The sequence below is a fragment of the Lissotriton vulgaris genome, unplaced genomic scaffold (genome assembly GCF_964263255.1).
Source record: "Lissotriton vulgaris unplaced genomic scaffold, aLisVul1.2 SCAFFOLD_2024, whole genome shotgun sequence".
Classification (NCBI taxonomy): Eukaryota; Metazoa; Chordata; class Amphibia; order Caudata; family Salamandridae; genus Lissotriton; species Lissotriton vulgaris.
Window position 1 is genome coordinate 1 of NW_028244463.1, and position 468,059 is coordinate 468,059.

General features: G+C 44.6%; 1 protein-coding gene across 1 annotated transcript; it reads right to left on the minus strand.

Annotated features, from left to right (window-relative positions):
* Positions 1-209,406: 209,406 nt before the first annotated feature.
* Positions 209,407-452,454, minus strand: LOC147667235 (mastermind-like protein 3; the record flags this gene model as incomplete). The annotated part of the gene is made up of 4 exons (XM_086948825.1): positions 209,407-212,949; positions 235,942-236,026; positions 240,162-240,404; positions 450,937-452,454. Coding segments are annotated over 4 exons (2,826 nt in total), but the record flags the coding sequence as incomplete, so codon positions are not given.
* Positions 452,455-468,059: the final 15,605 nt, after the last annotated feature.

Consider the following 468,059-nt stretch of genomic DNA (forward strand, 5'->3'; position numbering starts at 1 on the left):
GATCATCCCTCACCCTGACCCTTTTCAACGGCTACGTGACACCACTCGCCAACATTGTCCGATCACATGACCTCAACATCGTCTCATACGCCGACGACACCCAGCTGATCCTCTCCCTCACCAAAGACCCCGCCACACCCAAAACCAACTTCCATGAAGGAATGAAGGCCGTCGCCGAATGAATGAAGAGCAGTCGCCTGAAACTGAACTCGGACAAGACGGAGGTCCTTATCCTGGGCTCCACCCCCTCCACCTGGGACGACTCCTGGTGGCCAGCCTCGCTGAGAGCTGCGCCGACACCCACCGACCATGCACGTAACCTGGGGTTCATCCTGGACTCAGCACTGTCAATGACCCAGCAAGTAAGCGCCGTCTCCTCTTCCTGCTTCAACATCCTCCACATGCTTCGCAAGAGCTACAGATGGATCGCCATCGGAACCAGAAAGACGGTCACCCAGGCCCTCGTCACCAGCAGGCTGGACTACGGCAACGCCCTCTACACTGGAATCACGGCCAAACTCCAGAAAAGACTTCAACGCATACAGAACGCCTACGCACTCTTCATCCTCAACATCCCCAACACAGCCACATCATGCCCACCTGAGGGACTTGCACTGGCTCCCCGTCAACCAGAGGATCACCTTCAAGCTCCTCACCCACGTGCACGAGGCACTCCATGACGCCAGACCAGCATACCTCAACAAACAACTCACCTTCTACATCCCCAACCGCCAGCTTCGATTCACTGACCTTGCCCTCGCCACTGTTCCACGAATCCACCGAACGACCACCGGCGGCAGATCCTTCTCCCACCTCGCCACCAAGACATGGAACACCCTCCCCATCCACCTTCGCCAGACCTAGGACCTGCCTGTTCGAGTAGTAGCAGCTCCCCTACCCCCGCCCGCGCCTCGAGACACTCGCGGGTGAGTAGTGAGCTCTACAGATGTCTGATTGATTGATTGATTGATTGATTGGCAGCTGCTTTTTAGTGAGGCAGACACAAATTGAAACATAAGTTAGTTTTGATAATGGCTCAAAATGGCGGCTAATACAAAATGGCGCCGCAAATGCTAACTTAATTCGTACAATGGACAAGGAAAATCGACCAAAAACATTTTCGGTCCAACAACATGTATAGTTTTATATAAATGCTTTCTTTTACGATATGAAGGCAGCTTATGTTCTGAAACTGATACATGTGCAGGTCGATACAACTGCCCTCTATATTGTGACATACAAGCAGTATAAGGAGATATCCATCCAATGGCTGGATTTTACAGAGTGTAATCAGTAAAGCATGAATCAAATCCCAGCTTTCCCTTTTGGCAAGATGTGTTATTCTAATTAGATATATTTACTTCAGAGGTCTGTGTTGGACTTAATTGTCAAATTCATGAGCACCTTGAATTTTGTTTTTGTTAAATATTTTTTTAATGAGTATTAAATGAGCAATGCCAACCAGAAATAACAATTATAAGGAAGTGCAAAACATCAGCAAGCATTGCATCCACAAAATAATGTAAATACCATTTTATCATTTTATGAAAAAAGGGGAGAAAGAAGAGATGAAGGGAGAGGAGAAGTAAAAAGGAAAGGAAGATAGAGGAGAGGTGGGAGGGGAGGTAAAGAAAAGACAATTTCAATTACAATACTGATAAGTGTAAGAAAAGTAGTGAAAGTTAACCAGTATAAGTCAGATTTAATCTTCTGATGTAACGTCAACAATGAGGCTGTATAGCTTTTAGATTCCTCTCTTAGGAAACATCTTTCCAACAAGAAAGTATAACTCTAAACGGCAGTGCAATAAAATATCCAATAAGAGGTTTAGGTGAGAGGTGTTCAAAATTAGGTGCCAGGGAACCTAAGAAAATATTTTGGAAAGTTAGGGGTATCTCACAATTAAAAATCTTTAAACATTTAACAAATAGAGTTAAACAAATGTAATGACAATGAGAACAGTAGTATAATATGGGTGTCAGAGAACCATTAAATGTGGAAAATGACCAACATAAAGGAAACGCAGTAGCATTGAATGTAGAAATTCATTCTGGGGTAATAACAGCTCTGTTATAAATAAAAAGGGGGGATTGACTAATGCAAGCAACTTTGGAGGTATTCAATATTTTGAGCCAGATTTTATCCCAGAATTGAATGGGGAATGACATGGATAAATCAGCTTCCCATAATAATTCAAGAGGATTGTAAACTCTAATAGAAGTAGGTGACAACACCTAGGGCCCGATGTAGGTAAATCCCATTTACCGATTTTGAAATACCGAATTTTACCGATTCGGTATTTCAAAATCGGTAAATGGGATGTAGGTCCCAACATCTGGAATCGTTACCGATTCCTTACAAATTCGGTATTTACTGATTCGGTAAATACCGAATCGGTATTTGCTATTGAATCCTATGGGCCTTTGAAGCCCATAGGATTAAACTCAAATACCGAATCGGTATTTACCGAATCGGTAAATACCGAATTTGGCAAGGGTGCAGGGGGTGTCACTTTGACACCCTCTAGCACCCCCAAAACGGGCATGTGTGCAATGTGGCACACAGACATGCCCTAAGGGCACGTCTGTCTGTCACATGGCACATGTGTACATGCACAGATGTGCATGTACACAGGAATCGGTATTTTACCATGGATTTGTATTCCATGGTAAAATACCGATTCTGTAAGCCATGTGCTGCTGGAACATTGGCTACCTACATTGCATTTTCGGTAATTTTACCGAATCGTTATCATTACCGAATCGGTAAATATTACCGATTCGGTAACTTTACCGATTCGGTAATGATAACGATTCGGTAAAATTACCGAAAATGTGCCCCTACATCTCGATAGCCCTTTAACGATCGGAAACAGCCGAAAATCGGTATTTTCGGCCGATTCCGATCGGTAAAGGGCTACCTACATCGGGCCCCTAGCACCATAAATTAATTCAGTTTAGGATATATGCTGTTTAGTTTGTTAGATTGCATTATTACATCAAAACATATTTGTTTTAAAATATTAGTTTTTAAACATGAATTTAGAAACATTTAAGAATTCCCCATGCCCCAACGACGTTGGTATATGTGTATCAAGAGACAAATGTGTAGAGTAAATAACCAACCAATATAGCAATTTACCATATTTCCCATCTCATATACCCTGTGCTGTGATGCCACGTAGGTTCTCTTGCGGCATCAGTAGACTCCTGCTGAGATGAGCCTCCAAGTGCCCAAGCACCTCACTAAATGTGCGTTGCAAGGTATTGCTTCTCTAAGTATGCTATCTCTCATCTAGCTGCATCACAGCTAAATTGCACTTTTCGCTCCTGCCTTGCACCCAAGCAATCTCTTTACCTTGTACATTGGCTTTTTAGATTTCCCAAAGCACAGGTGCCTATTGTACAATGATCCGGTTCAACTAGACATTGGCCTCTTCTCAAATGTGAACAGTCAAGTTGCTGTCTAGGAAGCACAGGAACTCAAGCACCTTGTTTATCCTTAATCCCCTTTTGTATAATTAAACTTAATTTCTACCAGGGAGCGGTCAGATAGACCATGTGGGAGAGCACATACCAGGTCAGATGCCGAGAGAAAAAAGTATTCTAACCAAGAGGAGTGGTCTAGGTCTAAACAGAACACACGCGTCCGATCTCCCCGGTGCCACAGACGGCACACATCAAGGAAGCCATCTACCTTGGTCCAGTCAGAGGTGGCAGCAGAATTCCATGTACTAGCGGGTTCAGTCCTCTTTGCAGCTATGTCCAGAACTTTATTGAAATCCCCACTTTGATCAGCACACCCCTGAGTGCTTTTAGAAACAGGTTACTGAGGGATCGCAGTGCATATTTAGTGATTGTGGGCAGAACATAGACCCTTTAAAAAGTCCATGTTTGCCCTTCGATGGCACCAGAGATCTTCATGTAGTGCCCCAGTTTGTGTGTACTTTTGTGTCCTGAAGCAGTAGAGATTTATGTAGTAAAAGGCCTCTCCTCTTGAGGCACTGGTATACCCTGTGTGGAAGAGCCATATGTCTCCATGTCTGTCAATAAACCTGCAGTTCATGCCCAAAAGGTGTGTCTCTTGTAATACACTATATCAGGAGCATGTCTTTTCATGTAATGAGACTCCATGCTACACTTGATTTTATTATTGAAACCTTTAACATTCCATGTCAATATTCCTTATACAGCCGTGCGCATCATTTGGGGGTTACATAACTGTATGATATCAACATGTACCTAAATAGGTGTATACAATGTCTGCTGCACAGAACTTAATCAAATGTAACCATAACATTTCCAACTCCACTTCCCCATACTTCTAACCTAGAAGCACCAGTCCAAAGTGGCCACCACAGCAGTTTCACATATAGGATAAAACTGTTGTTATCGTAGAGTGTTTCGACACTGATCATGAGACCAGTGGGCCTCGTCCCTCATCCAGTTGAGTCTGTGAGTCTGGAGCAGGTCAGGTGCTCGTGTGGTCCCAATTAGGGCTGAGTCTCGGCTGACTGTCTCCTTCGCCATCATTGTTTTGACAAACTGCTGTGTTCCACCAGCGCCACACTGTCCATTTCTCTTGAGGTTCTCCTCTTTGCCACCAGCAGGGTGAGAGGAGATAGCAGGCAGGAGCACTGCACCTCCCATTCAGGGTAGACCATCACCTCTAAAGAGTCCCATTCTGGCTCTAGGTATCTAGAAGAAGTGAGCCTCCCAGGAAAGTAACCCTCAATTTCTCATTGTACAGTCCAATTGTAACATCTTTATTTTCTGTTTGATATTGCTGAATGATCTCCTCCGTTTCTGAGCCCTGTGGGTATAATCTGGAAATTTCATGATCTTAGTCAATGCCATCTTGACCTCTGCTGCCTTCTGGGCCACCTTGAGTACTGCATCTCTATCCAGATAGTTGAGGAGACACAGAATAATCAGAATAATCTAGACGCCATGCCCTATGGGCCCTTTCTATCTTAAAATATCTGTATTGGTCTCCCTGTAGATTCATGATTTGAACCGGTTCTTAAAGCACTAAACAAGGTTAGGACCTTCTCCCATCCAGTGTAATATTCCTGTGTGCTCTCCCCTCTGTGTCCTCCACCCTATCGGCTAAGTATCTGGTCATCTTCATATTGGTCACCATGTCTCTCACGGACCGAGTAGAGTCTTCTTTTTTCTCCAAATTGTGTGAAACTCTGATGGCTTATAGGATACAGTCAATTGTTACTCTACCAGTGGCCGTACCAACAGCTAGTGCAGCCTCAGAGGGCTTCCGTAGTATGCCTGCTGACATCTTGGTGTACATTTCAATCTTAGTCTGCATTGTGAAGGTGGGCACTTTATTCTAGGCTGATCAGAGAAATGGACGTTTGCCAACAAGGCAGTTTTAGCACTAATAGGAGAAGAGGGGATGAGGAAAAGCGTTCAGCGGCTAGGGCTGGGGCTGTTGCTTCCCTACTGTAATGAAACAACAACTCAAGCAGGCCTAGTCCAAGTGAGGTAGCATTTCAGGTTAGAGCAGGATGAGTCTCAGGAAGCACCATAGAGACGTCTGTGCAGCATTCCCGGTGATGGCCGGGTCATAAAGATTTTGGACAGTTATGCCCTTTGTTGAGGCTGCTCCCCCACAAGAGTCATTTCAGTAAAAAGCTGTTCTTCCTGCTCATTGTAGACAGAGAAGGGTCTCATCCTATCTCACCAGGGGCTACCACTCTGTGGAATCAAAGTAAGTACCTCTCGTTCTCAGAGGAAAGCAACATGAGACCTCATCACTTCCGCACAATAGCATCACCCGTGTACTTCCAGAGCCACCCCACAGTCCAGGAGCAACTCATCTCTCAGATGGGCTCTATCTAATCTATAGTTGTTCAATGAAGTCAGGCCTGTGCAGAGAGCTTCCCCCAGCATTTTGATGGTCGGACCACTGATGCAGCAGTTTTGTCCCTGAAGACCACTTTGGAATGGAATTAGTTTTTGTAGAGCGCAATAGCTACCCTGAGGCGTCCTAGCGCTATGGACTGAACGTGTGTGATTGAGGGACGTGAGCTGACTTATTTGCTGAATAGTAGGGTTTTTTACTTTTTACGAAAGGATAGATGATTAGGCTCTGAACGAAGAGGAAGGGGCAAGGAGTTCCAAAGTCCTGCCGAGTTGAAAGAGAATGCTCGACCCCCGCACCTGGCCCTTCGAATCCTAGGTGTTAAGACTCTGAAGGCATGGGCAGTTGGGGAGAGGTCCAGCTATTTGTGCTCTCCTTTTCCCTCCAACACTCCTGGCGTTGATGTGCACAGGGCTCCCTCTACATTGGGGAGGGTGCCCCCAGCACCACCAATGCACTCCACAAAGGGCCTGAGTGCTGTTGCACCTCAGTGTGGTGGGCAGCAATTGCTTGCACCGGTAAACAGACAAAATATCGACTTCAAAATAGTGTTTTTTATGTTATTATATGTGTGAAAAGAGTGTATTTATGTTATAATTTATTTTAATTAATGAATTTTATGTTATTTAATTTTTGTGTAATTTAATTCTGTAGCGGGTTGTGGGTTTATAGGGGAATAGGGTGGGAAGTAATTTAATTATAAGTAATTAAATATGTAAATTTATTTATTGGTATTTATTTTGAATTAATTGTTAATTAATTTTTATTTGGTAATTAATTAAATTTGAATTGCCAATTAATTTTATTTAATTGATTAATTGATAATTATGTTAATTTTACTAATTTATTTTCTGTAGCGGGTTGTGGGTCTATAGGGGAATAGGGTGGGGAGTAATTTTATTATAATTAATTGAATGAATGAATGAATGAATGAATGAAATGAATGAAAAAGCTTTATTCGATTTTAAAATACATAAAATTATGAAAGCAACAGATTCAATTTTGCACATACAATAATTCATGTAAATACATTTAGAATGTTTAAAAAGAACAATTAAATTTAGAGAATATTTAAGCTTTTCCTTTTTTTTAGAACGCTTTTTAAATAACCTGTTATTACGGCCGCAGTGTGTACATCATTGAGAGATAAAAGAAACAGTAGGGCCGGCCTGCATTGTCTCCATGTTCCATACTTTTTTAGAAGTGGTTCAATCCACCTCTACCTTTCATCAGCATAAAGTTTACAAAAACAGATAACGTGCAATGTAGATTGAACTGACATATTGTCACACGGACAACTACAAAACATCCTGTCCCAGTTATTCATATTTGGGAAAGTTACTAAACGAAAATAGATGTTAAACCTAAATCTTGTCAATAAATATAAGTTGAAACCATTTAAGCACCAGTTTAAATAAGGTTGAATAGAGTATGTCACTAACGTTACTTGACGATGAGTCACAGATTTCTTAACCAATTCTACTCCTGCCCTTAGGGTTTCCAAATGGTTCCAGCAAAGCAACTTCAAGTCCTTCCTGGAAATATTACACTGTGATTCAGGTGTATGATAAAACTCAGGTCTCCCTAGATCATTGGTGAACTTACGTATATAGGTCAACCAGGGGATTCTAGTAGCCCGATCTAGGCTCATGCAGTCAGTAACAATGTCTCTGTTCAGGCTAAGATCGGGTGAGGTCCATACTCGGTGCCACAGCAATAGCGGTTGCATGCTAATAAGGTCACTTATATACCGAATGCCCAACTCTGCATGACAGTTAAAATTAGGTGTACTTTGGGGAACAGCCAGAATACATTTTAAAAATGTGTTTTCTATCTTCTGCATGGGTGTTGAGTCGGATATTCCCCAGACTCCCGCCCCATAAGTAGCTGTGCTAATACACTTAGCTTGGTAAATTTTCAGCAATATATCTGCGGGTCTTTTCCCCATTTTTTTTTAGAATATCATCAAGGCAGATGTTGCTCGTTTAAACATCAGAGACCTATATCTAATTGCAGGCACCCAGCTACTCGTCTCTTCTAATACAATACCCAGGTAGGAAAAAGTTTTGGTAGGGGCGATCTTCTCTTTCCCTGCTAACAGACGACACTCTCCATTCCTACGTCTACCACAGGTCATTACAAATGTCTTTTTTACATTTAGTTTCAACCCCCTCATGTCCATAAAGTTCATATATGTATTTAAGGCCATTTGTAGCCCTCTTTGAGTTCTGGCCATGCCATTTGTAGCCCTCTTTGAGTTCTGGCCATGACCACAGCGTCATCAGCATACTGGAGTGAAACAATTTGATTATGTTTGACCTGGGGGGAATCGCGCACCTCGGCCTTCAAATCTTTCTCTAGATCATTGGTGTATAAGTTGAAAAGAAAAGGGGCGAGAACACATCCTTGCCTGACACCCCGCCGGACTTGGAACGGCTTAGTGCATTCGCTGTTGGTACCAAATCTAACTTTTGCCCTGGCTCCCACATAAAGCTGCCTAAGGAAGGAAATTAGGGCCTCGTCCACCTTCAACTCCTTAAGGATCTTCCATAAATGACTGTGATTAACACAGTCGAAGGCAGCGCTTAAGTCTGCAAATACAGCGTAGATTTTCCCCTCCCTTGCCTGAGTGTATTTTCCTAGGAGTAATGAGAAATTAAGGACTTGTTCAACTGTGCCCCGACCTTCCCTAAAACCATATTGGACTGGCAACAGAATTTCTGCTTCTTCTGCCCATTGCCGCAATCGATTCAAAATTACTCTCCCAGTTATTTTCATAAAAGAGAATTGGAGGGATATAGGGCGATAGCAGGAAGGGTTGTTTCGGTCGCCCTTTTTGAAAATAGGGATAATTATTGAGTCTGACCATGTGTCAATAAAACCCAGATTGCAACTGGCCTCAAGCACACGTGTAAGGAGCGGGGACCATAACTCATTCTTATATTTAAATAAATCGATGGGTATTCCATCTGCCCCCGGAGCTTTTCCTCCCTTACTTTGATTAATAGCCTCTGTGATTTCTTTGGCAGTAATAGATAGGGACATGGGGACAAAGCTATCCTGATTCCCCCCTATTATTGGCTCGGTGTCCACAATGTTGTTTACCACCCCCGGTTTGTATACTTCAGAGAAAAAGGTAATCCAAGACTTTTCGGGTATTGCCACCTCAATTTTTGCCAGGTCTCCTGGGTTAAAAAACGGTGCCCTGACTGCTGCCCAGAACGCGGAACTATCCCTGTTTCGTGAGGCTTCATGGAAGTTCACCCAGGCCTCATTTTTAATTTCTTGTTTACGTGCCTTCCTTGCTAAATTATACTCCTTCCTACACCTTATTATATCTGCCTTGTTTCTTGGGGTTTTGTGCAATGCCTTTATCAATTGTGAGTTAGTCTTTGTGCAGGACGCGTCAAACCACCTAGTATTACCAGGTTTCTTCTTTCTTTTGGGTCGCTGAAGATTTGCTTGTATTATCCTGGTTATATCAGCAAAAGAGTCTAATATGTCCAAATATGAGACCTCATCCTGCAAACATTTAGTAATAGGTACTATACCTTGCTCTATAATTTTTGAGTTAATTACCTCAGGGTTGCATTGTGCCCATCTCAAGGCGGAACCATTTTGTCTGGCCAATGTGCAACCAGTTGTCCAAGCCAGCCTTTCCACCAGTGAGCGGTCTTTATCCTTAGGAAGTAAAATTCTAAAACTGAGCGGGAGATGGACACTAATTCCTATAGTGTTGGTTGCAAAGTCTGCCAACCAAGTTGCATAGGAATTAGAAATTGTTATAAAATCAATCAAGGTACTGTGACCTCTTCCTACAAAGGTGGGGCTGAACTCCACTGGGGGTACACAAACCAAGTTGGCGAAGCCCAAATTGTGGGTAGCCATCATCTCATTGAGCGCATCGCCCCCGTTATGGTGGGCAAAGTGTGGTTGAAACTCAGTTTCGTCTTCAACATAATCACCACATCCGCTCTGGAAGTGTTGGCAAAGATTATGATTGAAATCACCTCCCCAGATGAGAATCTAATCCATCCCTGATTTAGCCGCGATATTCCTGATCGCCACATCAATGGAGTTTACCATTTCATTTACTTTGCCCTTGTCTAGACTGTTATACATATTAACCATGGTTAGCTCCACCTTAGGGGGGACTTGTATTACAACAATTTGATATTGGCTGCACGATTTCACCATGCCAATTGTTACTACCTCAAGAAGATTAGAGACATATACACAAAGCCCCCCCCTTAAATCTCCCGTGACTGGAGGGATCTGCGGGCACATGGTAAGTTACAAAACCATCTAGATGGATTTCCTCAGGGGACCCAGTCTCTCGGAGGCACAGAATGTCTAAATCTTTGATAAAATCTACCCAGATGCAATTATTGGTCTTTGCACGAAGACCAGCTATGTTCCAGAAGGAGACCCTTAAACCTATCCCTGTCTGTTTGCCTTTTGTAAACGATGAAGCCAGTAACTTATCCTGCATTCCTTTGCTGTCTACCATTACATAATCAGTATGGTGTTCCTTACTCTTACGACCCTTTGTCCCAATGTACTTTCTGATAATCTGCACAGAGGATGAATTCTGTGCAGAGACAGAAGGTGACCTTATACCCCCGATATAATTCTCCAACTGGTCAGTAGCTACAACTTCTGTCAGAGGATTGTTGGAAGGGGGCTCCAGACTATTGTATATAGAATTCTGCTCAGGGTGAGAGTGGAGTGTGTCAATCACACTCTCACCTCTGACCAGATCAGTGCCCTTATGGTAAAGTTAATCCACACCCTCCAGGCCTGAAAGGGCCTCGTAGCGATTTCTAAGAGAAACGGGACGTTAGTCCCAGTTACCCATTAGGGGTCTGGGGTTGACTATAGGAAGCATGGAGGGTCCTGGGTAAAAGTACGTCAAGTCACAGGCTATTAAGGGGCTGGTGCCATATTCGGGGGGCCAATCTAGGATGTGTGTAACTGCTCTGGGGTCTCTAAAATTAATTATAATGATGTCCCCCTTAATGTCCTTTTTTCGGTTACCCATCCAAGGGGCACGCCGCACATGAAGAATTTCGCCGTTTATATTAGAGGGTAAGGGTCGGTTTTGGCTAAGCCAATATGCGACTTTGTTTTTTAGTTGGAAGTATCCTTCTGTCTTACCCTCTTCTAGAGTGGGGACTCCCCTTAGAACCACCACCAACGGAACAGCTTCTGGAGGTAGATCTGGACACCTCATGGGTTTTACTGTCCTACCTGGACTTTTACTCCCCAATGTAGTTAAACCCTTAGCTGAGTGTGGTTGTTTCCCCCCCCCCTGCGTCTCACTGACCTTGTTTTTAGTTGGATGCGGTGGAATATTAGGAGGCGGCTGCTTCTGGGGTTTAGCTGTAGTTAAAGTATTATCTTTTGTAACCTTTTGGGCTATGCCCTTAGAAGATGGTGCAGCAGGTAATAGAGCAACTGGGGGCGCTTGGGCAGACTTAGCCATATTCTCAATTAGCCCTGTATTTTTGCCTATAGCCTGTTCTAAAATCCCTAGCCAAGATTCCATTCTCTTGAGTCTCTCGATCAATGGTAGTGTAAAGGATCTAAGCAGCTGCTCAAGGGTCCCCGCTATCTTGGAGAAGTGTGTCTCACTGGTTAGAGCAGGCAGACCCTGAAGCAGAGGTCAGACCCGGGACCAGGGTTCGATTCCCAACGCGGCAGGGTGTTGAGCTCAAATGTCCACGGACTCGATAATTCTCGCTTCGGTGCCTGACCTAATCATGGGTTCACACTCTGCAACTCTGGGCATTAAGCTTGCTTAATCTCCACAACGCCCCCCCCGCGGCGGGATGCCTGGCTTTCACCTTGGGGATGCCCTGTAGGGGCTATCTCACAGGGAAAAACCAGGACGGGTTCCCAAGGCAAGGGCGGAGATACCCCTTCGGGGGTCGATTCTGGCGCTATATAAGAAATACAATAATAATAATAATAATATCTTGGTGCTAGATATCTCTGAGGTAGGGCCCTGTTCTAAAATAACCGAACCAGAAAATATAACTAAATGTGGCGGGTTATTATCAGGAAATTTGCCAAAGTCCGCATGGCTGACCTTTTTATTTGGTGAGACTTTCCCCCTCCTTCTCCTTTTTCTAGGTGGTGAACCTTTTGCTCGGGATCGATTAGCGCTTATGGCTTTATTTTGTATGACCTCTACTACGTGTACCTGTGAGTCAACTAGGACCTCGGCCACCATGCTCACATTACGAGGAGAGGGAGGAGTGATTATAGGCGTTTCCTCGTTAGACCCTTCAAGGAAAGTAGAAGCGATAGAATCTCTCAAAAGCAGTGGGATGCTATCACTGCATGCTGTGTCTAAGATCTCTATGTCAGAATGGTGGCTCGTGGACAGTAAGCTAGCAGACTGCACTAGACCCAGGGACGAGCGATTATTTTTCATAGATTCCACTGAGCGTCGCCGCTCTGCCCGACGTTCCGCCAACATAGACTCTCTTTCAATATCCACATCTTTAACTGCCCTCAAAAAATAACTATCAAGTGTTCTCCTACACCCTCCTCTTTTCGGAGTCACAACTCCTTTAATAGGACTCAGGGACATTTTATATGGCGAGAGTAATTGCTCACTGTTTAGACTGTCAGGCGGGACGATCTTTGAATGAGGTGAAGATGAAGTTATGGAGTGGGCCCAGCCCGGCCTCCTTCGGGTCCTGAGGGCTACAGAGGGCTCCCGCGCTGCAGGAGCTTCTGTCTGCTATGCATGAGCGGTGGGCGGGGCCGAGCTGGGACCGCAGACCAGGTGTTGCAGGTCACGCAGGGACTCCTGGATGATGGAGACCCTGCAGCGTTCTCAGTAGCCGGTTCTGCCCCCTTCTGTGGCCCACAACACAGGGCCCGGTGTCACAGGCTCTGAAGCGGCACCCGCAACGCGGGTGCGGCAAAGTGTGGGCTCAGTCCCGCTAAAGTCCTTCGGCAAAATCCTTCTGGATCAAGGGTCCACAACGGTCAACAGGTACGGCAGGTTCCCACTGGAGTCGAGGAAACACAGGGTATTCAGCAGCGCAGTGAGCGGTGGGTGGGGCCGAGCTGGGAACGCAGACCAGGTGTTGCAGGTCACGCAGGGACTCCTGGATGATGGAGTCCCTGCAGCGTTCTCAGTAGCCGGCTCCGCCCCCTTCCGTGACCCACAACACAGCGCCCGGTCTCACAGCACTTCCCCCGATGTCACAGGCTCTGAAGCGGCACCCGCGCAGCGGGTGCGGAAAAGTGTGGGCTCAGTCCCGCTAAAGTCCTTCGGCAAATTCTTCTGGATCAAGGGTCCACAACGGTCAACAGGTACGGCAGGTTCCCACTGGAGCCGAGGAAACACAGGGTTTTCAGCAGCACAGTGAGCGGTGGGCGGGGCCGAGCTGGGAACGCAGACCAGGTGTTGCAGGTTGAGCAGGGACTCCTGGATGATGGAGTCCCTGCAGCGTTCTCAGTAGCCGGCTCTGCACCCTTCCGTGGCCCACAACACAGCGCCCGGTCTCACAGCACTTCCCCCGGTGTCACAGGCTCTGAAGCGGCACCCGCACAGGTGCGGCAAAGTTGGGCTCAGTCCCGCTAAAGTCCTTCGGCAAAATCCTTCTGAATCAAGGGTCCACAACGGTCAACAGGTACGGCAGGTTCCCACTGGAGTCGAGGAAACACAGGGTTTTCAGCAGCGCAGTGAGCGGTGGGCGGGGCCGAGCTGGGAACGCAGACCAGGTGCTGCAAGTCACGCAGGGACTCCTGGATGAAGGAGTCCCTGCAGCGTTCTCAGTAGCCGGCTCTGCCCCCTTCCGTGGCCTACAACACAGCTCCAGGTCTCACAGCACTTCCCGCGGTGTCACAGGCTCTGAAGCGGCACCCGCACAGCGGGTGCAGCAAAGTGTGGGCTCAGTCCCGCTAAAGTCCTTCGGCAAAATCCTTCTGGATCAAGGGTCCACAACGGTCAACAGGTACGGCAGGTATAATAAATAAATAATTTAATTTATTTATTTGTATTTATTTTGAATTAATTGTTAATGAATTTTTTATTGCAAATTAATTAATTGTTAATTTGTAATTAATGTTTATTAAAAGGTAACTAATTGTAATAATGAATTTTAATTTGTATGTTTAATTGATTAATTATTATATTATATTAAATTGGTAATTACTTTTAATTAAGTTTTTTATCGATATTAATATATATATTTTTTTTAAATAATATATGAAGTATTTACTTTCCCTACTGTTGCACTCACTGGAGTGGCAATAGTTATTTTTACCCCTACGCTATCCAATGCTTTCCCTACTGTTGCACTCTCTGGAGTGGGAATAGTAATTTTTACCCCTACACTATCCAACGCTTTCCCTACTGTTGCACTCACTGGAGTGGGAATAGTAATTTTTACCTCTACGCTATTCAACGCTTTCCCTACTGTTGCACTCACTGGAGTGGGAATAGTAATTTTTACCCCTACGCTATCCAACGCTTTCCCTACTGTTGCACTCTCTGGAGTGAGAATAGTAATTTTACCCCTACGCTATCCAACGCTTTCCCTACTGTTGCACTCTCTGGAGTGGGAATAGTAATTTTTACCCCTACGCTATCATACGCTTTCCTTACTGTGGCACTCACTGGAGTGGGAATAGTAATTTTTACCCCTACGCTATCCAACGCTTTCCCTACTGTTGCACTCTCTGGAGTGGGAATTTTTACACTCCGGCTATCCTACGGTAATAATATTGAATATTTTTTAATAATATTATGTTAATATATATATGTTTTAACAAATGAAGTTTTATTATTTTTTTATAACTTAAATTAATTATTTAATATTTTAAGGTTATTTAAGTGTTATTAAGTATATTTTAGTTATTTATTTTTATTATTTTTTAAATTTTACATTATTTGTAAGAAATTCGATATTTTTACAAAGTATATATTTTTAAACGATATTTTGGAGTCGATATTTTTGTACTTACCTGTTTGTAGATAGGATTTCGATATTTTGTCTGTCGATATTTTGGCATCGATATTTTTAGTAGTCTATATTTTGTCCCTCGATATTATGTCAGTGATCCGCTTGCACCTACTGCCTCAAGGCCTACATTGCTGGTCTATGGCTTGGGCAGCACCCAGCTTCCATGCCTATGTGCATCTGCTGGTTTGTGGAGGCCCCCAACTGCCCTAATGTAAATATGCCATCTCTCCTTTATAGCTAGTGATAGATCCCTTGTCTCTCCCCTGGCATCATCACCACTTCAATCCATGTTGGTACAGGCCACGCCCGGGCCCTAGGTTGAGGTGCAACAGGTAACAGATTGGGCCCACCCCAGGGTTCTGTTATCCCTTATGATGTAACGCAGGCCTCACCAGTGTAGATTGCAAATCTTTGATGTTGTAAAAGCAGGATAATTACAGATGAGGGGTGCTTTGGGATAGGCGCCCACTAAAGCTTGTTTGTCATCTTGACGGTCAGAATACTGTGGTATGATAAGGTTCTGCCATGTGCCCACAGTAATTTAGTACAAATGCACTCAGCTTGGGCTTTGGCTTTTATGGCAAGCCAGCTGTCTGGCTCGGCTTAGTTCAAGGCAGTCTACCTCCTTCTCAGCAAGCCTGAACAGCAGCGGTGTTCTGCGCAGTCCTACAGATTTGGTCCTAACCTTTTAAAGGAAGACAGCCACAGAAGCCTTCTCTGGTCTGGTCCTTTATATGAGTGTCCAGAGCTTCCATGAGTCAAAAGTTAAATACCAGAAAAGAGATGCTTCCTTATATCTACACTTGATGGCAATTGACATCTAAAAATGTCTCTGAATTCTCTCATTGGTCTCAACACTATAATCCCAACGCTACAGAAACGCTCCATATGTACAAAGATGTGGAGCAATTCTGCTCTCTCCTTCTGCTGGCACACCTTTTTCGGCCTAGCAGGCACCTTGAAAGGACACCTTCCTGCACAAAAACAATTCTTGGAGGCAATTTCCTTTTTCTAAGTGTGCCCCAGAATGCAGCACATGTGGAAAGAGGGAATAACGAGGAGGATGTTTTTCCTTGTTACGCCTCACTTTGGAAGGCATGCCATTTTGATGCAATCCCAGGTTTACTAACCATAGTAAATCTGGGATTGCATCAGAATCCATGGGTGGATACCTGGGATGTCCATGCTCCACCCATGGAACACCTTCTCAATGTAGAGTAATTCCAGGCAATTATTTGCATTGTTTGTGTTACTCTGGATTTACTAAACCACACAGATGGCTTTGCGTGGCTTAATAAATCCCACCTAAAGTCTTGCATCACCTTGTGTGACGCAAACCCTTAGTAAATCTGTCTCTAGGCCTTTCATGGAGGAGTATGTAGTTAGCAATTTTTTGAAGTATGTTTACTTCCCGGTACCAGATCTCTTATTTTCTGCGGAAAGGGGCGAGTGACTAATTTAGAAGTAACGCATGTGCTACGATTCATCTAGTTGAAAGTCCTTCTTGTCAGCGTCAAAGAATTTAATATAGCGTTTGAAGAATAAATCTCTCTTCATCAATCAGTCTCATTGGGCCTTTTACTAAACTCACTCCATATTTGAAAGAGAAGAATTTAATGTCATGGACCTTTATGACTCTATCCCAGGTCTCTAATGTTGAATGAAGGATAGCTGACACGTATCCCACTTGTAGGCTGTGTTTCCTGGGAAGCCAGGCAACATCTCAAGAACCTTGGCACATAAGAGCTGCTTCCATATGAATAAACTGTTCTTTGGTCTCACTAAAGGACCACTCAAACAGGATTCACAACTGGGATGCTTGGTGATACTTAATAATGTGAGGAAGTGCCTTTTCGCAGATTTCTTTGTAGTAAACATTACAGACCAAGGACCCTAAGTTTCCTACAAGCTCAAATTAAAGAATTATTTGACCCCTAAAACGTGATCATATCTTCTTTGACTATGAGTGAGAATGGCCTGAAATAGATACCACAACCTAGGCAGCACATTCATTTTTAATGGTGGATATCCCACCATGATAGCGGAGAAGAGTCATGGGTAGTTAGCATTATACATTTTCCCAGGTGGACTGATATATATTCCTATATATATGATCTCATCCTTTATCCTGGAGACCTCGGAATTAAGCCACCTGCTTCTTCACTGTCGGGCTCAGGCTCATGTTTAACATATCGGATTTATTCAGGTTTACTTGAAATCCAGAGATATTACCATAATGTTGTGTAATGTCTAAGCTAGCCAGCACAGATTATTCAGGTCCTATCATTCTTTTAAGATATCATCCACAAAAAGTAGGATTTTGTGCTATTTTAGTAAAAAGGGCATGCCCTCTATTTCCCAACATTGTCTAATCCTGATTGCCAGTAATTCCACTACTAGAACGAATAACAAGGGGTATAGCGGACATCCCCGTCATGTTCCCATTGCAAGATAAAATGTGTCTGTCTTGAGCCCGTTGATTATAATTTTGCTGATAGTGATTTGTAGTTAGTGTCTATGAAAGTCTTTATATTTGATCCCAGACCCACAGTGTTGAGTTTAGGGCCCATGAAGGACCAACTAACATCCTGGCATCCTAGGTCAAAATGGCAGTGGGGACCTTCCATTGAACTTACTTTTCAATCAGAAGGTAGACGCATCTAACATTTTCCAATGGCCTTCTCCCCGATATAAAACTCAATTGGTCTGGATGGATCAAATAGGGTAGGTAGTGGGCTAATCTATTTGGTAACATTTTAGTGATAATCTTCACATCTGTAATTAGCAGCGTTATTGCCCTTTAGAAGGTGCAGGAATCCATGGGGTGCTTAGTATATACAATAGGATAATTCTTGCTTCTGTCATCCACAGAGTTGCCATTTTGGACTGTAGAAAGAGATCAATAGTTTCACAAATTGAGGAGCTATGATAGAGTGGAACTATATTAAAAGCTGTTTGTTAACACATCTGCGCCTAGAGTCTTATTGGGCTCCAAGGGGCAGATTTACAATTACTGGCGCATCCCTGCATATCAGCAAGGATGCACCAGTAATTCTACGCCGCAGCTCCGCCACCCTTGATGTGCCGCATTTACAATGCGGCGCACCATGGGGAAAAAACGGCACAGATGCGTCACGCATCTGTGCCGTAAAAGCGGCACATTGCTGGAGTTGCGTCGCAAGCGCGATGCAGCTCCAGCAATGATCAGAGGGGCCCTATCTGCTCAATGCTGCATCAATCCTTACGCCTTCTTCAAGCAGGCGCAGGGTTTTGACGCAGCATGGGCCCAAAAGTGACTGAGTGAAATCTTGTAGATTTTACTCAGCCACTTTTGGGAGGCGTTCTTGCACTGGAACGCCTCTTCTGGCGCAGGGCTTTACAACGTGACGCATCTGGGAGATGCGTCACGTTGTAAATACCCCGCACCATGGTGCATCTTTTGCGCCGCCACTGCGTCACAAAAGTGACGCAACGGCGGCGTAAAAGCGGCGCAAGGGGCTTGTAAATCTGCCCCCAAGTGTTTAATCACTGTTGATTTGAGCCTTGAGGGCACTTTTTATCCTTAGGGGTAATGAGGACATTCAAGCTGTTGAGAGAAAAGTTTGTTGGCCTATTTGATTCACACTTTCCTCAGTGTAAAGACTCTTACAATACTCCCTAAAGATTTCTCATTTTGCCTGCTTGCCCTCAGTAACTTATACATCAGGAATCTTAGGAATCTTTAATGTTGGTGTGGGAGAGAAGGGTATAAATATGGCTTCGGAGGCTTGGTAGTACGGTGAATTTTGCCTTTTTATTGGTTATTTTTGCAATAATTAAAATATAAGGCGGACAAAACTTGCACAAGTAATTCCAACCCAAGGTGGGGGGCAGGGATGTTATTATTTCCCATCTTGACAGGCGCAGATTTAACTTATTACTATTTATTCCTCTTTCCAGCGTCCTTAGGTGTGGGACCACCGCCAGAGCCTTCAAAGAAAAAAATATAAAGACTGCGATGATTATGACAATATCCTTTCTCTCTAATTGTTTCTCTGTCACCAGATCACCCGAGGTGTGTGAGTCTTATTTTCTCTACCCTTATATTTTCTTACAGTATTGTGAGCCAGAGGAGGTCAACAGCTCATACTTTGAGTGTTCATGTAAGTAAATAAATAAAAAAAAGAAGTGTGCATAAATAAAAAGGAAAAGAAAATAAGTAGCTTTTCTTCTCCCAGCTTTGTTCCTGAGGTTAAAAAGGGACTTCCTAGAATACTTCCAGTATGGCGACCATTTTGTCTAATGCCGGTCTCTCTAGTATTCCCCCATTAGGTTTAGACTCTTGGCTAGCTGTAACGACCGGATTTTCGGACCAGATAGAATAAGACTAGAACACCACTAACCCAGCCGAAACATAACCATCTCCCTCCACAGGACCTACTTACAAAAGGCACCTGTGTACCTACCTAAGGATGGGGAATTAGCAATATACAAGCTTAGATCTTTTAGAACACCACACTCATACCTTATAGTCTCGCGGCAACATAGGCCCATACTATGCTACCCTCCTACTCATAGTGAAGGGGGCAGTTCGGATAACTTACCATTACACACTGACCACAATCAGTGCTCACGCAAGCCACAATCCTGTGGGTATAGGCACTGTATCCCCCCAGTGCTCTCACTATTTCCTACATACACAAGCCACAATCCTGTGGGTATACACATTGACCACAGTCAATGCTCTCGTTACACACCGTATCCTCCCGGTGCTCTCGCAAGCCACAATCCTGTGGGTATACACATCGACCACGGTCAATGCTCTCTATAACGCCGCGACACAACGACTATCACTTTCCTATGAATACCTTCTTCATATTGGGAACTCTCTCTTCATCTACTAGGATAATACAATATTATAGATTATGAGATAGGTAGACAGGTCAATCCTCTCCCACACAAAAACTGTCAGATTACACTGTGTAAAGGTTATTCCCTATTTCGAGTGCTCCTCTACCCCCTTGGTCTGTTACCATTTACCTGGACGGGAGTCGCATCCGTTCACATAACAGCATCTGACTAGAAGAAAGGTTAACTTTATCATAAGGAAACAACCATCACGCACTAGTTCGCTAAGAACTGGGGTATCTTTATTCATTAATAACATCAACAATATAACACTACAATATCACACATAGCCTGAAAAGCAAAAGGAAAGGTTAGAATGTGTTTGCACACTAATAAGAAAGGGTCAACGTCACCTTATGAGTATGAAGTCTGGACTCGGTAGTCATCTGGGTTCCCTTCTCGTCTGTGCCTTGGCTCATCTTAGGATCACCTCTGCAGTCAGCGATACACGTCTGCACCGCTATGCTCTGTCTCCTCCGTTTCCCTCAAAGTCACTGGAACCTTCCTCCTATTCTCTGTCCCGTCAGCTGCACTCTCGCTGTTCTGCACTACTCCTCTCTCCTCTCAATCGCGGACTGTCTACACCTTCCAGCTTCGATCTTATAAATCAGTTTCTACCACTCGGGTATTCGTTGTCTCCACTAACTGCTTCACTCTGCATACTCTGATCTTAATGTCAAAGCTCGCCAGCTGCTCCAACTAAAATAACTTCAATCTTTCTAAGAGAGTATTAGCTTTCGGTCTTTCTCGGACTTCAAAATGGCGACTGTCTGCCTTAAGATGATTAATTGCAATGATGCTAACGGCTAGATGCTGCCTACGAACTGAACTCTGACTGCCTCATGCTTTCGCTAATATGGAACCTTGTTCATGCATGGAAAGTTACGGCCAGTAACCTGCCGCCCACCAAATTCTTGTACCTCCCCGTACCAAGGACACGTTCTCAGCCGGCCGCCCTGATGTTATATCTTCGATACGAAGAAAAATACAGTTCTTCGATAAGGGCCAGCCTGAGCCGGTTCTCTCCAAGTGAACAGCACCTCATAACTAAAACATTACATTTGACCTAAAAGCATCTCAAGCTGCCAAGGCAGGAAGAAATATGGAGTCTCTCCCGTTCGAGGCCTACAAGGCCCGAAATAAGCATAACTCCATTAGAAGTGTACTAGCACTCTTACAAAAGGTCGGATTAATACTAATCCTAAGGAATCTATACCTTAACATAGGTTTATAAGCCCTAGAACAAAGAAAAGGGTAGGGAATTGCATCAAACGCCTTGTAAAGAGGCCCGGTCTAAGGTTCTAGTCCTCCTATTAGAATGATAGCAGGCTAAAGTCACCTTCAGTCACCTTCACTCAAGAAAAGGGGCAAAAACTCGGTCAGAACACTAGCCCACCCAGCTCCTTACACTTACCGCACCAGCCACAGCTCTCCTGAGCTGTGGCGGGCTGCTGCAGCATCTCTGGCAACATAGAACCACTCCGCTGCTGGTTCCCCTTTTGTTTGCTGTCCCCGTTACTCTCTCCTCCTCCTTTTCTTCAGGAATAATGGTGTTCCTTTTTCTCTTTCCCTATGCGCTGTTGGTGTCGGTACTTTGCTCTCCTCCTTCCTGCTCCGCCTCACTCCCTTGTTTTTTCCCAGTCCAATCTGCCGGTCTTATAGATCTATCCATCCCGCCACTCATTCCCTGCTGGGATAAGTCCGTCATTAGGTTTAACGTATTATTGGTTTCTGCCTCCACCCCTCTTGTAATGGTCCTTATTTCATTTCTAGGTCTTGCTGCCTTCCCCACCTGCCATGACGAGAAGACGGACGTTGCGCCCCCGAAACAGGTATGGAGATGGGTTGGGTGGGGGTTCTGTCACATATTTCCTCCCCCACTTTCTTCCTTGAAAAAAATAAGTCTACTGGGTACCAAGACAAAAAATCATCATTGCCCTATTCTTTTCCTTCACACGGTTGAGTTTTGAAACGAAAAGATCGAAGGGCCAAGAACCATCTGAATATAGGAGGGTTTCTACCTTTTTTGGGAACCATCCACTCGAGAGGAGTATGCTCTGTATAAAGGATAAAGTCAAGTGCCTCCAAGTAATACTGCAGAGCTTCTACAGCCTATTTAATAGCTCAAGCTTCTTTTTCCACATTTGCATAGTTCTCCTTTTGGGAAGGTAGTTTACAAATCAAATTGGTTTCTCTTCTCTTTTGTCTATTTGGGACACAACTGCGCCCAAACTGACTCCTGAAGTATCTGTTTGGAGGATAAAGGGCTTTCAAAAATTAGGGCTATGAAGGCTTTGAAGTGAGAAAAGTTTGTAATGTATGGAAGCCTCTAGGGCTCCTTGGAATGGAAGACGTAACTCTGTCAGCCTCTTTACCCTTTTTTAGGAGTCACATTAGGGGTGTCGCTATTTGAGAGACACTGGGTATGAACCTTCTGTAGTAATCCACCAATCCCATGAAAGCCCGGAGGTCACTTTTGAACTTGGAGAACAGTATTTTGAAAATGGCTGCAAACTTTTCTTGTTGATGTTGCATTAGGCCTTCCCCTAACTAGTATCCTAGGTATTTGACCTTTCTGGCGGCTAAGTGGCTTTTTGATGGATTAACCTTAAAACCTACAGACCTTAATGACCCCAGAACACTCCCTAAATATTTTGGTGGGTTTCCAAGGATGGGTTGTATATCACAATGTCATCAATATAGGCCGCTGCATAGGGGTTATGTGGTTTTAGTATCATATTCATCATGTGCTGGAAGGTGGCAGGGGCCATTGTAGACCATAAGAAAGGACAGTGAACTGATACTAACCCCCTGGAGTATGAAGGGCATGTTTTTCCTTGTCTTGGGGTCTGAGAAGGACCTGCCAATACCCTTTATGTAGATCAAGTGTACTAATGTATTGGGCATCTCCCAATTTCGCTATCATTTCATCAACTCTTAAGATTGGCTAAGTGTCAAACTTAGAATTCGTATTCACTTCCCTAAAGTTTATACAAAAACGAAATGCCCCATCAGGTTTTGGAACCAAGACAATAGGGGAATTTCATTCACTTGTAGATGGTTCAATAACACCCAATTGTGGAATGGATTGTACCTCCTCCTCTATGGCCTTTTCATGGGCCTCGGGCACCCTATAGGATCTCAATCGTACCTTGTTGCCTGGGTTGGTATTGATAGCGTGTGATATTATGTGTTTTCCTCCTAGGGTCATGGCGAATTCCTCTCGATATGGTGCAAGTTGTTCTACCACTTCTTATTTCTGGAGGGTGTTTAATTCAGTCTCAATTCAGGTTAAAGACTGGATGGTTTGTTCTTGGGACATCCCAAAATATACAGGGAGATGTCCTTCCCATTTATTTAACACATTCACATGATAGACTTGTGTTTCCTTTCTGTAGTTATTTATCTCTACTTGTCAGGTAACAGGGGAGATATTTTCCAGGATGGTGTAAGGGCCTTGCTACCGACACAACATTTTATTTCCTGAAGAGGGTAGCACTAAAAGTACCTGACCTCCTGTGATGAACTCTCTAAGTTTTGCTATCATATTGGGCCTGTTGGGCGTGCTCAAGATTCATTCTGGTTATTTCTCTGGCTTAGACAAGTTTTTATTCCTGTTACTCATTCTAATAGGGGGTTGGAGTTGTCTTTCTCCTGTTCCCATGACTCTTTGGCCATGTATAACAATGTGTGAGGTTTTCAACCAAATAAGAGCGCAAATGTAGAGAAGCTAGTACAAAGTCAAGGGAAGCATTTGCTCCCAGTTTCGGACTTCAAGATCCATCTATATTTGTAGGGTGGTTTTTAAAGTAGCGTTGTATCGCTCCACCAAAGTATCGGTTTGGGAATAATACGCAGTAGTACAAATTTGTGTTACCCCTAGTTGTACATAAATCTGCTTCATCAATTTTGAGGTAAATGGGGCCCCGTGATCTGTGATGACCTTTCGGGGAAAGCCTACACTGGAAAATCAAAAGACACACAAATGATGGACAAAATGTGGAACAAATCAAATATTCACCCCCAGTGATGAGATCTGGGTTAAATTAATTGCTCTTTTGCTCACCATGCCATCTGCAAACCAGTCTTGACCCTGATCCTCATTGGAACAGTCCAGTCCGAACTGCCACGCCAGGTCCTCCCAGGAAAATAACTCAATCATTCCTTTTGCGATACAGGTGGTGTTTGGATGTAAGAGGGGGATGCTTTCCGGATAACAGGTGGCATAATCTACTATAACAAGAACATATCAATACCCACTCCTTGAAAGTATTAAGAGGAGGATAATGTCCGTTCCAACCTGGGAAAAAGTTTAATCAATTATAGGCAGATGACATAAAGGGATCTCTCTGGGGTAGGGAACTACTAAGATGAGCATTTCTTACAATATTATTTTTATGTAGCTATAAATACCGGGCAAATAGAATCTTTCTAATATAGCTTTCTCTGTTTTTTCCGGACCAAAGTGACTCCCCCCAACAGATGGCTATGTGCTAAAAACAAGACTTTGTCTCTAAAAGGAGTAGGTATGAGCAACTGCTTGGACTGTGATATTCCCCCTTTTCTATAGAACAAACACATTTTGTGAAAAATTGAGGATTTGTGGATCTTCTTCCTCTTTAACCTTATTCCACATTGCCTGGAACTGTGGTCTTCTCTCTGTGCGGTTCAAAAATTCCTATCAGATTCCCAGATACATTTTCCCTTATACAATGGCAACCCTCATGAGATCTTTTGCTTGTCTGCCCTTCTCTCTTTTCTACTTGTTCCCTGTTTGGGAAGAAGCCATTTGGTATCTTCTACTGGGGAAAAGGAAGCACTCTTCCACCACGATTCTCCTTCAACCCAATGATTCCTTCACCAAGGACTCTAGATTGGGGAAGACGGTACCCACAATGAGGGGTTCAGGGAGCTGTGGTATTAACCCTATTTGTAAAGGTACCACAGGATCTTGCTCGTGCTGTACATAGATGGGGGTGAGAGGATACTTTTTTATCTCCATGCACGCACTGGATATTGACCATACCCTTCGGTTCAGGAATGCCTCTTGGGATGACTTGAGGCCTGATGACTTTCTGGTGGCACCCAGTGTCTAAGAGGGCTGCAACTGGGACCTCATTTACTTTCATGGTACAACAATAGATCAACTTGGCTCCTACAGTGGTAGAATATGACAATCGCACCAATCCCACATTCATGGGTTCTACTGTTTGTGGGAATACTCGGGCGCTAGGACCCCAGTCACCACAATGGAAAAACTGAGGACCAGGTTGTAGCGGTCTCAGACTAAGTCCAATAAATATAGGTATGGTTTATGGTTTTCGCGGACCAGGAGGTTTAGCGAGCCTTACAGGTCCTCATGTCTTTCCCTTCCAATGGCTTTCTTCTGTACCTTTGGTAAGTTCTTAGACACAACTTTTAGCCTGACCTATCAGGGCTGTCTGGAAGGTCTTTTTATCTTCTTCAGCAGCAGACAAAAAGCGTTCCATGACCTTTTTTAGTCGCTCATGTCCTTCGACCATTGTGGACATCCAAGCCTCCATTTTCTTTGTTCCCACTTCTGACACCACTTATGGGAGGCTTGGTAGTATGGTGTATTTTTCCTTTTAATTGAGTATTTATATGATAATGAAAATATAAGGCAAACAAAAAAACTTGTACAAGAAATTACAACCTAGGGCGGAGGCAAGGGTGGAGGTATTTCCCATCTTCACAGGTGGGAAATTAACGTATTTCTATCTATTCCTCTTGTACAGCATCCTGCGGTGTGGGATCACCGCCAGAGCCCTAATAAAAAAAGAAACAGGAATAGAATGGTGAGAATGGCAATATCCTTTCTTTCTAATTGTTTCTCCATCACCAGATCACCCGAGGTGTGTGAGTCTTATTTTTTCTATGCTTCCATTTTCTTATAGGGACATCAGGATAGACAAGTTGCTCAGCTCATACTTTTGAGTGTTCAGGTAAATAAATATATACAAAAAATTAGGGTGCATAAATAAAAGGGAAAAGGAAAAGACAGTAAGTAGATTTCTTCTCTCAGCTTTGTTCCTGATTTTAAAAAGGGGCTTCCTTAGAATACTTCTGTTATGGAAATTGTTTTGTCTATTGCCGGTACCCATTGGGTTAAGGCTCTTGGCTTCCCCACCTAGCTCCTCACACTCACCGCACTAGCCACTACTCTCCTGAGCTGTGGTGGGCTGTTGCGGTGTCACTGGTGGTATCCCCCAGGCGGCGTAGAACTACTCCTCTGCTGGTTCCTCCTCTTCTTTGTTGTCCCCGTAACTTTCTCTTTCCTCCTCTTCTTCAGGAATGTCACGGTCGGCATTCCCTTTTCTCTCTCTCTCTCTCTCTCTCTCTCTCTCTCTCTCTCTCTCTCTCTCTCTTTCTCTCTCTCTACTTGTGATGTTGGAATCAGCATTTTTCTCACCTCCTTCTTACTGCTCCGTCTCACTTCCTGGTTTTTCTCTGGTCTAATCACCCAGTCTCATAAGGCTATCCGCCCCATCACTCCTTCTCTGCTGAGATAAGTCTGTCGTAGTTTTAACATACTATTGGTTTCTCCCTCCCCTCTTGTAATGGTCCTTCTTTCATTTCTAGGTCTTGCTCCCTTCCCCGCCTGCCATGACGAGAAGATGTACGTCGCGCTCGCGAAACAGGTAAGGAGACGTGTTGGGTGGGGGTTCTGTCCCCTTTGGGAATTCTGTTCTTGGTGAAGGTTGTTGCCATGCATCGTGCAAGCAGGATATCAGCTTTATTATCTTCCTCATACAACTAGTTTCAAACTGAGGAGTGGTTTTTCTGATGTTTCTGCAGCTAGAAGCATTGACCTTTAAGAGAAGTCAAGGATCTATAAGATCTTGAGGAACCTTTGGCATTCTACCTGTTCTCTTCTCCCTTCAGTTCTGCGTCTAGGTTTTGCATTTTAAGTTTCTACTTTTTTTTTGCTCTAATTGCGCCGCTATGCTTTGGCCTCTAATGGCCATCTTAAAGCATCCCACAAGGTGTACTAGTTGAAACTTCACTCATGTCATTTGTCTGAAAATATTCAATTATGCCCTCCCTCAAATTCTGGGCAACAAGCCTATCCTTCAGCAGGGACTGATCAAATTTCCAAGAGCCTGGTCTACTTTGTTGAGATCCGTCATAGTGGCCATCATTTCAGACTTTAGGGCTTATATTTGTGAGGAGTGGAATCCTGAGAGGCATAACTTCAGGCTCTGCTTGGAAGGAAGTTTAGGATTGCCTCACTTTGTTTTGCCATGCCCAATGCCAGGTCTAGCAGGCCAGGAGCCCTGTTTGCTTCTGGTGTGCTCCCCTCTAGCACTCCTTAAGACCCTTCTGCTGAGCTGTGATTATTGACTTTGGCATCTAAAATATAACTGCTTCCTCTCTCCATAAGGAAGCAAGCACCTCCTTTCAAGCCATCATAGTGTGATATGCCTATTTGAGCATTGTAGCTTGCACAATCGGAGTACTGCTTATGCCATTTAATTCAACATTAACAGATGTGTGCATCAACTCTTTAGTGGGGCCTAGCTTACTTGTGTCAAGGGTATGCAGGTATAGTGTCTTATTGAGCTGGTAGGACAAGCGAGAAACCCAAATGATGGCTGTCCTCATGCATTTAGGTTGAGTTTATGCTGCTGACAGTAGCCCCTATGTCTTTACTGCATATGAGCTGATTCCCACCCAAATATGGCCGCTCTCCTGCACACTGGTGTGAGCAGAAGGCTGCAAAATGGCAACCACAGTGCCTTACATCGCACCGGGACCCTGGCACACTCACCGCCTCATACTTCACCACAGACTCTGGCTCCCAGGTCCTCAGACTCCCAGCATCTCCTCCATGGAGCCTATGCCTCCAAGGGCTCACATAGAATTGCATCGATGGGTGCGCTTTAGTCAGATGGATGTATTTCAAACGGAGTTCCCCCTGACAAGCCTGTGATTCACGTAACCCAATTTTCTACCATATGAAAGAGAACAGTTGTGAATTTACATTACATGGGTTAGAAAGATTGTATCTCAACCCCAGAGTTGGTGACAGGGAATTACCTCTACGGCAAATAGAAGCTAGGTGGATCAGTAGGCTAAGGTCAGTGGAGAGAAGATTGAATGTGGAACATGAACTGCATTATTTTTTATTATATTTTTATTGCAATAATTATGTAATGAGTGTCCACAATTTGATGCCAATATATGAATAGGTACAGGGTCATATAAGTGAGGGATTGTCAAAACAGTAATGAATATGAGGGGTAAGATTGGATTGTAATGCATGAGATGAGAGTTAATGTGATTGGCATGAGTGTGAAGAGAAATGGAATTCCGATGCATGAAATGGAATTCCGATGCATGTATTGGAAGAGTGTTGGGAATGATGACAAATTGAAAACAAATGTTTTTTTATTTCATTGAGTATATGGTAATATTAATATGTGGTATTTCCCAATAATTTAGGAAACTGTACTTCTGATAAAAGTACAACTTTTATGGGCTGAAAATGTAATGCGAGTTAAAAGTTTGTTTTCCTGTTCCAATATGGCGGCCTCAGCAGCATGAGAGAATGTGCTGGAGAAAAATCCTGTGGCATATTTTTTAAAGATACAGGGAGGCTGATATGGGGTAATCATTAATAGTTTGGGAAATGGTGTACATTTGAAATAAACATGAGATAAAGTGGCTGTAGTTCAAATGTGAGATACGAATATATTTACATGTTCCAATACGGCGACCCGGGCGACCTGAGAGAATATGGTTAGAAACAGGATCATAAATATTTGTGAATGAATGGATTATATTTTGAAATAGTTCTCATGGTAATATGGTATAATGGAAGAGGTTGTATTGGATTGTTACGTGAACAGTGGGATATTTCTATAATGATTTTGAGCCAACCAAACTGAAAGGATATTGTGCAGTATATTTTAGGCTAGGTTTAAAGATAGGGGATATGAAGTTGATCTTGTATGGGTCAGTTGCAGAAAAGGGCGGCAAGGTTTAATGTGCAGAACACCTGGGATTATCTGTCAGTGTGGGTGGAGTGTGGTAGTGGGAGAAAAGATGGCGTTGCAGCCGGTTTAAGGAGCGAGATAGTGAAACTGCCTGGTGTGCGTGAGCTGAATGTTGCGAATGTTGTATTTGATGTTTAATGTTTAGAATGATTGTGAGATGGGATGAGATTGGGATCTGGATTAACAGATGTGATTTTATTGAATGAGTGATGTGGATTAGAAGAGAATATAAAAGTTGTGGGCAATCGTTCGAATTTTAGAAGTTAACAATGGGTTACGATTTTGATTGACTCCTTGGGCAGAACAACCATGCACATATGGATACAGGTATATAATTTATTAGAATCTGTGTCTTTTTGACTTCTATTAACAGTTGCATTGTTTGCAAAAATGCATGAAATTGTGGAGCATTGCATCACGAAATTTCACTGCATTAAATATTGTGAGTAACAATGACTGTTTGATGATATAAATCCTGCAACTGAGAATAAGACAATTACTGTATGATATTAATGTATAATTTATCAGAAATGCCAATTAATTTGGGTAAAAATGAAAAGATGAATAGGGTTTGGAACTATGTGGCAACCAGAAAAGGAATTACATTTAAGATTGCAATACATCATGAAGTGTGGGACAAATTTATTAGTGGTTTGGAAATCAGAATTAGAAATACTGGCTGTACGAATTACATTTTGATATTAAGGGGAGGGGTTTAACATTTTTATTGTAAATGGTAAATTAAGAATTGTGTCTTTGTATATTTTTTAGTCCCTGGTGAAGTCCCATAACAGTGACAAATGCTTTGGCTAGGCCTTTGATGTATCTATTGACTTTATTGGAACAAAGTGCACACATTTGGAAAGTTATTGTGCTCATTTTAGCGCACTGATTGTGGAACATTTCCCAACCATCTCCACTGAATTTGCTTAGTTGGATCATTGCCCAAATTGGTTGTATTTTGTTGATCATTGGAGTTGCCTCCCCTCTGTTGGACTTGTTAGTATATGTGTATGGAGGTTTCATTGCAGTAGGACCCCAGGAAGTGTACAACACTTTTTCCTGTATATGTAAGAAATAGTTCTTTACACTGCCAATTTGTTTGTGGTATGTACTATGATTAACAGCATTTTTAACAAGAAGATGTAAAAACTGCTTGAGACGGAACAACATTGGAATCTGAGGCTTACCGAGGGGGGCCAAACACTGGATACTATTTCATACACACAAAGACCCTTCCACCACATTAGAAATAGATTATATGAACCACTGATCCACCTAGATCAACCTTACAGGATAACAGAACCTGAAAGAAGCTCCACAACAAGTCTTCACTTTTACGATGAAAAGGAGGAAATGATGGGACTAGTTTGAGATAGCAATTACATTCTCTTTGAGGAACATAAACTGATGCTATTTAATGACCTGGCCCTCTGCATTCTGAAATCAAGAAAGGAGTTTAGAGCCATAACAGACTTACTGAAGAAACTCAACACACCATATCAATGTGGCGATCCCTTTAGACAGATGTGTTCATGGAACTTGTAGAAACATGTATTCAAATCACTGCAAAAGTCCCGAGCTGCACTTGTTATCAGGAAAGAGTCATCCCCATTAGAACCTGAGCTGGCAGTCTTGAAACAGAAGTTCTTGTAAAGGAGCTGGACTGCTGTGAGAGGCCATAAAAAGGGAAGTACATCAATCAAGAAAGACATTGAATATGCCAAACATGCAGCATTATGAGAAGTGGACAAGCTTTGAAAAAGAGAAAAGGATCACAGTCCTGTAGGGGAGTTGGACACAGCACCACTAGAGAATTCATTAGGCCCTGACATGAGGACTGAGACCTGATTGACTGTATTCGGTGAGACAGAAGTGGAGGCTGCAGATACAACACGGCTGTCTTAAGGAATTAAATAAATGACCACTGATTTGAGACATATACAAGAAGGAAAGTTTGTTCTTCTCTTTTGCTTACGCCCTAAGCAAGCTTGTGGATTCATGGTGGGTTACAAGTCTCTGGGCCTGAGCAGTGTCTTGAAGTCAGTGATCCAGAATTTGCTCTCACTTGCATCATATTTGGGAGGCAATTCATATCAGGGAAACGTTGGAAATAAATTCTGGGGAAGTTACTGGGGGAGTGCTGGGGTCGAGGAAATGGTGGGTGGGTCAGATGGGAAACAACCTTTACAACGCAACTTTTACAACGCACTACCATTACAACGAAACTTTTACAATGCAACATCCATTACATCGCATGCCATTACAACGCAACCATTACAACGCATGACACTACAACGCATACCACTACAATGTATGTCATTACAACGCAGTCATTACAACGCATACCATTACAGCGCATACCATCACAACGCATAGTACCCTTACACTATCCAACACTTACCCTACTGTTGCACCCCCTGGAGTTAGAATAGTAATTTTTACCCCTACACTATCCAACACTTACCCTACTGTTGCACCCCCTGGAGTTAGAATAGTAATTTTTACCCCTACACTATCCAACACTTACCCTACTGTTGCACCCCCCTGGAGTTAGAATAGTAATTTTTACCCCTACACTATCCAATACTTACCATACACGCAATGGCATGCGTTGTAAAGGTAGTATACGTTGTAATAGAATGCGTTGTAAGGGTAGCTTTTAAAAATTTGTTGTAATGGCATGCATTGTAATGGAATGCGTTTTAATGGATGTTGCGTTGTAAAAAATGCGTTGTAAAGGTATGCGTTGTAAAAGTATGCGTTGTAACATCATACATCCGGGTCAGATAAAACACATGGTGCAGCGCCACAGCTGAGACATTGGCAATGCTGGCCACATGGTGAGCGATCTAAGCTGATCATATGTGTGGTAAATCTTTTAGTAATTTACCTTGATCGGAATTTTTATATTATCAATAAGGTCAAGTATGAAGAGCAGAGTCCGTGGTGGTTCGAATTCAGTGTCTTTATTCAGTAACTCGAGTTAAGGGAGAGCTCCGTCACCTGAGGAGGATCGGAAGAATCTCTAACTTTATTATCAGAACACAGTGTATTTATACATAGAAAAGAGGAAGGAGCTTCCCTTCAATGCAGGCATGTGTCATATGTTACAATAAAACAGAAGTCATGACTACAGAAAGAGGCATCATAAAAAGAGGAAACTTGGCAGGAGAGATGAGGCTCGTCATGATTAAATGAGGAAGCACGAGAGAAGCAGGAATGTGGAGAAATAACCCTAGGCTGGTTCCTTAGATAAGAGAGAGATGGTTGTGACAGGATGTCTGTTTTGTTGTGTTTCAGTATTTCGGGGGCTCTTCTTCTCGGAATTGGTTGTCGTGGTTTAGCAAGACGGGGCCTATTTCTCGGAATTGGCCCGATTATAGGGAAATGGTTACAAATGGGGGGTCTTGTTTCTCGGAATCGGCTTAACCCTAGGAATGTACAGTTTGAGCGAGGGAGCTGTTTCTCGGAATCGTCCTAACCATAAGAATGTACCGTTGAATTTAAGAGAAAGGAGAGTGCATGTGCAACTTTGTGAGCTCGTGATCGGATTAGCTCGTGTTCTCATAGCTTGTTTTCCGACATGATGGGCTCTGGGACGTGACTGAGAGGGTGTATGATGGGACATAAACTACAAAAAATAATCTTTTTTCACATTCCCTCCTTGTCACATAATATACCCTTCTAATACTCTTCTTCTTATTAGTCTACTTCTATACTCATTAGGCCGTCTATTTGTTCCTGTAGCATGATTCTTTCCTTTTCTTTCTTTCTAGACTGGGGTGTGGGAATGCAGGCAGTGGTACAGGAACTACAGAGAGCTGGGCCAAACTGAATACAGAGGCAACAGGTGAAGAGAATGGCTAGAGCAAGACCTGTTATCGTAAGAATCTTCCACCCCCATGAGTACAGGAGGGCCCAGAGCCATCCCGTCAGGGACCAGGCAGCAGTGTCTGCGTCTAGTTTCTTTGAAAGTACATGAAGACGGGAAATGGCAGAATATACTGAGGGTGCATTATCTGGAATGTATATACAGCAGCTGGATCCGATCAGTTCAAATACGCCACCACGGTTCGCTAATATGATGTCTATGACCATACGGTTCTGTAACGTCATGAGTCTATCAGAAGCCATCTCAGCGGTGATGTTGCTTAATGCACCAGCTGTTTCATTTATGGCTCCCTGGACTACACGAGTCAGTTGTCTTATGTGGCGGCTATTGATCATGGGCCCCCAGAAAGGGATGATTCCTTTGAAGAAATCGCCAGCCTCCTGATCCGCTGTGTCTTCAGCATCTATAACCCCCCTTCGCCGCCTATTAATCACGTTCAGAGGATCACTTAGATGATAATCTGCTGGGGCGGTGTAGGTAGGGGGAAGGAGAAATGCAATGTAGCATTTTCCGGACCAGCCTTGAGGTAGCCAAGTACGTGCGTGAGGTCCACAGATAAAATATGTGTTGGGGGCTGTGGTCATTGGTGGGAAGTTCAAATCGGGCAGGGTGTACGTCTTATTACACTCACTGTCTCCCATCTTCTGACCTTTGCCCTTACCTCTTACACAAAACAGGCCCTTATGAGGCACAGCCCATCATCCCTGGTCTGTCTGTCTTTTCTGAACTGAGAATGTTTCTCTAAAGGAGGTAGTGTCGTTAAAGAGGGAATAACTGGTATTTTCACTAGTATCTGCTAGTCCCCAAGTCGCGGTGAAATCTACCATCTTTTGAACAGCGCGCTCAGTCTTTGTCTTAATCTCGTTCCAGTTACTAATGTTTTTGGTCTTGGTCTCAGGGATGTTTCTAACAGAGGCGGAGAATATCATAGAGAGAGCATAGGTAGATCCAGCATAGCCGAAAGGGAGAGGGATAAAAGGCATACCTCCGTGTACGGAGTGTGGCATTAAGCCGCAGACCCAACAGTTAGTTTTGTTGATAACTAGTTGGTGTTGATGGAGTGTGGAGATGAATGTGTTATTGAAGAATTCTTTTCTTCTACTTTCAAGATGCGAGGGAAGATCTACGTGTGAATGCATAGTAGTGTTGTTCAAAAGCGTAGGGGGAGAGGGTGGAAAAGCTAAATGAAGGAACCAACCTAGACAAGCCATGATGCAGAAAATAAGAATCATGATAGAAAGGAAAATGGAGGCTTTGGTCTGAGATAATTTCACACAATGAGTCTTTATCGTCATGATTTCGGCTGCCTAGTCTGAGTAAAGTATGCGCCAGTGACCGGACACTTCCCAGCAACCGCTTCACCAAGCGTCCGTCTTGGGCTTAATTAGCCACTGGTAGGTCAAGGTCAGGCACAATGTCTCAAGTCTGTTTTGGATAAGATCGCAGCCGCAATTTGTATTCTTCTTTGGGCAAAAGTTCTGGAAGGGGTGAAATAAAGTCTGTCGTTTCAGTGTCTTTAAAGTCTGATGGTTTAGTGTCTATGTTCTCAGGATCAGCAACAGTGTCAAGGATTCGCACGTTATGGGACTTGCTTGAATTCAAACCCCTCGCTTAACATTTAAAATACTAATCAATCTGTTTCGTGTATTAATGTTGCACTTTTACACTACACGCGGGTGTCCCAGAGATGCTTGCCTATGTGTTTATTAATCATAACTACGCTTGCAACTGACTTGGTCGCTGCTATGCGGGATTTCAGTCTGCGCATGCGTCGGTCATACCAATGTGATGTGACGCACTCGTAGTTCTGGAGGGATTTTTCGCTCATGCGCAGTATTGCTAATATGGCCGCTTTGTCTTTAACATGCTCTCTGCTTGCTACTGCTGCTCTGGCTCAGCTGTTTATTTCTGCTTAACTCCTAACGCTATAGATATTATAAAGTAAGGGGTGTAGTGCAGCTATTCATGGTATACAGTATATTCATTTTTTCTGTGTTTCTTAATTGTTTTCGCGTACTTTTCATGTAACCTTCTCCGGGGGCCTGGGAGGAGAGGTGCTGCTCCATCTTGGAAGCCCATGTGTCACCCATCACGTGATAGGGGAAGAGCAAGGCTCGCAGCAGTGGAACTCAGCCAGCTGGCTGCTGAAGCTAAGATGCTCCTGGGAACCAACCTACGACCCAGCGAGAAGGCTCGAAATCGTACCTGTCTTGATACATTGTAGTTGTTGTACTCTGTGCGCTATTGTCTCCTTATTCTTATGCCATGGGAACTGGAATGTAAGGGGTGGATTCAAGTAAATTAATATTAATTATGTGAACTCCAAATTCTAGGTGGTGACAATGACCTAACCACCGCTCTTGTCCAATCCGAAGTTGGGGATCCCTTCATTTGCAACATTTGTGGGTGGTCCACTGACCCGAAAACAGTATAACTAGTCTAGTTTTAGCTAGAGAAATTGTCCGACTTGTCCGAAAAGCCGACCTGTCACTGACCCTACGAACTCTATAGGTGATTGAATACAGAGAGCTGCGGAGCACTCTGTCCGTAATTTCCACAAACTTAGTCTGGGGTGGAGGAACTCTTAAGTGCTGGCGAAGCACTTTGCTGGGAGATTCGAGAACCCAATCGGGGTTATTGGCAGATTCCTTGCAGAGAGGGCGTAGCGCAGGCGTTGCATCCGAAGCTGCAGGTGTTGGTCGTACCCTTCCATGAGCCCAGTCCTGATCCAATCCTGGGGTGATCCTGTCCTGACTGTCCATGAGCTGTACCTACTCGCCTACTGGCATTCCAAGTCCTTGAGGGTCCTTTCCCGCTTTCCTAACTGACCCGTGGCCAGGGTTAGTCCTCATTCTGTCCTAGGTAAATATAAAATATATGTGGGTGTTCGTCCTTCTAAATCTTTCTCTCCTATTTTTCTAATAAAGCAATCTTGCCTGTGATTTATCTCTGACCTTTAAATTCTGACAGAAGTATTCTTTCTAGCATGTTCCTTATCTCTCCCTTACCCTTACTTAATTGCTGAATTGTTTGCATATTTAGTATGTTCCACTGTTACCCTTCCTATAGAAGTTGCACTTATTCTGAAGCACAAAACCTCTCAGTTTATTCCAATTAGCATTCAGTAGTATGTTCCCTTGTTCTTACCCATCCTTTAGTGATGAAATAGCATGTTCCTTCCCATAGTATCTTTCTGAAAATTAATGATTCTCACCCTGATTCATAGTTATATTGTGTTTTTGATCTTGGTTATAGATGTTCTCATTAATGTAACACTTATTCTCATGGCATATGCAAACCTTTTATGATTTAGATAAAATCTTTAAAACTCCCTGTGTTTGTGGTTATTATAAGAATATACAAATAAGAAATGTATGTGGTATTAGTGCTATCTGCCTAGAGCTTAATTTTAGCTCCTGATCCATTGTGGTCAGAGGTACCTGTTCTCGAGGAATGGTAAGTCAGGTACACTTGAAATATATGGAAAGTAAGAACCCCGAATTGCTGATAGCGTTGTGAAGGTTACCTGATTCACGAAAAATTATTGATGGGCCCAATTAGCGTATATATTTTTGGTGAATAAGGGTCGGGTGACCTGCGCGCTCTATCAGTAATTTCCTGGTTAGCAGAGGGATGGTTAGGACTAGTTAAGATAGGCAGATAAGATGTTTTGTGAATAAACCATGAATCTATAACCTGTGCTGCTAAAATTTTATTGCTGCTAAAAATAATTTTCTGCTAAAACCGATCGGAAATATTGCTTTGAAAATGTTATAAAATGTTTTGAAATTATATTTTATGAAATGCTGCTATATTATTGCATGTGATTAACAAATTGTTAGTGATTGTTCTTTGTTGTCTGGAATCCCCGGGGAATAGTATAGCGGGTGGTGAGCAGAATCCACCTAGCTGTGAGGTCACTGGCTGCGAGGAAGATTAGTGCATGGTTAGGTAGAACCGGAAGCGCTAATTAGGACTTTTTCTGAGTGAATAATTGAATAAATGAAAGCAACGAGTCCACTAATGAAACTTTAGTTGTGATATTACCTAATAAGGGTCACACAAGGAAGGAGTAGTAGGTTCATCGGAGCTTGAATGATAGCAAAGGAGTGCCTTGGTGAAACTTTTGACTTATTTATTTTATTTATTTATTTATTTATTTATATTCTTATATAGCGCCTGAATCAATCCCTGCAGGGATATCTCTGCGCTTGCGCTCCTAGCAGAAAGGCTCAAGCATGATCATGTACTGTTAGCAAGAGTTTCTTAAGACTGAGTGAATAGATACGTTTTAAGATTTTTCCTGAAGGATTCTAGATTGGTGATTTTGCTTCAGTGTGGGGGGAAGTGAATTCCATAGAACTGGGCCTTTATAGGAAAGGGCACGGCCACCTTGTCTAGTTCTTCTAAATCTTGGGACCTGAAGTAATTGGTGACTGCTGGAACGTAAAGGTCGTCCTGGAGTGTATGGTAAAAACTTTTCCATCAAGTATCTGGGTCCCGAGCCAAACAGACATTTATGTACTGTACAACACGTCTTAAATTCTATACGTTGCCTTATTGGCAACCAGTGAAGCTGGTGTAGAAGAGGACGAGAGGGGGTTCCTCATTGGCTGCAATTAGCAAACCATTGCAGTAGTCCATCCTACTAATTACTAACGTCTGGACTAATGTTTTCCTATAGTTATCGGGCAAGAATGTAAAGACACGCCTTAACATCCCGATAACGCGGAAACATGCTCCTGTAACTTGATTGATGTGTTCTTTGAGCAGGAGTGTTTGATCCAGACGTACTCCAAGATTTTTGACAACTTGTTTCGGGCTGGGGACAGGACCCAACTCCAAGGGCCACCAATCTGGGGACCATAGGAGAGTAGCCCCACCAAACAACATGACTTCCGTCTTGGTCACATTACATTGGAGGCAATTTCGTGCCATCCAATCTAACACTGCTCTCATCCCATCTGCAAAAGATTTTTGAATTGCGGGCACGAGGGTCTGGAAGAGGAATAGGAGTTGGGTGTCATCGGCGTACGACACCGGGTGAACCCGTATTTTCTTACAGTGTCCGCCAAGGGGGCCACGTACACGTTAAAAAGCGTGGGGCTTAGACATGAGCCCTGTGGCACTCTCTTGGTGAGCTCCCTTAGAATGGAATTATGGGAGCCCAACTTGACTCCTTGTAGACGACCCGAAAGAAAGCTTTCCAGCCAGGACAGAGCTGTGCCTCCTATGCCCACCTCCCTCAAACGACCGAGAAGTATTTCATGTGACACCGTGTCGAAGGCAGCGGATAAATCTACCAGCACTAGAATCGTTGATCCCCCTCCGTCCAGTGACATCCTGATGTTATCGGTCACTGAGATGAGGGCCGACTCGGTGCTGTGATTGGGCCTGAAACCAGATTGAGAGTGGTCCAGGCCCTCCGCTGCCTCGATGTAATTTGACAAATGGGTGTTCACATGCCTCTCGGTCATTTTGCTAAGGTATGACAGGAGGGAGATGGGTCGGAGGTGGAAAGGTTTGTCCATGGAAGCGCGGCATTCTTCCGGATAGGGTTCACCACCGTGTGGAACGGTTAGTATATATCCCGGAAAGAGTGGATGAGTCGAAGAAGTAACAGGTTCTCCAATGCTTGTGTGAAAGGGTAGGCAGAAGGGTCTATCCATAGTGAATGAAAAGTAGACAGAAGTGGTTTACTTGCAGTGAAACAAAAACCTTCTTTCTTTTTAAGACACTCGAGCACAGTGGCGAATGTTATACGTTGTTAACTAAATTGAGCACTTGCACTTTAGGAAAAATTCAAAGTTTCTGTTACCTTGTGAAGGAGGGAGTCGGTCGCAAAGCCGCGCTGATGTCACTCCGTGCCGCGCTGGTATTGGCTGAAACAGCAGGTGTGTAACGAAGCTGGTATTGTCAAGGCGGGGTGAGTGTCGAAGCGTGAGACCACGTCTCGCGAAAAAGGCCGCTCACCCATTGGTCGAAATTATTTGCAATCACAGGATTGATTGGTTGTTGCATCTGGTGAGAGACGCACTGGTGTTGGAGGAAGATTTGTTAACAAAGAGGTTGTAGCTGATCACGGACCTTTTAGTTACACAGTCTATGTGGTATCCCGAATTCTTACCTGATCCACAACTTTTAGGGTTTTGCAAGGATCAGATGCTAAGAAGTAGACCTTATAATATGTACGGAAGCAAGAGAAAAATGTCATTTGCTGACAAAATCAAAAATTATTTCAAGAAAGACAAACCCATTAGAACTAGAGAAGGTGTAATCATTCCACCACCTTACACTCCTGCATCATTCATGATGTTTGACAAAGGTTATCACACCTGTGTATGGTTAGAGAATTGGGTAAAGTATACCCAAGACGATGGAGTCCTGGCAATTCCCTTAGATGGTACCTTTAATAGTAGAATTTTGTTTAATTTAAGGACCCGAATGAATGACTTACATCCCAGACCAAGGTTGACTCAGTATGAGGCTTTAGAAGAATGGGAGATTGAGGCCTTAGAAAGAGGCAGACCCAGAATGGATAAGGGAGTGAGCAAATGGTACCCGAAATTGCAGCGAGATGCCAAAGAGAAAAAGATGAAACAGGGGAGACATAATATGATGGTTGGGGGACTATTTCCAATGTTTGGTATAAATGAACCCCAGGGAGGGAAAAGCACAGATAAAACCCGACACCTAAGGTCTGCCGGTGATTCAGAAGATGAGTACATGGAGGATTTATTAATGAAAAATCCACCGCCATATGATGAGGAATCTAGGTCCCTGAGTTCGAAAAACCCGTTTTTCCGGCACCCTAGAGAAAGAAGGGCCAGTGAAACAGATGTAAAAGGAAAAGAGGGATTTGGTAGGCCTGATACAACCTTCCCGAACTATAGGCCATTTGGTGATGAAAGACCAGGAACGACAGCCCCAACTGCCCCAAGTTTGTGTCCTCCTTTAGTTCCACAAGTAATACATGAAACACCGATTGAGAAGGTTTTACAGGAACAGGAAAGGGAAGCCTTAATTAAACAACGAAATGAAGTAATTCAGAAAATATCATTGTTGAATCCCAGTCCTGAAGCTTTGACAATTCCAGTAACTATTGGTCCCGTTGTTCCTCTTTATGGGGATAGACAGGCTAGTCCAAAAACTCCAGTTATTACACCTGCTGTAGCACCACCCAGAAAAGAGCCTCTCATAGTTGATGATCAGACAAGTGAATGCAAATCTGTGGTTTCCCTGTTAGATCTGCCCATAAGGGAACCAGAGGGCAGTGTCCCTCGAACGAGAACCCAGACTAGCCCAAGGGAAGTCCTGATAGACAGCGTCAGGTACTCGAAGTGCCACAGTAGTGACCCCGGAAGAAATAGACAGGTGGACCAGAGAATTAGAAAAAACAACTCCCCAGTCAAAACCGTTTACAAACTAAGAATAGAGATGGAAGAACTAATAGCTGGAAACGTGGGATTAGACAGACTGAACCTCTTAGTGAAGAAGAGTTGCTGTTCATATGCAAAAGTCTTACCCGAAACACCAGAGTGTTCCATGGGAAACTAATGGACACTGCAGCTAACATGGGAATAGATGTGAGCAAATCCAAAGTATTACAAAAGCCTTATAGAGCAGAATTTTCGGACAAAGATCTAGAAAACATGAATGTGTCCGGGAAAAAGGTGCAGATAAGGGAATTGTTAAACCTGTTGCAGAAATGGGGAGACTTAGAAAAATGGAAAGCCAGATGGGCAAAGAAAAAGGAAGACAGTAAGGCTAGACCGAAGACTTCCGAATACGTTCTAAAAGAAGTCGATAACCCAGAAACCTTGTATCCCATGAGAGAAGTGCCAGGGGGAAAATATGTACATGTACCATGGTCCCGACAGGATATTGTGTCCTTTACAAATGACTTCCCAAAATTGAGAGAGAAACCAGTGGAGTGGTATAGGCATCCCATGAGAGATTTGTCAAAGTCCAAAAGTGCCTCCTGAAAGACCTAGATGGGTTCTTCGACATTGTAGTTCCTGTAGATTTATGGACAGAATGTAAAATAGCAGTTGATTGCCCAGTGAGGAGTATGAACGAGACTCAAGGAGCTCCCTCTCCGAATGTAATGAGACAAATGACAAGGTAATACAATATTTGAAAGGGAAAGTGCCAGCAAAGGAAACTGATTGGACCCGCATAGATAGAACTACCCAGAATCGTGATGAAACGGTCCACTCCTATTATGAGCGACTGCTACAGGTATTCAAGACCTACAGTGGAATCGGTAATATTGAAATGAAGGATATGACCCATTTCATTTATCGATTTGTGTTGGGATTGAGACCGGAGATATCCCAGTGGATCAGAGACAACAAGATCTGTTGGCAGGGTAAACCTGTAGATGAGGTCCTGAAGTATGCAAAATACTGCGAGGACGAGATAGAAAACAAACGGAAGGCCCTAAAAGAGAAGGTAATGTGGGCTCAAGTGAAATTGGCGGAACAACAAGAAAAGCAGTTAAGTAAAATAAATAATAACACCCCGAATACAGGTACTGGGGGGAGGAGGGAAACCCCGAACTAAAATGAGTCGAGAGGAGGCTATGAAATTTTTTTCCCTGTCTGGGGTGCGGTCAGTTAGGGCACTAGAGAGACGAATGTCCGAATTTACAGACTGGTAATACCCCAAATAATGATTTAAATCCACAGGTGCAGAAGAAGGGGCCCCGAAAGACCCAGCAACAGGTAAAACAGAGTCAGTTGCCTCGTGCACCTAGGCCTAATTCCAAGAACAAAAACCAGCAGAATGAGACAGCCGAGGTATGGGAAGGAAGGGAGGATAGAAATGCAGCAACCTCGTAATTCCTGTTGAATGATACATTCCTCTGTGATGAACCTTACTGACGGGGCCTGAGGGGGAGGACGAGGAGTGCGTACTTGGCGCCTCCTTGCCGGTAGACCAGACTGGACCATACATTGAAGGAAAGGTTGAAGGAAATGATGTCACCTTTCTATTGGACACTGGTGCTACCCGTTCTACTGTGAGAACAGCAGACGTTCCAAACCTACCCCTCTCGGGAGAAGCAATCCAAGTGGTGGGCGTGTCAAACCAAATAATTAGTACCCCAGTAACTGAACCAATGGAGATTTCCATAGGAAATTTTAAAGAGATGCACAGATTTGTCGTCTGTGATTCCAGTCCTGTGAACTTATTGGGACGTGATTTGTTGTACAAAATGAATTGTACCATCTTTTGCACACCAAAGGGCGTTGAAATTCAGACCCCAGATGAAGATGGATTGTACAAATTAATGTTATTAAGGCCTGACTCCGAAATTAAGAAATTAACCATATAAGATTTACCTGAAGAGCTCCAACAGACAGTGATACCAGAGGTGTGGGATTTCACTGGAAGAGATGTAGGACTAATGGCAAATGTAGACCCGATTCAAATAGCCATAAAACCAAATGCTGTTTACCCGAATACCAGGCAGTATGAGTGCAGAAGTGAAAGCTGGAGTTGCTATTGTAATGAACAGTCCTTGTAATTCACCCATAATTGGGATCAAAAAGCCTAGTGGGAAGTACAGGGTAGTGCAGGACCTGCACAAGGTAAACACGATTGTTGTCCTATTGTGCCAAACCCTGCTGTGATTTTGTACCAAATTCCATGGAATGCTGGATGGTTTACCGTCATTGACTTATGTCAAACATTCTTTTCCATCCCATTGCATCCAGACAGCAAATTTATTTTCTCATTTGAATTCGACAGTCATGTCTATGTCTGGAATCGTGTCCCTCAAGGGTACACAGAGAGTCCTTCTATTTTCAATCAGATTTTAAAAAGATGCCTTGAATCATTAGTCTTACCTGGAGAATCAGTTTTGGTCCAGTACATAGACGACCTCCTGGTGGCGTCTAAAAGTCGGAACGACTGTGTTACTGATACCATTGCATTGTTGAACCATCTGGGTAAAGGAGGGCATAAGGTATCGCCAGACAAATTACAGTTCTGTAAAAATTCAGTGAAATATCTGGGGCACCAGATAGAAAAAGGTATCCGAAAGGTTACTTCAGAAAGGATTAGGATAATTCGAGACATGGAATTACCCCGTACTCAAAAAGACATCAGAATGTTCCTGGGGGTGGTAGGGTACTGTAGACAGTGGATTGTGGGATTTGCAGTCCTAGCTAAACCATTGATAAAAATGACCAAGAAAGGAGCAAAAGATCCAGTCGAGTGGGATGATGAAAGCATGACATCCTGGATAAAATTACGAAACTGTTTGTGTTCAGCTCCTGCATTAGGAATGCCTGACTATTCAAAAGATTTTGCCTTGTTTTGTGACACACGAGACAATTGTGCACTCTCAGTCCTAACTCAAATTCATGGTCTAACTAGACGTCCTGTGGCATATTTCTCTGCTACCTTAGATCCAGTGGCTGCTGGATTGCCTGGATGTTTGAAAGCAGTAGCTGCAACCTGCACGAGTCCTAAACAAAGTGAGTCCATTGTCATGGGACATCCAGTAACTGTGTACGTTCCGCATGCAGTTGTAATCCTACTAACCCGGACCAAGACTCAGTACCTCACACCTAGTCGGCTGACTAAGTATGAGAGGATTTTAGTGGGTGCTGCCAATGTAACTATCACTAGATGTAATATACTGAACCCAGCAACCCTATTGCCAAATACGCTGGCTGCAGAAGTCAGGGAGGAGGTTGAGCATAATTGCATTGATCTCACTGAATATAGCACAAAACCACGCCCAGATATTAAGGAAACAGCTTTGCCCATAGAAGACATTGAATTGTTTGTGGATGGCTCATGTTTGAGACATGAGGATGGAGGCCTAAGTGCTGCCTATGCTGTGGTTACCCTAGCCAAAACAATAGAAGCATCCTACCTATTTGGAGTAAAATCTGCACAAGTAGCCGAATTGGTTGCATTGACAAGAGCTTGCAAAAATGGGAAAAATAAGAGAGTAACCATATACACTGACAGTCAATATGGTTACGGGGTTGTGCATGACTTTGGCCAATTGTGGCTGCAAAGAGAATTCATGACTTCCTCAGGTACCCCTATCAGAAATGGAAAAGTGGTACAGAACCTACTGGAAGCAATCCAGTTACCAAAAGAATTAGCTGTGGTCAAGTGTGCTGCTCACAAATCTGTCAACGACAATGTGACAGCTGGTAACCGTTATGCTGACCAAATAGCCCAATATTGTGCCCGGAACAAAATGTCATTGAACATCACATTCGGGGGAGTCGGAAACAGCTGCCAACTTATGGTGTTTGAGGATGTATCAACTTGGGAGGAACTGAAAGGGTTGCAACGGGCAGCAGAGCCAGAAGAAAAAGAAAGATGGGAAAAAGATGATTGCTATCCAAGGGATAGAGATGGTATCATTGTTCATAAGGATGGTATGCCTGTGTTATCAGACAGTATGGTCGCTTCTATGGCAAGACTAATCCATGGAGATACACACATAGGGAGAGATGCAATGGTTCGTGTCTTTAAACAAACATGGTACAGTTCGAAGTTCAGGAACATTGCAGAGGCACTTTGCCAGAGGTGCTTAACTTGTCAGCAGTTTAATCCTGGAAAGAAAACAGTGGTGTTGCCCAGTACAATTGGAAAAGCAGAAGGCCCTTTTATCAGACTACAGGTTGACTTTATTCAGTTACCCCTTTGCAGAGGACATAGGTATGTTCTTGTCATAGTCTGCCTATTTTCAAAATGGGTAGAAGCTTACCCAGCCAAGAAAAATGATGCCATTACTGTAGCAAAATTGTTACTAAGGGAACTGATACCTAGGTACGGTTTACCAGTCACAGTTGAATCGGACAGAGGTGGGCATTTTGCCAATGGCGTAATAACTCAGCTTTTCGAGGCATTTAAAATTACCCAAAAACTGCACTGTGCATATCATCCAGAGGCTTCTGGAGTAGTAGAACAGCTGAATGGCACTATAAAGTCAAGACTGGGAAAGATGTGTAACTCTACTGGATTGAATTGGATAGATGCTTTGCCCCTTGTCCTGATGGGACTGAGAAGCATTCCAGACCGAAACACAGGCCTGAGTCCCCATGAAATACTAATGGGAAGAGTGATGCGGCAGGCATGGGTACCAGGACACAAACTGATAAGTATTTCTGATGATTTGGTACTAGAATACTGCAAGCAGCTGGGTGACCAAGTGCGTTCTATCTCTCACCAGATTGGGGAAGACGCCGTCGCCAGGCCCACAACTCCAGTCCATAATTTGAAACCAGGAGATTGGGTTGTGCTTAAGAAACACACCCGAAAGAGTTGCATAGCACCGAAGTGGGGAAAGCCAAGGCAAGTGATTCTCATCACTACGACTGCGGTGAAATGTGCAGGTGTGCCAAAGTGGATCCATGCAAGTCATACCAAAAGAGTGACTGAAAAGGAAGCGGCTGAAGCTGAAGGTTGTGCAGCTGAAGGGTCTCCAGACGATGGTCCTGAAGTAGCTGAGGACGAACAACCGAGCACCAGCCAAGACGAATGGTATCCTGCAGATGATCTGGCTCTTGATCCAATAAGAACCAGAAGATACACCTACTTAGATAGAGAGTGGTATAGTGAGGATGAGACAGGATCAGAAAGAGAAAAACAGATAATCGAAATCCATGACAGATCTGATGAAGAAGGAGGTCAGATAGGGACAGAACAGGTCATCGACACACCTCCCACAACTCCTGAAATAGAAAAGGAACAGTTAGAAGTTAGGGCGGAAGTTCATGCGGAAGAAGATCAAGGGTTTGAAGTGCATGAACAAGATCAGATAGAAATAGACGAACATGTTCAGGAAACAGAATTTGAAACAAACAGAAGTCAAAATCAGTATACACCTGAACCAGGCCAGTTTAGCAACCAGGCAGAAGAATCTGTAATAAGACCTGGGACTAGTCAGACAGGAAGAGAAGACGGAAGTGTCAAAATAGCTGTGCCACAACTGAATGAAAACAAAAGAGCTTGTGAAGAAAGCCAAATTACAGTGCCAGTTAAAAGACTTAAAAAGAAGAAAGATGAACCAAGATTCATAAAAAGACTAAAACTGAGATTGAAAACTGTGGAAGAGAAGTTAGAAGACCGAAAGAAAGCTGCCAGTGAAAAGGAAAGGGCTGGAACCAAGCCTCAAAGACGGAGTGTCAGAATAAAAAGACAAAACAAGAAATATCGGAATCCTGAATGGACTTACCTAGTACTAGAAGAATTTTAAGACCTCGAAATAAGTGACGAGAGTGACGAAGAATCAATTGCTGATCAGGGTTCCGAAGAAGAAGACCCCACCTGAAATTTTAACCTGCGTAAGCCACCTGTGTAAAGTTACAAAGAGGAGTTGAGAAACTTCTTCTAAGCCAAAAATGTCTGATTCAAATGTGAATGGAAGACCTAGACAGAATTGCTGTAAAACATGCTGTAAAATATGCTTGTGTAGTGTAGCAATAGTACTAATAGTATGGATAGGACTAACAGTCTTAATACCTTTTATGATAAGCAAAGATTCTAACCTGTATCCTACTAAATTAGTGACGAAAGACTCAGATGTTTTGCCGACAGAAGAAACACCACAAAGTATAGAATGACGTGAGAAAACCTCTAGCCTTAAACAGACAAAAGGGGACGTAGATGCATCAGACGAAGGAGGACTATATTATCACAGAATAAGAAACAGGACACATTTAAATGTATTTGCAAACCTTTTAGTACACTATGTAGAAGCTATGGAAATAGAAGACTGTTATGTCTGCATGAAGCTACCCACTTCTGTAGCTGAAGGTGTGACCTATCACCATCTACCCCTAACCTATGGAATTTCCTGTAGTATTTTGGCAAGCTTATTTTATAGAAGCACCCTACAGTATTACTATTCTAACTCAGACGTAATATTTTCTGAACTTCCTATTCGGGGAAACCTGAACATTGTACATATCAAGAGTGACGTGACTCGTTATATGGGAGAATACTTTCTGACTATAGGTGACATAGATTTAGGTGAAGCACACAGAAATAATTTGACCTGTTCATTACATGAACAAGGAAAGATGTTTTTAAACATGGCAGAAAAGAGAAGGGAAATTTTCCAAAGAAAGGCCAATGACAAAAGACAGAAAACTCCTAAATGGGCAGAAAACATGGAAAGCACCTCAAAAGGTGAAGAGAACGCTGCACTGTTGCTGGATTTCAAAAGAAAGGGGAAACTCTGTCTTCATAGAGAAAAGACTTGTTATTATAACAATGTATTCATCGGTTCCAGTGAATGCGAACACAATTATAAGGTAATTGGAGGTTGGGGTTTCAACCTGATTCTGAACGCTCCTACAAGAACACCTTCTAGGCCCCTGCTGAGAGAACTTCACTGGCTCCCAATACGGCAAGGTGTTAAATTTAAAATCTGCTGTACCGTCCATAAGTGCCTGTTTGGAAACGGCCCCAATTACTTGACCCAAAAGCTACAACTTTACAAACCGGACCGCGCTCTGCATTCAAGCAATCAACTCCTATTAAAACCCCCTCTTATCAAAAAGACCAGACAAGGCGGCCGCGCCCTCTCCCTAGTGGGGCCGACCTTGTGGAACAATCTGCCCCTTAGCCTCAGACAGATCACTAATCACCTTTCCTTTAGAAAAAGGCTCAAAACCAACTTGTTCCCAGAGGAATAACTAGCTGTAGCTCTATCATTGAAACCTCAGCTCATCTGTAATGCCCTTTTCTTTTTCACCTTAGCGAGCAAAGCGCGGAGATACCCCGACCGGGGTCGATTCTTGCGCTATACAAGAAATTAAATAAATAAATAAATAAATAAAAATGGGTCAGAACCTGTGTTTCCCGGAATTTATTATATATGTGGAAACAAGGCTTATTTCAAATTACCGGATCACTGGTATGGAAGCTGCTATTTTGGCATTGTCTTCCCGAAAATATACCATGTGAATGACGCCGCTGGAAGCAATGAAAATACTAATGGTTTAGTGCGTAGTAGAAGAGAAAGTGTAGGAGAAATAATAGGTGATATATTTAGTGCATTGATACCTGGAGTGGGAGTGGTTCTGAATACACACCGAATTTGCAAATTGTCTACAGTGGTAGATCGGTTATCTACTGACACTGCTGCTGGATTCTTGCTGGTCAATACCGAACTGGTTGCGATCAGATCAATGGTTTTACAAAATAGACTTGCTCTTGATACCTTATTGGCAAAAGAGGGCGGAGTCTGTAGAATGTTGAAAGCGCAACATTGTTGCACTTACATTCCAGATAAAAGTGTTGAAATTAAGAAATATGTGAGAAACATAACTAATCTGGAAAAGGAGCTCAAACCACTGGAGGCTGACAGTGCCTGGAAGAGACTAACTGATGGTCTCTCCTCTGTAGGTAGTTGGTTTTCTAACATAGGTAAAAGTCTTGTGAGTAAAATACTGATGCCAATAGCAGGGATTAGTTTAATTGTGCTAATAATAATATTTTGTTGCAAATGCCAGAAATGCAAAAAGAAGTATGCTGTGAACAAGAGAGGAGTGAAAAGGAATGTTGATGAACTTGAATTAGAAGAGCTGAAAAATCAAATTTATAAAAAGGCAAAGAATTTCCATCCTAATAAGGATGCAGGGAAAAGGCTTAACAACAAATTTGTTGAGATTGAGATGGATGAGATATGAAAGAAAAAGTTGGCATCTGGTTCCATTAATAGTGATGATAGTAAATATCATCAAAGAGGGGATTGATGGAGCAAGGATTCGCACGTTACGCGACTTGCTTGAACTCAAACCCCTCGCTTAACATTTAAAATACTAATCAATCTGTTTCGTGTATTAATATTGCACTTTTACACTACACGCGGGTGTCCCAGAGATGTTTGCCTATGTGTTTATTAATCATAACTACGCTTGCAACTGACTTGGTCGCTGCTATGCGGGATTTCAGTCTGCGCATGCGTCGGTCATACCCATGTGATGTGACGCACTCGTAGTTCTGGAGGGATTTTTCGCTCATGCGCAGTATTGCTAATATGGACGCTTTGTCTTTAACATGCTCTCCGCTTGCTACTGCTGCTCTGGCTCAGCTGTTTATTTCTGCTTAACTCCTAACGCTATAGATATTATAAAGTAAGGGGTGTAGTGCAGCTATTCATGGTATACAGTATATTCATTTTTTATGTGTTTCTAAATTGTTTTCGCTTACCTTTCATGTAACCTTCTCCGGGGGCCTGGGAGGAGAGGTGCTGCTCCATCTTGGAAGCCCATGTGTCACCCATCACGTGATAGGGGAAGAGCAAGGCTCGCAGCAGTGGAACTCAGCCAGCTGGCTGCTGAAGCTAAGATGCTCCTGGGAACCAATCTACGACCCAGCAAGAAGGCTCGAAATCGTACCTGTCTTGATACATTGTAGTTGTTGTACTCTGTGCGCTATTGTCTCCTTATTCTTATGCCATGGGAAGGGGAATGTAAGGGGTGGATTCAAGTAAATGAATATTAATTATGTGAACTCCAAATTCTAGGTGGTGACAATGACCGCACTTGTCCAATCCGAAGTTGGGGATCCTTTCATTTGCAACATTTGTGGGTGGTCCACTGACCCGAAAACAGTATAACTAGTCTAGTTTTAGCTAGAGAAATTGTCCGACTTGTCCGAATAGCCGACCTGTCACTGGCCCTACGAACTCTATAGGTAATTGAATACAGAGAGCTGCGGAGCACTCTGTCCGTAATTTCCACAAACTTAGTCTGGGGTGGAGGAACTCTTAAGTGCTGGCGAAGCACTTTGCTGGGAGATTCGAGATCCCAATCGGGGTTATTGGCAGATTCCTTGCAGAGAGGGCGTAGCGCAGGCATTGCATCCAAAGCTGCAGGTGTTGGTCGTACCCTTCCATGAGCCCAGTCCTGATCCAATCCTGGGGTGATCCTGTCCTGACTGTCCATGAGCTGTACCTACTCGCCTACTGGCATTCCAAGTCCTTGAGGGTCCTTTCCCGCTTTCCTAACTGACCTGTGGCCAGGGTTATTCCTCATTCTGTCCTAGGTAAATATAAAATATATGTGGGTGTTCGTCCTTCTAAATCTTTCTCTCCTATTTTTCTAATAAAGCAATCTTGCCTGTGATTTATCTCTTACCTTTAAATTCTGACAGAAGTATTCTTTCTAGCATGTTCCTTATCTCTCCCTTACCCTTACTTAATTGCTGAATTGTTTGCATATTTAGTATGTTCCACTGTTACCCTTCCTATAGAAGTTGCACTTATTCTGAAGCACAAAACCTCTCAGTTTATTCCAATTAGCATTCAGTAGTATGTTCCCTTGTTCTTACCTATCCTTTAGTGATGAAATAGCATGTTCCTTCCCATAGTATCTTTTTGAAAATTAATGATTCTCACCCTGATTCATAGTTATATCGTGTTTTTGATCTTGGTTATAGATGTTCTTATTAATGTAAACCTTATTCTCATGGCATATACAAACCTTTTATGATTTAGATAAAATCTTTAAAACTCCCTGTGTTTGTGGTTATTATAAAAATATACAAATAAGAAATGTATGTGGTATTAGTGCTATCTGCCTAGAGCTTAATTTTAGCTCCTGATCCATTGTGGTCAGAGGTACCTGTTCTCGAGGATTGGTAAGTCAGGTACACTTGAAATATATGGAAAGTAAGAACCCCGAATTGCTGATAGCGTTGTGAAGGTTACCTGATTCACGAAAAATTATTGATGGGCCCAATTAGCGTATATATTTTTGGTGAATACGGGTCGGGTGACCTGCGCGCTCTATCACTCGGGATCAGCAACAGTGTCCGAAGGAGTTGGTCCGTAGAAGGGCTTGCAGTGGCTCACGTGGAGCCATCCTTTTCGTCCTTCGACTTTGACGGCGGTCCTTGTTGTGAGCAGCACCAGCTTGGGAGACGTCCACCTTCTTTCCAGAGGTCTGGTTCGGTCAAAATTTCTGACGAGCACCCATTGGCCAGGTTGAAGAGAGTGCTCGTCGGGCGTGGTCTTGTCTGAAAAGGCTGCAGCCACCTGTGAACGGCAAGAACGTAGTGCATACATCAAAGAAGCCAAGTAATCTGTCAGTACATTTGCGTCAATATCAGTTAGCTTTTTAGGAGATGGGACACCCCAGATATTTGGAGGTCTCCCATATGTGACCTCATAGGGTGACAGGCCCGTCCGAGAATGTGCCACTATTCGCATGTAGAACAGGGCAACTGGAAGAGCTGTCACCCAGTCTATTTGCTTGTCAGCACATATTTTCGCCAATTTGTTTTTTAATGTCTGGTTGTGTCACTCCACCAGGCCTTCTGCTTGGGGATGTCTAACACAGTAAAATTTCCAGGTGTAACCTAACAGTAGGGAAACTGCTTCCATTAATTTAGAGGAGAAGGGTTGTCCATTGTCAGAGTAGATGACCTGGGCAACCCGTACCTGGGGAAAAATTCCCTCAACAATTGTTTCGCTGTCATTTGGGCACCATAGTCTGGGACAGGGTAAGCTTCAGTCCATCGGGTTAAGGTACAGACCACTACAAGGACATACTTGTATCCTCGACATCTTTCCATTTGGATATAATCCATTTGGAGGACTTCAAAGGGGTAATCTGGAGGATGGAACCCTCCTTGTTCAACTGGTACACTTTTCCCGGGATTGAACTGACAGCAAATCATACAGGTTCGTACCTTTTTTTTGGCTGCTGCACGCAGATGCTTGTTGTGCCATATTAAATTCAGACTGTCTAACATTCCTTTTTCTCCTAGGTGGGCAGGACCATGGGCAGTTTCTATCATTACGGGAACCATTATGTCAGGGAGAAACCATTTGGACTTGTCTTTTGTTACCCAACCTTGATCTGTGTGTGCACCTCCCTCTTCCTCCCATTTTCCCTTTTCGGTCTCTGTGGCTTGGTTTTGGATGTCTACTACATCTTTGGTGGGATCGATAACTGGACAGATGGTTCTAATGGTGGTTTTGGTGTTTAGTGTTCCTGTCTGAGCAGCATGTTTAGCTGTGGTGTCCGCCAGAGCATTACCTTTAGTGATAGAGTCTATGACTTTGGTGTGTGCTTTACATTTTAGTATAGCTACTTCTGTAGGTCTGTGTATTTCTTCTAGTAGCTGGAGGATAAGATCTCCATGTTGGATCTTGGTTCCATGAGAGGTTAGGAAACCTCTCTCTTTCCAGAGGATGCTGAAGTTATGGACTACCCCGAATGCGTACTGTGAATCGGTGTAGATATTGACTCGTTTTCCTTTAGACCACTCACATGCTTGTGTGAGAGCTATTAGCACTGCTGCTTGTGCTGAATGTACGGGTATTCTAGCTGCTAAAAGGACTGTGTTTACTGTGGTAACAGCATAGGCTGCTGAAAGCTCGCCTGACTGGAGGCGCATACAGGATCCGTCTACAAACAGTGTGTGTTCTGGTGCACTTAGAGGGACATCTGTAAGATCAGACCGGGGTTTTGTGACTAGTTCAACTACCTCTAAGCAGTCGTGAATCTGATTGTCAACTGAAATAGTAGGCAGTAACGTAGCTGGGTTGAGGATATTGCATCTTTTGATGATGATGTGGGGTTGGAACAGAGTGACTTCGTAACCTGTGAGGCGGGCTATGGTCAAATGTTGCGTTTGTGTCCTTCAAGAGTAGTTCTACTGCATGTGGAACTTGTACTTCAAGAGAGTGTCCTAGTACTATGGAATCACTTTGTCGTATTGCTAGAGCTGTGGCTGCGACAGATTTCAAACAGGCAGGAAAACCTTGTGCAACAGGGTCAAGAGTGCTAGAAAAATAAGCACAGGGACGATGTTTGTTGGCTTGTGCTTGTGTGAGTACTGACAAGGCTGTACCTTCCCGTTCTGTGACAAAGAGGACAAAAGGTTTGGCATAATCAGGTGTAGCTAGGACAGGTGCAGAGCATAATGCTTGTTTGAGGGTGTCAAAGGCAAAGGTATGATCAGGTGTCCATGGCAATGGGGAAGAGGTTGTGATCGTTAGCTGTATCAGGGGTTTGGCCAAGTAAGCAAATTGGGGAATCCACTGTCTACAGTAAGACGTGAGGCCAATAAAGGCACGGACTTCTTTCTGTTTCTTAGGAACAGGAATGTTAAAAATGAGTTGAATTCTTTCAGGTGTGAGTGCCCTACCCTCCTTTGACAGCAGGTGTCCCAGGTAGGCCACCTGCTGTAAACACAATTGTAATTTCGAGGGTGACACCTTGTGGCCATGTTGTGCAAGGAACATTAGGACAATCCGTGATGCATGTTCACATTCTGGTTCAGAGCGTGCGGTGATCAGTAGGTCATCGACATATTGTAACAATGTTGTATTTGAGGGCATAACAATGTCATCTAACTGTCTTTTAAGTGCCTGACTGTAAATACTGGGACTTTCTGTGTACCCTTGAGGAGCTCTCGTGAAACAGAAGCTACGACCTTGTAGTGAGAATCCGAATAGGTACTGACTGTCTTGGTGAATGGGTACTATGAAGAAGGCGTTCTTTAGGTCGATTACAGTAAAATGTGTGGCTTCAGGGTCTATAGCTGTTAGCAGAGTACTGATGTCAGAGACCACAGGGTATTGTGGTACCAAACACTTTTTTAGTTCGCGTAAGTCAACTACTAGTCTGTAAACTGGTGGTGCACCGTCATCTGTTTTCTTTCTTACTGGTAAGACTGGTGAGTTACATATGTTGGAAGGGACTTCTTTGACTGCTTCTTTCTGTATTAAATCATCGATAATCTGGATAAGGGCTTGTTCTGCATCTGGAGGTAGCTTGTATTGTCGGACACGAGGTAGGACAACACCTTCTTTTAATGTGACCATGTGTGGTGTGATGTCCATGAACCCTACGTCAGTCGGATCTGTAGCCCATAATGTAGCAGGAATGTCTCTTAGTCTGACGTCTAATTCTCGTGTGGTGAAATGACCTTTGAAATCTCGGGGGAATAGTCGTATTCCTTCCGGGGAACAGCATATCACAGCACCCAGTTCCTTTAATGTCTGGATGCCAAGTAAGTTTTCGGGACATGACTTAGTAAGTACCAAATCAGTGGATGTTGTAAGAGGACCAACTTGAAGTGATACTGGTTCAGAAACCTTGTTGATGACTGGTGTACCTGAGAAACCCAAGGAAATACTATTTGAGCCAGAGAGGGGTACCTTGGCAACCTCGTTGTGTTGTACTGTCGTCCTACTGGCCCCGATGTCTATTAGAAATTTTGTTTCCTTACCTAAGACCCTTTTGGTCAACCGGGACGGGGATCAGTGGACGACTATCGTGTTCCTCCCAGCTGTCTCATGAAATTGAGGGGAATTCAGGATAGGATGACACTGGGTACTGATAGAGTTGGGTGGCAGGTTTAGTATCAGTTGGAGGAGCTGATAAGGGAACAGAGGGTCGTGGGGGATAGTTACGGGGTTGGGTCTTCCCAGTGGCAATATTATGTTGTAATACTGGACAGTCACGCACAAAGTGACCTGGCCTTTTGCAAGTAACCTTTTCTTGTGACACTTGAGCTTGTTTAGGGGTCTGTTGGATTGTATTAGTCTGTGCTACCAATACCTTCATTTTAGTATCCTTCGTTCTTTTCTTTTCTTGTTCTTGTTCATCTCTAATCCTATTTTGGTGATATTGGAGCATCTGAAGTGCTTGTGAAGGGGAGCTTGCTTGCCAAGTACTCTCTACCTTAAGTATTCTATTTCTGATCGTAGGCAAGGCATTTTCTACGAATTTGGAGACAAATAATCGACTATAGGCGTCTCCACCTGAGGAGAGGCCGCTGTTGATAAGAAAACATTTCTCTAACCTAGTATAGTAGTCCCCTACATCCTCATCTGGTTTCTGTTTGCCTGCAGAGATAGCATCCCAATCTTTTTTCTTAGTGGTCAGCAACTGGCAGAGTATTTTCGGGAGAAGGCGAGGGAGTTCTAGACTAGAGGTCCCAAGCCTTGTCCAGCAGCACAAGTATTTTCTTCTGTCTCTAAAGCTGTCCATACTATCTTTTTCCCTTCTACCTCCCAATCTTTTCCTTTTAGTTTGTCATATGTCCCTTGAGGCAATATGACTTTAAGGAGAATATTGAGATCCTTATAGGTAAAGGAACCCATTTGAAGAATATCCTTGAGCTCTCTATGAAAACCCGAAGGATCTTTTTCGTGAGAAAGGACTATTTTCTTCATTTCTAATATTTCTATTTTTGTCAACGGTATGTAGACAAATGTTTGTTGTAGTTTCCCTCCAGAATCTATAACGGGATGTACTTCTCGGAGGGGGAACTGTCCTTGGTCATAGTGATGGGGATTTGCGTCATAAATTATTGAATATATCGCTGTCGTAGGTCAAGGAAGATATTAAGGAATTCTTGTCCCCTGGCCACCCACCTCCCTTCTAAGCAGTCGCGTAAGAGAAAACGTAACTTTTTGGGCGGGCAACCAGTATCTTCGTACATCGTAATGAGGTGTTGAACCATATAGATGCTTGCCAACCTTTGGGACGTTAGAGGGATCGATAGAAACATTTGAGCGACTATATCAGGGCCATATATAGAGTATTGAGATACCCAATGGGTGCTTGATCGAGCTAGTTCTTTTTCTTGGGTAGTGAGTGGAGGTTCGTCGTCCATCCAATCATCTAGAGCTTCTTGTGTTTGTTGGAATAATCTATCTGTAGGAGTTGACAATTTCTTAAGTTTAGTCTTGATTTGTCCACTATTCTGGGAACGAGGGATACAGGAGCGTACTGCTCCTTGAAAGGGAGATTCTTCTTCTCTGTCTGTACTCTCATTCTCTATTTCCTGAGTAGGGGTGTCTTTTTGATGGAAATCAGAAACCTTGCTTGTAAAGAGTGGAATAAAGAGATCTATTTCTTTTATTTTATTGTAACTACCTGCAACCACTGCTTGATCAAGTTGTAATAAATCATCAGGAACTCTTTTTCCTGCACTAGCTATTATTCTGATAAAACAAGTGATCATGAATAGTGAGAGGCATTTTCTATGTGCTATGGGTCTATTTTTAATGGCTTCCTGCAGGGCTTCTAAATTTTCTCCTGTTCGGAGAGTTTCATAAATCTTGTTCAGACAATTTGCGACATTCGGTACCTCTCGTACACCTTCTAGAGCTTCTCGTAGACAAAGGGAGATATCCACTTGTGAACCTTCCCCTGGGGTCCGGTCATAATCACATTCCAACATGGGTGGATCCCGGCTTGAGGTGTCAGGGATGGTTTCAGACTGTGTGACTGTTCGTCTGGCTGTTATTTGATTGGTATAAGCAGGAGGAGGTTCCATTAAGTAGGTGGAAATAAAGTCTTTGGGAGCAGAAGGAGTTTTAGGTCATGGAGGTGCTGTGGGAACACTAGTGTTATCATTGGACTCTGCCTTTTGGGAAAGGACGGGATACATCCCCGTCGCGGAGGCCGAGGCCTCCCTCTTTATTTGTTCAAAATTAATATCCGCATTCTGTTCTCGTAACTTTCTCATCTTACTTTCTTCTGACATTCTATTTGCTTTTTCTACTTTCCTTTGCTCTTTCTGTTCCCTTTGATGTGCTTCCTTTCGCCATAATTCAATACTCTCTAACATCGAGGGTCTTGCTTTCTTTTCCCAACATTTCTCTTCAACTGCCATGATACAATTCAAATCCCATGTGCCACTCTTTGGCCATTGTATAGACAGGCTTTTTGGCCCTATTTGGGAGTGATATAGACTTTAATCTTGCTCACATCTAGGATATGTATTCCTAGCTTGTGTTGGCCCTTTTAAGCCCTTTCTTCCAGACCTAGAAGAGGCCATCTATTGCCTATTGGCTTTGGCCTTTCATTATTGTTTATAGTAGAGGTTGGATCCTGTGGTCCTGACTTTATATTACACATTGGTATGGTTTATGTAGGTACTCTGACAGAGCTAAGGGTTATTTTATCCTTCTTAGGCCTACAAGGTCCAGAACTAGAGAGACTCCATTTTGATGGAGCTGAGAGGCTTCAGGGGTAAAGGTAAAGTTTATAGTTAAGGCTGTTGACTGCTAGGGGAAAACCAGTCAGGACTGCTTCTTATCCGAGGAATGTGTTTGTCTCTTGGGCCCAGACGTAACAAGCAGCTGGCCACTGCGGTTGCGCAAAGAGCTCTGGAGCTAGCACAGGAATTCGGTGGGAGGCAGCCCTCTGTTGGAAATTTCCATGAGGGGAGAGGAATCCATATTAGCGAACTGCAGGAGAGGAGGAGTGGTCAGTTCAGTTTGGTTCTTGCAGAGGAGAGAGCAGGATGTCTGCTGGAGCTGCAGAATGCAGTGCAGTTCTGGAATGGAGAAAGAAGGCAGATGATTGCTGAAGCTGAAGAGAGAGAGCAGTGACTATCAGCTGGGACTGCCAGTTTGTCAGAGAGCATCAAAGCAGATGGAGGAGCTAAGGCTGTCAGCTGGAGCAATTGAACCAGAGGCGTGTAGCTGTGGTGACGGAGGGAGAGACAGAGAGAGCCCTGATCCCACCAGAGACAGAGAGAGCCCTGATCCCACCAGAGTCAGAGAGAAATCTTCCTTCTAATAGGTGAGGTAGTCTAAACTAGTCCCCTTTACACTTATACCTTAATCTTGTCCTTATTCCCTAGGCTATTGTATGTCTAATCCTTTTCTTTCAGCGGTGTGTTACAAGTTCCTGTCCCCGCAGATGACATTGTCCCTGTATATCTAATCGTTTTCTTTCAGCGGTGTGTTAAAGTTCCTGTTAGTCATAGAGACCCCACAGATTTGTGTATGTGTATTTCATCATTGTTAAAATAAAGAGACCCCAGTTCTTAGTGAACTAGTGTTTATGTGTTATTTTTATGATAAAGCTAGCCTTTCTTCTAACCAGTTGCTGTTGAGCAACTGACGGATCAAAAGGGGGTAGGAGCGCTTAAATCAGGGAATAACTCAATCACATAGTGTGTATATCCTTTGTCCCCATACAGTGGAGATAACCTTGTCTCCTAGTCCGGTATTACTGTTTGAACAGATGTTACCCCTGATCAGGTAAGTGATAGTTGAATAATTAGGGAGATAGGAGACCTGCAACTAAGGGATAAAGTTTATACCAGGTAATTTGGCCATCCCATAACATGATTGTAGTAGCGAACCCTTAGTGAATAGTGAGAGAGACTTCCCAACATAGAGACAGAGAGCTGAAGGTATTCATAGGAAAGTGGTCATCATTGGTAAGTGGCGTTAGTGAGAACACTGATTGTGGTCGGTGTTTAGATCTGCCGGATTGTAGATCGTGTGTAAATGAGAGCACTGGGAAGGAGACCAGTGTTTAGATCTGCCGGATTGTAGATCGTGTGTAAATGAGAGCACTGGGAAGGAGACCAGTGTTTAGATCTGCCGGATTGTAGATCGTGTGAAAGAGAGTGAGCACTGAGGCTGCAGCTCAGTGTGTATGGCACGCCCGATTGCGTGTCGAGTGAGCACTGAGGGTAATCAGTGTGTAATGGTAGATAATCAGAACTGCCCCAGGGTAGATTAGTCTGGACCCATGTGGTCGCGAGACTATGAGGTATGAGTGTGGTGTAGGGCATGGATGTCCTTAGTAATCAGTGAGTATTCTTAGTATCCCTATAGATTTAGTGGTGTTTCTGATGATATGAGCTTGTATATTGCGAGTTCCCCATCCTCAGGTAGGTACCCAGGTGCCTGGATAGATGGTCCTGAGGAGGGAGGTGGTTACGTTCCGGCTGGGTTGGAGGGGCTCTCAGGAGCTGATCCCATCTGGTCCAAAAATCCAGTCGTTACATCTGGCGTAGTCGGCTGCTTACGAAGCCTGTGTGACCTGGCCATGTGCTTGGATAGTTTCCCATAAGTTGTGGGGGAGTGCCCTGAGCGCCAGTTACATCTGGCGTAGTCGTCTGTTTACGAAGCCTGTGTGACCTGGCCATGTGTTTGGAGAGTTTCCCATAAGTTGTGGGGGAGTGCCCTGAGCGCCAGTTACATCTGGCGTAGTCGTCTGTTTACGAAGCCTGTGTGACCTGGCCATATGCTTGGAGAGTTTCCCATAAGTTGTGGGGGAGTGCCCTGATCGCCAGTTCCATCTGGCGTAGTCTTGCAGTTTATGAAGCCTGTGTGACCTATGGGCTTGAACAGTTGCAGTGTGAGGAGATTGCAGTACATCATGGCATTTGGCTTATGCAGGGTGGAAGAAATGCTTTTCATCTTGGTGTTTGACCTGTCAGGGTTGAAGGATGACATTACATGAGGGAGCCAATTACATCTTTGTGATGATCCAATTGTACAAATGTGTGTGAAAAATGCTTTTAAATTGCCCATTAAATTGCTTGCTGCATCTGCTTATGCTGTGCAATGTGAAATGTATTCAATGTAATATGATTTGTGGAGTTCCTTGTAAATAGCTCCTTGTAAATATGGCTTGTGAATAGCGCCATGTAATTGTGGCTTGTGAGGAGCATGTTCTCATTTTGACTTGCTGTGTTCCTTGTGAATTGCGCCTTGAATATATTCCTTGTGAAGAGCTTGTCATTTTTTGAACTTGTTGACTTTCTTGTAAATATGGCTTGTGAATAGCGCCATGTGGTTATGGCTTGGACAGAGCATGTTATCATTACGTTAGGCAGGAGAGAGCTGGATCTCTTTCAAGTGCGTGGGGATAACGTTTTGAAGCTGTGCGTACGGGTTATGTGAAAACGTGGAGAGATGAGTTCATGACTTTCCCATGTACTGCAGTCATTGGGGAATGATTGTGCTTGAGCTGCCAAAGGGTTAATATCTTGTATTGAGATGGCAGGATTTATTTTAACATGCTGTTTAACTTGCAAGATTATGTGAGCTGACACTGTCAGTCAGTGAGTGTTTTGATGAATGATGGTTTGATTTGACTTTCATTGGTTGCTGGGTCTGCCTATGTGCTTTGTCAGCTTGCTGACGGAAGGGTAACATCTTGCGCTGAGAGTAGAGCTGTGTTCATTTAACATTCTTTTTGGAATACGTCTACGAATTTGTGTGGGTTTGCCTTGGAACTGATGACTTCATGTGTCTGACTCTTAGAGGTTGTTAAGTAATAAATCAACCAGTCGGATTGAGATAAGGGTTTACACGGAGGGAGCTGTGTTCTTTTAAATGTGCTACTTAATATGCATCCACAAACGTGTGGAGAATTATTTTTGAATGCATGATTTAAAATGAGTGAAATATTAAAAAGATGGCCCAGTTAGAGTGCACGCTACGGGCTGTTTTCATTAATTATTTCGTAGAGGGTTTTCCAACTAGAAAGGAATTTGCAGACCGGTGTTTTAGAATGATCACAGATTGTGAATAATTACTCTTGCCCAACAGTGCACGGTAACATGTGCTTTTAATTAGTGAAATGCAACTGTGTGTTTTTAAAACAAATGTGTTCTCATTATTATTTTTCCAATGCAAGCTGAACCTTTTTCAAATGCAAATGTTTCTGATATGTAGCAGACCATTGTGTGAGTGTGCCCACTCAGTTAGAAAAATGACTATTTGAAAAAACTGATGAATCTGGCCTGCAGTGTAAAATTATGGTGTTTCACATGTTATTTTCCAATACTAAACTGTGATGTGTCTGCTAATATTTTTTTTCCTTTGCAGCTAGTAGCAGTACTGTATTATTTTCAAATGCTAGCATGTCACTTAGTTACAAAAAATATATGCCCTTATTACTTATTAATATTAGGATGCTTTTCGTCAAGTTTTCAATTTAATTTAGTTAGTTTGAGAACAGTGGTTCTGCCTGGGAATACAGTTGTTTTGACTTCCAGGGAATGTGTTTTTTGACCTTGAATTTGCCTGGCTCTCAGAGAAAAGCTGTTTTTTGAAGGGAGGGCCTTTCCCTCTTGGAGCGCCGAGCAGTGCATGTCTTGTTATCATTGGCCAACCTCCAATTTCTTCCGCAAAAGAAATGTTTATGTAAGGGAGGGGTCAAGTCGCTCTTCCTTGCTGTCGGCGCAGACAGCTTCATTGCCTTCAGATAAGGGATCCTTGTACATGCAGAATAATTGGCGGACGCTTGGCCCTTGGAGTTAGATAGATACAGTAGGCCTGGGTGAGCTTCCCTGACTAGAGATTAGAGATGCTTGGACCGAGTGCTTGGCAGCAGTCTTGCTCCTGCAATGAGATCAGCACTTGGCAGTGATTCAAATTACATCACACTGTAGCCTGGCTTCTGCGTATTTTTTGGAGCGGATTCAAAACTCTGAGCACGAACATCTTTCTGAAGGGAGGGGCTGTCTCACAGAGGATTAGGGTGTTGCTATGTCCCAGCCCTTCTGGCTGTGTATGAAAAAATTAGATTTTGCCCAAACAAATTTAAAAGTATATGATTTTAATTATTTCTTGACTTCAGAAGAATGTTTTTTATTAATTAGGATGTTTCTTTCGACAATGAAAAGCACTTGGGGTGCTTTTTAAATGGAAAATTTTATCTTGCTAGATTAATGATACTGGTTTTCTCGTTCTAGGTTATTGGGTTGTGGTGTTTGGTGTGTGCATCGGCCCACCCCCCTCCCACTCCCTTTATTATTTTACTTTTTTGTTTTCATTTTTTATGTTAGTTTGTTATTTTTGGGAGATGGAACCAGACCAGACCGGAATGGTGGTGGATGAACGGCGGAGGAAGTGCTTCCTTGGTACCGGATACAGATGAAGATGCAGGGTGGTGACCTACACTGATGTACCCACAATTGACTGCCTTGAACCCCGAAATTATGCTAAAAGAACTCTTATTTTGACCACATCGCTGCTGTGGTTATTTTTCCCCTGTGCTGAAAATTGCCAATTAGCTGAGCTCGTCATGAGCATGGAAGGGGTTAACTGTACTCTATAGTTGGCTGCCTCAGCGGTCAGGTTCAAACCCCATACAATATCTTTGAATATATTTTTGACAAAGCCAAAAATACCATCTTTTGAATAATGGACTGAATTTCTGAAATAGTTATGTAATTCCTTGGCCTGCATTATTCCCATGTTTTTCTTTGCAATCACCACGAACAGGCCCCACGTGAAAAGATTATAGTCCTGTTCCTGATTTTAATGTTTATGCAGTGCCACATGACTGAAATGTTTCATATATATTTAGCTTTTACTCTGCTGTGCTATTTTACACTGGTTTATCTTTCACCTATTATAGTTTTCCTGTTTTCTGCAAAACAGTTTTTGCCAATGTAAGATCAATACAGTTGGATTGTAATTTTTTTTTATGGTGGTGCACACATGTGTTCCACAGTGTGATACAGTGAGAAACTAGGTGCTAACTGTTTTGTGCTTTTATATATGCACCACATTTAGATACATTTCTTTGATTCATTACCTAATATGCATAGTGCTACACCAGCTATTTTGTAGGAATGGGGTTATCTTTATTTTCGTGTTATTACACTTTCACTTTTATTGATCCAAGAGTGGTTACCCTAGACTTTCAGTTGTCCTGGGAGGTGTGTCTTTTAGTATGGTTATGTCCTACATTTATTATTAATGTTTGCCCAGACCTTGAGAACCGTTTGTCATGTTTATTTCTCAGATTTCACCAAATTTTTCCTTAAGTTGACCAAAGTAGGTAGGCCTCATTTAGGCCCATTGTTATTTTTATTCCACAAACAAGGCCCTACACCAATAGATTTCATGGGTTATCATTAGCTTAAGTTGTCCAAAGTAGGTAGGCCTCATTTAGGCCCTTTGTTGTTTTATCATTAGAAGTTGAAGCACATTTAGTTCTTAAGTTGTCCGATGTAGGTAGGCCCCATTTAGGACCCTTGCTGTTTTCATTCAACAAATAAGTCCCTACATCACTAGATTTCATCAGTTATCACTAGAAGTTGAGGCACATTTAGTTTAAGGATGCTTTGGTTAGTTTCTGTTGTTATCAGATCAAATCTTAGATATGTTTTAGCATTCAAGTCAAGGGTGCTTTGATTTGTTTTCAGTTGGTTGTTAGATTTGTATTCCCTACATTAAGTTTCAGGTGGAATTTCCTTAAGTTGTCATTCATTTTAGAGAGTTTGTTTTTGGTTTTTGGTGTTGTTGATAGATTATGTTGATGTTTGTTTATTTGGATGTTGTTGTTTATAGATGTTCGCAAAATAAAGTCTAAGGGTGGAATGTATAGACAGGCTTTTTGGCCCTATTTGGGAGTGATATAGACTTTAATCTTGCTCACATCTAGGATATGTATTCCTAGCTTGTGTTGGCCCTTTTAAGCCCTTTCTTCCAGACCTAGAAGAGGCCATCTATTGCCTATTGGCTTTGGCCTTTCATTATTGTTTATAGTAGAGGTTGGATCCCGTGGTCCTTACTTTATATTACACATTGGTATGGTTTATGTAGGTACTCTGACAGAGCTAAGGGTTATTTCATCCTTCTTAGGCCTACAAGGTCCAGAACTAGAGAGACTCCATCTTGATGGAGCTGAGAGGCTTCAGGGGTAAAGGTAAAGTTTATAGTTAAGGCTGTTGACTGCTAGGGGAAAACCAGTCAGGACTGCTTCTTATCCGAGGAATGTGTTTGTCTCTTGGGCCCAGACGTAACAAGCAGCTGGCCACTGCGGTTGCGCAAAGAGCTCTGGAGCTAGCACAGGAATTCGGTGGGAGGCAGCCCTCTGTTGGAAATTTCCATGAGGGGAGAGGAATCCATATTAGCGAACTGCAGGAGAGGAGGAGTGGTCAGTTCAGTTTGGTTCTTGCAGAGGAGAGAGCAGGATGTCTGCTGGAGCTGCAGAATGCAGTGCAGTTCTGGAATGGAGAAAGAAGGCAGAGGATTGCTGAAGCTGAAGAGAGAGAGCAGTTACTATCAGCTGGGACTGCCAGTTTGTCAGAGAGCATCAAAGCAGATGGAGGAGCTAAGGCTGTCAGCTGGAGCAATGGAACCAGAGGCGTGTAGCTGTGGTGACGGAGGGAGAGACAGAGAGAGCCCTGATCCCACCAGAGACAGAGAGAGCCCTGATCCCACCAGAGTCAAAGAGAAATCTTCCTTCTAATAGGTGAGGTAGTCTAAACTAGTCCCCTTTACACTTACACCTTAATCTTGTCCTTATTCCCTAGGCTATTGTATGTCTAATCCTTTTCTTTCAGCGGTGTGTTACAAGTTCCTGTCCCCCCAGATGACATTGTCCCTGTATATCTAATCCTTTTCTTTCAGCGGTGTGTTAAAGTTCCTGTTAGTCATAGAGACCCCGCAGATTTGTGTATGTGTATTTCATCATTGTTAAAATAAAGAGACCCCAGTTCTTAGTGAACTAGTGTTTATGTGTTATTTTTATGATAAAGCTAGCCTTTCTTCTAACCAGTTGCTGTTGAGCAACTGACGGATCAAAAGGGGGTAGGAGCGCTTAAATCAGGGAATAACTCAATCACATAGTGTGTATATCCTTTGTTCCCATACAGTGGAGGTAACCTTGTCTCCTAGTCAGGTATTACTGTTTGAACAGATGTTACCCCTGATCAGGTAAGTGATAGTTGAATAATTAGGGAGATAGGAGACCTGCAACTAAGGGATAAAGTTTATACCAGGTAATTTGGCCATCCCATAATATTATTGTAGTAGCGAACCCTTAGTGAATAGTGAGAGAGACTTCCCAACATAGAGACAGAGAGCTGAAGGTATTCATAGGAAAGTGGTCGTCATTGGTAAGTGGCGTTAGTGAGAACACTGATTGTGGTCGGTGTTTAGATCTGCCGGATTGTAGATCGTGTGTAAATGAAAGCACTGGGAAGGAGACCAGTGTTTAGATCTGCCGGATTGTAGATCGTGTGTAAATGAGAGCACTGGGAAGGAGACCAGTGTTTAGATCTGCCGGATTGTAGATCGTGTGAAAGAGAGTGAGCACTGAGGCTGCAGCTCAGTGTGTATGGCACGCCCGATTGCGTGTCGAGTGAGCACTGAGGGTAATCAGTGTGTAATGGTAGATAATCAGAACTGCCCCAGGGTAGATTAGTCTGGACCCATGTGGTCGCGAGACTATGAGGTATGAGTGTGGTGTAGGGCATGGATGTCCTTAGTAATCAGTGAGTATTCTTAGTATCCCTATAGATTTAGTGGTGTTTCTGATGATATGAGCTTGTATATTGCGAGTTCCCCATCCTCAGGTAGGTACCCAGGTGCCTGGATAGATGGTCCTGAGGAGGGAGGTGGTTACGTTCCGGCTGGGTTGGAGGGGCTCTCAGGAGCTGATCCCATCTGGTCCAAAAATCCAGTCGTTACAGCCATCTAATCGCAATTTCTAAATCTTGAGTGTATTCCTTCCACAAATCCAAGTATAAAACGGCACTAATTCCGTACTTTGTATACATGAGGAAACCAGGAGTATCCTTTGGGGGGACTGGTACATCTTGTTCCAGTAACCCCCTCCGGGTACCCAGTCTACACAACTTTGAAAACAAAGGCATGGTGACAATAATCAAACAACAAAAACTTACACTTAATAACTTGATATATCCTGAGTATCAGAATACAAACATACCGTTTTCTAGAAACCTAGAACCCGTCTTGACCGTGCTCTGAAAAATCAGAACCTGTCTTGATACACCCCCAGCAGTACTCACCGAGGTGCAGAGAACTTGAAGATCTTGAAGATCTGGACACTGGACTAGTTGCGCTGCGCTCTTGATCGGATGACTTGTCGGGGTTCTGAAGACCTCGGACTCGGCAATCTTCACAAGATTTTGGGCTCTGGGTCGAGACTTCCGCTGTCGTCCTCACCGCCTCGTATAGATGCTCAGACCTCGGTACAGCCTCTTTTGGACACGAAGGAGTTCATGTAGGAACACCCTGCAGCGTGCACTCTTTTGAAGTCCGTCGATGTCTTGAAGAGACCGGTTTGGGTCCGCATCACTGGCGTGTGGGGAGAAAGGGAAGTTCCTGTTCGGGCGCCACTTTACTGTGGTAAATATTTTAGTAATTTACCTTGATTGGAATATCTATATTATCAATATGGTCAAGTATGAAGAGCAGAGTCCGTGGTGGTTCGAATTCAGGGTCTTTATTCAGTAACTCGAGTTAAGGGAGAGCTTCGTCACCTGAGGAGGATCGGAAGAATCTCTAACTTTATTATCAGATCACAGTGTATTTATACATAGAAAAGAGGAAGGAGCTTCCCTTCAATGCAGGCACGTGTCATATGTTACAATAAAACAGAAGTCATGACTACAGAAAGAGGCAGCATCATAAAAAGAGGAAACATAGCAGGAGAGATGAGACTCGTCATGATTAAATGAGGAAGCACGAGAGAAGCAGGCATGTGGAGAAATAACCCTAGGCTGGTTCCTTAGATAAGAGAGAGATGGTCGTGTCAGGATGCCTGTTTTGTCGTGTTTCAGTATTTTGGGGGCTCTTCTTCTCGGAATTGGTTGTCGTGGTTTAGCAAGACGGGGCCTATTTCTCAGAATTGGCCGGATTATAGGGAAAGGGTTACAAATGGGGGGTCTTGTTTCTCGGAATCGGCTTAACCCTAGGAATGTACAGTTTGAGCGAGGAAGCTGTTTCTCGGAATCGTCCTAACAATAAGAATGTACCGTTGAAGGCGGGGGGCGGAGCTTGCCGGCGTCCTTGAAAGACGTGTGAGCGCTGAGCTCCTCGCCTGAGCCCCATTAAACTCCGTCAAAATTATCCTTTTGGCGCCTAACTAGCTCTGAAAGTTGAGGCAAACTCTCTATCTACGCTCAGGCCTAGCGGGGGGCCTTTCCCCGGTCGAAATCCGGTGTGGTGTCGCTTTGCTGCTTGGAGGATGGTGCTGTGGCGGATCAGGCCGTAATCCACGGTCTATCCTGAGTGGCTGCCCGGGCTGCGTCACGCTACGTGCGGCCTGCGGTACTAGAGTGGTGCCGGTCTACCTCTCCTATGACTGAACACCTGGTTCTGCTTGGCGATATCACGCTCTGTTTCCGAGCGAAGTTGTGGTGATCTGGCCTTCGATTGTGCATTCGGAGGAAACAGAGGTGCTGGTGTTTTTGAGGTACTACTGGACGCCGGAAGAAGTTTCTAGCTGGCCGCCATCCTTCTTGGAGATCGATCTATCGGCCTGTGCCTGAACCCTGCGCGTACCGCGGACAGCTGTGGGACTGTGGATGTGAGGTTTTCTGGAGTGGTGGTGGCCCAACTGCCCGGCTTTGGTGTGGTCTGGTTACAGGGGAGTGCTCGGTGGTGTGCCTCTCTGGCGACTGGGCCTGCTCGTACTGCTGTGTGATTAGCCGCCATCTTGGACGCATTTCTTGCTGCGCAACAACTTGTCCTCTGGAGCCTGCTGCCCCAGTGTCTCCTTTCTACTCCCCTAACATTTGCTGGTGGTTCATTGCTGGCGGTTGGGCACCTCGACAATGTCCACCAGGAACGCTATGGGGAAGGGCGACAAAACCCAGCCCAAACTGTCGTTTGATCAGCGGAAAACGAAGGGTGCAGAGGGGCCGGCCCCGGATGCCTCGCCGCTGCCTACGGCCTCCGACAGCTCACTGTGTGCGGACATTCGCGAAATGCTGGTAACTATGGAGAAAGGCTTGCAAGACAGCATGGTGGCGATTGGCACCAAAATTGATGCATTGTCATACAGGATGGACCGCATGTCCGAGAGAGTCGATAAGCATACCGAACGGCTGGATATGGCAGAAAGGCGGCTGACGGAGGCGGAGGAGGCCCAAACGGAATGGGATCAAGACCGCAAGCAGTTCAGAAGGCTACTTCAAGTCATTCAAGACAAGACGGAGGACTTGGAGGCACGCTCACGGCGCTCCAACGTTCGCATTACTGGGGTGGCGGAGTCTACCAACACTGGTAAAATGGAGCTGTTCGTGGAGAAGCTGCTTCGGACCCTGTTAGGGGAGGAGGTCTTCTCCCCTATGTTCATTGTCGAGAGGGCACATCGTACTCTGGGGCCGAAACCGCAACCAGGACTCCCACCGCGGCCGATTATTGCAAAGCTCTTGAACTATAGAGACAGGGATTTGGCGCTTCGGCTGGCAAGGGAGAAAGGAAATTTGCAATTCGAGGGCATGGATATCTCCCTCTATCCGGACTTCACGGCGAGAGTGCAGGAGGAAAGGAAGCACTTTGCCCCATATAAGAAACAAATGAGAGACCTTGGGCTGGACTATGCCATGTTGTACCCTGCGAGGCTCCGAATCAACAGGCAGGGGCACTCACACTTCTTCACCGACCCTGCGGAATTGAAAAAATCCCAGAAGGAGTGGGCTAAGGAACAACGCAACAGTCCGAGGAGTCAACGGGAGGACGCTGATGCCGCTGCTGACATGGACGGCCAGGGGTAATCGAGTGTGTGGACTCCTTTCTGGGTCGACTGTGCCCTAACACATTTTTTGACTCTTGTACAGATGCTGTGAGCCTACTGTGTCGCAATTATGGGGTGAGATCTTGCTAGTTACCCATCGAACTAATAGGAATGTACTGGAGGTCTGGTGGCAGCACGCTTTGCCGGTTGCTTTGGGGAGGGCCCTCCCGCGCGCGGGAGCTTAGTTCTTTGATGGTGAAGTATTAAGCTGGTGAGGGTGCCGAATGCTAGTGGGGGGCGGGGTGGTGGAGTAACCGAGGTTTAAGGTCCTAGACCCAATTGTACTGTTGTCTGGCTGGGAACCTCTGCCCCTGTGCTTTTGGCTTTTGGCTATCTTGAGGGGCCCTTGGGTCTGTAGAGTCAACTGGTGGTTTCGGGGGGGGGGGATGGTGGGTGGGTGGTGGTGGGACCTGTCTGACCGGGTTGGGGTTGGTCGGCTGTGGGTGGGTGGGTGGTTGTTCTATTCTTCTTTTGTTGACCATGTTACATATGCCAATTGGGGACTGTTGGGGGGAGGGTTTTGTTCGGCCTACTACAGGACTGTGTCTGCTGTGCCACCTGTGCGAAGCTGATTCGCTCACTTTTCTGCAATGGTGGACGATGAGATTTTAGGGCCGGAGAGTGGCCCCAACTCTATCAGAATGCTAACTTGGAATGTGAGGGGACTGAATGATTTCCGTAAACTCCGGAAGGTACTAGCATACTTACAGCGTCACCGGGTTGACCTTGCACTGCTCCAGGCAACCCACCTGCCTCTTACTAGTCCTATGCTGTTGACCAAGGGTCTTGGGAGTGCTTGTGTTGCTGCAGGGTTCACCACACACGCAAGGGGTGTGCTTACGTGGGCTAATCCCAAATCGCAATTGAAACTACAGAAGGTTGTTGTGGACCCGGAGGGTCGATATACCGTTGCCCGTTGTGTGGGGAAAGGCCACGACTTGTTGGTTGTGAATGTGTATGGCCCCAATTACGACACCCCTACCTTTTACACCTCGCTAGCGGACCTATGCAGACAGTATGAGGGCTCCAGGTTGCTGTGGGGGGGGGGCGATTTCAATTTCGTATTGGATCCAGAGCTGGACAGGTCGGCTGGTGCTTCCAAAAGCCCGGCGGCCTCGGCATTACTCATGCAGGCGGAATTGGTGAAGCTTGATTTGTTAGATGTGTGGCGTCATAGGCACCCGGGGAAGGGTGGTTTCACTCATTACTCAGCCTATCATAATATACACACGAGAATTGATTATTGGTTTGCCTCCCACTCCCTCCTTAATTCAGTGAAGGGATGTGCAGTGTTGCCCCGCACCTTATCTGACCATTCACCACTGCTTTTGCTGCTAGAGGCACCGGCTAGAAGGATACCCCCGTTCACCTGGAGGTTCCCCCATATTCACTCCTGGATGAGGCCTTCAGAGGGGAATTAGCTGAGGATATAGACACTTACTTCTCGACTAATGTGGGGTCGGTAGATAGTGTCCAGGTACTTTGGGATGCGTTCAAGGTGTACATACGTGGGATGACGATGGCCAAACACTCAGGGGTGCTCAAAGTTATCAGGCAGCGATTGAAATACTTGGAAACACAACTGTCTGATCTGGAGCGGCAAGCGGGGGGTGCGGAGGATACTGACACGAATGAGAGGCTTAAATCCCTGCTAGCGGAATTCCATGATGAGGCAGATAGGGAGATACAACATATGGGGAAGTACGCCACGGCACGCACATACGGGGAACGGGACCGCCCTGGCTCCCTGTTGGCTAAACTGATGCGTAATAGCAGACCGCCATTGGTGATTGAGGAGTTACTAACATCTAGTGGTGAGGTGGTTACGGAGGAAAGGGATGTACTGGCGGAATTCCATGCTTATTATACCGAATTGTATAAATCACGGTCAGGTCACCTAGAGGAGGAAATAGATGACTACCTGAGCTATTTCCAGATGCCCTTCCTGGCCAATTGGCAGCGAGAATTTCTTACGGCACCGTTCCAGAAAGAGGAGATTACGGAGGCGCTGGAGGGGATGAGATCAGGCAGCGATCCGGGGGTTGATGGACTTACGGTGGCCTTCTATAAGGCTTTCCAAGACAAACTTGTACCTTACTTGATGCTGCTCTTTGATGACGTTTGTCAACAGGATAGTATGCCGAAATCTATGAGGGAGGCACTTCTCATTACCATCCCGAAGCCGGGGAAACCCCCCAATGAATGTGGCTCGTATAGGCCGCTCTCCCTGATTAACGTAGACGCCAAATTATACGCAAAAGTTCTGGCAGCGCGTTTGGCTCTACTTGTCCCAGACTTGGTTGCAGGCTGGGTTTGTCCCCGCTCGGAACTTGACCTACAACATTCATACGGTGCTAGGCACCATTCAACATGTCCGGCAAGAGAATAAGGCTGTTGCTATCTTCCTGGACAGGGAAAAGGCCTTTGATTCAGTGGAGTGGCCGTTTATGCTCAGGGTTCTGCGTAAGTATGGGCTCGGCAAACCTTTTTTACAGATGCTAGGGGCCCTGTACTATAAGCCGACTGCACGATTGAAGATAGGGAACTCGGTCACTGCCCGGATTGAGATCAGCAGGGGCACCCGACAAGGTTGCCCCCTCTCCCCGCTTCTGTATGCTTTAGTGGCGGAACCCCTGGCGTGCGCTATTAAGGAATACCATGGGTTTGAAGGGATTAACTTCCCTACCTATCAGATTGGCATTTCGACGTACGCCGACGACACCCTGTTATATGTTCGAGAACCGGAGGAGAACTTGTCTTCTGTCTTGCGGGAAGTGGTGAGGTTTGGAGCCCTGTCTGGATTGCGGGTCAACTGGAACAAGTCTGTGGCGCTTCCTCTGACCCCGGTGACACTCCTGTTTGACTCGGAGTACCCGCTGCAATGGACCACGGACTCTATCCGCTACTTGGGGATCCGTGTTCACACTGATCCTGAAATACTGGTGCGCGAGAACTATGGTGTTGCGTACTCTAGACTGGTGGATGATGTGGAGGTGTGGTGCAGGCTCCCGCTGTCCCTGATGGGCAGAATAGCAATAATGAAGATGGTGGTCCTCCCCAGGTTCCTCTTTCTCTTTGCTAATATCCCGGTTGTGCTTTCAAAGGCTTTTTTCCGGCAGCTCACGCAGACGCTCATCAGGCTTGCGTGGGGGGGCAAACAACCGAGGGTTCAATGGCAAACTTTAATGCTCCCCTATGAACGAGGGGGCCTGGGGGCTCCAGATTTGGAACGGTACTACAGAATAGCGCAGGGGGCTCATCTACACACTTGGACCCATGGGGACCCTGGCATCCCGCACGTGAAGCTTGAGCGCCTCTTCGCGGATCCCACTCCGCTCCCGGCCACAATATGCTGCCCTGTTGACCGCAGGGTTGGGAATTTAGACTCTATTGCAGCCACAAACCACGCTTGGCATGAGCTAGTCCGCTCCCGGGATAGCGAGCTGCTGTATTCCCCCCTTATGCGGGTGGAATGGGCGGTGTGGTTGGCCCCGCTGACAGAGAAGGGGGTCCTTAAGGCGTTACGGGACTTGGGCATAGAAAAGATGGGGGATTTCTTCTTGAACGGCACGGTAAAGACGTTGCAGCAGGTCCTGCAATCCCACTCTGGGAAGACGCTGTTGCACAGTTTCCAATATCATCGGGTCCGTAGGGCGTTGCAGGTGTTGCTGGGCCCGGAAATGTCGGAGCCGCAGGAGGTGCTGGAGCTCACATATGTTATTAAGAACCCATCGTCCAGTAAGTTGGTTACGAATCTTAAGAAATTGGGGGACCGGCACAGGCATTACCCACTCTCCAAGGCCAGATTGGCTTGGCAGTGTGATCTCCAGTTGACGATCTCGGATGAGATGTGGCACTACTGTTGTACGAACACTAGAAAGATTTCACTTAATAGTAGACATCGTTTGATACATTTTAAGTATCTGCAGCGGGTCTACTACACACCGGAAAGATTGCACAGGTACGGATTGCGGGAGTCGGTGGAGTGCGAGCGGTGCCACTTTCCCTCGGCTGATTTCTTACACATGTCCTGGACTTGCCCTAATATTCATACGTTCTGGCAGGGGGTATTCTCGGAACTTAGTGTGATGTTGGGTACGGAGGTCCTGCCGTGCCCGGCTCTGGCGCTGCTGGGCTTTTCCAAACCGCTGCCGGTGGCAGTGCGGCGCTTGGCGGATATTGCGCTGCTGACTGCCAAGCGCCTGGTTGCGTTGTGCTGGATGAGGGGACCGATTCCCACTAAAAGGCGCTCGGAGACGGATTTACTGTATTGCTGTACACAGTCTGAGGTGTATAATGAACTGCTTCCCCCGAAGAGTCGCCCTAAGAATTTCTGGGGGCTATATAGGGAATATCAGTGTGCCAAGGGGGGCGGTGAGTCAGACCCTGAGGGGGAGGAATTGGATGAGTTGCAAGAGGGTGGGGTGGAGGCTTCAGAGGTTGACATGCTACATGTCTGACTGTTCTTTTTCGTGAGGTGGTCATCTGGTTCCTTGTTGCTGTTGGCTGGGATTTTGGGGGTGAGAGTCCCCGGGGAGGTTACACAGGGAGGGTGGTACTCGGTGGCTCCCTTAGAGTGTTCCCTTGCACCCTTGGGCCTATGGGTCCTTGGCTATAGGTGCATTGCTAATTTTAGATTCAGCAGACATAGCGGTGGGTGGACACAGGTACGGGTAGGCTGGTTGTTTGGAGGGTAGGGGGGTTGTTAGGATGTGGGTTTATTGCACTTTTCCTTTTTTTTTAGGTAACTTGATTACATGGTTTCGAGACCTCATCTGCACAATCATGCTAGCCGCATTGTATTTACACATCAATCCGTGGTCATGGGCGTCGATGCCCGGTTTATCTACTTCACTCTTGATACACGGCAAAGTTATTCCTGTAGAACGCTTTCTCTATCGGCGCCGCCAGGCCTCCGGGATGCTGGCACTGCGGCTGTGTATGATGCTACTGACCACTGTACTAGATGTTATTTATTGTTGCCGCCGGCCTCCGGGTTGTAGGCGATGAGTGCTGTGTGCTTACATCGAAGGTGCAATAAAGTACAAATTTAATTTAAAAAAAAAAGAATGTACCGTTGAATTTAAGAGGAAGGAGAGTGCGTGTGCAACTTTGTGTGCGCGTGATCCGGTTAGCTCGTGTTCTCGTAGCTTGTTTTCCGACATGATGGGCTCGGGGACGTGACTGAGAGGGTGTATGATGGGACATAAACTACGAAAAATAATCTTTTTCCACATATGAACCGGGGGCGCTTTCCTACCTCACTCATTAAATATCCATGGCAATGGTGAAAAGTCTGAGCCTTAAAGTAAAGGAGTTGAATTGACCACAGAAGTGGTTAGCGGTACCAAGCTTTTTGAGGCCAAGCGGTTTTGACATATGCCTCCTACAGGAACCATGTGCTTAATCAAGATTTGCCCAGGCAGAAATATCCACATTTCCCCAAACATTTTGCATCCGCAAAGACGGAAACAATGACGTGGCAATTTTGTGTGTGCACAGTTTTCAGTGCCAGAGCTTGAAAACCTCTGCTATCATGGTGGGATCTCCACAGTGGGAAACTGCAGTGCAGCGATCCCATCATGAGTGCAGAGATCTAGCCACGACTGAGGAGCCTCCACCATGAGTGTGGAGGCTTTTGAGGAATCGGGGCCCAGGTACAGTAATCAAAATGGTAAGGTGACTTTACTGCTTAATATCACTTTGTTCTTCCAATGCCAAACAAGATGCATTTCTTAAAAACAACATCTCGGAGATACTTGAAAAAGCAGAAGGTAGAATGCTTATTGGGGTGACTTTAGATTAACACTGGACCCAGCCTAAGATTGCTCCGACAGATGCAATAGGACAGAGTCGCCATCAGAGACACTGAGACACGATTAGAAAAAGTTGCTTTAGTAGATGGATTGCGCCGTATCCTAATGAGATTTTAAATTCTATTCCTCAGCATACAAAACAAACACGAAGCTTGATTAGTTTTCCTGTGACTAATAGACTTTGTTCAGACACCCCAAAGCTATACATATAGGTAACATCGCTATATATGCGATCAGGCACCCATCTCTCTGCAACTGCATACATCTGTAAGATACTTGCTTGTGTGCACATAACATCTTGACGAGTCACTCTTACAAGAACTCATCACTAGGGCGCAGAGGGAACAAAGCCTTAAAGACTTTATGGCAGAGAATGACAACTCTGACACATCACCTCAGATAGTCAGGTAGACCCATAACACAGTTAGTTGCACGAGGGAAACTAGTTTCAGTGTCCTTTCACCTTAAATGTCTTACAGTGCAATTGAGCGTTATTAGAGGAGCAATTAGCTAAATTAAATTTATTAAATTATGGTGCAAGATAATGGCTCCTCGAACCCAGCTCGGGGCTTTGGGGCCGATATACAATGAAAGTGACTGGGTGCATTCGCAAGCCATTTGGCTGCCCTGCACTGAGTCACTTTCAAAGTGCAGGGATGCGAGATATTTACAACAATATGTTGCATCTTTGTCCTTTCCCTTGCACTGGCGCACAAACTGCTGCCATGCGCCGGCTCAGGCACCCTAGCACCATGGTGCAAGGATGCCTGCGTCGTGGGAAGATTGTTTTTGTGCAGGAAGGTGCCTCTTCCTGCACAAAAACATTCACTACAGGCATTTTCCTCTTTCAATGTGTGCTGTAGAATGCAGCACGCATTGAAAGAGGAAAAAACAAGGAGAAATTAAAACATTTCTCCTCATTGTGCCTCCCTACGCCTCCCCTGGGGAGGCGTAGCATTCAGACACATTTCCAGATTTACAATTCCTCGTAAATCTGGAAATGTGTCTCGCTCCATGGTTGTTGTGTGGGAACACCCACAGCAACACCCATGGACGCCCCTTTCACACAAAGTGCTACGTGTAGGACAGGAAAAGCCACGCAGGGTGGCTTTTCCTGTCCTTGAAAATAAGGAGCAGTAAGATACGCCACCAGTACGTCACAAAAAGGGACATACTGGTGGCGCAGGGGACTTGTAAATCTGCCCCTGTGTATTTTGATAAAGCAGAGTACGCATTACTGTGTACCAAGCAGAAATGTTATGCAGCAGGAAATAAGGCACTGCGCTTAAAAGCTAAAATTAAAGAGTTCAAAACATTATGTGCATGAAAGTAGGGAAGACATTTCAGGCTAAAGCGATCACCGCTACCTTTAGGGAGTTGAATGAATCTCTGTACCACAAAGAACACACTAATTTACACGCCAAAATAGAGTTCCTATTTCAAAACCACATAACGACTCAATTTTAATTGCCTCCTTCTAGCCAATCTCTTTATTACACATAGATATATACATTTAATCTCAACATTCTGGCGACATTGCTGAGAATCTTCTGCCTGACTTGATCAATGCTCACCAGTCTGTCTTCTTCCCCAGCTACAAGTGTGAGGAAACCAGCAACAAATTGCTCCACATTCTGGAGAGTGCCCAGTGGAGGATCAAACATTTCCTGCTGCTCTTGTTGGATGCTGAAAAGGAGATCTATAAAGTTGTCTGGATCCTCGTATAGTAGATTCTTCAAAGCGTGGCTTCGGTCACCACTTTGTAGCCTGGAAATTTGCATTGTGTGTCGGTGAGTGGAACAATATCTGAAGTTTGCAATAAAAAGTGGTGCGCTAGACAGGGTGCCCACTCTCTCAGCTCCTTTTAGTGCTAACAGTGTATCATTGGCTAATGAAATCAGGAACATTGCTGATGACATTCATGACCCTACTAAATGACTGGGGCACCTACTTGACAAACAGGAATATTATGGATCTATCTCAGACACTAGGTCATCAATGGGAAATCCAAAGCCCTGTTGTTGCATTCCCAACCAACTATGGAAAATAATACCAATTAACTGGGAGGCAAGTGCAGCAATGTACCTAGGAGTCAAACCGGGCCCCTCAATAGTACAGGTTGTTAACCTCAATTAATAACTATGAACGAAGAATAAGACACTGAGAACAGCAGTAAAACACAAATAAACCCTTCAATAGGGGAGGATTGGCTATACCACTCATTCAAACATAGTACCAAATGAGACTATTTAGATACTTAATGGGGAAACAAGACATATACAAATAATGGTGCCTGATAGACCATCTCAAAATATCCCCCTGTGGCAGACTTAATGACTCCCTCGCTGTCATAGAAGTTGGGGATTATTGTCCTCTCTTATTACAAGTGCCACATTTGTGGCGTCGAACAAGGTAGCCTCGAAACTGGGACTGTCTACATTTTCCCTTCTTTATTCTCTTCATTCACTTCCATATGCCCCGAAAAGGATTTATGAACAGCAAACATACATGTCTTAAGTGAAGGAGGAATAAATGTGTTTTGGATCAATAGTTTGGAACTGCAAAATTGAGCAGTGTTGACCATTAAAATAGAATATATTCTTGCCATAACAGCGATTCTTCTACTTTCAAGTGAGGCATTGGAAGCTTCAAGCATTGGTCATGGAGGGGGCCTCAAAACAACTCACTACCCTTGAGAAACAAACACACTATCACACCTATCTATAATCACTTACTTGGGCAGCATTACCCACACAAAACATCAGCACAGCTCAGATGAGAACCATAATTGAAGAAAACCCTCACAGATAAAGAATGGGAAAGATTATATGACAGAGCTCAAATAACAGCATGAAGTTAAAAATTGAGAGAAGGGCAATACAACGTGTATTAGCATATTGGTATAGAGCCCAAAACGGGATAGCAGAATAGAACTAAATTAAGCAAGTGGGTGTGGGGCTGCAGCCATCATTCTCCACTTATTGTGCCACTGTCTGAAATTAGAATGTAATAAGGAGAGACTGCTCATATAAATAGTTAACACATTCGGATAGCAATTACAACTACCCAAGATATCCGGGATGGTAATTTTAAGCCAACCTATATCCAAGAGTAGATTAAGAAAGTGAATTAGAGGCAAACAACTACCATTGGTGCTAATAGTGGCCACACAAGTCTATGTGGTCCAATTGGGCAAATGAACATCTCTATCCATTACTGAATGGTTTGCCAGATTTTGGGAAACCTTAGTGATAGAATGAATTACAAAGTACATTGAAAAATGCCACGAAAACTACAACACAGGTGGGGCACCATTCATAAGTATATTGTTGTTCTCCACAGAGAATCATGCAAACCAAGATACCCTAGTTCTCTCTATCTCACGCCCGAGAAGCAATCCCAACTTGTATCAAAAGAGCAAAACACGGAGGAGCTTCGCCGGCGATCAAGATGGCCGCGTGAGCTCGGAGCTCCGAAGACCTCCCGGTCCTCCGCAATAATCCTGCTATCTATCCTGCTGAGTGGGTCCTGATGCGGCGCCCGCTTTCGGAATGAAAATCGGACATTCCTGGACTTAGTTGGCTCGACGAAACCCGGAGGCTCCTTCCGCGTCATTGTGCACCATTGAGGGGTACAGCGGTGCTTCCGCACGCGCGCCTCTGTGTCTGAGCTTAGTCCCACCGATGAGTAACTCTGATATCTGCATGCCCTGTTACTCGGCCTAAGTACCGGACCCTGGTTCTACCATCGTGTGTGTGGCGCGCCTACCAAGAGACTCCCTACCCCCGCTGGCCGCCTGACCCGAGGGTACCAACATGGCGGGCAAAGGAGACCTGGACAGAGGCAAGTCCCAGCGGGTCAACAGAAGACCGTCCCAGTCCCAGTCTACTATCCCGGAACGCTTTTCCCAGTCAAGAAGCTCGCCGGTCCAGGCGGGCCGTGCTAATGACTCGAAACGGGATGGATCACCGGACGATTCTGCCATAACGCTTCGGGACGTTCTGGGCGCGATCACGGGAGTACAGACGGAGATGCACGCACTCCGGGAGGAACTGTCCAGCAAGGTCGACTCCCTGAAGATCGAGATGAACCTCATCAGGACTGACCTCGGGAAGACCAACGACCGGGTGAAGTTGTTGGATCTCAAGACGGCTAGCCTGGTCACTGATGTGTCTGATATCCAGACGGAGGTGCGTGACCTGAAATTGGCGAACGGAATGCTGGCGCGCCGACTGGACGAGTTTGAAGGCCGCGCGCGGCGCCAGAACGTCCGTATTACTGGGGTACCGGAGAAGGCCGAAGAGGACTCGGCTGAACTTTTTGTGGAGGACCTGGTGCTTAAGAACTTGGCGCCGGGGGGCCTGAGTAAGTTCTTCTCGGTGGAACGGGCACACAGGATACCGGGGGGACCACCTAAGTCTGGCGCTTTCCCTCGCCCCATCATCGCACGGCTCTTTAACTTTAGGGACAGAGACGCTATCCTGCAGGCGTCAAGAGCCGCGGGTCCTTTGCGATTCCAGAACTCCGACGTGAACTTTTTTCCGGATTTCACTCAGGCTGTGCAGAAAAAGCGTCAGAGTTTTACCGGGGCGAAACGAAGACTGAGAGAAATGGGCCTGCGGTACTCCATGCTCTACCCTGCCAAGCTCCGCATCGAGCGGGACCACCGGACCCTGTTTTTTGACTTTCCGGACGATGTGGGGCACTGGCTGGACACCCTGCCACAGGAGCGACGCGAACCGGCTGACCAGACGGAGGAGTCCACTGAGGGCGCGGAAGCGCAGGAATGAATACTTATTGTTTGACTTTCTGTGAGCTGGGTAGCCGTATGGGACTTTCACTTCAGACACTGCTGCTATGGTTTGACTCGTTTTGTCAATAATATGGGGGATGACGGGGGGTGATAGGATGTCTCCTTTCTCCTCTGTGGGCTTTCTGTAGGTTAGTTAAGGGGCGACAGGCACACTGCTAGTTGGGGTGGATTTTAGTCTTATGCAGGGGTGCAGGGTGGTGGGTAGTTGGGGTGTTTAAGTTTAAGTTTAAGTTTAAAATATTTATTGAGCGCAACATACACCTGAACGGTTTCTTGGCGCTAAAGTAGAAGACAGCCCACTGAGCGGGGACAGTCACTGAGACAGGGCTGAAAAATAAACAATAGACTAGGGAAGAGCCTGAGGGAATAAAAAGGACGTCGAAGGCTGGAAGAAGTTGCCGATCTCCCTGATGGGTAGAGCCGCACTTTTTAAGATGATGGCGTTGCCTCGCTTCTTGTATGCCCTGCAGAATACGCAGGATCCCGTACCGGCGAAATACTTTACGGATATCGAATCACTGCAGCGGGCGTTGCTGTGGGATGGTAGGCCGAGAATCTCGTTGGCTAAGTTGACTATACCGAGTTATGATGGGGGCATTGCCCTGCCTGACGTGAGGCGCTACTATTGGGCGTCTCAGCTGGCGGCAATTAATCATGGCCTCTACGGCCCGGCGGTCAACCCGGGCTACGCTATGGATCGGTGGCTAGTGGGAGATGGGAATTACTACAGAGCGTTGTACTCCGGATCTCTGGATCGGAAACTGACAGGTCCCACTATGACGATGGTGCGTATATGGCGCACAATTACTAAAACTCTGGGCTGGCATGATAAGGTTACTATGGCCACTCCGCTGTTTGATTCGGATATACTGGGGAAGCTGTGGCATACTAAGGGCTTCGACAGGTGGGACACCATTGGGATTTCCAAGGTTGGGGACATGGTAGCCAGAGGGCGGGTCAAGTCGTTTGAGGTGCTGCAGTCTGAATACCAACTGGCGGCGACGGAATACTTTCGACACGCCCAGCTTAGTCATGCCCTCTCTCCCTATGTAGCGGAAGGGGAGTCTATCCCTGAATCATCCCCCCTGGAAGATCGGGTGCTGGACGGCCATATGCCGGACAGCGCTATCTCTCTAACGTATAAAAAACTCATTAATGTAAGAGTGGATTTGCTGGTGCGACTGAGAGAGCTGTGGGTGCATGACGGTATAGAGGTGGATGACGAAGAGTGGCAATCGGCGGTCTCCTCCCCTAGGGAAGTGGCCATATCGGCACGGCTCCGCCTGGTGCAGCTGAAGATACTGCACAGAGTGTATGTCACCGGCCCCCGACTTCTACGTATGGGGCTCTCTATGGATGGCGTGTGCCGGCGGGGGTGTGGTATGCTTGGGACCTTCCTGCACATCATATGGGAGTGTCCGGATGTGGCCCGCTATTGGAAGCGTGTGCATGAGGTCATGGAAGAAGTGACTGGTGTGGCCCTGCCGGCAGAGGCCCGGAGATGCCTCCTCAACATCTGGGGCCCGACCGATTACAATGTTGCACAGACCCGTTGGGTCACCCTGGGCAATATGGTGGCTAAGAGAGACATCGCCCAGAAATGGGGTGCGCCTGCTCCTCCCTCGCTCAGCCTCTGGGAAACTAATATGGACTGGTGCATGCTGCGTGAAAAGACGGTGTATGTAGCCAGGGGTAAACCTAAAATGTGGAGATCTGTTTGGGGTGCCTGGAACTCTTATAGAGGTGATATTTGCGACCCCCCCGTTGAACTTGATCCCGAGATCCAGCTTTCCCCGTAGTGCCCCCTACCTGTGGTTCCAGACTGTCTATCCTGCGGCACTACTTCCCACATGCCTCATTGTTGCCATTATTAGTGTGTTACCTTGGGTGTACAGCCCCCGACCTCCTACCGCCACGCAAGTCCGCTGTATCTGTATTGTCCTCAGCCTACCCTCTCTTCCCTTCTTTTTCTCCCGTGCTTCTTGCACACTTCTTTTTCTTGGCCTTCTGGGCCCTTCTACCTTATGGTTTACTTGTTTCAGATTTTGATGTTATTTAAAAATTAAACCTGATTGCTCCTGCTTCTGGTATGGTACATGACCTATCCTGCTGCCTTAATGCTGCCTGGCCTCCGGGATGTATGGCTGAATAGCGGTGTACTTTTTCTACAAATAAAGGTTTTCCAAAAAAAAAAAAAAAAAGAGCAAAACACTTTCCATCACAGACAAGTAGGTCCACTTAGAATCAATTGACACTGCACAAAACATTAATTTATAGCTCACACTAGCATGTGTCATACACAGGTTTAGGCGGAGGATAGGGAAAGTTGGGGAAAAAGTTATGTTTCATCATTAAAAAAATAAAAGTTGCTATAGCTCCTCGCCGGCCAGTAGTTGTAAGTGATGGTATGTATAAACAATTAAATGCAATAACACACATAGAAGTACACATATACAATTTATTATTATAGGCAAAACTTATCTAACTTCCAGAAACAGAAAAGAGAATATAGCCCAGAGTCCTGTAAAAGGTGCAGAGTCATTGACTGTGGATTCTACCAAATGATGTGGCATGTCTAGTTTTAGTATCGAAGGGCCCGATTCACAGAACTAACTTACAACAAAATCAAAACTTACTACTTTTGGTATTCACGGAAGGCATTTAGTAGTCTTAAATTAGGATTTTGTCGTAAATTAGGATTTTGTCTTAAATTAAGATTTTGCCCTAAATTAGGATTTTGTCTTAAATTAGGATTTTGTCTTAAATTAGGATTTTGTACTAAATTAGGATTTTGTCCTAAATTAAGATTTTGTCGTAGGTTTAATTTAAGACAAAATCCTAATTTAGGATAAAATCCTAAATTAGGACAAAATCCTAATTTAAGACTAAATCCTAATTTAGAACAACATCCTAATTTAAGACAAAATCCTAATTTAAGACAAAATCTTAATTTAAGACTACTAAATGTCTTCTGTGAATACCAAAAGTAGTAAATTTAGGATTTTGTCGTAAATTAGTTCTGTGAATCGGCCCCGTAATTTGAGAATCTCAATTGCTAGCCCAAGCTATGGAAACAATAAATCTAACGAAACTGTGAGTTCGTTTACTAGGAGGTTAAGAAATAAACCATCCCAATGTCGTTACCCTCACTCCCTCAATAGCCATAAAGTCCCTTCTACTGTACTAGTTACAAAGTTTTTGATTATGTTTGAAAGAGTTAATATATATAATACAACAAACCCACATCATTCCTTGCTACCATATCATGTCAGAGGAAATTATAATTGGCTGGAACTAAAAGCAGCGGAGACTCCTCCATTGCGGCGGAGTATCATTGCACCGCCTGCTGCGAGCGCAGCAGACACACATTAATAAAATGTTAATAAATACCATTTTATTTTGGTTGCAGGCTTGCACTGTTACAGCGCAAAGGCAGGGGCCGGATGATTCATGCAATTGCACTATCACTGCAGCCCCTGCCAGTGCGCATGTCAGATTAGCGACTGCCTATAGCCAGCCAATCTGACATACGCACTTCAGCCTGCACAATCCCAGGGCTGTGAAACAGCAGAGGGATTGCAGCTACAGGCTCCCAGGCGCAATATGAGTGCTGGCTTAGTCTGCTCCAACCGATTGGTTGGAATCACGTTGCACAAGCGAGGAAGTCCTTCCCTTTCCTGCTGTCTGCTGGAGTTACTGCTGTGGAGAGAGACACCAGCCCTCTCTAACAAAACCGTCTCTCCACTCTTCCAGCCTCTTGGGAAATGCCTGATACGGTCATTCCGGCCTTGTTGGTGTTCAAAACAGACTACATATTGACCTGTTCACAACCACTGACTGGCGTGGGCATGCTGTGACTGCACAGATTAAGTATTCACTCACATTCTGACTATCCGACTTAGTCTGATTGACAATTAGATGAAGCAAGTGACTCATGGCCCTGTACCGAACTGGCGTTGATTTTAGTAAGTCACTCTAGAATCTTGACACCCAGCACCCACGCAGCAGGCACAAGTCCAACTCGACTCAGAGACCACGTCAGCACAGGTTTTACTGCCTCCCAAATGGCTGGCCAATAATTTTTGACAGGGCTGTCATCATTGGTAGTGCTTTTGCACATGCTACCAGATTGACGGCCCTGGGACGCGGTCTGGTGTCCCAACAAGGTGGTACACATACCGTACCTGGCACCATGTCCTCAGTGAGGGTATGGTGCAGCAGGTGCACACTTGCACATACACACGTGTTGCTAGCTGCAGAATGTGTACTTAGTCACTGTCCAATAATGCCCAGCCATGCTGCGCACTCTTTGTGGTCAGCTTCCTGGCCCAGGCCCACATAGATACATACAATGTATCAAATCAAAGACTGCTCTGGCAGATCCAGCCCGGAGTCACTATTGCAACAACAAGATGAGTTTTTACCTCCACCCAGGCCCAGCTTGCAGGCCATAATGATGTCTCTGTAGGCAGCTTCAGCACAGCTGTGTAATCAACCGCTGCTCACACTGCGGCTGATTTTATGCCACCAGAGCACTTGCCCAGGCTGACAAACAGCCTACAGACGCAAGCAAGGTGGCAGGGGTCACAATGGGTGCCATAGGGGTCACAGTTGCGACCCCTGGAAACCTCCTATTGATGTACATGTAGAACCTGCAGAGGCTCTTCTGTCAGAATCCTGGTGGTTCACTCACCTCTAAATGAGGCACATGAACTACGAGTTTGGCAGGGCAAGAGCACTGCCACTTTACTGCGGGGCTGCCTACACACCAGACTTAAACTGAGGCACTAAGTCCCTAAATATCCAATATTTTACAATATTGCAATAAACAGGACTTAAATGGTGTTTTTTTAAAACACTTAAATATATTGCATCTTTTTTTACAGCTACTCAATTATATTGTACCTTGCTTTGTGAAAAAGCATAGTGCAACATTTTCCCATACATTTTTTAATATTTTAAAATCAGATCGGAATAAATCACATTCTTGGAAAGTTACGAGCATACCAGTGTTGCAATCCTGTGAGTACCTGAGTATATAGAGTGCAGTACACATTCCCTCTTCTTGGAGTGCCACTTCTCAAACTGTACAGCTTTTCTGTAAGCCTTCCACGTTCTCCTCCATCCATTCACAACCAATTGTATGCATACATCCAACAGCATATTTACTATGTTTCCCTCCCCAATAGCACCCAACTATTATAGAACAGGGAACAGGTTGACTTACATAGAAGGCCAGAGTGAGTCCAAGATATCATTTGAGCTTGATTGACTAGGAGACAGAGCTTGATATACTTTGTTTGATTGTTACAGTATACCAAATTGTTTATCTATTGGTCAGTATCAGGAGGGTGTCTCCTTCCCAATGCCTTGAAAACAAGTATTGGGAAGCAACAAAGCCAGTGTATCCCTGTAGCACCACTTGGGGAACGGCGGTAACAATATGACGAGATCATATACAACAGTTCTGCCTGAAACACTGCCTGCCAGAATAGTTCCATCTCAGGACAGTTCCATCCCATGTGCATAAACCCTGCCTTGGCTTGCACCCTCCTCTCCAATCAATCAATCAATCAGCAGAATTTGTAAAGCGCGCTACTCACTCGTTAGGGTCTCAAGGCGCTGAGGGGGGGTCGCTACTGCTCGAACAGCCAGGTCTTGAGTTGTTTCCTGAAGGAGAGATGGTCCAGGGTCAGCCGCAGGTGAGTGGGGAGGGAGTTCCATGTCTTGGCTGCCAGGTAGGAGAAGGATCTTCCTTCGACTGTAGATTTGCGGACTCGTGGGACGGAGGCGAGGGCGAGGCTGGGGGATCGGAACTGGCGGGTGTGTGTGTAGAATGTGAGGCGGCTGTTGAGGTACTTCGGGCCCGTGTCGTGGAGAGCCTTGTGTGCGTGGGTGAGGAGTCTGAACGTGAACGTCTTGTTGACGGGGAGCCAGTGCAGGTTTTTCAGGTGGGCAGAGATGTGGCTGTGGCGAAGGATGTCCAGGATGAGTCGCGCTGAGGTGTTCTGAATGCGCTGGAGTCTTTTCTGGAGTTTGGCAGTGGTTCCAGCGTAGAGGGTGTTCCCGTAGTCCAGACGGCTGGTGACGAGGGCCTGGGTGACGTCTTCCTGGTTTCGGTGGGGATTCAACGGAAGATCTTTCGGAGCATGCGCAGGGTGTTGAAGCAGGATGACGAGACGGCGTTGACTTGCTTGGTCATCGTGAGGGAGGAGTCCAGGATGAAGCCCAGGTTGCGTGCGTGGTCTGTTGGCTTGGGTGCGGTGCCCAGGGTTGGGGGCCACCAGGAGTCGTCCCAGGCGGATGGAGAAGGTCCGAGGATGAGGACTTCCGTCTTGTCTGAGTTCAGTTTCAGACGGCTGATCTTCTTCCATTCCGCGACGTCTTTCATTCCTTCCTGGAGGTTGGCTTTGGCGGTGGCGGGGTCGTTGGTGAGGGAGAGGATCAGCTGGATGTCGTCGGCGTAGGAGATGATGTTGAGGTTGTTTTGGCATGCGATGGCTGCGAGAGGGCTCATGTAGACGTTGAAGAGGGTGGGGCTAAGTGAGGAACCTTGCGGAACGCCGCAGATGACTTCAGTGGCCGTGGATCGGAACGGGGGGAGGCGGACTCTCTGGGTTCTTCCGTCGAGAAACGAGATGATCCACTCCAGGGCCGCTCCTTGCATTCCGGTGTTGCTGCGGCGCTGTATCAGGGTGCAGTGGCATACGGTGTTGAAGGCTGCTGAGAGGTCCAGGAGGATGAGGGCAGCTGTTTCCCCGTTGTCGAGCAGGGACCTGATGTCGTCGGTGGCTGCGATGAGGGCGGTCTCGGTGCTGTGGTTAGCTTGGAACCCGGACTGAGAGGGGTCGAGGGATCCGTTGGTCTCGAGGAAGGCGGAGAGTTGTCGTCTGTTGACGGTCTTCTCGATGACTTTGGCTGGAAAGGGGAGGAGCGAGATGGGGCGGAAGTTCTTCACGTCCGCGGGGTCTGCGGTGGGTTTCTTCAAGAGGGCGCTCAACTCGGCATGTTTCCAACTCTCCGGGAAGGTGGTGGATGCGAAGGAGCTGTTGATGATGTTCCGGAGTTGGGGTGCGATGATGGAGTCGGCTTTGTTGAAGATGTGGTGTGGGCAGGGGTCGGTAGAAGAGCCGGAGTGGATGGTTTTCATCAGGCGGGTGGTGTCTTTGGTGCTGACCGGGGTCCAGGTGCAAAGGGTGGTGGTGGGGGGCGCTGGTTAGGTGGTTGGGTCCATGGTCAGCGCGCCAAAGCTGTTGTGTATGTCGGCGATCTTGCGGTGGAAGAACGAGGCGAGTGAGTCGCAGAGGTCTTGCGAGGGTGTGATGTCGTTGTTGCAGGCGCTGGGGTTGGAGAGCTCTTTAACGATGCTGAAGAGTTCCTTGCTGTTGTGGGTGTTGTTGTCCAGTCGTTCTTTGAATGTTGTTTCTTGGTGGTGCGGATCAGCTGGTAGTGTTTGCGGGTGGCGTTCTTGAGGGCGGTCATGTGTTCTGCTGTCTGGTCATGGCGCCAGGCTTTCTCGAGGGTGCGGCAGGTTTTCTTGGAGTTTTTGAGTTTGTTGGTAAACCACGAGGCTTTCCTGCTGCCGGGTCTGCTGGGAGGATTCTTCAGTGATGCGAGTTCGTCAGCGCAGTTGATGAGCCACTGTGTGAGGTTGCGGGCTGCTTTGTTGGGGTCCGTCGTGTTGGTGGACGGGTTCTGGCTGAGGGCGGTGGTGAGCTGGTCGGTGGTGATCTTACTCCAGCTTCTGCAGGGAACCTGTTGCGGGTGGTGGTGGGTCGTGGTTCTCCTGAAGTTGAAGTGGACGCAGCTGTGGTCTGCCCAGTATAGTCCAGTTGAGTGGCTGAAGGAGATGTGCTTGCTGGAGGAGAAGATGGGGTCGAGCGTGTGGCCGGCGTAGTGGGTGGGGTTCTTCACCAGTTGCTTGAGTCCGAGGTTGGCGAGGTTATCCAGCAGGGCGGCGGTGTTGCAGTCCTTGTTGTTCTCACGGTAGAAGTTGAAGTCCCCTAGGAGTATGTAGTCTATGGAGGTGAGGGCGTGCGGACTGACGAAGTCAGCGATGGCTTCGCTGAATTGTGTGCGTGGTCCCGGGGGTCTGTAGATGAGGGTGCCTGTGAGGGTGTTCTTGGGGTCGGTGTGTATCTGGAAGTGAAGGTGCTCGGCGGTGGTGAGGGTGTCTTCTGAGTTGGCCGTGATGCGGATGGTGTTTCTGTGGACGATGGCGATGCCTCCTCTGGTTTGGTTGACGAGGTCCTTCCGGGTGATCTTGTAGCCCTCCGGGATGGCTATGGCGATGTCGGGAGCTGAGGAGGCGTCCATCCATGTTTCTGTGAGAAAGGCGATGTCTGGTGATGTTGAGTGGAGGAGGTTCCAGAGTTCGACGGCGTGCCTGTGGACGGAGCGGGTGTTGAGCAGGATGCACTTGAGGTGGTTGTTGCTGGGGCTCGGCTTGGCGGGTGCGGTGCAGGTTCGGAGGCAGGTGAATTGGCAGGCTTGGCAGGTGAATGGCCCGTGGGTGCCTTTCGGGGTGGCTCGGTAGCAGGCGGCGTTCCGGCCGGCATTGAGTGCGTGGAGGGTGGCGGCATCGTAAGTTCGTCGGGTGCGCTGGCATCGACAAGGACCAGGGGTTCTGGCGCTGGGCGCGGTCCAGATGCGGACAGGCGCAGACGGGCTTGCCTTTGGCGCGCCCACTGCGTGCGTCCGCTGCACGGTCGCTGCAGGGTCTGCATAAGTGTGCTGACTGGAGGGAGGAGCAGCTGGGTGGCGGGAGCGGGGTGGCGAATGGGGATGCCGGGGATCCGGGGGGCGGGGCCGCAGGGAGCAGCGGCGGGAAAGCGAAGCGATCAGCAGGCTGGTAGGGGGCACCAGGGAGAGCAGGCAGCAGCGGCGTGGGGGCGACCTAACCTGTAGACAGGGTCAGAGGTCGCTCCTATGCCACTTCGCCCATATTCTTGCTCCCTTCCCTCCCCTAACCCCCATGTTCCACCTTCCTCCTGTATCATCTGTTTGCATTTTACTGTATTTGCTGTGAAGTACTCTAATACCCTTGGTTCTAGCAAGCGCTATACAAAACACCTAAAATAAATGACACACTTCAGTCACATGTGGCATTTGTTTGAAGCCCTCTATCTATCAGTTTTTAGATGTAAGAAAATGACTCTTTTTGGTATAATCACTCTCGTTTTTGGACTGATGCTGCTGTGATTTTTAACTCTGGTCACGGATATTTTGCTAACCAGGCCCCAGTGTATGTGCCCTGACCCCTACAACATGTCCAATTTGACTATACTCTTAATTGGCATATTTAAAAAGGGACCTATAAGCCCCTAGTATATGGTGCCAAGTGTACCCAGGGCCTGTAAGCGACTACAGCATGTGTTGTGCCACCACTAAAGTGACAATGCAAAACGTAAAGCAGGCATGCCACCAGTAGCCTGAATGTGCAGATTTAAACTACAAATTTGACTTGTCAAAATAAGTCCTTTTCATAGGCCAAAAACCCCATTTTAGATATTAAGACGTCACTCCTAAGTTAGTCATAAGTGCCAATAAGACAGGGTACATGATATTTAAGAGGACATGTGAAGGTTTAAAGCAAACTATGTTGTTACAGTGAAAATTCCTAAAAAGCAATTTTCGCTGTAGCAGGGCAGCTGTTTCATAGGAAAGCATTAAGAGTTCATGTTAAAAATAAACGTTTTACAATATTTATTACAAATACATTGCATTGGTAAAGTCAAGTCTGATTTGAAATACATATTTGAGGAAAGGAACTTTTAAAAGTTGCCTTGAGCCTGCCTAAAGCCTCTATAAGCCCAATTGCCTGAGCTTTCAATGGTCACTCAGGAGCTGAATGGTTCCTTGATGAGGTGTGAAGTTGCTCCCAGAGCTGAGACAAAAGGCTTGGGTGTTGAGAGGTATCCTGTTCTTCTGACAGGATGACTATTGTGGCAGTGCCCAGGAACTTCAATGGGGCCTACCCGGTAATAGGCAGATGTAGCCCACACCTAAGCCGGGCCCCTCTAGTGTTCTGTTAGCCAGCCAGGCACCAATCTCCTTTGGAAAGAAGCTGCCCCCAGAACCAATTTTTAGTGCCCACAGAGGAGGATTTGCTAATTTCCCTAGCCACTCCTCTGGTGTGCGCACAGGAGCTCTGCACAGGGAAAAGGGATTCTCCCATCTTGATTTTAGGAAGAGAGTGGCACTGTGGGATTGTTTGATGTAGGGCACACAGGAAATGCTGCAAAGGTGGGTAGAGTTACCCCTGGGAGCCTGTAATAACCGATTTTTTTCCGGCCCTTTTAGAGGGAGGATGATGGAGGATGACTCCAGCCTATTACCCTTATAGTATAGGGATTAGGACTATAAGTAGGACCTATCCATGAGGCACAGTAGTGCATTTTCGTACCCTTTTCTTTAGATCAGGGCTTATAAACTTAAGCTAGGGGATAGATATATAAGTGTTAGTGATGATCCATCCTTTTGCAAGAGTGTTAGTATATCTTCCATGGAGTTATGCGTATTTTGGGCCTTGTAGGCCTTAAACGGGACAGACTCCATCTTGCTCTCTGCCTGGTAGCTTGAGAGGCGTTCTAGGTCAAGTGTAATGTTTTAGTTTCAAGGTGTTGTTCGCTTGGAGAGAACCGGTTCAGGCTGGCCCTTATCGAAAGACTGTATTTTTCTCCACTCCGAAGACACAACTTCAGGCCGGCAGGCTGGGAACGTGTCCTTGGTACGGGGAGGTACAAGAATTTGGTGGGCGGCAGGTTGCTGGCCGTAACTTTCCATGAAGGGACAGGTTTTGATATTAGCGAAAGTTTTAGGCGATGAGTCAGTTAGTTCGTAGACGGCAGCTAGCCGTTAGCATCTATGCTATTAATTATTTCTGAGACGGACAGTCGCCATTTTGAAGTCCGAGAAAGATTCTAAAGCCGAGACTCTCTGAGAAAGACTGAAGGAGAGATAGCGCGGAGCGCACAGAGACAGAGAGAGAGAGAGACGGTAGCTAACAGCGAGCAAGGTTCCAGTGACTTGGAGGGGAGCAGAGGAGATTGAGTCTAGCGGTGCAGACGTGTACCTGTGACGGCTGAGGTGTGATTTCGAGACGAGCCAAGACACAGAGACGAGAAGGGAACCTAGATGACTGCCGAGCCCCGACTTCATATTAACTAGGTGACCTCCGCCCTTTCCCATATTAAGCGCGCATTCTAACCTTTTTCCTTTTCTTTGCAGAATATACATTGCATAGTATTGTGTTTATGTTTATTGCAAATAAATACCCCAGTTCTTAGTGAACCGACATGTGCCTTGTATTCTTGTTCGATCGGGGTAACCTTGCCTTCTAGTCAGACATTGTTTGCGTGAACGCATGTGATTCCCGATCAGGTAAGGAATGAATGAAAAATGAGGGAGGAGGGGAACGTTTGATGCCAAGAGCAGAAGGTACATATATATCAATTTGGAAAGTCGTATTGATTTCTATTATCGTAGTTTTATAACGAGTAGATAAATGAGAAATTTCCTCCCTAACTATTCATAGGAAAGTGATCGTCGTTAGTATACGGCGTTAATGAGAGCACCGGAGGGATACGGTGCGTAGGTTCGCCGGATTGTGAACCGTGTGTAAATGAGAGCACCGGGGGGATACGGTGCGTAGGTTCGCCAGATTGTGAACCGTGTGTAAATGAGAGCACTGGGGCTGCAGACCCATGTGTGTAGACATGCCGGATTGTGTGTCGAGTGAGCACTGATAGAGCTCAGTGTGTAAGGATATATAATCAGATCTGCCCCAGGGTAGATTAGTCTGGGCCTAAGTGGCCGCGAGACTAGTTGGTATGAATAGGATATTGTAGAAAACCTATACATGTTTATTGCTATTTCCCCATCCTTAGGTACAGGATGTACATACATATATATCCATACCTATTGTAAATACGTTCTAAGGTGGGAGGTGATTACGTTCCGGCTGGGTTAGAGGGGCCCCTAGGGGCTGATTCCATCTAAGCGGAAAATCCGGTCGTTACAGAGCCTTTTTGCGATTGGTCAGGTAGGGGCCAGGAGTCCTCCCCACCCACAGGTGGTTAGTCCAGGCATAAATGTTGCACCATTGTGCACCCTCTAAGAACACTGCTGGGCCTATGAAAGACAGACGTCCGGCACCTGTTGTTGTGACCTATGCGGAGAACACTAAGGGCTGAACCTGCTCTCACTTGTATTCATGAAATAGAAGTGGACTTTAAGGGTCAGTTGGCTGACCTCCAGCTACCTACAAGGGACACAACATCTGTAAGAAGCCCTCTTTCCTGAAGAGCCCAGCTGACCAGTTTCAGCTGGACCTGCCCTGGACCATACTGGTGGCTGTTGTTAGAATAAGTCCTGACCTATGTTCCCTCTAAGCTGCACTTGTGCGCTCCCACCCAACTTTTCTGTGCATGCCTCGCTTTTGGAGGCTTTGAGCGCACACATTTAACACCTTAGCCGCGGCTGTTATTTTGCTGCAGTGCAGTGGTTCCGCGGAGTGGGCGGGCCGCGTCGGCTGTTGGACGTTCACAGCACCAGCGAGGTAGTGATCTCGAAGGCCGACGGCAGCATGGAAGGGGTTAAAGGTGATGCAGCCATGGCGTGATATAGTTCAACAAAAAACGTTTGTCTTTATTTTCATCTGTATCCGGCCTGTGTTTCTGCATTTTGAGAGTGCCTCTCTTTTTCTGTTCCTATTGTCAGAAAAAGAAAGGTTGAAGAAACAGCAGTTGAAGTTCATGGCACAGCCTCATAAATTAACTTCAGAATTCAAATACCTAAATCAATTGGGTGGACATGCTTTTTGGTAAAACTCAGTTTTAAAAATTATTTTGCAGTAACTGGGCAAAAAAAGGCAAACAATAGTGCAACTTGTGTTTTTATGAGCGTAAAATGCATGCATTAGTTATCATCCATGTAACTTTCTCTTTGTCCTGCTCACAATATGACTTCCTTTGAAAAAAACATCCAATATTGATGATACTGAAATTAAATCTTCATCATTCTTATCCCATAAAGAAAACCTGTAATGCTGTAAGGCCATTGAATCCCTGAAGGTCTTAAGAATTGCGTTGAAATCCACTTTATGCAAAAACAATGCAAAATTTACTGAACTATGGTACGCCATCTTAAACAAATGTTCGCTTGATTTAAAATTATTGATAGTGGAGGAGCTATCCAAGTTTGAAGAATTGAACAAGGAAATAAGCCGACTCAAAGGTGAATTATCTAACAATCTGTCAAAGATGAATGGGATGCTGTACTTGTAGACATCAACACTCAGTTGGATCACTACACTAGAGAGATTAATGAGATGAAAATACGTCAATTTAAATGTGATACTATTGACTACAAGATGGGTGAAGTTTACAATTGGGTTGAAATATATGCTAAACGTCTACAACAAAAACCTTTCTCCACTAGATTTACAGATGGTGAAAGCAGGACTTCTAATGAATCAATCGACAAGACTTTATGAATTACAAACACTCAAAAGCAGTCAACCTCAACTGAACCAAGTCAATCCACCACCAGTGAGCCTTTTTTAAAGAGAGGCCACGACAGCAGCATCAAACCAGGGACGGAAGAACAAAAACCAAAGATCAACCTATTGCGAAATCCACGAGGAGTCAAATAATTTAATTATCAACATCTCTAACCAACAATTGACCTTGTTCCAGACCAAAACTTTACTAAAGGGTATTTCATTTGTCCCTACTTACCACTCCACTGAATTCGAAACACAAGTTAGTTTCTTTAAGTTCATGAGAAATTTGCGCCTCAGACATTTTTTTGACAACCACATCGAACCACACCCTAAAAAAGATGATGGATCACTTATGGGTCTAAGGAGAAAGAGCTACTTTTTAGCTCCAACAAGCCATAACATTTTGGATTCATTTGAAACAGTTGTTCTTAAAGATATCCAAGGAGTTTTCAAGAAATCAACTCCCAGGGTTGCGTATTTAACACAGAAAGAACATTACCCAGGTAGCCATAATCCTGCTATCATGTGTTGTAAAGCTGATAAAGGTGGAGCTTTAGTTAATCTTGACTCGGACTACTACCTCAAAAGTGTGTACAAACATGTTCAAGACACTTCAATATATATATGAAACTTGGAGGTCATCCCACAGATGAATTTCTATAAACTTTGAGAATCATTCATGACTATAAGCCCGATTAACAGAACTAACTTAAGACAAAATCCTAAACTTACTACCATTTTTGTATTCACAGAAGGCACTTACTCATTTTGGCATTCACAGTAGACACTTACTCATTTCGGTATTCACAGAAGTTAGGAGTCCTAACTTTAGGACTCCTAAATGCCTTCTGTGAATACCAAAAGTCTTAAAATTAGGATTTTCTCAGTTTCGGAGTAGTAAAGTTAGGACTCCTAACTTTAGGACTCCCAAATGCCTTCTGTGAATACCGAAAGTCTTAAAATTTAGATTTTTCTCTATTTAGTAGTAGTAAAGTTAGGACTCCTAACTTTAGGACTCTTAAATGTATTCTGTGAATACCAAAAGTCTTAAAATTAGAATTTTTCTCAGTTTAGTAGTAGTAAAGTTTAGAAAAATACTAATTTTAAGACTTTCGGTATCACAGAAGGCATTTAGGAGTCCTAAAGTTAGGAGTCCTAACTTTACTGCTACTAAATTGAGAAAAATCCTAACTTTAAGACTTTCGGTATTCACAGAAGGCATTTAGGAGTCCTAAAGTTAGGACTCCTAACTTCTGTGAATACCGAAATGAGTAAGTGCCTTCTGTGAATACCAAAATGAACAAGTGCCTTCTGTTAATACCAAAATGGTAGTAAGTTTAGGATTTTGTCTTAAGTTAGTTCTGTGAATCGGGCCCAAAGCTGTTAATGTAGGAACCATAACGGAAATTGAAAAAATATATTTTATACAAGATTTTCTATGTGTTCCATTCATATACAGGCTGCTGAAGATTCATAAATGTTTAGAAAGACCACCATGTCATCCTGTTGTCTCAACTCGTAACTCTAGTCATAAACCTATCGGGATATCGGGAAATTTTTGGACCGACACCTACAACCCAATGTCTAAACCATAATCACCTATTTAAAGGACACAACTGATTTTCTTAACAAAATCAATTCTATACAATTTGACATGGATACTGTTCCCATCCTATGTACCATTGATTACACTCCTTGTACACTTCCAGCCCTCATGACAAAGGCATACAAGCAGTTGAATCGTTCTTGTTAGAGCACAACATTGATGACAATCTGAACATTTTTCTTTTAGAGATGTTGCACTTCACTCTTTACCATAGCTATTGTACATGGACTGGAGAGTACTTTTTACAACTATCTGAAACATCAACGGGAAATTGAGAAGCTCCATTTATTCATGTACAGATTCAAAATTGATAAAAAATGTAAAAACAAGGAATGCTCTGAAAATGTTATCACCTTTTGGAGATATATTGATGATATATTTTTAAAATGGCGAGGCCAAGAATCCCATCTTATCAGTGTCATTCAAGACTTAAACACCATAGATTAATGCATCAGCTTCACAAATACCATCAGTGATAAGCAACTAACATTTCTGGAAGTGTCCGTTACTGTACAGGGTAACAAATTGATTAAAGATGTATTTTTAAAACCTACAGATCGGAATAATCTGTTACATTACCAAAGTTGTCACCAAAAAAGTCTTGAGCAACATTTGCCTTATTCACAACTGTGGAGTTAAAAGAATTACTGCAAATGAAGAAAATTATAATACCAATTGCCAAAACATCGCTGAGAAATTCACTCAGAGGATACCCAAAAAACATAATTGAGAGTGCGATGGAAAGAGTCAAAATTAAAGACAGGAACCAGTTACTGTGCACTCATAAAACTATGAAAAAATCAAAAAAATGCCTTTGTTTCTAAATTTTCCACTCTTAGCAATTCAATCAGAAAAATGATATTGAAACATTGGTTGATGCTACAAACAGAGAGTGATTTCAGAGGAATTTTTCAACACCCACCCCTGTTTGCTTATCAAAGATCAAAAAACTTCAAAGAATGTTTAAGTAAATCTAACATCACGACAGCACCAGCCCACAAAGGAACCATTTGAAATACGGTCGCTGCAATAAAATTGTTTAAGATAATACCACAGCGACATGTGACACCAAAAACGTTGTATACATGTTATAGTGCCATACTGTCTGGCGTACGTGGGAAAGACTGAGCAAAAGATAAAAGTGTGCATAACTGAACACAAAAGCAATATTCGTCATCATTACGAAAAGTCACCTGTGGCAGTTCATGGTGCTTGAAACTGTGCCTACTCTAGAAGGAAGAAATAATAGAAAATGGTTACTCCGCCTTAAAGCATTTTGGAACAATAAACTTTACATCTGTCACCCAAAAGGGATAAATGAAAGATTCGACTTACGTTGCTTTTTATGAACAAGCAGTTATGATTTTCTGCCTTGTCTTTACATTGTTTGATTACTTTTGATTTTTTTTTTTTTTTGAGACCCATGGCCTCAGATTTTAATTAATTTCACAAAGTAAATTGTACATTAAGCCAATCAAGCATACAATGTCATATAAACAGCAATCATTTCGTAATCTGCAACGTATCCGGCATTTCGGATGTGTACAAGTGAAAGTAAATAGTAGCCAGGGAAGATGCATTAGTCCACAGTTAACGGTATCTAGAATAACATTAGGATGTTGTACCTGCAGCGTAAGCCACTGCAGGAGGGCAAAAGTGTCCACGATGGTCAATAGCAGTTGTTCCGGACTGTGCTCCCTGGGCAGTACAGATGTTGCATTGGACAGAGCCACTTCCCGCAATACATTGCGGGGTGCGGGGCCACAGTCATGTGATCATGGCAGTACATAATTACATAGAACTAAAAAAAGCAAAAGCAGAAATCATGATCACAGCAGAAACATCGCCAACCGCAAACAGAAAAGGAAAGAAAGGGGAGGGGAGGGGAAAACACATCAAAAACTATAAGACTAGTGTTCGCATGTACAGCAGTGAGTCAGTATCGCTAACATTCTGGGGAACATCGGATGTGGCCAGTAGGGGGAGGGAATAGTCATGTATTGAGGGTTGCTGTAGCAATGTGGCAGCAGGGGAGGGAAAGCAGCAGACAGGTTCGGTGGAGCACAGCCCCGATAACCGGGGGGGGGGGGTGAGGCGGGGCGGAGGGGAAAGGGGCCAGGCTCCGGGATGTGAAGGTGACCGGGCTATCACCCCACCACGTCTAAACATTCATGCGACGCCTGACTGGAGGCAGGCCTGATGGTATGCGGTCAGAGTAGTGTCCCACTCTTGGGCAATTGGGTACATGCTGAGCCCCGCCGTCTCCTCCCTGTGTAGTGCTACGCTCTCCGCGCTAGCCCAGTTACCAAATGAGTGACGCCAGTCTACCGGCCTCGGGGGGGGGCACTATTTTTCCAGCGCTTCGTAATGAGCCGCTTAGCTGTTATGAGCCCCATTTGATTACTTTTGATGTATGTTAGTGCACTGGTTTGATTCACTGCTATGTTGTCAGTTTCTTAGATAGTTTAATTCTTCTGGACTATCCACTCTCACACAACGATTTTACCATTTAAAGATGGCGGACATAAGCGTTCACTTTTCACTAAGATTTTCTCCTTTAAGTTCTTCATCTTCTCTTTCTTTCACTTTGACTTCTGCATCCCATTTCCATTCACATTGTATTTATGGTGGCGATAGTTTACACACTTGCACGCCACTGAGAATCACACAGAGGTTTTGCAGATCCCATATGATCTTATAAGAATGGTAAGAATCACTGGGCCCTTGCTTCAGATATAGTTAGAATGCCTCTAATGAATTTCTTTCCACTGAATGATATTTTGTCCTGGGTGATGTCTGAATTTTTAATTGATCAAAATGCTTTTTTATACTAATGACTAGCAGCCCGCCCCAGCGTTGCCTGGGGCAGAAAGGGGCTGGGGGCAGCATTATAAGCCTCTGTGCACTGCACCCCCGCCCCCACATTGCCCAGTCCACATCCCTCCCGCCTCCAGCCCCGACATTTGCTAAACCGCCTCCCGCCTCCCGCTTTGAGCCCGCCGCCCCCCACCCCGACCCGACATTGAGCTTAGTATTGAGCATACCGACCATATGGTTTTAATAGGTATTTCCAATATGCAAATGCGGAGACATTTTTTTTCCTATTAACCACCTTAAAATTGCATGCTGATACATTATATTTCTTTTATTAAGAAGGCAGGCATGTTATATAAATACCGACCCGACATTGAGCATAGCGCGAGGAGGGAGGCGGGAGGCGCCCCCGCCCCCCGCTTTGAGCCCGCCGCCCCCCGCCCCGACCCGACCCGACCCTGAGCATAGCATTGTGCATACCGACCCGACATTGAGCATCGCGCACTCGCGCCTCGAGTCTCCCGCCCGCCTCGTGCCTCGAGTCTCCCGCCCGCCTCCCACCTCCTGCCCCGGCTTTGTAAACCCCCCACGTCACGACTTACCTGCCCGCGCTGCCACTGCTCCTCCGCTTCTCACCGCTCCGTATTGCTGTTGCTGTGGTGAAGTCTGCTACTCCCCTCACGCAGACGCCCCTCATGCAGACGCGCCTCACGCAGACGCTACTCATGTCCTCGCTCTTCCTGTTGCTTTGAACGACGCTACTCCCCTCACGCATACGTCGCGGCCAGCGCTACTTGCAAGGGACTACTTTATTTTTCTTTGTAAATATTTTAAACAATGTTTTACTTTTTATTTTTATGTAGCCTATGTCCTTCTGCTTGCCCTGAGGTTTTCTAAGATGTCTTGGGTGTTCAGATTGGTGGTGTAGTTTTCGAGTTTACCTTGCCTAAAGGTGCAAGTTCTCTCTTTATAATAGTAGTATAGATAAACCCTGCTTTTAATAGAACAGTCAAAGCGGTTATACTAGTACATAGCAGATGGCGGAACCTTCATAGAAATGCACCTGATACATAAATTGCCATTACTATAATTTACCCCTTATTAAGAAACTGGGGATTATGTGCACACCGATTGAACACCCGCCATCACAATGACAGTTCTAGCCAGAACTTATGAACATGTAATGAAAAAAAGCACAGGTGCACCATAAATTAAAAATGTGCTAATATAATACAATTAACACAAAAACACAGATAGTGATGTCCAGAAGTCTGATTAGTTTGAATGATTTATTTGTCAAATAGTAGAAAAACGAACAGCCAACGCGTTTCGTCCCGGATGGGACTTCTTCAGGGCAAGAAGAGATGTAGAGACTCCTTGGCGCTATACGAACTGAGGGATCGCCACGTCTGGGCTAATACTGCCGGTGTCTTCTTTTCTTGCGAATCTTGGTGAAGAATAAAGAAGATACTCCCAATAAAATCCTTATATAGCATTGGAAGGAGGTCTTTTCAGGTGCACACCACAGGATTGGTGCATCTTACTTCCGTTTATATGTTATTGGATCGATATAAATAGCTATAACTTTGCTTACTAGTTGACTTTAGTTTCATTCCTAGTCCGGCGGATTAATCTCTTTAAAAGATATGATTTTCTTGGAAAAGTTTTTACTCAGATACCTTTAGAGTCAACTTACTTCAATAACTTCCTCCAGAACGTAGGACAAGATTCACACACCTTGTGCATTGAGACTGCGAAACGGACCGCAATCTGCTGGCTTTTTTTCAAAACCATTACACTTCAAGACTACTCTCACCGCCAAGGAGTCTCTACATCTCTTCTTGCCCTGAAGAAGTCCCATCCGGGACGAAACGCGTCGGCTGTTCGTTTTTCTACTATTTGACAAATAAATCATTCAAACTAATCAGACTTCTGGACATCACTATCTGTGTTTTTGTGTTAATTGTATTATATTAGCACATTTTTAATTTATGGTGCACATGTGCTTTTTTTCATTACATGTCAAAGCGGTTACTGTAACTATGGAGCAGTAACAATGTCATGTCTGTATTTATGCTTTTATGAGTTTTTTACCTCGAATAAAGCTAAATTTGATTGATTGATTGGTTGGTTTTCTTACGTGTCGATGTTACTATTCGCATTTGCTATTGGGTGAACGGCTCGTGAACACACTGGAGCGGCTTAAATCGCGGTCTTCTGCGTTTATGTCTTTTCACTTGGGTGTACAGCTTGTGAATACACCAGAGCACGTTTTTACTTCCTTTCCGCTGTTTGCATTTGATGACACCAGTCACAAGCACACTTAGAATTATGATGATTTTGTCCTGTACTTTTTTATTTTTCCCTGTTTTATAATTGGTTTATTATTTTTGCACCCCACATTTTTATTAGTAGTAGCACATGTTTACTTTGTTTGATTTAGAGCACCTGATTAGAGTTAACATTGCGTTTAGGTTATGGTGAATGGTCTTTGCTTGTCTTTTGTTTTCTTTTACTTACAATTAGCATGTACCTATTGTTTGTATGCTTGGATCTCTGAATATTTGCCTTTATCTTACCCATAGCAAAATTGCCCTGACGAAGGGCATTGTCCCAAAATGCATTGGGATTGCGTTAACTGTTGGAATTGAGTTAACTGTTGACTCACTGTGATTTATGTTCCGAAGAACGTTTCAATTAACTTTTATTCAAAAAAATTGGAAACATTAATTTGATGAGTCAAATAAACATTTCATCAAATTGAATATAACTTGCTGAAATTTATTTTGGTGTGCCTAGTGGGGACGCTGTTCTATTTTTAGATGGCGCAATTGTCTCATTGTTGTTCACATGCCCCTGATCAGAGGGCTATATCCACTGGCACCCTACACCTACTGAACTGAATACTTTGATCTAAAATTATACACCTGTGAGTGCCACTAATTAATCAATTTTACTCTATAGAGGTCCCCGGGCCCATGCCAGGGTATCATTACAGGCTCTACTCAGCAAATGGGAGGATGAATTGAGCAAAACATGTAATGATAAAGAATGGCAGGTGATCCTACTGTTAAATATTGCAGGGATTTGTTAGCATGAGCTGAAAGCCATTTTGTAATTCTGGCAGCCATCTTGTTTGCCATGTGCTGCCACGTGCTCGCCATGTGCTCTGTCCTCCCTCAGTGTTGACTGCTCTTGTAATCTGCCTAGAAATGAACTATATTTAGCATCTTCCACCTTCGCACATGCTGAGAAGGGCCTAGCTAGTAGAGTACACCTGCTTCTCTAGTATAACTGCCAGGCTATTTTTGCTGCTGTATGGAGAAGAAACTCTCCTCCCACTTTGTTGAGCAAGCAGATCTTGCATTCCCATCTTAGGCATTTTGCATGCTTACATGAGCCAGGACTGTCCCTTGGTCTTATGCTGACTATGTAACCCTAAGCATATATAAGGCCCCTGTTTTCTGTACTCCTGAGACTGCCTCATTCAGTTGCTAAGGCTTCTGTGTGACGTAGTCTCCCTCATCTGAGGTGAATAAATGCATTCTTTTTATATTTCAGCTTCTGTGCCAATTTCTTCTTCGTTGGTTTAAAAGGACCAAGTATCAGTGGGACCCCTGAGAAAGTTTCTATGTTCTACAAATGGCGCTCTAACGTGGACCTCATCAGAGAAGTGACTATCTAAGGGAGTGATCTTGTCAGGAGACAGAAATCTACTGAGGAGGGCAGGACAGGACTCTACTAAGGAGGTACTCTGTGCACGAAGATTCTGGGGATTCTCTGTCTCTGCAGCCCATTATATTTCTGGTCTTCTCGATTTTGATCCTCCACATGATGTCACTCCTGACTGAGAACCTTTTTGGCATGAGTATTCTAAAAAACGACTGTTAGGTCATTCAGAACTTGGCAGTTAGAATTTGGACAATTATTCGATTGGTAAGAGTCGCTCTGCGGCACTTGCTGTTGGTTTTAATGCCTTGGATTGGTAAGGTAGTTTAGTAACACTTACTGTGACTTAGAATTGTGTTGGCCAACTTTTGATTAGTATGTATGTAATATGTAAATTGCAATTTATGTAGGCAGGTAATGAGGAGATTTTTCTCTATTTGAATTTGTTTAAACGGTGTAACGTACGAAGAGTACCTTAAGCGCTACTTTGATTATAATACTGCATATTTTGCACTATTTTTGGAATGCCCGTTTCAAGCACACATTGAAGAATGTGTTGCTTTTTGGAGGTACCATAGTGAGATGTGGAGTGAATTAGCCGGCTACCTTGAGGGAATACCTAAATAGGTTTAAGTATAAAAACATATTTCTTCCTTGGTGATTCTGTATGGAATTCAAACATGGACATAATACAAACAAGGATCCTTTTCTGAGCACATTTATAAATGGAGATATGCAGAGCGATGTTTTGGTGTTCTGCCAGACAAAGCTAGTGAATTGAGTGTATTTTGGCTTCTTGGAAATAAAACTGTTGGGCTGTTTTTTGCAGTTTTTTGGAATACTATTGAGAAGCTCTTCTTGTAAATATGACTTACAACTAGTATTTACAAATGGTTTGGTTTAAGTACAGACTGTGGGCTGTCCTTTATTTCTGTCTTAAGTGTTGATCTGTGGGTTAAAATGTGTGTTTAAATGTCTATGTGGTTCGTGGTTTCACATTAGTGGTACTTCTGTGCGAAAATAGCGATTGCGCTCTTTGTGTAAGGATTGCTAGCCTTAAGCGCGCTGTATTGTGTGTCCTGAGTGTTTTACCCCCTTCTGTATATGTCTGGAATGAGCTCAATGTGTTTGTTTGTGTTTTCTTGCTAGTAAACAACAAAAGTTCCCTTGAGGTATACTTACTGTTCAAAAACTGAAATGCTCGACACTTTCCTCATACATACTTCACATGACACCAGTGGTAACAACTATAATGAAACTTTTGCAGAGGTAGACATATAAGCTCGACAACATAAAATTATATAAAAAAGCGACTGTTTTATTAATACAAAAGACAAAAATATCACAGTAATTTAGTGCATGATGTACATCACATATATATAAAAGAACAATTAATAAAAACCCATATGCATAAATTTATGAACAAAGGTACAGGAGAAATGTATAAACAAAGACAGCCCCTTATGTCTTTTGGATAGATCAACTGGGAGTTAGAGTATCCTATTTCTCCGGAAAGGTTGACCAATCAGAATTTGACTTAGTGAAAAGAGCGTTGACGCGTTTCGGCAGTATAGTTCAATTAATAACCGCCTTCTTCAGGACATAAACGAATGAATTTCTCCTTGCAATTAAAAACAGCATCACCTATGCCTCAGCATATGGATGAAGAGAATTTTTGTAAGCGCTCCCTTCAATGATTTAGAGCTACTGGAATACACTGCTGAACTTGGTATTCAATATGCAGGCTCACGTTCTGGAAAGATCCCCTCTCACACTTCAGGGACAATATAACTTCTAAATTGCCTTAAATGTGTTCATGGGATCCTTCCATGCTTTTGTTTCCTGGCCGTACTTTTTGGATCACTGCTCTTATTCGAATTTATTGGTAGCTTATATTTCTTGTATCACAGACTTTGTTTTGAGGTGTGCAAGCCTCAGCCAGGGGTAAGTTTGCTCGTGGCTTTCAAAGTCCAACGAAAAGCATCCCCTCACGGCGTTCCTCGGCACTGGTTCCGCATTACTGATGACTGCTGTCATCAGTCTGTTATACAAAATGTCATTTGATTAATATTAAATAAAAATTAAATGAAAATTAAGAAATGAACCATATGATATGCTAAATAACTGCACGTTACAATTAAATTGATAAGAGTAAGTAGCTATGCACATGTACAAACTGCTAATGCTTAAAAAAAATAAAATTAGAATTCACATTGAATAGGAATAAAATAGGCCTAAAAAAACGTGTGTTTTGCAATAAATAAACAATTATATATATTTTCCTTAGATACATTGTATTAGATATAAACAGGCAAACACATCATCTGAGTAAATTGGATGTTGCTGAACTACACACATTTTAGAACTTGAAATGCCTCAGTTTTAAATAGACTGTCACAACAGCTGTGTTTTAATTGCTGAGCAGCAGCTGTTGTTTTGATTGTAGGCCAAGGAGAGACAGGAATGTTGACTCAGCCAGCATTTTGTCACTACAGAACATGGTGTAAAACCCTGCATTTCAGACTGCTGTTTTAAAAAGTTACAAAAATCAGGTTCATTATTTTGGATAACAGGAAAACATTTAAAGTAAGGATTTCCTTTTCTAAAGCCTTTTTACATAAGAATAAACATGGTTCTGATTTTAAATAATGACTGTCCTTTTAAAAAAAAGTGGCGTAAAATGTTTTGTGTTTCAAGTTAGGCTTCTGTGCTTAGGCTTATGAATGAATGTGTCTAAATATGGTAGGCAAGGGATGCAGCTTGCTTTTCATATGCGGAATTATCAAAAATGATTGGTTTTATTAAAAAAAATCTTATGACAAAAATATTTTAAAAATAAGTGCTTTTAAATTCGTTTTTTTATATTTATAAAGCTTAATACTTTATTACAATTAAAGTTGTGTTGTACCGCATAATGAGTATATTTGCATATGAAATTACACTCTGCGCAGGCGTAAAAACTCATTTTTAAGGGGTATAAATGATATTTCTGATGCCCATATCTCTGGGATTTGTAGAGAACATTCTGAGGATGACTATTATGCAAAGAAATGATAGGATATTCATTTTTAAGTGTCCCAAATATCAAAGTCGAAATTGGGCAAAATTCACTAATTTAAAAACAAAATTCTGCATTCTGAGCAGCTTTTAAAGTGCCTTAGGCTTCAGTAAATGCATACATTTAGGTATAATACAAATAGCTGACTTCTATATTGTTAGACAAGTACATTGCACACTGCTTACAATTGAAAATATGTATAAATAAACAGCAGAAGTTATTAAACTGACAAACAGGGGAATGGGTCAGCTTTCTGTTTTCAGGGTGACTTTGAATAGGGAAAGCTGCAGGGACAATTTGCACACAGAATAGGACAGCTGGAAGAGTTAAAAGTCAGTTCTATATTTAGAAGCCTGGCAGGGCTACCAGAGCAAGGTCTGCTTTGCCATTTTGACACCTGAAACTTTTTGAAAGACAAGATGGCAGGACAGGGAAAGAAGGAGGATTTGTGCTTAGTTTTTGTTGGCAAAAGCAAGTTGTATGCACTCATATGAATATACCACAATACAATTGTCAGTCAGTCAGTAAAAATACTCTTTATTCGATTTTTGCAAAAATCATAAAAGGACACAATACAAATACAATTTTAAAAACATCATGTGATCTCATTACAAAAAAAAATTCTACATATTGACTTCATTTCACCAAGTTGTTACAAAAATTTACAAAAATTTACAAGTTTATTACAAATGTTAAAAATTCTCCATTTAAAATCAAGTTTATATTAAAATAGGGCTATCTGGGGCAATTTTTTCTTCCTTGATCTAAATGCAGCAGTTAAATAACAAGCAACACTAAACATAGTGTGAGTATCTGCCAGCATTTGGAGGAAAATTAAGGCTGGCCTTATTTGAGTAAAACCCGCCGCTTTCAGGACAGGAAGTAGGTATTTTACCCTCTCTCTACTATAGAAATCACAGAAAAATATAAAGTGGAGGGTGTCTTGTACTGAGAATTGATCACAGCCACATGGTGGTCCGTCTTCAGGTTTTGACCACACAGGGAAATTTCCTAACGAGTAATGAATTAAGTTCATCCTGAATTTTGTGAGCAAGAGTCTATGGAGAGGATTAGTCACAATTTTTAAATATGGTTCCAAGGAGGGAGAGGTCGTTATAACTATGTGTGCCCTTACCATGGGTTTCCTCAATTCCAACTCCTCTCTTGCCATGCAAGTCCTCTCCAAAAACGCCTGCTTAATCCATCTGACATCCTCCCTTCTGATGTTAATTGGGTCGTTAAAGAGTTCCGGTCTCCCCAGCATAGATAAAGTGGATTTGATATATTTCAGCCAGGGATTTCTCATGGCATTGTCCCTTGCAATGACGTCTTTAAGAATGGCATGATTTAGCGTTAGCTCGGGGTTGAGCCATGTTTTGGCCCAAAAAAGAAGCGGGGCTAGTTTTAAATTATCAGTAATGTGGGGCAAGCCTATTTCCTCATGGATCGAGAATGTGGGTGTGGAATTAGGGACAGATAAAATGTTCCTAATAATACCGTTTTCCACCCTCTGTATTTTTACCATGTCTGCATAGCCCCAAATTGCGGACCCATACATGGCAATTGGTACACACTTACTGTTATATATTTTAATCACCGCCTCCATGGGTTTAGCTCCTAGTCTTTTTGTGTCAATACAATTGTATATGTGAGCTTGGCCATATATACAGCACTAATGCTTTTAGTTTGGTGCTTACTAGGGCTGAGCCAATGGGATTTAGTTTGAATTCATTCGCCCTCATGTTTCACTTGTACATTTACTAAAAGGATTGGGGTTTTGGTAATCATATTCTTTACCTCCACAAAAGTACTATTTACCTCCTATAACTTTGTTTATGCCTAGTTGCTACAAATAGGGGTTGATAGTGTTGACAGAAGTGAAACCTGTTTCAGGTTTCCTACTGTCAAAATGGGGGAAGAAGGCTAGCTCCTCTACAAATTAAGGCTAGGTAAAATGTATGTTGCTCTCTCCTTTTCTCACTTTTTTTTAGCCTGTCTACATTTTCTGTGAAGTAGCAATGAGGCAATTAATTGGCTATTCAGTAATACTGTTTTAAACATTGTTAGAATTAATAAAATGAATAAAAATATGTTATGTTACTGCCCATCCTGTTTGATGAAATTATGACAGAATCAGTAGTCTAGATTGTTGTTCCCTTATTTTGATCTTTAAGGGGAACTAGATGTGGGTAGTTTTTGTTCTAAAAGTCTTAGGTGATAACACCATTATTGTATGTTATTCCATTCTACATAGTTTTGCAAGGGCATTGCTAGTTTTTTATTAGCTAGTCCATGTAAATAAACTGACAGTCCTTATCAGAGCTGATGTAGCATAGTTTGACTCATGAAAAGTAGAACGCACGGAAGATGCCCATGTGATCCTTAGCAAAAAAAAATGTTTGGAAGGAAATGTTGTTTTATAGATAAGAAAGTCCTGTTAAATTAGCAGTTTTAGATTTTCCTGCTGCTCCTATAACATGAGAGCATGGTCATAAACGGTTCCCACAGTCAACAACAAAAGGCGAAACCACCACCCTTGATGTCAATAGGCAAAACATCCTTAATAATCACTCTGCCACGCTAAAACAGTTTTCACCCTTGTCAGAAAAAGAGGTGAACCAAATCTTGTTGAAAATGAAATCTGGAGCACCGGGAGATCCTGCCTCTCCGCAAGTTATATCTAAAATCTCCCCAGCTCTGATCCCCATCCTAACAAACATTTTCAATCAATCGCTACAGCACTGTGTTGTCCCCGACCACTGGAAGGAAGCAATAATCAGGCCTATCCTAAAGAAACCCACGGCTGACCCGGCTCAACTTGTAAACTACCGACCCATTTCCCTTTTACCACTCTTTGGGAAAGTCATGGAGGCTCTAATCAATAAACAGCTTATCGCCCACCTGGAGTCCAACAAACTCCTCGACCCATCTCAATCCGGCTTCAGGGCGTTCCACAGCACTGAAACAGCCCTGCTGGAGGTCGTGGACAATATAAGACTGTCTTTGGACTCAAAAAAGTCAGCCATATTGATCCTGCTAGACCTGTCTGCGGCCTTCGAAACCATCTCGCATCGCGTTCTGTTAGAACGCCTTGCTGAGGTTGGTGTCGAAGGCGCAAAAAACACAGTTGATGGACAGAATGTAGAACAATGTCATACATTCACCCCAGTACAAGGATCTGGGCCTAAATCCATCGTTTTTTTGCACACCACACCACACCACCCTGGGTTAGACACTGGCTATATGCAAATCAGCTCTGACCCTGTGCCTCATGGAAACAGTCCAGTCCGAACTACCAAGCCATGTCTTTCCCAGACCGGAATCAAGCATCCAAGGACCGGTTTCTGGCTATCAGCCTTCATCAGCCTGGATAGCTTGACTCCAGTGGTGTGGTGTCGAAGGCGCCGCACTCCAATGGCTGTCAAGCTACCTTGGCAACAGACGATCCAGGGTGCAGTCAGGCTCCCACACTTCCATTTTCTATGAAAATGACAAAGGTGTCCCTCAGAGATCCATTCTGAGCCCAACCCTTTTTAACATTTATGTCTCCCCCTTGGCGTAGGTCATCAGAGAACATGGTTTTGGAACTGTGTCCTATGCTGACGATACCCAAATACTCGTCACTATCAACCAAAACCCTGATGATATAAAGTGTAGGTTCAAAAACTGTATGATCAGTATACAAGAATGGATGACCAGAAATTACCTCATGATGAACGCTGGAAATACTGAGGTTATGCTCTTCGGCTAAGCCGACCAAATCTGGTCATCAGACTGGTGGCCAGTCTCCCTCGGTCCCTGCACAACCCCCAAGCCTTTTGTCAGGAATCTTGGAATAATATTAGATGATAAGTTGACCATGTCTGAACATGTCAAGAAAACAGTGGGAAATAGCTATGGCCAGATACAAAGTCTGAGGAAGATCTTTAAATGGATCCCACTCTCAGCACGCATGCCCCTGGTCCAGGGACTCATTGTTAATAGGATGGACTATGGAAATGCCCTTTTTTCAGCCATCAAATTAACACTACTGAATCGTCTGCAGGTCCTCCAAAACACTGCTGCTAGGCTAGTACTAGATCTACCCCTCCGGAGCCCCTCAGCAGCCTGCCTCAAGGCTCTGCATTGGCTCCCCATACAAACACGCATAAAGTTCAAACTTTGCTGCCTAGTCCATAAGGCTGTAAATGGTCATGGACCTGTCTATCTTGAACATAAGCTTAAGGCCCACGTCCCAAGCAGGACGCTACGCTACTCAAGCAAAGCCCTTTTCTCCGTACCCAGAGTTCGAACATTCAGAAACGGAGATAGAGCTTTCAGTAAAACTGCCCCAGAAGCATGGAACTCCCTCCCCATTCAGTTGAGGTCAGAGCCCGATCACATGAAATTCCGAAAGCAACTAAAAACCTGGCTCTTCTAGCCAGCTGAGTCTTCCTACTTTCCGGATTAGTCGGTCATATGGATCCTCTCTGCCTGCCAGCGCTCTGAGACCTTCGGGTGATTTATGCGCGATACAAATGAAATAAAATGGATATGGAAATGGTCCTAAGCGTACAATGTAGGTGCTTTTATTAAGAAGAATCATTTTAGAAGTGTCTGCAGTCCTGTACAAGTAATGTAAAGTTTATGAGCAAAAGTGTAGAACATTTCCTTTTTTTGAGGGTTTTCAGATTAGCACACAGGAATACACCAATGTAAGGATTTAGAGTATGTCTGTGTTGTTTTTCTCTTTTCCTCACAATTTAGTAAATGAATACAGACTTCCTTGGCTGCTTGGGATTGGGTGATGTATTACTCTTGTCAGTTCACCAAAGAGTTCCTTTTATACTTGCCAATAGGGCCAGGCTGTTGTTTTTTTTTACTCTCATATAGATAGCTGGAAGTGGTTCTTGGGTGCCTTGCTAATATGTGGGGCGTCCCAAGACTAGGAAGTATTCTGACACCATCCTCTCTGTTGATAGACTGTTTCTGTCCCTTGTTTAAAGACCTTTTGTTCTGTCCACCAATAGATATTTGCTGCTTTACAACCATTGCCAGAGGGGCCCGGACATCAGATTCAGCCTGGGGAGTCAGTGTCAGCACCAGTCCAGCTTGAAGCCAAAGTGAAGGTAACCAGCACAGGCATTGCTGGCAACTAGGACCTCAGTGAAGGCGAAAGCCCTAAAATGAATTGTGTACCCCTGCCACTGTCTTGGGCGAAAAACGGGGTCACAAATCAGAAAGGAGAAATCGTGGATCATGCCCAGCTGAGAGTCACAGACCGACCAGAATGGTGGGGAGGCTTTGCTTGAGGTGACCCCTTTTGAAACAAGGGTTGCTTCAGAGATCCTAGCATCAGGCCTCTGAATCCTAGTCCTAAGGTGAATGCAAGTTTGCACCTTTGTTTGTTGGTCAAGAGATACCTGAGCACACTGGATGCAATGTGTGGCCCCAATGAATGAGCAGTGCGCCAGCAGAGCAATACAGGAGTTAGGGAAGGACTTGAGTTCAGGGTGCAGGTGCCGTGTCTCTGGTGCCTGTTAGATTGAAGTTAAGAAAACTGGTGCACTGCCTGAGACACTGGACAGGATCGCTAAGAGCATTTGCCTGGTGGGTGACTGCCCTATCCTGAAAGAAGGGACTCTTTTTCCTTGAAACTGGGCTGTGATTCTTGAGTTGCGAGTTGTGCAGCTCCACCGTGGAAACAACAAGAGCCTGCCTGTGAGGCTCAAACAGACACAGGGAGAAGACTCCCCTCTGGCTTGGTTGTACAGCGGCTTCAATTTCCCCGAGGACTTCTTCCTTTTCTTGTTAATAATGTACCCCTTTAGTCGTCCCATTTTTAAGGAGGAGCAGCCCTTTGCAGCTCTTCATTCTAATTCTTATGGTCCTGTGTGGTCCTCCTGGTCCCATATATGATTGATGTTCTAGCCCTCATAGAAGGAAATTTGGATAAGTAGCCCTGAAAATGTTTACTAGATGGTTTTAGTATTTGCTTTTGCTTAGGACTAAAACAATTATAATTCTGTTTGTAATAGTGGTCATTACTCTCTCCTACTGTCTGTATGTTAATTATGACCTAATGCTTCGTTCCCTTTGTATTTGTGCTTATACTTTATATATACCCGCTTAGTGAAATGTTTAGAATGGAAAATGCCCACCTAGCAATGAATTAGGATATTGATAAATTTATGAAAATTAATGTGCAAATATTTTCTATGTTCCTACTGGATCATAGGAATGTCTTTAGCACATGCTAAAAGGACCATCTGTTAAATATTGCAGGGATTTGTTAGCATGAGCTGAAACCCATTTTGTAATTCTGGCAGCCATCTTGTTTGCCATGTGCTGCCACGTGCTCGCCATGTGCTCTGTCCTCCCTCAGTGTTGACTGCTGTTATAACCTGCCTAGAAACGAACTATATTTAGCATCTTTCACCTTCGCACATGCTCAGAAGGGCCTAGCTAGTAGAATGCACCTGCTTCTCTAGTATAACTGTCAGGCTATTTTTGCTGCTGTATGGAGAAGTAACTCTCCTCCCACTTTGTTGAGCAAGCAGATCTTTCATGCCCATCTAAGGCATTTTGCATGCTTATATGAACCAGGACTGCCCCTTGGTCTTATGCTGACTATGTAACCCTAAGCATATATAAGGCTCCTGTTTTCTGTACTCCTGAGACTGCCTCATTCAGTTGCTAAGGCTTCTGTGTGACATAGTCTCCTTCATCTGAGGTGAATAGGTGCATTCTTTTTATATTTCAGCTTCTGTGCCAATTTCTTCTTTGTTGGTTTAAAAGGACCAAGTATCAGAGGGACCCCTGAAAAGGTTTCTATGTTCTACACTACAATACCCATCCTGTATCCCACGTAATGTGTGCTTTCGTTTTATTCAGACATGTATACTCCACAGAGCCTATCTCACCCTACAGGCTATATTCCCCATGGCATCCCTGAACTGTCCTCAATTCCAGGACCACAGCAAATTTGACGCACATGATCAGTGACTGTACACAGCTAAATTCCTTCTGGGACACGGTCCTCTCTGTGCCTACACGGCTCACAATTAGACCACTTGAATACTCTTCTTGGAAGATATCTTGGGCCTTAAACAGCCAACTTACAACCCGATTCATGGACCCTGCTCTACTGTTTGCATGCCAAGATATTACGCGTTGTTCGAATTCCTCCCACACCCGCCCAATCGTTAGCGACGTGGCACACTGATCTTCAACACTATGTCCAGCAGGGGTGTGTAATTTAATAAAAGATATACTTGTCCATGGGACAGGTTGCTTCATATATCTACATGTCCTGTAACAAAATCCACTTGTCCCTTTGGTGCCCTGCAGTGTAGTGGCAAATTATTGCAGCATTATGTAAGAGCTCTGATAATAGCCTCTCTGACTATGCCAAAGCTCATATCATAGTAGGGTTTAAATACTAGTAATTCGATTAATTTTCCACCTTTCCTTAGATCTAATAAACTTGTCTTTTTTTATCCCTTTCTGCAGATCTACTTACTGGGGCTGGGGGTAGCGGTAAGCAATAGCTCCCCATGTTTGGAATGCCCCTTTGAGTCTGTGCAAATTTTCTAGCATGTTTTATAGGTTTTCATCAGCTTGTCTCTAATATGTTATCATAAAGAGAATGGCTGAAAATGTACTCCTGACAAATGCAGAAGTAAAACTTCTTCCTGGGTTGGGGAAAAGAGTGGTTGGGGAAAAAAGTGGTTAGTGGGAAAGTGAACTTGTTACTGCTCATAAGATTTTCACATGATCAAATCTACACATGCATATTTGCTCATAGTAAAATGGAGTTAAAAAATATTTTTTAAGATTAAGATTTCCTGGCCTACTCCTGTAAATTAATGAAAGCCTTAAATATGCACTAATGCAAGGACATATATCATGGTTGTGTTTTTTAGACCAAAAATATTTTTGCTTTTGTCAATGTTTGTTATAATGATGAGGGCCCGGGAGCTCCCACAAAAATCATGTCAAAACAAGACACGCATTGACCAAACCAAAAGGCTGACCATCAAAGTCCTACCTATTTGCTTTGAAAATGCTTGTTTATTGTCATGTTTCCTATAATTCAATTCTGGTTACACTGATTTCCAATTATAAATATTTTTGGAGAAATACTAGCATGCATCAACACATTTTACAGAAATGCTTCAAAGAAATGTTGCATAAAATTTCACAGTAATTTAACAAAACATTTTGTTTCTATTTGCTTTTTTTATGAACATTTAATTTTGAAAGGAAAAAATCATCAATCCTGCCTTCAGCTTTTGCATATATTTGCATCTAATCAGAGAGAATCCTAAAAGCATTATAGTAGCCTCATATTAAGAAACTTTGCAAACATGCGTGCACATTTTTATACTGGAACCACTGCCAGTAATGAAGTCTGAACTTACTACATTTCCTTAGAGCTCTCGCCCTATTTCCCAAATAATACCGCTGTCTATGAATGAACAATAAATGCATATTTTAACAGAATTAACATATAGACACACATATTACCTTAGCTGCAGACAATGCACTTCCCTGATTCATAATGTGGCACTGAAATCTGGCAGCCAAAGAGTTTGTGCTACAGGGAGTTGGGCTTACTTGTGTCAGAGTCAAAGTAAACATGAAAACGTGTTGTCCTTGAACCCAAATGATATGTCCTGGGCATGATGACCTTCCACCCTGAACACAAATAGTCCAGATTTCATACACTATTGGCATCCTGTTGCCCACGAACCCATCTCTCCCTATATCAAGAATTTCTAATTAGGGAGCTTAGAAGATGTCAGCATGATCTAGTCTGATGTAGAAGTCTTGAAAAAGGAAATAAGTGACCAGCCTAAAGCTTCACATTTACAGGAAAAGGTAAGCAGATAGGTCTGCTGCTCTCCCAGTCGAAAGGGAATCTGCCTCTATACCTGTGGGAACACCAATTAAAATAACAGAAGCTTCAGAAACATCCTTATCTCCTCTCTCACCACCAGGAACCAACCAAAATGTTACTTGAGAGTAGCATCTATATCCTCCCTTGAGTTTCTCATCTCACCGAAACTGGCACTGCTATACGCAGCCTTGTATATTCTGCCATCCTGTTACAGGATCAACAAGGACTCTTTTGTTCTCCACATTTACTACCAAATTCCTCCCTTCCACCCTCACTATAGACAGTCTAATACAAACAATACGCCTTTCTCTAACTAACGAGAAGCATGATAAAGCACCTGCAAAATATGAAAACATATACTGGCAATTCTAAATGCATTTCAATTGAGGCCTGTGGTCAGGCTAAGTTAACTCAGCTGGCGATGTGAACTTCAAATACACAACTATACACACACAAGTATAAATTTAGGAACAAGTGCAAAACATGGATAAATGAGTGGCATGGTTACATGTTTCAACTGAACATTAGTGCACTCGTATATAAACCTCTAAACCCCTAAAATAGCTACATTTCATTAATACATTTAAATGCTTCACACACGTTAAGGAAGTTAAGAAACATAATGACTACAGTGTCAGGGTATATAATGTCAAATTGTAACAGATAAAAGGGTGGAGCCTAAATTCTGCTGCTGTAATCCCCCTCGGATGGCCATGCTGGCCATCACAAGGACACATGAATCTTATCTCACGAGACTAGCTCAAAACCTTGATGTTTTCAACATTTTACATCTGTAATTTTTCAAGTGTTTCATCTCATGATAAAATACGCATTGACTCTTCTCAGACTCCACTATGCTATTTTCTATTTGCTTACTTATAAAGGTTACAAATAAAGAAAATGCAATGATTACAAGGGGTCTCAAAATTGAGCCCAATATCCCATTCCTCAAGTTTCCAAATCGCTTGCCTATAGCAGCAAACCCATTTCCAATCGCCTCCCAAGCACCTGTGGCTTCCAACTCCTCCAAGGCTCCCTTTACGTCTCCAATGTTCTAAATGCATCTTTTCACCTCCTCCTTCTCATCAGGAATATAAGTACAGCACTGCTGAACTTTCAGCATCTTACAAACTCCGCTTTCCTTTGCAAGAAGGATATCTAGCGCAAGGTGGCTGTGCATCACCATGGGTCTTATAGCTATCATTTCATAGTCCATGGCCAACAATGGATTTGCTTTACTGTTAGCTAGCTTATCAACTATAGTGTGTTAGGCGTTGTCATTTACCTGTAAAGCACAGGGCCTCTGCAGAAGCCTGGAATCCAGGACCAGGATGAGGGATCACGAAGACACGCTGACTGTGGTAAGGCACTTGTCCTCTTCCTTTCAGGACAATGAAGCATAGCATCTGCATGCGATTGAGACATGGTTTTTATCCCCACCTTCAACAAAATGTCTATGAGATTGCTTCAATTAGTGGCTGGAAGGCCATGGACCAGGGACTAAAGCACATGGGATTCCCGGGGCTTATAATAAAAAAAAATGGAGGCCTTGAAAGTGTCTTAAAAGGGAGGAACGCCCAAGGGTAAAACGTAAGAGATGCGAACATGGAAGAGAAGCTAGGGTGAGGAACGAGAACAGAAATGAAGCAAGTGGCAGTTGAGCGGGGCGCAAATCCCCCTCCCCTTTCCCCTCCTCCACCCCCTTCTCAAGCTTAGATAGCTTAGAGGGATGGTGCAAATAAAACTGACGGAGTAAGAGTAGAGCTTTCACAGCTAATGCAGGCTCCAGGAGTATTCCTCTGGGCTGTATCCTTTTCAGTCTATTAAATAGTACAGTTCCCCTAGATCCATTTGGCATCTAGGAGCAGATTTATGTTAACTGGCACATCCCCAGGGATGCGCCAGTTAACGTGCGTCACAGTGCGCCACAGCTCCACCACCCATGGTGCGCCGCATTTATAATGCGGCGCACCATGGTGCAAAAACGGCACAGATGCGTGACGCATCTGTGCCGGAAATGTGGCGCATTGCTGGAGTTGCGTCGCAAGCGCGACGCAGCTCCAGCAAGGCTCGGGGGTGCCCCATCTACACAATGCTGCATCAAGACCTACGCCTGCTTCAAGCAGGCGCAGGGTTTTGACGCAGCATTGGCCTGAAAGTGACTGAGTGAAATCTCATAGATTTCACTCAGCCACTTTCAGGAGGCGTTCCTGCGCAAAAGTGTTTGGAAATTTTGAACCCCCTCAGCAGGTAAATGTTTTGTTGACAACCCAACTAAATCTCCTACCTGGGAAGCAGGGTTTGCAGATCAATGTTTATCAGTTTGGTGTTTCATCAGGGCTTAGTAGTAGGAGAGATTTGCGATCATATCTGTAGTATATAAGGAGTAGTGTGCGGAAGACATTGTGACGCAAAAGGTTTGGCTCGCTTAGGCAGCGTTGATTAGTGGAAATGCATACAGAATACCCTTGTACCACGCAGGGCTAGCGGAGAATCTTGTGACACTTGTTTTGCTATTTCTACTAGACAAAATTAAATGTGCTTCAATGTGCCTTATTTATGGAACCAGGCCGCGTTGAGCTTGCACTGCTTGCTTTCGGCATTCCAAAGAGGCAGCTATCTTCAAAGAAGCTCTGTTTATAGTACACTGGGGCAGCCAGGTGGATTGTGGGTGAGGCATAACGTTGAGGGTGTACTGACACAGAGAGGGCCTGGGACAATGATTGATGAGTGCCAGAAAGAGCAAAGTTGTAAATACCGATAAAAATGCAGAATATGCAAGAAGGGAACTGACTCTTGTGTGAGACAAATTTTAGTATATAAAAAGGTCGGTTGCCCTTGCCTCAGTGAATCTCACAGACGGAGTGGTGCAGATTCTGCCATCACCCAGCGTTGCCACCTCTCAATTGCTGTCTCCCTTGAGAAAGGGATTGGAACGGACTTCCCAGCATTGTGGACAGTTGAGTTCAGCGGGATGAAGGGCCTGTCTCTACAACTATTTCTTAATTTGAGAGTCTTATTATTTCACTGTTAAGTAACTGCATTGTAATTGATTCAAGACAGTGTTTTTTGCTATCACTGTGCTAGCATTGCACTGTCTGCCATTGTTGGTTGAAAGGTTACATTTTCCTGTGCTACAGAAGTATTCTTGTGCTTTTGATTTACCACATTGTGGCCTGTCCCTTATTTGTGCCAATACATTATAAAGGCACATGCAACTATTTTGGTAATGTACAATCATCAGGTATTTTGCCATTAGTGTGATAGCATTATGCAGTATATATATATATATATATATATATATATATATATATATATATATATATATTCACTGAAAAAACCATAGGTTTCACACCAGTTAAAGTTAGGAATTAGCATTTAAAAAACCTATTAAATTCACTGAAAAAACCATAGGTTTCACACCAGTTATAGTTAGCTGGAAATTTTACTGATATAAAACCATTGAAATTCCCACGTTATAGTTAGATGGACTCACTATAACTTGCGCGTGCAATGCACTGCTGATGACATCACATATTACATCACTCATGACATGGTCAGTGACATCACTCATGACATCACTGATGACACCATCCAGTGAATGTGTGTCTTTCTGAAAAATAAATATATTTTATATATGTATATGTAAAAGTTGATGGAAGAATAAATGTTTAAATAAGTGTCTAAATGGATGGTTTTTAAAAATTGATTGGTTAACTGGCTTATTAAGACATCATCAGCAGTGCATTGCACGCGCAAGTTATAGTGAGTCCATCTAACTATAACGTGGGAATTTCAATGGTTTTATATCAGTAAAATTTCCAGCTAACTATAACTGGTGTGAAACCTATGGTTTTTTCAGTGAATTTAATAGGTTTTTTAAATGCTAATTCCTAACTATAACTGGTGTGAAACCTATGGTTTTTTCAGTGAATTTCATAGGTTTTTTAAATGCTAATTCCTTTGTATATCGAGTTTCTAACCTTTTTTTTTTTTTTACAATTTGCTGTTTTTTTTAAAGTATTCATTTTTTTTTATATAATTTTTTTCTTTTGCGCTCTGGGTGCGCGCTCCGGGAAGCTTTCAGCTAAGCTCTCCGGTAAGCTTTTCCGTGAGCTCATCTGAAAGCGCACCCAGAGCGCAACTGTCGTTCGTGAAAAAAAATATGAATGAAAAGTTAATAATAATGCAAAACATTTCGTACCATACAAATAAAATTAGTTTTTTTTAATAAGGAAAATGATTATGCATTTCTGTAAAAGTTTGATGACGTCACTTCGGCGCGCAACGTAAGTGCCCTCGGAAGCGCCTACGTTCGCGGCGCATAAACGCACGCAAAAGCGCCTACGATCGCGCCACGTTTGCGCCCCGGAAGCGCCTACGATCGGCCTGCGTAAACGCACCGGAAGTGCTCCGGAGCGCGCAGCGTAAACGCGTCGGGTCATGTGACCCTAAAATAACACTTTTCATTGGTTGCTAACAGTTTTCTTTTTACAATGAATGAAATCCCCACCCATTTCCTTCACTTCTTCTTTCACTTTTGTGACTGAAAGACCTGCCTTTTTGCTCTTGCATATTTCTTGGATAATCATGGCTGCCAGACCATCCAGCAGTGAAGATGACTCCAATGATTTCATTGATGAAGAGCCTCCTCAGCCGAAGATCAAAGAGCATTTCATCTGGAAATTTTTTAAGTTTCCAGCAGACCAGAAAAAGGTGAATGCACCAAAAGTAGAGTGCAGGATCTGCAAACAGGTCCTGTCACGGGGTAACCCCCAAAAAAAGTACTCTTTTGGCAACTTCACCATGATTCGCCATGTGGAGAGGAGGCACCCCCAGAATTTTGCCCGGGAAAGTGTCAGGGCTCTGGCACAAGAGGTTCCCAGAGATGGGGCCTCTACATCAACCGGAGGAGCAACTTCTTCTGGGAGAGAGCAATCGCAGGAGCAGGTGGCAAACATACAACCTGCATTTAACCATGGGGTCGTCAAATGCAGATACTGCAATCAACTCCTCACCTATGGGGAGCAAAGTGTCCTGCTCATGGTTCGAGCATTGGAGAACCATCGCTGCCCTTCCCACCCCTAATTTTTTTGTTTTCTTTTTGCTCCTGTTGAGCAGTTTCCATTCCCTGTTTTTGTTCCTGTTCAGTTAAAAGAAGAAAACCAAAAGTTATTTTCAGAACTACCTCCAATTCTCATCAAAGAGCTATATTCTTAAAAAAATGAAGAGTAAGTGAAATATAGTGCATTGATAATTGAAAGGAGAATGAGTAAGAAAGAACAGAAAGGTATGAGAGGTGAAAGGAAGTGAAGTAGGAGGAATGAAAGAAGGTGAGTGTTAGAAAAGAAAGTTATGACACAGTGAATAAACTGGAGGCCTCATTTCTGAAAAGTGACGCATCGCTACGTGAAAACAGCGATGCGTCACTTTTGTGGACGCACTCCTTATGACATTCCAGATATGTCATATTTAATATATGACTAATCAATTCGCAAGGAGTTACAGATATGTCAGTATTTCTGACGTATCTGTAAACACAAAAGTAACGCATTGCTGGAGTGCGTCACAAAAGTGACGCAACTCCAGTAATGTGTCCTTTCACATGGAAAAAGCACCACGTGAAAGGTTTGCTGTGAAGCAGGCGCAAGATTTTGGCGCAAAAGCATCCTAAAAGTGACGCACTGCGTCATTATTACCAAGCTTTTTGCAGGGGAACACCCCCTCTGCATGCATTATACCTGACACTATTTTTAAAAAGTGACGCATCTAGGTACATGGGTCACTTTTTAAAACTCTGCGCCACATTATATCTGCATCAGGTATAATGTATGCAGAGGGGGCATTCCCCCGCAAAAGCTTGGTAATAACGACGTACTGAAATCTATGAGATTTCTCTGCGTCACTTTTAGGATGCTGTTGCGTCAAAATCTTGCGCCTGCCTCGCGTCACTTTCATGTTTACAGATATGTCAGAAATACTGACGTATCTGTAACTCCTTGCAACATGATTCGTCATACATTAAATATGACACATCTGGAATGTCATAAGGAGTGCGCACAGAAAAGTGACGCATCACACCAGCAGTGTAATAAAATGTGCCTCGTTGCACTATATTTAAAGGACGCAACAGCATCCTAAAAGTGACGCAGTGAAATCTCAAACATTTCACTGCGTCGCTATTACAAAGCTTTTTGCGGGGGAACACCCCCTCTGCATGCATTATACCTCACGCAGATATAATGTGGCGCTTGATTTTAAAAAGTGACCCATCTACCTAGATACGTCACTTTTTAAATATAACGCAACGAGGCACATTTTTTTACACCACTGGTGCGATGCGTCACTTTTCTGTGCGCACTCCTTATGACATTCCAAGTAACGCATTGCTGGAGTGCGTCACAAAAGTGACGCAACTCCAGTAATGTGTCCTTTCACATGGAAAAAGCACCATGTGAAAGGTCTTGCGTCAGTCTAACACCTGCTGTAAAGCAGGCGCAAGATTTTGACGCAACAGCATCCTAAAAGTGACGCAGTGAAATCTCAAAGATTTCACTGCGTCGCTATTACAAAGCTTTTTGCGGGAGAACACCCCCTCTGCATGCATTATACCTGACGCTATTTTTAAAAAGTGACGCATCTAGGTACATGGGTCACTTTTTAAAACTCTGCGCCACATTATATCTGCGTCAGGTATAATGTATGCAGAGGGGGCATTCCCCCGCAAAAAGCTTGGCAAATAACGACGTACTGAAATCTATAAGATTTCTCTGCGTCACTTTTAGGATGCTGTTGCGTCAAAATCTTGCACCTGCCTCGCATCACTTTTATGTTTACAGATATGGCAGAAATACTGATGTATCTGTAACTCCTTGCAACATGATTCGTCATACATTAAATATGACACATCTGGAATGTCATAAGGAGTGCGCACAGAAAGTGACGCATCACACCAGCAGTGTAAAAAAATGTGCCTCGTTGCACTATATTTAAAAAGTGACGCATCTAGATAGATGCGTCACTTTTTAAATATTGCATAACAATGCGCATTTTTTTACACCGCTGGTGCGTCACAAAAATTGACGCACAGGAGGCGCAAAACTGGCAGCGCAAGGCCTTCATAAATATGGTCCTGGATTTTCCCCGTGCTTCGCCGGTGCGCGTACCATGCGCTTCCCCCGCGCAAAACGAAAAAAAATAAATAAAAAATGTAATGCCCCGCAGGACCCTATTTTAGCCCCTACATCAAACCTAAGGGGGCCAGAGGGGGTCTACTCTTCCCCCTTATGGTCATTTGCCCCTTTTTTTTTCAAACCCCTTGTGTCTCGATTTTACCGAGACACAAGATGGCGGCCGCTCCAGACTGTTTAGAATGTTTACAGACACCCAAGAGCCAATCAGCTTCCTGCGCGCAAGTCGCGTGTCGCGCCTGGAGCGCACTCCGGTGCGCGCACCGGAGAGCGCCTATAGATATATATATTTTTTGGCACCTAAATTACTCAAAATCCACTGCAGCACATATCTTGAGACATAGCAAAGGCACATCGGGCTACCAGTCCCTTCAATTTTGCCAAGTTTGGTGGAAATCCATTCAGCCGTTCGGGCTAAAAGTAAAATCGACCGCCCTATGGAAATTTACATGGGGAAAACGCGTTTTGGGACCCCCCTTTTATCTCGGCCCCCGCTTGACGTATCCCCCCCAAACTTTCAAGGAAGGACCGGAGCTCGACGAGGCCATTTTCAGGAAATTTTCAGGCAGATTCGTCAACCGGTGCCAAAGTTATTCCAAATAGAATTTTGAGATTTAACATTGAAAAAAATCCTAACTATAACTACCTACTGGCGACCGCCAGTAGGTAATATATATATATATATATATATATATATATATATATATATATATATATATATATATATTTTTATATACAGTTCTGTGACTGTTTTGCCATTATTAAGCTATTGAGTTAAGCACCAGGGATTGAAAGGCTAGATTTTCCTGTGCTGCTCACAATTATAAGATTACTTTTGTGCTTTGACTCTGCATTGTGGGTGATCTTAGTCTGTTACCAGTGTTTTCATTATAATACATATAACTATTCTGCAAATGTACAACTATCATTGCTGATATATGTATCCATGCTAATGCTTTTTAAAAGCTAAAATTGTATCCACTATTTGTGTGTTCCTCCCCACTGAAGGCCTCATTTACAAGGTGTTGGCACATGGCACCACCACTGTGCTGTCCTGCATTAAAAGAAAAAGGCAGGGGGAGCGCGTGGCGGCGGCGAGGCAAGGTGGCCGCCCCTGAAGAGCTCCGTGACGACGAGCTACGCTGGTAAATAAAGGGAGCCTTTTTCTTCAGCGCTATGGGACAAAAATTCTAATTTCGTGCATCGGAAAAGGCAGGGATTAAGGAGGCACGTTTTCAGACCAAAAACGGTCAGTTTGGCACCCTTTTTCTCTGATTCTCTATTTCGCCTCAGTGCTTCCCTACAATGCAGTCGCCATTTTGTGCACCTCTAACGTCGGATTTCCCACCACTGTAATGCCGTTTTTTCTTCATTCTGCAAATTTAGTCCACTAAGGCTTATACTCTAGTTTGCTCAACTGAAGGAAAGGAACTATATATTGTCATTTCGTCATTCATACTTCCACCTTTGTTCGGCTCCAGGATACCTGTTCAGTATATATATCAAACTTCTTACTGGTTGTGCTTGTTATTGTGAGCTGAAGAGTTGCAATTTTGCTGGGTATTTATAGACTCCTGATTTAAGTGATGTTTACACAACTCTTTCTCAGCACTGTACAAATGCCTGCAGGCTCTGACACTACTGAATAATGCCTTCATGGTTTCATTGCTTCTGGTCTGAGGTCTAATCCTACACAATATTATTTGTTTGAAACTATAGTACTTCAGCTACTTCTTTCACCTCACTGAGTGTATTCTTGTGACCTTGTACCTAATGATACATAAAGCGATATTCTCTAATTCTCCTTCCTTTTGGTCCCTTCAACTTAAATATATTCTATGGGCATATCTGGGTCTTTCTTTTGCTTAATTTTTTCTTCAATTTCTTTCTTATTGGCTAATTATTAGGTCTTGTGCCTAGCAGCGCAAGACATTTTGTAAGTGAAAAACGGGGAATCTAAGCTGACCTAGGAATCGCACACGCTCGCCTTTGCATGCGTCTTATTCTAAAAGACTGCATGCAATTGGTCCGAGGCAGGCGCATTGCTCCTCCCATGGCCTATTGATGTCTTTTACGCGTTTGGTGCGCGTAATAGACACCAAAAGGGCAATGGCTCGTAGTGACGCTCGCGCGCTCACCACTCGCAAGCTTCTGTTTTTTTCTTTGGATCCATTTTACGGGGAAGCAACCCGCAGGAGCCAGCTCCTGAGGCAGCCTTCAGCAAGGCGCACAAATATATCGAGGTGAGTGTCTGGCTGCCCTGGTCCATTATGTCGGAATCCTAGTTCACATTTGGAGCTTTCTATTTTCAACTGGAGTCCTCTAAAACATCCATCTAGTGCGATGAAGTTCAATAAAGATCACAGCACCCATCTCACCAGACATCCCAGAAGGCACGTTCTGTGAATGCAAGAACACAAATATTGGCATCCTGTAAGCACAGATACCCAGACACATTCTGTGTAGAGGGATGCACAAGCTAGCACTCGGAGACACTCACAGATGCACCGAGATAGCCGCGCATGCACCCTTTTGTGAAAACTGTGTAGACTAGCACAGAAAAACCGAGAAAGGCTGGAAGGGCTATAATAACACAGTCGGAAGAGTACACTCCCAACCGGGGGCGCGTCTCCTCTGTGTGACGCAGAGACAAAAACTGGAGACATCAACTATCCAGAGGTAACCCTGAAAGTTCTAATTTGAGCAGATCGAGCCAGGTCCTTTCACAACACCACTCCATTGGACCTACGCTGCGAACAGGGAAGACCTGCCCTGCTGAGCAGAGAGCTTAGTACAGTTGTGCTTGGTTCTAGATTTAACAAAATGTCGAAGCCGTGTGTGTGAAGCATTCAGTTGTCACAAGAGTCCCCTTGGAGCATTAAACTCCACAAAAGAGAGAGCTGGAGAACAGTCGCCAGAAGCAAGCACGCCGGAAGGTTCCAGACAGTCTCGACTGCCTGCTCCTTCCGGTGCTCTGCCCGGGCAGGGCTTCCTGCACAGCACAGGAGGAAGGAACAGTGTGTACTCCAGGGGCCTGCAGTCCGAGTACGAGAGAGACACAGCCGTTAAATATAAAATGCACCCCCTCTCTGAATAACCGCTTAAACATTTAAAGATTCGGCTCTTTTTGAAAAGTGGGCGTCAACAAATGCTAAACCACTCAAATAAAAAAACGGCTTCAAACAGAAGTGTAAAGCAGGCCCCTGTCGTGCAGAAGCCCCCTTTTCCACCTTTTCAAGGTGACTCCAATCCGAATAAAGCCTACACATACCTGAGTTAACCATCCTCAGAGGAACACGAATAACCAGTGACATAATTGAAAATGCTGGCCCCCTGCAGAAGTGTGAGGGCCTCCTGATCTGTGAATGGCTCACAATTATTAATTGGCCTTGGGCTGAAAGATCCGCCCCTTAAGAGATGGGGGCCGAGCCCTTACTGGCAAAGGGGGCCCTCATGCGCAGCAGGGGGCTGCATTATGCAACCTATCCTTTTGTCTTTCAGAGAACAGTACTAGCAGACAGCCTAGTGCGGACACCCAGAGCTCATCACAACAAGGCAGGTAAACACTGCTTGGGGGGGGTCAGGACCACACCAGGCACAGAGAGTAGCCACTTTGCTGGCATAAAAATCTTGGAAATCCCCTTCTTCATATCCTCCTCCAGTGGTAAGAAAAGATTAACAGTTAATGGGCCACCCTCTTGGACACAACACTCAAACTCTACTGCATTCCAAGAAAATGTCAATCAGGCTCCTCCCTAGAGAGTATGAAAAACTCCCCATCTTCTATCTGCGGCTTAAACAATATTAAAAAGAGACAAGCTGTTGCGGTAGGCTTACAAACAGCAGGTGCCAACATAGTGTGTATGCAGGAAACTTATATCGAAGGCTCACAATCACATCTTTTAAAGTCACTGGGGTACAAACTGGTCTGTGCTACCTCTCAAGGAGCGCGGGTCAGGGGGGTGGCAATATTAGCCAGACGCAGAGGACTCAGCTTCAACCGTTGTAAAACAGATACATTTGGCAGACGGGCAATTGCAGAGTGCCAGGTTGAACAATCACAACTATTTACCATCTGTGTGCATTGTGATGATCCTACTGTGATCAATGAAGTCTCCAGTGAACTCACACATTGCCCATTACCATTACTTATCTGTGGGGATCTTAATATCAATCTGTCCTTCGATTGGTCAATAAGTGATAAATGGCAGTACAACGGGCGGAAAACCTAAAGTCTTTAAAGCCTTAAAACATCTATGTCATATGCACGGACTCCGGGATTGGTGGCAAATCTCCAATTCTGATGATCCAGGCTACACTTTCTTTTCAAACCCACATCGTGTACATGTTAGGCTTGACTACTTTTTATTATCACAAACATTAAGATCTATAACACAGATAGAAAAACTACCCCGCATACTCTCTGATCACAACCCCTTATTATGTACTTTAGGGCTAACACAAACGGGCCAGAAACCAAGAAATTGGACCTTTGAGAAATCCTTGCTCCTTGAAGATGATTACTGTAATCATATGTGAGTATGGATTCCCAACTTCTTACAAGATAATGTAGGGAGCACTACAATAGAAACAGTGTGGGACGCTCTAAAAGCGTGGATCCGCTGGGATACTATGCAATACTCAATGAGGGTTAATAAACTTGCTAGAGACTCTCATAGGGTGTTATTGGAAAAATTAAAGGGGTCCGAAGAAGAACTCATTAGGGCAACTCGAGATTCTGTAAAGATGGAAGAATTGACTAAAATTCAATATCAGGTGGCAATTAATAAAGCGGCTATCATGAACACATTTACCAGCAAAGCGGTTAAAAAAGCTACTGCTCAGAGTGAGAAGGTCTATGAAGTGAGCGAATTAGTTGGCCATCAATTGGCTATACGTATGAGGCAACAACATCACAGAACCTCATACGCGAAATAGCGGACACAGTGTAAGGTTTGGTATCAGATTGTGATAAGATTAGAGAAGCATTTTGGCGCTTTTATAGCACCTTACACTCTGAAGAAGGAGGGGCTGATGTAGAAAGAATGAGCAAATATTTGGATCAAGATACACCTAGTAGACTAAGTGAGTAACTAAATTCTTTAGAGGAGATTCCAGACCTGAAGAAATTCTAGAGACAGTTAAAGATCTACCTTGAGGAAAGGAAACAGGCCTGGACTCTATCCTCTTAAAATTCTATGTAACCTTTCTAGACCAAATTAAAGAGATTTTGCTGGATCTATGCGTGTATGTAGTTCATGGGGGACAACCTCCAAGCTTGTGGTCAAAGGCCAAAATAGTCGTCTTCCATAAAAAAATAAACCTCCAGATCAGATGGGCTCCTATCGCCCCATTACCTTAATAAACGTAGACTCCAAAATATACTCCAAATTAATTGCAAACTGCATTTCACCATTAATTCACAAAGTCGTGTCAAAATGTCAGCACGGCTTCGTGACCGGAGGAGAAACTACAGATCATATTCATCGAGTGATTAGCCTATTTGATGGTACCGAAGTGGCAGGATACCCTATGGCGCTAATTCTTCTAGACGCCGAAAAGGCCTTCGATAGGGTCTCCTGGTCATTTCTGTGGCTTGCAATGGCTCGATTAGGTTTTAAACAGGGTTTTATCCAGGCGGTACAAAAGTTATACATCGATCCTAAAGCTGTGGTGATGGTCAATGGCAATCTTTCTAAAGAACTAATAATATCAAGAGGAACTCGACAGGGATATCCATGCTCCCCGTTGCTGTTTGCAATTTATATTGACCCTTTTATTCTTAGCCTGGAATCCAATGAAGGTATCATTCCCATCTTGACTCAAGTATTTCTGACCAAGACCTTGGCTTACGCCGACGACAGTGCCATAGTCACACCGGTTCCTTCTACAGCCTTACCTATCATCGAAACAGAGACTAAAGACTTTGGCAATGTAGCCGGCTACGCACTCAACCAGAGTAAAACCCAAGTGGTCCTGAATAATAAATGCACTATGATAGACCCTCGTGTGACAGAAAAAGCTACCTACCTGGGGGTGTGTATCACATCCAACCTCGATAATTTGGTTGATTTAAATATGAGGCCTTTGTTAGATAAAATGCAAAAAGATCTTCGCTGCATGGATAACTTACATCTATCTTTGATTGGTCGGGCAAACGCATTAAAAATGGTTTATTTTCCTAAACTACTCTATATGTTCAGAGCAATTAATTTAGAGATATCAGAACATTGGTTTAAATTGATGGAACGCACCTTTACTAGCTTCATACTCACAACCTCGACGAGCCTACAAATTCTTGACCCTCCCCAAAGAAAAAGGAGGTTTAGCCCTCCCTAACCTTAAAGCATACTATTGGGCATCAATGCTACTTTACAATGACAAACTTTTTTTATTAGATGGTACTGAGACAACCTCAGGGGAGGACCAACCTTCAATTCATCAGCTAGTATTAGGTAACAAGAGTAGGGGCTATCTATGGTGATTTCTTTATGATATTATCATAAAAAAGTCCGCCTGAAGACCCTGTTGGGGTGTTTAAAGCTTGGAAAGCCGTTAGGAAACTGCTGGGCATAGGACGACTTTCATACTACTCTCTTTTGGGTAACAACCCTGCCCTTCCAGGATTTTTAGAGGTGCCTGCATCGATAAATGGATCACAGCTGGAATCACGCATATTGGATGCCTTTTTTCTAATGAAGGTTTACATTCTTTTGAAACCTTAAAAGAGAAATATCAATTGGAGTGGAGATTTTTTTTAATTTCTCCAAATTAGAGATTTTTTATTACAACGTATTATGGGAAATATCCCATTTGATAAAATATTTGCAGCTGAAATACTAAAAACGCCCAAGAAATTCACTATTGGGGGGATGTACTCTTTCTTATTATCTCACTTTCCGTATAACCTTGAGAAAACTGCACAGAAGTGGCAGGAAAAAATAGCTATTACGACAGAAGAGTTTAATTATGCTTATGGTTTATCTCAAACTATTCTTATGTCAACAAAATTACAAACTCAGTTTTATAAAACTTGCTTTTTTATGTATTATACTCCAGACAGAATTGCTAAATGGGGGAGTGGGAGGGGGACTTGTTGTTTTAGATGTATGATTCCTAATGCTGACTGCATACACATCTTTTCTTCCTGTATAAACTTATCCTCCCTAAAACTAAGCATCGAAAGGTTCTTAACGGGGGTTTTAAAAACAGAAATAGCTCTCTCTAATGAAGTGGTTATGCTAGGGGCAACAAGTCTCATCGATCCTTGCCAGGACCATGAATGAGTTTTTATGGCAATGGCGGTCATAAGAATCTGTTTTGCCTCTTCCTGGCTAGATCCCAATCCCCCATCATTTCAACAATGGTTTTCTAGACTGTTAGCCATATTTAACTTAGAAATGGCTATATACAAAAGAAATGGTAGGAAGCCGAGGGCCAGGGGGCTCAAAATCTGGAACCCTCTAATTGAATGGTCCCAATCCCAAGGTAACTCCCTGTAGCATGATGTATGAATTAGCTTGATTCAAAATTGTAAATATTAGTTGGTAATGCTTGTAAATAATTAGTAGTCTATAATTTATCAAATTGTGTTTGTATTCCCTTAAAAGAGGGAAAATGTTTGATTAATTCAGCAAGTTATTACTGTATGAATTACTAATCCAGTATCATTAATCCCTTTATGTGTGTACCCGAATTTCTTCTCTGCTTATTTTGCTTTCTTGCTTGTCTGACCGGGGGGAGGGGGGTTGCTTTGTTGTAAATATAAAATCCAATAAAGATATATTTTTTTTAAATGAAAAACTCCCTCTTCTGTGTAAGCGCCAGCTATCTTTGGCAAGCACTGTCCTCCACTTGGAATGAGCTTGTGTCTTGAAAATGTTCAAAGTAATTAAAATTCCTAAAATTCCAACTGCTTGTAGGTTGGGTTATCAATTATCTGACTGAAGGCAGGCACCAACCCTTTAAAATTATTGGAAACTACTGAGGAGGTTCAGAGGAGTTTGGAGATGGATGTGATCTCTAGCAAATATGTAAAAAACTTTTTGATACCTATAACAGTTGTGTACTTTGTTAAACTTCTGACAAATCCTCGGTTGCTTTTTTTGTGGGTATTGGTATTTAGAAAATAGGAAAAACAACAGACATATCACAGCACACTTCATATATCTGTTATATTCTATTTAGCACTGCTGTGTCATTGGCTAGGATTCAGTACTGCAGTACAGAAGGAGGACTGTGTGCCATAGGTTTTTGAGGACAGCGAAGAACAAACAATGTTTTTACACTAAGATAACATTACCTCATAAATGCCACAGTTACCCTAAATCTTACAGCCTTTCTACTAATTTGGATTACATTGCCCCATACATGCCAGAGTCGCCCTAAATACTACAGCATAGCTCTTTCAGTGTGTATCTTGGCCCCAGAAGTTAGAATGTCCTTATATTAGTTTTGTGTATCCTGTTTTCTATCAAAGATGTAGCTCTGACCTGGAACCAGCGGTGGTTTCTGGGAGAGTGTGTCGGGGCTCCGCCCCCTTTACTTTCGTCCCCAGGTCAGAACTGGAGAATAAAACAAACGTGTCCATGCAAAAAATGCTAAAGTGCTTTTTAGAATTTTTTTTTTTAAAAAGGACCCACACGCTTGATCTAGTCTTGCAGGCTACTGGCTAGAGCATGGGTACTCACAAACTTTCTGTCGGGGGCCAAAATTACAGTGTGGTTTGTGGCCGAGGGCCGCACCAGAAGGGGCGGGGTCAGTGGGGTGGGGGGCTAGAGTACAAAAACCTTTCTCAGAACATTATGCAATGCTATATTTCAAACTACAAAGAACACATTTTGACAATACATTTTTTAGCAGACAATAGCGATCTTAAGAGGCATTGCATAGCTTCATACACACTTTGACCCCTATTCCATCACAGACTCTCTCTCTCTCAGTCAGTCAGTCTCTCTCTCTCTCCGTCAGTCAGACTCTCTCTCAGTCAGTCAGTCTCTCCGTCTGTCAGTTTCTCTCTCTCTCTCTCTCTCTCTCTCTCTCTCTCTCTCTCTCTCTCTCTCTCTCTCTCTGTCTCTCTCTCTCTCTCTCTGTCTCTCTCCCTCTCTGTCAGTCTCTCTCTATCTCTCTCAGCCCACCTCTCTCTGTCTCTCTCTCTGTCTCTCCGTCAGTCTCTCTCCCTCAGTCCATCTCTCTCTCTCTGTCAGTAAGTATCTCTGTCAGACAGTCTCTCAGTCTGACAATCACTCTCTGTCAGTCAGTCACTCTCTCAGTCAGTCAATCTCTCAGTCACTCACTGTCAGTCTCTCTCTCAGTCAGTCAGTCTCTCTCTGTCAGTCTCAGTCAGTCAATCTCTCTCAGTCAGTCAGTCAGACTCTCTCTTATAGTCAGCCTCTCTCTTAGTCAGTCTCTCTCTCTGTCAGTCAGTCTCTCTGTGTCAGTCTGTCTCTCTCTCTCTCCCTCAGTCAGTCAGTCTCTCTCTCTTTCAGTCAGTCTCTCTCTCACTCTGTCAGTCAGTCTCTCTCTCTCTGTCAGTCAGTCAGTCTCTCTCGTCAGTCTCTCTCTCTTTCTCAGTCTCTCTCTCAGTCAGTCAGTCTCAGTCAGTCTCGCTCTCTCTTTAAATAGCAGTATTTCTCTACTATAAACAGACACGCAACAAAACCTAAACATAGATTTTTAGATCGAACTCGGGCGATGAATACACATAACTGACACGGATCGCCTGGGTACAGGTCTTTAAGTGGGATGAAAAACCTGGGGGTTCTCTAAAATGGCCATGACCGATAAAATTAAGGGCATGGCTTAAAAACATGTAAACAAAATCTGTGCTTAGCATTGTGTGCCACCTTACTGGTATTTTGCTGTTTGTCATGATATATCAGATACAACCAGTAACATTATACCTGCAACAAGTCGGGACTATTGGCTTTGCCAATGGTTGTTAGTTGCATAAGTTAATAAGTAACAACTATGACTTTGTTGTATATAATATATAACATTAAAAATGCTTCAGTTCTGAAATTATGAAACTGTGAACAAACTTAAACGAGCCTATTTGAAGTTACATCAAAGGCTTTGTGCTGCTGTTGAATTGAGATTTCTGCCGACGGCGAAAAGGCTCACATGACTATAGAGACCAGGATATGATTGCACCTGGGGTAGTTGAGGAAGTTCAGTATAACATTTGCAATAGCCCCATCCTTCCAGTTTTGAAATATAGGTCCACTTCTGAGAAAATATACAGTTTTGTAATTGACCTCCGCGCAATTAATAAAATAGTGGTTCCACAATATCCTGTGGTCTCTGACATAACAACTATATTGACAATGATACCCTCAACTGCTACCACCTTCACAATAATAGATCTAAAAAATGCCTTTTTCTCCATACCAATACATCCTGATTCATGCTATCTTTTTGGTTTCACCATAAAAAATAGACCGTACAGAGTCGGGCTGCTCAAGGGTATAGCGAAAGTCCTAGCATCTACAGCCAGGCCCTTAAACAACAGCTCGACCAGATACAGCTACCACCCGGCGCTGTTCTCATCCAATATGTCGATGACATTCTGTTGGCTGCAGACATTCCGGCCCTGGCTCGCACTGCCTCTCTTACTACACTATGCTTTTTTGGCATCACAGGGCCATAAGGTATCCAAGAATAAGCTACTGTATAGTAGGTGGCCTACCTCGGCCATCTGCTGTCTAAGGAGGGACGTACTCTCACACCTGACCGCATCCAAACAATACTACACCTTTCCTCTCCCACCACCCAAAAGGGTATTCGTGCACTAATTGGTCTCACTTCCTTTTCTCGCCACCTGACTACGGGCTGAAATGGCCAGATGCGCTACCACTGGCCCTTCTATCAATAAGATCTTTCCCGCATTCCCGCACCTCATTGACTCCATATGAGGTGGTCTTTGGACCCCCAATGAACATTTGGGGCGCACCCCCGATGCCACATTGTCTGATTCCCCTTTTGAATTATTGAGTGATTATTTGTCCATACTTACACGAACTTTGTCTTCCATTCATCAGCAGGTCCAGGAAGCATTGCCTGATCGATCCTCCGGGTCGGGACATGCCATCCTACCGGGGGATTTTGTTATGGTAAAGAATTTCGCTCGAAAGAAGACGCTGGAACCCCAGTGGAGAGGGCCCCTGCTAGTCCTTCTGACCACTAGAATGGCCCTGTGAGTGGAAGGCAAGAAATCCTGGATACATGCTGTGCACTGCTGGAAGATCCCCAGCATCACTCAAACTGATCCTACCTTGTCCACCTACAAGGAGGTTTTAACATGCGACCCCCCTGTGTGTGGTCTCCCAGAACCAGAACTGGAATTATTCAAAGATAACACTGTGCCAACTAAAGAAAGATACAACCTCCGCCCACGCACAGCCTCTGGAGCTCCAGCGACGCGTCAGGGAAAGTGAGCCAAAAGTCGCAGGGCGGTAGTATTATCTGGAAGGGTGGATTGGTACTCCAGGTAGCGGGATACTGAGAAGCCTAGCCAGGAGAAGCAACCACCAGCTACAGGCGAAGCGTAGGGCTCACCTTTTCTCTTCAACAGCTGTAGAGCCCAAAAGAAGACTGATTATGACAAACAACAAAACAATGGAACTTTCCAACAAGAATATAGCACTATGTAACAAACTTCATAATAACAGATCAATAGCTTTGACAACAGTTCTCCACCTCACTATTATCTTCGCCATCCTCTTCTGGAGCATAGAGGAAGGGGCATCAGCCAAGGATTGATCCACATAGGAACAGTAAATAACATATATACTTGAACCTAAGGATGAACAAGGGAAGACAACACATGTCTTAATACTACCCTCACACACTTTGCAGTGTCATGCTTCTTCATTGCGCCACATCATACATCCAGGTGCAGACCAACACACTGGATGGAGTGCAATCTTTTTTTGATGAAGAGTAGTGGTGAGGGTAGAGAAAGAAAGAAAATATGATAGTGCACATACAACACGTACAACAACGTGAAACAACAAAAAAAGGAAAGAAGGGATGTCTAATCCCTTCTATAACTGGACCAAACTGAGCAGAACTTAAATTTTAAAACAACCTAGGGGTCAACATAGATACTTTTATTCTGTCTGTGGACCCCTGGAAGGGTTAAAAATAAATGTATCGGGGTATAAAGGGAAAGTGCCGATCCCTATAGCCCCACTGCAATTCCCAACATGTTTCTGCCAATATTAGGCCCCCACATGGGTGGTGATGGCTTTCATCAGGGTGTCGGTCTCCACTTTTCAATCCTTACACTAATTGGGTGTTTATTACCTTTGTTTTTTTGTCTGTAGGTAATATCTCATTTTCTTGGTACTCTCCAGAATTTCTGTGAGGGAACCAATTCCTACAGGATGGAAACAAGAGAGAAAAAATAGGAGACAGATGATGTCAAAGCACATTGGGTAATCTGATCAATACCCCCTCTCTCTATATATTCTCTTTCTCAGAAGTTTAAAACATGCATCTTTCACCACCTTTTTGAAACAGCAACAGTGAAAACAGCCAAAGTCTCATTAAAAAGCCCCCATCAAATAACAATAAAGTGGCCACTTGTCCAGCACGATTAAAAACACTACACTCTAACAACCAAGACTGTGTTTTATGCATCACTATTTTTACAGAATGTCACCCTTTTAAGAATATTTAAACTTCTCATGTCTTCATAATGTGTATCGTATATACTTACACAAGTTCATACAATTTTCTCTGATCCCGGAACTGAGTAGGACTGTGCTCTCGCCGTCACACTGCAGGGAAAAGCATATTTGCTCGTTTTTCGATAGTTCTTTAATTATAACCATCCCCCCTAACATGCCTCCTTGTATGTCTTTTCTAATGTAGGTCATTTAACTCTTCAAGTGACAGCATGGGTGTCCGCAGACATTTTTCCAGTGGGGGGCAAAATGTTAACGTCATCACCATCCTCCGACATGATGTGTGCCAGGTGGGGCACAAGAAACGATGGGGCGCATAACTGTGATCGACTCAATTAAAGCCTGAGAATTCACGCAACATACTAAGTATCTGGATCTGGGCTTACCAACACCCTGGGAACAGAGGTCACACACTAATTGCAATTCAGAAGGGGTAATTTATCTCATAAAATGCCCATGTCACCTACTATATGTAGGGATGACCTCACGTAAAATAAAGACCCGCATTTGTGAGCACAGAAGCACCATCAGGAGAGCCATTACCGCGACAAAATTGACAGCCCACTATCTGGAGAAGGCCCACAAAGACACAGATATTGAATGGACTGTCATTGAAAAAATCAAAACGACAAACAACCTACAAAAAGTACTACTGGAAAAGGAACAACGGTGGGTATACCGTTTGAGAACTTATGATGTGGGATTGAATGACTCTATACCATGGGCCCAGTTGCGCAAGTGACCTCCTGATACACACTAGGGTTTAGAGTATCCAACATATTTCAAGTAAAAAGCAAATATAGCAGAATGGCAGTGACTCCTAAATCTGTGTATCTGGGAGGTATTAGCAACTAGGGGGGATCCTAACCACATGGACATTTTACATTAATCCCATCTTTTCTGCCTCGCCCCCAAAAAAGATCCTATTCCTCTTTCTCATTAATTGTCAAAAACATTTGGGAGCCCTTTGAGTAGATAGTGTTACCGTTAATATTATATATATTTTTATTTCTGGTGACCCCCCTGTTAGAGCTGACACTGACTAAGAACACCATTATACTTTCACACCTCCAAAAATAATGTTACCCTTAAGTATTGGTAGAATCGGCATTATATCTCTCACGAGTCCTGGTAACATCACCTATCTTTCATATGCCATCTAGTGGAGTCCTCAACCCAATTGCACGTTATCTGTATTTCATTTGCTGCTCATTAGGCGTGAATCCATTTCAGAATGACTGTACACAACGTTACTATAGCGTTCCATGCTTCCAAAGTAACGCGGAACTACATTTCCCATCACACCCAGCCCGAAACATTCGGTACGAGACAATCACGTGTGGACGTCACTTCCGGGTCTCACGTCATTGCAACGCGGACCCCGGAAGCGAGGGAACACACTCGGCAGCCTCGTTAAAAACTACCCTTTCAGCCCCCCGCTCCTGCGAAGAGCCGAGGACTGGGTGGAACTTAGGTTACCTGAACGGTGAGGTCTCAAACCAAGTAAGCCGTGGACACGGGCCGGTACGGGCCGGGCACTACTTACAAAAAACTGAGCCCCTTTCCTTTCTCTCATCAGTTTCATTTTTGAGATTACGACATGCTCAATCTCTCGTAGGGGCCCCCCTCCATACATAAATTTCTTTTTCATTTCCCTCACAACATAACTAGGACCATTATATTGTTACCCCCGGTCCTTTGAGTGGCAAAATACCCCCCAAAGCTTGGGTAAGTGCTAGCAATAATTACTAACGGGCACATGATATGTTTGAATGAATGATCAACCGAAAGCACTATATGAACATACTAACGTGCACATGGCATGAATGAATGGATGAGATTGGGTTAGCATGACAGTATGTTTGTGAGTCCTTCTGCAATCAAGACTATGTTTTATTGGTATTTTATTCACTATTTCCACGTATTCTATACACCGATTTGGCACTAGAATATAACGAATGACCTAATGTTTGTGTCCCCATATTCAGCCGGTCCTTTTCACAAGATGGTTGACTGTCACTGAGTGAGATATTACACTCCACTCGCCGAGCATGCACACAAAAGAGAGCATGCAAGTGTATGGATTACACATTGTAATTGTATAGTTTATATATATGATTTTGTGTTTCTCTGTAATTTTTTCTTGTGCCCTACAGGTGGAGCCTGGCAATACAGAAACACTCTCATACACCAACGAGGAGAAGCTACTCTTCCCTTGTAATACAAATAGGATAGGGACTTCCCTCCTATAATTCCCTACACATATAAGGGGATTCCTTCGAATTTTGCCCTGAAGAAAGTCCTGGACCTTTAGGGCCCTTGTTGGACTGAAACATGTCGGCACTTACACTAGGGTCTTAGGACCATTAAAATCCAAAAAAGACCAGTTTTTATAACTTTTTAATAACCTGATCTGACCCAAAAATAAAGGGAAACAGGGGATCAGATTAAGGTTTTTTATATTTAAGTCCCCTTGCCTTCATCTTACTAAGAGCTACCCAACACTGTGGTCGAGCCCACCTCGACTTTTAGGGGTCGGGGTGACCCGATGATGAAGCATGACACCACTAGGGTGTGTGAGGGTAACTAAAAAGAACTAGTTGTTTTTCCCTTACTCAACAGGGACATGATTAGCATGGTCCCCCTTCCCTAAGTGGCTAGGTGCATTCTCCATACCACATTAGCCTTTTTTTATATAATACACTATTTTGAGATTTGGTCTTGAAAACATAGTGGAATTGGGGTATCTATTGTGATTTGTGATTCCTCTCAAAACCCCCTGGATCACTGGTCAACTTATCAGTGATCCCTTGTGTATTCGACTCAATTAAATGCCAGGAATCCAGGACATGTGACTGACCCTGCTACAGGCCAACAAACACCACCTGTAGGAAAAACACTAAACTTTCTGACAAGGTGCTTTATCTCTGTCTGCTAGGTGTGCAGACTTCCGGGTCCTCGATCCAACACCAATCAAGGCTGTCTTCAGCACGATTCGAATTTTAACAGAATTCTTTGAAACAGCCTATGATTAAAGCACCAGATTAAATATACTGTATGCACAGTGTATAATAGGGATTATTTGTAGCACACATATTTACCAATATTGGCTTCTTGGTGCTAGAATTCATGATAACTTTTATCCAAAGTTAAAGCACAACATCAAAGTTGGTAATAAATAATGCAGCAATCACACACGCTAATGATGCGCCAATCGGTGCTCCCTTTACTAGAATTCCCCGGGCATTGCTAAATTTTACACACATTCAATTAATTTATACAAAATAAAAGGTATAGGTCCAAATGTGAGCTATATTTTTTTAAAGAAACTTAGAGTCCCTCTACGTGTAGTCAATGTCAAACTGATAATGTGCACACGTTTAGGGACACAATAATGGCCAGCTCCCTTATGCGGAAGCTCGGCACCGTAAATGTGTGGCACATGCGGCGCCCGCAGCGACGGCACATCACAGGTCCAGGGATGCTGAGTCTTACACAGTGGTCAAAGTGGGGGGAAAAAGTAGGGGAACAGTGGGCGGAGAATCAGAGGGTGGGAATAATCCAAGGATTTGATCGGTGGGTGGGGCCAGAGGTGTGGCCAGAATGCGCAGACATCCCAATTTTTAGTATTTGTTAGGCATTTCACTGCCCAGTTTAATCAACCAATGAATACACATGATTATTTAAGGTTATAATGAGTTATTGACACTAAAATAATTCATTGTTCAAACAGATGCTTCTGAGTTGGGGGTAGGGGCTATGCTATCACAATTGAATGAAGAAGGTCAGGACCAGCCAGTAGCTTTTATTAGCAGAAGGCTGACCCCTAGAGAGAAACGTTGGTCAGCTATTGAGAGGGAGGCCTTTGCTGTGGTTTGGGCTCTGAAGAAGCTGAGGCAACACTTGTTTGGTACTCACTTCACTGTTCAGATAGACCATAAGCCCTTCTTATGGCTAAAACAGATGAAGGGTGAACATCCCAAACTGCTCAGGTGGTCCATTTCCCTACAAGGGATGGACTATACAGTGGAACATAGACCTGGGTGTAACCATGCCAATGCAGATGGACTCTCCAGATATTTCCACTTAGAACATGAAGACTCAACTGGTCAAGGTTAGTTTAATGTCCCTGCGTTTGGGGGTGGGGGTTGTGTAGGAGAGTAGGGTCTGCTTCCTATGGTTACCCCCACTTTTTGCTGTGTTTCACTGGTTTTTCGACTTTAGTATGGCTGTGGCCCTGCTCATCAGGACCACAGCCTAGCTGTTCTCTCTCTAAATTGATACCATGTACTTTAGGTACATACCAGATTGGTTACTGGGTTACCCTTGTGAGCCCCTGTATATGTATCTTAGGTACCCAGGGCATAGGTACCCCAGAGGCCTACCAGGGGCTGAAGCATGTATTGTGCCACTCCTGGTTAGCCTCCCAAAATGGCACCACAGGTCTGGACTTGCAGCCTGGGCAAGGTGATGTCAGCACTTCTTACTTAGATATAGTATACCTATATCTACCTTTACATATAGACACATATTAACCTATAAGTCACTCCTATGGCAGGCTTTGACAATCCTGAAGGCAGAGTGCTTGGTTTTGTGTGAGAGGGTGCCCTTAGCCTGAGCTGAGCCCCTCTGCAGCTTTCAGAACCCTCTCCTTATAGCTGTTCTATGATACAGCCATACCATATACTTTTAAGTGCATTATAATCCTCGCGGTTAATGCTAACTTTGGTTTGGCTTTATCAAAACATGTTGTGTTTAGTGTCAAACAATTTGGAATACTTCCCCCCCCCGCCAGTTCTGGCGGTGGGGGTAGCATTCCACCTTTCTAGAGGGAAAAGACATGTAAACACTGGTACACCCGGTTAAAGTTAATCAGAGCCCCAGCATCACAAAATGAATGCTGCTGCCACAGACCCAAGTCTTTCCTCCTGCTGCCGGATGAAACTCCGGGAGGGGAGGCCTGGACAATAGGTTTCCTGTCCGTGGAGGTGCTAGCAACTCCCCAGACAGGCTTTAGTGTATTGGGGCAGGGTGGGTTGCATTCAGGGAATGCTTTTCAGACACTGCCTGGGGCACACAAGTTGCTCCATGCATTACCCAGTTCAAACCGGTTGCTGGGGCACTCTGCGCAAAACTGGACAAAGGGGAAGGGGTGTAACCATCCACTCCCCAGGTCCTCCCATAGGTGGGACCCTAGAGTTAGTCCAACCCCTAAACTTACTATAAGAATAGTAGCCCAGTCCCTAGGACTTTAGATTACCCTGGACGAATCTCTGCAACATATATCTTGGACCTTCCACATTCCATATCGACTGGAAGACGGAAGAAATCTCCCTTGTGGTCAAGGAGTGACCACCCTGTTCAAACAGGCACCAACAGCATCTTTGCCAGTCTGCATTTTCGAGGCTCCCGCCAGATCCCTAAGAATCTGCAACACAGGACATGGACTTCCAGATATCTCTGAGGCTGACCCAAGATCCCAGCGAAGCTGAGACCCGTAGCTGACACGAGAGACGTGGGACCGGACCTCCTGGACATCCTCCATGTTTGCTACAGCACCTACTTCCCGAGGTATCCCGAAGTTGTGCATTGGGGTATTTGAAGTCCCTGCCCGAGCAACTTTTGCACCGAAGCTCAGAAGCCTACACTCCACGAGTTTTCCGTGGGCCCTCTTTGTGCATTTCCGCTCAAGGCTCCTTCGCGGTTTCTAGTCCATTGACTAGTGAGCCCCCACGAAGGCCAATCATTGATTCCTTGAGCTTTCCTGGTTGCTCCAGACGTGCTCTGACTCCCCTCCAAAGGAGTAGTTACCCTAGACCTTGCTGGTCTGAACAGAAGCCAATCTTGTCATCTTGCGTGGGTTGCTGTTGCCATGGCTTGTTGGGTCTAATCCGGATTCCGACGCTGCAGCACTCAACAGCCTTTGTGGGACAGCTCGAATCCAGCTCCTGGTCATCGTCGACACCTCCTGGTCCTCGTGGCTGAAGAGTGAAGCTTCACCTCTTTCACCTGAAATCACCTGACATTGGCTGGCATCTTCTCCTCGCCATCCTGGTCACTGGCTAGTGACCCAGACTCTGTCCCCTCTGCTTTCAGGTTCTTCACATCTCAAATCCACCCTTGGATCCACCCGGACACTCTTCCTCTGGTCGCCTGCAGCATTTCTTCACAGTTCTCCATTGGAATCGACGATGAAACCCGACACCAAAAGACACCTATGCACCCCGCTTCCCTGGGTGAGGTAACACGAGTACTCCGGTGCTCCCGTGGGTCTTGACTCTCGCAGTGTCCTAGTCTAAAAGGGTTCCATCGTAGTTCACCTCCAAGTGCCCTTATTCTTTAAAATTGTAACTTGTTTGTTCTCCATAAAAAATCAATGGTGATACGCGGCTTTGTTTAGACACTGCACGCGTCCCCCGTGGGCCTCCTGCGTCCCTACCTTGGGTGGTTCCTAGTTGCCCCAGCGGTTCTACAGGCCCTAGGCCTGGTTTCTATCCCTCACATGGTTCTTATACCACTATTTTAGTATATTGTGAGGCCCCTAGGGACAAACGTATACTGTGCAACTTATCGTTTGCTAATTAAGTTCCTTGTATTGTACTTTTACCTATGACCTCATAAAGAGTCCATAGGGGTTGTGTTTAGAATAGATACATATATATTTGATATATACCTTGTGGGGTGTGCTTTCATTTGATCATTCAAGAAATTATAACTGATAAAACAACTTGCTAAACTCGCCTCTAAGTCTTAGCCTGAAGGCTGCTCTCCACAGTGATGGATTAAACCCAGATCTGTTGACTGGGGGTGAGCGTTTGTATTGTCAACGCTCCGTCCATCATCACCTTTGGGTTTTTTTTTGTTCGCCCTAAGTTGACAGGGTATGCTCAGACATGAGTTCCTCGCTCACTTTGCCACTGGAGTCAAGCAAGTCCGGCTGAAGACGGCTGTAATGCCAGAAACCGGTCCTGGGAAACTTGATTCCGGTCCAGGAAAGACATGGCTTGGCAGTTCGGGCTGGACTGTTCCCATGAGGCACAGGGTCAGGCTGATATGCATATGGCCATGTCTGAACTGGGGTGGCAGAGTGAGCTAAAGAACGGTGATGGATTAAACCCAGATCAGTTGACTGGGGGTGCGTGTTTGTATTGTCAACTCTCCGTCCATCATCACCTTTGGTTTTTAGGTTTCGCCTGGCATCCGCTACACAGCAGCGTTCGCGCAGGCGAAATCTTATGTTAGAACAGTTGTTGGCTTTGTCCCGCCTCTCTCTTTCATTTGCTAGCTCCATACATGGAGGCTAGCCATTGGAAGAGAGAGGCGTCCGTCATTTTCCGAGGCGATTCGTGGGCGTTCCGGCGATTGTTTCACTCTCCGCTCCTTTGTGAACGTCATTGCAGCGGTGGGCGGTGGTTTATTTATTTATTTTTTTTGGTTTTTTGGGTCATTCCTCCAGGCTGACTGCCGCCGGAAGAAGTCCTGATGAGTGCTCCCCTCCCCTCCTGCTGTCCGTGTGCCCGTTCCAGTCTCCCCTCCCGCTGTCCGTGTGCCCGTTCCTGCCCCCCCTCCCGCGCCCGTTCCCGCCCCTCCCCTTCCGCACCCGTTGCCGCCCCCCCATCCCGCTGTCCGTGTCTCCGGTGAGAGTGGAGTCTGATTGCTGCTGAACTCTGGTTCTTCCTCGACCTGGGAGAGATGGATGCAGCATGACTCTTAGTAGTTTTGCTTAATCCAGGGCGTTAACACTGGCGCTGTATGTGATTCTGCTTGTTTAATGTGTGACTGTCAGACTCTGCAATGTTTTCAGCATTCTTTGATGGATTCAGACAACTGGTACAGTTTTGCTGGTTATAACATTTTCCAATGTTTAAACATCCTCCCTGCATAAAAAAGTCGGCAAAAAAACGAGGCCAAGAAAAGCCTCATAGTGACATTGCTGTCGGGCGGTGTGATTTCGCTCATGCTTGCCACAAGGAGACACATGCTTCCATTTCTAACTAGTTGCACGACGTTTTGCAGCTCAAAATGGTGTATTGTGCATAGCATCGAACCTTTTGTAAACTGCTGAGAACTCCCACTGTTACACAGGCCTTTCAGCGGTGAGCGATGGCAGTACATTCTCCAAGCATGGCCTGTAAGTAAGGTTTTAAAGTAAAGCAAAATGTTTTCCCTATGGGAAGTATTGTTTCCTGATCCTAAACCAGGACTCAAAACGGCATACTCAGTCTTCAACACTCATTCAACTTGCATTTTGTTGGCTAGGAAAACACTCACCAGAAGGGAAGATAAACAGTCTATTTGTAAAAATATACAATTTATTTTAAATAAAAAACATATGAATTCCTATGTATGGCTAGTTAAAAACATATAATACACAAATAAAACCACCTAGTGTGGGTATGGAGAAAGTTTTTTGGAAAAGACACTGCTATCTGTCTTAATCATGTCATTTCGGGCCCTCGTTTGACAACAATGGGGGGAATAGTTTTTCCTTATAACCAGGTTATTTGTTGGCAACACCGAATATGACTTGTTGTAAGTGCGTCGACGCGTTTCGGAAGCTTTAGTTGATAATGGCTTCCTTCTTCAGGACAGTCTCTATATGTTTTCTCCACAAAACTGTATCACACCAATGCAGTTGTATTGCAAGAAGTAATCTACGTCGTTCGTAGTGTTCCAGTTGTGGTCGCGTTCTAATGTTCACGGTCTACCACAGTCCTCAATATATAAGGCCTCCAAATTCAATTCAGGTTTTTATTGCGAATTCGGTTTCCGTAATATCTTCAAATTCCTTGCAATTTTCTCATGGGGCGTGTATATATTAATGCCACCAGGCGAATATCTGTTCTGTATTGGTACAATGATAAAATGATATTTTTCGGAAAAGGTTCCTTTCAGGCAGCCGGGTAGTTTTGTGCACGTGCTAATTTTATTTCACACGGCTATTTTTCCCGGGCTGCAAGCGTGGCGTCTGTATGATCACCGTTCGTATAATGAGTTAACAATACAACTGCATTGGTGTGATACAGTTTTGTGGAGAAAACATATAGAGACTGTCCTGAAGAAGGAAGCCATTATCAACTAAAGCTTCCGAAACGCATCGACGCACTTACAACAACTCATATTCGGTGTTGCCAACAAATAACCTGGTTATAAGGAAAAACTATTCCCCCCAATGTTTTCAAACGAGGGCCCGAAATGACATGATTAAGACAGATAGCAGTGTCTTTTCCAAAAAACTTTCTCCATACCCACACTAGGTGGTTTTATTTGTGTATTATATGTTTTTAACTAGCCATACATAGGAATTCATATGTTTTTTATTTAAAATAAATTGTATATTTTTACAAATAGACTGTTTCTCTTCCCTTCTGGTGAGTGTTTTCCTAGCCAACAAAATGCAAGTTGAATGAGTGTTGAAGACTGAGTATGCCGTTTTGAGTCCTGGTTTAGGATCAGGAAACAATACTTCCCCTAGGGAAAACATTTTGCTTTACTTTAAAGTATATTGGTGCTCTATTTCCCTACAGGTTATTACGAGCCCCTCTCTTTTGTTTATATCTGTAAGTAAGGTTACCAGATCAGTTCATATAACCAGGGACTCAGTTGTCTAGTTCTGGATTAAATCATACTGCATTCTGGAAGTTGTAGTCCTGCCGATTAAATGAAACTCAATAGATAGTCTCTTACCTACATTAGCAACATGGTGTGGGCGGAGTCTGGGCATCGGCTCATCCCTCTGATAATACAAAATGTAACATAAATGCCGTGTGTTTAAAAAAAAAACAAAAAAAACGCCAGCAGAGGACGTTTGTTTTGGAGGAAAGAGAAAATGATAACCAGTGAGTTCCCCCCCTCCAAAATTTAAAAAGTAGATAGGCTTCCTGGTGCCTTTTAAACAATGTACCAGAGCGACTTCACAGGAACAAATCCAGCAGGAATTTCCTCTTCGGAGACCACCACTGGCAGGTAAAGCTCATTTTATAAAGCTATGTTTTCGTGTTAATTTACTCTCCTACAACGCTTTTAAATATCGGATGAGGAGGGACTGTCTGGAGGAAGGTAGGGTGATTGCTCGTGGCTATCACACGTAGTGACTTACTGCTGTAAAGGTCAAAAGTGGCAAACACATCGGTTCCAGCTGCTGTTCTTGATTTCGTTGCTAAGAATTAATCTAGGCTCCCTTCAGCATAGGCGCTGGAAGTATTGGTGCGGGGGTGCTGCAAATCAAAACAAGCATTTGCAATGCAATAGGTCTCGCATTTGCAAGAGTTTAAGCGATTGTAATTGTAAATGATGATGCCTTTTAGTTTTGTTAGAAAAACCAATATGTAAATAAAAAGCCATCGTCATTTACAATGCCAATTACTCAAATTCTCGCAAATGTGAGACCTATTTGTAGTATCCTCAGGATCTACTCTACTTATGGACTCCATAAACTACATAAAATCATCTCGGCTACTTCTACTTTGTCACCTGAACACGTGGGACCAGCCCACTACACTGTGCATTGCAAATGCTTGTTTTAAACGTTTTCACCACAGTATAGAACATATGCATTTGTGCCACTTTTTTTTATTTCTGCTCATACAGATGGTTTGCAATCTCCTGCTGCATGACATTTATTTAGTTGTCTGGCAGCGTTTAGGATACAAAAATAAAACCTTTGTTGGTTTTTCTCTCAGACCTTGTTGGTAAGTGATTGCCTTCAGAATGCAGCGTACTGCCTTCCTTCCCTTTGTTCAGAACGGGAAGTTGTGCAGGCCAGGAAAGTGATTTTTATGTTGGCAGCTCCCCCGCCCCCTGGTTCCCCTTCCCCTGGCTGTGCTTGCTCCCCTGCAACCTGGCTGTGCTTGTTTCCCTGCCACCTGGCTGTGCTTACTTCCCTGCCACCTGGCTGTGCTTGCTTCTCTGCCCCCTTGCTGTGCTTGATTCCCTGCCCCCTCGCTGTGCTTGTTTCCCTGCCCCCTCGCTGTGCTTGCTTCCCTGCCCCCTGAGTCTGTGTGTGGCTCTGGGTGGGTGTGTGTGGCTCTGGTTGGGTGTGTGTGGCTCTGGGTGGGTGTGTGTGTGGCTCTGGGTGTGTGTGTGTGTGTGTGGCTCTGGGTGTGTGTGGCTCTGGGTGTGTGTGTGTGTGGCTGTGTGTGTGTGTGTGTGTGTGGGTGCGTGTGTGTGGGTGCGTGTGTGTGTGTGTGTGTGTGTGTGTGTGTGGCTCTGGGTGTGTGCGTGTGGCTCTGGGTGTGTGTGTGTGTGGCTCTGGGTGTGTGTGTGTGTGGCTCTGTGTGTGTGTGTGGCTCTGGGTGGGTGTGTGTGTGTGTTTGTGTCTCTGGGTGTGTGTGTGTGGCTCTGGGTGTGTGTGTGTGTGCGTGGCTCTGGGTGTGTGTGGCTGGCTCTGGGTGTGTGTGTGTGGCTCTGGGTGTGTGTGTGCGGTAGTAATTGCTGTCTGCTGAGCTCGTCCGTAGGGTACAATAGTTCTCACATTTGCGAGAGATTAAGCTAATGGCAATGTAAATGACAATGCCTTTTATTTATGTTTTCAAAACCAACACATAAATACAAATTTTGTCATTTACAATGCCAATAGCTCTACCTTTTCCAAAGGCGAAACCACTGCATTGTAAATGCTTGTTCTTTGTTCGCCCTAAGTTGGCAGGGTATGCTCAGACGTGAGTCCCTTGCTCACTTTGCCACTGGAGTCAAGCAAGCCCGGCTGAAGACGGCTGTAATGCCAGAAACCGGTCCTGGGAAGCTTGATTCCGGTCCAGAGAAGACATGGCTTGGCAGTTCGGGCTGGACTGTTCCCATGAGGTAAAGGGTCAGACTGATTTGCATATGGCCATGTCTGAACTGGGGTGGCGGAGTGAGCTAAAGAACGGTGATGGATTAAACCCAGATCAGTTGACTGGGGGTGAGTGTTTGTATTGTCAACGCTCCGTCCATCATCACCTTTGGTTTTTCTTTGCTCTCCACAGCTACCATTAGGATAGCTTTCTATAAGGTTGACTTTACAACCTACCATCAATAAGGGTCGTTTGGACTGGTGCAAGGTACACACTAGAATAGTGGACATCATATACCAGGCCAACTTCTCACACTATTCATGAATAGAATTGTATTTTGTCATAGTTGGTTTACAATTGATTTAAATGGATGAAATATGACTGTGAGGGGTATTTTTTCAGGTATTTCTGTTGTTTGAATGTTTGAATTGTGGAGAAGTAACTTCTCACTTCCTATTTTTACACTTTATTTATTTCTAAGGGTGGTGGGGCTTGTCACCTAGACAAAGGTTTATGGGTGCCGAAACATGTGGCAACTTTTTTGCTAAATAAAGGAATTGACTCAAACTTTCACCCTGGAGTTGCCATAATTGATCAAAATACGATTCTCCTAACATGATAATGGGAAAAGCGATTTTTTTATATTCATTAGATAAACTACAAACTGAGTCAAATTACGTAAACTTCATGAAGAGCAAATGTAGTTGCACATGTTCCATTCATCAACATGTCCATAGTCTAAAGATAAAAAGTAATTTCCAAACAAGCATTGCCTAAGCCAAAAGGTTTTGCCTATGCGAGATCTATTGGCTTTATCAGTGTTATTTAGACCTGTTACACAGCAGAGCAGGCTGCTGTGCAGCGTAGCTCAAAGTTTAGAAAACGCGCTAGAACACAGCCAGTGTAGGCCCCGTCATTATGCTTTTGTTTTTAACTTTCAGCCATGTTGCTCAACAGCCCACGCTGCTATGCAGCATGTCTAAAAAAAGAACATTGACAACGCCAAATAGCTCTCTTGCAAGCATGAGCTATTTGGCTTAGTTAATATTTTTTGTGCCAGACGGGAGGACTAGCGGGGGCAGTGGAAGCCGCTGTGGGAAGACTAGGGACAGGTCAGAGGTAGTAGGATGAGAGTAAGCACCAAGTAAAAAGAATCAGGAGAAGGTTAGGAGGGGGCCCGCACCAAAGGACAGAGGGAGGGGGCGCCAGCACAGTAGGATGAGGGTGGGACGGGTAAGCGACACAAGGGAAGGGTGGGGGGAGGAGGGAAGGTTAGAGCAAGAGGGGGAAGAGAGGGAGGAAGATAGGTGGGAGCAAGGGAAGGTTAGGGCAACATTTATGCAGAGAGGGGGAAGGGAGGGAGGAAGACAGGAGGGAGCAAGCAATATCACTGACAGTGTGGGGAGAGGATCGGTATGCAAACACATGCACTCTTCAAAAATGAGAAAAAAAAGACAGAGAGCTGACATTCCTCCCTGCTCAATAGCATGGGCAAACAGTTGAAGCCCAAGAGGAAGTATGGGACACCGATGAAAGAGAAGCAAGGAAATGAGAGCGAAGTCGAAGCCAAACAATGGTAAGTAATTACGGCGTGTTAATACATTGGACATCATATCTAAATAAAAAGCAGAGAAAAAGAAACAAATATATTACATGACACACCTATGTTTCATACCCCTTTGATGAGCCTCTCCTCTTTTTCTATCTTGTAGCCTAACTCTGTGATATTTCCTTCTGGGGGCTTTTCTATACGCCCACCATCATCCAGTATCACCACTAGTACTTATGCACTCCCATTGGTCCATGCAGGAATCAATATTCCTTATATTTATTATGATAAATAACTAAGTTGTGTATATCTAACCCATAAAATAAGTGAATATGTTACATCAAATGCTATATTTAAAGCCTGTCAAATTGTGCACATTTATTCTGACTTTTGGGAGGAGAGGACAGGGGCAAAATGCTTACAGGCCACACTTTGCACATAAGGGAGTGTTATCTATTGTCAAAATCTTTTTATTGGTTTTTACAACGATACACAACATTTGTAGCTCAACCGAGGTTAGCTCATATGCCAAGATGTACAGATATCTAAAAGTAAAACACAGCTTTTCTATGAGTTCTCAGCATAACTTTTTGTGTTTAAACATTTCCCAGATGCTGTAGGCCCATCAGTTCGGCGCTTCAGATATACAGCTTACATTTTACAGATTGCGCCTGCAGTCTGTGCCCGAGAGTCAACAAAACAAAAGGAAAAAAACATAACTTTGAAAGAAACAAAAAAAACACAATTAAACATTTCCGTGGTGTCTCGTGTTACTGATCCTAATGGGACTGGGGATTATCCTACGCCGACGACACCCAGCTGATCCTCTCCCTCACCAACGACCCCGCCACCGCCAGAGCCAACCTCCAGGAAGGAATGAAAGACGTTGCAGAATGGATGAAGATCAGCCGTCTGAAACTGAACTCAGACAAGACGGAAGTCCTCATCCTCGGACCATCTCCCTCTGCCTGGGACGACTCCTGGTGGCCCCCTGCCCTGGGCACCGCCCCCAAGCCAACGGACCACGCATGCAACCTGGGCTTCATCCTGGACTCCTCCCTCACGATGACCAAGCAAGTCAACGCCGTCTCATCATCCTGCTTCAACACCCTGCGCATGCTCCGAAAGATCTTCCGATGGATCCCCACCGAAACCAGGAAATCGGTCACCCAGGCCCTCGTCACCAGCCGTCTGGACTACGGTAACATCCTCTACGCTGGAACCACAGCCAAACTCCAGAAAAGACTCCAGCGCATTCAGAACGCCTCAGCACGACTCATCCTGGACATCCCTCGCCACAACCACATCTCCGCCCACCTGAAAGACCTGCACTGGGTCCCCGTCAACAAGAGGATCACGTTCAGACTCCTCACCCACGCACACAAGGCTCTCCACGACACGGCCCCGAAGTACCTCAACAGCCACCTCACATTCTACACACCCACCCGCCAGCTCTGCTCCGCCAGCCTCGCCCTCGCCTCCGTCCCACGTATTCGCAAATCCACCATCGGAGGAAGATCCTTCTCCTACCTGGCAGCCAAGACATGGAACTCCCTCCCCACTCACCTACGGCTGACCCTGGACCATCTCTCCTTCAGGAAACAACTCAAGACCTGGCTGTTCGAGCAGTAGCGACCCCCCTCAGCGCCTTGAGGCCCTTACGGGTTAGCAGTGGCTATACAAATTTTGTTGATTGATTGATTGATTGATCTAGGGCGGGTGCCACCCGGGGCCCGAGGACCTAGGGATCTCTTTTGCCAAACCTAGGAAGGAGAGCGGGACCAATCCCGGGACAGGCATTGTTAGACTCAGGGGCCCCTACTGCCAGAAAGGTCAAGGGTGATGCCTGGTCTGTTATATCTGAAAGAGGTGGAGGGCTCGCAATCTGGGTCCGCAGGCTAACAGGGGCAACTCCTCCAACAGATCACCCACCAAGGGGACTGCAGATGTAGTCGAAACTCTTACGGGAGTCCTCGACTATATCCATCTTCCTTCAAGAGCCAGAGCCCACCACAGACGGGCATGCCATTGGGTAAGGGGGGGGGCCTCCAGTTTCTTCCAGGCTGCCGCTACTGCCATCTTGGACGCCCCTGGGTTTGGTATTTAAGACTAGGGTCCCGTACCCCCAGGAGAGTATGTTCTACTACGGTATCTGGGATTGGGTATCCCAGAATCTGTTTGATTTGGGAAAGGATTTCTTTCCAGAAGAGTTGGATGGAGGGGCATTCCCACCAAATATGATGGAAGTCTCCCAAAAGCCCACAACCCCGCCAATATTTGTCTGAGGTATTTTGGAATATGGTGTGCAATTTCTGGGGATGTAAATACCATTCATACATAATTTTGTAATGGGCATCTCTTAAAGACATGGAGCGGTTGTATTTGGTGATATCTTTGTACACTGTTTCTCCCCTATAGGGGTGGGTAACAAGGCATCCAAAAACCTGTGTCGTGGTGCCGACTGGGGACCCACCGTTAAAAGTGCAGAAGTACAGAGTGCAAAAATGATATGCAGCCCTTAGTCGTAGTGCCAGATTGCACAAATCTCTCAATTGAGAGCAAGTAACTGGTCGCGGCCAGCCACTCCTCGGGTTGTTGCACCCAATGTTTTAGCTGGAAGTAATGATAGTTTTTTGTGGGTGGCAGCTTAAAAAAGGGCTGCACACTCGGCAAAGGAAAGCAGTTCTCCCAGCTTGAAGAGATCGGATAACATGAGGCATCCACCCTCCCTCCATCTATCAAAGGGACACTCTAGTAACACCAGGGGGACGGCTGGATTGAAATGAATGGGGGTATAAGGAGATGGAAAGGTCGTTAAAGGCAAGGTCTTGGTGATGCTATCCCATACTTTAAGAGTGGCGGCTGTGGGGGTGCTGAGATATACATTAGGCTTGCTTCTGTTTACATGACAGGTCCCATATGGTTCTACCTGCTATCTGCCTATCCATATGGAGCCAGTGTTTATCAGAGGCTTTAAGGGACCACTCGGCCAGAACAAAGAGTGGAGCAGCTTAATACTACAAGAGAAAATAAGAAAGGGACAGCCCTCCTTCCAGGAGTGGTCTAGTCAATAGTCGCTGGGATAAACGTGCCCTTTGCCCTTGCCAGATACATTTGGTGGTTATCTTCTTCAGTTCCGTGAACAGTTCTTTGTCTACTGTGATCGGGAGACCCTGAATGAGGTAGAGGAGGAGGGGTAGGACATTCATCTTGATCACATTTATTCTACCTATCCAAGAAATAAATGCAGAGCCCTGTTTTTTAAAGTCAGATTTGAGCCGTTGCATTAAGGGAGGGAAGTTAGCTTTAAAGAGATCTGATAGTTTGGGAGCGCTTTTAATGCCCGGGTAGGGGATTTCTTTGCATACATAACAAAAAGGAGACATCCCCTTAACCACTGCCATTCTTTCATGGGGCAGTGTCAGGTTAAGTAGAAAGGGTTTAGATAGATTGACTTTGAATCCTGCTACGCGGTCAAAATGATTGAGTTCAGCCCGTATAGCCGACAGCGCATCCGAAGAGTCAGTGATGGGTAGCAGGACATCTCTGCAAAGAGAACATTTTTTAGTTCATCCGAACCAAACTTGGCCCCTCGGATGTCTGGGTAAGGTCTTATCAGCGCTGCAAGTGGTTCAATGCAGAGGACGAAGAGCGTGGGAGAAAGGTGGCAGCCCTGCCGTGTATCTCGGGAGAGCTTGAGAGAGTCCGAGGCTTCTCCGTTTACTAGAACTCTGTATTTGGGGAAGTCATAGTTAGCCTAGACCATTCCTATGAAAGACTCTCTAAACCCGAAGCGGCATGGTGCGCGGGTTAAGAAGGCCCAATAGACGCAGCCAAAGGCCTTCTCTGTATCTAATGAGAGAAGGGCCGCCGGGATATGTTTTTACTGCACTTTATCAAAAGGATATATTGTCCTGTGTAAATTATCGTGGGTCTGCTGCCTATTGATAAAGCCTGATTGGTAGGGGTGTATTAGTGCAGGTAGGACATCTTCTAATCAGCTGGCCAATATTTTGGAATAAAGTTTAGCGCCAACATGTAGGAGGGCTATGGGCCGGTAAAAAGGGGCACAATTGAGGATCTTTCCCTGACTTGTGGATTATAGTGATTAAAGCTTATCCCGTAGTCAGAGATACCTGTTGTGTGGCCGCTATTTCGTTGAAGAGGTTTGTCAGGTGGAGGGTTAACTCAGATGCAAGTGTTCGGTAAAATTGGGCATTCAGCCCATCGGGCCTGGGGTTTTCTGCTACCATAATGACTTCCATGGATGGCGTCCTCCAACTTTACACAAAGTTATACCAACACACGGCATCTTATTGATGTGGGACTCTCCAAATTCAAGAGGAACTGTACTGAATATTCATTAGGGTGGTATCATACAGTTAACCAACTACCCCTGGGCAGTATACACAGCACATGAATGCAAACATATTTCTAAATATGCTATTACAGCCCTCAGACATGTCTGGTCAGCTTACAAACAATGTTCAGTGTGCTTTTCTGTAATGTGCATAGCATTCCATCAGAGTGTAATCTTTGAAATAAAGTATTCACTCAACAAGTCACAACTTTATGAAATTCTGAGTTTTGGATTGCCAATAAAGTGAACATTGTCCTATCATTTGTCTATCATAACTGATGCAGCACTAAACCATATGTGTCTGGTTTAGGAAATGTGTCTGGTTTAACTATCAGTGAATGAGACAATAAAAACTGGATTAATCAGCGTGTGAACCACATGTTAATGGATTCAGTCAGCAGTTGCTAACATTGGAAAACACTGTTTAAAGGTGGTATCGAATGACGGGCACCACATCCTCTTCCTTCACCTGGAGAACACATCTACAGGGGAAATTACCACATGTGCATCCAGAGCTGAGCACCTTCCACCTGAACACCCAGAGCTGCTCATCATTTCACCCAGACATTTATAGCTGAACACAATTTCTTCTGCACATCAAGGCTGAACACCTTTTCACCCAGTCATCCAGGGCAGAGCATCTATCTTTAGGACTCTGAAGAGGATATAGTTCATACACACCACCGTGATTGTTTGGACTCAGAAGTCTTGTAGGCTGCTGCTCAAAGAAAAGTGAAGGGAAGAGGAATATGGAGGGCCTAGGGGATGTTTCAAGGAAGAGATCACCCACATGAACAGCAGGCGATCCTGAAAGCCTGTGATTTTACCCTGAAGTGAGCCCGTACAGAGCAGATACTTCGGCTCACCTATGGGTGTGATTTTCAAACAGCACCACTAAAGGCCACAAATGGCAACGACGTGGACTAACTAGGTTACAAGAAACATCAAGGAAGGTTTAAGAGTAATGTACATTTTGAAGGGTCTTACTTTATAGTAAACTTCCGATACCTTTTAAAGCTGTTTAATATGAAAATTGATTTTCCACAAATGAGATTATTTCAAAGATAGAAATATCTAGAGTCCACGGATTTGGGTTGAAGCCAAAGACTATAAATCTATTTGTCTAAATAAACTTTATCTTAAAAGTGTTTAAGAAATTGAAGGAACATGTCTAGAACATTATAGATGTCCTTTTAAATGAGAGCCCTAGTGTTTTAAACGCTGTCCTGAGCTTTTTCCTTAACCATGCTCTAAATTCAGCCAATATGATAAGCATTGTCAAGAGTGGGACATGGAAAAGTTACCTTGTTCACCCAAGAGTCTTCACAAGAATAATTCGTGGCCATCTTTATTGCCAATGGCTGTGCAGAAAAGAGTATTAGTTGCAAGGAAGAATCTTTGGATGCACGCGCTCATGCATCACTATGTCAAAGTTTTGGGAGTGCGAGGCAAATTCTCAGCACTCATTTTGTTTGGCAAAGGCTAAACAGGAGCCACATCCAAACCGCTCTGCTTAAGAAACGCAGATCTTTGGGGTGACCACTGGTGGCCACCTACTTTGGGGGCAGCCCCTACACCTAAGACTGAAGTGAAGAATCTGGGAGTCTGGTTGGACTCAGAGCTTAAGTTTGATGTCCAAACAAATAAGGTCGCCGATGTCATGATGTTAGCATACTAGTAGTTGGGAGTGGGTGGAGCCAGGGGGGCCAGAGGAAGAGGAGGAGCGGACACAGGAAGGGGACAGTTAGAGTAGGGACAGGGACGAGGATGGATGTGTAATAATAAAGCTCCAGTGATAGCAATCCATGGTGTCTGTGTTTATTGTAGCAGGATGCTACAACTGGCGACGAGGGTGGGATGGGCCTGAACCCAGCCCACAGAACCCCACAAGAGAGCCCTGTCCCTGGCAGCCTCGAGGAGAAGAAAACGCTGCCCAAGGGAAACGAAGTTGCTGCCCGAGACGAGAAGCCAGCAGCAGGTGACCCTGTTCCCCAGCAGTTGAGAGGGATCCAAGAGGGAGCCGAGGCACCGAGCGTTGAAGCGCTCGAAGAAGAAGAGACCCTGCACGAAAGGAGAAATCGGGAGCCCACCCCGATCCTGCCTAATGCCCTGGTCACAAGAGGGCACCTGGGGCATTGTGGAAGCCCCGTGAATGTGCCCCGAAGTAAGAGCGCTGTTCGCGCCAAAAGAAACTGCAAGTGCCCGAGTGAGGTGAGGGCTGAAATGGACTAAGCGAGGGATCGGGAGCCCAACCCCGACCCTGCCGTGCTGCTCGAGTGTGTGGAGCCCTGCTGAGTTAAGGCGTGGACATCGCCTGGAGAAGAGCGCTGCTGAGCGCTAAAACAAATGCACCTTTGAAAAGCGCGGTCGAGCGCTAGCATCGGGAGCCCCGTGTGCAGAGGTGGGAGCGTCCCGTCTGAAGTGCCCAGAAGTGCCCACCGGGAGCCCACCCCGGCGGCAGAAGTCAAAACAAGTTGCCCTACCTGAAGCATTGACTCCAGCGGTGGATCCTGGCTGCAACCGGCAAGTGGTGAGTGGAAGCGCTAAGAAATACAGTGATTCCGGTGAAAAAACGAAGAAAAACGGCCGAAATCCCGTCGAAAACGAGATTCCCGCGCGGCCATTTTGGAGTCAGGCAGCAGTGTCCAATCCCCTGCGAGGGATCATCGGCGGCCATTTTGAGGTCAGGCAGAAGACCTGAAATTGCAAATAAACATTGGCGAGTGCCACAGGGCCCAAAAACAAGCACTGGTAAGTGCAAAACAAACATTGGTAAAAACAATAGGAAAAACAAACATTGGCAAAAGGAAGTCAACAAGCATTGGTGCATACAAAGACAAGTATTGGCTAAGAATAAACAAGCATTGGTACATACAAATAAACAAGCAGTGATACATGCAATTAGACAAACATTGGTACATGCAATTCAACAAGTATTGGTGCATGCAAAGACAAGTATTGGCCAAGAGTAAACAAGCACTGGTACATGCAAATAAACAAGCAGTGATACATGCAATTAGACAAACATTGATACATGCAAATCAACAAGCATTGGTACGTGCAAAGAAACAAGCATTAATCCATACAAAGAGACACAAGCATTGATACATGCAGATCAACAAGTGTTGGATAAATCGCGACAAAGGAAGAAAACAAGCATTGCGGAAGGCCAAACAAGCATTGGCGATAACCATACAAGCATTGGCGAACATAACAGAATCAAGCATTAGCGAAGACCAAACGAGTACTGGCGAAGGCCAAACAAGCATTGCCAACGTCCCAGCACATGACCAGACCGCAGGTTTCGACTAAAGAGGATCAACTACGAAGACGAGTGAACAGCCCGAGCCCTGCGAACATGATCCATCAAAATCCTCCTCTCATGACGGGAGGAGACGCAGCACAGCGGGTCACTTCATACAGTGAAGTACCGCCTCCAGCGATGCAGACTGATGATTGGGTCTCGGATCTCAAACGACACCGGTGGCTCGAAGCATTAGAAGATTTCTTAAAAGCCAATGGTGAGCAAAGAGAGAGAAAATGTCTGATGCTACTCCTCCATTTGGTGGGTCCGGAGGGCCGATGCCCAATCAGGACATTTTCCAAAAAGGATGCCGAAATCTATAAAAGACTCCAAAGGGAACTCTGTGCCCATCTCAACGCACAGACAGATGTAGACCATAATCGCATGGTTTTCAATACAGCACGGCAGGAACCAGGCGAACCGTTGCCAAATTTCATCACTCGGTTGCAGCAAAGTATGGTACGAGGCTGCCACTTCAACACTTTTACAAATGAGGATGCGGTTCAGCTTCGGATAATTGAAGGCTGCACAAACCCTGACACAAAGCGCAAGATCCTGCAAGGGCATTGGTCGTTAAAGGAAATCATCAAGAAGGCCGAAATTGGAATGCAAATCAAAGCAAGAGAAGGATTGAAGGACGTGCACCTAAGAGCAAACCATCAAGATACCTGGGAAGACAGAACTCAGAAAACAAACAGAACGGAAAGGAGAGAGAGGGAAGACAGACCAGCAAAAAGACAACGGGAAAGATACAGTGACAAAGATAATGACACAGATTACTCAGAGTCAAATGACCCAGAGTCAACCATCCACAAGACAATTCCAAGAAGCTATTCACCCCCCAGGAGTTCCTCAAGGAGTCATTCAAAGTATGACACACCATACTCTGATGAGGAAAGAGCATCATGTGGGACCGATCGCACTCCTGGACAAGAAGGCATCCTACACAGCAAGTGGGAGAGAAAGACTAACCACAGAAGAAGGGGTCGCACTGGTCAACACCGGAAGTCGGCGCAGGAACAGCAGTCGACAAGCAGTGAAGACGAGTCCAAAGAAATATCTGGCCAGAGAACACATAAACCCCAAATCAGAGGTGTTAGAGCATCAAACAATTGGGAAGGAGAACCAGATCACACAAGACGGACTGGTCCCTCACAACAACAACAACAACCAGCAAGAAAAGATCCATGCATCCATGGGCCCCGCGACAACGAAGAAGCAGAGCGTAGATGTGTAACATCAGGCGAGAAGGACGAAGAGGCAAAAGCTTGGGATCAAGCACAAGGAACAAGCACGGAATCTTCAAACAATCTCCCAAATGAGACAACATTGAAGATGTTCCAACAAAGACACACGGAGAAGCTTTTCAAAGACACTTCCGAGGTGGAAAGCAGCTCGTCACGGACTACCCGGTTCCGAAGACCACCTGGTAAGACATTCCCAAAGGAACACTCACAGAGGGAACTGACGGAGCACCCCTCTGAGTCAGAAAGCACGTCGGTCCGATCCTTTGAGTCGGCAGAGTCGTGGTCCCGACAACGACCACGCACAGCATTCTTAAAGAAACATTCTCAGAGGGAAGTGAGGGAGAACTTCTCTGATTCAGATAGCATTTCGGTCCGATCCTTTGAGTTGACAGGGTCGTGGTCCCGACAACGGCCATGGAACCAAGCACCTAAACACATCAGCGAACCAAGGGACACCCTTCCCGTCAAGAGCGACGTGTCCCACACCAATGTCAATGCACACTCGATCACTCCACCAGACAACCTGTCACATCGAGCACAGGTGCATCGCGACACTAATACTGCACCGTCACCCCGAGTAGGGGCAGCAAGGTTGACTCGAAGGCCCTGGTCCTGGTCCTATAAAATGGAATCAGACATCGTGGCCATTAGCACCCAAATAATAACGGACCAACCAGTCGATCTGCAAAGGAAGCCAGACATGTCAGGAGAGCCAAAGCATCATCGGATGAGAACAAGACACGCAAAAATTCAGCCGGGTCCAGGGTCTGCCTGGTCTAGGCGCGAGCAGGCGTGGGAGAGACAACCCGAGACAGCAAATCAATCTCCAAGTCATACCCAGATGACCTCCACCGTTCATACCCCACCGGCTGGCATCCCAGACTCGAAACAGGGAGACAGTGTTGTTCTTGACCTGACAAAGCAAAAGGAAGTAAAAATACATGGAGACACTTGCCAGGGAACTAGGACAACATCCCTTTGGAAGAGAGGCCGATCGTCACATGAGCAAGAGCCACAAAGGAGGACAGACTGCCGATATCAAACTGAGCTTGCCAAAAGCACCTCAGACACAAAAGGCTCCATCTCTCCAGACATCAGCAACAGAGCTTGTCTATTCAAAGACGAACCACTGGCAATCATGAAGAGGAAAGAAACTATGTTGACGGCGGAGTCCGAGCAGTGGCGAGTCACGTGAAACATCTCGCACTTTGAGAAGCTGTCACAGGATACCTCCGGACTCCTGATGAGTGAAATGGACACGCCCAGTTCGGCTGAACTGCACTCAGATGATCGTGAGGACACTGCTCCGATCATTGAGACACTAAGTAATAATAGTCCGAGAACCAGGTCGCCACGACCTCATCGTGACATACATCCACTCAAGAGACTGATCGTAGAGACGGACTGAGAAGTCAGTATGTTTTGTTTGTTTTGTCACAAAGGGGGGAGATGTCATGATGTTAGCATACTAGTAGTTGGGAGTGGGTGGAGCCAGGGGGGCCAGAGGAAGAGGAGGAGCGGACACAGGAAGGGGACAGTTAGAGTAGGGACAGGGACGAGGATGGATGTGTAATAATAAAGCTCCAGTGATAGCAATCCATGGTGTCTGTGGTTATTGTAGCAGGATGCTACAGCCGCTACTTGCTTTGAAATCTTACGCAGCCTTAAACCAGTCTTGAAATTTTTCGATCCAGTTACCAGGCAGTTAATTGTTCAGCCTACGGTACTGTCCAGACTGGATTATGCTAGCTCCTTACTTCTAGGCGCTAATAAGATGGAAATTGCCCGCCTTCAACGTATTCAAAATGCGGCCGCGAGGGCCTTAATAGGCCTGCCAAGCTTTAGTCCCACTTCTGCCTCCATCCGGAAACTTCACTGGCTTCCTGTAGCTCAAAAGATACAGTTTAAGACCCTGTGTATCTCTTTTAAAATACTTAGACTGTCTACCCCTAAAATGTTGGGATCACTGCTGAACCTGTATGTGCCTGTGCGTTCTCTGCGTTTGTTGCGTGTTTATCTAGGTTCCTGATCGATACTGTGACCTTATGCCCCTATTCGGCTATAAATCCATTTATTCCCTATATTGGCATAACCGTTCAAGTGCGATTTTCTGAAAAGTCATCTCTGGCCTCACACGAACAGAGACACATTCCAGCATGACTCTCTGCTACTTCCTTTGCGACCAATTAGTGCAATGACAGTGCAGCAGTCCCTATCTGATATTCCTAGATAACAATCCGAGTTCTTCAACAAGATAAAAACTTAGCAAACCTGGAAATCCCCGCTTGCTATGTTTTGATTAGTAATGGAACTCTAATGAGCAACTGATAACTATCACTTCCTAGTGACATCTTTAATTGACGTCTTATGTCCAGCAAACTTGCGTCAAACCCGGCACCTGTCAGGTATAAATATTACCAACGTTGCCTTAAGCAATGTTCGTTGCCTGTTGCTGATGCCAGCTGCCTGCATGACCCTGTGTTGGTAAATCTAGCACTCTGTCGCTGCAGCCTGCTATCCTGTGGTGGTGAAGCTGCTGATTACCATTATCGCCGCTACAGCGCGAACTATGGTGCAGTACGCTTAAGGAGCTGAACAGCCGTCCTCTGCGAAGACATCCAGCAGATTCCAGCTGCCCGCGGACGCTGTCCCCCCTCCTTCCTCGACGCGCTGAAGAGAAGCCGCTGCCTTTCTCGTGCAGAGAAATCCAGTCCCGGCGCTTCCGGTTTACCCTCGCGGGTGACTGGGATATCGAGAGAGACCCCTGAAGGAGATACCAATCCTCCATCATTCTATTCAGAGGTATGGTGTTGACTAAACCCTTAGACGAGAATTCTTGAAACAAACCTTGGCAAAACCAACTTAACTTAAAGCTACTTACTTACTCCCCTTTCACGTGTTAGGCTTAGGTCAGGCACACTGGGGTAGGCTTAGTTAGAAGCACCAGTTGAGTATGTTAGCCTAATGTATATATGACTGTATATATGTTTTATTACTTTTAAACCATTGTATGGCTAAGAAACCATATCAATGCTTTTACAGTTCTATTTCGCAATACTTATCTTACTGTACGTACTTTTTATAATAACAATTATTGCAATTGTGGCAATACATTTCTCTTGTACGAGAAGAAAGACTGTTCAATAAATGTTAACCCTTTATTGACAAACGCCCGTCTCTCTATTCTCTACATCTCGTGAAAGTAAACTGCACTAGACTGACTGAGTGAAATCTATGTCTATTGTTTCACACGACCCTAGAGATCGACTCTTGATCTGAGGAGCAAAGTTGTCATGTTGCACGGTTGTTGGAAAACTGAATCCCTTCTTGTCTGTGCCAAGGAAGCTGATCACTTCCTATGCAGAGAAGAAAGTTTCCAGTGACCTCTGAGCTAGTTGGTAACACAACCCAATTAAGTTTAGCATAGTCAGTGGAGGCCTGGAATATCCGCAGTTCCACGTCGATACTACTGTTTATGTTATTCCAATGCGCAGGGCCTAGTGGGAAACTAGGAACTACACTACATGGCGCCCTAACGTTTGGTAAGGCGATAAACTAACGCAAGACTTATAGAGTAACTCAGTCGTGCATATTTCACACCCCTTTCTCCCGTAAATACTCCAATAGACGTCTGGAGTGGGTGAAAGGTTAAAATCCGCCCGACCTTAGTAGGAAGAGATTCCTATGTAAAGCTCTGGTTTATTCAACGTTGAAGGATACAGTGTTCCAAAATATTGTGCACCTAATCTTTGTCTCCTTGGAGACCTACTCTGCAAACCTCGCATTTTAACAATGCCAGAAGAAAACGGAACCTCTGGGGCCGCAGCAGATGCGACTCAGCAAGGTCCCGAATACACAGACCCGGATGCAATAATCATCCCGGCACATTTAAGAAAATCTATAACTTCAAAACTTATAGTAAACGGACTGACACCTCAGGGTGGTACAGTAATTTTCGTGATAGAGGCTCACGAATATCGGCAGACAGAGGTATTCTATTCATGGATAAACTTTCCAGCGGTAAACGCTATAACAAAAGAGTTTAACTATTACAAAATAGAGAAACCTCCGGAAGAGTACGCTCCTTTCGAGGAGATTGAAATTCCACTTAAATTTCAAGAGCACCTGCTCTGGTTTAATGGCGCCCTAAAACACAATGATCACATAACCAGGCTCGGTCCACTAGGTAGACCAGGAGCCACGTGGCCGGTTCTAGCCAGCTACACACCACATCCTGACATTGCAAAAATGTCTAGAGAAGAGCTGTTAGTACAGCTAAACACATTAATAAAAATACATAGGCAATTAGTCCAATATGTAATGCGGACTGCAACAGTCCAGCCAGCTGTTAATGTACCACAGCTGACCCCTCATCAGGGGAACACAAATAAAATTACACCACAGAACATACAGTCATGTCTTGGTAAAACACCCGTAAAACGGGAACAAATTCCTTTCTGGTTAGCACAGAAAATGACTCAAATAGAGGCAGTATTTCCCGATACTACCCCTATTGAGAAACACAGAATCTTGACCATCTGCCTTCCTATGGGAATCGCACCACACGTGGAGGACTGTGACACTTGGGGTACAGTCTTTGCTTCCATTTACACAAAAACACACGGTGTTCCGTCTATGGCGGTAATACCAGAAGTGCTAAAACAGATTCAAAATGAATTCGGTCCAGAGCCCGCTTTAAATCTAGGTATGAAATTACTGAAAGACTTCAAGCAGGTCACGGCCATATTATTAGCCAATATTAGAGGAGAAGCAGCATCTGTGGCGATTCGCCAGAAGTTGAGGGAAACAGATATAAAAGATCCTGTTGAGCTAGCAAAAATCATAGAAAAATGCTATGAAGAATTAGGTAGAGACAGCTTGGGTGGAAAACCAGTAAAACCCCAACTGCTCGAAAATCCTGAAAAATTATTTATTAAAAATAATTCAAATACTCCTAAAAAGAGCTGGGATGGAAATAAACAATCCACTCCCAAGGAAAAAGTTTTCCAGTCCAGAGGAAGGTCTCCTCGACGGAGGGAAAGAACTCCGACTCGAGAACGCCAGTCTCCCCAGCGGGAGCCCTCTGAGAAAAGATATAACCTTAGAAATAGGGATAATATAAAAAAACCTGATAGATATCAAAGTATTGATACACGTCCCTCTCGATCTTTTCCACAGAATTCGGAAAGAAGAGGACGGTCAGACCCAGGAGAGCACACCAAGTCCAAAGACAAGGAACCTGCTCAAAATAAGAAATCTCAATTTCAGAAAAAGAAGGTAGCCAGTATTAGAGTAATCAACCATGCCGAGAATACTGAGGACACAGTTGAAAAACGGGGAGTGGGCATTGACAATGTTGGACAGTGCAGCAGAAATCAGTATAGCGCGCAAGATCTTGATGAGTCATCTGGAGACAGTGGACACGAATGAATTCATTCAAGTTGAAACTGCCGACGCCAGACTTAGCGAGCCCCATAAAATATACGAAATAACATTGCGTATGGAGGGTGATAAGACTAGGAAAATTAAGGGTCTATTTTGGGATAAGCTCTCAAAAGGCTATGATATTCTGTTAGCTGAAAAAGATTGGGCCCCAGAGTTTGTCAGGGAGTGCCCTCGTGGCAAAGAAGTGATTATGCCTGCCTTCTCGAATCACATTCCGATTCACAAAAAATACACATATGCAAGGAAATGGGCAGTAGCCCAGGCACCTGCATTGTATAAAAATCATGTAGGATGGGATGAGGATTCAACTCCTCACAAAATCCAACTAAAAAATGAACCAACTGCCCAACGGCAGTATCCCATAAAGCAAGAAGCTAAAAAACAGGTCAGGGAGATCTTAGATCAACTTGAGTACCAGGGGGTGATTGAAACATGCACCTCTCAAATGAACAATCCTTTGTTTCCTGTCTCCAAGCCAGACAATTCATATCGTCTAGTTTTGGACTACAGACACCTTAATACATGTTGCAAAACTTTTGCAGTACAAAGCTCGCATAGTGCAGCCCTAATGAATAACATAGTTAGGAAAAAATACAAAACGACATTAGACATTTCTAATGGTTTCTTTTGTCAAAACATTGCACCAGAAAGCAGATATTTGACCGCTTTCTCCGCATTTGGGTCACAGAAAAAATTCTGTCGACTCCCACAGGGGTTCAAGAACAGCCCAGGACTATTCTCAGCTAGGGTAACAGAGTTACTACAAATCTATGATGATGAAGCATTGTCTTACGTAGATGATATTTATCTCACAGACGACGACTTGGATACTCACTTGAAAAGAGTGAACACCATTATACTTGGGTTCGCAGCAGAGGGTTACAAATTCAACTTTAAAAAGTCCCGAATTGCCCATCTGACAGTACTATTCTTAGGGTACGAATTATCAAGTGAAGGGAAAAGCCTAGCGGACAACTTCTTAGAGAAGTGCGCTGTACTCCAAGCTCCAAAAACGCTGAAGAATTTACAATCCATTCTCGGTTTTCTGAATTTCGGAAGAACTTACATTCTTAATTACGCAGAAAGGGTTAAACCACTCTACGAACTAATAAAACCTGATTTTAAACAAATCAATTGGACTCAAAAACACACAGAAACTTTGAGATCACTGCAAACAGACATGTTAGCAAAAACAAAATTAGATACACGTGACAACACACGTGATCTTGTAATCCGAGTCATCCCAGGAAGATGCGGATTCACGTACCTAACCTCTAATGAGGGAGAAAAGGTACCAATAGCTTACAAATCACATTTGTACACAAAGGCTGAAATAAAATTCAGTTCAACGGAAAAAATTCTAACTGCGGTTCAGACTGCTGTAGCGAAAGAAAGGCCCCTAGCACAAGGTAAACGAATAATAATCGTAACTCCTATACCGGCTTTAGAAGCGGTAACTAAAGCAAGCATTCCTAATGCTAAAGCTTTGCATCCGAGATGGATTCAGTGGGTTAATTCTCTTGCTGCAACAGACGTAGTTTACGAATTTGATCCTAACTTAAAAACACAGGAATTTTTACAATATGAATATGAATGTCCTCTGCCAATTGAAATCCTGCCTCTCGAAGAATACGGAAGTATTATATATACTGACGGATCAGCACAACCCGCAGTTGGGGGTAAGCAAGCTTACAGTGCTGCGTGCGCGATTGTAAAAGGTCGCTGGCACAAAGGAAAATTCAGACCACTGGTCACTAAAACTCAATCTCTAGGAGATTGCTCGGCTCAACGAGCTGAATTAGTAGCATTTAAGATGGCGCTAGAAAATACCGATCGCGAATTCCCCACACTAATAGTGTGCGATTCTTTTTATTGCGTACAATCTTATAATGAATACTTGCAGAATTGGGTGGAAAATGGTTTCAAAGATGCAAAAGGTGGCACAATAAAGCATAAAATGCTTTGGGAACAGGTAGTTCTTTTACAGAAAGAACTACAAAAGACTCACGTGATACATACACTGAGTCATCAACGTGATGGCGTTCACGTTGCAGGGAATTCATTGGCTGATGAAGCCGCGAAGGCAGCTGTGCAAACGGCTTCCGTAGCTGCGATAACTCGGTCACAAACAAAAATAGACAGCGATATTCTACAAGCTGTCAGTGCGTCAGTAAATAATGATAAGAAAACACTCCCAAAAGGCTTTCCTGAAAAGTACTTGTACTTAACGGATACAAATAATGTTCCTTTTGCTCGAATCCCTGGAGTGGGGGATAGAGTAATTCCAAACAGGGAACACAGACTAGGACTAATCAAAGCGGCACACGAAGGGCTTGCTTCTGCACACGCTGGCGTTTCCGCAACAATATCACTATTAAAACAGAGATATTGGTGGCCTCGCTTGAGAATACAAACTAAAAAGTATGTATTAGAATGCGACATATGCCAAAGGATAAAAGTATCAACAGTAAAACGACCAGTGCAGACACCCCTTCTCATCTCAGATAAACCATTTGCATGCGTTTACCTGGACCACTGTGGTCCCCTACAAAGGGACGGCAACTATAGATATATCATGGTAGCAGTGGATTCCTGTACGAGGTTCATATGGATGTGGCCCCAGCGCTCGGCTGACGCTAGAACGGTTATAAAAGATTTGCGAGTCTATATCGGCATATACGCAATTACCACGTTCCATTCTGACCAGGGTCCTGCTTTCAGCTCTCGAGCCTATAAGGAGGCCATGGCTAGCATGGGAATTGGGTTGCGGTATTCTTGTCCGTCATACCCCGGAAGGGAATAGTGCGGTAGAAAGAAAAAACCGTGACATAAAGCAATCTATAACAGCGAAGGTATTAGGTTCAGGCGCTGGGTGGGTCAAACATTTAATAAGTGTCCAGACTAGTCTTAACAACATGCCAAGAAATTCTCTAAAAGGTTTCAGCCCATACGAACTATTGTTCGGAATTAGAATGCGAGTTCAGGACCTCGATAGTCAGATGTCAGTGGTACAAGAAGAAACAACGCACTTTGATGTAAAAGATCGTTTGGCTGTTTTACAGGAACTGAATGAAACAAGAAAATCATTAAGCAACATAAAGTTAAAGCAACAGCCAAGTACCACTGACGAGGCACCACCCGCAACAGCCCCAGCAAGGCCTGTCTGGATTCCAAAGATTGGGGATCTAGTCAGAGAAAAGATCGCGGTTAAGAAGGAATTTGGGCCTTCTTACAGAAAAGCAGTACCTGTCTTAGCAGTCACCGGAACAAGATCAGTTGTGCTACCGCCCCTTGCTGGTAAAAAGGAGAACAGAGTCGTGTCTATCGATCTGGTAAAACCACAAGCATGTGGCCTATAATCAACAGTAGGCCCAGTGGACTCCCAAGAAACAACAGAATACCCAAACTTGCAACAATCCAAGAGGTTCAAACTGAAAGACTAATCACATTCGATCAGCCTGCAGTGCACAATGAAGGACTATGCAATAATGCCATGGAACTCGTGCCTCTTGAAACACAGATTGAAACAGTTCGTCAAGAAACAACACCAGTCTACCATGATGTGGCATCAGAAAGTGCTACAGAGAGACAGATTGAAAGAACAATCCCATCAATTGACAGAACTGCCTCTGGTTATTTCATCAACTTCGACAACTTCTCTGAAGATTTAAATGACCCCGAAGTGATGCCAGAAACAAAAAAGTATTCTAAAGAAAATACAACAGGACTCCTTCAACAAATCAAAGAACTATATCTGGATTCACCGTTGATTGAGCATTGGATTATCTCAGGGGTATTCATACTCCTACTATGCCTAATTTTAGTTTTAATTTTAGGGAAGTTTATTACAATTGAATGGACACAGCAAGTCAGAACATCAACCTAGTCCTGAAACCACACAGATCATCCCACGTGAAGAAAAGAGAACTGTCAACAGTAAATGTCACAGCAATTCCAATACCTGGTGGGGTAGTATGGGAGAAAACAGACTATGAGATATATGGTCCGGTCGAAATCCTGAAGTATCCTCATCAACTAAAGGTTTCCTTAAGTGACTTTGTGACACCTAGTACATTCTCTGATGATTGGGACTTTAACAGTATTAATGACATGATGTCTGATTTAGTAATGTCAGCTAGATTCACAGATCATGATTATTTACAAGGTTCATCTAGTTATGAGCAGTTATTCTGTTATACCCACTATGGGGATCATTACTTGCATAAATCTGCACAGCCTAGAAATGTTTTTATGTATAATCAATGGGAACATTGTTCTACACCACCTAAAAGCAGTTCTAAAGCATTTTTTGAGAAATTCAAATATTTTTCTGGGTTTAACACCAGTGATGCAGAAACGTTTTATTACAAACTGTTAGATAAAACAGGAATGAAAACAATGCTGACAAATTCTAAATTGATATATTCAGAAGCATTTTATGACAAAATGATGACATTTGGTTTTGATTATTGGAAAAATAATATTGAAACGAAAACAATTTGGGGTACAAAAGATTGGCAGGTGCAAGGCATAGAAGCACTATTTAGAACCTGCATGATACCTGAACAAATGTTATTTTTAAATGACACAATACACCAAACATCTTGTCTTGGCCTAGCTAAGATCAAAGACCTTAAAACACCGTCTATACCAAAGCCAATACCTGAGAATACAACCACAGATATTGAGTTAGACGTGTCACAAATTTTACATTTCAACAGAACACATCCTGATTGGAAAAAGTGGTTAATCTGGCCTACAGACACAAATAGCTGTCAAGATAGATTCCTGAATAAAACACAGGGGTTAAAAATGACCAGATTAGACTCGAGATATTCCCAGAGACAACATCCAGGGATTATAACAACATACAGTGTAGGGAAACTCTGCCTTGAATGGCTAACAACATCCACACTGGCTGAAATTAAGCAACACTTGTCTTTATTAAAAGATGGTGCTGATTTGCGCGATTTCATTCTTGGACCACGCAAACAGCGTCAAAAGCGTTTCATAGCGACCAGCATCTATGCTGCTTACAACGAGGCTTGGAAAGTAAAGCAAATTGAAACTGCTGAAAAAATACGAGAAATTGATCGTATTAATTTGGAGAAATCACTTTCTGTGGTAGACAATGGGTTAACGACTCTGTCTTCCAGAATATATTCTTTGGACAATATTGTATCCTCTGCCTTTGATGTGATAGACAGAGATTTGCTGATGTTACAACATGGCCAATCTCAATTACGCTCTATTATAGAACTAGGCTGGACGCTGCAAAATCTTCGTTCAGGCTATGTGCCTTGGCGTTTGATAAACACAACGTCATTATTTTCCAGTTTTAACCTTACTGATAAACAGATCAGTTTGGCACAGAAAGGAGCAGACTATACAATCCTGAGCATCGAAAAACTCGAGAGATTACCATTGACAATGTCAGAGAGTCCTGTCATTGAATGGATAATACACGGAATTATCACAATTCCGATAACAACTTTCCGATTTAAAAAGTGCCTTGAATACATACCTGCTGGCCAGTATGAACAATTGGGTAAAGGATATGTAAAATCCGAATGGAAATTACCATACACTCATTCTTGCTATAGTGACAGCGACAAAAATGTATTTCTTAGTGGTGACAACTGTAAACACTCACTAAGCGGTATACTTTTGTGTCAGGGTATTAATTTACACGGAGCATGTGATGGAAATTCAAACAACCTTTCATGCCACCAGCTAGTCACACCTGCAACTCAGATAGAGCCCTTCTTTATGCAACTCGCAAACGGGAGTTACATTCTTAGAACGGATCACAGATGTTGTGGCCTGACGCCAGGGAAAAGTTATCTAGTACAAGTTACGTCCATGGTCAAATGTTGTATGCAAGCATTGTTCCCGAGCGGGCCTCCAGACATAGTGACTCCCCTCTGGCCTCGTCTGAATCTCTATTCTATACGAATTGATACATTAAGCAAAATGAAATCTGTGCTTTTACAGACAACAGTGCCTATAACGTCATCTAAAGAGACGTATGATCTTCTAGTCGCAAGGACGGCTACTGAGGTTCATGACCTTTTATCAACAAATTGCCCCGTGCATTTCGTAGAAATGTTCAGCCAACTCCTTAACATGTCTAGTGCTACAAGCATCCCAGGCATATTTAAGACAGTCTTTACGGGACTGCTAACACCCTTCCAGGCAATTTTGGGAATCTTTCCTAATTTTGTGCACTCCATTTTTGGCGGCATACCACTATTTTTGGGACTCGTTGCAGGGATTCTATTTTTGACCCTCCTGCTACGTTATGGCAAGCCTCGGCTCAGACATAGCTCCCATGGGAATGGAAGAGACAATCCTAGCAATGCGCTACCGGGACAGCATAACTAACGTCTTCGGATTGGCCAGGCTGAGAGATCTAAACATGACCTGGTTCCTTTCATTCAGACCGATATGGCAAAATTGCATTTTACCTGTGCTACGGTGTATGCTTTGCGGCGATGAATGCGTGTTGGACATCTGTCTTTCACTTCAATCAGCAGTACCAATGGACGTCGATACTTTGCTCAGTCCAATAACGGCTCACGCATTGTGTTGTCCCCAGCGGCTACCAATCCTGATGACGGCATTCGTGGAGACTCCTGTACTACAGCCAAGTGGTAACAGTGGAGCGAGTGACAAAAGCAACATCATCCAGGTACAACGTTCTGTGAGCATTGCTGGTCCTGCCTTCGATGACAGCAATCATTCTCACACCTGCCAAGTTACAGCGCTATCTAATTTGGTTGAACTATCACCTGAATTTGTAGACCAATATTTGAGAGCCTGTCTGATACGATGTTCTCACCCACAGAGAAACAATAACTTTTGAGAAGCTTTCCGACACACAGCGTTCCCATGAACTCTGAATTCGGCCTTCAGTTTTGATCAACAAAAACTGCCAAGAGCTTTGGAAATCTATTTTCTTTGAATTGGACAATTTTTCTAATATTGACCCCTTTTGGCACGAACAATTCTTTGCTTAACGTAAAAACTATTCTTAGAGAACAGAAGCTTCACACTTCTATTTCTAAACACATCTAGAGACATAACAACGTTACACCAGCCTCTAGCACACATGTTATTACAATGCATTTTTATGTGATGATTTATCTCGCCTTTCTTCTGTCAGAGATACTTCATGTGTAATTCTTTTTGCATAATCATTCATTGATTTCATATGCAATAATTTTTTGAATGATTACTATGCTTTAAAAAACGTACAGTACCTAAATTCCATGTATTACAAGTACGCCTATTTCGAATGCATTTATGTATTTTGGGGTGGGCAATGTTACACATGCATCTAATTGCTTAGTTTTAGTAATTTTGATGGACATGAATACGTGGAGTGGGTGTTGCGTGTTTATCTAGGTTCCTGATCGATACTGTGACCTTATGCCCCTATTCGGCTATAAATCCATTTATTCCCTATATTGGCATAACCGTTCAAGTGCGATTTTCTGAAAAGTCATCTCTGGCCTCACACGAACAGAGCCACATTCCAGCATGACTCTCTGCTACTTCCTTTGCGACCAATTAGTGCAATGACAGTGCAGCAGTCCCTATCTGATATTCCTAGATAACACTCCGAGTTCTTCAACAAGACAAAAACTTAGCAAACCTGGAAATCCCCGCTTGCTATGTTTTGATTAGTAATGGAACTCTAATGAGCAACTGATAACTATCACTTCCTAGTGACATCTTTAATTGACGTCTTATGTCCAGCAAACTTGCGTCAAACCCGGCACCTGTCAGGTATAAATATTACCAACGTTGCCTTAAGCAATGTTCGTTGCCTGTTGCTGATGCCAGCTGCCTGCATGACCCTGTGTTGGTAAATCTAGCACTCTGTCGCTGCAGCCTGCTATCCTGTGGTGGTGAAGCTGCTGATTACCATTATCGCCGCTACAGCGCGAACTATGGTGCAGTACGCTTAAGGAGCTGAACAGCCGTCCTCTGCGAAGACATCCAGCAGATTCCAGCTGCCCGCGGACGCTGTCCCCCCTCCTTCCTCGACGCGCTGAAGAGAAGCCGCTGCCTTTCTCGTGCAGAGAAATCCAGTCCCGGCGCTTCCGGTTTACCCTCGCGGGTGACTGGGATATCGAGAGAGACCCCTGAAGGAGATACCAATCCTCCATCATTCTATTCAGAGGTATGGTGTTGACTAAACCCTTAGACGAGAATTCTTGAAACAAACCTTGGCAAAACCAACTTAACTTAAAGCTACTTACTTACTCCCCTTTCACGTGTTAGGCTTAGGTCAGGCACACTGGGGTAGGCTTAGTTAGAAGCACCAGTTGAGTATGTTAGCCTAATGTATATATGACTGTATATATGTTTTATTACTTTTAAACCATTGTATGGCTAAGAAACCATATCAATGCTTTTACAGTTCTATTTCGCAATACTTATCTTACTGTACGTACTTTTTATAATAACAATTATTGCAATTGTGGCAATACATTTCTCTTGTACGAGAAGAAAGACTGTTCAATAAATGTTAACCCTTTATTGACAAACGCCCGTCTCTCTATTCTCTACATCTCGTGAAAGTAAACTGCACTAGACTGACTGAGTGAAATCTATGTCTATTGTTTCACACGACCCTAGAGATCGACTCTTGATCTGAGGAGCAAAGTTGTCATGTTGCACGGTTGTTGGAAAACTGAATCCCTTCTTGTCTGTGCCAAAGAAGCTGATCACTTCCTATGCAGAGAAGAAAGTTTCCAGTGATCTCTGAGCTAGTTGGTAACACAACCCAATTAAGTTTAGCATAGTCAGTGGAGGCCTGGAATATCCGCAGTTCCACGTCGATACTACTGTTTATGTTATTCCAATGCGCAGGGCCTAGTGGGAAACTAGGAACTACACTACACGTTCGGCAGGGCAGAATCTGGTGGTAGTTCCCCGGTTCAACCGTAGCAGAGCAGGTGGCCGCTCCTTCCGTTTTCTAGCAGCAAAGTTATGGAATTCCCTTCCTGCCCAGAACGGGAGTTGAAGGACATGTTGCAATTTAGGAAAGTTGTCAAAACACTTTTATTTCCTGGAAAATAATTTCCCCTACCGTTTTTTTCTGCCCTCAGTTCTGTTTTTCACTTGGGATTAGCGCCGGGACGCCTCTTCGCTGGGGCAGCTGTGCGCTCTATAAACCATATAACATAACATAACATTGTTCAAGCAGTTCATCAAGTGGTTGGGTGTGTCCAGCTCCTGAATAGTCTTAAGACCTTTCGCAAACACAGAAGAGGACACATTTGGCGATTAAGAAATTGCAGGTCACGGCCAGCTTCTTCAAGTATCGTAAGCCATTACCACTGAGAACAGAATTTCTTGAACCTTAGTTTGGGGGAGGGGCCTGTTCTATTGCATTTAAGAACATTTTATTTCCAGAACAATTTAAGAAGTGGAGTTTTTTTTATGAAAGCCAAAAGCGTTTTAGACATTGTGACAATTTCAACTACCTCTTAGTACTGCGATTATTGATATTAAGTTTATACAACTATAACAGTTCAGACAAAAAATAGGTAATGAGAGGATTTTTAGAGAGTCAAGCTCGGTTCCTCCTCCCTGCTTAAAATGCATAATCTCAAAAAGGACTGGGAGTCTTTACATCTTTACAGGAGCCATGACTGGTGCTCATAGAAACAATCATTACATGTTTGTTTCAATTAGTGGTAATGACACATTGGCCTGTGATCTCTTGGATGATAGATGTAATTGGATAGAACTGTGTGTGGGGGAGGGGTAAATGATGTGGCATTAGTGACACTGCTGATCGTGGGACTTTGAAACTGGGGAACATGGTTGAAGTACATACGTGGGCTCAACGTACTCAGTTTCTGGGCACATCACTTAATCTACCTGTGTCTAATAAATGAATGTGACCTTGTGTAATGTAACTGGTGTTCACATAAGGCACTCCAATGCCTTTGGGCCAAGTTTTTGCTATTAAAAAAAACCTGAAGCAAAACAGTGAGACAGTATTGTGGAGCACAAAGGTTGCACAGAAGTTCTTGAGTGCTTGAGAGCGTCTTGAGTAGCTGGAGGCGGGTGGAGAAGCATACAAGGGAGACAGCTGGATAAAATATGCATTCTTATGGAGTACTACAGGAAAAAGAAAAGTGCCAGAAAAGCAATCACTGTTGATAGAACAGAAGGAGCCAAATCAGAGAGGAGGTAAAGAGGCTTTGCTACACGGGAGGGAACACGCCAGGCTGCACAAGCTAAAACAAATAAAGCCAGTAGAAAGATAGCAAGCAACTGTTAGTAACAAAACACAAAGCCAGTGTAAGACATGGGCATAATTCATTCCTAGGTAAGCTTACAGTATGTCACCAATATGTGTTTGCAAGCAGTCAGGAGAGCTGTCTGGTAGAAGTCAGCCTAATAACATCCTAAAGATCATAAATGGAAATCAATGTCTTCTGGTACTCCTGGATCTATCAGAAGCATTGTCATAATCATAACTCACTTTTGTAAAGCCTATTTTCCAAAATGGGCATAGAAAGAAAACTCCCAAACTGGTTCAAATCCTTCCTCTCAAAGAGAACAGTTTTTTTCTAGATCATCTTCTTACTCTACAAAATGTAGCATACTACAAGACTTAAACATATTGCCTCAACATTTCAATCTCTACATGAAGCCCTTAAGCATGTTGGTGAATAAAAAGATTACTATATACCAATGTGTAAATACATTCAAATGACATTCAGCTGTATTTCAAAGTTTCCAGCCTTTGAAAATCAAATAAAAAAGATGTCTGCCTTCTCCATTAAATTAAAACCAGACACAACAGATGTGTTATTGCTTCATTCTAACCAAACTCCCATGCCCACCACCACAACCTCTTCCAGTTCGAAAATGGATGAACTCCTTCCTCTCACTTGGTATTATAATTATCTTTTAATACTTTTCACTAAATCCCTTGGTTTTGACATTGACTCCAACCTCACCCTAGCAGACACATCAACAAACTAAGCTATACCTCTTATCGAAAAATGTAATCTTTCATACCTCCAGCTGCCACTTAGAAGACCATCTCAATGGATGTATGCCCCCTGAGGCACTTTACTCAAAACTAGTACTGCATCTCTCAAATCAACTCTGCATGCTGCAGCCTTCTTCTTCTCCAAAGCGAAGATATCAGACCACACAATTCTAACCCTTCAAGAACTACCCTGGCTTCACGTAGACACTTGTATCGACTTCAGAATCACCTGCTTAACCCTACAAGCTCATCCATGCTGGTCTCACCTCTCCTTACCTCAAACAAAAACTTCATACCGCAGTACTGCAAAAGAATAACAAGAGGCATCAGCATCTCAATGAAATTCGTTAAAATGAATAAAAACAAATCAACATGTGCACCCGAAGCCTTTCGAACCACATACCCAGTGCTATCAGATGGAACCCAAACCTCATGCCCTTGTGGAAAAAGCTATTAATTTTTCAAAACACGTTTTCCAGTCTAGTCCCTTACTAGCTCTATCATCTTAACTCTGTTCTTATAGGGGTTAATTATTGGTAGAATATTTCCATGAATAAATTCTGCTCAGAGGCTACTGGTCATGCTGTAGCTCTACTTGAACCAAGGCATGAATGACTTCTGGAAGAAATATGCCTGGCTGGGGAGTATTACCATATGCTGAAGATTTTCAATTTGCAGTTGAAGGCCTTTGAGTTTGTCAGTATGGAAACCTCTGCTATAGATAACAGAGCACTGATGAACATATGTGGTCTTTCGTTCATTTACTGTAGGCATCTGACCTTGCTACTGTAGGGTTTCTTTCCGTCTGAGATGGTACTTTTACAAAAAACAGTAGCAAATTCCAGTTCAAACCTTGTATGGCAATTAGAGAATACAATGAGAATAAACTATGGGTGCATCTTGCTTATGAGAAAAACAATGTGGGATTTAGTGCACAGAGTAATCAACATTTCCTGAAATTGCCTGGGAAGAGGCAGTATTCTATCCCTGGTCATATATTGTAAATCACTGAATATGGGATTTTAATATTTCAGCAGTGTAGTAAATTATGATCTGCATGTGTGATGTCCTATGGAAAGAGACTGCTACCTAAAGGTATAGTCCGCCTTAACAAAGCCTATACGTTTTGCAGGTATTTGCAATAATCAACAAGGGAACACTGTTTAGAGGAGAAACAACAATTGTAATTTGCTGGGGTCAATGGAAAACCATTTTTTTTGTTTATTGGGATCGGATATCAGGAGACAGGTCGAGGAGATTTAAAATGGACTCTTCAGGAACCATACTTCGGTTCAAAGCAATTTAGACACTGGTAGGAGAACTGGTAATTCCATATTGTTTCTGATAGTTCGCATAGGATGATACACAATCGTTCTCCTTCACTTTTACTAATGAAGACTTCCTTTTCTTGGCAGGATGTGGAGCAGTTCCTAATAGGTGGCGCCATATTGTGGTAGGTCTCTACTTTCCGCCAAGTCATACTTTTGGCAAATTCTATCCTCTCTAGGTTTGTGGTTTGATCTGTATTGCCAAGTCTCTGTTTCTAGTCTGTGGTCAATAAGCCTGTATTTGGTAATTATTTGATTGTGCTTTGGATTTTTAGGTCTCGTAGCGATACAGCGCGTCAGCGCTGTACTCGCCGAGATCTTTTGTCACTGGCTCTGCTTCCCAGGAGACAGCCTCGGCCACGCGCATTGCCTCTTCAAGGAGGCGATTTCCGCTGGCCACGCGCTCAGCTGCTGTCTCCTGGGAAGCAGCAACACCACACACGCATGCGCAGAAACAGAGACAGACACGCACACGAGCGCTCATGCACGCACGCACCCACACATACAGAGAACCCACCCCCGCCGTCGCATACATACACACACACACGCACACACACACACACACACACACACACACACACACACACACAAGTGCACCGAGCGCATGCCCACTTACCGCCACTCCGGACTTCAGCCGCCACCGCGGGGCTCTCCCCGCGCCACCAGCAGTGCTTCTCTCTGTGGGCGCGGCTTCTCTCCGTGGGCGCGTGCGCGGGCTACCGAAGCCGGAAGTCCCGCCCCACGGAAAGTCGCAAACCATCGACTGGAAAAACCCAGCACCAGGATTACTTCAATGTGTACTGCGGGCTGATCTGCAACCAGCAACAACACGGGAATATTCTGTTGTTTTGTCCTCCCCCTAAATGGAGATAAACAAACGCCATACCACAACTAATACAAACAAGAGAGGCCTATGCTTTCTCAATCATAATTCGATAATGCGAGTCACTGTGCTATAATCTACAAGCACTGTAATCACACGTACCTGATGACCAGGAGTGCGTGGGACCCAATCAAAGTGTGGTCTCAAACAAGCCGCTTCTTTGCATTACATGGATATAAACCCGCTGCATCGCACAGGAGTTGTGGTATACGTCATGTTTCCAAATGCACCATTACATTGAACATAGGTGAACATTACACGTGGCTAGAGTTTCTCGAGCTGGCTGACCAATCGCTTTGAAGCCCACTCCATTCTAAACACACGTACCACGGCACCAGCTAATACCCAGGGAGTCTATGCTTCTGGAAGTTGCTTTGTGCACACCGTAGCGTACATATCTGCGACCATTTAAATGTGAAATGGAATAATCAAGGCCACTGGAATTATGATACTGCGCCCACTGCATTTCCCACATAATTATGGATTTGCCAGGGAATCCATCATCTACTGCATAACCTGCAGATTTTAACGAAAAAATGCATTTCTAACTTCGAGAGATCAAAAGTTACAAAATGTGCCAACACCTGTTCCTGCGCAGTAGAAGGCCCTTCACGTAACCGGTCATCTTACAATTACTTATTAATGTGTTAAACTGATAATAAGGTCAAATCTCTGCCCATCGACGAATAACTGCCACCATCCTCCATAGCAGAGCAGCAGACAAGTTCTGCACTGATGGACAAGCCTATGAATGAGCAGTTGTGTGCAATAGGTAAAGCATGGCGGTATGATCCAGTCTGCCATTCACCTGCATTATGAGTGCTGTGAAAGACAAAACTGGACAGTGGAGATCTTCTTCTGCATATAGGGAAGGGCAGGTAGTAATGGCCCTCCTATACACACGATAACGTGCATTAATACCCATTAATTTACATAATACTCCCTTGACTACATCTCAAGCAATTAACAATGGCTAGCGCTTTTAACAGCTGTAATGGACCTCAGCCGAGATTAATGACACCTAATTTTGATTCCAGTGGGCTAAAGCGTTTGAGAGGTCAGGGGCAACATAATACTCCCTTGACTACATCTCAAGCAATTAACAATGGCTAGCGCTTTTAACAGCTGTAATGGACCTCAGCCGAGATTAATGACACCTAATTTTGATTCCAGTGGGCTAAAGCGTTTGAGAGGTCAGGGGCAACAAGAGCATCCTTCTAAGCGTGTATTTTTTTTATAGTATTGAGCCAACTAACTTTCAAATAGAATATCTGAGACTCCCCACTTATTACTTCCTTCTTCCATAGAAGACTGTCAAACTGGCAGGTTACCCAACGCACACTTGATCTTTCCTAAATTCCACAACGTGACGTTACTTCGACGATTCCTTGGCAGAGTTGGCTATTCCGTAGGAGAAGCGTTGCATTTTTAGGTCTCGTAGTGATACAGCGCGTCAGCGCTGTACTCGCCGAGATCTTTTGTCACTGACTGTGCTTCCCGGGAGACAGCCTCGGCCACGCGCATTGCCTCTTCAAGGAGGCGATTTCCGCTGCCCACGCGCTCAGCTGCTGTCTCCTGGGAAGCAGCAACACCACACACGCATGCGCAGAAACAGAGACAGACACACACACGAGCGCTCATGCACGCACGCACCCACACATACAGAGAACCCACCCCCGCCGTCGCATACATACACAAACACACACACACACACACGCACACACACAAGTGCACCGAGCGCTTGCCCACTTACCGCCACTCCGGACTTCAGCCGCCACCGCGGGGCTCTCCCCGCGCCACCAGCAGTGCTTCTCTCTGTGGGCGTAGCTTCTCTCAGTGGGCGCGTGCGCGGGCTTCCGAAGCCGGAAGTCCCGCCCCACAGAAAGTCGCAAAGGCACATAGGGTTCCCAACGCAGTAATCGGTTGAAAAGACCAGTTCTGAAGATAAAGAGGCTGACTGGGAGTGCGGGAGGCGGAGGCAGAAGAGAGCTGGAGCCGGCAGGCTGTCCGCGACGCTGCAGGTTGTGCTCGCTGGGTCTCTCTCTCGTTCTTTTTCCCGTCTCTCCATGGGACTTATGGACACATCGCCACATATCCAACCTCCCGAAGCAAAGATACACAAATTGGTACCGATTCTCATTTCCTCACATACGGCCACGTAATCTCTGTTGGCTCAGGTGCGCATCTGCAAGATTTTTCCCCTCATCCGCTGTGTTGTGTGAGGGTTCTGGATTGCCACTATGTAAGTGCGTGGAATATTTACACCCATTTACACTAACAAACATATACAACTGCATACTTCACTTTCTACTCACAGAAACGCACACTTGCCCCCTCAAACAAAAGACTCACACACTCTGATCACACCCTTAGTCTAATCTTTGGCCACAGGCCAAGCACACTTATATACGTAGCACCACTGCCATACACACACGGACACCATCACTGGCATGCACACACGGACACCATCACTGCCATGCACACAGGGACACCACCACTGCCATACACACAGGGAAACCACCACTGCCATACACACACAGACACCACACCACCACTGCCATACACACACGGACACCACCACTGCCATACACGCAGGGAAACCACCACTGCCATACACACAGGGAAACCACCACTGCCATGCACGCACGGACACCACCATTGCCATACACACACACGGACACCACCTTTGCCATGTACACACAGACACCACCCCTCCCATACACACACGGACACCACCCCTCCCATACACACACGGACACCACCACTACCATGCACACACAGACACCACCACTGGCATGCACACACAGACACCACCACTGCCATGCACACACAGACACCGCCACTGCCATGCACACATGGACACCAAAAAACAAAAATTATGCAAAGCATTGTCATTTACAATGCCAGTAACTCAAACTTAAATGCTGCGAGACCTATTGCATTGCAAATTCTTGTTCTTCATAGTGAGCGATTCTGAAAGATTAGTCCTAGTGATGTATATCATTCTAGCTTATGTTGCCCCGAGCATATGTCTCAATACATTATGTTGTAGTTCTTTCAGTCCATTCTAAGTCTCTGCAAAGCCCCTCCTCCTCCTTGTGATCTCTCGTTAGGATTCTGTGGGAACATGCTCCAGAGGAATCATAGCACATTTAAGACAGTATTTTAGGTATTCTTTGAAGGTTTAGTTTCTTGCTCTTTCAACACATTGTAAGGGAGGACACTTGGGTCACATTCATTGATATGGAGTGGTGTGGCTCACTGGTTAGAGGCGGCAGACCCAGGAAGCAGGAGTCGGCCTGGGACCAGGGTTCAATTCCCGACACGGCAGGGTCAGCGGACTCGATAATTCTCGCCTCGGTGCCTACTCTATCTAACCAGTGGTCCCACTCGGCAACCATGGGCATTAGCTTCCCTAATCTCCACAACGGCCCCATCAACGCTGGGGATGCCTGGCTCCACCTTGGGGACTCCCAGTAGGGACCATCCCACAGGTTAAGCCAGGACGGGTTCCCCAGCGGTATACCGTGCCAGGATACTCCGGTAGTAGTGCGCGTTACAAAAAAACTGCATATATATAGGCTACCAGAATAAGCATATATACAATTATTTGTTTAGCAGATTGAGCCACAAGAAATAAATAGAGAAATACAGTAAAACAAACCTCGAAGCCATTAAGGGGGAGGACATACTTGATCAATATTGTCCATAAAGCAATAATCGTCAAGAAACTTGGTAGTGGCTGGAGGAGGAGGAGCGGAGCATGGTTAGACACTGAGTTGCATTTCAAAGGATGTACATTGCACACGTTTTCAACGCGTGCTTTTACAACGCGGTTCCCACATCGCAAAGCCTGTAACATCGCAAGTTTTCTCAACGGATGGCATTCCAACGCCAATGCCATTTACCCTATTGCGAAACCCATTAAATCACACACTGATAAATTCGATGCTATTACAAGGCCTATGGTGCTCGTAAACTCCCTGGAATGCAGCTACCGCGAAACCAGGACTTTGTGTGTAGCGGGTTCGTATTTTAATAGCGGTACCTGAGTATGGTTAAAAGTAAAAACGGGTTTGCCCGAGAAATGAAGAAGCTGTGAAATGTCAATTGCAGTGTATGTTTATGCTCCCCTTCCAAGATTGCACATAAATCCATGATTTCATCAAACTCCTTTGAAACCAAAAGTCAATGTTGTAATGAAACCCCCCATCTCAAGTATGCCACAAAACCCAACATGCCCCTAATCGTGTTTGCCCAGTCTTCGTCACATTCTTCGTAACCAGATGATGTCCACAATATGTGTAAAATTTTCTGTAGCATTTACTTCTAAGGTGTAACCATAGTAATCATAATGTAAATAAAGCAAAGGCTAACCAACTGTGGCATTTTTGTAATCTAAACATTGTTCTAGCATTTCATTGCATGAAGCAATTAGCAATAAGTAGTTGAAAATAAGACGTGGCATATTACCTCCCCCTATTGCTGTATTGTTATATATCAATATTTGGTATGCCTCCGTTTCTGTTTTTGTTAATTTAACGCAGGCAACCAGGTCCCTTTTCTTGCTAATTAACGTCCGCAACCAAAGAACAACACAATGTACTTCTCCCACCCCTTAAAAATATCTACAAGTTCTTAGTGATTTATATTCCACGCTCTTTCAGGACACTGAGGAGAAAATAGGAAAGCAACTTGGGTGAGTTTGAGGAGGGCGAGTGGGTGCCTGCTCTCATAAGCCCTAGAGAGACAGAAATAACTGCGAGGGTCTACCTCATACAATTTAAATGTCTACCTTGTATATATTTGACTCAGTAACGGCTGATGCAAATGAAAAGAAGAGATGACGCTGCTTGTCTACAATGTGGGGAGGAAATGGTGATGTTTTCCACACTGTTTGGGGCTGTGGGGTCCTCTGCCCTCACTGGACCTCTATCAAGGTAACACTTGGAGCAGTCCTCAACCGCTCATTCACTCTCACACCGAGGATGGCCCTCTTCAATATTCAAGAGAATGAGGGATTCACACACGCCGAGCAGACAATACTGAGATTAGCTTTTGTGATGGGTAAAAGAGACATAGCCTGTCAGTGGCAGCACGCATCTTCTCCCCATAGTGGGAGGTGGTGTGCCAAAACAGACCTATGTTGCATACTGGAAAAACTGGTCTATGATTGTATGAGACTTGGGTTGTCTCCAAAAGCAAGAGAAAGTGTGGGGCATCTCGCAATGATACCGGGAGAGAACTGTATAAATGACTTATGCTGAAGATTGTTCAGAACTGAGTAATGGGGTTTACGTCTGCAAGAATGATTTGTGATGTATCAATCAATCAATCCTTTCTTTATTTGGTTATTGAACATGAATAACCATAAAAGCACAATAAAATACAAGAATAAACAATCACATAATAAATAAAAAAATCAGTAAAAGCCACATATATATATATACAATCATCATTACCATTTTGCTGTTGTGTTACACTGTATTAAGAATTGATTTTCGTAATCTAAAAACATTCTTAAAAAAGGCAGAAACTGAAGCAATAGTTAAAACATTATCTAATTTCTGAATGGCTAAAAATGCTGGGTGACACTGATTAAAACCCATTATCCTTAATAACGGCAAAATCCATCTTTTCCTTTGGGCAACATAATATTTACAAAATAGCAAAATGTGCATGTCCGATTGTTTGGACAATTCATGGCAAGGGCATTTATTAAGGTCCTTTGTCCAGTCATTCATTTTGGGGTAACTGAGAAGTCTGAATAAAATATTCAATCTAAAACGAATTAATAAAAACGTATCAAATTCTTTCATCTGCAATTTCAGATATGGCTGAGTATCGCTAGTGATCAATACAAGTTGATGCGCCACCACTGTACTTTTCCTCAACTCAGAGCAAGATCTTTTATCCTCCAAGTGTACCATACATATATGCTTTAATTATTTTCTAGTTACGTGGGACATAAGAAGGTTCATCAAAATATTCTCGATGGCCAATATCCATGAGAAACGACTTTACATATGCCAGCCATCTTATTTTACTGCTTTTTTCTAAGTTCATGGCGTCACTCAATATCACTTGATTAAAAATGCACTCCTCCGTCGTCCATACCCTGTGCCACAATAAAACTGGCTGAATTTTGATAACATCCTCTCTATAAGATTGACCCAGCTCCATGTGGCAAATATGGGTGGACACGCTATCTGGGACTGTTAGGAGCTGTCTCAGAAAACAATTTTCTGCTAGTTGTAATGATTTAACATTAGCGTACCCCCATATACCAGCACCATAAGTTCCAATTGCAATACTGGTTGCTCTGTATATTGTTAAAAGTTGTTCCCAAATCGGCTTTTTGCCCATTTTTCCTGCAAAATTTTGGACAGCCATTATTGATTTACAAAACAACAATTTCAGTGTATTTATTGTTGTATTCCATTGACCAGTTTGGTCAAACAATATGCCCAGATAAGGAAAGGTTTGGGTAAATTCTGAAGGTTTAGAGTTTATAAACATGGTTTTCCTGTTCTTTTGTGCCCCTGGACCGCAATTCATACAGTAAGTCTTCGAAGCATTGACCCTCAGATCTAGGTTAGCCATAAAATTTGCTAAAGATGTAATCATCTGCTGCATTGCCAACGGGGTCCGAGCCATCAGAACCGCGTCATCTGCGTATAGTAGCGCAGGGGTCGATCTTTTGCCTATCAACGGCATGTCCCTGCACTCCCTGAGTAATACCTCTTCCAATTCGTTGAAATAAATTGTAAATTGTAATTGTAAATAGGAATGGAGTGAGTACGCACCCTTGCCGTACTCCTCTAGCGATGTTAAACGGTGACGTACATTCCCCATTCCTACTATTTCTAACTGTGGCCCGTGCTCCCCTGTATAACTCTCTCAGAAAATTAATTATATTCACTTCCACACCAAGTTTCTCTAATATGAGCCACAACTTGCTGTGGGTAACGCAATCGAATACCGATGACAAGTCGACGAATGTTAGATATATACAGTTTTTCCTTGCGCTTACATATTTATCTAAGAGAATATGCAAATTAAGGCCCTGTTCAATAGTGCCCAGATGTTTCCTGAAGCCATATTGAAGATCACTTATTATAGAGCGATCCTCGGCGCAGTTCTGTAATCTGTTCAAGATTACACGCCCAAAGATCTTAATGGTAGAATCTAACAGAGATATCGGGCGATAGCAACCACAGCTTGATCTGTCTCCCTTTTGAAATATTCGTAAGGATTGGGCCCCATAAAGCCATATTATGTTTATAAAGGTCAACAGGGACCCTGTCAGAGCCGGGGGCCTTTTCCCCCAAGGCTGGCCTTGATGCCTGTAATGACTTCATGCAGTTTTATACTTAGATCAATTTTATTTCTTTTTGGGGTTGCTTCATCCACTACGTCTAGTGGTAGAAACTGGTCCAGGAGACTCACCTCACTATATAGACTTTCATAGTGTTCCACCCATTCCGTGTCCATTATAGCTATTTCGATTCTAGCTTTACCTTTATCTTCGAAAAAGGGTGCATTTACTGCCTTCCAAAAGGCTGCAACATCTCTGCTCAGGGACGCCTCACACAAGGAATCCCAGGCCTCTCTTTTTAGGTTTTCTTTACATTGTTTCTGCGCATTTTTATAAGCCTTATGACATTCCTTAATTAAATGCTGGTCACAAGCTAAATCTTGTAGGGCTTGTTTTAGATTAGTATGCGCCTTAGTACAGAGTGTGTTGTAAAAAATTGGGTTGGACCCATGTAGTCAGTGGGACCTGGGTAAGTAGTCGATATAAATATAAAGGGGTCCCAGACCAAGCACAGAATGAATTTTTAGTGATCACAATATTTAGTTAAATTGATCCAAAACAAATGAGGGTGCATAGTGTTTTTATTTTCACCGCACCGTTATAACCATTCAATGATCAGAGAATCGATCATAGTATACACAAATTCAATGCGCCCACAGGGAGAAGGGAGAAAGTACAGGGAAAAAAGAAACACATTTTTGATAGTTGTACATCACTAATCAAATTTACATATGCATAAATCCATAGATCAAAATCATAAATGTCGTTGATCCCCATATGAGAGGTCAAATAAAATATGCATACATCAAAAACATTTTATGACAGAAGCTCCTAATCTGCTGTATATTTCAAGCTAATGTTAGGAGTTCGAAGTTGTAGATAAATGTCTAAGTTTCGACCCAGAAAATGTAGGACAGTAGATCCTTACTACGCGGGTCTTCGTCAGGATGTGAAGGGAAGGTGGAGGGTATGGTGGGGCTGATTCCTGAGCAAAATAGAAGTGAAAACTAATTACTTAAACCGGTCTCAAAAGAGTCCCGACACAGTAAATAACGGAAAAGCCCGTTACATTCAAGATTAAAGATTAAATTAGGTTAAATTTTATTAAGGGTGGGAGGTTATACTGAGGATAGAGCCACATGTTACATACTGAACATTGTTGTAATTACCTGGAGGGAAGACAGAGGCGGCCAGAAAAGACGTGGTCTGTGACCAGGCTGTGCCTTTTTCTGCGCTGGATGCTATCCGTATCTAAAGGACCGTGATAAAGATATTGGCGCCAATCATTTATGTGATTGCCAAAGGTATCACTTAGACCGTGTGCATTGTAATTACTATTATGCAGCCTACCTCTTAATGTCAGGTTAGTGGGAAACTGGTTCTTGCTCCTCCGTCAAAACGTTTTTTTTTTCAAAAATCCTTAAAGTGAAAGGATCACTCATACACATCTGCAAAACCAAGGAGTAAAACGAGTCAGTTCTAGGGCCATACCCTGGCGGCTAAATCAAAAAGAACCGCCCGCAGATGCCGCCTATTCAGGACTTACCCGAAGGGATTGTGATTGTAAAGGAGCGTGCGAGCCGGCGTCTCATTGCGTCTCCTGAAACCAGGAAGTGCTGCCCGGGTAACCCGAGAGGTTTACAAACCTCGGTGAAGAAAGACTGACTACCGTTGCTATGGTTACAGGGAAGCAAAGGTCACAAGTGATTTCACTAAACGAGGGAAAAAAGACTCACGGTGTCATAGTTAAAAAAGAGGCATTATTGGATAGGGAAAATGGTTATTGCGGACCAGGTTAAACCCGCAGCCTCTATCTGTTTGGAAAACGTGGTATAGCTATTTTAAAACACCATTTAAACCAAAAACACAAGGGCCTGCATCATGGGTTGCGCGGACCTGCTGAAACAAGGCGGTCTAGGCGCACAATGAATCCTGAAAAGGCCAAGGTTGCATTAAAAACCTTTTGGGACCGCCAGATTTGCAAACGTGGCATTATTCAACAACACAATAAAATGAAGTACAGGCTAAAGCATCATTGGTGAAGGCGCGGACCTGCCAAGCATGGTGGTCGGGCGCACGATACATCAAAAAGATTGAAATTTCGAAAATTATCATGTAAAATGCCACAGAGATATATTGGAAAAAATAAGTATATAACAATGATAGTGGGTAATCAATCATTTGAAACCTTTTGGACCGCCAGATTTTTACCGTGGGGCGAGCAGTGTCCCATTATTCATCAAATATCATACAGGCTAAAGCATTCATTGTGAGGCGCGAACCTGCCAAGCATGGTGGTCAAGCGCACGATACATCAAAAGGGATTCGAATATCATGTGAAATGACCCGGAGACTTGTTGAAAAATACCATACTGATAGTGTCGCCAAATTCGCGTGAACCTACCACACGGTGGTTAAACGCACAATCTATTCAGAGGGTAGCCATTTGAGCAAAACTACTCTCGGACTCATTCAGACCCATGCGTACTGAATCAAAGAAACGGATCCATTTGATCTCCCTGACATTGAGGATGGGTTCTATGCTGCCACCCCTTGGACCTAGTTTCACCTGTTCCAATATGGTCCACTTCAGGCTTTCCGGGGGGTGATTTTGGTCATTGCAATGGTCCACTAAGGGGGCTCCTTCAACCTTACACCTTACACGGCTGCAATGTTGCAGAAACCGCACTTTTGCTCGTTGTTGTGTCTGTCCCACATATATCAAGTCACAGGGGCATGTTATGCAATACACCACATTGGTGGAGTTACAGTTTGTATGTGACTTTAATGGAACATGATGTTGTCTGTGAGAGAAAACTTTGGTTTGTATTGTCGCTGGGCAAGCCTTACAAGAGCCACACCGGTAATGTCCCACAATAGGAGGTAGGTTCCACATAGATGCTATGGATGGTTCACTAGGGGTCGTCAGGAATGAGCACACCACGTGGTCATGAATGTTCTTCGCTTTCTTGAAAGCGTGCAGGGGTAGGCAGCTGCTGTTGATGCACCCTCATTTGTTTTGGATCAATTTAACTAAATATTGTGATCACTAAAAATTCATATTAGTACAGAGTGTGTCAAACCAACTGGGGGCCTGTTCCTTAAAATTTTTCTTATTGACACATAAACTATTTTTAATCTCATAGCTTATAATTAAAAAGTTATTAATAACAGCAGGATCCAGTGCATTAATATCGAGACACACATCGAAACTGGATTTGCATTGCTTAATAAGTTTTTGTGGGAAATTTTCCGGGACTACTTTGGTCCATTTCAGGGCATATCCATTTTGACGCTTTAAGGCTATATTTTCTGCTAGTTCCCTGTTAGTATTACCCTTATCATATATATATAGTTGGGGTTTGTAAGTTCTATGCTAAGTGGAAAATGATCACTCAATGCGGTATCTAACGTTTTAAAGTTTGTCACTCGATAGCTGTATCTGGTCGAGGTCATGTTAAAATCAATTATAGAGAATGCACCTCTCCCATTAAATGTGGGGCGAAAACTAACCTCAGGTTGACACGCTTTATTTGCAAAGCACATGTCACATGAGAACATGATTTCGTTTAACAAATTTCCACAACCAGTATGATCAAAGTGTGATAAGCATGTCTCCCTCCCTGTCCAAAATACCGCAGGCCCCTTGTTCTCCTCTTTTACATAGTAGACAATTAAAGTCCCCTCCCCAGACTGTAAGAACTTCCTTTTTTTCCAACACATCATATGTTTGAGGTCTGCACACAATTCTCTCATCACAACCTCCAAAGCTTCAGCCGGAATGTTATTATAAAAATTTACAATCAGCAAACACTTCTTGTTAATATGTATCTGTACCATTTGATAGTATTTATTAGTAATAGGGGCTTCTATTTTATCACATTTCAAAAGGTTTGATACATAGGTGCATTGACCTCCTTTGGCTCTACCAGAAACTGAGCCTATAGCCGGGGAAAAAAGGTTTTAAATCCACTTAAGTGGTAGGCCTCCTTAACCCAGGTTTCCTGCAGGCTAATTATGTCTAATTCATTTGACATATTCAGCCAAGTTACATCTGTCGGCTTGGATTTTATGCCCGCAATATTCCAAAACATTATTGACCAACTTCCTTTATTTAACTTATTCTTCTTTTGCTCACTATTTTTTAAGATATGGCTTACAATAGTGTTTTCTTCATTTAATCCTCTCTGACTTATCGTACTAACCTCTGATATAGCCAGAATATCCGAATTGAGCGCCCCGTCCAATACTGTTAGTAAGGTAGATGGGCAATGTTCTCTTTCACAATTTATTTCAACCACTGGTTTTATACATAAGGAGGCAGAGTCTGGAGCTGTCAAACTAGAGATCCCCGGGCATCGTCAATCTACTCCTTCAAGGCCCTCTTGTCCATGTAGAATGTCAAAGCGGCTTGAGGTGGAGATGTTAAAGCAATTATTATGTGTGTCCCTCCAAATCCCTCCCTGCATACCCACAGGGTATATATTGGGTTGAACTAAGGGAGGCAGGGAATAAAAGTTACCTCAAATCTACAGATTGTACACCACACCCAATACTTTGCTGTCTCCATTCACAGATATATTTGACCACCCGCCTGTCCATGAAGTTAACTAAAACACAGTCCCCTTGATTATTCTTTATTTTATGTCGCACCCAGCTTATTCTACAAACATGCAGAATTTCACCGTGCAGGAAGGTTGGGATACGTCTATACTTGTTCAGCCAGTGAGTGACTTTATTCTTCAATTCAGGATAACTTTCTGGTGTACCCTCTTCCAGCTCAGGGACCCCAATCAAAACGACGGTATATGGGAACGATTCAGGTGGTAAGTCAATGTGTGGATGTTTTTTCATACGTTTAACAATATCCGGTGGACCCTTTCCTACGACCTCCTCAACCCCTGGATCTCGTGGGTTCCCTAAATTCCCATTGTTTCTTGATCTCTTTGTCAGGGCCTCTTTCCCTGTACCTTGACTCTCCACACCTTGTGTACCTGAGGACCCATTTACTATGGATGTGCTCCCCAAATTAGCTCTATTAGGTAATTGCCTTAATAAGTCAGCCTCCCTTGTGCTAGACTCTGGGGGGTTGTATTTGCCAAAATATTAGCTGGGTTCATGGAGCTTAATGCCAATATTGGCTCGGAGTACCTCATCAACATCACCTTATTGGCCAGGGTTGATTCTTCTAACTTTATCAGTCTGTCACCTATCGCTTTTATCCTCTCTATGAGGGGCAGCATGAGTGATTTAAGCAGATGTTCCATTTTGGACAAAATACCCTCTGCATGTTCACTTGTGACCTTCCTATAAATTACCTGGCCTAACAGAATGGGATTTAAATTTATTGGAGTATTGGTTGTAGTAGGCGGTGTTTGTTCTAATATACTTGAAGTCTGCACCGCTATGCTTACACTCTTAGGTACTTTTTGCTTAGTTCCTGTTTTCCCATCTTTTATTGTCGCTGTTTTCGCTCTCTGTTTTCTTTTTATTTTTGGGCTAATAACTGGTATCACTTGAGCTGCTGAATGTTTTATGTTAATGTTAGAGGTATTTTTAGTCTTGGATCTCGTCACAGGGAATGGTATATTTACAGTAGTTACACTAGCCCCATTGAACTCGCTAGACTCGTCATGCGCTTCACCTTGACCGCTATCCTGTGTGATAGATGAATTTATTGAGTCTGAAGAGTAGCCTTCATCGCTATGTATCAAATTGTTCTCACCTACATTCACCCTTGCTTGCTGGGGTGTAGTTGATGTTGCAATAACCCCCATAGATGATCGTCTAAGGTATAGCAGTGCTAGCGAGAGGCGTCTCTCCGTCAAAGCAATTTCATGTTCTAGAAAATTGGTTGCTCTTATAATAAAATTGTCCAGTGTTCCCGTAACGCTCCCTCCAACCCCCACCTTTCTCCCAGTTCCATTTCAGGCTGTCATGAGCTCCCACCGTTATCTTCTACAATAATTAAATATGAATATATGTCCACTTTAAGCAAAGAGTCTTAGAAGTGCTCACAGTTATTTCGATGTTAGGGGGGTGGCCCAGCCCAGCCTCGTTCTGCCTCGGACGGCCACAGACGGCCACAGACGGCCCGCCCTTTGCCCGGGCTTAGCCCAGCGCTGCCCGCGCGTGTCCCTCGACGCAGGGGCTCTCCTGGACCTTTATGTGCCTCCGGGCGTGGAACAGGCGTCTGCGGCTTCCTGCCGCTAGGCACTCTGGGTGTTGTAGTCCCCACCTCCCTGCAGCCGCGCCGAGGTTGCAAGAGGCTGCGGCGGCGGGGGAGACCAGCGTTGGGAGCAAGTACGTGGTGCTTTAGGCAGGAGACCAGGAACTACCAGGGACCACAGAGACCACGGCAAAGAACAGGTTAGTTAAAAATTAAGTTCGAGCCCCCGCTCCACCGGGGCTCTCCTGGATCTTTATGCGACTCCGGGCGCGGAACAGGCGTGTGCGGCTTCCTGCCGCTAGACACTCTGGGTGTTGTAGTCCCCCCCTCCCGGCGGCCGCATCGAGGTTGCAAGAGGCTGCGGCGGCGGGGGGAGACCAGCGTTGGGAGCAAGGTACGTGGTGCTTTAGGCAGGAGACCAGGAACTACCAGGGTCCACAGGGACCACGGCAAAGAACAGGTTAGTTAAAAATTAAGTTCCAGCCTCACTCAATGGGTCTCACCTATGGTGGAGACCAGTAGCGGCTGCTACCGGACACAGGTGGTGAGGCAGAGGGGGAAGGGAGCCTGAATCAATGTATCAATTGAACGCAGGACTCCTCCTGCACTTAATTTCATACAAACACTTAATCTTATACAAATTAAACAATCGCTACGGCCTGGTGCTGTACACTAGAGTGCACTGTTGCTTCTCCTCTGAATTTTCAGTCCAGAAAAGGGGTGGTAATGCCCTCCTTAAGTGCCCAAATACACAGTACAACACAGTTAGCTTTTGTGATGGGTAAAAGAGATATAGCCTGCCAGTGGCAGCACGCATCTTCTCCCTATACGCAAGAGCAAGTGTGGGGCATCTCGCAATGATACCGGGAAAGAACTGTATAAAAAAGCATTTACAATGCAATGGTCTCGGCGTTCTTAAAGTTAGAGCTATTGGCATTGCTCATGACATTATTTTTATTTATGTTTTTTTTAAAAACATAAATAAATGGCATTGTCATTTACAATGCCAATAGCAGGGCAGGAGAGCAAGCACAACGAACGAGGGGGCAGGACAGCAAGCACAAGCAACGAGGGGGCAGGGCAGCAAGCACAAGCAACGAGGGGGCAGGACAGCAAGCACAAGCAATGAGGGGGGGCAGGAGAGCAAGCACAAGCAACGAGGGGGGGCAGGACAGCAAGCACAAGCAACGAGGGGGCAGGACAGCAAGCACAAGCAATGAGGGGGGAAGACAGCAAGCACAAGCAACGAGGGGGCAGGACAGCCAGCACGAGGTGACAGGACAGCAAGCACAAGCAATGAGGGGGGCAGGAGAGCAAGCACAAGGAACGGGGGGCAGGAGAGCAAGCACGAGCAACGAGGGGGCAGGACAGCAAGCACAAGCAACGAGGGGGGCAGGACAGCAAGCACAAGCAACGAGGGGGGGCAGAAGAGCAAGCACGAGCAACGAGGGGGCAAGACAGCAAGCACAAGGAACGAGGAGGGTCAGGACAGCAAGCACGAGCAACCAGGGGGGGCAGGACAGCAAGCACGAGCAACAAGGGGGGGCAGGACAGCAAGCACGAGCAACGAGGGGGCAGGACAGCAAGCACGAGCAACGAGGGGGCAGGACAGCAAGCACTCACTGGAGGACTCTGCAGCTTCTCGACTTCTTGCGTCGGCGGTCGGGCAGAAATGGTGTCAGAAAAGCGCAGACATTTTCGCATTCGGGGCGTGGTTTTTGCTGTTGAGTAACGGATGCCATCACAGAGTTAAAAACTGCAAAAAACACGCCCCCGAATCCGAAAAAGATGGGGCTTGAACGGAGGGACGCCCTTCTCCTCCAATGGCTGGCCTCCGTTTAGGAAGCCAGCCAATGGAGAAGAGGGGTGGGTTCAAGCCTCCATATTAAGAAACATTAAATCTCGAAGCGAGACTGCGGAAGCGCAGCCTACTGTCCAAGACCTAATGACTTATGCTGAAGATTGTTCAGAACGGAGTAATGGGGTTTACGTCTGCGAGCATGATTTGTGATGTATCAAGCGAATGCATGATGTTTTTTTTCTTTGATTTCTTGCTGAATGTTCTACAAAATCTCAATAATCATGTTATTTGTAAACAAATAATAAAGGAATACTGCTCAACAAATGTGTGTCTTTTAATCAAGAGAGTTATTGAATCATACCAACAGGTATTTTCTGGATCAGCTACTTTAGAACACAACCCTGAAGAGTCAAACATTTATTAATTGATTATAAATGCGTGAACAGTGTTTTCCACAACGCATTGAACATTTATTAATTGATGACGTATGGTGACGTAAGTGGCATTTGATAAATGTTCACTGAAATGTGTTCTCAAATGCCACTTACGTCCCCATACGTCATCAATGAATAAATGTTCAACGCGTTGTGGAAGACACTGTTCACGCGTTTGTAATCAGTTAATAAATGTTCACTGAAATGCGTTGTCAAACGCCACTTACGTCACCATTAGTCATCAATTAATAAATGTTCAATGCGTTGTGGAAAACACTGTTCACGCGTTTGTAATCAATTAACAAATGTCAACCACTGTTGAAATGCGTTGTGGAAAACAGCGATGCGATGTAACAGTATGCGCGATGTAAAAGCATGCATTGTAAAGTTTGTCGCGATGTAAAATGTGTGTTGTAATGTACCGGCGATGTTCTCTCATCGTTGTAATGGGTGTTCGCCCATTTCAAACAGAGATGCAGCTATAAGTTTTTCCAGAGTAAATTAGGAATGAGTCTTTGTTTCACTGGTCATGCATCTCAGTGCCTGGAATGAGAATTACTGTTTGGATTTTTGAAATGTTTGGAATTTCCAAGAAAATGCTATAGTTACACCTGATGGCCCAGCCCTATGTCAACTGTAATGTGTCCTCAAGGTAACTGGAAAAGATTAGATAAAGGGTTTTGTGAATGATGCATGCCAATTCTTCCTTCTAGTGGTAGCCAGAGAGATTGTAGTAGGGACTATCAAGGCTAGACTATCGAAGGGTAACAATATCATTAACAGAATATATAAGGGACAATAATCGAAGAGGTAACTGTACAGAGGGATGTATTTACTATTCTTAATTCCACATCCAAACAACATATGTATATGTGGAGTTGGATGTAGAAAATATATACAAACGTAGCTTTCGATATTTTGGCCTCCGATTTTCTGGTCATGAAAATGCAACCAAATGATTTCTAGAAATAGACCGAGGAGGGTAAGATGCCAAGATCAGAGAGTTTCTCGCCATTTTAAAACAAGACAAAAGGAAGGAGTCTTCGGAGTAAAGAAGGATGAATTCCATTTTCTTTTGGTTTAATTTGATGGAGAAGTATAACATCCAGTTAGTAAGATTTTTTTTCAAACTTTTTAGACCAGTATATGCGAAGAGCATCAGAGTTAAGGTAAAATTAAGTACTGAGCCAGAATAATTTTCTTGATTTGAAGCATTGCTCTTAAAAAATCCATTTAAAGATGTGTTTCAGGATATTGAGAGACAGAGAAAAACTTTTCAATTCTGCCCTGTAACAATCACTTGAGCACTGTGTGTTCAAATAGAAAACTTGTTTGTAGAGGTGGAGTGCAAAGTTTCAGTTTAGGATATTTCCCAGTCGGAACACCTTTTTGGGGTGTTAGGCTGCACTCTTATAAAGTAATATTGAAGGTACAATGCTGTCAAATTTTTTAACATTAATAGTAATGGTGGTTTGAAGTATGCGGGTACATTTTTAAGTGTGGCAGAAAGCAAGGAGGGTACTGAAGTGCTTTTATTGCCAGTTTAAAACTACCCGGATACACTTATTCTGAGACCCAGGTAACTGTAGTCATTAAGAAAGAATGTAAACTGGTTTCTGTTGCTTTTTTTTGTCAAACATGTTTTATTGAGTTATATAGCATAGTAGATAGCAATATCAATAAATTCAGTCCCAGAGACCTTGAGAAGACTATATCAGTAGTCAGCGTTCCTGTTTCTCATGGTATTCCACTACATAGGTTCATAATAATGTACTACCAAGTCTAAGAACGTAATGCATTTCCAAGGTCCTCCCTCAATAATACCCTTCCCTTTTGCTCCCTCCTTCCCCCTCCCTCGTAAACGAACAAAATTAGATAAACAAAAGTAAACATAGCAGGATTCTCAGGTGAAGCCAAATGGAGCTAATATTGTATAAGAATTGTGCTCTGTGCATAGAATCGCTATTGAGAACAGGAAAAGATGTAATGCTCGTACCCTTGAAGGACATGCCACAAGAGGGATCCCTCTGGAGAGGTAGTTAGTTAGGGAGCCCCTAGCATTTAAAAAAAATGTAAAGTCATCCCTGAAAATGTCGCTCATTCTTTCCATTGTGACTGCCAGCCACTGAGTCAGGGCTCAAGCGTCCTTTTTCTTCCAGGCTCATGCTATCGCAGTCTTAGCCGTGCCCAAACATAACCATATCACATCTCGGTCACCTTTTGTTTGGTTTAGTGTTTCAAAGAGGAATCTCTTAGACCCAGGAATGCAAATGGCGGGGTGTCTAGGATTGAGGTACCCCAACATGTCTTTAATGTGGGCCAGAATTTCAGACCAAAAGGGGCAGATTGTCTGGACAGTCCCACAATAGGTGTTGAAAATCACCTAAAAGACCACAGCGCCTCCAACAGAGATCAGATGTGCTGGGGAAAAACTTTTTCAATTTGGTGGGGTATAAGTACCAATCGTAAAGTCAATTGTAGTGGGCTTCCGGTAGGCCTACGGAGCAATTGTGTTGGGTTATAGACTTCCAAAGTGCTCTCTGATATTTCATGTCCCAAAGTGTGTTCCCAAGAGGAAATGCGGCGTGGTGGCTGAGAGTGTAATGTTTGGAGTAACAGGGTGTGCAGGAATTACATCGTGCCCTTAGCAGCCTTAGCCCCCTTCACAAGGCGCTCTAATGGAGTGAGCTCCCTCGTTGCCGCTACCTGAGTGTCTGGGTGCAGCGCCCAGTGAAGCAGTTGCAGATAATGGAAGTGTTCAGCATCTGAGAGGTGAAAGTCTGGTTGACAGTGCTCAAAGGTGAGAAGGTCCCAATTATGAAAGAGGAGGGGTAGTGGGAGACCTCCCCCCTCCCTCCACACATCAAATGGGCTTGGTTCTGAAGACGGGGAAAGGTTGGGTTGTAGTGAATTGCGGTGAAAGGAGAGGTAAACGTCATCCATGCAGCTCTCTTGACAACTTAATCCCAGTTTTTTTACGGTTGTTCTCGTGGGCAGCCTTATATAAGCATTAAGGAGACAGTCAGCTTTTGGTTTCTATAGCATATTCTACATGACTCTTTCTGCTGTTACCCTGCACATATGGAGCCAGAGCTTCTCCAACTCACTCTGGGACCATTCAGTAATGACTCGTAGTTGGGCAGCTTGATGATGGAGATTAAGACCATATTATAGAATAGGGGAATATCCATATCCCTATCTCAACGAGCCTATTTTTAATCCTATACATTGGGGGCACCAGAATAAAATTTGTCTTTACCCATCAAGAACGAATATGCTACTTACCAGTATGCATCTGTTCTTGGCATGTAGGGCTGCTGACATTCATATCTGTGCATAGATCGCCGCCTAGTGTTGGGTCCGGATGATTGCACATTGTTGTCCTGGAAGAGTCTTCGAAGTATCACGAGATAGGTGGCTCCTCCCCTGGACTACAGTGCGCATGGGCATCGACTACATCCTCAGATTGTTTTTCGCCATTGTTGCAGAGATGGAGTGTAATACAGTGAGTGATGTCCATGCTAGACAATAATTCTGAATGCTACAGCTGCTACAGGCGCCGGGGAGGAGGGTGGGCGATATGAATGTCAGCAGCCCTACATGCCAAGAACAGATGCATACTGATAAGTAGCATATTCGGTTCGAGGCATGTGGGCTGCTGAATTCATATCTGTGCATAGATTACATAGCAGTCCCTCCTGTTAGCGGCGGCTGCCCGTGCCAGCTGCAGCAGTCTGAAAAAGAGTTTTGAGAACAGCCTGTCCTACAGCTGCCTGCTGTTTAGAATGCACATCTACGCAGTAGTGTTTGGTAAATGTATGTGTGGTGGACCAAGTGGCTGCCTTACATATCTCTTCTAAAGGAATATTCTCTAAGAAAGCCATGGACGCTCCTAACTTACGTGTGGAGTGTGCTCATGGTGGAATGGACAGTGTGCGTTTAGCCTTAGCATAGCAAATCTGTATACATTTGACGATCCACTGGGCTATTCCTGCTTTGGAAATGGGGTTGCCTTTGTGTTGTGGAGAAAAGGCAACAAAAAGCTGTTTTGTTTTCCTGAAATCCTTCGTTCTGTCTATATAGTACATTAGAGCCCTTTTGACGTCTAACGTGTGTAGGGATCTTTCTGCGACATTTTCTGGATTAGGAAAGAAAACTGGCAGTTCTATGGTTTGGTTCATGTGGAACTGCGAAATCACCTTAGGCATGAAAGAAGGGTTTGTGCGTAGTACAACTATTTGCATGGACCTGGATAATGGCTCTTGAATGGTTAGTGCCTGGAGTTCACTAACTCTCCTCAGTGAGGTAATGGCCACCAGGAAGGCAACTTTCCAAGTCAGAAATTGAACCTCACAAGAGTGTAGGGGTTCAAAAGGTGAGCCCATTAACCTGGTGAGGACCACATTCAGGTTCCAGACTGGTGACGGTGGGTGTCTGGGAGGGATCACTCTTTTAAGTCCCTCCAGAAAAGCTTTAATGACAGGCACTCTGAATAAGGAGAGGTGCTGCCTGTTCTGAAGATAGGCTGCTATGGCGGATAAATGTATGCGAATGGAACTGTACGCTAGATTACATCTGTATAAATGCAACAAATAACAGATGATGTTTTGAATAAAAGCATCCAGAGGGTTAATGTCATTGTTGTTACAGTATATGACAAACCTTTTCCATTTAGCCGCATAGCATGCTCTGGTTGTGGGCCGTCTTGCCTCCTTGATGATATTCATACATTCTGGGGGCAAGTTGAGGTAGCCAAATTCTAGGACTTCAGGAGCCAGATCGCCAGGTTGAGCTGTTGCGGATCTGGATGCTGAATGGCTCTGCGTCAAAAGCCTGGGTGTGAGGCGTAGCCGTTGATGCGGTACCACAGATAGTTCCAGAAACGTGGTGTACCATGGTTGGCGTGCCCACATTGGAGCAACTAGGATGAGGGTCATAGAGTGTTGCCGTAGTTTGCGTGCCACCAGCGGTATCAAAGGTGCTGGGGGAAAAGCGTACGCAAATTTGCCTGACCAGTTCATCCATATCGCATTGCCTTGTGACTGTGGATGTAGGAACCTGCTTGCGAAGCTTTGGCATTTTGCGTTTTCCCTTGTGGCGAACAGGTCTATCTGTGGATGACCCCATTGCTGGAAGTACGGTTGGAGTACTGATGGATGTATCTCTCACTCGTGCATCTGGTGGCTGTGTCTGCTGAGCAGATCCGCCATCTGGTTGTCTTTGCCCGGGAGGTGTTCCACCATGAGGAAGATGTTCCTTTGAATGGCCCGCTTCCACATGCTCTCAGCCAGATGAGACAGCTGTGGAGAGTGTGTCCCTCCCTGCTTCTGTATGTAGTACATGGCAGTCATGTTGTCCGTCCGAATCAACACGACTTTGTTGCACAAGTGTACCTTGAAAGCCTTCATTGCCATGAAGATTGCCATCAGTTCCAGAAGGTTGATGTGCATCTTCTTTTGCTGTGCCGTCCATAGTCCCTGCACTGTGTAGTGGAGTACATGAGCTCCCCATCCCTGGAGAGACGCGTCCGCTGTCAGTACAATTTGTGGAACAGGCTCTTGGAACGGCCGGCCCTTGCAAAGGTTTCGTGGGTTCCACCAATGCAGAGAGTTGAATGCCCGACCGGTCACCAACACTAGGTCTTCTAATTGTCCTTGAGCCTGATTCCACTGACGTGCTAAGCACTCCTGAAGCGGACGCATGTGTAGTCTCGCGTGCGGGACTATGAAGATGCAGGAGGCCATCATGCCTATCAACTGCATGAACACCCTCGCTGGAAGTGAGCGTTGAGGTCTGAATTTCTGTATCAGCCATTGCATGCTGTGTATTCTCACTGAGTTTGGCTGTGCTTTGGCTGCCAGAGTGTCTATCCTCGCACCCAGGTACTGTCGCACGTGGGCGGGCTGAAGGTGTGACTTTGGGTAATTCAGTGAGAATCCCAGACTGTGAAGAAGATGAATGGTGTGGGACATGTGGCTGGCACACTGCTGGGCCGACTTTGCTTGAATAAGCCAGTCGTCCAGATAAGGGTAGACATGTATGTGCTGTCTCCTGAGGTGTGCTGCCACTGTTGCCAGGCACTTTGTGAACACCCTGGGTGCCGTCGTTACTCCGAAAGGGAGGACTTTGAACTGATAATGTTGATGTTGAATGGTGAACCGGAGATACTGTTTGTGTGACGGGTGTATGGGTATATGGAAATACGCATCTTTTAGATCCAGCGTTGCGAGGAAGTCTCCCTGACTGAGTAACGGCAAAACCTGTTGTAAGGTGAGCATATGAAAATGCTCTGACAGAATGTAACTGTTTAGAGGCCTGAGGTCTAGTATAGGTCTGAGCGACCCGTCCTTTTTGGGTATTAGAAAGTAGAGAGAGTACACCCCTGACCCTTGTTCTTGATGGTGCAGTGAGCTAAAAAACGGTGATGGATCAAGCCCTGATCTGTTGACTGGGTATGAGTGTTCTGTTTAATTCAGATACTCTGTCCATCACCACCCCCTTTTCTGAATCGTTTTGTCCACCATAAGCGTGGAAGGGTATACTCAGATGTGAGTCCCTTGCTCATTGCACCATCAGGATTCAAGCAAGCCGGGCCGAAGACGGCTGTAATGCCAGAAACCGGTCCCCGGAAGCTTGTTTCCTTCCCAGTATAAGAATTGGCTGGGTAGTTTGGTCTGCCCTGTTCCCATGATGCACTGGGCCACCGACAGACTAATTTGCATATAGCCAGGTTCTGAGCTGGGATGGTGCAGTGAGCTAAAAAACGGTGATGGATCAAGCCCTGATCTGTTGACTGGGTACGAGTGTTCTGTTTAATTCAGATACTCTGTCCATCACCACCCCCTTTTCTGAATCCTTGTTCTTGTACAGGCACGAGCTCTATGGCCCCTTTTTGCAGCATGCTGACGACCTCCTGCTGCAATAAGTGTAAGTGCTCTGCGGACATAGGACTGTGTCTTGGTGGTATGTTGGGTGGAGTGGATGTTAATTCCAGACAATACCCGTACTGTACAATGTCTCTCACCCACCTGTCTGAGGTGATGGATTTCCAGATCGGCAGGAACTGTTGTATTCTCCCCCCGACAGGTGTTATGTGGTCGGGTGGTAGTGACAGGGCGTCACTGTTTGGTATTGGCAGAGGATCTGGAACTGTTGTTTCCTCTGCCTCTGCCCTTGATGTTGTGTCCCCGATATCCACCACGGTTGTTCTTATTGTAGGTGGATTGTGTACCTCCCTTATTGTATTGCGTTTGTTGCGTTGACTGGCCTCTTGAGGGGCCTCTAGTACTGGAGCGACGAAAGGAACCACCCCGAAACTGCTGTGACTGCAGAGCCCCCATAGACTTTGCAGTCTCTGTGTCCTTCTTAAGTTTTTCAAGGGTGGTGTCAACCTCAGGTCCAAATAAGAAGTCTGGATTAACTGGCTGATTGAGGATAGAAGTTTGGATTTCAGGTTTGAAACCAGAAATCCTCAATCAGGCGTGTCGTCTTAGCATAACACTAGTGTTGATGGCCCTGGCCGCAGTGTCAGCCGCGTCCAGAGCACACTTGATGGAAGCATTTGTTATCAGTTTCCCTTCCTGTATGAGTAGCTCGGCCCCTTCCTTGTACTGATCAGGGAGGTTTTGTAATAGTGTCTCAAGGGTATCATAATGTGCCCTGTCATATCTGACCAAGAGAGCCTGAGTGTTAGCAATGCACCAGATGTTAGCCGCCTGCGCAGCTACTCTTTTCACTGAGGTTTCCATAACCTTTGACTCTTTGTCCGGAGGAGGAGCAGCACCTGTAGTCTGGGAGTTCGCTCTTTTACGTGCATTAGAAACAACCAATGAATCCAATGGCAACTGTCCCTTTATATAAGGAGGGTCCACAGGGGCCAGCCGATATTTCTTCTCAATCCTTGGGTTTACCACCCTGGCCCTAGTAGTATCTTTAAAAATGTCAGCAGCATGCTTGAGGACCCCTTTGAGCATGAGTAGGGTTTTGACTGCCCTTTCTGAAGTAGAAAAAGTGTCGACCAGAAAGTCTTCGTCTACGGGGTCAGCATGTAGCTCGACGCCATGATTACTGGCTGCCCTCTCAATAAGGGTGTTAAAAGCAGTTGTGTCCTCAGTAGGAGACGTTTTTACACTGTACACATGAGTGTCCGGGCCAGTGTGCGGATCCCTTGAGTCAGCAGGGTCCGTCCATTGTTGGTCTTGATCATCAGGATCAGTGTCCACATGATAGAGGTCATCCTCATTGTAATTGTCCCCTGTCTCAACATCTGAGTATGTTGGGGAAATATTTTGAGGTTCCTGGTCATAGTGATGGAGGGGTTCCACAAGAGCTGGAGAAGTTGTGGAAAGTCTCTTTTTCTTCAAGGGAATCTTATAGGATTCCATGGGAGTCTCTGGCATCAACTTTCGTTTGTATATGGACAGTCTCCCAGTGTCGGAGTCGATGAATTGTCTCGGCTCCTGGTCTTCAGGCTCCTCCGTAGCCTCCATTTCCGTCAACACATGCGTATCGGCGCCGATAGATTTTTTCGGCTCGAACATCCTCGGGCGCACCGATGGGGGAAACCCGAACTTGATAGGTGTCGACGCAGTCTGAACTTGTCCGACAAGCTTTGGCGTCGGGCCTTCTTCGGTCCGGCCGATGTACCCTTCTCCGTGATGCGTTGGAGCGACTTCGACACTTTTTTGGCTATGAACGGAGTGGGCATTGTCGACTTGACAGGGTCCTTGGAGCCAGTCTTCGACTCGTCCGTAGGCCTCGACCTAGGATCGGACCGACTTTAGGCGTGGGCCTTTTGTGAGAATCGACACACTTGAGCGTCGGCTTCGATGGCTCGACGGCCTTGACTTTGGTCTTTGGCGCTCCAACCGGTGGCTCGACGACCTTCTTGAGTTTTCCGGCATCGACGGCCATTTTAGGTTTCTTCGGCTCCGAGGGGTTTGAGGCCTTGGAGCCGACGAGAGGCACAAGCGCTTTCGGTTTCTGCAAAGACGCTGTCGGTTTCGATTTCTTTGTATCGACCGATGGCGGTTTTGAAACCGCAGGCTCTTTAGAAATGTTCGAAGCCGGGCCTTTATGCGGGGCTGTAGAACGAGATTGTGGATCTTGGGTAAGGCCTAGTGGCGATCCCTCGACCTGAGCCTTACTGAGTGCGTCATCTTCGGCCTCTGTGCGGCAGGGTTGGCCTAGCTCTTCGCCTGAGCTATCTTCTACGGCCCCAAGGGCCTCGACGTCGTCTCCTACCTGCTCGACGACGTTCTCATCTTCGTCTTGTACCTCCTCGTCTTCGGCGTCATACTCGGAGTCATGGCCCGAAGCCGGATCGGAGCAGTGTTCCTGATCCTCCAGATCAACGACCTCCTCGTCTTCGGTCCCGAAGATGTTCACGGGAACAGGCGCTGACTTTTTCGAATCCAGTCGAGTCGCGTGTCGAATTTTGAGGGTTTTCTTCGACCTGAACCGGGCACAGGCCAAACAGTTGTCTTCGTTATGGTCTGGGGACAGGCACTTGTTGCACACCGGATGGACATCGATGTGCGGGTATTTCGCATTGCAAAGGGGGCACCGCTTGAACAGACTCCTTTCCATTTCAAATCTAAGATCGGGTCGAGAGTGGAAATGAAACCCTTGCGAGTCCTCAATGTCCTCTCAAGCAAAGGCACCGATACCGAACGAAACGATACCAACGCTATCGAAAGCCTTTTGGCTTCACAGAAAGTTTTCCTAACTTGAGCTAAGATAGTAACATCCGAACCCAATGGCGGAAAAAAACAATCTGAAGATGGAGTCGATGCCCATGCGCACTGTAGTCCATGGGAGGAGCCACCTATCTCGTGATACTTCGAAGACTCTTCCAGGACAACAATGTGCAATCATCCGGACCCAACACTAGGCGGCGATCTATGCACAGATATGAATTCAGCAGCCCACATGCCTCGAACATAATTTTTATTTACACACACTTTTTGTTAGCACTCTGCCCCTCCCTCCCCACAAAAAAATAGAACTTGTAGTGCGGTTGATAGCAAGAGTAAAACCCGCTCCTCTCCCACGGGAAAATAGAAGCCCAAACTGGGTACCTTGCAGTCCCAGTGTGGAAAGGGGACCCTATGATGAAGCATGTCACCCTAGTGTGAGTAAGGGTTCTCATCATTACACAACAGTGCTTCCTAGTCCCTCTCTTTGTTTTGCTCTTTTTCTTCCTTTTGTACCATCCCCGTACATTGTGTGAGATACGTTAAGTGGAGTAGTACGTTGGATGGTGATAAGTACCCCAATTATACCCTCTTTCGTGAGATACCATTCAGTAATGACTCATAGTTGGGCAGCTTGGTAATGGAGATTAAAATCATGGTCAGGTAATCCCTCCAACGGCGAATAGGCAGACTTTGGAACAGGTGAAGGAACTTCGGTAGCATCAACATCTTAATCGCAAGTATCTTACCAAGCCATGATAGATAGGGGCCCACCTCTTAAGGTCACCTTTCATGGTTGAATTTGCTACCTTCTTGATGTTCTTGCTGCCCGCTAAATGTATAAGTACATGTTGCCTTCTATATGGACATAAGATGCTGTACCATCATTTCCTAGAGCTGGATTGTGTTGTTTGTTGCACACGGATATTGTGTATTCATGCTGGCAAGCGCTGGATTTTGTTCTGTTACGTATATAAAATGCTAATAAAATTTGATTATCAAAAGAAAAGGTCACCTTTTAATTGTCAGAGGAGAGGAGGGTAGTTGGCCTGAAATACATTTGAGATCTTAGGAGTTAGTTTGATGCCAAGGTAGGTGAACTCCTTCGCCCACTGGAAAGGTGAGGCGGACACTAGCATCCCCATCTCCGTGTCAGTTAGCGTTAAGTTACACAGGTAAGACTTAGACAAGTTTATACACAAGCTTGTCACTTCTTCAAAGAGCTGGAGCTCACTTTGCAAGGTGGTCAAGGAACTCTGCGGGTCCATGAGGGTTAATAGAATTTCATCCACAAACAGTGAAATCATATTTTCCACAAACACCAAAACTAATACCCCGACCGACTGCTTTGCCCTTATTTTTGCTGTGAGGAGCTCTATGCTAAGCACGAAGAACAGAGGGGAAAGCAGCCATCCCTGTCTCGTCCCCCTCCCTAGATGGAAACGTTCTGAGCCAACCCCATTAACTATTACTCTGGAGCAGGGTGTTGCATAATTAGCTCAGACAATGGCTAAAAAGACCTTGCTGAAGCCGAACTGCTTCAGGGTGTGAAATAGTCGAGTCCACCTGGTCAAATGCCTTCTTGGCATCTAAACTGACCATTACTGCTGGGATATTTTTTTGTAGCCTTGTCAATCAAATATATCACCCTCCAAATGTTATCATGAGTCTGCCTGCCTTTGATGAAGCCTGATTGATCCAAGTGGATCAGGTAAGGCATCAGGCCATCCAGCAACGAAGCTAGGATTTTGGAATATACCTTTGCGTCGAGATTGAGGAGTGCTATGGGACAGTAAGAGCCACATATTTGTGTATCTTTTCCTGTTTTTCGATATGATCTTGATTACAGCCTCACTCATAGTAGGAGTTACCCTGCCAATCTCTGCTATATGATTAAAAAGAGAGGTCCGGTGAGGAACAAGTTCTGTGCTGAATGCCATGTAAAATTGTGCCGTCAGTCCCTCCGGGCCGGGGGATTGTGGACCTTCAGTGTGCCTATAGCTTGTCTCACCTCTTCCTCACCAATGGATTCCCCCAATAGTTTGCTTTGCGCTAGTGGAACTTGTGGAAGCTCTACCTAGTGTAAGAAGTCCAATTGGGGATGGGAGTCGGCAGGGTCAGCTGTGTATAGTTTTATACAACTGCCTAAAGACTCAAGCCTTTCCCTGATCTGATGTTTCTACTTCCCCTGTAAGGTGGCATATGTCTCCAATGTACTCTTATCCCCTGCGTACCGAAGGTGTTGCGCTATTTGTGGTCCCACCTTATTGCCATGTTTAAAGCATGTTTGCTTGAGCCGGAGGAGTATCAGTTCTGCCCTATTGGTGTAGATTGCATTGATCTTCCCTTTCACGGCTGTCACTTTTCCCTGGAGGTATAGTGTTGGGGTCATTCTATGGGCCTACTCTAGGGTGTGTAATTCTCTAGTGTTAACTGCTCCTTGGTCCTCTGTTAGTTGAGTGCCAAAATTAATGCCACATATTGGCCTCTCAAAACCGCCTTAAATATTACCCACTTTTTGGTAGGGGATGTGTCTTGGGGATTATTCAGCTGGAAAATTCTATAATGTTCTTTTGTAGTTCATCTCTCAGTAGTCTATCTCGGAGCAAGGTGTGGGGAAAGAACCAGCAATCATATTTAAGTGAGGGGTCATTCCATTCAAGAAAGAGGACTACTGGCGCGTGGTCGGAAATAGTTATTGAGTGAATCACCGCTGCCCGAATTTCTCAGGCGAGGGCATGGCTAAGGAATATAAAGTCCAGCCTGGAGTAAGTACGGTGGATGTGAGAAAAATGCGTCATCCCTGTCCTCATGGTGGTGCTCCCTCCAAGCATTGAGTAAGCCCAGATCATGCATCGCTTGTTTCAGGCTTTTTGTGCAGCTACCTGTGGGGGTGGGAACTGTCCATACCAGAGTGTCATGTAAGGTTAAAGTCCCCCGTAAGAATTATATCTCCCTCTGCAAAACCCCTTAGTAGTATTAATAAAGCTGATATATATATGCTACCTGATTAGTGTTCGGTGTGTAGTTCGCTGTGACGGTGCACATCTTCCCTCGAATATGCCCTTTTACCAGAACTACCCTCTCCTCTCAGGTTGTAATTTTAATGCGGAAGAACCAGGAGCACCACACCATAATGTTTTGTGGAGGCGGAGGATATGTATATCAAGGGGTACATCTTATGTTTCAGTCTATGATCCTCCGACCTTTTAAGATGGGTTTCCTGCAGTGCGACTATATCATAATGCCTGTCTAACAAGTATTTCCAGATCTTATGACATTTGGCCGGGGCATTTAGACCCCTAACGTTCCATGTAATAGCAGGGACTACCATTGTGATGGTTGGGACTCCCCCTCCTGCTTTCGAGACATCTCCTCTCTAAGCATATCTTCCCCTCCACTTCTCCAGGTTCTCCTCCTTCCTCTCATCCCCAAGACCACCCTCCTTGCACTTTACCAGTCCAAGCATTTTGTTGCCGGAATTCAAAGTCAATGAGTATCTTCTCAATACCTGCAAATAAAAGAAAAATCAACACCAAAACAAAACCATTAGGGACAAAAGGACCCTGAACTATTCCACTGATGTAATATGTGAGATTCATAGGTGGCGATTTGGTCCTATATCGCTACCATGGCTGTCGTGCTGCAACTGCATGCAGCGGTTCACATCTGCTGTATACAATGTTTCTTAGTCTAGTGAGGATTACAACCAGTTTGAGAAAAGCGTAGACCGCAACGGGGTTCCGTGGCTGTGGCATTTATTAGTAACGCATTGTGTAGAGCAGAGCAGCACTAATCCTGCCTTCTCACGGCATTCATTTCTACTCAATAACTGCAGGGCGTCTCATAAGCTGCGAGTGCGAGGTGACTTCGAGATCATGATGATCAGCGTTTTCTCTGCTGTTGGGGGGGCCATTGAGAGAGCCAGGGGACTTTCCCTGGATCCCAATGTATTGGGTTTGGTGTCTACCTGCAGGCATCGTTATGCCCAGGAACGTCATGGCTTCCTCCAGTTCTGTGATGTGATAAGCTCTACTGTGAAATCCAAAGACCAGAGTCAGAAAAAATGTCCTCTTTGGCCAAATCAAACACATCACTTACAGACACCTTTCAACTGCATCATCAGAGCATAAACGTTCCAATCTCAGAAATGTAGACAACTTGTTTATGTTAAAATGAAATGCAATGTAAAAACACAAATAATTTTCTTTTTTTAAAATGCCTAGAAATTTAACAAAAAAGCAGGATATCACAATTCATAACATCAAAACCAATGAGATTTATAACAAACAAATATACAAATACACAATAATTGTACACACAAAACAGGAGAGAAAAATAGACCTACAAAGATGTTCATAACATTGTATATGACCACCCGTGACTATTGAATTATCTGCCAAGTTAGAGTATTTTGTATAATTTCATAAACTTGGATCAGAGTTATTCGGCCATACATTCCTGGAGGACTTTGGGTTTACCTTAAATATTCAGATTTTAATTTTGGTGTCGGGACACTTGACCAGAGATTTCTCGGCTGACGTTTTTTGACATCCCTAGAGTATATTGAGAATGCTCTAAAGACTGGCAGTGCCAGGAACATAACCTGGAAAGAATTTACAATTTTGTTCCGGGCGTCATCAATTATCCTGAAGAAGGTGGTTTTTATCAAATTGCAACCCAACGAAACGCGTTGATGCTTTTAATGTATAGACACCTGATTACTAGGGTATCTGCAAGTTTATGAAATTATACAAAGTAGATCATTCAATAGTCACGGGTGGTAATATACAATGTTATGAACATATTTGTATGTCTATTTTTTTCTCTCCCGTTTTGTGTGTACAATTATTGTGTATATGAGAGTTTTCCAGCTCTCATATAAAGCCTTACACCTACGTTTTGATTGTGTGAACTGACCTTGCAGGTGCTCTGGTGTCATACCTTTAAATCGCAGTCTCTTTCCAGCCTTATCATTTCGTCTTTAACCCACTGCTTTTGTCAACCTACTCACTTATCTGCTGCAGTCGTTGGGCCCACCTTATCCCGCCTAATGTCTTTGGTTTTGTGTTGTCTTTCCGAAAGGCTGCTCTTGCAAGCGTTTGCTTTTCCTAGTTTACTGACAGGATTATGGCAGGTTTTCATCTTGTCACTCGGGCTCGATTAACCTCGGCTTTTTAGCAGTTCAAACGTGTTTTCAGATGCATCAAAGTACTACTGACAGCCTAGGACCCACTCAGCTCTTGTGCTGTTGTTAAAGTTGATTGTATAAATCGTGACATCTGGGGCTTCCTTCTCAGATGTAGCGACACAGGTGTCATTACAATCCTTTGTGCGAATATTGAAAGTGTCACAGAGCACTTTTTCCAAGCATCGCTGTGTTTTGTATATAAATGTTGTTTTTGCACATCTCTTCGGTGACAGTTCTTAGCTTCTTTTAATGCAATCGAAAGTGACTCTTGGGACTTTCTGTTGAAATCTGCAGTTTAGGCGATCTGAACACCTGCAGCTCCATACCTATTGAGTGCCCAATGGCCAAAATCGCGTATTGCCTACACCAGGATGCGTGCTTTCAATATTTATTTGCAAAGTTGTGATTATTATAGTTGTAAAATAAAATGTTGTTACTTGATACTGGAGTTTGCTGCTCGATTTAAGGCTTCACTGATTCATTTGTCACAGGCACACCTATAGGGTCAAGAATATCTGTGGTTGCTCGTTTCTCTTTCCCGGGGTTTTCAAGGTTCTTAGGCTTTGCCTAGGAGTAGATTCCTATTTCAATTTATGTTGTAGTTTTCCTTCGCATCTGCTTTACTTTCCATGCTTTAACTGAGATTAGAACTGCATTTCATGGTGCATTGCGTTGCACGGCTTCTCTTTTAGGTCTCAATCAAGGGATGCCGAAAAAAGCACATTCTCTCCTCTCATTTTTTAGTGTTAGGTGTAATCATAGGGAGCCTGATGTTTGTTTCTTAATTTCGCATCCCTATTGGCCGGGCTTGAGTCGGGGTACCACGCGGGTGGACCACGTCCCCCCCACTTATTTTACCGGGAGCTCGATAACTGGAGCAAATAGAGCCACACATTCACTCTTTGGCCCCTCTGGGGCGAGATCGGAGCTCATTCAGAACGCTGCTCTCGCGCTGGCTTCTCTGATGCAATCGCATCTAAGGGATGAGCGAGGAGGCAATGAGTCTGATGGTGCAAGCCACCTTTCGTGACGTCACTTCCTGTCGCGACATCAGGGCCCCACCACTTCTTTTTTAGGACTTGTGCCCTGCCTATTGGCGACTTCATCCAGATGGGTAGCTAGTAAACTGTTGTGGCCTCAAGTCAGCTGGTTCAGCAACACACTGCTTGTCTTGGTGCACGCAAACATTACCCTCTTTGAAGCTGTGAGTTTGAAGGTTCCAAGGGGAGGATCCCTCATTTAAATGTATAATGTGGAGCATATCCATTTCATTTCACCAGGAGATATGGATCTTTTTAAAGAACCCTCATACCCACTCCTTCAAATTTAACATTATGAAGCCAGTGGTGATGTCAGGACTGACCCCATTTCCTTACAGCTGCCTTTCTCAGACACTGTGTATCCTCAATGGCCTTGCAAAGACCACGCCGTAGCCCAATACAGCGGGATGGTCTTAAGGCGAAGTCGACAGCCAGGCAGCTCTGAGCCTGATACACAAGCACGCCTGATGCATAAAGAGCTCTTGTCAGAGCAGGTACTTGCTCAGTGCATGGTCTAATCACATTGTCTTGGCAATGTGGTATCTGGGATCACATCGCTGTATCCTCGCTGCATGGTGCTGGCTAACCACATCGCTTGACCTACTTCCTTTGTGTGCCGTACTCCATTCTGACCCTTCATGGAAATATTTTCTTCTTCCAAGGCTTGCTCCTTCTATCTGAGAATCAACTAGTTGGGAAGAGTTATTTTGCCTTCTTCACACCGCTCCTTGTACTGTATCTTCATCACCCCTGTACCTTTAACAGGGCCTAAGGTCATTGCTTTTTTTGGAACCAACTCTTGCCTGATTTAAGGGAATCATTTTCTCAAAACATGTTAGTACTTGAGTTACAGCCTTCCTTTGTCGGTACCGACATCCAAGAGAACCTGGGTTTTTTACTTTGTTGTATCCAATCTTCCAAGAGTAACTCGTTCTTCCAATCTTCCAAGAGTAACTCGTTCTTCCAATCTTCCAAGAGTAACTCGTTCATGGGAAGTCTTCTTGAATCAAAGCTTTTCTCCCATTCTGGTGCACACACATGACATTGTAATGCTATTAAAGTGTCTTAGCTAAGTAGACAATGTATACTATTTTTCTCTACCAGCAGCACAGATGGGAGGAGGGGAGTCTTTAACCTACATCGTTTTATACGTCTGGCTTGAGCGCAACTGCCACCTGACCTTTTAACCTTCACCAATATTATTCGACAGTTAGTTGCTCTACACAAATACATATCCTTTCCATGCTATCTACTCATGATCCATCACAATAACATATGTTACTTTGAAGCCAGACAAACTCGCATTGCCAATACTTGTTTCCTATAGCCTGTGGGTTTCTGTACCCTAAATTGCTGGAAGGAACCTGAGGAAACCTTGACAGCATCCACGTCTCTTCACAATCTCCTCCCACAGCCTTTCTTACCACACTCATGGCCAGTATCATCTAGGCCGATGGGTCAGGGAAATATCTGTACTACCCGCCGTTTCTGTGTCGTTTCGGACCAGGTAAAACTCTGAATGGTGGAGGTGTCATGGGACGCTTAACTAAGTTAAAACTGACAGCAGGGCTAAAATATGTTGAGGACTTTTACCCAAGTTCCTAGTCTCCGGATTCTGTTGAGGGGTTCTTGTAAGTGGAGTCTTTATTTTGTATCCGAATCACAAGCATTGAGGAGGTCACAAGGCCAAAATAGGCTTACAAATAATAGCCACGCTTTTATTATATGTGCTCTTTGTGACTGTGGCGTGTCAGATGCTAACTTCTTGCAATGGCCAAACCACTGTCTGTCACTACCACCCGTCCCTCTCCATAGCTATGGTCACTAGCATCTGTAGGTTGTGAGATAGCTACGTTTTAAACCATTGACAAAAACGTGAACCACAAGATGAAGCAAGATTTTTCACACATTGTATTTTTTCCCAAACGTTGTTGGTTCTGGCACTCAGGCCATCGACAATAGTGATAGGCTTGTGCCGTTGCCATGCCAGACACAGGTTAGCGAGCACTGGGAGTGGGAAAATTAATCATGGAGCGAGTGTGCTCAGCAAGCAGTGACCACTCATCTTACCTGAATTCGATAGATTGTCCATGGGCAGTACACATCCAGTTTCTAGTGAAAGATAAAGAGGGCTTCTTGGCACTCTGTAGACTCCTTGAGTTGGGTGTAGATTCAATACTAGAGATGTCAGTAGCAGGGCAGGGAGTCAGCAGGGCATAAGACTTAATCTTAGCCTAGAACAAATTGGCAGCATGCAGATACACCTTTATGAAGCATCACAGCATAGTTAATTCAGGCTTCGCCGTGCTGAAGAAGGGCTCTAGTGTATATTCACAGTCCTTGAAAGTTAGAAGCAGCCCATTGTAAATCCATGCCAGTGCCTTCTCCAAAACAAACATTGAACAAGTCATATTGGGACAGAGCTCCCCTTCACAAAGAGGATGCTGGGTAGAGCAAACTTGCTTCCAAAAATGCAATGTCAGGACTGGTGCAGATGAGACAGCATCCTAGATACATATTCCAGGGATTTGTGCAAACTATACTTCAGGTCTAGAACATCTTTGTCTTCAGCCCTCCCCGCTTATATAGGTTTTTTATGTATTCTCCTATGCTATTTAGGGCTATTTTTTTCTAATTCTCCTACTCTGTACTCTCCTTTCTATAACCTTCTCTGATCCAAGTGCCAAGATGCTGTGGTGAAGAAGTGCTCCACAAATATAATAAATACAAATATGTACTAGTAAAAAAACCTGATCTATTTCCTCAAGAAAGTTCTGAAACACAAAGAAGCAGCTACAGGAAGGTGAAGTACAAGAAAGGGGCTCCGTTACTGCTTTGTAGTGAGCAGCCACCCTCCATCTTACATTAACCGTTGACACAAGATGTTCATAGTTGTGCAAGAGTAACTTTAATGATCAGTCAGCTGGAGGTGGATGTGATCAGTCTTCAATTCATCCTGGTTCTGATGTTTGTGATCCTTACTGAAAAGTCTATTTATGTGGATCATGTTTGCAAACACCAAATTAACATTTCCCCACATCAGGGTACAAATCACCACCCTCATTTCACCACTGGGAGTGGGTGTTGGTGTATGGGGGCAGAGGTGTGAGTCTGGTGGAAGGTAAAGAGTTGAATCAATAAATGAAGGCAGTGGTGGAGAAGCGGCTGCATGAAGCTTAGCTCACTGGCAAGGATCTATCAAAGGAGTGCCCGTGGGACCCAAGCACAAACTGCATTCATGATCGCCTTGCTCCAGACACCTACTGCATTTTGGAAACTTTCTATGTCACATCACAGGAGACCATTTGACACACTTTTGCTTTCGCAATGGCTGCGTTAAAGCACAAAAGATGGGGCATTACTGCAGCTCACATGAGCCTTTGTTTGGTGAAAAACTATTAGTAAAGCCGAACATCTTATAATGTCATATCCAGTCCGGACAAGAAAGACAGGGGCAGTTCCTCCTCAATAGCGGAGGAGCGTCACCCCGCCTGCTGCGAGCGCAGCAGGCAAACACACATAAATAAAATGGCAATGCCATTGTATTGCCACTGCATTTAATTTACGCCGGCACGAGTGATGGCAGGGCTGAATCCTGTGATTGCAGGCTTACAGCTGCCCCAGGAGTGCGCATGTCGGGTTGGCCGGCGGGCTTCCTACGGCCAACTCGACATGCGCACTGTAGACAAAATAATCCCATGGCTGTGAAACAGCGGGGGAATTGCTCGCACAGGACCCTGGCCTCAAAATGAGCACTGGGTTAGCCTGCTCCAACCAATCCTGCTGATGAGAGCAGCTTCAGGAATGGTGTTCCACTGGGCAGGAAGTGAGTCCTTCCATTTCTGCCCATGGACATCAAGGAGAAGGGCCACACCAGGGGAGCCACATCTATGCTGATTTTGGCGCCATCGGCCTCACCATACGTTAATATGGCTATCCGCCACTAAGAAAGTCTACTACCAACAACTCAAACAAATAGTGTTTCAAAGGGTAGACATTCAGGTTAAAACAGAAAGGCAACTTACAGCAAATCTCTGGAAGCCATGCACCTGTTTGAAATGTGTGCCTCGCAATTTCTATAATGGTTAGTAAATGACAACACTGAACGGGTTGATCAAAAGGAGTGTGCTGCAGCTACATGCATAACCCTTCTAGATTTTGCCATTACCTTGGTCCTTGCTGGTTGTAAATGCCAACGTCCAACGTTCCTGCCAAGCAGACTCATGATGTCTTGTTTAACAACTTCAGCTAGTCCTAGGCTTTCTGAGACTTGCCTTTTGATTTTAGCATTACAAGCATGTGATTTCAAACTGCTGCATGCAAAATGTGGTTATATATATATATATATATAAAATGTGCGTAGTGCTCTTTTATTGGATTACAAACAAAATATATAGCTCACCAAAAATAAGCTTGTTTCATTTTTTAGGAGTTTGGGTATATTTTTACGTGCCATATTTTTAAATTGCATTTATATAGCACTACCACGCAGCATAACTCGTATGATTTCTGTGTGTTCGAAAATATTTTGATGCATGTTAACCATAACAATTCTTTTTAGGGCTCGGCTCGTATATTGGATCTTAGAACCAAGCCGAACGCTCTTCCCAATGTTTGGCTTGCTCGCCTCCGCATAGGCCGTAGGACCTGCTTGCACGACTGCAAGATAGCCACGTGGTGGCGCTATTGCCACATATAGTGAACGAGCAACTTAAACACAAGTTTAGTACTTTTACTCTATGGGGCAGTTCAGTCGTTTCCAACTTAGTTCAAGTACATTAACATTTGTTCTTTTATCCTCACAATAAGCACCACTTTACAGAGAGTCACACACAAGTTATTAGAAAAAAATCCGAATATATTTTCTGATAACATTTTTTTATTTAGTTGTCTTTTCTTTAAAAGTGGTATGTTAACATCACTTAATTTCTACATTTCAAAGTTCTGTACATTTCATAAAAGAAACAAAAGCAATGCTCAATGTACAAAGTAAAAGAAAACTAGAAAATTCTGAATAAAATGAGCAAGTTGCTGTAACATATACAGTAAAAATTAGTAATTGACATTGTCTGAAGTGCAATATCTGCAGTGATGATGAGTTAAAGGAAATAAAAATACTCTATTTTAAACAAACAGTATATATATATATTTATATATATTTATATTTTTACAGATAGTTGACCCAGTGCCGCATTGTAAAAAGATATTTACAAATGACCATTTTTTTTTTAAACATTACATGTACATCAGCACCATAGTAAAAAAAAAATCTTTTAAAATCTACTTCTTTATAACTTGGTCCCATTATGGAGTATTTGGAAGAAGCTTTACATAGACAATGGGACGCTGCTTGTCGTCAATGGGCTATGAGTCTATTACCCTTGCACTGCGCATCAGTCATGTTTCTCCTTTACGGTCTTTAAAACCCAGTTAATTTGCATCTCAACCTTTCAATCTGTTGCACGGAAGTGAAAATGCCTCATGTTGTGAAGGCTAATTTATCAGTGCTCATTACCTTGCAACCAGCATAATCATCTCATACTTCTTCTAGCTGGAGTTTTTTAGGACCGGAAGGTAATCATAAACCTTCAACTTGCTCCTACTCACATGCACTTTTTGTTTGGGCATTTGGACCAAGGGATTTGAAACCAATAGAAAATAGAGCCTCCCTTCAACCTCAGCCGCTGTGTGTGACAGAGGTAAAATGTATTACACAAAACTGAGTCTCTTGAAATCTTAGTCAGTCCTTGTTGCATGAAGGACCAGGTCAGTGCAACGGTTTGACAAAAAAAGAAAAGTAAGATCGCTGTTTGCACTTGTTTTGCTTGTGCTCATTACCACAGAGAACTCGCGAAACTTCCAAGTGTAAAGCATGCAGCCTGGAACCTACCAAAAAAACGCACAAGTGGTTGCTCAACACAGCCATTGCGACATTCTGGTGGCCTACGGCAGCCATGACATTCATTGAAACAAACCCACTGTTTAGTTCAGTAATAAATAGATCATCCATGCCCCTAAACTCAGGCACGCATTCTCAGTTTGCGGAGCAGCATTTCCTCCAACCCAGCACCCCCTCGTATCTTCGGGTTGCATTCTAACTTGTATCAAAACCGATCCAGCACCTGGGTGGTTCGGTAGAGCGTAATCGGCACAGAGTCTGGAGAATCCAACAAGCGCCACATTGGACGCTGACTGTGAAAGGGATACTCTGATCCGGACTCAAAAAATTCAGGGTGGGTGGGATTGGCCCATAGTTTAGATCAAGTCAACATGGATGCCCCTTGACTCACTTTCCTTAGTTTAGTCCATAATTCTTGCCAAACACTAACAATGTATGCATCTAAGGGCCCATAGCAAGGTTGAACCCCATCTGAGAAGAAGCCCATTCTTACGGTGAAGGACCAGTTTAGGGTTTGCTATCATCTAAGGGTGAATACAGTGATTTGACTCCTTACTGATGCTTTGTCCTGTCACTCAACTGCGAACACGTGCAAGTGTTGTACTGGAAGAAGACTAAATCGACAACAGCGTGGTGCTGTATGTGGGGCAAAGAGAGTATGGAGAACACTCTTGGAGAGGACTTTGCGTCCTTGCTTTCATCACCTTGTCTTGAGAGCTTTCATTTGCTGTTCTCAGGACACCTTTGCCATTTTCTCTTGTCTGAGTGTATATGGCACTGTAGCCAGTGTGGTGTTGCTCTGAGCCTTCCAGTGCTTAAGGCCCTGTCCGGAGGGCTGCAGTACACCTTGTATACCCTCATACAGTCTTAACATACCTTACTATTGCGATACTGGAACCTGCAAATTGGCCAAAAGAGACCAGGTTGTCCCATAAACTGAATGAATTTGGCAAGGCTAGCTGAACTGCTCTTTCCAGTTGTATCTGGAACATGATGACACATCCCATCGCCGCACCACTTGACCACTGATACGTGTCTCACACAAAGTCCGCTAGGGGATATGCCCTGGCTCAGAGATCAAACTGCAGAAGTAACCTAAACCTATTGTCTTCCATGGATCGAGTTCAGCACAGTTCGGCCCTGCAAGGTAACCCACGCGCCTTTCCCTTCCTCCTGTGCAGCTTTCCTTCCATCATGAACGCCTTTATTTCACTAGCTCGAAGCCGAAGCGCTTCTTTTGACCACAGCAGGCAGGAGATGGACTGCAGACTCGTTTTGCAAGAGTTCTTTGCTCCAGTCACTGCAAGTGTGTCGGGCTGATGCCTGCAGACTGACGCACACTGCTTTTCCAGGCCATGACCCAGGATGGGAGCTGCACTGCAGTGAAGACCACTTTGTGAACTCGGTTTTTGCATCACCACAGGAATCTTTCACAATCGGCTGCTGCTGAGCTCAGTTACACACACAAAACAGGGATGGGGCAGCATCCCGCTGTAACGCGACCACCTTTTTTTTTCACTGTACAAGCCCCATCCACTATGGGTTTCCAAACAATTCATCCAGTTCTTGCATCCACTCATCAGTAGGCCCTCCCTTAATAATAGAGTCAACCAGATCGGGCCCCTCTGTTAGGACTGGGAAGGTACCCCCAGCTCCGTCACTGTAACCGTACGACATGTCCTGACTGGGGTTCCGGTCGTAGGCCTGACCTTGGTTGCTTTGATTAAAACTTGCAACAGACATCTGTTGTGTAGGAGCTTGGTTAAAAGCAGTCATGTTTGGCACCCCCTGATTAATGGCGGACAAAAGGTGCCTCGCATGGTTATTTCCTTGTCCGGGTAGCGACTGGATCATTTGTCTTCCAATTGCTGGATTCAACGGTCTTACAGATACCGTACTGTCCACCACTGAATGAGTGAGTCCCTGTGGAAAATGCTGCTTGGTCATCCTGGGTTGGCCTGACTGCATGGAATAAACTGCACTGCTGTACTGCATTTCAGCACTAGTCCTTATGGGCATGCCTTGCAAGGCGCGCTGCTGCCAAGTCTGTTGTGCTCCTTGCGTGACCGCTCCCAGCATGCTTTGTAGTCTTGGTGCCTGCGGTCTGGGCATAGCATGCCCCACTTGTCCTTTCATTTGCTGGTGCTGCTGGTTCATGGCAGAGCTCACTAGCATGCTTTGGCTAAATCCTCCGACGACCAAGCCAACCCCTTGCCCCGAGGCGGTCTGCCTTGTTCCTTGGCCTGGGTTGTGGGCCATGCTCATGCTACTTTGGTTTGGGTGCTGCAACATTTGGCCCATTCCACTGCTCATATTGTACATCCCCGGCTGGCTGGGGGAGGTGCTGCCGTAGGCTGCCATTCCAATCTCTGCTTGGCCGGCGCTAGTGGCCATGCTGCCGGGGTTCTGAGATTGCACCATGGTCATCATGCCGGCGTTCTGGGCCATCATTCTTGAATTTCTCATATTCTGAAGAGCCGCTTGGTTTCTTGCTGCTGCTATATCTTGTGGTGTACCTATGGAGGAAAGAAAGAGTTACATTAATGTAAGTATCTCTGAAATCATGCTTTGACGAAGTAAGTGGAAGGATACAATTTAAGAGGAACAATACAATTCTCTAGTCTTTTACTTTTCTCATACATTGTAATTATTTTATATGAAGCTCACAATGTCTCGGCTGAAAGTAAATTGCTTATTTTTACATTTGAGAGGCCAGTTAAGTCTAACTTCAGCAGCATCTCTATCCCAACAGCTACCTAAACACAAACAGAGTATCACACTGATCATTGTTAATCCATTTTTGGTTTCTTTCAAAAGTTAATGTATACATGTTTTCTTTTTTTACAAAGCTACAGTACACGACGTTTTTGACATGTAGGATGGTAGTTTATTCAAACTCATCGAACTAAGACTAATGGAAAAGTTTGATACGTTTAATCATTTGAAATTTCGCATTATTTCTGGTCACAAAATCAAGTCACAGAGCTTCTCGTATCCTGCGAAATCTGCATCCGATCTGGTTGCACAGACGTACTTCTGTGCTTCAGTATCTCCCTGTGTGTGCTGGGATCTTGTAGGGGACGAGAGAGAGAGGGGGGGTGAGAGAGAGAGAGGGGGGTGAGAGAGAGAGAGAGAGAGCGAGGGGGAGAGAGAGAGAGAGAGAGAGCGAGGGGGAGAGAGAGAGAGAGAGAGAGAGAGAGGGGGGGAGAGAGAGGGGGGAAGAGAGAGGGGGGTGAGAGAGAGAGGGTGAGGGTAAGGAAGAGGGAGAGTATTCCTTTACAGGAATGATGTACCCTCCCCCACTAGGCATGTGTCATCACTTAGGAGGCTGGTGACTTGAGATGGTTTTCATTAGAGAGCGTTCTCCTTCATGCAGCAAGGGCCTAATCGTTTTTGTCAAAGATTCAATACTTTCAAAGTAATTTCAGTCATAAAGCACAGTTGGGTCTTTAAAATAGGTCTGGCCAGAATACCAGATGTAGATAGAGGGTGAAATTATGAAGCCATCGGTTATACAGAAACCTTAGGGAAAAATAGTGCCAGCTTCCCAAGATCTCAAATGTACAAATAATCAAGTGTCTCTGCTTGTCAACCCCCCTCCTACGTAACCGGACAAGTGAGCACCTGACAGTGGAGAGATATTGAGTAGTCAATCAGCAGACTGTTAATAATGACTCCTCTTGGTTGGTGTGACAGGTAACACAGCAGCAGTACTTTAGTGCTGCTTATATAAGCCTACGACGCCCCACACATTGGTCTAGGAGACTCCAGGACGATTAGGTGGCCAGCCTGAATTTTTTAACTGAATTTGGATTTTTTTTCTAGAAAAGTGCGTTTGTACCCCTTAAAACACACTTCTTTGACACATTTATTTATTCACTATGTACGATTCAGCTGGGACAAGCAATGCACATGTCCACTGCTCAGCCCATCCTGCAACTCACCTTACACGTTATTACCATAAATGTGTACCTCAGTCAGCAAAGGCTGTTGTTTGACATTCAAAAACAGTGGAAGCGAGAAATCTGTTTGCTGGAGAAACATCTGTACAAGAGATTGGACAGTCCCTACCTTTGTGGTAGTTAAGGTTCATTTGGGCTTGCAGATCAATCCGTCTGCTGCACCATGGAATAGATGTCACATTAAGGCAGCCAATAAATAACTTGTGCCTGCCAGGTGGGCCTAAGCTAAGAGTCTTAATGTTATTAATGAATTGTATAAAGAAAGGTCTTCCGAGAACCAATGTAATAATCTGGTAAACATGGGCTGATTGAATACACAGGTGTAAGTGATGTAGTACCTTTTAATAGGAAGTTCTCATTGAATCCTTTGCTCTCGGAGTGTAGTTCATTAAAAAATTCTTCCACGCAATGTCCTCCATTTTGAGATTGTCCATTATCAGACACTTTAAAAACTTGTTACAGTGATACAACGTATCAAATAAAGTCATCATTTTCAGCATTTAGAGTTAACTAACCCGCATTAACATAAATAAAAACCAAACCTGCCCCAAGAGAAAGAAAGCAGTCCCAAGTGTCCCATGGGATTTCCTATCTAGTGTGTTAATTCATCAGCTTCCTTGTCATCATGTATCCATGACACCCTTGCTAATGATCATACTCACTCCCGACTTTCTGAAAATAAATGTTATTCTAGGCAACCTCTCTACTAATATATAACCCCAATCCACCCCAACCCATTAAGTTTATAAAACTGCGTTTAACTTCTGTAGTAAACGAAACTGCTTTTAAAAGTATGATTTGTCACAACTTCCTAAAAATACATTAGGGGAAAACCTGGAAAAATGATTTTCCCTTTTAAGTCATTGGCCTTACTAACAATAGGGTTTAAGTTATGTAACAAGATTTTCAGAAGAAGTCACTCAATCCTCCCCCCAAATCCCTTTTGCATTTTTTGTCAATATTACCAGGGGCCATGACCCTACCCCCTCCCAAGTTATGCTACTGTCCCGGGGCAAGATTAAAAGCAAGCTGGTAGCAGGCATGAAGACAGTGGGCTGCGTGTTACCTGCTGCTGTTGCATGTCACTAGCATGTCAATAGCATGAGGACACAAACCTTTAAAGGGTGAACTTTGAAGATTTTGTTTGCAACTAAAATGCTACACCTGCTATGAACCGAAACATTTACTTGGCCAGGTCACCAACTGTGAGGAGCAGGACGCCTTGTTTCATTTGTGAATGTGTGGTTGCAAGTGGTGAACCCTGCAGTTAATTTTATTTCAACATGGGAAACACTAGCATCAGGCATCCTTTTCAACGCTTCTCAGGTGCCAAACGTAAGCCACAATGGCTAAATGCACCATGGCTCAAGTTCGGAATGCAATCACAACGGCAAAGAAAATTAACCAAAAACTCAATGCAAGTCGGCCGAGGAAAAAATATGCATCTCTCACCTGCACTCCCTGGAGTCGAACTTTTTAAGATAAGCCGCAGCTTTTCCCTTCCAGACAAAAATCTGAAATGAGAGACTTGATGGAGGGAGGATGCGAGCCAAATATCTCGCCCTACAAAGTTCTGTAGAAGTATTCCAGAGAGGGAGAGGGAACTAGGGCAAAAAGTTGGCTTTCTAAAGTGTGGGGTTTGCCCACTGTGGTTAGAACGTAAAGCTCTTGGATAACAAACACATACTGACTCCTCTTTCCAGCAGTTAATGGTGACGAAAGCCTGTGCTACCAACATGTCTTCCTACCGAGACCAAGCCATTCAGAGGTGCAGACAGTGTAGACCAGCGGGTCTTAACCTTATCACTTCTGTGGAACCTCACTGAATCATTACTGGAATATGGAGACCCCCACTGACTCATTATGGAAGCTGGGGACCCCTGGCTAGAGCAATTTCTATGATTTGAACTTCAAAACAATGCACAAAAGTACAAAAACAAGGGTGAACCAAATGCTCAAAGATTGAATTTTTAAATGTAATTCTCAATCAACTATGAAAACAATGTTCATATTTTCAATGATGCTTCTTTATTTATATCTACTTTAATAATTTTAATGATTTCATTTGTTAACACCGTTGTGGACCCCCTGAGTAATCCTCGCAGAGGGGTCTGAGGACCACAGATTAAGAACCACTGGTGTTGACAGTACCAAGAAGGCTTTATTAGGTCCCAGAGAGATGAAATACATGCCTACGCACACACACACACACGTATACATGTGTATTTTTTCACAAAATATTACATCCAATATTAATCCTGCGTGCTATTTGTGTTTTCTGCAGGAATTGTACCAGATAAAGCAATGCATCATTCTTCATCTGTAAACTGGGCACCGGTGTAAACAAGCACTGCACATTTGGCAACTAGAAAACTCATTACCTTCCCATCACGTTCTTTAATTAATGAAATTTAATTAGAACATTATTTAAAGCCAGCTTCTTTGAAGCTACTTTTCATTGAATATTTTTTCTGAAATCGTGGTTTTTGATGTCAAAGCACTAGGGGGCCCTGAAACCAAGTAAAATCACATCAGGGATATTTCAAGAGACATGATCAATCACTGCCCCAATGGGTTGCCCAATAATACTTTGCTGGCAGCTCTGCGTCCAATTTGAGTTGGGCCCTATCCAGCAAACCCAATAGCAGAATAAATTATCCTGCAAGAACTGAGTACATGTTGGATCCCTTGGTCAAGAAATATGAAGCAGCTGTCCTTTATATTTAATTACTTTGCCATAGTTTTCTGGGATACTGGTCACAAATTCTTCCCTGTTTACTATCTTGCCAGCATGAAACTCAGGCATTTACTTTGCTTGCTTGTTTACATACTTTTGCAGTTTTACATGGCAGAAACTTGGCCCACATTAGAGAGTCTTACATGAGGAACTGGACATTTTATATAAGAACCATACATGCAACCTTTTTGGGTAGATTATGTGATTCGCCCAGAAACACAGGATGTTGAGCTGGAGCTGGGATTGGAATCTGGAGTCAGCAGCTCTAGCGGCTACATCTCCTCCCATGATAATACCAAGCAAATCGGTTGTTTACTAAAGAAGCTTGTGTCTGGAGTCTTACTATAGCTGGAATGGTTCCAGGGCATGAGTAGGCTCTTAAAAGACACAAGTACAAACAAGCGCCTGACTCGGAAATACGACTGCTGTGAAAGGCAGCCAGGCGGAAGCGGCGCCCGGCCCTCCCTCTGTAAAGGAGAACACAAACAACAGTGCTACGAACATCAAGTCCTGTCCTAAAATCAAAGAAAGAGCTAGAAAAGGGGGTGACTCATCCGCGATATAAATACCATTTCTATTATTAGGCAGAAACGGTTCAGGCATGGAAATAGCATCGAACGTGATTTGATCAAGTGTATGTCGTGCAAGTGAAATTCGAAGCAAAAAATGAAACTTTCGGTGGATGGCAAAGATAAAAGAGAGTGAATGTATATGAGCTTGGGGAGTACAGAATGCTCCTAATATTGTAACGATTCACCTTTTTGTAGGGCGATCAGATTTTACAAAGCAAACAACTTGACATCTGGGAAACAGAGAAGGACTGCAATTTGACATCAACCCAAGTGCACAGCAGGACTTAGATGACAGTGCTCATCCACATAGAAACTGACAACGAGGCGCTACGGGAATAAATTAAATGCAACTTTTAATCAAACCCAGTACCGTTGTGTGGTAATTAAATTGTTTCTGATAAGAGCTGCTAACTAGTCCTGCCTTGGAACACATAAAAGCTTGCCTCCTCTGTTTTCAACCAACTCTCTCTGACATCCGGGAAATATGCTAAATTTACTGAAATGTGCATGGATGGCTGGAGAAAACCCGGAACGCCTGGTCAATCTGTCTTTTTGGTAATTCTTTACATGCCAGGAACAAGTGTGCCGACTCTAACATATGAAATTAAATGGAGGCATCTAATACATATTTGCATACATTTCAAATACCACAATGGCTGAATAAAACTGCATCAATCTGCAGGCACCGTGCTTGCATTGGATATTCGTGGTCATGGAAGAATTCTACATCCTCTTCTTCCACAAGAGCCCTCGATGGGAACAACCTGGTGTTCTGCTGCAGTCTTTCGAGATGCTGCTCTAGAGGGAACCAAACGTCTGTCACTGTGAAAAGATCCATCCTGCATCAAGGAGAATTGAATAACCATGTGAATCCTTGAGGATTCACTGGGTCGGTCACAGAGCCTGCTGTCTGGGAGAGGGAGACCAACGCCTGCTCTACAGTGGTGAGATGATGTACTGAGCGGTGCCAGGAGCTCCAATGGGCGCGGCACATTTCTGTTGCATTGGGGTCTCTGTGATGACCTCCGAATTTGAGCAGCTTCTGTCCACTTCAATGGCTGGAAAATTTCGGCAATCATCCAGACAGAGCTCACATGTCCACGTTGCACACCCCTCGCTCTGCTATAATTGGATGTAGGATTTCACAAACAGATACCTACAGGTTTGATTTTCTATAGTTGACCTCGTCAGGATGTAGTACTCTATTATACGATGTATAGGATATTTGCCAATTTATAACACTTGTGTCTGTTTTTAACGAATTAGTTTTTTACCCTATCATATAGCTTATGTTTCTATATGATTTTTAATTTTACTTATTAAATATATATTTGCATATATTTTATGTTCGTTCCTTCTTCACACTACTGGTCTCGGAGAAATTGGTCATTTATTTTGCTGATGTCCTAGGTTTTTTACCCACATAGGTACTCTGTTTCCAGTGTGAGCACATGCGCACTGTGGCTTCACACAATAAAGTTTACCCCTGTCAACATTATGAATTGGATCAGTTGGAAAGGGTCCTGGAACCATTTTTATATATTTTGAGGACTACAGCTGCCCACTCTCTGTGGTGAATGATGTCTGAAAGCCGGAGAAAAGCCCAGAGATTTGATTTTGAATTATCAGTCAGACAAAGTGTTCTCTTGCAATACCTACTTTAAAAAATATTTGTTTTGTTTTTGATGATAAACACATCCCTGAAGAAACATGTGCAGTAATGACAATCCCAACAATAAATACACATTTATAACATATAACACGTATGAAGTGAACCCATTCTGCGCCCAGCAAGCAGGATACATGTATTTGAGTACATTCATATAGAATCCCCTACAGTGCCACATAGCTCTAATCCTGGGTATGTCGATCAAATACTGCCTCTCACAGAGCTGCTCCACTGGGGCAGGTGCCCTCCGTCTAATTCCTCGATCTGGGCAGCCCTGCCACTCGGATGAGGCACCTCACTCAAGGTCCAGGCACCTTGTTACGAGGTGGGCCTACAGGATGAGGCCCATCTCTGTGTCAGCACGGGCCGCCGGACCTTGCAGTGCCATACCCGGAGGCTTTCTAACCAGAGCATGAGCTCCGAGATCCCATTGCCTGACAGCTGGCTCGATTCACCACAGGGTAGACGGAGATTAGCGGGCCAGCCTGCTCCATGGTGAGGGCCGCATGAGCAGGATACTGGGGGCCCTACAACGCACCACCAGTGGTACTCGCTCCATGCTTTAATCCATATGACCACCGTTTGGGGAAGGAACTGCAGGTGCTGGATGGGCTGACACCCCACAGACGACACAAGATGATCCTTCTTGGTCTGCCTGGCTTGCCACCACTTGGGGCTCTGTGAGACCCATCCACCACATGACAAGCTATGGAACACCCTACCCCTTCATCTGAGAGCCAACCCCAATCTCTCCTCATTTAGGAAACAACTTAAAACATTCTTTTTCAACTGCCCTCAGTAAATTCCCCCGGTCACCCCTCTCGATATGATGGTTCTTAGCGCTTGGACGCCCCCGGGCATCAATCGCGCTCTACAAATCAACATACAATACAATACAATACAATACAATACCCGACCCCACCAAGTACTCTTCACCTGCCCGAGTCTCCTTTGGACCTAAGGAGTTCACAGTGGGCCTCCAAGCAGATCCAGAACTCTTGGTGTTTCCCTTTTTCCCTTGAATGGGAGTTACGCTCAACATCCCTGCCCTGGGAATCAGGGGGCCAGCCCCTTACGAACTTTTGGGACCTGTGGTCACTGAGCAGCGACGCCCTCCTGACTGCAATTTGGAGCGCTTCTCGCAAACAAGATCCTTCAACAGCAATTCGCCCATTACCATCTTGCTCAGCTGGGTAGTGACCCTGGAACGGCCACATGTTGGGGCAAAAAACATCCAACCAGCAGCTAGTGGGTCCAAAGTCCGGGGCTGCCTCGCAACAAGATATGGCTTTGGAAACCACCCTCAAGAAAATAGTGGGACTCTGCTCTAAACTCTCCACCTTTGATGCCCCGGTGAATTGCCTCTCTGCAGAAACCAAATCACTGTGATGTGACTTCACGATGGTGCACAAATTCCTCGAAGTGGTGGATAAGCACCAGGAGGGAATGATCGGCAGGTAATGCCCAAACTGACTAGGGCGCAGAGCTTTGGCGCCTCTAACAGAAAGGCCCAGATTTGGAAAATCGCTCCAGGCGGAATAACACACATCCTTGGAGTGTAGGATGCGTCGGAGCAATGCAATATGGTGAACTTTCTGCAGACACAGTTGCCTCAACTACTGGGCATGGGCTTCAAGGAACCGATAGAAATTCAAAGGGGCACAGACTCTGTTCTTGCAGTTCTTTCGCATCCTCCCAGCCTAAGGCAATCATAGCATGGCTCTTTCGAGACACACAGGTACAGACAATCCTACAGGTGGGCAGAAAATACGAGGGGCCAGTCTACCTGGAAGGGAAATGGATCCACATAACTGTGGAGTTCACACAGCGGTGAAGCGCAAAAAGTTCCTGGCCCTCCACCCCAGTCTCCTCCATCATTGCATCAAATATGGATTACTCAACCTGGCGGTGATGCTAATAACCTGTAATAACTGCACACTGGAATTCACAGAAGCGGATGCCCTGGAAGACTTCTCAGATGTGGAGGGCTTTACACTGTCGGGACGGAATCTCAAGAGCCAGCGCCGGGGATGGACCTTCGGACCAAAGAGGCCAGGATCGCCTACCAACAGAGTGGTCGAGCCACTAAATATGGACCTCAACAAATCACGCCCCCCACTGAAGGATCTGCACACTGAAGGAGTGGTAGCTGCTACCCCACGGCCCTCGTGAACTGTCCTTACCCCCTTCCGGAAAGACACTTGCGCCTGGACAATTGCACTGGGGGCTGTCACCAGCGAACTCCCTGGAACTACTTCCTACACACGCGGCCTCAATCAACTGCGACCCGCACGCTGAGACAGAGGTGGCCCGACGCACCTATGGCCTGCTGATTGATATCACAACATTGGGGTCGCCTCCTTCCCCCCTTATTTCCTTTCGGTCTCTCCTCTCTCTGAACCAATGGATTTTTCTGCTCCCAATGAAACTGCGGCGGGGGAGATGGCGCCCCTGAATATATCCCTGTGGGGAGCAGCCAGCCTGGAATTGCTCACATGCGAGATGGGGGAGTGAAGCACATCACCCTTGAGTGCTCCCCTTCAAACTCTGGCGCACCTGTTGTGGCCTCCACTCCCTAGGACCGGGAGACCATGGCGATATATACCTAGACACAAAGAAGGACGTCAACCATGTGGAATGGCCTTATCTATTCAAAGCCCTTCAGAGGTTTGGCCAGGGGTAGCAATTTATCTCCAAAGTGGGATGGTTCTACCAAAACCCAGAGGCCAGGCCCAACTGCGGAGCTTTTCAGTCTTGCAGCATTCAGATTAACTGTGGGATACAGCAGGGATGCCCCTTCTCCCCGCTGTTATTTTGACTGAACTTAGAACCCTTGGCAATGGCATTCATAACCTCGCTCCATACACGGCGTGAACCTGGTTGGCGCACAGTAAAGCTCTTCTAATACGGAGAGGCAATCCTAATTTACAATGTCCGGACTCAGGTCCCGAACAGCCCTCACCAGACTACTGGATACTTTCTCCACATTTTTAGGTTACAAGCTAAACTGGGCTACAAGTGAGGTGATGCCAATGTCCGGGGGCCCCACCAGAGCCTGTGTTGAAGGCTTCAACTTCCAATGGGTGCCCAAGGGAATGAAGTACCTCGGGATTCGATAGAACAAGGGCTTATCCCACATGGGAGAAGACAACACACTCCCTATGCTTACTAAAACTCGGACTAATTTTGCAATGTGGTCAGCTCTTCAGCTCTCCCTTTGGGGGACAGTTCATGCAGTAAAAATGGTAATTGCCCCCAGCTTTAATTATGTGTTTGGAATGCTTTCAATCCTGATTCCCAAGACACTGCTATCACGAATCAAGACCACCATCAAATTCTTTATCGGACGTTGGATGAGACCCCGAATGAAGCTGGATAAGCTCTATGCCCAGAGTCTGGATGTTCTCCGCCTGCCCCACATATCCTCATACTGAACAGCGCACCACCTCTCTCAGGGCACTTGTTAGATGACCCAGGCCCCAAACCTGCCCATGTGAGATACCATTGAAAAAAACCTCCTGAACTGCAACAGGTCCTTCAATGTTCTCTATCAACAAAAGGCAGGCACACTGCAGTGGGCCAACCCGATAAGCAGGGTCATGCTAACCGAGTGGCAGACCTCTCACACTCTGCTGTCAAACAACCAGAGGCTCCAAAACTCTGTCCGCATTGGAAGCAATCATGGGTAACGCGTTGGCGGCCACACCATCTCCTGGTCCTCCTGAAAGAGAGCGGGGATCGGAAGCATCGACTAGCTATTTGACAGACGAGGCTTTACGATATTTTCAACACTTCAATCGGAATTCGGCCTCTCCGCGTCCCAAAACTGGTCCTATGCCCAATTACGCAACTGCTTCAAAGGACGCCTGAGCACAGCATCCGAGATTCCTTTCTTTCCGGTAACACTGTATTTAATTTAGAAACCTGATGGCTTATATAACTTGCTTATGGACCACCAATTCTCCACGCCTATAAGGGAACAGACGAAGCATAAATGGCAGCTCTTACTACCCAAAAACTACATTGATGAGGACTGAAAGACTCCTCTCCACACCAGTGGCGGCTGGTGACATTTGAAAGTGGTGAGGCGTAAAATTATTGTTGGAGTACACCGTGCGAGCGAGCGCAGCGAGCGAGCCCGAACCACCCAAGGAGGGTTCGGGGGGGTTCTCCCCCCGAGAAAATTTTGAAAAATTTGTAGGCAAATGGTGGATTTTCAAGACTTTCGGAGGCCACTGTGCTGAACAGAAACAGGCCACTGCCTCCCCTAAAACTATCATCAGTTCCAAGGCCTCATGAATAAACCATTCTAAATTGCAATAAACCACAATTTATGTTATCAATGTTGCATAAAGAGGTTGGCTCTGTTTACTTAGCCAGTGCCTACGTGAGATAAAGTGGCATTTAAGATAGCCCATCAGAGTAAAATACCTACTTTTTCCACATAGAATTGAATATCATATTGGTTAGTGTTACACGCCCCTGAAGAATAGGTTAGAGTTGCTCGTGCATTTGTGTTGATTAGGTTACATTCGGTTTTAAGTAACTCATCCCCTAGACTAGATAGCTCAAGATATGACTTATTGATTGCTTTATAAATAAATGTTTATTTCCATTATTTAAAGTTGTGTTTTATATTTGCTGACGGGTACTTTGTTAAGTGCTATGACCTTTACTACTACATTGCTAAAGGAAAGGTCTGGGCCAGAATGTACATCCTACCTAATTACATTTTTGCATGCATGACTGTGTAGTAAAAAAAAAAATGAGTCCCACAGCTCCCACGTGTAAAGAGGCACACATTCCACCATACAAGATAACTTCCAAAGCTGAAGGGAAGTAATCATTGCCCCACTCCTTGTTGTCCTTTTAGCTGCTCCAAATTGTGAATTACACTTCATGTAAGCACTGGATGGAGGAGGTATGCCACTGACAAGTGGAGGTATTGGAGGAGTTTTCAAGGCAAAAGGGAATGGTGTGCCTGAAATAAAACTTCACTCAGAGAATGGGGTAACTATTAACCACCCTCTTGTATTGCACGGCAAAATCAAATTCCTTTTCTCTAATTTAATAATTAAAGGTACAAATGTTCTAAGCAGTCAAATGTGGTGGAATCTTTCAAAAGAAGGCAGTAGAACAGAAGCAATGTAAAACGGATTTAGAACGTTTGCATCCTATGAATAAATTATGCTTTATACGTCACAACAATAACTTCTAACCTTTGCTCTGGAGTGTCACATCAAATCTCACAAGCTGATTGACGCTAATAATATTATTTTACTGCAAGGTGAATTATGCCTCCGAAGCACACAAGGTTATCCACCACATCAGAGAATAAATACAAGTAACACACTAACAGACACTGCATCAGTAAAACATGCTGCTCCCCAACAACAATCAGTGCAACATATTTTGCAGTGAGGCAAATACGTTTTTAAGGAAGCTAACAGGGTCTTGTCACTAGTGCAATCAACTCCTGTCTTTCACATCTCTCAAGTCTCAACCACATTTCCCTGAAATTGAAGGAGGTTCTGTGGCTCCCGCCGAAGGTACATGTCATCTTCAAGACAATCTGTATCACTTACAAACTCCCAGCAGAGAAAACCTTTGTGAGAAACTTTCCTCCTCCAGCCGCAAACACCACTCAAGGAGCCAGTAGCTTGACTGGTTTCTTTGTGGAAATAGGGGGCTCACTGCCACTCTCAGATTTGCACACAAAGGGAAATGGTGTGACAGCTGGAGTGCTGTTGAAAACATACAAGAAAAAAATAGAGGGAACTTTGACTACCAAACCCATCAGGTTTGCACATTTCCTTGCCTGATGCAACATCTGCCAAACATTATTAATGGCTTACTTAGATTTTGGCAGACATGTTCACATTTGTGGCAGAGTACTATATACTATATAATATATATATGTCTGTTTTGGTTGCCATGCTGTCTTAACCATTTTTATAAGTATATAGGCTACAGCTAACGAGGTATTGACTGGCTACAAATGTCATTGTGTCTGTGCCTTCCAGTTCTTCCATTACCAGCATAAACCCAATTTAGTTTCCACATCTGTGGGACGGACGAAGCTAACAGCTCACGATTCACGACATCTCGCAACTTGAAACAAACAAGTCACAAGTGTGTCTTTTCAAGCTCTGCAGTATGCACCCATCCAGTGGCCGGAACAACATCGGAGGAGGAGCAAGAGCTGGAGACAAGGCCAGGCCCCGGTGGAAATGCCAGAAGGAGCGCATAGACGCCCACAGGCGGCATCCAGCGCACAGTCCTGCCAAGTATCACGCACCAGGCGTGATTCGAACGCATTTCAGTGTGGTGATCCGCATCACTGCACTGAAATGCATTATCACGCATTTGCATAGTACCCGAGCGTCAGCGAAGCCCTGCCTAAAACTGTAATATATCATGAGTGTGGCAGCAAGCAGTGCGGCGCTGCTCCTTAGTCCTGCAGTGCCAGCTTGGTGTAGCTCACTGGCTGCTGCAATGTATCCTAAATGTGCGCTGCACGGCTCTCAGTAGTGCGGCTACAAAGGGTAATAACGTAACAGAGGGCCACAGTCAGATAAAGCCATACCTGGTGCCGCCCGCCGGGTGACGTCATGTCCTGGTGCCGAAGGCGGGGAATTTGTTTTTGAAGGAATTAGGCAGAGGCATTACTACATATCATCATGGCGGGGGTCCTGGGCTCGCACCAGGCCGCCTGCTGCCTCCTTTGTCAGGGCCGTGTGGCTCAGCTTTCTCTATGTGAGGAGCTGAGATTGAGAAACTGCTGTAAATTTGACCCCATGCCGGCGCCGCAAATATAATTGCTGAGAGAGGAACTGGCTGGGAACTCAGGACTCTGTTTTCGAAGATTCATGGCTTACTCTCTGCAATATGACCTGATTGATCACCATTAATCACCATTGATCACCGCAGCCCGAACCCTGCATAGATGGATCTCGGACAGCACCAGCACCATAGCCCCCCTCAAGAAAAACAACAATACTCATGCCAAGAAAGCCAGATGGTTTACCACCGAACTTCGAGGTCCAGGCGCACATGCCGCTGCCTCGAAAAGGCCTGGAGAAACACCAAATCCACAGAAGCCCACAACAACTTCAGAGCCGCCACCAACGCTCACCATCAACTCATCAGAGAAATGAGGAAAAAACGATTGAAGACAGAATCTCCACCCACGCACACAACAGCAAGGAACTCTTCAGCATCATCAAGGAGTTCGCCCAACCCCCCAGCGAGTCTACCGACATCCCTCCCTCACAAGACCTCTGCGCCAAACTCCGCACCTTTTTCCACCACAAAATCAAGAGCATCTACGACAACTTCGACGAAGACAACCAACACACTGAACCCTCACCAACCACCCCCGACACCCGGAAACCAGCGATTGATGACTGGACAGCCCTCACCACCAAAGACACACTGAAGACAATGGAGTCAATCCACTCAGGGGCCCCCACGGACCCCTGCCCCCACCACATCTTCAACAGAGCTGCTGACACCATCGCACCCATGCTCTGCCACACCATCAACCGCTCCCTGGTGACCGCCTCTGTCCCCGATGACTGGAAACACGCCGAGGTCAACCCCCTCCTGAAGAAACCCTCAGCGGACCCCACCGACCTCAAAAACTACAGACCCATCTCCCTGCTCCCTTTCCCAGCAAAAGTCATCAAGAAATCCATCAACAGCCAACTCGCCACATTCATTGAAGAACACAACATCCTCGACTCCTCCCAATCCGGCTTCAGAAAAAACCACAGTACAGAAACCGCCCTCCTCGCCACAACAGACGACATCCGCACCCTACTGGACAAAGGAGAAACAGTAGCCCTCATCCTCCTAGACCTATCAGCGGCGTTCGTCAGTCTCCCACCGCACCCTAATATGCAGACTCTACGACGCAGGAATCCATGACAAGGCCCTCAACTGGATCTGCTCCTTTTTTCTCCGGCAGGACGCAATGGGTCAGACTCCCCCCTTTACTCTCAGACCCCACACCTACCACCTGCGGAGTCCCCCAGGGCTCCTCCCTCAGCCCGACGCTCTTCAACGTCTACATGGCTCTACTTGCCCCCATCGTCAGAACCTACGGACTCAACATCGTGTCATACGCAGACGACACCCAGCTCATCCTCACCCTATCCAACTAGCCCAACACCGCCAGACGCAACTTTCGAGAAGGCATGGAAGCCGTCGCCAAATCGATGAAAAACAGCTGCCTACAACTAAACACCAAAAAAACAGAAGTACTCATCGTGGGCCCAAACCCCGACGCCTGGAGCGACACCTGGTGGCCCACCGCCCTCGGAAACCCGCCAACCCCCACAGACCACGCACGCAACCTGGGAATCATCCTGGACTCCGAGCTCAAAATGGACCGCCAGATCAACTCTGTCTCATCTTCCTGCTTCCACACCCTCCGCCTCCTTCGTAAGACTTTCAAATGGATCCCCCTCGAACACCGAAAGACAGCCACTCACGCCCTGGTCACCAGCAGACTCGACTACGGCAACACACTTTACGCCAGAATAAACAAAAACCTCATCCGCAAGCTACAGAACATCCAGAACGCCGTCGCAAGACTGGTCCTCAACCTGCCAAACAACTGCCACATCTCCCAGCACCTGCGCACACTCCACTGGCTCCCCGTCGAGGCGAGATGCTCACCCACGCACACAAGGCCCTCCACGGCACCACCAGTGCTAAAGCCGGCCCTGGAAACAGGTTCCAGTATTGATACTCAAATGAAGAGCTCCAATACTTTCCAGTCGATGTTGATCAAAAAATTGTAAAAACCACATTAAACATTCATCTTAAAGTATAGGCAAAAAGTTTTAAACCAATCCTCCTTTTTATTTATCATCACAAAGAATACACCTTCAAATACATGACTTCAGGCTTTGCTTTGTACAAAACCCCTGACTTGCCTTTTAGTTCACTAATAGCACTGTCTTTTGGGGGGAGGTGGTGGGGGAGCTGGAACGATTCTCAGGTCTTGTTTGATAAATACTTTGCACATAATCTGAAGTACTAACATGAGCTTTCGATAGTTTACTATAGTCTAACATAATCTGTGCTGTATGATTGACACACCACATTTTTTCAAGGCTTGGCTTGTGTATGGGTTCTTAAGAGCCAGAGCAGACCCTTGGCTCCGCTGTCCCTGGTAATTTGGTGTCTCGCCCACCTTTGTCTTTTGCCATAGTCCGGGTCACTGGAATTATGAGTCAGGAGAAGACCAAATTATGCAGCAGGGTGGAATTATGAGGCAAGCAAAGGCAAGTTATGTAGTATAATGCTGCATATTTTATGATAGAGTTACTTTATTATTTTGAAATTTTGCACATGCTAACACTAACTGAATTGTATTGTATTGTTACTTGTATAGCGCATGGCTACCCGGAGGCATCCCAGCGCTGCGCGGGGCTAAGGGGAGGGGGTCTGAGCTTTTATATGAACAGCCAGGTCTTCAACTGTTTTCGGAAGTTCAAATGGTTTGCTTCGCTCCGTAGATGCAGTGGGAGGGCATTCCATAGTCTGGAGGCATTGAGTGAGAAGAGGCTACAGCCACTTCTGGCCTTCTTGATCCTAGGAATCACCGCAACTGGGCAAATGTTTCATCTCATTAGTACCATTTACCACCTAAATACATCTATGTTTAAGCTACTTTAAGTGCATAGTTTATTCAGTCTGATAACATGGCAATGTGGGCTGTATTTGGATAATTAGAAAAATGGCATCTTGGCAATATCTTTAACTGAGGGATAAACATGCTGCACAAAAAAGCAGGTCATATAATAAAACGTACAATATTCTGTAACCTTTACTACCGCTCCCTATGGAGGACAACCCACCCAACGTATAACTCTTTACTGTGTCGATGGGGAACTCTTTAACACAAGTGTATCCATTAGTGAAGTAGATGTGCTTTTGGCAAGACTGAATGCTGAGTGGGCTGTCATATTGTTACAGCCCACTTCGCAAACTTCTTTGTTTTTCAGAAACAAGCCCACAATTCAAGGGTTTGTTTCTGAAAAATAAAAATGTCTCCTACCCACAGAGAGATTTTCCCCTACAAGTGGTGGGCAGTGTTCATTTTTCCTGCCAGGCATGGCAGACACTGAGAGTGGTCTGCCTCAGCAAATCCGCCCCAAGTAGGCAGACCTTCAGAGGTACTGACTGGAGCGTCATTTCAGTGGAATGACCTCTGCCTATAACTGTACCCCAGTGAACAATGGTCACACTTGCAGAACCCAGAGGCTCTTCCTTCCAGTTACTCGTACCACCCTTTCTTCGGGACGTGGAATAACCAGACTTAACACGTGCTATTATAGGACACTCATCTTGTGATGTCACTTCCTGTCGTGATGTCACTTCCTGCCGTGATGTCACTTCCTGTCATGATGTCACTTCCTGTGACCACGCCTACCTTGGGGAGTCCCCCCACTTCTTTTTTTAGGACTTGTGCCCTGGATGGACGTGAAGGTTTTGTTATCCCGGGCTTGCATTTTAAACGCCCGGGGCTAACTTAACCTCCACGCCATCAGGGGGTGGAGACTGGGCCTTCCAGCTATGTCTTTGACGAGCCGATGACGTCACAGCCTTCAGGGCTGTGAGGGTGTCGGCCCGGCAAACACATAGCAGGCTTTATTGGGCCCGGCCGCCAGGGAGCAAAGGAGCAAGCAATTAGTCACGTAACGTGACAGTGGACCTGCGGCAGTAATGGTGGTGAGTGGGGTAGATTGCTGCTTACTCAGGCAGTGCCCCGTCACCCTCGTGTTCTTTTTTTGTGAATTATTCACATACTTATTCATTAAAATTTATGTTTTCAATTCCCTTCGTAAATGTAGAATATTTAACGGGGGCGGAGCCCCGACGCCCTAACAGAGAAACCGCCACTGCTCCACACACACAACACCGTCCTGCGAGAAGCCAAACTGAAATTCCACTATTTCAAAGTGTTACACGGCTGGCATTGGCTGCTCCAAAAGCTGCACAGACCTGGCCTTTTATGGCATGCCTCATGCTGGAGATGCAGAGTTGGGGACTGTTATCTACCACATACCCTGAGGTACTGTCCAGCACTCCAGGGGTTTGGACCACAGTTTTGCCGACTCTTTCTAATCAGGGACTGTCCATATACCCTTCCTTATGCTTGGCTCTCCTTGACATGGCGAACTGTGTGCCCTAATCAAACACGCACAAGGCTGGCTGGTGACAGCCCTTGGGTCAGCCAAAGTGTGCATCCTTTGACACTACAGGCAACCCTCTCCCCCAACTTCTTAAGACTGAATGCAGAACTGGCAGGGGTTGCAGACTGTGAACGCATGGTCTACAAACTCAATGATCAAATGGGAGTGTGCGAGGCAGTCTGGGAATCCTTTCTACACATCCCATCCTTACCCAAAGATTAAATCACTTCAATGTTAGTGGGGGAATGCAGGCACAGAGGTCACATCTTACCTCCCTCCCAGGTCACTGGTCCAGTATGTTTGAACAATGCGTTCCTAACCCGCCCCTTCTGGGGCACCACAAAAGCAGAAAAACCCTTCCCCACCCAACGCACCTGTGCTTAGGCATGGCTAGCCTGGTAGTAGACCTTGGAAGGGATAACTGTAGCTGCATGCAGCCTCGGCATTATTACCCCTTCCCTCCTGAAACGGCCACCTAAACCACACTAGTTAATGGTAGTAGTAGGTACGCAACACTGTCACTCCTTTGTTAATTGAATCTGCTTTACTTTACGCAGTTGATTACTTATGGTGTTAGGTCAGTACTTTGCCTACATGACAATGTTATATTATTTTTGCCTGTATCTTGGAGACGGATTGTGTATGTGTTATGGTAATGAAATTCGCATGTGAAAATGAAAATGACAAAGAAATATTTCAACAACAAAAAAACAAACAAATGAGTACAAGACGACTGTTCTTGTCACGAACGTGGTATTATTGGTAGTTAAGCCAGAAAACCAGACCCAATTGCAGCCAAGGAGGTGACTATGACAAGCAAAATTTAATTTTGTTTTTGTACTTAGGGAATGAACAAATTAAAAGAAAACAGACTATTACAAAAGCACGATAGGCTAATAAATGACATTTCAAACAAGGTCATTATGTAGCAGGAAGAGTGCCTACCCGAAGAGGCACAGAGAAGATGCTTCTAGGTGCACTGTTGGACTCATCACCTCCAAGACATGGCCTTTTAAGGAATTATGTCAGTTACAGCATGGAGAAGAGAATATGCTGTCATTGGGGAAGGGAAGGAAGGAAAGGAACAAGGCTCACCCTAGGTGCTGTCATACAGCCACTATTGTGTGTGACCGAGACTGCATGGTTTGTGACTGGAAGAGGCAACAAAGGGTTAAGCCCGAAGAAAACTATAGTTGCAAAATTACCACTGCGGCCTTGCTGAATTGTTGGCAAGTAATTTCTTTGCGTGATTCACAAGGCTACTTAATTTCATTTTTTTCTTTTACAGCATATAAGAAGCTTCCCCTCTGACAACAATGCTGGCAGAAGGCACGCAGAAATGAGTCAACTGTTTTCAAGAGGAGCTCTGAAATTCAACACATCAACGGGGCTTAAGAGAGGGGACGCTGAATCAGTAGCACTTTTTCACATATTTCCAAAAGCAATTAGTCACAAAAGCCTAACTCGTCGAGCACGACAACAAAACAGACAAGGCCCTGGAAGTGAGGCTTTAGCATACTCTCAAACACCGAACAACATGGGAGATTGCCTTTTTAACAATAATGAGACTTGGCAACATAGACACCAGAGCTCCATCTTCGCCTTGTCCATTACCGAAAGGTAATCTGTGTTCTTTGACTCTTCCCAAATCAACAGTGGGGGAAACCCTCCAGGTGCACCTTTGAAATGCATGTAACATGTTTCAATCAGGGGAGCATCCTCTGCATGGATGCTATTTGAGTCGTTTTTAAAGATGGGAAGCAACAAAGCGCCATACACCTGGCGGCATTGGCAGACAACTCAAGATCATGTATAACAAGTGGTGGACAATGGGCTAGAGGTCTTCGCTGTTGGATCCTGGAGGAGAATTGGGAGGCCCCTTGCTGCTGACAGAGTAGAGGCTCTTAGAAGAGACTGGCCTAATGCTCCTTTCTGAACTGCAGGCGGTAGAGACGAAGCTCACATGCAGAGGGATGCGGCCCCATGCCTTCAGTTTTTCTTTCCCGCTCCCTGTGGCGTGTTGTTGTCCTCTGGAAATGGCCGGTGTTTCTAGCAGGTAGGGTGGTGCTCTGGTCACCACTGCCTTGTAGATGAGGCAAAAGGCCGTGAAATTAATGCAGGCTGAGAGGTCAACCAGTGCTCATCCACCGGCTAATTTATCTGAAGCGGTAAGCTCCATGTGCCTGCTTGTGGTTTATTCAAATAGACAGTTTTGATTTTGGGAACTATGTCACTTTTGCTGCTTGTTCAACAACTTTCCTGCTATCTATGAATACTTTTACCACCCACATATGAAAAGTAAGCACCTTAAAGACTCTAGACAAGACCAAGGGAGGTTATGTTACTCTCTCGATCAAATCCTGGATCCATAAACCATAACACTCTCAGGAGCTTGTGCTTTTTGCTGTAGCAGTAAATGAACCAACTTCATAAATGTACAAGACCACAACAGTTTCTTTACGGCATGTCCAGTACTGGAGCTTGGCATCCATCTTGATATTCTGATCACCTAACCCTGGCTTTACAGAGCTAGCAACGGTTCCACATGAATTTCTGTTGAGCATGGAAGATGGCCATTGTTTTGGTATGATTCATGATCATTTTCCTAACATTATTTAAGGTGTATCCTATTGCAACATTTTAGTACGCGCACTACCTGTATGAGGAATAATGTTTGCACAAACCTACTAGCTCAGTAGAACAGGAATTCGGCTGGACAGAGGTGGAATTCAGCAGTATCCTGCGTTAAACATCTGAAGGGTTTTAAAACCAGCGACTGGCAGGCGGAGTCAATGTCGCCTCTTTACTAACACTCCTGATGTGCAAACTACAACGCAGTAAACCTTTAATGGTTTGCAACTTATCTAAGAAGGATCTGAAGTGCTTACTAAAGTTACGGTCTTCACTGTCAACCTGCACGTGGGATCACTTTAGGTGTTCAGAGCAAAAGCCTATGCACACAGCAAGAGCAAACACTACCACAAAGGCAAGCACCGTGCCAGTCTATATTGTTGAACTGGACTAAACTTGCAGCTCCTCTGACTTTATCAAGTGCTACAAATAGCCATGTCAGTTGATTGCAACATAAAGCAATCTACGAAGACCAAGAGATGTCTGGTTTGTCAAACATTAGAATCCGGTTCTCGTTTTGTCGATGACCTGAGAGGGTGTGTTTAAGATCAGGTGCTGAATTCATTCGGGGGTCTCCTTTGAGAAAATAAAACATTTCATCTTGGTTTCTACGGTTGATAAATGTGAACGGATTAGAAGTTGACAGGACAAACGACTCTGAAAATGTTCTTGGGTAAATGGGTGTACTTCATATACCAGACTTCCACAATTTCCCCAACAAATCCCTGATTCGATTCCAAGGTGAATCAGTATCACTTTTAAAAATGTTTTAGCAGGATTATGTATCATGCTCACCAGCTAGCAGAAAAAGAATAACAGAGGATTAGATGTGGCATCACCAAGGTACTCATTGTTGGCAAACAGTTTATAATGTGCAGAGGACAATCTATGGTATTAACACAACCATCTAAAAAGCACTTTCCAAAGATCCTCTCCCCGCCACATTAGCTCAAGAATTCAATTCCACCATTGCCCCTATTTGGTCTAAAATTATCAACTCCTCTCTCTCCACAGGCTGTGTCCCTGCATCCCTCCAACTTGGCCAAATTACGCCCACTCCCAAAAACTCCACTGCGGGCCCCAATGATCCAAACAACCTTCGTCCCATCTCTAACCTTCCTTTCCTCTCCAAAGCCCTCGAAAAATGTGTTTTAATGCAACTAGAGAAACACATTATCTCATTCATCCTCCTTGATGTCTTCCAGTCCGGCTTCAGAAAGGGTTGCAGCACTGAAACTACTATGTTAAATGTCATGGATGATATTCATCGTTCCCTTGACAAAGGTGAATCCTCTATACTTATCCTTCTTGACCTCTCAGCTGCATTTGATACCGTTCACCACCCTACCCTTCTCAACACCCTCGATTTGGCTTTGAAGGCACGGTACTCAAATGGTTCTCCTCATTCCTCCAAAACAGATCCCAACAAATCAAACATAGCCATTTCCTTTCCAAGCCACAACCTGTTTCACTTGGAGTACCTCAAGGTTCCATCCTCTCCCCTACCCTATTCAATCTGTTCATGGAACCACTCACCCTCATCCTCAAACACTCTAATATCAGTTACCATCTCTATGCTGATGACACGCAACTATACTACAAGATCAAATCTCACAAAGACATCCTTCATCTAAATGAGACACTGACTAAAATTCAAACCAGGTTCCATCTGAACCATCTCAAACTAAACCCCAAAAAAACTGAAATCATAATCTTCTCCCCCAAAAACAATCCTCTTCCCATCCAACTCTGGTAAAAGGACATCAAAGCACTAAACTGCACTCTCTCCACCTCTAATACTGTTAAGTCCCTTGGCATCAGTATTGACCAAAATCTCAAACTCATCCCCCACATCAAAAATGCCTCCAAAAGCGCTCTTCTAACCCTTCTCCACCTCAAAAAACTCAAACCTTTTATTCCAGCAGAAGATTTCAAACTTGTTGTCCAGTCACTGGTCCTCTCCAGGATCGACTATGGCAACACCCTTTGGCTGGCACTCCTAAAATCCATCTTGCCCCAATTAAATCTGTCCTCCACCTTGCGGCTAGACTCATCTCCGACTGCAGAAAATTTGATCACATCTCCCCCATCCTCAAAAATCTCAAGTGGCTTCCAATAGAAGGAAGATCCACATACAAAATTGCCTGCATCACTCACAAAGCTCTTCACCAAAACACCCCTTCCTACCTTGCAACAAAACTTCAGAAAGCAGGTTGTTCCAGATCCCTGAGAAGCACTAACTCACTTACCCTGATCCCACCCAACCTGTGCGTTCTCTGGTAACGCTCCCACAATCTGGAACTCCCTCCCAAAGGATATCCGCTGCAACCCTTCCTACCATCTCTTCAAAAAAGAACTCAAAATACTGCTTCTCAACAAATACTGGGGTATCTAATGTCACGGACACTTTACATGCCCAATGTATCTTGATACTTGTAGTATGACACCATCCCTGATAACTCCTCTCTCTCATACTATGCTCTCCCCTCCCTCCTCCGCTATACCCCTGCCCTCTCTATCTCACCCTCGCTTCACTTCCATCTCTCTCCTCCCTTTTTTATTTGTATACATTTCAATTTATATGTCCCTACTCCTTTGACGCACTTGACTTGTTTGATCTCACTGTTCAATGTTTGTTTTTACCTTCCTTGTAAAGCGCTCTGATACTCTCGGGTCCAGCAGCGCTATATAAAACCTTTGAAATAAATAAATAAATACAATTTTTCGTACCTTGGAACTGGTTGACCTGCTGCACTGTGTACTGATTCCTCGGCTGCTGAAGATGCTGTCTGGGTATGTGCGGCTGCTGCAACTGCTGGAAGAGAAGAGAAAGAAGGAGAAATGTTATTAGAAAACGAGAAGCTCAAGTTATGGGATTCACAGACCCAGTAGTGGGGCAGAGCACACCACAATATTTACTACAGAGAAAACTTGCACTTTTGAACTCAAGCTGCATTCTTCCTCCTGCAGCACAGGCAGATACAGATGCGTCCACTTTGTGAAACTCGAACTTGTTTGGAAAGAGCAACAGCATAGGTGCATAGTTTCTGTTGAGTACAGCAAACAAGCGTAGTCCTTCAAGGCTGAGATCCCTTGTCGCCGGCAATCGTAAAACATACGACTAACAGAGATGGTCCCTGTCTGATCAGCATCTACTCAACATAAGCCTTGCTGATATCGATGGCTGCTCACCTAGGTGCTTTACACTGCCATTCCACACTCAAGCTGGTCTCCGACTGTAGCAAGCAGCAACATGAAAATGGTGTAGCGTCGCTGCAAAGGGAACATAGAATGTTGCGCAGCTGCAAAAGTAGTAGCAAATGGCCCCAAGCAAAAGTGTCCTAGCCAGCTAGATGCAAAATCTACTTTGAAAAATAAGTAGGTAGCCTGTAGAGAAAAGAAGAAGTGAGCTTCCTGTGGTACCTTCTGTATAATGGGAAGGCAAACAAGAGGCTTAGTTCCTTATAATATCGGGTAGAGTACTGTCCGAGGTGCCCTACAAATAACCCCACGCCACACAACAGCCTCAAACACACCAGCAAAACATGACAGTTCCAATATTTGCTGCAGTTTTAACAAATTGCAACAAACAAATAGCTAGTACTACATTATGAGAAGCACAAAATTTAAGAACGTGACAAATGAACCACTAGAACCAAAGAGGGACTTAGAGCAATTCCCAAACATACAATTTACATTTCTGTCCCAGAAGAGCTAGTTTTGAAGAACAATATTTGAGGAGTCATTTGAATACTGCAAAAAAAGCTGCAAACCTGATGTTGCCTCTTGCAAATCCTCCAATCGGATCTGCTTGCAGCGAATTTGGATTCAAATGCAATCAGTGTGATTTAACCATCACAAATATTTTAAATATGGATTTAGCTTTAGGTGTGATTGGTTGCACTTGATACCCACCACAGCTAAACATGCTGCACCGCTGCCATTTTCAATTTTATTTCAAAGCAAAGTTTAATTATGTATCATCTGAATAAATTGAAGGGTGGTGTCATTGAGAAGCAGTCAAAGGGCATGGTACTTCCAGGGAAGTGACATCCCTGATTAATTTGGGCTGGATGCGCCTGGACTGCAATCCTAAGTGTAGGCTCTGCGATAATGCTAAGGACGACGTTCTGCACCTGCTGTGTAGCTGCAAAGCTCTAGATAGTATCCGAAAGAGCTTCCTAACACAGCTTTGGAACCAAAGACGTGTGCGAACTCGTAGACAAGCTCTGTTGATGAGCTTTAAGGGAGAAGACATCCAACTAGCATGCAGGCTAGTGCGCTTTCTGAAATTAGTCAACACGGCCCTAAACCCAGCGGTTAGTAATTGAATTTGACTTAGCGTGAATGGCTTCCGCTCTTCAAGACTATTTTCCTTTGATAACCAAAGACACAATTGATCGTGAAAGTCCTTTTTCACTAATGCATAGTACTGTACCCGCCGCATGGTTCTTCTTTCACTTTTTAACTTTTCTAAATGTTTTTAAATTTGCTTTCCAAAATACTTTATTCATGTACTTTTCTCCTTCCTGTTTTTATTGCCTAATTGCAAAGATTTTAATTAATCATGCAATAAAGATTATTATTATTATTATTATTCATTTGGGAGGTCAGGGTAGCAACCAGAATTTACTGACGTGAATTTTGGGAGAAACGTGTTCACCCTTGTTCAGAACCAGCAGTTAGTTAGCGCACACTCACCACCAATTGCTAATGGGAGTTATATAGGCATAACTCAAAGGCAATCGGGTGCTTGTTTTAGGGACCAACAGCACTAGGCTGAGTCAGAGTGCAGCAGCAACTGCATAAGAGGATGCTTGATCAGATCCGCTACAGATTTTAGATTTCTGACGTCAGTAGGTGGACGTTATTGTATGAGCTTCAGGTTTTTAAGCCTCACACATTCAGCCTCATATGATGAAATCATTGACTTTTATGACTTTCAGGAGGGAATTGTTGTACAGGGATTTATACTTGGTTTTTGACTTCCAACGTTTTTAAAAGCACAGATTTTTATACTAATTGAGACCTATGGTAACTTCGAGAGTGTGGAACAGAATTATTATTTGTTAGCATTTAATCACTGCAATTTACAGATAATCTATCACCTTAAAAATGTAGAACTTGAAGATTCTCAGTTTGAAAAACTAAGAGCTACTGGCTTCAATGATCTCGTTGGGAGGGCTCCCTGCATGGCCAAACCGTGCAAAAATAGATTCAATATGGCCCCTCACTCACCTGCACTGATTTAAGATGGCATTTTCCTCTTTTTTCAGGTCATTTCGGTTTAAATTCGCAATAACTAAGGCCTCATAGAATAAAACAAATAGTTATCCTCGCAGAGCCAACAGTAAAGCTTTAGAGAGATCATGTGTTTTTGGTGGAAATCAAGGAGAGATGACCTGTTATTATATTACACACACAATACACAATATCAAATATGTTCCCTTACCTGTAATTTATTTGGCCCATAGATGGCTGAGGAACCTAGGCAGGGCCAGTGTAAAACCAACCTCGAAAAGGGTTCTTTTTTTTGCTTGTGCATGTTTAGTGTGTCTTTGCTGCACTATGGAGGGTGTGAAAAGTAAAGAAGGATGGCAATGTTGTGTTCTCTGTGGGGAGGAGAAATGTGGGCAGTCAGTGGATTATACACAGGCGAGGAAAAGACCACGAACAAGCAGAGTCTTGTTAAACGCCGGCTCTGTGGGAGGAACCTATTTTAGTTCTACAAAAAGGCTACATTTGGATAGGTAAACCAGAGGATAGATGGAAGAGCAACCGGTCTACAAGGATGAAAAAAGCACGAACAGGTGAAAAATATGTATTCCTTTTTATGCAGTTATTGTTATTTTTGTTGTAAACAATAGACCGACCATGTTCCTCAGTAATGTGAAGCAGCAGTAATGCCTACCTAATAATTACTTTGGTTAATAGATCCCATCATAACACTGATGCACACTTTATTACCAAATGCCCATAGAAATTTGAGGGAATTACACACTCTAGACCTGTGAATACCTCATATCAACTCAGACTCTATTTTTTCTAACGAGAATAAACACTGCATTTCCCAATGAAAAAGATGTGTACGTCACCACATGACTCTTCCGAAAGGGGTGGCATATGAGTAGTAGTAGCTCCAACAACATTTGTTCACAGAAAGGATAGCAAATGCATGGAGGAGTTGACGTGGTAAAGGAAACTGTAATTTTAAGACCAATCTTGGGACAAACAAGGGGGAACAATAGTAAGAAAGCATAGGTAATGCTTGAGATTATGTCTGTAAGATTGTTCAATCTAGTGCAGACAAGCAAGTAGGTTGAAGTCCTGGCCAGGAAGCTCAATCAAACCTCAGTAGAGAGAAGGTACATGCAGGAGAAGCAGTGAGAAGATGGCAAGTCAGGAGAGATTGGGCTAAGAGAAGCCAAAGAGTAGGAACAAACAAAAGGATGCAGATGAAAAGATAGCAAGAGCACTGGAAGCAAAAGACGGCTGAGAGACTGAGGTAACACTAGAGACAACAGTGAGCGCTAGAGGCAGAGAGTCTTTGTGTTGGAGTGAGAACTAGGCAAAGGAAACAGGAAAGAAAAAGAACAGAGAAAGGACTGTCAAAGGGAATCCTGGCAGGGGAAGGCAAAAAGGAGTAAAAGGGACTGAAGGAGTTACAGTGGAATTACGGTCACTGGGAGAGTGAGTGAGAAACAGAATCAGAGAAGGGTCAATGGAGAGGCGAAGAAAAGTAGACCCACGTCAGAGAAGTCAGATAGTCGAGAAAACAGACTTCCACACAAGCGAGTCACTTAGAGGGAGAATGAGTGAGTGAGTGAGTGCATTTACTTGGCACCACTAATACAACAGCTTGCTTTGGTGACACTGAAGTACAACTGCAGTAAAACCTAGACCAAAAGCGGTGTCAGCTGAAAAAAAACACCTTTTATGTGAAACATTACCTGCTCTGCCAGGATTTGCTGCTGCTGTTGCCTTTGCTCCCGGAGGAACTGCTGCTTCTGCTGCTCCATGGCTTGGAGCTGAGCCCGCTGCTCGATCAGCATTTGCTTCATGATGGCGGCTTGCGGCTGGTTTGCCAGGAATCCAGGGGTGCCAGGGCTCGCCCCTGAAATCACATTTCCAGACCCCGGCCCCGATTGTTGCATGGGCCCTGTGGGGCGAGGCATGCCCACGGCGTTTTGCTCCTAAGTAAATAAAGAAACATGCCTCATTAGTTACACACACCAAAATTAATAACGAGAAAGTCAATGAATACAGGTGAAATAAAGATACATCCATTTGAAAGACCAAGAATATCTGGAGAAAAAAACTCCAAGCTCGGTTCTGGACTTGTTAACAGGGGCACTGGTGGATCCACATTAATGGCAGCCGGATTCCAGGATGGGGCTTTATTTTTACATTTTAATGTGCACTTAGTTCCAAAGGACTCATTTGACAAAAACACAGCCCCCCTGAGACTCGGGATTCTCTGGTAACCAAACCTTTTAGTAGTCCAAGAGAAAATGAAACGAGTAAGCCACTATCATTGCATGAATGTGCTCACCCTTTGGTACGGTGGGATTTTGAGAAAGGACCAGGGCTGGTTTATAAGGAGATCCTACTGCGGAGCCTGCTGAATCGGACCTTGGTGCAAGAATTTTGACCACTTCACATTCATCTGTAGCTTTCCTCAAATGTCTAAAGTACTAGCACAGAGAGTAGTGGCGTTGGAAAAAATTAACTCAGGGAACCCATAATTTGGGGATCAAAGAGAGGCAGAGTAAAGGAGGTGGAGTCCTGAGGGGCCTAACTTGAAAAGCAGAATGTGAAAGTCAACTTATACATTTTTTTTTTATCTGCTACAAAGAATCTGGCAACAAGGACAAATGTGATAGAAAATATGTTCTAGTTTACTTAACTAGTCACAAAGTGGCTGCATTTTAAAATACCTTACAGTAGTGCTTCCCAAACTTTTCATAACATGACCCCGTTTGAAGAAAGACAAACTTTCACGCCCCACCTAGCTTTAACTCCTTCGATGCTGATGACGGCTGGGAGCCGTCATGGCACACAGTGCTCGTGTGCTGATGACCACGCCTGCGATCGGAATGTGCCGCACAGGAGCGGAATTCCGGCCACGGGCAAGGGGTTAATGGGCATGAGGTGGAGGCGATTTCCTAATGTAATAACTGCAATTGTTTTATAAACGTCACAACCTTGACCACGTCCTTTGATATCGAACTGTGACGAAGATATTGATCTGCCCCTAATAGTTCAGATGGTAAATTGCACTGCAGCCTGGAGCTGGAACACTTTTTAGAGTGCAGTGCTGGCCTACGACATCTCTTCCCTCAAATCACAATGCTTCTGAAAAATCTTGATGTTGTTGATAGTAATTTTAGCAAATTTGAAAACCCCCTTCTGCCGCAGAGCAAGGAGAAAGGCCTCATATTAATTTTTGTATTAAAACGAGGCCCAGGAGCGTACTTTGGGCTCTATACATATAATATAATATAAATATATATATACCTTGCATTCTTATATAGCGCAAGCAGCTACCAAGTGCTTTGGAGTGCTTTATACAAGCACCAGATTACATTACAGAAGGTAGGATTCATTTTAAGCTTGGAAAATTAAGTGATCTGCCCAGATTCAAAGGATGTTGAGCCAACACCAGGACTCTAACCTGGTTCCCCAGATCCTAAGTTGGACGCTCTGGTCATTGGGCCACATCCATATTTCTCAATCTATGTATATAAGTCATACACACGTGGTATGGTTGTGTATGGGCAAGTAAAGTGAGCACATTCTCTGTTAAAATGGCTTTGAGAAGTAAAAAAAACACCACAACAATTACTGGAAGGTTCACCCAGAGCTTTGCTTAGGAATACTTAGGGACCTAGTTCAGCACTTTTGCACTGATGTACACACAGGGCTAATCATTTCAAATCTTACTTAAATATAGACCATTGACTTTCATGACCCACCAAAATTGGCCTGGCAACCCATAACACTTTGTGTATTTCGTAATGTTATCAATTGTTAAGCTCATCGCTGCTTCTGACGGCCAACGGCCGTCGCGTGCACTACCTTTGTAGTGCTGCTCACGTCCGTTGGCCTTCGCGGCCCCGCTCGCTCAATAGAACTTTCCGCACTGTCGCGGAACGTTCTAAGCAGTTAAGGGGTTAAGTGTTAAACATTGCAGATGCCAAGGTTTATTGTAGTTCTATCAATAAAACAGCATATATACACATATAACACTCAAATCCACTTCCAGCTAGTATACAGGCCAGTGAAGAAGGCCAACTGTACTGTGTGCCTGGACCATGTGCTTCACTAGAGGAAAGTGAGTTCCAATGTATCTGTGTAGTCAAGACTCAGATCCTAATGCTCAGAAGAGCAGAAACACTAACATTTAATTCCCTTCTAACCCAGGAGCAAGTTCACCCACTTCATCAAAACAGAGTAATGTACGAGTCACCCACTGAAGGTCAAGGGCATCGACTGGTAGCTTTCCCCACTGCAGAATATAGTCCAAATACGTCAAAACCAAGTGGAAGCGAAAAGATCTGGTATTCAGACTACTGCAACATCCTCCACACTATGCCACCGAAGAAACTTCGTGGCAAGATCAAGTTGTAAGGGCATCAAAAACAGAAGTGCAAGTGGACGCACATAAATCAAGCAACAAAAGGCCTTCACTTGCTCTCAGTTCAAGGCACGAATAAAGTTCGAAACTTGATGCACCATACATAAGCCCTACTGGATCAAGTGATCAGGATAGCTGCAGAAACTGGAACCACACACCAGGCCAAATGCACATTCTTTTAAGTTTGAAAAAAGAAATGTATTAAAATAATTATGCAATTGGAATACAAAGAAACAATAAATAAACTCATTAAGCATATCATCACAAATATGCAATACATAACACCATCAGGAAGAAATGTATCAATTTTATGTCTACATAATAATTTATAATACAATCTAAATGGTATAAAATACATGAATTAAAAGTTATTGCTAGAGAAACTAAATTCATGGAGGTTTAGGTACTTCTTCAATTCTAGGATTATGTAATTTATCAACGAGCGAATGAACTACAGAGGCAGGTCCCTGGGAACCTGGGGCCTTAGCTGGAGAATGCACTGAATCAACCTTGTGAACAGAACAAAAATACACGTGGTCCAGGAAAAGCTTGAATACTGCATTGCTCTCCCTCTGCCCAACTGAAATTTCATGCAAAAGGGTAGTTACAATGGAAGTATTTCAGACTGGCACCGCAAGGTCATCAATTGGACTCAAGCTTCCTTCTCTTCACGCTATACAGACTTTCTCAAAACTACTGCGCTCTAACTGAAAAGAAACTCAACACTGATGTAGAGAGTATTGTAATTTGGTAAGTAAATTGCCCAATTGCCTGTAGTGACATATTGGTACTGGTGGAGAACTGTTAAAAGATAGTGCATATAATAATGGCAGCAAAGAGCTAACGCCTGAGACGGCCGGACAAATACACATGGGCACTTCATTGAACTGATCAAGCAGATCAAATCTGATCACACAAACAAGACTCAGCACAAAAATGTAAGGAGGTAAAATAACTGGAATAGGCGCACAGATCTGGAACTCACCGGACCTAACTTGAGGAACCCAACTAATCTAGTAGGATTTCAAAACAGTATGAAGAGAAGCCTCTGAATGGAAGCCTCCCTGTTTATTTCTGACAACACTGGGACCATTAGCCCCTCTATCAAGGAATAGAGCCCCCCCCCCCCTCTCAAAATGTCATCTTTACGGCTAACGACCTCAGAAAACAGTTCTTCTGCTTCCAAATTTAAATTTCATAACTTGGACTAACCTATGTAAACACACTCACTGGAAGTGGCTTCTGTGGAAAAGCTGTGGCTATACAAGACATTAAATAAATAAATATAAGCCATGACCACCACTTGACTGAAAATATATTACTAAAGAATGAAAGACTGACTGCAGTTCATCACTATATGCAAGACTACTGGAATTATGAGGCGGGGGAGCGGCAAATTATGCAACAGGGTTAACTAAATTATATGACAAGAAAAGACAAATTATGTGGCATAATGCAGCACTTTTTAAATAGTTTCACTTCATTTTTGTTTGTTTTCTACACATGTTCATACTGTTTGGGCAAAGATTTCACCTCATTTAGTGCCAGTTTAACAACCAAATACATAAATAAGAAACTGAAAGATGACAACGTTCATCCCTCATTTCACTGGAATTTTGAGTCAAAAAGACCAAATTTCGGCTGCAGCCGTCGAAAAAAAAATCAACCCTTCGTATTTTGTTCCAATGCAATGAGAAATGTGGACCTGCATTTCAAAATCAGAGCTTAGGCAAGATCAGAGCAATTTGGGGGCTGTGGGTGTTAAAACACATGCTACGTTAAGGTCTGTGAAGTGGCATCCGACGGTAAAATCTGTATAACCATTAAGTTACTAATAATTTAGAGGGCTTGGACGACAGATTTACAGGGAATGGGTACTCAAAACAAAGGTAGCCATTTGTTTCATTTTTAATTTCCATACTAGAAGCCTGTTTGTGATAAAAACAGATATAACAAACAAAACTATTTTAAAAAAACAGAAACGTATATTTTAGGGCCATAATAAACGTTTTAATGGTAATAATCTGCCATGTTCAGTGTTATAATACTTTGCTTACACAAGCTGTATTCGTGGAATACAGTGTCTATGCAGAAGCATGATGCGTGTATCGTATGTATTGATTCCGTTTAATGAGTGCGGCTCAATACTTTAATTTAGTAACTACAAAAAATAACTTGCCTAGGCAGAAATCGGGATAATAAACCCAGCATGCATCATCCCGCAGTCCTGGCGATAGCCAAGCAGGTGAGCTGAGCAGACTCTGCAGTTCCGATCCCGGCCGGCAGATGGGGGTAGACGACGGCGCATGAGCGTGGCGGCGCCACAGCCAGTCTCGCTGGGTGATCGCCGGTCCCTCAGTCTGTCTCTCTCTCCCTCCCTCCCCCACACTTGCAGATGGCTTAATCGTGACTCCAGCTCCTGGGCCGCCTCCCGCCAGCCCCCTCGGCGCGCCGGGGATAATGCTGCTAACGCAGGCCCAGGCAGCCGAGTGTGACAGGGAGAGCAGGTAGCCTGGCAACCGGGAGCACAATACCGAGCAGATGGCGCCCGTACACGCGCAGCGCGGACCCCGCCGCGCACGGTGGGCCGAGGAGCACCCGGGAGCCCCCTCAGAAAGCGAGACCCGCCGGGCGCACAGGAGCCGCCGCCGACCACCGCAGCTACTGACATACTTGTTTCTAATGTTTTTACTTACCATTCGCCTTTCCTACATTGACTGAACGCAGCAAACTAAATCACCTTATTTATCTCCCACATTTTTTTTTGCATATATTTTATATAGCGCGAAATCGACCCGAAGGTATTGATGCGCTTTACATGAGCACCGTATTTACGTTACACATTCAGGCACCGGGAGATTAAGTGATTTGCCCAGAATCACAGGATGTGGATGCGACCCGAGACTTGAACCCTGATTTCCAGCATCGCTTTGGCTCACGAGCACTCATTCCACCTCGCACGAAGATACACTGTGTGTGTCACACTTATCAGTGACATAGTACTCAACCTTTGAAGGTTGCATTGGGCGCTCTGTCACCGCAATCCTTGAAGGTTGCATTCAAAATTCTTTGGACAGCATAAATACTGTGGGAAACTTAAGGAAAGTGAACACATTTTAATTAAAATTGAGAGCTGTTCGGTGTGAAAGGAACTGTCGCGAGTCATTAATCAAAAAGGAGTGCTCAAGTCTTTGGCTGCGACAGTGTTTTTAATGTGACATTTTACATTAACACAGATCTCATGGAACTTTTTTTGCCAAAATTGACGTTGTTTATTCTCCCCCCAAGTGAAATGGGCCAAGAGCAGTGAGGTTAAGAGATTCAGCTGTGGCTGAGTGGCTTGTTGCAATAGCATAGAGTCTCCCCTCAGAATTCGAGCTGTTTCCCACAATCTAGGAAAAATCACAACGAGGAATGTGTTCCATGGTTGGCAGGTCTGAAATCAGAGTTTTGACCGCATACCTCTAACTGGATTATGCCGGGAACAGGGAAGCACATGCCTGTTAAAGTAATGTGACATCAGACGCCTAAGATCTCAAAGGGTGGGTGGTTCAGAAGTATCGAATGAACTAGTGAAGGAAACAAGACGCAGGTCAACACAACTGGATATTAACCACGTGTACAGTAGCCACCCCAATACAGTCACTCATACCAGCTACAGTATTTTTTTATAAAAATACAACCCACTAGCCAAAAGAGGTTCATTTGCACCAAACGTGCGTCTTTTGAACATTAGCTGACAGGTTAGGTGGAGGGCCAAAGGAACATATACTCCACTGCAAACAACCTTGCGGAGATGATCCACTACAATTACAATTTAACTTTATTGTTTGATTAATAACAATCATTACAATGGGGAATATGCATCATTAATAAAAAAACGTATATCGGATAGTGCTAAAATGCAAGAGACACTTGTTTTATCTCGGTCCTGTGTTTTAGCTTACATTATTTCCACTTAGTTTAAAACATTTTTTTAATAAGAATCCTCACAGGAGCGTCCATTTAGTCAGTTTGTATCGTCACAATGAATTAAAAAATAAAATTCATCAATAAATAATTAAACGGACCTAGAAATCTGTTTGTTGATAATAAAAAAATATTAACTTCATCTAGACAATACAATCTTTATAAAGAGCGATTAAAAAACAGTTGGAGCCGTGGTTGGCCCTTCTAGTTTAACCTCTGCTAAGGCCACAGAAGTTGGTAGTTTAGAGTTAGTGATTAATACCACTGGTTGTGCTGTTCCGTTAATATGGTAAAGTCCCTACATGTGATAGTTTAAGTGTTCCTGGGACGCACAAGAAGGCGAAAATAATCCCACTCACATGTGTTAGGCTGGAAGAATTCTAGGCCCACTGCCCTATTAAAACGTATCCACAAGTATAACCCACGCCATCCAAATCACACACCCATGCCAAATGAGGTTCAGGAATGAAAACTCCCTCCAATTAGATGAAATCACAACTGCAGACCAATGTCTGCGCCAATAGACCAAGTAATTGCCAAAAGTTGTGCTATACAAATATCCAATAAAGTAACATAACAGTAAAATAACTTATTTAGACATTCTCTTTCAAAGTTACTATATACAACAAGCATTGGAAATGCAATAGGTCTCGCATTAGAAAAGTTGGAGCTATTGGTCTTGTAAATGACAATATCTTTTATTTATGTGTTAGTTTTTAAAATAGCTAAATTGATAGCTTTGTCATTTACAATGCCAATAGTTATAACTTTGGCGAATGTGACACCTATAGCATTTTTAATGCAACATGTATTGTATTTACGTGACTTAGATGGCAGGCTTTAAGGACAGAGCGCAACCTGTCAGAAGCAAGAAAACGGCGCAAATAGATTCGACATCATGTGTGCACAAGAGCACACATTGTGTCACACAGATTGCAGTTACATGTTTGTTAAATCTTAAGTGCAGGGGCAGAAAAATAGAACAAATAGACTTGCCCCAAAACTTTTCACCGAAGCGAAGTTTTATAACATGAGCGTGTAATTTGCGAAGGGTGTGAGTCACCTGTCCATGAAAGGGTTATTTGGGGGGGGGGGGGGGGGCTTGTTGCCTGCAGAAAGTCGGACTTTTCCAGGGACTCTGTTTGTTATTAATTGTATCTGAGATTTCTTCGTTCGGCTGTGTGCACCCCCTGTTGTTGAAACTGCACGTGTACTTTGTAAACTCGCGCAGGCTCGGGGGACGTCCCCGCTGGCGGGACAAATATTATAAATATATTTAAAAAAACAAGGAACGTGTAGTGAGGCAGCCGCCGACCAGCAAACATGCGCGAGAGACCAGGAAATGCCGACGTGGGGCCAGAATACAGCGTGAGTGAAAGATCGCTCATTGCAACGGTGACTGTAGCGCCGAAAACAGTAATTTCCCGTCAAGGCGCATTCGAATCAAAGGGGCGCTTTACAAAACCCTACCTGTTCACCATATAGTACTCTGGTTCCTCTTTCAGAAATCAGATAGCTCGCATCTACCCGACCCTACAAAACACAAAACGATCTCATAGGGTGGCGGTATGGTCCAAACCTCCGACCTGCATGTCGCTGTCAAGTGTCTGCAGATAGGGATTTTTGGGTGTCTCTGCTCTGAAGTTACAAATAACATCACGCTGAATGTGGGTGTTACAATAATCATTAAAGAAAGGGAGGCGTCTATACAAAACGAAGAAACACATCATGAGAAATAAATATATGAACAAGACACAGGACGCATGGGCTTTCCCCAGGAAGATGTAGTCAGCCTGGGAGGGAGGGGGAATGGGACACGGCAAGAGGGGAGTCTGCTACTCTAGCTTCCAAAGTCTGACAGGCTGTGCGAGCGGGTGGAAGGCTGTGACGGATGTTGTTTTCCCGAAAGCTGAGGCGGGCAGGGGAGGGGGCGGAGCGTGGAGAGGTGCGACACGGCAGGCAGGGGAGGAGAGTAGGAGGAGAGTAGGGGAGGCACAGCCTAGCGGCCGTGCAATCAAGAAGTGAGGGGGCGGGAGAGTAGGCAAGGCAGGCGGGAGGGGGGAGGAGAGTAGGGGAGGCACGGCCTAGCGGCCGTGCAATCAAGAAGTGAGGGGGCGGGAGAGTAGGCAAGGCAGGCGGCTGGGGGCATGTGCACGCGCTTTTAAGCTCAATGCGCATGCGCATTGAGCTTAAATTTCTCGTGCACTGCAAGGAATCGCCACGATTCCTTGCAAGTTGGTTAAAGAGTTGGTAAGCCCCCATAGTCTCGCAAGCTCGATGCGCATGCGCATCGACAGGCGAGACCTAAAAAGTTACCAATGGCGTCCTGTGCGCTGCCAACATTATCATCTAGCCTGAGGGACTTGAAAGTGAAGCACAGACACACATTTTGACTTTGCCAGATTGTGAGCGTGGCTTTAAAAAATTCCAGGTAGTTGTATGTGGGATTATGTGAAACTCTGCGAGTCAGTGCGAGGGTGTCAGAGCGTATGGGGTAATGCCTTTTTTGTTCTTTTATTATATGAGTATTAGTGTGCGTGTGTAAAGGGTCAGATATGGGCTGATAGTTTTTATGCTCTATGGGTGGTCTTTGGCTGATATGGACAATATTGCGTGAGGGAGCAGTCTTCAAGATGGTCCTATTGGGCTCAGCCTGTAATCAGAGGTGTAGCATAGGGGTTTAATGTTCTTTCTGGTGGTTGGTCTAATGTAATAACCATGGAGGTATTCCAGTATCCTGTGGCTTGTTACACGACTCACAATAGAAGATACATTATCAATTATTGATTAAATATTCAATAAGTTGTTAATTCTCTCAGTATGAGAAGTAAATTAATGCGGTCTCCTGCAATCTGTATTGAAGGACAGAGGACACCACTTGCCTTTTACTGTAGTAGGGAGGGTTAGGAGGCCATATAGCATTCCAAGAGGTCGCTGGAGTCCACAAACATAATCCTAGCGGTATTGTGGAACACATTTATAAAAACGCCTGGAATGCTGAAAGATACTGATGCAGGCAGTGAGAGTACTTCCAGTTGTTGCACTCCTGCTTGTTAACAGCACACTTCCCTTTTACTCCTAAGTGCAGGAAGCAGGTACCCTCCAGGAGGGGGTTGACTGATCAGGGTGTCAGCAAAAACCCTTCCACATTCTGGTGTGGCAAGTGGAATATATAAAATGAAAAAACGCAGATACAGTTTTACACAGCTCTGATTTGAAGAATGAGTTATCTGTCTATGGTGCACCATTATGAGGTACAGCAAATTGACCTGTGTGGCCCCACTGCTGCCTAAAGTGGACTCCAAGCCTGTCTGTGTACCCCTCTCCTTTATAATTCCCCCCGTGCCCAGTTATTACACTGACCTCTGGTATAAAAAGCAATTACAGGTTTAACTGAAATCAAACTCTCCTTTCTGGCTGCACTAACATCAAGGGTCCCCATCTTACACACAAGCAGCAGTATGTGTGCTTTTGTGAACAACCTCCTTGAAGCTGGAACCAGTCTAATGGTCAGGCACTGCATTGCATGTTGATAGAATACTCTGAAGCACTGATGTGCATACCATTCTTTATTACATACCAAGTGGCAGCAGAGATTTATTGGTACTGGCTGAGGAGCCCGTAACAGAGTGTATTACAATGGCACCAAGGAGCTCACACCTGGGAGATAGATGTACTAAGTTGTTAACAGAATTCCATTACCTTAATAGGCACTATTGAAACCCATGGGCATGGATTTTAGGTTCTGGCAGCTAAGAAGGGGACATTTAGATCCTCCCCATCAGGAAAAATGATGGATCAGAGTGTAATGGGTTCTGTTCCTCAGCAAGAGATGCATACGAATTCTGACATTTAATAAGGAATGGTAAAGCATCCCGTGCCCCAGTAACAGCTGGACATGAATTCTGTTGTATAATAATAATACTTGGTCAGGCATTTTGTGGCATAGTAAGACGTGCACAAACAATCTGTGGCGCTGCGCTGTTACCTCTGAGCATGGTCATATATACCACCATTACTTAATATTCTGTATGTTAAGACTTTTTTATTTAAAATGTTGTCTACGCTGTTTAGTAGACGACATTGGCAAATTATGCAGAGCTGTAATTATATGATTCTTCCGTTCCCTCGCACTGAATATATAAGGGGTGTTTCTTCTCATGCCACATATTTATGACGGAAGATATTTGTGGTGTGACATAATTTAGCAAGCTGGTGAACCGCCGTGCAGAGTGAAGACCCCGCGGAGTGACTGGGCGACCTGTGGCATACTTTGGTGCAGTTTTAAACATGGGTTACTTGTTACTCTGACCAAGCAACGTGTGAGAGTGTTCCACACAGCCGTATTTCACCACTTAAAAGAATTTCTCCATCCTGTGAGATCTCACGAAGGGTTCTGCCTGATTGGATCTACGTTAGTTCTTTTATCACCCTGTCCTGAGGAGGCCAGAGTTGTTGGAAAGCTGAAACGCGACCGCGTCAACACTTTTCATAAAGAGGCGTCTGATCTAACCTTGAAATCAAAGTGGAACTATACCTTTTGACACAAAAAATATTTAGGTTCTATATCTTCCTTTTTGAACCAATTGTGTCCGACTACCTCGGAGTGTACTTCCTAGAATTAATAGGACACTTAGCTTTTGCTTTAATAATTTGTTCTGGGTGAAGAAGGAATTGTTTGCGATTACGTGCTTCTTGTACAAATTTAGTGTTTTTTGTCTTTCGTTGTATATATCTAAGTACATATGTATGTATATCTGTGCATAATGTAAATTTGAAATTTACAGAAATTACTGGATAAAGATTCCGTGTGATTACGATAAATAAAATATGTAATCACATCTTCAAATAGTCGTGATGGTATCTTTATCTATAAAATAGCCGGTTACTGGACAAGTGTCACTAGTATAGGAGAATTAACCGTCCCCATTTATTTAATTATTCAGATATCTATTTCTCCTTTTCCATTTTTCCAGTTTGCTTGCATAATTTAGCAAGCAAGCATAAAATCATATGTGACACAAAACGTTATGCTAATATCCCCTTTATGCTGAGCATGTTAGGTTTATGATTGCTAGATACATGTTTTTATACTGCGGAGCAACAATGCTTTTGATAATGGAGGTGGATCTTGAAATCCAGGATCTTTTTCTGGAGCTCTGCTTCAAAATTCCTTCCAAAGCGCCTGATTTGTCAATATTTTAAGAAAAATTTGCTTTAATAAGCACACATTAGGCGTGAGGTGGAATCATGTCTATGCAGCCTTGATATTCAGCAATCCTGACATTCATTAGTACCAGCTTAGAGCTTCTCAGAAAAACTTTGAGCACCAGCACTTATTACTTTACAAATTAAGCAGTGCTTTATCGTATAAGTAATACATGAATTCTGTTTGCCACAGAGACATCACTGCTAATTTGTTTCTCCAGTATTATATTTTGCAAACTTGATCCTCTATGCAACAGAACCTGGGGCATTACATGACGTTGAGCCAAGGCTGAGATTCGAACATGGATCCAAAATTCAGCAGCGCTACCCATTCTGCCACAGATACTCTCCAATGAAGTGTACCAGCCGAGGATCCAGACTGCCACGGTTTTTGTAGCCGATGCTCTTCAGAAAACACACTGGGCTCTCAAGTTTTTTTCAGGTGTTTTATTTGTTTTCCCCAGTTCAGAAGCCAATGGCAAGTTCCCTCTGAGTCCGCCCTGTGAACTCTGGAGAGGGTGTGCCATTACGGCCAGAGTTGCCGACTTTGGAGCTGGGGATCTAGGTCAGCTGTACAGCCTGTGATTCCGGGTAAGTCACTCAACTTCCCCATGCCTTAAAAAAAAAAAATAATAATAAGTGTCCTTGTGTAATGTAACTGATGCTCATGTAAAGTGCTCCGCTACCTCTGGGGCGAGTTCGCGCTATATAAAACTATTTTTAAAAAACACAACCTTGTACTATCTAGCTTGCACACATACTCTATTGCAGAGGTCTTCAAACTGTGGGGCGCGCCCCCCTGGGGGGGCGTGGAGGGGTTCCCAGGGGGGCGCGAATACCTCTGCAGATGCATGTAAATTAAGATAGCCTGGATGTGCAGCGATCCAGGCTGTCTTAATTTACTCCGGAGTACAGTGAGGGCAGGGGTGAGTAAATGTGCTGGCAGGGTCAAGGAGGTTGCCTAAAGAAATCTGGTGAGCGAGAGGCACAGTGCACGCAGCGCGTGTCACTTATTAAGTCATCCCCGATGGCTCAGAGGTGCAGAGATTTTATCACGGGGTGTGAGTAGGGCCGGTTCTAGGATTCTCGGGGCCCTGGGCAGAAAGGGAATTTGTTAGGCCCCTCTAATTTTCATAGATGTGACACATTCAGGGCTGCCTGCATCTCAATAGATGCCCCTGCTTATGAAGATGCAGCCCATACCTCTCCTTATGTGCCTCTTAACAGCTCATAAAGGGCTGGAGGTGTGAGGGATGCTTATCTGTGCAGACTGCCAGGCAGCTAAACAGAAGGACAATAGCCATCACACTGTGCCTCTGCATGGGTGGGGGTGGAGACCTAATTGTTGGACAAAAATTAGTAATGTGTTTTCCTGCAACTGGTACTGCCCCCCACCCTTCACCCCACTCAGGTTCGCTTCCCTACACCAAAGCAATGAGGCCAGGGGAGGGGGCTCCCTAAGGTGGCGGCGGTGCACTTGCAAGGTCGCATCTTTAATGCCATAACCTGGCTGTGTCCTATTGGTGCAAGGCCCTAAATTGGAGGGCTGACTACGGGGCCCTGGGCAGCTGCTCACACTGCCCATGCCTAGCGCTGCCCCTGTTGTGCAGTGGTTCAGTCAAAGGCCTCTGCCCTGTTAACATCGTAATGCATACCAATGTATGCATTGTATTTTCAGTTGAGGACCATATAGTAGTGACCGTCTTGCAAGCTGCTGGGACAGAATGTTGAGCTATGTTAGTCAAGCTAAGAATACAGAAATGGAACGGACAGAAACCCCCTCGATACAGGGTTCAGGTACCACTCAAACAGCAAAACAGCTCAAATGGGGATTATCACGGGTGTCATTTGTATACAGAGAAGAGCCACATGCAAGCGGGCGCTGCGGCCTGGGAGTTTCTGTCAGGTGTTCGCATTTCATACACACGAGAACCGATGTAAGTAAGTGTTTTGTGTTTTCACAGTAAAGGTCTGGCATTTGAAAAAGTTAAAGCTATTGCGTCATAAATTGTCATGTTTGTTATTCACTTTATAGGTCTGTAGTGGAGTGATTGTTTAAGGAACAAAGTGCACGTGATTCTATATTACTAGAATTAGTTGGGACGTTAAGGAGTTGTGGGGTGGAGAGCTATGAAGACAGGAAGAGGAGGATAGTGGACAGAGGTTTAGGTGGAAAAAGATGAGGCTTGAGATAGAATAGTAAGATGAACTGAACATGCTATGGATGGAAAATGCAAATAGAAAATTGCAAGAGGTTATGGAAATCAAAAATGGTGGACGGTCGGTAGGTATGATAGATGTACACTCGGAGAGCAACAGGGAAATAAATGAGCGAATGTGGGGAAAATGCAGATAGATTTCCATGCAGCATACTCCTGCGCATGTGTGTTTCTCAAATGGAACAACTACAAGAAGTCATCTTTAGCAGTCTACTGGCCTTAATGTTAGTTTCAATGTCTCCATGTTGTCAGTTTGCTTGTTAAAGTTGCAGGCGTCAAAATATGTTGTTTTCTTTTCCTTGTGGTTCTGTTTCAGTGGGGACACTTTGCTAATTTTTTATTATGTTCAGTGAATCGAGTGTTTCATGTGTCTGTTATTGTTCACTAAGGAAATTGATAAATGGTCTCAAAAATACATATGGTGGACATATTAGTGACTCATTGTCGACAGCATTAATTGCATGTGGCGGCAAATTAGGTCTTTGAGTATTTGAATTTTTTTCTGAATGGTACCTAGGAGTGCCATTGGTTTGCTAGAGTACCAGAACCTACTGAGGCACAAGTATTGTAAATATGGTTTATTTAGCTTTGTGATTGATTGTTTGCGGGGGGAGGGTGCCTGCCCATGAACATAGCCATGTCCCTCCCGCTCCCCCAATCAATACATAAAGTTTCGGAGGGGGGGCCCAACCTCAAAACATTTAATTAAGGGGGGCTCAGGGCAAAAAACTTTGAAGACCTCTGCTCTATTGCATACAGGATCCTCTAACGCCTGTCTGGTTGCGGTTCCTTCCATTCAAAGAACAAGAAGCAGAGGGCGGGCGTTAGGCTACAACTGCTACCTATGAAACTCCCTCCCCCTCACTCTAAGACACAAGTCTTAATGACCATGAACTCAGGTTCCTCAAAATTGTAAAATCATGGTTATTTGACAACTGATCTCCCCCTGAACATTGGTGGGATTCTATGTTGTTTGCCAGCGATGGGATGCCTAAGGGTAGCCATGTGCTTTACAAATGCAAATATAATAGAATGCTATTAATTTATTTCACATACTCCAAATGAAAGGCACTACAATCACATAGCTGAATAACAAAGTACTGGAAAGTGTTATACTCCTATGTTTGTACTGTGCATGACCTTTTCTTCAGCCGTGGGCCAAAGTTGACAGGAGATGTTTTAAAAGTACTTTAGGAAGGAACACTGCAACAACTTACATAATGAATAGCATACACTTGTGCTTTTATGGTTGTTTTAAACCGAATAAAGTATTACTGACTGACTGAGCATACACTTTATGCCCAGAAATGTACTCCCTGTAACCAGTAAGCAACACGTGTGTTAATGCTAAAAGAAGGAAACGCCAGCTGGTGTCTGTCCCCCCAAAGAGTACAAATGTATTAAGCATAATAAAAAAAAATGTGCTAATGCAGAGTGCCAGCAAAATAGGAAGTCAGTGGTTTGTCAGGCACCGCCAGAAATGGAGCGGATTCCGCCCAGCTGCACCTCCACTTCAGACGCACTAGCCTGTTGCAAAATCTCTCGATGTCCCTACAGGCAGTGTGTAAATATATAGACTGTGTGGCCTTCAAAGTTCAACTTTGTGGTCTGTTTTCACACTGCTGCTTTGCCTTTCCCGCACCCTCTGCTCGCCGTTCCTACCCTTCAGAGAAAACCGGAAGACTATCAGGTTGTAAATGCTGGTGTAAGTGAGAAAAACTCAATTTCCCACAGAAAGGTATGGGGGTTGCTTTATCCCTACAGAGAAGGAGTGGGAGGGGCTGTGTTCTTGGTCAGTGGTTGTGGAAACGGCATTGCTGACTACGCACAATTCTGAACACTGGAAAGAATGCCTTTGATCTGGGACTCCGAGAAAGTACGATAGTCTTTGTTCTTGTAATTGGCTGGGGCACAGAGAATGGGCTCTATTACGTCTAGCTGCCTTTATTGCACTCTTGTAAATACTGATGCATTTACTTTGGCAACGAACATTAGACCTTCATGCTACTAACATACAATTAAACAACTAAACTTAAAAGAGCCTCCACAACAGCGGGAAAACAAAATATGTATTTTCTTAAACTAGTCTTCCAAACTTATCTTGATAAATGAGAGCCTTTTCAATGACAGTCGTATATTATTTTTGTATTATTAGCGCGAACCTTAGTATGGGCTGTCGACGCCCTAAAACTTAAATCTACTTTTTGTTGATTGTATACATGCTCATCGTGATGAGTTTTCACTTAAACGTTATTCCCTCTAATTGTTCCACAGTTTAAGGAGACAATTCTCTTTAATCTGGAGACTGACAAACTATTGTAGCAGGCTTTACACCATTTTAAGCTTATGGTTACAAAGAGCATTAACATTTCCATTGATTATTTCCTAACCCGTGTAAATACAAAAAAGTAATCGAAAAAATTAATTGAGAGTGTGTAAATGGGGAATGATAAATCACCCAATATTAGAAAGATACATTCTTAGGTCATTCCTGTATATACTAAAGCATTACCCACAATGAACATGTAACCAACCTCTCAATCTTACAAAATAAAGATTTCCAGTTGAGCAACCAACACACAAAGCATGGTATGGTTTGTTTAACATATGCATATGTAGGTTTTAAGAACTTTGCAGTTAATGGTATGCTCCCTACACCAATAAGCAATTTGATGACTAGCATACACAATCACACCCCATGGTGCAAAAATGAGGTCTTATCCAATGCCTCTGTTTCTAACCTATCCCTCTACAACTCCAAATGATACATCATAAGTTCTAACATGACACAGCACATCCCGTTATTATTCACTAATGCCACCTGATTCCTATTAACTCCCAAAATGGAGAATAACAACAATCTCACCCTAATTATTTGTTGTCCCCCACTGAATCATTATTGGAATCCGGGGGCCCCTACTGATTCATTACTGTAAGCAATGGATCCCAGCTTAAGCAAATTCTATTCTTTAAATCTCAAAACAATACACAAATATGGAAACAAGCATTTATCAAATTCCAAGTTTAATTTTACTAACAGTAATTTTGCAACTGCAAAGACACATTTGTGGTGGAGACTTCACACATAAAAAGGCAGGTCTATCCTCTTTTTATGTGCGCAGTACTTTGCCCAACTCCAGAGTCACTGCAGTCGTAATTTTTGAATACCCCAAAAATAGTAAACTTACACTATAGTGTAAGCTTACCTTTGTGAATCAGTAGCTGAACAGAGGCGCCATGCGTGGACTAGTCACCTGATGTGCACTTAAGCAAGGACACCCCCCCCCCCCCCCTCTCTCTGCAACATGGCTGTCAGCAGCTAGCGGCAACCCACCTTTTTTATATAGACACAGATTTATGGACTTCAAAAGAAACATACCTCTCAGAAAACAACAATTGGAAGAACAAGAAAATCGCTCAAGGAGGTCTAACCTTAGATTTGTTGGCATACCTGAAAGAGAGGAAGGAAAAGCTGAGGCGGCTACTGAATATATGGATTATCTTATCCACACTTATCTTTTGATGGGCAAAACAGAACCTTTGACTATTACTCATCCACATCAAACCCTGTTTCTAGAGTATCTGGATAGATTTCGTCCTCATAAGTTATTGCAAAATTTTGGAGACTATAGGATGCGTGGGAAGGTGTTGAATAGTGCTATAATAAAGAGGTATGAAAATCAGAGACATGTTTTCCCTGATATGTCATATGAGACCTCCAAGAGATAAGGGGAATCCCTCCAAATGCTGCCTTTATTCCAAGCTGCCGGTAGACAAGAAAGGATTTTACAAAAAGCCAGATTGCGAACGTTGTTTAAGGGTCAATTTAAGGTGTTCAGTGATATTACGACTGCACAAAACTACCTGCATGAAAATCAGACTAAGAAATAATGGTAGCTTTTGAATTTTTTCTGTTGAAAGTATGAGATTTTTTCTTTAGAGTTTCTGGTTTCTCTTCTAAAACTCTTATGTATAGTTTGTAAGAAATTAATCTAGGTGTAAGCCTGATTTTGTAGGCCAGAAGATGGGGGGGAAGGTCTGGGTAATTTAGGGTCCCAAGAAACGTGCAAGCATTTTACCTTTTGCAGGTGGGGAATGTAGTGAGAATGTAGTGACAGGGCAACAGGTTTACGACAGGGAGTTTCTGGTCACAGGGTTGTGGCTGGGTGGTGGACTGGATGTAGTATTTGGTGAGGTAAGAGGGGTGGATACGGTGGTTGTAGTGGACTGGCACAGGTTTTTGGGATAGGAAAGATGGGGGGACTTTTTCAGTCCCTAAGTGAGGCATGAGTATGCATCTATTGGGGGAAAATTGTTTATTGCAGTGGTGGGTTAAGCCAAACGAATCAAGCAGCTAGAGTGGATGGTGGTGGATTGCTGAAGTTTATGGTTTTAGATTTTAGTGATTATGTCTAGTAGGGCTCCTGGTTGAAACTGGAGGGTTGTTTCAGTAAATGTAGTGAATAATCCACAGAAACGCTGGGCAGTTATTGATTGGCATGTTGAGCAGAAGGTGATCTCTGTCCTGATTCAAGAGACACATAAAAAATCCCTAATATTATCAGTCAATTGTTCTCCTTTTTAAGTAATATGTAACTTCTCTGCATCAGCCTCTATCAGAGGTGTTGCGGTTCTAATCAGTAGTTCTAGACAGTAGGAAGTTCGAAGGTCAGGTAGGGAGGTCGCTCTTGATCGGTCCGGAAGACGGGTGGTGGCAGAAATTTATATAATCGGGGAGAGGTATTCCGTAGTCCCTTTCTATGGTTCAACCCTAGATGATCACCAACCACTATATGTTCTATTGCTCAAGCTGGCGAATAGTTCCAAGAACATAATATTGGGCCAATTTTAACTTTGTTAAAAAAACAGAAATATATGTAAGCAGATGGGCTATTCCACAGTGCAAACCTAAGATGACAAGGGTAACGCAGAGGATTAAGATAGAGCACAGTTTGCTTGATCCTTGGTGGGCGGACAACCTGATGCACAGGCGGTACACTTCCTTCTCTTTCTAGCATTGCTCTGCTTTTAGGATAGATTACTTTCTCACCTCTAAGGATATCAATATTACCATCTCTCTTCAATTATCTCAAATTCTTTATCAGTTCACTCTGCTATAAGCATAGAAGTGTCCATTTCTGACAAATATGCCCTGATAAAACACTTGTCTGTAAACAGAGCATTATTAACTGAAGTATCTTTAATTGAACAAATGAAGGCTGGAGCCATTTTCTTTTTTGAGGTAAACAGCCACTTTTCTTCCATTGAAAATATCTGGGAAGCATTTAAATTAACTGTAAAGGGGAAGATTCTTGCTTATCCAGCTAATTTCATTACGCTGAAAAATATGAAATGTATGGAGCTGTTTGAGACTTCCCATCTGGCAGAGTTTAAATTTTCCCAAATAGCTAACCGTCAATATTTGAAAAAGAGAGAGATTGCGAAGCATAAGCTTCAACATTTTCTGATGGAGAAAAACTCATACACAATAGAACGTCGAAGTAAGTGGGAGGTTGTTGTCCTGGAGGGTTAGAACAGAACAAGCTCAAAATGTTATATATAAACTTCAGGACCCATCAACAGACACTTTGCTCGCCGAGGCTCCTTTAATTATTTTGACAACACTTTGCAACTATTTACACAGCAGATCAATGTCTAAGTAAGAATGATATTCTGCGTTTCTTGGACAAAACTCACCTCCCGAAATTGACATCCGAAGCAACACAAAATCTTGCCTGCGCTATAACACTATCAGACATAGAGGGTGCTGTCAAAGCTTTGCCCAGAGAGCAGGCTGCAGGAGAAGTTGGTTTCCATCAGAGCGGTATCAGATCCTGCTTTCAGAAGTAAAAGGTTCTAAGCTGGCCTTGTCTAACTTGTCCACCAATGGGTGGCCCTGCTTCCTCCTCTTTTCATAATTGACTGCTCAATTGTTTCCATAGGAGAAATGAAAATCCGGAACACAAATTTGTTCTGCCCGATAATGCTGCTTAACACAGATTACAATCTTTACGAATATTTTAGCTGCAAAAGTACCATATGTTATGCACTTTTACTTGGGAAAGATCAGACCAGGTGTATACCTGGGCACCAACTGTATTATAATTCACATTTTCTAATTGAAACAATTGATTATTTTAATCAAAGCAGGACTCCTGCAGCAGATTTGTTTATAGATGCTGAGAAAGCTTTTGGCCCTGTGAGCTGGGAATATTGGTTTCAGGTCATTGAGGTAATGGGATTTTCAACCAAGCGCACAAGGTCAATAATGGCAATACATGAAGGGTCATCTGTCGCAATATCTCTGAATGGTAAGGTTCTGGACCCCTTTCAGATCTCCAGTGGTTTAAGGCAGAGGTGTCCCCTATCACCATCTCGTTTTGCGCTGTTTATTGAGCCCCTAGCTTGTTTCCTACATCAGAATGGTGAGGTAAAATGAGCAGTTCCAGGAATATCAAAACTTAAACTATATGCAGACGGTTTGGTGTTATCTTTGGCACCAGAGAGGAGGGTTTTTCTGAATCTGTTTGATATCTAATACATTTTCAAGGTTTTCCAGTAATCAGTAATCAGGTAAATATTTTCAAAGCAGATTCTCCTCTTCAACACAGATGTAAACTATTTTACCTGAAGCCCTGCAGAATATATATCAGCGAAAGACAGCTCGGTATCTGGAAAAAAAAGAGTTTTTGAGAGATTTGAAGATCTATATGAATTAAATGACCCTGCCTTGATTGCTAAGATTCAGAATATGATGGGTCGGTGGGTTGGTTATGGTGCCAATCTCTATAACTGGGGGAGTGGCACTAGTTAAAATACATATTCTGCCTTTGCAAAACTTTTTTTTAACTTCTATCCCTTGTGCATTATACAATAGGTTTTTTCATTGTTTGAATGCATTGATTAGTGCTTTAACTTAAAAACAGGGAGGAATCCAAGAATAAGTAAGAAGAAGCTGACGTAGCCCACTCAACATTGAGGGCTATCCCTCCCTGATTGGAGAGTGTACTATTTTGTGGCCCTTTAAATAAATAGTGGTAGGTACGCAATTTTGTTAAATGTTAGACGTTTGATAGGTCTTTTCTTACGGTCATGTGCAACAGAGTTTTTCACCCTGACCTATTCTTTTCTAAGTAAAGATTCAAAAAAGGATAAGATATCATATTCTTTTGGCTTTTAAAACTAGACAGAAACAACTATTTGAATGGCTACGAATGCCCAATGTTCATGTGAAACCCCTTTTAAAAGTATGTGACCTGATGAATTGGTAAACTGTGGCACTAGATTGGAGAAGTGCAACCTGGGGAAAGTTATGAATTAGTTGATAAAATAAGCTCTGATCCCTTCTGAAGCAGGTCAGCCCTGTTTCCTACACCCTGGGCGCGAAATAAGTTGATGTATCTACAAATTACATCTATCTTGAAAAAATACCAACCATTGCAAATTGAACCAAGCAGGGAAATAGTTTGAGTGTTATTTCAATCTAGTGGAGGGCAAAGAAAACAAGGATAATAGGCAAATTGGTTGTATTCAATAGGGTTACATTTTAAGGACTACTTTGGAGCTATGCAAAGTAAATGAATATAAAAAATAAGGTGAACTTAACTCAAGAACGGTGGTTTGAAGCCTAATTTCTTGGCTCTAAGGCACTATGTGGACCCACCAAAGCTGCAAGCATGGGTTGAGAAAATGAATAATGCAACGAGTTCTTGGATGCAAAACGAGTAGGGGAAGGGAAGAGGCCTTTTTAAAAAAGTTTTTGAAGCATTCTGATCCATTTGTAAAGTGTTGAAATAAAGGGTTAATGAATTATAAAACCCTAGAGGCTAGGAACGGATAAAGGGAAGACCTCTGTCGCATTTTACCGAACTATTTCTGTAGTAAATTATATTATATGCACTTTAGAATGTACTGTCATAAAATTCTTGTTGTAACTACTTTATAGCATTGTAATTCTTAGCACTGTATGTAATCTATCTTGATATGAATGTGGAAAGCATAAAGCACCTCACTGTTGGTAAAAAAATATTTATTTTTTATATTGCTCATATTTCTTAGTGTTGTTGGGCAGTTGGTTTTCTGTGACCACCTCCCAGTCTCCTAATGAGACAAGGGACATCTCTGCGGGCCCCCACCCACCTTGGACTTCTACTTCCTCCCCAAAGGCTACACTAGCCATCTGCCAAGGCAGAGCACCAGTGGGTTCTGGTTTACCAAACAGGCGGCACCTGGTATCATTCGCCTTATGACCCAGGTCCCCACATCTGCAACATTTCAGGGGTCCCTGTGGAACAGGATTACCTGTCAGGACCACAGGCTTTTTCTCAGGGGGAGGCTGGGAACCTTTCCCTTGGTTACCCTGGGAATTACTTTGGGGCCCTCTGCAGAACTCCCGTTGTTTACCCTTGTCCCCCCCCCCCCCACTCTTCTGCTGGGGACCCAGCCCACCTTTGGCTGTCTCCCATGTGACCCTTGTAGACCCTGGTACTGACCCAGCAGTCCGCCTCCTCAGCAAGCTCCCTAGGGTTAGTCAGCTTGCTATCAATCAGGTGCTGGCGCAGCTCTGGAAAACAATTATCAGACAAGTGCTCCCATGCAATCAAATCCAAGAGACCTTGAAAATCATTAACTTTGCTGCCCTTTACCCAACCATCCAATGCTCTGCAAAAGAAAGTGACATACCCTACCCAGGTACTACTTTCTATCTTCTTGCACCTCCTGAACCTCTGCCTATAGAGCTCAGGAGTCAAACCATACCTAGTCATGAGTGCCTCTTTCATGTGGATATAGGAATAATGGACATCAGAAGGCAAGTCCAACAGTGTGTCCCGCCCCTGACTAAGGAACCTTCCCCACATCCCCGCTCCCCAATCTCTCTCAGGGACCCGGTGGGAAGACATGGCTACCTCATAGGCTCTGAACCACTGCCCAATATCATCATTCTTAAAAAAAACCTTTACCACATCTTTGGGGATGTACACTCTACCTTCCCCATGTGCTGGCGGTCTGCTGCTTCCAAGAGGGAGTGCTCTCTAGGCTCCTGGCTTTCAGATCCAACTCCCTCAAAACTTGGGCATGCTCCAATTGCAATCTCTTTTCTTCCAGAGCCAATTTCTTGCTCTCTAGCTCCACTTCTAGAGCCATTTTCTTGCTTTCTAGCTCCAGTTGCCCATTCAATTTGAGCTTGGCCATCTCCAGTTCATGCATCCTGTTTTCTTTTCTGTCTGCCAACACTTCAGGGGACAGACCTCGGGCAGAAACACTGCTACCCACTGGGGAGGGCGCACCCCTCCTCTCAAGACCCAGTGGCTCACCAAGCTGCTGCTCTGCATCCTCATGATCTCCCAAATCACATGGGGCATTCCTTGCTTCCATCCAGGCCCTAAGCGCCTTGTGGTATTGCTCCTTTTTGGTGATTCCAGCTACTGAAATTTTAATTTTTTTGCAGAAGCTCTTGAGCTGGTTGTTGGTGTAGCTTTCTAGTTTCTCTTCCTCCCAATCACAGTCAACAGATGCAATGGACGCTGCTTTTTCTATTCTGACTGAAACAGGCATGATTTTTAAAAAATTGAGATTTTGGCACAAACAAGTATCAGAAGTACGTGGCTGCGTTATGGTCTGCACTCACTAAGTAGTGTTCACCAATCACTCTACATGAGTCACAAATTCAAATTCAGGATCCTTTCCGCTTGACTTCCAATGTTAGAATTTGGGGTCTCTGGTCGGCACAGGTAGGTACTTGTGACAAGCAGTTACCCTCTCCTCTAGTCAGGGCAAGGGAATTACCCTCTGAAAATAACCCCTGCTCACCCTCTAGGCGGCGTGGCACGAGCAGGCAAGGCTAGTTCAGAGGCGATGTAAGTTAAGCATTTGTGACCACATACAGTAACCCAGTGACAACACTACAAATGGACACCACACAAGGTTTTATATCAAAAATAAGTATACTTTATATAGTATTATCACAAGACCAATAAACGACAAAAAGAATCCACAGTACTTTTAAATTTCAAGAGTTCTGGTTAAAAAGGTGTAAATCAAAGTTCTGTGCGAGTCGGTAGCCCTGTCTGGCTACAGCGTGCTGAAAAAACACAAGAGTCTAACAAATCCGGCGGATCGCGGCGGTCCGGGCCCACTCAAATGTCGACAGACTCAAACACAGTACCTTTTCCTTGAGACGGCCGGCACTGTTGTGCGAGCCGGTTCCGGTGTTTGTCGCGATGTAGAAAAAGTAAGTGGTGCAGGCCACGGTGCCCCTTCCGTTGCGGTGCAGGCTTCGGCTCGTTGACGGCGTCGGTGAGCTCAGAGCTTGCGTTGTTCGGAGCAAACGTTGCTCGTTGCGGTGCTTCCAGCTTTACGGTGTGGCGTTCGAGCCGGAGTTCGGGAGCTGGCGTCGGTCAGTCCGGACAGCGGTGCGAGTCGCGCGGTGCGTCGCGAAGTGTGCGAGGCGGTGCCCAACTCCGGTGCGGTCAGAGGACTCGAAGTCAGCAGCAGTGACCGCGTCGGTCAGACAAGTTCGATTCGGTGTAGCGAGGCGTTGCACGGTCCTTCCAGTCGCGGTGCAGGCTACGGCTCGGGGACGGCATCGAGACGGTGTCGGTGAGCGCAGAGCTTGCGTTGTTCGAGGCGGGCGTTGCCAACAGGACACCGGCCCGGTCGGGAGTGTCGGTCACAGCTCCCTGCCTCTGTAGCACTGGAACAGTAGCAATTCACAAAGGCTGGTGAAGTCCACTGGTCCTGGGACTTCGGCCAGGGGCAATGTCTCTTCCAAGCCCTTAGAGATCTTTTTAGCACAAGTTGAAAAGCAAAGGTAAAATCCACAAAGTCCTTTCTCCTCTCTAGGCAGCCAGGCAACCACTGCAGGCCAATCCCCCAAGCAGCACTTCAGCTTGGGAATAGTCTCTCCTCGGTTTCTTCAGGTTCCTTCTCTCAGCAGAGGGTTCTTCTTGTCAGTTCCAGGAGTGATCTAATTTCATGGGCTCAGGGCCCAAATACTTATACCCCCAAATCCTTTGTTCTCTGAGGGCAGAGGGGCCTGTGCCCAGTTCAAACCAGTTCTGAAGCACTCTGTTTACCAGACTTCTCCTTTACTTTCACAGCACAGGGCAGGCACATCAGACGCCCCACAGGAGGTGGAGCCAGCATTGTGGAAGGCAAGTACAGGCCAGGAGCACTTTGTTGACAGTCTTCCTTCTGTACTTTCAGTGTGCAGGGCAGAGACATCAGACACACCACAGAGGGTGGTGCCAGCATTGTAGAGGGAAGGCCCAGCCCTATTCAGGTCCCAGGTGCAACTCCTCCCTTCCATCTTGGATGCAGATCTCCCTATTCACCACCGGGCAGCCCCAGCCTGTCTCCTGGAATTCCCCAGTCCTGTCACACACAAACCCAGACAAGGAATACACAACCTAGCAGAGGCGGGCTCAAATGGTTAGGCAAGCAAATACCTACTTTCTAAAAGTGGTATTTGCAAACACAGAATATTAAAACAATCGTTACTAAAAGATATATTTTATTACTCTGAGTCCAGGCATACTAAACTCGAATTTCTACCATGTTCCCTGAGTCTGCTAGGATTATAAACATGTAACAATCCAGCAGCCCATTCTATCCTATGGGGAACAGGTAGCCTTGCAATAGTGAAAAACGAAAATGGCAGTAAATCACTATTAGGACATGCCACACACATCAGGGCTTGTTCTACCTTATACTTACAATGCATCCTGCCCTTGGGCCTACCATAGGGGTGACTAATATGAAGACAAGGGAAGGTTTAGGGACTGGCAAGTGGGTGCACTTGCCTAGTCAGCATGACAGTACCAGACTGCACGCAGGTTCTGCAATGGCGGACCTTAGACACATTTTACAAGGCCGCGTCTACGGGTGGCACAATCAGTGCTGCAAGCCCACTATCAGCATTTGGATTAACATGCCCTGGGCACACTCAGTGCACTGTACTAGGGTCTGACAAGTAAACCAAATATCCAATCATGGAACCACTAATCAATACATCAATTTACAGTAGGGAGCCCTCGCACTGTGGCACTGGACAGCAGTGGCACAGTGCCCAAAGCATCTAACACCAGAAAAACGCATGAGGCAACAGCAAAAATGGAAGAGAGACCCACGCCAATGGTGCCAGGTCTAACATATATGCATTGTACAATGACAATCTTGTTATGCAGTATGCAATATTATGGTTGGTTTCATCATTTAACAGTCAATGGCAAAACCCACCTCCCACCAAACCCCATTTTTTCCCCTGTGTAACTTTTCCATTTGGCATATCAATTTTGAGCGGCATTTCCTTACCCATTCTTCTGTTCTCATTCATCTGTAAGCTATGGCATATTCTAGACGCTTTTTTACAGTCTAAGTAACTCTGCCCAAGTAAGCCTGCCAACCTCGTCTCCAGAGAACCACTCTAGTCTCGCCGCCACAGTAATTTGTCCTGAAATTTATTGGAACTTAAAGTACTCAACGCATAACTTGCACTTCATGAATAACCATAAATGGGCAAATTAAGTGCCAGTGAAAAATCTGGCAGTTTAGGACGAAGGCTCAAAACTACATGTGTAAGCATTAGAACTTTTCTCAATCCCATATGACTTGTAAATTAAATCAAATCGTAAGGTAAAACTAAAAAGGATTGCGTTAACACCTTTAAAAATATATTTGTATTTAGTAATAGCCATCAAAGTAGTGATATTGTATATTTAACCTTGTCAGCTAAAGACATGTCGCTAAAACAACCTTAAGAATCAGAGGCGCGAGGGCTACTTATAACATTATACATCTGTATTATACCAATATGCCGCTAATTTTATATGTAACATTTCTGATTCATTTAGAACGTATATGTATGCTCTATATTGATCACAGCAATAGTTATGCATTGGAACCTACCATGATCTGTGTTTTTATGCTAATTTACAGATGATTTTAAAATCTGTTTTACTGACAAGATTACCCTTTATCTTTAATTGTTAACAGTTATATATATATGTGTGTGTGTGTGTGTGTAGGTTTATATACATAAATATAATTAGATAGATAGATAGATAGATAGATAGATAGATAGATAGATTACCTACTGGTGATTGCCTGTATGTAGTTATAGTTAGGACCTAGCTTGCATTGGAAAAGTGTTTTTGATTTGCTAATAACTTTGGTCCAGTTTTACGATTTTTCACACAATTTTCAAAACTAGTTTACCACTCACTTCAGCTGCTGTCTGGAACTTTCCGGGGTCATTCGTCAAGAGATAGACGAGAACAATAGGGGAGAGGCCCAAAACCCAATTTCCCATAGAGATTTTAGACAGGACTACTGCCTGAACTTCTGAATGGAATTACACCAAATTTGGCAGAAAGCTTGATCTTCGTCTAGAAAGAGTACTTTTTGTCAATTGGTGTAAATATGTTCAGCAGATCCATGTGCTAACAGCAATGCTGTGACTGACTGCCACCAATTAAAACCGGAAGTGGTAGCAAGCTATCTTGGGACTCGGACTCTGCCAAGTCCCAAGAAAAAAAATGCCACAAAAAAAAAACAAGACGGGGAAGGAATACCCTGACCCCCTAGGCCTGATGGTGAGTTCCCACAGCCCTTACACACCTCCCCTTCCCCGCCCATAAACGTTTTGGTATTTAATTTATTTGCTATTTTGCTGTGAATTTGTGGTAAATCCACAGCAAGATATTTTTTAAAACAACAAAAAAAACACAAAAGCGAAGTCTCCTGAACTTGTCTTTTCAAGGCCCCTGGGTAGGCCAAGTCCCAGGGGAAACATCCATATGTATTTGGGGGAGGGCCCACGCATAACCCTCCTCCCCATGCCGATTTCAGATCTGAAGACCCCATCCCCTGGACCAATTTCAACACCAGGGGCTCCATCTGTCTGGTCTGGCCACTAAATAAAGGGGGAGAGGGCATGGGAGCGTGAAAAATGCTCTTGCCCACTGTTAGTGGACTTTTAGTCTGTTTTCCAGTCTGCAGGGAAGAGGGCAGGGAACCGGATGAAAAGATTGCTCCCCCCTGCTGGGAGCGGCATTTTTTAGTTGATTCCTGAAGGCGGGAGCAATGCTGGCTCCCACTGGAGCTGAGGAGCCGGCAGGGCAGCTGGACCTTGAGGCTTTCCTCGTGGCCCTAACTATAGGGTTGAAATAGGGTTGGGCCCCCCTTCCCATAGGGGGACATTGGTTGGGCCTTGGGGGATGGGGCTGGTTACGGGGACGTTATAGTTAGGAAAAACATATAAATTCACTGAAATTCTATCTCCTAACTATAACGCCCCTGTAACCTTTGGTTTATCAGATATATAAGCACAGGCTGAAAGTCCTATAGCTAAGCTCACGAAACACTCTTAACCTAATCCAACTCTATAAAGGCAGAGGTGGGCCAAGGACTGTCAGAGATACCCTTTGACTCTCCTTTTGATAGTTCAGCCAAACTAAAAGCTATAAGAAATCACCATAATCTTTTAATGAGGTTAGTGAACAAGAAGTCATAATTAGCACTGATCATGGCTGCCTATTAGAGATTATATGAGGTATATGTTTTTCAAATGTCTTTATAGCAACACTAAATCAAAGGACAGGCTGAGATTTTACGAAATGCTTGTGCCCAGGTTTCATGAGTTCATGTTCATTTGCCACCAGTCTTACAGAAGGTCTTGAGGTGGTTATAATGCTCCATGCAAGAGAAGGAACCTTTTGAGGTCAAGTAGAATCCATGACTATCCATCCGTTTAACGTCAGGGACCTCCTCGTATTAGTGTTCTTCAATGCAGTTTCTTTGAGGCACATCTTTTCTCTAACAGTGGTTTGTTGTAGATGGTGGTCTAGGCAGGCTTAATGCCATCAAATACACTCAAACAAAGCCCTTGCTAAAGAACGTGCAAACAGCATATTTATTTTTTCTAGGCTGGGCACTGCACTCACACATTTGAAAACAGATTAATGCATTGGAGCCGGCTTAATAACACAATCTCCAGCTTATTAGGTGTCTGGCACCAACACACTCTGACTTTGCTTTGGTCATAACGCTCAGAGACAATAACTCTTGGCTCCAAGAAACTATTTTTCTTGCCTCAAGAGACCCTCTAGGTTGAGTCGGTGAAATGTCTCTTCAACAGTGAACAGAGTACTTATGTGCTACTGTAAACAAAGTCTATTAGGGAGGATGAAATGATAACTCTACCTAAGCCAGGAAGGACCCATTAGAGGTTTCATCGTTCTGCCCAATATCATTGCCCAGTTCAGACTACAAAATCCTGGATACGGTCCTTGCAACCAGTGTACCGCCCTGTCTAGCAGGCTTAATTTGTAAGGTTTTTTTAACCAGTTTTAAAAAAGTTTTTTCAGTTATACAGAAACATGCCAGGTACAATCAGATCTGTGTCAGCAACAATAAACCCATCTCGAATTTCACATATGCACTGCAAAACAGTTCTCATGGCAGGAGGCATTGTTTCTCGTTATCATCATATGAACAGATAGGAACAGTAGGACATCATAGTTGTATTCCCATAGAAGTCATGGATGCAGTAGCAAAGCTATCATCTCTACCTTTGGTGACCAGTCTGTGTGTGCCTGTGGCTTCCTGCGAAGGAACCGGGACACAAAAAGTACAGCAAGATTTTACCATCTGGAGTAATGATCGCCCAGGAATTGGAGGGAAGGGAAGATGGGGGTGAGGGGGGACGCGACTGGTCAGAGAAGCATGGTGACTAGCCAGAGATAGGCTGTGAATAGGGACTAAGCAGGGAGATCATCCTTGAACACCTGCAAGCCATCCCAATCCGCAGCTATGGGGGACTCTGTGCAGCTCTAGCAGACTTAGTTCATCCAATCTAATGTGGATTTATTCCGACTAGGAGCATGGCAGCCATATTTAGCTCATCCTATATATCCGTACCACAGGTCCAGTGAACACTATTAAGGTAAAACACTATTCCAATTTACCTAGAAAATGCATTAGTCACATTTGCCTGAGAATATCTAGTTATAGTGCTGGTGAAAGTGGGTTCTGAGCAAGAATTTGAAAAATGGGTACGATTACTGCATACAGCCCCATAAGCAAGGGTAAGAATAGAGAGGGTATTCCCAGAACTTTGAGTGACCTATAGAGGCACTAACTAGTCTGGACCTCCGCCTTTCCCCTTTGCTCTGGTAACCTGATTTGGGGTTGTATCATATCACTTTGATAACTAGATAAGAAACAGTGAAGTTAGAGCAAAGTTATGGAATGAACAGAATATGCAATATAATGCTCATTGCTGATTAAAATATTTTCTTATGGTCTATACTTGTAAATTGCAACTGCCAGCCCGGTACCAAATGTATCAGTCATAGTTTTGTTGACAATATGTCGAACTGTAATAAGTTGTATTATCACCAACCAGAAAACAAATAATGTTTTTGTTCATACCCAAGATGCTGCTTTATGATGGGAACTGTGTGTATAAATGTATTTAAGGATGTATATTTATAGATAAGAAATATAGTTTATATATTTATATATGCCCTGTATACAACGAGTAGTCTATATCTAAAGATTAAAAAAAACAGTAATTACATAAAGGAATATATTGCAGTTATCGCAATGTTTGCCTGACCAATACACAGTCTGTCTTTTATGGGGATGTTAGTACTCCGACCATGTGACAGGATGACACAGAGGTTAAAACATTCGGTTTTGTGACGTTTCATCATGTGATCAAGGTCTTGTGAAGTGACCAAAACGCATAATGGCGAAGTTCGTGTGAGCTAATAAAGGATGTTTAGCATGATTTCTGAGTCCGTTCCCTTCTGTCCGTGTGAGGAGGATTTTTGTTGGGAGTCACATTGAATATATATATATATATATATATATATATATATATATATACACACACACAGCGTGAACAAGGGCTCGTGGAAGCCTGAAACGCGTAGCTGTTCTGTGCAAAATAAAATTATTGCACCTGATTCTGTGGTCCGTCTCCTTCTCTCGCTGGCGTTGCAAGATTGCTTTCTGGAAGTGGTGTGGGGTTATTCGAATTATATATATATATATATATATATATATATATATATATATATATATGTATGTATATATATATATGTGTGTGTATATATGGCTGTGTGAGTTTTTGTCAAAATGTCTTTGTTGAGTTTTCAGGGCAGTTTCCATAGCAATGACCGTAATGTCTACAATAAGTACTCAGTTTTTATTCTTGTTTTCCAATAGTCGATCTGTTAAGTATAACTTCTACTAATGTTTTTCTAGTCATTTTATTTTTCATACCCCTTATCTGAAAGGCAATAAAATAATTCCTCAATTCTAGTATCAAATACTTCCTCCTTGTTGCAGATTACTGTACAGTAATTCATTCATTTTTAGGTTGAGCCTAGAGCAGCACATGCGCTGCTTGCTCGATTTTTAGTAAGGGGGTTTTGAAAGTGCTACCCACAAGCTTTTCCTGGCCTCAAGCTTGCGTGCACGCTCGCAGCTGCCATCTGTCTTTCCTCCCTCACAAAACTCCCTCTTCTGCACCTCCCCCACCACAGATCGCTTCTCGCGGCCACGCGTTCGATCGCGATCACTTTTGCGGCCGCGTGGCTGTGTCACTGCCGTGGCCAATACTTGTTGCTAATATTGTAAATCACGAGGGATACTGTAGCTCAGTTCAATATCCTTTATATTTCGACCTTAAAAGGATGAAAGGCTGTGCTAATGTTGCCAGATAGAACGGGCACTGAACTTGTAAAGCCATCTCGAGACATTTTTTGTATAAAGTTACTCTGGCCACGTCACAGTCCTGCCATTGACGATATAAAATAGAGATTAAAATCGGTATTTCAATAGCATTCTAATAATCTAATTGCACTTCGACGTGTACCTCGTCATACAAGGTAACCATTATTGCTATGTCAACAGACGAAATGTTTCTAATGTTTTTTTTAACAACATACACCCACCCGTTCCTGCGGCTAAGTTAGGGAACCACAGACGAAGTTCAAGCAGCGGCCCTGCCTTGGTGCCTGCCTCTGTGGCTTCTGGTGCGCAAGGATAAGTATTGTTTCCGGCTGCAATTAATCTGCCACGCATCTCCAGGATCTGTTGTGCTTGCCAGATGACCTGCGCTCTGAAGGGCCGGCCTCTAGCATGTGCAAGCTGAGCTCACACCGTCTGCCTACAACCAGGGGCCAATGAAAAGTTTGTTCTTCATTCTGAAGGGTTCGGGTGCCAAATGTGATTTTGCCCACAATGCTCTCAGACCAAAGGCCAGCTCTGCTCAGACTGGACACCTATACAAGCAAGTTTTGGCAAGGTTTAGAGGTCTGACTTTAATGTAAGCACGAGCATTTACAGATTATTTCTCCAGTGTCACTGAGTAATCAGCAATTTAGGGAAGTAAAAAGTGTTAAGAGGGTGGTTGAGCAGTAACGAGGCACATATAGTGTGTCCACAGTGGTGCCTATATGTGATTGCATACCTCAGCACATTAAAGCCAGAACTCTGTGGTTAGCCAGTGCTTGCTTGGTTTTCACGGCGAGACTCTCAGTTTCTGGATCGCATGCTTCCTGTGCTGTGCCTCCCAAGCTCAGTCATGGCGCCCCACAAGCCCAATCCGGTCAGCTGCTACGTTTTAGGGCGACCACATGTCCGTAATGTTCACGGACTGTATACAAAGTTTGCACTATGTGTAATTTGCACATTAGTGAAATCTTTACTTTTGAGGCACTTTTTATCTTTATCATAAATTTAGATGTGCAATTCATGGCTCCCTAGATTATGCTGTGTGTAATACACGTTTAAAATAATGAGTTACTCATTCACAGTTTTTTCAGGGAACTCAGAGCACTAAAAATACACAAGACACGTTTCTCTGCAGCACCAAACAGGGTTCAACTCTATGGGCCTCTGGCTGTTAATCGCGTTAACCAATAAAGATTTCATAACAAAAAATAGTGCATTACCCTCAGATTAATTTAACTTTAGTTTATTTTTCAGTTAAGGTGTGTGTTATTTTATATGTAGTTACTGGATGGTAAAAGATCAACCGAATAGTTGCCGGCCCTTTGATTCCGCCTCGACGCTCACTGAGCCATCCCCATTGCAGTATCCATACTTTTTCTTAATGCACTTCAATCACTGCATTGAATATCTTCAAGGCGGGCGAGCCAACAAATTAACAAGGAGAGCTAAGCCAGAGCCGGGCCAAGGGTCGGGCTCTGATCTTAGAGCCTGTGTGTGCTATGACTGCCTGTACTGTATTCATTCTGTGTGCAATGAAGATTGGCCTTTACTTGTTTCATATTTAGTATGCATATTTAGAGAGTTTGCACTGCTTCTGCTGTGCTGCACATATTCTGTTTGAGGGTGTTTACACTGCTTCTGCCGTGCTGCACACTTACTGTTTGAGGGAGTTTGCACTGCTTCTGCCGTGCTGCACACTTTCTGTTTGAGGGAATTTGCACTGCTTCTGCCGGGCGGCTCATATTCAGTTTGAGGGCGTTTGACTGCTTCTGCCGTGCTGCACATATTCTGTTTGAGGGAGTTTGCACTGCTTCTGCCGTGCTACACATATTCTGTTGCAGTTTATATTGTTGCACTAAGGATATTGTGCTGCATAACTAAACACTTATAAGGTCCCAAAAGTGAGACCTATCGGCAATGCCAATTCTTGTTTAGTGATGAAGGCTGGCCGATGGAGCGCCAAAGGATCAACATGTCGTACAGGAATACCACATCACCTAAAACAAGCATTGGAAATGCAATAGGTCTCGCACCATTAGAGTTAGTGCTTTTAGAATTGTTTATGGGTTTTTTTTGTAAATGTTTAGCATTTTTGTTTCCTGTAGCCAATGCTAAAGTATTACAAATAAAAAAAGCCATAAACATTTCTAAAAGCTCTAACTGAAATGGTCTGAGAACTATTGCACTGTGTGAGGGTGAGGGTGAGTGAGGGTGAGTGAGGGTGAGTGTGAGTGTGAGTGAGGGTGAGGGGTTGAGGGTGAGGGTGAGTGAGGGTGAGTGAGGGTGAGTGATGGTGAGTGAGGGTGAGGGGTTGAGGGTGAGGTGTTGAGGGTGAGGTGTTGAGGGTGAGTGAGGGTGAGGGTGAGGGTGAGTGAGGGTGAGTGAGGTGTTGAGGGTGAGCGAGGGTGAGGGTGAGTGAGGGGTTTTGGGTGAGTGAGGGGGAGTAGTTGAGGCTGAGTGAGAGTGAGGGTGAGTGAGGGGTTGAGGGTGAGGGGTTGAGGGTGAGGGGTTGAGGGTGAGTGAGGGTGAGGGTGAGTGAGGGTGAGGGGTTGAGGGTGAGTGAGGATGAGTGAGAGTGAGGGTGAGTGAGGGGTTGAGGGTGAGTGAGGGGTTGAGGGTGAGTGAGGGTGAGTGAGGGTGAGGGTGAGGGGTTGAGGGGGAGGGGTCGAGGGTGAGTGAGGGGGAGTGAGTGAGAGTGAGGGGTTGAGGGTGAGTGAGTGAGGGTGAGGGGTTGAGGGTGGGTGGGTGAGGGTTTGAGGGTGAGGGGTTGAGGGTGAGTGAGTGAGGGTGAGGGGTTGAGGGTGAGAGGTTGGCGATTCTAAGGTGGCCCCTTACTGCAAAACTGGTTGCGGAAATCCTGGTGCATGAGCTGGACTGCTGCTGGGGCGCATTGGTGCTGTTACAAGGGTGTAAGTGCAGCAAAATCACCCAATTGAGCGCTGGGCATCTAAAATGACGGCAGGGCACTGAGGGGGAGACTTCCACCGGCTGCGGCAACGGGAGATGTGCACTCTGTTTGTGAGCGGCTGGGAGGCGATTCGGCGTGCAGACTCACAGCGGAAAACTGCGGAGGCGGCAGTCCTGGGGGAGAAGTCTGGAGGGCGAGATCGCCTTAACCTTCCTGTGGTGCACTACGCTCCCAAGATGGCAGTTATGGGATGCGGGCGGAGGCCTGATGCCGGCGAAGGTGAGAGGCAGACCGAGGCGGTGAGGCGAGGAGGTGCTGAATGCTGGAGTGGCCGCTGGGACACGCACCTTGCGCCCTGACCTACAGCATTGAGAGGTGAGGTGGCAGCGCTGTACCGATCCTGCTACGCAGCAACAATGGTGTGGAGGCACCGAGGACGGAGGCTGACTGGTGGCTGTGAGCACTGTGTGAGGGTGAGGGTGAGTGTGAGTGAGGGTGAGTGAGTGAGGGTGAGTGAGGGTGAGTGAGGGTGAGGGGTTGAGGGTGAGGGTGAGTGAGGGTGAGTGAGGTGTTGAGGGTGAGTGAGGGGTTTTGGGTGAGTGAGGGGGAGTAGTTGAGGCTGAGTGAGAGTGAGGGTGAGTGAGGGGTTGAGGGTGAGTGAGGGGTTAAGGGTGAGGGGTTGAGGGTGAGTGAGGGTGAGGGGTTGAGGGTGAGTGAGGGTGAGGGTGAGTGAGGGTGAGGGGTTGAGGGTGAGTGAGGATGAGTGAGAGTGAGGGTGAGTGAGGGGTTGAGGGTGAGGCGTTGAGGGTGAGTGAGGGGTTGAGGGTGAGTGAGGGTGAGTGAGGGGGAGGGTGAGGGGTTGAGGGGGAGGGTGAGGGGTTGAGGGGGAGGGGTCGAGGGGGAGGGGGAGGGGTTGAGGGTGAGTGAGGGTGAGTGAGTGAGAGTGAGGGGTTGAGGGTGAGTGGGTGAGGGGTTGAGGGTGGGTGAGTGAGGGTGAGGGTTTGAGGGTGAGGGGTTGAGGGTGAGTGAGTGAGGGTGAGGGGTTGAGGGTGAGGGGTTGGCGATTCTAAGGTGGCCCCTTACTGCAAAACTGGTTGCGGAAATCCTGGTGCATGAGCTGGACTGCTGCTGGGGCGCATTGGTGCTGTTACAAGGGTGTAAGTGCAGCAAAATCACCCGATTGAGCGCTGGGCGCTGCGCATCTAAAATGACGGCAGCGCACTGAGGGGGAGACTTCCACCGGCTGCGGCAACGGGAGATGTGCACTCTGTTTGTGAGCGGCTGGGAGGCGATTCGGCGTGCAGACTCACAGCGGAAAACTGCGGAGGCGGCAGTCCTGGGGGAGAAGTCTGGAGGGCGAGATCGCCTTAACCTTCCTGTGGTGCACTACGCTCCCAAGATGGCAGTTATGGGATGCGGGCGGAGGCCTGATGCCGGCGAAGGTGAGAGGCAGACCGAGGCGGTGAGGCGAGGAGGTGCTGAATGCTGGAGTGGCCGCTGGGACACGCACCTTGCGCCCTGACCTACAGCATTGAGAGGTGAGGTGGCAGCGCTGTACCGATCCTGCTACGCAGCAACAATGATGTGGAGGCACCGAGGACGGAGGCTGACTGGTGGCTGTGAGCACTGTGTGAGGGTGAGGGTGAGTGTGAGTGAGGGTGAGTGAGGGTGAGTGAGGGTGAGTGAGGGTGAGGGGTTGAGGGTGAGGGTGAGGGAGGGTGAGTGAGGGTGAGTGAGGTGTTGAGGGTGAGTGAGGGGTTTTGGGTGAGTGAGGGTGAGGGGGAGTAGTTGAGGCTGAGTGAGAGTGAGGGTGAGTGAGGGGTTGAGGGTGAGGGGTTGAGGGTGAGTGAGGGTGAGGGGTTGAGGGTGAGTGAGGGTGAGGGGTTGAGGGTGAGTGAGGATGAGTGAGAGTGAGGGTGAGTGAGGGGTTGAGGGTGAGGCGTTGAGGGTGAGTGAGGGGTTGAGGGTGAGTGAGGGTGAGGGGTTGAGGGGGAGGGGTCGAGGGGGAGGGGTTGAGGGTGAGTGAGGGTGAGTGAGTGAGAGTGAGGGGTTGAGGGTGAGTGAGTGAGGGGTTGAGGGTGGGTGAGTGAGGGTGAGGGTTTGAGGGTGAGGGGTTGAGGGTGAGTGAGTGAGGGTGAGGGGTTGAGGGTGAGGGGTTGGCGATTCTAAGGTGGCCCCTTACTGCAAAACTGGTTGCGGAAATCCTGGTGCATGAGCTGGACTGCTGCTGGGGCGCATTGGTGCTGTTACAAGGGTGTAAGTGCAGCAAAATCACCCGATTGAGCGCTGGGCGCTGCGCATCTAAAATGACGGCAGCGCACTGAGGGGGAGACTTCCACCGGCTGCGGCAACGGGAGATGTGCACTCTGTTTGTGAGCGGCTGGGAGGCGATTCGGCGTGCAGACTCACAGCGGAAAACTGCGGAGGCGGCAGTCCTGGGGGAGAAGTCTGGAGGGCGAGATCGCCTTAACCTTCCTGTGGTGCACTACGCTCCCAAGATGGCAGTTATGGGATGCGGGCGGAGGCCTGATGCCGGCGAAGGTGAGAGGCAGACCGAGGCGGTGAGGCGAGGAGGTGCTGAATGCTGGAGTGGCCGCTGGGACACGCACCTTGCGCCCTGACCTACAGCATTGAGAGGTGAGGTGGCAGCGCTGTACCGATCCTGCTACGCAGCAACAATGGTGTGGAGGCACCGAGGACGGAGGCTGACTGGTGGCTGTGAGGCGTGAGACTGCTGACCGGCGCTGGGTGCTGGTTGAGGAAATCGCAGGCGGCGCAAGATTAACTGAGACACGCCGTCTGACTCTCTGAGGCTCCTTACTGCAGAGCAATACTTGTGGGAAAATAGAAGTGTTTCCCTTAGCAACAATGGTGTGGAGGCACCGAGGACGGAGGCTGACTGGTGGCTGTGAGGCGTGAGACTGCTGACCGGTGCTGGTTGAGGAAATCGCAGGCGGCGCAAGATTAACTGAGACACGCCGTCTGACTCTCTGAGGCTCCTTACTGCAGAGCAATACTTGTGGGAAAATAGAAGTGTTTCCCTTTCATAACGGACTTGCTGGGGCTGTATGGCAGAGGGGGAGAGACCACGAAGGCTATGGCGGAGGGAAGAGAGGGGAGGGGGGAGGAGAAATGCGACACGGCGGGAAGGGGAGGGGGCGGAGCGGGTAAAATAAACAACCAAACAAGACGGAGGGAAGAGAGGGGAGGGGGAGGAGAAATGCGACACGGCGGGAAGGGGAGGGACAACCAAACAAGACGGAGGGAAGAGAGGGGAGGGGGGAGGAGAAATGCGTCACGGCGGGAAGGGGAGGGGGCGGAGCGGGTAAACCAAGACGGACGTGCACGCGCTTTTAAGCTCAATGCGCATGCGCATTGAGCTTAAAAGTCACGGGCACTGCAAGGAATCGCCACGATTCCTTGCAAGTTGGGAAAAGAGTGGATAAGTCCCAATACTCTCGCTTGCTCGATGCGCATGCGCATCGACAGGCGAGACCTAAACAGGCAGAAGGCGGTCTTTGTACATATACCTGCATGCATGTAATCACAACATACAGTATAAAAAATTATGAAAATTGGAACTTTGTTTTAACTCAAATAGATGGAGAGTGGGTCACAGAAGCATTTTACATTGATGAACAGGGGCTTCAGTTTAGGAACAGGACAAATACTTAAAGGTTATAAAAAAACAGCAACAAAAATAGCAAGAATGGGCATTTAAGTGAAAACATTTACGTTATGCTAAGTGCTGGGCTGCTTGGTACTAGCACTGTAAATTCTGTAAGAAATCAAAATTTCTGTCTGGCATGCCCGCCCACAGGTGGCTAATAGGGGTGTGTCTGTGGTCCTTGGGCATCAGCCTCTCTTTACAGTGACACCTAGTCGTCGCACAAACTAAATGATACACAGGAGGCAGGCATAATCACAGTCGTGACGTGTAATTTCTCCTGACCAGAGACGAGAACACCATGGGTGAACGACACAATTTGTGCGTGTAATTCAATACCACCTCAATGACTTCTCTAGAAACAAAAATGTCACCGGCAATGCTCACTCTTCCGGGGATCTGTGATTGTCTAGTGGGAAACTTTGAAAGAAACCTTTAAAATGCTTCTCTTAAATATGAACGTTAGTCAAAGGAAGGGCTTTCAATTCGGAGTTAAACGCAAAATTAAAGCTTGAGAGGGAAAATCAACATTGCGTCCGTTGCCTCGTGGCTTTAAGTATTCGTGCAAGCATTTACGACTAACCAATGCACAGGCAGACACAATACTAAAATGGAGAGACGACTGAAGCCACCCACATCACCCTCCTGGGATGCCCTGTGCCAAGTCTGTTACCATTTAGCACACACCCTTGTGGGAAGGAAATATGACCCATAATTCCACGGGAGGCCGCTTTCAGGGCGTGCTGGTCCTAGCACTGCATGTTAGCTGAGGAGGAGCTTGGCTGGCGACGAGAACCAGCGTCTAAAGAATGGGATAAATAGTCTTTGAGTCAAGGCCTCTAGACCCTGCAGGTCTGCAGCTCAGATAAGGCGGAAGGCCGTGCGCTAAATTTAGAAGCAGCAGGAAGCAGCACTGTCGGTTCTCGCGCGCTGCAAACGATGCGTGGCGATCGTCCTAAATCAACTCTTCCCGCCCCCAGCTGAACATCCGGAAAAGCGTGGTTCCTACATTTAGAATGTGTGCGTCGGTCCAATTAAACGTCTTTAGTGTGAGATTTTCTGCTATTTTAACCAAATAATTTTACGGTTTTAAATTGCTGGTGGTAAATGTTTAGCAATACCACCACCCTTTGCACTCCCACATCTCAATAACTTAGGCGACAACTTAGTCGTTTGAGGACTGCTGGCCCTAGCATTCATGACTTCGGCAACTGAAAACATATTTGAGCATCCAGTCCCAAGCCATGAGAGGTGGCGGTAATCCTCCACCAATAGTTCCTATCAGGGCGATCCAGAGACCTCTACTACCCATTAGGTACGAGTCTGCATCCACTTCCGGTCACAGCATACAAGACTTGAGGACGAGCCTCCACTTCCGCAGCACGTTGTATTATTAACCTGTGGGAGAACATTCACTTCCTGTGACTCGAGTAATCATTTCAGCGCGTGGACAACTATTTCCTAGCGGGCATATAATTCAATTTCTTCCTCTAGCTTCCGGGCCTCTTGTGTGAGCGTCCACTTGCACTAGCTTCTGACTCAAACCTTCCACCACGTGATCAGTTCGTAGACCACATTTTAATATTAAATTGCTATGCAACTTGTACCCAAGTTCTTCCAGGTCAAGGTGCCCCTCCTTTTCTGGACCATCTGCTTCCAGGTATGAGCTCAACTGACCCCTCAAAAGGGTCAAGTACCTTGGGGCCACTGTGGACAGTAAGGTCAAGAGCGCCATTGCATTTTACTTAGGCCCAATTGTCTTGACTTCTAATGGGCCTGAAGCCTTGTTGGTGCACTTCTTTTAACTTCTGGGAAGTACTGCCTGATTCTCTATGATCAATTTGTAAGTTGAATCTCCAGTGACTATGATCAAGTTACAGTCCCCGCTTGCAGCAATAGGGTGGGCGGGATATCATGACGCAATGAAGTATACTTGCCATGAGCATGGAGATCATATTGGTGCCGCCACTTCTGGCCACCAAGACCCATCTCTTCCAGCTTTGCTGCTAGACGTTCCAAAATGGAGAATGGGAGACCGCAACGAGAGGGGTTACCCCAACACACCATCTCCTCTCCGAGCTTCAGTTGCGATGTTTAGCATGGAGCAAGGGTTGTGCTGTCCTGAGGGGGCAACCTGCTATGGCTCCTGCTTGTGCAAACCAGTGAGTGGATCAATTAAATCCAAAATCACATTCTTTTAAAGTTTGCCGGGATCCACTATGTGGTTGCAATCACACTCGACTGTCAACTTGTTTTCACTATTCCTGACCACCAAAATGTTGCCTTCACTCTCGGTCAACGTCTGATCCCAAGGCCTATCAAGAGGTAGACTGATAAATGTTCTGTTAGCACCATCATAAGGCACACGTCTCCCCTGATAGCAAAGCTCCTCCTGTACAAACTGAGTGTTCATCCAGAATTTTAATATATGGTCTTTCAGGATACTGCACAGAACTGTCATATATTACCCCCTTAAGTATAATTTTCCAGACACCCTTCAACACATCATCTTAGTTAGTGGCCTCTTCTGACTTCCTTACAAAACAACAGCTTTAAACATCAATAGGACATGACATCATGGATGCTGGCCTCATCTCCTTTAATTTCACCACCTTCCATCGCACTGGTAACGGAGACAGGCAGTCTGCCACTTGTTATGCCACCCCAGTATATGCTCTTAGGTGTACCTATACCCTTTTAGTCTTGATGCCAGTCCTGTCAATCTTGCAGAACCCTTCCCTGCCCCAACTGGTAACAATACAATGACACACCAAATAGAGGGCGTGTACTGTTCAACACCCCATGTGGGCGATAACCCTTTACTTTCGATCACTGAATAGTTCTTTCTACATTATTATGGAGTGGGAAGCTAATGCAACTGCCTTTTCCAAATTTTCCTTTACCCAATAATACACTGGTATAATGCATATGGCCAATTCATTTCTTCCCATGGTCAAATGAAGTTAATATACCAACATCAATTATCTCACCTTTGATACACACAGCACATTTCGGTTGCATCTCGCCACACTCAAAACCTTTACCTTTACACAATAGCACTCACAGTTTCTGTCTTATCAAGAAAGTCCTTGCCAAAATTTATTGTGGTTCATAAACCTTTCACCCTTGAAAATGGGCAATTCAGCAAATCTTATTGCCTTCCACAGGTCGCTTTTGGTCTTACTTCATCTGGTAAAATTGTGTACCCCAAATATTCAAAATCTGTCTCCAAAAATTATATTTTTTCTTACATAATTTAGTCTAAACTTGCCAAATAGGTTAAATACATGCTTCAGGGCTAAATTGTGTTCCTCCAAACTTCCTTCTAACAATAACATACGGTTCTGGAATAAGATGACATTAGATATTTCCTCAAAAACACTAGTCATCATATGTTAGAATATACAGCTGAAGCAAGACAAGATGGTATTCATGTAAATTGAAAAATGAAATCCACGGTTATTTGCTTGGTCATTGTGGAGGTGATCTGGTGGTAGATGCTTTTCAAGTGCAATTTCAACCCCGCCCTTTCGACAATAGTACTAGTTCATTGATATTTGGAAGATGGAAAATATCCACCATTACACCCTGATAAAGATTGCAAAGGTCGACCTAAAACCTAAGTTTGCCATCCACCTCCTTTGTAATAACTAAAAGGGAGAATCTACTAGATGCCTCGACTGGTTCACTTATTCCTTCTTTCACCATATCCTTCAGTATTGTTCTAAATTCCTCCTGACCATTATGGGTATCCTACTTCATTTATGTTTGAATAGTTCTACTTTTGCTTTCTAAATACGTTTTTGTATGTTTCATTTCAGTAGACCTAAATCCTCTTTAAAATGTATGTGGCATTCCTTGTAATCTCATCCACTGTCATGTCTTTCACAATTATCATCTGATCCGGGGTCCTTGGATTAATTATGTCGTGAAGATCGTAATGGTGCACCCATCCTGACATTTGGTGCCTCTCTCTGCCACATAAACCTTCTCTTTTATCTCTTTTTCTTATAATAATAGGATGTTGGACTACACCTATTATGTGCATCTATTCTATTTGATATACTCCAAGCCAATTGATGGTTGGTTGCAATGCTAGCCCTCCTGCCACTCTCTTTGGAACATTTTCTTGAGAATGATAGTGTGCCAGAATTCATCATGAGATCTACACTTTTGTCACTTCCCCTAAATTAATCTTTTGTTTGACACTGCCTACTCATGGCCTCTCCCACGCCACCGATACACAATACTCTTTCTACTTCACTTTCACACCCACAACCCTCTCTCTACTTCCCCCTCTGCACTAGAGGTGGGACAGCCACTAAAACCTTGAGCCAGGCTCGAACCTGAAGCCTTGCTTTGGCTCAGCTCGAGGTCCTGTTGGAACCCAAGCCCATAATGAGCTGAGCTTTCATGTAGCTTCTGCCTACCTCCCTCTACCAACGATTTAGCGTTATGGCCAGTGCTGCCGACCAGGTTTGAGTCTTTGCATGGGCTCAACATCCTGTATTTCTGGGAAAATGACAATCTTTAAATCATTAAATGAATGTGACCTTTTGTAATGTAACTAATGCTCATGTAAAACACTCCAATACCTTGGGTCGAGTTCCCGATATATAACTGCAGAAAAAAGCACAAAGAGGAAATAATAAAGCCTTAACATAAGGAAAGACAAATAGATATCAATTTCCTGGGTGATTTGTACAAGGTAAAAGCGGAAAACCTGGATACATCAAGACACCCCCACTTAAATTTTGTGATCTTAGGCAAATATTTTATGTCACCAAAACTTTTTTTCTTCCTTATCCCGTATGAAAGCCCTTTCAATTATGTGCGTTCAGAATACCAGTTGTACAAAAAACTATTGTACGTGATTTAATAGACTAATTTTGCGCCATAATAATCTTGGTCATGTACAGTGTTTACATGACAATTGTCTTGTCTCTTAGTGCACTAATGGTTCATGTTTAAAAACGATCACTTTTATGGTTTAAATCTTTTTATTAGATTTGAAAAGGTCAAGCAATACAATAGCCGCCACCTACATCCAAACTATCCCTTTTAATAAGTACTTCTCAGTGCAGTGCTGTAATATAATTTATTAATGGCACAGCTTCACATGTTAAGGACATTGACTTTCTTGAATTTTGTAGCAGTTTTATCATATTTTAAGTGTTGTTTGATTCACACAGCAAACATTTTCAGGGCTCGGCTCATGCTTTAAGACCCGAGCCAGATCCTTGGCTCGGCTCTCCCTGTAAATCTGTAGCTCGGCTCCCCTTGAAACTCAGTTGTAAATCGCCCACCTCTATTCTGCACATCAACTTTCTGTGTCCCTTCCCACAGGCTTTGTTAACTGTGCAACAGCTTGGCGACTCGGGGCCATTAAAATTGTTCCCTCATTTATGACACACTTGGATTTTTTTTTCTCCTGCACTACCACCCGTTTTGAAATATTTTTGGTGCTTGACATCCTTTGTCCCACTGGGTTGCAAGTTGAATTCTGGGGAACCTTTCACAATCACATTTTTCAGCACACACTGTCTCCCCCTCCTTATTTTATGGCATCTTCCAGGATAGAATTCCTTGCAGCCCAAAGCTTTTCCTCATCTTTTTACTTGTTTACTGCGCAATCAATTGGTCTGTAATACATTCTTCTAATAAGTTCTTACATCGTCACTTTTTACAATTTATCAATAATTCTCTAAGTCTGGTCCTAAACTCAACAGATGTGTCTAGTCTCCTTGGTTAAGTATATAACTTGTAGCTAGTCATGGCTATGTTGACATGCTTCCGAATCTCGTCTCTAGCCTGGCCTTAAGCTCCTTGTATACATTCGTGAACTGCTTCCAGTTTCCACTCCACTGAAATACTTCAGGATAAGTTGTCCCTAACGTGCTTAATAAAAATATCGTCTTATGGCCTGCCCTGAAGTCTTGCCCTTGCAAAGCATTCAAATTATTCTCAACATTTTTAAACCACTCTCCCCATACAAGGGGGAGTGGTCCGGATTGAAGTAAAATACATGGTGGGGTTTATATCTTCTACACTGTTTCCGGCTCACAGATATGTAGTCAAAGTTAGTTAATACTTTGGCATGTTTTTATATTAAAAACAATATTCAACAGAATATGTTGTGGTTTCATGCTTATCTTGCTGCAATCTCTCTCATGTAGTGTCTCTTCTCCTTTTACTCTAGCAGTCAGGGTTCACTCATCTAACGCTCTGTGTAAGAGGCAACCCCTACCTTATGTGACCACCTTCAGTTTTCAGGATTACACCTCTGACTAAGCCAACTTGCTGCTGTCCTGTTTCAATGACTGGCTCTGCAAGTGAGTTTGTGTGTGCAGAGCCCTGGCGTATTCAATAATGTAGTGTGCAGAGCCTTGCTTCTCCAGACATGTGACCTAGTGCTCGAGTGTTTCAGAAACAGCACTATCGCAAATGCAGGCCTGCAGCACAGATGCACTTGTGGCTTCTGTTTCTGCACAATGCCAGTGACCACGCTAGGCCGCCAACTGTAAGCAGTGCTGCATACTATTACTACACTTATCAAAGTCCAGACGTCGAGTATAAAAAGGTGGGTTGTCTTGCACATAAAGATGCCCTTTTTTTTCCTTTCAGTTAATTTGCAAAGCATTAAGAAGCCCACCACCGGTACTGTATTACTTATGAGCGAGCAACTCGAATCTGCCCACCCCCCCCAGGGCAGCCACAGTGTAATTCCAAGATGCCTTAAAGGCATAAGTAACATCCCAAGCGGGGCAAAGGACAGGCACCTTGTGAAGGCTAATCTGTACTGAATCTCATACCACGTGGGTGCATTAAAGAGCTGCAGAGAGGGTTGAAGGCTTGCTTGGACCTTCGGCTGTAATTGGCCTACTGGGGCCTGGTATTGGGAGGCTGTATGGAGCCCGATGTTGAGAGTGAACATGCAACACTGTTCAAAGTTACAGCCAGGAAAGTAAGAGGACTCAAAGGGCAGTCAGCTTGCAGGGAAAACCAGAGCAGGGTCTCCAGCTGATTTGAAAGACTTCATTGGTACAACAGTCATTTTCTGCCGCCTCTCTGTACAAAAGTTTAGATAAGAAAGGATAAAGAAAACGCACTCCTTACATTCATTGCAAGGCTACAAGAAATAACATGGGCAGATATGCTTTTAAGAGCAGAGCCATGCCACCAGGGCCCACATATCCAGTCCCGAGCTTTTCTTTCAGAAATCATAGCTATCAAGTGAGTTACTCTAAGTGTTTCAACGGAATGAAACCGGACTACAACTCCCACAATGCACTGATTTCAGTGACCAGACAAAATTTACAGTGCGATATCCCGGTGAAATGGATTCATCTGGATACCTTTGAATTATCAAAAGTGAAGGCAAATTAGAGGGAGATCAATACACACTAATACATTCCAGTTCAATAAAAAAAATGTATTTACATTATTAATAAAACATTATCACAGAGCATTTATAAATGAAATTAAGCACATAAAATATTTGTATAAACTCACCCTGTGAATATACCTAAAATAGTGGAGCTCCTTTATTACCAAAATCTAAAACACCATTATTCACCACCACTGTTGCGTTTTAAAAAATTAGAGTATAAATATTTTAAAACTAACAAAGGTACAATCGCAATTCGGGATAAAAATGTGAAATATCACAAATGCTCCTTCTGTTGTGCAAATTGTCTTTGAAAACTTTTAATGCAAATTAATTATGCCAGGACACTCACTACTTTGTAACTTTCAACTCCGTCATACTGCCTAAAGTTACTCCTAAAAAGACCGTACCTTGTCCATGAACTCTCCCTGAGGAAATCAAGGCAAGCTTCGCCACTCCAGGAATCACTACTCCCAGAGTTCCGCTGGTCCACCCTGTTCCTTGCACATAACCACCAGGCTCCAGCTATCTCTTTCCACATGATATACATCTCCTCAGACATGCACCACACAATGCCAAATTCTACACTGGTTGAAATTATACTTGGCCAGTCAAAAATGTTTCCAACTGGATTCAGTTGCTGCAAGCAGAGATTTAGATTGGACTGCTTTAATCTACACCTTCTTTTTTGGGTTGTTTGTCATTCTGGCGACAAATGTACTTGAAGAAACACACTCTACACTTACTGGGGTCTTCAAATTTTTTTCCAATAAATTATTTTCTCTAGTTCCATCTTGGTGAATGCTGTTCAAGTGAAAACAATTTCTGCCTGCCCCCCCTTCTTACTGGGGTCATTATAGATCTCTGGTTTACCATTTAGGGTGAAACCTTCAATCCTGTTTTCTCCTTCATGTCTCCCAATGGTTAATCTTATTTCTAGAGGGAACCACACACGCCCCTACCCTTTTCTTTTCTCCTCTAGTCATCCCTCTTCCTATACACAAATAGCTTTACCTACCTGTTTTCTTGTCACTGTTTTCTGGTGTTTTTCTGTCAAACGTTCACACTTTTCAAATACTTTTTTTTCATTTTGGAAACTCATCAAAATTGAGTTTCACCTGCCTTGAGTTTGCTTTGAAATGAGGCAATGGCTATTTTTGTAATGCAGTATCCAGCCCGCTTTTATCTATAGACTTTTCAAAATTTCACTTCTGAATATTTGAAAGGAATAATGTGCAACCACGTCTGAGTTATCTTACTCCCAGGAATCTGAGATTAGTTTAAGCAATGTGTCCATTACTCTTTGCTCTTCTCAATTAGACATGACATTAGTGTGACCCATGGGAGCGCCCAAAGAGTCAGAGGTCCCACACAATCTAATACCTGCCCATGGGAAGCAAGTGGTGCAGTCCTCTGCATTTGATGAACTATGGTAATCTGGGTCACATTCAGTGCTGTGCTAAAATGCACAGCTTTAATTCTGAGAGAACACATAGTTCACGTCAGAATTACAAATATTAAGTGCATTTGATATAAATATTGTCTTCATTCAAAAATCTGGAGCTCACTACGTTTTGGTCACAAAGCTTGCTTTCTGACCATCTGTTTACGACAAAAAAGGGACACAATTGATCATCAAAATGCAATACTTGGTGGAGAAAAGGTGGGAGAGTGCGATGCATGTGTCACAACTCTACTCTGAGACAAATGCATAGGCCAGAATAGTCCAACCTGCAGTCGGACAAATAAATTATGAGACTGTAATAAGCGCAATTAATATAACTCCGTGAACTACGGGCATACTCTGCAAGGAGTTCTGCAGGAGATTACGCTCGCGTAATAAAAACTTCGCACAGCCCTGGTTACACTTTCTACCCAAGTGAAGCACGTTTGTTATTAGATTTACTATGCAGGGGAAGGGGGCAGGATGACCGATGGCACGAGGCGTCCTCCCTAGCTCGTGGCCCAGACTGGCCGCTGTCACCAGAGATGCGCCGGAGCCCTTCCCTCACGGTGGAACCCTGTCATGATAACTAAACAGCAGAGAGCAGGGGGGTCTGGCATGGCGGCTGAGAGGTGGCAGCTGCACATTCACGCTGCTGCAATCTGTTTCCCATTTGTCAGGTCTAATTTAGCTCGTGAGGGGTAGCCCATTTAACCCCTTCCTCTATAGGAGGAAGTGTGCGGTGCCGTTCGCTTATGTAGGGAATCACTGATGGGTTTAAATTAGGCTCACTATATGTAGGCAACTCACTTGATCTTAGGGAAGTAGCTTTTCTAGTTTAGGACTTATTCCAATTTGGGTTCAGTAGAAAAATATCTTTGAATAAGGAAGGACCTTGGTTTTAGATGCTAAGCCCACAAAGAAATAAACAAAATCAAAGGCTGGCAACAGACACCCATGCACAGCCTTTTTCCTGTTTTTCTTTCTCCTCTTGTAAGACGCCCTCGGCTGCTTCAGTGAATACAACCCACCTTTTTTCTCAAGAGGAGATGTGGCTTTATGATGTGAAAATGGTGCCACCCTACTTACAGCTCAGGTAGTTTTTGGGTCCTAAAGTGGATAACCAAAATACATAAAAATAAAAAGATGAAAAACAATCCACATCCTTTCAGAACCGATTTCCCTTGGCCTATGAGATCCTGTAGGAGGCATAGCAATGCAGTAGAACGTGGCATTGAACAGCTTCTTTAAGAGCCATATTGCACATCAACAGCCTCCTTCCACCTGCGGTGACCAGCATGGGTGACTGCGTGAAGCATCGGACAGGCCCCGCTCAAAATATATCTGATACATAGAATTCGTTTTTTATTGGGAAGTGTGTCACAATATAAAACACATACAAAGGAACAGCATTTTATTATTGGAAAAATATATATATATATAAGAGATATGTATGCCTCTCCTTTCTACAGTCTAAAAAGGTTTCTTACTTGAATGTAATTAAACAAAAACAAGTGTGGGGTGCATTAGTAAGTAAATTTGGTTTTGCATACTCTCAGATTGTGACGTTAGAATTATGTTACCCAAAACTCTTGCATTCATTAGCTTGAAGGTTATCAATCCACAAATGGAATTTCATCCCGATTTTCACCATGATAACACGATGACTGTACCTTTGCCAGGAAACCTCAGTGGGGGGAATTCTATATATAAAATGTCAAAAAATAAACAGAGACCAACAGCCACCATTTAGAAGCACAGTCTCATATGTAGGTAAATCTTTTAATTGTTCTACACTGTTATTGGACAAGTTATTTCATCCAATAATGACAACACATTTGAAAAGAAAAACACCCTATAGGAAGGGACCACACACACCTCTTTTAGAGGATTGTATCAAAATGTATCTTATTTTTGGAATTTTGACATCAATATATCAAATATACACATTTAAAATGGCTGTCCTAAACAAAACAAAATTGACATAAAAGTATATATGTGACAAGTTGTGTTCTAGTGCAAAGTGACAAGTGTTTTGATTTGTGAGTTGATGGATATGTACAAACAAAAGGTTACAATGTGACAGTCCCAAACTCAAAACAATAGTTTCAACAGATACATTTTTCTTCTTTGTATTGAAACTTAGATAACGACTGATCCAAATTTTAACGTAGACGTTTCGACCCTAGACAATGGTGCTGATTCTATCGCAGCCGGGGCGGGTCTTCATCAGGACTGTAGGACAGGTGGACAACCTGTTGCTTTGAACGATGTCCTGCGTGTATTTCTCATTGACAGCAGGGCAGAAACAATGCGTCAGCCGACACTATCTGACACCGAGGAATCAAACACTTTCTATTCTTCCCCCATGGAGCCGTATTACTTTGACTTCCCGGGAAGTCAAAGTAATACGGCTCCATGGGGGAAGAATAGAAAGTGATCGTACTTGCGGCACTTGCCCTGGATACATCCATAATTCTCCGCCAGCTGGTGGATGAATTGAGATCGGTTACCTATTAAGATATCAGGATTGATTCCTCGGTGTCAGATAGTGTCGGCTGACGCATTGTTTCTGCCCTGCTGTCAATGAGAAATACACGCAGGACATCGTTCAAAGCAACAGGTTGTCCACCTGTCCTACAGTCCTGATGAAGACCCGCCCCGGCTGCGATAGAATCAGCACCATTGTCTAGGGTCGAAATGTCTACGTTAAAATTTGGATCAGTCCTTATCTAAGTTTCAATACAAAGAAGAAAAATGTATCTGTTGAAACTATTGTTTTGAGTTTGGGACTGTCACATTGTAACCTTTTGTTTGTATATATCCATCAACTCACAAATCAAAACACTTGTCATTTTTCACTAGAACACAACTTGTCACAGATATACTTTTATGTCAATTTTGTTTTGTTTAGGACAGCCATTTTAAATGTGTATATTTGATATATTGATGTCAAAATTCCAAAAATAAGATACATTTTGATACAATCCTCTAAAAGAGGTGTATGTGGTCCCTTCCTATAGGGTGTTTTTCTTTTCAAATGTGTTGTCATTATTGGATGAAATAACTTGTCTAATAACAGTGTAGAAAAATTAAGAGATTTACCTACATATGAGGTTCATGAAAGAGATTGTTTTCCCGACAGAACCATTGTCTTTATATAAACTTGGAACCCAGGTTCTGAGGGTCACTGGGCCACCCCATTATATTTAATGACCATTTAGAAGCACAGCAGCTAAAGTTGGAGAAATATATTTCCAAATTGGTTAAAGTTTTGTATAATATAATGAGTTTTGCCAATTGAAATTCCATGGTGTTACTAATTTTCATGCGCACCTTCACCACATGCATTTCAAATGGCCTGATAACAGCTTCTACAAGTTGTCCATTCTAATGGCCTCTCACAAGAGTTCCACTGCCGGACAGGTGTGGAAGCGCGTTTCATTAATAGTTTCTCGTTTGGTCGCTTGTCAGACCACCTCAGAGAAGTCTCGTAATTTAGAAAGCTGGCTTTGAGGAAAGATATCAGCAGTTCAGTGGTGAAATCTTTTTATATCTGTATGTAAGCTGAGAATAGGTTTCTGCAAAATTCGCATAAAGTGCTATTGTATCATACCACAATATTTTGGAAAAAATATATTAAATTATGTGCAATTGCATAAAATTCACACCTTGCCACTGGCATTCTATTTTAAAACGAAATGTGTCCTCCTCTCCACTTTGGATGTGAAGATGCATTTTGCACTAAAATAAAAACGTAGTGCGAACAACAGCTGCTTATGTTCTGTAATTCATGTTGTTCCTGTGTGTTTGCAGTACATTTTTACAGCAAATAGAGTAATTTTGGGAATCTCGCCCAAGATGATAACCGAAATTACACAAATTACGCTGATGTAATGCACTATTGTGCGCGGCCCTACCTGAGAGAACGTGAAAGAACATACCTAGTTTCTACCCTGTAAGTATAAGCTACTCACATGAGTAATGCTCACCGTACATATTTGTCAATAATCTGCATTGCACCAGCAAAGCTGCATACTCCTCCCCTGCCACATGCAAGAGTCATGATGCACTACACACTTCAACCTCTCAGTATCATTCTTTACCGGCCAGTCAATAACAAGTGACGTGTTGACACACCATGAGGACACTCTTAGATGATTAATATTTTTAGTGGGTAATTATTCAGACTGTCACCCAGTATACACACTCAGAAAAGAATGCCGAGCAGTGCCCAAAAAGAGCAGATACACTCGTTAGTGTTTCTGTGATACACCTTGACTAAACTGGGTCTCTGTCCTACAAACGTAGCAGGTTTACTGACCTTTTGTTTTCAAGAACATTGAGTTTTATTGCAGCCTATAATCATATTTAGACATTTCAAGAGGGTTGCTTAAATCACAGTAGTTTAGAAGCCACTAATAGGAGGGCATAATCAAACATGCATACTACGTCATCAGTGAGACATGTATGCACCATTAAGCAATGCAGCAAAATGTCCTCTTTGAATGTAGAGAGAAATGTAAAGCACTGTGTTCACCTGCTTGCCTCGGGTCTCATTCTTCTAATACCAATGCTATACTTTCCCACAGATGGCGCTAAAACAAGACTATGTCAAAACTACTAAGCTTTGGCAAAGCCCAGAGGTCACGCCTACAACAACTATTGCCTTTGTCATTATTTGTAGCCATGTGGTACAGCAGCGCAGCTACATAGCACTTACTGCGGAAACCTTCTGTCAGTCACTAACACATTGAAATATATCCGTCTTTTAAAATGATATTTGTTTCAACACTTAACTTCGTTTTTCATCACCTCCCCCTGTGACTGGGAGATCATGTGCAGTTGGTTTATCCTATCGCCCAAGGCTTCGAGCTGCAGTGCTGCCCATGACGTCTTACTGGGCTCCATCGGAATTACTATAAAACGCCTGCTGGTCCTGCGGGTAATTATAGAATGCAGTACTAATTGGTAGACACCGAGCACTGGAGATGAAGCCGAACCAGTGAGGAATGTTACTGCTGTCCTCCACGCACTTCCTGTGCCGGAGGCCTGGGGGAGGGTGGGTGCAGGAAGCAAGGCACAGTCTCACTTTCTGCCAGAAGAACTGCTTTTGCAGAATACCTCCGCTACACTGCCTCAACAACAGCACTGCCCGGGCATTACCCACGTGACATCCATCCCCTCTGACTCGAGGCTTCTTCGGAAGCGCGTGGCACACGAGAAATCAGCAAAAAAGAAATCAAAGAAGCACATAAAATATATTTCGGAACAATCGGTGTCGCCCTTTTGTTTCTATGGAAGGTCACTGTGTTCACACAAGATCACGGTACAAATCGTATGATGTGCATGTCACCCCCCCCCCCCCCCTCCCCCCGCCCCAGTTCACGGAGATGGACGAGAGGGGCTCACAGGGAGACACCAGCTGAACTGAATGCATGGCTCTGTGTTCTGTTTTCAACAACTGCACAGAGCATGTTTCGAGCCTCCCCAAAGCTCGACTTCAGAACCACATAGGGGCCAGCCAGCCCTGAGCGTCCCACTCCTTGGTGACCGATAAATCAGGGAGATAGAGAAATATAGGGTAACAGTGAAATAAAAGTGCCACACCTAATGTGCGTGCACGATTGGTTAAATACATACGATTTACAAATGGTACGTAGTATTTTTTGTAAGGCTCAAATGTGCCCCATGGTCTGGAGGGGCTCGTTGTCACACTTTTGTCAGAGCGCACCTCACCGGTAATACACCTACTCGCTCCCCTGGAGACCACATTTGCGGGAGCGAGTAGATGTATTACCGGTGAGGTGCGTTCTGACAAAAGTGTGACAGCGAGTCCCTCAACCCCTCCAGACCATGGGGCACATTTCAGCCTTATAAAAAATACTAAGTACCATTGTGTAAATCGTATGTTTTTAACCAATAGTGCACACACATTAGGTGTGGCAATTTATTTCACTTCTACACTATATTTACCTGATTTATTGGTCACCTAGGAGTGGTACGCACTGGGCTGGCCCCTGTGTGGTCCTGAGAAAAAGCTTTGGGAGGCTCGAAACATGTCAACTAATACTAGGGACACCTAACCCATCATGGTTATGTTGTTTTCCCCAGTATTCACCCCTGTTTTTAAACATACCAACTAGGAGCAAGAATAAAACATTCGCCCACTAGTTAGGTATTTTCAACCATTTTTTTTCCACTCCACTACAAATTTATTTCACATATATGCTCCTACGTAACTTCGCAAGTCGTAGCACGCCTCAATGTGCAGCAGATTGAGAGGACCCCTATGATGAAGCATGTCACCAAGGGGGAACCTTGGTGAGTGAGGGGACTTTAGAAAGAAAATCTTCTTTCTAATCAGCAGACTTTTCTACTCCACATGAGCAGAAGTCTCTCTTGCTCCCATAGTTAGGTTCTAAATCCGGTATTCTGGTCTTTTTGTGTTCATAACTGATTAAGGAGGGTGAACCTAGCTTACACCTCTACCCCCCCCCCCCCCTATTGTATTTTGAGGTGTCAGCAGGCAGTAATCTAAGCTTTTAGAAGAGTCCGGCCAGAGGTGCATCTTCTTAATCTTTTGGAGTGTAGACTCCTTTAACACCTTGGCTGCTAGGTGTTTTCCCCCCCTGTGCTGGAAATTACTCTTCTCCTGTATTCATGACGAGCTCAGCTCGTCATCAGCACAGCTCAACTGTGCATCATGACGAGCTGAGCTCGTCATCAGCATCGAAAGGGTTAATCTGGTGGCCATGGAAGTGGCCTCTAGTCCTGGACGCCTAGGAGAAGGCTTGTTCAGCTGTTAGCACACTGGGGTTTAAGCACGTTATGAAAACAAGTTGTTACTGTCCTACCTTTTTGGTTTGGTATCTGCAACCACGTAGATTTAAGGGAAACAATTTTTGGGCTAGAACAACCATAGGATCATATTACCATGGGCCTAGGTTCATGATGTCCAAAGTCTAGTACAGGCTCTATATTCTCATTCTAGCCACATTCATCCAGACCCAGCCCAAGGTTAACAGAAAGTAGAAAAAATATGTGCATCGCATACTGATATTTGAGCAGGAAGGGGCTGTGAGTCCAATCAAAGTCAGACTTATTAGGAGTTTTAGTGAATGTTTTGAACAGCAGTCTGGGTTCAAGAAAGATGCAATTCTTAAAGTTGAGGATTAGGAGGGAAATTATTATTATTATTATTATTATTATTATTAGGGTTTTGTAAAGCGCTTAGTAACCCGAAAGCATCCCAGCACTAAAGATCCGGACATGCATATCTATTGTCTCTCACTGCTAACGTATGCGTTATGAAATCACAAATGCACCAAACATTCATTATCGAGCAATGGACTGAACACTTCAGCCAGCTGCACAGTGAATGGCTGTTTTGAATTTTCGGTCATCTTTGCAGACGGTTATGACTCTCCAATGCCAGCGACTGGAATGAGGAACAAACAGAAAGGAGCTACAAGCAGAGGCCTTTATCTTTCAGTAGACAAGTCTGGTTATATTGCAGCCAGAGTTGCATAACCATGGCAGTGCCACCAGACAAAATCCCCATTTGGTCATGAGGCAGTAAATTTAATTACTGGGAACTGTATCCTGACAATGTTTAGGTCGACCCTACTAAACAGTACATGTTTTATCAGTTGGGAGACATATTGTGGGCTTACCAGGAACATACAGGGGCTTGGAGCCAGCCCATTGCTTACCATTGGTTGGACTACCTGTCACTCATTTGCCTGAGTCTTACTTGTGTCCCAGCTTGTCTGTCTTATGTGTAACTCGCCTATGGAGCACAGCCTCTTTACCATCTCTTTTGATTGGCTACCTTCTAAGCTTCCACTGCCTGCTTTTCAAGCACTATGTTTTTTTAAGTCATTATGGACTGTATGTGCTTTCCAGCTATCTACCTTGTGTACTTCACTCTCCCTGCATTCCTTGCTACTCAGTGTCAGTGATGTTGCTCGGTTCCACCAGCCCCGTCCATGTTGTGTCCCTTCCTGTTGCTTTTGCCCATGTGCTACTCCCTGCTCACTCAATATTGCTCTCTCCTCCCCACCCTGCCCCGTGTTGCTTTCCCTCACCTCTGCACTCCTCCTCTTACACCAGTAGCTTCCCCTCCACCTTCTGTACTGCTTCCTCCCCCGTGCCCTTCGTATTGCTTCCCCCCACCATGGCCCTCTTTCTCGGTTGCCCATTGCTTTTCCTCCCTACACTCTGTGTGGCTTCTTCCCACCGCACCCTCCTTCTCTGTTACTCAGTGCTTCTCCTCGCTTTCCACTGTTGCTTCTCTGCACCCTCTGTGTTGCTTGTCCCCACCATTGCCCTCCATGTTATTCCTCCCACACACAGGTGTGCTCCCTAAAAAGCCACTTTTGCATCTTTTTATTTTTAATTGCCAACTCAGGCTGGCAAATTATTTGGAAAAAAAGAGGCTGCGTCATTTTGTAGGTGTGCGTGCCCACAAAATGATGCACCCAGCCAAGTGATAGGCTTTTTCCCCATTATTTAGAATTTGGATTGCTGTAAAGTGTGGCTAAAAACAGTGATAACGCCAATAGGCCTCAAAGGAGAGACTTACTGGCTTTGGCGATATTTGTTGAAACTGTTAAGAGAAGATTTTCCACTCACAAATGGTTATTTTTGAGGCCTAAATCAATATTTGCTATGGTAAGGTAGGTGTCAAAACAGGTTGCCTGTTTGCATGTGAATGTTACTTTGAGAATACAACCCCATCGCTAAACATACGGCAGGCTTCCTCAAACGCGAAGTAGCTAATTTTTAAAGTGTTCTAGTAAGTCCGGTATATGCCACTCTGAAGATGTGGCATAATCGCTGTCAAGCTTGCAAAAGAGGAGAAAAAGCAAATCTCCATGTTGTTCATCGGCACCCACGCAGTTTCTAGAGTGAATTAAGCAGTAGGGTCCAGGGACATTGGCAGTGTAAAGTCATAGGCTTTAGGCCAACATACTTTGGAATAAGGAACATGGAGACAGTGGTATATGGTACGAAAACTGGTTCAGGGCACGTGCACCCGGCCTCTTTTATTAGCAGGGTCACCTAACCGGTGACGCCTGTGTGTGATAGGTGGGTGTAGAATGTAGGAACGCCAAAATCCTGAACACTAGAAGGCGTCCAGCAGGACACTACAGGCAGTTGCCGGCTTACATCTGATGCACGATGCTTTCTTCGCTCCACCACAAGCTCAGCCCGGATGGTACCGCAGGCACTGGGGGAGGGGGGGGGGGAGGGGGGGGCGGGAAAGTGGGGTTTGGAGTGTTGTATGTAGACTAGGGCCACCTTTATATCTTTCTTACTGGGGGAAAAAACTGCAATCTATTTGGTAAAGATCCCCTCACAGATCTTAACATACCTTATTTGCTACAGTAGAAGCAGTTAATTGGTACCAGCCTAGCTCTGAGGCGGCAGGCTCGGGCTGACGGACAGCCTCTGCTACACTGCTGTGTGCTTGGCGTGTGCTCGCACACACAGTACTCTGGTGAGCAGATGTGCAGAGCCTCTCGAGGGCCTCGCAGTCATGGGAGAGACGGATTACCCTCCAGGCCGCACGAGCAGCAGCCAGCACCAGGCGCCCTCACTAATCCACTTTCAGAGGATGTCGAGTGACAGCCCAGGCTGCTGGATGCCGCTTTACCAGGCGGATGGCTTCTGAGGGACAGCCCTGGTTTATGCGCAGAGTGGTCGCAGGGGCGGCCTTAGGCATGTGCAAGCTGTGCACCTGCACAGGGCCACCAAACCCCAGGGGCCACCACACCAATATATATATCCTTAATATAATAATCCTCTGAGGATGGATACATATTTGCATGGCGGCCCCTGGCAGGGATTTGGTGGCCTCCAGCTCTGTTCCACTTCCAAACACCCTGACCCACCCCCTTCACTGGCCTCCGCGCTCCTCCCCACCCGGACCCCCTCTTCCGGGGCCCCCTACCAACGCTCCCTGCCCAGGGCCGCCATGAGCCTAGAGCCGCCCCTAGTGGTCAGGCTGCAAGAGCCTAAGAGCAGGACTATGCTTTTACTTCCACCTCCTTCACTTCACCCTTTCACAAGCCACGCAGGAGGACGTTATTCAGAATCATAGACAAGACTATGTTGTGCTCAAGAAACCAGTATTCTGCAAAGCAGAGCACACCTGCGCCATTTTAACAAATACGTAATAAACACAGGGGTGTGACATAGGCTGGGGAGGGGGGACTCTCCTTTTGAGGATGGGTTGGCCTACAATATTTAGACGTTGACTTGAAGCGAGATGTGAGAGTCTTGGGGGTCGCTCTTACCTCCTACATAGGGGGAACCCCATCATTTTGAATGACACCCCTGAATAATCACTAGCAGAGACTTTTCTTTGTGACCACTGTACTTGTGCCCATTGTGTAGTTTGATTGGCAGTGGACAATACACATAGCCGTAATAATTCCCTTCAAACCTCATTTGCGGCGTCACATTTTCCCGTGTTTATTCTTTGGCACTTTCCTTGAGCATACAGGTCCCTTCCTATAGGTGAGCCGAACACCCCCCCAACCAGTAAAGTGCCTGATGAAGTGTACGGAATATGCGCGGCCCCCCTGGGACCCTTTAGGAGAAGCGGCAAGTAGAACTAATGTGAGAACAATTCCTGGGCAACCACCCATGCCTGACCTCAAGATGGCCTTTAGCACTGCTATCAAGTGCATATTATCCCAGCAGCAATTCTTAGCTTCCCAGTAACTCCGGGATGGGTGCTGCCAATTTGTCCATGACGATGCCCCCCCGGTTGGAAATCTTGATCATGGTACATTCCATGGAGCCGGAATCTACATGGCCCATTCCTGATGGAACTTTCGATAGTCCTTTGACAATGCCCCCTGGGCACATACCAAAACTCTTGGTACTTACCTCGGTGCATGAGCAACTGGGGCCGATGCCCGGTGGAGCTGTTATAAGCAGCTATAGAGGAGTCTGGCCTTGGTTTCACCCCCTCAACCTACCCAGCCGGACATCTGACACTGTTTTCCTCGTTTCCCCATTGTGTTCTCCTTCCCTCCCCTGTGACTCTATGATCTAAGTGATGTGTAACTACGTAACCGTACTTACCTCAGTGCAAGAGCAACCTTAGCCGATACCCGGTGGAGCGGTCATATGCAGCTATAGGGGAGTCTGGCCCTGGTTTCACCCCTCGGCCATCACCTACCCAGCAGGTAATCGGACATTGTTTTCCTCTTTTCCCCGTTGTGTTTTCCTTCCCTCCCCTCCTCCTCCCTCTACGATTCCTTGATTTAATTGATGTAAGTATGTTAACCTGTAACTCGCTGATCCCCATGTAAAGCGCCCTGATACCTCCGTGCACGAGCAACCTTGGCTGATGCCCGGCGGAGCTGTCATATGCAACTAAAGAGGAGTCTGGCCTTGGTTTCACCTCCTCGGCCGTCATCTACCCAGCAGGTCATCTGACATGGTTTTCCTAGTTTTCCTGTTCTGCTTCCTTCCCTTCCCTCCTCCTCCCTCCAAGATTCTTTGATTTAATTGATGTAACTATGTTACCTGTAACTCGCAGATTCTCATGTAAAGCGCTCTGATACCTCCGGGTCTAGCCAGCGCTATGTAAAACTTAACATTTTTTTTTTAAATCACGCTTGGGATTGGAGAACCACGTCTTTGGCTGCCTTTATTTACATGAAGAAGATAATCATCTATAAACCACTAACTGTAAAACATCATATGAATATATACAATCGATAAATACATCTCATTATTCTTCCCCTGTTCAGACTCATTGTTGCCCACTCAGTTGGCCCTTCAGCACCCTCGGATTTCATTTGGTGGTCCTGCCATCCTTCGTAAGCAGCCTGACTCTTTTCCCCACAATGCAAAGTCACCTGCTCTCCAGACCAAGGGGCGTCTGGGCCAATTTAGAAGCCAAGCCCCTAGTCAAACCATTTCAACCCCAGAAGGGATCAACCTTCTTCCATCCTCCGGAACCTTAGAGAGAGTAACTGGGCCATGACTTGGTGTAATGGTGAGACCCAATCTCCCCTCTATCTCCAAGATGGTGTGACCAAGTACACATGAGAGGTCATAAGGACAGCCGCTGTAGAGTCAACCACCAAACGGCCCAAGCAAGTGAAGAAGCAATCTGCCTATGGCAAGGGCGAGGTACTGCATGGTCCGGATCCAGCAGAAGAGAGTCAGGAGGCAAAAAGGCCAACACCATGGTAACTCCACAGCCCTGCCCTCTACTCAGGAAGGGTAGCCAGGCCTTTTTGCTTGCTTACGCCACACACTGCCTCGCTCCCTCCATAAGTCAAAAGCTGCAACTGAAGTTAGCGACCCCACTTCGGTCATTGAGGGCCCCACCTAACTATCAGGGCCGCCAGTCACCTTTTGCTAAACTTTTGGTCGCTTGGGAGCTGTTTTGCATCCATGTCCCTCACCATCCGTCTCCTTGTCTCTCAATAAGTCTTCTACACTTACCTTGCAACTCACCCTTCAAATCTCAAAAATGTGTCCCACAGATTACGACTGGATCATGTGCCCTAAAAACCTTGCTCGCCCTTCCAAAAATAATCAATCGCCATTGATTTTAATGGCCTCAACTGCGCAAACCACTAAAATTCAATCACATCGGAGATTCAAAACAATGACAGGTATATCTACATAGCTATTTTCTCAAAGAGATTTAAAGAATGCGGGCAGGCATGTGAGGGCCTCTTGGCACTGAAGAGGCGATACAGTTTTAGATTATACAGCATCGATATTATAGCCATCGGAAGACTCAGTTCTAAGACTAGTTATAATACTCAGCAGCGTAGATTACCTTCAGGAAGTACAGGATCAAGAGACAGATTTAACATTTGCAATACAAATTCAGAGCAGGCATTTTGCAGCAAGTGTATCTAACTATCAGGTTGTATCTCTTTTATCAGTTCATCTTTAGCTGACTCTTATCAGCTATCTCAGTATGAAGTAGTCTATCCCATGCATACATAGGTTTACCTCTAGTCTCACTGTCTGATCTACGTATTTCTGTCTGCGTTGCAGTCTGACTGCCACACAGTCTGCCTTGTTGGCTATCTGCCCGCGCTCAGCCAACACGTCTATCTAGCTCAATTCTCTCTCTCAGCCCATCTGTCAGCCTCACTTTTTCTTCCGGTTTTCCTCTCTAGTACTCACCGACGATTTTTTAGTTCTTTCTCCACATCAGTCTCTTCCAATTCCAGCTACAATGCTGTTTGTCTTTCTGCATAAGTCTATCAGCTTTCCGTGTCTTCTTACCCAATGCTCTCTCTTTCTTTACGTTCCAGTAACTTTACTCTGTCTACCTCATATCTATCTGTTTACATATCTAACCCAGTATACCATAACATGCTCCAAGTTCTGCACACACCTTCACACCTGGCTTGAACATGCTCACATTTTTCCACAAAAACATCACACAGTGAAATGCTATTTCATGAAGTTTGCATGGTCATCACAAGTGCATAACCACCAGCATAAATAATGAATAAACAAGAAGTCTCACGAGGTGCAGCCTGCCAAGCTTAAATGTTCAGGGCAATCTCTGGCCCACTAGGGTCCTTGTGGCCTTTCTGGACCCTCCCCCACTTCTCAATGGGCGATTTGGGAAAAGTGTGCAGCAGATGATACCAGGTCAGTCAAGCAGAGAAAATGCTAATTAACACCAGTCCACCAATTTAAGGATGGAAGTTCCTGTGTTGCTCACAAGATAAGTACTACAAAGAATGGTACATCCAGGGAGCTTCAGTGGGTGCCAGCCCATTTCCAGCTCCAGCAGCACCACCTATTTACTTGAATGGGGAACTGTAACTGTTGCCCCCTAGAACTGATCAGAATCTTTCCTTCACACTTACGGTGGACCACCAGGGACTGGTCAAATGGGCCTGAGGATCTTTGAATAATGAAGTATAAATTATGCATTTTAACATTATGTCTGGCTGATAGTTCTTAGTTTATAAAATAACAACTGCTGAAGTACATCGTTTTGCTCAGAAGCCTGCAGCTGGCGGTATTTAATGTTGGGGTGCCGAATACCAAGGCTGTGTAGTCTTGCTTAAATGTAAAGGTGACTGTAAACAAAGCCGCTGAATATGACTGAGAACCAAAGGATTACAGGGTAGGTGAGAAACCCCAACATTCGGTTTGCCCTCGAAGATAAGACAGTACATATGCTAAGTAGCACTTTTTGTCATAAAAATTGGAAACATAGTTTAGTCCCATCTCGGTCCCTAAAATGGTACAAAACTTTCTGGGTTATTTTGGCTTCCATCAATTTCACGGTAACGACCAACCACTAGAGAGTCAAGAGAACCAAAAAAATAACTTGGTTATCCAGTTGGAATGCAACAGTACCAGATGGCCTGTGACACAGGTACAAGAAAGCACCCACCATAGATACTGCCCAATGACTACTGGCTGACTCAGGCCTTAAAGATAATACATCAAAACAATTTAGGAAAATCTTCCTTAACTGGCTTTTTTCTCCTATGGTCCACAAAGAATGTGCTAATCGTCAAATTACGGATGTAAACAAAAACTGACACAGTAAAAGAACCCTTATAAAATACAAAAAACCCTGACAAAATGAACAAACAAAAAGTGGACTTCACTCGCCTGGGGGGGGGGGGGAGGGAGATGGAAGCTGGTTTATCAGGTGGCTTATCTCTTCAGGGTAGCCACAGACCTGAGAGCAATTGGAGAGTCACATGCCTGAAATCATACCCAGGGTGCCTTTTACACATAGGGCGCACTTTCCCCATTTGCGCCAAGGCCCAACTTAAAGCAGGTGCACTTGGCACAAACAGGGAAAGTGCGCCCTATAACATTGAATGCGCTTCCCCCAAGGCAGTCGCAAACTTGTGCTGCCATGGGGACAGCGCATTCAAGTGAAAAACGTAGCGGCTTTAAAGCAGCCACTCCATGTTTCACGGTACAGGCAGCAACCCGCCTGCACTTTTAAGAGGGGGAGAGATCCCCTTGCAGGCGGGTGCAGCGAGTGACTACATCTGCCTGCAAGGGGATGTAGGCCCCCATTTCCCCCTCCAGAGGGCGGCCATCAGGGGGGCGCACTGACAGCCCCACCTTGGGGAAGTGTATGGTGGGGCTGTGTCAGTGCGCCTCAACAGCTTCTTTGCCACTGTGCCTGCATCTATAGTACAGTGTGGGCGCAGAGGCAAGGGGATTCCCTCATTTGCCTGGGCCACGCCCCCATGCAAATGAGGGAACACCCACTAGGGATAGCGCTAGCGATATATGAATGCCTACGATATCTGTATTACAGACAGGGCCGCACAAGCGTCTGAGGCCCTTTCTGTAATGCAAAGTGCCCAGGGGTGGGCACGGAAATTGGGTGCACATGCCCAATGCTCCCTGGGGGCACTTTCCATAATACAGCCCAGGAATACAGCACTTTCCCACCACAACAAAGACTGACGTATGGCTCTACCTTCCTAAAGGGGTGGGCGTGGGGGGCAGAGAGATGGGTGTCACAAATCAATTCTATTTCTCTGTTTCTATCGTCTAGCTCTCAGTTAGCTCACCTCCCTGCCTGTCTACCCCTCTCCCCACCTGTTATCCTGCCCGTCATCAGTCTGCTTGTCCACTCTGAATTCCCTGCTTGCTCAAAGCGCTTGTCCGACGTTGCAGGCGGCATTGCTGGAGCGATCCATGCTGGCCAGGTTTTGCACGTGGCTCTCCGAGACCGCCTTTTGCTGCATTCGTGATGCAGTCTGGGGGAGGGGTGGGAAGGGGCGAGGCTCTCTCCTCACTTCCAGTGTACACAGCAGAACCCTCATAAATCCAACTAATAGATAATTTATAAGCCTCTCAGATCTATAACGGTCGTTTCTCCTGGTCCAAGAACCCTGCCTGACAATTTAATGTGCAAAATGGATTTGGCAATTCCTTTTGTTTCAGCTGGGAAGAGAATACAGGACCTTAATGACCATGTGCGTTTAATTCCCAGGGCCTGCCTTCATGCTTTGTGTGCCTCGCCTTTATTCTCAGCAGCGCCGAGTTATTAATTTCCGCCATCGAATAATTCGCATGTCACGTTTTGGTCTGAACAGAGATGTAATTTCATCTGGGGGCGAGGCTTGTACTGTATACGTAGTTAAAATAACAAGAATACACGTGCGTGGATGGTTTTACTGCACTAACGCCAGTGCCAGTTAGTCCACCTGCTCCTTCAGTGTTGATTTCCGCCTCACGGTGTCCTTCACAGATGGATGCGGGTCCGCACTGACTCGCTCTTCCATCATCTACCGGTTCAATACCTATCACAGTCTTCCTTGTATTTTTTTTTAAGTGCAAGTGGGCGGCGGGGAGAGATATCAGAAATTATCTCTGTATCGTGTGGTTAAACCCAAGGCCAGATATCCAGGCAGACAGCCGGCCTCAAGAACATTTTGTTCCAAAAAAAATAATAATAACTCATCACGTCATCAGAGGGGTTTTTTGTTCCAATGCCGGGTTCGCAAGGCGGTTTCATTTCGCCGGTTGCGATGACGCTTTTACAGATGCCCTTGTCCTGAAAGAGGCAGCACGCACTTTCAACGCAGACCTCACGTCAAGCCGTTGCGTCATTCACTGGGGCCAGATTCAAAACCGCGCCCCCACCGCTCCTTGCCTCAAGTGAGATCGAGATAAAAGGGGTAAAATATGCGCATTCAGCCAGGAGACTTAGTCAAGGATTTTTAAACCCAAAGTTCAAACGGCACATGCTTTTGGGATACCTGCTTATTCAAGCATACTGGTGTGGAGCCCATGCTATTCTGCAACGGGTAACTGATATACTGCTTGTACAGGGCCCCAGGTGTGTTGTTCTGGGCATAAGTTAGGGATGGGGTGGGTTGAGTGGGGACTGGTTGTTGCTTTATATAAGCCACGTAGTGGTTTAAAAGGACATTGCTAGGCATTGGCAAGCACCAGCTGTCCCCATGATTGCGGAGTGGCTTTGGGGCATGGACCAGTGTGTCTTAGCTGAGGGATCCATCTACAAAGAAAAACAAAAAGGAGTTGCCTGGTCCACAAAACTGTTTGTGTGTCGTGTCAGACCTAAAACCGTGAGTCCATCAGATCACAACTGTGATAACACTAGGCTGAAAAAAATTCCCATCAGCCCACCCTTCTGGTGGAATATCGTCATGTGGGATATATATCATGAATTCAGATCTCACCCAACGCACCTGGTAATGATGCAGAGATGGATTTTGAAGATATTCTTCTAGACCACAGTGTTTCACAGGTAGTGCTAATGGAGTGCAGTGCTAGTGAAAAAAAGTGTGAAGGAAAGGTGAAAATAAAATTGGCTCCGGGGACAAAAATTGAATTTAATGGGTATTGTCCTAGGGTCAAAATTTAAAATCAACGCCTAATAGTTTTAAATAATAACTATATAATGGCGCGGTACATTGAGGTCGACATGTTTCAGCTCGAGTGGACTGTGTGTCCAAGCTTTCTTCAGGACCAGATGATAGTAGCGACTGCAAAATTAAACTAATAACTGTGCACTGATATAATGGATTACTCCTACCAGATACTTTGAGCCCAAATGTTTTCTGGTGGTTATCCAATTATTCATTCTCTCCCAGCATTCTGTGGGAGGTAGCCTCACCTCACCCGGCACCAACTCGGGGAGAAGGAAGCCCCGCTCTGTCCGTCGGTACCTCTAAGCCAGAGTCCGAGAGGGAGAGAATGAATAATTGGATAACCACCAGAAAACATTTGGGCTCAAAGTATCTGGTAGGAGTAATCCATTATATCAGTGCACAGTTATTAGTTTAATTTTGCAGTCGCTACTATCATCTGGTCCTGAAGAAAGCTTGGACACACAGTCCACTCGAGCTGAAACATGTCGACTTCAATGTACAGCGCCATCATATAGTTATTATTTAAAACTATTAGGCGTTGATTTTAAATTTTGACCCTAGGACAATAACCATTAAATTCAATTTTTGTCCCAGGAGCCAATTTTATTTTCACCTTTCCTTCACACTTTTTTTCACTAGCACTGCACTCCATTAGCACTACCTGTGAAACACTGTGGTCTAGAAGAATATCTTCAAAATCCATCTCCGCATCATTACCAGGTGCGTTGGGTGAGATCTGGATTTATGATATATATCCCACATGACGATATTCCACCAGAAGGGTGGGCTGATGGGAATTTTTTTCAGCCTAGTGTTATCACAGTTGTGATCTGATGGACTCACGGTTTTAGGTCAGACACGACACACAAACAATTTTGTGAACCAGGCAACTCCTTTTTGTTTTTCTAGTAGTTGTAGGGGCTTGAGCTGCCTTGGTCGTTAAATATTCCCTTTTGACCCTCCTCACTCTATTTTTTCATCCATCTACAAAGCCCAGCCCTGCCCCGCAAAGCACAAGGAAAATATAGTTTAAATGGTTGAAACACTTACATGGCTTCCTACTTCTCACATCTGACTAACTGTGATATGATTGGCATAAAACTGCTAGTATCAATTTAAGTATGAAGGGTGTTAGACTTTGCACTTTCTGCAGGGTCATCCCAAACCGCTTTACAAAGAACTGCTGTTTTGGACGGTTGTATTGTATGTTGTTTCACACTGTCGTTCCACAAAGGTGTGTGCTCTACTTTTTAGGATTAACCGTACCAAACCCCCCAAAAAATGCATCAAAGAAAAGCACCAGAAAGGGCACACCACATAATTAGTAAAAATCCATTGCGGACCATTCATATATCTTGAGCAAAGTTAGTCCAAAGAATGAATGAGTCCGAAGCACTCAATATACTTCAAAAGGTATCCTTTATTTAATTTCACAGTCAAATGAGGAATACAGCCAATGCGTTTCATCCCGAAGAAATAAGAAGGACTTCCTCACGGCTGTCATAAAACTAAAAACAACATATTTCCATAAACAGTTAGATTAAAAGTGCCATATGACACAATTCTGAAAACTCATCATTCAAAGATAAATCACCAATAAGGTGAATTACTGCACTCTAAGACACAAGCCAAATAGTGTTATTATTTTTGTCAACAAGAAATTCTTGAAGCAATTGCACATGAATATTTCATTCAGTCTCATACAGATGATTGAAAATAATGGTATTAAGTTCGCATAGCGATGAAGTGGACAAGTTGGCCTACTGATTGTACTATAACAGGAGTAAAAACGTACAAAAAAGAAATGTATATTGTTAACGCAATTGGGGACATTTGTTCAAAATGTACTCTAATATTTCAAAGCCCATATTCTAATTCGTATCAATTTATACAAGATGTACTGTTTCAGAACTCAAAATGTAATTCTTAATGAATAAACATTCGAAAAAAGAGAGCATGGACTCTCAAAACCTAGGAAAATCATATTCTTGGAAAAATAAAACCGCTGTAATTAAACAATCTCAGTCCGATATAATATCCTAAATATACATACATTTTAAATGCGAAAACCCATCTGAAGGAGAACCACAATAGAAATTCGTTATTGTAATAAACATTATTAAATGATCTCCAAAGCCTATTACAAAGAAATTAAAGATTATATCTCCTAGTCAAACAATCAATGGAGATGGATTTGTAAAGCGCTGCTTTTCACCTGTGAGGGTATCCAGGTGCTGGAGGTTGATGCTGCTGGGTGGGATCAGTAGAACAGCTAGGTCTTCAGATCCTTCCTGGAGGGAGAGGTCCGGAGGTGGTCGGGGAGGCTATTCCAGGCTTAGTTGGCCAGGTAGCAAAAAGAGCGTCCACTGCTCTTACCTCAGTGGATGTTGGAGGGATGCAAGTGTCTGGAGGGCTGGTGGAAATTCAGTCGGTGATTGATGTGGGCCAGTACCTAATTGTGCAGGGTCTTGTAGGCGTGCATGAGCATCCTCAATGGGCACCTCTTGTGGATGGGGAGCCAATGGAGTTTCCTGAGGTGTGGTGGGGATGTAGGCCCATCTTGAGAGACTGAGGACAAGTCTGGCGGCTGAGTTCTGTATGGTCTGTAGTCTTCAAGGTAGGTGTGAGGTGATTCCCTCAGTGTGTTGCTTTAGTCCAGGCGACTGGTGACAAGGGCCTGGGTAACAGTGCGTCTGGTGCTGGCTGGGAGCCATTTGAAGACTTTCCGGAGCATTTGGAGAGTGAGGAAGCAGGCTGGGTATACTGCGTTGATGTGGTTTCTTATAGTGAGTTAGATGTCTAATATGATGAAGAGGTTCCTGGCATGTTCTGTGGGAGTGGGGGAGGGTCACAGTTTAGTTTAGTTTAGTTTAAAGGAGTTTGTAAAGCGCCTGGTGACGCCTCCCGGCGTGTCCCCGCGCTGTGGAGAGAGCATATTAAAGGAGATTGAGGGACCATTCATACAGTAAAGAGGTAAGTTTTCAACTTCTTCCTAAAAGAGGATTCATTACTCTCAAGCCTGATATCCAGAGGCAGGAGGTTTCAGTGCTTAGCCGCTAAGGTGCGGAATGATCTGCCCCCCATTCTAGCTTTTTTGGGGCAGGCAGTTCTGAGCAGACCTATTCCTTTGGATCTGAGAGGTCTGTTGGGTTCATACAAAGATGCCAGATCCGACATATAGGTTGGTGCTCTGTGATGGATTATCCTATGGCACCAGAGCATAGCTTTAAAGACAATCCTCTTACCAATAGGTAGCCAGTGGAGGGCTGCTAAAGAGGGGCGTGAAGGGGCTCGGCGGGGAAGCCTTAACACCAGGCGTGTCTACAGGTTACCAGGAGTCGTTCCACTGGGATGTTTCGTTTCCAAAGAGGGGTACCTCGTTTTTGTCAGTGTTGAATTTGAGGCAGTTAGTTTGTATCCACTGGGCGACACTGGTAATGCATAGGTGGAAGTTGGCCTTGGTGGTAGAGAGGTCTGCGGATAGAGAGGATGAGCTGAGTGTTTTCAGCTTATGATATGATGTTCAGTCCATGGGTACTGACAATGTTTGCCAGAGGGGTCATGTCGGTGTTAAACAGGGTAGGGCTGAGAGAGGATCCTTGGCGGATACCACAGATGATTTTCTTGGGGTCCGAGGTGGATAGAGGAAGGCAGACGCTTTGGATTCTTCCGGTTGAAGAAGGATGCTGTCGATCCCTTTGGAGGTGTCCCCTTGAATGCCTATCTGATGTGGACTTTTTAGGAGAGTGTGGTGCTGCATGGTGTCGTTTGCAGCTGAGAGGTCGAGGAGGATTAGTGCAGCAGTTTCTCTCGGGTCTAGGATAGACCTGAGGTCGTCAGTGGAGGCGGTTGGGGCGCTTTCTGTTCTGAGGTTTGACTGGAACCCCGATTGGGAGGGGTCTAGGAGGTTGTTGCTTTTCAGGTAGTCAGTGAGTTGGTGGTTAATTGCATTTTCCAGGGCTCTAGCAGGAAAATTGAGCAGAGAGATGGGCCTGTAGTTCTTGAGATCTTTTTAGTCTGTGGAGGTTTTTTTGATGAGTGGCTTAACTTCGGTGTGTTTCCATTCCTCTGGGAAAGAGGAAGAAAGAGACGTTGAGGATGGCGGCGATAGGTGATACACACCTATATCATTTTCAGTCCACTTGTATCCACATACATCAAAGATCGACACATCAGCATCTTCTGATATCTATTTACATGAAGTGCACGTCCTTGCAAAATGAACCATGTCACATGGTCACCAAGCATCCATTGAGTACCTATGTACCTTATACCAATAAAGCAACTTCACCCAAGCTTCCATTATTGAAGAATTCTGTTAATGACCACACCAACAAAGCACAGTCTTTGCCGGTTAATTGAGAATGCGCTTTGTTGGTATGGTCAATAGAATTCTTCAATAATAGAAGCTTTGTGAAGTTGCGTGATTAGTATAAGATACGCAGGTATCCAATGCATGTTTCAGGGACCACATCACAAGGTTCATTTTGCAGGTTATTGTGCTTCTTGTTAATAGATATCAAAAGATCCTGTTGTGTCGATCGTTGATGTAATGTGGATATAAGTGGACTGAAAATTAAATAAGTGTGCAAAGTTGTAGATATCATTTTTATTTCTTTGTAATAACAGGTTTTGGAGCTCTTTTAATAATGTTCATCACATTAATATATTTATACAGTGGATCCCTTTCAGATATTTTTGGGGGTTTTAAATGTATGTATATTTACGATACATCAGATTGAGAAACGATTTTCCTAGGTATTGAGCATCTAATACTCTTTTTTTCAGGAATATTTAATTAAGAATTCAATTTTGAGTTCTTAAACAGTACATCTTGTTTACATCTGTACAAATTCGAATATGGACTCTGGGATATGAGATAGTACATTTCGGAAAAATTTCCATAATGGTATCACCAAAATATAATTTATTTTTGTAAGATTTTACATGAGATCAAAAAAATCAATAGGCCATCTTTTCAACTTCCTTCTAATTAAACGTAAAACCATTATTTGCAAATCATCTGTTTGAGATTGAATGAAATATTTATGTGCAATTGGTGCAAGCATTTATTGTTGACAAAAAGGATAACACTATTTGGTTTATGTCAGAGTGAAGTAACTCACTTTATTGGTGATCTATCTTTCAATGATGAGTTTTTAGAATTATGTCATATGGCACTTTTAATCCTCTAACTGTATTTATAAATATGTTGTTTTTTGTGTAATGACAGCACTCAAGAAGTCTCTCTTTTTTCTTCAGGACGAAACGCTTTGGCTGTATTCCTCATTTGCTTGTAAAATGAAAAAAGGATACATTTGGAAGTATATTGAGTGCTTTGGACTCCTGGGTTCTTTAGACTAACTTTGCTCAAGATATATGAATGGACCTCACTGGATTGTTACTAATTATGTGGTGTGCCATTTCCACAATTTTTCTCTGATCGCAAAACTTTTTGCCTTTGCCCACCACTTTTTGCTAAATTTGTTTTTGTTGGCCTTAGGACTCTCCCCACTTTACCACAGATAACCAATACTGAAGTGCTTGTGCTCTCTCCTTAAAACTTGGAAAGACTAGCATATCCCAAACTTAAATTACTTGTAAGTCCCTAGTAAAGTGGAACTACCTGTGCCCAAGGCCTGTATATTAAATGCTACTAGTGGGACTGCATCACAGAGTACGCCACCTACTTAAACAGCCCTTTAAACATGTATTGGGCCCTGTTATTGGAGCCTGTGTGTGTGCAGTTTAAAACTGCTATTTCGTCCTGGCAAAGAAGACCCTTTGTCAGGCCCAGGCCCTTCTTTTTAATACATATCAGTCACCCTCGACAGCCCTGAGGGCAGGGTGCAATTGCATTTGAAAAAGTAGGTCATGAAAATTTAAGTGTTACACGTTCTGGTACTGAAAAACTCTTACATTCGTTTGTCACTACTGCAAGGCCTACCTCTTCCATAGGATTACACTGGAATTACCTTATTACATTTTATAAGTGTTTTTTTCAATTGGGAATTTGTAACTCCATATTTGGTGTCTCTGGAATCACAATTTAAAATCCTAACTTATGGTGAAGCCAGATTTTAAATTACAATTTTAAAAATGCCTCTTGTTTTTGAACTTTTAGAAAGCTGGCATTTTATTGCCTTAACCATTTGGTCTCTGCAGCCTGTCTCTGGGTCACATGCCTGGGTATGAGTGACAGCTGGCTTTATGTATTCCTCCTAGACAGTCACACACAATGTAGTGCTTAGGGATGACTGGATGAGCCATCGCAGGCAGGATGGGAGGGAGGAACTGGACCCAGCCCCACTTACTCATGAATAGGCGAGGCGGCGTCCTGTCTCCACATGAAGGGCTGCTTACCCCCTGCAGTTAGTCTTGAGTCCGGCCCAGGAGGCAGGGCACCTGTGCACTTCCAGGGCATGCCTCTAGCAGGTTCTTCCCACTTTAGAGGCACAATTGGGTATAAATACTGGACCTTAGACACCAACTCTTCAGTACACATCTGGATCTGTGGATACTCTGCCAGGAAGGGTGACTGCTGTGCTGCTACAAGGACTGCCGCTCTGCTGGACTGCTTCTCTGAAGGAACTGCTGCCCTCTTGCCTGGAAGAGAAAGACGGAACCTGCATCTCTTGAACCCTGAATCCAGAGTAACTTCAAGGGCTAGTTGGTTAGCCTCCTGAATTGAAGCCTCAGGGACACAACAGGCTTTCAACAACTTTACACCTGAACTCTGCCATCTTTGAGGTTACCCTGCCAAGTGGGTCCACCCCAGTCCAGGACGCTTGGAAGTGGACTTAAGGAGCTTTACCAGTCTCTGTAGATCCATCTGAACCAACCCATCTCCTCTTCTGCACGGTGCAACCCAGAGCAGAACCAATGCATCTCCACTGCTGTGTGGTTTGGACTTGTTGCAAAGACCCACATCGCCGCCGCAACACCTTTGGAACCGCCACTGTGCAACGCATCCTCAGCGCAGGCCCTCGCATTCCTCGACAGTAGCCTCAAAAACCACGCAGGACTCTGCATCACAGCCCTGCAGCTCTTCAGAACCAATGCATCACCCAGACTGTGCACTGCATCCGCAACGCCAGAGTTTGCATCGCAGTCTACATCGACTGGATCCTCAATGACGACGCAGGCCCAACCTCGCTGCATCTCGGAACAGAAGCATTCCTTTGTCTGCACAATGTATCTTCGATACGAATCCTCATAACTCTCTACAAACCAGGATTTAAAGTTCTTTGTTCACGGGTCATTCATCGCAGTCGGCCTGAAATTGTGACTCTGTTCTGGTCTGGCGCGATCAGATATCCACAGTTGGGATTTGGTGCTTTTTAGTGCCATTTTTTCTAAAATCTCCAGATCTACTTATTGGATTTGTGTTGTTGTGGTCTTGTTTTATTTTTTAAAATAAGTTCTATTTTTCTAAATTGTTATAGGATCCTTTTTGTGTGGCGTTTTCTCTTTATTACTCTTTGAAGTGTTGCATAAATACTCCACACATTGCCTCCAAGTTCAGCTGGACTGCTTGGTGCCAAGCTACTAGAAGTTGAGCACAGGTTAATTTTAGGGGTGGGCAGTAGACTCCGCTCCTCCGGCGGAGTTTGCAGAGTTTGGCCCACTCCTCCACCAACCACCGCACGGCAGAGTTACTTTCCGCACACAGCTCGCCAAAGTTATCGAGCGGGAGCAAGAAAAGCAAGCGCTAGACCGCCTCCTGGCGATATTTTTCAACACAGGCAGTCACGGCAGGTCGCTACTGCTCATGTTGAGAAAATTGCCGCTCGAGTAGAAAATCTACTAGAGCGGCAGAAAGAAGCAGCACCCTCTGGCACCCAGCACGGGACAAGCTTCAGGTGCTAAAAATCAGCATGACGTACTAAAACTCCACCAATCGCTGAACTCCTCGGAATCTTGAGGAGTTTTTATGTAACTCTTCCCAGGCCTAGTTAATTTAGGGCTGGCTTGTGCCTCACCCTGACGAGGATTGTGGTTGCTGCTTGAGCAGGGCTCACACCCCAGTCAACCAACAACCCAATTTCGTATAAAGGGATACAGTTATTCATACTTTTATGCTGATGTTTGGGGTGCGGTTACTGTGTACTGAACGTTGTGTTCATAAAACAATACAAAGAAGTTTTAAAAAGCCAAAAGTTCGACTTGGTCATATGTTCTTTTTTACATGGTTCATATTGCCTACTTTGAATGATAGTTAGCAAAACACTTCAATATTTTTTTATCATGTGTGTGGTTTTAAGAGGCAGAGACTGTTAGCACTCGTTTTTGTACAATTGGCTTCATGCAGTGAATTCTACCCTGCACATACCTTATATGTCACAAAAACGTAGTCAGTGACATACATTAAGTATACATGGCATTTCATCACACAGTGCAAATGTATACAGCGCACGGTATACTGTGAGTGTAGGTATATGTATGTATGTATCACGTGTCTGACGTTGGCAGATATATGTAGCACAAGCTTGTAAATGTTGTGCTGTTTCTGAAAGATGCATGTTGTAAGTAGGACGATGGACTGACTGACCACTGCACTATTCACATTTAACGAACAGTGGAAGTAGACACCCATGCCTTACTACACACAATATGTAGCACATGCCTATTACGTGTTGACAGTCTATAAACAATGCAACACTTATTTTACAAGTATGGTGTAGGCATACAGACTGCGTGAATAAATGGATTTGCTTTTCGTATTTGTACACACCAACAGGATGAGTGCGCTATAAGTGTAAGAGAAACTTTTCAGGGCATGATGGTACTTTCTGCTTTATCCGAGGGAAAAGTGGCACAGGAACACCTCTTTTTGCAGCTCATATTCCTTTACCAACATGGGACAGTGCTTAATTTTATGCAAATCAAGGTTCCACCATGCAGAACGAAGGGGCACTACCACTTCCACATGGTTCCACAACAGCCATTCCACCCATATTGTGTAGCCAACTTCATAACATTCACACACAAGCAAGGAGATAAACATTAGGTCAGGCAAAGACTCCTGCCGTTGTTGCCTTGCTTATTTTGCCTGTGAATGTTTTTTGCATGAATACACGTCACAGACAAGCAGGCCAGCAGCAGTGTTGGGAGGCTGCCTGGATAGGTAAAAGCACACGCTGCACCAGCAGTCCGTGGCACAGGAGAGGTCCACATTGTGCAAGAACAGAATGCCTTCAGTCACAATAAGGTAAATCAATGGCGGAAGTGGGCTGGCCTTTTGCTCCATGATACATGCTGTAGTGAGGGGAAGCAAAATGAGAACACTTGAGCAGACCAATTGATTTAGAGGACATAATGAAAGTACCTCATCTACGTATATACAGTATATATTTTTTTAATAAAAGCAAAAGGCCATGGCTAACTCTTGAACTAAAATTACTTAATCTTGAACACTTCTGCCAGCTGGTGACCTGCTGCTTCAAATGATAGGAGCATTTATGGGGGAAATGTGTTTAGTCTTATCTTGGGGAGACGACCTTCAGCCTGTTACCTTAACTTAGCCTCTCTGCGCCACTGTATCAACCTTATTCGCACCCTCAACCTCTCAACTCACCCCTCCACATCACTTGCATCTCACCTCAACGATCTGTATTAACCTGCTACAATAAACTGACTGAGGTCACTGCATGCAGCGGTTAGCCCTAAGATTTAGCTACAATATCCAACATTTCCTTGACGTGTTGCCTTAATCACACTGCCATCGGATTTAAGAACGTTTAGTTCCGATAACCATCATGTTTAGAAACAACACCTTCTGCAGTATTTTCCTGCAGACTCTATATCAAAACTTAAAATTTCTGGAAGTCCCTTTTGATTGGGTTTCTCGGCTGTTTGCCATTTAGAAAGTGTTCATGGAAGGCTCGTTGAAATTGAGGTGTTCGGTGCTATATAAATATCCTGATAGTAGTAGAGAATAACAGTGTGAGCATTTTCTTGTTTCTATTTTAGAGTGTGTGGCTCAGATGATTCACTCGGTTTTGTGCAGTGGGGGCCGTCTGGCATGAGCTTACCTGAGTGGTGGCAAGTGAAGGAGCTTTGAAGGACAGGTACTCTTATTGGCTGTGATTGTTTTTTCCTTTTATTTATGTATTTACACAGATTTGTATAGCACACTTCATACCCGAATTTGCTTCTAGGGACAGAGAGAGAATGGAGAAGCGAGGTGAGAAAGAGAAGGGAGGAGCAAGTTTTAGAAGAAAAACGTTGTCAGTGTTCCCTGGCAGTGAAAAGGTTGCTAGTGAAGCCAGTTGGATTAATAGTGAGTGTTCTGGGGACGAGTTTGCAGGGAAAATATTCCATATGAATTGGCTACAGTTGCATACATTTACTTAATTGAGATGTGTGTGTTTACATACTGTTTTTCTTGTTTTCCGTGTACATTGTGTACGTGGGAGACTGGTTCAAATAGAAAACATCCAGCAGACTACCACCTCAAACACTGGGCAGGTGCACTGCATACCTCAAGTGCAGAATCCACACCGACGACCGCCCCAAATATTTAAAAGGTTTCTTGTATAATATTATGTACACGCGGGCATACCTCACGTACAATTTTCACTAACACAACCATTAAGATATATAAAGAGTAATACTTCTACTTTTTGTGACACCTGCGAAGAAAAGCATTTTACCCACCTCTAACGAATTGCACATGTATTAAAAAGTGACCCTTAGATCGGAAATACAAAATAAAATGCATTTTTACCATCATGCGCCATAATAGTGCCACCGCATTTGCACCATACGTATTTAGATCTGCTGTAATAAGTACACCCTGCTCTGCTCGCAGCGCAGTACTACCTGGGAGCTGTAGGACGCCTCCTTAGCCGCCGCTGGCAGCGGGATCTGACAATCTGACAGCCTCCTGGAAGAGGATGCTGTGAAGGTCGGCTGACGTGACCCTTCAATGCGTGCCTCAGCATTCACGTTTGAGGCACTCACGTCAGCGCGCCAAGAACCACCTGCTAACGGAGCACGGCACGCTGGCCAACAGTGCGCGTGCAAGGGCAGTGCGCCCTCTCAAATAATGGCGCCTAAAACCCAAAACAAAGGAGTTGCACAACTTTCAGAATAGACACACCAGCAATCATTTTAACGCGTTTGGAAGCACCTTTGTGCATTGGAATGCACACTCTTATGGCTTTAAACCTCACTGCCGGTTCGACATGCTGTAAATAACAGATGTTCTTTATCAACTTGAACTCCACTTATATCATCACCGAAGCATGAAAGGCAGTCAGCAGGGACTAAACCCATGTCCTGGTTGCAAGCTGTACACAATTTCAGCAGCAGGCCGGTGACACACTGAGCTATATCTTCCGCATATAAAATTTTATAAATGAATAAACAATGTTATTCTTAATCCTGCACTATGCAGAGTCGTGTTTATGATGGGACGAAGGCCTACTGAAAGGAAATGCATATCTGCAAATAAACCAAGTCTCTGTTTTTATTGCTCGCCAAGAGAAGGGGCTGGCGTTGGCAACAGTGCTGCTTGTCCGCCCTTTCACCTGTGCTCATGGGACGTGCACCTGTAGATAGCGGCTGCTGACATGGAAGCATAAATTGAGGCACAAGGGCTTACCGCCCAGCAAGCTGCACGTGCAGCCTGGACGCGTGCGCATGGCTTTACTTCATCGTGCTGCACAGAGACCAAGCCCGAAACAGCATGAGATGGCCTGGGTACCAATACCTGTACACTCCAGTCTAAATCCACCAGCCTAGATTCAACAACCTGCCCATCGTGGTAGCGGCTGCACCTTCAGTGACTAAGGCAGAAATCTTATGAATGGGGGCTATAAGGCGAGAGCCCCATGGGGGCCAGGTTACCCGTCAAGTCACGGGTATAAATGCACCTCACCTATCCGTGCATAGAGGGAGAACGGCCTGGGCCACGAGGTGTCAGAGGCTCCATTGGTGGAGTTTAAAGTGGCTTGTGGTTCATTTCGTGTCCTGGTCTGGGGGATTTCCCAGTATCAAATCACCCGCCTCTAGTATCTGCTTCGGCCCATTTCATAACATAAGCAGAACCATGTACAACTCACTGCCATAAAGCCAGCAACTCACACCCACAAGGCCACAAGTTCTGAAACATAAGATTGCTATTATCCTGGTGCAAGATTCTACTCCGATTTCTAACTCGTCATCTAAGCTCGAAAAACTGTTGAACACCCTATGTCAAAACTCCAGCCCACCCCTCGATTATTGTGCAGCAGTAGCTCAAGTCCCCCCCTCTTAACCACTTCCATACACCCCTCTCATGCACTTCCACGAACACCTCTCATGCACTTCCACGCGCCCCTCTCATGCACTTCCACGCGCCCCTCTCATGCACTTCCATGAACAACTTTCATGCAATTCCACAAACACCTTCAATGCACTTCCGTGCACCCCTCTCATGCACTTCCACGAACACCTCTCATGCACTTTCACAAGCACTGCTCTCATGCACTTCCACTAACACTTCTCATATACTTCCATGCACCCCTCTCATGCACTTCCATAAACACCTCTCATGCACTTCCATGCACTCTTCTCATGCACTTCCATGCACCCCTCTCATGCACTTCCACGCACCCCTCTCATGCACTTCCACGCACCCCTCTCATGCACTTCCACGCGCCCCTCTCATGCACTTCCACGCGTCCCTCTCATGCACTTCCATGAACAACTTTCATGCAGTTCCACGAACACCTTCAATGCACTTCCGCGCACCCCTCTCATGCACTTCCACGAACACCTCTCATGCACTTTCACAAGCACTGCTCTCATGTACTTCCACTAACACTTCTCATATACTTCCATGCACCCCTCTCATGCACTTCCATAAACACCTCTCATGCACTTCCGTGCACTCTTCTCATGCACTTCCATGCACCCCTCTCATGCACTTCCATGCACCCCTCTCATACACTTCCATGCACCCCTCTCATGCACTTCCATGCACCCCTCTCATGCACTTCCATGCACCCCTCTCATGCACTTCCATGCACCCCTCTCATGCACTTCCACGCACAACTCTCATGCACTTCCACGCACAACACTCATACACTTCCATGAACACCTCTCATGCACTTCCATGCACCCCTCTCATGCACTTCCATGCACCCCTCTCATGCACTTCCACAAACCCCTCTCATGCACTTCCACAAACCCCTCTCATGCACTTCCACGAACCCCTCTCATGCACTTCCACGCACAACTCTCATGCATTTCCAAGAACACCTCTCATTAACTTCCATGCACACTCCACCTTCTTATTTAACTTGTCTCAAAATGCTAAACCATTAAAGTGGCCAGATACAACGATGTGAGTTATATGGCCATACGCCAAGACAATGTCATGCTAGAGCCGAATGCACAACATGGCGTGACAGAAGCAGGGCCAGAAAAGGGAGCAGGAGGGCTGAGAGAGTGAGTTTTGGTCATGAAATGAATGGTGTAACGGAATAGCAACGATCTACTGTAGGTCTCACTCGTGACTCCAAATAACTTATGTTTCTGGTGAAACTGACCTGCCCCACCCACCTAAGAGAGCAGGAATAGTGATCCCGGTCCACCTAAGAGAGCGGGAATGGTGATCCCGGTCCACCTAAGAGAGCGGGAATGGTGATACCGGTCCACCTAAGAGAGCAGGAATGGTGATCCCGGTTTATGGTAAAGTCTACAAGCATCAATAGGTGAAACTCGCTCACACAAAGAATGGAAGGAACACCCCATGCCACATGAGAGCAGCAAACCCATCCAAAACACAGGACTTCCTAGCATCACCACAGCACAATGACATGGCTTTGACACCTCATTGGCCTGCTCTGTCCCCATTGTCTAAAATTCATGGCTTCTGCTTTTTGTAACCTAGGACGGACTAGTCCCAACTATGTGTTGTTTATGGCCAGTATGCATCCCATCCTTAGCACTATTAATGCGGAGCTCAATTGTACTCCTCTATAGATCCCACTATTTACAGTTCTAGGGTTCTACAACTACATACATGCCAAAAGAACACATTAAGGCGGGAGACTCCAGGTTTGTTAATGAAAAAAGGCTTTATTTTAGCTGTCTCCCTCCTAAAATGGCCTCAGCTTCAATAGAAGAATACTCCCCCCCCCCGATTTTTATTTCAAAATCCCCAGCTTTCCTGTTCTAAAATGTTGGCATATATGCAACTATTCTCAGTGGCCACCTAGCCCCTACAGTTCTGAAATACATTGCTCTGTCTAGTCCAGTCTCTGTCCTGACGAAAGAGCAACCACAGCTGCCACCACTGTAGTGCTCCAGAACTTGCATGTGATATGTAGAACGGAATCACAAATAACTTCAATGATGACCTAACTGGTGACATCAAATATGATATCACAGATCTGTAAATGATCACACTTTACAAATATGTAGGTTGACATGGGAAATGTGCAGTCCTTTCCAGTTTGTGATCTAAACATGGTTATCAAACTAGGTATGAACAGTGGTTCACCATTGTTAGAAAATAACAGAACCCACATTCCTGCACAATGGAATTCTCAAGTGGAGTTTAGTTTCCCCACATAGGTGTAAACAAGTTATACTTAGGAGGGCATTTTCTTACCAATTATTTGGATATGTCCATAGGATGTATAAACAGGATCACAGTATAGGAGCTCTTGACTGCCTACAGAAAGCGCAACAAAAGTGAGGCTTTAGGACAGACTTGAGCCTGATGTAATCACATTAGGATTATAGAGCTAAGAGAGGGAGGCTCCTTTTAATCCTGTTTAAACAGTTTACATATGATCTGACATTGATTACGTATCAATCTGCTCCAATAAAAACGAGGCAAGTTCAGAGTGACAGAAGGCCCTGTCTGGAACCAAAGTCACTTCAATCTGAGGAAGCAGGTGAGGTACGGAGGACACCCCTAGAGAAAGGATCACACTCCTGTGAGTAAGGGTAGGCGTAGAAGACTCCTGCAAATAGTGAAGCAGAAGTTTAATAGGAAAGAAAACATATTTTGCCGATTTGTAATTTCCAATCCAACAATGTTCACAAAGAGCTTTATGCCTGTTAACTGACAGGCAATTTTGTGGTGTTTGGTCTCCCACACACACAAATTACAAGTTATGGTTAGCTAGGCAAACATAACTCCCGTAACTCATTGCTCGTAATCAATGCATCAAATAACATTAATTATCGCATTAGACTTAACATTGTTTAAAACATTACTGAAGCTGTACATGATTTTCTTTTTACCCATCTTTTGACTAATAGAGTAAACAGTCTTGTTGTGATATAAGCAATTCTCTATACGGACAAGGGCACAGAGTTCGGTGGGCATGTTCGATGGCCGGTTCAACAGGCTCTGGAAGCAGTGGCACTGAGCACAAGTTCTGGCTAATGCCATGCCCTGCACCCAGAGCCATATGGGAAGGGGAAAAAGTCAAGCCCAGAAGGAGTTTGTGGAAGGAATCCTGAGCGCAAAGTGTGGTTGAAGGGCAAGCAGCGCTGCTCAAGTCTACTGACCTTAATTAAAGTTTGACTGCAAAAGGCTCTGGGAGAAGGGTTGGTGTGTGTAGGGCCCGAACCAAGGTCAAGTTCCCTGCTCAGAGTTTACTGCTTTAAGACAAAGATCGAACCTAGTCCTAGGGGTGTTGAGTGCTGGTTCTAGCTGGCAGCTATGGCCGGTATGCAGAGCTGCTAACATGGGTCAAAGTTTGAGATCAGTAAAATCTTAGGTGGCCGCGTTCTGATCCACTTGAGTGATGGAATTGATAATGCCAGTAGTTATGTAAGGTTACAAGTGCCATAATTTGTGATGCCATCAGTGCTATATGTAGAGGCATGAGCAGAACAGTGGGGTATTGTGGTGGCTTAGCTAACCAAAATAGGCAAATCTGTGGAGGGTTTTGAAAACGTTTATTTTCTACACTTTTGTTAAAACACATATTGCTTTGCAAGTAAAAGGCTGAGGACTGCTGCAGAGACTTCAGGGAAACATAACTGTCTGGGAGATGACAAAAGGCTTACTAGATAAGTGTCAGGTAAGGACACTGTTGAATCCAAACAAAGTATTACATTTGGTCATGAATGGTGTCCCACAGTATGATAGTATTTATAAATGATGCCCATTGCATCCTTATTTATTAAAGAGGAAGACTGATACCCAATGTGTCAGGCCATCAACTTGGAAATGGTTCTGGAGAAAAAGTATGCCTTTGGTCCACATTGCCAAATTAGTAAAGAAAAACACATTTTTTAAATCACTATTAAATCCATAATATTTGATGCCATGAATAAAAGAAGAAATACGCATTTGCAGAGCGCACTACGGCCTCAACAGAGTAACATGGTTCTGACAGGGCTTTGAGATAGGGGATGTTGTCATAAGGGCTTCCAGAGTGAAGTACGCTACTGCAAGAATAGCCAAGTTTGTAACACCTTTCGAAAGGCACGATGGTTAAAGATTAATCTATGGTAATGCAGAAACTGGTGCAATTTATTTTTTGTGCCATGGTTACCGAAAAAGCTCAGTGCCACTTCTGGAGCTTCGAGAAGTCGGGATGACCAAAAGGTTAGAGGAGGTGGAACGGAGCCAGTGAGATGGAAGGTATCCCTGAAATGTGTCTGAAATAATAAAAATGGGGCCAAGACTGTATACTGCCTTGTGGCAGAAACAGAAAGATTAAAATGAATATGGCTAGCTACTGGGAGTGAAGGTATCTGAGATGGCTTAATATGTGTGTTTGCCACTGTGCAAGCCCAAGATGTAGGCGATCAGACATATTTTGAAGGATGTGAAGAGGAGGGATACTCTTCCTGGTAGTCAGAGTTAAGTAGCACTCACGCAATAACCATTAGAAATAAATTCCTGAATGATAGTTTTCCTTATAGAGAGATAATAATAAAATAATTTTGTTCAGGGTCATAAGAGCCATGTATCTGAGGGACATCCCTGCCCCAGTTTGGGAATTGAAAGACAGTAAATAGTAATTCCATGGTTCCTTACTTGTTGCACCAGAGTTGGTGGCAAGTCCATGCAGGCTGGCCATCAGAGGTCTGCCAGCTTTAAGTTGGTGAAACAAAATGGAGAACAGTTTTGTCTGTGTTTAGTCTGAGATGATTTGAGTTAATCTAAATTGCAATGTCCCCAAGACCGTGCTGAAAGTGGGACAGGAGATTAGCGGATGCTGTGTGAAAACACAGTAGGTTGCTTCGTAGCAGTAATAAAGAAACCATGAGATGTAATCCAACTCAAGCCTGCATGATCTGGTTCATATTGTGGATTATTATTCAGGAAGGTAGGAAGTTGTGAGTTGACTGCAGCATCCAGGAATTTCGAGATAACTGGCAGTAAAGAAATAAAATAATAGTTTGTCAGTACAGAGCGGTATGCTATATGCACCGCTTCTTTCAGGCAATCAGGAACAACTGCGGAGGCTAAGGAAGAATTATATAAATGTAAATATGAGACCGTTTTAGAGATCAGCGTCCTAGCCTTTGTATAGATTTTAACTGGACAGGTATCCAAAGGGGCTGAATCCAACTTAGTGGCTATAAAACCATCAGCAATCTGCAGGAAGCAGAACTGAGTAGCTTAATTAGATCCACAGGATAAAGAGCTAAGGGAGGGCTAACAGACATCAACCTGGGAAAATAAAGAATGCAATTAGTGTGGCAAACTTGGTATTGATAAAAGTGAAAGGTCTTTACATAGTTCATCCAAGTCTGGTATAGAACTTGGTAAGCAAGAGTCCAACAGTTACATCTAAAGGGACTTGCGGGATGAGGTTGTCTCCAAGCCCATTCAACCTGCCTACATTTGAGTTTGAATTTTGAGAGATTTGCACTGAACCAAGCTACCTGTAACCATTTTCTGCCAGAGCACGTCATTTCGAGAGAGATGACCAATTCTAAGGCGTCAGTGGTCCAACTGTTACATTTACCCGCTACATTCAAAGGGTTGGCGTCAAAGACAGGAAAAAAGGTGAACACCGAGTTATCACAGGGCCTTTACAAAGCTTACTAAGTCCGAAGCATTGGAATGTGAACAAAAAGAAAAAGTAGTCCGAGACTACGAGTACCTACTCAAGGACACAGACCATCATGTGGAGCAAAAATGGGGTCAAGAGTGTGACCTGTCGTGTTCGAGGAATACGTTACTAATTTATAAAATATCGAAGGTGGATCATGCCTCAAGTAATGGACTTATCTCAGGTCGTGTGGGATTGTTGGCCCTGAAGTTACATTCACCAAGAACAACAAAGGATGCAGCTTTAAAAATAAACGCTGCCAAGTCTACAGAAAAAACATTCTTCTGGCAGCAAAGTTTTCCCTGCTGGCCGACGTCCTACCTGCTGTCAACACTTCAGCCAGTCCAGCTCAAACCCGTGTAAAGATTTCTAAAAAATAAATACATAGCAAGAAAGAACGAGAATAAAGATAATCATCAAAGAAGTACGTGTTGTACTTTAACAAGACAAAGCTGCTAATTCCGAAAAGACAAAAAAAATAATCAGCAAGAAACAACCTAAAGATATGAGAGTATTACATAGAGTGAACAATCATTTCAAGGCTATTTCTGCAGGACACCAGCGGGTGCGCTGCAAAGCCTTGGTAAGAGAAACCCCAAACAATATATTAACTTGGGTATGGCAAAGGCGCACACTGGATGAGTGTTAGCTGGTCTTCCCCATTGGGGAGCAAACTACCTATTATTGCTACGTTAGATGCACGTGATCTGAGCTTTGACAATAAGATCTCAAAAGAACCTTATTCCCCATTTAATTATTGTGATCCCTCGCTCCTGAATGATGTACACTTCTAGATTTGATATAACAATTCTGTGAAGCATGATAAGGAAACACAGACATGTGACTGTAAACGGCAGTTCTGTACATGCAGTAATTTATTGCACTGAAGTCACCAGAAGTATGCAAATCTTGTCCACTATATATTCGGTAGGAAGCCTTATGGAGTCTGTCCACGCAGAGTACTCAATCACCCTGAATTCTCTACCAGCCCCCGCACTCGCCCCACACATCCCAGGTCCGCGCAGCTCTGGCAAATGTATATGGGAACATCTGCAATAAGAAGTTTGCAGATCTTTGATGCACAAATAGGCCCGGCACTGATCCAGCCAATGGTTAGTGAATTGGCTCCTTGAGGTACATGGATCATGATGATGATATCCATATGTGCAGTTCAAAAAGCTTAGCCTTCACATTACTTACTAGAATTACTATGAAAAGCCAACTGGAGTCCATAAATGGAAATTTACAACAAAAGAAGACCCATAACACATTCAGGAGCTCTTTGACATATCGTAAAGCCATTTCAGTCAACAACAGCGTTTCCCATCCTATGAGTTCTGCTTCACAATCAAATCCATTGCAAGGATTTTTTTTTTGTCACCCAGGGCAGCCTCCTCCAAGAGGCCGGGCACAGTCTAGGTATGAGCTGAGTGACCGTTGGGAAGACGTGGTGCCACGCTAAAAAAATGAGTTCTCGAATAGCAGAATAAAAACCTGCAACTAGGAAAATATGGGCATTTTAATTTAGGTCTGGTGAAGGATGTAAGACGTGGAATATATATATATACATATATATATATATATATATATATATATATATATATATATATATATATATATATATATATATATATATATATATAAATCTTTTTATTGGTTTTTAGTAAACTTTTAAATGAGTTGCATGAGTTGCTATTACATCATTTATGCAACTTGTAGCAACAGTAAAGACATGGAATATATTGTAGGAGCAAAAAGGTGAGAAACAGGGGCCTGGCCAAATTTTGCGGTGGGAGAAGAAAGGAGGGTCTACTGTTTGATCAGTTCCACACTAGTCGAGAAAGAAAAAGACACTCAGGCAACAACTGTGCTCTTCCTATGAAAAGAACTGGAGAGCTCCTGAAACAGGCGCACCACCCTTACTGCATGTGCGATGTACTCCCTAGTGAATTTTGTCAATGGGAGGCAGCTGTTACGTGGGTTCTAGGAGGGAAACGCAGCCCTGCTGTAGGGATAATTAGTTTTTTCATTAGCATGCTGATGGAGCCCTTCACCTTTCTTAGCAGCAACAGAGCACTTTGCAAATCTTTAAGCACACAAACAAATTCAATAAGTTTCCTTCCAGCGCAGCGGCTGGGAAAGCCGACAAGACATTATATGGCCACACTTTAATTTCCTAAGAATTATCATTTTTTATATGTTTGCTTAGCATCTTTTGAGGGCAACAAATCTCTTCTCAGTGGAGAGATCACTGGTCCCCTCCAATCGGGAAGCATTTAAAGCCACATAAGAAGGGCATTCTCCCTAAAGGCTATCCTTTGTTAAACTGCTGCAGAAGACACGGGAGACCAACATTTTTTAGTTGGAAGTTAGCTCAAGGCTAAACAGCATCACGCCCCAGCAAACAGCCCGACGTGTTACCTTTTTGTGTGCACACGTTCAATTACAGATGCCACTTCAGAAAAAAGCCAGCCACAAATATAGATTGTCCAAGGCATTAAGAACTAGATATATTCAGGTATGCCGATTTGCTTCATTCAGCCAATTAAGGGTTAGGACCTTTGTCTGGGTGCAGTCTACACAGCCAATACAACAGAAAGACAAATAAACCAGCTTTACACTAGGGCATATCAAGGAAAACAGATGCAAGCAGCAGAAAGCAAGCGTTAAAAATCATGGGAAGTGGGGACTGATTTAGAGAATCGAAACTGGTAACTCCTTTAGAAAGGAGCTATGGATGTTAAATATTAGGACTTCTGGCAAGTCCTTCGAGGATAGGCCGGTGGGATCCTGCTGCCAAAAACAGTTATATGACTTTGGTGCTGACAGAGGATATAACTTTTAGCACGCTTACCTACTGTAAATGATTAACTGTCTCATTAAGGCTAGAATGTTGTCGCTATGACACCTAGAGACTACTGTGCTGCTTTTCATATAACTTTGGAGGACAGGTTGGATTTTCTGAAAGCACTAGTGACATTTACAAGCACCCCTCCACCTTCGATGGTCTAGAAAGTGAACACCATCATTTAGTTTTTTCAAGCATACTATTTGAGGTCCCTTCATTTTTCACCCATGGTGACTCAAGAGTGTTAGAACATAAGAATGACCAGACCCTTGGGTAAACCAGGGTGTTTTCCGCATACTGCTGGAATAGGCAAGCTATGGCTACTCTTTTCACCCTAGTGAATGAATAAATATTCTGAAAAGCATAGAGAGCAGGACTCAATTTTGAGGACTATAAGCGTCTACATAGATTCAGGGGTGAGGCAAGGATCAATGGTTACCAGTTGCTGCTCGAATCTCTGAATGTATGCAAATGCACAACAAGGAAAGACACTGGGCCCTCACACTTGAGTGTTTCAGAAATGGAATCAATTGATCAAGGATTCTTAATACAGCAGACCATGCAATGTATCAGAATTACTTCTCTATCTCGTCATGCACAAGTGAGGAATGGTCCAAGATTTAAATCTTTGCAATTACTGGGTAACGCAGAGGATCATGAGTAAGGGAGTCAAACCAGACACAGGTGTCAATGAGTGCAGCACTGAAGAGGATGTTGGAATATATATAGTATTAGTCCTTCTAGGTGAAATATAAAGGTCAGTCCAGTGAGGCAGTGGAGGGTAGGATCAGGTAGCATTGTAACAACAGCCGGCTAGGACATTGTGTTAGGCTACAGAATAAGACCTGGAGGTAACTCTGGAGGCCTCCATTGCTTACAATACACACTTTTAGGAAATTAAGGAATGTGAATATATGTAATGGGGCTACAAATTGGGACTCTGCAAACCTTTCTCCGCCCAAATTATTGGAAGGAGGAGTTTATTGTAGCATGCATTCAGTTTCCAAGGAACTCTTCTTTAACCTTTAGCTTTCACTTAATACATATATTGCTGATGAATTTGTAAGTCTAGGTAGTAAGCCATGAGCAACTTTGACTCACAATACTCTATATGGCAACACATTGTTCTCCTTTGTCAAAGATAGCAAAGACGAATCCTGTTTAAATGGATTAGGGTGGCTTTTGATGTCTGTGTAAAGTGCTTGTTTGTGCAGTAGATGACAATGAAAGGAGCAAAGTTAACCTGGGCCAGGATGCTTGCTAGGAGATAGTCATCAATCCATTTAATCAGTGTGCATGTTTAAGCAGACTGCTTTGGGATTAAAATGAAGACCAGGTTTAACCTGCTGGCACTTTTGTCGGGTGGCTGGACAGGAAGTTGGGACATTATAAAGGCACTAAAGAAAATATAGGTAAGTGGTTGTTGGTGAGAGTGATTTGTATTATGTATCACTTAAAAATTAATCACAAATAGGTGCCTCCAAGTTGAAGAGAACATTTCAGTTATTGTCAGCGCTTCATGTTAGTTTTCAGTCTACTTCTGAGCAGGACACTTTTGTCAGATAAGGGAGTGGAGACGAAGGGCATCATTATGAGGCCGGGCGGTCAGACCGCCGACTGCTACTGCAGCAGTCAGGAGACCGCCCAGCAAGCTTGTGGGCGGGCTGACCTCAGTATTACAATGCGACCACCAGGCTTGCAGTCGCAAACATTCCGGGGGCATGCTTCGACCCTGATAATGGCCCACAGCACATGCAGACTCCCCACAACACAAGTCAAGTCAAAAGTTTATTTTGTTACGGTACTCAATTGAGGACCACAAAAATAAAATATATACATTTTACATTCACATTTAATACATTTTCAGTGAAATTTTCAAAAACTTAAAAATTTTATAGCAAACATATTCGTTTGGTGGGTTTTTACAAATTAATAAAAAGTCTTTTGAGTTTACGATCCTACATGATCGGTAAATGGGTGTAAGACATAATAACCTTGCCTTCACAATTTCTGTATTAGGACATATAAAAAGAAGATGTTCCAAATTCTGGTTGCCCCCCTGACAAAAGGTACATAAAGCTGTCTTATCTGATCTCCAAGTAGAAGTAAGAGTTAATACAGGAAGGATTCCTAGACGCAGCATCATAATTGCGCGTCTTGCACCATGTATAAGGGTATAGTCTAGGTAGGGTAGATATTGCTTATATTCATGGGAGTTTACGTAGGTTTTATACAAAGATAAACTAACACAATGTGAATAATCAATGTCATAACTCAATTTAGGGGTGAATTTTTTTAAAAATAGTTTGAGTTGGGCTGGAGACCATGTAGACAAAATTTCTACACTAATTTTAGCTAGCTGAAAGGCCTCTTGCATATTTTTTAAGAAAGTGAGATTGGTGGAACCGATGTTAAATGTCTCGATTTTTAGTAAATTTCGAAGAGTGCCTTCCTTAGAATGGAGAAGATTATAGGCCCACCTTATGATACTAGCTACAGCCGTAGCGTAGGCACTCGTGATGTTACATTCCAGTCTCAACACCTGTACTGGTGTAGATGTGGAGAGCTTTAATAAGCTTTTTAGTATTTTACCTTCAATTAAGTTCATATATGTCCATTGGTAAATAGGAATGTATTCCGAAGCATACGAGACAACCGGTGGGATCTTCGCTCGATAAACTTGAATCAGTGCCGAAAAGTGCCTATGTCCAGTGGCAGAATATAGGCGAGACAATGCCCCAGCATGTAGGTCACTTTTCCTTTTTAAATGATCTATTTGGCTGTTGTTCCTCAAGTTTTGCAAAAAAATTCTGCCCAAATAAGTATATTCTTTTACCTGCTCTACTTTCTCCCCTCCCAACTTCCATTCATATCTCACCTTTTTCTTCTGTTTAGAGAAAGCAACCACTTTGGTCTTACAGATATTTGGAATTAGGAAGTTTTTCTTAGAATACTGATGTAAAATGTCTAGAAGATTTTGAAGACCAAATGGAGTTAGATCAAACAGGACAATGTCGTCCGCATACAGCAGGGAATGAATATACTCGTTGGCTATCTTTGGCGGTGTACATAAACATTGTTGTAGATTACTTGGTAAGTCACTTAGGTACAAAGAAAATAAAATAGGGGCCAAGAGGCACCCTTGTTTTAATCCATTTGATGTGAAAATTACCCTTGATAGACCTTTATCACTCCCCATTTGGATACGGCACCAAGTGTCACTGTGAAGATTTACTATTAAGAGCAATAGCTGTTCTGGTATTCCCATTTTTCTCAGTTTTAACCACAAGGTCGGTCTGTCTACTCGGTCGAAGGCCGTCGAGTAGTCTATGAACGCTGCATAGATGGTTTGCTTTTTCCCTGATACATATTTGTCCAAAATTGTTTGGAGGATGGCTACATTGTCAGTCACTGCATGGTTTGGACGAAATCCAGACTGGAACATGGGGATTAAGCCCAGGGAAAATGCCCAAGTTTTTAGCCGTTCTAATATTTCTGCTGCGAAAATCTTGCCAGCGGCATCCATGAGGGCAATTTGTCTATAGTTTCCCGGAGTGTTTCTTTTTCCTTTTTTGTAAATTGGGATGATTATACTCCCCTTCCAGGAGATTGGCATTTTGCCACTATCGATTATATAGTTAAATAGTGGCGAAAGTAGCCGTCCCCACTCTTTGTGCTCAATTTGATAGACCTTAATAGGTATCTGATCGGGTCCCGATGCGCCAGTGCTTCTTGCCCATCTTATGATCTTAGAGACAGACAGTGCCGACGTTTGATTGATTTTTATGTCATTCTTTCCCAGACATTGTACTTCAGCTTCGCCATTGGTAGTCAACTTGTTTGGACTATAAAGCTCTCGGAGGTAAATTTCCCAGTCTTCTTCTGTGACAGGAGTTGATTCTAACTTTTTCTTAGTTCCAGTCATTGTTGCGATCAGGGCCCAATATTTGCGCTGGTTTTTTTGTTTGGCTGCTTCTTGGATTTCAATCCAATTGGTGTCCTGTTTCAGTTTTTTCTGTTTAGTTTTTTCTCGCCTTATTTGATTTTTTAATCTATTAATTTCCTTTTTATTTGTGAATGAGAAGTTCAAAAACTGGGCACGTATCAACCTGTTGATTTGTTTTACGACTGGTTTGTTTGAATTTTTGTAGTTACTACTTCGTTTACTTTTCCATAATTTTGTTTGTTCTAACTTACTTTGTAATGCATGTTTCAGCTTATTTATTATGCAAGCAAAGTTCTTTGTAGGATCGGCTGAGTATGTAGTAGTCAACAAATTGGTTTGAGAGACCAATAGCCTCACTTGATCCAAATTTTCTGACCCCCAGAAAATTCTGCCCCTCGTTGCGTTTACTTCCATTTTTGTTTTCTGAAATATCGGCTGATACTGGAAAGTAGCTTGTAAAATCCATTCAGTTGATAGACATAGGATAGCATGGTCACTTTCCTCATTGAATGTGATTAATAGTTGACTCATTCGATCTTTTTCTCCGATCCCACATATGAAGTAGTCAAGTATAGAGGGAGATCCATTACCCTGCCTCGTATACGATGCTGGTTTATCGCCATGTATATTACCATTTAAAATAGTCCCGTTTATTTTTGGGAGAAATGATAATAATGCTCGACCTCTCTTATCTGATTTCATTCCTTTTGGGAGTACAGGGAGTGATATTTCCAAGGATTCTTCATTTAAGAGTAGAGCCCATTTCTTTATTTCACAGTTTGACATTTTTGCATTCATATCTCCCATTATGATATAAGGCAGGTTGAATTGTTCTTCAATGATTTGGGAGATGGTCTCCATTAGGCGTTCAAACAACAGATCGCAGTTAGCGCTGGGAGGCGCATAGATGTTAAAGAGTAATAAAAAAGTGGGTGATGTTTGGGATTTAAGAGATACTTTTAGACATTGTAAATTATCCATCTTTGTATTAATTAATTCTTGCGACCAAGAGTAATCTTCTTTTAATAAGATTGCTAAACCGCCTTTAGCATGGCCCCTTCTAGAATTTTTTGCCAGGGTTTCAAAAACATAGTATCCTTTTTGAATAAAAGGTTTAATATTCCAAGTTTCCTGTAAACCAATGATGTCAGGGAGGGTATCAGTTACATACTTCATTTTATTGTCCATCTTCCCAGCCAAATTCCAGGATAGTATCGTCATACCTTTGCTAAACTTGATTTTTCTGAGGTTTGACAATTTTTTTACTATTTAGGGTTTCAGATAACCATGCCCAAGATTTTGTCGTATTCTCATTATTGGTAGGTCTTAGTTCCCTGGACCATACTGACCTCTCTCCTTCTTTTACTTGTATTTTTAGCGAGTCTTTTCTGTTGAAATTTGAAATTATTTCTCCCCTGGATGTACTAGGGAATTCATCTCTTCGGTTATTTTGTTCTAAGATACCTTTGTTTAAGTTGTTAGTAGGTATGGGATCCACTACGGAAATTACATCATAACCATTTTTATGAAGGATTTCCTTCTCCCTGAGTATGATTCCAGGAAGAACTGGCGAGAAAAAGGAGACTTGTGCTAATTTCTTATTCTCTTTATTAGGAAAGAGAACTAAATCAATTTCGTTGCTTGTCAGTGAGATCAGTGATTGCATTTCTTGTAAAAGGTTCAATATTCTACCGCGGTTTAATGGCATTTTGTCAGTAGGGAACAGTTCTTCAATGATTAAATGTTTAGATATTATTCCTTCCCATGATTGCGTAATAGTAACATTCGCTTCTTCAGTAGCCTTAGTGTTTTGTTCTGTTGTTCTATATTCTACCACTGGACAGAATTCTTCAGCTTTTGGATTCAAATGTGTTAACAGCGGAGATTTTTGAATTTCTGAAGAATTCATCAAGGTTTTGGGAGTGAATTTTTGAAATTTCAATTTGTGCCCTTTTTTCCTTTGTATTCTCCTTAGTGGTTTTCTCTTCTTCTTCCCCCCAGCATTTTCCTTCTCATCTCTTTTTTCAGTTTGATTTAGTTGACTATTTTTCTGTTCAATGGTGATGCCCGATGGCTCTACTTTATTTTCCATAGTACCCTGATCATGCTTGTTGTTGGGCTCTTTGCACGAGAAGATTGAAAAATGCTTGTTAGTATTTCCGGTATTGATTTCCGGTTCTTCTTTGAACAATTTTTTGAGCGAATATGTAATAAGAGGTTTATTCTTTTTTCTTAGATCCTTTGTTTTAGTCACAGTTTTTTCTATATTAGTTGTTTGTGTACTAGCTTCTCGCTGCTTTGGAGTTATATTAACGTTGTTTTGAAGATCTTCACCTGTTAATGTTTCAACTAGATCTAGTTTTTTTGGTATGTCATTATTTAGAAATTTTTTCTTTTTTTCCTCAACTAAATGTTTCAGTATTCCTATTTGCACGTCCAGGGTTTCATCGGAATTAGCAAGAATTTGGCCAAGATGAGTGAGCACTGATTCCAATATTTCTTGCAATGTAAAAAGCGCCTTTGAGAGAGGAGAAGTGATATTTCCGAAGGTTAAATGTGAAAAAATTGGATCAGTAAAGTTGTCCTGGTTAGGGTATAAGATAGGGGATTTTTCCGGTGAGCTAGTTAAAGGATGTATTTGACTCAATGATATTTCGAATTTTTCTTGTTCTTGCTTCATATTCATACTCGTAAACACATCAGAGGGTAGCTCATAATCCTGTTTACTTATTGGGATTGTGGGGGTAATTTGAGCTGTTTCCACGTGGGTATTTTGGTCTTTCTCTATAAAGGAAATAATTGCCAGGTTACTTTCAGATTTCGTGCGACCTAGATTGTCAGTAGTCTGTACGAAGAGAGGTAAAGAGTCGTAATGATCCTTATTTGTAGATGACTCTAGTTTATTTTGTTTGTCAGTTGAAAGTGAAAATACAGTTTTTCTCTTCGAAATAGTGGAAAAATACGTATTTATAGCTGGAGTACTAGAAAGATGGCCAGATTTCAATGAATTTGCTGCCATCTTTGTAACAGCGGTTTCAGTCCCCATACGCTTTGAATAAATTGTTCGTGAGCGGAGTTTTTTTAACGCCCTCATATTACAGATCAGAGGTCTAGTTGATTATATATTAGCCACAGTTGATTTTATCCGATTAAAAAAAAAGAAAATCTGTATTTTAAATGTGTAATACAAATGATTCTGTCAAGATTAAGATGTATTCATATATTGGTTTCAAAGTATAAATTTTGTAGTACCTCTGTAGCCAGGCGTAAATGGGGTGGCCCGTCCCGTCCTCGGTCGTCCCCGGACGGCCACAGACGGCCCGCCCTTTGCCCGGGCTTAGCCCGGCGTCCCGCACGCGTCCCGCTTAGCGTGGATGGTGTGTCTTAAATAGGCGGAACAGAGGCGGGAAGAGACTCCAGGTGCGCTCCGGTCTTCACGCGCAGAACCCTGGGTCTCGCAGTCCCGACCTCTGGTGAGCAGCCTCCAAACGCGGTCACTGTGGAAGCAGCTTATCTCCTTTCCTCACGGAGATATACAGCAGAGTCACGGCAGGCAACAAACAGCTGCGAGCGGCACCCGCGGAGCGGGGGCCGCGAGCTGTAAATGCTGAAGCTGGCGAATCAGGTCAGAGCAGGCAGCCAAGCAATCAGGGCGGAACAGAGGCGGGAAGAGACTCCAGGTGCGCTCCGGTCTTCACGCGCAGAACCCTGGGTCTCGCAGTCCCGACCTCTGGTGAGCAGCCTCCAAACGCGGTCACTGTGGAAGCAGCTTATCTCCTTTCCTCACGGAGATATACAGCAGAGTCACGGCAGGCAACAAACAGCTGCGAGCGGCACCCGCGGAGCGGGGGCCGCGAGCTGTAAATGCTGAAGCTGGCGTATCAGGTCAGAGCAGGCAGCCAAGCAATCAGGGCGGAACAGAGGCGGGAAGAGACTCCAGGTGCGCTCCGGTCTTCACGCGCAGAACCCTGGGTCTCGCAGTCCCGACCTCTGGTGAGCAGCCTCCAAACGCGGTCACTGTGGAAGCAGCTTATCTCCTTTCCTCACGGAGATATACAGCAGAGTCACGGCAGGCAACAAACAGCTGCGAGCGGCACCCGCGGAGCGGGGGCCGCGAGCTGTAAATGCTGAAGCTGGCGAATCAGGTCAGAGCAGGCAGCCAAGCAATCAGGGCGGAACAGAGGCGGGAAGAGACTCCAGGTGCGCTCCGGTCTTCACGCGCAGAACCCTGGGTCTCGCAGTCCCGACCTCTGGTGAGCAGCCTCCAAACGCGGTCACTGTGGAAGCAGCTTATCTCCTTTCCTCACGGAGATATACAGCAGAGTCACGGCAGGCAACAAACAGCTGCGAGCGGCTCCCGCGGAGCGGGGGCCGCGAGCTGTAAATGCTGAAGCTGGCGAATCAGGTCAGAGCAGGCAGCCAAGCAATCAGGGCGGAACAGAGGCGGGAAGAGACTCCAGGTGCGCTCCGGTCTTCACGCGCAGAACCCTGGGTCTCGCAGTCCCGACCTCTGGTGAGCAGCCTCCAAACGCGGTCACTGTGGAAGCAGCTTATCTCCTTTCCTCACGGAGATATACAGCAGAGTCACGGCAGGCAACAAACAGCTGCGAGCGGCTCCCGCGGAGCGGGGGCCGCGAGCTGTAAATGCTGAAGCTGGCGAATCAGGTCAGAGCAGGCAGCCAAGCAATCAGGGCGGAACAGAGGCGGGAAGAGACTCCAGGTGCGCTCCGGTCTTCACGCGCAGAACCCTGGGTCTCGCAGTCCCGACCTCTGGTGAGCAGCCTCCAAACGCGGTCACTGTGGAAGCAGCTTATCTCCTTTCCTCACGGAGATATACAGCAGAGTCACGGCAGGCAACAAACAGCTGCGAGCGGCCCCACAACACATGCGTGCACCATGCCGTGCATCTCACATAGTGCACGGAGGAGAGTGGGGACACTGCCAGTGTCCCCAGGAACACCTTTCAGTGGCCCTCAATGGATGGGGAACCAGTTTGGGGCCAACCAATAACCCTCTTTTGAAAACCTCTTCATGCCGGTGTTCCTGCCAGGTAAAGGCTTTCGGAAAGCATATTGTGATCCAGACGGCGGTGCCTGCCTCAGCACCGCCGCCATGCTAGGACGATGCTCTGAACCTGCCCCTTCAGGATCTCTGATCCTGGCGGTGGCAGCGGTCTTTCGTCCGACAGCAGTGGGTCCGACCGCCAGCATTGTAATGTGGCGGTCTGACCGAAGGGATGCTGGCGGTCAAACCGCCACCGACAGCCTGTTGGTAATCCGACCACCCGACATCAGAATCAGGACCCAAGTGTGATAAAGGGATTTTTTGAGGATCCTAGACGTATGATTAAGTGGAGAACCCATGATTAGCAATACATTTTCCAGAGTCCACAGTTGGTCGGTGGACTACAATATCATATCTCGGACCCAACGCCAAGCAGATAATAAAAACTGCGCCCAGGTGTAAAGATACCCTGACACTTCAGTGCTGGAGTATTAGTCAATTAGTCAGGTTTTGACGATTGCATCATTAATACAGTCAAGTGGAGTGTCATGCAGTAGAGGCTGTGTAGAAGGGCTGGCCACTATAGAGAACTAAATATAAAGCTTCACTTTACAAATGAATGCAACTCACTTCTCTATCCTTGGGTGATCTTTTGATGTACGAGCTGGGTTAACATGTGGCAAGATAGATATGGAATGAGGAATAACTTCAGAGGGTCTCAGTAGTTATGCATATTTATGGATTGAGATTTTGGAAAAACTAACAAGGTCATCCATAGATCTGACTTTATACTTACAAGATGGCAGATAAAGAGCTGATGGTTTGGACAATCCTGGGCACAGCTTCTTGTATTGCCATCCACAGGACTGTTGAAACGAAGTTTGAAGGTGTAAGGTGTCATGAGTTAATACTGAGGATTTTGTGAAGACAGTGCATTGGAGATGGATTCGTGGTTAATGGTCTTCCTGAGGAGGTCTTTGCTGTGGGCGGGGGTGCCAGGGTGGCAGTAAAGTTGTCTAGTTAGTGGATTAATCAATCTGGGGCAATTTTATTATTGGAACTAGGACTGAGTGCACAAGAAAGTAGGACGTAGCTTGGAAGAAGTTGACGGAACAGAAAATGTAGAAAAATGGGGTAGACTGAGTGCCACGGGAGCCTCTTGAAATGAGCGGCTGGCTAGCTCAATACGTTGTGGGCATGCTGCTAATGATTTCTTGATGGCGGTAGAGAGCTGCAGCCCACTCATGTCTATGGGACAGAAATTTGATAAACTAGTAACATTTTATGGTGAAGTGATACAACCTACAAAAGCCTTCTCACAAATGTGTGTCAGGTGGTTAATTAAATCAAAGTCGGACTCCAGTAGGTGAAACTGTCCCCGCTAAAGGACAGGACTGCCTGCTGTCCATAGCAACTCTTCAAGGAACACCAGACTGCAGTAGCAGAGTGCAAGGAAAAAGCCCACAGCTGAATAACAGGATGTCAGAAGTCCAAGTACAGCAGATGCGGTGACAATCTGTATTTTATTAATCTTAATCAGGACCAGTGCTAAATTTAGCTACCAACAGACCTGTCGACCCAGCCCTGCCCAGTAATCTAGCATCTGAAACAACAAAACCACTCAGAGAAACCAAAGTGGGCCATACAGATTGAGTTACTTGCCACCTCTTTGAGATGAAGAAAAGGATGCACCTTTGTGTCAGGAACGCAAAAAAGTTGCACAATCTCACTAGAAAGCTCTCCATTTCAGAGATGTTGTACAGGGACATACATGGCTAAACAAACAGGAGCAGGGTGGAGGGACCGCTCTACCCAAGATCAAGCGAAGAGGCAATAGAAGTGTAGGCAGAATGACAAACCGTGAGGAAGGCAAACACCTTACTGGTGAATATCAAGACACTGTGTGGGATCGCTGGAGTGCTGAATGAGTGGGTGTGGTTGATGGACTGCAAATATGAATGACTTATCACCACTATCCTAAAGGGTAAATAGTTGGTTACCTTTGGCATCTGACTTAAGCGATGGCATCGGCAGCACGAAGTGTACGTCTGCAACGAGGAAACAGGCAAATAAGAGAAGGTTGCGGAAAAAAACACACTGAAGGGCAGGAAAAACCCGGCTCCTAGAAAAGGCAGGATTGCCAATGCAATAAATATGGTTCCAGTGCCATGGGGGTTGGGGAGATACATCTCACTAATTCTATGTGGTTAAAACATCTTGAAGTGGTAGTGTTCAAGGGGATATTCATGGCGAAAATCGAGGAAGTCAGCACAGTTCATTGGAGAAAGCTTTGACACTGTCTCGAGTATAAAATAGCCATGGAGACAAAAAAGAAAATTAAAAACATCTTCCTCTGTAACAAATAATATATGGAGGCAAGAATTCTCAAGTTTGGCTGAACCATAACTTCAATTGCTAAAGGTATTGTGTGAGTACCACTCATCTGGTAGTCGCGTGTGATAGGGTGGAGTTGGAAGGAAGCATGAGTATAATTCCCACTGCCCCTGTGTCATTTTGCCTCAGAAACTGTACAACACCTTGTGACGAAATAGTCCTAGATGTATGCAAAGTTCTTGTGGTAGAACTCCACCACACCCTTTCCATTCCTGTGGCCTGTGAGTGTGTTCCTTGCCAACTTTGTCTGACCAAGTTTAAAAACCTAGGTATCAGCATGGCTTAGAAACTCTCTCAAGAGGTAGTGGTTCAGACCTGCACCATAGGTCTTCCTCGCCCTAACCTAGGTATCAGCATGGCTTAGAAACTCTCTCAAGAGGTAGTGGTTCAGACCTGCACCATAGGTCTTCCTCGCCCTATGTCGTAACACAACTCAGAGGCTCGTTGGTCAGATCAATCATTCTATTTCAGCATTATTGAGGAAAAACTACACAGGACAGCATACGCAAACCAAATATAAACTACTAATAACACAACATAATTTAGCAATCATCATCTTTAACCTGGAAATCCGTGATCACACATGCGTTCAGACAGCTTCACAGTTTTTTTGCCATCAAAGCAGATTTTAATTTAAGACTATGTTCCTTGTTCTCCGAGCAGTGCGATAGTGGGGGCTCAGTTATCCAACGACGAGAATGGTAAAGCTTGTGCCAAGTCAGACCACTCAACAGGAGTGATTAAAATGACCCTCCCAAGAAGTAACCTATGTTCTACATGCAGATGACATAGTCCATCGAATGCTCTTTCAGAGGAACTGCTGAGCAAAACCAATAGCACGAGGTTTTGTGATCGGTAACTCACCGTTTTCATACTGTTCCAATCCGTGGGTCTGGGCCATTAATAACGATTAAATCATAGAGGGATGGTCCAAATGTTGGTAGCTGAGACATGTTTTAAAGATCATTCAGGGAATATGGGTCACAAAAAAAATAAATCAACATAGCAGTATAATATTGCATGTTGCAAGCATAAAATAGAAGTGGTGAATTAAAAGACAGTGAATGCTAAGTCAGTCTTTCTCCATTCCTTCTCCCCTCAGTAGGGATAAATGTCTACCTTGGTTCACCCACTCAAGAACGCCCATTAAAATCTTTTCTTCATTTCCATTGAGCTGCTGTGAGACAGTTAGGAGCTGACATGTCTCTATTTGAAGGCATAACTCACCGTACTGAGGTTCACAAAGATGCTGCCACTGTACTCCATACTGAAGATCATGTTGCGTGTTCTCCATGAATGGGCACTCGCACCTCCGTTGCTTGTACCTGGTCTTCCTTGGCAATACATTTTTCGCCTCGTGTAACAGCCAAGCTGGACCGGTCGACAGTCGGGCACCAAGCCAACATATACCACTTTGTACCTCATCAGTCAATACAGTAGTTGAGCACCAGCAACATAGGGCCAGAAAAGGCTAAGCTACAGCTATGAGCAACACACACATGCAACTCGAGGCTGCCACAAGACAGATTTATGCATATTTCTCTGCTCTCAGTGAATGACAAATCCGTGACCACCACCACCATGCATGCGTCACCAGGATCTTATTGTTAAAATGTATATAATTGTGTACAAATAGGTGGAATGCGTCATAGGCGCGCACGGCTCATGATGCCCGACGATGAGCAATAACAGCAATCTTGAATTTGGTTAAGGGGACTGAAAAACATCTACAGAACCACCAACAAACACATGGATTATTAATAAGCCATGACTCACCAGGTGACTCAGCCATACAAAGGAGGAGGTGGGGGGCTGTTGGTTGAAAGCTCTTGTCTGGCCGATTCATGCGATTTCTCAAACTTCTTTCTCCCAATGTGCGTCTGTGGCTAAACGTCTGGAAAATGGGGTCTTTTGGTTTCATGGTTGGTTGAATTAGTCTCTGTCACACTAGTATTCTGCCATTCAAGTGTTTTATGTCAGGTCTTGGGCATTAGCTAGTTCACAGAGGTTACTTTCAGGAAAATGCACAAGAATAATGGAGACAAAGATGCTGGCTCTACAAAGATCACACCTAAAACCCACTCCCCCATTACAAAAACCTCCCTCCTGTGGGTAGAAACTAAAAGATATTAAACACAAGTCCGTTTAGATTTTAATTTGTTTAAAATATTTATTCCAGCACTGTGAACAGTGGCTGTAGCATATAACCCTGTCCTCATGTAGAGTATCTTTAAAAGGCCAGGTGTCTCGGGTGGGAATCTTTGCAAAAATTGGAGGGAGGACTGGGGGTGTCTTATTGCAAACACAAAGGAGTGTAGGGCAGGTCTCCTGTATAAGAAGCAGGATATGCAGAAAGTAGAACAGATACTTGGTCCTCGTTGGCCAGCCAGGCAAAGACGAAGTGGTGTAGACCATATGAGGTCATGGTTGTTGTGGGCAGGGGTGACCAGGTGGCAGTAAAGTTTACTTATTACTAGTGAACTCAATATGAGGCAATTTCATTCCTAAGAGTAGGGCAGTGGTGAGGTTCACTAGGCAACAGGAAGTAGGCTGGAAAAGGTGGTCATAAGAGAAAATGTTGAAAAATGGGTTAGAGTTAAGTGAGTGCCACAGGAGCCCCCTTGGCACGGGCTGCTGGCTAGGTAAATATGTTGTAGACATGCTGCTAATGATTTCTGAAAAGAATCAGTATGCTATAGACATAATTTTGTGTCAATAACCGCAAAGCATAACTACATTCAAGTTCAATCTAAGTTGCCTGAAGGGCAAGTTACTTACCTTCGGTAAGGCCTTATCTGGTAGTGACTTACAGCCAGATTCATCATTGTAAAATCGGCTCGCACAGGGCCAGATCCTGAGAGTCTGGCCCTTTGCGAGCGCAATTTTTGCATTTGGGATTCATCATCCCAAATGCAAAAATCGCAAATTGCGAAATCGCTAAATTGGGAGGAATTGCATTTAAGGAATCTCTATTTGAGATTCCTTAAATGCAATTCATGAACCATTTTTGAATTGCGAAATCGCTATTTTTGGCCGCTATTTACTGCGAAGTCTGACTTCGTGGTAAATAGCGAAAACTTTGAAAAATGCACTTTAGTGCAAGTGCATTTTTCAAAGTTGTATGTTACACACACACACACATGTCCTTTGGACATGTGTGTGCGCAACATCAGTCTACATTTACATTTCAGGGGTGCTACAGGGTGTCCTTTGGACACCCCTGGCACCCTTGAAATCGCATCCTTATTTGCGATTAGCAAATTGCTAATCTCAAATTCCTTATTTGCGATTAGCAATTTGCTAATCGCAAATAAGGAAGCTATAGAAATCGCAAATAATATTGCGATTTCTACATGAATCCCGTTTTGCGAGTCATTAATAGCGATTCCTTAATATTCGCTATTAAGGACTCGCAAATCGGGACATTGATGAATCTGGTTGTTCATCTAGCTGCAGATTCCTTACTTTCGAATATCCCAGGCATCAGGCTGGATCCGGAAACTTTTGCTCGAGCAATACCCTTGCGCGGCGTTAGGTGGCATCGTCAGCTTCTTGGGGCATGGTCTGCGTTGGCCGCGCCGGTAGGGACTTATGCATTACCTATATAGGCACCTCCTCGGTGCGCTGACTTTAGTTACTTATCATGACTTTCCCTGCCAGGTTCCTGTGCCATTAATTGCACTGACAGTGGTGAGCATAGAACAACTAGGGCCCTGATAGGGAGCAGTTCTGACCCCAAAAAAGTGTCTGTAGTGCGGGGAGGATGGATGTGTCGGTAAGGAATCTGCAGCTAGATTATGTCTGTATCAGAGAAAGTGTTACCAAAGGTAAGACATTTGTCCATCTGATACAGACGTCTAGCAGCAGATTCATTAGCTTAAAATAGATACCCCAGCAATACCATACCTGGAGATGGGACCGCAGACCAGTTTAGACCAGGAAGTCCTGCAGGTCACAGGGTACTAAAAGGGCATCCCTGCAGACTTGACTGTCCAGGCAGTAGAGCTTAGTGAACATGTGCAGTGAGGCCCCACGTTGCTTCCTGACAAATGTCAAGGAATGGAATACCACAATGCAATGCCGTGGTTGAAGCCTTAGCTCTAGTGGAATGAGCTCTTAAGCCTTCAGGAGTGTTTCTTGGCAATAGCATAGCAAAGTTTGATGCAGAGGACGACCCACCAAGAGATGATCCTCTTCTGCACCGCACAACCTTTCTTTGATCCAACATACCCCGCAAAGAGTTGGTCGTCTACCCAGAATTCTCTAGTGCACTCAAGGTAGAACAACAAAACTATTTTTAGGACCAGATTATGGAGTAGCTCCTCCTCTTCAGGGGGGTGCAGAGGAGCATAGAAAGTGAGCAAGGTGACTGATCGCCCCACATGGAATGGCATTACCACTCTCGAGCAGTTTACTCCCCCTTCTGGCAGACGTTCTTGCCACTAAAAAGGTTGTTTAGATGGAAAGCAGCTGGAGGGGACAGTTATGCAGAGACTCGAACTGAGCGCACATCAGGAAGGTGAGAACCAAATTAAGGTCCCACTGATGCATGATGTAAGGGGCAGGAGGGAACATATATACAAACCCCTTTGAAAATCGGTTTAAAATAGGGGATTTAAATAAAGAGGGTTGGTCTGGCAGCACCAAGAAGGCAGGCAAGACAGAAAGGTACCCTTTAAGAGTGCCCAGAGCAGAGTCCTGCTGGGCAGGGGTCAAATTAAAGAGAAGGACTTGAGAAAGGGAAGCTGAAAGAGGATCAAAGGACCGTTCTGTACAATATTTGACACATTTCTGTCACCAGCAGGCGTACACTGTCTTCGTAGAGGGATGCCTGGCTGCCAAAATTACATTGCAGACTTCAGGAGGAAGATCGAATGCTGTCAACTGCCACAGCTCAATCTCCACGCAGGAAGGCATAGAGTTGACAGGTTCGGGAGGATGACCCGCCCATGCTGCTGTGACAGAAGATCCCCCCCTCAAAGGGGCAGCCTGATAGGAGGATCAGTGCTCAGTTGGAGAAGCTCGGAATACCAGACTCTCAGTGCCCAGTCCGGTGCCACAAGAATGACTTGGGCCAGGTCACTCCTGATCTTCTTGAGCACTCTGGGCAGGAGTGGTACGGGTGGAAAGGCATGTAGCTAGGATGAGCTCCAGGCAAGACAAAAACGTCTCCGAGCAACTGATGCTTTGGAAACTCTAATGCACAAAACTCTGCCATTGAGCTTTCTTGACTGAGGCGCACAGATCTGAACAAGGTTCTCATCACTGCTGAAAGAGACCTTGCGCCATCTCCACATGGAGACACCATTTGTGATCCGCTATGCATCGACGGTCAAATTTGTCCGCCCCGGCGCTCAGGGAACCTGTCAGATGTTAAACCACTAGGGATACACCCTGCTTTTCCAGCCATGTCCAGAGCCTTAGCCTCCTGACCAAGGCTCCACAACCCCACCTTGCCCTCTTTGTTGCAGTACCACATGGCAGTGGTGTTGTCTGTGAACCAGCTTCCCTTGATGGAAGGGAGAAAAGTTTTCAATGCCAAGAGCTCCAGAAAGCTGATGTGGAGTCCAGATTTTGCTGAAGGCTAAAGGCCTCTCCCAGATAGCCACACAGCCCAGGAGTGATGCACCTGTCACTTCAGTGAGATCCATAGGGGAAGGGAGAAGTGTCTTCCTCTGACCCAATCGCAGTTGGTCAGCCATCACTGCAGTTCCTGTGCAGTTCCCTCCAAGGTCTGAACCATGTCAGAGAGATTCCCCTGATGAAGTCCCCATTGGAAAATCAGAGAGCCCGCAGATGGCATGTGTCACTAGCAGAATGCAGGAAGCAATGAGGTCCAGCAACCTCAGAGTTAGTCCCACCGAAATCCAGGATAGAGGCTGAAACAGTGGCATCATAGCCTGAATATCCTGGACTGCTGCTCGAGGAGATAGGCCAGAAACTGCACTCTGTCTACAACAGCTCAGATGAAAGGGAGGGCCTGAGAGGGAGTCAGGTGTGACTTTGGCATGTTGCTTGTGAACCTCAGAGAAAGCAGGAGGTTTGCAGCAGTCTGGAGGTGGGAGATGACAGCCTGGGGCGAGCTCGCCTTTAACAGCCAGTCGTCGATATAGGGGAAGACTGTCACCCCATATCAGCGCAGATGATCTGCAACCACTACCATCACCTTGGAGAAGGCCAAAGGGGAGCACCATGAACTGAAAATGCTTATGGCCTACAGTGAACTGCAGGTAATGCCGATGAGCACGCTGGACGAGAATCTAAAAATAACCGTCCTGCAAGTCCGTTGCTACCATCTAGTCTCCGGGGTCTAGGGCAGACAAGAACTGAGCCAGAGTGAGCATCTTGAACTTTTCCTTTTTGAGGAAGTACTTGAGGGCTCACAGATCTAGGATATGATGAAGGACCTTGTCCTTTTTCAGGACCAGAAAGTAGTGGGAATAGCAACTACAGCCTACTTCTGGCACCGGAACCCTCTCTATGGCTCCCTTGGCCAAGAGAGCCCTGACTTCCTCTCCTCCTGAAGCAAGGTCAGGGGTTCCTTCATCATCAGGCCGTAAGACAGAGGCATGGAGGGAGGGGTAGTCTAGAAAATTAGGGGATAGCCCTTATAGACTATCTGAAGAAGCCACTTGTCCAATGTGATGTTTTGCAAGTTGTAGAGGTGATGGCTGATCCTACCACCAACCAGTTGCCCATGATCCTGAAGGGCCTGACTAGGAAGGTTTAGAGGCTGTAGGCAGAGGAGTTGTCTGATTGGACCTCTGGCCGCCTGAGTCACGGGGTCGAAAGGAGCCTTGCCCACACCGCACAGAGGTTGCTGAACTTGCACGGTCTTGTGGCTGGGATATGGCTGGCGCAGCTGAAAGACTCTTCCATGGCCACGAAAGGGACTAAAAGCAGATGGGAGAATGGGTGGGCACCTAAGGCTCAAGGACTTGGCCATAGCCTGCAAGTCCTTAAAGTGCTCCAGGGCCATGTCTGCCTAGGCTCCGAAGAGACAGATGCCATCAAAGGGCATGTCAATAACGGAAGTCTGAACATTCCCAGAAAAAGTAGAAGTCCTCAGCCAGGCGTGGCATCGTACAACCACCACTGACGAGACTGCTCTGCCCAGTAAGTCAGTGGTGCCAAGCCCACAATGAGTGGTGAACTTGGCCGCATCTCGCCCGTCTGATACCACTTGGGGAGAAAGGCCCAAGCCTCCTCTATAACCTGTGGCAGCACCTGCCCAACTGTTTCCCAAAAAGAATGGGCATAACAGCCCAATAGGCACACAGTTTTCACAGACCACAATGCAAGGCTGGCAGAAGAGAAAATCTTCTTGCCCCAACTATTCAGCCTCTTAGATTCTCTGTCCAGGGGAGCGTAATGGAAGGCACCTTGTCAGGTAGAGGCTTGTATCACCAAGCTCTCGGGGTAGAGTGATTGGTGAGGAATTTCGGGTAGCCTGGTGCAGGGTGAAGGCGGTAGGCGGTGAGCCGTGTCATAGGAGCCCCTGTGGTGGACTTGGACCAGGTGTCCAGAAGGACATCAGTTAAGGCCTTGTTGAAAGGCAGGAGACATTCCGAGGAGGAGACATCCGGCCTTCAGGACCTCTGTCAAGATGTTCATCTTGACGTCCACCGAAGGTAGCTGAAGGTCCAAGACCTTGGCAGTCCTACTCACCACCACAGCATATAAAGCTCCCTCTTCTGTAGCCACCGTAGGGGGAGAAAGCAGGCCAAAATCCAGTGAGGTATCCAGACCACTACCCTCACCAAATTCCTCATACCAGTCCATTTTGTGCTCAGGCTGGTCTTCTAAAGGATCCAGCAACCCCTCCTAATCCTCCTCCATTCCTAGCCCCTCAAAATACGGCTGAGGAACCGACCTTGGACCCAAGGGTGCAGTCTGTGCCGAATCGGTATGAAAAGGCGCCGATCCTGCTCCGGGTCATCGGAGATAAGGATGGGATTGGCAGTGCCGGGGGGCGCTGGCGGCATCAGGAGTCTTGGCGCAGAGGCCAGCACCCGGAAAGCCCGCATGGGTACGACCGGCTCCGGTCCGGTTTCACCACCGGATCCATTGTGGGCCACTGGAGCCTTAGCCGCTGGCGCAGAACCCGATGGAGCCCCTTCTGAGCCTCGAGGGCCCAAAAGCACGCCAGGTCGCCAAACATAAGGTATAGGGCATAATAAAAATCTTTAAGCTGGGCTGAGAAATGCAGGGAAGCGCAGAGCCGACTGAGGCACTAGTTCTGCAGAACGAGGCCTGGAGCGTCGAGGCTCTCCCATCTCGTCCAACGATGGACGGAAAGAAGAGGAAGCATGCTTCGTCTTCTTGTGTTTCTTATGCCTCTTACCCGACTGACTCGACAACTTAGAGCTAGGGGACGAGAACTTAGGACTCAGAGTGCCGCCCGGACCTTCTCCTTCACTGATACTGGGAACAATATTTCTGGGGTGAGCAATGTGGAGCTGAACGCTGGCTGCAATCTGCTTCAAGGACCGCTTCCTCAAAGCTTTTGGAGCCATGGCTAGGCAGTCGGAGCACAACGTCGAACCGTGGTCGCACTCGCGGCACAAGAGACAAATTAATCATGGATCCCTCTCAGACATGGCACGTTGGCAGGAGCTGGACCGTTTGAATCCATAAGTCTTCTTCAACATCAAGGGAATAACCTACACAGCAAAATCATTGACAAAACTTCAAAAAAGCCTACCAAAAAGTGGCAGAGGTTAGCTCTGTTCAAGGATCTGCGCAAGCTGGCACGGAAAGAATAGAACTGACATCAGCTAGTAGAATTGGCTCCTAAATAGGTGATGCGGATGTCACTTCTGGTGAGGACAACGCCGACAACGTCCCACGGAGCCAACTCCACTAACCAGCGCACAAGGGTATTGCTTGAGAAAAAGTTTACGGTTTCAGTCTGATACTTGGGATATACTAAAGTAAGGAATCTGCGGCTAGATGTCCCTATCAGATATAGAACATACAATGAACATTCTTATGTAAATCCCCCTCGTATCAAGACACAAAAGCAGGGAGGGGGCTCTGAATCCCAGGGAAATTCTTTATGGCAGGCAATAAGTTTGCCTTTCAGGAGGACACTGTACCTTGTGTTAAAATATAAGCACATGAATTGTTAAGTTGATATAGAAACATATTATTTAGCAAGTGCTTCTGTTCAGCCAGAAGCCAAATTAGGAAGTGAATTTGTTTGTCTATTGGATTATGTCTTGTACGAGTCCTGTAATGGCAGTGTACACATTACCATCACTGTCACTCCGCAAACAAGCTCTCCATTTGGAGTTGCAATATAGGGTCAACCTATGTTACTAAAATAATATCAGTGTATACTTGAGCCTACAATTACTCTATCCAATAAGGTCCACCCCCAGATAGGCCCAATGCTGGTCAAATCACCCCACAACAATAAATTGTTGTTGCATGCAGGAGAAGAGTTAATGTGTTAAGGGCCATGGTGGGAAATGACAGTGTCTACGATGTTGAGTAAAAGAGCCAGTGTATGAACACCTATCTCTAAATCAACTTGGCAGGTCAGAATTTTAGGAGATGACCTTTGAATTGCACAAAAATGTGACACTACAGCGTCTTTCAGTATCACACTTATCACCCAATTGATGCACAGCTGAGTAGACGCTGTTGGGTACTAAACATGTAGCCTGTAGATTAATAATGCTTTTTCCTGATATTACTGTGAAAACTGGCAAAAAAATCCTCATTGTCCTTTGCAAACTAGCGATGGAGACAAGGTGGGGGAAAAGGTGGTCATGAGAATCAAGAAATTGAAGAAGGACTGCTGTACTTAAGAGGGGAAGGAGAAGACGTTGTTATTGGTCACGCCATCGCAAACTGCAGAATACAATCCATGGTTATATTGGATTGAGCCAACACAGGGAGCATAGGTCTCGGATCTTGAGAAAGATAATACACTGTAAGTCTATGTGCTATTCGGGAGTCGGTGCAATAAAAGGAAGCTGTGTTCCCAGGGCCGGCTCTAGGGCAGTGCAACTGGTGCCACTGCACCAGGTGCTGACTTCAAGGGGGGGGGGGGCATCCTGTTTGCAAGTGTATTATAGTTTTAAAAGTACCTGCTGCTGCATTCCTTGCCTCCAGCAATCTTCATACAACAATAAACATGTCAAGATAACTCCAGTGATTTATGTGCTTCCTGGAGTGAGATCCGAGTTCTGTCTAGTGGAAGTTTTGACTCCTACTAAGGTAGCTCAGTGGGTTAATATCCATGCTGCAAAGAACATGTACCATGCAGATCACAAAGTGGATATGAAGTAAATAGGTCAGTGCATTTTTTCAGGGAGATGCCTTTGTTTCCTGCAGTTTATAAGTTAAAATCCTAATATAGGACAGTGAGCTAATAACTGTCATCAAACAGATGCATGCAAGGTATATATTAGAGTGTTATGATTTTACCCCAAGTCTTTCGTTATTCTAATGTTGCAAAAAGGGTTTGTTTCAGTAAAAAAAATATATATATATATAATTAAATGTAATCCACAACATGGTGTAATGTTTTAAATTCTGAGTATGTGCTTGTCCAGACTAAGCACTCAAACTATACTGTCTATCAGTATGGCTGACATGTGCCTCCTCCACCTCATAGCCCTCTGTCTTATGTAACATTCCTATACACTGATTTACACACATATCATTGATTGGCTCTATGTAATCTGTGTGTGATGTAAAGTGTTCGGACGCCCTACACTGGTATGAGTGGTGCTATAAACCTAATTAAATGCATCTAAGCGAGAGAGTGGTTATGGAGACTTCAGGACAGTGGTCATTGGGAGGCGCCAACAAACATTGTCGCACAGGGGGCCACCCGCACTAAAGTCGGCCCAGAGTGTTCATAGGAGCAGCACATCTTATATATCATACAACGGAGTCCGAAAAAATGAATAGTGGATTTTGAGTGAGATACAGCTGTTGGCACCTGGAAAACCAAGTAGGATTGTTGGAGCAATGCAAAGGAATTTAAGCCCCTGTCTTAGCATCCAACAACGCTTTCATCTGAACAGTCAATCTCACAGCACCTGCTCTCAGTGTCCTTATCACTGTTCCCCGGAGGGAACGATCGGATAACTAGGCACCATCGCAACCATTAACACATCGAGCGCACTTAAAACCTACATTCTCCATTAAAGTCATGTCTTTATATCGTTCAAAAACAAACACCAAAAAATAACAAGTTACTGGTTAGATTGCGCCGGGGTTGTTTTCTTGATGGACTCTCGACATTTTCCACTTGGTAAACAACGCGAAATTTTCCCGGATCTGTTTTTCTCTTTTTGGACTGAATACACACCAGCGTTCCAATTGTTGACTTAACAACCAACACAGCTACTCCCGTCTCTGGGGCCCGACAAAGACAATGAATGTCGAGGATAACTGAAAAAATCTGTCATCATCGTGAAACATAAGGCACAACTGAAAAATGCCTATCTGCTTGGGGACCGCGTTGGTAATGCCACTTCCGAACCCCTTATTTTACTATCACCACTCTCACGCAGGCCCGGGGGGTGGGCTTGGTGTTACTTCACAGCATCGTCAAACAGCTGCTCCTCGCTGCCGCTTCTGTCAATAATTAGACGGCAGTGACGAGCACTATTTTTGTCTGCGCCAGTACCTCGCGTCATGAGAGGGCTAACTCCGTTTTGAGAATGCGCCATCAATACAGTGCTTTTCAGTTCACTTCCTCTGGTCTCGTCAGGCATCGTCCGCTTCCTCACACTGCACCCGCGCTCTTTCACCAATCACAAGTATTTCCCAACTCGAGACCCCTTCGACGATTTGTCCAAAGGGATTTAAGGAACAGCCAATGAATAGGCAAGGAGACACAAAACCCTATTTCTTATCCCCTTTAAGACCCTGTGCCTCATGTCAAGTCAAGTCAAGTCAAAGAATTTATATAGCGCACTACATACCCAGAGGGTCTCAAGGCGCTTGGGGAGGGGAGGAGGATTACTTGTCAAATATCCACGTTTTAAGTTGCTTTCTGAATGCTAGGTGGTTCTGGGTAAGGCGAAGGTAAGTGGGGAGTGAGTTCCATGTTTTAGCAGCCAGGTATGAGAAGGATCTGCCTCCCATGGTGGTCTTGTTGATGCGAGGTACAGTGGCGAGGGCTTGGCTGGAAGAACGTAGTTGGCGGGAGGGGGTGTAGAAGGACAGTCGTGAGTTGAGGGATTCTGGTCCGATGTCGTAGAGTGATTTGTGTGCGTGGGTTAGCAGTCGGAAAGTGATCCTCTTATTGACGGGTAGCCAGTGGAGGTCTTTCAGGTGGCCAGAGATGTGTTCGTTGCGCGGGATGTCTAATATGATCCTGGCTGAGGCGTTTTGGATTCGTTGTAGTTTCTTCTGGAGTTTAGCGTTAGTACCTGCGTAGAGGGTGTTTCCGTAGTCCAGTCGGCTCGTGACCAGAGCATGGGTGACTGTTTTTCTGGTTTCGGTGGGGATCCAGCTAAATGTTTTTTTGAGCATGCGGAGAATGTTGAAGCAGGATGAGGATACGGCGCTGACTTGTCTGTTCATTGAGAGTGAAGAATCCAGGATAACGCCTAGGTTCCGTGCGTGGTCTGTCGGGATGGGTGCTTTTCCAAGGGCTTCCGGCCACCAAGAGTCGTCCCATGCAGAGGGGGATGTACCTAAGTTGAGGACTTCTGTTTTATCTGAGTTCAGTTTCAGACGGCTGTGTTTCATCCATTCGGCAACTTCTTTCATTCCTTCGTGTAGGTTAGTTTTGGCGGTGCTGGGGTCATTGGTGAGAGAAAGGATCAGTTGAGTGTCATCCGCGTAAGAGATGATGTTGAGGTTGTGTTGGCGAGCGATGGCCGCGAGGGGGCTCATGTATACGTTGAAGAGGGTGGGACTGAGTGAAGATCCTTGTGGTATGCCACAGATGACTTCAGTGGCCTCGGACTTGAATGGTGGAAGGCGGACTCTCTGTGTTCTTCCGGTGAGGAACGAGGTGATCCATTCAAGTGCTTTTCCTTGTATTCCGATGTTTCTGAGGCGCTGTAGAAGGGTGCTATGACAGACTGTGTCAAAGGCTGCGGAGAGGTCGAGGAGGATGAGGGCGACTGTGTCTCCATTGTCCAGTTGAGTTCGAATGTCATCTGTTGCTGCGATGAGGGCGGTCTCAGTGCTGTGTTTTGCTCGGAAGCCAGATTGAGAGGAGTCGAGGGATTTGTTGGCTTCGAGGAAAGCGGCGAGCTGGTTGTTGACAGCTTTCTCGATTACTTTGGCCGGGAATGGAAGGAGCGAAATGGGGCGGTAATTTTTGAGTTCGGTGGGGTCCGCTGTGGGTTTTTTCAGAAGGGCGGTGAGTTCAGCGTGTTTCCAGCTTTCCGGGAAGGTGGCGGAGTTGAAGGAGCAGTTGATGACGTCTCGGAGGTGCGGTGCTATGACGGAGTCTGCTTTGTTGAAGATGTGGTGAGGACATGGGTCTGTGGGAGATCCTGAGTGGATGGAGTTCATCAGGCGGATGGTGTCCTCAGTGGAGATTAGGTTCCAGTCGTTAAGGATGTTCAAGGGGGGAGAATGTTCATCATATGGTTGGGTGGGTTGGTCTCCGGGTTGGTTGTCGAAGCTGTTGTGGATGTCAGCAATTTTGTTGTGGAAGAATGAGGCTAGGGAGTCGCAGAGGGCTTGAGAGGGGGTGATGTCGTTGGAGTTGGCCGAGGGATTGGTAAATTCCTTGACGATGTTGAAAAGTTCCTTGCTGTTGTGGGCGTTGTTGTCAAGTCGATCCTTGAATGCTGTTTTCTTGGCTTTTCGGATTAGTTGGTGGTGTGTGCGGGTGGCGTTTTTGAAGGCGTCCTTGGTGCTGGTGGTTGGGTCTTTTTTCCAGGCCTTTTCAAGGGAGCGGCAGAGTTTCTTGGACTTCTTAAGATCAACGTTGAACCATGAGGCCTTCTTGCTGCCAGGTTTGCTTTGACGTTTTTTCAGTGGTGCTAAGGTGTCGGCGGTGTTGGATAACCATAGGGTGAGGTTGGCGGCGGCTTGGTCTGGGTTAGAAGAGTGGGCTGGGGTGTTTAGAAGGAGCGATGAGGAGATCTGGTCGATGGTGATTTTGTTCCAGTTTCTTTGCAGAGTTGGTTGGAGGTGGTTGGTGGGTTTCGGCTTGTTGTAGGTGAAGTGAACGCAGCTGTGGTCAGTCCAGAGGAGATCCGTAGTGTGGCTGAAGGAGACATGATTGCTGGAGGTGAAGATGGGGTCGAGTGTGTGACCTGCGATGTGGGTGGGGGAAGTGACCAGTTGTTTAAGTCCGAGGTTGGCGAGGTTGTCCAAGAGGGTGGTGGTGTTGCGGTCGTTGATCTTTTCAAGGTGAAAGTTGAGGTCTCCCAGAAGGATGTAGTCTTTGGAGGGGAGCGCGTGTGGAGTGATGAAGTCCGTGATGTCTTCACTGAATTTTGCGCGGGGTCCTGGTGGTCTGTAGAGGAGGGTGCCTCTGAGTGTGGTCTTGGGGTCGATGTGGATCTGGAAGTGAAGGTGTTCGGAGTTGGCGAGGTTGGCGTCAGAGCTGGTTGAGATGCGGATTGATTTTTTATGGACGATAGCGATTCCTCCTCCTGTGTGGCCGGTACGGTCCTTGCGAGTGATCTTATAATCTTCAGGGATGGCAATGGTGATGTCTGGGGCGGAGGAAGCGTTCATCCATGTTTCTGTTAGGAAGGCGACGCCTGGAGAGATGGTGTCTAGTAGATTCCATAGGTCAATGGCGTGCCTGTGGACCGATCGGGTGTTGAGCAAGATGCATTGTAGGTGATTGGGGTCGGGAGTCTGATGTGTGGTCGTAGCGGAGATGTTGTCGGTGCCGCTGAATTTGCAGGAGTAGCAAGAGAAAGGTCCATGGGTGTGTCCGGGAGCGGCTTGGACGCAGTTGGGGGCGCGACCGGGGTTAAGGGCTAGGAGGGTGGCGGCATCGTAGGTGATGCGGGAGGACAGCGCAGCGCGAGGGGCAGGGGGACTGGCGCTGGGCGCGGTCCAGGCGCGGACGGGCGTAGACGGGCTTACCTTTGGCGCACCTTCGGCGCGGATTGGGCGCGGTCGCTGCGCGTGAACGCTGCACGCGGGAAGAACTGTCATATATGGATAGTGGAGGGGGAGGGGCGAGGGCGTCTCAGCTGGGAGGCGGGGCGGGCACACGAGGACCACAACAACAATCAAAATGGAGGCGGAGGGGGGAGCACAGCGTAGCGCTACAGGCATACGCGCGACCAAGGACAAAACAGCAGTAAATAAATATCAAAATGCAAGTCAAGCAAAGCGGCAGTCAACCAGGCAGCAGGCAATAATAATTGGCAGATTCAAAGGCAAAGCAGCGCTACGATACCAATACCAGCAGGGGAAGCTGGGAGCGACCACTCGGCTCGAAGAGAGGAGTGAGTCACGGCGCTCTAAGGTAGGGAAGCGCTATTTCAGGTCAGTGGGAGGGCGTCTCAGCTGGGAGGCGGGGCGGGCACACGAGGACCACAACAACAATCAAAATGGAGGCGGAGGGGGGAGCACAGCGTAGCGCTACAGGCAGACGCGCGACCAAGGACAAAACAGCAGTAAATAAATATCAAAATGCAAGTCAAGCAAAGCGGCAGTCAACCAGGCAGCAGGCAATAATAATTGGCAGATTCAAAGGCAAAGCAGCGCTACGATACCAATACCAGCAGGGGAAGCTGGGAGCGACCACTCGGCTCGAAGAGAGGAGTGAGTCACGGCGCTCTAAGGTAGGGAAGCGCTATTTCAGGTCAGTGGGAGGGCGTCTCAGCTGGGAGGCGGGGCGGGCACACGAGGACCACAACAACAATCAAAATGGAGGCGGAGGGGGGAGCACAGCGTAGCGCTACAGGCAGACGCGCGACCAAGGACAAAACAGCAGTAAATAAATATCAAAATGCAAGTCAAGCAAAGCGGCAGTCAACCAGGCAGCAGGCAATAATAATTGGCAGATTCAAAGGCAAAGCAGCGCTACGATACCAATACCAGCAGGGGAAGCTGGGAGCGACCACTCGGCTCGAAGAGAGGAGTGAGTCACGGCGCTCTAAGGTAGGGAAGCGCTATTTCAGGTCAGTGGGAGGGCGTCTCAGCTGGGAGGCGGGGCGGGCACACGAGGACCACAACAACAATCAAAATGGAGGCGGAGGGGGGAGCACAGCGTAGCGCTACAGGCAGACGCGCGACCAAGGACAAAACAGCAGTAAATAAATATCAAAATGCAAGTCAAGCAAAGCGGCAGTCAACCAGGCAGCAGGCAATAATAATTGGCAGATTCAAAGGCAAAGCAGCGCTACGATACCAATACCAGCAGGGGAAGCTGGGAGCGACCACTCGGCTCGAAGAGAGGAGTGAGTCACGGCGCTCTAAGGTAGGGAAGCGCTATTTCAGGTCAGTGGGAGGGCGTCTCAGCTGGGAGGCGGGGCGGGCACACGAGGACCACAACAACAATCAAAATGGAGGCGGAGGGGGGAGCACAGCGTAGCGCTACAGGCAGACGCGCGACCAAGGACAAAACAGCAGTAAATAAATATCAAAATGCAAGTCAAGCAAAGCGGCAGTCAACCAGGCAGCAGGCAATAATAATTGGCAGATTCAAAGGCAAAGCAGCGCTACAATACCAATACCAGCAGGGGAAGCTGGGAGCGACCACTCGGCTCGAAGAGAGGAGTGAGTCACGGCGCTCTAAGGTAGGGAAGCGCTATTTCAGGTCAGTGGGAGGGCGTCTCAGCTGGGAGGCGGGGCGGGCACACGAGGACCACAACAACAATCAAAATGGAGGCGGAGGGGGGAGCACAGCGTAGCGCTACAGGCAGACGCGCGACCAAGGACAAAACAGCAGTAAATAAATATCAAAATGCAAGTCAAGCAAAGCGGCAGTCAACCAGGCAGCAGGCAATAATAATTGGCAGATTCAAAGGCAAAGCAGCGCTACGATACCAATACCAGCAGGGGAAGCTGGGAGCGACCACTCGGCTCGAAGAGAGGAGTGAGTCACGGCGCTCTAAGGTAGGGAAGCGCTATTTCAGGTCAGTGGGAGGGCGTCTCAGCTGGGAGGCGGGGCGGGCACACGAGGACCACAACAACAATCAAAATGGAGGCAGAGGGGGGAGCACAGCGTAGCGCTACAGGCAGACGCGCGACCAAGGACAAAACAGCAGTAAATAAATATCAAAATGCAAGTCAAGCAAAGCGGCAGTCAACCAGGCAGCAGGCAATAATAATTGGCAGATTCAAAGGCAAAGCAGCGCTACGATACCAATACCAGCAGGGGAAGCTGGGAGCGACCACTCGGCTCGAAGAGAGGAGTGAGTCACGGCGCTCTAAGGTAGGGAAGCGCTATTTCAGGTCAGTGGGAGGGCGTCTCAGCTGGGAGGCGGGGCGGGCACACGAGGACCACAACAACAATCAAAATGGAGGCGTAGGGGGGAGCACAGCGTAGCGCTACAGGCAGACGCGCGACCAAGGACAAAACAGCAGTAAATAAATATCAAAATGCAAGTCAAGCAAAGCGGCAGTCAACCAGGCAGCAGGCAATAATAATTGGCAGATTCAAAGGCAAAGCAGCGCTACGATACCAATACCAGCAGGGGAAGCTGGGAGCGACCACTCGGCTCGAAGAGAGGAGTGAGTCACGGCGCTCTAAGGTAGGGAAGCGCTATTTCAGGTCAGTGGGAGGGCGTCTCAGCTGGGAGGCGGGGCGGGCACACGAGGACCACAACAACAATCAAAATGGAGGCGGAGGGGGGAGCACAGCGTAGCGCTACAGGCAGACGCGCGACCAAGGACAAAACAGCAGTAAATGAATATCAAAATGCAAGTCAAGCAAAGCGGCAGTCAACCAGGCAGCAGGCAATAATAATTGGCAGATTCAAAGGCAAAGCAGCGCTACGATACCAATACCAGCAGGGGAAGCTGGGAGCGACCACTCGGCTCGAAGAGAGGAGTGAGTCACGGCGCTCTAAGGTAGGGAAGCGCTATTTCAGGTCAGTGGGAGGGCGTCTCAGCTGGGAGGCGGGGGGGGCACACGAGGACCACAACAACAATCAAAATGGAGGCGGAGGGGGGAGCACAGCGTAGCGCTACAGGCAGACGCGCGACCAAGGACAAAACAGCAGTAAATAAATATCAAAATGCAAGTCAAGCAAAGCGGCAGTCAACCAGGCAGCAGGCAATAATAATTGGCAGATTCAAAGGCAAAGCAGCGCTACGATACCAATACCAGCAGGGGAAGCTGGGAGCGACCACTCGGCTCGAAGAGAGGAGTGAGTCACGGCGCTCTAAGGTAGGGAAGCGCTATTTCAGGTCAGTGGGAGGGCGTCTCAGCTGGGAGGCGGGGCGGGCACACGAGGACCACAACAACAATCAAAATGGAGGCGGAGGGGGGAGCACAGCGTAGCGCTACAGGCAGACGCGCGACCAAGGACAAAACAGCAGTAAATAAATATCAAAATGCAAGTCAAGCAAAGCGGCAGTCAACCAGGCAGCAGGCAATAATAATTGGCAGATTCAAAGGCAAAGCAGCGCTACGATACCAATACCAGCAGGGGAAGCTAGGAGCGACCACTCGGCTCGAAGAGAGGAGTGAGTCACGGCGCTCTAAGGTAGGGAAGCGCGATTTCAGGTCAGTGGGAGGGCGTCTCAGCTGGGAGGCGGGGCGGGCACACGAGGACCACAACAACAATCAAAATGGAGGCGGAGGGGGGAGCACAGCGTAGCGCTACAGGCAGACGCGCGACCAAGGACAAAACAGCAGTAAATAAATATCAAAATGCAAGTCAAGCAAAGCGGCAGTCAACCAGGCAGCAGGCAATAATAATTGGCAGATTCAAAGGCAAAGCAGCGCTACGATACCAATACCAGCAGGGGAAGCTGGGAGCGACCACTCGGCTCGAAGAGAGGAGTGAGTCACGGCGCTCTAAGGTAGGGAAGCGCTATTTCAGGTCAGTGGGAGGGCGTCTCAGCTGGGAGGCGGGGCGGGCACACGAGGACCACAACAACAATCAAAATGGAGGCGGAGGGGGGAGCACAGCGTAGCGCTACAGGCAGACGCGCGACCAAGGACAAAACAGCAGTAAATAAATATCAAAATGCAAGTCAAGCAAAGCGGCAGTCAACCAGGCAGCAGGCAATAATAATTGGCAGATTCAAAGGCAAAGCAGCGCTACGATACCAATACCAGCAGGGGAAGCTGGGAGCGACCACTCGGCTCGAAGAGAGGAGTGAGTCACGGCCCTCTAAGGTAGGGAAGCGCTATTTCAGGTCAGTGGGAGGGCGTCTCAGCTGGGAGGCGGGGCGGGCACACGAGGACCACAACAACAATCAAAATGGAGGCGGAGGGGGGAGCACAGCGTAGCGCTACAGGCAGACACGCGACCAAGGACAAAACAGCAGTAAATAAATATCAAAATGCAAGTCAAGCAAAGCGGCAGTCAACCAGGCAGCAGGCAATAATAATTGGCAGATTCAAAGGCAAAGCAGCGCTACGATACCAATACCAGCAGGGGAAGCTGGGAGCGACCACTCGGCTCGAAGAGAGGAGTGAGTCACGGCGCTCTCAGGTAGGGAAGCGCTATTTCAGGTCAGTGGGAGGGCGTCTCAGCTGGGAGGCGGGGCGGGCACACGAGGACCACAACAACAATCAAAATGGAGGCGGAGGGGGGAGCATAGCGTAGCGCTACAGGCAGACGCGCGACCAAGGACAAAACAGCAGTAAATAAATATCAAAATGCAAGTCAAGCAAAGCGGCAGTCAACCAGGCAGCAGGCAATAATAATTGGCAGATTCAAAGGCAAAGCAGCGCTACGATACCAATACCAGCAGGGATAGCTGGGAGCGACCACTCGGCTCGAAGAGAGGAGTGAGTCACGGCGCTCTAAGGTAGGGAAGCGCTATTTCAGGTCAGTGGGAGGGCGTCTCAGCTGGGAGGCGGGGCGGGCACACGAGGACCACAACAACAATCAAAATGGAGGCGGAGGGGGGAGCACAGCGTAGCGCTACAGGCAGACGCGCGACCAAGGACAAAACAGCAGTAAATAAATATCAAAATGCAAGTCAAGCAAAGCGGCAGTCAACCAGGCAGCAGGCAATAATAATTGGCAGATTCAAAGGCAAAGCAGCGCTACGATACCAATACCAGCAGGGGAAGCTGGGAGCGACCACTCGGCTCGAAGAGAGGAGTGAGTCACGGCGCTCTAAGGTAGGGAAGCGCTATTTCAGGTCAGTGGGAGGGCGTCTCAGCTGGGAGGCGGGGCGGGCACACGAGGACCACAACAACAATCAAAATGGAGGCGGAGGGGGGAGCACAGCGTAGCGCTACAGGCAGACGCGCGACCAAGGACAAAACAGCAGTAAATAAATATCAAAATGCAAGTCAAGCAAAGCGGCAGTCAACCAGGCAGCAGGCAATAATAATTGGCAGATTGAAAGGCAAAGCAGCGCTACGATACCAATACCAGCAGGGGAAGCTGGGAGCGACCACTCGGCTCGAAGAGAGGAGTGAGTCACGGCGCTCTAAGGTAGGGAAGCGCTATTTCAGGTCAGTGGGAGGGCGTCTCAGCTGGGAGGCGGGGCGGGCACACGAGGACCACAACAACAATCAAAATGGAGGCGGAGGGGGGAGCACAGCGTAGCGCTACAGGCAGACGCGCGACCAAGGACAAAACAGCAGTAAATAAATATCAAAATGCAAGTCAAGCAAAGCGGCAGTCAACCAGGCAGCAGGCAATAATAATTGGCAGATTCAAAGGCAAAGCAGCGCTACGATACCAATACCAGCAGGGGAAGCTGGGAGCGACCACTCGGCTCGAAGAGAGGAGTGAGTCACGGCGCTCTAAGGTAGGGAAGCGCTATTTCAGGTCAGTGGGAGGGCGTCTCAGCTGGGAGGCGGGGCAGGCACACGAGGACCACAACAACAATCAAAATGGAGGCGGAGGGGGGAGCACAGCGTAGCGCTACAGGCAGACGCGCGACCAAGGACAAAACAGCAGTAAATAAATATCAAAATGCAAGTCAAGCAAAGCGGCAGTCAACCAGGCAGCAGGCAATAATAATTGGCAGATTCAAAGGCAAAGCAGCGCTACGATACCAATACCAGCAGGGGAAGCTGGGAGCGACCACTCGGCTCGAAGAGAGGAGTGAGTCACGGCGCTCTAAGGTAGGGAAGCGCTATTTCAGGTCAGTGGGAGGGCGTCTCAGCTGGGAGGCGGGGCGGGCACACGAGGACCACAACAACAATCAAAATGGAGGCGGAGGGGGGAGCACAGCGTAGCGCTACAGGCAGACGCGCGACCAAGGACAAAACAGCAGTAAATAAATATCAAAATGCAAGTCAAGCAAAGCGGCAGTCAACCAGGCAGCAGGCAATAATAATTGGCAGATTCAAAGGCAAAGCAGCGCTACGATACGGGAACAGTCCAGCCTGAACTTCCAAGCCAAGTCTTCCCTGGACCGGAAACAAGCATCCTATGACCGGTTTTGGGGTTTCACCCCTCTTCAGCCAGGATACGTCGGGGCATACCTGGCGCACTTAGGGCGAGAAAGCAAAAGACACACAATTGATGGATGGAAAGCAGAACAAATCAAAACATTCAACCCAGTCAAGAGATCGGGTTAAATCCATCATTCTTTTGCTCACCATGCCACCCCAGTTTAAACCTGGCAATATGCAAATCAGTCTTGACCCTGTGCCTCATGGGAACAGTCCAGCCTGAACTTCCAAGCCAGGTCTTCCCTGGACGGGAAACAAGCATCCTATGACCGGTTTTGGGGTTTCACCCCTATTCAGCCAGGGTAGCTTGATTCCAGTGGCACAGTGAGCCCAGGACCCACGTTGGGGCATACCTGGCGCACTTAGGGCGAGAAAGCAAAAGACACACAATTGATGGATGGAAAGCAGAACAAATCAAATCATTCAACCCAGTCAAGAGATCGGGTTAAATCCATCATTCTTTTGCTCACCATGCCACCCCAGTTTAAACCTGGCAATATACAAATCAGTCTTGACCCTGTGCCTCATGGGAACAGTCCAGCCCGAACTGCCAAGCCAGGTCCTCCCTGGACCAGAAACAAGCATCCTAGGACCGGTTTCGGGGTTTCACCCCTCTTCAGCCAGGATAGCTTGATTCCTCAGAATGGAGGGGATTTCAGCCTCTAAGGTCTCTCAGACCACCAGATATAAATATCAAATCTTATATGTAAGAAGGATTGTTGTTGAGGATGACTTTGTAATACAGGAAGGAGAGTATGAATTGTGTCAGATTCTTCCGGCAGAGGTGACAGCAGCAGGAAGCAGTATATATTGAGTGTAAGATAATTTTGGTTCATCATTCACACTGACTCAAAGTATCCATGATTAAACGAGATCCAGAAGATTTTCACGTCAAGTACTTCCAAAGAGTAAGAGTGCTTTGGCTCATGGCTATTCTCAGTATGAGATGAGATGCATTTTACCCATGCACACCCAAACTTTCTCCCTTACAAATTATCAATGAACGTACATTAAGGTTTGCAAATACAACTTGACCCAAGATCTGGGGCCATCATTTTGCAGAAGCGATTCACAAAATCACAGGGTTTGAGACCACAAAATGACCATGGTTTAAGCCACTTTTGCAAGTCGGAAAAAAAAAGACGTGAGCAATTTGCAGACTGCTGCAACTGCTACAATGCTAATTTTTTTTTCTTCATTGATTAACTTGAATAGATCTTTCAGTTTAGGTAGATGATAAAATGCATACAATTGTACAACATTTGATTCAGTAACAGTAATAACCGCCACCTGCAGCACTTATAAGTGGCAAAAACGGAGGTGTGGAGCACTATATATAAATACGTTAGTTTAACCAAAACGTAAAGCCTTTTGCCGTCAAGTGTTAACTTTTGGCTGTTAAAGTTGGAGAACCAATAATGAAGTTTACATTCAAAAAAGTAAAATCACTGGATGATTCTGGGTTTTTCCATTGTAGGCCATTCAATGACCAACAGGCATATTGGGTGGGACTTGCCCTTCAAAGCAGTGCATAAAGCAGTGTACACATCAGAGGCGCACACCTCAAAAACCTCAGAATCAAACACACAGCAAGAGTTAAAAACCCAGGCGTCCAAGTAAAAAGATGGTCAACAGTCTGTAAACACTTGCTTGATTTCCCCCCCCACCTATACCAAAAGGAATTAGTCCAAGCTGTCCTCACAACAGGACACTTGATCAAACTCTCAATTAGTAATATCATTAGTAAACATCTATTTTTTGGGACAATCTTCTGCTTTCCTGCCAGGGCCACACGCCTGGACTTATTATAGGCCATCAAGGCTCACATTAGGTTTTTACAAAGTGATATACAATATATTACCTGTCCCGCAAAGATTGCCCCATCACCAAGTGGTCACCTCAGTGACATTAACTTGCATTGACCTCTAGACACCATTATACAGAGGCATGCACACATGTTACATAAGGGGTTATCGTCACAGGTCATCTTATTTGGGCTTTGCCATCCTTATCTGGAACCAAGCTTGAAAAGTCAGATGGACACTTTTGGTCTCACTGGACGGACAACTGGCTGTACATGACATACAAATGCCAGCTTTCTAGCTTCAGGGCACTGTTGCACATATGACCTTGTAATGACCGAAAGAGACCGTTACGCGTATCAAAGTCATCGTGTTTAATTTGTCTACATTTCTGTATGTATATATCAAATCACAAGGGGGGGAGAGGAAGGAGAAGTAGGGAACTTTGATAGATTTCCGTATGGACACACATCTTCAGCAGCAAAAATTGTAGCACCAATTATGAAAGCGTTCTGAGAAGCAGTGCCTCTGTCGATGGTGTCCCTCTTTCCAACCACAAGCTTTTGGACCACCACTGGGATGACATTGAAAGCCTTGGGTATGAATGACAAAACCTCTTCTCCAAAACTATCCAGGCTGAAAATGGACGGGGGGCTCAGAAACGGGGACGGTGCCTTATTGGCTGTCCTGTAACCACAGTCACTACTTTGTCTGGGTGCCATCAAGCAGACCCGGCATAGCAGGGCCGACGGATAGCAGGTCAAACAAGAAGAGACATGTTTCAGTATGCAGTGTCCCAATCCCATTACATTTCCCAGCACAACATCAATCTTTATTTATAGCTCCAGTCGCCTCTTTGTGAGGCAAGAGAGGGAACTTCACTGAGCAATGCCACTTTAGTTTTGCTCGCGGTTATCAGGTCCCTGAGGAGAGTGCAGACAGACATTTCACCAGTAGGGGGTTTTAAATACACCACAGATTTTAGAGGTGAAATTAGGGATTTCAGTCTCCTTTGTTGCACCCATTCTGGCCAATCTACTCAAAATACACTTTTAAACAAAGTTGCTTTGGGTACTCACATCCGAACTCGTAAACAGCAAGCATTGGCAAAGACAGTAGGTCTCACCTTTGCGACCTATTGGCTTTGTCAATGGCCTTTAGCGATGCTGTACAGCATCCCTAATGCTGTGCAGTATGAAGCCTATGGCGCGGTCTGCGCATCATTTTATAGCTGCATGGGCGCACCCACAAAATGATGCAGGCACTTTAAAAAAAATTATATTATTTACTGATCAGAGTTGGACTGATACATTTAAAAAAAATAGTGCAAATGTATTTTTTTCTTTTCAAAACGAGTGTGGGAAGCAACATGGAAAGCATGGGTTGGGAAAGCAACATGGAGGGCGGGGGAAAAGCATGAGAGAGGGGGTTGGAAGCAATGCAAGGCCGGGAGCAACGCAAGAGCAGGGGCAGAAATAACACAACATGGGTAAGACAGCAAGACAGCATTGTGGAGCGCAAGGGGGAAGAGAAGCACATGGGCGAGAGATCAGCGTGCAGCTGTGCGCAGAACACGCAGGCAACAAAGCAGCACAAGGAGAAGCATACGAGGGCAAGCACAACACAAAGGAGAAGGGGGGGTGAGAAGCACTCGGGTAAGAACGAGCAACATGGAGCGAAGAGGTGGAGAAGAGAAGTGCACAAGGGAGACAACTGGAAAACACATGCACTCTCGTGGATTACTTCACCAAAAAGAAAAAAGTTGTGCCAGAAAATTAGGCAGTTGAAGGACACAAGTAATGAGGCTGTGCTCCAGTGGAGTGATTAAGACTAGAATAGGAAAAAAAGCCCACAAGAGCAAACAAATTAAAGGAAGCACATGAAAGTAACAATAAAGCCAGTTATGATGAGCAACGGGTATGCTCTAAGGCCACTCTAAGCTGTCAATAGGTCTTTACGCGAACAACTTGCGCTATCTGGTAGGCAAGACCTAAAAATATTCACTGTACTTCATGAGCTGAACATCGTATTTTGGGGAAACTGTAGCTTTCTCAGCTGAACAGTTTGTGGTGTCTGAAGTAGATGAAATATGCAGCTGTTGGTTTTTGTTCCTCATCACAAATGGTACTTCGCTCTCCTTGTTGGTGACCCCAAGCAAAGCCCTATGACCTTGCTCAGCATGGTTTACGAAAAACACTACATTTCTCCAAAATCATAAAAAAGAGAAGTATGAATACACATCTAGCCTGAACAAGGAAAGCCTCTATTAGTAGAAATCTGAGAAGATATGTCCAACCAGCATTGCCAAAGTCAACATGCCCCTGCTTTAAAAAGGCCAACCTATTGGCTTTGCCACTGCTTTATGCTCATAACAATGGTACACCACATGTGGGTCCGGTGGGATCACGGGATCCGTGGACAACGATGGACGTTGGAATGGGAAGACAAAATCTCCTTATACGCTGACGATATTTTGCTCTACCTCACCAATCCATGGGATCCATCATCTGTTTTATTGATGTGCTTGCTATCTTTGGTAGATATTCTGGTTTTGCAATAAACTGGTCGAAGTCCGTGCTTTTCGTCCTTACGGACGACCCACCAGTTGCCCTGGGGAACTGTTCGATACAAATTGAGCCGATAGGGTTTAGGTACCTTGGCATATATGTCACGCTTGACCTGAAACTTCGATTTGCTAATAACCTCGCCCCCCTGTCTCGATTTAAAGGGGACGTGGCACGCTGGAGGGCGCTTCCGCTCTCCCTGCTGGGCAGGGCGGTGCTATTTAAGATGATGGCCCTTCCCCGTTTTTTGTACGCACTCCAGAACACAATGGACTCTGTGCCCGCATCCTACTTTAGGGAAGTGGGGGTTCTTCAGAGGCAGCTCCTCTGGGACGTTAAACTGCGCATAGCGTTCTCTAAACTCACCCTCCCCTGGTATGACGGGGGGATAGGACTGCCAGACTTAAGAAAATACTACTGGGCCTCCCACCTAGCAGGGGTGAATCATGCTATATACAGGCCCCCTGAGGACCCGAGGTATGCTATGGACCGTTGGCAAGTATCGGGCGGAGATTTCACTAGGGTGCTCTATGCTAGACCTCGCCAGTTTCCCATTGAAGGGCCAACGGCGCATGCCGTTCAGGTGTGGCACGCAGATAATAGACACCTCGAGTGGGAAGGAAGGCTCGTGCTCGCAACCCAATTATGGAGCACGGAAAAACTGGAGAGCCTATGGAAGTCTAAGGGGTTTGATAAGTGGGACCTAAATGGGATTACACAGATCAAAGATGTTTGGGGGAAGACATGGTGCACACATTCAGCTCACTCAAGCAACAGTATCACCTTCACGACCGTGAACATTTCCGCTACCTCCAGATCAGGCATGCCCTGCTTGCAAACATACCCAAGGACACGACACTTCCTGACGCCTCCTCCCTTGAGGATCAGGTATTAGATGACCACCTCCCTGAGAAGACCATTTCATTTATATATATCAGAAGCTTATTAACCATACAGAGGACCCACTGATACCTCTAAGAACGCAATGGGTCGAGAATGGGATAGAGTTGGACGATGAGGACTGGCAGGAGGCGGTCTCCTCTCCACGGGTGGTTGCGATACAGATGAGGCTTAGGCTGGTACGCTACGAGATGTCTTGGGGGTGGCGATGGAGCCGGAGGCACACACTGAACATTTGGGAACCCACAGACCTGAATGCCTATAGGAAGCAATGGGTCACGTTAGCATGTATGGTTGCCAAGCGTAATATCGCACAGTTGTGGGGAGCCAGACAGCCACCCGAGTCGAGAAGTGGGTGGAAGATTTGGATTGGTGCATGTTCAGGGAAAGGTCGGTATGGCGAGGGGGTGCTCCGGGAAATGGGGGAAGGTCTGGGAGGCTTGGAATCATTACCAAGGAGATGTATGTGTACCCCCGGCATGTCCCGAAGAGGTGGAGGCGCATATGTCCTCTTGATCCATTACCCATATTTTGAATTTATTATTTGAATGTATGGAGGTGTACTTATGAAACTGTAAGGAATGATTATGTCACCTGATGCTTTTCTTTGTCGTTTGTTAATAAAAAGAACAGCACGCAAAATAAAGAAAACACATGCTGCGTATGCATCTTGGTGCTGCACTTGGGATGCGAAGTTGCTGTGCCCAGAAATATTTGTTGCACTAGTAAACATGCAAATGCCAATAGAACACTTTAACCCCTTGCGTGCGGGGCGTATTCCCCGCCTGTGCTGACTCCGCCTTGCGCGGGCGAAGTCATGACGGAACGGTTCTGTCATCAGCACAGCTCAACCGACGCTGATGACGGAACCGTTCTGTCATCAGCATGGAAGGGGTTAAAGGGAACACTGACCATACAAAAAGCACAGGATTAATGTTCCATATTCTTGTGTATCACAGAGTACACAATAGTAACAAACATAGTAATAAAAAATCACAACCTATTAGTTTGAACAACTTAGACCTATCCAACACAGTTCAGATGCACAATACTGCAGAACTTCACTGAGCTCTCACATTTCCGAGGCAACATTTAACAAAATTACTCTAACACACCAGATTTACAGGGAAACTGTGGACACTAATAAAATAGCATCCCAATCCCTCAGATGATACATACCCGAATGTTTAACTATCCCAGGCTACACACACACACCAAGAACCTTAACTACTACGCGCACATGCAACCACAACACACAAGATTGGCCATAGCCACACTGCCGATGGTTTTGCTAAAAGAGAAAACAGTCTAGAGCTGTACAAATCTTTATTAACCTGTTTCAGTACTATCACTATGTTTTTGTCAGAAAATAAAATTCCAGCAGAATTGATACCACCATAAGCAATGAAACTCTGAAAATAGAAGTGTTGCTCAAACATCCGAGACTGAAAACAATTATATTTTCGGTAGTATACGTGTGTGCTAATAATAGGATGCTCGTCTGTCAGACAGCCAAAGCTGCTATTGAAATATGGCAGTGTCATGCTCATATGTTATAGATTACCATTAATACTCAAATATACTAAATTTGCTTGCAGTGTCTTGAGGCAGGGAGTAGTATTTTCCACCCAGTGGATGAGTGACACAGACAGACACACACACACACACACACACACATACCAAGGCATATATTCACTCCAGTTTTAGTTGCCCCTGTATTTTAAACCCCAATTTCTCCGGTTTTTGCCTTTTGGCCTTGTTATTTAGATCACCACTTCTTCCTTTCACCCCTTAATATGCGTTGCACCAGTTGGGATACAATTTCCTACAATAGCCCCAGTAGGTAAAGTTCTATTGCCCATGCTTGGTGTTTTCATCTCATCTTCTTCCTACTAAGTGTCATGCTGGCTCATGTTAAACGAGGGGAATTAAGGATCTGTTGGTCTATTTTAAAAATTAAATGTGTGTAACTGTTACATTTACTCTTCTCTCCAGACATTACCATTCATAATTAACCCCACAGATACCACAGAAAAGAACCAAGGCTGCGGCCTTTCTCAGTTCATATCCAACAAGTCTGGTGCTGACTGCAAGCTATTTGGGTTTGTCTTTGTTTGTTGTGTCATGTTTTCTGCAAAGGTTTATTGCTGGACCCTCAGAATACCTTAGCAGAGCACTGGAAACAAGCAAAAAAAAAATGTTCTCTCAAAAGAACTAAAGTAGGTCCCTAGCACTGAGGGGAACTATCTTGTGTGTGAATCTGTCCTTTGTGAAACCGTGCCATAATAGTTCCTGGCACTGATTTACCTGTCCCATGCTGTAGTGGGCTAAAGAAAAATGGGAGTTACAATAAAAGACCGAAGGATGGAGAGGACTGGCTGAAAGCCCCTGTGTATATATCATACATAAAATGTTAGTAAAGCCAAATGGCCTTAGCTAACACCAGACCTAAAAACGCCCCTCGGTTTCATTCTACAGAAACTATAGCACTTCCAAACGGATCCACATCCACTTTCCTGCAGCCTACTGCTCCCTGGAGAAATGCCTGGTTGCCTCGCTGGCCAGCCTGGCCCTGATATTGTTGTATTCACAAATTCAGTTGTATCCCTCAGTTTGAATTGTGAAAGACGAGAGTGAGAAGACACTGAAATATCAACACCAATTTTTAAAAGGAATAACTGCTGCCAAAGGGAACAGCAAACTATTGCACCTAGCTTTGTCTCATCAATGAAAGCAGCAGGGAGAGCAACACGTTCTGTGATTGGCTTAGCTTGAGATACTACTGAGTAAGGATCACGGAGCTGCCTCTAATCTGTGACTGATACGTGGTTTCGGCTTGGGTAACACAAACATGTTCTGTATTTTGAGAAGTACTTCCATGTAAGCAGAACAGTCGAGTTTGTTTTCACACATTTGTCATATGCAACTCCAGACAGTCCTAGCAGAAAAATCAACATGGTTCCTGCTGCATCTTGGCATTGTTTTCTACGATCAAGTGTTTTTTTCAACTATCCATTTATTATTGTTTTCATATTGTATTAGATTGTTTGTTACAAACCCTTTTGCTTTTACTGAGAGGTGAGCAGGACGATACAACACATAGCCACATGTACAAAACTATGATTAGGTGTCATTCACACAGAAAATAAAAAATCTTGATACATTTACCTCACAGTAAAATTTACAGTATGAATTTTCAAACTTACTTCACCGTCCGAAAGGCATGACAGGGAGGGAAGTGGCGGTGAAAGGGAGGGAATCTCGAATTTGGTTATCCTTTAGCCCTGGTTTCTTCCCTCAGAGTAATTTCCTGATAGAGATCCCTCAGATGAGTAACGGGCGAAAACTGAAGCACTAGAGTGATGATTCTACTAAGGTGTCTTGTCATCCTTCGCCCAATTTTGTTCTTGATTTCTTTGATCACAGACATAATTTTTCGGGTAGGGTTATCACCCCTAAACATCATTACTGGGAAGGTACTAGCTGGACGCAGTGAACTGATCGTTTTTGGGAATAGAGTGTGGTTGTCCCCAAAGGACATGGTCCATTGCTCCTTCACACCCAAGTAAAGTCCAGTACCGCCCTATGTCAGGAATGATTAGATTCACCCTTCACCAAAGTATGTGTTGCTATTGCGAACGTGAGCTCAAGCATGGCCTGCAAAATAGGCATGTGAAATGGTTGCTGTGTACTTGAGAGATGATAGTCCCTTCCCTCTGCAAGGGGACTCCTGACACAATTCATGAGAGAGGGTGGATAGCTGCAACAACCAAAGGGAAAGTAGGTGCAGTTAATCCGGCCACTCATGAATTCCTTTCCCACCCTCATCTTGGTCCAAAGTTGAGATCACTGATTGATCTGGTCTTGAACTAATACAGTGGGCTTGCCATGGCCACCATCACATCTGTGGCCGCATCTCTGCTGAAGCAGCATCAGAGCATTCACAATCTAGAGGCACTGCACTGCCCTCCTAAGCAAATAGAAGGGAAAAGCCCGACCCTACTTTAGTAAATAGCACTCTGGGTCTTCTCCTGCAACTCACTTACACAGCAAGTGTCCTACTTGTTCCACAACCATTGCTACTTTCTAGGAGGCATTTCTTAAGCAGCTGACTTATAGGCGGGCAAAGAAGCTAAAAGATGGGGCGGCCATCTTTGACCCCTCTTTGCTCCTTTTCATACCGGTTGGAATTTCTAATGAAGAAATATAATTTCCCTACTTTTTTCTGCTCATCAAAGGTAGGCTAGTTCACAGTAGCTGTATAAAAACTCACATACGATGTACATACACGCCTACGGACCAGATTCAGATGGGATACTCCTGATTCTTTAAAGGCCAAAATTGGCATTATTTTAGGTGCCTCCGCTTCAATATAAGCCAATGGGCAAAATACAGTCCCACGATTTTTTTCCCAACCCCTCCCACTTTGAAAATGTTGGCATGTATAAATGTAGGAGTACCAAAGCATCTGTCTGACGACCAAACTAGAAGGAACGCAGAGAAGAAGGGTTTAGGATGAGGAAGTGACAGTTGAGTGCCTTGGGTCAATGGAAAACGGCGACAAGTGCCCAACCGAACACAGCTTCTTTGGCTGAAAAACACACCCATATTGGAAGAAAAAAAAACAGCAATGTCTCATGTCACGTGGTTGTTCCCTTTGATCCTGTGCTGTTGTGCTGGGCTTGGCAGCATCTCTTGACGCCACTTTGATACCGGCTGCTATCCATTACAGCTGCTCTTCTGATGTAAATAACTAATGCACACGGACACGGGGGCAGCATTTCCTTTTGCTCAGTGGTGTGCAGAACAAAAAAAAGTCCATAATCAGACAAGGCAGTATAACAGCCCTTTATTATTTTACTGCTGCTCGTTACCCTCCAGTATTATGTGCAAGAGGAACCTGCCAATTATCTCATGAGAAGGGTATCACCTTCGGCTGCCGGGGAGGCCGCCGAAGACAAACACGGGTTTAGCCTGCTGACATGCTGCCACATAAACAGTAACCTTCCTGCGTGAACAGAGGGCGAGCAAAACAAAACAGCAAACACACAAACACGCCATGTCTCGGGAAAGCACTGGCTGGGGGGGGCCGAGCCGGGACGGAGCGGGGAGAGTGTGCGATGAATAGCTCGGAGCAGTCTGCAGGTCACACACACACAGTGTGCAGCGGCAAACTCAGTTTACAAAGAGACATCTGTTCCATTACTTCAATGCATTGTGGCTAATTACATCCTGGCCTGTCTGCGAAATGACAGCCACTTACTCTCCAGTGAACCATAAAATCTGTACATGTTCGATAGGAGGGAGAGAGAGAGAGACAGAGAAACAGATCATAGATGGAGGGAGCAGAGAAGGAGCACCGAGAAACATGCATCACCTCTCCTGCAGCAGAGAGAGAGAGAGGGGAGGGGCCATAGCAGCAGCTAGAGTGGGGGAGGGGTGGATCCTTGGGTGGAAATGTACTGAGAGGCAGAAGATGCCAATTTTGAAGCTCTTCCCCAAAGCTATTGTAACGGGTCCAGCAGCGAGTGCTGAGGGATTGTAGCCTGCACCGAAATGTGTGCGTTTGATTACAGAGCAGCATGGGCGTCGAAGCGCCACATGCCCACCCGAGACTTTCAACCGGGCCTGGCTTTTCGGCCACCAGCATCATGCATGACAGGACTTTAGATCCGCTTATTTCCCTGCACGTCTGGGCCTGCAAGTTCCAGCATGCTTCGTGTTCTTGGCTGGAAAAGTAGGGCTAGCGGAAAAGGCAACTAAATGATATGAGACAGTTTGTCAGCTGTGAGCCAGACACCCGCCAGAATGTCGGAGCTGTAATACGACTAAATACACAACAAATGATAACACATTTTTAAAAAGTCAAACGTGAGTAAGGAATAAAACCTTTATTTCATATTTCCCTAAACTAATTCCCCACTAATCCAGTTCCGCTGAAAAGTGCTTTGACACCTCATCAGGGGTGGCAAGCGCTGTATAAATGCAAACCCTCCCCTCTTCTATCCCTCCACTCCCTCCTTTTTCAATCCAAATAACAAACTTACATGTCCACCCCTCAAATTAATTTCATATCTCCCTATACTTATTCACCACTAATCCTTTTTAGGTTCTGTATAAAAAAGAATTGCTATGCTAACCTAGCCTGGTTGATTGTCTCTGTATTGATAGTACCAGCATTTGTGTTTTCACAAGAAGTAGCGTGCTACTTGCCGAAAAAGCGCTTTGAGGCCTCCTTAGGGGTAGTAAGCGTAAATGCAATTACAATTTAATTACAGTAATACCTTTATTGTATTGTACATCGCCGACTGAACTGGAAGTATTTTATTCAACTCAACGGCACTTACTTAGTACTCACAGACAGAGGAGAGGTCTATTGTGGCCTGCCAGCATTTGCCAGTGCCCAGGTAGATGATTAGCAAACTGCTTTCTTACACGGTCTGGTTACTTACATGGAGGCATTTAGGTAGAGGCGCTGCAAGACCTCTTTACAACACTTAATAGCAGAAGTGCTTGGGCACAGTACAAGGGTACAGACTGAACACAGTGGCATTAGATATCTTATGGGAGGAGAAATATGAGGATCATTTATACATGTGGTAAAAGACTTTGATGTAATATATTAACATCAGAAGTTACTGAAAGAACAACGCTTACCATTAATACACCTAAAGAAATTGAACAATGACACAATCCACAAATTAGCAAAGGCATTTAAGCAACAATTAACTGGGCACCATTACATCTTTGTGTTACTGCTCACTTACAAGTTAGCGCAGTGCGGATGAATACAAATACTTTTTCTTCAGTCTTACTCCGTCTGGTGCCCGAAATCACACAAACACTGGACTTGTTCAGTGTCAAGGAGCTCCGATACTGGATCTGCAAGTGGGTCCTGAAACTTCGCAACTTTCCAGATCTTGTGGTGCTTGTGCCAGCCACAAGTCTATGATGGAGATCTGAAGGTGCGCGGGGTGTGGCTAACAGGAAAATGCACGTAACAGGCATGTGAGAGCACCATAGGACCCCCTAGCTGTGATGGGCATAGAGACATTGACTGGATCCAGTCCAGTATCAAGAACAAGGATACAAGTATTCCTGGCTCCTCAGGAATCTAGATAAATATCAATGGATTGGGCAGAACACAGCATCCTGAACATAGGGTTAGCCTTACTGAGAACACTAAACCAGCAGACTGAGCTCCCTTTTGGTCGCTTCCACCAGTTCATGGAGCGGAAGCAGCACCCACTAATAATAGATCAACAGGAAGGTACAACAATGAACCAACCAGACGCCTATGAGCAGTGTGGAAGGTGTAGGGTTTGAAGCAGACTGCAGAATTAGACGAGGAGCCTGATTATTCTGGTAAGTCTTGCTGGCGGATTCTACGTTTATTGATGGCACCTCTACCTTCGGCACAAACATGGATTCCTAAGTGACTCTGTAATACTTTAATAAGTAGAAGTGACACATATTTGTCAGGGGCAAAACCACCCTGCCTAATTTGCTACAGGTCAAGATGCATTGGTAGAAGGCTTCTGCAATGAAAAAGTCACTCAGCCAAGTAGAGCGATTTATTTACGCATCTACTGAGGGCCCTTGTTAGAGTAACATAAGCATGCCACAGAAAACCTTGAAAATCCCCCTTATTCTTCATCAGTATTTGGCTAGAGGCAGCTCTAGACTGTAGGCCCCACCCATCAGGAGAATCATCTGGGAATTGCATCAGCCAGATTAACGCTCTCATAGAATCCGGGCAATGGACAGACCGAGTGATATTGCCACCTTATACTACCATCTGCCTGGCCGTGCAGAAAAAAAGAGATCCGCCAAATTCTAGGGCCGATAGAAATTCAGAAGACACGTCTACGAAACAAGGTACAAACATGGGTGGACTGCCAACAATAATTATCCTGGTCAAGTTGAGTCACATGTGTGTGTGTAAGAGTCTTAAAAGTATTTGTTCAACAAATCAGCATGATTAGTATCTAGTAGAGGAAAGAGTACCACCTTGAAAAAAGAAACTCACAATTAGTCTTCACCAATGAAGACTTTCTGTGCCAATAGCAAACAGAGCAGATTGGTAGATGAATCCACAAGACTGTGCCACGCTTCGGTGCGTAAAAGGATGTGTATCATCAAGAATTTGATCTATTTTTTTCCCATTTCCTAAACTTCACATGAGACTAAATTCCTTCGGAGCCATCCAGAGGTGTGAAGCCATTGCAGTTATGTTATTACAAGGGTTGTAGCATGGGTACCATGTTTGTGGTCCTGGCATGCTTTTGAATTTTGGTGCCTTTCTGCATGATACAGAGATTTCTCAATGATCATCGTAAGGGTGTTCTGGGGTCATTGTCTTTTGCCAGTGAAATGAAGATGAGCTTGATGGATATATTATTTAATAATACTGTACTACGTGCATGTGTGCTGAAGGACTTTGATGTGAAATTAGTGCAAAGAGAATAAATAGTTATTCATTTCTCAGCCTGAAGTCTCAGTGCAGCAGACTTGCATTTTTAGGCTGTGAAACAGCTGCACCGTTGTGTTGGACGTGTCGTGAGTAGGGTGACCAACCACTCCAGGTCATTACGGACAGTCTTTGCAGTCAAAATCGTCGATTTCAGGTGTGTTGGACTAATTAGTGCAATGGAAGCAAAACAAGACTACAACACCCAGGGCCTCATTTATGAAAAGTGATGCATTGCTGCGTGAAAACAGCGATGCGTCACTTTTCATTGCGCCCTCCTTGCAACACCAATGATGCGTCATATTTACAGTATGACGCATCATGTCGCAAGGAGTTACAGATACGTCAGTATTTCTGACGTATCTGTAGGTGCAAAAGTGACGCATTGCTGGAGTGTGTCACAAAAGTGACGCAACTCCAGCAATGTGTCCTTTCACATGGGGCAAGCCCCATGTGAAAGGGCTTGCGTCAGTCCAGCGCCTGCTGTGAGGCAAGCGTAAGATTTTGACTCATTTGAGTCCTAGAAGTGGTGCAGTAAAATCTCATAGATTTCACTGCGTCACTTCCATGACCCTTTCTTGCGTCAATACTCCCCCTTTGCATATATTATACCTGGTGCAGGTATAATGTGGCGCAGGGGTTTACAAAGTGACGCATCTACCTAGATGCGTCACTTTGTAAATATGGCGAAACAAGGCGCATTTTTTACGCCACTGGTGCGTCACAAAAAGTGACGCACCAGCGGCGTAAAAGTTACGCACAGCCTCATAAATGAGGCCCCAAGAATGCATTAGGCTTTCAGACAAAAGTCCAGGGCTGGAGACAGTGTCCCTAATGACCTGGAGAAAGAGGATCACCCTTGTAGTGAGTGGTATGATTTTGCTAGACCAGATTTATTTCTTCATCATCCGACACCAACAGTAAACGTTTGAGACTCTGCTTTTAGCTTCCTCCGTACAACACAGTATCAAAACCATATTGTTGACTAAGAGTAGCCACCACAACAATATATCCTCATCAAGATATATTTATAATTCTCTAACCAACAGACACATTAGACACTACCTGGCATCTACCGGAGTAAATATGGCATCAAAACACATAGTTGATTAAGGATGTCTGCCCCTAGTGCACCTCAATATTCTGCCCCATACCCACACATCAACCATTGAACAGAACTTAACATAAATATACCACTACCTAATATGCACATCAAAGCATAGAGGCCATACAAATGGCTAATGATGCTTCTAACTGAACAGACATAGTAACCTGAGAAATAAACACAACCCCCCCCCCCCACAGATCCTTGAGAAAAGGTAGCCCTCCACTATACAAATCTAACCAGTAGTAACCAATGTATTAGCCAGTATTATCTAGCGAGCCACCATTCACTACGAGTTATTGCTAAAACAAAGTTAGACACATCCAAATACAATGTCTGTACACTATTTTGACTCCAATAAATGAGTATTTCCGCACACGAAGAGAGCCGCGGTTCGACCGACCATGCTACTGGCAGAAAGTTGCTATAGAAATGCATGTAAAATAACAATGTATTATCTTCTAATGGCTGTTTGAGTGAGGATGTGGTGTTGTGGTAAAAACTCTGGGTTAAATAGATGACTTTCTGCCATATTGTGGGTGTGACATGATCTAAGATTTTCTGTTAGCTTTACGAGAAAATTATGACCCCAGAACACCCTTATGATGGTCATTGAGAAATCTCTGGTAATAACAAAATTGTGATGGCTTCACTCCTCCGGATGGCTCCGAAGGGATTTAGTGATTAAAGGATGCACTTTGAGGGGGGCATGCTTTCCTAATTGTAGGCCTTTAGTACAGTGTTGTGTTTGTTAAGTTTACTGGGATGTCTGTATGTGTTCTACTCTTTACCATTGTGATCTACGAGAACAATGCCAATGATGACGAGAGGAATGTGTTACTGAGATGACCTCGATTTGACAAGAGCATGAGTTTGGTGCCATGTTGTTCATGAGGGTTCCAGGAGGTCTTCATTCATGTGTACAGTAGGAAGTTTGTCTGTCCACTGGCACCAATGTCAACAATGAGAACATCAGCTAGATTCATCAAAGGCACGTTTTGCGAGTCACTAATAGCGATTATTAAGGAATCGCTATTACAGACTCGCAAAACGGGATTCATGTACAAATCGCAATTTATTTTGCGATTCCTACAGCTTCCTTATTTGCGATTAGCTAATTGCTAATCGCAAATAAGGAATAACTCCCCATTCATTCCTATGGGCCTAAAGGCCCATAGGAATGAATGGGAAGACATATCAATGTGCGAATCGATATTAGCGATTCGCATTTTGAAATTGCGATTTCAAGGGTGCAGGGGTGTCCAAAGGACACCCTGTTGCACCCCTGAAATGACATTGGACGCTGGTGTTACGCACACACATGTCCCAAGGACGTGTGTGTGTAACATACAACTTAGAAAAATGCACTTAAGTGCATTTTTCTAAGTTTCTGCAATTTACCATGAGGTTTGACTTTGCGGTAAATAGCGGCCCAAAATTGCGAATTCGATTTTTTTTAATGTATCATGAATTGCATTTAAGGAATCTCAAATAGAGATTTCTTAAATGCAATTGCTTGCAAATTTGCGAATTCTATAATACCGATTTTTGCATTTGGAATGATGAATCCCAAATGCAAAAATTGCGCTCGCAAAGGGCCAGATTCTCAGAATCTGGCCCTTTGCAAGCAGATTTTCGTTTCATGAATCTGGCCGTATGTCTTTCTTGGGGCAGCTTTCAAATGTTTACTGTAAGAATTGGAAGATAAAGTAGCTAACAGGTTACCAGCACTTTCACACAAGGGACGCCATAAGGATATGGGGATTCAATGCTGATGTTTGATGAAATTCCACCAGAGCATTTCCACCAAAAGTGGTAAAATATCTCTACAACGTTTGCGTTCAGTAGCTGGTTTGGCTACATGCAGAGACCAGCTGCAATAGAGTTGGAGTGAGGTCCAGAGGCTTACTGTAGTATAAGCCGAGACCTTCCTGCGCCAGGGAGTAAGGACAAGGATTACGGATCAATGGGAAATCATGGATGCATGGGAGTGAGAGAAAAAACCTAACAACCGGCAGCAAAGGCCGGCCCCAAACCAGAGATCATCATACAGCCGAGGAAGAGTAAAAAATGACCTATCTCAAAATCTAATCCTAGACTTTGTGGCCAGACCCCAACCTCTTTCTCTACTACTACCCTCTACACCATCTTTTTCTCTATCCCTAATTTGGACTCTGTCATTGCAGATCCTACAGGCCAATGGAAACTAGCATAGAAAATAATATGCTGTTATGATAAAAATCATGCCCCTATATTTCATCCATAGGCCCTACCACATCGCAACCCAACAACCACCCTCGAACTCTTCCAATCATCTTTCAACCAGGCCAATAACAAGAAGGTCGTAGGAAGGCGTGTTCATGATTACTCTGGTTAACATATCCTCAAGAGTTTCCAAATAAAGTTCATTTGTAACATGACACAAGGATTGCTGCAGAATAATCTGGGACATTAGATCGAATGAAGCTCCAAGGGTAAAAAACAGGATCATGGGGGAAAAGTGCATATCGGGGTTCCAGAAAAACTTTGCAGTCACTCGACACCTCAATTGTCCACTTGAAACCAGAGACCAATACGGAGGCCAAAAGAAGGTTGAAAGGACCCATTCCAAATCCAAGTCCCAAACGTCAGACCAGGCACAAAGTTCTTCCTCTACCCATGTGCAGAATCCACTGCCTTCCGAGGACCTACGAGCCAGTTAGAACAGACACTGAAAATGACAGACGGATGGGATAGAAACTAACCACCCTAACTCAGCTGACAGGGACAGGCATGACCACAATAACTCCCCATAAATCAATCCCCCTCACCCCTCTAAACCATCTTCCTAACTCCAAGGCCAAGCACACACAGCGATCCATCCTTCAGGCCCCAGACAACTCACTCAACCACCTGCTCCGTTCACCTCTAACCACCCAAGTCCAAGCTACGGATCTGCAGAATGTCAAGAGTGACTTATATGGTTTTGATTATTCTGGTTAGCACTAAGTAATACTTAGTGCTTCTGTTGCATGATCAAGATGCTTATACCCCCAGGCACTTTATGTCACAGTCTTAGAGGCCCCATAAGGATCACCCCCACCACATCACTACCCAAGCCCTCACAAATATGCGCAACTTGTTCAGCTTCTCAACATGCGTAGCCCTTAACCTTGCCAGTCCTGCTAAGTGTATCCATTTCATACATACCATAATATGTCACTCCCTGTCGCGTATTGATACTGCACAAGTCACTTCCGTTGATTACGAGCTGCATCTTGATGGGTCTTAAGTGAAAAGTGGTTGTATGCATCAGGCCGGTCTGGCAGTCCAACCCAATTCTTCTAGCACATTTGCATGTCGGCAGTGGAAGAAAAAGTGCCAGGTGATGCAGAATCATCACAGAAACATAGAAATAGATGATGGGCAAACCACTGGAGTCAATAGCAATATAGCGTGCAATCATCCATCCGGACAGTGACGGAAGACACTTGATTCCGACCAGCAGTTATGTCATTTAAATGCCCGATGTCATTCAGGAGATCATGACAGACATGTCTTTACAGGCAAGGTGCGCAGGCTGCCCAAGTTGCAGTGTTTGAAACAAAAAGCTTTGCAATTGCCTTCTGATGGTTCTACCACCAATCTCAGAGTCCTGGGTAATGAGCTCTCTTGGCAAGCAACAACCTTGATTACTGCATTTCGGGGCCGCTGCTGCCCCCAACCCTGGAGTGGAAATTGCTACGCTTACCACTGCCTTTGTTCCAAGGGTGTTAAATGGGGTAGTCCGGGCTGGAGCTACCACTGTGGTTTGGAAGTTGCCATGCTTGGCATTGCCCTTCCCACCAAGGCACTCAAGTTACTTTGAATGCAGAATTGACGACACCTCGGCCAACATTTTACGCTTTTGGAAGGAAACAGCACTCCACATAGACTACATTTGACTATTTGCAAATTCCATACTGCAGCTTACAACTTTATTACGGGTTGAGTGATTTGATATGTTTGACTTAGTATTTTTTGCGTCAATGGCTTCAGCTGAATCAATAGTCACTTTTGAATAGTTTTACTCGGGACACCATTCATTTTATTTCTTAGCTACATGAATTATGTTGCTTTTTTCCCCAGTATATGCTAATTGCACCTCATCACCGCGGAAGAGACATCCGAGTTATGCTTTGCCTACAGTGGGAAGATTTCAAAATGGCTGGTGCCTCCCAAGTCGAAGATATCTCCAGTGGGATTCTTTATTAACTGCAATGCCAAGTAAGCCCTTAAAAGGGAAGGGTGCCACTTACAACTCGAGGACTAAAATCATGTGAGGACTAGGCATTCTACTCTACAAGCTGATACAGTTGTCACAGCAACCGAGATGCACACAAGCTCCTGGGGACACCTACAAATATAAGGTTTCCTAAGAATTCAATTACTATATTGTAATTGTATTGTAATTGCATTTATATAGCGCCTACTACCCGTGACGAGGCGTCAAAGCGCTTTTTCGGCGAGTAGCATGCTACTCCAGGACCCATAGAGGATTAGTGTTGAATTAGTATAGTGAAACATGCAAGTATATTTGAAGTGGTGGATATGTTAGTCACTTATTTGGATTCGGAAGGAAAGCAGAAGGATAGAAGAGGAAAGAAGGTTTGTATTTATATTACACATTTACATGTCGGAAGCTATCCCTAAAAAGAAGAGTGTGACATATTGTGGTCTATTAACCTGACTCAACCTAAGGTGCCTTCAGGCAACAGGTGGGAAGGAAGTCTGTGTAATGGCTGGACCTCATTCTTGAACACATTTTTTTAACAAGCTGTTCACAGCACATTGAACCTGGAATGTGCGCCAGCCAGCACAAGAGAAAATTATTAACCGAGCATCTGCATTTATTTAAATAAAGCTGCTCCTTCGGGTGATGTTTGCCCCCGAGAAGGGCTGCCCTTCCCCCAACACTGTTATCTTTAGTCTGAGACGTTTGCACGAAAGCTCATTAGTTTCTCAGAGCATACTATCCATACAGTGATAATTACACTAAATGCAAATAACAGAAAAGCCACACAGTCTTCATTAACCCTTGCAGACACAACAGAAATACAGCACTGAAACAAATTGCTTGCACCCACGCTAGAGTATTTGGTGAAAGAAATATGGAAATAGGGTAAGCAGGGCTGGCTGGAATACATTCATCACTCATGAGACCTCATGGGAAGGGAACCATGTCATTTTTTTTCTAAATGATGATTTCTGAAGCCCAGACAGAATGGCTAGGCCACTAATGATGCCGGCGCTCTGTGACTACTGATTATAAGTGACCTAAAAAGCGGTGGGGAGAGGGGAAGGCAGAGGGGACAAAAGAAATAAGAGTCTTATTTAGAGGCAATATCATCTCCAGTTGTCAACAAATTTACAAAGCCCTACCTCAAGTACTAGCAAATGGTCCATTACCAATCAGCGATGGAAGTCAGTCATGCAGAAGAGTGTTGAGGCATTAACGAACAAAGGACGACGAAGCGCAGAGAAATGCTCTTCATGTATCACAATATAGAAGGTGAATAACAGCAAACACTGGAAAGGAAAAGAAATGGGAGTGTGGGGAAACCAGAAAAAAAGAGTGCATCAGGGAAGCGAGAGAACGAAACAGTGTAAGACTGGAAGGAGGCATAGAGTGGATTTGATGAAAGGCGGATAAGAGAAAATAGGAAATGGAGAGCGATACCCTTGAATGTAGTTTCATCGCTTTTTGGGGGGCAGTAAGATATTCCAAACAAGCAAAGGCAGTGGGTGCCATCATACCTGATTTTAGCCTGGGTGACTGTCACTGCTAAATATAAACTAATCAGCTTGCTCGCGCTTTAAGAACCATGCCTACCGTGTCAAAATGAAATGTTTCTGCAACACCCTCATATCGGAGCCACTCACTGTTTAGTTGCCAACTTCTCATTCGACATCCAAGTAGTCATTAACTCACACAAAGAGCAACCACTTCTTGAATTCACTGGTCATCATAGGCTGACAGCAGAAAATAATCCATACTGTTTATGCTTAGCCACTTTGATACTTCTGTCATGGTAATTTAGGTGTTTATTGTTCACTCCCAAGGCACCAGAAAACAACTCCTACATAAAGAGAGAACAGCATCCCAGCGGGCGCAGTCTAGCACCTCATCAAAAAGTAAATGCACAGGTACGCATTTGTAAAGAACTGTGTATTCAAAAGACTTGAGGTGGGCCTTCTGAAACACAAAGGTCAAAAATCATGTGTGATTGCCTTATGTAGCATAGCAGAGGAGTGATCAGAAAGAACACTAAGTGAGTCAGGAGTTGAGTTCTATTCCAATCCACAGCCCACTGGAAGCAGGGCACTTGCATCGTAGTCAGCTACAGATTAAAAAAAAAATCTAATTGTGATAGCTGAATTTACTGTTAATACCTTTGAATGTATCTACCTTGGCAGCCCCGAGTTTCTCTCTGATTTGTCTTAAGTGTGTTGCAAATTAACTGTTTTTATAAAAGGTTGACAGTTCCCCAACACAAACTGTAAGGGCAGTTTTCTATAATATGCAATACTAGTCAACAATTGGGCCCACGTTTTGAGTGGCCTGGTAACACGACATGGCAAAATATTGCACATGGTCTCACACTGCACTGTATTTCCACACCACTATCTGGCCATTCCCAGTTTAGCAACTGGAATGAAAAATAACAAGAGTAAATATTTGGCTTTGCATCAATTTCCACATTTCATGTCGCTTTAGGAGGCGATTTTGTCACCCAGATATTTCACCAGTTTTGAGTGGGTTTAATGTCTAGGTGAAAACCTTCGAGCCGTGGTATTTTTACATCGCCAGTAAAAGTGATGTAACTTGTAACTAATGTTACCAGCCTCATTGGGATTACTGGGCGATCAATACTCAGGGTTTTGCTGGAAAACGGTGGGCACTAATAACTCAACGAAACATACATGATTGAAATGCTGTGGGGACTCAGCAGACAACTGAAACGCATTTTCTTGCCGCAGGAGAAACCGGTTTGACTTGGAGGCATTAGAGCTTGTCAATAAGACCTCCTTGCCATGTTTTTTGTCTTGATGTAAGACCCTCAAGACAGCGTTACCACATCAGCCCTTACTTTTTTGGAGATGAAGTAACGTAAGAGCTACATTTGTGGCTGGTTTTATCTGATTCATTTGTGTGGTTGTAAGTTTGATAACTGCAAAATGGCACTGATAATTTACTGTAATTTACCCAATGGTCTGCAGGGTTGGCTGGTGACCTTTGAAAGTGGTGGGGCATAATACTTACTACAAGTTTACTCCTTTCTTTCAAAATGTGCCTGAGGTGCATCCAATACGTTAAAGAATTACCTCAAGAGTGCCATGCCAATGCCACTATTTTGTCATGGGCATCCCACTAGGGTAAAAATTCCATAAACTATACCGTACCAGAATTTTGCCATTGGCACAGCCCAGCTACTATGGCTGACCCATATGTCAAAACTTATGTGCTGTATTTCAGAGCAGTTATTTTATCATGGTCGGCTTTCCCAACCCTAACTCACATTACTAAATGTCATTGTTGCTCTCTATAAGACCAAGAATATTCTCCAGTATTCCGTCACCAGCATTTTGGCATAGGCATCTATGTATGCCAAAAATTACTTCCAATACATCAAGGCCCTGCATTTTGCCTTGGGTGCCCTCACATATGTCAAGATTTACCCCCAATATGCCAGGAGCAGCATGCTACACAAGCCAAGAGTTGTATTGAAGATGCCATGGCCAGTGTCTCACAGGCGTAAAACTCACAAACAAATACACTCTTACTCACCAACAATCTTATTCACTCATACTCTCTCTCGCTCTAACTCACTGTCTTACTTACACATTCTCACTCACCCTCACTGTCACTCACGCACAACCATATTCACATTCACTGCTTCTCAATGTTACCGACTCACTTACACTCACTCAAGGCTTTAAGTGGGAAGGAAAAACTGGGGGCCTCTCAAAGGGGCGTGGTCAATGTAATTAAGGGCGTGGCTTAAAAACATGTAAGCTAATAATCTGTACTTATCATAAGGTGCCGTCCGACTTGTATTTTGCTGTTTCTGTCACTGCATCCAGTTATGTGATACGAGTAACTGCATACCTACAACAAGGCAGGACTATTGGCTTTGTCAATAGTTGTTAGTTGCATAAGATAAATAAGCAACAACTATGGCTTGTATATAATATTGAAAATTCTTCCCCTTAAAGCCCTGGTGACGCCACGAATATGTTGCTGCTCCTGAGTTTAAAAAAGAGAAGGGAAATCCAGAGTGAAAATGACTCTCTTTAAAGGATTTCCCTTCCCCTACAACGCTCACCTGGCATGACGTCAAGCTGTGCCTTCTCAACTAGAGAGAAGTGAGCAGTGCGAATCGATGTGCCTGCTGTCACTGCAGTCCTGACAAAACCAGACAGTCTGTGGCAGGGCCCAAAACAGAACCCGATAGAGACCCATTTCGAGGCCCCCTTTAAAAAACTGCTGGTGCTCAGACCCAGTGAGACCCGGCCCACTTAAAGCCCTTCACTCACCCTTTCACTCTCACTCACAACTTCTGATGGACATTTGGTTCTGATTTGAACTTCTGGTGCAGAGGTGCTGTGCCTTAATAAACCGGATTCAGTAAGTCTTTCGTGTATCTGGGCCCTGGTGCAGCTGAACCTGGTGCATCATTTATAGTGAAGTCCCTCACTGCTACTCTCCTAAATTCTCCCCCTCACTCCCTCTTTTGCACCCGCTTTCACATATTCATAAACATTCTCACTGATTCTTATTCACTTTCATTGAAAGTCAAACACACTAACACACACTCAATTTCATTCGCGCTCCGCCACTCCTAAACAAGCACAGGCAAATGCACAGAGAGGCAACATTGGTTTTTTCTTTATTTGCCTTACTTCCTTTGCTAACTACTCAGAGGCTCCAAACCAGCAGCAGGGCAAGAATTCTGACTTTGATATCTGAAACAATATGTCAGACAGAGCAGTAGGGCTAGGATTAAGGCAAACACCCACCACAAGCACTCTCCTAGCTTCTTGATAGGACTATAAGCACAGCTTGAACTTTGCACTGGGGCCCCTGCCCCTGCTGTTCTGTGTGACTCTTAACTGGCTTTGGAGATGCACAGATGTGAGCCCTGACAGCCCCATTTTAGCAGATATACCCTGTTACCTGTGGCATGCACAGTATGTAGGTCTACTTAATAACATGGATTGTGCCTGTGTGAAGGGATCGTAGTTGAATTAGCTCAGCTCGTCCTGAGCGTAGGAGCGCCGTGCCTCACGAGCTCAGCTCATCATGAGCTGCAGTGCTCCTGTGCTCATAACGAGCTGAGCTCGTCACAGGTGCACCGGCTCCCATGGAACGCTCAGCACAGCAGGGGAATTCTCCCCACACCTGAGCGTTCCACGGGCCATGACGAGCTGAGCTCGTCATCAGCACCGGAGTGCCTTGGCTCCTGACGAGCACAGCTCGTCATGAGCATGGGAATGGTTAAGACATGGACAAGCAAGACATCCATCTTCTAACAGTGGTTGTCCATGGCACTGACACCCTCTTCCACACCTTAAATATAATGGTCCGTGGGGATGGTGGCCAGGTTTTGGTTGAGTTTAACCCCTTCAGTGCTGCGCGAATTCCACTGCGGTGCTGAAGGTTCTAAAGAACCAATAGTACCATGACGGAACGGTTCCGTCATAAGCACAGGCCAACCGACGCTCATGACGGAACCGTTCCGTCATGAGCATGGAAGGGGTTAATGGTTTTCAGTGTCTCAAGACCATCCAGGAAAGGGATGCGCTGAGGATTAATAGGTTTTTGTGCAGAACACTTGCACTTTGTTGGAAAATTTTGACTGAGGTACACTTTGGAAAATTATAAAACGACTGGAATAACATTCCCAGATAGTTCTCTTCTAGAATTTGTTTTACTGTGCAGTAAAATACGCCCCACTTGAGCTCCAAATCTACTGCATCATGTCTACTCTTATGCAAACCCAAATTCTAGTCACTTATGCTAGAGGCCCATCATCTCAGAGCAACCTACCTAGGGTACCTCCCAGTACCTATCGAAGTGAGATGGTCTAGTCAATCGGTCCATAAGTTGGTCCCCTGGTACGGATTCATCCTCCACTACCCTAAAGTACCAACGACCATAACAACAAAGTGCAGGCATGGAAGGCTGGGAAGGGCCGCATAATGGAATTGACTCCACCTGAAGTAAAAGTGCAAGTTTTTTTAAATGCTGCAAAAGTCCCTTTTGAGGTCAACGTGAAACTGATATTCTATATGCCTTACTCCTTGTAAGATGCCAAGGCTCTCAGGAGTGTCCCCGCTAAGAAAACAAGTTACTTACCTGTAACTTTGGTTCCCCAGTATTGGTAACTTTCATAGATTCCCATGCTTTTGTATCATTCCCCATCGTCGGAATGGGAGTTTCGGTAATAAAAAATACCATAGTATTAGGTACAAAAGAGAAAGGAAAGGCCTAGGGCTCATTCCGTTTTGTTATAAATGAGTGGGTTACCCAAATGTAGTCACTGGGACCTGGGTTCAGTAAGAAACTGGCCTCAATGAACATGACAGTTCATTTTCCCAATTGGCTACACTTCCATGATGGGGTTCATCTCCGCTCAATTATGCTCCAATTCCTGATCTTTCAACATACTTGATCCCCCTTTTTGACCATTCTGAGTAGGGTCCTATTTATAATATGTTCCCTTTCCCAGTCAAATCCATGTGCATTTTTTCCAAATATTTCTGAGTTTCAGCAAGGTGGCCTTACCCTCATGTTCGAGAGGTACGCTACAATTGCATTAGTAAATATCATACAGTCTGTGAATTAATGTGCTGATTGGCTGCGCCACGGGCTTTACCCTCATGTTCGAGAGGTACGCCCTGCGGATACTAATTTTTTGAGATGACACCGAGATCACAATGTTCCTTTGATTCGATGATCCTAATTCACCCTCGCAATTGATAATTCTCTCACTGTAGTGTCTCTGACTTATGACATGCTAACCTGTTCTGTAATACTTCCCAACTGCCTTGCCCCTTCAGTTTCATTAATACTAATGACGGGGCTAACTTCGTTACTCCACCGGTAGTCTTTCTTTACGCTCCATGGCTCACTCGATCACCACGTGACCCGTTACCATGGTTATTTCACTAAACCAGGAAACGGAGCACACATCGTTTGCCCTCGTACGGAGCTCCCTGATTAAATCTAACTTAGTGAGTATGACTCCCCTCATGTTCCGCCACCTGTCTTAATCTTTTAATATTAAATTGCTCACTCATGGTCCCATTGTTTTGACTCATCAGACGAACATTGGATTAACTTCCCACGATGCCTTAATGTGTCCAGCACCGAGTGAGTGCTTGATGTAGCGATCGGTAAGCATTATTATTTTGAATCCAAACGGATAATGCTTTGATTTTCTTCGACTGCCCTCCTCTGTATAGACTTGTAATTAGTGTATGATCATTATTTTTAGGTGCAGCTCTACCATTGACGTTGCCTTAATTAATCATTGACCACATGGAGGACTTCTTACCCTGTGGTATGTCTTCCTCCCAATTTTAATTCATTGTGATGTCAATATGTATCAGAATAGCTTGTGATAGTCTCATTCACTATATTTCAGGCTCTCCTACGAACTCTGGGACCGAACTCTAGTTTATGTTCAATCTATTTCAGTTAATTCAATTAATACATGCCTTACTTGTGAGTGGCCTTGTTGCCTACACATGTGCCGGTTCTCCGACCCGGGCACTCGGGCCCTCCCTCCTAATTATGTTTAGACCATGTTCAATGCTATGGACATGTTTATACCACGGTACTTTTAATCTATGATGTGTACTGTCTTACAATCCCATTTTTAGAAATCATCTAGCTAATACCTCTAATTAGACTAATGCTTAAACTACCGCTGTGATAAATTTAAGAGGCTGGAATCGTACCCCTCTAACTTTAGTTTATTATACTCATTTTCATTAGGTTACCTGCCTCAACCCCTTGGTCCTGATGAAGACCCCGCAGCAAGGATAACATTTCCTGCACTAATAAGAGGGTCGAAACGTCGACTGTTGTTCTATTTGCGGCAACCTCACGCCAATATTGTGTATATGTATTGTACCTTGTGATGTATGCCTTTCTAAAAATATCGTCGCCATTCTTTATGGCCGTTGCTGCTATATAAATTATAGCATAAAAGGTTTTTTCTACTGTTTGATTTTTACTGTCACATAATCCTACCACTCCCTTATCCTCACCACTATCACTACCCTCCTCCCTCCCGGGGCACTGTATGACCTTCAATACAGTTGATTGTTTGCTACGTGTATTCATTACACTGGATCCCTCAGTGAATAAAACTCTGCGGATCAAATAATTGTTTTTGATTAATTCATTGAATTGTGAAAAATGTTCCTTGTCCACACTGGGACCCCTTCATTCCCTTTTGTAGCATATCAGCCTCTTTTTGTAAAAGAGACCACATTTTAGGCATCAGCCAATCAGAAGAGCCTCACCCCTGGAACCTTCCTGAAGGAACCTCAGAGCCTCAGATTTTCGTAGCCGTTGTGTGCTAGACACCATACTTGCTGAAGGCTGAGCTTTCCCCGGGGTGGTGGGTGGGCGCATGGGAATCTATGAAAGTTACCAATACTGGGGAACCAAAGTTACAGGTAAGAAACTTGTTTTCTTGCCCCAGTATTGGAACTTTCATAGATTCCCATGCTTTTGTATCAGAATAGCAAGCAGTAAACCATCATAAACACATTTTGTAAATAAGTACCTTATAACATTAAAAATGAAATCACAAAATGTGTTACCAATGGAAGGTGGGATAGAAAGGAAAGCTCACCAATCACTTGAAGAGGTTCCTCAAGACAGCCTGGCCCACCGCCGCCTCATCCTGCTGCAATGACTCTAAGCAGTAATGCTTAGTGAAAGTGTGCACGCTGCTCCAGGTAGCAGCCCTGCAAATGTCCTTTATATGTACCCCCGCAAAGAGGGCTGTTGAGGATGCCACTGATCTTGTTGAGTGAGCACGGATCCTGCCCACCAGAGGTTTTGGCAATACAGAATAGCACTCAAAATCCATCTTGAGATCCCCTGTTTGGACAGAGGGAGACCTTTGCTTGGACTACCAAAGGCAATGAACAATTGCGAAGTCTTTCTAAATTCCTTGGTACGGTCTAAGTAGAATTTTAGACATTGTTGTAAATCCAGATTGTGCAATGACTTCTCCGCTGGAGTGACTGGGTTTGGAAAAAATGTCTTTAGAATTACTGGTTCATTTAAGTGAAAGTCTGTAGGTACTTTAGGAATGAATCTTGAAATTGCCGCCAAATGGACCTTGATCGTAGAATGGGTCAGATTAGACTTTGCTAGCGAGAGTAGATAAGGCAGGAGTTGATGAGGTTTCGAAGTAAAAGGATCAACCTTTTCCTTTTTACACCAAATACAAAACCTTTTCCATTTTAATCTGTATGTCTTGCTTGTTGAAGGTGCTCTTGCCTGGGAAAGGATGTCCTTGATCTCCTTGGAAAGAGGGACATTCATGAATTCTCGCTGGTCAGGAGCCATGCAGTCAGGTGTAATGATTTTGGGTCTGGATGCCAAACCTGTCCTCCGGACATTGTCAGAAGATCCGGAACCTCCTCCAGCAGCAATGGAGGAACTAGCGACAGCAGATGTAGTTCTGTGTACCAAAATTGTCTCGGCCATGCTGGGGCTATTAGGATTATTTTGCATGGTTCCATCTTCATCTTCCTGATGAGGCGTGGAATCAGGGGAATTGGTGGAAACGCATAAAGAAACCTCCCCGTCCAGGCTATCGACAAGGCATTGCCCAATGAGCCTTGATGGTGGAACCTGCTGGCGTATGACCGGCATTTCTTGTTGGTTGGCGTTGCAAATAGGTCCACCTCCGGTGTGCCCCATGTCTGAAATAGTAGATCCAGAACCTGCTGTTTTAGTTCCCACTCGTGACTGACTGAGGATAACCTGCTCAGTCTGTCGGCGCCTTCGTTCAGCACTCCTGGCAAGTGCTCCGCCTTTAGTGAAATTCTCTGAAGAATTGACCATTCCCATATCTGTTGAGCTTCTCGCGACAAGAGGAGTGATCTCGTTCCTCCTTCTTTGTTCACATAATGCATAGCTGTGGTGTTGTCCGTCCTGATGAGCACTTGTGAACCCTGGAGTCGCGGAAGAAAGGCTTGAAGAGCTAGCCTGATCGCTCTCAGCTCCAACAGATTGATATGCAGTTTTTGCTCGCGAGGAGACCAATGGCCGCTGACCTGCAGATCCTGCATCACTGCTCCCCATCCCTCCAATGACGCATCCGTCATTAGTATTTGAGGCGATGGTACGCTTGCAAAGGATAGACCTTGGCACAAATTGTCTTGATGTGACTACCAAATCACTGCCTCTTTCATCTCCCGAGTGACAACCACCTTGTCCTCGAACGATCCGTGCACTTGTTTCCATTGGAGGTCCAGTTGTTCCTGCAGGGGACGCATCCGCAGTCTGCAGTGTGGAATCAAGGGAATACATGATGACATCACCCCTAGCAGCGACTTGTAGCTGCGTACAGAAAGACACCTTTTTCCCCGAAGGTTTCGTGCCAACCGTTGTAGTTTCTCTATCCTCTCTTGAGTAGGAAACGCCCTCGAGAGCCTTGAATCTAACACTGCTCATAGGAACCGTGCTCTTCTTGAAGGCATCAGCGTGGATTTTTTTCTGTTCAAAGTGAGCCCCAGATTCTGGAACAGATTGGCGCAAGCCTGCACAGCGTCCTGCGCTAACCTTCTGGACGGGGCCTTCAGTAACCAATCGTCCAGATAAGGGAAGACGTTCTTTCGCAGAAATGCTGCCACCGGTGCCAGCACCTTCGTGAAAATCCTTGGGGCAGAGCGAAGACCGAACGGCAGAACTCTGAACTGAAAATGGCTCTTGGCTACTGTGAAGCGTAGGAACCTTCTGTGTGCTGGGTGAATCGGGACATGGAAGTACGCGTCCTCCAGATCGAGCGTGGCCATGAAATCCCCCGGGCTGATCATCTTCAATATGTCCTGTAGGGATACCATCCGGAAGGATAGGGAGACGAGATAGGTATTTAGCTCCCGGAGGTCCAAGATGGGGCGCAATTTTTCCAGCGTCTTTCTCACCAGGAAGAACTTGGAATAGAAACCTTGGCCCTGTTGTCTGGAAGGGACCGGCTCTATCGCCCCTTTGCGGAGCATTTGTTGTACCTCGAGCCTTAGGAGACGCAGATGTTTCGATGGAATGGCTGCCGGGGGCCTGGGTGGAGGGACTTCCATAAATTCCAAAGTATGTCCTCGCTTTATGATGTTGATCACCCAACGGTCCGATGTTATTTTGGACCAATTTTGAAGGAATTTTGACACCCTGCCTCCAACTGATGATTTCTTGGAGGAGGGAACAGTAGGCAGAGCCAGGAGGCCGCTATTGGTGCTTGGACGTGTCCCGTCCACGGGCAGCCTGCTTGCCCTTGTTGTAAGGCCTTGAGTAACCCGAAGATTGGCCCTGTCTTTGCTGGTATGACTGGCGGTTTTGCTGGTATCCTGAGCTGTTTGAAAAATAGCGTTGCTGCTGTTGTTGGTACGAACCTCTATAACCACCTCCTCTGCCTCTCGAACCTCTGAAGGGAGATTTGCGATACTGGAGGGTACCTAGCGACCTGGCTGTTTCTGTGTCCTTTTTGATCTCTTGAAGAGTATCATCTATTAATTTCCCGAATAGGGCCTCGCCATCGAAGGGCAGATCAAGGACCTTGTTCTGAATTTCCGGTCTAAACCATGTCGCCTTCAGCCACCCTTGGCGTCTAAACACTGCCGCTCCTGCCAACGCCCGAAAGGACATCGTGGCAATGTCCATGGCACAGTCTATAATTTCCATAGAGACCGCCTCACCCTCTTGTAAAGTCTTCTTTGCTTCCGCCACTGACTCCGGTGGAAGCTGTTCCAGATATGGAGCTATATCACACCATAATTGGCGATTATATCGTCCTAATATCGCCAAAGCATTGGCGGCACGTATTAGCAGGCTAGCCATCGATGAAAACCGCTTGCCCGTGTTATCAAGTCGTCGTCCATCCTTGTCAGGAGGGGCCGTTAAGGGAGCAGAGGGGTTCCGCGACTTCCTCTGTGCTGCCTGTGAGATGACAGAGTCAGGTTTTGGATGGCCTGTTAGCGCTGCAGGTCCATCATCTGGTGCTGTATACTTTTTATCCAGACGCGGTAGCACAGGGACCACCGTCGCTGGGTTTTTCATAGCTTTCAAACCTTCCTCCCACAAATGATCCACAATTGGAATCGACCTTGTTGTCTTGCGGTGTGTTTCTTTGAAATCATATAAGAAACAGTCCGTTGTTTGAACAGGCATTACCAGTTTAAATCTCCCAGCTGCACGTTCCATCAGCTGGTGAAAACTGCCGATGTCAGCAGGAGGTGAATCTACCAAGTCTTGATGAGGCGAAGCTTGGTCTGGGATGATGTAGTCATCATATTCATCCCCATCATGATCCAACTCTTGGTTACCATTGGATGATTCATCATCATCATCCCCATCCGGGTCATCGGCTGGCTCTGACGGAGCCTGAGGCACCGGCCGCTGAGGTTGAGGTGGCGACTGTATCGGAAGTACCGGAGGGACTACAGATGAGGGGTTCCTCACTGGTGTCGAAGGAGCAGACCTACGTGGTGTTGGTCTTTCTGCTTTTCACTTATAGTCCTGCAGCATCTTGTGGAGGTCATGCAGGAATGTTGTAGGAACCGAAATCATGTCTTGTGGCTCATAGCCCTTAGAGTGCGCCATTTGATGATATTCTCCTTCCCCTTGGTCATATGCCCCTTCTGAATCTGTCTCTTGACTCTTGATTAGTAGCTGAGACGGGCTATTGGCATAGTCATAAGCATCCTGTCCATCTTACTCAGATTCTCCCTGGTCCAACAACAAAGTTGGCGGTAAAGGGGTCACCCTTCTCGGGGATGTCATCTCAGGAGTGATTCTCGTTAAAGAAACCGTCACTCGTCTCTCCGTAGCCACTATCGTCGATGGTTCCGTCGACGCCGGAGATATCCTCGTCGACGATATTGGAATTACAGATGTCGTCGTCGACACCACCGTCGACGAGCCCGCCGACGTTGTAGATATTGTCGTCGATGCACTCCTCGACGACACCACCGTCGTCGATACCGTCGTCGACGCCATCGTCGTCACTGCCGTCGACGATGATGGTTTCCTCGTCGACGATGTTATTGAAGCCGTCGACGACGTCTTCGTCGACGATGTCGTCGGCACACCCCCCCGTCGACACTGCCGTCGACGATACCTTCTTCGACGACGACGACGCTTTCGTCGACGATTCTCCCGCCGACGAGCCCGTCGACGGGACCAATTGGATTTTGGGCTTCATTTTCTTCGTCGACGGACCCACCGTTGACGATGTCTTCGTCATAGAGGACTTAGAACTCCTCTCTGAAGAATGTGAGGAGGGTTTTTTGAAGGCTGGGTCTGTCTTCTCACCCTTAGGAGGCGAAACCAGTTCTGTCTTATCCTTCCCACTGTGGTGGGGGGAACTTCCTGAACCCCGGCTATCAGACTCTCTGGGGGTCTTTTTAGAAGCCTTTGAGGGGCGCCCAACAGAGGAAGATGGGGAACCTCTGCCCCTTTTCACTGACCTTTTGAAAGCAAATGAAGACGATTCTTCCTCATCACTGGAAACTCCATGTTTCCTCTCCTTCTGCCTCTGTAGCCATGTAAGCAGTCTTCCAGCACGATCTCTCAAGGTCTTGGTGGAGAGAGTGTGGCAAATTTTGCAGTCCTCTGCCTTGTGATCCGGATAAAGGCAGTAAATGCAATCTTTGTGTTTGTCCTCCACAAACAGCCTTTTCTTTCCACAGGTGGAACAGGGCTTGAAAAGGGCTTTCTTTTTCTCAACTTCAGACATCCTGATGAAAAGGAGAGATTTCTGAAGTAAACTGAAGAAATCCTGAAGAAAAAACTGTAGAAATCTACTTGAAAGAGTTGCAGAGCTCAATGGAGACTCCCTAGAAACAACGTGCGGTAGAAAATCTGAGGCTCTGAGGTTCCTTCAGGAAGGTTCCAGGTGTGAGGCTCTTCTGATTGGCTGATGCCTAAAATTTGGTCTCTTTTACAAAAAGAGGCTGATATGCTACAAAAGGGAATGAGGCCTAGGCCTTTCCTTTCTCTTTTATACCTACTACTATGGTATTTTTTATTACCGAGACTCCCATTCCGACGACGGGGAATGATACAAAAGCATGGGAATCTATGAAAGTTCCAATACTGGGGCAACAACAAATTCACCCCTCCCAAATATTACAAACAGCAAAGATCATTAAACGTATTACCTCAATCAAATTAGGATCAAAATTAGCCATGACTGCATCAGTGTATACCCTGGACAATCAAAACAAAAGAAATCCCCTGCATACTGAGGCTGCAGGGTGACAGCAGCAAGAGGCCGGTGGACGGCAGGACAAAGAGATTGAACCCTCGCTGTCTACTTTAAAGGTGGCTGCTGACCACGCTCCCGCAGCCTCCAGCAGTCAATCAAGCTGGTGGGTCAGATCATAGAGGATAATGTCTCCTGGCATGCCGTCTTGCACACAGCGGCCTCGCCCTCCAGAACGTTGGCTGTCCCCTATTCTGGGGGTGAGCCTTCTGACAAAAGGTATTTTTTTCGAAGGTTATGACAATAGCTTGCCTGAGTACAGGTGTGTGGCTGGGGTGCATTAGATTGCTGTTGCATTACTTATTGAGACAAGAAAGAAATGGGGCCGGGGTACAGGCCAATACCCTGCTCCTAGCTTGGAAGGCTCCTGTGTCTTCCAGTGTGACCAGTTTCAACAGGTGAACGCACTGTATTTTATTTCTCGGACGAGGCAGATGAGGAAGCAAATTACTAGATTCACAGTACACCGACATGCATGTGACCAGCCATTTAACAAAAGACTCTATTATGTCTAAATCTCTGGTGATTCCCTAAAACTTCAATGTATATTACTTACAGTTAGTAATGCTTGCCTGGAAACCCCATTAAAACAATCAGTTAAATCTGGAAATCTTGCAAAAAGATGGGGGACAGAAGAACAGGAAATGCTAAATGAGTGGTGACTAAGGTGAGAAGTGGGAGGAAGATGGGTTGTGGAGAAGAAGACATTGGTAAGTAGTAATAAAAAAAGTAGAGGTGCTCAGAAAGGAAAAAGGTTCAGCAACGACCAAGAAACTACCACGCCAGAAAATTGCTCGGAATAGAAGTTTTTCCGTAATGCTTTGGAATGTCTACCTTGACAGTGACGTCATGTGTTTGCTGGTCACAGACCAGTCAGGACACGCACCCTAAACTCGGCTTAGCAATTCAAGCTATGTAAGGTACATCTAGTACACTGAAACAAAATGAAATGCCTTTTTTACACTGCACTATTACACTGCGGCTCCAAGTGGAAGCCATACCCAAGAGACATCCCGGAAGAGGTCTGTAACAAATATACAAACAAGCAAAAGACATACAATTGATGGATGGAATGCAGAACAAATCAAAACATTCACCCACAGTCAAGAAATCTAAGTTAAATCCATCATTCTTTTGCTCACTATGCCTCCACAGTTTAGACCTGGCCACATGCAAATCAGTCTTGACCCTGCTCCTCATGGGAACAGTCCAGCCCGAACAAGCCAGGTCCTCCCTGGGCCGGAAACAAGCATCAACCAACAAATATATACCAGGGCACGCCATCACACAGCGCTTCAGGTACTGCGTCGCCATATCTCTACTGTTCTATCCTGCCTTCTCCTCCCCAGACCTCTCTCCACCCTCCACGGCTTCTCCTCACCCAACATATCCCCAAAGCCCCCTCCTCGCGCCCACCGAGCTTCCCAGGCCGAGGCTGCGCTGATTGCCCATCCATCATGCATCCTCCGCGCGCTTAATAACATTCAAGCAGCGGAGAGTGGCAGGTGAAGAGAATATGCAACAAAACAGAAAATGACATCAATCTGAAAAGCAATAAAGAGATCCCTGCGAAATCCTGGAAGGCAGCGATTTTGAGCCGCATTATTCGCCTTTATAGAATGTAACCTGGGCCCTCGCATTAAGGCGTTATCACCACACGCTACTAATTTATACAGCTACCCAAATGACAGCACTCACGGGCACGTGATGGGGGAGAATATTAAGAGACGACATGCTCATTTTAAAGTATCTTTCCTTCTACCTTCTTCTCGAGCTTTAAATATCACAGGGTTTCGCTTGCCTCACCCGAGCACAGCAAGATATTTCAAGGGGGGAAAATGAGGGAGGCTGCAGAGGGGCGTCTGCAGAACATTAGAGTGAAGGAGCTCTGACAGGTGTGGAACGGGCTGCGTCACGTGCACGCGCCACAGAGTATGCTGAAGCGCGCGACAAGGTCCGCGGGCCCTTTACGCAAGCAGCTCCCCCAACCCCGGCCTCTAGGCGCGATTGGGCGGACGTTCTCCAAGGACAACCAAAGAAATGGCAGGAGATCTGTACCATATATATAAAATACACGATATGGAAAGTTTCACCCGCAGCCAAGAGCGCGAGAGAAGAATATCGGGGTTTTTGAGGATATTTACTTCAAATGTATGGACTACATTGCCGACCATAATGATTCAATCTACAACACCCACCACCCACCCACACACACACACCTGCAGCAGAGAACCCCCTATTTGAGCAGCCCCCTGTAGCCACTCACTACGCACCCTGCCCTCCTTCTTAGACAGGTGCATTGTGGTAAGCCCAGCAAGTGATGTGTCATGAAGTGAAAAAATAAAAGCAGAAGAGTATGTGTAACACTACCAATTGCACGTGACCATTTTTTTCCAAATATTAGTGGGTTTGTCCGCTGATCCTTTATTCTTTTGAGGCTAGAAGTCATAACTTTTTACGCATGCGCGCATATGTAATGATACTTGTATTGCAAGAAATTAGCTGGGAAGCGAAAGAGTGAGAACAACATCAAGAGCCCAGTGGGTGATACAATTGTTAAGAGTGGCGTGTGACGTGTGTGTTTTAGGGTGTAAGGTGTAAGGTGGTAATGATCCTTGAGATGTGTCTTCATTTTATTTCTGAACTGTAAGGAGGTCAGAGCAATCCTCATGGTAATGGGGATCTCGTTCCAGATCCTAGAAGCCATGTCTTATGTTTTTTAATTTCCAGCATCCCTTCATTTCTAATCTGGTTATGCCCTATCTCCTGTTGTAGTGTTGTCCACTAGATGTGCTTTGCTCCTTAACCAGGCTTCTCGGAAAGTCATTTAAGGTGGCCTTGTAGATAATGAGGCTGGTCAGGAAGATAATGCAGGCGAAGAGGGGGGAGGGTAAGTAATTGTTGGCACTTTAGTACTAGGGTGATGTGGGTGAATTTCTTCAGAGCCTGGATGAGATGGACTGCAGGGCATAGGAGACCTTCCAGTGTGCCATGAGGAGGTCTGGGAGGCTTTGGCCAGATTGTTGCCTCCTTCAAGGTGGGAGAGGACCAGGAATTGCACTGTCATTTTGAAAGCATCTTATGCAAAGATGGGTTTCAGTTCCTTCAAGAAGGACAGTTGGCACCTGGCTGTCTTGTTTACCTTGTTGATGTGTTCTTTGAATGTGAGGTCAAAGGATATTGCATTCAGTTATCTGGGATTTAAGCAAGTTAGATCCAAGTAAAAAAGCCAGGCTATAATCTGTTGTTATTTTAAGCTGTTGGCAAGCAACAAGAATTCAGTGTTCATCCGCTTCTTCAGGTAGGTGCTTCACATTGTTTCACGGTGAGTGACAAGACTTGAGTCGCTAAATGTTGTTGGTTAAGGAGATCAAGAGGTAAACTTCAGTGTCTTAATAGAGGGTCTAAAAATCTGAACAAATTCCATTATTTGTGCAAGTCTAAATTAATTCATTTTTAATGGTTAATGTTTTAGGAATTAATGAGTCTCATGAGAAAAATAAAAGTGAACAGATAAGATGTCAATTGGATTCTTCTCGTGCCCATCCTTCAATTTTGAAAGTCAAAGTTGAAAATGGAAGGAAGCCCAGCTGACAGAAATTGGAAGAGTCAAACTGGGTGCAGAGAGAGAGGAGGGTGGGACTTGGGTAGCTATTCAATGTGGGAAAACAGTTCAAGAACCCTTCTGAGGCTGCACACGTGGAATACATATTTTTAATATACTGCAGTCTATGGCCGTTATATGCAACATTTTTAAATGTTATTTCTGGCCTACTAACATTCTGCAGCAGTTTAGCATGTAGTACATAGCTATTGTTAGAAGACCAGGTGCAATAGCACTGGGGTCCAGGACTGTGAAGCACATCGTGCATCTAAATTACAATGATTTGTATCTTGTTACCTATCTGCGGGAAAAGGGAGAGCATTTTCCTTACTTGCATTCGGACCTGCGGCACCCTTGCAGTGCTCATTTGCGGCCAGCATGCCTTGCGGGTGGGGTGGTCGCGATTGTAAGGAGCACACATTAAAAAAAATAATAATAAAAATCAATTACCTTGCTGCCGCCGGGTCCCGCGTCTCTGCTCCTACACTCCTGTACCGACTTCAGGAAGCAGGAAGGCAGTCTCCCTCCCCTAAGCCAATCACAACGCTGCTTGTGATTGGTCTGAGCGCCGTGTGGGGCTGGAGGGGTTAGCATGTTCTCCATACAGGCTGTAATGCAGTCTGCAGGGAGAAGTGAGAAAGTGTGCGTGACTGGTTTGTGCAGCCCGAGAGGACTGACCAAACAGTCATTGCGCAATTAGGAGTGGGCAAACCACTCCTCCGCTGCCCTGTTAACAGAGAAGCCCCGCCCACCCGCAAAGGAAACATAAAATGATGCTTGTGCTTCTAGTACTGCTTGAAAGCAGTGGGCCGACGCTCCTCTGCCATAGCGGAGAAGACGTCACTGGCAATGCCTCTACCTTAAAATAACCCTTTCCCTAGCTGCAGGTTACAAAATTGATACCACGGGGTGGGGCCTCTAGTATAGCCTTGTCTGTAACCTGTGACAGCCCAACCATTGGGAGGTTGCCTCCAATGATCAGTGATGTGGCACTCGGTGGATCATGAAGGGGTTCACTACTTGTAGAATTGGAAGGGATCAGGGTGAGGAGATCTAAAGGAAAATTAACTTGTGGAGGCAGATATAAAATGTGTTTTTGTAAGGCTCCCAAGTCAAAGAAGAGCTGGGCTTAGACTGAACAAAATGAGAATGACCAAATCTGAGGCGTGCTGCTCTCCTAATGGAAACAATGCAGATAGGGTAGGTCTCCTTTTGCCACATTGTCTTCTTTTCACTCGTAAATGTCATTCACTTCTAATCATGAATGAGGAAATTGCCTGGGAGGAAATTCTAGAAGGTCAGGAGGATGTCTCCTGATGTAAACTAGAAAAAGCAAGGGTCCCTTTACAAAAATATTAAGCACGGATGGAGTGATGAGGACAAAAGGGTAACATGAGGCAGGCAGAACTTCTTTTGTTTGGTCAGGGCTGTAAACAACCAAATGCATTGTCTATCACCATCATGTGCAGGGTGGCAGACTTGCTAGGGTCTGAGCCACGACCTGACTAGGTCTTGCCCAACTTGGGCTGGGCAGTCTTAGAGACCCCTCAAGAGCTGGAGAGGGGCTTGGAGTGCGATCCCCTGCTCAAAAGGAGTAGGTGCAATGTGGGCCTTATAAAGACTGTGTAGTTTCTACTCTGGTTGTCAGTCTTGATTGCTCTTACACTTCTTTCCTCATATGAGATGCATATTTGTTTTGAGCATGCCTACTTCTCATGTCACCAACTTTAGTTCCTGCCCTTTTGGGCTCCTTTTCCTGATTCAACTCTCACTCTACCTGGCTCAGATTGCCATATGCTTCACAAGGTCTACTCCGATTCCTCCTCTTTCTGGGTATACACACGCTAAACATCCTGCTACCCTTCTGGCCAGGCTAGTGCTGAGAAGCTGCCTAGATTTGTTAGTCTGTATTACAATTATAATTTGCACTTCCATCTCTCACATATCCATAACCATCACACCGGCAGTTGGAGCATCCCATGACACGTAGCCACACCTCAGTGATCCTCAAGCTCAAAATGAAAACACTTCACACAAAGTGCAGCCAGGGCCGGCTTTAGGGCAGTGCGACTGGTGCGGCCGCACTGGGTGCTGGCCTGTTGTGGGGGGGGGGGGGGCGCTGTGATCTAAGGAGGGCGCTGTTTTTAGCAATATCTTATGATAGGATAGATGAGGGGCACTCTTGCAGGTGGTACAGAGAGAATCCGAGGAGGCAGTCATGGGACGTGGGGGCGCCAAAAGTGATTGTCGCACCGAGCGCCATCAGCGCTAAAGCCGGACCTGAGTGCATCTTGCTATCCGTGTGGCTAAGCACTTCAGCCCTCCCACGTAGGAGTGGTAAGCACTATGCAAAGGCTATAAAATAATGCAACCAATAAGACTACTTCAAACAGGCAGGTTAAAGAGCCTGCTAGTTGCTCATCCGGGCAGTATCCATATTTATTTGCCTAGGTGCTCTTCCCTTTCACTTCTGTGGTCTTCAGCCACACAGAGTCCCAGCAGCACGTGCGACACAGGCACCATGAAGCGGGCGCTAATGAATCTGACCACCAATGGCAGCTACTAGAGAACCCAGAAGCATGTCTGTGTTAACAACTAAACCTGGTGTTGTGTCAAGTGGTAATAAGGCCACTGATGGTTTCTACAGCTTCCCACTTCTTTTACAAGCATTGTGCGCCTCGCAGATAAAAATGAGCAGCCTATCTCTGCTCTCCAAGTCGCACTTGTGAACAGACGGAAGAAACAATACCCCGTTTGATAGGTGGTGTTTGGTGCCAGAGATAGGGAGCCAAATTTCTTACAAGCTGTCCGTTATAGTGATGAAGCGGCTAATAATAGGCGCGCATGCTTTTTATCTTCGTTCGCCATTGTGCGGCTGCTAATGTCTTTCTGGTGCGCCTTTAGAGAAAGCGGCCTAATTACCAAGCACAATGTCACACACACACAGGCTTACAGACAACGTGTCCTGTCATCAGAGGGTATGTCTGGCAAGGGAGTGAGCGCGCACACCACCGAATATGACGCAGGGAACGTGACGCCAGCGTAAACACACTAGAGATCAAAAACGGGCAATATGGGAGATGTAACCAAAGGCTGCTCTTAAGGAGCACACGGCCAATCAGATTAGAAGGCTCCCAAACTCTTCAGGGGGCATCATTCATCCCAAGGATAAAGGATATCTGTGAGATATGGGAGACTGAGGGCCCCCCTCATCACATTTTGATGGGGGCCCATCATATTGCATTACGCCGCTCGTGTCCCTGTAGCGCGTTGTCATTATGTTGTGTGGGAGGCTCACACTAACTAGTGACGCAAGTGTGAAGAGCATCAATGGTGAACATTAGCCCCCGCAGCCCCTGAAGTGCATGAGGGAGCCCGGAGCTCCAGGGGCCCCCCTACAGCACTAGGTATGGGCAGCAGGCCTCTGGCCTGAGAGCTCCTGACTGGGTCTGGAGCTTGGGGCACCCCCTTCATGTACTGTGCAGGGACCACCCTCAAGTTTTGTTACTCCACTGAAGAACATGTTTTCACCTGTGTTTCATTAAGACACATAAAGCTTCTAATTAATGCTATTCGGGAAAGATATACTTTGCAACGCCACGTGCAATATTTTTCAACCATGAGAAATGCTTGAGAATTGTCGGAGTGTGTAGAATTTAATGTCAGCCTTTTTCTGACAGGTTAAAATGATGTATTTTATTAAGCTGTAATTCATTATTTTGAACTAGAGAAGCTTTTAAAAAAACGAAATGTCTGGAAAACTGTAATTCTGGAAATTGAAGTAGCTGGTGTAAAGATTACCTACAAAAATGAGAACTGGCAATATTTAATGACTTTGTGCAGGATCTCTCAGAAATGATACCTTTCTTTCGACCAAAAAAGAAATCATAAGCAACAGGGCCTCTGAAAAAGAAACCCTGAAAGGGTATTGCGCGACACATAGTAATCGCTACAGATTGCACCATCATAGAATCACACGGAAACCCGGGTATGGTTAAGTGCAAAAGGGCCAGAAGATTAGCTTCAAAACCATTATGTAGAGGATACAGAGCATCCATCTCTGCGAGCCAAGGAGGAAAAGGCTGAACCTTAGCCGCCATCCCTGCACCACAATCAATCTTGAATAGCTTCCTTTTCCCACGTTACTATGAACAGCTCTACGTAACTATTAAACTAGGTCCCGGCTGCATGTCAGTACCCATATCAGTAGCTGCAGCAATAACACATTCATTGCCATTTCATTAATAATGAAATGAAATGAAATCCAGTATTTGTATAGCGCGAACAATTACCTGAGGGTGTCAAGGCGCTGTGGGCAGTCGGGAAGATTAAGCGAGCTATTGCCCAGAGTCACATGGTGCTGGGCTAACCTGCCGCCGGCACCGGGGAATGAACCGTGAGTCCCTGTGGTCCGAAGTCAGGCATGATTTGGCCGTTGCGCCACAACTCTTCCCCCAATCACACTCTGAATATTTTCCACCAGTGCAGGATGACAACAGGGACCAGGAGTCCCCTTGAAGTGAGTGGAGTATCTTTTGCTATTTTTTGGCCATGTCCATCCTGTTGGTAAGTTTCAGACACAAGGATTGTAAACGGAGCTGGAGATTATCCAGAACTCACAATGCAAAACCACTAACGGGGTCAAGAGAAGTAAGAAAGAAAAAAACAGCTTATCCAAAATGGCAATACCTTCAGGGATTCCTTTCTGGGGATTTGCATATGGTCGTTTCAGCGATGGACTAACCACCAAGGAAACATCAGCTAATTTGCTTTCCATTCATGGGGCGTTTGTACCTCTAAGGGTGATCACAACTATTCTTGCACTTTCTGCAAACCGTTATACTTATTCGCAGCTACCAGTTCATCCCATAATGATTAAAGCACATCACTAATACTTCACGCACCAAACTCAATACCCACATACAAGTCAAACAACAAACTCCCCCATATAAGTGAAACTACAAACTATCGACCATATACTCCGAAAGTGCCCCTTGAATATAATGTCAATTAGAACTCTTTGTGGCCTTGCTAGAGAATATGAAGTTAAACCCACTACAAAGTTGAGTTCACCTGTGGGCTGTCACTGTGCAGCAGATGGGCCACAGACAGTGAAACTATCTTTTGTACTACTTAAAACTGGTGTCTATTAAACTATAATCAATTGTATCGCAGGGGTAATTAATGCATGCTGTTTAGCACTCTGCTCCTCTACATGAGGCCCATGCTATATAAATACCAGCACATAAATATAGAGGAAATACATAATGCTTTCAAAGCACACATCGAATGTTGTTGGGACTTCTGTCCCTGTCGCCGAATCTTGCTACAGTTGCGGTAGTGCGAGACTACAGAAGGTCTACTTTCCCTTGTAGATCAGGCATAAACATTTGGAAAGATGTCTTCCATGCCTAAAGTTTAACCCTTTTATTCTAGATTGTTCCTTGACTTCATGATTTTTTCCCTTGAAGACTTAAAAAAAGACATACATACACCCATTATTAATGAAAACAACCCTGGACCCTCAAGACCCAAACAAATACAGACCTATTGCAATGGACCATTCCTCCGCAAACTAACAGAAAAAGAAGCATTCACCCAGATGTCTCATTGATTGACGATCACTTCATACTTTCTGACTTCCATAGAGGTTTCCGTTCAGGAAGAGGCACAGAATCTGCATTAATCGCCATCTGGGATGACCTTAAAAACACAGTAGACCACAATTAGGTCGCTGCACTACTTCTCTTGGACCTCTCCGCTTCCTTCAACACATTTGCTCTTGACACTCTAAGCCAAAGACTATGCACAGCAAGCATGCAGGCAACTCCTCTCAAATGGATCACATCCTACCTTCAAAACAGAACAAATCATCCATACTCCTCCTTTCTCATCCAAACCCTAAATCAAAGTAGCAGAGGTCTCTCAAGGCTCTATCCTATCTCCCATGCTTTTCAACATCTAAATGAAGTCAATACCGGCAATGATCAATGACTTTCAGCTCACCTGATATAACTTTGTAGATGAAACACAAATACTTCTTAAACTCGACAGCACCAAAGAAATTGGAAACTAAAAAATCTTCAGTTGCCTCCGAAGCGTTAATCAGTAGATGAGATCAAGCTATCTAAATGTGATTGCATCCAAAACTGAAACACTCACCTGTGGAGATTAGAAAATGTATGACCCGCTCTCTGCCCGACTACCTTGGACCACCTACTGAAGTATCCAAAAGTACGAAATAATTGAATTACCATGGACTCTAAGCTATCAATGAATGTCCATGTGGATAAGTTAGTAAGATTACTTTGACAACTTTGGGATGCATTTCCCCCACATTTCCACACAAGGGCCAAGTTACTTTCTCTCTTGTAATGTTTAAACTTGATTACACCAATGGCCTCTAACATGGATAACCTCTATCAACTATGAAAAGACTACAACAAATTGAAAACTCTGCTGCTAGACTAATCCTACACATAAAGCCACAAACCCACATCTCCCCTGCTTTAAGGGCACTACATTGGTTACCCTACGGCAGAAGATCCACATTCAAGCTGCTTTGTATCACCCTCAAAGCAATACATGTTAGAGGACGACTTTTCATCAGAAAGAAATCACAAAATACATACAACAAAGTAACCTCCGCTCCAGATTGGCGCCCCCCTCAAAATCCCAGCATACAAGAAAAAAAAACCATGGGTGAAAAATCTTTCTCAATTCAAGCAGTCAAACTATGGAATTCATTACCCCCAAACATAAAATCCACAGATAACCATTTTATCTTCAGAAGTTTAATCAAGCGCTGGCTCTTCCCTACATGACCACCATCTTCAAAATACAAATGCACATCAGTAGTATGCACAAGACACCAATAGAGCATATACATGTGTTTGTAAACGTGTATACTTTGATTATATGCATGTATTCAGATATGTGCATCTCTTTGTACTAATGCACTTTCTGAGACCAACATTTTTGTTTTGCCAATGCTTGTTATAATGGTGATGGTCCGGCAGCTCTCACGCCAATAAGGGTTTACAAAAGCTATACCAAAACATAGCACGCACAGATATCGAAAAGGCTAACCACCAATTTCAGACCCACTGACTTTGCCAATCCTTGCTTATTTTCATGTTTTCCATAAACTTTTTGAAACTGGTTACAGCGATTTCCCATTAGGCATACTTCTAGGAACCACTAGCATGCATAAGCTAATTTTACAAATGATGCTGGAAAGAAATGGTACCTAACATTTCGCAGTAGTTTGGCAAAATGTTTTTCCTAGTTGCATTTTTTTGTGAACATTTTATTTTGAAAGCAAAGAATCATCCATCTTGCTTTCAAGCTTCTGCAAATATTTGCATCTAATCAGAGAGCATTCTGGGAGCATTATACATAGCCTCATTCTGCTAAACATTGGAAACGTGTGTACACATATTTATACTGGCACCGCTGTCAGTAGTGCAGTCTGAGCTTACAATATTTCCTAAGAACTCTCACCCTAATAATAAAGGCTTTGCATTAATGAACCATAAATCCAAATTCGAACAGCATTAACATATGAACATAAAAATTACCTTAACTGCAGACAATGCTCTTACCTGAGCTCTAATGTGGTACTGTAAACTGTCAGCCAAAGGGTTTGTGCTGCAGGGGATTGGCCTGTCCTACTTGTGCCAAGGACACAATACACATGAAAACTTATTGTCCTTGACCCTAAACAATATGTCCTAGGCGTTGGGCTATAGGAATTCCATGCCCCTGCTCTATATGTATATTTTAGACTTATAAAATAATGAAAATAAATAAATAGATTGAAAAAAATACACAAATAAAGATTATATACATAACTATACGTATCGCTTTATCATTATATCCATATGCCCACAGGTGGATCGCCTCTTTCCTTACAGGACACAAACAGAGCATCCGGCTGCCTCCCTTCACCTCCAAACCCAAGGACATCATTTGCGGCGTTCCCCAAGGATCATCTCTGAGCTCCCCCCTGTTCAACAGCTACATGACACCCCTCGCAGACGTCGTCAGAGCCCACAGCCTCAACATAATATCCTATGCAGACGACACTCAACTCATCCTCTCGCTCACAGAGAACCTCCCCAACGTCAAAACCAACTTTTGCAACACCATGAGCAATGTAACCAAATGGATGAGAGACAACTGCCTTAATCTCAACTCCGACAAGACAAGCATTGATCTTCGGGAAGAACACTTCTGTCTGGGACCACAGCTGGTGGCCAGCAGAACTTGGACCAATCACCCACACCAACAGACCATGCATGCAACCTCAGCATCATCCTCAACAGCTAACTGACCATGAAACTTCAAGTCAACATGGGCGTCTGTCCTGTTTCCACTCCCTAAACATGCTCTGCAGAATCTTAAGATGGACCCCAGTCAACAACAGAAAGACCGTGGCCCCTGCCCTCGTCACCAGCTGCCTTGGCTACAGCAATGCCCTCTACGCCACTATCTCCTCCCAGCTTCTCAGAAGACTCCAGACCATACAGGATGAGGCTGCAAGACTCATTCTGGACCTCTCCAAACGGACCCACATCAGTCCCCACCTCAGAAACCTCCACTGGCTCCTCATCCAGAAGAGATGCTAGTTCAAGATCCTCATGCATGCCTACAAAGCTCTACACGCCAAGGACCCTCCAACATCAACCATTGACTGAACTTCCACTTACTCACAAGACAACTGCGTTCCTCCTCACTTGACCATGCACCCACCCCCCACATCCGTAGCAGCAGGGGTTGCTCCTTCTCCTACATTTCTGCCAAAACCTTGAACTACCTGCTCCAAACTACATCTCCCTGACGGTCTTTAGAGGGAAACTCAAGACCTGGCTTTTCGGCAGAGACATGGCAGCCTCAGCGCCCAAATACCGCTTATGGGTTTACTTTCCTATAATAACACATCTGCCACAATGTGTAAACATGATTATAGCAATAAGTATCATTATATCCATATGTAAGTAGATCAATCATATAAGATGATGAGTGTATGCTCATGGATTTTCTGTCCCAATGTGTAAATATGATTATAGAAATTGTAGAAAATAAGTGCTTCACTATTGAAATATTGGGGGGCAAATATAAATAAAGAAAAGAAAGAAACATCAATATAATTAAAATAAACAAAAAGCTTAATTTACAGCCAAAACGGAAAGCCTGAGTTTGAAAATATTTATCCATTCATGTACATACGGGACTTTATACAGTACAATTGTATATCTCCTGAATTTTTCCAAAGCACTTCCACATCTCTTGAGGAGTAGTAAGCACTATATAAATACAGTTTTAATAGCAAATGAGGAAAAATCTGAGAGCAGGGACTGTTGCAGATCTCATCCTCACAACAGTTGCGCTTGGGTATCCAAAGAGACTCTTGGAAAGAGGAAGGTGGTAGTATATGATCTAGAAAAGGTGGAAGGGAGAACAGCAATGACGACATGGTACTTCTCGCTCGCGTCAGGCTCTTCTTCCATGTTTACTGCTGGTCGGTCAGGTAACTTTCTGCTCACAAGACCTACAAACTTTGTAAGAAAATACCAGGCGATTGTGGAGGGGCATGCAGTAATACACAAGAAGTCTCCTTTAATAAACCAAACACACTAAAAGAAGAAATCCAAAATGCCAGCAAGGGCTCATTAAAACATTAGAATTAAAATGGGTACAATTATCTGTTAAGGATATTGTGAAAAAACCCAAGTTGTTAAAATAAAAAGAGAGATCAATTTAGGCAACATAAGCAACCGAAAACGCTGCAGCAAGAAAACTATTTGAATTAAAAAAAGAAGGGAGTGCCGGACTGCACAGAAGACTTCTCGCTTGACGAGGTCATTAGCTAAGGTTCTCATCAGCTGGCTAATTCAAGCTGATGTGTTCCAGGAGTTCAACACATGGGCATGATTTAAATGTGCTATTCAGGGTAAGTGCCCCTTCATTTCAGCAAATACTAAGCTGGTAGAGGATCCCTACTCCACCCCACACGCCACCACTGGTTCAGTGGGAAGGAGCGGAGAGCTGCGGCTGGGAACCGCTCAACTCCCGCCAGCACCGAAGGCGCAGCCAGCTTACACGCTTTGGGATCAGCGCTCTCCACCTATTCACACTACACATTTCTCACTTTCCTTCCCTGGATTTATTCGACCAAGGCAGCTAAACAGGATTCTCCATGGATGCAGTTGGTAAGAAGCGTGCCCCAGACACTACAGCGATGGCCGGCTGACCTAGCTGGAAAGCAAGCCGTTCTGTCCCCAGAGTATTGCCCTACTTGCTTGCCAACTCGTTCAGTTGAAGCCAAGGTCTGGGCTGTCGATGTTGCAACCCTTGGCTCTGGTACAGAACCGACATTAGCACCGGACATCTGTTCGTGCATTTGAGAGCAGCGTAGGTCTGTTGGCCCACCTGGACAACCTTTGCAGTATGTTCATCATTCGCACGGGCACTGTTCCAACACAGAAGCTGCAAAGCCGCTGGATACGACATTATTTCTCATGGCTAACAGAGGTGGTCCTTCCTAGCGGGGTGAAAATACTTTTTTCCCTCCACTGGGAAAGTTTTGCTAGTTCCTTAGTTTTCACTTTCTCAGAGCTTCTGAAGCTTCCCAGTTGAGAATCACAATTGTGGAATGTTTTTCTGTGCATCATAAGATAATTTTCACTCTACTCCAAACCGGCCAGATAGAAAGTCTATACAGATGTTTTTTTTCACTGCAAGGTTACCTGTTGCGGATCTTTTGTATGTGGTATTTGATTAGCCCAAACCAAGCGAACAAGAAGCGAAAAGCAGTACAGGGCATGTACATACATTATTTATTTGTTTGCACGTTCACCTTGTGTGGTGCTTTTCCATGCATAATGTAAATATGCATGAGAAGAACATACTACTTTTTAAAAAGAATATCTCAGGGAGAACCCTTTTGTTAGTGTTCTCAAAATAAGGACCTCTGCAACATTCATTGTTGCCAACTCTTGATTTTCACACTAAAATGACAGACCAAAACACTTCGTAAGATTAAAAAGTTCCAAATTCTCTATAGACCTTTACAAAGGTTTCACAAGAAATAAACAGCTTTGCAATTTCGTACCTTATAGACAACATACAGGAATGAAAAAGAAATCTATGGGTTTAGGAGCATGGAACAAACCCCTGAGCAGCATTATCGATACACTGAGCGCATACAGATGGTATCTAAGAACAGTTAATAATTAAAAAGATCCATACACTGTAAAATACAGCAAGAAGATACAATGCCTGTGGTAATGTGCACAGCATGACAATCCAAAGACATTTGTCGACGAATTACAACAAGGAATCAACGTGCAGACAGATGCTCTCGATATTCAAAAACGTCACATGCAAAATCCTACTTTTTTTACATTCAAATGTTCAAAGAAAAAATCTCAGATTTATATATCAATATAAAAACAGTTCAATCTTCATTGTCAAGTTGCTGATCAAACACAGACACCTGTGAATCAAACACAGGTGTGTGTGTGTATATATATATATATATATATATATATATATATATATATATATATATATATATATATATATATATATATATATATATATATATATATATATATATATATATATATATATATATATATATATATATATATAAAGGCCCAACAGTCCCTTGAGGCATGAAAAGTATCACTAGGGGGTCACATCTACACGCGTTCAAAGTATGTCATATCTGTGACTTTGCACAAAAAATGTCCTTTTAGCTCAGCCAGTAATTTTCTGCACTGTCTTCATCCAATCCTACTGGCTACTTGGAAAGATCCACAAATCCATCGCGCCCCCCCCCCCTACCCCCCCCCCATGCCCTCTTCAGTGTGGCTAGGGGGTTACCCAGAAGCCGGTCCATATACACCTCCTCTATCCTGAGAAAATTAGTGGATTAAAGTAGTAAAGCTTTTTGCTTAATTACCTACGCTTGTAAATAGGTCTTAAAATGTGCTTTAATGTGCCTATCGCCAGTTGCTCACATTCCTTATAAAATAGGCCTGGCGTAAGTGGAGCTTGTTTTTCAACTTGTTTGTGTTTTCAGTGTCACATGAGCTATCTTTCATCTTCTTGATTTTACCATATTTATTCAGTGCCTGATTTATATCACCCAAAGTTGGTGAACAAACTGAAGACTATTCCAAGCCGCTGAGGTAAAGGATTATGACCATACTTTGTCATATGGCAGGTTACAAAGACGGTAAACCGCTGGAAGCAAGTTGTCTCACTTCCCTCCATGTCCGCACACTCCTTCCATCTACTCACCATCCATCCATTCACCACTCCTCATCCTTCCGTTCACCATCGATCAATCCACATACAAATGAACAATCCTTCAGATCCCACACCATCCAGAACACCAATTGTCTGCTCACACAGCCACCATCTATCCACGAACATGCAACATTTAGCCACACAGGCACAGATCAGAATCTGGCCCTTACACTCAATTCAACCACACACACTCACTTTTTTTTCACAGAAATGTCACAAAAAGTTTCTGGCAAGCCAATGAGGCAAACGTGTGACACACATCCACTGCAAACAGTCACAACAAGGTGAACAGAAGGATTAAACGCATTTAAGATTCTGCTACCTTCACAGGATGAATACTTTTTCTCTGAATATCTCCCTTTCAAAAGCTTTGCAATCCTCGTGCGCCCGCTGCAGAAAGGAAACTCATTCAAATAGATTGTTCTTCTTGAGGACAAGAAATATTGGGCACATGCATCAAAGGAAATTGCATTCGCAAATGGTGCGAATCGCACAATTCGGCCGTTTGCGACTGCAATTCCCATTTTTGGGATGCATTAACATTTTGTTAATTTTAGCAATTTAAGAAATCGCAAAATTGCGATTTCTTAAATAGCGATTGCATTTAAGGAATCTCAAAGTGAGATTCCTTAAATGCAATGCATCAAACTCTAAAAATTTGCGAATTCGCAAATAAGGGGAGCAAATTACCATGAAGTTGACCCTCATGGTAATTTGCGAAAACTTTGAAAAATGCACTACAGTGCATTTTTCAAAGTTCCATTTTACACACACACAGGCATGTGAGTGTGCAAAATGTAATTCTAAGCAGATTTCGGGGGTGCAACAGGGTGTCCTTTGGACACCCCAGCACCCTTAAAATTGCATTCTTAATTTGCGAATTTCTAATGGTGAATTGCAAAATAAGAATGTCTTTCCATTCATTCCTATGGGCCTCTAGGCCCATACGTATGGATGGGGAGGTATTCCTTAATTGCGATTCTCAATTAGAGAATCGCAATTAAGGAATTTTAAGAAATCGCTATTTTTATAGCGATTTCTTGATGCATTGCAGTTTGCAATTCCTTAATTGCGACTCCTTATTTTTCGCAATTAAGGAATCGCAAAATGCAATATTGATGCATGTGCCCGTAAGACTTTTGAGCAGAATCATTCGCAAGAAAGATTCTTAATCATAAGTAAGCGATCACTGACCTACTAGTTAGAATCTAATGCGGATGTTCAGTCTGTCTATAAGCACTCCCAATATTAGAATAAGGCAGTTGAGGCGCATGAAGTTGAATTGATTTATCTTGCAAAATATTGGTCAAGTGTGGAAAACAGGGTTTGAATCCAGGTCCTGTGGTTCCCCCAGTGGACACACTAGATCAAATCACATCCCAAGAAGCCTATTTACACAAAATATGTTGCGCTCTTAAGTTTGGCCTGGGTTGCTAAAAGTGTCACCCGTGAATGAAGATGATGTTGGGCCACAGAACCAAGTTTTGCTTTTGGGGGGGAAAAGCCTGAAGATTTGGTCTTTTTTCTGCCACTATAATTTTAGGACAAGAGATGAGCTCTGGAGTGTTCTCAGCAGAGGGGCTGGGCGGACAATGACTATAGGCAATATACAGAATACCAACAAAACCAACATCCAGCTGTATTTTGGCACTGCATATCTACATCTCTAGATTGAGCGCCTGCACATAACGTTTCAAGGGTGTGCAAGGTTCTTAATATGCAAGCAAAGTTATGCTTTTTTTCCCAGTATGGTTTATAGAGTTACCCACTTACTCATCACCTAGGGGCGCGCGTAGCTTTAGCTGATATGGAAACTACTGTCGCTTTTATTGTGAGTACTATCAAACCATGTGGCGGAGGTACCTCACAAGCTTTTTGTATGCACGGCTTTTCCTCGCAAGTGGCTCAACCACTTATAAGGAGCATGTACATCAAATTACATTTGTGTACAAAAGTGACCAATTTTTTTAAAAATGCCCCCTTTGACTAGAACTTTGCATTTTCCGAATATTTTTTTGGGGGGGGGGGGGGTGGAGGGGGAAGGGTGCCTTTTGCAAGGAATACACAACGGTCAAGAGGACAAGAAGAATGCAACTTTGTGCACTTTTAATAACGGTCTTTTATTGTATTGCTAATAATGCGTTCTGCTCAAATGGCATTAATGTATTACAATAAAGTATAATAATAAGCAAAATTAGTTTCTGTGCAACGGGCAGAGGTTTTTAAAAGTGAAAAAGATATGGGCAAGATTTTCACCTTCATCACTTCCTGTATAAACAAGCTCACAGTGCAGGAGGTACTCAAAAAAAAAATTCGACCTAGTTCAGAAGGGAGAATAATAAAACAAAAAATCTCGTATCACCACAAGATTGGGCTACTCTACAACCAAATGCCTGCACGACCATAAACATATTGCCTATCCATAAGAAAGTAAAAATCTGCATCCTCCTAAAAAGACATTCTACCCGAAAAGGATAGATGCCAATAGGGATAAAGATTATAGACTGCTAGAAATTAAAGAGAAATAAGTTCAAGGCAAGTGAGTTAAACCTACACGTCTTGCATTGCATCCATCACTATCGTAACCAAATATAATTCAAAATGCCACTGGGCACTCAGAAAGAAGAAAGGAGTTCAAAGTTTTTTAAGCCAGGAGGCACCTGCTGAAATTCTGGTCATCAGACCCTTTGATCATTTTCTCCTTCCAAGATGTTGATACCAAGAAGGCTCCAGAAGACTGATAGGACATCGCTCAGAATCGATACGGAGTTGGATAAAAAGAACAATGTAGTACTAAAACTGAATTTATGAATGGGGAAGACGGAGTGCACAATTACGGTTCTTCAGATAGACAAGTTTGTTAAAGCTGAAACAAAGCTCACCAAAAACTAGGTGGCGGAATAGGAGAACAATGTAATCATGGAAGAAATGCTCAAAGGAAATAGAACCTCACGAGAGCAGCCTTAAATCAGAGCAGTCAGTTTTTCCTAAGAAGTGAAGTGAATGGAGAAAAACACAAAAAGACAATCCTTTCGGGGCAACGAGAAACAACATTTTGAAGACACACATAACTGCAGAATGAAGAGGGAAAAGCAAGCTCTCCCACACCGAATTGCAGCAGGGATGACCAATGCACATACCTTTGGAACAACCTGTCTGACGAATTCAGACTCAAAGTAAATCTACTCGACTTCCGGAACGACCTAAGAGCCACCAACTTAAAACCCACCATGACAAATGAGATCATTAACCCTACTTTATTATTTCTATTTGGTTTTGGTCCATGTTTAAGTGGAAGAGAGGCAGAAGTTAAGGGGCACTGGCCTGAGAGTTCCACAAAACGTAATATGCATCTCTCTTCCATCTGAAGACAATACTTGGTAGGTAGAAAGATAGCAGCAGCCAAGTGTTTATGTTCAGCTACTCAAGCTGGAGAATAAATTGTCTAATTTATAGTGTTGTGTTGAGGTCTATTCAATGCCCATGAACACATGTTGGGTGGAACTTGTTCCAAATTGTATTTGTCCATCTGCAATCAGGATTCAACGCCAGGTTCATGGGAATTTTTGATTATTTTGTATTTTTGTAATGACTTTGATCATACATCAATTAAGTTATTGATTATATCAGTGTTGTTAGTCTTTGTCTTCATCTGCTCTAAATGTGGGTATTTGTTAGTTTGAAGTAGAGTTGATCGAAGTATCATGCAAAGTGCATAGCTGACTATATCTGGGCTGTCATTCATAGTTCTGGTGAGGAAAGTACTGCCAGATGGAAAGGATAAGGCTTCCCACAGAAGCAAGACATGATCTTATACTTGCCTGAGCTTCGGAAAGAAAATAAGAACCACCAGGAACTGTGCCAGATGTTACATCTCCTGGGATTCTTTTTTAAAGAAAATGAAGAAGGCTACTATTCAGTCCTACGTAGGATTCTATTAACAAGGGTACAGTTAAATTTAAGAGCTGTGACTGATGTACAACAGGTTGCAGAAGATTATATTTTAGGCTAACTAGCCTTTTTAGAACAATAACTCACCGAAAGTCTCGAAGCAGTGGGAACAGAACCTACTGTTATGGGGGCTAAAAAAACGAGAAACTTCCACTCGTACCTGTTACCGTTGCACAGAGCAGGATTATTTTTTTAAATTTTAGTACACAAGCTGAAGTGTAGTTGACTCCACATTAAGTAAGGTCACCAGAATCCAGTAACAGTGACACAAATTACACAAAAAGTAGTAACATTAAAGAATAATAAAAAGTCAACATCACGCAAGGCAATTAGAATTAAAAATTATATTCCCTTCTTCGCTGTGAGCACAAGTTACGTGCACCGCTTTGATAACAAAAACATCTTAATAAAGAATTTAATTTGCATGAAGAGCGAGCCATGTGAACACATACACCACTGACTCAAGGCTCTGATGCTCTTCCAGTCAAGGACAAGAAAATAAAAACCACTAAGAAGTGTAGTAGCAAGAATTACTAAAAGAGGCCAACCAGTGTAGATCACCAAGAAGAGGCATGAAAGGTTGTTGCATTACCTGATAACCTCTTCTTGGGTTTTGAGATCTATTGTGACACCATTTACCGGTGGACCCTTTTAACGCGAAAGAAGTTGTTTGATGTGAGCGACATAAAAAAATAGTCAATATTAGCATCAGGATTGCATTGACACACGTTTGAGATGCATTAATAGCAAAACACCAATCAAGATGAGACATCATCTCCATGTCAGTAATCCATGAACCTCCGATAAGGCCTTAATGATCAAACTGCTCAGTTGTTTTGTGCATTTGGCCTCTTTGAAGTGATGTGGACCGGGCTACCAGAGATTGAATAAACGTTCCTTTGATACTGCGGATTCCGGGTTAGCTTGACAAGTTAAGTTAGTCCATACACTGTCAGGAATGTTCTTTGACTCTTGGATTCATACTACGGACTTCAAAGCACATCTTTAGCCGGGTGGTAAAAGAACAATTATGGATGAATGTCAAAACTGGTGTACGCGTGAATGCTCTCTCGCTTTCGGCATACAATTTTCTGGTTCTAGCTTCCTTTTTCTGGAAAATTAATGGATGGATAAAAATGGTGCGTATTGCATGAACAGATGAACCATGAATGAATGAATGGATGATGAACAGTGAAGGAATGGTGCACTAATGGATAGTGAGTGAACAAATGACATAACGTGTATTTGGTGAATGGATAATGGTGTTTGGGGCTGTGCACGGATGATGGCCAGTGTGTGTGTGCTGACGAATGGCTCGTAGTGAGACAAATGGTGGGGGCTGGAGAGATGATTAATTTGGGTAGAGGTAGCTGGTTAGTGGCTGGCTAGATGGACAGAGACTGAGTGTGTGTTTGTGTGTGGTTGGATAGAGTGTTAGGGACAGATTCTGGTCTGTGGACGGGGAGTTTGTGGGGAGTTGGATGGTCATTGAGTGGACTTGTGGCAGAAGAGGCAACAGACTGCAGCACACAGAAAGTACGGGCGGCGCTGCAGTGCAAATCCCATGGACAAATCAGCAAAGCTTGGGAGGTCAGAAAGAAACATCACCAGGTGCTGTTTAAATGGGATAAGAAACTCCCCAAACCAGAACCATGCACAAAAAATGACCACATCTAAAACAGCTGATTCATACCTAATGGAACCGATCAACTTGAGGGGACCGAAAGGTCTTAACAGCGCTGTGATTTAGTGATTTCAGATTGCCAGCTCTTGAATGTTTGCCCTTCGCTGGAGGATTCTTGAGCACCGAAGCTAGTGATACTCGCACAGAGAGAGAGAAACTCATCCAGGTGAATTACTGGAAGCGGTCTACAGGGGCGAGCTCTGGATCCTGAAAATTCATTTAATTATTTAAGTGTGTGCTATAACTCAAACCCAGGTCCAAGGATCCAGCAGGGTCTTTACAGACATTTGAATCGCAGAATAAGCATGTCAAAGATGCAGTGCTGTTACACAGCACAATACTGCTTGCCGGAGTGTCAGGTTCAGGATCAGCAACAGAAATATTGTTGTCTTAAAAAGCTGATCATTGCAAAAAGTAGCTTCAGATCACAAGTGAAGACTCAATATGTCAGCAAATTTGGCAAGACCTGCGACAGACACTGGTCTGAGTAGGGAGAGGAGCTTGTGTCATTCAGCCCTCTCAGTATGCCCACATCCGAAGACCAACTCGCCTGCGGGCATTGAACTGGAACAAAAGGACTCACTGCCACCTTTGGACACTCATGGTGTGCAGGCACCCGAGGAATGGTTGTGTGGGACATGAGGTAGTGTATGTACACGTGGAAGTTTGGTGCTGGCTACGAGAATATTAAAAACGAAGAACAAGACAAAGGGCTCATCCTTTTTTGATGTGAGAGCTATCAGAGGTCAACTACGTTGAAAGTTCTGGAGACAGCTGACTCCATTTTAGGTTCAAAAGGATAACGAAAATGGCTACACAATTCGGCAAGGAACAAAGATTGATCCTTGGAGCCGCAATAAAACGTCCAAGGCAATATGCATTTTCCTGGAAAAGCTAGGAATCACAAGTTTTGTTTGATTGTGGGATGGGACAGACACAACACCAAATAAATATTTTACAGACTACAAGTGGCATCACATCACAGGTAGAAGACAGGTTTGAAGGATGGACAAACCTTCCACAGGGAAAATGATATGCCCCTGTCGCTGTTTTAGACCCCCATTTATCGGGGACATTTTAGGGTAAACTGTAAATGTATTATGACAATTACATGCAGAATTAAAGTCTATGGTGTGTGAATGTAGACTGCCATGAAAAACACTGGGCATGCACCTGTGCAATGTTTCTCTGGTGGAAGACGGTTTTCACGTTGTGACATTTCGAAGATTCAGGCCATTGGAGTACTTCGAGTGAATTTACCAAAAGCTGTAACTAGTGGTAGGGTGGTCATCTTCAGTTTTCACGCGCAGGTACTGATGGCCACGTTACCTAGGTTGGAATCCTAGAGAACTCGCTCATCGTGGCTGCTTTGAACACAAGCAGATCGCGGATGACAGTAATTGGAAATGATCTTAGGTTTGCATATGTTAAACAGCACGGGGACTCGAGCACAAAATGAACTGCAAATGTAATCTCTGCCCTTTATTATGCTGATGAAAGGTCACACCAACCTGTACTTCTTGTCCTCTCCAAGGAACACACAAACACAACGTTCAGGAAGCTGCAGGTGTTGTTTAATATTCAGATCCTTTCCATCTGATCTTATAAAGTTTCGAATCTTATCCTCACGTCAGAAAGAGAAGTCCCAAATCCCCAAGTAAAAGAATCATAAAATATAGCTAGCCCTGTATAGTGCAAAAAATACAAATTCATTGAGACAGTCTACTTTCTCACTGCATAAGGTATGGATTGACAATGTCAGTATGTCTTGCTCTCTTGTGGTGAATTCACACTGTGAAAACATTAAGTGGAAATTTGCTTTGGACTATAGTTGCCTGAAGGGTGTGAACGGTAAAGACCATCACTTATTTTGGCTTATTTGGGGTGTGGGAGAGTGTGCCAAGAGCTCGAAGGGGTGACATTCAGTTGCCATATTAATCAAGGATATACGTTTTAGCCTACTGACTTTGCAAAACATTCTTACTCACTCTGCTATGCACACGTGTTAAACTATGACAACAGCGGTCCACCACCAAGGTTTAGAAGAGGAGCCTTTTCTGTCCTTGCCACCTCTACTCTGAAACGTAACTATTGCCATCCATTCTATAGCAAGTCATAATGGCTGCAGGAAGTCGCTTAAGAGTCGTGTTTTCTGTTAGCTCTTCCCTGAATTAATTTTGTGACACAATCCTTGCGCGGAGATCCCTTGGGTAGATATGCATGCATGAGTACCCTCCCCTTCTCATTTTTTTAAAATAATTTTTTAGATTTTTATATAGCGTGAACTAGACCCGAAGATATCAGGTATCAAAACGCTTTACATTGCATCAGTTTTGTTACATGAGGACACATTCATTTTTTTTTAGGCACGGGGAGATTAAGCGATTTGCCCAGAATCACAGGATGTTGAGCGTCGTTGCCGAGACTCGAACCCGGTCCCCCAGCTTCGACGTCAACCGCTCTAGCCGTCACTGACATACCCCATCGAGGGTGGTAAAGAATAGGAACAAACTGCTTTGGGCATCACTTTGCCTTCCAGTGTTACAGGGAATCCACTATTTTATACTCCTTGGACGCTCATGACGAGCTGAGCTCGTCATGAGCCACGGCGCTCCAGTGCTCATGACGAGTTCAGCTCGTCATGGCCCGTGGAACGCTCAGGTGCGGGGAGAATTCCCCCGCTGTGCTGAGCGTTCCACGGGAGGTAATACACCTGTGACGAGCTGAGCTCGTCATGAGCACAGGAGCGCCGTAGCTCATGACGAGCTCAGCTCGTCATGAGCATGGGGGCGCTGTGCGCGCCCCCCTCCCCCCAGCACAGTGGGGGATTAACCCCCGCAGCAAAGGGGTTAATTTGTCGCCCCTAGAGGAATGGAGGATTGTAAACTGTAATGAAGATATCTTCAGAGCCTCCGAAAGCTGCTTGCTGGCGGTCCAGATTACATTTTTTATTTGCAACAATCTGATTTCCTCTGGACTGCTTCCTCGTTCTGTATGCATGCCTCGAAGTGCTCCCTGCTCCTCCCATACTCACTCATTTCCACACTCTGCTCCATATCTGCTGAAAAGACATTGTAGAATGTTCTCAGACGAGCTCCTTTTGAGGAATACTACACCTGCTGTCAGAAATAGTAAAGAAAATAAGCACTGGCGCAGCCAATAAGGATTCGTTTCATGTGCCAAAGCAAGCAGTGCTTCCACATTAGACCAAGATGCTCCAGAGGTAGCCGGAAGGAGCGGGCAGAACAGCTATGCCTGCAAAGTAATTCCCCCATGTAGTTCAATACAATCACTGGAGTGGAGGCTGAAGGATGCACCCAAAAAGCCAATAGAGCATTATGTGAAAGATAAATACACCACTGGACTGAGCCAAGGCATAATTGGCACAGTCTCAAGTCAATGGCTGATAGAGAGAGGCTGGTCGGAGAAAGGCAGTGGCTGAGATCAGTGAACCCAGAGTCTACTCTATATATATTGCTGGCAACAGGTCTGTTTGACAACTACACTGTTAAAATCAAGACCTAAAAGGGGCCCGGCTTGAAAAATCTTTCCATGACTATCAGAACGCGTTACCCTAAATTCATCATATCAGGAGAGAGGCCAGCAGCGGTAAGGGTTGTTGTTTTTTTGGAACCAATAAGGTCTATACTTCATAGTGTCCCTTTCTCAGCAAATTTTTTGTCTAGATGAAAAAAAGTCATGAGACATTAGGACAGAGGAGAAGAGTGGTACAGCTGTAATGCTGCATATTTTAACTACATTGGTACCCAGGAACAAAACATTTTTGGGCTTGGAAGGTAATCTCAGAGGAAGCACCAGCCAGAAGCAAACTGATGGGCTACCCTGCTAGAGCTTATTACAATTGGTTAGTGTTTGGTGTAAAGTGGGCCAAAGTTGACAAATCCGGCTCTCACAGACACAAAAGGTAGGCATATCCAAGATAAACCTGGAAACAACTCTACAATTGGGTTTACAGGGGAATAAAGAAGATGGAAATACGGTAGGTTCGATGAGTGCGGAGTTTAACGTACCAGCATAAAGCCTGACCTCCTAATTCTTGCACTGTAAACCAGGGTTTAAGAGAAAGAGGAGTCTCTTTAATCCTTCCACCCCCAGTGCCTCTCCAGTAACTTTCCTGCCTCTCAGTGGTCGGGAAATTGAGTCTGTACATACGGTCAATACCAACCAAAGGGCTGTGCATGCACCCAATTAACAGCAATCCTTCAGATCGCAGCGCTCTTCCCTCTGAGGCAAGGAGCCCTGCGCAATCGATAGACAACATGGAGGCATGATACGAAGACGTGCGCAGAATCGGTCATCGCACACTGTCCATCAAACAGGAAACCACAGAAACAATGTCTTGTCAGTATGATAGCTCTAGGTGGAAACAGGCCAGCAGCATGGAGGGCTCGGGGATGCGCTGTAAGGCAACTGCCAAAAAGAAACAGAAGACAAAAAGAGCAGGCGCATCACCCACCGCAGTGTCAGCGGTCAGCGTAAGGGTGAAAATACAACCCAAAACAGCAATCAAAAAGACAATAGCTTTTTTTTATCAAGCCAAGGAAAAATGAAAGCCAACAAGAGGAAATGTACTTTTAGGAGTAGAATTATAATAATACATTTAGACAGCACCTGATGCTACAAAGCATTGGAAATAACAGGTTATGTTAATTATGTGAAAGGTATTGAATGAACCATATCTGGACGAAAGGCTCAGCAGGCCAGTAGGGAAATGGACCTCATAGCCTGCTGGCAATTTGCCCACGGACATCAGTGGTAAGTATAACCCACGGAGATGCCGTACAGATCGAACACAGAGAATACAATAAATCACATCAGTGCCATGAAAGCCTAAGGTCCGAGACCAGATATGGCCCTGCCATCTCGTGTGATTTATCCACATTATCCATTGGATGAATAATGTAGACGGATGTCAGGGCCACAGGACGAGTACGGTGTCCGCCTAAAATTAAGAGGTTGTCCAAGGTCTTTTCAAAGAACTTAACTGCAAGTGCTAATGCCCTATGCCACACTAGCGTCCATTTTGCCAGCCAACTAAAAGGAATCATCAGATTAGTAGTGCCTGGGCACAAAAGAAAGTTCACCAAAGTATACCTTGATACCATGTTAATACTTAAAAGACCGGATAAGCGTGTAGGTACCTAAAAGTACTCCATGCGATGCGTTATTTCATATCTAAAATTTCCATTGGGAAACAAATTTGGGCACTTCTTTTGTTTTTAAAGTAAAAAGATTTCTGCTTTTTGAGAATTTCTTGTCTTTCTATATCTGCTTCTTCTGACATTTCAGCACAGGAGAACACCTTGAAAATTCATCAAACATGGTTAATTTGGAGCCTGGTCAACCCTACACGGTGGGTGAACCACCAGAACAACACGTTTATCACACAAGAATTTTCTAAGTATTCATTGTAAGTAGTGAAAACGTATTTCACTTACAAAATTGGTACATTAATTTCGAGACCACACAGACTCCTAATCTAAAGCCAACAGCATGTCAAAACGTTTGCATCTGACAAGAACAAAAGCAGATGAGCATTTTATAATTGCAAAAACACACTCCTTCCAGTATATGAAGTATATCTCAAGACACTTTTCCAGGGCTGAAGGCACTGAATTTGTGTCTTAATAGCCAGCCCTGGGTCCTGCATAGGGAAGTGTGAAGTTGCGTTTTTCGCACTGCAACCTTTGGAAAATCAACTTTTGCAAAATGTATGTGCCACGTAAGTCAATTTAAGACAAATAAAATTATTATGCTTTTAACATACTTAGCAGAAAACAGTGTTCTTTTCCTTTAAAGCCACTGCACATAAAAAAGTTTCAGAAAGAGTACACTTTCAGAGAAAGTTTTAAATGGATCTATATACTTTTCCAGAGTAACTGGGTTAGATTAAAGTGAAAATGTTTGCATAATATGGAAAAATAGTTTAAAAGAAAAAACTAGTACTCTTTGCAGACTTCTTTAGAGAAAGAGATTGCCAACTCAGTAAAAATGTTTTTGCGTATCCTGCTTCTCAAAGACATTATACTTCAGAAAGGGATCATCACTGTGCTATTGAAAAGTTTTTTACCATCCTGCAGAATGGTTATTTATGATAATGTTAGCAAGATTTATAAAAGCGCACGAATACCCGGAGGTGTCTTGGCGCTGAGAACACAGTAGGCCCCACACAGCGTCTAGTCCTGGAACAGCCAGGTCTTTAACCTTCACCTGAAGATGGAAAGGGAGCTTGCACTTCTGAGCTCACTGGAAGAGTGTTCCAAGTGAGTATACTATCCCACTTAAATAATCCCTTTCATCATCCGCATTTACATATTGCTAAACCAAAGTCATCCATGTGCTACCAACCGTAAAGAAGATCCAATGAGGATCAGAACCAATATATTTTGATGTGCTCCCTAAATGACTGATCAGTACCATAACCTGGATCCTGTAGACAAGCAGCATCCCAGAAGCCGCTATTAAACAGTGATTACTAGGCATTATCCCCAAGTCTGGGAAAGGCCAAATGGGATTTAGATTTGCAGTCCTGATGACAGAGCTGGCATAGCCCGAATAGCCATTCATAATCCTCATAATAGGGCTACTAAAAACGATGACGGGCTCATGTGAATTGTAAAGTGTCAGATCCACTAGACACCCCATAGAATCCAGAGAAGAGATATGGTAAAACCTTGGATGGAGGGGGGCATTGAAAAAACAAAGGCTCTATACCTCGATGTCACCAATAACCATTGAAAATACAACAAAATTATGGACGGAGTGCTGAAACTTTTTAACCACTCACCCCCAGTCTATATGTCCGGGTTAACTTAATCCATTGTTCTTATGCTCACTATGCCACCCCAGTTTGGACCCAACCATAAGCACATCAGTCTAGACCCTGCTCCTCCTGCAACAGTCCAGCCCGAACTACCAAACCAGGTCCTCCCTGGAAAGGAAACAAGCATGCTGGGACTGGTTTCAGGGTATCACCCCTCTTCAGCCAGCCTAGACTGAATCCAGGGGCACAGCGAGCAAGGGACACATGTCTGGGCATACCCATGGCCACTTTTGGAAAAATAGCAAACACAAAAAAATGATGGATGGAGTGCTGTAACTTTTCAACCACTTGCCCGGAGTCAAGAGATCTGGGTTTAATCCATCAATCTTTTGCTCACTATGCTACCCCAGTTTGAAAAGTTTCAATACTACGTCCATCATTTAAGTTTGTGATGTTGCTATGTGTGCCCTAAGTTGCAAGAGTATGCCCAGATCTGGGTCCCTCGCTTGCTACGCCACTGGATTCAAGTGAGCCTGGCTGAAGAGGGGTTATACTCCAAAACCAGTCCCAAGATGCTTGCTTCCAGTCCCGGGAGGACCTGGCTGGCAGTTCAGGCTGGACTGTTCCCATGGGGAGCAGGGTCAAGACTTATTTGCATATGGCTGGGTCCAAACTGGAGTGACGTGGCAAGCAAAATAACAATGGATTAAACCCAGATCTGTGACTGGGGGTGAGTGCTTGAAAAGTTCTAACACTCCGTCCATTATTTTCTTTTGTGATGTTACCAATAACCATTTAACACAGCAAGAACATGCACAGTGATTAGGGATAACATGATACTTTACAGGAATTTAGCAACGAAGAACATATAGTGTGAATTATTATCTTTAATATAAAAATTGTTTGAACTGCCACAGGACTCCTCTTTTCAAGACCGTTACAACCTGAAATAGAGAATTCTTACCTACATGGGCAGAAGATATATATTTTACATTGTGCAACACAAAAAGCCTTATTAACAAAGCATCTATGTCAGAGTCATGAAAAGGGGAAGCAGATCATTCACAAACCAAGAGCCCCAGCTTCATCTGCAATGTGCGTATGCTTTGAGGACTGCAACAGGCCAGACAGAGGAGGGTAGGAAAGGAAGGATGAGTGGAGCTGGACTGATTGTGAGGGAATATGGGGGGAAACGTGTGTGGGCTTGTAGTGCGAACATGAGGGGATGGATAAGCTCCCCTGGTGGAAAGGGACAGGCCTCGCTGCCCTTTTCCTTCAGGCACAAGGCTCACATTGGCAAGGTATCTCATTAGCAGTGATATGTGTGTAAACCTATTTGGGCTTGCCTAGCAGGAGCACATTCATGCGAGGAGGCATCAAATTCAAAACAAATGAAGAGGGCTCAGAGTACAGTATCTCAACTGTTATCCTGTCTAATGCAACCGCTGAATGAGGATGCAAGGAATGGATCAGGTCTGAGCTCATGTCCCTCTCATCACCTCCAAACTGGCATCCACCAATCTCACACTTTACAGAGGGAAGACCCAGCAAATTCCCACACCATCTCACCCGCCCCCCTAATTTCCCAATTGGTAAAACACCCTGTAAACCACATCGCTTTCCTCCTCCTACCACCCCATGTCCTTTACTTAGGTCCTGCCACTGTGCCTTTCTTCCTATTCCCCAGCTCTCTCCTCTTCACTAGGTTTCCACTTGCTGTGGATTCAGCACCAGACAATGAATCTCTATCTCTATCTCAATCTCATTTATTATAGGCCTTTTACTTATTGGAAATCATATTTCCTTGGCATGACACAGAATGAAAAATATATTAAGCAAAGGAATTAGGAATAATAATAGGAAACTCCCACAGGAGCACAATTCCTTTCCCCTGCACACTCTTATTAGGGGCTTTTTTTTTTTAAATCGGTAGGAACTCAAGATGTTTGGAAAGCAAAGAAAATGGGATTGGATTACTAATAACGCGCAGTAGAAGCTTGATGGTCCCACTTTGTATGCATCCTTGCAAATAGTAAATACATCCAAATGTAGTGTGTTATATTGTCCATTGTACAGTGCTACATTCCAGGCCGGGTTGCCTGGAAGCCCAGAGAGGAGATAGAAGACAGGCCCGAGTGACCTTGAACTCCTGCCCCATTTGTCACCCTGTGCCCCTCGGTTGATGCAAAATTCTATTTTTTGGGGTTTCCAAAATCGGATTGCCCTAAATTACCACGGACTGCATATTCTGAATTCTGCTGTCGAGTTTATAATTCATTATGGTCAGTGCATGAGTGGGGAAACCACTGCCAAACAAAAAATATATCCACTGAAGGAAAAAGAAAAGTGCGGAAAAACAGTATTTCACAAACTTGTGTGCAGAGCTGGTGTGTTTGAAAGCCCGCTGAGCAACGTTAAGATGGCCTGAACACAAAGCCGGACACAATGATCCAGAGGAAAACGTGCAGAAATATGTTGCAAGGCCAGGCTAAGGACTCCTGGTGTATGACTGGGGAGCAGAGAAGCCGAACAAAACCCTAATGACAAGCTGACGAATATGCAACAATGGCAGGCCTGTGCTGCTCTGGCCTTTTATCAGGCGGGCTCGGCCCAGCTGTCTGAGGAGCGCATGCGCAGATTCAAGCGCGCGCCAAAGCATGGCTGACAATGTGGCTCTTGTTCGCCAGCGGAGGAGCCCTCTCCGGCCGGGACTCTCTGATGCGCAACCCAGCCTCACCCGCATTCTTCGCGGTTGCTGCCCAATGTTGTGGCTGTTTGGAAACCTCCGTCTGAGGCACTTTATTAGCATCCCCGTTAGAAGCTGACAAGGCAGTGTCTGCCTTGCCGCCAGCTCCTAGTCAAAACAGCTGAGGTTCAAGAAGCATCTTGGCCTGCAGGTGATACCAGTAAATCTCCAGTGTTCCGAGAGGTTTCCTTACCTTCATTTTCAGGTAACGAGTTCATGACTACGCTTGAGGGCTTCAGATGTGGTTTCCACGGTAATGATGGGGAACTGGGGTGACATGGCTTTGCTACAAATACACCCCAGGCCACCAAAAGGTCACCAAAGGACGAGTACGCTGCAGTAAATGCTTTCTAGTACTCCCACGTGGAAAAGAGCAGTCTCTTGAGGTCCTTTTCTGCTGCCAGCCATGGTCCATGTAATGCATAAATATACTTTGAGCAAGTCAAAAATTATTGAAGGCGAACAAAAAAAAACTTTTTAAAACGCCACTTTCTATAATGGTGGACTGTTCCATTTGGTTTCTCAAGACCTATGTCAGTACCGATTTCTATGGCATATTAGATTTGGGGATGAGGAACGTAGATACTGTATGCCTCACCAAACCTTCATACAGAGGAAGCGCCATCAGACCGATTGATTTGCCTAATTCGTTGCTACGTCACTTAACGGCAAAGAAGTGAACACTTCAGAATCAAGCCTCATGCCTCAGGCTGCCTTTAGAATAAGACATAATTCACGCCATTATATTCTCAATGGAAACAAACAGAGCAAATCGATTTGCACCATTGTAGCTTATTGCAGAATAAAGAATGAAGCAAACAAGATCTGTCCCCATGTTATACTCAAATTTCACGTTTGCAAAATGCATACAAATATATTCCTCTTGATTTCTTATTCCTTCAGTAGCAAACATTAAGCATACAGAGATTGTGCTCAGCACTACCCTCAGACTAGGGTATACAGTTCTTATGGTGTTCTAAAGTATAATACCAGTAGTGCAAAACTGATGCATTCCTTAACAGTTCCACAATAAACTCGGTATCTTCACTCGCAGAGCAGACATATCCATGGTCACAGGCGTTTTCACAGGGGAGGCATCCCATCAGCACTTTAACATTATTTTGCTTAGCAGATAGAAAGGTGGTGAGTGCAAGTACACTGTTTAGACCTTAGGGAAGTGGGATGTGCTCTACACAAGAATGCCCCTCCTATTTGTGCGCCCGATGCACTGAGCAGCACGGCAGTCGCAATTGCTCCTTTACTACTTTCAAGTTAACTTCTTTAAATGCTGTTGAGCTACTCGTCTCACAGATATTCCTTCAACAATACACAGATGACCAACAGTGAATACAATTTGTTAATAGTCCCCCTTTTCACCAAGATGCTACAATAATTGTCTCCAGACCGTCTCGTCTTGATGAAAAACATTGTATTAATTATCCTCTAGGTCGAACCGTCAACATAATTTTATCCGGACTGTTATTCTGGCTATTAATTCCTATGTGCATGATCAGGATACTCAACACTGACAAACCATGTCTTGATGGCAGCAGTGATACAACCATATTTTTCCTTGTGCATTGAGTTTATCATTATGTTTCACATTATCATCCATCACGTCAATTGGTCATTTTAGCTCCTCATTCGTTTATGGATGTGTTTTGACCTGTTGGAGCTCTCCTGATACTACCAGATACTGATACAAGCCACTTCTGTTAAAGATTCCTTGTCCAGATGCATAAGCTATTGTCTTAATGGCATGTGATGAGGGGTGCCGAGTGAAAATTCTGAACCTCAATAAAAGAGATACGATTAAACAGAGCTTGTAACTAGTGATTGAGCTAGCTGTACATGAAGGATGGGCACAAGAGTAGAATATACATTACTGGTCTATTTCGGTTTGCAAGAGGTTATCAATATATAATCCGAGATCTGCGGGTTCTTCAAAGTAGGTAGTCTTCCAGTTGCCTATAATCTTCATTCATGAGGACCTTACAAAGGGGAAGGATGAGGTGTCAAGGCACTTCATCGTATTTCTTAAGGCAAATAAGTTATTCCTGCATGCGATGCTTTAGCATATTCATGTGAGATACTGACTTTATGTCCTTCCCAGATTAGAGTTTTAGTTTTCCACATTTGAGCCAAGATTGTCTCTTTATGTGGATATCACAGAGGTCTAAAAATGTTTGGTTTGGGGCATTTCGAATGAAGTCATGCTTTAGCAGGTCCTCTTCGGTCTCTTTCGATTTTGAAGTCCTGGAAGGAGGAGATTCCGAGAACTTCTGGAATTCATGAGTCTAGAAATGCGGCATAAGATCTTGCATTGTTTTCTGCATGTTCCGGTAGACCACAAATCCTAAAATTGCATCTCCTGCTCTCTACAAATTTGGACTTCTAGAGTCTGACAAATACAGGAACTGTGGAATACAAACTGGTGCTCTGGATCACAAGCTCTTCAATTGTACAATACTTAAATCCTACTGGTTGCAAATTGAAGCCACTATTAATGAGATATTCCACACATAACTATCACATACTCACATCATCAAAACATTAGGCCCTTGGTTCATCATGCCTACCTTTAACATTAGTAGACACAATATTTACCTTCTAGACCTTCTGATAATAACAATCAAAAACATCCTGTGTGATTGGAAATCATGAAAGAACCTTTCGTACCATACACGGATGGTTTGGGTGTCCTTCACTAGAAGCGCTGACACCAACGTACTGAATAACAACTACTACATCCAAAGCTCACACAAGCTATAGAACAAACTGGACATATTCATAGAAAAATCCAAAACCCACACGAACAAGCCACTCCTTTCAGATATTTCCTAAGCATGTATATCTAACAACACAATCACTCCTGCTCCAAAATCCACATGACTATGCATACTCAGTCCTGAACAATATATAACCTACCTCTAGGACTTATCATGGGCTTGTATCTCTCCTTATTGACAGCGCAAATTTCCTCACTTTTACTTCTTTCTTTTTCTATTCCCCTTGTTTTCTGCATAAATAGTCTATGACCTGCAATGCTTACCTTTTTTTTTTTACATATACTCCCTTTAGCATTTTCACCACCTTTAGTCATATGTTGTAACAAGCAATTTGCTTCCTAATACACTGCATGCCGCCTGTATAATTTTGAATATCTTTATTTCAAAATTCAATACAATGTTTTGAAATTAAAGATTCCTTGTCTAGTCTGACTTTGTCTCCACACAAATAATAACGCTCTATGACTATAACTGATTTTTCTCATGCTGTTTTTTAGTATAGATCCACGGTTGTATTATGTCTACCAAGTATCTATTTTTTTTACAATTTAATTTGTTGTAACCATTGCCTTTATTGATACCAAAAAAGGATATCAGCATGTCAGGTTTCCTTATCAAGGAGTTGACACAGGTTTGATGGCAGGAAAACAGACAGTTAAACCCGAACTTAGGCAAACTTTGATATTCTGTATAGAAACAAGGTTCTCAAGCTATCAAATTTGCCTGAGAGTCAATAGTACTGTATCCCTCCGAAGCAGATGCCTCCACTGTTAAGAATGTAGAAGCTACAAGTTGACAAAAAAACTTTTTGATGTCAGCCATGGATCCAAGGTTCCTCATTGCTTAAAACACCTGGTTAGGAGCAGAAAGATGACCGGAAAGTGGGGCGACAGAAAGACATTTAATGAGCAATTTGGAGACTTTTGAATTAAAGTACGTTGAGCCGTTGCAGGGCAGTGCATTTGAAAAAACATCAGTATGGTAAGGATTCCATCACAGTCATTCATACAGCAGGTTTAGCCCGACATTCCTTTTCATGCTTTATTAGTTTGCATGTAATATAACTTACTTAATAAAGTGCAACAAATGTCAACACCGTTAGGAATCTTGACCAATGGCGTATATGTCATATGTAAATGTAAATGAAATTGTACAGGAATTTATATAGCGCAAATCACTGAGCGGTTTCTAAGCGCTTGCTTAGGGAACCCGTCCTGGTATTCCCCTGTGAGATAACCCCGGCAGGGTATCCGCAAGGTGAAAGCCAGGCATCCCGCCGCGAGGGGCCGTTGTGGAGATTAAGCAAGCTATTGCCCAGAGTCGCAGCGTGTGAACCCGTGAATCGAGTAGGCACCGGAGCGAGAATTGTCGAGTCCATGGACATTTTAGGACTCAAGACCCAGCCGAGCCGGGAATTGAACCCTGGTCCTGGGCTGACCTCTGCTTCCAGGTCTGCCTCCTCTAACCAGTGAGCCACACTTATCCAGGGATATGATTGGCTGCCTGCTTCCTGACCATGTCGTCAGCCACTGTCCTCCTCATCAGAAAACTGAAATTGTGTTAAATATCCACCAGTAAAATCTACAGTCTGCTATGATATAGCTGAAGATAACAATTTTACTGCAAAGATGATCAAAATTACACTAGTTTGAAAACTTTCCCATCTTTCTTTGGTATTGTTATGCCTACTAAGCACAAGGCACAAGTCGGAGGATGGCTGATCCAGTTACAAGAAAGCAGAGTCACAGGCTAAGACGGGGGAGCAGAGGATAAAGACAGGTGGGCAGGACAGAGGAGAGCGGCACGGTTAAGGATTTTGAGGAGGAATGGTGCAAGAGTTTCAGCAATCCAGGCAAAGCAGCATTTTTCAATTTGAAACTTCCTAATACACTAGCAAAATGCAACCTTCAGGGGTTTTGGTTCCGATTCGTCTCCATCCATTGGTGGCACCCTAAGGAGGCCTTACCTAGCCTTAGTAAGGAGCAGGCCCTGGCAGTGAGGTCAGAGACACGGATTAGTTGGCAGCTGAGGACGTGTAAAATTAGACGGAGGGGTACAGAAGGCTGAAATAGAAATGAGGAGAATTATAGAAGGCCAAGTATCAGGGTGCGAGAGGACTAAAGACAAGTAATTGGCATGGATAAAAAGGAAAGGTGATGAAGGACTGAACTCGAGGAATGGTAAGGAATTCTAATGGGCGAAGCATGCCGGTCAGCAAAGAAAACCAAAGTACAATCATATTTCTATTCATGTAGAGCCTCTAATTGTGATACAGGCCTGAGGGCCCGATTCACCTATCCAGACACTATCTGGGAGCTCAAGCGTGGAGCAAACTCCCAGCTGCTCTCAGATCTACGGTTGACCTGGCGTTTTTTAAATAATCTCTTAAAACGTGGTTCTTCCAGTGCTAGGCGTGGTTGTAAGGTCTGTTAGTTCGAGTCTATTAGCGCCGGGAAACTCTTGCTGAGTAGCCGTGCGCTCTACAAATAGGCTTCATTCATTCATCTACCGCCCTACTCACCCTGCCTCCAGTGAATACATCAACCTGAAGATGTTCTATCAATAACTATGGTTTTGAGGCATTATTTCATGAGGTCAGATGTTTATAATTTGTAAAGGATTCTTAGTTACAGTGTTAATGTCACATCTATGCCCAAGCCTTACCGGAGACTGTCTCGGATTAGAGGAACGCTGTACACGGATGGCACACTCAAACAGCGTGCCATTGGAAGCTGGCCAAGGCTGTAGCAGTGTCGTCAAAGTCTGGGCCGCGCTGACGGCTCGGTGGCCACGGTTACATGGAGGAATGCTCCGCCGTGTTAGTGGTTTGAGGGATTCTTTAGCCCGATAAATCCAATGGTCCATGCAGAGGTGGGGCCCTTCACCAGAAATTATGGGAACATTTTGACAGAGGGACAAAATGGAGTTGTGGAAATAATCTCAGATAATTAATAGACTTTGAGCATTTTTGTTTCAAAGAAATACAATGTATGGCCAACTCTGAATATAACAAAATTAAACATGTTCACTGTATCAAGTGGGATTCGAGAAAGCACACTCCTCCTTTGCCGTGAAAACATTGACGCAGGTGATGCACGCTTGGGGTAATAGACACTTGTATGGTCAGACTAGACAAAACCAATGGTGACAGTTTCTTCTGCACAGAATATATTATTTGTACGGATCAGGAGTTGTGAACCCATTTAGAGAAATACATCTTTGTTAGCTTCAGTGGTAGTTCTCCCTTTGGTGCGTTTAGGCGCTCCCCCATTCTTTTCCCTGTCAGTCTGCAGCTGTGCAGCTCAGCTTAAGACTTTCAGAGCGACAGTGAATAAGCATATACAAACTCGGTGGCCAAGTCTTGTGCGGTTACTGTGTGCTTTTTCTCCTGTCAGTGTGAGAGTTGTTTCAGTCAGACTCTTGGACTGACAATGTAAAAAAAAAAAAAAAAAAGCAAACTCCAAGTCAGAGAACTCACCCAGGCGGTCATGCACAGTATATCTTGAGTGCTGTCAGGCAGCCTGTTTGAGCAGAGACGCTCCTTTCGGAGCTATAGCCAAGTGCATTGTTGTAAGTAGTTTAGGTAGGCAGCCGGACACGTCTTCAGGTTATTAAGATAGATTTATTGAGATAGACAGCAGAGCAATAAACCTCACAGCTGACCAGATCATCAACTGCCAAGGCTGGAATCTTCACATACTAGAGAGTACACTCTTAGGTACTATGGGAGATAGGTAAGATCAAAACTAAGAAAGGACTACAGACACCAAGTAGCCACATTGAAGAAAGTAGAAATATACAACACACGTAATCCAGAGTTACACTTTAAGTGTGATTAGGGCCAATTCTGGGCTTGCGCTGTCAATCACATTGTATTTGTGACTGTATATACACAAGGAAATTATCTATACATAATGGCATGATCAATGCGGAGTAGAATGCTCTACAGAAATTGCAAAAATGGTCCATTCACTTACATTTTTACATGCGCAAATCATACAGCCCTCTAACCAGACACACTGCATAAAATGACACCTCGCATTAGCAAGGGGCAGAGTAGGATGTCGAGAAGAATAGGTCTAATCTTGGCTGTTGACACTATCTAGCAAAGGAGGTCAATGCCATCAACCGCCAAATGGACCACCAAAGATCCTGCAGCATATAGCACGTTCCTGCATGTAACAACTGTCCACCTTTCCTATGCCCTTGCTGCATGGAAAGGACTCTGACATCAGTCTATCAAATGTTTTCAACCGCCCACCGCCCACTTTCTTCTGCATGCGCTAACCCTTGTTAACTGCCAAATGCTAAATCAAATTACTTTCTAGTCCTAAATACAGACCAGCCCCGTAGCATTGAACATTTCTTAACCATATACTTAATTTCTGCTCACCTAACTTTACATTTGCATAATCACACAAAACTACTGCTAGTGTTACTATTCAAACTCACTAAGTTCTACGACAAGAACTTATTTAATGTATGAAGTGTCACATCTTGAAAACACAAGGTTAAAAACTTTAAACATCAACCACACATGAAAATATTAACAAAAATGGATAGAATAATCCACAAACCCTGCATTATCCCCTGAATAGACTGCTAGTCAGAGAAAAAGTGCTTCATCATCACCTCGTCAGGGAAACAATGCAGGAACCTCAACCGGGTGTGAGAGCTGAGTGCCCCATGGCCTCAACTTCAGAAGTGGAGCACCGTCAGGTGGCAGAGAATACGAAAAAGAAACAAGCATTGGCAAAGCCAATAGGTCTCACCTATGTAAGAGCTATTGTCTTTGTCAATGTGTTTTAACCATGTTGTACTACAGCGTGGCTGCTGTTCAGCACGGTGGCATAGAGGAGAGTGGAGTGGAGTGCCAGAGTGAAGTGGCGTGGAGTGGGGTGTCGTAGAGTGGCATTGAGCAGAGTAGAATGGAGTGTCGTGGAGTGGCATAGTGTTCTAGAGTGATGTGTGGCAAAGAGTGGCGTGGAGTGAGTACAGTGGAATGGCGTAGAGTGGAGGGGCACATAGTGGAGTAGGATGTCGTACAGGTATAGAGTAGAGTGGGGTAACATGGCTTGAAGTGGCATAGAGGGAGTTGAATACAGTGGAGTAGAGTGTTGTGGACTACAGTGGAGTAGATTGGCGTAGAGTGGAGTAGAGTGTCACAGAATGGAGTGGCACAAAGTGTTGTGGAGTGGCATAAAGTGGAGTGGCATAGATTGTTGTGGAGTGTTGTGGAGGGAGTAGAGTGTTGCAGAGCGGAGGGGCATAGAGTCGGGGGACGTAGAGTGTAGTAGTGTTGTGGAGTGGCATAGAGTGTCGTAGAGTGGAATAGAGTGTTGCGAAGTGGCATAGAGTGGAGTAAAGTGGGAAGGAGTTGGGTGGAGAGGCATAGAGTGTCATGGTATGGCAGATTGGCGCTGTGTAGTAGAGTGGAGTAGTGGATCAGAGTAGAGAGAGTAGTGTGGTGTTGAGTGACAAAGCAGATTGCAGGGTCGTAGAGTAGAGTGGCATAGTGTGGAATAAAGTGTCGTAGAGTGGAGGGGCGCAGTGTACAGTGGAGTAAAGTGTCATACAGTGGAGTGGCATAGAGTGTTGTGTTGCAGAGTACTGTGTCACAGAGTGGTGAGGAGTAGAGGAGAGGGGCGTGGTGTAGACTGGCATAGGTTGGAATATTGTAGAGTGAAGTGGTGGGTCGGGAAATTGTGTGGAGAGGCATGTCCTATAGTGGGATAGAGTGGCGTAGAGCGGAGTGACAGAGTGGAGTGATGTGTCGTAGACTGAAAGGGCATAGAGAGGAGTAGGGTGTTGTACAGAGGAGTGGCATACTGTGAAGTACGCATGGCGTGGCAGCGCACTGCCAGTACAGACAAAACATTTTAGGGAAATCACTATTAAATTTCAGAGTCATAATGTTTACTTGATAAAAGTATACAGCACACAATTGATTTTGTGTGGAAAAATCATCACCTAGTAAATTGATTTGTTTTGATTGTATTAAATTATTTGTTTCTACCACAATTCAGAATGATTAAAATGTGCTTACTTTGGGCATTATCAATTCTGATATATTCTGAAATATTTGCACAGTTAATTTACAGACATTTTAATGTTGTGTCATAGAAAAAAACCTTTGTTTCACAGCAATATTGTCACATAAATCCTCTCACTTTGAAGTCAAAAAAAGAAAAGCAAATACAAAGCTAACTCAGAAGACGGAGCCTAACATTTGACATCTGTCTTTAAAAATGCACCGCAAATGTGACAAGATAAGAACAAGATTTAAAGGCCTCTTTATAGAAAGCAAGCACTGTGGAGAATACAGTAAACAGGCTATGCTCCATGTGAGGAGCAAACTCAAGCTGGACAGCCTAAAACAAATAAAGCCAGCAAACGGAAAACAAGCAAATGTGAGATACAAAACACAAAGTCAATGGTAAGCAATGGATGGAATGCATTCCTGGGGAAGCTTTCAGAATGTCCCCAAGATGTAGTCAGCAAACTAGACAACTGCACTATCTGGTAGGCTTCAACCAAAAAATAAATGCCAAATGATGCATGTGTGTGGTTGAAGGAATGAGTGATTGAAAGGGCAAATAACTGAAAGAAAGACAGAGTGACGGATAATGAATGTGTGATAAGGAGTACCAAGAGAGTAACTGTGAGATAGAGTAACAGAGAAAGTGAGGGATTGAGTGACTGACTGAAAGACAAGTAGAGTGAGAGAGTGAGAGAGTAACAGAGAGGCAGACAGTGGCAGAGAGTGAGAGAGTGACTGAAAGATACAGATGGAGACTGAATAACAGAATGACCGAGAGACAGGAGGGGCAGACAGCATGACAAAGAGTGGCAGGGCGACTAAGAGAGAATGACAGAGGGCAGTGTGAGTGAGGGAGTGATAGTGATAGAGATAATTGTGTGACAGTGAGAGAGTGTTTAGAGTAACAGAGAGACAGAGTCAGTGAGGGTGAGTGAGTGAGCATGTGACAGTCCTACAAGCATAGAGGCTGGTCTGGGAATGGCTAAGCAAAGAAGCTGGGATACCGAGGATGTTATCTTTTTGTTCAAGAGACCCTATAATTTAGTGAACATCAGGGAGGATAAAGTGCTCCGAGGTGTCTCAACAGATGAGTAGGGCAGAGAACACCTGAGAAACTCAAGGGCTGAGGGAGTTGGAGAGTAGAGTGTGTTAAAAGCCTAGTGAAGGTGGTGAAGGAGCGGAGGGGAGTCTGATGCATGAAGATCACGGTGTAACTCAGAAATTCAAAACGCTATGCTGCATGAGGAGAGTGGATGATAGGAGGCTGTAGAGCAAAGTCTGAGATGGGACTGATAAGTACTATAGAAATAAGAGGTAGATGGAACATAAATATGCGCTACACAAGGTAATGAGGAGTACAAGAACGAAAAGGGTGATGGTCCTCAGGAGGTTTGGCTGATGTGATGGACAGATTGAGGATGCTGAAGATTATGGGGAAGAGGGTTGACAAGCAGGACTGAAGAGGAAAGGGCTTTAGGAGACCGAGGACTGTAGATCGTAAGCCTAGGAAAACCTTTTATTTTTAGGACATTTATGTGAAAATATTATGTAAAATGCTATTTTTTATTCAATTTGTTCTAAATTTTTATCGTGGAAACAACCTCCTTGCATTCCCCTTTTGCCAATTTATTTCCCTTACTGAAATTCATGGACAGCCGCTATGTTTCACCACTTCCAAAGATAACCTTGTGTAACTAGTTAGGTGGTTGGCAGTAAAATCTTGTAGGGGTTTCTATTACAAAACTGAGGGGGTCATTAGGATCGCGGACGGACTTGAGTCCGTCCGCGACCCTAGAGTAGGAGGGAACGTCCGCATGGGCTGCGGCGTTCCCTCCGTGCAGATTAGGATGTGACCGCCAGGGTGGCGGTCACATCCTCTATCTTTAACATTGCGGCGGGTGCAGCTTCAAGCTGCACCCGCCGCAATGTTAAAAATGCATGCACCGCATTTACGTGCACAAAGCGGCAGGCACCGCGCGGTGCCTGCTGCTTTGTTCACGCAAATGCAGGGGGGTACCATAGGCAGGCATCAGCACAACAAAGTTCCAAGTCCAACTCCCAACGCGTTTCGTTTATCACTTCATCAGGGAAGCAGCAGAGTGTTTTGGCGGCAGCTACTAAAAATGTATTATTTTTTAATAGTGAAGTTAAGCGGCAGGGTATCTCACTCGAGTTAGAAAACGGCACTACAAGGACCAGAGTGCTACTGGTGTACACCTTCCTCCATAAGAACGAAGCAGGAGCCCGAGGGGAACAAGTGAGACGAGTGTTATTGGCAATAGGGCAGTCCCAGTGGCGGCAGATGCATTTCGGCGTGGTGCCTTCCTCAGTACCCAACACCGGGAATCCTCATCTGTGTTGTTCCATTCCCACTGCCTCTGATGTAATGCTGGCGTGATCCGCTCCTCCCCCTGATAGTTAGGCACACCTGTGGTAGTCCGTTTTGAATGAGAGGACTACAACTCCCAAAAAGCCAATTGTTCGCGGCAATTCGTGTCGGCGGAATGGGGAGGGTGTGAAAGTAATCTTCACTGTGGTCACAAAGTCGGACACGATGACGAAGTCTTCCACTGCAGTAGAGCCGACATGCCCGCCCTCAAGTCCCCTTATGACGGCGCAGCCTCTCATGCAGAAGATCCAATGTGCAGGGATCAAATATGCATAGCACAATGTCCAAATCGAGGCAAAATACCTCACTGCTCCAGGTCCTCTGCTGGCGAAGCGGGAACTGGACTATCCCTCCCGGGAAACCGTAAATGCCGTGAAGCAAGAGCCAGCAGTTGTCCAGCCCCCCAACGTGGGGCAAGGACAGCACTGTGCTAGTCCTATGCTTAAAGACTTTGCTGTAGAAATGGCAAAAGACTTTGTACTTTTCTATCTCTGTGTGGATGGCACTGTGTTAATCCTATGCCTAAAGACTTTGATAGAAAAACAAACATTTGAGGTGAGCAGATTTAGAGTGTCACTGGTGTTGAGAGTGCTCTAACAGGAGCTGCTTTCCACCTAAAATTGAGAACTACCCAGAGTTCTCTCCTTCTTTTTGTATATATACATATATATATATATATGTCAAAAAACATCTTCCCTCATGGAAAACAGCTGAGTCGCACACATGACTTCATTTTATGGCCATTTTATTTAAAGGCGAACAGCGTGATTTGAGGACTTTACTGACGCGTTTCGTTTCCCCTGGAAACTTTTTCAAAGTTGTGTCCTGCACCTAACAGGCAGTCCGTTTAGTTCCACAGTTCAGTATTCAATTTTTACTTTTTACCTTTTCTCCGAAGGCATTTCATTTTGGAAACATTCCATTTTAAAGTTGCATTGTGGAGCCTGTGGTCCTGACGGCTGTCTGCAAATTAAACCCTCCAGTGGGCGGTGAGTAGATCTTGCTGTTCCAATAAACCAGTTTTAACGGCTTGAAGTTTCCCATGTCAGCCCCCTTTTCAGGCTGACTCGGGACCAATACCAAGGTCCAGTCCTCGGCGGCACCTCTCTCCCTAGTCCGTTTCCGATTCCAGCACTTTGGTTCAGTTCGGGAGAGCGTGGCGCTCTTATGGCGGTGCGTGTACTCTTCGGCGGAACCAAGCCGATATGAATGTCAAAAAACATCTTCCCTCATGGAAAACAGCTGAGTCGCACACATGACTTCATTTTATGGCCATTTTATTTAAAGGCGAACAGCGTGATTTGAGGACTTTACTGACGCGTTTCGTTTCCCCTGGAAACTTTTTCAAAGTTGTGTCCTGCACCTAACAGGCAGTCCGTTTAGTTCCACAGTTCAGTATTCAATTTTTACTTTTTACCTTTTCTCCGAAGGCATTTCATTTTGGAAACATTCCATTTTAAAGTTGCATTGTGGAGCCTGTGGTCCTGACGGCTGTCTGCAAATTAAACCCTCCAGTGGGCGGTGAGTAGATCTTGCTGTTCCGATAAACCAGTTTTAACGGCTTGAAGTTTCCCATGTCAGCCCCCTTTTCAGGCTGACTCGGGACCAATACCAAGGTCCAGTCCTCGGCGGCACCTCTCTCCCTAGTCCGTTTCCGATTCCAGCACTTTGGTTCAGTTCGGGAGAGCGTGGCGCTCTTATGGCGGTGCGTGTACTCTTCGGCGGAACCAAGCCGATATGAATGTCAAAAAACATCTTCCCTCATGGAAAACAGCTGAGTCGCACACATGACTTCATTTTATGGCCATTTTATTTAAAGGCGAACAGCGTGATTTGAGGACTTTACTGACGCGTTTCGTTTCCCCTGGAAACTTTTTCAAAGTTGTGTCCTGCACCTAACAGGCAGTCCGTTTAGTTCCACAGTTCAGTATTATATATATATACAGCAATCACTCGCCCCAGCAACGCCAGCAATCCCCACTCCAACAGGATCCTGCCAGCAAGGAAACGAGAGCCGACCCAGCTTTTGTGGTGAATAAATATTATTTTATTTCAAAATCGCCACCAGCAGAACGTTTCGGCCTACCCGGAGGCCTTGGTCACATGACGCCATAGTAGGGGCATACCATTTTTAAAGTGCAAGTGCAGTGGGATTTGCAACATGATTGGTCATTTGTTGTAATTGATTACATAGACACAAACAAAGTACTTTAGAATGCTGCTGAATGCCCGTACCTGGCCTAACAAACAATAAACACATCAATTGTTCGGTCTATTTGCAAATCTATATTACCATTTTTTAATATGAAGAGGGGCCATGTCTGACATCAGATTAAGTCTTTAGTGGTCATGAGGCCCTACCCTCCCTCAATAATTGTAATAAATAGCACATCATGCTCTGCGTAAATGGTTTATGCTTGGCAGTTTTTCAATTGTATTTTTTGTTGGTTGACATTTAACCAAAACTAGGCCGCAAGGGATTAAATTTGTGCAGCAATGTGAAAGCACACTGACAAGACCACATGACTATTAGGAGAGTTGTTGCTCTGTGTAGAGTAATTGTAATATGAATAACTGAGGCAGTAAATAGTGTATTCTTTGCTTTAGTGCGGAATCTGACCACTTCGCTGTAGTAATAAATGTGTGAACAGGCGTTTATTACTACAATACATGTGTGTGTGTGTTTTTGTGTATGTGTGTGTATATATATATATATATATATATATATATATATATATATATATATAAATATCCTGTGCACCGTCTGTCTCCCAGCTCGCACGCTCGCGCAACACAGCAAGCAGACTCCGGACACGGACCTCGAGGTGTGTAAAGATTTATTTACGCAGAAAGAGTCACCAACGTTTCGGCTCAAACGGAGCCTTGATCACATGGTGTAGTATGTGTATACATATAAATAAATAAACAAACACATACTGTTTGTACCAAATGCTATGGGTTAGCTCGTTTCTATGTTATCAGAACTTTTACGAAGTGAACTTACATGTACATAGAGCCACAAATAGATTTTTTCAAAATCACATAGTGGGGTATCAGATAATAAATGTCAGCACTCTTGGTTACCTATCCAAAATCCTCATTACTTGACCAGGTTTCCTTTCTACTGGGTGTTGGGGTCTGAAGAGTCCTCGTGAAGGGATCATGGGTTTCTTGAATAGGAACATGAAGATGAGATGAAGTACACCCATTCCTAGGGTTAGACTGGGACAGAAAATCGTCCAGGCACCAAATGAAAGTGGTCCCTACTAGCGAGTCATACAGCTTAAAGAAAAGCGGCCCACATCTGCAAAGGAGAGCAGTTTTGAACTTGTAAAGGCAAGCTGTATATGTGTTTTGTGACACTGGAAGACTGCATTCATTTGTGCCTGCTGCAGGCAATGTTGTGGTAATATAAGAGAACAAACCAACCCACCAGTCCATAAAGGAGGCCATATTCGGCCAAAACAAAAAGTAAAAGCGGCACACACTCTGACCTGTCAGGCCAGCCCCTTGGACACCGCAAGATTGCTTATAGGCTAGTTCAAACCTGACTATCCCACACAAGTACACAACTCCGTTACTATAGTGTTGTGGTCTTCTGTTTTTAGGTCTTGCCTAGGTAGCGTTTGCGCTGTCTCTTCGAGATATGCTGTATTCAGGTATGGACTTTAAGCTCCGTCCATCTTTTCAATTTGCGTCTATTACTGTTCTTTGTAAATGGTGTCTTTTGAATTGTAAATAGGCTTAACAGTCCCTCCTTAATACCTCCATCTCTTTTGTTGTTACCTTCCATGAGAACAGCCCCTTTTACAGGTGTCCTTACTCTCTAGCTTTCATTAGCCCCTTTGCCGCGGCGTGAATTTCAATGCGGTGCGAGGGGGTACAGGGTTGTGCGGGCGCTCAGGTACTTATGACGTCTCCCGGCTGTCATAAATCACGGTGGGCGTGTGCTCATGACGGCCGTGAGCCGTCAGAACTCCGCCCACGGATGAATTCTCCCGCACAGGGGAATTAACCATGCGTGGGCGGAGCGGCAATGTTCTGACGGCTCCCGGCCGTCATTACCACACATCTACTGTGACTCATAACGGCCAGGAGCCGTCATGAGGACCGAAGGTGGTAACAGTTAGTGAGCACTATTTAGTTAATTAATATTGTGCTGAAGCAGGCACAACATGGTGTTTGGCTTTTGCAACCCCGGTTTGCAGCTGCTGTACGAGGCGGCACATGTTCAACTCGAGATGCTGCACTCTGTGAAATTTAGAATGTTATTTTTTATTACTATTTATCTATTTAATTAGCATTTACGGCACGCTGTGCTTTACCTTCACATGTTTAAAGCTAAAGCGTGGTGTGCCGCAATTGCTTCAAAAGTAAATAACTAGAAAAAAATACATCCGCACACCTTCTTTTCCGATTTCTTTACTTTTGTTACAATCGCCCCTTTTTAACTTTAAACATCTTAAGGTACAGGGTGGGTGCAGCAATTGCTTCAAAACTAAATAAATGGGGAAAAAAGTGTGCAACATTTGTTTACCCTTGTAGCAATGGCGGCACCTGCGCTTTAGCTTTAGATGTTTAAAGCTAAAGCACAGCATGCCTCGATTGCTACAAAAGTAAATAAATAGAAAACAAGCATTTGCAAATCAAATAGGTCTCGAATTACTAAAATTTGAGCTATTGGAGTTGCATATAATAATGCAACGCCAATAGCTCAAACTTTCAGTAATGTGAGACCTATTGCATTGCAAATGCTTGTTAATAGGCTGTGAAGAACAGATTCCAATGGCAGACTACCTCAAGCCCCTCATTCTGGGTGCAGGAGACCAAATTCACAGTGCGGTGCACTGGGTTAACAAACTGTATTCTTGCTTTGGAGTGACTGTGTAATACCTATTTTCCGGAAGAGCACAGCCAGGAAATCGTGAGTCAAGGTTAGAGGTCATGGTACAGAGAGGGGCGAACATTGTTTTTTATTTTAATTCTTCTATATCCTAATTTATACTTTCTAGGGCTAACAATTTTCAGAAATTAACATGTAATTTCTGGTGATCCTATCATAATCTGCAATTATAGTTCATTATCTCAAAAGGTATTCAGAAAAGCACACTGCAAAATGTTTTCAAATGATGGACGACAAAGCAAAATGAGCAGGGATACATTTTAAATGTGGTGAGCGACGGAACCGCTGACCCCCTTTATTGAAACTTCCAAATTTCACAGATGAAAGGCAAAATCAACTTCCAGGTCCAATTTCCCTGGCCTTTATTGGCAGTGTGGGCCCTTTCATTCCCTGTGCCTCCCGCATAAACTCTATCACAAAATAAGAGCATCCAGACATAGCAGGCCTTCTGATCTTCCTAGACAAAATTTGGGTGGCACCTTATTCACCTGAATGACTTACTCAAAACTTCATGCCTAAGGAAAATTTGGGCGGTACATTCATCTGCACTGAGTGTGTTAGAAGAAACCAAGAAACTTAGCATAACATCTACCACTGGAGGAATCCACATTTTAAAATACAGCTTCTGACTCTGGTGCCTTAACTAAATTACCAGAAGCAATCATTCCAACCAGGACATGAGCCCAAAGCGATAGGACTGTTAGACTGGGGAGGAAATTCCTGTAGGTTTTCCATCTTACTGAAATCAGCGCCGAGTAGACTCCTTTGATATCGTAAGCAGTCAGGGGGGCAGCAGATATCTGCTACCCCAACCTTCGATTCCACAAGGATAGAGACAGTCTAAATCTAAGGTCCAGATTTTTCTGAAGGAAACTTACATTTATAATATTCAGAGAAATTCCTGCACGGACATTTTGCAAACTTTGCACACATTTTGGAAATGTTGTAGATTACTCCGGATTTTAAGGCAGAGAAAGGGTGTGCTGAAACATCAGAACGGACGTAGGAATGACATGAGCAAGGAGGCGGAGCTTAAGTAGTGTGGCTCACTGGTTAGAGGCGGCAGACCCGAGAGCAGAGGACGGCACGGGACCAGGGTTCGATTCCCGGCGCGGCAGGTTTCTGGACCAGGGTCAGCGGACTCGATAATTCTCTCGCCTCGGTGCCCACTCTGATCAGCGATCACACTCGGCAACTCTGGGCATTAGCTTGCCTCATCTTCACTAACGGCCCCACCAGACCGCTGGGGATGCCTGGTCTCACCCTGGAGATACCCATTAAGGGACCATCTCTCAGGGAAGCCAGGAAGGGTTTCGCAGCGGTCGAAGCGCCTTGGGACCCTACGGGTAAGTAGTGCGCTATATAAATGCCTATACATTTACATTTACATTTACAAGTGACAGTTATTAACTTAGACAAGCAACACTGCAGGCGCCGGCTCAGCTAGGTAATGGTTTCAATAACAGCTGCACTTATTTGCAAGCTGGTTTGAGCAATCTGCAGCTACACAGTGAGTGTTTGTAGAAAGTAGCCTAACCAAGTCCCACCCACTGAGGGTTTTATCGATTACATATAACTGCATGCAGCAAGCACATGTGGCTGTTAGATGCATTGATATGGAAAGGAGGCACAAGGAAAGGTGTGCTAAGATGCACATACCCTGGCAACAGACACCGAAATGGTGTCAAGAAATGGGTTCTGGGGCATGTGTAAAGGAGACATCAGGATTCACAAAAGCTCATTGAAGAGAGGTGCACGAGGGAGAAAGAGACTCAACATATTTCAACTAGCTTGCTCCTCTACCATCAGATATGCTGAAAAGACCATGCACGCAATCTGATGTAGTTCTCTTATTCTTTATGACACTTTACTATGATTTTTCAGTGTTTTCTGCGGTTTTCCCACATAGATTTGAATATATTTTTTCAAACGGTCATATAATTTCCCGCAAATTGGCCTGCCCCTTCCCAGGGGTTTCTTCAGGATATAACTGAGAAGCAGAGTCTTAGACATAGCAGATAGCCACAAACTCACATGCACACCCTCTCCTGAAACGGATTAGGGCCTTAACGAGAGATGATGGAAGCCAAGAGGGGAAGAAGGAACACGCTGAGCAGCCAGTAACAGATGCTTGCCTTTGTTTTCCATGAGACATCTGAGTGACCTGCACAAAGCAGAGGCGGGGAGATGGCATTGCTTACGGACAGCAGCCAGAAGAGGTTATTTTTAGTTACCACGAATTAAAAGCATGCGTGGAGAAAGGATGGAAGACGCCAGTTTTAGTTAAACTGCACAGTATCTCCAATGTAGTGCAGCGTGTGTAAGCAAAATGAAGAGGGTGCTTTTTTTCTCTTTTTGGATACACATTCTTTTTTATTTCCTTTTAAAGCAAGCGGGGGTGTGGGGAGAACCGAAGAAATAGGAACAAAGAAACAAAATACTGGAGGGCATACGAAGGAACAAGGAGGAGAGGTAACAGGGGGCTTGTTGTAAAGCAGCAGAAAGGCAATGGGAGGGACAAACCAGACTGACAAGCTAGGACGCAAATAAGAAGCAGGCAAATGAAAGTGACAAGGAAAACCAACAAAAGGTAAGCACGGGGCAGGTTCCAAGCCCCTCTATTTTCTTGGTAACCCACAATATGCCTCAGAACAGACAGCGCATGCTCAACACAGACGGGCCGGGGAAGGGGTAGTTGATACAGGTTAGGGCTTGAAGGTGCAGATACGAGACAAGGCTCTTTGAGACATTAGTACATATTATGGACGAATCCATATGTTCCTTTTATTTGCACTATATATTTTATGATGTGTAATGCTGGATACAATGATTTGGAGATTGTAAACTTAATTAAGGAGCAGGACGGGATAATGACCAACAAAAACGAAAATGCCACTGATATTTGTAATGGCATGCTTTTAATTCGTGGTAACTAAAAATAACCTCTTCTGGCTGCTGTCCGTAAGCAATGCCATCTTCCCAACAGTCCAATGTTTTAATAAAAAAATGTAGTGTACAGTACTTTGCAGTCTCAGAACAAGTTAAACAAAAAAGCATTGAAAGGTGCCTCCTGGATAAAGGTCAATGTCAATGAAAGAGTTCACATTAATCCTAACTTCAGAAAACTTCATTTGTGGTCGCTTTATGGCAGATTGTCTACTAGTTCCTCATGCTCGCCTACAGAGCAGTACAGGGCATAACTCCCAAAATACTGTTCAAGGACACTCAGAATATACATCAATTCTCCAAATGTATGCTTACAAAACATGAGATGTGATAGTGTTGCCAAATTAAAATAGATCTACCTGCAGAGGAAGGTCTCCCTACTATGCCCTAAAATGTGGAATCTTCTTGCCATCAGCTTTGGAAAGAGGTCAGCTTCAACTACTCGAGGCCTTTCTGTTTCTTCTCTCTTGCCCATTTTGTCTATGGTGAATTCTCTCCACCCTTACTAATCCAGCACCATAGCACAAAGGACCTGAAACTCCCAATATAAACTGCACATAAGCAACAATAAAGTTGCAAACTCAAAAACAAAGGAAGCAACCACAAACAAAATTGTCGGTCTGCCAAAAAAACACTTTTAAAATGTCAGTGGGCGAGTGAGCCATCTAGCACTCTATCCACGAGTAACTAGAAGACCTGCTACAGTAACCAAAGCATGGAATGAGCAGAAAATTGAACCCTGTGTTGCGCCATCGCGAATGCATTACTGCATATTGGCTCAATGAGGGAATGGACGTCAAATACAGAAAAGCTCTCCGCCACACACATGTGCAACCTACTGCATTTCAGACATACATACCTCTGGGGGAAAAGTGACAATTGTTCTTCAAATATCTAGTAGAGCACTGTTTTCTCCCTTCACCCACATAGCTCTCATTTCATACAATGGAGCTGGCTACATGCTCGGATTGATGCTCATTATGAGGCTGCCTGGGGAAGGAAGGCAATCTTCACACCCACAGAAAATTCCATTTTTGAAAACTCATCTTTTAAGTTATTTCACTTTTGGATATTCTGACATGTTTTTCACTTAAAATGCTTCGTTTTCTGTTTTGTAAGCAGTAGGAAGGAGTAAATCAATAAACTCATTTCCCCACTACAAACATGCATACATATGTATGCGTGTGGGAATGAGTTAGAGTCAGCGATAGCAAATGTATGAATCCAGGATTTTTTAAGCGCTGCAAATCACCCATGAGGGTCTCAGGCGTTGTTTTGTAGGCACGGGGAGATTAAGTGACTTGCCCAGAATCCCAAGATGTTGACACCAAAGCCAAGACTCGAACCTGGTTCCCACCAGCTTCCTAAATTGGCAGCTCTGGCCGTTACGCTGTGAAGCTATGGTTAAGGCAATTCTACAGGGAAAGTATTTTTTGATCGCACAACTGTGACCCTTTTGAAAAGCCTGCAGAAAAAGTTCCAAAATGATGCATGCACATTTTTAAAATGTGTATACTTGTATGCAACTTTATGAAGGGAGGGCTACTGTAGGCTCAAAAAATGTGTGTTTCCAGTTCGGATTTCTACAGAAATATTTGCTTTTGAAGAGGAAACCCCAATAGTTATATCTTTTCAGAGCCAGATCACAAACAAAACCTAAATTGGGCTGTTCGAGATGTTTTTTTCCGTATCACCGATTTTGCTGTCCATGGATCAGCTTTCTAAGTTCACAAACCTCATTGCCAATAAAATGCTGGAGTTGAGGGGGCGGGAGCATCACATGCCATACCCTGGAAGGCAGATGCAATGCCCTGCTGTAGCTACTAATTCCCTTTTCACCCAAAAAGGCAAAATGAAGGCAAAAGATTTGTGGACAGTGTATTGCTGCCATCTTGAAATAGTAATTGTAATGATGCCGATTATATAAAAGCATCCCCAGACAAATTAAGGTCTTTAAATATTGCAAACTTTAAAGAGCCAACACTTTTCAGTTAGTGGAACAGGGTTATAAATCACCTTACATACCCTTGAAATAACTATAACTAAACTTTAAGTAAGGTTTTTTGTAGGGGGTGGTGGTGGCGGGATGGTGGTCAAATTATGTATTTGGAAGGATGCTGTGTTAAAGAGACAAGCCAAAAAGTCAACTAATTTTCCTGTTAAAGTACCGAAGCAACCTCAACTAACTCAGGTCAGGCGTGCACTTGGAAATCCACAACCGTCGCTAACTTACATTGTGTAATTGAAGGGATTCAGTGACAAATGTGTAAATCTATTGAAGTCACAAGCATCATTCGATAACTTGTGAATTTACCTGTTTGTGAACAGCAGACAAACGTGGACCTTTTGGCAAACTATAGGCATAAGCCTACAAATGGCAGATTTCTACCTTTTTCTGTGGCCTAGAACATGTAATATCATACCTATTCTGTTAATGACCATTTCCTGTGTTTTCAGCCCTTTGTTAATAAGTTAAAGATTGGGCAAAAACTCTGCCGCAAACAAATGGACAGAGGGTTAAAGCCAATACTTGGTGCACCAGCAATAATGCCTTCTTCGTCGTGTTAATTTGTACACATTGACTTCATCAGGGCGTAATCCCAATATCCATCGATGAATTCTCTTCCCATCTGATTTTAAAGTAACAATTTCGGTATTATATACGGACCCACACTCTCAAAGTATATTCAGGACAGGAGTCCTCTTCACTGTATTCAAAGTGGCTGTTTGCCCACAAATTACGATCTGTCTTCAGTCGCGGGTCCGTCTATCCACGATACCGCTCAGTAGTCAGCGCTCTGAATGATCAGATGGGAAGAGAATTCGTCGATGGATATTGGGATTACGCCCTGATGAAGTCAATGTGTACAAATTAACACGACGAAACACGTGTTGGCTGCTTTTTTTCTGATGACTGATGTTTATGGATAACTTTGAACCTTGAAGAAAAGGAACTATCAAGAAAATAAACCATCCTTGATTGAAAGGACCTGAGTTGCTGATCATTACCTGGATTATTGACCTGTGACTGTGTCGATTTATAACTCACATTTATATTCTGGACTTTGAATACTTTGTTTGAATTTAGTTTGAGTGCTCGGGGAGAATTGTTAAAAATGGAAACTGCTGTCAGAAAACCTTGGTTTTGTTCAAAAACAGACATCTACTGCTTGAGGGCAATAGAGGTGACAGGCAGGGCACAAGTCGGGGGTACATGCAGGATCACGGCGTCCACCCACTATTTTCACAGGGTGGACGCAATACCCCCTACCAAGACCTTGGGCCTCACAGAAATATGTCAAACTTGTCCCGGTATAATTTTCAGACAACGGGACATGTTCAGCAGCGCCTGTACGCTGTCTGCTTTCCATTCCCAGCAGCAAGGTGCAGGCAGTGAGGGAGCTTTTTTTCACCTCCAGCTGGGCGGAAGTTAAGGGGCCATCAGGGCTCCTTCTGTTTGAATATCCTGACTTGAGGCAGCCTGGAACCTTACACTTAAATGTAAATGCAACAGAGGGGAAACAAAGGCACACAGCTTGTTATCTCTTCACAGGTACTTAAGAGAGGCAGATTTTGCCTTTCTTCATTCCCTGATATCAGAGCGGTGTGCCCTTTAAGAATGTCGGGTGTATTGATCTGTCCCAGTATTTACACAAATACCAATTTCAATAGCACTTTATTTTATTTCTTTTATAGCACTAAGCAACCCAATGCAGGGTGTCAGAGCTCTATAAGTAACATAGGCATTATAAATTGACAATAAATCATGTACATGTGTAATTCAATGTACAAGACGAGTTACATGAGACAGTGAGGGTTACAAGGTTTAGGAGTCACATTTCCTTCATAGCTCACCGTGCTATATTACACAGATTACAATTTATGAACTGCAGGAAACAAAAGGATCTCTGTGTTAAAAGCAGTAACCCACTTTACTATCTACATAAAATAAAAATCTGTAATCTGCATGTTATGTGATGTGTTTTGCAGGAGACACATTAAGCCAGTATGCTACTTTGATTCAAATCTGGGACTTCACAAAACAAAGATCTCTCCAACAAATTCGTTCACCTCCAGAGTTATCTCACCATTATTACTATTCCCTGAGATTTACTGGGCACCTTTACAACAGATGCCTTAACCCATGAAATATTTTAAAATGCAGACTTTGCAACCAGTTAAGCAGAACAGATCTACTGCCATGCTTCTTCTTGTTGCCAATTTCTTTGTGGCCGGACTTAAAGAAATATATAAATCAGTTGAGGACACGATTTTACGTCGGGTTGCACCATTTTTTTTTGCACAATCCTGACACCAAATCTTATTTGTTAAATCTCATAATGTACTGAAATGTACTCATTATTTATCTGGTAAACATGTATGAGGTCTTAATATCTGATATTACTTCTTGTGAGGTCACCTCCAGTGAGGTCCTTTCCTGTGATGTCACGTGCAATATCACGCGTCGTGACATATGCGCTGTGATACAAAAAGGGGGTTTTGTACCTTCTGTACCGCTATATGCACTGTGATGGCACGCATCATGATTTCACTTGCATACTGCCTAACCTGGTTAATCTCCCCACTTCTTTTTTTAGGACTTGTGCCCTGGCGACAGGACAACCCCACTTTACTGCATAAGCTTCAAAACACGTACAGAACAAACATCATCCAGAAAGCTGAATTCTGGAGCGAAATCAGGGAATCACAGACTAGGGGAGCAGGTAGAACACTCCTGTTCTGTCTGTACCTTGCAGCGTGTCCCCTCCCATGTTCTGGGCACATACAGTCAGAGGCGGGATCACAAAAACAGATTAGCTTCTGCCAACAAAACATTGACCTTAGAGGTGATTGAGAAAGGAGCCGAGGATGCCCCTTAAGATGTGAATGGAAGTCATCACTGTATAATACGAATCCTTGAGATGGGTAATGCTGGCTCCACAGGGCTCACTGAAGCCGCTACTGACAGACCTGCTGCACTGAAGACTTCCCCATCTAATCCGAGGGCTAAAGACGAAGATGAAGGTTTCTGGAATAAGCAGCTGAAGTGATCACATATGATGACTACAAAAGTGGATGCTGATGTCCTCAGCTTCGAGTGGGCTTTTGAGATATGTGGATGCTGCCTTGGTGAGCACGTTTCCTTATACCTGCCAGACTCCCACATTTACATTAAATGAGAGATCAAGTCGCTGCAGGACTGGAATGAGTTCCAGCCGCCTACCCCTCTAGGAAATTCTGCTGTGCCGCAGGAGTGTGCCCAGAATCAGATGAGAGGAAAGTTCTCTGGCTGCAGCACCACAGACGTCCCTGGGTAAGAAGCCGGCATGGCCTGCTCACCTTACTGGCCTTGGATGCTCCAGTCATACTCCTGTATCACCACTGGCTGTGCAGCGCTATCAAGCTTGCCACCACAGCCTCATCCGCTGATGCTCCTTCAACAGCCCTATTACGTACAGTCGCAGACTCAGTGCCATCACATAGAAGACTTGCTGTGGCAAGAAAAACATGAAGTTGTTTTGCTGCTTAAAGGTCTTGTACTTCTCATACAAATCAAAGGCTGTTGAAGGACACATGCTGCTAACAGCAATTTTTTTATTTATTTACCTTTTTTCTTGCAATCGTGTGTCCGCTACCTTTACAGTGTAGCATTTTTTAGTTGTTTTATTTATGTGGCATATACATGCAACAAAAAATTAAATAGAATATCAACCATTGCACTAGCTTGCCAAGACCTGACCTTCGGGCTTTGAGAATGCATTTTTTAAGGAGGCCTCGCTAATCACTAGAACTTCATAACAGCACTGGATGCTTGGCCTGAGAGAGTCAACGCTCATTATTCGTAGGTAGCAATATGTTAGGGTTTCCCATTCCAAAGGATATTCTTTGCCCAAACAATTACAGCTGCTGGAGGACAAAAATGAATTCTCCTTTGCTCCCCATACCCTCATTTTACAACTGGGGGTTATAAATAAATAATGCTGTACGTGAAGATGCCGCAGTGCAGGTGAGCTTTCAAGACTAAAGTTTTCTGTTTTGCTTTGGCTCCGACTGTTTGGCATGTGTGCAATGGCTATCCATGGGCACTAATGTAAACAAAGAAAAAAGGGCCCATCTCTCCCATGGCTGAACACACACATAAAAAAAGAAGCATTGCGAATGTCAAAAGTTCTGGCTTTAAAGGTATGTTGTATGGTATTGTGAAGCATTACGACTAAATAGCATGGGAATGGATATGTATTTGTGTGGCAGTAAAGAACTAGATTAGAATAATAATGGTTTGGGTTACAAGGTCAGGTGGCGAGCTAGACCTGAATATCTATGTAGGGTAATGACTGCCCTCCTTCCATCTGTGCTGCTGCCAGAGAAAAACACTATCAATTATCAAGATATCTGAACCACTTTTACAGTATTACAGTGTCATGTGTGCGCCCTGAGAGTTCAGGCTCAGGTAGCTGAACCAATAAATACAATTATCACAGCTGTGTGGAGGGCAAGCACTTTTCTTGTAGAAGCAAATAACTTCTGCCCAATCAAAATATGTACTTCAGGCTCCCAACATGTGGACCGAGACCAATCCCCTCTTTAGTGATGCTCGCGACAGCTGCACTCTCAAGACAGACCATAAACAGCAATACTGGTGCGCACTGAACTCATGGACCCTGTGGTTACTACACCAATGAAAGGCAGCCCTGCTTGTGAGGTGAAATATCAGCTGTGTTTGGAAATACGCAACCGATTGCCTCTTACCTATGTTCTCACTTCTAGTTAAACAGACTTGCAGCGTTTACAGGATATGGGCAATGTCTTCTACACAGTTAAGAAACGTAATTTGCCTTTATATTCTTCCATTTCAAATGTCAAGCACAACTGAAATATCTCAAGTCACACTCTATCAGGAGGGCCCTGGTAAAACACTTTACGTGAAGTCACCTTGGTCGCTACAAAGCAACAGTGCCATGTTTCACAGAGTTTCTATAACAAACTATTTTGATTTCACACTCATTTCGACCTTCCAGGCAGTAGAGCATTGTCAGTGCTGCAGAGATAAAATACAGGATATTCTACAGATGTGAGGAGAGCACCTTTGGAAACAGATTAAGTTTATCAAAAAGCTACTTGGAGCGAAATATGTCCTGTCTAGATCAGTGGTTCTTAACCTTTTGACTTATATGGACCCCACCACTGAATCATTATTGAAATCTGGGGACCCCCACTGAGTCATTAATGGAAATGGAGGACCACAGTTTAAGCAATTTCAATGATTTGAGCCTCAAAACAATACACAAAAATACAAATGTTCATTTTAATTGGAAGGTCGGGTTTTCTAAGTTCAACTGAGGCTGCTCATCATCCGTGCTGTATTCTGTTTGATGCATCTGCTCTGTTCCCACATATCAATTTGAGGATGCTGACTTAATCTCTAGCCTCCAATTTCAAAGTCCTTCACATTTAAGCAACGTTTCCAACTTTAAATTTTGCTTCTTTATTTATTGCTATATATTTATATATTTATTATTATTTCATGTGAGTAGGTATTGCAGGCCCCATGGGGGGGGGGGGGGGGGGGGGGGGGGGGGGGGGCGACCCCTGGACCACATATCAATAACCGCTGGTCTAGGCTTGAAAAAAAAAACACCAAACCTTTTTTACAACTCCAAGGTTCTGCCGTACTCAACATCAATGCACATCAAATATAATGCAATGCCACAGTTATACAGACCTACAATCCCTATGTCACACGTGTTGTCTTTTGGGGACAGACTGAAAAGGCTAGATTGATTCTATGTGAATAGCTGAATCAACAAGCGAGAAAAACATTATTTTGCAAAGGCAATAAATAGCTTATTTCAACTTAAATGGACACTGCTTTTAAGCATTTGGTTTGAAGTTACATTGAGCATTTGTTTTCCTTAATTTACCCTTTTCCTCATCCTTACACACAACAGTAACACATACCTTAATCCTATCCCTGATCTTATCCCTGTTGTAACCTTTACTCTCACACTAATTAAAGTCTTACTCTAACTAGAAGGATACATCTGAGCATAAAACACAATCTAAAACAACTGTCCCTCACACTTATCTCATCCATCTCTCAAGCTTTCACCAAAACCCTAAGCCTGACCTTAAGCCTATCCCTTCAGACCCATACACCTTACCTTATCTTCGTGTGAACATCCTATTTATTATCTCCTTTTCTGACTTTTTTAAAAACCTTTTTTGAACCATTTGGTCACAACAGCATGCTAAGTCTAACCAAATGATTCTAATAGGTCCCTGATTAGCATTCCAGTCAAATATTGTGTGTGTGAGAATCAGATGGGCATTTGTTAAGTTTTGAAATCCTTCTGCACCCACTTTTCTGGCCAGGTTAATTATAAATGTCAGGGCAATCCCAGCAATTTTCTATTTCATACTGCAACTTCGTAGGTAAAATCCTCTTCGCCACATCAAGACCCTCAATAGTAAAATGTAACCAACTTGTATAAATGTGCACTGTGTCCTAACATAGTACATCAGGACACATGGCACTCAACTGAATGGACAATACACACCTGTGCCCTTTTGAGGTCATAACACCCTGGCATCCCTTTCACAAGTTTGACTTGAGACCTTCAAAGAAACCTTGCTCTGGCAGAACAATAGTCCCACAGCAAACCTGGCTACAGTACATAACCTCTGGAAAAAAAGGCCCACAATCTTTGGAACAGTTGAAACATGAATAATTCATATTAGACGCACTAATGATGTCTACAGCCAGAAGAAATGTGAAAGTGGGATGTATATGTGCCATAGGTTGCTTCTGAAATGGCAAAGTCTTGTCTGTAGTACCACATTACATCTTTATTCTAATGGAATGAGAGTAAGCACAACAACCAACGTTCCTGAGTCTGCTGCTCACTCACCTGACCATGAGATGAAAGAGCTGCATAGGCCATAGACTGGTTTATAAGTCCCTTCTGCTTCATAATCAACAGGCGTTTCTGCTCCTCACTCAAATGTGCTATCTGGGCTGGTATTTGTGGTGCTTGTTGTTGCTGCTGTTGTTGCTGCTGCTGCATGTAAGGGATCATGGGATTCTTGGTTGCGCTGGCCATTGGTGGGGTCACTCTTTGACTCAGGTCCACATTATAATGGGTCAGAGGTTTTGTGTTGCCATAACTGAGCATGTTAGGCTGCTTGTGCACCGCATTTGCCCCCAAATTATTTGGCTGCTGGCTGATCATGTTCATATGATTTGGTGGGAGGTAGTTATTCATTGTTGTTTTCGCAGGGTTGCTTGCCATTTGGGGCACAATAGAGTTTTGGTTGTTAAAGGCTTGGGGATACATCATTGGACTATTTGGTTTTTCTGAACTATATGGCCCTCCGTATGGACTAGTTGGTTGTGCCACTGGTGACCAACTCGCTGCCTGGCTTGCATGCTGCTGCTGCTGCTGCTTCTGCTGCATGAGCTTTGCTCTTTGTTGTTGTTGTGCTGCCATTTGCTTGAGCTGTTCGGCTGGAGACAAATCTGCACTGGTTACAGTCACTGGAGCAGGCCCCGCACCTCCCCCCGCTACTGGCCCAGTTGAATTTATCATATATCCGCTTCCAGGACGGGATTGTGTTTGCCCTGGCGTATGAGCCTGGTTTGGCGTTTGGGGAGAGTGAACAACACAGGAGGCTGGTGAGCTTGCAGAGATTGAGGAAGGAGGAGCGCTTGAAGCAGAAGGCATACTGGAGGCTGTGTTGATATTTGAAAACAGAGGACCTGAAGAAGACGGCCGCACCTGAGGAGACCCAATCGGAATATGAGCAAAAGGTGAGTGGGCAGGATCACTCTTCACACTCAAACTCTCTTGGGGGATAGGAGTGTGAGATGTGGGCCTGGGGAAATCAAGTTCCTTTTTCTCCTCAAAATCCTCATTAAACAAATCCTGTATGTCATCTTCCGGGACAGTGTTGGCCAGTTCATCAATCAACTCCTGCCATTCCTGGTCATTTAGATTGATATCGGAAAACAATTTATTTTGATTGGAAAGGGAGGTTTCCGAGCTGTCTATACATGTGGGGTCGTCCAAGGGCTCTTGCTTCAGATCCTTGCACTGAAGAATGTTAAAACCGTCCTCCAAGTCACTGCAGCCATTGGCTGGAACCTTAATGTCAGGCAGCCCGCCGTTCTTACCCATGTCCTCTAGGCCGCCTGAATGAGAGCCACTGTTTTGCAAGGGCAAAGATGGCTTGATATCCAGCTGCTGAAGAGGAGAGACAGAAGGCAAGGGCATATTATTGGGTAAATTGGTGATTGGGTCAACCCCGGGGATCTCTTTCCTTGACCGCTTGTTGGTTGGAGAGAAGTCGAAATCACAGATCCCATTCTGTTGCTCTCCATTGACGGGAGAGCGGGCTCCTTCCAACTTCCTCTTTACAGTTTCTTGTAGCTAGAAGAAATACAAAATAGAGATGGTCAAGTAACAGATATGTCCATGCAAAATGTAATTAAAAAAATAAGACAGGAACATGCGCATAGAAAACAGCGATCCTGTACACAAAATACAAACATAAAAGACAATTCGAGTTCTGTTCACCACCGACCATTTCCTTGTGATAGAAGAGACATAATGTGTTCTAAGGACTTCTTTTTAGTGCTATTTTTACAGCGCTATTAAAACCTAATAGAAGGGCAAATGCATGCATCATTAATAACAATTTGCAGCCCATTTATAATAATGGGATATCAAATTTACAACTAGCATTGAGGAACTGTCCTATCTGCACCCTCTGGTTCTGTAAACACATGTACACTGCCGGGTGGCAAATTGGATATTTACTCCAAAAAAGGTCTGCCTACACCCTCATGGCTATAAGCCTCTTCACGCCCCCTTACTGCTGTTCGTTGATACTGAATTCCAATGACACTTTGGTGCCCAGCATGCACACTACACGACGTGATGCGAAGAAACCTCAGACGTTACCTAATCATGCACTGGTCATTGTTGGGGCATCTTTACTGCAGGATCATCAACCCACATCTGAAAGAGCGCATTATCATTCTTGGTCGACAGGAAATCTTAATGATGTCCTGCTAACTCTTATAAACCACTAGGAAAACACCCCAGGGCAGCTTGTTTACCATGTTGTAGCCTGTGGGTACCATGACAGAAGGAGAAAGAGCAGTTCTAACTGCGTTCTTGTACTTCTTGTACTCCATTTACATTCTTCGCGACAGAAATTCACTCGCCCTTTATTTTTCCATGAAATACATTGAGTTTCCTGATTTTTAGCAGAAGAACTAAAAAATAAAAAAGCAGCATAGCTAAACCATTAAAGCGTGTTGTGATATGTCAAAATAATTCTCTGCCCTCATTAGCTCTATAAGCTAACTCAACACACCACAAAGGAACAAAGCTGTACTGAGGAAAGTGGCATGTCCGGCCTGGCTATTTTGCTACTTGGGCAGAATGGCTTGTCTGAGACTGAGCTGCAAGCAAGGGGACGATTTCAGCGCTGGATGGACTGCCATGACCCAACTCAAACAGCCCATGGCCCAGTTCTAGTCACGGTTTCTTGCGGTGTGGGACTGGTTGAAAAGTTCTTGCCAGGGCTGATTTTTGTTTCGAGTCAGGTTGTGGTTAGTGGAAGGTGAAATGGCAATTGGTGGGAGAGAAGTGGTGAGAGGAGAAATAAGTGAGGTGCAAGACGGTAGAAGAGAACGTGGCCAGTCACAGCGCAGCCTAGAAATATGTAGTAGAGGGAAACAACTTTTGAGCATATGTAGCGGGGTTGGGACTAGTACCAATCTACCAATCCGAAAAGTTTTTATTTTATTTTACCGAGCTCAAATCAGTCCAATTCATGCCTTCTGCACTGACCAGCAGTTGGAGCTTTAGTAACACGTTAGTTTAAGCTGTGAAAGCATGCATGACTGAAATCACCAACTGGATGAAGACAAACTGTCTGAAACTCCACACTGACGTGACCGAAATCGGCATCTTCTGCATGAGCACTGCACTGTGGGACTCCGCCATGTGGCCAACAGAGCTAGGACCGATACCTACCCCACCAACCACACCAAGAACCTCTGGATTGTCATCAACAGCAAACTTGACATGACTGCGCAAGTCAATGCCATCACCGCCTCATGCTTTTATACCCTGTAGGTGATGAAGATTTTTAAATGGTTCCCAATCAGCACCCGGAAAACCATCACACGGGCCCTCGTCAAAAGCAAGCTGGACCACAGGAACACCCTCTAAGCTGCAATCAACAAAATGGTCCTCAGAATGCTGAAGACCACTCAGAACTTGGCGACAGAATCACTCTCAAGCTCCCACACCACACTCAAATAACACCAAACCTGAAGGAGACTATTGGCTCCCCATACGTGAACAAGCACAATTCTAACTACTCACCCACACTTTCAAGGCACTGTATAACACTGGCCAAGTATACCTCAACAATCCCATCTACTTTCACAAACCTTCCAGACAACTCTGCTCATCCAGCCTCCTACTTGCACACTTCCCACTCATATTGAAACCAGATCTGGTTGTTGAGCTTTTAAAGTACGGAACAACTAGCTTGGTGCGCATAAGAGCTTCCTTCTCACTTCTTGAATCCCTCAAGAAGCTGAAGACCTGGCTTTTCAAGTTGTCCCGCTAGGACCTATGTTTGGCTAGACTCACCTGCTGAGCGCATGGCTATCCCTAATGCGCTCTACAAACGTACATAACATAACAACTGCACTGTTTTAAACTTTATTCGGGCGTACACAGTGTAAAAATAAAAAGTGAAACCATGCTTGGCGATAAAAATGTCTTTGGGAGAGGATGCAGTATAAATAATGAACAAAATGTCTGTTAGCTGAAAGTATTTTAGAAATATCCAGGGATCATTTTAGGTTACAAAAGGAATAATCATTTCTTACAGCAACTTGCTAAAGCTGTGGTGCGGAACAGGGGTGAGCATGTGAAGGATGTTTCTTCAAATTCGCAGTTCTTGGATAATTTGATATACCAAGGTTTGAGATGTGCAGAACCGAACACAGGATGAAGTAGCTCTTAAGTAAACGGTTAAAGTTGAGAGAGCGCAAACTGACCAAAATGTAGAAATGCATCACACTTACACGTAGTAAGCACAATTCATGAAGAGAAATGCCATGAGTGCTGATAGTAACTACATCTATATTCTGAAATTATGTAGTTAACTTAGAGAATGCATATAGAAGTGGAACTAATGAAGACATGAGTGCAATGTATAACTTTATTAGATGTGATTAATCATGGTCCATGTTAAATGTAGCTGCTAATAGGAAGATGGCGTGCTATGAGCACAGAAAGAGACAGGCCTCATGCATGGCCATGACAGAAGGAATCAGATTGGTATACCTTTTCATTTCTTGGACCGCACTCATGTTATGATTACATTATATTATTTAGAAGGACTATATTATATAGATGTGAGTTCTTTTATTAATTCACAATATGTGATACTATGTGATTTTATTCAACGTGAATATTCTTGAATCTATGTTGTGCAGTTGTCAAAATGTAAGATGGCATACAGAAACGTAGAACGTGGTAGGCCTCAGGGCCTGAGCAAGGCGGGAGAGGGAAGGCGACTGAAATATACAATGTGGATTGCACTAATGTTTAGAATTAATGAGTAGGTTTTTGATTTACAGATGTGTTTACTTAATCAGTAGAGTAAGAGTATTAACATGCTGACAATTAAAGAAGAAGTCGAATATTATAAAACTGTTGTAGGGCTGGCAAGCTTTAAATGTTGATTTACACGTATTAGTCTGGAAAGGGGAATGTTGTGACGCAGGTGGAAAACCATAAGATTTGGGACTTGGCTCCAAGTGTCGGTCTGGAAGAGAAAAGGGGGTATTCAAGTATTAAAATAATGAATAGAAACTTGTTCTTGAAATGGACCAGACATGTAGGAGGGTTCCGGAATGTTTAAGGGGTATCAGCGGGCCGGAGACGAGTCTGAGAAGCAAGGTCGACTCTAACCGCAGGGCCTCATCATGGAAACAGCCAGAAGCTACACCACGTGAGGGGCGTCTCACGAGGGGCGTCCGAAATGTTGATGTGTTTTTGTATTAGGGACAGCACCCCTGGGTGGAGTTAGAGCAGACGCCTGAGGACCCTTTAGAGAGCGGATGGGTAGGCAGAGAGGGGTCATGACTGGAGAACTATAGGTTTTCACCCAGAGTTCGAGAGTGGGTGACTTCCTTTGGGAGTCATTCACTGCTGACACCTTTGATAGGTTGAGACTTGGTTAAGTAGGGATACCATCTAGTGCAGGGTAGGGAAAGCCTAACCTGTATTTTCCTTCCGCCTGTAATGAGCGATAGATTTCAATACGTGTCTATGCTAACGGCACTATTGTTTTTAGAACTGGTATTGATAGTTTCCGTTGTTCGTCTGAGGGCTTTCAGAGAACACGTGTATGTAGTTGGGCCCGTGTATTTGGTGAATCTCATCTTGAGATGCTTGTACTTACAACTTATAATAAACCTTTGAAAGCTAGAAGTTGTTCGTGATCCTTTGAAGCAGAGTCCTTTACTGGGGGAACTAACTTGATAAAGATCCACTTTATTTCTCAATGACAGGCAATAAAGATTCAGTCGACCAGATCGGGGGTTTAGATCGATAGTGATAAGGTATTGATCAAAATCTCAGCCCCATCAGTTGGTAGCTATAGAGTATGGTTGCCTTCTTGAGGAAGGTGATCTAGGCCAGGTTAGATTACCCCAAGCCCCCTAGAGACCGATGATCGGAAGAACCGCCCGTGGAAGAAGGACCGGATGACGTGAGAGAGCAGAGAAGCAGCAGTATCGGTCGAGAGTGAGTATAAAGGGTCATGCGTGTTAAGATTGCGGTGTTTTGTATTATATCTATGTTGTAATGTTTGGCGGAGTTGAATGACTGTAGAGAGACTGTGGAACAGGTTGTGAGCGCGCGCAACCGGTGGAAATCTTAGGCTCAAGGAGAGCTTAAGTGGTTCGGGTGTATCGGACACCCAGAAGTAATTGTTAACCAGGGTGAAGGGGGTCATGAGGTACCAGTGACCACTCGAAGGACCAGATAGGGGGAGTGAGTGCGCGAGTAACAGACGCTGGTCGGAAGTTACTGTGTGCGTAAAGAACCTATCAGAGTGACGACAGACATCTCGTCAGTTGCGTTAATAATTACAGATAGACTGTGGACGTACAGTCGAGGGAAGTGACCGCTTGGTCGGAAGTAGTCATTTTTCGGTGTATGAATGGGACGCATGCATGACCGCGAGGAGAGCTGAGAAAGGAGGGGTGCTGCTGCGAAGCGGAGACTAGTGACGTCAGAAGGTGCCGCGCTGGGATTGGTCGGCCGGTGAAAGACCGCGCTGCGATAGGCCAGCTAGTGAAGTCGCGCTAGGATTGGTGAATTGTCATCAGGAAGTAAACAGTGTATTCAAGCTGGAAATCTTGCGCATAATTATGAAGTGTTTTAAATGGTTAAAAGCGCTGTTTAAAAGAGAACGTAGGGGATCGTATGAAGGGGAAGAAGCCCCGCCGGAGGGTACGCCAGCTCATTACATGGGGGTAAATGTTGGGCTGCACACGATTCTGTGGATCTCAGAGTGGAGTAAGATGACAGATGGAAATGAGGAACTCACGTTCCCGAAGTACGGGACGTATAGATTAGAGGTGCTACACAGATTAAAAGCAGTTATGACCGCTACGAGACCCTTGCCTAGACCAACACAGTTTGAAGCCCTTAATGCATGGATTAGGGCAGCGCATGAAAAGAACATGAACAGACGCCAGGAAAGAGTGAAACGCTCGGTAAGAGCAGTACAGGATGCTAAGTGGGATGAGGATGCTAAAAGATGGAGGGCGCATAACATGGAAGTAAATAAATTGTATCCAGTGTTAGAGATGCCCGGAAATAGAAGCCCCCTAGAAGAGGATGACGAGAGCGAGACAGAGGATAGCCTGATAAACAGATTATTGACAGACAGGCCGCCTCCGTATAACAGAGCAGAAGGGGATGCCGGGAAAGGGGGGGGCAATGAGGGAGAGCATGGGCCGCTTCCCGGTTCCGATTGGGATCCCGCTGCAAAGAAAGAACTGTCCCAGCCTAGCCAAGTGCAACAGGTGGTCGGGAGGTTTGTGGTACAAAGAGCGCCGGAAACAGCGTGTGCCACATCCTACGCATTACCTGATGCACTACAGGTACCTGTTACCATAGGTCCTATAGTGTCGGTATATGACCCAGACAGGGTTAGAGGGGAAGAACGGGTACGAAGGGACAGAGAAAGAGCAGAGATGGTAAGAAGGAAACATACGATCAATTCCCCAAATCAGTTGCCGATACCAAGAGATTGGAGTACCCCAGCACACACAACAGGAGACCTGGGGGATATTAGATGGCCAGAGGATATGAGGGGGCCAGGACGGAAATCCTTTCAAGAGTTCAACGAGTACATGAAGAAATGGGATGAGGCAGTCGAGGCTCAAAAGAACATCATAGCAGCAGAAGCTGAAAGGGAAAGTCAGGATAGCAGGGCCCGGACTCACTGCGGGGCTGAAGAGAGCAGTCCGGAGTGGGACGGGAGGGAGAAGGACAGTAGGGGATTCACCCATTGGGTCCGGAGTGGAGCCGACCTGGAAAATAGGGGCCCAGAGAACGGGGGGGTGTCTCGCCCGACACATAATGAAGAAGACAGGAGGGCTCGGGAGTACAGGGACAGCTTTAAGTGTATCCACTGTGTGCCCGGCAGGAGAGAACAGAGTGGGGGTTGCGTGGGACCACACCATAGTCCTTGTGAAGACGGACATGAGCGCAGCCCAGGGAATACGGGAAACCAGGAAGGATCGTATCAGATACTGAGTGATACGAGGCCGCGGGAGAATGGGGACCGAAGGGAGAGCAGCAGAGAGACATACTGTGAGAAGAGAGGAGAGAATGGAGAAGGTGAGAAGGGGGGTAACAGGCCCGTGTTCCATCACCTCCCAAGATCGGATGGCCGAGCATGGGATCTGGAGAGATGGGAACAAGAGAGAGCACTCCCCAACTCTCCAGAACCCAAACGTAGGGCCCGGAGTTGGGATGGGAGAGATACCTGTCAACCTCCCTCGAAGGAATTATTGCGAGCAGAAATAAAAGCCAAAAGGCTCGATGTCTCCAGCTTAAAGTCAGATCTGGATGACATGGTAGATGGTACTCTGCCCTTAGAAAGAATAGACATGTATGAGCAGGATGAAATTCTGTTCATAGCAAAGGACGTGACTCGAAAGGCGAGAGCAACCCATGAGAAATTAGTGGAATTAGCAGGCAAGTACATGGTAGACCTGTCAAGAACCAAAGCCTTACAAGGCAACCACAGGCTACATTACACAGACCGAGACCTAGATGAGAGGCGAACCATCGGGTTGAAAACACACATAAAGGAACTGATCACTGGAATAAGGACATGGAGGGCCCTAGATAAGTGGGAAGAGAGGTGGTCCAAGAGAGGGACCGTCAGGAGAAGCACACTTATGATGACACCAGGAGGACAGCAGGGAGTAGAGACATACCCTTTGAGGGAAGTCGCAAATGGGACCTACGTCCACGTCCCTTGGAGTAGGGGGGATTTAGCTGCTTTTACCACCTCTTTCCCCAAATTGCGGGAGAACCCAGTGGAGTGGTACAAGCAAGTTGAGAGATTTGTGAAAATCTCAAAGGTCCTATGGATAGATTTAAACACGCTGTTTGACATAGTAGTACCAGGAGATTTGTGGACCGCATGTAAAGTTAGTGCTGAGTGGCCCATCATAGAGCCAGACAGAGACGCTAGGACTAATGGGCCGGCCGAAAGTGTGATGGCAAAATTCGAAAGAGTAATGACGTGGCTGAAAGAGAAAGTGCCAATGCAAGACATAGATTGGGTAAAAATTGACCGAACCAGACAGGAACCCAAAGAGACAGTACATGAATACTATGAGAGATTGCTGAAGGCGTTTAAACAGTATAGCGGTCTGGATGTAATGGACCCGAGGGACATAGGGCAGTTCGTGTCCAAATTTGTCCTAGGCCTGAGACCGGATATCAGTTTAATGATCCAGCAACACCTGATTTGTTGGCAAAACAAACCCCTAGACGAAATACTGAGGTATGCTAGGTACTGCTGTGATGAAATAGACTCCAAGGCTAAGAAGTTAAAGGAGAAACTGATGGTGGTACAGATGCAGGCAGCAGGGAAGGGGGGACAGCAGCAACAGCAACCGGGAACAGGTACTGGAGGAAAGAAACAGTACAGCCAGAACAAGGCCAATGAGGAGAACTCCACCTTTAGACCAAGGATAGATATAACTACCTTAAAGAAAACAACTAGGTGCCACCAGTGTAACGAGGTGGGACATTGGAAACGCGAGTGTCCCTATAATGTTGAGATAGGAGACCAAGAGGTAGAAGAGGAAGAGACCCAGAGTGCACCTACAAAGGGGATAACGCAATACCAGGGGAAGGTGCTCAGAGGGGGGCCTCCTCCCCGAGCCCAGTTCCCGCAAGCACCCAGAGTAGGGACTATGGGTAAGACATACAGACAGATGCCTCTGTTTGTAGGAGGTGAGGAATGCTATTATGTGGACCCACTAACTGGACAGAGAGTGGAAAGAGATGACTGCATCCTCGGGGCAGCTCTGGAGGTAGACCAAAGAGGACCCTATGTTGAGGCCGAAGTGGCAGGGTTCCCCACGACATTCCTAGTGGACACAGGAGCCACTCGATCCACGATCAGATCAGCCGCAGTTCCAGGACTACCCATGTCTGGGGAGACCATACAAGTGGTGGGGGTCGCTAATAAGAGAATGACCAGTCCTTTGACTGAGCCCGTACAGGTGAAAATAGGGAAGTACAGTGAGGAGCACCAGTTTGTGGTTTGCGATTCTAGTCCTGTATGTCTGCTAGGAAGAGACCTTTTGTGCAAGTTAAATTGCACCATATATTGCACACCACAGGGCGTGGAAGTATTGACTAATGATGATGATGCCGACTTTAAAGTCGCCAATTCCAGAATATGTGTGGAACTATACCCCACTTTGACAGTAGACGAGCTACCCTGGGATCTGAGAGAGACAGTTGCTCCGGAAGTCTGGGATTTCACTGGGGAAGAGATTGGGTTGGTGAAAGGAGTAGACCCAGTGAAAATTGTAGTGAAACCTCATGCTGAGTTCCCAAGAACACCTCAGTATAAATTGACACCAGAAACGATTGCAGGTATACAACCCGTGATCGAGTCCATGATTAAACAGGGAATACTGAAGGAAATCGTGGGTAGTCCATGTAACTCCCCGATTATGGGTCTGCAGAAACCTAATGGGAAATTTCGGATAGTGCAGGACCTCAGAAAGATTAATAACATAGTCGTTTCATGTTGTCCAGTGGTACCGAATCCATCAGTGATACTGTTTCAGATACCGTTCCAAGCGGAATGGTTCACTGTAATTGATCTTTGCCAGGCTTTCTTTTCGATCCCTTTGGACGAAGAGAGCCATTTTCTTTTCGCATTTAAAATAGAAGGTCGCGTCCTAACATGGTGTCGTATTCCTCAGGGGTATACAGAGAGCCCATCGATCTTCAACCAGCTCCTGAAGAAAAATCTTGAAAGTCTAGTGCTGCCCCAGAGGTCAGTTCTGGTCCAGTACATAGACGACCTCCTTGTGGCGTCAGAGACAGAGGAAGCTTGCAGGGTAGACTCTATTGCCTTGTTAAATCATCTAGCCGAAAATGGGCATAAGGTGTCCCCGGGAAAATTGCAGTACTGCCTGACAGAGGTACAGTATTTGGGACACAGAATTGAGAAAGGGAAACGGAAGGTGTCACCAGACAGGATAGAGGCCATCATGAAGATGAGTGCGCCTAAAACGCAGAGAGAAGTCAGGATGTTTCTAGGAATGGTGGGATACTGTCGTCAGTGGATCGCAAACTTTTCACTGAAAGCAAAGCCCTTACAAAAACTGACGCACAAGGAGGTGAGTGATCCGGTACCATGGGACAAAGACTGTTTGATGGCGTTCCTGCAGCTGAGAGAGGACTTGTGTCGTGCTCCGGCTCTGGGAATGCCAGATTACGATAAACCATTCTTGCTCTACTGCTGTGAGAGAGAGGGATGCGCGCTGTCTGTGTTAGTCCAAATCCATGGGAATGCCCGTAGACCAGTCGCTTACTTCTCGGCTACTTTAGACCCAGTAGCCGCAGCGTTGCCCGGATGTCTCAAATCCGTTGCTGCAACAGGTGTCAGCATGGAGAGGTGTGAAAATATAGTGATGGGGCACCCGTTAGAGGTGCATGTGCCCCACTCTGTTGAATTGTTGATGACCAGGACTAAAACTCAGCATCTGACGAATAGCAGGCTCACGCGCTATGAGCAAGTCATTCTTGCTGCAGAGAACGTGACCCTCAGGAGATGCTCTGTTTTAAATCCTGCTACCTTAATGCCACTTCCAAATGATATCGAGGATGATGAAGAATGTACAGACCATGACTGCCTCGATGTGACTGAACTATGCACCAAACCAAGACCCGACATCGTAGATGAGCCACTGACTGACCCAGATGAAATTTTCTTTGTCGATGGCTCATGTGTAAGAGACGAAGTTGGGCAGTTAAGAGCAGCTTACGCTGTTTGTACAATTTCTGGAGTAGTGGAAGCTGGATGCCTGGAAGGAGTACACTCCGCTCAGGTAGCCGAGATTATTGCCCTAACGCGTGCTTGCCTGGCAAGCAATCAAATCCGAGTTACCATATACACTGACAGTCAATATGGTTACGGGGTAGTTCATGATTACGGGCAGTTGTGGTCTCAAAGAGGTTTCATGACCTCTTCAGGCTCTCCCATTCGCAATGGAGAGTTTGTACGCCTATTGTTAGAGGCATTGCAGTGTCCAGCAGGTATTGCAGTTGTGAAATGCACCGCGCATACCAGGAACGTGGACTTCGTGTCACAAGGCAATAGATATGCCGACGAAGTCGCACGGTATTGCGCGGAGACAGGATACTCTTTCACAGAGGTGGAGGTGGGTGGAATAAATGTAAGGACTGAATTAGCTATGATATTGGAAACTGTTGATACTTGGGACGAACTGAAGGAAATGCAAGAAAATGCTCCTGACTGTGAAAAAGAATCATGGCATAAGGCAGGATGTGTGGTGGGTGAGGCCCATTTCTGGGTTTCAGCAGATGGCAGAGCAGTGTTGCCCAATGAGATGGTGAGCCCAATGGCCCGACAATTACATGGTCCTGTCCACTTAGGAAGAGATGCTATGCTGAGAGTGTTTAGACAGACCTGGTACAACCCCAAGTTTAGAGTAGCAGCCGAAGCAGTGTGCCAGCGATGTGTGACGTGCCAGCAGTTGAATGTAGGGAAAAAGACACCAGTTGCACTGAGCCACATAGGGAGGGCAGGAGGTCCATTTAATCGAATGCAGATAGATTTCATCGAAATGCCAAGGTGCAGCCGCCTCCGTTATATCCTGGTGGTTGTTTGCGTTTTCTCTAGATGGGTTGAGGCATATCCTACACGCAGGTGCGACACCCTCACAGTAGCTAAGATATTGCTCAGGGAGCTTATCCCGCGCTTCGGGGTGCCGGCCTCTTTGGAATCAGATAGGGGAACGCATTTCAACAGCTCGCTTGTGAAAATGATTTGCGCAGCTTTAAATATTGATCAAAAGCTGCATTGCAGCTATCGACCAGAGGCTTCAGGAATTGTGGAGCAAATAAATGGTACCATCAAGGCTAGGATTGCGAAGGTGTGTTCATCAACATCCTTGAGTTGGCCTGATGCGTTGCCATTGGTCCTTATGAGCCTCCGTAGTACCCCGGATAGGAGAACTGGTTTGTCTCCTCATGAGGTACTGATGGGAAGAGCAATGAGGTTACCTTCTGTCCCAACTGCTGCATTGATTAGCATCACAGATGATATGATCCTGGACTATTGTAAGGGGCTGTCTGACGCCATTCATTCTGTGTCCCTTCAGGTGCAGGCTGCCGAGGTACCATCGTGCCAGGACCCTTGTCATGACCTGCTTCCTGGGGACTGGGTCCTGGTGAAGAAACACGTGAGAAGCAGCTGCTTGGATGTTCGTTGGCGTGGGCCCTTCCAGATCATCCTGACCACAAACACAGCCGTGAAAGTGGGAGGCCTGCCCAACTGGATCCACGCGTCGCACACGCGGAGAGTTCCAGCACCTCTGGAAGAAACAGCTCCTCTCTCGGATAGACGTCCAGCCGCGGACCGAGAAGCCACAGAGGGGGCTAGCCAAGCTGTAGAGGTGCCAGCGGAAGCAGGGAACGAATCTGACCAAGCAGAGGACGGTCAGTACAACAGCGAGACAGACGACGCTACTGAAGGAGAAGGTAGCTGGGAGTACGAGTCAGACGCTGACAGGTCTGGCAGGGAGCGTGAAAGAATAAGAAGAAGACGGAGTAGAAGGGTACGTGGAGAAGCTGATTGGCCGCAAAGAAGGAGCTCTAGCCTAAGGTCAACTCCGGAGAGAACCCTTCCTCCGATATCAGAAGACTCAGACCCCGAAGAAGGTGCTCAGGGCGCCGAAGCACCGGAGTTGAGGAGGTCAAGAAGAGTGCGTGTGCCTAACAGGAGATACTCCACCCCTGAGTGGACATACCTGGCGACAGATGGCTTCGAAACCAGTGACAGGGAGGATCAGAGCGGTGGTGGTGTCCAGTTCTGAGCCCATCGTAACAGTGGAGATAAGATTGTTAGTGCCCGGTGTCGAACAAGAAGGGTCACTGACATTTATGCTCCCCCGTCCTCCCCGCCTCAGCAAGATAAAGGACATGTTTCTCACAGAATTGCAATTCCCTGATTTTGGTTCAAAGATATCAGCCGCAGAAGAGCACAATCTTCGTTTGGAAATACTGAACTTTGCTGTCGAAGCTGCGGGCGAGCGCCTGATAGTGGATGCTTAAAAGACTTTGTAAATAAGCGAGAAGAAAAGAAGATTACCTAGCGCCCAGGAAGCAGAGAATCTTAGGGACTTTCCCTGAGTTGGTGGAGAAGGGCTAGGGTTGTCTATATTGAACTATAAAGAACTTTGCGGAGAAGGTTGTCAGCTTCCAGTTGTGTGGTTCTAAGGAAAAGGAGTAAAAGAGACTGTAAAGGAGAGAAAAAGAAAAGAACTTTGTGCTAAGGATAAGAGAGAACTACACTATCTGACAAAATGGAGGCCGGTACTCAGAACCGCAGAGCGAAATGCATAATAGGTACACTAATAGTAGGAGTGATAATACTAATAGCTCTAGTAGTGACAGTCTCCTATGTAAAGGGACGGGAGGAAGAGGCAAAGGTAACTGATGTGGCATCTGCAGAAGCGCTTACACCCACCATTACTGGTGAGAAAGGGGAAAGCACACACGAGAAAGCGTTATTGGCTGCAGAAGCCCGTAGATTACATGTAGATGAGTCCCAAGGTGACTTTAGGTCTAATGCTTACGCCAAATTACTGTATGAATATGTAGATGCCATGGAGGTCAAGGACTGCTATGTCTGCATGCAGTTGCCGGCATCTGTGGATGAAGGCATTCGTTATCATCACCTCCCGCTGACATATGGCATTACATGTAGCTTACTGCTTAGTATATTTTATGGGAGAGATAGTTTTGAATACTATTTCTCCAATTATGACTCAGTGTTACCAGAAGTCCCAAATTATAAGCAAATGAACAAATGGGACTACTGGAAGAGTGAAGACAGATTGGCCAAGTTCTTCATTCCTTGGATTACATTAGACACTTCACATGCCCGCAGAAATAACCTGACATGTAAGGTATCAGAGGTCGAGAAGAAGTTCATAGGGCAGGTGGATGATCGGAATAGGAGACAAAAGATTTTGAAAAAATCAGGGCAATGGAAAACGGATTGGACCGAAGAAGAAAAGGCACACAAGAGAAAGGGTAGTAGTGGTCCAATAGCTTTAGATAGAACGCAGAGAGGAAAGTTATGTCTCCATAGAGCCAAAACGTATTATGAAAATGTATACGTGGGAGAGGTTAGCTGTGAACATGCTTTCAATTTGGAGTACTACACAAAGGACTTCCTGAAGGGAATGCAAGCAATTCCAAATGTATATTTCGTATGTGGAAGAAATGCCTACGTGAAGCTACCTGATAATTGGTATGGCTCATGTTACTTGGCAATTATCTTCCCTAAAATATATCATGCCCAAGACTTAGAGATCATTGAGGGCAAGACATCATCGAGAGGTAGGAGGGATGTGAGTGCAGAAATGGTTGGAGATGTCTTTGGAGCTGTGTTCCCACTGCTGGGATTAGCCCTTAATGATGTTAAAATTAGACGGCTCGCAACAGTCGTCGACAGGTTGTCTGCCAGTACTGCTCAGTCCTTAACGCTGGTAGAAGGAGAGATGCAATCGATAAGGGCTATGGTTCTTCAGAACCGTCTTGCCTTAGATGTCCTATTAGCAAAGGAGGGCGGAGTCTGTAAGGCTTTGAAGGTCCAGGAATGTTGCACCTACATTCCAGACAATTCAAAACCCCTTGAAAAAGTTATTAGAAACATAACTGATATTCACAAGGAGATCGAAGACTTGAGCAGAGAAAATGTCTGGGAAAAGGTGGGCCAGGGGATAAGTGACGCAGGAGGTTGGCTCACCACCTTAGGCAAAAGCTTTGTGTGGAAAATACTGAAACCTATCATCATAATATTGATCTGTGGGATTGTGTTATGGGGATTGGTGAGGGTATTCAAATGGTACAGATCAAAAAGGTCAGAGAGAGCTCGGAATAAACAGCTGCAGAGATTGGCTGCCATACAAGATAGTCAATACCGAAGTCTGAGGGCTTTGGAAACACAGAAGCGAGTTATGCTAGCAATCACTGCAGTTTAAATGTTAATGATGACCCCGAGAGGTCATCAAAGGGGGGAACTGAGAGAGCGCAAACTGACCAAAATGTAGAAATGCATCACACTTACACGTAGTAAGCACAATTCATGAAGAGAAATGCCATGAGTGCTGATAGTAACTACATCTATATTCTGAAATTATGTAGTTAACTTAGAGAATGCATATAGAAGTGGAACTAATGAAGACATGAGTGCAATGTATAACTTTATTAGATGTGATTAATCATGGTCCATGTTAAATGTAGCTGCTAATAGGAAGATGGCGTGCTATGAGCACAGAAAGAGACAGGCCTCATGCATGGCCATGACAGAAGGAATCAGATTGGTATACCTTTTCATTTCTTGGACCGCACTCATGTTATGATTACATTATATTATTTAGAAGGACTATATTATATAGATGTGAGTTCTTTTATTAATTCACAATATGTGATACTATGTGATTTTATTCAACGTGAATATTCTTGAATCTATGTTGTGCAGTTGTCAAAATGTAAGATGGCATACAGAAACGTAGAACGTGGTAGGCCTCAGGGCCTGAGCAAGGCGGGAGAGGGAAGGCGACTGAAATATACAATGTGGATTGCACTAATGTTTAGAATTAATGAGTAGGTTTTTGATTTACAGATGTGTTTACTTAATCAGTAGAGTAAGAGTATTAACATGCTGACAATTAAAGAAGAAGTCGAATATTATAAAACTGTTGTAGGGCTGGCAAGCTTTAAATGTTGATTTACACGTATTAGTCTGGAAAGGGGAATGTTGTGACGCAGGTGGAAAACCATAAGATTTGGGACTTGGCTCCAAGTGTCGGTCTGGAAGAGAAAAGGGGGTATTCAAGTATTAAAATAATGAATAGAAACTTGTTCTTGAAATGGACCAGACATGTAGGAGGGTTCCGGAATGTTTAAGGGGTATCAGCGGGCCGGAGACGAGTCTGAGAAGCAAGGTCGACTCTAACCGCAGGGCCTCATCATGGAAACAGCCAGAAGCTACACCACGTGAGGGGCGTCTCACGAGGGGCGTCCGAAATGTTGATGTGTTTTTGTATTAGGGACAGCACCCCTGGGTGGAGTTAGAGCAGACGCCTGAGGACCCTTTAGAGAGCGGATGGGTAGGCAGAGAGGGG